Source organism: Schistocerca piceifrons, chromosome 2 (assembly GCF_021461385.2).
Source record: "Schistocerca piceifrons isolate TAMUIC-IGC-003096 chromosome 2, iqSchPice1.1, whole genome shotgun sequence".
NCBI lineage: Eukaryota > Metazoa > Arthropoda > Insecta > Orthoptera > Acrididae > Schistocerca > Schistocerca piceifrons.
Window position 1 is genome coordinate 360765273 of NC_060139.1, and position 576716 is coordinate 361341988.

At 39.8% G+C, this 576716-nt stretch overlaps 2 protein-coding genes and 1 non-coding gene across 3 annotated transcripts; 2 read left to right on the plus strand and 1 right to left on the minus strand.

The window, feature by feature from the left end:
• The first annotated feature begins 19460 nt into the window (after positions 1–19460).
• Positions 19461–456602, plus strand: LOC124776986 (xanthine dehydrogenase-like). Its single transcript, XM_047252231.1, has 27 exons — positions 19461–19484; positions 94977–95023; positions 133252–133421; positions 142390–142550; positions 175536–175695; positions 191259–191481; positions 207439–207662; positions 207799–207901; positions 209237–209364; positions 217761–217889; positions 234534–234701; positions 234784–234949; positions 253066–253181; positions 278881–278979; positions 279125–279335; positions 287900–288086; positions 311093–311276; positions 324597–324792; positions 356727–356917; positions 357038–357196; positions 374285–374413; positions 377820–377950; positions 392755–392842; positions 413693–413854; positions 419156–419252; positions 440388–440498; positions 456454–456602. Exons 2-27 carry the CDS (start codon positions 94978–94980, stop codon positions 456519–456521), a joined length of 3807 nt encoding a protein of 1268 aa, XP_047108187.1. The 5' UTR covers positions 19461–19484; position 94977; the 3' UTR covers positions 456522–456602.
• Trnaa-cgc lies at positions 39020–39092 on the minus strand. The gene has a single exon. It is a non-coding gene; the product is annotated as a tRNA-Ala (tRNA).
• A 52138-nt stretch (positions 456603–508740) lies between the features above and the next one.
• Positions 508741–564466, plus strand: LOC124777799 (L-xylulose reductase-like). The gene is made up of 5 exons (XM_047253315.1): positions 508741–508792; positions 534778–535027; positions 557541–557655; positions 557740–557950; positions 564363–564466. Exons 1-5 carry the CDS (start codon positions 508741–508743, stop codon positions 564464–564466), a joined length of 732 nt encoding a protein of 243 aa, XP_047109271.1.
• The last annotated feature ends 12250 nt before the right edge of the window (positions 564467–576716 follow it).

Consider the following 576716-nt stretch of genomic DNA (forward strand, 5'->3'; position numbering starts at 1 on the left):
GTCCAATAAGGCAAAGGTATTTGTCTTGCTGTTATTTTTATAATATAATCTGGAATGTCATCAATACCAGTTGAACACTTTCTCTTCAGTGAATTAATGGTATTTAGGAGCTCTGTTGGGCTTAGTGGACTGAGGAACATGGATATATTATTTATTTCAGTAGATGAAAATTCTTTCCACGTTGTATTAGGCGGATTTCCAAACCTTTCCTTCACTAATTTTACAGAATTGTTTGCAACTGCCCTAGGATGAGTGACATTCTTGCTATCACGTGATATCACAATAGTTTTGTGAGCTGTCTTCTTCCCCATAAGATCCTGCACAGCTTTCCACATGGACTTAGTTTTATTGCATGACTTCGTAATATATTTGTCACTTTCCTTAATTTTTGCCTCTTTTATGACACGTTTCTAAACTAGCTTGTATTTTGTGAAATAATTAATAAATTCTGGACTGCTGTTAGTTTTTGACTGCAGAAAAAGTTCCCACTTCCTTCTACAAGATACTCTAATGCCTGATGTAATCAAGTTTTTGAATCTATCTGTGCTTATGGAAATCACTTTCCTTTGTGGAAAAACTGTCAAAGTTGTGACTGAAAATGTTCAAAAAAATTTCCATCTTTCCTTTGGTAATAGAGGTATCATATACTTCTCTCCAAGATTGTTCGCTGATTAGGTATTGGAGGTATTCAATATTTTTCCTACTAGAAATCCTTTTATGGGTAACATTTTCTGTACTGGTCAAAATGTGATTCACAGTTATGGTCAGCAATTGCGAAAGGTGGTCACTATAGTTGGTATCAAAGTTTTCTGATGTACTCTTGTCCATGTTCATGCATACCTGATCAAGGAGAGTGACACTAGTTTTTGTTACATGTGTTGGAGAGATAACAGTTAGACAAAGATTGTAGGCTTTTATAATATTTAAAAATGTTTCCCTGTGAGGGCTATGGCTCAGAAAGTCAATATTAAAATCACCACATAGTACCACTTTTTTCCCAGTTGTCTTAAGTTTGCCTAAAGCAAGGTCCAATTTTTTGAAAAAAAAAAAACAATTTTGTTGCTAACAGGAGATCTATACACACATAAAATAGTAGTTTTTTTAGACATTAACTCAACAACTGAGACTTCAAAGTCTCTTTCACAACCAAGTTTGCAAACAGATGCTATACTCTTATAATTTACATTTTCTTTTACATATAGACAAGTTCCCCCATGTTTTGATTCCATTTTACAAAAGCAGTTTGCAAGGTTAAAATGCAATATTTTTAAGTACTGAAAATACTCATTTTGTAACCCATGCTCACAAAAACATAACACTGAAACATCTTTCCATTCACTATTGAGGAGTATATTTATTTCATCAACTTTGTTTGTTAATGATTGTACATTCTGTTGTGCAATCTTCATTGTGTATTACCAGTTTAATTCTGCATCACGTTTTTTTGTGATACAGTCTACTTCCCTAAAAATGTCTTTTGCCCTTTTTATAAGCCATCACATCTTTCTTTATAACTCATTTGTCAAAAGTACTTTGGACTGCTTCTATATTATGCCTATTGTGACTCAAATTTGCTAGACAACAGATTTATTCAACCAACAATTGTTTCCCACTGTGATTTAAAAGAAGGCCATGACCGGTGTGCATGGACCTGTCAATTGTGCTTACATTTATTAAGTTCATATACAGAAACTTTTTGCATACAGCAAATATCTATTTATTTACTATTTCTATTAGTTTATTAACACATGATGAAGGAGGTAGGTCATATCTGTGTGGTTGATTTACAACAGTTATATTTGTGTTGCCTAATTTGGGTAGCACACTTTCAACAAGAGTGATGAGTTCACTACCTTTATCTCTGGCAACATCATTTGCACCTACACAAATTACGACACAGTCTTTTGGGTTAAGGTTTTCACACGATTTTACCACTGTTTTTGTCACTTCTGCAATGCCTGCTCCTGGTGTCGGGGAATGAAGACTCCTACGCCATCTGTTGGTGTTCTGTTAAGTCTGTACATTGTGCTGCTCTCTGCAGCGGAAATATTTCAACAGTAACTGTAAATGGACGTGTGAGAATAAAGGTGTGTGTGAGCAGAAGTTTTACTGTGTCCTTGATTTCACTAGTGTGTAGCAACATTTTGGTAACGAAACCCGGGAAAACACGAAGAGACAGAGTGCTACTACACATTAAAGAGGACTCGACGCCGGCGGGGAAGGTTTTGGCCGACTTCAATCTCAAAATCCGGTCACGTCACGCCACGTTCAGCTCACACAGATAAGCTGCGGCATTGCTCTGAAACTGTAGCAAAGGACACTGCGGGGCGATTGATTTGTATGTGACATTACTTAGTGCATGTTTGTTGGTGGCAGAGCAATAGAGGGCAGTTGGCGTATTATTTGCAAAGCACAAATGGGACTTGCTAAAGTATTGGTAGACTGCAGCGCCATCTGTTAGCAACAGCGACCACTATAAAGGTCGCGGAAGTTGAAAACTGCACGGTCGCGTCATCTGTTGAGAACTACAAACACCACTAGGGGGCTGCTAACAGTTCACACTCCAGGACAGCGCCATCCCTTAGCGATAGCATCCAACTGACCTTGACCTTAACCTTGACCTTGACCTTGAACGCACTCTCGCGACAGAAAGCAAAACCACCAACTCACCATGGCAGAAGCAGTAGCTACGAACTTGAGGAGGCTGCGCCGGAAGCGGACGACCTTGCGATCGAATGCGACGCGTTTCGTCAGCTAAATAAACGCCTTCGATGGTTCTACAGCTGCAGAAGAAGTAGAACACTTCCAGGAACGCCTTCAGGAAACAGTAGAAGAGTTGACCCGACTCAACGATACAATACAGGACTTGCTGGATGACTCTGAATACGAAGCCGACACAGAAGCTTGTGAGGAATATACAGGCCCTCCGAAAGGCGAAGGGCCTTCTAGGAGAAGCGCGCTCAGGAGACAGATACGCGACGTCAGCGGCTCAACAACACGCCTGTATGGACATAAAATTGCCTACTATCAAACTGCATCCATTTTCAGGGGACATAGAAGCTTGGCCTCGATTTTGGGAGCAGTTCACAGCCTCCATAGACGAGAATCCGATGGTGTCAACAATGAACAAGCATGTATTCCTCCGTGGTTACCTTGATGGGGAACCTAAGGACTTGGTCGATGGCATTGCTGTTACAGCTGATACATATGAGCAGACTAAGCAAATTTTGAAATCGAAATATGAGGATAAGAACAGAATTATCCAAAGTCACCAGGATTTCTTGGAGAATCTTAACACTTCGACTTCAGGCAGTCCAGAGGCTCTCAATTCCACCTACATTGAGTGCCATAAGCGCATCCAAGCACTACGAGCTCTAGGAGAAAATGTGGACTCTTATGGGAGAGCGCTTGCACCCAAACTTCTTCGAGCCTTTCCTGAAGAAATTTGCAAAAATTGGCTTGTTCATGCCCGAAGGCAAAAGATTGAAGAAGGGAACCTCACCCACCTTATGGAGTTCATAAATGAAGAGGTGGAAGGAGCTATCAACACACGCAAAATTCGTGGAGATACTGTACCACGCGAAAATTACGTACCAACAGCATCTGCCTTCCATGTAAGGGCTAAAACGAAGAGGGACAAGAAGAAACAACACAATTCAGAGCCCTTCTGTGTGTGTTGCGGTTAAAGAGGGCACTGGGGCCAAGACTGCCAAAAGATTGCAAGCTTGCAGGCAAGAATCGACGCCCTCAAGACAATGAACCGTTGCTTTCTATGCCTGAGACGTGGCCACAACAGAAATCAGTGTTTCAAACGGGGAAAGGCGTCCTGTGCGAAATGTAAGGGGGAGCATCACATTTCTATCTGTAGTAGCCATACCGCAACAGTAAATAAAATTGAAACTATGACTTCTAACTTCACATACCTGCAGACTGCTCGTGTGAGTATCACAGGACCCACTGGTAAGAGCAAACAGACACGTGCCATCCTGGACACAGGGAGTCAATCGAGTTTCATTCACCATTCACTGATCGAATCTCTCCACCTAAGTGTCATTGGAAGCACTACTCTCGAGATAACTACTTTCGAATCCAGTTACAGTTCATCACTCTCAAGGAAGAAGGTGCAGTTTAATATGATGGGGTGCTCCACTAATTCCCACATATCAGTAACAGCCTTTGAAAGCACAAATAATTTTTCACAGCAACCATCAGTGCCACAAGATGTAGGAGATATGGCCTTGAGGGGTGGTACACCACTCGCAGATCCTAAAGGAGACACTGAAGATCTACCTATTGAGATCCTGATTGGAGCTGATTATTACTGGAGAATCGTGACTTTGGAACAACCAATCAAGGTATCACCATCATTGGTTCTTCTCCCAACAATCTTTGGATATGTTCTCAGTGGAAACAGATCTAGCACCACCGTCAACAGAGCAACTGTCAACTTTATTCAGGGCAGCTGCAGTGACATATCTGATGAGTCAGTGCGCCGATTTTGGGACCTGGAGACAATCGGGATAACAGAACATCAAGAGCGAGCATTAAAACCCATGGACCATCCCATTTATCAGGAATTCCGAGAATCATACTGTGTGGAATATGGCCGCAGAGTTGTATCTCTGCCTTGAAAGAAGGATATGCCTCTCTCCTGCAACCGCACAACTGCTGAAGCGTGTCTTCGCTCCTTACAAAACAAGCTGCGAGGGAATGAAGAGCTGAAGGTCATTTACCACGAGACCATGTCGAAATATATTGAGAAGAACCAGGTAGAGGTAGCACCTGAGGACTGCACTGCTGGAAACACATTCTATCTGCCACACCACATTGTGAAGAAATGCATCAGTGGAAGTGTGAAGTACAGAATACTCTTCGATGCATCCTCACATGAGCCAGAGTCTCTATCGCTGAATGATGCCCTCGAAAAGGGACCAAATTTACTTCCGGATATTCTAGCAATCTTACTACGATTCCGCACACTTCCGGTGGGTTTAGTGTGTGATGTGGACCAAACTTTCCTGCTGTTAACGTTGAAAGAAGAAGACAGAGAGAGACCTCACGAGGTTCCTTTGGTATCGTGTTGAGCAAGCTGGAAGTGGTGCCTACATGACCATAAATGACGTGATTACATATCGCTTCAAATGTTTGACATTTGGACTTGCACCAAGCCCATTCCTGTTGTCAGCTGCCATAAGGGAGCTAGCAACACTAAATAGTGAAAAATATCCACTGTCCTCAGGACTTGTAAACAAGTCAGTGTTCATGGACGATTTCGTAGCCAGTGTTAGAGACAGCGACACTGCTGCAACTATTTACCATGAACTGACAGAACTTTTCCAGCAGATAAGTCTTCCATTGTCCAAATGGGCGACTAATTCGAATGATCTGAAGGCAATATGGGATGTCAAAGGCCTTGAAACAAAGACCACAACCCAAGTTTTAGGAATTAATTGGAACACAGAAGATGACTCCATCTGCAGTGACTACGAGAAGATAGCTGAAAATCTAATGGACAAACTGGCTACCAAGAGAAATGTTCTTCGAGCAGCTGCTCAGTTTTATGACCCCCTGGGTGTGTTCACTCCTGTTGGGATCGTTTCAAAGATAATTTTCCAAGACACATGGCTGAGGGGTTTTACATGGGAGGAAGTTTTGCCCACAGATCTTGCATGTCGTTGGCACTCATGGCTCTCAAAGCTTCATCACTTGTCATCACTACATATTCCTAGATGGATAGGGACGCTGGGCACAGGTCGCTCTGCGGAGGAGCATGTATTCTGTGATGCATCTGAAAGAGCCTACGGCGCTGTTTTGTATATAAGGACATCTACTGAAACTAGATACACTGTGCACCTTGTCTGTAGCAAGAACAGACTGGCCCCTACCAAGAAGGTAACTCTACCCAGGTTGGAGTTACTTGCTGCATTGGTCGGATCACGACACCTTCATTACTTTTGCCAGGAAACAGGGTTTGATGCCAACAGAGCTACCTTGTGGAGCGACTCGATAGTCACTTTGGAATGGGTACAGAGTGATCCAAACAAATGGGAAACATTTATCTGTAATCGCGCGACAGAGATATTGACATACACCACACCCAGCCAATGGAGGCATTGTCCGGGAAGCCAAAATCCTGCAGTTCATCTCACGCGGGGACTAGAAGCAAATCTGCTAGCCACTCTTGATATCTGGTGGGGTGGTCCACCGTGGCTTTCAGAAGACAAGCAGTTGTGCCCACTGGAAATCTCAGCCCCACCTCCATCAATGCCAGAAGCCAAAACGAGAGCAAATATCACTCTGATCACCATCACTGAGCCACTACTGGACATTGCAAGGTTTAGTTCATATTGGCGAGTACTGCATATAACTGCCTTTGTATTTCGATTTATCAGCACAACAAGAAACAAAAATAGAATCTCCGGCAGTTTTAGTGCTTTAGAATTACAAAATGCCCGCACCTACTGGATCTGAAGAGTTCAAGAGGAACTATTCACTAGTGAACTGTCTGCATTGCGTAAGGGAGAACAATTGCCCAAGGAATCAAAGATTGCTCGATACAATCCCATTATATCGGTTGGCATCCTTCGTCTTGGTGGTAGGCTGCAATGTGCTGCACTGTCACACTCAGAGAAGCATCCAGTTATATTGGATGGACGTCACCATTTCACTGAGCTTCTCATCAGACACACACATGTAACACTGCATCATCTCGGTGTGCAGATTGTGTTAGGGGAACTGTGAGAAGAATTTTGGATTCTGCGAGGACGAAAAGCTGTTAGGAGAGTTCTTCACTCTTGCTTACCATGCAAGATAATATACAGTCGCCAGTATGAAGAGATGCAGGCCCCACTACCACTGGACAGAGTTCAGCCTTCAAGACCATTTGCAGTAACAGGCATTGATTTTGCCGGACCATTATATGTCAAATCTGGACATCAAACAAAAAAGTTGTACATGGTCCTATTCACATGTGCAACAACACGGGCCATTCATATTGAACTTCCAACTGACATGTCCACTGACAGATTTTTGATGGCCATGCAACGCTTTGCAGGACGTAGGAGCCTACCAGTCACTGTCTACTCAGACAATGCTACAACATTCCATGCAGCCAACACAGAACTGGCAGAGCTTTTCAAAACCATGCAGCATACTGATGTACAGCTCTACTGTGCCCACCATGGAATCACTTGGAAATTCATACCACCACGTGCGGCTTGGGGGGGAGGCTGGTGGGAACGCATGATAGGCTCAGTCAAGCGCTGCCTGAGGAAAGTTCTTGGTCGCTCCCAGGTGGATGAAGAGAGCTTAAACACCACCTTGATCAGCATAGAAGCCGCAATAAACTCACGACCCATCACTCAAGGAGAGAGCGACACTGCATTGACGCCAGCTCACTTTCCAATTGGTGGGGAATTAGTAACAATTCCATGTGGGCCAGAGCCAGCAACTAGAAAGGACCTTGCCAAGCAGTTCCGACTCAGACAAAAGGTCAATGACGACATCTGGCGCAGGTGGAAGACAGAATACCTCCTGCTGCTAAGACAATATCATGAGGTGAAGGGATACCCTTCGCAAAGGAAACCGAGAATTGGAGAGGTTGTTCTGCTCCAAGAAGACAGCAAACCACGGCACTTGTGGAAGAGGGCTGTGGTAGAAGAAGTGCGGCATGGCAGAGACAGTAAAATACGGTGCATCATCCTCTGCCAACCAGATGGTATGAAGATCTGTCGACCGGTCCAGATGGACCAGGGTGGGGAGGATGTCGGGGAATGAAGACTCCTACGCCATCTGTTGGTGTTCTGTTAAGTCTGTACATTGTGCTGCTCTCTGCAGCGGATATATTTCAACAGTAACTGTAAATGGACGTGTGAGAATAAAGATGTGTGTGAGCAGAAGTTTTACTGTGTCCTTGATTTCACTAGTGTGTGGCAACACCTGGTTTGACAAAGACTTGGACACTTGCTTTAGTTTGTATATGTGCTACCTTTTCTGCACATCTGACTTCCATGATTATCGGCAAAAATCAGTTGACTGATTTTTTAATGACATTTCTTTGTTTAGGATGCGACATGCGCGAAAAATTTACAGTGACGGCTGTTGTTGTTTGTAATTATTATTTGGACTCACATGTTTCTGAATGACATTGTTTGTGGAATCACGTTTGTCATTATAACTATTTGATGCACTTACTTTATTATTTCCAAGTTTTGTGCTGGTTTCCACAGTCGTTCTTCCTTTGATTACATCACTGGTAGCCGTTTAGGGGAACCTGCCCTAAAATAACACACCCTAAGCAAAACTGACTCTGTACTCGATATTTATTTATATTTGTTTGTACGAAGTTGCAAATACGAAGATAACTAACAAACACATGTTTTAGTACACAAGATATTTTAAAAAAGAAAAATTTTTTGCAGAAAATTAGCATTGCAAAATGACTTCAGTGTTTCATTTTACCCTGGTTACTGGGGGTAAACTGAAACACGTGTAGGTCATTTTACCCTAGTAAAAATATCATGTTATAAAGTATTCAGTCTTTGCATACGTCACATACAAATCTCTTAGCTGCCCTAGGAAGACCGTCACATTCAGCATGTGTCCACATGGCACATTTTACACACCTCTTCCCTTTCTTCCCACTTTTCTCTCTTCTAATGCTCACTTTCCCGCAACCTTTGCTTGTAAATTTAATACATAAGGACTACTGGTTAAAATTTGGGAACCATCCCGTTTTCTTTTGCTTCGAACATAAAATCCAGAAGCTGATGGGACTGGTAATATATCCTGTGCTGAAACTCGGGTATGTTGGGTCCTGGAACAGTATGTTTCCCTTAGATCTGGTAGAGGGGTATCTGGACTATTCTCACTATTTTCATTATAACCATATGGAAGTGTAACGTCTTCTTCTGAAGTCGAGTCATTCTTGATACGTTGTTCTCCTGAATGTGTTGGCCCAGCTATATTCTCCACTGTAACTTCTCCATTGCCAGTCTCTTTGCGCTCTTCATCAATGTTTGTTACTAAAGAAGGCAAAAATTCGTGCTCCGGAAATATTTGTCGGTTGAATGGCCAAATTCCGGTTTTCCTGAAACCACTTAAGGCATTACTAATAGTTTTCCCATATGCCTCACAAAATATTTCAGGTGCCTGAAATTAAGTTATGACTCTTCGAGGATGATTTTTTACCACATTGTGGCGGACTGATAATAGTAAGTCTTCAGGAGACCATAGAAACATACGTCTAGAGGTTGCAGCTTCTGTGTGCAATGAGGAGGAAAAGAAATGATAATTATGCCGCTTTCTCTCGCGTGACTACATCTAAGCCTTTATGGGTACTATGTCCATCTAATAGTAATGATACCCTGTTATCTTTGCTTTCATTTGCACACTTTTGAAAATGTTTAAGCCAAGTGAGAAATGAATCTCCCAATCATCCAGCCAGACTCACTAGGCAGCCATAGTGACACTGTAGGTGCGCCATCTAAAAGCTCATGCTTCCATGTTTTCCTTGTAAAAAATAGAGTTGGCGGGATAAAGTTTCCTGATGAACTCATGTAGCATAGAACAATAACATGCTGTCCTCTTTCTGCACTGGTGATTGTCCCAATTTGTTTTTTACCAGTTGCTGCAAACACTTTTTGAGATTTTTGCACTGTTGAAAGTGCTGATTCGTCAACATACCATATTCTAGTGGACTCAATATTATTTTTCTGTAATGTTTGTTCAAGAATGTTAAAAACTTTTCTACTTGCGGTTTGTTAAAAGACTGGGCTCTAGCTGCTGAAGTGGGCTCTGGTTTTCTGAGAGAACTGTCTGGATTTCTCTTTCGAATTCCCCTAAGCCAATCCTAGCCTGCCATTTCATCATTTTTGCTGAATCTGTGAGGTATTCTTTTTGCTCTACTAACTGAAAAGCTAGTTTTCGTATATCGTTACATGTAAGACCAAACATTCAGGATTCTAAATCTTTTATGTGATTGAACAGCGATGTTTCAAGTCTCTTAGAAAATGTAGGGATGAATCGTCCCAAGCCTTTGTCTGCTTCAGTGATATGTTTGTTTTTTTCCCATAACTCTTCGACATAACGTAGCTTTTGGAACACCAAATGTCTTTGAAGCTTTTAGCCATCCCATATCTTTTCTTTCAATGGGTTGAATAGCTTGTTTCATTGATTCTTCGCTCCATGACTGACGATCTGCCTCTCTCTTGTAGGTCCCAACCATTTGTGCTGAAAAGAAGCTGAGTATTACGCATCTATTGTTTTATGATCCTACATAGACAGCATACTTAAAATTAGGCATATGATATTATTATATTTCAGCAATTACTATCAGTCAGCAGTTATAGCCTGAGCCTACAAATATTCTGTATATAAAACATTTACGATATATAATTTCATTATCTAATTAACACTGTTTTGTTGTTTTTAGTATTATAATTAATTTTAATACGTAAACACAACAATAAACATTCAAAATATAAGATTTATTTGCCAGAGTAAAATGGCACACTATATGTGGGTAAAATGACCCACTGTTTCATTATACCCAAGAAACTGGTGTATCGTTTTACCCTGGACAGCCATTTTGTACTTGGAACAACAGACGCATGACCAGCTTATGTCTATCAACAAAACTTTGTAGTCAACAAACAGAGAAAAGAATATGGTTCCATGACCTTAACTTATGTTTTTGATAACAATATAATAAAGCACGTGTTTAGAGCATTGTGTGACTTACCGATATTAGATCAGCACCTGTTGATTACGACTTTGAGCTCTAGCACGGAAAATAAGCACAAGAGGTGCACGCTGTTAACACAGTACCACTACTACCAACTTACGAATTGCGCACTACACTACATTTAAAGCTGTGTATCATGGTATTCGAGAAACAAGTGGTGTGTCATTTTATCCTAGTATTTCATTTTAGGACAGGTTCCCCTATTTCTTCGAGGTTCGGACGATGCTCTGTTTGTTGAGTTTTACAGCCAAGATGTTGCAGTCTTTTTAAGTTCACTGATTTCACTGTTTTGTGCAGTTAAAATGAGAAGAAAATCATTCCAATGTTTACATGTCGATGTCACTGAATTAGCATTTGCCACGGTTTTTCACTAGATTTTGATCTTGTAATGATTTCGTTTGCATTTTTGCTTTAACTTCGCAGCAGTAACATTTCCCAGGTAAAGCCACGATAGTTTATTTTGAACTGAATCATAAAGACTCATTCTTTTTTTACGTTTTTCGCGGAACTCGATTTTCGTGAACCTTTTTTCACCGCTATCTTGCCATCATGTAACATATAATATAAGAGTCAAGAGATAAGGCTTGTATAGACCCTTTATATACTACTTCCACGTTTATGCTTTCCCTCCTTTGCTTAGAACTGGGTTTCCATCTGTGCTCTTGATATTCATACATGTGGTTCTCTTTTCTCCAAATGTCTCTTTAATTTTCCTGTAGGCAGTATCTATCGTACCCCTAGTGGTATATGCCTTTACATCCTTACATTTGTCCTCTAGCTATCCCTGCTTAGCCATTTTGCACTTCCTGTCGATCTCATTCTTGAGACGTTTGTATTCCTTTTTGCCTGCTTCATTTACTGCATTTTTATATTTTCTCCTTTCATCAATTAAATTCAATATCTCTTCTGTAATCCAAGGATTTCTACTTGCACTCGTCTTTTTACCTACTTGATCCTTTGCTGCCTTTACTATTTCATCTCTCAAAGCTACCCATTCTTCATCTACTGTATTTCTTTCTTTCATTCTTGTCAATCGTTCCCCTGAAACTCCCTGAAGCTCTGTACAACTTCTGGTTTAGTCAGTTTATCCAGGTCCCATCTCCTTAAATTCCCACCTTTTTGCAGTTTCTTCAGTTTTAATCTACAGTTCATAACCAATAGATTGTGGTCAGAGTCCACATCTGCCCCTGGAAATGTCTTACAATTTAAAACCTGGTTTACCATTATATAATCTATCTGAAACCTGTCAGTATCTCCATGCCTCTTCCATGTATACAACCTTCTTTCATGATTCTTGAACCAAGTGTTGTTACCTATGATTAAGTCATTCTCTGTGCAAAATTCTAGAAGGTGGCTTCCTCTTTCATTCATTACCCCCATTCCATATTCACTTACTACGTTTCCTTCTCTTCCTTTTCCTACTATCGAATTCCAGTCACCCATGATTATTAAATTTTCGTCTCCCTTCACTAACCGAATTATTTCTTTTATCTCACCATACATTTCATCAATCTCTTCGTCATCTGCGGAGTTAGTTGGCATGTAAACTTGTACAACTGTGGTAGGCGTGGGTTTCGTGTCTATCTTGGGCACAATAATGTGTACTCTATGCTGTTTATAGTAGCTTACCCACACTCCTATTTTTAATTCATTATTAAACCTACTCCTGCATTACCTCTATTTGATTTTGTATTTATAACCCTGTAATCACCTGACCAGAAGTCTTGTTCCTCCTGCCACCGAACTTCACTACTTCCCACTATATCTAACTTTCTAACCTACCTGCCAGATTAAGGGATCTGACATTCCACGCTCCGATAACGACGTCCTCCTGAGTGGTCCCCGCCTAGAGATACGAATGGGGGACTATTTTACCTCTAGAATATTTTACCCAAGAGGACGCTGTCATCATTTAACCATACAGTAAAGCTGCACGCCCTCAGCAAAAATTACGCCTGTAGTTTCCCCTTGCTGTCAGCCGTTTGCAGTACCGGCACAGCAAGGCCGTTTTGGCTAGTGTTACAAGACCACATCAGTCAATCATCCAGACTGTTTCCCCTGCAACTACTGAAGAGGCTGTTGCCCTCTTCAGGAAACACACGTTTGTCTGATACCTCTCCATTGTGGTTGCACCTATGGTACGGCTGTCTGTATCGCTGAGGCATACAAGCCTCCCCACCAACGGCAAGGTCCATGGTTCATGGGGGGGAGTAATTACTCCTACGAAATGGTATTCCAATTCAACGATTTTAGAATGAAGCATGTATTCAGGAAGACAGAGTGAAACTTCGCGAAATCTTCAAACTAATATTGATCTGAACAAACTATGCCCAACAAAGTGAACAGTGATTTAAAAAGGGTATAATGTAGACAGAGAATGTCTATAAAACTCAAACAGCTTAATCAATTAATATGTTAATGCATGAGTCAGGGAAGTGGGGTAGTCTTTCACTCTGCTCTGAGCAGGGTAACTGGCTGACAACGATCATTCCTAGCTGCAAAGAGCTGCAGTCTTACCTCAAACTTCTTCTCTTCAAAAATAATTACATTATTTAAAATATATATTCTCTTCGCTTTCTAATGTATTCATCTTACTTATCTTTGCTGGCCTTTACAATCATTCTTTCTTCATCTAACAGATACCATCACAAGTCAACTTAGGATTAGAGAATACATCCATCACCTACCACACTTCAACTAAGAATGTATCAGACTGCACAGAGGCAAGGACTATGCCTTGACAAGACCGAAGATTGTTTAACAGTAACGTAACTTGCTCTCTCTCTGATGTGCACATCGAGAACATATAAAAACCGAAATGACTTGACCACCTTACAACAGTATTGTGTAACAACAGCCCACAAAGAGGCGTATAAGCATCTTTAGGCTCCATCCATGATTTTTAGAAGAATGAAAACTAAAATATGGTGAAGAATGTTGTCTGTCATTCAGTTTATGGCGATTGGCAGGACACCAATATAGACATAGATGTGCAAGCAGCTGAATGCCGGAAATCGTTGACATGTAACGTACACAGATTTTTCAACTGAGATTATGTTAGTATCGTTGTTGTGTTGGATGATTGAGCAGGAGAAAGAGATCGTGATTTCTAGCAGTGGACCCAAGTCGAAATTTGTAATATGATACTACCCTGTCATGAAAGTGGGCTAATGACAAGAATAAGAAAAATATTTGAAGTATCTACAGTAGTAAATAAATGTTCCTTCTTTGCGATTGTGTCATGACGACCTACACGACTTTCAAAAGGAAATATGAGCTGCCCCCATGAACCATGGGCCTTGCTATGGTGCGGTTGGTTACAAGCCTCAACAATATTGGCTGTACCGTAGGTGAACCACAAAGGAATGTCTGCTCAGAGACCAGAGAGGTTCCTCTGAAGAGGGCAGCAGCTGTAGTTGCAGAGGCAGAGGTCTGTATGACTGACTGATCTGGCCTTGTAGCATCAACCAGCATGACCTTGCAGTGCTGATACTGAGCTGAAAGCATGGGGAAACTACAGCCACTGCTTTTCTGATGGCATGCAACTCTTGTGTGGTTAAATGATTATGGCAACTTGTTGGGTAAAATATTCTGGAGATAAAACAGTCCAGATCTCTGGGCAGGGACTAGTGAAGAGAACGTCATTATTAGGAAAAAAGAAAAGTGGCAATGTATGGATCAGAGACTGGAGTATTAGATCCCTTAGTAGGGCAGGTAGGTCAGAAAATTGAAAAAGGAGAATTAAGAGACTGAGTGTGGATTAGTGAAGTTTGGTGGCACGATGAACAGGCGTTTTGGTCAGGGAAAACAGAGTTATAAATACGAAATCGAATAGGGGTAATGCAGGAGTAGGTCTAATATTGCATAAGAAAATAGGAATGCAGGTAAGCTACTATGAATAGTACAGTGAATGCATTATCACAGCCGAAACAGACACGAAGCCAGCACCAGCTATAATAGTACAAGATTATATGCCAACTAAAGCTGAGTCGGCATAAGTTGTTCCTTGATAGCTGGAGTGGGCCGGGCACAGCAGCTTCGTGTGCCTACCTGAACCAGTAACGTAACACGATTTTACAAACGTCTCTAAGACAACCCTTCAGTGTCGTCGCAGCTCTGTAAACGACTTCTGTTTCCGCCTGCAACCGTTAGCGCTTTACAGTTGAAAGCTGGCAACGTCACTGTGAGGTGTCAGGGATGTTCTTAAGCGATCTCGACTATAGCTTCATAGCTGACTAAGTGACTGGAAAAAAATTATGACGAGATAAATGAAATTATTCAGACAGTTAAGGGAGACGAAAATTTAATGTGACATGGAACTGGAATTCGACGGTAGGAAAAGGAAGAGAAGGAAAAATAGTAGCTGAATGTGGACTGGGGCAAAGGAATAAAAGAGGAAAACTCATGACAGAATTTTGCACAGAGCACAATTTAATCATCACTAACACTTAAGATGGTTGGTTGGTTTGGGGAAGGAGACCAGACAGCGAGGTCATCGGTCTCATCGGATTAGGGAAGGATGGGGAAGGAAGTCGGCCGTGCCCTTTGAAAGGAACCATCCCGGCATTTGCCTGGAGCGATTTAGGGAAATCACGGAAAACCTAAATCAGGATGGCCGGACGCGGGATTGAACCGTCGTCCTCCCGAATGCGAGTCCAGTGTCTAACCACTGCGCCACCTCGCTCGGTAACACTTACGAATCATGAAAGGAGGTTGTATATGTGGTAGAGACCTTGAGACACCAGAAGGTTTCACATTGATTATATAATGGTAGTACAAAGATTTTAGAACCAGATTCGAGTCAGTGTAGGCACTGACCACAATATATTGGCCATGAATTGTAGATCAAAGCTCAGGAAATTGAAAAAGGTAATTAGGTAGAAAGGTAGGATATTAGGGAGATGGGACCTTGATAATCTGAAGGAACCAGAGGTTGTTGAAAGTTTCGGAGGGGGCATTAAGCAACAATTAACTGGAACAGGAGAAAACAATACAGTAGAAGACGAATAGGTAGCTTTGAGAGATGAAATAGTGAAGGCAGCAGAGGATCAAAAAGGTAAAAATACCTAGAGGACATCCTTGGTTATCATGGGAATTATTAACGTTACCGATGAAATGAGAAAATATAAAAATGTAGCAAATGAAGCAGGCGAAAGGGAATATAGGCGACTAAAAATGAGATTGACAGGAAATGCAAAATGGCCAAGTAGGAATGGCTAGAGGACAAATGTATGGATTTAGAAGCATATTTCACTAGTGGAAAGATTGTTGCGGCCTAAATGAAAATTAAAGAGACCTTTGGAGAAAAAGTAAACAGCTGCATAAATATCAAGAGCTCAGATGGAAAACCAGTCTCAAGCAAAGAAAGTTAAGCTGAAAGGCGGAAGCAGTATATAGAGAATGTATAAATAGGAGATGAACTTGAAGGCAATGTTATACAAAGTGAAGAAAACGTAGATGAATATAAGATTGGAAATGTGACTCTGGGAGAAAAATTTGACAGATCACTGAAAGACTTAAGTCGAAACTAGACCCCCAGAGTAGACGATATTCCGTCAGATCTAGTGATAGCCTTGGGAGAGCCTACCGTGACGAGACTCTTTCGTATGGTGCAAGATGTATGAGAAAGGCGAAATACCGTCAGACTTCGAGAAGAATATTGTTGTTGTTGTGGTCTTCAGTCCTGAGACTGGATTGATGCAGCTCTCCAATAATCCCAATTCCAAAGAAAGTAGTTCCCGAACTCTCAGTTTAATAAGACATAGTTGCAGAATATTAACATGAATTCTTTACAAAAGAATGGAAAAACCGGAATAAACTGACTTCGGTGAAGATCAGTTTGGATTCCAGAGAAACTTAAGAACGCGATAGGCAATATTGGTCCTATAACTTCCTTCAGAAGACAGGTAGCAACAAGAAGTAAAAACTTTGAGGTTTGCCGATGACATTGTAATTCTGTCAGAGACAACAAAGGACGTTGAAGAGCAGTTGAACGGAATGGACAGTGTCTTGAAAGGAGGGTATAAGATGAACATCAACAAAAGCAAAACAATGATAATGGACTGTACTCGAATTAAATCAGGTGATGCTAAGGGAATTAGATTCGGAATTGAGCCACTTAAAGTAGTAGTTGAATTTTGCTATTTGGGCACCAAAATAACTGATGATGGCCGAAGACGAGAGGATATAAAATGTAGACTGGCAATGGCAAGGAAAGCGTTTCTGAAGAAGAGAAATTTTATAATATCGAATATAGTGTTGGGAAGCCTTTTCTAACGGTATTTGTCTGGAGTGTAGCTCTGTATGGTAGTGAAACACAGACGACAAATGGTTTCGAACAAGCAGACAACAAAAACTTTTGAAATGCCGTGTTACAGAAGAATGCTGAAAATTAGACGGGCTGATCACGTAATCAATGAGGAAGCACTGAATAGAATTGGGAAGACAAGACATTTGTGGCACAACTCGACTAAAAGAAGGGTTCAGTTGATAGGGCACATTCTGAGTCATCAAAGGATCACCTGTTTGGTGTTGGAAAGAAGTGTGGTGGGTAAAAATTGCAGAGGAAGACTAAGACATGAATCACGTTCAGGAGGATGTAACTTGCAGTAGTTATTCGGAAATGAATAGCCTTGCACAGGATAATATAGTATGGGGAGTTGCATCAAACCAGTCTTCGGACTGAAGACCATAACAAAGACAACGACAATTTCAAGGCAGTATCACAGAGGGAGAAGAAGACTTGAATGAAGATGGGATAGGAGATATGATATCACAAGAAGAATTTGACAGCGCACAGAATTCGAAACAAGGCCGCCAAAGTAGACAACATCCCCTCAGAACTACTGACTTCAAGAAGAATATAATAATTCTAATTCCAAAGGAAACAGATGCTGCTACATGTGAATATTATCGAACTATCAGTTTAATAAGTCATAGTTGCAAAATACTAACACGCATTATTTAGAGAAGAATGGAAAAACTATTAGAAGCCTACCTCGAGGAATATCATTTTGGATTCCAGAGAAATGTAGGAACACTCGAGGCAATATTGACTCTGAGACTTACCTTAGAAGAAAGGAGAAGAAAAGGCAATCATACGTTTATGCCTTTTGTAATTCTGGAGAAAGCTTTTAACAGTGTTGACTGGAATACACTTTTTAAATTCCGAAGTTGGGGAGGGGGGATACAGAAACAGAAGGTTATAGGTTATATATGACAGAAACTAGACAGTAGTTATAAGAGTCAAGAGGGATATGAAAGGGAAGCAGTTGTTGAGAAAGGAGTGAGATAAGGTTGCAGCCTGTCCTCGATTTAATCAATCAGTACACTGAGCGAGGATACAGGAAACCTAAGACAATTTTGAAGAAGGAATTTAAGTTCAGGGAGAAGAAATAAAAACTTTAAGGTTTGGTGATGACAGTACAATTCTGTCAGAGACAGCGAAGGACTTGGAAGAGTCGCTGAAGAGAATGGACAGTATTTTGCAAGAAGGATATAATATGATCATTAATAAAAGCAAAACAGGGATAATGGAATGTAATCGAATTAAATCAGGCGATGCTGAGGAAATTAGATTATGAAACGAGACACAAGAAGTAATACAAAAGTTTTGCTATTTGGGCAGTAAAATAACTGATGACAGCCAAAGTAGATAATATCAAAAGTAAACTGGCAATGGCGAGAAAAGTTTTTCTGAAGCAGAGAAATTTGTTAACACCGAATACTGATTTGAGTGTTAGGATCTCTTTTCTTAATGTATTTGTCTGGAGTGAAGCATCGTGTGGAAGTGAAACGTGGACGATAAAACGTTCAGATAGGAAGAGAACAGAATCTTTTGAAACATGGTGCTACAGAAGAATGCTAAAGTTTAGGTGGGTGGTTCACGTACCCAATGGTGAGGTATTGAATAGAACTGAAGAGAAAAGAAATTTGCGATATAATTCGACTAAAAGGACGAATCGGTTGAGAGGGCACATTCTGAAACATTAAGGGCTCACAGTTTAGTACTGGAGGGAAATGAGGATGGGGTTGGGATGTAAAAATTGTAGAGGGAGATCAAGAGATGAATACAGCTAGCGGGTTCAAAAGAATGTAGCAGCATCTGTTTCCTTTGGAATTAGAATTATTATATTCTTCTTGAAGTCTGAGGGTATTTCGCCTGTCTCATATTCGGAGATTTAGGGGCTTGTTCAGCACAGAGAATCATGGAGAGCTGCATCAAGCCACATTTCTGAATGAAAACCACAACTTCAACATGGGCTGCTAAATCCTCACGTGACAGTTAATGGCAATATATTTTAAATTTCTCTTTCGTTATCCAAAAAACACAAAAAGATTGATGACGAATGATAGGCAGAGTCAATGCACGTAGAAATCTCGTCTCGTGACTTTTGCGAATGTGTGGTCACTCTGGCGGATGCATGGAAGTATGGACTGTTTGTCACGCGTCGGCACTCACTGGACTATAGTTATCACAATCAAGCTAATCTAGAGCACGTGCTGTGTAATGACTCTCGATTGTCGAGATTGGCCGGAAAGAAGTAATAACTGGCTGCTGGTCTGTGAAGCATTGTAATTCGTACATGAGACGACAGTGACAGCGAACAAAGGCTACGAGCTGCTGGAACAAATAAGCGTCATGTTTAGTCGTGCGGAGAGGACGACTATTTGACTCCGGTCCCACCGCAAAACGCCCAGAAGCCATGGGCAACGCGGAGAGCCGCCCACACCTGCAGCGGTGAGTGCACTCTTGTTTTAAGACTCGCCACGGACACATTTCTCCACGGACTGTCGACAAGAAAAGCGTCACCATACTGTGCTCCAGGCTTCAGTATTACGCTCTCCTAGTTTCACAGTTTTCAATTATTATTTGTTTTTGGCTTCTATCATACCTACTTTTGAGCCATCACAAAAGTAAAAAGATTCACAACTATAACAAAAGTAAGACTGATCACCTCCATAAGCGCATTCTAAGGCACATATTCTTAAATTTGTCGACAAGTTGAAACTGATGCATGTGCACAACTGTTGTGTTTTATATGTTAGCTAACCACCCGTTTGCATTAAAATTCTTAATTTAGTTAATTCATTGAATTTAAAATCCATCGTCCCGTTTAAATTTTTATGTCTGCTTGTCCTTATAAACCCAGCTATGGTCGCGTTTCCAACAACTTGGATCGTGCAACGCGGCAGACAAGTCAAATCTCACGGGCTCCTATGAAATGAAATGATCGTATGGCGTTGTTGGCCGGGAGGCCCCATGCGGGGGAGTTCGGCCGCCGTTTTGCAATTCCTCTTTAGTTGGTGCCACATCGGCGACTTGCGAGTCAATGATGATGAAGGACACACAACACCTAGTCATCTAGAGGCAGAGAAAATCCCCGATCCCGCCGGGAATTGAACCCGGGAAGCCGTGTGGGGGAAGCGAGAACGCTACTGCAAGACCACGAGATAAGAATTTGACTTTGCTTTCCTTGTAGCAGAGAGTGTGATTTACAACACTAATTTTTACGTCATCGCATCGACAGGAGTGGTGTCCAAAATGCCAATTGATGATAGCAACCAACTAGTTCCAGAACACATTTACTTGTTCTTTTGTTCCAATTTCTGTAACTAATTCCAGAATGCTTTGTAAGTCTGATTATTTGATGATGCTAATGAAGATTGTGAATTTTATTGCTCCCATAAGTGCAAAAGTTTCGGTTAAAAATGTCGGAGCCTCAACAGGTATACAGAGTGAATTTTCATTCTGCAGCGGAATATGGGGTGATTTGAAACTTCCTAGTAGATTAAAACTGTGTGCCGGGCTGGAGCATGGGACGTTTGCTTTTGGTGGACAACTGCTCTACTAAAGGAGCCATCCAAGCAGTACTCGCGACCCGCCCTCGTAGCTTTACTTTATCCAGTCCCTCGCCTCCTACCTTCACAATTTCACAGAAATTCTACGGCATACCTTGCGAGACTAGTCCTCTGGGAAAAAAGGATATGGCAGAGACATGGCTTAAGCACAGCCTGGGGGATTATTTCCAGAATGAATTTTCACTCAAGAGTTTTTTCCTTATTTTGTGGTCAGAGGAAATCACATCCAGTGCGGTTTTCCATATCCAAATGGTTCAAATGGCTCTGAGCACTATGGGACTCAACTGCTGAGGTCATTAGTCCCCTAGAACTTAGAACTAGTTAAACCTAACTAACCTAAGGACATCACAAACATCCATGCCCGAGGCAGGATTCGAACCTGCGACCGTAGCGGTCTTGCGGTTCCAGACTGCAGCGCCTTTAACCGCACGGCCACTTCGGCCGGCTATTTCCATATCCACTTTTGATCTGTTTGTGTATATACTTGACTATATAATTGTGTACAGTTCTCTAGTTACGAAATCTCTCTCTCTCTCTCTCTCTCTTTTTTCTTTTTGCTGGAACAATCGACGTATATTAGCTTGGTGCATAAGTTCATAAGTTCGTAGCGTTTTTGTTTTATGATGGTATTCCTGTTGCTATGCGTTCATTTATCGATTGCCATTTTTTATTTGTAGCTCACTATTGATATTTGAGTCTACATATTGACCTTTGGAGATAGTGAGGGGAACTGTTGGCGCTATAAAATGGAATAGCAAGTGGAGCAACGGGAACATTTCCCACGTATTCTTCTGTTTGACTTCAATAGTGGTGTGACAGAAGCGGAGGCAGCCTGAAACATTTGCACCGTGTATGGGGATAATGCTACTGGACAAAGCAGGGCAAGAAACAGGTTTTCTCGTCTTAAGGGAGATCGTTTTGACATTACTCACTTTCCACGTTCAGGAGAACCTTTGGAATTTGATTAATATCGTTTAGATCCATTAATCCACAGTAACCCACCCCAGTATACTCATGACTGACGAGTGTGATGAACTTTGACCATTCTACTATCTTGCGACATTTACATGCAGTGAAGAAGATTCAGAAATCGGGGTATGGGTACCACAAGCTCTAAGAAAAAATCACAAAAACCTGTGGGTGGCCATACGTGCATCTCTGCTTCCTCGTAATTAACTGACTGCTCTTGAATAACACCGACCATTCCTATCCTGTGTCGTCATTAGAGACGAGAAATGGTGTCTTTGTGCTAACATAAGAAAAAGAGAGGAGCGGTTGAGCCCAAACAAAGTACTAACGCCCCATACAATGACATGCGCGCATCCACAAATGATGATTTTATACACCTGTTGCTACAGCGATGGTGTGGTGTGCTACGAATTGCTTTCTCGAGGTGTCACTATCACTGCTGACATTTATTGTCAACAGCTGAGACGTCTTGCAGATGCAGTCCAAGAACAACGCCCGGAAAGACCGGGTGAAGTGATGCTACCCCACAGCAACGTCAGTCCGCATTCTGCAACACTCACAAAAAACACTATGCAGGAGTTAGGGTGGGAATTTATTCCGTATCCACCTAATTCACCTGATACTACGCCCTCAGATTTTCACCTTTTCCACTCTTTGTCGAACAACGTTACGAGCTTATGCGCCAACCCCTATATTACAGGAATGTGTCGATACGTTGTAGTGTTTCCTTACCTCTGGGTTCTGACGTGAAAAATATAAAATAGAAAATCTGATTGGGTTTTGAATTTTGGACTTCGTATTATTGATTGAGATAGTGCTGCAATTTGACAGTGCATGGCAGACCGGGTCGGCTACACTACCAAAAGCGACTGTACGGAAATAGCATCAGAAACTAATTGAAATTTACCTTATGATCTTGTTAGAAACGCAGTACTAATTACAATATAGTCTTCATGGCTGTCCTCCTAATTTCTCTTGTAGGACGACCCGTCTTTCACTTATCTCCGTCTGTTGAAAACTTCTTCAAGTTGTCACTGTCATGATCAATTTACAAATTTGGCGATAACCACCTCGAATCACTATTGAAACAACCTCGCGTTGTAATATAATTTTAATTTCGACCCAAAAGCACATTCAACACAGCGCCGAAAAATACACGTCTTTCGTATGAAGACAAGAGAGAGAGAGAGAGTACTCAATTAGTTGTTAAAAACAAACACCTACGCAAAAGTAAAAAAAAAAAGATCAAAATTATTTATAAAAATCGGTCGCTGGCGCAGCGCTCTTCTGCGTGTGCGATCGTAAATTATATCTTTGTATTGGCGGAGGCGCGGTAGTCAAAGTACCATTACAACGTTCTGTGATGGTCCTCTAGGGACAGTTCTATTTTGCAGATATTTCCAGCGTTCTTACCTTTTCTGTTAGGTCTCTTATTTTGCTTCGGTCGTTTTTTCTCGACGTTCGAAGCTTTATTTGAAAAAAAAATACAAAAAAATTACGGTTCAAAGTATTGGCCGTCGCTGGACACTTTCTCCTATGTTTCGGGCAGCAAACGAAGCCCGCAGCAGAGGACTGGGCATCATTTGAGGAGATCCCATATTTGCGCTTGTTCATATGACCGGAAGGAGCTAGTTATCCAGAGCATGTGCTATCTATCAAAAACAGGTCACAGTCAGAGGGAGCAATGTCAGGACAATACGGCGGGTGAGGTAGGACTTCCCATTTCAACGTTTCCAAGTATGTTTTGATGGATTTTGCGACACGGATGTCTAGCATTGTCATGCTGCAAATCGTCGTATTGTGGCTGTTTGTCTTTCAGTGCTCGGCTTAAATACAACTGCTTTCGATAACGGCCTCCTGTTATTGTTTCCTTCGGTTTCAGTAGCTTCTAAAACCTTCTATCTTCCACCGCCATGCCGATCTCTGAACTAGGCTCGTATGATGACATTCTCAGTTCAGAATAACTTTATGATGCAATCGCAAACTGAGTAATATCTTGATGGCGTTATGTTTACAAATGCCTAAACTTATTGTACTAAAAAATGACCTTACGACCTACCATCTGCACCACCACTTGCCGCTGTTGCCATCTACTGCATAACGACGGAAGCAAAGTTGTAGATCTAATAAATATGAAGCTGATATCTCTTCATATTTCTATTTTCACAGTATGTGATAAATGTCTCTCACAGCCGTTTCTGTGAATCACAACGGAGGAGATTATTCGTAATCAGGTTTGTATTTGTATCAACTAAGCCTTTCATTGCTGCAGGTCTGCCCATTTTCTCTTGGTTTCTCATTGTTGACTAATCTTCTTTTGTGTATATGTATTTGATCTTTTTTTTCACTAAATGGCTCTGAGCACTATAGGACTTAACTGCTGAGGTCATCAGTCCCCTAGAACTTAGAACTACTAAAACATACCTAACCTAAGGACATCACACACATCGATGCCCGAGGCAGGATTCGAACCTGCGACCATATCGGACGCGCGGTTCCAGACTGTAGCGCCTAGAACCGCTCGGCCACTGCGGCCGGCTTTTTCACTAAGCCCGAGCGTTTCGCTTCGTCGCTAAACGGAAAAAGAAATCTTCATTCCAAGATGGGTTGTCAGGAGATTTCATGGTTGTATGGCAAGTGCTGAAACGAATTATTCCTTAACCCGGCGTGAGTGAGGTCGGGTATGTAATACCTGAGGTGTTTTGAAGCGCTGATTATTGAATGTCATTGTTGCCACACAGATCTTACTGTCACAGTTACTGGAGGTAAGTGAGAGAGGGGCAAGATGCAGTGTTGAGATTATTGTTGCGCCAGCGTCAGAGGGAGACACACGTGTGCAAAGATGGCGAGGGTACGTCACACCCGACCTCGTAGACGGTGGTACATTTCTGAACTGTCAGCAAGTTTATGAGATATGAAGTTATTTATAGTATTCTTTGGTTTATTTTTGGATTTTATATTTCTCAGTATGTCTTATGAAGAAATTGAACGTCGGCTAGAAGAACTACTAGAAAAAGTTTTAGAGAACTGTTCAAACGCTAGTTCCTGTGGCTCAGAGAGGGAAGAAGAGATCGACAAAGTTTCTCAAAGAAGTGAAGAAAGTGATTCAGAGGAAGAGGGTATTTTGGATGATTCGGAAGAGCCAAAACCTGCGTTAGTGGCTCCTACTAGTCAGTCACCTGAGGTACGTGCGAGTTTTTATATGTCCAAAGATGGTACAAAACGGATGAGGATTGCCCTAGGCAAAGCATTCGTATTCGTTCAGAGAATAATATTACCAATTCTCCAGGTGTAAAAGGTGCTGCAAAACACGCCAAAACAGAGACTGAATGTTGGAGTCTTTTTGTAACAAACAGTATGTTGAATACTACACTTACGGATACAAATAATCAAATAAGGAATATCAGGGGAAAATATCCAGAAAATAAAGAGCAGTACCACATGAATGATACAACATTGGAGGATTTGAAGGCATTTATGGGACTTTTGTATATAGCGGGCCTAAACCGCTCAAATAGACAGAACTTGGACGATTTATGGAATACAGATGGTACTGGAGTTGCAATCTTTCGGACTACAATGTCACTGCTGAGGTTTTACTTCCTCCAAAATTGCTTGAGATTCGATGATAAGAACACTCGGGGCGAAAGGAAAAAGACTGACTATCTGACTGCTGTAAGAGGTTTTTTTTTGATAATATCGTTGAAAATATTCAACAACACTACATGCCGTCTGAGAACCTTACTATTGATAAAATGCAATTATCATTCCGACGGATATGTCCTTCCGTGTATACGTGCCAAGCAAACCAGCCAAATATGGCATTGAAATATATGCTCTTGTAGATGCGAAGACATTCTATATCCGCAAACTGGAAGTGTACTGGGGAAAACAACCACCAGGACCTCACCAGCTTAGAAAAAAGCATGTGATATTGTAAACCGTTTAGTGGGGCCAATAAGAAAACAAATTGGAATTTGGCGTTCGATAATTGTTTTACTAGTTACCCCCTTATGATCCATCTCGACAGAACATTCATTGACTTCTGTCGGCACAGGCAGTGTACCTGAGATTTTGAAAAGAGAAGCTGAAGTATATAGTTATCGAGTTGGGTTCCAGAATGATGTTACACTGTTGTCCTACGTGCGTAAAAAAATAAGGATATGCTGGTTACGTCAACTTTAGACCATGATAAAAACATAGACCAATCGACAGGTGATAAAAGGAAACCGGAAATGCTTGCTTATTTCAATTCAACTAAAGCTGGTATCGATGTCGCAGATGAACTGAGTTCCACTTATGATGTTGTCCGGAACAGCAAACGTTGGTCTATGACAATTTTTTATGGTGTACTCAATATGGCTGCCATAAATGCCATCACATTCTACGGAGAAAATAACAAAGGTGACGAAACACGCATGAAGAGCCGAGATTTCATTCGTAATTAGGTTTGAATCTGGTAAATGACAGTCTTCGCATTAGACAAGAAAACGTACGTCTTCCAAGCGAAATTCGAAAGAGGATTGCTGATCAACTGGGAAAAAATTCATCGCCAGTTCCCAAAAAAATGACTGATAGATATGTCAGGTGTGGTGCCTGTACCGAAAACAAGAAAGGAAAGCAAAACATTGTTACTTTTGAATGCATTATGGGAACAGCAGTGATCAATGTCTTATAAATAATTACTATTAAAAACAGTCTTGACCACAATTTATTTAATAAGGTGACCGGTTTCGACCACTACTGTGGTCATCTTCAGACCATTGAGTAGGAACCTCTTTGTTGGAGAATCACTACTGAGTAGTGATTCTCCAACAAAGAGGTTCCTACTCAATGGTCTGAAGATGACCACAGTAGTGGTCGAAACCGGTCACCTTATTAAATAAATTGTGGTCAAGACTGTTTTTAATAGTAATTATTTACAAAACATTGTTGATCTAAGTGTGAGAATCCAATATGCATGAAGCACGCAATTTTTATGTGTGGAGAATGTGCTGATTTGTAGGTGTATATTGGCGCTGAGTTAATTGATCTCATAAGACCTTTCATTGTTTAATAATTAGAAGATTGTATCATTATGTTAATTAATCAAAGAAACTGTAATTTTGTTCGAATTTTGTATGAAAAAAATGTTAAAATTCTGAAACTTTTACCTTTTCTGAGAAAATATAGATACTTCATTATTTCACAAAAAAGCTTTTATATCTTAAACATAGTATTTTACTTACTCATTTTATTTAATAAACACCACTATTAATATCCCAAGTAAAAAAAATACCTAATACACGATTATAGTGTCAAAAATTCGTCATCAGAGTTTCGTGTATCTCATACCCACCTCATAGCTAGTGTAACAATTTCTCACCTCATTCACGCCGGGTTAATGTTATGTTTTATTGATAGGTAGCTATTTAAACATGTAACACGTCAGCCTCAGTTGCAAATAGAAACCAATCTTTATGCAGATTTAAGCCAAAATAATTTGGCGTTCTTCAGAAGAAGAATTATCACAGTTGCTGACAGGGCTGCACAATGTTAAAAATTCTTAGGTAGCTATTTACCTTCAATAGCAGCTTGGATACTCGTAATTTGGTAAGAAAGATCTCTCTCTCATTTTTCAACCTTCGGGATATACTTCCAGTTTCGTGACATAGCCTGTATTTCCACTCTTGCATGGTTTATATGCTGTAGAGCAGTGTTCCCCAAACTTCCTGAGCCCATTACCTATGAGTATTAGCTAATTCTCCTCACCTCCAACGTCGTCAACACTAGTACCTTACTAACTTTTATAACGAAAAATAATTTTGTTTGAACACTTTTATATTTATAATGACGAAAGATAGTTTCTGTAGGTGTTTTATTATATAATGTGTTAGTGGTTCACCTTATTTCTAACAACTTTTTTTATAGAATAATGAAGCACTTGAATGGGAAGTGTGATTGAGGGTACATACATGTTGTTGTGGTCTTCAGTCCAAAGACCGGTTTGATGCAGCTCTGCATGCGACTTTATCCTGTGCAAGCCTCTTCATCTCCGAGTAACTACTGCAACACTGTGACTACTATCTCTCACTCCTCTTCAGAAAAGAAAGCTAACTATCAACATTGAGGATAAACACCTGTTACAAAATATGCTTCCTCTACACCATCCTCTCCCTAGCGACTCTTGCTTCACCCACACTATACAGCCCCATTTAAAAGCAACAGAAGTAAAAAGCGCGCTCTACAGTTATTGTATGTAAATTACTTCGTTGCTGGACTCTTTACTTCTGAACTAGTGGAAATTGGAAGACCTTAGGCTGCCAAAGTTTATTGTCATAATAATAACGCTGAAGCCCCTACAGCAATTTAGCAACCATTACGTAGTTACTGTTCTGTCGTGCCATCAATTGGATGGATTATCTGTTGCCAAACGAATAATCAAGCAATTTGTGGTCCATTGCAGGAACCACCTACAACTCAGAGAAGGCATTTTGATGAGATATTAAAGCATATGTGATGTACACCTCTCAATTTCACTGTCATAGATAAATGGAACGAAATAAAAAGTTTGTGTGTAGAAAGTGGACTATGTGAGTAGATGTTCATACGTTCGTTTATAAGCTTTAACCTCAACAAAATTGTGTCACGGATTAATGCTCGTGTTTTAAAAGCTGATTAGGACTGGTAACTTATTAATCAGAATATTGGTAATAATAATTATCTTTAAAACAATAATTTAGCGTCGTAACCGCAACACAATCGAATTCTTTTGATTTTTACCCCTTAGAAAATTTCATTGTACTGTTCAGGGAGTAATTACCCCTAGGATGGGAACCACTGCTGCAGAGGGAGCCTTATACCCTTAGCTGCAAAATTATGCGGATTATAGAAAGAAACTAATGCTCAGGAATGAATATTTAGTTTTTTTTTATCGACATAAAAAACTTTAAGCTGATAGAAACTCTCCAAAGTGCAGACCGTTGGTCTCAGTGCATGTAGTATTACAACTTTATCCAGGTCATAGCAATCTATGAAAAGGGCAGAAAATCTGATGTACATAATTACCGGCCAATTTCACTGACATCGATTTGTTGTAGAATCATGGAACATATTTTGTGTTCAGACATAATGACCTTTCTAGACGGTCATGCGGGACAAAGCTGGTCCTCTTTGTTCATGGCTACACAACAGGCTCTAGATACCGGCTCCCAGGTTGATGCTACATTTCTCGACTTTCGAAAGGCGTTCGACTCAGTTCCACACTGTCGCTTGCACCAAAAACCGCGCGCTTGCGGTCTATTCGATGATATATGCGGTTGAATAGGAAGTTTTCTAACAGACAGGGAGCAGTACGTCGTCCTGAACGGGGCGACTTCAACAGAAACAAGCGTAAGTTCAGGTGTGCGCCAGGGCAGGGTAATAGGTCCGCTGCTTTTTACGATTTACATAAACGATCTAGTTGATGGTATTGAAAGCGGCATTAGAGTGTTTGCCGATGATGCTGTAGTCTATAGGAAAGTAGTATCACACGGAAGTTGTGAACAAATCGATGAGGATTTGCAGAAAATAAATGCGTGGTGTAATGACTGGCAGTTATCTCTCAATATTAGTAAGTGTAACCTACTGCGTATAACAAGGCGAAAATCCCCATTAATGTATGAGTACAAAATAAACGCCCAATCTGTGGAAGCGGTAACATCCGTCAAGTATATGGGTGTGACTATTCGAAATGATCTCAAACGGAATGATCAGATTACAAAAGTAACGGGTAAGGCGAACTCTAGATTGCGGTTTATTGGTAGAATCCTGCAGCGACGCAGTCCTTCAACAAAGGAAATAGCTTACAATACGTTGAGTCGCCCAGTTTTGGAGTATTGTTCGTCTGTATGGGACCCTTACCAGTTGGCTCTGATTCAAGAGATTGAGAAGGTCCAAAGAAGAGCGGCAAGATTCGTGACTGGTACATTTAGCCATCGCGAGAGCGTTGCAAATCTCATAGAAAGTTTGAAGTGGGACACACTTGCAGATAGACGGCGTGCTAAACGGAAGGGGCTGCTCACTAAATTCCGAAATCCGATCTCCACCGAGGATGTAGAGCATATATTATTACCACCAACTTTCAAATCGCGCAGTGATCACCATTCAAAGATAAGGGAAATTAGAGCTCATACTGAGGCGTCCAGACAGTCGTTTTTCCCCCGCACGATCCGCGAGTGGAGCAGAGGGGGAAAATATGACTATGGCGCGAATTGTGCCCTCCGCCACACACCGCTTGGTGGCTAGCGGAGTATATATGTAGATGTAGATCATCCGGTGACAGATCTGAACTGCGGGTTAAAATTATTGGGTCTCATTGCTCCCACACGTTGTATGTGATGGGAGGCGTGATTACTGCCACACCAGCACTCTCCTCATTGTACGAGTGGGGCACTGACAGCTTTTAGCTAAACTTGGTTTGGAACAGTTCGTTTTATTATTTCTCAGTATATTCGGCTTTAAAGTTTGTACACTTATGCTTGATTTCGAACCAATTCTGGAAAATATTTCTCCGCTCTGATGACAGTACCTCGGAATAATGTTTTTGGTATGTACATCTTCTTGGGCTGATGAAAACGCTTTTAACGCATTTTTCGTTTGACTTAAAAAGAAAAAGAAGAAAAAAAACGCCCAAACAGCCATGAAGGCTCAACTGTACGGATCGACCGCCGTGTCATCCGCAGTCCTTAGGTGTCACGGGATGCAGATACGGAGGGGCATGTGGTCACCACACTACTCTCCCACCCGTCATCAGTTGTCATGACCATTGCCGCTCTACATCACAATCAAGTAGCTCCTCAATTGGCCTCACAAGGGCTGAGTGCACCCCACTGGGCAGCAGCACTTGGCAGACCCACACGGTGACCCATCCAAGTGCTATCCACGCCTGACAGCGCTTAACTTTGGTGATCTGACAGGAACCAAAGTTACCACTGCTGCAAGGCCGTTGGCTTTTCTTTTGGCTTAAGGGAACGGAAAGAAGTCGTTAGGCAATAAATCAGGAGGATAAGGCAATGAGACATTAATTAACGGTTTTTTCTCTATTAAATAATTGTTTGACGTAATGCATGACGGCTGGCATTGCCATTCTGTAGCATGCTGCAGTGTGTTCAATTATTTTCCTGGTTTCATCGGTGGCTTGTGGCAAACAAATCGTCTATCCAGCATTAACTGTTCTTCAAACCTCTAAAGCAATGACCAGACATCTCGATTGTGACCTAGAAAGAAGTGATTATTTTTTTCGAAGTGCTTCACGGACAAACCACTTTTGTTGCTTCTGCTTCATCTTGATTGCTGTTTATTTTCCGACTCGTACAAATATATCCGATTTTCATCTTTTCTTACGATGTTTTTTACGGATTTTGCATTCATTCCTTCAAATTTTTTAGCATTTACACTCCCTGACAATAAAAAGTGAAGCATCCAGAACACATAGCCGGATGTCACTGTAATTTTGTATACATACACACCATTGATGCCTATGTGAATGATTAGAGTAGTAATTCTCTGTCTCACGTAGAACAGCCACCAGACTGCATTAATGTTGCTCGTGTTTAACGTTGTTACCAAGCCTGGCCGGACGTATAATGGGGGTGAACACGTCAAATGTTGAGTGATAACTGTGAAGGACAAGGAAATGCAGTGTGCTTGTGTAAGATAGCGTTATCAGCAATGATCGACTTTGAAAGGAGCCTCATCGTGGGTCACCATGTTGTCGAGTTGTGCAGCATTCGGATTTGTGCGGCATTCAGATGTGACAGAGGGCCGATGTTATACTGCGTGAGAATGTGAGGGCGTGGATACTCGTCATCAAGGTTCTAGTCGACCACGTCTGACCACCACAAGGGATGATTGCTGCACTGTGCACAATGGACTTTGTCGCCTCTTCACATTTGCACCTGACATCCAAGAACAAGTAATGGACTGACTCCAACATTCTGTAGCATCCCACTTCATTGATCAGAGGCTAGCAACAGTCGGACTAGGGAATTACTATCCCATGCGTGGGCAGCCGTTAACGCCACAACACAAACAGCTGCATAAGGAGTAATCAGAAAGCATGAACTGCTGGTGAACGGCGTGAATCGCGGGTCTCCGTTATCGTAGACGACATCTTCAGTGAGTATGGTGACGACCTGGGTAGAGATACCATTTTTCAATTGTTTTGGAGAGGAGCAGCGGTGTTGCATCTGGTTTCGTGATGTGGGGAGCCGTCATGGACTGTTTACGTAATGTTGAGGTACTCCCGTGTCCAGTAAGATTAAAGATCTCTGCTCGACAGAAGGTATGGAACCAGCTCAGACGTCAATTCAGTCCCAGGAAGGAAGCAAGGAAGATTACAGTTTAACGTTCGGTCGATAGCGCGGTCATTAGTGAGGGCTCCGTCCTGCTTCCAGTATCCGAGACCAGTTACATCAGCTGGGATCCAGCTGCCTCATGCGAGGATACGTGGGCTCAGAGGCGGTTGCTGTGCAAGAGCACAAGAGCACGTAAACACACCTTGCGGATTTATTGATTATTTTTCTTTGAGTGCTATTAAACGTAGCACAGATGCTGCAACCTTAAAGATATGGCACTTAAATCTACCGTGCTACTGCTCCTCTAGAGTCCGTGAAACTTGACTCAGGGTCGCGGGCACACCTTCAGTTGTGCGCGTTTTAAGTTTTTACGCAATTGTAACTCGCGTGACGTAATTGCATTAGGGGTCAAATAAATACAGTTCTGATCAACAAAATGCTCGGTTAACGGCGTGCACGCTAGCCCTTGCCACTCAACTAAAAGTTTACTTCAGTGCCACCAGGTGGTAGCACACTGCTGCAGACTTTTGTCCCCATTCGATCGGCATGAATCCTACTATGCTTCATTCATCATAACAATAAACCTGATCTAAACAAAAACAAACGCAATAATTTGTCAGCAGCGGTAGCTCTCGTACACTGGTCCGTTGGAAGTAGGTCCAACTTATTTATTAAATACCTTATTGATATGTCACTGTAAAAGAACTTTTAAGACATTCTGATGTAGTAACAGTACCTCAAACACTGCCTACCCTCCTTCTTTGCAGTCCTTGCCACCCTCTACAACGTAATCCTTGCCACCAGCTTCTACCCCAACCTGTGGAAAACCTCCCATATCCGGATGTTCTCCAAACCTAATGTTCTAATGTGTGTGAAATCTTATGGGACTTAACTGCTAAGGCCATCAGTATCTAAGCTTACACACTACTTAACCTAAATTATCCTAAGGACAAACACACACACCTATGCCCGAGGGAGGACTCGAACCTCCGCCGGGACCAGCCGCATAGTCCAGGACTGCAGTGCCTAAGACTGCTTGGCTAATCCCGTGCAGCTTCTCCAAACCCAACAGGCCTTCATCTGATGCCTCTTCCTATCGCCCTATATGTCTCACCTTGATGTTCAGCAAGTTCTTGAAATCCATCCTTACCCAGCACATCCATCACCACCTCCACTGACAGCACTTCCTTCCCAACACCCAATGTGGCTTTCGACCTTCCTTCTCAGCTGATGACCAACTCCTACGTCTCACTCATCTCCTCTCCCTCCAGCTTAACTCCCGTCACTCCACCATTTTTGTCTCCCTAGACCTCGAAAAGGCCTACGACCATGTCTGGCACACCCGTCTCCTGTTTAAACTCCATACCTATGCCCTTCCTGTGAACTACGTTCGTCAGATTGCCTCCTTCCCCTCCCACCGCCCCTCTTATGTTACCATCCATAACACCAGTTCTCGCACCTTCTACCCTTCCGCAGGTGTGCCCCAGGGCTCTGTCCTCTCCCTTCTCCTCTACCTCCTCTACCTCCTGTACGTGGCAGATATGCCCCAACCCCCCCCCCCTCCCCCCACTCCGGTACACCTCCTGCAGTATGTCGATGACACCACCTTCCTTGCCCTGTCTCCTACCCTTCAACGGTCCCAATGACTTCTCCAGAATCACCTTGACCTTTTTGCTGCAGGATGTAACCAGTGGCTCCTGAAAATCAATCCTTCCAGGACCCAGGCAATTATCATAGGTCGTACCACTTGCTCCTTCAAGCTCTGTGATTTCTCCCTTACCACCTTCTCCCGTCCTACCCACCTCTCCCCCAGGCTCACCTACCTTGGCCTCACCATTGACTACCACCTCACCTGGGCCCCTCATCTCTGCTCTATCCAATCCAAAGCCCACAACTGCCTCCGACTCCCCAAACTCCTCTCTGAGTGGTCATGGGGGTTGAACCCCTCTACCATTCTCCACACCTACAAATCCTTAATCTGACCCATCCTCTGTTATGCCAGTCCCGCCTGGATATCTACACCCCCCCCCCCCCCCCCACATTCTATAAGTCCCTCCAGATCCTTGAGCACCATGCACTCGACCTCGCCTTCCATATATGCCCCCCATCCCCCACTCAGATCTTCTGCAACCTGATTCCTTTCCCCCATCCGCTCATATTTCTTGAACATATCCGCGACCTCTACACCTCCTGCCGCCTTGATCCCCCTCATCCCCTGGCTGCTCCTCTCCTCCCCAACCCCCGCCCTCTGCCACACCTTCACCATTGTGTCCCCCCTACCCTTCACATCTACACCCTCCACCTCCTTTCCCAAGGTGGCTTCTGTCGACTCCCCCTCCCAGATGATGCTCTCTCTCCCTCCATTTATCCCTCCAATCAACTCCAATCCTCCTCTGTCCTTTTCCGGGGCTCCCTCTCCCCCCTTCCATCCTGTTTTCTCCCCACCTACCCTCTCTCTTCTCTCTCCTGAGTCCTTGCTCTCCCCTCCACTGCCTTTTCCACTCCCTCTCGCGTCCGCCCAGCCCCTCTTTTTTTATGTCCATTCCCTCCATCGGCTCCCCCTCTTTTTTCCTTTCCTCTCCTCCCCACCCTTTTCCCCTTCACCCCTTCATCGGTCCGGGTCCCCTCCCCCCCTCCATCTGCTGCTGTGTCGTCTCTACAGTGCTGGTTTAAGTGAGTGTTCAGTGTTGTGCATCCCTTGTCAGTGCTGTGAACAGCCACCATTCTGTCGCTAGTTGTGTTTCTATCTCATGCGAACAGAAACCAGACTGTTGCCGTGTTTTTTAACTGTGCATGTCTCCTTCCTGTGTGTCTTCATCTGCATCGTCAATGCCGTGTTTTTGCATTTTACGTTCCGCCACTTTCCGCCATTTTACTGTTTTTAACGAAGTCACAGTTTTATCGCCTTTTTATATATTGTTTGTTCTTCCACCATTGTTTGCTTCACTTTTCTCTCGGTTGTAGAGCAGCGTATTAAGCGGCTGTCAGTCCGCCCCTCCTCAGGTGGGGGGGAATCGGAAATCAATAAACGAAAAAAAAGTAGTAACAGCCATCAACGTTTTTCTTAATCGTACTTTAGCTACATAATTTTTATTTTAAAAATCGTGTACAGTCACCGTGCCTGTAAAAGCTACTAGTGTTCTGACTGTGGATTTTTTGGTGGCTTGGGTTTCTGTTGCTGATCGCCTCATTATCAACGTAGCAGTACTGAACTGCACCGTATTCCTCGGAGTCCGATATGGAAGGAGTTCAGAGACTACCAGACGACTGACTGTAACAGCTTCAGTGGCTTCAACCAATATTTAACTACATGGGAAGTCAACAGTGCACCTTTACGCCACACGTAGCTCATGCAGAAAAATTACCGTTGTTAAAGTTAGGAATTTTCATCACTCTTGTTTTTAATTGCAGAACTATGTTAGCTAGCCGAACGCGTAGCCACGCGGTCTTGGGCGCCTTGCCACAGTTCGCGCGGCTCCCCCCCCCCCCCCCCCCCCCCCCCCCCCCGCCCCCTCGCGTTGGAGGTTTGAGTCCTCCCTCGGGCATGGTGTGTGTGTTGTCCTTAGCGTAAGTTAAAGTTGGATTAAGTAGTGTGTAAGCCTAGGGTCTGATGACCTCGGCAGTTTGATCCCATAGGAACTTACCACCACTATATTACGTAAGATCGAGAGCACGTTATGTTTTCCGTCCGGTCACCAAACAAGCTTATAGCCTGAGTTTTGCCTTATATTATTTCCTTATGTATGAAAATTAAATGACATTCAAAGCTATATTGTTTCTCTGCTCACCTATTTTTACGTCTTTACTGCAAGTGTTCACATCACAGCAGGTCAGTTGGATCACTTGCCTACCCTGTGGCGTCCAAGTTAAATGCGCTGGTAAAGCTGTTGCCCCGTATCATCGCTGAGTCGATGTCCCCGTAACTCACAGGATAAAACGTATCCTCATTATCGTACTTGAATGTAGTGGAGACAGCTTGGCTTCCGCTCCACGTGAAACGCGAAATCCAATGAGGTTCCAGCAAACGCGGAAGAATACGCAGTGTAATGTTTACATGAGGTTTATTCTTGTGATGACACCACACTCCTCTGATATGCTGAAAAATGGTTCAAATGGCTCTGAGCACTATGGGACTTAACTTCTGAGGTCATCAGGCACCTAGAACTTAGAACTACTTAAACCTAACCAACCTAAGGATATCACACACATCCATGCCCAAGGCAGGATTCGAACCAGCGACCGTAGCGGTCGCGCGGTTCCAGACTGTAGTGCCTAGAACCGCTCTGCCACTCCAGCCGGCTCAGAAATGCTGGTTCACTCACTATAGAGGGTGAGTCACCTAACATTACCGCTGGATATATTTCGTAAACCACGTCAAATACTGACGAATCGATTCCACAGACCGAACGTGAGGAGAGGGGCTAGTGTAATTGGTTAATACAAACCATAAAAAAATGCACAGAAGTATGTTTTTTAACACAAACCTAGGTTTTTTTAAAATGTAACCCCGTTAGTTTTGTTAGCGCATCTGAGCATATAAATAAATACGTAATCAGTGTCGTTTGTCGCATTGTAAAATGTTAATTACATCCGGAGATATTGTAACCTAAAGTTGGCGCTTGAGTACCACTCCTCCGCTGTTCGATCGTGTGTATCGGAGAGCACCGAATTACGTAGGGATCCAAAGGGAACGGTGATGGACCTTAGGTACAGAAGAGACTGGAACAGCACATTACGTCCACATGCTAACACCTTTTTATTGGTCTTTTTCACTGATGCACATGTACATTACCATGAGGGGTGAGGTACACGTACACACGTGGTTTCCGTTTTCAATTACGGAGTGGAATAGAGCGTGTCCCGACATGTCAGGCCAATAGATGTTCAATGTGGTGGTCATCATTTGCTGCACGCAATTGCAATCTCTGGCGTAATGAATGTCGTACACGCCGCAGTACATCTGGTGAAATGTCGCCGCAGGCTGCTACAATACGTTGTTTCATATCCTCTGGGGTTGTAGGCACATCACGGTACACATTCTCCTTTAACGTACCCCACAGAAAGAAGCCCAGAGGTGTAAGATCAGGAGAACGGGCTGGCCAATTTATGCGTCCTCCACGTCCTATGAAACGCCCGTCGAACATCCTGTCAAGGGTGAGCCTAGTGTTAATTGCGGAATGTGCAGGTGCACCATCATGCTGATACCACATACGTCGACGAGTTTCCAGTGGGACATTTTCGAGCAACGTTGGCAGATCATTCTGTAAACGCGATGTATGTTGCAGCTCTTTGGGCCCCTGCAATGAAGTGAGGACCAATGAGGTGGTCGCCAATGATTCCGCACCATACATTTACAGTCCACGGTCGCTGTCGCTCTACCTGTCTGAGCCAGCGAGGATTGTCCACGGACCAGTAATGCATGTTCCGTAGATTCACTGCCCCGTGGTTTGTGAAACCCGCTTCATCGGTAAACAGGTAGAACTGCAACGCATTCTCTGTTAATGCCCATTGACAGAATTGCACTCGATGATTAAAGTCATCACCATGTAATTGCTGATGTAGCGACACATGAAACGGGTGAAAGCGGTGACGATGCAGTATGCGAATGACACTACTTTGACTCAGTCCACCGGCTCTCGCAATGTCCCGTGTACTCATGTGTGGGTTCATGGCAACAGCAGCTAACACACCAACTGCACCCGCTTCTCCTGTGACGGGCCTGTTACAGACCCGTTTGCGTGCTACGACCATACCTGTTGCATACAGTTGGCGGTAGATGTTTTGCAATGTGCGGCACGTTAGATGCTCTCTGTCCGGGTACTGTTCTGCATACACCTTGCAGGCTTCAGCTGCATTTCGTTGACACTCGCCATAGATGAGTATCATCTCCGCCTTTTCAGAGTTCGAATACACCATGGTCACAGTTCCTACAACACTACACTATCACAGACGTATGGTAACACGGTGTACTACAGTTGGTCTGCGTGCGGAGACGAATGCAGAATAACAATAGCAGCAAGCGCTACATGCGGACACTGCGACAGCTAAACCAAACCACAACAGTGCACTACAGCCACACTCGTAAACACGGCCGTCATCGTAAACATGCCCCTGCAGATGCTGCTCGCCGATCGTGGTCCGTGTTTGTTACAACACGCAACTGAACGTCGGAGGTTTCAAGCGTCAACTTTAGGTTACAATATCTCCAGATGTAATTAACATTTTACAATGCAACAAACGGCACTGATTAGGTTTTTGTTAATATGTTCAGATGTGCTAACAAAACTAACGTGGTTCCATTTAAAAAAACGTAGGTTTGTGTTAAAAAACATACTTCCGTACATTTTTGTATGGTTTGTATTAAACAATTACACTAGCCCCTCTCCTCACGTTCGGTCTGTGGAATCGGTTCGTCAGTATTTGATGTGGTTTACGAAATATATCCAGCGGTAACGTTAGGTGACTCACCCTGTATACTGTAGTAAAATTAGATCGGACGTCAGTATATGTTAAAGTTGTGCTGATAGTAAACCTAATATGTGGGTTTCTGAATGAGTTGTAGTAAGTTATGAATTTTATAATACAGTAATCCATTTGAGGCGCTGAGAATCATAAGGGCCTAAAGCACATCATCGTTGATTGTGAGATCGTAGTATTTATTCATGCTTCTGATATCCGTTGATCCTATGGTGAGTCAGGATTATCTGTGCTGTAGGCCCACATGTACATACGAAAACTGAAGAGAACCTGTATTAATGGTTTCTGTAGTATTCACTTAACTGAGGGATCGACGACGGTGTTCTTTAGGCCCGTATGGATCTCAGCGCCTTATTCGTATTCTAGTGGCTATGTTGGTAGACTTTACTTCTTGAGTTTAATCATTTTCACAAACAGTACTTTGTGGTTGGAGTTGGTTGCTTACTGTGCGGGACTCGGCTTTCAAACTATGTTGATGGTTAGGTTAGGTTAGTGTTGTTTAACGTCCCGTCGACAACGAGGTCATTAGAGACGGAGCGCTAGCTCGGGTTAGGGAAGGATGGGGAAGGAACTCGGCCGTGCCCTTTGAAAGGAACCATCCCGGCATTTGCCTGAAACGATTTAGGGAAATCACGGAAAACCTAAATCAGGATGGCTGGAGACGGGATTGAACCGTCGTCCTCCCGAATGCGAGTCCAGTGTGCTAACCACTGCACCACCTCGCTCAGTCAAACTATGTTGAATCTATTTTAAATACTAACAGAAAAGTAAAGCCGAGAGGACGGGTCGTCAGTCGTGCTTGGAGAGCTCAATAGGTAGAACACTTGCCCGCGAAAAGCAAAGGTACCGAGTTCGAATCTCGGTCCGGCACTCAGCTTTATAATGCCACGAAGATTCGTATCAGCGCACACTCCACTGCAGAGTGAAAATATCAATCTGGGAACAGAAAAGTAAATTACCAGGAAAAGTTAGCTGCAAAGGAACTAGGGCTTCCGACGAAATCAACTAAGCGTAACTGCAAGCGAACATTGAACAAGGAACTCTACAGTAAGCACAAGTTGTTGTGTAGGTGAAGTGCAAGGATATCTTATTTTCAGCTCGGGAGTAAATTCGTGAACTAAAACATCTGTTAGTGATCTTGTACATTCTTCTGAAAAAATGGAAAAGCATGGAAACTCCCAGTTATACAAAAAGACGAAATGGAGAGTTGCGAAAGAGTACACATTATTTCGTTATTGCCCTGAACTTTACTTAATTATGTACAAAAGAAGAAAATTCAAAAAAAATGGTTCAAATGGCTCTGAGCACTATGGGACTTAACATCCATGGTCATCAGTCCCCTAGAACTTAGAACTACTTAAACCTAACTAACCTAAAGACATCACACAACACCCAGCCATCACGAGGCAGAGAAAATCCCTGACCCTGCCGGGAATCGAACCCGGGAGCCCGGGCGTGGGAAGCGAGAACGCCACCGCACGACCACGAGATGCGGGCAAGAAAATTCCACAAAAGCAATTCCTTCTTCTGTCAGATAAGTTATGCATATTATTATTATTATTATTGAACAATGGAAAATACAGGATGAAATGTAACAACGTTATAAAAAGGATAGTTGCTGCTCACCATATAGACGCTGAGTCGCAGAAAGTGATAACAAAAAGCCTGTTGGAATGTTAGCTTTCGGCCAACAATGCCTTTCTCAAAAATAGAGCCGGCAGCGGTGACCGAGAGTTTCTAGGCGCTTCAGTGTGGAACCACGCGGTTGCTGCGGTCGAAGGTTAAAAACCCGCCTCGGGCATGGATGTGTGATATCCTTAGGTTAGTTAGGTTTATGTAGTTCTAAGTCTAGGGGACTGATGACCTCAGATGTTAAGTCCCATAGTGTTTACAAGGGAACCTCCCCATCGCACCCCCCTCAGATTTAGTTATAAGTTGGCACAGTGGATAGGCCTTGAAAAGCTGAACACAGATCAATCTAGAAAACAGGAAGAAACTGTGTGGAACTATGAAAAAATAAGCAAAATATACAAACTGAGTAGTTCATGTGCAAGATAAGCAACATCAATGCCAGTGTGAAGTCAGGGGCGCCGTGGTTCCGTGGTTACCGTGAGCAGCTGCGGAACGAAAGGTCCTTGAATCAAGTCCTCCCTCGAGTGAAAAGTTTAATTTTTTTATTTTCAGTTTATGTGACAAACTCTTATGTTTTCATTACTTTTTGGGAGTGATTAACACATCCGCAAGAAAACCCAAATCGGGCAAGGTAGAACAATCTTTTTGCCCATTCGCCAAGTTAGGTGGTCGACAACATATTCCTGTCATGTGACGCACATGCCGTCACCAGTGTCGTATAGAATATATCAGATGTGTTTTCCTGTGGAGGAATCGGTTGACCTATGACCTTGCGATCAAATGTTTTCGGTTCCCATCGGAGAGGCACATCCTTTCGTCCACTAATTGCACGGTTTTGCGGTGCGGTCGCAAAACATGACACTAAACTTACTACAGTGAACAGAGACGTCAATAAACGAACGGACAGATCATAACTTTGCGGAAAAAAAGGAAACTTTTCACTCGAAGGAAGACTTGAACCAAGGGCTTCTCGTTCCCCAGCTGCTCACGCTAACCACGGGACCACGGCGCCCCTGACTGCATACTGGCCTTGATGTTCCTTGTCTTGCACATGAACTACTCAGTTTGTATATTTTTCTTATTTTTTCATAGTTCCACACAACTTCTTCCTGTTTTCTCGATTGATCTGTGTTCAGTTTTTCAAGGCCTATACACTGTGCCAACTTATAACTAAATCTGAGGGGTGTGTGATGGGGAGGTTCCCTTGTTAGAGCCATTTGAGCCTTCAAAAATAGACAACATACATACACACACACATACTCATACAAGCACATATGACCATGGTCTGGCGGCTGCCGACAGACTGACCAGAGACTGACACCAACCGCCAGAGACAGGTCATGTGTGCGTGAGTTTTGTTTGCACGCGCGCGCGCGTTTGTGTGTGTGTGTGTGTGTGTGTGTGTGTGTGTGTGTGTGTGTTGTCTACTTCTGACACATGCGTTGTTGGCCGAATGCTAACTTTCCAACAGTCTTTGTTGTGCCTTTCTGCGACTCAGCATCTTCGCTATATGGTGAGTAGCAACTAACCTTTTCATAATATTATTATTGTTATTATTGGCAGTGGCTGTAATTGTATAAACTTGTTGATAAGCATAACTGTTATACAGCAGATGCTATTAACTTCACACTTCAAATTTATCTCAATCTAAATTTTTGAGAATGCTCACAATGTATACTCACGAGCCGCCACTGCATGGGCTTCATTACAGCCTTCCCAGAAAGATCAGTGAATGCACTCAGCCGAGAGGGCATACAATGTCACACTGATAAATGGGCTCTTTGTAAATTTGACTCGATTTTGTAATCACTGAAATAACATCACATACCTCTTCAACCCGTGCAGTTTCATTTCGTTTCTTCTCCCTCTTCTGGGTGTTTCACTTTTCTTTCGGGCTGTGTACTTACGCTAATTAACACGAGCATGCGTTTCAGTTTGGGACCAAAGTCGACGACATGCCGCAGTAGGCCTGTGTGTTTATCTCACAGTAAGTCAGACGCAGACCCCTTTCAGTCTTGTTTCGCACAGCCTCGATGGTTTCTGAAACAACCGACTTTCACGAAACTCATCGCTAATGGAAGCACGACCACGACGAAATTCTGCAAACCTGTTGTTTTATTTCTGAAGGTGATTGACTACCAAAAGCTGAAGGAAGCGATTCGATGATTTTGTAATTGATATAGGCCTTCACGAAAATAGTAAAAAAAGCATTCAACGAACAAAACCTTCACATTAAATTTCCATTTTTAACAGCACAGTTTCTTTAAACAGAGTACTCGACCAGCTACCATTGTTATAACAATAACAGTTGGCAAATTCTAAATAAGCGATAATGTTACGTATCAGTAATATAAATTAGTTTGTGGCCATTTGTAAAAGTTAACGGGCGACAGTCGAATTTTTCGATGTGTGCATTGCACGCGTTTGTTGACATGAATTTTGTCCTGCACGAACCAACACCAACTCCTCAAATTCTACTGTGCAGGCAGTTCTTTATCGAGAACCGTAGTCAGCTCCCCGTGGCACGAACGAGCTAGATTCTCGTAATTTTCTATCTGTGGCGATAAGTTACTTGCAGTGGGAACGACGTCTGATGCGGAACTTTTCTTTGGGAATCCGTTGGGCTCTCGACGCCCTACCTCTTACATTACCATACATACAATGCACGTTTACAAGATCATGCAACGGATATCAAGATATAGTAAGTGGGTAATTTCCCAACCCCCACAAAAAAAAAAAAATAAAAAATAAAAAAAAATGAATAAAAAAATATTTTGTCTAATGTAATATCTTGTATAGACACCTTTTATTAACCTGACGCGTTCCACATCTTTACGAAGTGTCGTTTTCATGATCTATGGAACAAGTACTAATCTAATCTAATCTAATCTAATCTGATAATGCTCCACCTTCGACAACCAGTCATAAACTGTAAACAGTATTAAACTCCGTCGCGTACACTTCACAGACAACTGTGTATTGATTTGGAAGGTACTGCCTTAAATATCCATTACCTCAAACAAGTCTCAGGCCTTGTGTTCTAGTGGTCCTGGTCGGACCACGAAATGTTTCAGTCTGCCTTTAACCTAGCCTTCACCACCCAGTGAGTTAAGATTTGCCAGGAACGACAGATGATTTGGATTCCACGTTCAATTGTATGTCCCCCTTTTCTCAGTAGTATTACTGGGGCGGGTTACGGAGACGAAAGTCGCCAAAGTGGCGTCTAGGAAAATACTTGCACCGGACCTTGGAAGCACACGGAATTATTGTTAATACTTGGTCTATAATCTATTACAACCCTGTAATTTGATCGTCAAGGTTTGACATTACACCTTTGGAGGTGCAACAAACAATCTTTATTGTACAGTAAGGATGGATACACAATTATCGCTTCACAGTTCACAAAGTCAGTACCCGCCATGTTGCCTTAACGTTGTAGACACACTAAGAGAAGAATCCAAAGAATCCAGATAATCTGTTGTCTCTCAAGTGCTTCACAATCAGTGAATTCGCAATTCAAAGAGTTGTCGGAGTGGGATCCAATGCACAGCATCTGCGAGGTAGATGCTTGTGTGCATCATCCTCAGTCTACTGCTATATTAGCACTGTTTTGTGTCTCCATTTCCTACGTTTCATTGCTTCCTTCCAAATGTTGCTGCGTGGACTGCCATCCATCACTTCATTCAGGATATGAAATCTCTTCCTCCCTTGCCTCCTTTTCCCTTCAACGTACCCCTCTGCTTTTATAGACCTCTTCTTCTTTCTCTGTATATGTTCTTTGCAAGCCGACCGGAGTGGCCGAGCGGTTCTAGGCGCTACAGTCCGGAACCGTGCGACCGCTACGGTCGCAGGTTCGAATCCTGCCTCGGGCATGGATGTGTGTAATGTCCTTAGGTTAGTTAGGTTTAAGTAGTTCTAAGTTCTAGGGGACTGATGACCTCAGCAGTTAAGTCCCATAGTACTCACAGCCATTTGAACCATTTTGTTCTTTGCAGTTTCTTTTCCTTCTTTTTACTATATTCAGCAATTGTTTTGCACTCCCATTATTTACAGAGTCTCCTCATTTTTCATCTATCCGTCATACATGTTGTTTACATCCTCCACCGTGTACACATCTCAGAAACCTCCAGCCTTGCTCAATCTCTCTTCCTCAGTGCTCAAGTTTCAGCGTCGTACAGAAGGACACTACATACAAACCATTTTATTAGTCTTCATCTCAAATCTTTGACTATACTACAGTATAAAATTACCCTTTTCTTACGAAATGTCTCTTTCGCCATTACTGTTCTGGTTTTAGTTTCTATAATGCTCTTCCGGTAGGTTTCTTTCCTCCTTTGTATGTACTTTATTGTTATTTATTTATCTCACCTTGTATTTAAAGCTTAGCACATATTCTAATACTCCTCCATTCAGCATTATCTTCACCTTTTCCCCGCCGAAGAAACTGACATAAGCATGCGTATTCAAATACAGATATATGTAAACAGCAGAATACGGCGCTGTGGTCGGCAACGCCTATATGAGGCAACAAGTGTCTGACGCAGTTGTTAGATCGATTACCGCTGCTACAATGGCAGTTTATCAAGATATAAGTGAGTTTGAACACGATGTTATAGTCGCGCACGAGCGATGGCACACAGCATCTCCGAGGTAGCGATGACGTGGGGACTTTCCCGTACGCCTATTTCACGAGTGTACAGCGCATGCCAGAAATCCAGTAAAACAAATCTCCGTTATCGGTGCGGCCGGAAAAAGATCCTGCAATAACGGGGCCAACGACGACTGACGAGAATCGTTTAACGCGACAGAAGTGCAACCCTTCCTCAAATTGCTGCAGATTACAATGCTGGGCCATCAACAAGTGTCAGCCTGCGAACCATTCTACGAAACGTCATCGATATGGGCTTTCGGAGCCGAAGGCCCCTTCGTGTACCTCGATGACTGCACGAAATAAAGCTTTACGCCTCGCCTGGGCCAACATTGGACTGTTGATGACTGGAAACATGTTGCCTGGTCGGATGAGTCTCGTTTCAAATTGTATCGAGTGGATGGACCTGTACCGGTATGGAAACAATCTCATGAATCCGTGGACCCTGCATGTCAGCAGGGGACTGTTCAAGCACCTGGAGGCTCTGTAATGGTGATATGGGACCCGTGACACCTCTAGATACGGCACTGACAGGTGACACGTACCCAAGCATCCTGTCTGATCAGATGCATCCATTCATAAGCATTGTGCATTCCGCGGACCTCGGCAATTCCAGTAGGACAATGCGACACCTCGCACCTCCAGAAGTGCTGTAGAGTGGCTCCAGGAACACTCTTCTGAGTTTAAACACTTCCGCTGGACACGAAACTCCATATCTGGGATGCCTTCCAACGTGCTGTTCAGAAGAGATCTCCACCGTACCCTTACGAATTTATGGACAGCCCTGCAGAATTCATGGTATCAATTCTCTCCAGCATTACTTCAGATATAGTCTAATCCATGCCACGTCTTGTTGCGGCACTTCTGCGTGCTCGCGGGGGCCCTACACGTTATCAGGTAAGTGCACCAGTTTTCTTGGCTCTTCAGTGTATGTAACGTGAGGTATTACTCACATCAAAGTATTGCTTTTTACTGAACTTATGCTAATTCAAGTGGTATCATACCGTTTAACACCGAGCACTTACACTGAGGAGACAAAAAGTCACGGGATATCGATATGCTCAAATACTTTTTTGGTTGTGTCGCGTACACAAGGTATAAAAGGGTAGTGCATTAGCATGGTTATCCTTTGTGCTCAGGTGATTTATGTGAAAAGGTTTTCGATGTGATTTTGGCCGTACGATTGTAATTAACAAACTTTGAACGCAGTATGGTAGTTGATTTTAGACGTATGGTACATTACATTTCGGAAATCGTTAGCGAACTCAACATTCCGAGATCCACAGTATCAAGAGTGTGTCTAGAATACCAAATTTCAGGCATTATCTCTCACCATGGAGAGATGGTCTTCATTTAATGACTGAGGGAGTTGTCAGTGCTAACAGACAAGCAACACTGCATGAAATAACCGCAGAAATGGTAGAGAGACATCCGGCGAATGCATCCGTTAGGACAGTGTGGTGACATTTGGGGTTAATGAACTATGGTAGCAGACGACCGTCGCGATTGCCTTTGCTCACAGTACGGCATCGCGTACAATGCCTCTCCTAGGCTCGTAACCATGTCGGTTGGACCCTAGATGACTGGAACACTGTGGCCTGATCTGGTGAGCACCAATTTCAGTTGGTGAGAGCTGATGGTAGGGTTCGAGTGTGGCGTAGACTCAACGTAGCCGTGGACCCTAGCTGTCAACAAAGCACTGTGCAAGCTAGTGGTGGCTCCATAATGGATGGGCTGTGTATACGTGAAATGCATTGGGTTCACTGGTCCAACTGAATCGATCACTGACTGGAAATGGTTATGTTTGGCTACTTGGAATTATTTGCAGCCATTTATGAACTTTATGTTACCAAACAACCGTGGAATGTTTGTGGATGACAACGCGACGTGTCACCGAGCCACAGCTGTTCACAATTGATTTCAAGATCATTCTGAACAGTTCGAGGGAATAATCTCACCACCAAGATCGCCCAACGTAAATTTCATCGGATATTTGTGAGACGTAATCGAGAGGTCAGTTCTTACACAAAATCCTGCACCGGCAACAGTTTCGCAATTACGGATGTCTGTAGAGGCAGCATGGCTCAATATTTGTGACTTCCAACGACTTTCTGAGTCCCTGCCACGTCGAGCTGCTGCACAACGCCAGCAAAAGGGAGACCGACACGGTATCAATATGTATCCCATGCCTTCTGCCGCTTCAGTGTATGTCTTCAAGGGAGCTCAGTCAACTCGGTAACGATGTGCTCAATTTAATTCAGCTGGTGTACTGGCTCAGACACGTGGTGGTACTGAACAGTCGTGACCAATCTCATTATGGCTCACTATTCTATATTTTTCTTTCTCCCTGAAACTGAAGGTTGTGTGTTGATGACATGATACAAATTTTCTTCCTTGCAGAACAACTTATTTTGTGGTGTCTCATGTCTCCTCTAGTTATTAGTTAGTTAGTTAAATTGCGGTCGTTCATAGCATCGTTCGTAAGAGCCCTATTTTTGGTATACCTAGTCATGTAATGCTGCTTGATGCATATCCTCTCCAAGTGACTCAAACTGTCACTTAAGCCTTCTTGAAAAGAAACCGACCACCTCGCACATGTACTGTGACGAGTGGCTTTCGCAAGAAACGCCCAATAAAGGGGTCCCTATGCTACCCTAACGTGGACCAAACTCAACAGCTGCTACAGCATCAGACACCCATACACTCTGTGGACACAATACGACCTCCAGTGAAATCACTGGAAAACATACAGCTCTGCTGTGGCCAATTATAGCGTCAAAAACGAACATCAATGATTCCAACAATAAGCGAATATATGACAAAGTGTAGGACAGACAACAACACCAACACTTCAGAATAAAGTTATGATTATATCAGACAAAAACGGCAGAATACAGGGGAAAGTATCTATCTCTCTACGCTTTTGTTACTTATGATCTGTTACTAGATTGCTCCGTATGAATCTGTAGTACATTCTCTGACCTCCTTTCTCAAAACAATGATTGTGAAACGAGGAAGTATGAAGATCCACACCACACTCCAATTCTTCCATGCTGAATGACACAACAATAATGATTGCAACCCTGGGACGACACAAATTTCTAGCGAAAGGTAACCGCGTACTATACTACTTTCTTACTCACCAACATCCTAAATATAAACAAAGTACTTCTAACCTGATTTGAATTTATATCCTCCCCTTACTCAACAAAAGGATTTACACGACAAATGTGATGAATTCCCAACGACTTTTTCGTTGCATTCCAGCTCGACCGTGTTCGCGTGTGCGATCCGGTGGATTCGCACGAGTCTATTGTAGACAGAAGAATTTGTGTCACATTTGGTTTTGTTTATTTGACAGCCCAAACGACTTCACCAGGACTCTCCTACTCTTGCACCTTCGTATCAGATTGCTCCTTCCACTTGTTGCCTGTTTGAATCTTGTGGATTACTTGCTCCACTAGCTGCTGATGCTGTTCCCATAGGCGGAAGATAAACTGCTCCCCTGATTAGGTCTTTTGGCTGATGGTTTCGCAACACAATGATAAGAACCAGCATTGTCAGGAGAAAAGTTCTACATATACCTGATAAACACAGAAACACCGCCATCTCTTTTTTATTATTTCATTCCCCATGAGAAAAAATACCCCTGCTACCACGATGGTGCATTCTCCGTCGCTGTCGGTCTCTCTGAGAAGGCCAAAGCCTCAATGTCACTCATAAATGTCAAGCGTCTAGCTGGGAAAGTACCGACACACATCTCTACTCAACCGGTATTCAAATTGCAGACACCACGTCCTCGTTGGCTGTCAGTAATGGCCACACAACGATTGAACGGTAACTCGTGGAATTCTCTCCTTCGCATTGTGCCTGCTCTCTACGCATGGCAAACGGTTGTAAAGGCTAATAACATCCATGCTTACTTATTATCAGTCAATCAGTCACAGGCAGGAGCGGCAGACGTAATAAGGTGGCATCGACCAAAGTATATTGGTAGCAGTGGTGTACTAAACACACTCTATATTCTTTATGCCAGATTTGTCTAATTCTCAGAGAACCACGCAAAGAGCGCTGTAAACGCTAATTTCCTTTTCGATTTGTGAGGCTTCTAGCTACATTTTGCTAGCAGTAAAAATATTTTGTTGCCTGCGGAAACGTGAAAATACTTTTAACATACTCCCTAGGCAGCAATGGCTAACATTGTAAAAGGGTTCTTTACGTCAGACGGTTTGGCGTTATTGTTACCGTGGGTGGCGTGGTTCTCCCTGAATTCTTGATGCTGTACAGTTATTTTTCTTCCAGCAACCAGGACAGTCACGTTAGAGACAATTACCGTACATTTCTGGGGTAGGTGGGTTCGTACATTGTGTTCATGGCTAGACTCTAAGTGTCAGCACTCGAAGTGTGGTCCACCCCATAGGCGCCTCACATTTCTCTGGGGATGGTCACCTCTGTAGGGATGTATTTTGTAGCGCTGTGTTAGTTATTATACACGTATCGTATCCTTGTTCGACAATCTTGGAAATCGGTATATCTCAGAATTTTACTATGACGACATGAATTTACCGAGATGTTGCCATGACACCATTATATCTAACAACGCTTTCATTTTTACACATACGATATGATGTCTCACACACACACTCACACTAGTACTGTAGAGATGGGCTAGCAAGAGTTTACTTTGTTTATCTATCACACTGTTGTATTTGTTTAATGTTTAAAACCTCTGCAACAGTGTATTTGTTGTTAGATAATTCGTTGTTTTCGATAAGAGCATTATATTCTTGTGCATTTACATATGGACTATGGAAAATATGGTATAATTCGTAAAAAATCGCTAAATTGTTCGAAAAATGCGAAAAATTGTAAAAATGTCTAAAAATATTTAAAATGAAAGTACTTACATGTCTGCCTCAGTGTAGTCTCTGCTGAGGCCTCGAGTGATGAAATGTTTATTATAGTAATATTAAATTTAATTTGTTATTAAGAAATATGCACATCCTAATCCTCTCCGTTGACCTCAAATGACGAAACTCACATAATGGTAAGGGCTGATCAAAAAGCTTCCATTTGAAGGCCATACAGTCCTGAAACGGTATGCTAATCTGGCAGTATCGCCATGACCACTCAGGCAATCATTCCACTGACGCATCAGGTTGAGGATACGCATTTGTGAAAATAAAGTCCATACCTGCCTGCTGTGCACCCTTGTCCGACAGGAATCGCCGACCTTTCGAGGCCTTTTCTAAGGGGCTAAAGGCATGAAAATCGGCTGGGAAGAGATCAGGACTATAGGGCGACTGCTCGAGTGTTTCCCACTGGTCAGCTATGGATGAGGCTGGCCTCCCAGATCAGTCGGCGTCAAGTGTCGAATCGCGACCAGCACACTATTCCACAACGGTGGTTTTCAACATGCGTGCTACCCCATACACATTCATCATTGTACGATGGATGTCTACCGGTGTTTGTCCTTCAGCAGCCGAAAGAGGAATAACGACGCGTTTGAAGCGTTTGGACAGATTTGGTAACAACGTCGGCGCAATTTATGTTTCAGCATTCATCGCACACACACGAATTTCACACTAATCCCTTACTTACATATTGGTGCTATAAACCCACATCAGAGTTGTGCTATATTGGTTATACACTGCAGCAACACCCTCAAATATAAAGTTTTTGATTGCCTCTTACGTAATAAACTTAATTTATTATTATGTATAATAAATATAAACATCTTTGTTCTCTTCCTAGATTTCGAGTGATATGACTTAACGTAATCACAATGCTATTAATAAATAGTCGTACCCTGATCCTCTCCCTACTGTGCACAGTTTAAGAATGAAGTCACCGACTCACGTTCTTTCATTACAAAACCAGGAAGAGGAAGAGGGTGGTCAGGGGTGAGGGAGAGGGGGGGGTGCAGGTATGTGGTTAGGATGGGGAGGAGGCTGGGATAAGGGTGCATGAGCAGGATGTGTAACAAAGTACACCCTCTTAAGGCCATTTATATCTTGTATGTCCAAGTTCATTTGTATCTTATATGGCAGTGTCTCAGGTGCGTGGGCAAATTTGGAGTGAGAGGTTGCGACCTTGAATATACGAGTAACTAGCCCAATGGCCTCCGCTGTAACATGGTACCCCTTTCTAGATAATTCGTTTATCGTATCTCAAGGTCAAGTGTAACCTCACACCAGAAGTGACATCAAACCGAAAGTGACATCATCAATTTCAAGGTCATTTGTATCTCGCACTGGCACTGCTGTCCACTTTGCTGTGGGATAGCAACTGAGTGCTTTAGCGGACAAATAGAGGTGCGGCAGTGTGCCTAAGTTTTCGGCAAACCGGGAATGTATGAGTCCTACCCTATGAATGCGGTATTTCCAGCTTTGAAGACGAGAGTGTCCAAAGTATACACGCCATGAAGATGTAGCTGAAAGGGCTGCACTTGGTTACCGAGAATGTTGAAATAAACATCCTTATTCGTTTTTCCCATCACCTGAATGTTTGGACCCAATTCATGGTGTGATCCCCAAAACAGCATAGAATTGTGTGGACTGAATGCCCTATTGGGCCATCGGCGTATCTGATGCTTTGCGGCATTTTAAAAGAGACAGTCGTCGACTCGTTGTATCACACTACTCGCCTCCACGCATATGCTGTCCAGCTTATATGCTGTTTGTCCTAATGAGGACGTGTAACTTAATGTGCCGCTATGAGCATGGTAGCATACCCCCAGTGTCTCTGCATACAATTCCCTTCACAGTATTGGGTCGAAGCCTGGAATGGACCTGATTTCACCAACAGCAGCAATTCCCGTCAGGTTTGTTGTCAACTGTCGATGTCAAAGTGTGACACATGTCGCCAGTTCCTGTCGATCAGCAGCTTCTTCCGATAACTGTTCTTTGTTACGTAGCTGTCTGCGGAACATCATTCCTTGAAGACAAACTGGCCCGTCCGTGTAACAGTAAACTGGGAAATTTCATTCACAGTGTGGTCACGGTCACGTCCAAACACGATAGCACCTTTCAGCCATTCTGTCACGTCCCGCTATCCTACTGGACTTGTTCAGACAACCGACTGCCACATACACACCACTTCAGTGCCATGACTTACGTCTACAACTACACTTACAAATATACTGCGCAATCCACCACGCTGTGCACTTTTACCGCTATTAGTCATTTCCTTTTCTATTCTCACCACAAATGGAGCTAGGGGAAAACGACTGTTCATGCGCCTCCACACGAGTCTTAGTTTATCTTGTCTTGTCTTCGCCGTCCTTACGGGAAATGTACGTTGGCGGCTGTAGAAGCGTTCTGAAGTCAGCCACAAATGCCGGTTCTCTAAATTTCCTCAACAGTAGTTCGCTATAGGAATTCCCATTTGAGTTCACGAAAATCTCTGTAATCGATCTTACTGGTGACAAGTCTAGCAGCACGCCTCCGAATTGCTTCAATGTCTTCCACTGATCCGACTTGGTGCTCATCCAAAACACTCGAGCAGTGCTCAAGAGTGTCTTGCAGTAGTGTTATACACGCGGCCTCCTTTATATACATACTTTCATAAAATTCTCCCAATAAACCGAAGTCAATAATTCGCCTTCTCCACTACTGGCCTTACGTGCTCATTCCAGTTCATATCGCGTTGCAGCTTTACACCTAGATGTTTAATCGACGTTCCTGTACCAAGCAGCACAACACTAATAGTGCATTCGAACATTTGTGTTTCCTGTTCGTCTGCCTCTGCCTCTGAACGTAGAACGCTGTAAGTTAACATTTGTCCCCGTTCAGAGGAAGCTGCCGTTCATCGCACTAAATATACATAATTTCTAAGTCACCCTGTATTCTCTTAGACACTTAACGACGACACTTTCGTGTACACTACAGCGCCGTCAGCAAACAGTCGCAGACGGGTGTTAACCCTCTCCGTCAGATCATTTATTTATAAGGAGAACATCAGCGGTCCTGCCACACTTCGCTTGGGCACTCCTTAAGACACCTTTGTCTCTGATGAACTCTCGCCGTCTAGGACACTGTACTGGGTTCTGTTATTTAAGAAGTCTTCGAGCCACTCACGTATCTGGGAACCTATTTTGTATGCTCGGACCTTCGTTAACAACCTGCAGTGGGGCACGATGCCAAACGCTTTCCGGAAATCTAGGAATATGGAATCTGCCTCTTGTTCTTCATCCATGGTTCGCGGGCTATCATGCGAGAAAAGCGAAAGCTCAGCTTCGTTCGAGCGATGCTTTCTAAATCTGTGCTGATTTGTGGACAGAAGCTTTACAGTGTAAAGGAAATTTATTATATTTGAAGAATTCTCCAGCAAACCGATATTGGTCTGCTATTTTGCGTGTCCGTTCTTTTACCCATTTTACACCTGCGCTTTTTTCCAGTCGCTTGAGACTCTGTGCCAGGCGAAAGGTTCGCAATAAATGCAAGCTACGTAAGGGGCTAATATTGAATTCTCTATAAAATTGAACTGCGATTCCAGTGACTTTTTTTTTCTACTCTTGCAATTGCTTCTCAACGACAGGGATGCCAGTAACTATGTCTTCCATATGGGGGTCCGTGCGATGGGCGTACAATTGGACGTCTGAACGATCCTCCCGTATGAATGACTTTTTCAACCCTAAATTTAAAACCTCAGCTTCTCTTTTACTGTCTCTACTGGCGCACTAGATTAATCGACGAGTAGCTGGACAGAAGTCTTCGACCCGCTTAGTGATTTTACGTAGGACCAGAATATTCTCGCGTTCTCGATCGTTTGCTAAGGTATGACAGTGGAAGTCGTTTAATGCTTCGCAAATAGATCTTTTTATAGACACCCAAGCTTCTACTAACTGTTGCCTGTCAACATTTCCGCTTTTTTTTCCCCGAGAGTACAACAATCTCCGTTTTCTCAGACCATGGTGGGCCTTGTCCAGCCTTAATCCAATCGGCACATACGTCCGCAGTGCGCGATTTACAGTCAGTTCAAGGTTTGCGCATAATGCCTCTACGTTCATCATACTGGAACCAAATGACGTCCATTCATTGTCTAAGTAGGAGGCTAACAACTGATTATTTGTTCTTTCCAGCACGGAAACTCTCTTAGCACTCTTGATGGCTTTATTAACTTTAATAATCATCGTCGCTATGATGACGTCATATCACTTTGCTCAAGACAGTTTACAGAAAATGTGCTTAGAACTACTGCTACCATCATCGTTAGGTTAAAGTATGCAGCATGATCGGGTCATCTCCGCACTATGGACTTAGATTTTCTTTGAATGATTCTACAACTGTCGCGGTGAAATCAGGTGGCCTGCGAAAATATCCGATGATGTACTTGAGTTCACATGGGCCAATTACTCGCGTCCAGATAACATCACAGTCAGATTCAATTTCGACCTGCATAGACACAATATTTTTGTCGACTGTAATGAACACTGCACCTCGTATGGTGTCTAATCTGCTTTCTAGACATATGTTCCACGTCTCGTTAAATATTTTGGAGCTTTCTGCTCGGGGTTCATCTAGCTCTTGGCCCGAGTATAATTCGAGCGCTACAACTTTCCTGGCAGGCGGTAAATCGAGGATGTTTGTTACGAATGCTTCGGCAATTTGCTGTTAAAATTTTGGCATCCGAAGTGTATTTTGTACAAGATCTGATTTCACTCTCTTCATATCGACTGCCCAGGATTCATCAGAGGACCTCAGACTACCGTCTAGTCTAAAAGAAACCCATGTGCACTCCACAAGTCCTCTGCTACTCTCCGATTAGCTGCTTTCTGTGTGTAGTGCACCACTGACCTATCGGCGGGACTCCTACAATTTTTCACGTGATGACCTAGGTCCAGAAATATATGATCAAGACCGTCCCAGAACTGATAGAGCCTCTGACTGAGACACACCACTCGGTTCCATACCAAAGGATCCCGATCAGTTACGAGTATGATACTATAAATTGTGAGCTTTGCTAGCATCCCGCTAGCCAGGCCAGTAGTCTTCACCACTTTCGCCAACCACCAATACGAATTGAGGATAGCCTCAGAACCCATGCGACAGGCGTAATTGGTGCCGACATAAACTACAACCTAAAGGTGACACAATCAACAGCCACACCAGTCTCCTCCATAGCTCAGGTGAGGCCCCCCGGCAAACATACCAAGTGAATGCTGGATTTATTTCCAGTCCTGGACGCTATTTCTCTAAGACTTTCATACTGCATCTAACACTGCAGCTTCGTGTAGTTGGCAAACCCCCCTTATCGTGTGCCTGCTCGTCCTCTACTGCGGGGGCGACCACTTTCCCACTCACAGACCGAATGGGCGAGCGGAGATGGCCAGTTCATACATTGCCTTTCTGCCTCGAGCGATGTGAATGGTAGCAGCTTGCTACTCACTATACGGTGAGCGTGATCCCCGTGTTGGGAGCGCTGGTAGGTGCCTCAGCAAAAGAGCCAATGGGTGGCACAAGCGAAACCTGAGGTGTCCAATGCGATCTGCTATATCCAGAGGCAGCGACTTGTAGCCAGCTGATCGAAGACAACAGTGTCTTCAGCTGTTCTCGATCTGTGGCCAGTTCGAATGAAGACAGCAGGCAAAATAATAATAATAATAATAATAATAATAATAATAATAATAATAATAAAACGAGACCTGTTGTCGTTTAGATATTTGCACTAACAAACTTGTTAAAAATACGGACACAAAGTACTAAAAACCGCTGAACGTGTCACTAACTTAAGTTCACTCGACGCCAGCAGAGGCAAACAAACGATCTACACTCTTAGTGGTTCACAAACGGAGGCTGGCTCATGCCTGAGTGGTCTATAATGGTCACTGGCTGATCAAAACTAAACAAACGACATCAGTGGTACAGACAACGTAAACCTACACTGCATAGCTACAAAAAGGCGTGATTCTATCTATCTATAACCGGATCCCACTCCAGCTACTGCCGGGTCTGGATGCTGACGAGACCTCTCCATTTGGCTCGGTCCTCCCACCACTTTTCTTCCTCCACTTGCTGCCAGGTCACGCCTCTCCTTTCCACAGACATTCTCACTCCCGTTTTCCACCGTGTTCTTGGGCGCCCTCTAGGTCTATTTCCATCCATCTTTAGTTCACCTATAATTTCGGGAGTCTCTGCCCATGCATCCTCTTAACGTTCCCGTATCATCTTAATCTCTATTTTTCAATTTTTTCTCTCATACTTTCTTGCTTAAGGACCTTTCTAATATCGACATTCCTTACTCTGTCCATTCTTGTTTTTCCCTTAACTGCTGTGAGAAATTTCATGTCCCCTGCTTGCAGTCTGCTCCAGTTCCTTTCTGGCACTGTCCATGTTTCTCCTCCATAGGTGACAATAGGGAAGTAGTAACTCTTATAAATAAGGAGTTTTGCTTTTAATGAAACTTCCTTATTCTAAATCAGGTGTTTTATTGAAACTTCCTGGCAGATTAAAACTGTGTGCCCGACCGAGACTCGAATTCGGGACCTTTGCCTTTTGCGGGCAAGTGCTCTACCATCTGAGCTACCGAAGCACGACTCACGCCCGGTGCTCACAGCTTTACTTCTGCCAGTAATCTCGTCTCCTACCTTCCAAACTCTCGGTCGAGCACACAGTTTTAATCTGCCAGGAAGTTTCATATCAGCGCACACTTCGCTACAGACTGAAAATCTCATTCCAGGTGTTTTATTGTTTGGTAGAAATTTCCTCCATTCTGTAGCCTTCTATTAATTTCGTTGGTTATTCTTCCATCACTAGATATTTCACTCCCTAAATAAGTGAAACTGTCTACCACTTTGAGAGGTTCTCCATTCAAAGTAATATTTCCGTTGATCCCTTTGTCCATTCCAAATACCATTACTTCACTGTTATCTTTATTTTTAATACATACCTTTTCATTATTTCCTTCCACGCATCAAGTTGTAACTGTACATCTACCTCTTTATCGCCCCATATTACCATATCATCTGCAGAAATCATCTTTGTGTCTTTTTCTTTTACTATATCTTTAACTGCCCTATTCATTCCCTCCATCGCAATATTAAAAAGTGCAGGAGATAGAATACTTCCTTGTTTAATTACTTGTCTTATTTCGAAGTATTTAGAGTTCCCAAATGGCGTTCAAATTCTACAATTGTGTACTCTGTACATTGTCTTTATTACATTAATGTAAACATCTTCTATATCTGTCTTCTTCATTTCTTCCCAGAGTCTTTCCCTGTTAACTGAGTCATATGCATTTCTATGTCTATAAAAACCATCATCACCCTTTGGCGTTATACTCCCAACTTTTTTCCATCAGTTGACAGATAGAAAATATCATGTCGATCATGCTTCTTCCTTTCATAAACCCATGATGTTCTTCACTCTTCATTCCATTCCTCTGGCACAAATCCAGGAGTCTTTCCCCTTCTTCGTTTCTGTCTCCATATCCAAAACATCCCAACACTTGCTCAAACCTCTTTCTATCTTTGCCTACATGTGCATTAAAATCTCCCATCACTATATTAGCACTCTCTATATGGTTCTCTAACTCATTTTCAAAGTCCATCTTCTCTTCTTCGTTACACCCACTTGAGGTGCATAAATCTGGATAACTTTCAGTGTTTCTTTTTGGAATCTCAGGTTTAAGATTATGATCCTGTCTGATATATATCTCACACTTTCAATACAGCTTTATACGTTCTTATTCACCATCACTGCCACAACGTTTCTTCCAAACTTGTTATTCCCACTCCAGTACAGTTTTCCTCCTCCTCTCAAATTCTTCTTATCTTTTCCCTTCCACTTCGTTTCACTTAATACCAAAATCTCTGTTAGTACATCTGTTATTTCTTCGATTTTTCCGTTGAGGCTTAATACATGGTGTTTAACACCTATACATGATATGTCAAATGAAAGAGAAACTCAAACAGTTTTACCAAGAACCTAATAAATGTTCAAAGTGAGCACCATTTGTCACACGGCACACATCAAGTCTATAGCCGAGTTCTTCCCACATGTTGATAAGTGTGTCTTCAGTGATTGTAGCAACAGCTACTTCAATCTGGTTTCTTAATTCAGGGAGGTCTGCTGGTAGCGGAGGCACGTACACACGAACCTTGATGAAGCCCCGAAGGAAAAAACTGCATGGCATTAGGTCGGGTGAACGTGGAGGCCATACAAAGCAATCCCTGTCATTGGGCCCCTTGTGGCCTATCAGCGCTTGGGTACATGAAGCGGATTGTGGCGGAAACATTGCGCATGCGCACTGGTGCCAAACACAACTGAGTGGCTCTTTCATTTGACATGTGATTTATAACTGGAAGTTTAATGTAATAAATATTATAAAGCGTTAAAACCCCGATATTCATTTATAAACACTCTGTATATTAAGGGTGACAATATTTAGGTTATTTTTTAGTCCACCTGGTTTCATCTTCTTGTACTGATGAATATCATTAGGTGTCCCATCATTCGCACCAGTACTTGAAGAAGCAGTGGGGTCAAATCCTGAGTGGTTCTGTGGGGCGGCGGGTAAAAGTTAATCATCTGTTCGTTTGTTCGCCGTTTTTCTCACGCGAGCCTGGCAACTCATTTAGAGGTCAGCCAGAAAGCGAAGGGAAACAAGCTGACCTTAGTTTCCACTCTGCACGGTCATATTCTGGTCCAGCCCACTGAAAGAAAAGTTTCTATCCTCCTATTTCTTTGCGGGATCAGGACTTTGATTTTAAATATAAGTATAAAGTTCCAATCAAAATTGTATTGCGTAAAGTTTATCACATACAACACTTGGAAATTCACTATTTTCAATTGAAAGCAAGTCTTTCTATTCTAACAGCACATTTAGCAGTTCAGAGGCGACCTCTACCGTACGTTCCTACGAGATTGTCTTTCTCCTTGACTAAAATTACTCAATGAAAGTTTGCAATACATGTTCCGAATTAGCGCTCGATTTAAAAGTGGAAATAAAGTCACCACTTGCCATGCGGAATTGTGACTCTTACGAACGGCACCCTCAACAGTTACTCTGGCGAATTCTAAGCGATACAGGACAGTGTACAGTCCTCGCGAGTACACTATCCGTTTTTACCGCAAAATACGCGCTCTGACACAGTTCGGCTCTGCCGTCATCCGAGGCAGAGCGCGATCCGACGTTTAACACACGTAGATCTTAACAGTAGCTGAAAGCGAAGTGAACCGCCTTACTGCCTCTCGGACTGCATTTATATAGATGCCGGAGCGGACGGCCGAGGGAACATCTGCTGTCTACGGCTATCTGCATACTGGAATAGCCTCCGAACGACCGCTTTCTCGGGCACATAAACTTTAATAATATAGTTACAAATTACTTCAGAAACCTCTTAATTTTTGTTTGTATTCAGTTAAGTTGTTTGAAATCACCGAAAAAGTTTCAGCTCGCTAGAATGAAAACTTTACCTTCTAGAATTTTTATATTGGAACTAACGGTAAATTGTTACCTTTGAACAATTTCTTTACTAGAACTTATGTCAGCAGTTATTAATACTACAAGTCTCAAATTTAGTATAGCCCTATCACTCGGTATGGTTTATCATCCACTTTAACCAGCATTCTCTATCATTAAAATTACAGGCACTTAATCTACAACAATTGGGTACATTTTAGTTACAAAATTTATTTTTACTTAATTACTCAAAATCTATGAGAGGTAGCTAAACGTGGTCTTTCAGTTATTACTTCTGGGGTGAAGAATAAACAAATTTTTCATGTTTCTAAGTCCATTATTTAGCGCTTTTGATTTTTAATAAAAACGTGGATTCCGGTGTTAATTTTTGTTTTATGGTTTTGGAAACCTGCATAACTTATTTATGAGCTGTAACTGCACCTTCTGACCAAATTCTGGTTTTACAGTTTCATTATTTGGCGCTACTTATTTTTCTCTTAAAACGGCATTTCTACGTAAACTGTTAAAGTCTAGAACATAAAGATTTGGTATTTGGAACATTATAACACTAAACTATATTTTAGCAAACTTTTAAACATAAATTTTGGTTTTTAATTTCATACGTAATTGTGGTGCAATACTTACGCGCTACGCGCAAACGCGTTAAGGTGACGTGGCGCTACTAGCAGTGAACATTCGCTCGCCTCTGTATCTCACACATGATACATCGCTTGCCTTGCTTCAGTTCGTTCCGATGCTCGTCTGTGTTTTGAAAGCAATACATGAAGACTTTCCTACTGGCTTGCTAGGCCTAGCGCAAGAAAGGATTTTCTGTTGGGGTTGTTTCCCTTAGCCTTTGGAGTTTCTCCTCCACCACAAGGCAGTGGCTCCCTTCTCATTTAATCCCCAGAAAGGAGGGTTTCCTCATCTGCCAGCTACGCCGTTTCGAAGTCTTTCTTCTCCGCCGTCGCTGCCATTTAAGATCTTCACCCGTAATCCTGGGCATGGGTCCCGTGTTATACCCCACGGGATTGGGTCCCTGCCTGAACTCAGCCATCCTATCACTCCGGCCTACTGAAGTGTAGGATGGCCACCCCCGTGACGTGGACACGCCAGACAGGAATTACCCCAGTAAAGGAATAGGGAAGAAGACCCTACCTCCCTGGAGCCGGGTTAATGATTGTGTATGGTGCCACAATCAAAGGCGTGATTATACCTCTTAAATACACAAATATACACGGAATTTCAGAATTAAACTACAAGAGCACACAGAAAAAGCTAAATAAGTAACTTTTCTGTGTACTGTGTGGGAAATATAACTTGACATGTGGATTTTCTAGTTCTGCAGTAGAGGTCGGTAGCAGTCGGGAGATATCGTGCCGGAGTGATCCGCAGATGTTCATTGTCAACTGTACAGCATACCAATACCCGACGTGAACACCATTGTCGTGTGCTTTGTCGCTGAGCGACAGGGTTGCTGTTATTTAAAGTGACCCAGAATAACCATGCGGTTTTTATTATAAAAACGTTTTAAAAATTCTAAAACCAATAAAACCCAACTATATTTGATTATGAAAATTTAGTTAACATACAAAATGTTAACTAGTTCGCCTTACACAAATTAAAAAGAGCCATCATATTTACTGAAGACACTATTTACAGTCACAAGAATTTCTTTTATGAACATTGTGTTTCAATTTTTCTTACAGTATAGGAAACACAGCTAAATAACATCTTCACATCCATAAAATAAAACTCTAACTTGATGTAGAATCGTAATAACTGTAAAGTAACGGCTAGTAATAATTAAAGTGCAGCTATTCACAGAGGTCGAGTGTGGGCTGTAATTATCGTATGGCAGCGAAACGTGGTAGATATGCTAATGCGTTATAGCAGAACCGATTTATGGTGTAAAAAATTTGTTCCAATTTTGGTCAACAGGTGCAAATCTGGCGTTTTGAATGCGAGAAAGACGTATAAAATGTTTCTACATGTAATGGATTAGGAACGGGAAGTGGGTAGAAAAGGACAAATAAGTGAGAAACGACCAATGTTGATTTCATTATTAACTACCACATACACAATTTGTTAAATATGAGCACCGGAGACGTCAGCACGATGCTGTATAGCGCCAGATTTGCACCTGCTGGCCAAAATCGGACTAATTTTTTTCAGTGTAAATCGATTCCGCATTAATGCATTATTAGCATATCTACCATGTTTCACTGCCATATAATAATTATAGCCCACACTGGACCTCCGTGAATAGCTGCTCTTTAATTATAACAACCCAATACATTTTACTACTTTTTGGAAGTATGCAGAAGTTTATAGTTCACTCATTTCTCAGGTCTTTTTTCTCCTAAATTATTTCTTAATTTTGACCGTACAAGACCACAGGTGAAGAAGATTCTCTCAGTGGATGTTGAACTGGTAGAACAAGGAAAGAGACACTAATAAAATATTTTAAAGAATAGGTTAGTGTTTTGAATAAATTAATCATATGGGTTTAAACTGAATTATTTAATCTTCAATAAGAAAAAAATCTGAAAAACGATAAAACCCATAAAAACCTATTTCAACCTCTGTTTTTTTTTAACACCAGAGTTTTTCACTACCATACTGAGTGGCGCTGTCACTGTTTTGTTGCGCTATTTTCTTTGAGATTTTTCGAAAATGAGTGATGATGCGGTTGCTGGCTTATCATGGAGGTTACCTTCTACTTCAGTTTGGAAAAGGAAGTCGGTTACCAGGAGCTTAAGAAGCTCGAAACACAGGTTTGTGTTACCTGCGCTGCATGCTAACAGTAGATAGACAGGCAAATGTCCCCACGCCCTGCCTCTCCCGGCAGTAAACCCTATCCACTCCGTCCGCTCCCCGCATCCCTTGCTCGCCGGCAGATAGTAGACCTTCCTGGTGTTACACACCAACAAACTATCTACTCTACTGGTGGTTTACGAACAAAGACTGGCAGCTGACTTGTGTCAACAATCGAGCGACACATGGCTGTCTGTTGACAGGTGTACACCGTCTATGGAGCTCAAAAGAGATCAATGTGACCTTTTAAGTGGGTGACTGTCCGCCCCTGGTAGCTGAGTGCTGCCGGCACGGTAGCTCAGCGTGTTCGGTCAGAGGGCTAGCTGGCCTCTATAGTAAAAAAAAACTGAGTTAATGGATCAACAACGAACTGAAACGGGTGTCTTTCGACGTCCGTCCAGAGCAGATACAACGAACGAAAAACGAACAAAATGAGATTTTTAAAAAAAGTGGTCAGCGCGACAGACTGTCAATCCTAAGGGCCCGGGTTCGATTCCCGGCTGGGTCGGAGATTTTCTTCGCTCAGGGAATGGGTGTTGTGTTATCCTAATCATCACCATTTCATCCCCATCGACGCTCACGTCGCCGAAGTGGCGTCAAATCGAAAGACTAGCACCAGGCGAGCGGTCTACCCGGCGGGAGGCCCTCGTCACACGACGTTATTATTATTAGTGGGTGACTAGTATTTTGTCCAGTGATATTATATTAACGTCATCTTAGTGCTAGATCTCGAGGCACTGGGTTTACAGAAAGACAAGTGTCGACCTAAATATCTATGAAACTTAACTACGATCACCGCTTCAGATCGTGGCAGCCCCTATAAAGCTACCAGTGTTCTCTTCCACTGACAGAAGACCAGAGTTTCAAACTCTTAAACGACACCTTGGATCCGTGTCACTATCCCATTCTGACCAGTGTCTCCTCCAGATAGCTGCGCTGGGCGAACAGAAATGTGAAGAAGCTGACTCGAAAATCTGTTCGGAATAGATATAAGAGGATATAAACAGTTTTCAACCAGACAAAGGAAATGTACTTAAAAACACAAGTACACCGACTTCAGGGAAAAGTTTTCTTGAAACAGTACGAAAGATAGTCTTGTAAACTGTTTTGTGCTTCACTGACACATGGTGCTAGTATGATGGACATGTGCAGGAAGTCAGCAGTTCTAACAATAGGAAATATCCATACAACATCGCAGGTACCACACAGGGTGGTGAGAAGACACAACCTTTCCCCCATCTGCTAACATTCAAGCTATTTTATTTTATCTCATGGTGAAGGATCATGTTGCATGCATCCTAGTTAGAAAGAGGGAACTTCACCTGACAGTCAAGTAAACCTCTTACACCGCTCCCAGAATTGACAATATTCGCTTCTTCGTCATCACAGATACGCTATGGCAGCTCACCCATTAAAATGGATCAAGGAAAACAAAGTGCGCATATTGAAGCAAGGGTGAGTCCAGTCATTCCAGGACTTCTAGGGACATTCATACACTTCTAGACATCATTGTTTATCATTTCACTTAACAATAGATTTAGGGAATTCTAGTATAACCGTGGACGACTAGAATGAGAAGTAAAGTGGTATGAGGCTGCGTTCACAGTGGCGCCGACATCGATTGATTCCGACGTCGACCGACATCAGCCGAAGACAGCCGATCTTATCAAATCAATACGGCCATGGAGGTATAATTATATCCCCATGAGTACGCCACTACTTGCTCGATCACAATGCAACCGATCTCCTCGCCAGATCATATGAGCTTTGGACGACAGTCGGTGACATTCAAACCAGTTTGTTTAATATGGTCACCGTTCTCACACAGGAAATAAGAACTGTGAAAAATTGATAAGTAAAGCAGAAGAAAGAAGCAGGTTGTGGCATCCGAAGCAGGGGCGATTCTAGAAGTTGGTCAAGGGGGTGGTGCTAATTGGGGAGGGTGGGGAGGGGGGAGGGGGGGAGAGGGTTGGGGGAATGGAATATCGCTTAACAAATGGTGAGTTGGGGGTCCTCCACCGACAGTTTGCTAAAATTTGCTATTGCTTAAAGTAGTTTTTGGTAACTGTTTTGGAGTTCAGGGTAAAAAATGTGTATTAATAAATAATAAGACCCCCATTTTAAGTTAAATGATATTTATTGGTTTAGATAGTAGGCTATTTACCGCACTTATTCTTTTGTTAAAATTTGTTTGAAATACATTGCAACCTATATTGCTTCATAATTATATATAAAAAAAAGATTCAGTCTGTTGGAGTAATACATTCGCTGATTTCTGAAGTCATTTTATCCAATGTAATATAATACTCCATTGGGGGCGGGGGGTGGGGGGGACCCTCCAAAGCCCCCCCCCCCCCCTTCCTTGCCACTGCCCCTGATCCCAAGGGTGAAAAATATAATAATATGGATACACTCTGAATCACTGGACTAAAACAGCAGCTTAACTGGCAACCACAAATAGGAAAAATCTTTATCGGATATTTTAGCCGTAAATTGTAACCTCAAATGACGTGGTTTGCAAATGTGGTGTATGTGTTTCCACTTTTCAGTTCTTTAGGTGTTCAGAGTAACTTCTCCCAAAATTTATGTTTGTCTTTTGCACGTACGCTGAATGACAATCATTGAAGGTTGATTGACATACGTCTGTTTTGCTGAATTTGTTTGGAGTTGTGTAGAGTGTTTGTAATCTCGCTTTTCATTGTTAACATGAATCATCTTGAGCACGAAATACATTTCTCTGTTCATCTCAGTGTATTCATAAACCCAGTCTGGTTATTCCAATGACTGAGGGAATAATTTACAGTACTCGACACGTTCTTTTCGAGACAGATATAGCTCATTCACATACATTCGGCGGCTTTTTATAGCAAAAGCATCGATGCGGTACTCTTCTCCAAGCACAGTGGCATCGTGGCATCCATCCCATCCGTGAATGATTCTAGCCTCCTAAACGCCAAAAACTGACGAGGGAGGTTCAAATGGCTCTGAGCACTATGGGACTTAACAGCTGAGGTCATCAGTCCCCTAGAACTGAGAACTACTTAAACCTAACTAACCTAAGGACATCACACACTCCATGCCCGAGGCAGGATTAGAACCTGTAGCGGTCGAGCGGTTCCAGACGAAGGAGGTCGGACGTATTGTGACCAAGCTGTCATCCGACATTATGAGGGCTACCTGTGGCAACGGCATTTGGCGATCGTTGTCGGTGCCACTGCGCACGCAGCCTTGGCAATCGCTGCGTAGCCGCGCGGGATTAGCCGAGCGGTCCAAGGCGCTGCAGTCACGGACTGTGCGGCTGGTCCCGGCGGATGTTCGAGTCCTCCCTCGGGCATGGGTGTGTGTGTGTTTACCCTTACGATAATTTAGGTTACGTAGTGTGTAAGCTTAGGGACTGATGACCTTAGCAGTTAAGTCCCATAAGATTTCACACACGTTTGAACAATCGCTGCGTAAATTAGCTATTGGTTGTCACACTGTTCTCGGGAAATTACTCCGTCTTCTTCGGCGCAGCTGCGCTTTTACACTGACCTGACGTAATAGCAGTTGGAAAATTTTGCAGATCAACTCTGAAATAGAACCTACCATCTTTTTTTTCTGTTGCATACGTACTCTTGTTGGGTACAGACACACTGCGTGAAGACTGTTCAGTTTTACATGGGAGATCCCCCAAAAATGTGGTTGTGTTGTACAATATGTGTGAGTGCTCGTTAAAATTGCAGCAAAGCTTTTGGGCAAAATCTTCAATGCTCTGAAAAGTAAAAATTTCCTGGAATATTAACTGCACGGTTATGTAGGATGTAGGGGCTGTACTATATTCCATAATATGATTTAACGTTGTATATAACGGTGAATTTCATTATCCCAATAGACAGATTACGCCTCGGTGTCACCTTTGAGACGTTTCCCAAAAACGTTCTTCCGCTGGGATCAAATACTTAACCTGTGCTATCTGTTTTGAAGAGGTCCTGGTGTTACAAACACTGACCAACTGTGTAGTAATGCCCACATTAATTAGTGCCACACATAGTTTTGAGTTTCTATCTTCTTCATTTCGAGGTACAACTGTACAAAGTTGGCATAATATGCACCTTTTAGAATCGATTACATGTTTACTGACCTGATCGGCACAAGTGCCGCGTCGATACTTCAGACAAAACTGGGAATCCAACAGTCGTTCCACTTTTGCTACAATGATGTGATTCTTAAAAACAGAAAATTAAAAAATCACAATGAATTTTAACAGCTTGTTAATATTGTTTGACAATGTTAAATAACACTGAATAAATCATAAAATAAAATTACATTAGAAAATGCATGAATTTAGTTACAATGCTGTCTCATTCACAATGAACATTGTCTGATATATAAATATAACAATACATATTACATTTCAGTGGGTTACTCGTAAAATACAGAATACAAATTCCTTCTAGCATGTTTCCTAGCTTTAGTAAAACTGTACTTCATTTCAGTAAAACGGTCTTGCCGACACTGACTCTGGCAGACAGTATAGTGCTTTGTAATTATACAGTATAGTTACACTCGTATTGTAATTGGATTGCGTTCTTTATTTTTTAAATACATTGAACTACGTATCATAAATGACGATTACAACTGGATTTTACAGATTTTAATCACTTTCAAATCACTTCTGTTTTAAATGCGTTGTCAAAAATGACGATAGCAGAATTTTGCCAATATTAAGAGAATATAATGGTTTTAGACACTCCTACCAACTACAGTGTCTACTTGAGGTATAATGAATACATTGTGTGAGTTTCTTTCATGATCACAGTTCCCAGAATGTGGTGTTACTGATTTCGCCCATATTGGCTATACTTAACATACTTTTCTATTTTATTTATTTATTGTATGGCGACAACAGCAAACATTGACAAGCACATCAAGTTTAATTTTACATGTATATCTAGTTAAGTATTTACATGTACTTTAGTTTTACTTTTTTGGCACAAACTGTATGGACATTTTTAAATTGTGAAAATTTTTAACTTAATATTACTGAATACTTTGACTGATATAATTGCAAGCTAAAAAAGGCAGATACGTTTAATCATATTTCAATATCTAATGATTGAAGCCAACTAACAGCAGAGGGAGTAGCATTAATAAAGTCACTATATGGTCCAGGATACTTCCTCTGAGGACAGTCTCTGACGATATGTTGAACAGTTTGTTCCTTGACCCCACAATCACAGGCTGGAAAATCTCAGAGTCCCCACTAGTGCATCATAGCGTAGCACCTGGTGTGGTCAGTTCTTATTCTGTTCAGCCTTGTCCACTCCCTTCTCTGCAGATGAAATCCTAGTAGGCTGGCAGTTGGGTCTTGGATACCTGGATGTGCTATTGTTGCAGCATTCCACCTCTTGTGCCACTCTTCTTTAATGTCTAACTACTTATTGTTCCTTCCATTACGCCACAGTGGAATGCGAGATTTTAAACGGTCTGGGAGAGGGTTGTTTAAGACTGTATGAATTGGGAGGTCTTGTGGATAGTCGGAGTGGTTTAGTTTCCTCCATTTTCGATCGATAGCGTCTTGGCGTCATAATTCAGGTGGTGGGATGTTGCTGATGATGTGCAGCCAGGGGATCTGGGTGGATTTTAATGTGCCCGTAATAATCCTCATTGAGTCGTTCAGGTGTACATCCAGCTCCTTCGTGTGGGCACTATGTTGTCACACTGGAGCACAGTATATACGTTCCAGTTAATTAAAGGGATGAGAAACTACTGGTAACAAACCTTAAAGAAGCGGTAACGTCCTAGCTGTTACATTTCAACTTGCCTAACAGATGTCGAAGAAGGCATTAGTGGAGGATTACATTATAACGTAATGAGTCTAAGGAGAAACCCTTGGCTGGAACTGAACGTAACAAGTATGGAGAGGGCCTACGGTCAACGAGAAGATTAGCGCGAGCCAGCGACCGCGTTTCGCCGGTGTGGCGTTTACATGTGAGCTGCGCTGGACTGCAGAGAGTTGGAGCTTGAGTACTGTATATGGCTAACTACAAATATAGCACGTCTGTGTCGAAGCAGACCGTTTTATACACATACACTGATAAAATGAAGCATTGTGTAGTTATTAGTGAACCGATTTATTAATCTATGATCAATGCTGATTATTATACTGGGTGGCGCACGAAATGTGTTACCAATTGTTTCTTTCACAATTTATGACGCACATTAGTTATCCCGCTGGGATCTCTACAGCAGTACCAGCAGAGCCTGAAAAAACAAATGAGTTACGAAATGACGTGTAATTCACGATACTGCCGCTAGGAGACAGTAAGCAGCAATGGCTGACAATGAAAGACCGACGACGCAGCAACGATCGGCAATTGTGTTACCTTTTCATGAAACGAAAAGCCTTGTTGTGAATCAGAGGCGTTTTCGACAACAGTTTAACACACGATGGGTCCCTTGCAACAAGACCATCCACATGCTGTACGATAAATTTGTACAGGAAGGAACAGTATAGGAAGCGAAGCGACCTCGGCCTAAGCCTGTTTGTGCGCAGGAGAATATTGAAGCGGTATGAGTTGCTGCACAGAGAAGTCCCGGGAAATCGTGTAGAAAGGCAGCAGTGCAACTGGGAATTTCCAGACGCCCCGTTCAACGCATTCTTAAAAGTGACCTCCATATGTACCCATACAAGATGACCTGTGTACAGAAGCTCACTGAAGAACACAAGCAGTTGACACCACTGTTTGCTCAGTGGGCGGAGGATAGGGAAGAAACTCTGAACAACGTTTGGTTTTCAGACGAGGCGCATTTTCATTTAGATAGTGTGGTTAACAAACAAAATGTACGCTTTTGGGCCACTGAAAACCCACAAGTGCTTCATGAACGACAACATTATGCTCCGAGGATTACAGGATGGGGAGCAATTTCCAGTCACTGACTTATTGGACCCTTTTTCTTTGAAGAAACTGTGAACAGCGAGCTTTATTTGAGCATGCTTCGCAATAGCTTCATTCCACAGCTTCTTGCTACTGCCTTGCCCTTCAACACGCAGTGGTTCATGCAAGATGGAGCAAGGCCACATACCGCAAACACTGTGTTGGAGTTTTTACACGAGCATTTCGACATGCGGATCATTTCACTCAGGTTTCCAGGTCGCTTCAATGACGGACAAAATTGCCCCCCCCCCCCCAACAGTCCAGACCTCTTTTCTTTGGGGGTACCTAAAGGAAAAAATTTTCCCGAAACGTCCACGTGATTTAATGGAGCTCAGAAGACTTATTCTTCAAGCTTGCAGTGAAATTACACAAGACATGTGCCGTAGGGTAATCACTAACTTCAGTGTTCGTTTGAAGGAGGTTAGGAAACGAAATGGTGGACATATTGAGCATGTGCTGAGTTAGATCAAATCTCCATGGACGGCTCTTCATTGTAGTATATGTTCCTTTCAGATTGTATTGACAATAAAGTTCATATTCAAAAACAAAATGGTAACACATTTCGTGCGCCACCCTGTATTAATGAGGGTGCGCAAGAAGCACAAAGATGTCGACGTCAATGGGAATTGTAATTAAAAATTATAAGAATTTGTATCAGCAGTCACGACATGACATAATCTGTCAATTAGAATATATAGTTTAGATATAGAATCATTAGTGTAGGAATGATGGTCCATTTGCATATACATATGTCAAACTGTTGTACAAAACATTTAACTTGTTGGAGAGCTTCTCGAACTCTCACTGACTAAAGTGTCATGACGTTGGTGGATGTTGGTTGTGGTGGATGTTCTCTTGAGAGCAGAAAGGACGGAGACAGTGGGAGAACAGTCTGGGATGTCTATCGAGAAGGAGAGGCTAGTTTTCTACCATCAGAGAGTATGACAGAGTGGTGCGATTTTATTATGTAGAGGCACTTCGGATTGCTTATTGGGTCTTGATCACGGGCATCTAAGGAATCATAAGAAGGATCTTATGTACTGAGTATTTGTTTTCACTCGAGTTTAGAGGGTTTTCTCATCTTTCAAGGGTTGTTGATGTATTGCAATAATTAAAGTTATTTATGTATAAATCTGCTTATGGGGTCACCATTTAGTAGAAATTTGGACCTTACTGAATAAACCATTTGTTCTTAAAAGTTAAATGTGTAGTGTTGTTATGTTTGTTACAAATGTTTCCCTGTTCGTTTATTTTCATTAATTTATAATTTGCATAATTTGTCAACCCCTAGTTATTCGGCTGCAGGATCCCAGTACATTATTTGCCAGTACAGCAACAGGGCATAAAGCAGATAGTGCGCAGTTCGTCCCTAGAACTTTTACCACCCACGCTTTATTTAGAGTCGGACATTTGCCCCTCTGTCACATTACATGCAGAGCAGGGAAGTCGCAAATGGGGTTTTCATCCTGAACTGGACGTAAATTCATTCCATCTTGAAGCTGCAAATAGGAACCTGTGATCCAGATCCTGAGAGGTGTAGTTTGTTTGCGTCGGAATTCCGAGTTAAAAAGTAGCCAGCACCAGAAAACACACAAAGGTGTTAGAAATTAGAAGTGAGAAATTAAGCATGGAGTGGTGTTCAAGAGAGAAGAAGACGGCATCGCAAAGGTGTGCTGAGTGTGAGAAGTCGGCTTCAGCAGTGGAGACTTAAATGGCTCCGTAGACTGTGTCCGCAGCTACGGCTACAGCTACGACATAGAAATCTACACTGTAGGCATTGGTAGCAGCTCCATCGTCAGCAGAATCCTTTACTTTCGTCGTCAACAGAACTGCAGAAGCAGTCATCATGACACAAAAGATACATACAGGCAACGAAAGTGTAAAAATATGTGACTTTGTAGGCTCAATTTCAGAAACGGGAATTATCCTGATTAAGCAGTCACTGAGCACTAAATTACAGTTTACCAGATGGCACTAAACCAGAGTGGGAAAGTTTGGTTATAGAAGACCCAACTGCAAAGATGTTGCAGATGATGAGGGAAATAACAACTAGTATATCATACATGGGTACTGAACTGAAGACTGACACGAGGAATTTGGAAACGGACCTAAAAGTCGAATATATGAAAATTAAAGTGGGGTGTGATTGAGGGGAAGCTAACAGAGATTCGAACTGAAATGGGCAAAACTGCTGATGAAGTCAGCCATGTTGATGGTGAAATAGATTATGTCAAAAACTCGATGGATATAAAATTGGAAACGAAGCGTTATGTTTTGGGGAGGGGGGAGGGGTAGTGTAAATGAATGTGTACTGAAGCAGAATACGCTTGTGGGAGAGAGTCGAATGGCTCTCCACAACATCTGGAAATATAGTTGAGTGTGAAAGGGGCATTGAGCAGAATCAGTGGGGTTTGGACAGCAAATTAAAGATATGAGTATGAAAGTGCATCCTTTAGCCACAAGTCACGCAGCAACTGTAATAAATGTACCATAAGGTGGCCCAGGAACTGCAAAATGTTTTGCTAACGATGGAAAGTGCCATCCCATAAATTTTCTTGCCATATGTAGAGACAGTTTCGCACTGGGAATGTCTGATGGAACTAAAATCAAGTTGGTTAAAAGGCAGATGGAATGTGATGCACAGTAACAGGTAAATGTGATAGATAATTAATTTTTTAGTTATGAAGTGTTTGAAAAGTGTTTTGTGAACAAATTCTGGAATGAGGCAAAGCAGACATGGCTCAAGAATGAAATCTTATATGGACCAAGTTATAGACATGACATTATGATGATGCAGGAGTTTCATGTACATGACCTAAGCCAACCACTGGGCACTCTGATTGGAATTGCAACACTCAAACGACATTTGTGGAATCTTTTCAGTGGGATCTTGTACACAGCCCGACCGACTAAATAGATAAATTTTTGGATTTTATTAGGAAAATTTGGAACAGGCATTGAAATTTAAGCCACAAAATTTTAACGACAGATAAGAAAGTGGGGATCACTACAGTAGCTTCAGCTATCATGAACGAAACCAACATAAACAGTTTCATCAGAACCATAACAGCAGTGTGAATAGTGGATTTAACAGCGGTCTTTTGGAAAGTTGAATTGGTGGAAAAAGGTAACACGTCTATTTCTATTTGAAGGGCGAAGCTATTCGTTCAAGATTGTATCATTCGGATTGATTATCTCTGTTGCTGTATTTGTGAGGGCACGAAGTCATGTATTAGGAGCCGAACTAATGAGCGAGCTGGTTGGCTATGTGGACCACGTTTTAATTTCCACTACTTCATGACATCAGCACTGTGAACTATTGGAGAAAGCACCCGTAGCTTTAAAGGGAGGGGACATGGTACTCAAGCTATCCAAATGCGAGTCATCAGGGTCGAGATACAGTTCTTGGAGCGTACTTTTACATCAGTGGGCATACTGTCGAATGCTGGAAAACTAAAAACAATAGCCGACTGCAAGCGAACATCGACCAGGAAACAGCTACAGTCATATTTAGATGTGTGTGGATTCTATCTAAATTCTGGGTGGTGGAATCTTGAACCAAAAGTGCGAAAGGGAATTCAAAAGAATTAAAGAGAGTTTATGTAATGGCAAGCTATTATATTACCCAGTGAGGTGGACAGATAAATTGAAGAGTTACATTACATGTATTATGATGCACACGTGGTTGCAGATTGCCTACACCCGAATGTTTGCCGGTTAAAGTATCCAAAATCGGGAAAACTGCCTGGTTTGAGAAATGTGACAGAACTACGGTTACATACAGAAAAATAACTCCTGATACTAATGTACACCGAAGCGCCAAAGAAGCTGGTATAGGCATGCATATTCAGAGAGACGTAAACAGGCAGAATACGGCGTTGCGGTCGGTAACGCCTATATCAGACAACAGGCGTCTGGTGCACTTGTTAGATCGGTCACTGCTGCTACAATGGCAGGTTATTAAGATTTAAATGAGTTTTACGTGGTGTTATACTTGCCACACGAGCGATGGGACACAGCATCTCTGAGGTAGCAATGAAGAGGGGATTTTTTGATTCGACCATTTCACGAGTGTGTGTGAATATCGGGAATCCGGTACCACATTAAATCTCCGACATCGCTGCGGCCAGAAAAAGATCTTGCAAGAACAGGACCAAAGATGACTGAAGAGAATCGTATAACGTGACAGAAGTGCAACCTTTCCGCAAATTGCTGCTGATTTCAGTGGTGGGCCATCAACAAGTGTCAGTGTGCAAACAATTCAACAAAATATCATCGATGTGGGCTTTCAGAACCAAAGGCCCACTCGTGTACCCTTGATGACTGTATGACACAAAGCTTTATGCCTCGCTAGGGCCCGTCAACACTGACATTGGACTATTGATGACTGGAAACATGTTGCCTGTCCGGACGTGACTCGTTTCAAATTGTATCGAGCGGTTATGGAGACGCTCTTATGAATCCATGGATCCTAGTTGTCAGCAGGGGACTGTTCTAGCACGTGGAGGCTCTGTAATGATGTGGGTCGTGTGCAGTTTGAGTCATATGAGACCCCTGATACATCTAGATATGACTCTGACAGTTGACACATACTTAAGCATCATGTCTGATCACCTGCATCCATTCAATCTTTGTTGATCCATTATGGACTGTGGGACAACGCCTGACATGTATTTCTTGATATAATAATTTACCAACAGCCGCATGTATTGTAGAAATTTATTTTATGAACTACTCATATGCAACCAGTTTCGGCATTACACTAATGCTATCTTCAGGCCCAGTCTGTGTCGCCTGGCCACCAAGAGCTGTTGCATAGCGATTTGATTCACGGATCCAGTTATAAGGCTCCTTCGTTGTATAGCGATTTTACAACTGTGATGTGTGGGGCCTGAAGATGGCATCAATGTAATGCCGAAACTAGTTCCTTATAAGAAGTATGTAAAATAAATTTCTGCAATACATACGGCTGTTGGTAAATTATTGTATCAAGAAATGCATCCATTCATGTCCATTGTGCATTGCGATGGGCTTGCGTAATTCAATCAGGGCAATGCACATACCACAGGTCCAGAATTTCTACAGAGTGGCTCCAGCAACACTCTTCTGAGTTTAAACACTTCTGCTGGCCACCGAACTCCCTAGACATGAACATTATTGAGCATATTTGGGATCCCTTGCAACGCGCTGTTCAGAAGAGATCCCCACCCCCTTGTACTTTTACGGATTTATGGACAGGTCTGCAGGATTCATGGTGTCAATTTCCTACAGCATTACTTCAGACATTAGCTGAGTCCATACCACATTATGTTGTGGCACTTCTGTATACTCACAGGGGCCCTACACGATACTGGGAAGGTGTATTAGTTTCTTTGGCTCTTCAGTGTATAATCATATATACATACATACATACATACATACATACATACACTTCTCTTCCTAGATTAAGATTTGCTATGTCGTTTAAAGAGTGCAATTTCAGGGTACTACATGATAATAGAAGCACAAAAGGAAATTAACTTTTATTGCTTACTAGATAAATTGATGTTTAATTTATTTGTTTGTGATGAATCCTTGTAATTTCCTTAGGTAAGTCACACTGCTTCATGCACCATCTCAAGTTGTTTACACTACTATTTGGACAACAGCAGAGAGTATGTTCCATGTCACTAGTTAGGCCTATGGTAGGTGCTACTAAATATAGCATCCAGTAAACTAAATGTCACATTAAGTGGAGGTATTGTAACGAGTTTAGGGAGAAACCCTTAGATGAAACTGAACATAACAAGTAATTAATGTTGGTTGAGTGGTTAAGGTACATTTTAAACCTAGCAAGTGCGATTATGACGCACTTACAATAGATGACTGTAACTTAAAAAGAATTGTGAAAAGCCCAAGTCTGCAGTGGAACATAACAAAGAGTTAAAGTGATCTTTGAATCCAAGAATTCAAGAAGGTTAGAAATGGTTTCCACTGAGCAGGTGCAGAGAAGACCTATGGACAATAAGAAGATTAGCGCAAGTGAGCTGTGCTGGACTGCAGAGAGTTGGACCCTAAGTAATGTATATGACTGTCTAATGACAAATATAGCAAGCACTGTAATAACCTGGAATGAGGCCAGAAAGATTCGTACAGTAAATGCAGGAGCATTAAGTTAATCAGTGGAATGCAATACACTATATAAAAAGTTACCAACTGCAATTATAAACTTGTTTATAATCAAAACCTTCATTCTATCAGAAATGTTTACACTTTCTGAGTGATAAATAATCCTATAATACACAATAAACCATATGTCTGGTATTGCCACTGGGCAGTAGCCATCATCGTGACAAGCAACCAACATCGTATTGTTCTTGTATATTCTATAATATTAAGTTTACATGTCTAACAGTATCGAACCAAACCGTTCTCTGCACTTACACCGATAAAATGAAGTTGCATGTAGATATTAGCGAATCAGTTTATTTATTAATCTATGATGAATGCCTATTATAAATGAATTAAGGCGCACAAAAACACTAATAAGTCGATGTTACTGCGATTTGCAATTAAAAAGATAGAAATCGGTGTCAGCAGACACATTGTGAGATAATCTGTCTGTCAGAATAAGTATTTTATTTACAGCATCATTAACGTAGGAGTGGTAGTCTATTTTCATATATGAGGGATGTCTGAAACGTTCTCGGTCTCACACAGATTTCGCAGCACTATTCGTGTGATTTTTTTCCTCTTACATTGGTACTCGTGTTAGCAGATGTCACGCAACACTGCAAGTCATTCCAGGCAGAAGTTGAGTGCAGACAGTCCCTTTAAACAGCTGTGGTGCGCGTGGCGTTGAAAATGAAAAAATAAAATAAAAAAACAAAACAAAAAACAACGAGTACCGTGTATCATTTACATTTTTCATAAAAGAAGGTTTAACACCGACGGAAATTTGTTTGCGGCTTGTAAATGTGTATGGCGACTCTTCACCTTCGATTCCCACCGTGAAGAAATGGTGCCCGAATTTAAACGTTGTCGTGAAAGCGTCCAAGATGATCCACTCCAAGGCTGTCCAAGGCGTAGAAGCACATCAGAAATCATCGACAGAGTTCAAGATATGATTTTGTAAGATCATCGAATAAAGGTGCATGAAACTGCTAATGCTCTAGGGATATCAAAGGAATGTGTTGGTCACATCTTGCGGCAGTAATTGAACATGAAAAAGCTTTGTGCAGGATGGGTGCTGAGTGTGCTCACTGGGGATGACAAACATATTCACACGACACTTTCCGAAAAGCTTGGTGCGTTTTAAGAAAAACAGAAGCAATTTTTTGTGCTTGGTATGTAGCAGTGGATCAAGCATGTCATCACTACCCACCTGAATCCCAACAGCAATCTATGCAGTGGATGTAAGTCAGTTCTTCAACTACAAAGAAAGCAAGGATGGTGACATCACCGACATAGATCATGGTGTCGATGTTCTTAGATACGGAAGGAATTTTATTGATTGACTACCTTGGAAAAGGTAAAACCATAACTGCAGAATATTATTCTCAACTTCTAATAAAACTGCACGCAAGTATTCGTAAAACAAGACACGAATTAAAGAAGAAAAAAAATCATCTTTCACCAGGACATTGCACCTGCACACAAAAGTGTATTATCAAAAGAGGAAATTAAGGGATTTGAAGTATGAAATGCTGAAACATCCACCCTACCTCCCAGACTAGGCTCCCTTGAAATTTCCATCTATTCTCACAAATGAAGAAATTTATCGATGGTCAGCACTTTTCATCCAATCAGGACGACATTGCGGCTGTAGATGGGTACTTTGCAACACTTCTGGAGGAACACTACAGAGACAGGGTAATGGCATTGGTACACTTATGGATCAAATTGTTGGAATTAGAGGAGATTAAGTTGAAAAATAAAACTTCTTTGAAAGCATAAATTGTCGTTTGTACTATCAGACCGAGAACTTTTCAGGCCACCCTTGTATATCACAAGTGTTATATGAAGCATGTAAACTTGGTGTGCAGGTGCTCCAGCTTTCAAGAGCTGAAGTGCCATGACGTAGGTGGATGTAGATGGCAAAGGAGGTACTCTTGGGAAGAGAAGAAACGGAGAAAGTGGGAAACTGTTCATGATGTCGATCAAGAAGGAGAGACTCCAGTTTTCTGTCCTCGTAGAGAATGGTAAAGTGGTGTGATTTTATGTATATAGAGACATTTTGGACTGCTTATCAGATCTTGCAGGCGAAAAGAACTTATGTAATGGGTACATATTATGGCTTGGTCTTAGAGGGGATTCTGTCACCTTTCGTTTCACACTAGATAATTCAAGGCCTGTTAATGTACTTCAATAATTCACTTTATTAACGTATAAAACTGCGTCTAACGTCACTATTTAGAAGGAAGACCTTACTGAATAAACTATCTTTTCTTAAAAGTTAAATCTGTAGAGTTGCCTGTGTTTATTATAAATGTTTCCCTGTTTGTTTATGTTCTTTAATTTATGATTCGCGTAACTTGCCTAGCATCAATTATTCAACCGCAGGATGGCATTTCAGTAAATTATTTGCTAATACAGTTGTTGTTGTTGTTGTAGTCTTCAGTCCTGAGACTGGTTTGATGCAGCTCTCCATGCTACTCTATCCTGTGCAAGCTTTTTCATCTCCCAGTACCTACTGCAACCTACATCCTTCTGAATCTGCTTAGTGTATTCATCTCTTGGTCTTCCTCTACGATTTTTACCCTCCACGCTGCCCTCCAATACTAAATTGGTGATCCCTTGATGCCTCAGAACATGTCCTACCAACCGATCCCTTCTTCTGGTCAAGTTGTGCCACGAACTTCTCTTCTCCCCAATCCTATTCAATACTTCCTCATTAGTTATGTGATCTACCCATCTAATCTTCAGCATTCTTCTGTAGCACCACATTTCGAAAGCTTCTATTCTCTTCTTGTCCAAACTATTTATCGTCCATGTTTCACTTCCATACGAATACTTTCAGAAATGACTTCCTGACACTTAAATCAATACTGGATGTTAACAAATTTCTCTTCTTCAGAAACGCTTTCCTTGCCATTGCCAGCCTACATTTTATATCCTCTCTACTTAGACCATCATCAGTTATTTTGCTCCCCAAATAGCAAAACTCCTTTACTACTTTAAGTGCCTCATTTCCTAATCTAATTCCCTCAGCATCACCCGACTTAATTAGACTACATTCCATTATCCTTGTTTTGCTTTTGTTGATGTTCATCTTATATCCTCCTTTCAAGACACTGTCCATTCCATTCAACTGCTCTTCCAAGTCCTTTGCTGTCTCTGACAGAATTACAATGTCATCGGCGAACCTCAAAGTTTTTATTTTTCTCCATGAATTTTAATACCTACTCCGAATTTTTCTTTTGTTTCCTTTACTGCTTGCTCAATATACAGATTGAACAACATCGGGGAGAGGCTACAACCCTGTCTTACTCCCTTCCCGACCACTGCTTCCCTTTCATGTCCCTCGACTCTTATAACTGCCATCTGGTTTCTGTACAAATTGTAAATAGCCTTTCGCTCCCTGTATTTTACCCCTGCCACCTTTAGAATTTGAAAGAGAGTATTCCAGCCAACATTGTCAAAAGCTATCTCTAAGTCTACAAATGCTAGAAACGTAGGTTTGCCTTTCCTTAATCTTTCTTCTAAGATAAGTCGTAAGGTCAGTATTGCCTCACGTGTTCCAGTGTTTCTACGGAATCCAAACTGATCTTCCCCGAGGTTGGCTCCTACTAGCTTTTCCATTCGTCTGTAAAGAATTCGTGTTAGTATTTTGCAGCTGTGACTTATTAAGCTGATAGTTCGGTAATTTTCACATTTGTCAACACCTCCTTTCTTTGGGATTGGAATTATTATATTCTTCTTGAAGTCTGAGGGTATTTCGCCTGTTTCATACATCTTGCTCACCAGATGGTAGAGTTTTGTCAGGACTGGCTCTCCCACGGCCATCAGTAGTTCCAATGGAATATTGTCTACTCCGGGGGCCTTGTTTCGACTCAGGTCTTTCAGTGCTCTGCCAAACTCTTCACGCAGTATCGTATCTCCCATTTCATCTTCATCTACACCCTCTTCCATTTCCATAATATTGTCCTCAAGTACATCGCCCTTGTATAGACCCTCTATATACTCCTTCCACCTTTCTGCTTTCCCTTCTTTGCTTAGAACTGGGTTTCCATCTGAGCTCTTGATATTCATACAAGTCGTTCTCTTATCTCCAAAGGTCTCTTTAATTTTCCTGTAGGCGGTATCTATCTTACCCCTAGTGAGATAGGCCTCTACATCCTTACATTTGTCCTCTAGCCATCCCTGTTTAGCCATTTTGCACTTCCTGTCGATCTCATTTTTGAGACGTTTGTATTCCTTTTTGCCTGTTTCACTTACTGCATTTTTATATTTTCTCCTTTCATCAATTAAATTCAATATTTCTTCTGTTACCCAAGGATTTCTACTAGCCCTCGTCTTTTTACCTACTTGATCCTCTGCTGCCTTCACTACTTCATCTCTCAAAGCTACCCATTCTTCTTCTACTGTATTTATTTCCCCCATTCCTGTCAATTGCTCCCTTATGCTCTCCCTGAATCTCTGTACAACCTCTGGTTCTTTTAGTTTATCCAGGTCCCATCTCCTTAAATTCCCACCTTTTTGCAGTTTCTTCAGTTTTAATCTACAGGTCATAACCAATAGATTGTGGTCAGAGTCCACATCTGCCCCTGGAAATGTCTTACAATTTAAAACCTGGTTCCTAAATCTCTGTCTTACCATTGTATAATCTATCTGATACCTTTTAGTATCTCCAGGGTTCTTCCATGTATACAACCTTCTTTCATGATTCTTAAACCAAGTGTTAGTTATGATTATGTTGTGCTCTGTGCAAAATTCGACCAGGCGGCTTCCTCTTTCATTTCGGTCCCCCAATCCATATTCACCTACTATGTTTCCTGCTCTCCCTTTTCCTACACTCGAATTCCAGTCACCCATGACTATTAAATTTTCGTCTCCCTTCACAATCTGAATAATTTCTTTTATTTCATCATACATTTCTTCAATTTCTTCGTCATCTGCAGAGCTAGTTGGCATATAAACTTGTACTACTGTAGTAGGCGTGGGCTTCGTATCTATCTTGGCCACTACAATGCGTTCACTATGCTGTTTGTAGTAGCTTACCCGCATTCCTATTTTCCTATTCATTATTAAACCTACTCCTGCATTACCCCTATTTGATTTTGTGTTTATAACCCTGTAGTCACCTGACCAGAAGTCTTGTTCCTCCTGCCACCGAACTTCGCTAATTCCCACTATATCTAACTTCAACCTATCAATTTCCCTTTTTAAATTTTCTAACCTACCTGCCCGATTAAGGGATCTGACATTCCACGCTCCAATCCGTAGAACGCCAGTTTTCTTTCTCCTGATAACGACATCCTCTTGAGTAGTCCCCGCCCGGAGATCCGAATGGGGGACTATTTTACCTCCGGAATATTTTACCCAAGAGGAGGCCATCATCATGTAATCATACAGTAAAGCTGCATGCCCTCGGGAAAAATTACGGCTGTAGTTTCCCCTTGCTTTCAGCCGTTCGCAGTACCAGCACAGCAAGGCCGTTTTGGTTATTGTTACAAGGCCAGATCAGTCAATCATCCAGACTGTTGCCCTTGCAACTACTGAAAAGGTTGCTGCCCCTCTTCAGGAACCACACGTTTGTCTGGCCTCTCAACAGATACCCCTCCGTTGTGGTTGCACCTACGGTACGGCCATCTGTATTGCTGAGGCACGCAAGCCTCCCCACCAACGGCAAGGTCCATGGTTCATGGGGGGGAGGGCTAATACAGTAACAGGGCATAAAGCAGTCGGTGTACGGCTCGTACCTATGACTTTTATAAGCCACGCATTACCCACAGCCATACATATGCCCCTCTATCATATTAAATGCAGAGCTAAAGTCGCAGAATGGTAAAACTGAGTGGCTTCTTTCCGCCTTCCTCTGGTGCGTGGTAGAGCGGCATACAACACACGGAAAAGAGAACGAATCACAAAGGAACGGACCTTACGCTCCATAATTGACTACCTTATTTTACCGAGTGGCGCGTTTAACCATACTCATCGCTACTCACTACGATTCTAGTCATTCGAAGATATCAGTCAACAGTTTCTCCGTCATATGAAAGGGCTCTGTTGAAATACCATAGCCAGCTGTCCTGAATCTTGAGTCATCATTGGCCACTTCAAGGTCACTGTAGGGGCGCCGTTTTCGACACCTCCTCGTTACGTGGTTTCTCGGTCGCTAATCGCGGACAGTGTTGTTTATTTCGTGCTTAGGAAACCATCTTAAGTGCGATAACTATGAGTGATGATTTTAAACAGGCTCTTATTGCAACTGTTTTTGAATGGTACCAGAGGCATGCAGAACGTCACACTCGCTTCATATAGGGTAAACTGTGAAAAGAAAAAAAATGGCTCTGAGCTCTATGGGGCTTATCATCTGAGGTCATCAGTCCCCTAGAACTAGAACTACTTAACCCTAACTAACCTAAGGACATCACACACATCCATGTCCGAGGCATAATTTGAACCTACGACTGTAGCAGTCGCGCGGTTCCAGGCTGAAGCGCCTAGAACCGCTCGACCACTGTGGCCGGCTGTGGAAAGAAATTCCAATAAAATGTGGAACACTTCAGTTACATTTTAATAGTGTTTATTTCACCAGACAATGTTTGCTTCATTAATATAATATTGAAACGGAGTCCTTACGTTAACAGCTCAGCAGGAGCTGCATTATTCCTGCACAATGTGTGAGCTCTGCAGTGCGCACCATTCACTGTATTCTCATTGTCTGTAAAGATGTTATGCAAAAAACAAAAAGTTTTCATAAATAGTTCTGCGTTATCAACTTTCGTTCCAAAGGTTTGCGTAGTATTCACCACTTTAGTGCTACAGCTCCTGAAACACAATCAAGTGTTTCTCTGGCATATGAAAGGGCTCTGTTGAAATTTTCCGACTAGTGATCAAGACCTTTCTTAGCATACGGTTTCATCAGTTGTTTTAGCAGAGGTTAAGTTTCATCTCCTATAAAGACAAAGGGGGCTCTGATACCACTGCTTGGGCATAAATCGTTCTCAGGAATGTGAAACATTTCGTTTACCACTTCATCATACAAAACAGACAAACTAAACTGGCCTCTATCACTTTGTTTTGCATATAGACCGACATAAACGTCCCCTGTCGGAGAATACGTTATTATTCCCACTTTGAATGGAACCTTTTCACGATTAGTTTTGGCAAAAACGCTATCCAGCAACAGGGCCGTACTGACGCAATGGGAAAGATACGCCACTGCCAAGAGTGTAGCAACAGAAGTGTGCAAAAACGCACAGAAGAAACAAACGGAAAGACAGTTTAAGAGTTAACCAGTAGAGGAATGTGATATCTACTCCCCAACACACATCTATCTTCTCCTAGCGAGAAGAAGCCTTTCCTCCGACCTGAGACTGTAAACGCACGTATTTCTCACAGCGTGCAAGTAGCATCATAAAGAAATTACCGTCGAACAGGCGTCACATGGGCTATGTATCAACAGAACGTTTGGTTCATATAGCTGCTAGTGGATTTTCTAGTGATATCCCGTGTGCAGTTTAACAGTGTTGATGATGCAATCATTTTGTTCTACAAAATGTAAGGAATGAGAAAAGTAATGGTGGACATGTCGGACCTGCGACCGGGCTTAATCCTTACAACTTCGCTCCTAATCATTCGATTTCAAGGCTCTTTTTATTAAAAAGGAAAGGTCTAAATACGCTCTAGTACCAATTATGTTGCTAATACCCATTACCTAAATATAGCCATTCTGGTTAAAATTTCAAAAAAAGGGTTTTCCAAAGAAAAATATTTCATTTGACAAAATAATCATTTCTGTAATATTTATTTATTCCAAATAGGTTAATTTAAATATAAAAGAAGCATAAAATAAGAAAAAAATGTATTTTCAAAATGGCTGTTATGTAAAATGTAAAGAAAAAAACAGTGTACAAAATCTATTATTGCAGTAAGGAGAAGCAGTTAGTATTATTAAGTGTGTAGATGTCCATTAGCACTTTAGAAATATCTTTTAACTGTCATGGAATAAGTGCACCAGCCATGTCTTTTCTTATTATATTCATTTGCTGAAAAGTAAAGCATACTATTCTTCTGGTGTGAATTCACACATTAGTCGTGGGGGCTCTCCCGGAATCCGAAGTTCTCCTTCTTAATTCAGTCTTCATAACATTTATTGTTTCTTAATATTTTAATATACACTACACTATAACACCACATTCAGAACACACTAAGAAAAAACAAGAAAAGGTTGCAAGTGGGACAAAGGAAATACACAAACACTTCCTTATTTCCGTTCCTACACGTCAAATGGATTTTGTACTGTTCAACCAATTGGCAGCAACTCTAAATAGGGACAGACTGGTCCGCGAAAGAAGATAATAAGAAGTCACATAACAAAGGCCTTCCTTTAATCGAGTCATGACAGTGCTCAGCACCTTCTTGTTTCATGAGAGTTTATTATCCTCTGCATTATCCTAGTCACAAATTCCAGTCCACTTCGAGGTGCTCAACGCATAACCATGACTGAAGTTCATTGTCAACATCATTAACATCAGTGTCATCATAAAAATATACTCCATTTGATATTTCATAATCAGCTTCTTCCTCACTCTCATTTTGGCATTTCTATGGATCAGCAGAACAAGAACATAAGTCTGTGTAAGAATATTTAGAGCACCTTTCCACAGTGGAACATACTTTAATGGACCACATGAACATTTGATGACTGAGAGAAACTGTCAGACATTGTAGATAGTTCAGGATTCTCATTTTGTGCCGTATGCTATATGGCTAGAGGACAAATGTAAGGATGTAGAGGCTTATCTCACTACGGGTAAGATAGATACTGCCTACAGGAAAATTAAAGAGACCTTTGGAGAGAAGAGAACCATTTGTATGAATATCAAGAGCTCAGATGGAAACCCAGTTCTAAGCAAAGAAGGTAAGGCAGAAAGGTGGAAGGAGGATATAGAGGGTTTATACAAGGGCGATGTACTTGAGAACAATATTATGGAAATGGAAGAGGATGTAGATGAAGACGAAATGGGAGATAAGAAACTGCGTGAAGAGTTTGGCAGAGCACTGAAAGACCTGAGTCGAAACAAGGCTCCGGGAGTAGACAACATTCCACTAGAACTACTGCAGGCTTGGGAGAGCCAGTCATGACAAAACTCTACCATCTGGTGAGCAAGATGTATGAGACAGGCGAAATACCCTCAGACTTCAAGAAGAATATAATAATTCCAATCCCAAAGAAAGCAGGTGTTGACAGATGTGAAAATTACCGAACTATCATTTTAATAAGTCACAGCTGCAAAATACTAACGCGAATTCTTTACAGGCGAATGGAAAAACTGGTAGAAGCGGACCTCGGGGAAGATCAGTTTGGATTCCGTAGAAATGTTGGAACACATGAGGCAATACTAACCTTACGACTTATCTTAGAAGAAAGATTAAGGAAAGGCAAACCTACGTTTCTAGCATTTGTAGACTTAGAGAAAGCTTTTGACAATGTTAACTGGAATACTCTCTTTCAAATTCTGAAGGTGGCAGGGGTAAAATACAGAGAGCGAAAGGCTATTTACAATTTGTACAGAAATCAGATGGCAGTTATAAGAGTCGAGGGGCATGAAAGGGAAGCAGTGGTTGGGAAGGGAGTGAGACAGGGTTGTAGCCAATCCCCAATTTTATTCAGTTTGTATATTGAGCAAGCAGTAAACGAAACAAAAGAAAAATTCAGAGTAGAAAATAAGATCCATGGAGAAGAAATAAAAACTTTGAGGTTCGCCGATGACATTGTAATTCTGTCAGAGACAGCAAAGGACTTGGAAGAGCAGCTGAACGGAATGGACAGTCTTGAAACTTGGTTACAAGCTAAATATCAACAAAAGCAAAATGAGGATAATGCAATGTAGCCGAATTAAATGGGGTGATGCTGAAGGAATTAGATTAGGAAATGAGACATCTAAAGTAGCAAATGAGTTTTGCTATTTGAGGAACAAAGTAACTGATGATGGTCGAAGTAGAGAGGATATAAAATGTAGACTGGCAATGGCCTGGAAAGCGTTTCTGAAGAAGAGAAATTTGTTAACATCGAGTATAGATTTAAGTGTCAGGAATTCGTTTCTGAAAGTATTTGTATGGAGTGTAGCCATGTATGGAAGGGAAACATGGATGATAAATATTTTGGACAAGAAGAGAACAGAGGCTTTCGAAATGTGGTGCTACAGAAGAATGCTAAAGATTAGATGGGTAGATCACATAACTAATGAGGAGGTATTGAATAGAATTGGGGAGAAAAAGAAGTGACCAGTTGGTAGGACATGTTTTGAGGCATCAAGTGATCACAAATTTAGCATTGGAAGGCAGCGTGGAGGGTAAAAATCGTAGAGGGCGACCAAAAGACGAATACACTAAGCAGATTCAGAAGGATGTAGGTTGCAGTAAGTACTGGGAGATGAAGAAGCTTGCACAGGATAGAGTAGCATGGAGAGCTGCATCAAACCAGTCTCAGGACTGAAGACCACAACAACAACAACATGCTATATCAAGGCTTGAAGATATGTTCTTTATATGGCCAGACACAGAATATCTGGTTTCGGAGGCACCCATTCATCCACTTGCTATCAGCAATGTTGTCTTTGGGATTCTTAAGTGCACAGAGCATATAAAGCTTCCATAATTCGGAATGTTTCTTTATTAAAATCATGTTTTCCCAGGGATGACAAAGTGTCAAGAGCAGTTTCATCAGCATCCATAAATGTATCTTGTTGTCTTTGGCCTCTTATTGCATATTTCAGAAAATTATCTAAGTATGTGTCAAAGATAACACGAATCTCAGAAAACTCACCACATTTTGAAAAAAAAAGTTTTGCAATACTGATTTGTGAAAACAGGAATTTTCTTGTCTCCTTTCCTACATTTAGTTTGTGAATCTCTGTAATGCTACCAACAACTGTAACTGAATATCTTTCTCCTTCATTGTGAGTTGAACTAGCCACATTTTTAGTTTCTTGTCGGTCCATTTCTAAATCTGTCTCCTTAGATGCAAGATTTTGTAAATGGTGCATGAGTTTACTTTTAACTTGCATGTAGTACATTGTTCCATCAGCTGCGAACATGGAATGTGAAACTACAGATAGTTCATACTTTCCAAAACTTTCCTACTGTTGATTTCTAGACGTTACTGACATAAAATTACTAGATACTTGAAGAGTCTTCTTTAAGTTCCACTACACCAAGTTTTGTTTTCAGTTTTATTTTCTTTCCCATTGTTCCGAAAAGCTTCAACTTGTTTTATGGGAGAGGTTCTCAGATGTTATCAGTACCACCAACAATTCGTTTGTGTACTAAGTTCAAATGTTACTCTAAACCTAATTCTGACATGACACAAATGTCAGATTGTACTTCAGATTGAGCAATCGTCATTGTCACAATACTAAGTAGGTTATTAATTTTGCAGTCAAATGGATTGATGAAATTTTTGAAACAATTAATGATATTCAGTTTTTTTTTCACAACGATAAGCGAATGTTTGGGATCTTTACGGCGAATTAAAACCTTTACTCGTTCTTTACTATCGGAACTAATCTTTAACCATTCAGGAATTGTGAAGAAAAATTTATTTAGAGCTTGTGCATTTTGCGTGATACCTGCAATACCTCTATATAATTTAATTTTTCGTTTTTCCTGCTCAAGTGCAGAATGGGAGACCACTTTTGTTTGGGGCCCAGGCATTTTGCAGTTGTACCCACGTTTCATAATTGGTCTCCCGCAACCTTTCCATTTTAACTGTTTCCCATGCACACAATGCACTGTAGTTGCGAATGTCCAATGCAAAAAGTACTTAGAGAATTCATTCACTGCACTCTGTCTTAGTCCCCAGTTGACACTACACACTGTAATCTTACCGTCCCACGTATCACTACTAAAATTCTCATTCTTTGCACAAATTTTGAAAGCTTCAAGAGGCGTAAGATATACAAGAGAATAACTTTTTACTTATCTTCATTATCTCATTGTTGTTGCCGATGGCTCAAAGTCTTGTTAGGGGTATATTCTTGTAGCAGAAATTTCGATTTTGTAGGTTCTTGATGACTAAATATCTTATGAAGATTTGCCTGTATTATTCTTGAATTTTAGTCTTTGCCACATCTTTCAACATCACACCGTTTTTACATTTCCCACATTAAAAAAACCAATAATTGCATTGTTGTTGACAACTTCGAAAACGTCTATTTCCTTCAGAGAGATGCCCACCACTACTTACATTCTGTGGCACTCACATTATCCCAAAGAAGAAACTTCGCTAAAATATATCATTATTTTTTAAATCATCTAGAAATAAATTTAATAATTTGCATTAGATTGTGCAATTAATAATATGAATTTTAAGTATGCCACAAATTTTGTAATATCTTTTTAAAAGAAGAGTAATTTTAACTGTTAGTACATATATATTGTAACACATTAATTTCTTTTTTGTACTTTTTATCCTGAATTATAATACATCATATACAAAATCATATCAATTCCTTTAGTGAAACAGCTGAGATAATTTTAACCTATGCAAGAATCGATAGTATACATGGTATCTGCTATCTCTATAAAAAAAAAGGTTATATTAGGGGAGGGTGATTCATTATAACACTCTCTAATAAACGAAAGAAGAATAAGCGCTATCCCCACGCAATTCAAAATCATCTTCAGGGTGGATTCTCTTAACAAAAGTCTGTTAACTGTTTCTACAGTTCTAGTTCCTTTATATCTTCTATCATATAGTGGTTTGCTGTTCTAGTGGCTTTTGAGTTTCTATTTTTCTGTGCATTTATCACCTTCCCCTAGATAACTTGAATGTTTTCTTTAAATGTCAGACTTCTCTCTTGAAACTCATTTAAGAGAAGAATGAAAATAGCATATAGTGTAGTGACATGGGCTCTGAAGGATTGGTGAACAGATTTTCCTTCCAATATGTGATGCTCCGTACATTCGCCAAAAATACCACTTTCAATCCGTATGTCAGGGATGCCAGATGATTCTGTATCCTTTCCTAAGGCTTGAAGTGCTGTCACTATGGTATGTAGGTCTCCTGGGACTATCACCCAGTTAATGGTAGGAAAACTTCATTTGTTAATTTTTAAGAGGATGGTAAAACCTAAATCTTCTGTACCTATCAACTTGCTGTGTGGTTCCCAAGATCTTTTCATTAACCTTTTCTATGTATTTCAGTGCTGAACTGGAAGAAGGAGCAAGTCAGACACACGTTTTTTGTTTGATATTATGCATAGTTGCATGGTGTGTTGACCAAGTTGATAAAATTTGTTCACTACTGGCACTGAGACAAGCATTCCCTGAATGAGATTTTCGCTCTGCAGCGGAGTGTGCACTGATATGAAAATTCCTAGCACATTAAAACTGTGTTGGACCGAGACTCGAACTGGAGACCTTTGCCTTTCGCAGACAAGCACTCTACCATCTGAGCTACCCAAGCATGGCTCACACACTGCCCCCGCAGCTTTACTTCTTTCCAGTACCTCGTCTCCTACCTTCCAAATTTCACAGAAGCTCTCCTGCGAACGCTGCAGAATTAGCGCTCCTGGAAGAAGGGATATTGCGGAGACATGGCTCTGCCACAGCCTGGGGGATGTTTCCAGAATTATATTTTCACTCTGCAGCGGAGTGTGTGCTGATATGAAACTTCCTGGCAGATTAAAACTGTGTGTCAGACCGAGACTGGGACTCAGGACCTTTGCCTTTCATGGGCAAATCCTCTATCGTTTGTGCTACCCATCATACTCACACCCCATACTCACAACTTTGCCTCTGCCAGTACCTCGTCTCGTACCTTCCAAACTTGCCTATGAGAGGCAAAGGTCCCGAGTTTGAGTCTCGGTCCGGCACAAAGTTTTAATCTGTCAGGATGTTTCAAGCACTTCCTGCTATATCTTGGGTTGCTGCTTCTCTGAGACACTGTTGTTTTATTGAAGAAGGCAACTGAGCGTTCATTGTAGGACTCTTTTGTTTACTGTTCTGGAAACAGAACATGCTATCAATGGATATATGCTTTTTTCAGCATCAGGAAACAGTAAGCCTGCAAGATTATCCTGAACATCTCTTCTTCAGTTTTCAGGTACGTGTCAATGACTGAATCATGAAGTGTCTTTTCTCCTATCGAGTGTATCTTTTTGGAAATCCATGGCAAAATGAATAAATCTTCCTTGAATCACATCTGGCAGCAGGTACAGTTCATAATTTGCATTCCTCTTCAAAATTACAGCCTTGGCTATATTGTTCACCAGCTCTCAAACACATGCATTGTGAACTGAAATTCCAGTGCAATGTAAGAGGTTTACCAGGTTTGAGCTTCGTCAACTGATACATAGGTGGGCCAATGGAAACTTGCCAAGAGAGTTATTGAGTGTGTTTACTTTTATCTGATAATCTTGCGACATGTATAGATTAGTATTTGAGATAAACGACTAGCACTGATATCAGTCTCATTAATTATTTTTCTCTCTGCAGTTACAGAATTTTTCCAATTAAACACCATTTGAAAAAACCAAAGTCTGTTCCTATATTTGATCTGAATCTGCTTTCAAACTCCCATTAAAATTCTAGCTTCCAGAATGAGATTTTCACTCTGCAGCGGAGTGTGCACTGATATGAAACTTCCTGGCAGATTAAAACTGTGTGCCGGACCGAGACTCGAATTCGAGACCTTTGCCTTTCGTGGGCAAGTGCTCTACCATCTGAGCTACCAAAGCACGACTCACACCCCGTCCTCACAGCTTTACTTCAGCCAGTACCTCGTCTCCTACCTTTCAAACTTTACAGAAGCTCTCCTGCCCACCTTGCAGACCTAGATCCCGAGTTCGAGTCTCGGTCTGGCACACAGTTTTAATCTGTCAGGAAGTTTCAAAATTCCAGCTGTTGGCATTCAATGGAGATTTTCGTATCACTTTGGCAGGTGTACATTAATGTACATTAATGATCTCTCATCAGTTACGCTGCCAGAAGCAGAGTTCGTTTTGTTTGCAGATGACACAAGTATTGCAATAAATAGTATGTCGAGTGTAGTTCTAGAAAGATCTGCTAACGATATTTTCATGGATATTAATAAATGGTTTAAAGCCAACTCATTGACATTAAACTTTGAAAAGACTCACTACATGCAATTCAGAAACCTGTAAGAGGTTTCCACCCAGCATATGCATAAAGTATGAAGAAGAGCAGAGAGAAGAGGTTGACAGTCTTAAATTCCTGGGATTACAACTTGATAATAAATTAAGTTGAGAGGAGCACACCACAGAACTACAGAAACGCCTTAACAAATCTGTATTTGCAATTAGAGTGTTAGCAGACATAGGCGACATAAAAGTGGAAAAGCTTGCATACTTTGCCTACTTTCATTCCATAATGTCGTACGGTATAATATTTTGGGGTAACTCTTCAAGTCAAACAAAAGTTTTCAGAGTCCAAAAGCGTGTAATACGTATTATTTGTGGAGTAAATTCACGGACGTCATGTAGAAACCTCTTCAAAGAACTGAGTATACTAACCACTGCCTCTCAGTATATTTACTCCTTAATTAAATTTGTCCTAAATAATATATCTCTTTTTCCAACAAACAGCTCAGTTCATACATACAATACCAGGAACAAAAATGATCTGCACAAAGACTTAAAAGCACTTACTTTAGTTCAAAAAGGGGTCCACTATTCAGGAACACTCATCTTCAATAATTTGCCAGCAAACATACAAAATTTAATTACAAATAAAGATCAATTTAAAAGGAGCCTGAAAGACTTACTAGCGGCCAACTCCTTCTACTCCATAGACGAATTTTTTAATAGAAACAAATGATGTATTGTATATATTCATACTATTAGTATTGTTATTTCAGCAAAAAAAAAAAAAGTTAACATATTATACATCCACGAGGATCTCCTCAGCATGGATCTATGTAACGAAAAACTAATCTAATCTAATCTAGGAAGCACTTTAAAATCTTCTTCAATGGTGTTTTCTCCTAGATTCGCAACAGCTGCATCTTTTGTACCCTTGAGACAAACCGTTTCAGATTCGCTTCATCGTTTTGAAGCAAAAAACATTATTCCTAGAATATGTTCTTCGAGAACCCTCATTGTCACTAACTTTGAAGATAGTTCCAATCCAGTGGAATGAGACACATTCAAATATGTGTTGTGCAGAGCAGCCATACATTGACTTACATTAAATGTATTCACAATTGAGAATAAGAATAATCATACCATTCTACAGCTGATGGTTGTCCTTATTCACAATTGTGAATACATTTAATGTACTTCATAACGGCTGTAGTCGCCACAGCGCCTGTTTCTTTGGACATGCATGTCCAAAGGAACATTGCATTGTAATCAGAATAACACAGGCACTGCAATATCGTATACATGTGACAAGTCATTCCTCATGAAACTCTAACATACTCAGAAACTCAATATTTCAAGCCACTATTGCCATTGAATTATGTTTTCTTCTGACCTTAAATAGTGCTGTACGTGACATACGTTACATTTTAGGTCCAGCATGCAATATGATACAAAATATTAACTGTGTATGCATATGTAGGATGGATTGCCACATTCAGTCTCACAATACATGTCTGATTTCCACTCAACTCAACAGCATTGTTGAAATTAGCCTCTCTTTCATCTTAAGAAACATGTTGCAACTAGTATTTTCAGGTTGCTTTGGAATCACAAACGAAACAATTTTATTTATCATACTGTGAAATTTGACGTCGTATAAAACGCTTAGAGACAACCAGATCCTCTACTTGAGTCACTTCTTCATTTTCTTTTGTCAGAAAACTGTTGTCACACAGCTGTAGCCTTTTTTTGTGAGTGAAATTCTTGTAGCAGCTAAGGTGCCATCTGATCTGCATTTTCACACCTACCATCTTCTCACTGGGAGCACTTGGTTATGGTTTCTGAGTGTTTTTTGTAGGTGTTTTCCCCAGGATTTTCAACCACCTTCTCTCTTCCTTCCGTATTACAAATCGCACATGTTTCACTGTACGTACTTCATTTTCCTCTGTCTGGAGGATCAGCTTTAACAATTGACTTCAAATTTTCACTCATTTCCTCTGTTTTCTGGCGCCTAAAACGAAAATATCCAAATACGAGAAAACAATACAATGTAATACGGCCATTTATAATCAAACATGGATAGTAACTTTAATCTACACATTTACTGACAGAGTGGCAGGCTGACAGATATTTTTTTGAAATTTTGACCAAAACAGCTATATTCACACAAAAAGTGCTAATACCGTAAGTGTATAAAGTACATAGACCTTTCTATTCTTAAAAGATAGAGTTAAAATCGAATGATTAGGAGCGATTAAGCGGGCGATGACTCATCATTTTCCCCATCCCCCATCCAGTCACGTGTCTGACATGTTCATATCACTTTTCTCATTCCCTACTTTATAAGGAACAAAATGATACCATCCACAATACTCTGCCATTAAACTGCACACAGGATAAAAATAAGTGACACTAGAAAACTGCCTGTGCCACTTTCAAAATATCTTCAACAATTGAGGTTTTGCTTCTACGGGGATGTCATACATTCAAAGGTTGGCGAGCATGTGCTGAAGCACTGGCTTCCGGCTTATGCCGATTACTGCCAACTTAGGACTGGAATGAAATTGTTTAAGCTAAAGTGCTTCAAAGTACGTTATAGAATAATAAGTGAAATGGGAAATAAATATAACATGCAACATACCATTTCCTCTCACTTCATTTGACTGTCAGGGACGCCTTGAATGAGGGCTCTTTCACCTATTCTGACAGATGTGCAAAGGATATGTCAAATATGGCAGAAACATCGATAAAGCTGTGCTAGTTAATGAAATAGCGACTTTTAAATTCTAGTAGAAAGAGCTGTTGCAGAGCACTGACACAGCTTCACATATGGATATTTAGAAGCTTTTTTTAAAAGTGCGGTTTACGAAACATTTATTCAAACACTGAAATAACTTTGAGAATCTTTGTGACAATTTCAATGATTGCAGTATCCTGTCAACGCAGTTTCAGCAAATTAAAGATGATAAATAAACTACTTAAGATCATGTAGCCCTTCCGGTACGGTATAGGTGAAGCTGGCTGTCAAATTCAGTATATTGAGAGAAAACGACACAAACGCCAAATTTTGCTTCAATGACATACCGTTAATCAATAAATTTGCTCCGCCCAAAACAAGAAAATGGAAAGGAATATCATAAAAACACAAATCTAGGAAAGGAATATTTTCTCGACTCTTTAATTGCAGTCCCTTTTCTTTTGTTTCCAGTTAACAATTTATCCACCAAAATAAACAAAATCTGTCTTTCATTATACTTAATACTAAAAATTCTAGCTGCTGTTAAACAATTTATTCTGTGCAATATTTCTCATCTATAGCTAATTTAAGTAATACTTTTCAATGAAGCTTCATTTTCATTAGCTACTTCACTAATGACAAGATTTCCTCAATTTGTATTAGAAAATGGAAGAAGGTAGTTCTTCTGGGGGACGAGGGGAGATACGGCATTTTTGGAAGCTCTGGCAGGGGCTCAGAATCACCTCGGTATGGCTCTGTCCAGCAATGTCTGATGCTCGTGTTTAGATTTGAGCTTGTACCAACAATGAAAAAACTAGTCCGACTTACTCGTATTGTTAACAAATTTTGCCTACCGGCATTGGTATGGAAACAGACGGTCTGTCTATAAATTAGATTACTGTCGTAACACTCGTGCATCTCATTCGAGAATTATGCTCAAGTGTGTGGTACCCATACCAAATAGAGCTCACAGGGGATACTGGACATCTACAGAATTGGATAGTATGCATGATCAAAGGTTTGATAGGTTGACGTGAGAGCTTCACGAAAATAATGAAAAACGTGCAGTGACAGACGCTTGAGAAAAGGTGTGAAGTATCCTGTGAAAACGTTCTTATAAAGCCTGTGTGCAGCATGTATGTACGGCTTCTGTTGGGACCGCTTAGACGAAATAAGACTAATTCCACCGCATGCATGGGCATTAACCCAGCCATTCTTACCTCCACGCTGGAAGAAATCATGGCATATGGTACACTGAGAAGAACAGTTCGCCATGCACTTCAAAACGGCTTACAAAGCATGAATGAAGGTGTCTAAGCAGATCGCATGTGCTAGTTACCTTAGTCGATAATTTTTGATCTTTTCTGTTCGCCACATCTGGAGTTTCACTTTTATTTTAATTAGGTGTTGCATGCGGAATCATAAAGGCCGTTCGTTCTTTCCCGTTTACGATCAGTGCGAAAGTAAGCGTGCCCTATGTTTTTTTTATATAACTTTTCTTAATTACAGCACGTTTAATCATGAGTTAGTTTCTGGAGGTTCATGATGGATTAGGTCTGCATCATCCAAAAATCCTTGTGTTAGCAAGGTGTTTTCTCATAAGTCTGTCGTGGAAACAGAATTCTCAGCAGCATAACTTTTACTCTTAGTCAATTACTGTTTTGATTTTTTGATGCAGTTGAAAATCATTACCAGTACATGACTGGCAAAAGGGTACTGATGGTGGCATAAAATTCCTGATAACCAGGAAGTGTACCAATTCCCAGGAATAAAGCTGAAATTTCTTCTGATGATGTCATTTGTGAGAAGGAGATGTTAAGCTTGGTGGCCCCTTGTTGCTAGACACTAGTCAATGGTTGTGCTTAACTTAAGATTTCATCTTCATCCATTTCTTCCATTTGTCATTAATATAAACATATTCCACATATTTTATTTACCTGCTTGAAGCTGTTGCGCAGAAGGCACGCAAACTTTTAAGTGAAAAGGTGTCCAAAGTATCCTAAAAAAGAAAACACTCACCATTAAAGTTGCGATTAAAACAAATTCCAGCTTCTTCTCCCATATGACAAATAATTTGTGTACCAGTAATGTACAGTGTTTAAATACTTTTAATTATCCATTAAGTTACACATTTAGCTGTATAATTTGTAAGCATTTCTGTTTTACTGATGGTTCCCTTATAAACACAAAAAAATATTTTTCAGGATGGAAACAGAAGCTGTATTTTACATAAATGGAGTGAGACATGCCGGTGAGTTTACATTACGAGATACAGTGAAGTACAATGTAATAGGCTATCTATATATTTAAAGTGTAGTGGGTACACAAATTCTTGTATGAAACAAAAGTAGGTCTCATTATTTAATGAAAATGATGGACAAAATAAGAATGACTACTTTACTAAAAGTCTTTTCCACTGTAAATTTCTGGTTTATAAGAGAAAACATCACTTTACTTTGCAGCATGATTATTGGCAATAGGTATGGATGGACAAGAAGTATGAATACTCAGAATAGCATCATGTACTACCTACTAATATTGTCAGTGACAGCAGTTGAATTGGATTCTTGTGAGCAGCCTAACTTTGAAACAAAGTTCAAATGATTTTTCTAGCCACTGGTCTTACCTGTAGAGTCGGGGAAAAACTTCTTTTTGTGCAAAAAGATCTTTTAATGTGGTCTTCTATTATAGACATATGTTACAGGTGATAATAACAACAACCAAGAAAAACAGGAGCAGCTTACTGGAGCTATCCTTCAAAATTTGTCTTCACAGTATCCCCACAGAAAGTTGTTAAGTTTATCCATTTAGTCACAAAAGATGCCAACTTAGACACCTGACTTCAAACCTGCACATCCTCATTAATTTACAAATATCTGTTATAAGCCCTATGCTCCATCTCTTCTCAGTTTGTTTGAGTATCAAGTAATGTACTAAAAATTTATACGCCTATAGACTTAGTTGCGTTGGGCGATCCTTAATATTTGAGACCTGTTGTGAGAGGCTGAACTTAGGACATCACTAATTTGCATGTAATAGTATAATGAAGACAATTCTCTCCAGAAGGATCATAGGTTCCATTCTGAGGGAGATGAGAGGAATTGATTGGGGACGATTAGATGGAGGTGGGAAGAGGGCCAGATATTTGCCCTTCTGCCTCTTCATTCCTCTCCCACTCACATCAATCCTTCTTTCCTCCTTGAGAAAAAAACCCGTAATGCCAAAAGCTAGGAGTTGTTTATTTTGATGAGTTTTTGTTGGCTCTACAGAACTTATGCCTCCTGCAGGTAGGCTCTGGCCATGCCAAATGTCTATTTGTGATTTTAACTTACTCCACTTAAATTCAGGTAATTTCAGTGTTGGCTTCTTGACCTCATTTGTTAGCAAGGCTTTCTGCAAGTGTGATAACTACAAACTAAGACTTTTCAGCCTAGAAAAAGTTCCTTTCTTTCTATACTTGTGTACTCATTTGGCTTATTTATTTGGGAGAACATACAGTGTAGTACCACCAGAGATCTATTAATGGGACCATATGACCTACTAAAATGTGCACAAAAGGTAATGCAATATGCTACAGTAATTTCTATTCCCATTGCATGATATTTATCTGGGCACTAGAAATGAGTATAAAGATTCATAACCATTATTTGTACCTGTCCACAGGACAAGAAAAATCATTTGTCAACTGTGCTTTGCTTGTTCGAAAGTGCAAGTGAATGTTGCACTATGTCGCCAATGTTTATGAGATGTCAAATCTAACACAATAGCTTGTATGAACATGGATCTCAAATTTTCCTTGTTTCTTAGCTGTTACTTGCATTATAGCTTTTTGTTGACAAGAATCTTCAAAAGACAAAAATGTAAGAGCGAGTAAATGAGTAAGAGCTGTACCCCTCTCTCACTGGGTGTAACACCGTGGTGATGGTTACTGTAAGTTAGTGGTATAATATCAAGCAATGTTTGATTTATCCAGATACTTGCAATCATCTAGCCACATAGAACTCTATGTTACTTGAATTGTCAACAAGTTACTGTGTGTTCTTAAGGACTATTACAGTTCATTTGATTATCAAAGAGAAATCACTACTGGTATCTCGGGAAATGGAATAGTTTGGCATGTCACATGACTTGGATGTCATAAGAACTAGGATTGTTTGTCTGCACGACAGTCAAGTGCTGGATGAGCAAGACACTCACTAAGAAAACCATTGATTGTTGCTATATCATGAACTCTTAGTACATAGAACACTCCATATCTGACATTATGTAAGCCCTGAGGATTTCATGTGCCACTTTTTCAAGAATGAACTGTGGGTACCTCGATTTGTGGCAATAACCTCTACCATCACAGGCAGCTGTCATGAGTAAAAATACATTGTTGATTGATTTCTATTGATCATTGCCGATTCCAACAAAAGATAGACAAGCCTCAGTGCAGCAAATGACTCACCATTTCAATTCTGTACGATAGCAACTACCAAGCAGACTCCAGTTCCCGTTTGATATACAAGTGCAAAGAGGCAAGTTAAGTGTTTATCTTTTCGCGTGTGTGTGTTTTTTTCCCTAGTATATTTATTAAATTTTGTGCATGTTTTCTTTGCTGCTTAAGAGGTTTAATATCATGTTTTTGTAGGTGTAAATTCATTCAGTCTGTATCATAGTAGTTGTTCATTTGTTTTGCTCTGAAAGTAACACATCAGCGTCCATTGGTGACAAATCAGGAGGTAGCAAGCTGCATATCTAGAATTCTGTCTGCTTTTATAGCTTACTTCTTCAGTTAAACTTGCTAGGATGTCTAGGATGTGTGCAGAAGCAGGAGCAGCTGGTCGCAGTCCACCAACAGGGCTATGGTCAGTCACCTTCAGGCTGCTTTCTTGGGTTGCAGTAGTCACAGAGAATCTGGCGTGTCACATGGGACACCTCAGGTGTCACTTGTTTTGCCCATGGGCTCTGCTTCTAAGGCACCACCTACTGCACCCAAAGCAGCGTATCTGTCGTCACAGTGGTACTGGCGAGTGGTACTGCAGTTGCGTCGCTCAAGGAGGATGGCTGCTGTGGAGACTGGCCACCTGGCCTCATTCATTCACCCTGTGAGTGAACAGGTGGCCGCTCCTTCAGCGGGGTCGGAGCAGGCACATGGTGGGAAGGGTTCACTAGTTATCAGGAGCTCCAATGTTAGGCGCATTATGGAGCCCCTTAGGTAGATAGTGTTCAGGGCTGGAAAGAAAGCCAATGTGTTCTCGGTATGTCTGCTGGGGGCCTCATCCAAGATGTGGAGGCAGCCTTACTGCAGCTATCAAGCGTGCAGGGTACAGTCATCTGCAAGTTGTGGCTTACATCGGCACCAACGACACCTGTCGTATGGGGTCTGAGCTGATTCTCAGTTCGTACACATGGCTGGCAGAGGTGTTGATGACTGCTGGCCTCCTATGCAGGATCCAAGCAGAGCTCGCAATTTGCAGCATTGTTCCCAGAGTTGATTGGGGTCCTTTGGTTTGGAGCTGAGTGAAGGGTCTGAACCAAAGGCCTCATTGACTATGTGACGATCTTAGCTGCAGATTCGTAGACTTGCTTTATCATGTCGGGATTTGTAAGATTCGCCTTGATAGATCAGGGGTGCACTACACAAAGGAAGCAGCTACTTGGGTTGCAGAGTAATTGTGGGGTGCACATGAGGGTTTTTTATGCTAAGCAGTAGTTGAGGTGCTCCAATGAACCAATGAACACTCGCCAGATGATATGCGGCAAAGGAAGTCAAACAGTGTCCGAATAAAGACAGTGTGACTGTCATAATTTTATCAGTAAACTGCCAAAGTATTAGTAATAAAGTTCCCAAATTTACTGCTCCGGAAAGTTCTGTCGCTCAGATTATTCTTCGGACTGAGAGCGGGCTGAAACCTGAAGTGTAAAGTTCTGAGCTAGTTTGCAAGTCATGAAATGTATATCAGAAAGACAAATTAGAGACCACATGAGGGAGAGTGTTCACTGTAAGTGACAAAAATATTATTTGAATGCGCAGTGTCGGTTCCTTCGAAAGAACAGACATCACACAGATCCAGCAACTGTGGAACACCATATGTAAGTTGAAGGGAGATTCACTGCTATCAGCTGCAGCAGGACATTTTTTGCGGAATCAGCCATGATGAGTGAGAATGTGTACCGGGCCAGGATTCAAACCCAGGATCTCCCACTTGCTAGGCAGATGTGGTAACCACTGCGCCATCCAGGACACAGCATTGTCGCAACTGCACAGACTATCTCCATAAACCTCACAGCTGATCCACACTCCCATCTAGTAGTAAGCCTAGTAAGCAGGAGATCCTGGATTCGAATCCCGGTCTGGTACACATTTTCACACATTGCTGCTGATTCTGTAAAACGTGTCCTGTTGCAGCTGATAGCTGTGATCCTCCTTCAGTTTGCATATAGACAAACATATTGTCTCTAGTGAGGTTGAAGTTGAGTGTGACAGTGAAGTTATCTGGTCATGAATAACAGGTACAGGTGAAACCAAGTTAATTGTTAGATGTTTTTACTGGCCACCCGATTCTGCTGTGACAGTTTTAGTCATTCAAAGAAAGTCTATAGTCAATAGTGTGTAAGTACCTAGATCATGCAGTACTAGTTGGAGGCGCCTTTAACCTACTGAGTATAGACTGGCATATCTATGGATTCATTGTGGGGGATACAGACAGGCAGTCACGCAAAAAAATACTTTTGAACACATTTCCTGAAAATTGCCTTGAGCAGCTAACTTGGCAGTCCACATGCAATGGAAATATCTTAGACCTTGTAGCTACAAATAGGCCGGACTTTATCGACAATGTCATAGAAATGGGGATTAATGACCATGATGTCATTATTGCAACTATGAGTACGAAGGTTAAGAACTCAGTCAAGAAGGCAAGGAGAGTGTTTCTGCTAGATAGAGTAGATAAGCAGTTATTAACATCTCACTTAGACAGTGAATTGGCACCACATAGTTCCAGTAAGATGGATGTAGAGGAATTATGGACGAAGTTTAAGCAGATTGTAAATCAAGCTCTGAAGAATTATGTTCCTAGTAAGTGGATAAAGAATGGAAAAGACCCACCATAGTCAAGTAACAAAATTCGGAGGATGCTGAGGAAGTAGAGGCGTTGCACTCTCGGTTCAAAATGGAATGGACAATTGATGACAAGTGAAGGTTATTAGAGATTCATGCACCCGTGAAAAGATCTATGTGCAAAGCATACAACTACTACCACCTTAGCTAAAGATCTGACAGAGAACGTGAGTAAATTCTGGTCTTGTGTAAAATCATTAAGTGGGTCTGAGACTTCCATTCAGTCCCTTGTTGATTAGTCTGGTGTGGCAGTTGAAGATAGCAGAATGAAAGCCAAAGCTTTGAATTTCACGTTCAAGAAACCACTCACACAGAAGAATCATACAAACTTATGGTCATTTGTCCATTGGACAGGCTCGCGTATGGATGACAAAAGTATTAAGCATCCCTTGTGTAGAGAAACAACTGAAAGATTTGAAAGCAAATAAATGACAGGGTCCGGATGGAATCCCAGTTCAGTTTTACAAAGAGTACTCTACAGCATCAGCCCCTTACCGTGCATTTATCGTGAACCTCTTGTCCAGCACGAAATCTCAAGCGACTGGAGAAAGGTGCAGGTGACTCCAGTATATAAGAAGGGTAAAAGAACTGTCCCGCAAAATTACAGACCAATATCCCTAACTTCTGTTTGTTGCAGAATCATTGAACATATTCTCAGTTTGAGCGTAGTAAACTTTCGTGAGACTGAGAAGCTTATGTCTATAAATAAGCATGGTTTTAGAAGGCATTGGTCTTATGAAACTCTGCTTGCCCTTTTCTCACATGATATACTGCGAACTATGGATGAAGGGCAACAGGCAGAATCCATATTTCTAGATTTATGGAAAGCATTTGAGATGGTGTCCCATTGCAGGCTGTTAACAAAGGTACAGGCATATGGAATAAGTTCACAGATATGCGAGTGGCTTGAAGACTTCTTAAGTAATAGAACCCAATATGCTGTCCTTGACAGTGAGTATTCACCTGAGACAAGGGTATCATCAGGAGTGCCCCAGGGAAGTGATAAAACTGCTGTTGTTTGTTATATATGTAAATGATTTGGTGGACAGGATGGGCAGCAATCTGCGGTTGTTTGCTGCTGTACAGTAAGAGTCAAAATATAGTGACTGTAGGAAGATACAAGACAACTTAGACAAAATTTCCCTTTGGTGTAATGAATGGCAGCTAGCTCTAAATGTGGAAAAATGTAAGTTAATGTGAATGAGTAGGGAAACAAACCTGCAGTGTATGAATACAGCATTACTAGTGTCCTGCTTGACAAAGTCAATTCATTTAAATATTGGGCATAATGTTGAAGCGATATGAGATGGAATGAGCATGTGAGAATTGTGGTGGGGAAGGTGACTGGTCGACTTTGGTTTACCAGGAGAATTTAAAGAAAGAGTGAACCATCTGTAAAGGTGACCACATGTAGGACACTGGTGCGGCCTATTCTTGAGTACTGCTTGAGTGTTTGGGATCTGTACCAGGTCAAATTGCAGGGAAACATCGAAGCAGTTCATAGGCAAGCTGCTAGATTTGTTATCAGTAGGTTTTAACAACACTTAAGTATTGCAGTGATGCTTTGGGAACTCAAATGGGAATCTCTGGAGGGAAGGCAACGTTCATTTTGAGAAACACCGTTGAGAAGATGTAGGGAACTGGCATTTGAAGCTCAGTGCCAGACGATTATACTGCTGCCAACATATATTGCGTGTAAGTATAAGGTATGAGAAATTAGGGCTCATATGGAGGCATATAGACAATCATTTTTCCCTTGCTCTATTTGTGAGTGGAACAGGAGAGGAAATGACTAGTAGTGGTACACAGAACCCTTCACCATGCACTGTACGGTGGCTTGCAGAGTATCTGTGTAACGATATTGTGAAAAGGGAAGTTGCTACTCACCACATAGCAGAGATGCTGAGTTACAGATAGGCACAGCAAAAAGACAGTCAGAAATAATAGCTTTTGGCCAGTAAGGCCGTCATCAAAATTAGACAGCAAACTCACACTCACGCAAACGAATAGCTATGTAGATGTAGAAACTCTCTGCTTGGTATGGGCTTCAGAAGTCACCAAACAACACTTGTACTTTTACTCACTGCACATCCAAGAGGCCAGAAATCCATACCAAGTGGTACAAGAACAAAATAATTGGTTGCTTGACCATCTCAGAAAAAAATTATATTTGCTGGGTGAATTCCCCAATGTCTAGTAGTCACAAAAATATTTTTTTAAAAAATTATTGTTTATTATTTTGAAATGGCGGCCATATTTGTTCCAGGCCGCATGCGTTTTTTCATATTTGCAAGCATCTACATTTTTTGCAATTATTCAGTAGTGGATTGTTCTAAGCCTTTTAGATAAAATGCATTTAGTTCAACACACTCTGCTCTACAAATTAACATCATTATCTCTTAGCTGAATGTATTCTTTAATATATTTTTAATAGTTCAAAGTTATCATCCACAAATTAAAAAAACTCAATTTTTGAACAGTAGTTTTCCGAAGAAAGATTAATTTCTCAGTTTTAATATTTTTCTGCTATTACACTGTATAGTATAGTTAATTTGTACAGAGTATCAATGGTGAGCAGCTTACACTTAAAAAATACACTATTATAAAAAATCGATCTTTTTTTTAATTTTTACGTTTTGTGGCCTGCAATATCTTTGTTGGGGGACCAGATGAAAATCTGAAAATTTCACTGTTAATAGACGTTTATGATATCAAACTTTAGTATAAATTTCAACTTTGAGATTCAGTTGAGAGTTATGGAAAAAAAATTACAAACATGAGTCAAAAATATGTTTTTTAACAACTGCGATATTGTGGCTTATGGAATAAAATATATCAGTTACAATATATAATTTAATCATATCTATGATTACTTCCTTTTTTTTATTGAAAATAAGTCTACTAATTACATTATATTGTTCTCTTGTTATTTGTTTTTAGTGCATCACTCACTGAACATTTGAGAAATTTGTTCACGCAGTTTGGGTCTTAGATTATAAGTTTGCCCAGTCACAGTTGTAAATTCCATGGGGAGACAACTTCCTTAGTACATTTTTAAGTGGCATCTAAACTTGGTCCTTCTCAATTTTTTAAAAGATGTCCTTGGTCCTGGAGGGTGATAAAATACAACATGTACATCTTGGTTTTGACAGTCGATATTATCAACTTCGCCAATCCACCACTGTTCATCGCAAACACAAGCCACTATGTCTTTATTTTGAAGAAACAGTTGTACAAGTTTTCCACACTGATGAAGTTCACTATCAGGGAAAGTTGGTATGATCTTACACTTCAGTAAGTTGTCTGAATGGGGTATCAAACAATGAAAAGATGAGTGCCTTTAATCTTCTGGTAAGTGTTGTATCTTTCCTTCAAGACACTGTCATAGACTTATTGTCTTTCCTCACATTGTACAAGAACATAGGTAATTCCTTTGATATGTTTTTTACAGAATTCAAGCATTTCTTGAGGTGTTATGATATGATTGTCATCGATCCGCTGCAGACTTGCCTTTTTGACAGCTTGCTTTGTTTTACCCCCGACACCATCACAAGCATTCTTCCCATGGCATGAAGTGAAAAAGTACCATTCTACATCAAACCCAAAATCTTATTTATGAAAGGAGATGTTAATAATTTTTTTTTTGTCTTTACACAGACTTGCTGCCCCATCCGAAAAGTAAATCAGTTTTTTTATGGAAGGGTGATGCTGTTTAATGTAGTTTGTTAATTTTAGTTGGAAAAATGTGCACTGCTGTAGTGTGGTGTTCAAGGCAGTCACTTATGACATAAAAGCTGTGGCTCATGAGTTTATCTTCATCTTTATAATAAAATACAAATGCATGTTTGTTTACCCAGTGGCGCCCTTGTAATTCATCTTGAACAACAAAGGACTAATTTTCCGAAAAGTCAGCAAGAACTAAGCATTCATCAGCTGCCAAGGTTTGCTTTTTGTCTTTCAAAAATTTACTTTGATCTTTTGCAATAAAATGATGCATTTTCAGATTTTCAAGGTTAGCCAGCAACACTTCAAAAAACTCTTCTCGTGATTTTATGACTGTCACCATTTTAGTTCTGTCTTGTCTTGTCATTGTTTGTATTTTATATTGTCAGGCATCAAATCGTCTTCGTCAGATTCTTCAAAGATGTCAACTAAGGCATGTTTGCCTGGACAATCTGTACATTTTCCCTGGATCATATAAATGTAACTATCAATATTGCATACCATAACTTCCAAAATGTCTTTATAGTAAACTCTAAGATTGGCCCCGTCTATTATCAACTTTATGTTCTGAGGATACAAACAAACACAAACATTATGGGTGCCAGATGCCCCTGCAACAATACACCATCTTGGTCTCAACTCGCAAAACTTTGATCTTCCAATTTTAATGTCAGGATTTTCTTTTTTAAATTCAGTGAATAGTTCATTTAAATTACACAATATTAACTTGTTTTGTCTTTGAAATGTAGAACCCTTTTCTTTCACAGAAAAACAGTTTTTTTTGCCAGACATCAAACAGCTATGATTGTCATTGTCACAATACTTAATAACTTTATTGATTGTGTTTTCAACTACCAAATTAGATGCACTTTTCTTTTGTAATGCTTGTAATATTCCCTGTTCTTTTACTAATTACCTTGTTAACTTAACAGGACATTCTGAAACATTAAATTCATCACCAACTTTTGCTTGACTCCAAGAATTTGGCAGTAAACTGATAATCTTAATTTTATCCTCTTTGTGTGAAGTACGGCATTTAGTTTCTAGTTTTTCTATGAAATCATTATATTTGGTTGGTGAAGTTTTAGAACTTCCATCTGTTTTAGTACAAATTGTATTTTGAAATGAAAATTCCAAATTCTTTTTGACTGTAGCTGCCACTTTCTCAATTTTTGTATTCAAGGCACTTGGTCTTTTATCTTGACTTAGTTTTCTAATTTTACTAGCAGGTGATATACCCAGGATTTCACAAGCTGTATCTACTTTTTTAATGGTTGCTGATAAGTCACAAAATTCTGTATCTGACGTTTCACTATCCTTTCTCTTGTGAATTACAAATATCTTAGAATAACCTGTTGCACACAATGATTTTCCTGGTATGAGATTGACAAAAGGGCTTTTATTTTTAGAATAATGATCAAATGTTATTTCTCACAGACCTTTTGTTATAGGTTTCTCATGTTTCGCAAAAGGGGCCATGCGAGACTGACCCAAAAGGTGATGAAATTTGTTGGAGTATTTCATTTCATGGTACTTGTATGTTGATTTGAGCTCTGGGCCGACTCGTAAGTAAAACAACAATTTTTCTTCTTCACTGTAATCTTTCATTAAAGTAATGTCTTTAGGATACACTCCATACACACTTTCATGACATGCTTCATTAATAATAACACCAACAGAACACTGAGAGACCATTTTTCAACTGCACACATCAAGAACTTCTAGCTAAATAAGTGTGAGTAGACAATTGTTGATGTAAGGGGGAAGACAACAATCAGACTTGTATAGGCTTGCAGATGCAATTGTTAGCCTGCTGAAACAATTACCACAGCACTTTTTCGACAAATAGTCATTAGCTAGTGTAATGTGGTGTGTTACACTGATTAGCCTACCAGATGTCGCAGATGTCAAAAAACATATTTTTGACTCGTGTTTGTAATTTTTTTTCCATAACTTCCAATTGAATCTCAAAGTTGAAATTTATACTGAAGTTTGATATCATAAAGGGCTATTAACTGTGAAATTTCCATATTTTTATCTGGTCCCCCAACAAAGATATTGCAGGCCACAAAATAGAAAAATTAAAAAAAAGATCCATTTTTTATAATAGTGTAAATTTTAAGTGTAAGCTGCTCACCATTGATACTCTGTACAAAGTAACTATACTATACAGTGTAATGGCATAAAAAATATTAAAGCTGAGAAATTAATCTTTCTTTGGAAAAATACTGTTCAAAAATTGAGTTTTTTTAGTTTGTGGCTGATAACTTTGAACTATTAAAATATATTAAAGAATACATTCAGCTAAGTTAATTGTTAATTTGTAGCCCAGAGTGTGTTGAACTAAATGCATTTTATCTGAAAGGCTTAGGACAATCCACTACTGAATAATTGTAAAAAATGTAGATGCTTGCAAATACGACAAAACGTATGTGGCCTGGAACAAATATGGCCGCCATTTCAAATTGTTGTTGTTGTTGTGGTCTTCAGTCCTGAGACTGGTTTGATGCAGCTCTCCATGCTACTCTATCCTGTGCAAGCTTTTTCATCTCCCAGTACCTACTGCAACCTAATCCTTCTGAATCTGCTTAGTGTATTCATCTCTTGGTCTCTGTAGTGTCGGTAGCTGGACCGACACCGTGATGTGGATTGCTGAAAAGGAATGCTAAACTAACGCTGTGGCCGATAGTGCACGAACGGCATAACGCAGACGGGCGTGAAGTCTGGAACATGAGAACTTATGAATGAATAAGAAGAAAAGTATGTAGATGCTTTTTACTTATCTTTTCTTTATTCCTTGGAATACATCTCTCTTGAATACTCGTAAGCTATAGGCACTGATACAAATGGCTCCTTGCTAGTTCGTAGCCATTAACTTAGCTGATGGCTATTATGTCTCTCGGCTAATGAGAGAGAAGGCTTCGTACAACTGGGCGATAGCTAGGTTCGCGTACAACTGGGCGGTAGCTTGGTTCTCGTACAACTGGGGTCGAGTCCTCTCTCGTATCACGAGACCTGCCTTGGTGGTGGCGCTAGGTCTGCGATCACAGTGGCGACACGCGGGTCCGACATGTACTACCTGGACCGCGGCCGATTTAAACTACCACCTAGCAAGTGTGGTGTCTGGCGGTGACACCACAGTCTCCCTCTACGATTTTTACCCTCCACGCTGCCCTCCAATACTAAATTGGTGATCCCTTGATGCCTCAGAACATGTCCTACCAACCGATCCCTTCTTCTGGTCAAGTTGTGCCACAAACTTCTCTTATCCCCAATCCTATTCATTACTTCCTCATTAGTTATGTGATCTACCCATCTAATCTTCAGCATTCTTCTGTAGCACCACATTTCGAAAGCTTCTATTCTCTTCTTGTCCAAACTATTTATCGTCCATGTTTCACTTCCATACGTGGCTACACTCCATACGAATACTTTCAGAAATGACTTCCTGACACTTAAATCAATACTGGATGTTAACAAATTCCTCTTCTTCAGAAACGCTTTCCTTGCCATTGCCAGCCTACATTTTATATCCTCTCTACTTCAACCATCATCAGTTATTTTGCTCCCCAAATAGCAAAACTCCTTTACTACTTTAAGTGTCTCATTTCCTAATCTAATACCCTCAACATCACCCGATTTAATTCTACTACATTCCATTATCCTTGTTTTGCTTTTGTTGATGTTCATCTTATATCCTCCTTTCAAGACACTGTCCATTCCATTCAACTGCTCTTCCAAGTCCTTTGCTGTCTCTGACAGAATTACAATGTCATCGGCGAACCTCAAAGTTTTTATTTCTTCTCCATGAATTTTAATACCTACTCCGAATTTTTCTTTTGTTTCCGTTACTGCTTGCTCAATATACAGATTGAACAACATCGGGGAGAGGCTACAACCCTGTCTTACTCCCTTCCCAACCACTGCTTCCCTTTCATGTCCCTCAACTCTTATAACTGCCATCTGGTTTCTGTACAAATTGTAAATAGCCTTTCGCTCCCTGTATTTTATCCCTGCCACCTTTAGAATTTGAAAGAGAGTATTCCAGTCAACATTGTCAAAAGCTTTCTCTAAGTCTACAAATGCTAGAAACGTAGGTTTGCCTTTCCTTAATCTTTCTTCTAAGATAAGTCGTAAGGTCAGTATTGCCTCACGTGTTCCAGTGTTTCTACGGAATCCAAACTGATCTTCCCTGAGGTTGGCTTCTACTAGTTTTTCCATTCGTCTGTAAAGAATTCGTGTTAGTATTTTGCAGCTGTGACATATTAAGCTGATAGTTCGGTAATTTTCACATCTGTCAACACCTGCTTTCTTTGGGATTGGAATTATTATATTCTTCTTGAAGTCTGAGGGTATTTCGCCTGTTTCATACATCTTGCTCACCAGATGGTAGAGTTTTGTCAGGACTGGCTCTCCCACTGCCGTCAGTAGTTCCAATGGAATATTGTCTACTCCGGGGGCCTTGTTTCGACTCAGGTCTTTCAGTGCTCTGTCAAACTCTTCACGCAGTATCATATCTCCCATTTCATCTTCATCTACATCCTCTTCCATTTCCATAATATTGTCCTCAAGTACATCGCCCTTGTATAGACCCTCTATATACTCCTTCCACCTTTCTGTTTTCCCTTCTTTGCTTAGAACTGGGTTTCCATCTGAGCTCTTGATATTCATACAAGTCGTTCTCTTATCTCCAAAGGTCTCTTTAATTTTCCTGTAGGCGGTATCTATCTTACCCCTAGTGAGATAGGCCTCTACATCCTTACATTTTTCAAATTAATAAACAATAAATTTTTTTAAAAAATATTTTTGTGACTACTAAACATTGGGGAATTCACCCAGCAAAGATAAAAAGTTTTCTGAGATGGTCAAGCAACCAGTGCTGGTCCACTTGGTATGGATTGACCCTTGTGTATGAGTGAAGGAATATCACTATGCCACAATGCATTTCCCTCATTATAAGGGCAAACATAGTCATACATGTTACTAGAAAACTGGCTCTAATCAATCAAAGCAGCAGGTGTTCGTGTAAAGTGTTTGCTTTATGAGTCTCTCATGGTAATAAGAGCCCCTTACATTCTTTGGAAATTGGAAATGGATGTAGATTCTGATTTATCGTTTAACAGAACTCTTAGTTTCAAAACTCCTATTTATTAACAAAATGTGTAGTTATGACTGAGGCCAAAGAGTGTCAGTAGCCACACACAGATATAAAATAAATTATCATTCTTTATTATTCTGTCAGTTCACCATCAGCCATTTTATAATTACTTCTTCATGAAGTCTCAAGTCTTTCAGCAATTTTAAATGGAAGCTCTCACATAAGAGTACGGGCACTTTAGCCTCTGGCAGATTCCATACCATATCATTCACAGGTTTGCTATGAACTCACAGTGTGTCATACAGCATAACTAACATGACTGCATGTGGACTGCCTCCCCAGTGAGTATCTTACAGACAATTAACCCACAGCTATACCAGTGAGTGCAACAAAAATTATAGTTAAAATTTGAGTGTAGGATTGTACCCAATGTTGCCAAGAGCATGCAAACAGTAGCAGGAGATGCATATATAACAAATATTGATTTGTGGAGTTCTGTGACAGCAAATTATTTTCCCAAATCATATTGACCAAATTAAAAAAAAGGGGGCAAGTGCGAGTAGGACTCAACCTCTGAGGGTCCCTCACAAATCTAATTATGTATGTAGATAATAATAATGTTCTGCCAGTCGTAAAAGGTGACGAAAAGAACAAACCACTAATAGGGCTAACCCCGCTTTTAGTGTGATTAGTTGGTTCAGGACAGAACTAATGAAGCCTCGGACAAGCGCTGTCATGGTTGAGGATGACGCTTGAACCCTATGCGCGCCCACAATGGTAACGACACTGCTAGCCATATGGTAAATGTTTTAAATCCAAATAGAGGTGTTTTGCAGGATATGCTTCTGCAACCACTCTAGAAGGAAAACAAAGACAGAGGATGAGATGGTCAGATGAAGTTAACCAACACCTCATGTTCTGTTATTAACAAGCAACAAACTTCAGAACCAACACAACTGGATACAGATCACAAGTATACACAACATTTATTACCAGATACCCGGAATTAAAATTTTTAACAGACCAACGACTAGCTGATCAGATCCGTGTAATAATAAAAAATAACAGGATACCCCAGTCAGAATTATAAAACATCAAACAACAAGTACAACAAATACTGGAACAAAATAATGTGCAATCAGAAGAAGAAGAAAATACAGTAATGGACTCAAACATCCCAGAGCAAACAAACAAAGAACAACACACATCAATTACACAATCAGAGGAAAACAAAATCTTAAGACAGCCTCCAGAACGAGCACAAATTGAACACGAAGTGACACACATGTTAGATATAGAAGAAAAATTTCAGCTGACCTATATAGAATACAAAGACACAAATACAGACATTAGACCATTCTTGTATAGACCACCAAATAACCCACAAGTCGAAACAACAATAACAACTGTCAACAAAATCATACACAACAAAATAAATGAAAATACAACTATGGAAGAGTTACAACTACTGGTTTATATAGGAGCACTCACTACACTAAATATACACACTAGGCAGAGAACAGAACCAACCAACACACAGAAGAAACCCACAAAACCAGCATGGCAACACAGGCTACAGATCAGAATAGAAAAACTGAGAAAAGACATCAGACAGCTAACACAATTTATAAGAAATGAAATATCAGATAAAAAACGAAAAAGGTTAGGTAAAATCTCACAACAAGAAGAGATAGAGCAATTAGATGAAAAGAAGCAGAAATTACAAGCATTGGCCAAACGACTTAGAAGATACAAAAAAAGTGAAAATAAAAGGAAACAAAACCAAACATTCAACACAGACCAAAAGAAATTTTACCAGACAATAGATAACACACACATTAAAATAGACAATCCACCAAACGTAACAGACATGGAACACTTCTGGAGCAACATATGGTCAAATCCAGTACAACATAACAGACGTGCACGGTGGATACAAGCAGAAACAGACACATACAAGATGATACTACAAATGCCTGAAGTGATAATTTTGCAACATGAAGTCGCTCGAGCAATTAATTCTACACACAAATGGAAAGCCCCTGGAAAAGATAAAATAGCAAATTTCTGGCTAAAGAAGTTCACCTCCACACATTCACATCTAACTAAATTATTGAACAGTTACATTGCAGACCAATACACAGTCCCTGATACACTTACACAAGGAATAACTTATATGAAACCTAAAAATCAAGCAGACACAGCAAACCCAGCAAAATATCGCCCCATAACATGCCTACCAACAATATACAAAATATTAACTACAGTCATTACACAGAAATTAATGACACACACAACAAAGAACAAAATTATAAATTAAGAACAAAAAGGCCGCTGCAAAGGAGCACGAGGATGTGAAGAGCAACTGATAATAGATGCAGAGGTGACACATCAAGCTAAAACCAAACAAAGGTCGCTACACTTCACATACATTGATTACCAATAAGCTGTTGATAGTGTATCCCACTCATGGTTACTACTACAAATATTGGAAATATACAAAGTAGATCCTAAATTGATACAGTTTCTAAACATAGTAATGAAAAAATGGAAAACCACACTTAATATCCAAACATATTCAAATAATATCACATCACAGCCAATACAGATTAAGCGTGGAATATACCAAGGAGACTCATTAAGTCTTTTCTGGTTCTGCCTTGCTCTGAACTCACTATCCAACATGCTATATAATACAAATTATGGATATAATATTACTGGAACATACCAACACAAAATCACACCTTTGCTGTACATGGATGATCTAAAACTACTGGCAGCAACAAATCAACAACTCAACCAATTACTAAAGATAACAGAAGTATTCAGCAATGATATAAATATGGCTTTTGGAACAGGCAAATGTAAGAAAAATAGCATAGTCAAGGGAAAACACACTAAACAAGAAGATTACATATTGATTAACCACAGTGACTGCATAGAAGCAATGGAAAAAACAGATGCCTATAAATATCTAGGATACAGACAAAAAATAGGAATAGATAATACAAATATTAAAGAAGAACTAAAAGAAAAATGTAGACAAAGACTAACAAAAATACTGAAAACAGAATTGACAGCAAGAAACAAGACAAAAGCTATAAATACTTATGCTATACCAATATTGACCTACTCATTTGGAGTAGTGAAATGGAGTAACACAGATTTAGAAGCACTCAATACACTTACACGATCACAATGCCACAAATATAGAATACTTCACATACATTCTGCAACAGAAAGATTCACATTAAGCAGAAAGGAAGGAGGAAGGGGATTTATCGACATAAATAACCTACATTATGGACAGGTAGACAATTTAAGAAAATTCTTTATAGAACAAGCAGAAACTAGCAAAATACACAAAGCAATCATTCATACGAATACATCAGCTACACCATTGCAATTTCATAACCACTTCTACAACCCTTTAGATCACATAACATCAACAGATACGAAGAAAGGAAATTGGAAAAAGAAAACACGGCATGGCAAGCACCTGCATCATCTAACACAGCCACACATCGATCAAGACACATCCAACACATGGCTAAGAAAAGGCAATATATACAGTGAGATGGAAGGATTCATGATTGCAATATAGGATCAAACAATAAACACCAGATTTTACAGCAAGCATATTATTAAAGATCCCAATACCACAACAGATAAATGCAGACTTTGCAAACAACAAATAGAAACAGTAGATCACATCACAAGTGGATGTACAATACTAGCAAATACAGAATACACCAGAAGACATGACAATGTAGCAAAAATAATACATCAGCAAGTTGCCACACAACATAAACTAATAAAACAACACGTTCCTACATACAAGTATGCACCACAAAATGTACTGGAGAATGATGAATACAAATTATACTGGAACTGAACCATTATAACAGATAAAACAACACCACATAACAAACCTGACATCGTACTCACCAATAAAAAGAAGAAATTAACACAATTAATCGAAATATCCATACCCAATACAACAAATATACAGAAGAAAACAGGAGAAAAAATTGAAAAATACATCCAACTGGCTGAGGAAGTCAAGGACATGTGGCATCAGAATAAAGTTGACATTATACCAATTATATTATCAACTACAGGAGTCATACCACACAATATCCACCAGTACATCAACGCAATACAGCTTCATCCAAACGTATATATATACAACTTCAGAAATCTGTAATTATTGATACATGTTCAATTATCTGAAAGTTTCTAAATGCAATGTAACATATACCGTACAGTTAAAAGGAAGTCACGCTTGATCGAGGTCCGCGTCACTTTCCATTTTTAACCAGACATAACGTCTGAGGAAGGAAAGAAATAATAATAATAATAATAGTACTTTTGTGTGCAAGTTTTTCTATTGGACACTACTTTGGTGACAAGTGTGTCCCTAACCTAACCCAGTTATCCAACAGAGTAAAGGGGACCTAGAGTTTTATGTGGAATCTGAACCATGTGTTCTTTCTGATGACACCTCACGGTGGTGTGAGGTGATGGCTAGATTCAAATGAAGACTTATAAATCTGAGGTCCAACTGAGATTTGATCCCATGATCTCTCCATTTCCAGGCATTTGTCATACTGCCAGACCATCATGTCCAACATGTATATATAGGCAGTTCATCTATGGATTTTGATGACTGAGTCTGTGACTATCAAAATATATGACATATATGGCCATATCTTTTGATTACATTGACTCAGAAGCTCTTAAGTTATTTACATTGCCAAGAGACTGTAGACCTTAGTACTTGTCATAAATTTCAAAGTGGTAACTCTACCTGTTCCTGAGAAAAAAAGTGTTAATAGATGGACAGACAAACAAATGAACAACAAATGGCAGAACAAATATTTTTATATGAAGTAATTACAAATTAACAATTTTCAGATTTTTTGCTTTATGTGTTCTGCGAAACCTTGCTTCTTGTCAAATTTCATGATTCTAAATTAACAAGAAGTATGCCATAGGTTTTCAAGTATGGAAACATGTAACATAAATGGCCATGACTTTTCATTGCATTGAATTAGAAGCTTAACTGAACTGTTTTTCGCCAGTGAGGGACTGTAGACCTCAGTGCCTGACACATATTTCAACTCGATAAATCCTATACTTGTTCCCAACAAAAAGGACCTTAACTGGTAGACAGAGTGCAAACTAGGCTTTTCATCCTAGGAAAAGGCCCTTTTTTCTACAGTTGTTTATTCATTTGGCTAATGTATTCAGGAGAAAACAGCAAACAGCAAAAAAATATTTTTTTTTTATATAAATACAAATAAACAATACTCGGATTTTTCTCTTTACTTGTGCTGTGGTATCTTGCTTCCTGTCAAATTTCATGATTCTAGTTCAATGGGAAATACCCCATAGGTTTTGACGAGTGAAGGTGCATCACAATATGTGACATAAATGGCCATATCTTTCAATTGCATTGACTCAGAAACTTAATTTTTCACACAGCAAACAAACCATAGACCTTAATATGGATCCGTCACTGAGAAAAAGAGGTCTTACAAGTGAGACAGACAGAGAGACAACAAAGTGATCATATAAGTATTCCGTTTTTACCAATTGAGGTACAGAAACCTACAAATGAGAGGAAAAATTGGTACTAAAAATTTCGTTGTTTTCTCTATTTACTTCAGATCCTGGGTGATTTTTTTCTATCAATTTTTCTGTGTCATTAAACCATACTAGTCTATTTTCCTCCAAACATTTCTTCACTTGTGGGGGAAGAAAGAATTCATGTTTTTGATCATTAGCAAGATTGTGTTCTTCTACAGGTAGCCTTCTGTTACCACATAGTGCGTAGATATTCTGTGATCTTACTGTACATATTCTATGTTCATTGATCACTTCCATAGACAATACAAGTGTAAAATTATTCATCCACACATCATGTTTGTAATTCATGTCAAGAAGGAGTGCCCTCAGGGATGTCGAATAAATCAAGCAATGGATAATGATAACATTATGAAAAAGAGAGGTGTCAATAAGCCACAAACAGGCAAAACTAAAAGACAGCTATACGTTTAAGCATTTGTCAAAAAGGCCTTCTTCTAAAGTAAAGAACACACACATATTCACACAAGCATTACTCGCACACACATGACCACAGTCTCTAGCTGCTGAGGCTGGACTGTGTACAGCAACTGCGCCTTGTGGGAGAAGCAATCTGTGGCTGGTGGGGGTAAGGAAGAGGCTGGGGTGGGGAGGGGGAGGGATAGCAGGGTAGGAGTGTGGGAAGGTGTAGTTTTGATTGTGGAAGTATGCAGGCTTGTGGTAGGGACAGGGTGGGGCTGCTAGGTGCAGGTGGGTGGTTGGGGGCGGGGGGGGGGGGGGGGGTAGTGGAAAAGCAAACAGAAGAGGATAAAAAAAGATTCCATGGGCAACAGACTGCAAGTGTGGAAAAGAGTGGGTAGGATAATCCTAATTTCAGAGCAAGACACGAGGTAGTCAAAATTCTGGTAGAGAATGTGATTCAAATTCTCCAGAACTAGGTGGTACTGAGTCACAAGGGGAGCTCTCCTTTGTGGCCACATGGTCGGTGTTGGGAGAGACAGTAGGTGACTAGAGAGACAAGACACCAGAGATCTGTTTGTGTGCAAGGTTGGTACCTCTGTCAGGTAATTTCAGTCTGTGAAGGCCTCAGTAAGACCTTCCTATACTTGTAGAGTCACTACAGATGTGGCAGCCAAGGATGGCTAGGCTATATGGAAGGGACTTCTTGGTATGAAATGGTTGGCAGCTGTCAAAATCGAGGTTTTGGTAGTGGTTTGTAGGTTTAATATTGATGGAGTTTCTGCTGTAGCCATCCTTGAGGTGTAGGTCAACATTGAGGAAGGTGGCTTGTTGCAATGAGGAGGACTAGGTGAAGTTAATGGGGGATTAGCTGTTGAGGTTCTGGAGGAGTGTGGATAAGGTGTTCTCACCCTTGGTCCAGATCATGTAGGTGTTGTCAATGAATCTGAGTCAGGTGAGGGGTTTGGGATTGTGGATGGTTAGAAAGTATTCCTCTAGATGGCCCTTGAATAGGTTGGCATGGGATAGTACCATATTGGTGTCCTTTTCTGTACCATAGATGTGTTTGTAGTTGGTGCCTTCAAGAGAGATGGCCCATGAATAGGTTGGCATAGGATAATACCATGTTGGTGTCCTTTTCTGTACCATGGATGTGTTTGTAGCTGATGCCTTCAAAAGAGAAGTAATTGTCGATGAGGATACAGCTGGTCATGGTGAGCAGGAAGGAGGTTCTAGGCTTGCGGTCAGTCGAGCTTTGGAAAAGGTAGTGGTCAGTAGTGGCCAGACCATGGGCATTAAGGATGTTATTTAAAAGGAGGTTGCATCAATAGTGGTGAGCAGGGCACCATGTAGTAAAGGCACAGGAACTGTCAAGAGTCAGTAGAGGAAATGATTTTTGCATTTTTTATATCGAAGGGTAGGTTACAGGTAATAGGCTGAAGGTGTTGGTCCTTGAGAGCAGAGATTGCCTCAGTGGGAGCACAGTAACTGGCCACAATGGGGCATCCTGGGTGGTTGGGTTGATGCACTGCAGGAGACATGTAGAAGGTAGAAATGGTATGGGTGAGGAGAGATTGGAGATACTGTTGGACTTCTGGAATGGGGTCACTCTGGCAGTGTTTGTTGGTGGAAAAATCTGACAGCTGGCAGAGTTCCTCCACCAGGTAAACCTTGCAGTTCAAAACCACAGTGGTAGAGCCTTTGTCAGTAGGTAGGATTATAAGATTGGGATCAGTTTTTAGGTGCTGCATTGCAGTTCTTTCTGTGGATGTAATGTTAGTTTCCACATTGAGGGATTTGGGGAATGATGGTTAGGCAAAGCTTGAGGTTAAGAAATTCTGGAATATTGATGGGAAAAGGGGGGGATTTGTAGCAGTGGTGGAATGAAGAAGTGAACTGAGTAAGGCCGGGTTCTACCATGAGAAAAAGATTGAATAACCAATGAAAGGATAACATCCTACAAGTCAGGGCATGGTATATCAGAAGCTTCAATGTAGTAGGGAAGCTAGAAAATCTGAAAAGGGAAATGCAAAGGCTCAGTCAAGATATAGCAAGGGTCAGTGAAGTGAAATGGAAAGAAGACAAGGATTTCTGATCAGATAAGTACAGGGTAGTATCAACAGCAGCAGAAATGGTATAACAGGAATAGGATTTGTTATGAAAAGGAGGGAAGGGCAGAGATTATGTTACTGGTTGGTTCTGAGTAGTATGGGACTTAACTTGTGAGATCATCAGTCCCCTAAGAACTACTTAAACCTAACTAACCTAAGGACATCACACACATATCCATGCCCGAGGAATTATGTTACTGTGAACAGTTTAGTGATAAGGTTGTTCTAATCAGAATCAGCAGCAAACCAACACCGACAATGATAGTTCAGGGTACATGGTACATTGCAGGCTGAAGACGAAGAGATAGCGAAAGTATATGAAGATAGTAAAAGGGTAATATAGTACATAAAGGAAGATGAAAATCTAATAGTAATGGGGGAATGGACTGTGGTTGTAGAGGAAGGAGTAGAAGAAAAGGTTACAGGGGAATATGGGTTTGGGAGAAGGAAAGAGAGAGGAGAAAGACTAACTGAATTCTGTATTAAATTTCAGCTAGTAATCGCAAATACTCTGTTCAAGAATCGCAAGAGGAGGAGGTATACTTGGAAAAGACAAGGTGATGCGAGAAGATTTCAGTTAGATTACATCATAGTCAGACAGAGATTCTGAAATCAGATACTGGATTGTAAGGCATACCCATGAGCAAATATAGACTCAGATCACAATGTAGTAGGATGAAGAGCAGGCTGAAGTTTAAGAGATTAGTCAGGAAGAAAGTACAAAAATTTTCAGGAAAATCCAGGAATACAAAAATACAAGTCACTGAGGAGCGAAATAAATAGGAAGTGCAGGGTAGCTAAGATGAAATGGCTGCTTGAAAAATGTGAAGAAATCGAAAAAGAAACGATTGTCGGAAGGATTGACTCAGTCAAAAAAGGCATTGATGAAATTAGAAGCAAGGGTGGTAATATTAAGAGTGCAATGGGAATTCCACTGTTAAATTCTTTATTGGTACAGATGAAAGGAGCTTGGATCCATAATGCAGGACAGAAGGTCTAGAATTAATAATGGTGGTGGGAATATTGTGGGACATGAGATGCTGAACCAACAATCAGTGCAGTCATGTAGCCATGTTCTGGGCATGGACAAGACAGTTGATACAGTGTTGCTCATAAGTCACAGTTTGTGCAGTTTGGAAGATGCATTAGCGAATAGTAAAAAAGGAAAACAGCATTGGGTTGTGATCTGGAAGAAAAACCACTAGGCAAAATCAAACAAGGGAAAATCCAGGATGGAGTAATGACAAAAAACTGCTATACATTTAAGCATTTGGCCCAAAGGCCTTCTTCTAAAGTAGAAAATACAATCATATTCACACAAGCACAACTTACACACATGTGACCACTGTCTCTGGCTGCTGAGGCTGGACCATGTACAGTAATTGCACCTGATGGAGGAAGGTGTGTGTGGTGGATGTAAGGAGGAGGCTGGGATGGTGGGGGAAGGGATAGCAGGTTAGGGGTGTGGGAAGGTGTAGTGCTGCTTGTGGAAGTGTGGAGGGTCATTGTGATGATAGGGTAGGGTTTCTAGGTGCAGTTGGGAGGCTAGAGCGGGGGAGGGGATGGGGGGAGGGGGGTGAAAATTCTGGGGAAAAATACTAGTGGATGTGTTAATGGAATAGAAGGCATTGTTATACTGGAGTGAGCAGTGATGGGGATAGAAAAGTGAAGGGCAGGCACTGGCAAAGATTGAGCCAGGGGGGGTTACGGGAATGTAGGATATATTGCAGCCAGAGTTCCCATCTGCACCTTTCAGAAAACCTGATGTTGTTAGCAAGGATCTAGGTGAAGCATACTGTGAAGCAGTTGTTAAAGTAAAGCATGTTGTGTTGGGCAGCATGTTCAGTAACTGGATGGTCATGGTCCCCCTGTCTCTTGGCAACAATTTGTCGATGGCTGTTCATGTGGACAGACAGCTTGTTAGTTGTCTTGCCCACATAGACCGCAGTACAGTGGTTGCAGCTTAGCCTGTAGATCACATTTCTGGTTTCACAGGTAGCCTTGCCTGTGATCAGGTAGGTGATGTTACACCTGCAGTAGATGCTGGTGGGAGAATGTATGGGACAGGTCTTGCATCCAGGTCTGTTACAGGGATATGAGCCATGAGGCAAGGGATTGTGAGCAGGAGCTGTGTAGCCATGAGGCAAGGGGTTGGGAGCAGGACCTGTGTAGGGATGGAGAAGGCTATTGCATAGGTACGGTGAGCGGTGCAGTACCACTGTGGGAGGGGTGGGAATGATAATGGGTGGGATATTCCTCATTTCAGGGCATGACGAGAGGTAATCAAAACCCTGAAGAAGAATGTGATCCAGTTGCTTGAGTTCTGGATAGTACTGTGTCATGAGGGGAGTGTCCTTTATAGTTGTATGGTGTGTGTGTGTGTGTGTGTGTGTGTGTGTGTGTGTGTGTGTGTGTGTGTGGGAGGTGGTAGGTGACTGGAGAGGCAAGGCACAGGAGATCTGTTTCTATACAAGACTGGAAGAGTAATTTCATCTGTGGAGGCCTAAGTATGTTTGGAAATGGACTGTTCATCACTGCAGATGTGATGGCCGTGGGTGGCTAGGCTGTATGGAAGGGTCTTGTTGGCAAGGAACGGGTGGCAGAGAGTGCAAAGCATTTGCTCAGGGTACATTTTCATGTATTTGCCATTCAACTGTTTGCATTCTTCCAGTTTGGCTTCTGTATAATACAACCAATATATGCTAAGTTCAAGCAATTAAGACTTTTAAACTTTTTTAAAATGAACAAAGAAATGACAGCGTTATTCATTTAGTGTTACTCAAACAACCCATGCATATGTTATCAATTATCAACAGTGTTTGTGGATATTAACACACTAAATTTCAAACACTATAATGGCCTGCATGTGACCAGAAATCACAAAGTTACTCCTAATTGCTTTTTGACTGGGAATGCCTGTCTAATGCCATAGTTTATTTTTCTACTGTTTCCTGAATAAACATTAATAAATAATTCTTTCCCAGTGTGGACATATTAGAACACTGCAACTCTTGAAATTAAGGATAACATATAATGATTCAGCTCTATGAGATGCTGTAATAGGCTTTTATTTTTCCATTATCACATTTCAAGATACCTGGCATCCAATTTTCAGATGTTTATTTTGATCTAAGTGTCGTGAACATCATTTCTTTACTAATGGCATTGCAGGATTTTGCAAGGAAAGTTTTAAGGCAAATATTGTAAAACATCATAAGTAAAGAAACAATGATCACAATGTGGAAATAAATGTAAACATCTAAGAAAAGGGTGAATGTAAAATGAATGTATTCTCAAAATCATGTGTTTTGAGGCATAATTGGTTGACATGGCATGAGGGGAAATGGGGTGTCATTCATATCAGTGCATTACCACTTAAACGATATAGTATTGCATTTATGTGGTAGGAGTGTTGCTGTCACATCATGTGATATGATAACCTGGCCTACAAGCTTCAGTAAGTATATGAATCAGGCCAGTGGGTCAATATATCTTGCCCATGCCTGATTTAGACAGACACTACATACTCTCCTACCAGACATTGGTTTTGCCCAGTCACCTGCCAGAGAGATCACCAAAACCACTTGGTCATTAAAAAGCAGTAAGTCCTTTATCTATGATGGTAATTTAGCCAAGGCATTAAAATCTTGTGCTGACTTGGTAGCACAGCCTTTGAGTTATCTTAGTATCACACAATGAATCCACTTGTTTTTCCTGAATGACTGAAATACCCAGTAGTGATGCCCATTTATAAAAGGGCAGAGAAGCAGCTAATTATAAACCCATTTCCTTCCTTCCCATGTTTTCTGAAAAGTTTTAGGAGGTAGATTACAACAGAATAACCAGAAAAATCAACAGTAATGTGGGATGTGCCACAGAGGTCACTACAGTGTCCACTTCTTTTTCTCGTGTGTATGAATGATGTACAATTTTTAAATTCTCATAAAGTTACTTATGTTGATGACACCTCTGCCGTTTTATGGTGACAATGATAATGATATAACACATTTTTCAACACATGGAGCATCAGAAGCGACTAAATACAGGGTGGCCATTATTGAACTACGTGAAAAATAAACGAAAATTAGATACAAACTACAGTGAGCACACTTTATTCAACATATAAATGTCACTACAGATATTCAGATTTGTCCATGGGCTGAACTGAAGTCAGTCATGGGCCCATCCATTGTCTAAATAAATCTAATATGTCAGCCTTTGACAGACAATTTTTTGTCCACTAAGTTGTAAGTGATTAAGGAGCTAAATATCATTTGCCATACCAAGTTTATGCATTTCATGCCTAATAATGCTCCAAATAGTCCTTGCCTTGTTCTTGGAATTTGGAATTTTTTTTGTACATGTTACATGTTTTATGTAATTTTGCAGTATTGCATGTAATGCTTTAGAAAAATTTTATGTGAGCCATCCTCATTCTTGGCATTCACCATAATTTTCCTTGATCTTCTGTAATGGAAAATTGGATACTTAATGTTACAAGAATATTTTTATGAATCAATTAAATTTATTCCTGTACTTTGTGTCCTTCATAAAATTCTTACTATTTTACATTCTGTGAAATCTGAGTTGCCTAACTGGACCAGCATTTATAATTCTATGAAATTATACTTTGCCCTTCTTAGTTGAACATAATCGATGGGGATGCTTCATTGCTGCCATTTGACCATCATGGCCAGTTAAGGCATTTATTATGGGGCTCCCATTTATTTCAAGAAAAACAGTCAAGTTTAGAAATACATTATCAATTGCTGTTGCACTGTGTCCTACTCTTATTGGGATTGATACTTATGAATCAAGGCAAAGTTGGATGTGAGTAACACCAGGAGTGCTTGATCAGAACTACCAAAGATTAAATCAAAATTGAAATTTCCACATACAATCACTTCCCAGTTATTTTTGCAAAGTATTATTAGCACTGCTCTAATTACTATAGAAGTTTAAAACCTTTTCTGTTGGGGGTTGTAGACTGTCAGGACTGCTGACGTGTATGTTTACAAGTCTGTTACTGAATTATAGCACTGAAAGAGCTGTTCAGTGCAGTACTCATTAAGCTCCTTGGATATATATTTATTTTCCTTTTGTGTATATTACCATATTATACCTGCTGTAATGTGATACTAACTTGTATTCCATGAATAGTGATTTTCATCCAAGAGTCAACTATTGTGCTTAGTAACTCTGCAGCCAAGTCCTGATGGTGGCCAGTGTGCCAGTCTCTGCCATATAGCACCATAGCACCATTTGGATGCAGCATAGGGGGGTATGGTGTCAGCACATTACTCTCGTAGCAGCTGTCAGGTTTCCAGACCTCAGAGCTGTTATTTGTCTCACAAGTAGCTCTTCAAATGGCCTCACAAGGTTTAGTGTGTTCTATTCCATTCCTCCCACCTATTGGAAAGCCCTGGAAGTGATTCCCACTCTTCTGCATGACAGTCAGACTCTGCGTAAAAGGTACCTTAAACTTCCGGAACAATCAAAAAATTCACGTTTTATTTATTTGTTTTGACATCACCCAATTTATCATCTGTGTGTCAATGAGAAGGGAACTCTTTGATCATCTGTGTATTTCTTTTCCAGCAGTTTAAAGACCACTATGCAATAATTGTTTAAAAATAAAGAGTAGTACTTAAAATTAAACTACACTGGTGTGCAGAACTTAAGGATGAAAATAACTTTTGCATGATGTGTCACTGCCAAGTAATATTGCTTGATAAAACTTGGAACATGTATGGAAAGAACTGCCACAGTATAGTACAAAAGGTAACTGAAAGGAACAATTTATGAGATGAACAGAAATTACACATCTATTCAAAGACAGTAATTACACTCAAGTCACCAATATTTATGATAGTCCCATGGTCATTAGGCAGTGCATGCTCTGCAACATACTCTGATGCTGGTCACAAGGTTGCTAAGGACTTCTTGTGGCAGGGCATTCCATACCTGCATCATTGTGGTTGACAACTGTTGGATAGTCATGGTGCTTGTGTACATGCTGCAAAACATCTCCACAATGTATCCCACACATGCTCGATGGGATTTAAGTTGGGAGAATGGGCAGGCCAGTTCATTTGCCGAATACCCTCTCATTCCAAGAGTTCCTCCATCTGTGCAGATTGATGTGGTCGCACATTGTCACCCATAAAAATAAAGTCAGGACCAAATGCACCCCAACTGATGCACATGAGGAAGGAGTACTATGTCACAATAAAGTTGACTGGAGAGTGTAGCATGTTCAGAGTTCTGGAGGTCAGTATACCCATGGAACACAGAGGATCAGGTAGTGGGTGGAGCAGGGAATAATCTTGATACAGGTGGGGGGTATGATGTAGATGGTGACCTGGTAAAGTTATCTAATCAAATTGGTGGCACTAATGTCCACTCCATGCAACTATTTCAGCATCATGACTGGCCTGCCAGATGGCAGAGGGCATGGCTCACAATGTAGTGGTGCCAGTTGAGTCTCTCAATAGATCATTTTCCATTAGGCATGGCTTGCATCTTGATAGGTATGGGAAGGTGTGGTTGGTAAAGCTTATAGGTGACAGTGTAGTTGGTGGTGGTGGGATCTCTCATGAGAAAATTCCTGTAGTAGTTGCTGTTAGAGCTGCAACTTTTTTAGGTAGAAGTCAACTGACAGCATCCCTGTTTAAAGGAAGTATCCCTAACTAAGGAAAGACCTTCAAAGAAGTCAGATATCCAAGTCATGAAGAATTTAACATATTTCATCAGAATATAACAGGTACATAGGTAAAGTTAGTGAACTGCTTATAGATGTTGACTCTGACACTATTGTTGTATCAGAGAACCACTTAAATAATGTGACAGTTTAGAGGCTTCCTTTACCATGATACAGATTACCTGGCTGTTTTTCAAGGAGTTCTTTGCAGAGTAGGGGAGCAACCATGTATTTAAAAACAGTATTCAATGTGAGTCCATAGATGTATCAAAGCACTGCACTGAACAGGTATTTGAATTTTGTGTAGGGGCAATTGAATTTAGTAAACTGAACTTTAATTATAGGTATTTATAGGTCCCCTCACTCTGACTTCAGAGCATTTTTCTTTAAGTTAGAGAGGGTTCTTGGTTCACTTTAAGGGAATTACCAAAAAATAGTTGAAGTGGTGACTTCAGTATTAATTTTTATGTGATTGTGCAAGAAAAAGTATGTTGGAAGGTCTCCTAAATTCATATGACCTGATGCAGACGTATTTTTCCCAATCAGGGTGCAGGATATTAAGTCAGTACATAGTATAAATGTACAAGTGAGATATATGTACAGCATATAACAATCACTTTCTGAACATAGCTGGTCAATTAAATAAAAACTTAGTTTTTGCAGGGAATCATATAACTCTCTTGGAAAACGGCTTTCTGAGACTGAGATCTGAAATACTCCTCCACGATGCTGACTATGGGGGAGATTGAGTCAGTAATTAAATCACTGAAGACTAAGGGCTCTCATGGATATGATGCAGTATCTAGCAGAATACTACTGTGCTGCACGTGTTAGCCCTGTACTTAGCCACATGCGTAATTTCCTTTAGGAATGGTTAGTTTCCCAAACAATTAAGTACTCAGCAATTAAGCCCCTTTAAAAAAGGGAGAAAGGGATAATGTAGACTATTTTAGACTTATTTCTTTGCCATCAGTATATGTCAAACTTACTGAAAAAGTTGTATATGTAAGGCTAATTGATAATTTCACTTCACATAATTGCTGTCAAATGTACAGTTTGGTTTTAAAAGTGGTGTAACAACTGAAAATGCTATGTTCTCTTCTCTCTGTGAGATAGCGGTTGGATTACACAAAAGGTTTCGAATGCTAGGCATCTTTTTTGATCTAACTAAGGCATTTCATTGTGTTGATCACATAATATTGCTCTAGAAATTTGACTATTATGGAATACGGGGAGTAGCTCACAATTGGTTAACCTGTTACTTTAAGAACAGATCACAAAAGGTCATTCTCCACAGTACTGAGAATTACTGTGATGTGAGATCTGAGTGGGGCACAGTTAAATGGGGGGTGCCCCAGGGATCAGTGCTGGGGCCACTCCTATTCCTTATTTACACTACTGGCCATTAAAATTGCTACACCACAAAGATGACGTGCTACAGACGCGAAATTTAACCAACAGGAAGAAGATGCTGTGATATGCAAATGATTAGCTTTTCAGAGCATTCACACAAGGTTGGCGCCGGTGGCGACACCTACAATGTGCTGACATGAGGAAAATTTCCAACTGATTTCTCATACACAAACAGCAGTTGACCAGCGTTGCCTGGTGAAACATTGTTGTGATGCCTTGTGTAAGGAGGAGGAATGTGTACCATCACGTTTCTGACTTTGATAAAGGTCGGATTGTAGCCTATCACGATTGTGGTTTATCGTATTGCGACATTGCTTTTTGCGTTGGTCGAGATCCAATGACTGTTAGCAGAATATGGAATCAGTGGGTTCAGGAGGGTAATACGGAACACCGTGCTGAATTCCAACGGCCTCGTTTCACTAGCCGTCGGGATGACTGGCATCTTATCCGCATGGCCGTAACGGATCGTGCAGCCATGTCTCGATCCCTGAGTCAACAGATGGGGACGTTTGCAAGACAACAACCATCTGCATGAACAGTTCAACGATGTTTTCAGCAGCATGGACTATCAGCTCAGAAACCATGGCTGCGGTTACCCTTGATGCTGATCACAGACAGGAGCGCCTGCGATGGTGTACTCAACAATGAACCTGGGTGCACAAATGGCAAAATCTCATTTTTTCGGACGAATCCAGGTTCTGTTTACAGCATCATGATGGTTGCATCCGTGTTTGGCGACACCGCGGTGAACGCACATTGGAAGCGTGTATTCGTCATCGCCATACTGGCGTATCACCCGGCATGATGGTATGGGGTGCCATTGGTTACGCGTCTCGGTCACCTCTTGTTCACATTGGCGGCACTTTGAACAGTGGACGTTACATTTCAGATGTGTTACGACCCGTGGCTCTACCCTTCATTCGATCCCTGCAGAACCCTACATTTCAGCAGGATAATGCATGACTGCATGTTGCAGGTCCTGTACGGGCCTTTCTGCATACAGAAAATATTTGACTGCTGCCATAGCCAGCACTTTCTCCAAATCTCTCACCAATTGAAAACGTCTGGTCAATGATGGTCGAGCAACTGGCTCGTCACAATATGCCAGTCACTATTCTTGAAGAACTGTGGTATCGTGTTGAAGCTGCATGGGCAGCTGTACCTGTACTCGCCATCCAAGCTCTGTTTGACTGAATGCCCAGTCATATCAAGGCCGTTATTATGGCCAGAGGTGGTTGTTCTGGGTACTGATTTCTCAGGATCTATGCACCCAAATTGCGTGAAAATGTAATCAAATGTCAGTTCTAGTATAATATATTTGTCCAATGAATACCCGTTTATCATCTGCATTTCTTCTTGGTGTAGCAATTTTAATGGCCAGTATTGTATATAAACGATATGGCTTCTAGTATGATTCTCAAATATTTCTGTTTGCTTATGACACTAGCTTGGTAGTAAAGGACGTTGTGAAACACTGGCACTGTTTCAAATAGTGCAGTTCAAGACATAAGTTCATGGTTTGTAGAAAAGAAAATAACTAATACTAAATCACTGCAAGACTCAGTTTTTAAAGTTTCTAACACACAATTCAGCAAAACACGACATTGTAATTACACAGACTGGGCATATGATTAGTGAGGCTGAACAGTCCAAATTTATCAATGTTCAGATAGATAGCAAACTGTCATGGAATGCCCATGTTCAAGATATTGTTCAAAGATGTAATGCTGCCATTTTTACTACTAGAACAGTATCCGAAGTAAGTGATAGCTTGACAATGTTTTCATTTGCTTATGATGTATGATATCACATTTTGGGATAACTCTTCCCAATCTCAATTAGTGTTTTTGGCTCAGGAGTGGACAGTTCAGGCAATAAGCAGTTTAAGTTCATGAACCTTTTTTTTGGTCCCTGTTCGTTAGTCTGGATATTTTGACGTTATATATTCTTTAATGTTCTATATTCCTTAATGTTGTTTCTTGTTAACAATATCAGCTTATTCCCTAGAATTAGTGGCTTTCACACATTTGATACTAAACAGAAATTCAATCTGCATTTGGAATGCACCTCGTTCACTCTTGTGCTGAAAGGTGTGCTTATTCTGCTGCATCTACACTCCTGGAAATGGAAAAAAGAACACATTGACACCTGTGTGTCAGACCCACCATACTTGCTCCGGACACTGCGAGAGGGCTGTACAAGCAATGATCACACACACAGCACAGCGGACACACCAGGAACCGCGGTGTTGGCCGTCGAATGGCGCTAGCTGCGCAGCATTTGTGCACCGCTTCCGTCAGTGTCAGCCAGTTTGCCGTGGCATACGGAGCTCCATCGCAGTCTTTAACACTGGTAGCATGCCGCGACAGCGTGGACGTGAACCGTACGTGCAGTTGACGGACTTTGAGCGAGGGCGTATAGTGGGCATGCGGAAGGCCGGGTGGATGTACCGCCGAATTGCTCAACACGTGGGGCGTGAGGTCTCCACAGTACATCGATGTTGTCGCCATTGGTCGGCGGAAGGTGCACGTGCCCGTCGACCTGGGACCGGACCGCAGCGACGCACGGATGCACGCCAAGACCGTAGGATCCTACGCAGTGCCGTAGGGGACCGCACCGCCACTTCCCAGCAAATTAGGGACACTGTTGCTCCTGGGGTATCGGCGAGGACCATTCGCAACCATCTCCATGAAGCTGGGCTACGGTCCCGCACACCGTTAGGCCATCTTCCGCTCACGCCCCAACATCGTGCAGCCCGCCTCCAGTGGTGTCGCGACAGGCATGAATGGAGGGACGAATGGAGACGTGTCGTCTTCAGCAATGAGAGTCGCTTCTGCCTTGGTGCCAATGATGGTCGTATGCATGTTTGGCGCCGTGCAGGTGAGCGCCACAATCAGGACTGCATACGACCGAGGCACACAGGGCCAACACCCGGCATCATGGTGTGGGGAGCGATCTCCTACACTGGCCGTACACCACTGGTAATCGTCGAGGGGACACTGAATAGTGCACGGTACATCCAAACCGTCATTGAACCCATCGTTCTACCATTCCTAGACCGGCAAGGGAACTTGCTGTTCCAACAGGACAATGCACGTCCGCATGTATCCCGTGCCACCCAACATGCTCTAGAAGGTGTAAGTCAACTACCCTGGCCAGCAAGATCTCCGGATCTGTCCCCCATTGAGCATGTTTGGGACTGGATGAAGCGTCGTCTCACGCGGTCTGCACGTCCAGCACGAACGCTGGTCCAACTGAGGCGCCAGGTGGAAATGGCATGGCAAGTCGTTCCACAGGACTACATCCAGCATCTCTACGATCGTCTCCATGGGAGAATAGCAGCCTGCATTGCTGTGAAAGGTGGATATACACTGTACTAGTGCCGACACTGTGCATGCTCTGTTGCCTGTGTCTATGTGCCTGTGGTTCTGTCAGTGTGATCATGTGATGTATCTGACCCCAGGAATGTGTCAATAAAGTTTCCCCTTCCTGGGACAATGAATTCACGGTGTTCTTATTTCAATTTCCAGGAGTGTATTTTCAGTAATGTACCACAAGAATCCAAAAATCTTAGCAGTAATCCACACACCTTCAAATTGAAACTGAGGAGTTATCTCATGTGTCATTCCTTCTAGTATGTCAAGGAGCTCTTTGAAAAATTAAGCTAATTCCTGTGTTACATTGTTGATTTCGTTTGTATGAACTTATGCCTTATCATCTTTTTAGGATTCACAAACATTTTATATTATCTATTATTATTTTTCTGTTGTAATTACACTTGCTGATACATTCCATGACCATAGAGATTTGATTGTCAGTTTGGTCATATGGAACTAGACATCTAAAATAAAAATAAAATAAAATAAAAACAAATGTGGGATGCCTTTGGGAGATGTCTGCAGCTAGTCCACAAGCACCAATAATCATCCATCAGTTACTGACTGCACTCATGGAGGAATGGAACAGTCTCCCTCAAGAACACCTGTCTAGCCTTGTGGACAGCATGGGAGCACATTGCAGAGCTTGCACTGCCATCTGTGGCTATCACATGTCCTATTAGGATTTGTGTGCCGCCTTTTGTAATGTCCAGGGAACTACCATAAATTGCACTGACTTCAGTGTAATTATAGTCTTTGAATGAAAGTCTCATTTCTGTATGTCTTATTGTGCTTTTCTTTTGGGTGCTTTCTGTATTATGCTGTAGCATAGTTTCTTCAAACTACGTTACTTGGCAGAGACACTTCATGCAAAAGTTACTTCCATTCTTAGGTTTTTACCGAGGTATATATGTGGATTATACTTGATGGTGAGCTTCACATATCTGCCTAACTTCCATAAATTTATTGAATAAACACTTGATAAAAATGTGTAGATTTTGCAAGACCTTGTGTATGGCCTGCTCTATTGCATGCTGATATCTGGCTTTTTTCTTTTCTTTTTTTTTTTTAATTTGAAAAACTTGTAGTATCATTTGACAGAAAATATTTGTTCAGGATAGATTATCTTCCAGTCAAAAATTGCACTGTATAGAAGATGGATCCTATTGAATCACTGAATAATTCTACTCGATGTTTAGCCATCTAGGTTTTTGTTGATCATGGTCCAGGTTGGAATGGAGTACAAATGTATAAATATTTGTGATCCTGGTCTCATCTGTTAGTGAAATGATTAGAAGATGTGGCTACACTCCACTTATGAATATTGAGAGATTGTAGCCCATACTTCTCATTTCCCAATATCAGAAATATAATGGTTGGAGGAAGGAGAGTCTGTTCATGTTGTGGCAGTTTTTCTCAGGTTGTGCCTGTCCCCAGCTGTATGTCTCACATTTTATTGTGATAAAAATATCATCTCATGCCCCTATCACAGTTTATTTGGCTACTGTTGGTTCTAATTTTATTTGCTACTTTTGTTACTCAATAACAGCAGCAACTCTCTGTTTCCAGCATCCAAGCCTGTCACAATCAAGCAAATGGGTATTATATGGCCTGTGTTGTGTGACTAGTGATTTCCTTTTTCTGGCGGCACTTTGATAAATCTCTGTTTATAATCTCCTGAATAGTGATTTCCTTTTTCTGGCGGTATTTTGATGAAGCACTGTTTATAAACACATGAGTGACAAAAGAAAATAATTATTTTTAAGTCATTATTACAACAATTTTGCTTTTGTATTCCATTGTAGGCCTTACAAGGAATTAATTAGAACTTTTCCATTTTCTAGGATAATTATATCAAAAGTTAATCCATCAATATAATTGGGAATCAGCAAAATTGATTATAACGCAAAAAAAAAAAGAAAAAAAAAAAAAAAACTGTAAGTTGGTTGAAATCACCAAAGTAAATTAACAATTATTTAGAATGTTGTTATTGTGGTCTTCAGTCTGAAGACAGGCTGATGCAACTCTCTATCCTGCACAAGCCTCTTCATCCCTGCATAACTGCAGCAGCATATATCCATTTCAATGTTCTTACTGTTTCCAAACCTTAGTCTCTCTCTACAATTTTTACCCACAGCACTCCCCTCCATCACAAAATTGAATATTCCTTGATGCCATAGTATGTATCTCCTCAACTAGCTCCTTCTTTTAATCAAATTGTGCCGTAACTTTCTTTTGTTCTAGGCTCATTTTATAACCTTTTCCTTTGTTACCCAGTCTACCCATCACATCTTCAACATTATTCTGTAGCGCCACATTTCAGAAGCTTCTATACACTTTTTTTGTGGATTGTTTATTATCCATATTTCAGTTCTATGAAAGACTACTCTCCAGACAAATACCTTCAGAATAGACTTCCTGACACTAATCAGTGTTAGTAGTCTCTTTTTTTCAGAAATACTTTTCTTACTATTGCCTGTCTACGTTTTATTTCGTCTCTTACTTCTGCCATCATCAGATATTTTGCTGACCCAAATAGCAGAAACTGTCTACTACTTTTAATGACTCATTTCCAGATCTAATTTCCTCAGCATCACCTTATTTACTTGTGGTACATTTAATTACCCTTGCGTTACTTCTGTGAATGTTCTTCTTATAACCATGTCAAGGTGCTATCCATTCCACTTAGCTGCTCTTCCAAGTCCTTTGCTGTCTTTAGCACAATTACAGTGTTATCAGTGAACCTCACTTCTCTTTCATGTCCTTTGACAAAGTTTCTGTAACAATTGTAGATAACCTCTCACTCCATGTATTTTACCACTGCCACCTTAAGAATTTCAAGAACCATATTGTAGCCAAACTGTCAAAAGCTTTACTCCACATCTTCAAATGCTATAAATGTAAGTTGGCCTCTCTTCAACCTATCCATTAAGATGAGTTGTACAGTCAGTATTGTTTCACATGTTTCTATATTTCTCCAGACCCCAACTGATCTTCCCTGAGGTTGGCTTTTATCAGTTTTTCCAATCTTCTGTAACTAATTCATGTAAGTATTTTGCAACCATGACTTATGAAACTGGCAGTTAGGTAATATTCATGCCTGTCAGCACCTACATTCTTTGGAACAGGAATTACTGAATTCTTTTTGATTTCTTAGGGTGTTTACTCAATCACAGACACTTTTTTTTTATTTTTATGACTTGCTCCTGTGCAGTCCCTGCCAGAGATCTGAAAAAGGGACAGTTTTATCTCTGGAACCTATTACCTAAGAGGAGTCCATCATCAAACCATATGGCAGAGCTACACATCCTTAGAAAACAATAATGTCTGTAGGTTCCCATTGCTTTAGCAGTGTGCAGGACCAACATAGAATGGCATGTTGGCTAATATTACAAGGCCAGATCAGTCAATTATCCAAACTATGCCCCTGCAGCTACTGAAAGAAGGTTAATCTGGCATCTCTACAGATACCCTTCCATTGTAGTTGCCCCTATGGTAAGGCTATATGCATCACTGAAGCATACAAGCCACTCCATCTCAGCAACGTCCTTGATCCATATTACACTGAAATTCTTAAAATCATACAGAAAAGAGGTAAATTCTATACACACTGTTATGGATTGGATGTACTAAATGGTGAAATTATTCCAACGAAATAATTGACGTGAAAATATTTAATGCAATTGGATAGATAAAAACTCCACTCAGCAAGTAGTGGCAGGAGAACACATGTGAAAGGTATTGAAATTTACAAGCTTTTGGAGCGAGGAGCTCCTTCTTCTGGTACAAGGATTGAAGGGGAAGGAAGAGAGGTGAATAAAAAGGACTGGTGAGGTTTAGAAAATGGGGAGAATTGAGAAAAGTCACTCAGAACCCCAGGTCAGGGGAGACTTACCAGATGGATGAAAAGGAAAGAAGTCCAGAACCCTGACTGAGGGAAGACTTACCAGACAGGATGAGAAGGAAAGAAAAAGTCATTCCTTCTCATCCCATCTGGTAAGTCTCTCTTGACCTGGGGTTCTGCGTGACTTTTCCAAACTCTCTCCATTTCTGAAACCTCATCAGTCCTTTTTCTTCAACCCTCTTACTTCCCCTTCAACCCTTCTGTTAGAAGAAGGAGCCACTGGCTCTGAAAGCTTGCAAATACCTTTGGTATGTGTGTTTCCTGGTGCCAAAAAATTGTTTGATCATTGTATGCTATGGAAGTTTCAGGCTAATTTTACAATTAACTTAAAGAAAATAAGAGTGCTACATTCCACAGTACCAGAGTGAAGTTCCAAGCTACACATATTAACAACTATTACACTGCATAGCTCTTTGAATACTGTAGTAATGTAGTAGATTTGTAAATAAAATAACTTGTAATCATGATGATCTAGAAAGTAACAACAATGGGTGTATTAAGTTGTAACAGTATTGAAGAGAGTGATGATACAAACTCAAAATCTGTAAGAACCTTTATGTTGATTTCTTGCCTGACAGTCTTGATACAGAACATCTAGCTTTATTGGTAGCTACCCAGAGTTTGATCCACATAATAACATTGCTCATAAGATTAGTTAACATTGTGTTACCTCACCTCCATTAGTTTCACCTCCATTAGTCTTCTGTCACATAGATACAAGAGTGAGATGTGCATGTAGTTTGGTTGATTATTACAGTGTATGTATATATACCACAGAAATCGGAATATTAGGTTTTGAGCAGAGAAAGCTGGGGTTAAATACTGACCTGTAGATACTTTTTCAAGTTTTCAAAATTTCTTTCATTAAGGATACAACATGCCTTGCCCCATACTGATCAAAACCAAATGAATTATTAGCTAACAATGATCTGTCTGTTGATGAACTGTTTCATAAAAAATAAACAATATATTCTGTTTAAAATTACTTTTCTTTTTTTAGTTGATTCAAAAGTACCTGTTGACACATCTCTTAATACTTATATTCGAGATCATGCAAATTTGAGAGGAACAAAAGTTATGTGTCGTGAAGGAGGATGTGGTGCATGTGTAGTAAATGCAGCATATGTTCACCCATTCACAAAAAAGAAGACTTCTTTAGCTGTCAATTCAGTGAGTATACCTTAATCACATCATTATTGTTATGAAAATATATTCTGCCAGTATTTGTAAGATGGTAAATGTTATTTTTATTATCAGATAAATGTTTCATGTAGAACTTAATGAGAACATTTCCACAAATAATTGTAATTTCTTTTCTCACATATGCACTGGATTACGGTTAATATATGCTTCTGCAGGAGCTAGATAGTCATTAGATGGAATGATATTCACTCTTGTGGCCTTCTGCCATCTGGAACTGTGATAATGTGCATTTTGAACGATCATTTATGAATATTTCCTTTGTTAATGATGTATACTGCAAACAGAATACAAAAGATTTACAAAGCTTGATACCTCAGAGACATAACATGATAACCTGGTACCAAAACACTTTCAGTTTTACCAGTTTACAGATGCCATTGCACTCTCATAACAAAGATATGAAAATGCACATTACACAGATGTGACAATACAGTTCACATTTTTCTTTTCAATGTTAACACTTCCTCCAAAGAAAAATATAAAAGTGAGTACTGAGTTTCACATGGATTTAATCTTCTGCACTTCATTTCTTTTACATAGCATCTCAAGTTGTCGCCATTTCGCTGTATCTTCATACCCAAAAAATTGTTGAGAAATCCTCTTATTGTGTGAAACTCTTGTGTTAACATGTTCGTGAACAAATCAATATCTGTTCTGTTGGTTCTCATGATAAAACCGTCATCAAGATAGATTATGATATACAAACAGTTATTGTTGCTCTCATGGTAGAAGATACACATACAGGCAATACCGTTTTAAAGCCCAGATTTCATCACAAAGTCTGTGAAACATCTGTTCCAACAATGCAGTCTCTATTTGAGACTATACAGACTTTCCTTCATCAAACATACACTTCCAGTATCATCTTCAAAATCTTCAGGTTGTTCCATGTACATATCTACCTTAGTACACCATTTAGAAAAACTGTTTTGATGTCAAAATGGGTAACAGTCATTTTCTCTGCAGCAGCCGCTGCCAAAAGGTTACGAGTATATAATAATGTGCAACAGGGCTTAAAGTTTATTCATAGTAAATTCCCTTCCTTTGTACATGTCCCTTGGCCACAAGTTGACCCTTGGAGAGAACTTCTCCATTTTCTACAATTTTCTTGTGTAAGACTTATCAATTCTGCAAAATCTGTGCACCATTTGGATGCTCAACTAATCGCCCAATATCATCCTCTTTCAGGGACTTCAGTTCTTCATGAATGGTCCCCAACCACTGATTTTTATTGCTAGACTGCAAAGCTTCAGTATAAGAGCTTGGATCCTTGTCCCTAATTGGAGTACTGGCCTTACACATAATCTCCAGTGGTCATCCATTCTGGTTTCTTCTTTTTGCATTTGCTTCTTTATTTCACACTTAATACTTGACTTGCTCTGGAACTTTATGTTGTATCCTAAACTTCTCCCTCTTCTCTTAAACTTTCTGTTGTCTTGTCATGGCTGACATTTTCTGATTCCTTTTCTTCATTGAAGTTTGATTAAGTTGACTCCATCAAATGGTTTAATCATGAGCAGCTTGAAATTTAATAACACTGGTGCACAGACTGCATACAGCTTCAACTTTGAATTTTACATTGTGACTTAGTACGACCTTCTGCTGAGATGGAATCCAGATCATAAAGCCATCTCTGTCATTCACATTTCCAACCTCATGTCCAAGTACTGCCTTCTCCTCAAGGTTAGAACAAAAATTCTTGTTCATATGTCCATAACATTCTGTCCCAAAGTTTCTCAGGTGATTCAGGTTCCCTATTGCTCATCCACACCACAGTTCATAAGGAGATTTGTTTTCAATAAAGGACTTGACCAGTGTGATACAAAATGTATGTAGCAGTATTGCATGCTTCTGGCCACAGTTCTTTTGGCAATTTATTAGTGTTCAACACAGAATATGCACACACCACTGTAGGGTGGTTTTCTCTTTCTGCAACAGCATTTTTTTGTGTGTGTAATGTGGATTAATGCAATGCTCTAGGCCTCTGTTGACAATTCCCAGATTTTCCTGTTATTGAACTCTTTTCCTCTGGCTGCCCTGAACTGTTTGATAGTGTGATCACTTGTCCTACCTTCATTCCAGAACTCTACTCGGGCAGTGCCGACTTCACTCTTCTGCTTCAGGAAGAAAAGTTTATGAAACTGGCTAAATTTTCTTTGAAACATACTAGTAGTGTGCTTTTTCAGGGGACTCTATAGACATGTGTCCATTTGTGTTGTCATGGATTTGTTCATCAGTAACCACTAGTCAGTTCCTTTGATTCCAGAATGGCAATTGATATATTTTTCCCAATTTACATACACTGCAGAATTCTTCTTTGCATCCATCCACACTGATGTTCATCTGCTTCAAAACACTTGTCACTTGTTGTTTGTGTTGAATCTCTCATGATAAACTTGCAGCATATCTGACAATGGCACAAATTCACTTGAACTGGTTGTGCAGGTTTAATAACACATGTGTCAAGAACATAAAGACTTCATCATTATTTCCCCAGTCACTTTGTCTTCAGTTTTTGCACTCCCATTATCAAGTCTCATGCAAAAACATTTTCATACAGCTGCTTTTATGGATAACAAGTAAGCATTTGCTTCAGGAACATAAAGGTATGTCTTTCAATTCAGCATTTTTGGCATTATTCTACTGCATTTGAATTTTGACCATTCCATGTCCATGAGCCTACTTCCTTACACCTGTATTCCCAATTGAAATCTTTTGAGGAATGGCAGATTTTGTGTATGATACAAAATATTGTTTGTTCACAGTGAAGTGATTTGTGGAATCGCTGATGCAGTACCAACTTTCGACTTCAACACAGTTTTGAACTGAACCACTGAAAATAGGTGACAGAATGCAACATTCTTGTGAGACTGAACGATGCAGATCCAATTATCTGTTTTTGTCATGGGACACTCTGCTGCCCAATGGCCCACCTGCCCACATTTATTGTAAAGAAATCTATGTTTTGCAGATCCAAGATTCTTTTGTCAATTTTCCACTGTTCTCACTTTTATTTAACTGAATTTTCTTTTTAGGACCTCTGCATGCAACAAACACAGCTGATTCAACCATACTTTAACCACGCAATCCAGTCAGGCACAATTTTTTAACCAGAAAGTTCAAACTTAGATTTTTAAATGAAATAGTGTCCTGCAGGTCTTTAAATTATCATGTTTCACAGCATGGATAAAATTCAACCATTTAAAATTCCTTCAGGCAAAACATATTTGTAGTGCTTCTTCCATACATTTCACTTGTTCCATACACATAATACACTATGCCCAACAGGGCGCCATCATACTAAATATTGTCTGAATACAAAATTTCACAACAGGGGCGATTCATAAGCACATAGTTTTGAAGGCTGAAACTTGACATTTTACCAGCATTGTAGCAATTAACTGTCACAATTCAATTCTTTTCCTTCTTTTTTTATGCACAAATCAATTTGTCATGTACATTATATCAGAAGTAGAGAAATTAAAAAACATTTCACTGCAGACAAGTATACACATCTGTTGCCACAAAACTGACAGTGCCAAAGAGGTTAAAAGGTGGTGGCCAATTTACTCGTCCTGGCCAATACACACGTCATTATTGTACTAATTACCAATCATGGAGATTATTGATCTGAAGATGATGGTGCACATTCTGGATATGCATTGTGGATATTGTTATAAATCATCTGATTGTCACAGATTTTATTTTTAAAATGATGCAAAGGCTCTTCTGGTGATACAGAATTTGTTAGTTGATGAAAAATATTATTTAAAGGCAAGAAAACATTTTATTAGCTTTGTAATTACACCCTGGATACGAAAAAAACCACATTTACTGTAAGAAAAAACACAGAAGTTACACACAAGCCAAGAATAAAGATATTGACAGCAGAGTCATGGAGCAGCACATAAATATAGACGTCAAGGAATTTTTTTCTTTTCTTTTAACACTTCCTCCAAAAGAAAAAATCATGAAATTATTGCTTTGTCTCTTGCATGCCAATTTCTGAACATAGAAAATTAAATCGAACTTGTTCAAGAGGTTTCGTCAAAATATCTGCCAACTGGTTGTGTCCATCAATGTGTTCCAAGAAAATCTCACCGTTCAGATATCTTTCACAAACATAGAAATGTCGGACCTCTATATGTTTAGAACGTCGATGATATTCTGGATTTTTTGCCAACTTCAATGCACTAGCATTGTCAATGTAAAGAACTGGAGGCTGCCCCGACATTTCCACTAATTCTGATAGCAGACGACGTAACCAAACTAACTCTTTTGCTCCTTCACTAGTTGCAATTATTTCCGCCTCGGTTGTGGATGTGGCCACTACTTTCTGCAACTGAGTTGTCCATGACACTGCACCACCTGAGTACTTTGCAAGAATTCCAGTTGTTGAGCGCCTTGTCCGGTTATCACCTGCGAAATCTGCATCAGCGTAAATCTTTAACTCTTCTTTTTTATTATATACAATTCCAAAATTTAAGGTCCCTTTCAAATACCGGAAAATGCGCTTTACTCTATTCCAGTCTTCAGTGGTTGGTTTCTCCATAGCTCGAGCAGCTTTATTGACTGCAAAAGTGATGTCTGGACGAGTTACTGTTGAAAGGTACATGAGACAACCAATTGCTTCATGGTAGGGTACAGATGACGAAACTTCTTCGTTTTGATTATTGTCCTCACGTCCAATAGGAGTTGAGATTGTATTGCATTCTGCCATTCGAAATCTTTACAGAATTTCTTCTGTGTATTTCTCTTGACTTATCATTATTGCTCCATCTTCATATTGCTTTATTTTTATGCCAAGAAAATTGTCAAGACTGCCAGTTGTTATTTCGAATTCATGTTGTAAAACATCCATAAAAACAGCAATTTCTTTCTTGTTACTGCCGACAATCAGGCCATCATCAATGTAGATTACCACATAAAGGCTATTTCCATTTTGTCTACGATAAAATAGGCATGGGTCTGCATCTCACTGTTTGAAAAACCAGCTTTCTTCATGAACTCAACAAAACGTTTGTTCCAGCAACGTGGCGCTTGCTTCAACCCATAAAGACCTTTTTTTAAGAAACATACTCGGCCTGTACCATCTTCGAAACCTTCTGGTTGTTCCATATATACTTCATCTTCAAGTATTCCATTCAAAAAAGCTGTCTTTACATCGAATTGTTCTAGCAGCATTTTCTTTGAAGCAGCTACAGCCAACAGAGTTCGTATGGTGTCATAACGTGCCACAGGGCTAAAGGCGTCATCATAATCAATTCCTGCTTTCTGAATACAGCCTTTTGCAACCAATCTGGCTTTAAAGCGAGTACCTCCATTGACTGCGACCTTTCGCCGTAGAACCCAGCGGTTTTGCAATACTTTGGCATTCTTCGGACGGCCAACCAGCACCCAGGTATTGTTTTCCTTAAGTGATTGAAGTTCTTCACTAATAGCTTGCATCCATTCTTCCTTCTCGTTTGACTGCAATATTTCTGAAAAACAGTTTGGATCTTTGTATCCAAGTGCATCAACTTTTGTTGCCATACAAAATTCACCACTTTCCATCCAGGTTGGTTTTCTTCATTGTCTTTTATTCTTCTGTTTCTCTTCATTAGAAGATTCAGCAGCTTCTGCTTTTAGAAATTCTGTTAATTCTTTATTTTCTTCAGATTCACTCGACTCTTGACTTTCTCTAGAATCGAGAGTGCCAATTTTTTCTTGAGTTTGGCTTCCTCCAGAAGTGTACAGCCTAGGAGATTTACATTGGTCATCTTTAGATGAATTCGGATCATTAAATTCTTCCCGAGGGACTTCAAATTCAACATGATCACTATGTAAATCACAAACAATTTCTGGCTTAAATTTTACATCGTGACTCAACACCACTTTTCTTTTAGATGGAATCCAAACTCTGAACCCATCTTTGTCATTAACATATCCAACAAGTCGTCCAAAAACTGCCTTATCATCAAACTTGGAACGGAATTGTTTGTTAATGTGAACATAGCAGCCTGTACCAAAAATTCTGAGATGATCAAGTCGTCCTACTGGTCGATTAAACCATAGTTCATAAGGGGTTTTATTTTCAACTGAAGATTTTCCAGTACGATTTATTAGGTAGACTGCTGTGTTACATGCCTCTGCCCACAACCCTTTAGGTAATTTACTCGGATTTAGCATTGACCGGGCAGCTTCAACAATGGTCCTATTTTCCCGTTCAGCCACACCATTTTGTTCAGGAGTGTAAGGAGGAGGAATCAGTAGCTCTATTCCCCTGTCTGCAAGCAGTTCACTGACATTCTTATTGTTAAATTCTTTGCCACCATCACATCTAAATTGTTTGACAACATGTCCATTAGTTCATGCTTCATTTAAAAACTGCTTAAGCACAGTGCACACTTCACTTTTGTGTCTTAAAAAGAAAATTCGACGAAACTTACTAAAATCGTCTTTGAAACATACATAATAATGCTTGCCTCCAAAAGATTTCGTGCTCATTGGTCCATTTACATCCGCGTGGATTAATTCACCAGTACTGGTAGCGCATATTGTTCGTGTTTTGAATGGCAGCCTATGCATCTTTCCAACCGCACAGCCGTCACAAAATTCACTCTTGGCATCTTCCACATTAATGTTCATTCCTTTTAAAATATTCTTCACATGTTGTTTATTCTGATGACCAAACCTTTCATGGTACACTTGCAATATTTCGGATGAAATCATCAAGCTCATACGATTCATTTTTGCATTTCTAACAACACGCATGTTCAACACATAAAGTCCATTTTTCACATAACCTGTCATAACAATATTGCCACTGACTTTTTTTCGAACACAGACATTATTATAATTAAAATTAGTACTGTAGCCTCTGCAGGCAATGGCTCTCACAGAAAACAGATTAGCACTTGCATCAGGGACGTATAAAACATTGTCCATTCTAGCATTGTACCATTTATTGTTTCGTCGGATTTGGATGTAAACTGTTCCTTGACCGTACGCACACATTTTCACATTTTGTTTTCCCAATGAAATTACTTGAGGAACATCAAATTCACTATACGAAACAAAATACTGTTTGTTGGGAGTGATATGATTTGTAGCGCCACTGTCGCAATACCATTTATTTGGGTCACTGTGATTACTGGTACACACACCCATAGCGTATGAAGTAAATGCAACGTGTTCACTGTCTCGCTTCTTCTCTTTTCTTTTATTGCTGTCACGAGTGTTCTGTGGACACTCTGCTGCCCAGTGACCTAATTGTTTGCATTTATTACACGGAAACTTCTGTTTTAATTGTGACTTCGTCATCTTTACTTGCTGATTACTTGTTTGCCGTTTTCTTGTTTTAGAAACGACAAAAGCTGCACTTCCATTAACGTCTTGTTCACGCAGTTCAATAGTACAGAGTTTTTCAATCAATAAATTCAAGCTTTGCTTTTCTGTCGGTATCGTATCCCAGAGATCCTTAAAATTGTTGTAGTCTTTTCCCAGTGTAGACAAAATTCGACCATTTAAGATTCTTTCAGACAGAGTATTTTCTTCATGTTTTGATAATTCATCGTTCAGGTCCACAAATAACTTTTGCAGTTTGGCCACATGTGCACTAATATCTTCCGATTCATCACGTTTAACACGGAAAAATGTTTCAATCAACATATTCAAACGCTGAGTACTGCTACGTTCAAATCGGGCGCGTAATTTGTCCCAGATTTCTTTAGCATTCTTGCACGTTAAGACGAGTTCTGCAACAGGTTTACTTAGCGCACTTGCTATAAGACTTGCTACCTTTGCGTCGTCCTTGAGCCATTCCACATACGCTTCTTTTTGTTCACTTGTCGCATCTTGCGGCAACTCTACACGTTCACGTGTACCGTTAATAATATCTTCTAGTCCATATGAACGTAGCACCATAGAAATATGCCATTTCCATTTCGCCCAGTCGTCAGGTCCTTCAAGCTTATCAATGCTGACCTTATAATCGCCGCTAGCAGTCATGTTTCTTTACAGACATACGCTCATTTCAAATATTGTTTTAATGAAACTGTGTTGTTTGCCTTTACTCGTGTACTGGGCCCATAACCTGATGAAAAATATTATTTAAAGGCAAGAAAACATTTTATTGGCTTTGTAATTACACCCTGGATACGAAAAAAAACCACATTTACTGTAATAAAAAACACAGAAGTTACACACAAGCCAAGAATAAAGATATTGACAGCAGAGTCATGGAGCAGCACATAAATATAGACGTCAAGGAATTTTTTCTTTTCTTTTAACATTAGTTAACTACATATTTCATACATCACATGCATGACATGTGGTAACAACTTGGAATGAGTTCATTTGAAGGTTTTTTGCAACCTAATTCCCACATTTTGTGTTACAAGTATTTTTTGTGTAAATTAATGAAGTTTAATTTTAGTCTTGTTTTATAAAAATCAACCTTTTGAATTATGTTAGATTATTTACAACAAAGATATGTTCTGTGTAAACAATTTACAAATGTTCTTATAATTGGTCACATCATTATGTTTGCAATTCAACAGCTAGATATGTAATAAAGTTCTTAGTTGTAAAGAATTTTGGAAGCTCTTGTGTATCCATAGAGAAAGGGAAAATTCTGTAGTGGTAATCAATATTCAGTAGCAGTATTTACTTTCATTCAGAAGCACCTAAATTTTCTTCATTTTACTAAAGGTGCGGCAAAAGAGAAGTGACTGCATGTAACCATCCACCCATTCATAACATCAGTGTTACTTTCCTAAATTGGTGCTAAAGGATACCAACCACTTAATCTAACATAGAACCACAATTTTGCTGACAAGATTAAGATGATAGCTGTTGGTGCAGACTATGTTTTTTACTGTTGAATATGATATGTTGGAATACAAGTAAATAATGATGCATATTCATGTATCTGATGACTTAATGTATTTTTCAGTGTCTGGTACCAGTGTTTTCATGCCATGGATGGGAAATTACAACAATAGAAGGAATTGGAAATCGAAAAACAGGCTATCATCCTGTACAACAGCGACTTGCAGCTTTTAATGGGACACAGTGTGGTTACTGCTCCCCCGGTATGGTCATGAATATGTACAGGTACGTGGAGAATGTGTAGGAGCTAAGGCAGTAAGTTCTGTTGAAATGGGCTTTGATCATTTACCAGAAATATTCTACACTAATGAAAAAAATAAAGTGCGTAATAGCACCAACTCATAATATTGCCCATGTTACACCTGATTCTGTACAGTATCTTGTTATCCAAGAAATGATCTTCAAGGAAGCACCTTCCCCTTGTACCCCATTTGTTGTTCAATAGCAGTGTTGACACAGTCAGCCATGGTAAACTTGTAAGAGTGGTTGGTACCATCACCAAGCATTATCACTTAATGCAATTAATGTAATGTTTACTAAAAAACAGATGTTTACTAAAAAACATGTTTACTACGTAACAGATGATTCTTTGTAACCATGAACAGCACGAAAATTCAGTGGAGAGTCCAGAAGAACGGTCTTCTTCAGATAAGTGTGTTAGTTCTCCTGCTTGACAGTATCTTCACCAATTACCATCCTGTCAGAACAAACACAAAAGGTTTCATTTTTGATGACGACACAGCATCTGCAGCTCTAGGAAGAATGTTTGAGGAGGTGGAAGTGAAACTGACTACAGACCTAGAAGACCTGACAGACTACTATTAGAATAATCATCTAAAACCAAATCCAATCAAAATGCAGATATGTATGTTTCACCTATGAGAAAGCTGGGTGTAGCCTGGATAGGAACACAACTGCAACATTGTAAAACCTCTAAGTATCTTCAGAATAATCTAGACTGCACACTCACTTTCAAATACCACTTGTGCAATTGTTTGCCTATGAACAATTCCATTTGACAAGATATGCCATCTTGTAGGCATAGCACCCCCAGATGTCAGTGAAAGATCATCTTCAGAGGTTCAGAAAAAAAGGTAGATTACCCCAGAATCCCATGGTCAGAAGTGAACCACAACTTCCTGGACTGAAGACAAGAATGAGTTTTCTCCTAACAACTGAAGCAATTGCTTCGTCTTCGTCCACTTGTTGAATCTAACTGTTGTGAAATGAAGCCATCCAGGGGACATATCCGTAACCTAAACAAAGAGCGTGATGCTGATTTCCAGCTATATTACCAGAAATGAAAGACATTGAATAAGGTGCAAACTGGAATTATGCGACACAGTGAAAACTTGACGGTCTTGTATATGTTACTGGAGATGCAGTCTGTGAATGTGGAGAACACCAAGACAAAGAACAGCTCTTGGTCTGGAATGAGATTTTCACTTTGCAGTGGAGTGTGTGCTGATATGAAACTTCCTGGCAGATTAAAACTGTGTGCCGGACCGAAACTCGAACTCGGGACCTTTGCCTTTCCTGGGCAAGTGCACTACCAACTGAGCTACCCAAGCATGACTCACACCCCATCCTCACAGCTTTACTTCTGCCAGTACCTCGTCTGCTACCTTCCAAACTTTACAGAAGCTCTCCTGAAAATCTAGCAGAACTAGCACTCCTGAAAGAAAGGATATTGCGGAGACATGGCTTAGCCACAGCCTGGGGGATGTTTCCAGAATGAGATTTTCACTCTACAGCAGAGTGTGCGCTGATATGAAAGTTCCTGGCAGATTAAAACTGTGTGCCGGACCGAGACTCGAACTCGGGACCTTTGCCTTTCGCAGGCAAGTGCTCTACCAACTGAGCTACCCAAGCACGACTCACGCCCCGTCCTCACAGCTTTACTTCTGCCAATACCTTGTCTCCTACCTTCCAAACTTTAAAGAAGCTCTGCTGCGAACCTAGCAGAACTAGCACATGTCTTAGCCACAGCCTGGGGGATGTTTCCAAAATGAGACTTTCACTCTGCAGCAGAGTGTGCACTGATATGAAACTTCCTAGCAGATTAAAACTGTGTGCCGGACTGAGACTCAAACTCGGGACCTTTGCCTTTCGCGGGCAAGTGCTCTACCAACTCAGCTACCCAAGCACGACTCATGCCCTATCCTCACAGATTTACTTTGCCAGTACCTCGTCTCCTACCTTCCAAACTTTACAGAAGCTCTCCTGCGAACCTAGCAGAACTAGCACATGGCTTAGCCACACCCTGGGGGATGTTTCCAGAATAAGATTTTCACTCTGCAGCAGAGTGTGCACTGATATGAAACTTCCTAGCAGATTAAAACTGTGTGCCAGACCGAGACTCGAACTCGGGACCTTTGCCTTTCGCGGGCAAGTGCTCTACCAACTCAGCTACCCAAGCACGACTCATGCCCCGTCCTCACAGCTTTACTTCTGCCAGTACCTCGTCTCCTACCTTCCAAACTTTACAGAAGCTCTCCTGTGAACCTAGCAGAACTAGCACTCCTGAAAGAAAGGATATTGCGGAGACATGGTTTAGCCACAGCCTGGGGGATGTTTCCAGAATGAGATTTTCACTCTGCAGCGGAGTGTGCGCTGATATGAAACTTCCTGGCAGATTAAAACTATGTGCCGGACTGAGACTCGAACTCGAGACCTTTGCCTTTCACGGGCAAGTGCTCTACCAATTGAGCTACCCAAGAACGACTCACGCCCCGTCCTCACAGCTTTACTTCTGCCAATACCTTGTCTCCTACCTTCCAAACTTTACAGAAGCTCTCCTGCGAACCTGGAGCTTTGAGTGAGCAAGGAGTGGGAACCGTATACATTGGAGTGCTCAGGAAAATCTACGAGAATTCTTCAGCTTATGTTAACATCGGCGAATCAACTCAGGAGTTCCGCATCATGTGGGGTGTCAAGCAACGCGATCCCATCTCCCCAAAACTGTTCTCTGCTGTATTGGAAATGGCTATGTCAAAGCTGAACTGGGAAGGTAAGGGAATTAGAATTAATGGAAGAAGGCTTACCAACTTAAGATTTGGTGATGATATTGCCTTCCTGGCCAAAGACTTCGCAGAGCTCCAAAACGTAGTTACAGATCTTGCATCGGAATGTCAGCTGGTTGGCTTATACATGAACCTTTCCAAAACAAAAGTAATGTCCAAATGCTGGAGATGTGAAAGTCAAGGACAGTCTATTAGAAGAGGTCAGTGAATATGTCTACCTTGGCCAGATTATAAATATGAAGGGAGACATAAGGCCAGAAATCTATCAATGCATCAAGCTTGGCTGGCAAGCATTTGGGAAGAATTCAACAGTATTCAGATCAAAAATGCCAGTAAATCTGAAGAAAGCAGTATTTGATCAATGCATTCTTCCTGTGATGACGTATGGATGCAAGACATGGACATTGAACTCATTTACAAAAGGGAAACTTAGGACAGCACAGAGAGCCATGGAGAGATCATTGCTGGGCTATACAAGAAAGGATAGGAAAAGGGCAGATGACGTCCGGTCTGTGACGAAGGTTAATGACATCTTAGAGACAGTGGGTTCCTTGAAATGGCAGTGGGCTGGCCACGTCGCAAGAAGAAAAGACAACAGATGGACGAAGCTAGTACTGGAGTGGAGTCCAAGAGAGCACCGAAGGCCTAGAGGAAGACCACCAGGCAGATGGGATAAAGACATCAAGAAGATCACTGGTAACACCTGGCAGAGAACTGCCCGAGATGGTCCCACTTGGAGAAGACTGCTGAAAGCCTACCTGAATCCATGACTCGAAGAGGCCACATCATTTAATGATTGAATTGGCTGATGATGATGATGAGTAATCAGTCATAGATGTAATGGGCTGCTCGTGAGTTCACTGGGAAAAATTTGACATGGAGACTGAAGGTCTAAGCATCAATATTTGAAGAGCAGCCATGAGCTGCGTCATCTGCTGTGACGGACACAAAGTAACACATGTAAGTTCACGCTATCATTAGGCATCATGGTAAATAATGACTCAGACAAATATATATGATAAATAAGAAATACTGTTAAATTAAATTCTGCTGACTGCCTTTCTGAAACATAAATTTGCCCACATTTACAGTAAATTATTACGCTCAAGCACTACACTTTTTTTTCGTGCTATCTACTGCTCACTGTAGAGAAAACTGTGTATCAAACAAAAATCGTACCAGCTGCACCATTTTGTTGAGAATGCAGGGGGATGACATACGTTACCATAAATCAGAAAGATTCCCAACAATTAGCAATAAAATGATATTTATTAAATCCCAACAATTAGCAATAAAATGATATTTATTAAATATGAAGAGCTACTCAACGTAAAGGATTCTTCTTGTGGAATGTCTAGCACAATTATCACAAGTCCTCTAAAATTTTTAAGTCCTGTCACTGTGCCTCTAAGTGATGCCTACATAGAATCCAGAGCTGGTCCAGAGAGCCCAAGTCTTGGAGATGATGGACAAAAACTACAGCTTGTACATTTGACGGTAACAGGAGACTGTACACACTTCAGCACCCTGAAGAGAACTGTCCGCCATACCTCAGTGTATCGACTAATTGTTATCCGCACACGTGATGCCCATGGGTTGGTACCTGTGACCCCTGGCAACCCTCTGCGTAGTTTGTACTGTGAACCTATACAGCTGCTGCACTATGAGTGTTTTGAGTGCAGTTTATCGATAGTGGTGCGGTACTCTCTCGAGTTGTGAGTACCATCACCACAGAAGCCTGAGTAATCATTAGATATTTTCACTTATATAAAAGCCAGTTAGAATGATGTATTAATTAAAATTATGCTTTGAAAAGGCTAATAGGAAAATAAATAACAAATGCATTGTGTGTCTTCGTGAGACCAGTTACTTTTTTTTCTGAGATGGATGAAAGTGTAGATAACTGACAAAATCTATAAAGAATATAATGCATTTATTAGAACTACAAGTTAAGATATAGTCACAAACCACAGGGTGGTTCATAGATGTAGAACCACACTTCTAAAACAAAAGTTGGATAAACATAAATTTAAAGTCAAAGTGTGCACTGGGGGGGAGGGGGGGGGGGGGGAGGTGTCTATGTTCCTGACTTTGAGGCCATTTGGAACCATCCAATTTGGATGCAGTTTGTGATTTTCAAATGTACATGGGGTATATGATGTATCAAACAAACAGAGAATTAAATGGGAAACATAATGATAGCTTTCATTTGAACAGAGCTTTATTCTTTGCTGAGTTATGATTGATCCTTACTGTTGGCCTGTTGGCATGAAAGTTGATGATATTAAAAGAAGCTGAACACATTGAGATCGTTCTGATATCAGAAGAGAGGAACACCTTATAGACTGACCACCCATTGCTCCTATTGTAGTAGTGAAACTTATAATGAAATTCAGTAAAACTAGCTCTGTTACAGACAGTCAGAAGCAGGATGATCAAAAACAGATGAAACAACATCAACCTCTGTTCCGGCATCATTCAGTAAGAGTCCACAGTGCACTGGGAACAGGGGTCAGCTGTTAATCGGTAATCAAAATTTTGGCCACACATAAATATCATCCCTTACAAAATCCAAATGTTACAAATATCACCAAGGACAATTCAGATCATCAGCTTCTGTTTGCAGAATGGGTAACATGCAAGCTGTACAAAAGCTATTGTTTCCCCTATGACATGCTGTTTATAAAATGAAGTTTGCTTGTGTGAATTAATGTGTGTTTCCTTTTCTGAAGATTGGTTTGGCTGAAAGTTAAATGTTTAACTATATTTTCATTGTGCCTGTCTGCTACTCAAAGTGTCATCTTTGCAGTGAGTAGCAATCTGTCTTTTTTCTTATATTGTTGAAGCTGACTTCTGTGTGAATGAAGAGGTATAAAAACAGAATCAAAAATACTGTTCAGATATCAACTCTCACAGGATCCCTCGAAGGTTTTTGGTGCCTCGGGTGTGATGGTTTGGTGTGGGATATGGGATTCTCATATTTTTGGTCCCTTCTTCATTCAGGATACACTTAGAGCAGCCCATGTGAAGATGTGCTGCCATCACTGCTGTCTGAAGGTGGAAATTTCCAACTTTCTTTCAGCATGATGGTATCCAACCTTATTATGAGACAGTTGTCAGGACATCCCTGGATATCCAGTTTTACTTGATATACGTAAGTCTTAGTAATCCAGCAGAGCAGCCACCATATTTCTTGGATTTAAGCCCATCAGTTTTCTATCTGTGGGGACATGTGAAGGCACTTGTGTATGTGGTGAAGGTCAGAAACCTTGAACACCTCAGGTTATTGATGGTTTTTCTTGCATTCTGGTACATGTGTTGGTTGAAGTGTATGTGAAATGGACGAGGCAAGTAACAGCAACTTAAGAACATCCTGGATGCATGTCAAGCACATCCTGTAGTCTTTATACATTATCATCAGCGTTTGCCTTGTTCTATACAAAATGTGACACAACTTAAAAATGAGTAAATTATGCTCAAATGAAAGACACCATTGTTTTTCTTGTTAAATTCTCTATCTCTTTGAAAATTACAAGTTACATCCAAAATGGCCACCATGGTGGTAATATAGTCTTACAGGCTCCCCCCCCCCCCCCCCCCCCCCCCGCCCATCTAATACTGATTGACTTTAAATTTCTGTTTATCCAATTGTTTTTGTTTTAGAAGATGGTTCCACATCTGTGGACCACCTGGTATAGCAAGGATGTAGCTCAGACAGTAGAATGAAGTGTATATTTCAGGAAGTGCAAAATGGCTAAAGGGGACGGCTAGAGGACAAATGTAAGGACATAGAGGCTTATCTCACTAGGGGTAAAATAGATACTGCCTACAGGAGAATTAAAGAGACCTTTGGAGAGAAGAGAACCACTTGTATGAATATCAAGAGCTCAGATGGAAACCCAGTTCTAAGCAAAGAAGGGAAAGCAGAAAGGTGGAAGGAGTATATAGAGGGTCTATGCAAGGGTGATTTACTTGAGGACAATATTATGGAAATGGAAGAGGGTGTAGATGAAGATGAAATGGGAGATATGATACTTCGTGAAGAGTTTGACAGAGCACTGAAAGACCTGAGTCGAAACAAAGCCCCTGGAGTAGACAACATTCCATTAGAACTACTGACAGCCTTGGGAGAGCCAGTCCTGACAAAATTCTACCATCTGGTGAGCAAGATGTATGATACGGGTGAAATACCCTCAGACTTCAAGAAGAATATAATAATTCCAATCCCAAAGAAAACAGGTGTTGACAGATGTGAAAATTACCGAACTATCAGTTTAATAAGTCACATCTGCAAAATACTAACACAAATTCTTTACAGATGAATGGAAAAACTGGTGGAAGCCGAACTTGGGGAAGATCAGTTTGGATTCCGTAGAAATGTTGGAACACGTGAGGCAATACTGACCTTACGACTTATCTTAGAAGAAAGGAAAGGCAAACTACGTTTCTAGCATTGCTTTTGCCAATGTTGACTGGAATACTCTCTTTCAAATTTTAAAGGTGGCAGGGGTAAAATATAGGGAGCGAAAGGCTATTTACAATTTGTACAGAAACCAGATGGCAGTTATAAGAATCAAGAGGCATGAAAGGGAAGCAGTGGTTGGGAAGGGAGTGAGACAGGGTTGTAGCCTCTCCCCGATGTTATTCAATCTGTATATTGAGCAAGCAGTAAAGGAAACAAAAGAAAAATTTGGAGTAGGTATTAAAATCCGTGGAGAAGAAATAAAAACTTTGAGGTTCGCCGATGACATTGTAATTCTATGAGAGACAGCAAAGGACTTGGAAGAGCAGTTGAATGGAATGGACAGTGTCCTGAAAAGAGGATATAATATGAACACCAACAAAAGCAAAATGAGGATAATGGAATATAGTCGAATTAAGTCGGGTGATGCTGAGGGAATTAGATTAGGAAATGAGACACTTAAAGTAGTAAAGGATTTTTGGTATTTGGGGAGCAAAATAACTGATGATGGTCGAAGTAGAGAAGATATAAAATGTAGACTGGCAATGGCGAGGAAAGTGTTTCTGAAGAAGACAAATTTGTTAACATCGAGTATAGATTTAAGTGTCAGGAATTCATTTCTGAAAGTATTTGTATGGAGTGTAGCCATGTATGGAAGTGAAACATGGACGATAAATAGTTTGGACAAGAAGAGAATAGAAGCTTTCAAAATGTTGTGCTGCAGAAGAATGCTGAAGATTAGATGGGTAGACCACATAACTAATGAGGAGGTATTGAATGGAATTGGGGAGAAAAGAAGTTTGTGGCACAACTTGACAAGAAGAAGGGATCAGTTGGTAGGACATGTTCTGAGGCATCAAGGGATCACAAATATAGCATTGGAGGGCAGCGTGGAGGGTAAAAATCGTAGAGGGAGACCAAGAGATTAATACACTATGCAGATTCAGAAGGATGTAGGATGCAGTAAGTACTGGGAGGTGAAGAAGCTTGCACAGGATAGAGTAGTATGGAGAGCTGCATCAAAGCAGTCTCAGGACTGAAGACCACAACAACAACAACATTTCAGTGTTCAGAGATTGTGAATGGTTGCTGAGTGGGTGATGGCTCTTTCACTCAATCATTCACACACTATGTTTTGTCATGAAGGAGAGACTTACATTACATACTTAAAGGACAGCTGTTGTGTGATGTAAATATATACTTAAGCAGTGTGGTGTATATTAGGACTTGCCGTTTATGGAGGACAAAACTAAAGCCTTATGAAAAACAGACAATGCATTTAAAATAACAAGCAGGGATGTATATAGGCTATATTACTTACATTGTATTATTATTAACCTCATTGTATTATTTTGTTTTGTACTTTTTTACGTATATATTGTTTGTGTCCATTTCTTTGAAATGGCTTGACAACATCCATACAATATTTATTGTCAACGGATGGATAAATGAAATAAATAAAATAAATAAATAAATAAATAAATAAGGGATGTAGAATATGTCATGTTATACACAAATGACAGAGGCATCCACTGCAAGCTACTTCTGTCAAGTACGCTGACAACAAATTATGACTGCACTGGAATACAAGAGGGAAAGATAAGTTGGCTGAGCTTCTTGCAGAAGTCATATGGGGGATAACCATCACAAAAAGCAAGATCCCTATGGTTACTGCTATCAGAGGAGTACCCTTGTTAGGTTATATTCAGGTTTCAGAAACCTGTAATAATCTTTGATGATTTCAGTGTAGATTTTCTAAAGGATTATGCTAGGAAACATGACCTGGAGGCCTTATTTGGATCCTACAATTTAATCTTAGTAATTAAGTTTCCAGCACAGCCTGATTAAGACAGTAGGACTCTTATTGATAATATTTTCTTTAATGAAATGCAGAAATTTCTACTTAATAATTCAGTCATTGTAAGCAGGGACATTCTTCTGAAGGGGGACAACTCACATATGGGGTTCCACAAGGCTCAGTCTTAGGTCCACCATTCTGTCTTGTACATTCAAATGGCTATAGGTCTAATATACAACAAGCAGGATTAATTCTTTTTGCATATGATGATAGTATTGTAATGAGTTCAAACATACACACAATTTCAGAAGAAATTGTAAATAATATTCTTAAAGTATTATTGAGTGGTTTTCTACAAATCGTCTCACCCTCAATTTCAAAAAGGTATGCCTTACTTAATTCTGCACATTTGGAGTACTACATAAATGATAGATGTGACACAAGGTGAGGAAATAATAATGAGGGTGGAAATTTCAAAATTTTTGGGTGCCCATATTGATGAGAATTTAAACAGGAAAAAACACATTTTGGAACTCCTAAAACAACTTAGTTCAGGCACAGTTGCACCATGGAATACAGAGTACACAAAATGGAAATATAGCTTAAATCTATATGCCAAAATTTAATGTGCATGTATGAAGTTTGTCATACTGCAGCTGAGTAAACAGCTGTGTTTGAAGCCAAACGTGAGCGGATGCATTTTGTTTGTTTTGTTAATCGTGCATTTTAGTTGCTGGGCTTACCGACAAGTAAACAGTTGTTTGATGTACAGTAAAAGGTAGAAACATTTAATGAGCAGCAGTAAGAAAAAACACTGTGGATGAAAGTAATGAGCCAGTCTCATAGCTACTGATAGCAGTAGATGAGAAAAATGAGTTTACCAATTTTCTTGCTGTAAACAATAAGAACCACTAAACCATACAAAATACTGTATGCAAATGAAGCAAAGCTATATTGACTACTGTAGTTAGTTTTTCAATAGAGGTTCTCCTTTTCCCTTAATTATGAAAGATTATATGTTTTGCATTTGCACATATTCTTCACTACTGTATATAATTTCTTTCATCTGATTCTGAGGAAAATAACCGGCATATAAAATTGATTTTTTTGTGTCTTATAGTTTCATATCACAGCTTGATGATGAAGTGTGTATTTTTTGATATGGGTTATAGCTATTGTCATACTTAATTACCAGCTTCTCTGCAACATAAAATTTGAAGAGTTTGCAGTGAAAAATGTGTTCACTGGCTGCTATGCATTTGATTCATTTTAGGTGGCATGTTGCTGTGTATTAAATGTAGCTAACATATCATAATTGTCTTTAAAGTTGGAAGGAAAGCCATTTCTCACTTCAGTATGGAGAAATATTTTATCTGAGGGCATTGCCTGAACGTGCCATGTACATGTAGTCTGTAGCTCACAATGGACTGTGCCTACTCGTCCAAATTTATAGCACATGCAGGACTTGGTCAGAAATGAAAGTGACAGAATTAGGAGTCTAGGTGGCCAGGTGTTTAAATGAAAATAGCATTCATTTGGTGGAGCCATTCATGATGGCACAGTTTATAAGCAGCAGGTGGCAAAGCAGAAAGAGTGCAAAATGGTAAGCCAAGGGCTGCGGGTTGAAGTACATCCATGGAAACTATTTTATCTATGGTATTTTCAATTTTTACACTACGTACACTGCCAAGTAAACAGAATTAATGTTAAATGTATTGTATTTATTAATACTTTCATAAAAGGCATGGAAAGGAAAGTCATAGAAAAATTTGGTTTGCATATAATTTTTCAGGAAATGATTGTGAGCTGTAGACAAGAACTTCATAAATAAAATTAGCTGCTTTCATTATTTTTCAGTTGATGATTTACAATTTCTGGGGTGATATTTATGGTAAAAAAGGGAAAGCAGTTATTTTCTTTGTGTGTAGCACACATTATAAGTGTTCCATTTTCACAGTTACATGGTTGTTTTAAAGTTTCTGTAGAAAAACAAACTTGGCTTACATTCATGAAAGGTTATCTCTAGTCACGCAGTTGGCATCAAATCACACATAGCACATCATGTCACCAAATATTGCAATTTGACGCAGCTTCTCAGGATGCAATTTCCTATTTTCTCTCAATGAGATAAGAGCAGTTTTGAAGGGCTTTGATAAAATGCTTTACCTGGCAATAAAAACAGACATCATAAGTTTGCAATAGCATAATGCATTTGGGAGAATCACTTTAAAACACTGCATGATGGCAATCCTTCATCTTGAAAAATATCATTGTATAATTATGAATTTGTTTGTCCTATGAGTCAAGTAACAGAAGAACTTTGTTGTCATGTACATAAGGCTTCAACATATCAATAAAAGTTTTTGTGTAGGGCCATTATAAGTTTCCCAGAGTTTAATGAAGTAACGATGACAACCTATATTTTGATTTCACCTTTTCTTTTTATGCCTGTTATGGAAATATAGATAAATACAATATATCGAGCATTAGGTCAGTTTATTTTCAGTGTAAGTAATGTAAAAAGTGAAATGAAGAAAAAAAGATAACACAGTTTTCACATAGCATCTTGGCCCTGCAACCATCAGGCTACCATTCCATATGCTTTCTGCTGTGCCAAATGCACCTAGAAACTACGGAAACATAAATGGCTCATACCTTGCCTGATCCATGCCAAAACTGCTATTTTTTTGTAAATACTTGGGCATCTGGATCTCCCACTTCTGTCACTTTCATTTCTGACCAACCCCTGCATAATTTGGAGGGAATCAGTGAAGATGAGTGGGCGATGTCCCCTTGTCAGTCATGAACAGTTGGGTGGAAGTAAATGCACACTTCTCAAAGTAGTGATTGTGATTTACTGCAGTGCCTTTTGATGGTATAATGGAAAAGCTGAACAAATCTCATATTTCGGACAAAGTCTGACGAGAGTTTTTTTTTTTTTTTTTTTTTTTTTTTTAGTCATCAGCTCTCTGACTGGTTTGATGCTACCCACTACAAATCAAATTCCTATCCTGTGGCAACTTTTTCATCTCAGACTAGAAATTGCAGCCTACATCCTCAATTATCTGCTGGCTGTACTCCAATCTTTGTCTTCCTCTACTGTTTTTACCTTCTACAGCTTCCTCTGATACAATGGAAGTTATTCTGTAATGTTTTAACAGATGTCCTATCATACTGTCCCTTCTTCTTTTCAGTGTTTTCCATCATTTCTTTCCTCACCATTTCTCTGAAGAACCTCCTCATTACTTACCTTATCAGTGTGCCTAATTTTCAATATTTCAAAGGCTTTGATTCTGTTCTGTTCCAGCTTTCTCACAGTCCATGTTTCACTATCATACTATGCTGCGTTCCAAACATGTATTCACAGAAATTTCTTCTTCATGTTAAGGCCTGTGTTTGATACTAACAGATGTCTCTTGGCCAGGAATGCCCTTTTGGCCAGTGCTAGTTTGCTTTTTATGTCCATCATGGGTTATTTTGGTGCAGAGGTAGCAGACTTCCTTAACTTCATCTACTTTGTGATCCCCAATTCTTTTGTTAAGTTTCTTGCTGTTCTCATTTCTTCTACTTCTCATTACTTTCTTCTTCCTTCAGTTTACTCTCAATCGACATTCTATACTCATTAGACTGCATTTTCTTCATTACTTCTTCGATGTATAGATTGAACAGTAGCAGTGCAAGACATCTTTGCTTTACACCCTTTCTAATCCGAGCATTTTGTTATTGATCTTCCAGTCTTATTGTTCTCTCTGGGATCTTGTGCATATTGTATACTACCTGTCTTTCCCTATAGCTTACCCCTATTCTTCTCAGGATTTTGAACATCTTTCACCACTGTACATTGTCAAACACTTCCTTCAAATTGGCAAATCTTATTAATGTGTCTTGATTTTTCTTCTGTCTTGCTCCCATTATCAGCTGCAACATCAGAAAAGCCTCTCTTGTACCTTTACCTTTCCTAAAGCCAAAATGAGAATTGTACAGACGACGTTTTTCTGAAAGTCTGATGGTACATAGCCAGCTGTAATCTTACCCTCCCACACATCACTATTAAATTCACTGTCTTAATATCTTCATTGTTTTCAAAAGCTTCAAGAGGTGTAAGAAATGCAAAATATTAACTTTTTACTTATCTTCATTATCTCGTTGTTGTTGTCGATGGCTCAAAGGCTTGTCTATGGGTGCATTCTTCCAGCTGAAATATTGATTTCTTAGGTTCTTGATACTAAATAACTGTTGAAGATTTGTGTGAATTATTCTTGAATTTTATTTTATCCTATTTTTCTAAATCACATCAACTTTACAATTTTCAATTCATTCACACCACAAATTACATTGTTGTTGACAAGTTTAGCAAAAAATATGTGAGTTTCCAGCAGAGGCATGCCCACCACTACTTACATTCTGCGATACTCACAATTTCCAAAGAGTGTACAAAGAAAAAGTGTTTACAAAACAAAAGATGATCCATTGCCTAAATATATCATTATTTTATAAATTAATACAGAAATAAATTTAATAATAATTAGTGTTTGATTGTGCAATTAATAATGTGAATTTTAAGTATGCCAGAAATGTTGTAATTTCAATTATTCTTAACTGAAGAGTAATTTTAACTGTTAATTCCTATTGATTGTAACTCATTAATTTCTTTTTTATACATTGTAGCCTGAAATATAATACATCACATACAGATCATATGAATTCTTTTAATGAAACAGCTGAGATAAGTTTAATGTATGCAAGGATCAATACTATACATGGTCTCGGTTATTTCTATAAAAAAAGGCAATGTTAGCAGCCACTTCCCCCAGTGATTTTATGAATTCCAATGGAATGTAATCTGTCCCTTCTCCCTTATTTGATTTCAGGTCTTCCGGAACTCTTCTAAATTCTGATTCTAATACTGAATTCCCTGATCTCTTCCCTATCAACATTTGTTTCTTCTTCTTTCATGTCATCTGGTATGTCCTCCCACCCATAAAGGGCCTCAGTGTACTCTTTCCACCTATATGCTCTCTCCTCTGATTTTAGCAGTGGAATTCTCATTGCATGTATAATGTTACTGCCCTTGTATTGTTTTGATTTTTTTTGTATACCGAGTCAGTCATTATCTTATCAGTCATCATTTACTAAACAAATATGATTCATATTACTTAATATGCTAGAGTGAACTTACAGGCCTGGGCCTAATTCGAAACATTTGTTAGTCTACTGGCTTCATCTGAAATAATACCTATACATTACTTTCTGGTTGAAGTTATAAATGAAAATTCCAGCACTGATACAAACACTGAAACTCCTGCAGTGTTTTCAATAACAGCTGTTTCTAAAGGAAGTAAATTTGATTAATCAGCTCAGAGTCCCAGAAAAGAAAAAATTAAAGAGTAAAATAAAATTGCTGCTAGGAAAAACTGGTATTTACAAAATAAAGTAGCTTCATTGTCATCTGAACCTAAAAGTGGTGGCAGTTCACAGCTTGCACATGTGAACAGTAATTAATTCAAAGACTCATGTGATAAGTGTTTAACTGAAGATTTATCACACCTTGTTTCATTATAATTTCCTTTTGTGAAAGTTTTCATTTAGTCATCCATCCTTCATGAAATACTTTCCGGGACTGGATCAGACTCTGAATGTGGCTCTCCAGCAGGGATACGACTTCCTCAAATCCTGCCCTGAAATGAGATCCATCCTTCATGAAATCCTCCCCACTCCACCAAGAGTGTCTTTCCGCCGTCCACCTAACCTTCGTAACCTGTTAGTTCATCCCTATGAAATCCCCAAACCACCTTCCCTACCCTCTGGCTCCTGCCCTTGTAACCGCCCCCGGTGTAAAACCTGTCCCATGCACCCTCCCACCACCACCTACTCCAGTCCTGTAACCCGGAAGGTGTACACAATCAAAGGCAGAGCCACGTGTGAAAGCACCCACGTGATTTACCAACTGACCTGCCTACACTGTGAAGCTTTCTATGTGGGAATGACCAGCAACAAACTGTCCATTCGCATGAATGGACACAGGCAGACAGTGTTTGTTGGTAATGAGGATCACCCTGTGGCTAAACATGCCTTGGTGCACAGCCAGCACATCTTGGCACAGTGTTACACCGTCCGGGTTATCTGGATACTTCCCACTAACACCAACCTGTCAGAACTCCGGAGATGGGAACTTGCCCTTCAGTGTATCCTCTCTTCTCATTATCCGCCAGGGCTCAACCTCTGCTAATTTCAAGTTGCCGCCGCTCATACCTCACCTGTCATTCAACAACATCTTTGCCTTTGTACTTCCGCCTCGACTGACATCTCTGCCCAAACTCTTTGCCTTTACAAATGTCTGCTTGTGTCTGTATATGTGCGGGTGGATATGTGTGTGTATGCGAGTGTATACCTTTCCTTTTTTCCCCCTAAGGTAAGTCTTTCCGCTCCCGGGATTGGAATGACTCCTTACCCTCTCCCTTAAAACCCACATCCTTTTGTCTTTCCCTCTTCTTCCCTCTTTCCTGATGAAGCAACTGTTGGTTGCGAAAGCTTGAATTTTATGTGTATATTTGTGTTTGTTTGTGTGTCTATCAACCTGCCAGCACTTTCGTTTGGTAAGTCACATCATCTTTGTTTTTAGATATATTTTCATTTAGCCAGTTAGATTAGTTCTGTTTTCTAAGAATGCCCGGTTGTAGTAACTGCTGTCATTTTGTGTTTACTCGGTTTCAATATGGGGTCAGGGGCAATGCTGACTTCATACAGATCAAAGGAACTGCCCTATGCTTTCCTTTCTGAAGCTCTCTATAATGTGGTTGCACTTGGAATTATTTACAAATGTTGGAAAGAGACAAATCAGTAAGTTAACATATTTTGTGTATTTTCATTCAGTACCAGTAAAGTCATATGGAATGATGTTCTTGGGTAAATCATCTTTAAGAAAAAATAGTCTTAATTGCTCCAAAACATGCTGTAAGAACAATATGTGGTACTCACCTTTGATCGTCTTACAGACATCTGTTTAAGGAGGCAGGCAATTTGAGTACTGATTCACTGTGTGTTTGTTCCTTCATACAGTTTGTTGTAAATAACCCACTACAGTTCAAAAGGAACAATGATGTCCATAATAACAATACCAGAAGAGGATAGGAGATTTGTTATTACACATTAAGGTTGTGTTGCAGAAAAAGAGTTGCACAGTGCTGTAACTGACAGTCAGCAAAGCAAAATTTGAAAACGAAGTGAAAGAGTTTTTCCTTGAAAACTCTGTAGAAGAATTTATATACCTTTTTTTTTTTTAATTTGTAAAAGGTGGAAGGTGGGAATTAGTAATTCACAATAATCTCTGAGGGAGTGTAGAGGGTGTCTTAAGGAACAAAGGATAGGATTTCTATGTGCTGTTAGAGTTGTAGGGATCAATGTTTGCTGCCATGTTATCCTTTTACAATCAAAGTTGAGTTCATTTGCATTCTATTCTGCTGCCACTGCAACTACTCTGCTAACAGAGTCATGATTTATGTGGATGTATTTGACATTATTTAATGAACTGAATGCTGTTAAGCTCATTGCAAGAATTTGTTCTTTCAGGCCACCAGATTACAAAAACAGATTTGATGCCAGTGGGATGGCTTAGCGACAAATGTTTGCCTCCATAACTTAGATACTATGTAGCGTTGTTGCATGCTTTTTCTGCACATGGGTTCCTAACCTCAATTTGTTCCTCAATATTCCCTCTACAGACCCTGAAAGTTTTTCAGTATTCTTGTATGAACTGCCAAGCGCTTAAATGTGAATTGCAGAGTAATCATGTAGATGTAGATGTAGATGTATTATTCCCTGTATATGAAAAAAGTAACTACTATGTAAAAAGCCACTGCTTCTCTTACAGCTGCTGTTTTTATGTAAAACTTCAACATTTATGTAACTTTATACAGGACACTATCACCTGTCTATATACTAGCAAAATAGAACCTATCGATACAAATGATGACATTAAACAAATATCTGATAAATTATTGAAGGAGTAAGGCAATCTTTTACTTTGTTTTTGAATATCTGTGGATTTTCAGTTTCGTATCAGATAACTATCAGCAATCACTGACACTCTTTGACCAGAATAAAATTCTTCATTCTAAATTTGTGCATGGAAATTAATTTTATTTATAGTGCTGTGATATTTTTACTTTTAGTATTTCAGTATTGGATTAGGACCAACTGTAACTATAAATGGATTAAAAAATAAAATAAAACAGATGAGCAAAAAAGGAAGATCAAAAATATAAGAAAAGCTAATTGTGAAGTAATATAGTAGAAATGAAATCAGAACAGAAAACAAAACTATACAGTGCATAGAGCAGAAAATATAGATTACAGAAAAGGGCTTTAATAACTAGAACTAAGGGACAAGTGAGCTAAGTATGAACTAGGTTTTTAATTCTTTTGCAAGGTAGTAAACTACAGCAACATGAGTGAACCTGAAAATATTTGAAAACTGAAATAAATGCTCTTAGCTCCTATATTGCCTACTTCTATATCTTTCTTCACCTATACATTTTGCTATGAAAGATGTTTTCCTAGCAATTTTTAAGCAAAAATTAGAAAAATTGCTTTAAAATGTGTTGCTACATATATAGTTGCTTGTGCAAGAGACAAGAGGCTATTCCTCCTGATGTTGACAAACCTGGAAAAAGTATTGACAGAAGGGTACAGAGGATGAGTTATGCATAGTCAACATTTTATTATCTGTTTCATTCAAAAACCTAATGGAAAACACAGCCAATTTGCTTCCATATAGTATGAATCAATTAAGTGTACACAAAGGGTGCAAATCTCATTCAGATATGGCTTAGATTTATCAAGGAAGATGAAATACTGTAGAAGAGATCAGTAATGTTACACTGCCAGAAAAAAATTACACCTGGAAAACGACATCAATTTTGATCCAGTGGCAACATTTTTCACCTGAGGGATTCTAGGTGTAATGATAATGATTTCAATGTCATCTGCCAACAGATAGCATATTGGCATAGCAAACGTGTGAAACAAGCAGGCAACCATGCCATGGAGGTGCACTTGTGCTTCCCACAGCCAACAGAGAGGGTGTGAAAGGGGGAAAATCGTTACTTTCTGAGTGGCAGGATGGTTCTTTCAGAGAATTGCCATGGAAGTTGGATGTGCTGCATCAGGTGTGCAATGATGCTTGTATCAGTGGTCGTGTGAAGATGTTCATACCTGTAAATGAGGTTCTGGATATCTACACAGGATCATTGTATTGTACGGGTAGCAGTGGCAGATCGTACAGCCACCACAGCACAGATAAGAGAGCTTGTGAGCCCAGACGTGTTAACCCACACTGTTGTGAACTGTTATTAGCAGTGAGACTGCGGGCATGCACACCTCTAGCCTGTCTGCCACTCATGCCACAGCATTGACATACAAGGCTCAGTTAGTGTCATGAGAGGACGACATGGAAGATGGAGAGGTGTGCAGTGGTCTTTAGCAATGAAAACAATTTCTGCCTGCATGCAAGTGATGGTTGTTTGTGAATATGATATAAACCCAGTGACTGTTGTTTTGTGGAGTGCATTAATCCAAGTCACACCAGCCCCACTTCAGTTATTAAGGTCTGGGGTGTGATAAGCTACAAATCTCGTTCACCTTATGGGTTTCTGGAGGAGACGCTAACCAGCGCTTGGTATGTGTAGAATGTTGTTAGACCAAGGAAGGTGATGTGTTGCTCAACAGGATACTGCTAGCCCACGCACTGCCCATGAAACTTACCATGCTCTGTAAGATGTGCAGCAACTTCCCAGGCCAGCACAAACTCCAGACTTGTCTCCAATTGAACATGTGTGGGATATGATGGGACAAGATGTAACTAGTGCAACTCGCCAACCAAGAACTCCTACAGAACTATGTAAATAGGTTGAGCAGGCATGGAATAACATAACATATCCCTGGACAGTATTTGCCAACTGTACAATCGACTGGATGCCAGAGTCAGCACCTGCATTGCTGCATGTGGAAGCTGTACCACACACTGATACGGGTTTTTCAGCATGGATCAATACCTGGTATCCCAGAACTATTGTTGTTGTTGTGGTCTTCAGTCCTGAGACTGGTTTGATGCAGCTCTCCATGCTACTCTATCCTGTGCAAGCTTCTTCATCTCCCAGTACGTACTGCAACCTACATCCTTCTGAATCTGCTTAGTGTATTCATCTCTTGGTCTCCCTCTACAATTTTTACCCTCCACGCTGCCCTCCAATACTAAATTGGTGATCCCTTGATGCGTCAGAACATGTCCTACCAACCGATCACTTCTTCTAGTCAAGTTGTGCCACAAACTCCTCTTCTCCCCAATCCTATTCAATACCACCTCATTAGTTATGTGATCTACCCATCTAATCTTCAGCATTCTTCTGTAGCACCACATTTCAAAAGCTTCTATTCTCTTCTTGTCCAAACTATTTATCATCCATGTTTCACTTCCATACATGGCTATACTCCATACAAATACTTTCAGAAATGACTTCCTGACACTTAAATCTATACTCGATGTTAACAAATTCCTCTTCTTCAGAAATGCTTTCCTTGCCATTGCCAGTCTACATTTTATATCCTCTCTACTTCGACCATAATTAGTTATTTTGCTCCCCCAATAGCAAAACTCCTTTACTACTTTAAGTGTCTCATTTCCTAATCTGATTTCCTCAGCATCACCCAACTTAATTTGACTACATTCCATTATCCTTGTTTTGCTTTTGTTGATGTTCATCTTATATTCTCCTTTCAAGACACTGTCCATTCTGTCTATTTGTGCTATTAACCTGTAAATGTAATCATTTCATGCACTGTTGCAATGATAAATCTTCAGTGAATTGGAATCCGCTAAAAGGGTGTACTATTTTTTTTTTCCGGCAGTGTATTTATGAAATATTAATACTAGAAATATGAGACGAGGTCAGTAGATGATCAGATAATGTTAACAAATAGTAATTTCCTTTTGTAAAGAATGCCAGCTCTTCACTGTTTGAGTTCACTGTTATTTTCTATTGTTATAATGTACACATTACTTGTGCCTGTTTATTAGCACATATTCCAGTGACTTGTCTCCTCTACTGTACACCTGTCACCTTTCTACACCAGGTTATTTCTTTGTTAGCTACCAGTCATATAACATTTTATCTTGAGATTAAATATCTATTTAATAATTAGATTTTTTTCTGAATTCAAAGACCTATGCATTTGTACTCATCCTGTGAAGATAGTCTAGGCAACCAGTTAAAAGACTTCATAAATTTATTTAATCTGAATCAGGTGTGATAGTGTTTGATATATGGAACATTAAACATAAAAATTAATTTTGATGTTCTAGAAGCCCTGTATCTGTGTGAACTTTGCACTCAAATAATTGTTGTTGTTGTTGTGGTCTACAGTCCTGAGCCTGGTTTGATGCAGCTCTCCATGCTACTCTATCCTGTGCAAGCTTTTTCATCTCCCAGTACCTACTGCAACCTACATCCTTCTGAATCTGTTTAGTGTATTCATCTCTTGGTCTCCCTCTACGATTTTTACCCTCCACACTGCCCTCCAATACTAAATTGGTGATCCCTTGATGCCTCAGAACATGTCCTACCAACCGATCCCTTCTTCTGGTCAAGTTGTGCCACAAACTTCTCTTCTCCCCAATCCTATTCAATACTTCTTCATTAGTTATGTGATCTACCCATCTAATCTTCAGCATTCTTCTGTAGCACCACATTTCAAAAGCTTCCATTCTCTTATTGTCCAAACTATTTATCGTCCATGTTTCACTTCCATACATGGCTACACTCCATACGAATACTTTCAGAAATGACTTCCTGACACTTAAATCAATACTGGATGTTAACAAATTTCTCTTCTTCAGAAACGCTTTCCTTGCCATTGCCAGCCTACATGTTATATCCTCTCTACTTCGACCATCATCAGTTATTTTGCTCCCCAAATAGCAAAACTCCTTTACTACTTTAAGTGCCTCATTTCCTAATCTAATTCCCTCAGCATCACCCAACTTAATTAGACTACATTCCATTATCCTTGTTTTGCTTTTGTTGATGTTCATCTTATATCCTCCTTTCAAGACACTGTCCATTCCATTCAACTGCTCTTCCAAGTCCTTTGCTGTCTCTGACAGAATTACAATGTCATCGGCGAACCTCAAAGTTTTTATTTCTTCTCCATGGATTTTAATACCTACTCTGAATTTTTCTTTTGTTTCCTTTACTGCTTGCTCAATATACAGATTGAACAACATCGGGGAGAGGCTACAGCCCTGTCTTACTCCCTTCCCAACCACTGTTTCCCTTTCATGTCCCTCGACTCTTATAACTGCCATCTGGTTTCTGTACAAATTGTAAATAGCCTTTCGCTCCCTGTATTTTACCCCTGCCACCTTCAGAATTTGAAAGAGAGTATTCCAGTCAACATTGTCAAAAGCTTTCTCTAAGTCTACAAATGCTAGAAACGTAGGTTTGCCTTTCCTTAATCTTTCTTCTAAGATAAGTCGTAAGGTCAGTATTGCCTCACGTGTTCCAGTGTTTCTACGGAATCCAAACTGATCTTCCCCGAGGTTGGCTTCTACTAGTTTTTCCATTCGTCTGTAAATGATTCGTGTTAGTATTTTGCAGCTGTGACTTATTAAACTGATAGTTCGGTAATTTTCACATCTGTCAACACCTGCTTTCTTTGGGATTGGAATTATTATGTTCTTCTTGAAGTCTGAGGGTATTTCGCCTGTTTCATACATCTTGCTCACCAGATGGTAGAGTTTTGTCAGGACTGGCTCTCCCGAGGCCGTCAGTAGTTCCAATGGAATGTTGTCAACTCCGGGGGCCTTGTTTCGACTCAGGTCTTTCAGTGCTCTGTCAAACTCTTCACGCAGTATCATATCTCCCATTTCATCTTCATCTACATCCTCTTCCATTTCCATAATATTGTCCTCAAGTACATCGCCCTTGTAGAGACCCTCTATATACTCCTTCCACCTTTCTGCTTTCCCTTCTTTGCTTAGAACTGGGTTTCCATCTGAGCTCTTGATATTCATACAAGTTGTTCTCTTATCTCCAAAGGTCTCTTTAATTTTCCTGTAGGCAGTATCTATCTTACCCCTAGTGAGATAGGCCTCTACATCCTTACATTTGTCCTCTAGCCATCCCTGCTTAGCCATTGTGCACTTCCTGTCGATCTCATTTTTGAGACGTTTGTATTCCTTTTTGCCCGCTTCATTTACTGCATTTTTATATTTTCTCCTTTCATCAATTAAATTCAATATTTCTTCTGTTACCCAAGGATTTCTACTAGCCCTCGTCTTTTTACCTACTTGATCCTCTGCTACCTTCGCTACTTCGTCCCTCAAAGCTACCCATTCTTCTTCTACTGTATTTCTTTCCCCCATTCCTATCGATTGTTCCCTTATGCTCTCCCTGAAACTCTGTACAACCTCTGGTTCTTTCAGTTTATCCAGGTCCCATCTCCTTAAATTCCCACCTTTTTGCAGTTTCTTCAGTTTTAATCTACAGGTCATAACCAATAGATTGTGGTCAGAGTCCACATCTGCCCCTGGAAATGTCTTACAATTTAAAACCTGGTTCCTAAATCTCTGTCTTACCATTATATAATCTATCTGATACCTTTTAGTATCTCCAGGGTTCTTCCATGTATACAACCTTCTTTCATGATTCTTAAACCAAGTGTTAGTTATGATTATGTTGTGCTCTGTGCAAAATTCTACCAGGCGGCTTCCTCTTTCATTTCTTAGCCCCAATCCATATTCACCTACTATGTTTCCTTCTCTCCCTTTTCCTACACTCGAATTCCAGTCACCCATGACTATTAAATTTTCGTCTCCCTTCACAATCTGAATAATTTCTTTTATTTCATCATACATTTCTTCAATTTCTTCATCATCTGCAGAGCTAGTTGGCATATAAACTTGTACTACTGTAGTAGGTGTGGGCTTCGTATCTATCTTGGCCACAATAATGCGTTCACTATGCTGTTTGTAGTAGCTTACCCGCATTCCTATTTTCCTATTCATTATTAAACCTACTCCTGCATGACCCCTATTTGATTTTGTGTTTATAACCCTGTAGTCACCTGACCAGAAGTCTTGTTCCTCCTACCACCGAACTTCACTAATTCCCACTATATCTAACTTCAACCTATCCATTTCCCTTTTTAAATTTTCTAACCTACCTGCTCGATTAAGGGATCTGACATTCCACGCTCCGATCCGTAGAATGCCAGTTTTCTTTCTCCTGATAACGACATCCTCTTGAGTAGTCCCCGCCCGGAGATCCGAATGGGGGACTATTTTACCTCCGGAATATTTTACCCAAGAGGATGCCATCATCATTTAATCATACAGTAAAGCTGCATGCCCTCGGGAAAAATTACGGCTGTAGTTTCCCCTTGCTTTCAGCCGTTCGCAGTACCAGCACAGCAAGGCCGTTTTGGTTATTGTTACAAGGCCAGATCAGTCAATCATCCAGACTGTTGCCCTTGCAACTACTGAAAAGGCTGCTGCCCCTCTTCAGGAACCACACGTTTGTCTGGCCTCTCAACAGATACCCCTCCGTTGTGGTTGCACCTACGGTACGGCTATCTGTATCGCTGAGGCACACAAGCCTCCCCACCAACGGCAAGGTCCATGGTTCATGGGGGGGAGGCTCAAATAATTATCATATGCAATTAGAAGAAACTGTACAGAGCATATAAGGAACTGTACTGACTGATATATATTGCCACTTATTGATGGGCTTCAAGACAATGACTTGACAGTATAGTTTACCAGCCATTAGCCACCAATGTATTTGGAAGCATAAGGTGTAGTCACAGTGCACTTTATCAGGCATTTGGAACTACTCATTAAATATTAAAGAATAGATAATGGCTCATGTTGGGTCAGATGAGGCACATTTTGGACTGATCCCTTTTTTGGGTGTGTGGGTGCGTGGAATAGATTGTGTGACTTTTGATATAAAGCTGAAACCAAAACATTTGCATGGGTCAGTGAAACATAAGTGTCTCTAAATATTTGACAATGTACCCTATGGGGAGATTAAGATGGTCACATATGCCTACAGGACCAGCCCCATATTCATGTTCTCTGCTCCAAACCTAAAGGTACATTTACATGGGCCATAAAAATTACTTATTGCTGACAATATATCCTGACATAGTTGTCTTGCAATATTGCTACCATATGAATTTCAACCACATATACTACAACATTACTGTCCACTGTTGTCCAGCAATGTTTGTGACAATATATTTACAAGACAGAAGTTTTTATATGGGGCCACACTATTGCCACAAAATGGAGGAACACAAGCTATTGGAAGTGAGTGCAGCCCTCCTGCTTTTACATCACACAAGGAATAAAGTTGAAAAGAGCAAGAGAAATGTGGCTGTGTTGGTGGGTTTGTTCTTAAGTAATCAGAAAAAAAGACTGTGAACTGATGCTGAAAACATACCTGTTCCAGAATTTTTTTAAAATGTTGAAACACGATTTCGAGTATCTCTTACAATCTCTGACAAGCGATTTGTCCAAGAATTGCTTAAGGATACAGGGTACTTATAAATGGTGGAAAAATCGAAATTTTTTTATGAATTTATTAAATTCTGAAGGTGGCAGGGGTCAAATACAGGGAGCAAAAGGCTATTTACAACCTGTACAGAAACCAGGTGGCAGTTATAAGAGTCGAGGGGCATGAAAGGGAAGCAGTGGCTGGGAAGGGAGTGAGACAAGGTTGTAGCCTATCCTTGATATTATTCAATCTGTATAATGAGCAAGCAGTGAAGGAAACAAAAGGAACATTCAGAGTAGGAATGGAAATCCATAGAGAAGAAATGGAAACTTTGAGGTTTGCCGATGACATTGTAATTCTGTCAGAGGCAACAAAGGACGTGGAAGAGCAGTTGAATGGAATGGACAGTGTCTTGAAAGGATGCTATAAGATGAACATCAACAAAAGTAAAACAAGGATAATGGAATGTAGTTGCATTAAATCAGGTGATGCCGAGGGAATTAGATTAGGAAATGAGACACTTAAAGTAGTTGATGAGTTTTGGTATTTGGGGAGCAAAATAACTGATGATGGTCGAAGTAGAGAGGATATAAAATGTAGACTGGCAATGGTAGGGAAGGCATTTCTGAAGAAGAGAAATTGGTTAAAATCAAGTATAGATTTAAGTGCCAGGAAGTCCTTTCTGAAAGTATCAGGGTTGGAATTTAAATAGTGACAACTATTTATTCACAACCAATACAAAAGAGTTACATGTTTGCACCTGTTACTATCCTTCATAGTAGTCACCAGCATTGTGTAGAAGCCATTGCCAGCAATCTGGAAGGCGTAGTATACTGTTAGCAGAGTCTATTCTGTTGATGATGCGAATGGAGCAGTCTACTGCCTGTCGAATCTCTGGAATAGTTCTGAAGCGAATGCCACGAAGTGGTTCCTTCATCTTCGGAATCAAATCAAAGTCACAAGGACTTAAGTCCGGGAGTATGGTGGATGGTACAATACTTCCCAGTCCCAATGACTGAACAGAGCAGCCACAGCTTGCGCTGTATGCGTCCACGCATTGTCGTGCAAAATGATGGATGGGTTGCGCGGAAAGTGTCCCTGCTTCTTTCGCAAAGCTGGTCGCATGTGGTGCTCCAAAAATGATCAGTAATTCTGTGCATTGATGGTCTGCCATTGAGGAATGTAATGCATTAGGATAAGACCATCACAGTGGTACACAAGAATCACCATAACTTTAGACCGCTCCATTCGCACCATCAACAGTACAGGCTCTGCTAATGGTATACTACGCCTTCCACATCGCTGGCACAGGTTCTACCCAATGCTAGTGACTACTTTGAAGGACAGTAACAGGTGCAAACACGTAACCCTTTTTTTTATCAGCTATGGATATATAGTTGCCACTATTTTAGTTCCAACCCTTGTATTTGTGCGGAGTGTAGCCATGTATGGAAGTGAAACATGGACGATAAATGGTTTAGACAAGAAGAGAATAGAAGCTTTCAAAATGTGATGCCAGAGAAGATTGCTGAAGATTTAATGGGTAGATCATGTAACTAATGAGGAGGTACTGAACAGACTTGGGGGGAAGAGGAATTTGTGGCACAACTTGTCTAGAAGAAGGGATCAGTTGATAGGACACATTCTGAGGCATCAAGGGATCACCAATTTAGTATTGCAGGGAAGTGTGGAGGATAAAAATCATAGAGGGACACCAAGGGATGAATATACTAAGCAGATTCAGAAGGATGTAGGTTGCAGTAGCAACTCAGAGATGAAGAACCTTGCAGAGGATAGGGTAGCATGGAGAGCTGCATCAAACCAGTCTCTGGACTGAAGACCATAACAACAACAGATACAGTTTTTCCTGATTACATTGATATATACATTATAGGGTTTCAAATGAAAAAAGTTACGGTCATGTATGCCACCACGCCCCCTTTATTTATGTTACGAAACTAGTATTATTTCGAAAAGAACTGTGAACTTTCTGTTTCCGTCGATTATACATTGTATATGGTGATAACAGTGCAGGATTACAATGTCTGTAAATGATTATCCTTGTTAGTATTTACTTTTGTTTCACTGGAGCAGTTTGTTCACGTGTTACTGAATGTTGGTTGCCCAAGTGCTACGTATATTTGTGGAAGTACATATCCTTTAGTGTGCAATAAATACAAACTATGCCATGCATCAAGAAATCCAATAAAAGGAAATTCAGGATAACCAGTTCACAAACAAAGAAAGCCACACTGTTGAAAGTAACCAGTGTATCAATTCTTCAGGGAAGAAACTCCCACAGGGGATGCCTCTTAGTGATTCAAATTTTTGTGTTAACAATGGTGCTGTATGTAATGGATTTGTTGTTGTTGATGTGGGCATTTTATCTTCTTTGATAAAGGAAGTGGCAAAATGTAAACAATGTGATGGTATAGGCTGTCTGGAAATAACTGAACAACAAATAGCAGGAAGGGTTTAGCATCAAAATTAGTTGTTCTGTGCAGATCCTGCAATAAATCTACCCCAAAAATGACTTCGAACATTGTGCATAATTCATATGATGTGAATTTGAAGTTATTGTATGCAATGCATGCAATAGGAAAAGGAAAAAAGGCTGCTCAAACGTTTTGTGGTTTGATGGACCTTCCTCCTCCTCCTAGTAGGTTCAGCAAGTACATAAAAATACTTTTAGTTGCCTTGACAGTTGTGTCTAAAGCATCTATGAAACATGCAGTAGAAGAAACTGTAAATATTAGTGGAACCAGGGACATTGCTGTTCCACTTGATGGGACATGGCAACTTCGAGGACATCATTCCATGAATGGTGGTGTAAGTACTATTTCACTGGAGAATGGAAAAGTTGTTGATGTTGAGTGCTTATCTAAGTACTGCCACACCTGCCATGGAAAAACTGAAGGACATATTGATATCTAAGAATTATGATGGTTACAGTGGAGGTAATGAGTATGATGGAGCTCTAAAAATATTTCAGAGGATGGAGCCTGTTTATAACATGGGAACACTAAAGCTTTCAATAAAATTAATGAGTTCAATGTTTGTGGTGATACCTTTGTAACAAAACTGGAGTGTTGTGGACATGTGCAAAAGAGGATGGGAGCTAGATTGAGGAAGCTACAAATAGAAATGAAAGGAAACTTGCTATCTGATGGAAAATCTCTGTCTGGCCGAGGCAGATTGACAGAAACTGAAATAGACCTTCTTCAGCGTTATTATGGACTGGCCATTAGATGAAGTGCACCTCTGAATGATGTTACAGCAATGAGAAAAGCTGTATGGGCCACCTACTTTCATAAGTTGTTCACAGATGACCACCCTGTTTACAGACTTTGCCCTAAAGGAGCAAATTCTTGGTGCGGTTACCAAAAAGCAAAAGAAAGTAGTCAAGTATACCATCATAAGAATTTTCTTCCTTAGCCTGTGGTGAATGAAATAAAACCAGTTTTTAGAGAGCTGAGTGACCCTGTTTTGCTTAGTAAATGTCTTCATGGGGACACTCAGAATACAAATGAAAGTTTCAACCATTGCATATGGGAAAGATAACCCAAGAATGTTTTTGTAGGACTAAATGCATTAAATGTTGGTGTACTAGATGCAGTGATGTGTTTCAATGATGGAGTGATAGGAAGGTTGGAAGTCTTGAGAAATTTAGGCATAAATTGTGGCTGTAATATGGAAGATAATTGCTTGCGTGTGACAGACAATGGGTGTATGAAGCTGAAAGATTCACTCTTCAAGTTACCAAAGAAACAAGAAGTGCCAAAAGGAATGCCAAGAGGAAGCTTGAAGGTGAAGAAATGCTGCAGGATGAAGACTATGCTTCAGGAATGTGATAAAGCACCGTTTAATTGGATTCATATCATCATTCGCAATTTCCTGCAAGTTGCATTTTTCAGAATTCAGGTACAAATATTTCCTACAGTTTATAAAGCAGTGCTCTAATTTTTTTATGTAACTTGCAATTGTCCATACTTATGTAGTAGACCCAAGCTTTATTGCAGAATCAACTAAATTATAGAAAAAATAACATATTTATTAAGAAAAAATTATAAAAATTAAAATGTAAGATGCTATATTTTTTTATCCTTGTAATTTACATAATAGGTGGAATTAAATAGGCCTAGTACCTCAGCCATCATGTCATACATATCTGGTAAAAGACCGAGCGAGGTGGCACAGTGGTTAGCACACTGGACTCGCATTCGGGAGGACGACGGTTCAATCCCGCGTCCGGCCATCCTGATTTAGGTTTTCCGTGATTTCCCTAGATCACTTCAGGCAAATGCCGGGATGGTTCCTGGTAAAAGTTTTGTCTCCTTCAAATGTATAACATTGAATTAAATGGTACCTCAATTTGAGGAAGCATTTTGGGAAAAAATTGCATCAATTTCTTTGTAATTTTTTTAATAACCCTAAGCAGGTTCAAAGATATTCAAAATACTTCTAATTTGTTTATAAAGTGTTCTTCATTACTTGATATCAACAAAAAATCTGTAGAACATATACATTATAAACAGTGCCTGAAAGAAATAAGTGTTGATTTTTACATAATATTGAGCCGGGAAAGTATCCTGTATCCTTAAACCAATAGAAACATGTGAGAGTGTAAACCAGTTACAACTTAACTGTCAGTCACCCTTCAATTTATTAACTGCTCGTAATTCATATAGAAGTTAGATGTACCTTTTTAAACTTAGTAAGCTTGATGGTACCAGAAGTATGCAATGCTTTGGTAGGGCTGCAAGATTTCATTTAGTTTGACATAAGAATACAGTCTTCATTTTATCCTTGGGGAGAAGCACACACTACTGTTTACAATATAAATTCCCGCTTCAGGTACATCTTTTGATAGTATGAAACTCATCATATCAAATGCAAACCACACAGAAAAAGATGCGCTTCCACTTTTCCTCTGCAATTTTTTTGCCTCGCATTTGGCATAGGTTCTAAGAGTTTGGAATATTTTGTACAGTTCATCAAGCATGATTCCAAGCTCATAAGCTAAAGCTTGCCAACTAACTTTTCTCAGATTGCAGTTTGTGTATAGATTACTTTCATCATCCCATAACCGTGTTGTAAATGAATTGAATTTATAAAATTTGTCCATTTCCACATTGCTGTACATAACTAATTCATGACAACAAACAACCACATGTTGCTGTATGTGTATGAGCAAAAGTTCGAGCAGAAGCGAAATGATATTTTTGTCATTTGAACACATGATTGCTGCCCTTTCGATGAGAGAAGAAGGAAACAAAGATGAGAATGAGAGGGAAGCATTTACAGACATGGACAGAGATAGATATTTCCCTGCAATAAGAAATATTCTCCATCCTTTATGGGTAACTCCATCAATCCCTAGGCAATAAGTCAGCAACTACATGCAACAGCCTGCCACATCAGCAATATCATCCAGCCATACACAAAATTGCTGTCTGTTGCAGCCACATTACAGCAATATTGATGGCAATGCTATTGTTGCCAAATATTGCCATAAAATATGGTCCATCTAAGTGCACCTTAACTAAAAGTTGACACCTACTATTGCCCTAGTTACTGAAGAGACCTGATATTATTTTAGATTTAATGAGTTGCGGAATAGGTAGTACACGTGGTTACATCGTTAGCTATACATTACTCAAATTTTAAGTGATGAACATAACTAAAGGCTACATTTGCAGTCAAGTTATTGAGGGATCTCTATTAGATGCACATTGGTTTTCCATGAATATGTTCTCAAGAGTCACTAACCAAATGAACTAACATTATTTGATGGAAAGTTAAATGCAATCATAATGGCACTGCAATAGTAGAGATGTACTATTGTTCCAAAATTTCTCATCTGCTTTGGCCCCCTAAGTACTCTCCAATTTATACAAAATACATACCTGGCAGCTACACAAGTCCAGTTTACCCAGGGTGTCACTCTTTGTGTTCAAAGGCTGGGGAAGGAGGTGTTATCTAAAGAAGTGCCAGGGCACATGGCAATTCACTGAAAGTACAGCTTAATGTTATATCCCCCTGTATGCTAATGCATCACTTTGAAATACAACATCATGCATCAGTGGGAAGATCAGTGGTTATAAAAGATGAATAGTTAAATGCAGTTGGTTATGTTATCAACTCATCTGTGACCCACCTTCTTCTGGCTACTAGGGTGAGATTAAGTCTTTTTTGCTCAACTGCCATTACAGCATAATCTGATGATGTGGGATTTCTTACTCTGTGGGTAGCTACCTCCGAAGTGCAGCACTCATGGTGAACACGTTTCCGTAAGCCACTTGTTAAAAGATTATTTTTTGTGCTCAAACAAAAGTGCAGAATTACCAGTGCCTCCTCAGATTTTTTTTTCAGAGGTAGGAAGGTCTGGAATGGGGTTCACACAGGGTTCTGAGGCCAAATGAGGATCTGCTTGAGCAGAGAAGCAGTGTGGCCATTAGGATTCATCTACTGGCCATTATGGCTGGAGGCACTGATGACATGCTGATCAGAAGCTCCACAATCATGGATCAGTCCTCGTACTGTCTCAGAGGCAGCAGTAAAAACAGGCTGAGACCTAACCAGAGAGTATTGTTTTTAGGTCAGAACTCACTTAGTGAAGGCACTGAGCCGTTGACAGCCACACAAACACAACTGAAAACTGCATCTTATGGACAAATCCTTTTTCAAGTTAGAGTTCACATATATGGATATGTGCGTGCGCGCGCGCGCGCGCGCACACACACACACACACACACACACACACACACACACACACACACAGACACACACACACACACACACTCTACACTACACAGTTAGTCCAGTTTGGTTTGTATGATAATGTGAATACCAGTGAAAATGAGAGAGAGTGGTTGTAATGTTAACTGAATTTGTATTTTACACTTTTTATTTAGTTTCAGTCATTGTTTTTATTTCATTTTATTTTTATCGGCACCAGAATTCCTTTTGTGCATTGTTACTCATGGATATGGGACAAGTCAGAATTACAGTTTGTATTAAATATTATAACTAACTGATAATAAGAAAAGCAATAGTGACTTCTGTATAATGAACTAAACTTTATAACTGTTTAAACTAAATATATATTGGAAATATTTTACTTGGTTATTTTAGGTGAGGATTTATAAACTCTTCTACTGTGTGATAACTGCGCATGTATTAAACAATTTTTGCAGCATTACTTTTAACATAAACTTTGAGTAGGTTTTCAGTAGATGAAGCTACCAATATATCTAGTAGAACCAGCTTTATTGAAAAAAAAAAAGCTGTTCCCAAGCGATAGCAAAAATACCTACATCTAACCTGATTACCTTAATATGAAGCATAAATGACCCACAGGTCTACCACACTTCATATCTCATATCCAAATGTAACCAAGTTCCAGAATGTCTTCAAATACATGTTCCAGTATGTCAGTCCCCTGTTGTTCAGGCTCCTGTCATAGTTCATTCAAGACTACTGTATAAAGAAGGTAAGCTTTGCAGAGTACACATTGGTTGGCTGTATGGCACCCTTTGTTTGATAGAGAGCACCATACAGCAAACTGATGTGTTCTACTCAAAGTTTACCTCCATTACAGAAACTCTGAAATACTGCATTGATAATGGCTAGTTACTAGCTGAAATCTAGATTTGCTTTAGTAAAGCCTGAAAGGAAAGGGTGACTCATTGCTGTACTCCATCATTTTGAAAGTCATATCACAGTAGTTGAATGCATTCCACATTTCTAATGAAAGGTAACTCGATATATTGTTTTTTGTATAAGAAAATCAGTGCCTCAAATGTGTAAAGGGAGGGAATGAGTAGTATTTGAAATTTTTTAACAGTTGTTGACAGGACTCCTGTTGTTTGTCAGCATGCATATTCCTAATTGTTTTCCATTGTAATACTAGGAGTCTTGAAACATTTGCAAAAAATCATGCCATGTATACCTGGTATGAACACTGCAAAACATTTATGGGGTATTAGACTGAAGTTTGGAGGTACATCTTTGCTTTCAGACTGAGATTCTCCACCAGAAAATGTCAGGAAGCTGTTGGTAGCTATTGAAATAGTATGGCTCAGTATTCCTTCAAAGGAATTCCTTTGAATGACTGCAGTTTGTGCACTTCTGAGGTTCAAGGAGTTGACCGTAATAACAGGCAACCATTGGTATTTATATAGGTAGTATGGCTCAGTATTTGTCCAAAGGAATTCTGTTGAATGACTGACATTACTGTATTTTTGGGAGTTGAACATGATGGCAGGCAACTGTTCCAATAATTTTGTGCTATGAGTACAGCTGGGATTATTAAAAAGAATTCAACTTTTCATTATTTCACCAGAACCAAACTATAATGAAATTCATAAACAGTTTGTTACAGACTGGAAAAGATATGACCATGAAAGAAATTGAAAATTCATTTGGAGGAAACATATGTAGATGCACTGGATATCGTCCAATACTAGATGCCTTCAAATCATTGTCCATTGATGCTACAGATGAACTCAAAAAGAAGTGCCAAGACATTGAGGTAAATGTGAAGCCATATTCCATTGGTTTTGTTCTGCATTTACACGTAAAAACATGTAACTTTTTCTGTGCTGTTATAGTTATGATTTAATAAGATACACAGAAGCAAAAAACTAATGCTACACTCTTGTTTGTATTGGTAATGTTTTATCGTATGAACCATCTAGGCAAGATGCAGTGATACCAGTGTTGTACCTGCCACTGTCTGCTTATGGATACCTGTTAACAAATCATATTGGTCATTCTGAATAAACAGTTGCATTGTGGAATTCTTACAGAGGATGTAATTGATAGTTAACTTTTCAGATAACGATTTGTAGCTAATGGTATTTTCTATTTCCTGTTGTTGTGAAAAATTTGTCTGATGTGACTATAGACTGCAGTTTAAAACAAACTTTTCCACTGCACAAAAAAAGAATTCTTGTTACAAGACACAGAGTGATTGAACTTACATACATGCCTGTACCCCTCTGATAACAATTTATATTTCCAGTAGTCATACTCTTTGTCTCTCTTTGTCTTTCTTTTATGATGTCATCAGAAGTAAGTTGCACACTCATTTTACCATCCTAAGGTCAAGTTTTGATTATGCGATTTAATGTGCACTTCTGATTTAAACACACACACACACACACACACACACACACACACACACACACACACACACACACTCTCACACACTGGGTGATCAGAAAGACTATGAAAAGCTAGTAACGGTGTTGCTGGGTAGATTGTACTGGGAATAACGGTTAACAACAAAATTCAGTTTTTTGCACCATTTCAGAGGTAATTAGCATTGAAGTAGCCAATCAGGCCAGTTCATATGCAAATTTAAGCAGCCCATCATATATAATTAGTGTCAGTTGTTCTCATAGCATAGATGATAGCGCATGAGAATGCTGAGCCTTTGGCTCAGGTTTGATCCTTACAACCATCCCATGTCCAATTCTTGTGTCACTCTCTTGTTCAGTTTTGGTAAACCAAACGGAGGACTTATTTGGTGACATCATCTCTGATGGGCCATAAAGTTGCAACAATTATTGGCAAATAACATTGAACTATTTTGCTCCAACTGGATGAAAAACTGCTTTAGAAGAGGCATATATTGCAAAACAGTATCAAAAGTCATACACTCCTGGAAATTGAAATAAGAACACCGTGAATTCATTGTCCCAGGAAGGGGAAACTTTATTGACACATTCCTGGGGTCAGATACATCACATGATCACACTGACAGAACCACAGGCACATAGACACAGGCAACAGAGCATGCACAATGTCGGCACTAGTACAGTGTATATCCACCTTTCGCAGCAATGCAGGCTGCTATTCTCCCATGGAGACGATCGTAGAGATGCTGGATGTATTCCTGTGGAACGACTTGCCATGCCATTTCCACCTGGCGCCTCAGTTGGACCAGCGTTCGTGCTGGACGTGCAGACCGCGTGAGACGACGCTTCATCCAGTCCCAAACATGCTCAATGGGGGACAGATCCGGAGATCTTGCTGGCCAGGGTAGTTGACTTACACCTTCTAGAGCACGTTGGGTGGCACGGGATACATGCGGATGTGCATTGTCCTGTTGGAACAGCAAGTTCCCTTGCCGGTCTAGGAATGGTAGAACGATGGGTTCGATGACGGTTTGGATGTACCGTGCACTATTCAGTGTCCCCTCGACGATCACCAGTGGTGTACGGCCAGTGTAGGAGATCGCTCCCCACACCATGATGCCGGGTGTTGGCCCTGTGTGCCTCGGTCGTATGCAGTCCTGATTGTGGCGCTCACCTGCACGGCGCCAAACATGCATACGACCATCATTGGCACCAAGGCAGAAGCGACTCTCATCGCTGAAGACGACACGTCTCCATTCGTCCCTCCATTCATGCCTGTCGTGACACCACTGGAGGCGGGCTGCACGATGTTGGGGCGTGAGCGGAAGACGGCCTAACGGTGTGCGGGACCGTAGCCCAGCTTCATGGAGACGGTTGCGAATGGTCCTCGCCGATACCCCAGGAGCAACAGTGTCCCTAATTTGCTGGGAAGTGGCGGTGCGGTCCCCTACGGCACTGCGTAGGATCCTACGGTCTTGGCGTGCATCCGTGCGTCGCTGCGGCCCGGTCCCAGGTCGACGGGCACGTGCACCTTCCGCCGACCACTGGCGACAACATTGATGTACTGTGGAGACCTCACACCCCACGTGTTGAGCAATTCGGCGGTACATCCACCGGGCCTCCCGCATGCCCACTATACGCCCTCGCTCAAAGTCCATCAACTGCACATACGGTTCACGTCCATGCTGTCGCGGCATGCTACCAGTGTTAAAGACTGCGATGGAGCTCCGTATGCCACGGCAAACTGGCTGACACTGACGGCGGCGGTGCACAAATGCTGCGCAGCTAGTGCCATTCGACAGCCAACACCGCGGTTTCTGGTGTGTCCGCTGTGCCGTGCGTGTGATCATTGCTTGTACAGCCCTCTCGCAGTGTCCGGAGCAAGTATGGTGGGTCTGACACACTGGTGTCAATGTGTTCTTTTTTCCATTTCCAGGAGTGTATTTAATGTGGGCATTTCCACTGTTCAGGAAGCTGCTGTGGTTCTTGGAAAATTGGTGGAGTTTAAGTGCAAAATTTTGAAACATCTACCCTGTTCAGCTGATATGCCACCACATGGACAGTTGGTGTGGCTGGAAATTGTTTTGAGTCTGACAAAGATGTTATGGCAGCCATAGATGGGTATTTTATAGACCTTCTAGAATTACATTGTGTGAATGGAGTTGTAGTGCTTCGAGAGTTTTGGGTTAAGTTCTAGAAACACTTGGCTCTCCAACGTCTCGAACACCTGATATTTTAATGAGAAGGGTGAGAGAGCCTTTTTACTGTGCCACACTTATCTGTGTGTGCAGGAGGGACAGCTGTCATGAGAAGCCAGGAGCTGCATCAGATGAGCGACCCCAACAAGTGGTTACCAGCAGTGCCTTGGAATTTATATCAAAAAGTCAAAGAATGTTTGTATAATGTTCCATGTTTTGTGCTGTCATGAGGATTGTTACAGAGACAGATGAAATGTGTATTGTATAGAGACTCTTACTTCATGTGTTGGCTCTGCATGAGGCAGCATGTGTGTAATTGTATGCGTGTTTTGTCGATTCTGACAATTATCTTGGAACCAGTTGGCTTGCTGGAGCTTCTACAGAATAATTGTTGCTTTGGGGATGAGAGTTGAAAATATATTGTTGTTGAACTGAAAAGATTGTACGAGTAAATGATCTATTTCAAGAACAGCAAGTTGGTTAATATTATTCCCTTTAACCTGATACCATCTTCGGAGAAGAATTAAATGGTGAGAGCGATGTAGCTGATGACCCAAAGGAGAGGATCGGCTGCATGGACAACGTATGAGTCAACGGGAAGAGACATGTGAGTCGTGCAACCTAACACAGCACTGTCTCTTGTCATCCAAGAAAGTGTTAGAACGTGGCGACCAAGTGACAGGGCTCAAAGAAAAAGGGAAATTGTAAGGCAAGAACAGGAAGAAGATATTTGAATTGCCATAGCAACCAGGCATAACAAGACTGAGAAACTGTTTCGAGTAATTGCATTGTGTCTACTGAACCAAAGGGAGAAAGTTGCAAATGCAACACAATATAAGATGAGAGAAGGTAATAATGTCAAAAGAACGGAGGGAAGATCTTAACTTTTCGATTAAGAAGATTTGGGTGCAGGGAGGAAGAAGTTCTCACACATGCCGCTACCAGCCACTGATGTTGACGCAGTAACCAGCCAATGCTGATGCAGCAACCAGCCGCTAACGTCGACGCAGTAACCAAACGATGGTGACGCAGTAACCCGCCACCATTGCTGACTGCAACGGCTGCCATTCACCGTTGCTGACTTCATGTCTGCTAGCTGATGCCAACACTACAACCAACGTTTGACACTGCCGATGCCTGTGTTATTCACCGGTGCTGATTCTACACCTATTTGCCAATGCAGCATAAAACTCTACGCTGGGAGAGTGAACAACAATAATTGTTCAGGTAGAAAATAAAAAAAAAAATAAATAAATAAAAAAAGGAAGAAGAAACTGTTCAAATATTATAGTACTGTAGCTAGTACATTTAGAGAGGAAGTTGTTTTAGATGATCACTAGGTCAAAAATCCATAGGAATATGGATAGCATTTAAAAAACAGGGGAAACTTCAGAACCAGCCATGGCTATGACAGTGAGTAAGGAGGTGCCAAACTGGTCTGAGGTAGTGAATTTACTTAAAACACAGAGAGCAGATTCAGTGGCTTTAAGAAAAGAACTAAGTGAAAAAAATGCTTCTTTTAGAAAAGAACTAAATGCTAAGTTAGATACTCAAAGAGCAGATTTAAATGCTCAAAATGCTTCTTTAAGACAAGAACTAAGTGATGAAAGTCTTAAGTTAGATTCAGTAAATACACAACTAAACATCAAATTAGATGCTCAGAGTGAGGTTTTAGTAGCCAAAGCGAAACCGTGAACAGTCAAGCAGCTAATATAGTTTTGTTAAAGACCAAATTTGACTCTTTAAATAATAAGGTAGAAAATCTGAAATTAGATTTAAAGAGTGAACTCACCAGTTCTTTGAATACCCACATTGAACAATTATTTACTGAGTTTAACCAAAGCCAGGATCAGCAATTTCAGGATTTAACTAAAAAATTAGAATTGGACATTGAAGATAAATGTAATAATGTAGAAACAGAACTTGTTGAAAAATTAGGATCATTTCAGAGTGTATGCCATTTTACATTTGATGCTGTAAAGCAGATGTTGCACACCCTGAAAGAGAGTGTTGAGAAACAGGTTAAGCTAATTCCTTTTGTCCAGTTGCAAATTTCAGGGATCAACACTCGCATGGATAACTTAGAAAGAAATGTTAAAGAAAAACTAGACACGTCAGATTTAATAAATATAGGTAATCTGACAACATGTCTACAAAGCTATCCTATGAACCTGATGACACTAAGAGAAATGTTGAGTTATGGAAAGAATTCAAACTTATGCAGGACCGAGTAGGAACAGAGGGACTTCTACTAGTGTAGTGTTAACCAGTGAAGTCGAGAACGATTTACAATGGGGAGCGAATTCCGGGTTATCAAGCCAATTCCCTAAGTTTAAGCTGAATGGGGAGGTACACCCAACTCACTTCCTGAAGCGATTTAACCAGGCATTACCCATGTCTTGAGAAGACACGAAAAAGATTGAATTTGCAGTGGGTTATCTTTTGGGAGAAGCCTCAGAGTGGGGTACCATAAACATTGAATTTTCTTCTTGGGCAGACTTTCAGAAAAAGTACAAAGAAAATTATTGGTCAGCCAGTGCCTTGGAGGAACTACTATCGGATTTGTGGGACCCAAAATATTGCAATAGTTCCTGGGGTACAATGAGAAGATATTGTGATTGGCTTTTAATGAGGGCGAAGTGCGTAGATACACCCATGGAAGAAGAAGGGTTGGTTAGGATTCTTATAAGATGTTTACCCACTTATGCCAGAAAGGATGTATTGTGTAGTGGTTGGAAAATGGTAGAAGAATTATTGTCCTTTGTAGATGCACTTGATGCCATAAATAGGGACCAAAATGAAAGCATACATCAAAATGAAAGTCAAAATTACTGGAGAAATAATAATAGTAGTGGTAACTTTAAGAGACAGAGGCAAATTTAGCGAGAGTACATCAGCATAGGCAGAATGATGGTAACAAAAATTTTCAGAAGAAACACCCACCTTCAAATAAAGTCCCAGCTTCATTGCAGGAATTTGTACTGAGTAATGATAGAGTCCAAAGTAGTAACGTCATACCTCGATTTGGTAACCAGCCTGTGTGTACAAATAGCGAGGAAAACATAGTGCAATCTGGACCTGGGCCAGGGACCAGGTCATAGAAATACATTAGAAGGCCTAAATTATAATAAATATGTTACTTTTACGCATGAAGTACCCATCAAAGAATACCGATACCAACATTAATCCACGAACAATTATAATTGAAAGAATAAAAGATCTTGAAGTTAACATCTTTATAGATTCGGCTAGTGAAGTGTCACTTATTTCTCAGGGTTTCTTTAACACATTAAGAACTAAGCATGACTTACCTATACTACCAATAACAGGAGTATATATAGTCGGTATAACTGGAACTAAAAGTAAGGTTATCAAATATGAAACCCAAGTAACTTGTAACATCGACAGTATTACATTCCATCAAACACATCTAGTAGTAGAAAATATTAACAGGGATGTGTTCTTTGGCCTAGACTTGCTGTCAGAATTTAATTTCGTGTTAAATTTTGAGGAAAATTTGCTTTATTGTGGAAAAGGAGACTATAAGTGCTGTGTACCATTTGTGACAGACAACAATATGGGTAAACGAACAACAGAGGCTCAATGTTTGAAATTAACAGCTACCACACAATTGTCACCAGAGATTGAAAACATGAGTCATACTTTGCACTGGTTGGACATACAAAACAAAGTATACAAATACCAAATATTAACAAATGACCAAAAGTTAGATTTAGGCAGGATTCTACTAGAATATGAAATGGTGTTTTCTGATAGTCCGGGTAGTATTAGTGATTTTGTACGTAAATTTAAGATCAAAGATATTACTATGTTCTTTTGTAAACCTTACCCAGTCCCAGTAAACTTCAAGGAAGTGGTTAAGGAGGAGACAGATAAAATGATAGACAATAAAATAATAGAACGCAGTACGAGTGTAATAAATAATCTTTTAGTAGTAGTGAAAAGGGCTACAGGAGGTATGAGGTTAGTACTGGATGCACGCACCCTAAATAAACATATAGAAACTGAAAGAGATAGACCTATTAACATTGACGAGGTATTGTCAAATTTGAGAAAGAACAGTATTTTAGCTTGATGGACCTGACTGCTGGTATTGGAAAATATGGTTACATCCAGATTCAAAGAAATATACCGCATTTCTATTTGATGGGAAATCCTGTCATTTTAATGTGTTACCATTTGGATTAAATATCTCGATATCAGTATTTGTAAGTGTGCTGGACGAAGCGTTAGGAAGAGAATTTATCAGTATTTGTAAGTGTGCTGGACGAAGCGTTAGGAAGAGAATTATTAAAGGATTTAATCATTTATGTAGACGATATACTGATAATCTCACCCACCTGGGACGAGCATTGCTTGATCTTGTGGAAGAACCTAAAAAGATTTAAAGAAAAAGGTATTACAGTCAAATTGTCTAAATCGCACTTTGCGAGGCAAGAGCTAAAATTCTTGGGACATATCATAGGTGTACAAGGAATAACCCCGATCCAGAACATATAGAGGCCATTAAGGATTGTCCACCACCTAGAAACATAAGACAATTGAAGGGATTTCTTGAAATGGCAGGGTATTACAGACACTATATACAAAGTCAAGAGTTAAACTACCCTTGACTTTTGCATTTATTATGGATGGAATACCATGGAGTTGGGACCAAGGGCTCATAACACATTTGAAAGTGTAAAGCGGGCACTATCAGAATCACCGATATTGCACCATCCGGAGATGGGTGAACCATTCAAGATTTCAACCGCTGCATCAGACTATGGTGTAGCCGCAGAACTTTTCCAAGGCGAATGGGGTTTGGAAAGTATAGACCATAGGTCAATAGCGTTTGCTAGCCAAAGTCTCAACAAACATGAACTGCATGAACTGAATTATGCAGCCACAGAAAAAGAATTATTGGCCATAATATGGAGTATACAGAAATTCCAAACACTGATATGGGGTCTGAAATATATGTCTCTACAAATCACCAAGCTCTGTCATTTTTAATGAATAGTTGATTACTACACAGAAGATGGATGCAGTGGATGTTGTTTCTTCAAGAATATGACATTAAAATCCAGTATATAAAGGGTTTGGAGAATATTGTACCCAATGCTTTGTCTTGGCTACCAGTAGGCATGAAAGAACTAAAGTGTACAGAAGGACCTGGCGTAATTTTTGTGATTAATTTTTTAACACTGGAATATCCCTTAAAAAGGTGCAAGAATTGGCTCAGAAAATAACATATGACATCCAGTGTGAGCCTTAGTTTACAGATATATTTGTTATGTGTGTTAGGAAGTTGTTGCCTCATAATCAAGATGGAAAGTGGAAGATTGTAGGACATAATTTGTTCTGGAGAGACAGTAAGACAACCCAACATTGGCGTTTATGCATACCGAATTTAGTAAAAGATGAGTTAGTGTGGTACATTCATAAGGGGTATGGACACTTCGATATAAAGAAATGTATTGCTCATATGAATAAGTTCTATTATTTTAAAAAGCTAGGACATAGAATAGCATTTGCCATTAAAACTTGTGAAATTTGTCAAAAACTGAAAGTGAGTAACACTCACGTAAAATACAAAATGTATCCAATTATTCCTAAAGCGTTACACAATCTAACAGCTGCAGATTTCTTTGGACCAATTCCAAAAGGAAAAGGAGGAATGGCCTCTATTTTTGTCCTCGTAGAGCGTTGGTCTAAGTATGTTAAGTTATACCCTATTAAGAAAGCAAATACACCAATTGTAATTCACTGTGTGCAACAGTATTTTGTGAAGGTAGGATAACCAAGGTGGTTTCTCACCAATAAGGGTCCTCAGTTTATTAGTAATGAGTTTAAGGAATTTTTAGTTTGGGAAGATATCCGTCAAATATTAATATCCAACTATAACCCATTTTCGAATCCGTGTGAAATGGTTATGAAAGAAATTGGAACACTATGCCACACCTACTGCCACGAAAAACATACATCATGAGCGACAAAAGTTAAAGACTTTGAACTTATTTTAAATGAATTACCACATCTATCAACTGGACTAATGCCTTTGGAGGTAATAGGGTAATAGGTAAACTCTTTGTAGGGGAACCCCTTATTAAATGTTTCGTGTGGCCGTAGCAACCTGTAGACAATTTCCAACTTCAACAGGAAATAGTCTGTAAGAACATACTTAACAGAGCACAACAACAAGTGAGCAAATATAACAAGAAGGCTGTTGAACCTCAATATAAAGTTGATGATCTAGTTCTTGTAAAGCAGCATCTTCAGAGCTCAGCCTTGAAGAAAGAGACACATAATTTTTTTCGGAAATATGACAGACCTTTCCGGGTACAAACAGTAATCCATACCAAGACACTATTTTTAGTAGATCCTATAACTGGATTGGAAAAGGGAAAACACAACATAAAGGACCTAAAGTTGTATATTTCCCATGGGCATTAACATTCTGTGTTAATGGGCGGAGTGACAACTGTTGGTTCCTGAGTTGTTTTCGGTGTTACTTCCACATTAATTTTCCTACCAGAATTCCCTTCAAATCTTCAACTATTCTGTAATTTCTTCATAACCTCTTAAACTATCCTATCATGTTAGTATTTAAGTGACCGAATATGACTACAAGATTGTGACTAATTTAAGAGAATCACAGATAAACAGTGATCTCTAAACATAAAACGAAACAAGCAGAATAATATTCTGGTAGAAGGTATAATATGATGGTACTAACAGAGTGACTTTAAGATGGAATGAACAGAACAGAATATTATATTTAAGGATAATATAATATGAAGTGACTAATGAAATAACTATCTTATCGTAGTGTATAATTTTCTATTTTTATAGAACATTTATACCTTTTATTAGATGTGATGTAGATGGGAGGGTTTGTATCGATCTTGAAAGGGGTGGGTAGTGTAGATAAAGATATGACTAACACTACACACACACCACACCTTTCAGACAACCCTTGCAAACAAGTGTGACTGATTCTTCACCATTTGCTGATTTGCTGTTCCATAGGTGTTGCTAAGATTTTTCTTCAGGGACTTCAAAGGTGAAGGTGAGAATGTCCGTTCTGCTGGAGATGTTTAACATCATACCTTCTCTGGCTCCTCACTCAAGTACCGACAAAGTAGTGATCCTAAGGAAGGGGGGTGGGAAGGGTTTTCCTGTCTTTGGGGCTATCTTCTTTTTTTCCTTTGATCTTAGCAACCATCCCTATTTTTTCCTTTCTTACTTCTCATCTGAGTACCAGTCTATCTTTCCCTCTTTCCATATACGTATACTTCTATCGCTAAAGTCCTTCTCATTCTCCGTAGTTTCCTATAACCTCCAACTTATTTCAAATAAATAGGCCGTAGAATCAGGCTGCACGAACACACATCGACATACACACAAAATTACACTTAGACACAAACATGAAAATTACAGGCTAGAAACCTAAAGCGAAGTCAGAACCGCCAAGGGATGGAGGGGAATAAAGACATATGTACATCTGGGTAGATGCACATATTGTATGGTTGATACATGACAGATCTGCATTGTTCCTGTTTTTTTTCTTTTGTCGCTTCTTATATATTTATACATAGGTATAAGAACAGAGATGGTTATATATTGCACAAGGAAGTGTGAGAAATGAAGGAGAGTAGAAACTAAGGAAGAACTAACGAGCATAAGCCAGGGAGGAACTAATGGTAATAATTATTTAGGAATACTAGTTGAATATTTGTTCTGATGATTTGTATCACAGTGGGACAAATATAGAATAAAGAAAGGTATGATATATTGAATTATATATAAATATGAGGTCAGCTGAAAGTGTGAACATTGAAAAGTAGTGGAGGACTCCAGGGAATCAAATAGGTACCCAGACGTAAGAGTGAAGTGTGAAGTAGAATTGAATTTCGCCAGGGAATATTTAGTGACAGTATACAGTACAGTAGATATACATACTAGGGTAACGAACCATGTGGCCTACTCACAAAGAATAAGGGGGGTGCACCAAGCTTTTATTGAGTAAAGAAAAGGGGAGACAGGCAGACCGAAGAGAGACTGATCTATACTGTGCAGGCAGGGGCACCAAGGAGAGAATTGACCTGTACCATAGAATATAGGAAAAAGAAAGAGACATACCTACCAAAATGCAAGGAGGTAATGCATCCATAGGATCAACCCGGAGGCAAAATATAGGAACTGTGCCTAAAGGGAAGGACAGTATCGTGATAGAAGTCACATAGTTTTATAGAGATTATTTTGGTAAGTTTGGATTCTTTGCATTTACAGCGTTATTAGGAGTTATGAGTGTTGGAAAGAACACGTTCGTTGTTTTTCTCCAGAGTTTCCTCCAGACTACAAGTTACTGTAGGAAATGAGACTGTTAAGTCCAAAGAAAAGATAGTTTAGAGAATTATACTAAGGAATGAGGAAATCAAGAGTCTGTGCCACCTGGAGTTTGTGATTGGAATGTTGTCCCCACAATTCCTGGGTGTAAAAGTACTAACTCCAACATGGGTGAAATTCTCAGATAGTTATTGTTGAAATGAACAAAAACAAGAAAAGGAAGATCTAGGTATTAAGTACACAAGGAGTAAACAAGATATATTGTATATTGATTGAAATAAAAATTAGTGTTGTGGTAGATATTAATATACATCATGAATATGTGTAAAATATCGTGTGTTCGAGCTAAGGGGAGTGATATGTAGTGCTTTGAGAGTTTCGGGGTAAGTTCTAGAAACACGTGGCTCTCCACCATCTCGAATACCCAATAGTTTAATGACGAGGATGAGAAAGCCTGTTTACTGTGCCACAAATACCTGTGTGTGCAGGAGGAACAGCTGTCATGAGAAGCCAGGAGCTGCATCAGACGAGCGGCCCCGATAAGTGCCTTGGAATTTATATCAAAAAGTCAAAGAGTGTTTGTATAATGTTCCATGTTTTGTGGTGGCATGAGGATTGTTACAGAGACAGATGAAGTGTGCATTGAATAGTCTTACTTCATGTCTTGGCTCTGTATGAGGCAGCATGTATGTAATTGTATGGGTGTTTTGTCGATTCTGACAATTATCTTGTCACCAGTTGGCTTGCTGGAACCTGTACAGAATAATTGTTGCTTTGGGGATGAGAGCTGAAAATATATTGTCGTTGAACTGAAAAGATTGTATGAGTACATGATTTATTTCAAGAATAGAGAGTTGGTTAATATTTTTCCCTTTAACCTGATACCATCTTCAGAGAAGAATTAAACGGTGAGAGTGACGTAGCTGATGACCCAAAGAAGAGGATCAGCTGCATGCACAACATATGAGTCAACTGGAAGAGACATGTGAGTCGTTCAACTTAACACAGCACTGTCTCTTGTCCCAGAAAGCCTTAAAGAGTTCACTCACTGATGAAATGTTGTCCAAAATGATTTTATGTAAAAAACAGTCTACTATCAAATTTAGTGCATTTTTGAGTAAAAACCAGTTTTTCATTGCTGGGGTAAAACCGTTCACATTGCCCTTTGGAACTTCAGCCAGGCTTATATCTTCTCAAATATGTTTCACATTGAAAAAATAAGACATACAAAACTCTTAACGACAATATAATGTAAATGGATAGATAAAAAATCTACTCAGCAGGCAGCAGCAGGAGAACACATGCACACTCAAAAAGGTTTAACTTTTACAAGCATTTGGAGCCAGTGGCTCCTTCTTCTGGCAGAAGAGTTGAAGGGGAAGGAAGAGGGGTAAAGGAAAAGGACTGGAGAGGCTTAGGAAAAGGGGTACAGTTCAGAAAAGTCATCCAGAAGCCCAGGTCAGGGGAGACTTACTGGACGTGATGAGAAGGAAAAAACCTCGAAAGCTTGTAAAAATTAAACCTTTTTGTACGTGGGTTCTACTGCCACTACTTGGTGAAACTCTGCATTTATCCAATTTCCTTATATTGTCAATAATCGATTACTTTTGTTGTTATAAAACTCTTAATGAGTAACATAGCCGTTTTTACACAAGAATGTGAGAATTTTTCATGTTATGCTTGTGGAAAATGATAGATGAACAATTGTCACACATCTATGAAGTATTATTCAGATGTAAAACTTTTACACAGTTTACCTTCACAATAAATGGTCATATTTTTAGTAGAGGATTTGACCGTGGGGATCCTGGCTTAACTGCCTGGATTGCAAGGTTACTACAAGCCTCTATCAAAAAAAGCACATGCAACGTCAGGGCGTACTATGTGCTGGTGGTGCTGATGACTGTCATTGGCAGGTAAGCTCAGGGCACATGAGGCAACCCAGATTTTATAAATCATACCAAAGCATGTGGGGCCCTATTTGGTTGGACATTTATTTCCATTTTGTTTTCAGGGATTTTTAAAGACATAACTAAATTTTTTAAACAAACATTGCCACTCTTGATCTACAACGTGTTCATCTACACATACAGGATGTAAACAGTGACTATATACAACACACCACAGTGATGTGGAGGAAGTTGTGGTGGAAATAATAATAATAATAATACTGTGATATTCAGAGTACAAATAAATGTACAAATTAATTTGCAATATGAATGTGAAATGACTCATTCCACATCATGATGATTTATCATGCAAAATGATCCATGGAACACGAATGTAATTAACTAACTACCACTTTGGTATAGGACACATATGGTCTATCAAGTTGGGAAGCTACATTAAATTGGCTTACAAAAACCAACTAAACTGTAGTGCATGTGAATCACATGGTATTTCAATATTCTCTCTCTCTCTCTCTCTCTTCATGTAGACTATTAGGTCTAGAGAAAAAATGAGTAGAATATTTTCTGTGGGAAATTTGATGTAGTTTAATTTTGTTCTAGGAGTACACAGTTTTGAGTTATTCTCTATCCTACTTCGCAACTGTTGTTATGCGTAACTCACTGCAATCCGGCCCGCACCTGGCTGTAACTTGTGCTCAGAATATTGCACAAAACTAAATTTCCCTATCCTAAACAGTCATGCCGCTACACCACTGATAATATTGCTGATGACAGCATCTTTAAAGCAGGGGCTTTAGTTTTCTGAAATTCGTTCAGCAAAGAAGACAAAGAAAATAATCCAGAATTTGAATCAAGAACAGCTGCCATCATGAGTAACTTAGAAGTAGATACCATGGGAGTAGTGAAGCAGTGTAAATCACTAAATAAAGGCAAGTCTTCCAAGTCAGATATTACACCATTTAGGTTCCTTTCACATTATGCTGATACAGCAACCCCATAATTAGCAATCATAGACAGCCACTCACTCAATGAAAGGTTTGTACTAAAAGACTGGAAAGTCACACAGAACACATCAGTACTCAAAAAAGGAACTAGGAATAATTTACTAAATTACAGAGCCATATCACTAACGTCGATTTGCTGTAGAATTTTGGAGCATACACTGTATTTGAATATTATTATTTATGTTGAAGAAAATTATTTATTGGCAAGTAACATGCATTCAGAAAATATCATTCTTGTGAAATACAACAAGCTCTTCATTCACATGAAGTAATGAGTGCTGCTGACAGTGATCTCAAATTGATTCCATATTTCTAGATTTCCAGAAAGCTTTTGGCACCATTCCTCTCAACTGACTTCTAATCAAATTGCATACCTACAGAGTATCGTCTCAGTTGTGTGACTACATTAATGATTTCCTGTCAGAAAGGTCACAATTTGTAGTAATTTATAGAAAATAATAGAGTCAAACAGAAGTGATTCCTGGCATCCCCAAGGAAGTGTTATAGGCTCTCTGTTGTTCCTAAGTTATATAAATGATTTAGTCGGTAATCTGAGCAGCCCTCTTAGATTTTTTACAGATGATGGTATCACCTACCATTTCATAAAGTCAACACATCATAAAAGCAAAATGATTTAGACAAGTTAACTGTATGGTGCAAAAAGTGGCAATTGACTTTAAATGAAGAAAAGTGTGAAGTCCTCCACATGAGTACTAAAAGGAATCAGCTGAATTTCAGTTAAACTATAAATCACACAAATTTAATGGTTGTGAATTCAACTAAATACTTAGTGACACAAATTATGAATAACTTAAATTGGAGCGATCATATACTTAATGTTGTGGAGCAAGCTAACCAAAGACTGCGATTTATTGGCAGAATACTTACAAGATGAATTAAGTTTGCTGAAGAGACTACCTTCACTGCACTTGTCTATCCTCTTCTGGAGTATTGGTGTGTGGTGTGGGATCCTCCTCATGAGGTAGGATTGATAGAGAACATAAAAAAAGTCTAAAGAAGGGCAACTCATTTTGTACTGTCACGAAATAGGGCAGAGAGAATCACGAACATGGCGGGGTGTTAAACCATTAAAACAAAGGAGTTTTCATTGTGGCATGACCATTTAATAAAATTTCAATCACCAACTTTCTCCTCTAAGCTTGAAAATATTTTATTGTTGCCAACCTACATAGGGCAAAATTATCATCACAATAAAATAAATCAGAGCTCATACAGAAAGATTTAAGTCTTCATTTTTCCTATGAGGTATTAGGGAGTGGAGCAGTAGGGAAATACTCTGATGGTGGTTTCAAGAACCCTCTGCCAGGCACTTAAGTGTGAATTGCAGAGTAATCATTTAGATTTAGATGTCAATGTTTTTCATGTAATATCATACATCTTAACATTGTCTCATGTTGCAACTGACTTTAGTTTTCAGAAAACTATATTTTCTTGGTGTATGTATCATATTCTATTTTTATCTTCTCAGGATTGGGAAAAGAAGCTCTGTGTAAGAAGTGGAGGTACATGTACACAGAACTGTGGTCAGAATGGAGAATGTTCTATAGAAACATTAGCAATAATTTCACCAGTTCATGTGAAATTTGAAAAGACAGATTGGTTTAAAGTGGATACAATTGCAGATATATTAAAAATTTTTGAAAATTTGGGGGACAGGCCTTACATGTTGGTTGCTGGTAACACAGCCCATGGTAAGTATATTATCAAATTCATCAAATAACTGAATCCCAATTACTGCAATAAGATCTGATTAAACAAACCCAAAAATTTTACTTGTGGTAAAATAAGTTACTTCATGATATTCTGAGTCTCTCACCAGAGAAAATGTTACAGTGAAGAGTATATTTATGCAATTTAAAGCATTGTGAAGAGTCAATTATATACAAAAAGAAAAATGTGCACTACATAACTAACAGTAGCGTTAAGAAATGTGTAAAGAATAAGAACAATGCAATATTTTTGTGCTTCACTTAGTATGGTCTTTGGTTTCTTCAAACATCCATCACCTGTTGAATTATAACTTTTAATATGAATCATCAAACATACGAGTATACTTTCACAATTGTGATAGTTCAAAGTCAAGAGGATTGTTCCCAGAGGAATACTATTACACAGTCTTCTGAACAAACAGTATTATTTAGTCATGAAGATAAATGATGCCACTGTTGTAGGTGAATTCCAACATTATTCTAACAACCCAAAAGGCACTGTTCAGTTTTCAATTTTCTTTATATGAGATGTGTACAAACCAGTGTCTCACTATATTCCATAACCTGCTGCTGTAGTTTTGCCTTTCTCTTTCTCCTGTTTTTAGAAGTATTAGCAGAAGTAAATGATTACTCTAGAGATCTACTACAACCCCCTACGTATCACTCACATATAGATTGTGATTATAAGATTAGAATAATTACTGTACACACAAAGGCATTTAAACAATCATTCTTCCCTCACTCCGTAAGTGAATGGAACAGGAAGAAACCCTAATAACTGGTACAATGGGTTGTACCTTCTGCCTTGCACCTGACGGCGGTTTTCAGAGTATCGATGAAGATGTAGATGTAGATGTAGAAGTAAAGTTCTGAAGCAGGGTTATAATACATGCCTTTATAGCTCAGTCAGTTAGAGCAATGCCCTCAAAAGACATGTTCTGAGTTCAAGTTCCCCTCTGGCACACAGTTTGATCTCCCACGAAATTTCAAAACTATGCAGACTCATTTGCAGAATGAAAGATTCATTCTTTAAAGAGAAGTTTCAACATGTTGTGGAAGCTAAGGTGATGTGACTGTTGTTGGTCATTTAACAACTTCATTTCTATTCCCTGTTTCATTCCTTCTGTGACTATATCCGTCATCCTGCTTTGTTTAACTGTTAGATTGTGTTATTAAGGCAAGTGGGTGCATTCACTCTACCTTTCAAATAATTCAACAATAACAATAATTCTAACATACATCATTGACTTACTCTGCCTCCCTTAACCCGAGAACTTTCTTTCATTGCTAACACACATTGCTTCCAGGCACGCTCAATAGACTCCCATTACTAATATCAGTCTATATGCCAAAATCCTGACAAAAGTCTTAAAAGCATCAAAATGTTAAATCTTTTTCTCTACCCATACCACTAACTGAAGCCTGGCAAATCATACATAAAATTGTGCCAGGACAGTTCCAATTTCACTCCAGCTCTGATTCTATTCTGTTTCCTTTCAGCCTTGCCCTTGTAATCATCCAGGAGTTCTTCACTTGCAGTCTGACTTCACCTTCCTGCCCTAGACCATTTCTCAGCTAGTCCACTATGGAACAAAGAGCTTCACATTACCTAAAAACTGGTCCTAATCATATTCTTTCTGTAGAATATAACTAACAGTGATTATGTGGCTGACAGTCTCTAGAACCTTTCAAGATCACTGTGTACAAACAGTATGACTATGATTCCATACCAGAAGTCAAACGTGACCTCCAGCAGATCCGTAAAACATTAATCCCATCCAAATACTGAACTCTCTCATCTCTCGCTGGCAAACCTCTCCACCCCCCCCCCCCCCACCTTTTTCTCTCACAGGCCCTTTCCCTACTTCTCCACTCAAAAGCCATCTTATAACTGCTTCTAAAGCTTCATAATCCATGTAGTGCTAGTTCCCAACTGTGGAGTTCTGAGAAACTGGTGTCTGGGGGAAGAATCCAGATAGCACGTGTAGAGAAACAGGCACTGAGGTCTCAATTGTCATTTTGTAGAACATGTTATGCAACAGGATATTGCATGTTGCCAGTATACACCCTCTGCCTATGCCCAATCATCCTAATTGGTAATTTGGAGGTAGTGATGCCGATGTAAAATACCAAACAGTCTTTACATAACAGCTGGTATACGACATGCGTCATTTCACAGGTGGCTCTCTCTTCAATAGCATATGTTTTGCCAGTTACAGGGCTGCTATAGTTGGTGGTAGAGGGGTGCATAGGGAAAGTCTTGCAGCAGGCATGGTCAAAGGGGTAGGAGCCATAGGGTAGGGAGATGGAGGCAGAAGGAGCTTAGTGTCTGACAAGAATATTGCGGAGATTGGAAAGGTGCCGAAAACCTATTCTAGGTGTGGTTGGCAAGATTTCAGACAGAATGGATCTCATTTCAGGGCATGATTGTAGAAAGTCATGGCCCTGTCAAAGTAGATGAAATCGTGCCCTGAAATGAAATCCATTCTGTCTGAAATCTTGCCCATTACACCTAGAATAGCTGTTCGTTGCCGTCCCAATTTCTGCAATATTCTTGTCAGACCTTATGCTTCTTCTGCACTCATCTCCCTACCCTGTGGTTCCTACCTCTGTGACCGTTCCCACTGCAAGACTTGCCCTATGCACCCTCCTAGACTAGCCATATGCACCCTCCTACCACCAACTATAGCAGCTCTGTAACTGGCAAAACATGTACTATCAATGGATGAGCCACCTGTGAAATGACACATGTTGAGTGCCAGCTGTTATGTAAACACTGTTCGGCTGTTTACATTGGTGTGACTACCTCCAAAATCATCAATTAGGATGAATAGGCATAGGCAGAGGGTGTTACTGGCTACACACAATATCCTGTTGTAGATCATGCTCTACAACATGACAATTGTGACCTCAGTGCTGGTTTCACCACTTGCGGCATCTGGATTCTTCCCCCAGACAAACGTTTCTCAGAACTCTGTAGGTGGGAACTAGTGCTACAACATGTCCTTGGCTCTCGCCATGCATGTAGCCTTAATTTATGTTAAATTCTTCCGTCTCAGCATTTCTTCACAGTAACTATTCTTTCCTTCACTCTGTTTTAGTTTTCTCATCTTTCATTGTCTTACCCATCTATTTTTCACTGCTACCTTCCCACCTCTGTTATGTACACTGCACTTAGCTTTTCACTCCTACTAACTCATGCATGATGTTTAAGCAGTTATCTCTGTCTTGCACATTACCCTGTCTTCCACCTTTAAGCTCTCAGGTTTTCAAATCTCATCCAATCCAGTTCTCAACAATCAGTCTTTCCTTCTGATCCCTTGTGGTAAGTCTCCCCTGACCCATGGCTCTGGGTGACTTTCCCGACATCCAACCCTCTTCCTAGAGCTCCAACCCTTCTGCGTGAAAAAGGACCCATTGGTTCCAAAACATTGCCTAATTACAACCCTCTTTTAAGTGTGTGGTCTGCCACCACTTGGTGAGTAGACTTTTTATCTATCCAATTAAATTATTTTGTCAAAAGTTAATTGTTTTTGTTGTTATAACTTTATGCATATGTTTATTGTGGATCTTATTAGTATATGATCACTTGCAATTCTAAATTGCTTGAATACCCTCACATCCTGTAGTATCATTTTTTGTTTGCACAATATAGTTATTATTATTTTTTTAGATTAATTTGGTCATTACTAAGTGTATTTTCTATCTATTATCTTTTGGAAGAGCATAATAAGTACAAAAATAAAATTTCTAGCAGTTTAAAACTGTGTGCCAGACTGAGACTCGAACTTGAAACCTTGCCTTTTGTAGGCAATGCTCTTACTGACTGTGCTATTCAAGTGTGATTCATGACCATCTCTCACAGCTTCACTTCCACTTTGGCCAGAGCTTCCAAACTTGATAAAGCACTGGGATGACACATTAGGGCTTAGAGATTAGGTTTAGTTTAATGAGATGATTTTCATGAGTGTGGAACAAATCAGAAAATATAACATAAAAAGCATAAAACATCTGAATACAATATAACTTCCATCATCATTTGTCAGGAGATTGTCAAAATAGTTGAATACATTACAGTAAACTGTAACTGCTAATATTTACAGAATTAATACACTGTCAGAATGAAACAAAGTTATGCACTTTTAATAAATTTATCATACACAAAATACCTAACCTTGACTGTTGTGACCAAGCGCTATCTAAACAGAAATCTAACAGACATTTTTACTTTAGCTGGTCTAACACTCCCCATTAAGATATTCATCTAAAGAATAGAAGGACTTACTTATCCAAAAGTCTTTCAAAATCTGGTAAAACTGTGCATTATCTGAAAATAAGCTTTTAATGGTTGCTAGCAATTTATTGAAAATGTTTGTTCCTGAATATTGGATCCCTTGTTGGACCAAGGTAAGTATGTTAGTTTTTTATGTGTATTTTCTTATTCCTAGTATTAATACTATGTATTGAGCTATTTGTTGGAAACAGAGATATATTATTTGCAACAAATTTCTTTAAGGAATAAATACACTGAGAAGCATTGGTTAGAATACCCAGTTTCTTAAACAGGTTTTTACATGGTGTTCTTGAATTTACAGCACAAATGAGCATTATCACATGCTTTTGCCCTCCAAAAACTTTTTCTCTGTTTGATGAGTTACCCCAGAAAACAATCCCATATGACATAATAGAATGAAAGTTACCAAAGTATGCAAGTATTGTTATATTTATATCTCTTACATCTGGCATCATTTGCACTGCAAATATGGACTAGTTTAGGCACTTCAGCAAATTTGTGATGTGTCCTTACCAACTGAATTTATTATTGAGTTTAAGCCCAGAAAATTTACAAGATCAACCTCTTCGATCTTCATGTCTTCAGATGTTATACATATGCTGGAAGGAAATCTCTTATAAGTCCCTGAATTGCATACAGTGGGTCTTTCCAAAGTTTAATGACAGTGAATTAGCTTTAAACCATTTATTAATGTCAGTGATAATATGAGTAGCAGCCATTTCTAAATCTGTACTTGATTTGCTATTTATTACAATAATTTCAATACTTGTATCATCTGCAAACAAAATGAACTTCGCATCTGGCAGTGTAACAGATGAGAGGTCATTAATGTACACAAGAAAAGCAGCAGACAGAAGATAGAACCTTGAGGAACACCACATGTAATTAATTACCAGTCAGAAGAAGACTGATTGCTTACTCCACAGGTATTTAACAACAACATCCTTTGTTTCCTGTTAGTTAGGTAAGACTCAAACCATTTCGCAGCATTGCCAATGTCACCATAATATTCTGGTTTACATAAGAGAATCCTGTGATTCGCACAGTCAAAGGCTTTTGACAGCTCACAGAAAATGCCAGTGACCTCTAATTTGTTATCTAATGAATTAAGTACATTCTCACTGTACATTTAAAAAGTCTTCTTTATATCAGAACCATTAAGGAGCACAAACCTTCACTTGCAGAATATGTTACTATTATTTGCAATTGCAGAACATGCTGTTGATATTTTCCTAAATATCTCAAAAAGCATTTGACATAATTAACTGTGCCTTTTTTCACAGATTAGCACAAAAAGGTGTCAGAGGGATACAAATCAGTGGATTAGATCTCACCTTGAAGACAGGTAGCAAATGACGATTTTAAGTCATGATAGCATTAAAGAAACATGAATCCAATAAATCACCAGATCCAGATAAAACCTCCTAACAACCAGCAGCACTTACATTTCAACAGTTGCCGTCCTTTCCATGTCAAATGTTCCCTCCCACACAGCCTTGGCATTCAAGACAAACATGTGTGTTCGGTTGCAGACTCCTTACAGCAATACACCACCATTCACACCTCAGCCTTCCCTGGATGTAATTACCCCACCAGCCTAGTTTAAAAGCAGATTTCCTAGGCCATCACATCCTATCCTGGTACTGCTGATATCTCCAAAAAACAACTTTGGAAGCACACCACTGCTCATTCAGTATTATCCTGGTCTGGAATGCATTAATCAGCTACTTTGATAAGGCCATAACTTTCTACACATGACCTGAAATGAGATCCATTCTGTCTGAGATTCTGCCCACCATACATATAGTAGCTTTTCCAAATTTTCAGTTAAAATGAACGGGCGTAAGCAGAGGGTGTATACTGGCAACACACAATATCCTGTTGCAGGGCATGCTCTGCAACATGACAATTGTGACCTCAGTGCCTGTTTCACCACATGCACATCTGGATTCTTCCCCCAGACACCAGTTTCTCAGAACTGCGCAGGTGGGAACTATCATTATATGTCCTTGGTTCCTAACACCCACCTTAATTTACGTTAATTTCTTCCACCTCAGCATTTCTTCACAGTAACTACTCCTTTCCTTACTCAGTTTTAGTTTTCTACATTTTTCATTTTCTTAGCTGTCTATTTTTTGGGGCCCCCTCCCTCTTCTGTTACATACAATGCACTTAGCTTTTCACTCTTATTAACTCATGCATGTGTTTAAGCACTAATCTCTTTCTTCCACCTTTAAACTCTCAGATTTTCAAATCTCATATGGTGCAGTCCCCTACAGTCGGTCTTCCCTTCTCAAAAATGGTTCAAATGGCTCTAAGTACTATGGGACTTAACATAATGAGGTCATCAGTCCCCTAGACTAAGAACTACTTAAACCTAACTAACTTAAGGAAATCACATACATCCATGCCTGAGGCAGGGTTCGAACCTCCGACCGTAGTAGCAGTGCAGTTCTGGACTGAAGTGTCTAGAACCACTTGGCCACAGCGGCCGGCCTTCCCTTCTCATCCTGCTCGCTAAGTCTCCCCTGACCCACAGTTCTGGGTGACTTTCGCAAAATTTATCTGTTTTCCTAGACCTCTCCAGTCCTTTTCCTTCATCCCTCTTCCTTCCCCTTCAGCCCTTCTGCCCAAATAACGAATTAATGGCTCCAAAACCTTGCCTAATTATAATCTTTTATGTGTGTGTTCTACCACTGCTTGGTGAGTGGTTTTTTTATTTATCCAATTATCTTACTTTGTCATTGAAGTATGGAGGGAGTGCTACAAGGCTTTGCCATAGGACCTCTATTGTTATTGTTCCTCCTTTACATTGATGTTTTAAATGACTTCATAAAAGTGCAAAAATAAATATTATTTGCTGACTGCTGATGGCTGATTTCTTTTTAAAAAGTTCCTCTCTTCTCCACTGGTACAAGAACTTGATACAATACTGTATCTTGACAATACATTACTGAAATCAGTTACTGAAACTGGAGTTCTAGGGGTATGGGCACAAGACACTTTAAAATGGTGAAAATGATTGAACTGTTGTGTTAAAGAACTCAGGAAAAAGCTTTCAAAAGCTTGTTATGCTCTTCATGTAGTAAGTCAGAGTGCAAGTAGGTCAACAGTCATTCAGGCATATTATACATACGTTACTCCACTATGGGCTAGTCTTCTGGGGAAACACAGCCACCAATATAAAAATATAGGATTCAGAAAAGAGTAGTCAGAGATATCTACAAGCTAAAGAAACTGGAAACATGTAGACCACATTTCATGCAGCTGAAAAAATGAGCCTGCCAAGTGTTTCTTTATGTATATGAGCATATCCTGTTTGCAAATGAGTATCTTTTAAACTGTACTGGATATTTATGACAGAATAAGCATATGCATAGCAACAACACAAGAAACATCAGTGACATCCACATGTCTTGGTGTAGAACAGTATTCTATGTATGTAATTTAAATGAGTGCTTTTGTTAATTGTAATTTATGACTTATTTGTAAACTGAATTTTGTCTTGGCCTCTCTCTCTCTCTCTCTCTCTCTGTCTTCTTCTTTCTCAGATTTAATTTTTTTCTATATTTGGTATACTATTTAAGTACCATATTTTATGGACTATAAGACACACTTCCTTCTTCAAAAAATCGCCTCCAAAATTCAGGAACATCTTACACTTGAAATTAATACAAAAATGTCCAGTATTTGATTTAAAATTCCCACCAGTCTTAAAAATTGCAAAATATTTGATGCTGTGGGAAACATATCACTATTGGCAACATTGGATTCAACTGGCAGCAGCAGGGCACTGATGCAACAAACATGAGTTGCAGGGATTCATAAGCTTGCTAACAATGTATCCCTCCTGCCCTGCCATCACAAATCCAGAACAGTGTCTAGCCTATGACACATCATTGCAATCTATGGTACCAGTGAACTTGAATTCAAAGTGATTTGTGTTACTTACTGGTAACAATACAAAATTTTTGTTAGTAGCTAGTTTCATTATGGAGAAAAATAAAAGGTATTCATATGATGCAGGCTATAAATTGAAAGTAATAGCATATGCAGAAGAACATGGAAACAGAGCAGCTGAGCGGCGTTTCAACCTACACCGACAGAAAATAACTGTTTGTGATTGGCGCACAAGTAAAGAAGAAATGAAAACAATCAGGAAGACTAAATATACAAATATACAAATGACATTGTATTAAAAATATATATATATATGATTCGAATACACACTTGTAAGCTATCGCTACAGTGCAACTTAACAGACTTTAAGGGTAGAGTTGGCTGGTGCTATGTCATGGACTTAGCAAGTCATGGACTTAGCAAGTGCAATGAAACCAAAATATCTCAGAAAATGCCACAAGAGTATGAAGAGAAAATGTTATCTTTCCATTGCATTATTATTCAACATGAAATGAAAGCTAGCATGGGACTGAGCTGAATAGTGAATATGGAGAAAACTCCTCTGACATTTTATGTGCCGAGTAACAGAACTTTAGGCATTAAAGGTGGTAAAACTGTTAACTTTAAAACAAAGTGGACATGAAAAATTTTGTCCTTTCATGTTATGATGACAGTATAAAACATAGTCCAATAATTATTTTCAAGCACAAAATAATGCCAAAACCTTTAGAAGTACTGCCAGGTGTTGTTCACATACACGACAAGGATTGGATGGACTAGGCTGGTATGAAATTATGGATTAACGGAATGTGGGAGAGAGGAAAGGTGCTTTATTGAAGAAGAGTTCTGTTCTTGTATTAGATCAGTTTAATAGCCATTTGAAAAATTCTGTGGAAGAGAAATTGAGACAGGGAAATACAGAGCTTGCTATTATTCCAAGAGGGCTGATTTGACAATTGCAACTTCTTGATGTCTTGATAAGTGAACTATTTAAAGTATATACGATATAGGAATGGAACAAATGGATGAGCGATGAAACCCAACATGAATACACACCAAAGGAAGCTTTAAAATGACCTACAATCAGACAAGTGTGTCAATGGATAAAGCAATAGTGCTTTACAGTGAGAGAAGACATTATTATTAAGTCTTACAAGAAGTGCGGCATAAGTAATGCTCTTGATGGCAGTGAAAACTATCTTATATATGAAGAGGACAATGTTGATGACAAAGACGAAGAAGAAAAAGAAGAATATAGTTCAAGTGAAGATAATCAGGGATTTCATAGGTCAGTTTGGTTTTATAAACTAAGACTTTTTTTTAGTCTGGCTTCACTATTTAATAATTAAAAATGGTAAAAAGGTTATTTTTAAATTAAGATGCATCTTATAATCCGTAGTGTCTTACCATCCATAAAATGTGGTATGTAATGAATCAAAATCGACCAAATAAATCAAATGAAAAAAGAAATAAGTGGCCTACCCATAGTCTGTGATATTGTTTCCAGAATGAATCCCTTTCCAGTGGAGTGTGTGCTGTTTTGAGACTTCATAGTAGATAAAACTGTGCACCAGATTGGGACTCGAACCCAGAACCTTGTCTTTCATATGCAGTGCAGAAGGTTTTAAACCACTGTGCTCTGTACTGCAGAGTGAAAGAGTCATTTGGGAAATAGTCCCCTAGGCTGTCGATAAATTACTTCTCTGCTACATCATTTCTTCCATGAATGCTATCTCACAAGGTATACAGAAGAGCTTCTGTGAAGTTCAGAATGTAGAAGTGAGGTACTGACAAAAGTGAAGCTGTGGGGGCAGGTTGTGAGCAATACCTGGATAGCTCACTCGGTAAGAGTACTGCCCACAAAAGGTTCTGAGTATGAAGCCCAGTGTGGCACATTGTTTTAATATGCCATGAATTTTCTGAATGGTACACATTCTGCTATAGAACACAAGATTCAAAAACGTTGTTCTTCTCAGATAATTCTACTAGTATGTGACCTCTGTCATTTGTGCCTCCATATCAAAAGTTTCCCACCGAAGAATCATTATTTAGGTTTTATAATGGCTTTGCATTGGGATCTGCAGTTATATTTCAGTTGAATGTGCCGTAATTTAGCACTTCCTGTACTTCTTTGTAGAGGTTTTACTCCTCATGTTAAGAAGATGAGTAATTTGATGCATGCACTTGAACAATTTCCAGATACCTTCAATATCTGTAATATTGTTTTTAGTTTTAGTTTGTTGTGTCCAGTAAAATGTACACCTGAATTTCCTCTGTCTCTGTTGCTACATAACAAAAATATGACCTGATCTTAATACTGTTAAGTCTTTGTTGTTTTTTTTCACTTCTATTAACACTAATATATCTCATCTGATGAGATTTAAGTCCTCTTTCAGCTCCACTAACCTGCCTTACAATAGTAAGTTCTGAAATTTTTGTCTTGCGTAAAAAATAATAGAAGTACCTGTACTTCTAAGGTCTTTGTTATTGTCTGTTTGCTAAACATCATGTTGGAAAACGTAGGTGCCAAAGTAGACTGCTCTACCACAACTTACGTACGAGTTTCCTCACTCTACCGCTACCAGTGTTGTTTCATCCAGACTTAAATGTTGGCACCAGGGCCCATGGTACACTTATGTGACAGGAACTGAGGAGTTAGGTTGGGATGACAAGTGAATAGCACTGAATCTTGGCACAGTCATGGTTAAAGCCATCTCAACCTAGACCTGAGTGCCTCTGAATCTCAGAACATGGGATCAACCAATAAGTTTATTTGTATAATAAATAATAACTATTTTATCGTTATGAAGTAGATACAAAAAGAGATTCAGATTGCAGTGGTGGACCTGGGTTAGTTCCCTCTTGTTTCATCTTTTTAAATTTCTCTCTTACAAACGGATTTCCTTGCGTACAGTCTCTGTCTACCCCTTAACAGTTTTTGATTCATAGGTGATGTTTTCACCATCTGAACTAGTATGTAATCTGGCATATTAAATATTTCTGAACTGTTTAATTGTTGTCCTCAAGTAAAATACAAATGGTCTTTTTTCTGAGTTTTATAGAACTGTGTTCGGAGCTTTTCTTAATACTAATATTTACCTCAGTGGCAGCCATCTCGTTGTTACACTACTTGAAAACAAAATAATGAATGACAGTACAGACATCTGCCAGGTGTCATTCTTTTTATGTAAAAAATGAGAAAATTATATCTCCCCAAGTGTGCTTTCTCACTTTTCATTCATACATTGTTGAGATCATCAACTCCTCATATGGTTCCAAATCACTGGTAAAATTTTGAAGACCTGGATTCAACCAAACTTTAAGTTAAAAATTAATATAATGTGCTGCTTTTTCCTCAGTTATATGCATAATAATTCATTATAATGTTATTCATTGGATTAAATTGTTTCAGTTACATCGAATCATTTTCCACCTCACTGATGGATTTCTTCAAATTTCACTTTATATAAGTGTACCAGCAAATAACATGACCTATATTTTCAGAGTTGTCACTTTCCTATAAAACTTTGACATTCATGGCAAATGTGTAACTGCTAACGTAATTAATTGCAAAAGCATATATTTCTTTCTCTTCTCCAGTTATCTGACCTCGCTGTCTTTTAAGTGTATTTCCTGTCCCATCTTGACTTCTACACTTTTCACCAATTAAAAACTGTATAGTCATTTCAACCCCCAAGAACAGTGGTCTTCTTATGACAAAATGCTATCCCAGTATACTGCATTGTTAGGACTTTGTTTTTCTGAAATCTTTACATGAAATGTGTCTCATTTCTCAGACTGCACGAAGTTGCTTTTTGAAGCTGTTACAAACACTATGGCATCTTGGGGAGGCCTCAAGCAGTTCATTTTTTTCTATAGTGTTAATATCCAGCAATATGTGTAATGAAAATTCACATTATTGGCTGCAACACTACAAGTTATGTCGAGGGACAGTTTGCTGATTTTGAAATCAAGAGATGTATTTTACATGTGAATTAGCAGGGAGTTGTTAACCACATTCATCATTTATCAGTCCACTGCTGACACCTCATTTGTCCCATTTTGGTTCTGACAAGTTTCCTGCCATGGCTCTTGATGTGCAGGTGAAGCGACTCTTTGCTAATGAAGCAGACAGTGGTTGTTTATCAAAAAATAAAATCTAGTATGCCTTTTAAAATCACTATTTAATCAGAGGTCAAAGACAGGAGTCACTACCTGCAATCTTAGGAATATATCCCACAGACCTGCAGATATGAAGGAGAAGATGGCAACACCAGATGCTAAAGAGCAAAACAGAATGACGTACTTAGGTCCCACTAGAAGTCTGGTCCTCTAAATTTCTGGACATCACCACCATTGTTCTATTATCTTCTATTCTATTCATTAAGAGGAAAATGGATAATTGTGTGTGTGTGGTGACACTGAAGCTGTGGAACATATCATTGTTCATTGTATGGTCACAGATTCTGTTCTAAACACTGCAGAAGTTCTGTCAGAGCAATTTCCAGTTCTAACATGCTGCAGCCCACAAAAACATGTGAATCTCTGCAAGTAGACATGACACCCTGAGGAGAATAATGGGCAATGGTGGAAATAAACTCGAATGCTTACCACTGCATCAATGCTATGCAGCCAGGAGCCACAGAACACAGCAGTGATGCAGCTCTCATATAAATAGAATCACACAACTCAAAGTGAAATATGCCTGTTTTAGATTGTCTTGGGCATTGACCTTTGACATCCGTGAAGATCTATTAAAGTTGTTTCTGGATATTCTGTCCCTGAAGTCCAAGAAGATGGAGGTCCGGACCACACAGAGTTCTTAACTGGTAGTGGAACAGAGTTCCATGGGGAGAACAGGGGTGAATGGAGCTGTCTGGCTTTGTTACAGATGTTCAAATCCCATTAGATGGCCTCATCCCCTGGGTTGGGGATCAAACTGAGTGCTAGTTACAGAAACATATGTGTGCTGTTCCATGATGTCCCTCACATACAACAGAGAAGATTTCAACATTGTTATTTTATATAATAACAGTAGAGAATAAATATTATACAATTACTGAGAAGTCGCAGCTACATATAACAAACAGAGCATAGACAATTTATAATATACTAATAAAATATACAGCTTACATTATAATTTAAGCTTAGATATAATGTAATAACATACTAATATTTTATCATAATACTTGTAGTAGTAACATACTAAATCAACATAGGTTGGTACTATCCTCAACTTGTTTGAGCCTGGAATACATGCTCAGCTGGTTAAAATTTATAATATGAGGATGATGTAAAGTGACCTGCTGTAGTACTTTGACAGTAGGTAAGAATGTTGAATACCAGCAAATAATCAAAGTAGTGAAATAGAAAAAAAATATAAAACTCAAAGTAGCCAGCTGATTTGGTATAACTGTCCTGCACAGTGAATGCTTATATCAGTTGCTGAAAAATTAAGTGCTTGCCCTGATGACTGGAAACTGACTGACTGTCTTTTGCCCTAAAACTGTTTTTTTTTGGATAGGCCTATATCACTGCCCTGTGGCACAAAATACAATGGCTGCACTACTATGTGGAAATCTATAGTTATCATTGCTGCAATGTTGATTAGATAGTAGTTAATAATGTTATTATGTTTCCCTATAGAAAGTTACCTGCATGTTTTTGATATGAATAGAAATAATAATTTATACTGGTTGTTGCACAATATGGCGTGCCTTCTTTGTGATTCTGAGGGTCATTCGGATTTCCATAATGGAAAAAAAATACTCTGTACTACTCTTTTGTTTGATTGCAGTCAAAGAAAAGAGAGTAACACATTTATTGATTGGCAGAAATTGCCACAAGACAGCTATTTGAGCAAAGAGTATACTAGTTCACATCTGTGTTTTAGTGCAATTTGCATCTAGAAAATGTTTTCCTCATAGTATAAATGTCACAACCCATACTACAAAATGACATGTCACATGCATCCTGCTGTTGTTACTCACTCCAACTCGGTTACTGATTATATATATTGCCTGCTAAAGACAATCCATGAAAGGACCATTTATGCTGGATCTCAACCATTGATGGTATTCTACATCAATAGTATTGGACAATACTGCTACTGAGAATTATTTCTTACAAATTTTCAGTATTTACCAATAAGGGATAATGCTATTTAGTACAGCACACTCTGCAATACAAAATAGGGGTATCATTACTTGAAAAATTGTGTAGTTAATCTATACCTCATTCGTAAGATACAAAATCTCAGAACTTCACAAACAAGAACCTTTAACTACCTCTCATCAATTGAAACTGAATTTCATGGTATATCAGTCTCTCCTGCTGCTACACACTTCTGTCATATATTTCTTTCTTCTTAATTCTCTAGCTTTGTCTTTAGTATTTGTCTTATATTCTCTAGACTTATCTTCAGTTCTCAAGCCTTGTCTTCAGTATTTGTCTTATACCCTCATCCTCAATGTCCTCTTTATCTTCCAGTTTTGTTGTTTATTTTCATTCTAAAGTCATGTTATTTTTGTCTTTTGTATACCTTTTATTATTTGTCTCTCCAGTTTTCTTTAGTGGTCTATGGCTGTTAATGGTGTAGCTTCTGGTTAAGTAAGTAAGTGCCAAGGATTGGTGTTCAGTTCTCAGTCAATCCTAGAATACTTTCTGTCACTCAGCACTGCTTTCTAATTGCACCATCGTTTGGAGTTCATGTTAAAGTGTAGGTCCACCTATAGCAGACTGGATAAGTCAATTAAAATGTCAGAATATGTCAGTGGCACATTCCCTTCAATTGGGGGGCTTACACCAACCGTTGATTTGAGGGCAGTTTTAATTTTTATCTTTCAGTATCTCTAGACATATTTTTTCTTTGTCTCTCCTTCCTTTGTATTTGTTTATAGTATTGGCCCTACCTGTGTATGTGATTTCCTCAGAACCTGCAATTTAAAGCATGAATATAGTAAAACAATCTTCCAACTTAATTTCACATAGTAACATGTTTGTAGGTTATAGCATACAAAAGCAGTTCATAATATTTGATTTTATCTCTTAAGGGGTATCTGTTGAGAGGCCAGACAAACGTGTGGTTCCTGAAGAGGGGCAGCAGCCTTTTCAGTAGTTGCAAGGGCAACAGTCTGGATGATTGACTGATCTGGCCTTGTAACAATAACCAAAACGGCCTCGCTGTGCTGGTACTGCGAACGGCTGAAAGCAAGGGGAAACTACAGCCGTAATTTTTCCCGAGGGCATGCAGCTTTACTGTATGATTACATGACATCTCTTAAGTTAGTTACTTAGTTACATGTTCTGTGGATCATTTCTACAGTTAATTATAATTATGTGGAATTAGTTATTTTATGCAGACAGTAAACAATGAAAAGTCCAAATTATTGTTTACATTCACATTACCCATTCATATGTAAATATGTCTAAACGCTGATCATTTACAGTTTTTTTCAAATTACTGTTGTGGTTAATAATACCAAACTATCACATTCTACACATTACAAAATTAGAATTTCTTCTGTGGTATAGAAGAAGTGGTCAAAGAGAGACATTTTCATTTTGTATCTAAATTTAACCTTGCTGTAAGTCAGACATTTTATATTACTTGGCTCATCGTATGTCCCTGAATGTTCTCTACAATTGAATAATTTGTGTGCTTGATGTAATGATCAAATGACTGAAAGCATATCTGTACAATGTAGATCAGTAATAATTGCCTTGGATCTTTGATTCTTCTGTAGGTGTGTATCGCAGAAGAGAGGATATTGAAGTATTTATCGACATTTCAAATGTTGAAGAACTTAAGTCACATTCAGTAACAACTAATGTTACAGTTGGTGGTAATGTGACTCTTAATGAAGCTATGGCTCTGTTTCATGATCTTGCAAACACTCAGAAAGGTTTTAAATACCTGAAAATGATTGCTGAGCACATAGACTTGGTAGCTAATATACCAGTAAGAAATGTAAGTAAAATATGTAGATTTTTATTGTTGTTGTGTAAATTTTTGAACATGGACAAAGTTTCTTTAATGTATGTTGTTTCATTATTGAAATTATGTTTGTAACTAGTGACTGACGTGTGTTTATTTCTTCTTTCAGATAGGGACCATTGCTGGAAATTTGTGTGTTAAACACCAGCACAATGAATTCCCATCAGATATCTTTATCATTCTGGAGACTGTGGGTGCTAGTCTGTGTATAAGTAAGCAAAGTAGTTTTTGCTTTGTTATGAGCTTACCGTTTGGAATTGATGGTGAAGACTATGCTCGACTGACAGTCTGTTATTACAGTAGAAATAGTTCACAGCTGTGACGTTACCCTACCCGGTTTGGTCATCTGGATCTTGTTGCATTGATCTATCTGAATACATTTCTCACAGGTTGTTTGATTGATGGTCATGACAAATATTTTTTTTAAGTGGTCTCTTCCTCATTTTATTACCACCTTAAATGTTGCAATGACCAGTTCAGGTGGACATAGCTCTGGTAACAAGGGTAGGGAACTTCCACTCTCTTATAAATTCACTCCTTGAATTTTATATTTTTAATGATGGAACAACACTTAAACTCAGTAATCATAATAAGCAGCGGCATGAACACAAAGACAGTGCACTTGGAAAAATTTCCCATACAATCAGGTTAATGGAATCGCATTTAGCAAACAGTTCATAACACCAGTTCAGATGTTAAGTGTCAAATAGCTGTTTCTGTAAGTTTTAACACAAGGTGTTACACATTTTACATGTAATCATAGTCTTTACTTTATGAACTCAATACATGATGTTGCATAAGTGTTTACTGGAAACAAACAGCATAAGAACTATACACATATGAATCTAATGATTACTGAGTGCAGATTTTAACATGAACATTTTAGAAAGAGGTATTAGCAATACTGTGAATAAGCACAGGTTTTCACAGATAGGTTGCACATACAACACTGACAAATAGGACACCCGGAAAGATGTTGTTTATTTTTATTCAATGATGGCATATGCCACCTTGGGGATAGTAGAACTACTTTACTTTTTTAGCAATAACTGCTCAATTTCATGTTACAAGATTCTTAATTACTTCATTTTTCCAAGATTTCAGACCATCTGATTTGGATATGAAATTTTGACAGCCCTAGTGCAACATCAGCACTAAAGAATATGTGCTATTGGAAGATTCATAATGTACTTCTTCTTTTGCCTAATGATGAGCCAGGTGATTTAGCAGTAAAGTGCTTGCCAGGAAACTGAAAGGTCATGAGATCGAATCCCAGTCAGACAACTGACTTTTTAGTCTGGGTTTTAACCTAGCATTCACCCCTCAATGATGTGGATATTCACCAGAAATGACATTTGGCTCAGGTTCCATGCTAAACTATAGATCCCCTTTTCTCAGTTGTATAACTGGGGTAAGTTAGGGACGCTCAATTTGCCGAAGTGGCGTCCAATTGAAAGACTAGCACGAGGCCATTGAGCCACACAAAATTATCAGTATTATTATTATTATTATTTTGCCTAATCAAGATGATTATTTTTGCATTTCAGTTGATAAAGCTGGTGTGGAGACTGTTTTGAACCCTCCTGAGTTTCTCAAGTTTGATATGACTCATAAAATAATCAGAAGCATTAGTTTGATACCATATGATGATGACACGTATATTAGAACATACAAGGTAATTATATTTGTTTAAACATCTTTCAAGCTGCTAAATAACTTTTTTCCCTATAGAAATACTGAATCAGATAAAAAGAACACACTTTAGAGGAACTGGTCGGTATACTTTCTTCCTTTTTTTGAATACTGAACTTCTAGAACTAGGAATTTTCTATGGGATCTCACATATTACATGAATAACAAAAACTTGCGTTGTAGTTAACAGTTGTTATTTTAATTTTGTTTGATAATTTACTTGTTGTTATAGACAGAGCAAGGTGAAATTGGCTGATTGTACATTTAACATAAAATGTCTGAGAAAAAAAGTGAAGCACCCAGCAGAGCAGATGGAAACAAAATGAAACCATATGGAGTGAGAGGTTATGTGATGTTGTTTCAATGATTACAGTATCAAGTCAAATTTATAAATAACTTGGAAGTATGAGTCCACTTATCAGTACAATTTTGTATCCCATCTGGCCTTGGTGCATACACTGATTCAGTTGTCAAGGACATCTTAAAGCAGATGTATCCTCTCCTGAGGCACGTTGTCCCGCACCTGTTGTAACTGGTCCTTGATATCCTGGACACTGGTACTAGGTCCGAGTTGACATGCAAGCTGGTCCCAAATATGTTCTACAGAGGGTGGATCTGGGGATCTTGTTGGTTAAGGTAATAACTCAACATCATGCAGGCAGTTCATAGAGACGTGTGTCCTATGTGAACTAGCTTTGTTCTGCTGAAAAATGGCACCATGATACTGTCACATAAAAGGTAACACATGATAACTTAGGATGACATGCAATGTTGTGGGGAGTCCATCACTTGTACCTGGATGGCAGGCATAAATGTGAAGGGTTTGTGATGTGTTTGGTGCACCTTGCTTGTGGTGGTCAGACATGACCTTGACAATGAAAATGCGTGTCCCCATATTCCTGTGCACTCCAGCATTGGCGCATTGTCACTTCTGGATGCCCCACAAATATGAATATTGCATGTTTCAGCCAGATGGCCAAATGGAGCCTCAAAATGAGTTCTCTTTAAAAATCAACCAGGTTCTGATAATGTTGTGTCACATGAGTGTGTGGTGTCTCCATGTCGTTAAGAGTGATCCCTCAACATCTGACTCTGTTAATGCCCCTTATATACCCTACCGAGCCTGCTAACAACATTAAACATGAACAACAGTAATGTTCTCTTGTGGCCATTCTTTCTGTCACAGAAAATTATAACTCTGATCATTTCAATATCTGCCAATGATGTGTACATTTGAAAAGTTATGTTGATAGCTGACCATGTCTTCTCAGTGCTTCACGTTTTTGGTCAGGCAGTGTATTTTGTAATTGATGTATTTCTGTTATTAGTATTCCTATATGAAGTCAGAATAACTTATTAATATTAGGTTGGCGCATAAGCTCATAGTGTTTTGGTTTTCCTAATTATTATTCTCGTTGCTAAGGGTTTATTTATCAATTATCATTTTTTATTTATAGTTATCTTTTGCTGTTTGAGTGTACATATTGTAATTTTTATCATTTGGAGCTGTAGAGTGGAGCTGTGGATGCTAGAAAAAGGAGTGTCAACAACTTATTTATATTTGGTTGCTTCATAAGTTCATAGTGTTTTTGTTTTACTTGTCACCATGCCACTTGCTATAGGTTTATTTATCAATTGTCTTTTTTTAATTTTTTTAGCTCACTGTTGCTGTTTGAGTTTACATATTCTCATTCTTGTAATTTGGAAATAGTAATTGGAGCTGTGGGTGCTAGAAAATGGAGTGCTGAGTGAAGCAATCAGAACATTTCTGTCATATTCTTCTGTTTGAGTTCAATAGAGGGGTGGTAACAGTTGAGGCAGTCACAAACATTTCTGCAATGCAAGAGGATAATGCCATTGTACAGAGCATGGCGAGAAAATGGTTTTCTTGTTGTAAGGAGGAGTGTTTTGACGTTAGTGACTCTCCACATTCGGGAAGACCTTCTCCGTTTGATGAATATTATTTAAGTGCATTCATCCACAATGATCCACATCAGTATTCTCAAGAACTGGGAAATGTGATGAGCTGTCATCACTCCATCATAATGCAACATTTACATGCAATGGGGGACATTAAAAAATTGGGTGTATAGGTACTGCGTGCTGTAAGCCACCATCACAAAAATCGGTGGGTGGCCATATGTGTATCTCTGCTTGCTCGTCATCAATTGGCTCGTAAACAACACTGGCAATTTCTATCCAGTATCCTACTGATTACGAGAAATGGTGTCTTTACGCTAACATAAAGAAAAGAAAGGAGTGACTGAGCTCAAACAAAGCAGCAACTCCCCGTACAAAGACCTGCACACATCCCCGAAAGATAATGTTATGCATCTCATGGAACAGTGACTGTGTGATGTACTATGAATGGCTTCCCCAAGATATAACCATCACTGGTGAAATTTATTGCCAACAACTGAAGACATCTTGCAAATGCTGTAGAAGAACAATGACTAGGAAGACTGCATGAAGTGATGCTACTCCATTATAATACCTGCCCACATTCTGCTAGAGTGACAAAAAACAATATACATGAGTTGGCTTGGGAAGTCATTCCACACCCCACCTTATTCACCTAATCTTGTGCCCTCAGATTTTCACCTTTTCCATTCTCTCTCAAACAACCTTCAAGGAATATCCTTTCTGGATGAAAATGTGCTCTGAACATGCCTTGATGAGCTCTTCGTCTCAAAACCATGTGATGTCTGCAGTTGTTATATCAAAAAGTTACCCCACTGTTGGTAGACTGTTGTAAATAGTGAAGGAGAATATATTATTGTTGACTAAAGCCTCTGATATGTGTATCTGTTGTGTTTATGAATCTCATGGAAAAATGCTACAAACCTATACACCAACCTGATACTTTTGAGATTATCAACAGGATGTGTCAGTTAATTTCTCTTCACAATTTTCCAATATACCCGAATAGTTTCAAAGGCATTAAGGTTTCCTGTCATTTGGGTCCTCTCCGCCTCCCCCCTCCTTCACCATCTCCTCCTGCTTGTATTACACTGTTGATACAATATTATAAGACTCCTACTTATGCATACATTGTATGAAAGTTTATTCAAACCATTTTTTTCCCCTGTTATTTGTAGTTTTTGGTACCTACTTAGAAGAGAGTCAAACATTTGACTAAGCTGTCCCAAAATTAAAACTGAATTAAATCAGATAAAATAAAATGTAAATATTGGACAAAACAATACAAAATTCCACTTGATAGAGAATGGGGTTGCTATTGGTATGCTAAACAGCTTGAATAATCTTGGAAATCTGTGTATATAAATTTTGGATTATCTCAATGGTATTTCATAAAGTTTCTCACAAAGAAACTTTCCCAATTCTCTGACAGATTTTCAAGGAGAGTAGCAGACCATTAATTGTTTCCTCCATACAAACTGTAATTTCATAAGAATAAGTTATAAGTAGGGGCACTAAATATGGTCCTCCTGAACCATCAATTTCATATTCATATGATAGATATAGAATCACAAGCAGCAGTATTATGGAATGATAAACCACTGTCTCATTTGGGCATTATTCTGTCAAATTTCGACATGTGCTGATGTCTCCTTTTTACTTGAGGCGTAACACAGTTATCTTACAACCAACATTAGGATACAATTTATGAATGACTAACCCACCGTATCATCTTCCATTATGTATAGAATGTTAGATGGCATTACTCATACCTACCATGTACGATTGCACAAAAATGCTCATCATTTCCACATTGCTGTTGTTGTTGTTGTTATGGTGGTCTTCAGTCCAGAGACTGTTTTGATGCAGCTTTCCATGCTACTCTACCTCTTCATCTCCGAGTAACTACTGCAACCTACACCCTTCTGAACCTGCTTAGTCTATTCATCTCTTGGTCTCCCTCTACAATTTTTACCCTCCGCACTTACCTCCAATACTAAATTGGTGATCTCTCGGTGCCTTAGAATGTGTCCTACCAACTGATCCCTTCTTCTAGTCAAGATGAGCCACAAATACGTCTTGTCCCCGCTCATCTAATCTTCAGCATTCTTCTGTAGCACCACATTTCGAAAGCTTCTGTTCTCTTCTTGTCTAAACTATTTATTGTCCATGTTTCACTTCCATACATGGCTACACTCCATACAAATACTTTCAGAAATGAGTTACTGACACTTAAATCTATACTCGATGCTAACAAATTTCTCCTCTTCAGAAACATTCTCCTTGCCATACCAGTCTACATTTTATATCCTCTCTATGTCGACCATCATCAGTTATTTTGCTCCCCGAATAGCAAAACTCTTCTACTACTTTAAGTATCTCATTCCCTAATCTAATTCTCTCAGCATCACCTGATTTAATTTGACTACATTCCATTATCCTCATTTTGCTTCTGTTGATTTTTATCTTATATCCGCCTTTCAAGACACTGTCCATTCCGTTCAACTGCTCTTCCAGGTCCTTTGCTGTCTCAGACAGAATTACAATGTTGCCAGCAAACCTCAAAGCTTTTATCTCTTCTCCACGAATTTTAATTCCTACTCCAAATTTTTCTTTTGTTTCCTTCAGTGCTTGCTCAACATACAGATTGAATAATGTCAGGGATAGGCTACAACTGTGTCTCCCTCCCTTCTCAATCACTGCTTCCCTTTTGTGCCCCTTGATTCTTATAACAGCCATCTGATTTATGTACAAATTGTAAATTTTACCCCTGTCACCTTCAGAATTTGGAAGAGAGCATTCCAGTCAACATGTCAAATCCAGCCATATAGTATACTTCATATTAGTAAACTTAACCACCAGTCACAGATTAGGTCTTACTCCAGTTCTGACTTGCGGGCTGCTGCCCACAAGGCAGCATGATGAGCAAGCTCTGGTCATGAGACGTGATAAGCATCTCATCCATCCCTCCAGCCATTATCGCCAGTAGATGAATTGCGATGATACCACTGATTTTTTTATTCAAGCAGCCCCTCATTTGGCATCATGAGGCTAAGGGACCCTGTTCCAGACCTCCCTACCTCAGAAAAATTGGAAGAGGTACCTAGAATCAAACTCTACATCCTTTCATACTGAATGCCTTTACACTAACCTTTCAGCTACAGAGGCTGTCCTTCACTCTAATTTGACATTCAGTGCATGCCGTATTCATGATGTTGTAGTTTTAATCGCCAGTAGTGTATTTCCATTTCTCCCACCCATTAATTTGACAGTATCTGAAGTAAAATACCTACTTTGTAGAAGCTGTGAACTCTTACCTAGGGATGTATCTGTGTTACCATTATTGTCCTATAACCTACATGATTTTCATCATCAGTTTTCTGCTATATTAGCAGGTCCTTTGCCTCTCCATTTTCTACGATCCATTGCTTCTTTCTTAAGGCTGTTGTATGTTGTACTGTCCATCACGTCATCCAGTATCTGAAATCTCTTCCTTTCTCGCTTCCTTTTCCCTTGTACATAACCTTCTAAAACTGATTTTATCAGTCTGTCATTCTTTCTTAATATATGCCTAATCCTGTTTCTTTTTCTTCTTTTTATTACATCTGGTAACTGTCTCTTCTCTCCCACTCGTCTCAGTACCTCTTCATTTTTTACTCTGCCCATCCAACTTATTCTTATCATCCATGTCCACATCTCAAAAGCCCCCAGTCTTTCTCTGTCTTCTTCCTCAAATCCATGTTTCAGCACCATTTAGAAGAACACTCCATACAAGACATTTTATGAGTCTCTTTCTGAGTTCTCTGTTGAGACCACTCCAGAAAATTCTCCTTGTCTTATCAAATGTCTCTTTTGCCATTGCTATCTTCGTTTTAATTTCTGTGGTGCACTTCCAGTCAGTGTCTATCCTATTTCCAAGATACCTAAAATTTTGCACCTGTTCTAGTATTCCTCCATTCAGCACAATTTTTATTTCTGTATTTCCTCCTAGTGCCAATACTTTTGTTTTCTTTGTGTTAATTTTCATTCCATAATTTTTTCCGTTAGCTTCAATGGTGTCCAACAAATCCTGTAATTCTTTTTCCTCTGTGGCTAGAAGGACTTTGTCATCAGCAAAACTCAAACACCCTACTCTTCTTCCTCCAATTTCTACTCCTTTGTCATCTAGTGAGCATTGGTCAATCATATTTTCCAAGTAAAGGTTGAAAAGTGTAGGTGATAGACAGCATCCTTGTCTTACTCCTTTTCCTAGCCCGATCCAGTTTGTATGTCTCCTAAAATAATTTGGACTTTCATTGTTGATCTCTGTTTAATTAATTTCATTATAATCACACTGTTTCCCCTTGACTGCCAAATAAAGTGATTTAGTCAATAACAATGTGGTAACTCCAAGATTAAAAACTGCTTAAGTTTAGTTTTAGTAGTCACAGTAAGTTATTACTCATTGCATGTGTGAAACATATCCATTGGTGTCAGCATCCATGGAAGTACTGATATCAAAGAAAAATGTTTATTAACAATCTTACTAAAATCAAACAATGGAAAGTCAAGGTTTTGTGCACAGAGGCAGTGGCCACATTTGTGTGACTTGGTGTTGTATGAATGTGTGAGAATTTTCTATTGCTGAAGAAGGATGTAGTCTGAAATGTGAAATACACTGACGGAAAAAAATTATAAAACCAAGAAGCAGTTGTGTGACATAAGCAAAAGTTGGTAAGTGTGTTTCTACACCTGAAAGATGATGTCTGCTCAGATTTTGTGCCAGTTGTATAGTAGTGCCACTATGAGGATGTAAATCAGGTTTGCTTTAAATACATGCTGTAATGGTCATGATCATTAGTTGCCTTTGAGATTCGACATGGTGGGTTGAAATTCGTCAAGAATACCTTTAAGGTGACAACAACATCATTATCAACATCTCACCAGGTTCAATGAGTTCATATAATAGGGCTATGAAAAGTTGGATATTCCTTCTGTGATATTACACAGAGAATCGACATGAATGTAGCCGTTGTACATGATTGCTGGCTGAGAATGTATGGTTGCAGGAAGACCAGGCTCCAAATGGCACTATCAAGAGGGAAGACCATCATGTTTGGCATATGGCACTCTCACATCATACTGCATCTGCAGCAGCAATTTGAGCAGTAGTTGGCACCACAGTGACACAATGAACTATTACAAATTGGGTACTTCAAGGACATCTACAAAGCAAACGCCCTGTGTCATTTGTTCCACTGTCCCAAAACACCACCATTTGTGACTTCAGTGGTGTCAAGCAAGAGTTCTTTGGAGGGCAGGGTGGAGGTCTGTTGTGTTTTCTGATGAACGCTGATTCTGCTTCAGTGCCAGTGATGGCCATGCGCTGATTAGAAGGAAGCCAGTTTGAAGGCCTGCAACCAATCTGTCTGTGTGCTAGACACATTGGGCTTACACCTGGGGCTATGGTGTGTGATGTGATTTCCTATGACAGCAGGAGCACTCTTGTGGTTATCCCATGAACCGTGACTGCAAATTTCTTTCTCCAGTCTAGTGATTCGACTTGTTGTGCTAGCATTTGAGAACAGCATTTCAGGGGCGTTTTCCAGCTGGATAATGTTCATACACAAACTGATGTTGTAACCCAGCATGCTATACAGAGTCTTGACATGTTGCCTTGGTCTGCTTAATCACCAGATCAGTCTCCAATCGAGCACATACGTGACCTCATTGGATGACAACTCCAGCATCACCCACAAACAGCATTAACCTTCCCGTATTGACCAACCAAGTGCAACAGGCATGGGACTTCATCCCACAAACATCTGTACAACAGAATACATGCACATTTGCAAGCTGGCATTCAGCATTGTGGTGGTTACACCAGTTATTAATGTACCATCATTTCACATTTGCAGAGGCCTATTTCGTACTTACATTAACCTGTGATCTTACAGTGTTAATTACTTCAATATGTTACCAAGACACATCAAACAATGGAAAATTAATTATTTTTTTGGTGTTACAAATTTTTGGCTGTGTATTTATAGCGTTTTTTCATAGTGCCTATTTATGACTCAGTGCCTCTTCTGTGTGGAAAGTTACTGTTATGTTATGTTTGTGTCAAGTAAGGATTTAAATCTGGATATTCTCCTGTGTCTGTGGTACAGCATGGTCCCTGCACCAAATTCATACCATCAGTATTGCTATTGCTACATACCCCACAAAGGAACACCTAGCATGGTGTTGGGAAATAATAGCAGGGAAAAGCAGTGACACTGAAAGTTTAGGGTGATTTTGGAACTATGTTCAGATGGCCTAGTTGGTGAATGTTAGTGCTTTGGAACATCCATATCTGAATCCTGATCTGGCACACATTTTCATTCTCAAGACTAATTCATGTTACTATCTGATTACTTTGTGTAAGTAACTAGATTTTTATTCTCATCAATTGAATTTTTATTTTCAATTTAATTTTAGGTAATGCCAAGATCACAAAATGCACATGCTTATGTAAATGCTGGTTTTCGTATGAAGGTAGATCAGGCTACTGTTGGAAAACTGAAGTCTAAACCAGTAATAATATTTGGAGGAATTAGCCCCCATTTCGTAAGTAATTAACTTAATGAACTTTTTATTCCCATGTTGTTAGTACTACCTACAATTCATTGGAATATTGATTATGAACTGAGGGATAAGCAGTCAAGAAACTGTGATATCTACATAGTCATTGAACTTTTATTGCTCTTCAGAGGTTCTGCAAAGCATACGTTAGGGCAAGGAGAAAATTTCTTGACCTGGCTCAGAGTTTGTGTTGAGATGAATTACATTTGCATTTTGTAAGTTGCTAAGTTGCTGCATGTTTCTCATTAGTGTCAATCAAGTAACAACTCTTTCTAATAATTTTGTGTTTACAACTTTTTATAGCTGACATGTGTGTGCTCAACTTAAATGGAAAATCTTAATCTATTTTGTTTTGTTCTGGACAAGTTACTACCAATGAAAATTAATCTACAGTTATTGAAAACTTGTGGAGGATGTGCTGCTTCATTCTAAATTATTGAGAAATGGGTGACAGAGTTCCAAAGTGGTTATACATCTCATGAGATATTTCATGTGATGGATACTCCAGAACTGCATCCAAATATGAAAACGCTAAGACAGTACACAGTGCAATGTTGGATGATCATTACATGAAGGTGCATGAAGCCTGCAGTAGATAATACCACAGGAGTTTTTAAAAAATGAGTATGCTGCATTTTACATGAAGAATTAACTAGATGAAATGCCAAATAGGCACCACAACAAATGGAGTATATAATTTCTCACAACTGTTTGACCTTTTGAAAAAGAATGAAGCTTTTTTTCCCCACAAGTTGCAGCATGGCTACGAATAGTTATTTGCAGCTACGATCACAAATCTGTTATGTCCCTATACTACTGGCTTTGGTCCATGTTGACCATCTTAAAATCTGCAGTAAAACATGAGAAAAAAAAACAAATGCAAGTGGTGTACTGTCTACATCTTTAAACAATAATATAGGCCATAATGCAACATAATGCTACATACCCATGGAAAACATGCATTTAAAGATGTGATGAGCCATATCTTTTTAGAAACATGTGCTAATAATGAAGCTGTGTTGGCCTCCTAAAAAGATACACACAAAATCAGTCTATTATCATAGCCAATAATTAAAATATGGTGTATACTAGGCCACAATGTCAGTGGAGTCATCTTGCTAACAGGTGTGTTGTTCATAATAGACTACAGTATGGTAGCCACAAGATGTTTATGTTGTAAACCTGTTAGATGTCACTATTGTAAGCCTCCACGTATTCATTAATTATAAAACTGTAAAAAATGTGGTAAAAAGAAGAATACAGTAGATGAAGCCTTTAGTGGGACTACTGGGAGTGTAAGTTATTACAGTGATAAAATACATTAAATTAAGACCAAGACTAAAATCATTTAGACTGTTAAAAAGGAAATGGCTACGTGACAATATTTAATTCTGAAACACTGTTCTGGCGATTTCAGATAAAAATGTAATGGCATACATAAGAAAAAGCTTATACAGCTAACAGAATAATATAAAAATGATAAAATAAATAGAGAAAGAAGCCAAATGGATGAATCAACAAACAGTGTCCTCTGCTGACGTGGCTGTATAGATGAGAATGCTGTATAGATGAGATTTGGTTGAAGGATCTTAACTGCCAGAGACCCTCTTGTACCCTGCGACATGGTGTTCCAAGAAAAGAATCATAAAACACAACACTAATCAATTAATAAGATTACCTAGTTAATGAAATCCACGAACATTATGAAATGTGTGTGTGTGTGTGTGTGTGTGTGTGTGTGTGTGTGTGTGTGTGTGTGTGCATTTTACATCTCCTCCTAAATCACTAGCCTGATTTCAACCAAATTTGGTATGTGTATCTCTTACTGTCAGGCAACAATCTCTGTGGGGAAAAGAATCATTTACCTATCATAGTTCAGGAGATATGGTGTCACAGACAATGAGATACCTGTGAAACTGCTGCTTCATGCATGTCATTTGAATATATTACTTCAGTGCCACTAATTGTATCTACAATAAAGAGAATATTGTTGATAACCAAACATCTCATAGAAGTTCCTGCAAGGACACTTGTTACTCTTTGAAAGGTTACCTATCTGTCAATTCTGTTCTGCACATGGGATCTCATTGAATAAAGTTCATAGGATTGCTGTAAAATGGACTTTGTGGGAAGTACTCCAATATTGTGCTCAACACAACTTTTAATCAATTTGACTTGTTCCACATTTATTGTCACTATTAGCAAATATGATGACCAGTTTCAGCTCTCACATAAGATGTTTTTCCAGGCACTTTTAGTATCCTACTAATCAGAGTAACAGTGGCAAATACAGGAGCTTTCACAATATAGTTCTGACAAAACGATAACTTCACAGTGGCTTTAGTTAGTACAATCAGTTAAGACAACATTTTCCAGATATGTGATAGTAATACATGGATGTTCACATTGTTGACAGAGGTAGTTGTTACAGGACATTCTGTGAAACATTACTAAATGAATTCTCTGAAAACTACTTAAAACAGATAGGTTGGAACTCCACTCATTATAGAAATATATTAGATCTAATGGCAACACGCAGACCTGTTCTCTTTGAGGAAGTCCACATCAAAACTGGTATCAGTGACCATAAGACAGTTGTGCCAACAATGAGTACCAAAGTAGAAAGGCCAACTAAAACAAGTAGATAGATTTATTTGTTCAGTAAATTAGATAAAGAAACAATAGTGTCACATTTCAATGAGAAACTTCAAACTTTTTGCACAGAACATTAGCATCTAGACATTTTAGAGGAACTATGGCTCAAGTTTTAAAAAATAGTTGACCTTGCACTAGATAGATATGTACCAAGTAGAAGAGTTCATAATGTGAGGGACCCTCCATGGTATACAGTCACCGTAAAGAAACCTCTAAAGAAACAGAGACAGTTTTAGAGTTGTTCAAAGAAAGTCTACACTGTTGCACAGAAATACACAGATCATGCAATTAGTTCGAGGTTATATGAAAGCGTGACGTCCGTTCCTTCAGACATGTCTAAAAGAACAGACACCACACGGAATCTGCAGCTGTAATTATGAAAATTGGAGGTGGAGGGGAGAAAGGAAAGGGAAGGAAATATTGATGTCAGCTGCATTGGGACTTTATGTAGAATCAGTAGCGATGAGTGGAAATGTGTGCTGGACCAGGATTCAAACTTGGACCTCCTACTTACTAGGCAGTTGCTTTAAACATTGTGCCACCTGAATACAGTGTTTATCACAACTGCATGGACTGTCTTGGTATGCCTCTCAGTCAACCAATACTCCCACGTAGAGCTACCTATCTACAGTCCCCATCCATGTCCTCCATGCTCACTATTTTGAGATTTTCGGAGGTGGTCAAATGTATTTTGCATCCACACTGAAGGTGTTGAATTCATTGCCCACTGAAGTGAATCATTTATGTGAACACATGGTATGTGTTCTTGGACATGTTGGAAAGGACAGACACCCCATGTGGAATCCACAGGTGCGATACATATTATGTAAATTGAAGGTGGGGGGGGGGGGGGGGGGAGAAAGGAAAAGGAAGGGACTACTGATGTCAGCTGCTTTCGGACTTTATGCAGACTCAATGGCAACAAATGAAAATTCACCACCTTCAGTGCAGATGCACAGTACATTTGACCTCTTGCAGGAGTCTCAGAGTAGTGAGCATGGAGGAAGTGGATGGGGATTGCAGATAGTTGGCAAAATGTGGGAGAGTGGTCGGCTGAGAGGCATGTTGAGATAGTCCTCACAATTGTCATAAGCACTGTGTCAGAAGATCCCAAGTTCAAATTCTGGTCAAGCACACATTTTCACTCATTGCTGTTTATTTTGCATAAAGTCCCAATGCAGCTGACATAAGTAGTTCCTTCCCTTTCCATCCCTTTCCCCTCTGCACCTTCAATTTACATAATATGTATCACAGCCGCAAATTCCTTGCAGTGTCTGCTCTTTTTGACATGTCTGAAAGAACAGACACCACACATTCATATAATGGATTCGCTTTGATGGACAATGAATCCACCACTTTCAGTGTGGATGCACAATACGTTCAACCCCCTGGGGAATCTCAAAGTAGTGACACATAGGACATGGAAGAGGGCTACGTATAGGTGGTGCTAGGTGGTAGTGAGGGTCATCCAACAGGGGTGTGTCAAAGTAGTCCACATAATTGTGTGGAACAGTAGTTAATGCAACTGCCTAGTAGGCAGGAGATCCCAGGTTTGGATCCTGGTCTGGTACACATTTTTACTCATGGTACTGATTCCACCTAAAGTCCCAATGCAGCTGACATCAATAATTCCTTCCATTTCCTTTTGTTTTTCCCCCTCCACCTTCAATTTATATAATTAGTTGGAAGTGACTTTAACCTATTGAATATAGTGTGAGTCATCTATCTATTCATTGTAGTAGTTACAGAAAGGCAGTCTTGTGAAGTACTTTCCAAAACTGTCTCGAGCAGCTAGTTCTAGATCCCACATACAATGGAAATATTTTAGACCTCGTAGTTACAAATGGGCGTGTCCTTATTATCTATATCAATACTCCACAAGCTACCTCACAGTGTGCTGCAGAGGATACTTCACTAACTGACTTCCCCTCCTCTGTTCCACTTGTGAATGGTACATGAGAAAAATGATTGTCGGTAGGCCTCTGTATTAGCTCTAATTTCTCAGATTGTCTCATCATGGTCATTTCACAAAATGTGTGTGGGAGGATGTAATATGTTGTCCAAATCTTCCCGGGAAATACCCTCTTGAAATTTCAATAGTAAAACTCTCTGTGATCCACAATACCTCTCTTGTATCTTCCGTTACAGGAGTTTGTTGAGTACCCGTGTAAAGCTCTTGCACTGACCGAACTATATCATTTAAAACATGCCACTCTGTTGGATCTTCATCTACACATCACACTACTGCAAACTACTGTGAGGGTACATTCCATTGCACTGGTTATTAGGGTTTCTTCCTGTTCCATTCATGTATGGGGTGCAGGAAGAATGATTGTTTGAATGTCTCTGTGTGTGCAGTAATTATTGTAATCTTATCATCATTATCCCTACATGAGTGATACATAGGGGATTATAGTATCTACATCTACATCTACATACATACTCCGCAATCCACCATATGGTGCATGGCGGAGGGTACCTCGTACCACAACTAGCATTTTCTCTCCCTGTTCCACTCCCAAACAGAACGAGGGAAAAATGACTGCCTATATGCCTCTGTACGAGCCCTAATCTCTCTTATCTTATCTTTGTGGTCTTTCTGCGAAATGTAAGTTGGTGGCAGTAAAATTGTACCGCAGTCAGCCTCAAATGCTGGTTCTCTAAATTTCCACAGTAGCAGTTCACGAAAAGAATGCCTCCTTTCCTCTAGAGACTCCCACCCGAGTTCCTGAAGCATTTCCGTAACACTCGCGTGATGATCAAACCTACCAGTAACAAATCTAGCAGCCTGCCTCTGAATTTCTTCTATGTCCTCCCTCAATCCGACCTGATAGGGATCCCAAACACTCAAGCAGTACTCAAGAATAGGTCGTATTAGTGTTTTATAAGCGGTCTCCTTTACAGATGAACCACATCTTCCCAAAATTCTACCAATGAACCGAAGACGACTATCTGCCTCCCCCACAACTGCCATTACATGCTTGTCCCACTTCATATCGCTCTGCAATGTTACGCCCAAGTATTTAATCAATGTGACTGTGTCAAGCACTACACTACTAATGGAGTATTCAAACATTATGGGATTCTTTTTCCTATTCATCTGCATTAATTTACATTTATCTATATTTAGAGTTAGCTGCCATTCTTTACACCAATCACAAATCCTGTCCAAGTCATCTTGTATCCTTCTACAGTCACTCAACGATGGCACCTTCCCGTACACCACAGCATCATCAGCAAACAGCCGCACATTGCTGTCCACCCTATTCAAAAGATCATTTATGTACATAGAAAACAACAGCGGACCTACCACACTTCCCTGGGACACTCCAGGTGATACCCTCACCTCCGATGAACACTCACCATCAAGGACAACGTACTGGGTTCTATTACTTAAGAAGTCTTCGAGCCACTCACATATATTCCTAGAGTCATCATTTAAAGCCCATTCTTGACACTTGTTAATAGACTTTCTTGGGATACATTGCATCGGTCTTCAAGAATGTTCCAGTTCAGTTCCTTCAGTATCTCTGTGATACTCTTGCACAGATCAAACAAATCTGTGATCATTCATTCTCCTCTTCTCTGTATTCGTTTAGTATCGCCTGTTAGTCCTATTTAGTAGAGGTCCCACACACATGAGCAATATTCTAGAACTAGTCGCACGAGTGGTTTGTGAGAAATCTCCTTTGCAGGCTGATTGTACTTCCCCAGTTATTGACCAACAAACTAAAGTCTATCACCTGCTTTACCCATGACTGAGCCTATGTGATCATTCCAATTCATATCCCTACAAAATGTTACCCCAAGGCATTTGTTTGAGTTGGCTGATTCCAACACTGTGTCATTGATATTATAGTCATAGGATACCACATTTTTTTGCTTTGTTAAGTGCTCAGTTTTACATTTCTGAACATTTAAAGCAAACTGCCAATCTTTGCACCACTTTGAAATCTTATCAAGATCTGACTGAATATTTATGCAACTTTTTTTAGATAATACTTTGTAAGTGATAACTGTACCATCTGCAAACAGTCTGAGGTTATTATTAATATCGTCTGCAAGGTCATTAATATACACCATGAACAGTAAGGGTCCCAACATACTTCCCTGGTGCACACCTGAATTTACTTGTACATACAAGGTGACTCTCCATCCAAGATAAAATGGTGCTTCCTCCCTGCGAAAAAGTCCTGAATCCATTCACAAACTTCACTTAATACCCATATGATCATACTTTTGACGATAAGTGTAGGTGTGGTACTGAGTCAAATGCTTTTCAGAAATCAAGAAACACTGCTTCTACCTAACTGCCTTGATTCAAATCTTTCATTATGTCATGTGAGAAAAGTATGAGTTGGGTTTCACATGATCTATGTATTTAGAATACATGCTGGTTGGCATTGAGGAGGTCATTCTGTTTAAGATACCTCATTATGTTTGAGCCCAGAATATGTTCCAAGATTCTACAATAAGTTGATGTCAAGGATATTGGATGGTAGTTTTGTGGATCCCTCTTATTACCCTTCATGTAGACAGGTATGACCTGTGCTTTTTCCCAAGAAATGGGCATGGTTTTTTGTTTGAGGGATCTATGATAGAGTGTAGTTAGAAGAGGGCTGACTCAGCCACAAATTCAATATAGAACCTGACAGGAATTCCACTGGGCCCTGGAGGTTCGTTCAGTTTTAACGATTTTGGCTGTTTCTCAACACCACTGACATTAATACTTATTTCATTCATCTTTTCAGTGGTACAAAGATTAAATTGAGACAATTGTCCTGGTTTGCCTTTGTAAAGGAACATTTGAAAATGGAGTTAAGCTTTGTAGCTTTTACTTTTCTATCATCAGTTTCAGCCCCTTTCTCATTCACTAGGGACTGGCCTCTAACAGCCTTTACATATGAACAGAATTTCTTAGGGTTTTGCAAAATATCATTTGAAAATAGTCTGCTATGGTAGTCTGTGAAGGCATCATCCATAGCTCTCTTCACAGCCAAACATGTTTCATTCATCATCTCTCTATCTGTAGTCCTTCAGTTTGTTTTACACCTATTACACAGTGAGTGTATGCCATGGAGGTTCCCTCTCATTATGAACTGTTCTACTGAGTACATAGCTATCCAGTGCATTGTCACCTATTCTTTTAAACTTGAGCCATAGTTCCTCTAAATGCTCCTGCCCTATGCTGAAAGTTTCAAGTTCCTCATTGAGATATGACACTACTGACTTTTTATCTAGTCTAGATTACTTTGGTAATCATTGTTGCCACAACTGCATCATGGTCACTGATACCAGTTTAAATGTGGGCATCCTCAAAGGGGTGAGGTCTGTTTCTTGCCATTAGATCCAATATATTTCCACCACGAGTGGGGTTCCTGACTATATTTTCTACATAGTTTTCAGAGAGGGCATTTAGTAATGTTTCACAGGATGTCTTATCATGCTCATCATTAACAAAACTATAATTTTTCCAATTAATTATTGGATGATTAAAGTCTCCACTGATGATTACAGTATGATTAGGCAACTTATATACAAGTGATCTGAGGTTTTCTTTAAAGTTTTCAGTTACATCAGCAAATGAGTGTGCCTGGGTGATAGAAGGACCTAATTATCATTTTATGGCCACCCCCAATACTGAGCCTTTCCCAAATAACGTCACATGCAGCTTCAATTTCTATCATGTTGGATTTGAGTTTCTAGTCTACTGTGACAAATGCAACTCCTCCATTTCGCATTTGCCTATCCTTTCAAGACACATTTAAATTTTTCCCAGAATTCTCACTGCTATTGATTTCAGGTTTCAATCACCTGCCCTCTCTCTTCTATCAGTCCTACCAGGTAAGAGTCCCATATTGATCAACAAAGCAATGTCTGATGCAATCAAACAAACACTTTTTAAGCCATTTCTTTTGTGGATGAGTTATATTTGCTTAACATTCTTCCTATGGATTACAGTACCACTCAAGAGAACTGCCTCAATTTAATCCTCGTACCACTGAAAAGATCACTGAAGTAAGTGTTAGTGTTAGTGGTGGTGGGAAACAGCTGAAATCATTAAAATTGAACAAAGCTCCAGTGCCCAATGGGATGCCTATCAGATTGTATACTGATTTAGTGGCTGAGTTAGCCCCTCTTTTAACTATAATCTACCATAGATTCCTCAAACAAAAAACTGTGGCCACTAGTTGGAAGAAAGCACAGGTCACACCAGTTTGCAAGAAGGGATCCACAAAACTACCAACCAGTATCCTTGGTATCTATTTGTTGTAGAATATTAAAAAATATTGTGAACTCAAACATAATGAGATATCTTGAAGAAAATGACCTCCTCCATGCCAGTCAGCATGGATTGTAAAAACACTGATGACGTGAAACCCAAGTCCCCTTTTCTCAAATGATATATTGAAAATTTTTTTATTCAGGCAGTCAGGTAAATGTAGTATTTGTTGATTTCTGAAAAACATTTGACTCAGTACCGCATTTACACTTATTATCAAAAGTACAATTGTATGGGGTATTAAGGATTATTGGAGGGACATATTTGATGCCATAGGATGGGAGTGTTCATTGCAGTTGACAAAAAGGTTGTCTCTATTGAGGTCGAATTTATAGAACCAGCATTTGAAGCTGACTCCAGAGAAAACCTACTGCCACCAGCAAACATTTCGTGTAAGGACCATGAAGGTAAGATATGAGAAATTAGGGCTCGTATGAAGGCAAATAGATAGTCGATTTTCCCTTGTTCTATCTGCGAGTGGAACAGGAAAGGAGATGACTAGTAGTGGTACAGGGTACCATAAGCCATGCACCATACACTGGCTTGTGGATTATGCATATAAATGTTGACTGATCCAAATTTGTGGCTAGACTGAGGATTTTCTGATTGGGTGGAAGCAGTATTTTATTTTGGATGAATAATGTGAATTGTGGATTGAATTGTGGTTTATTTGTCTTGTAATGTACATAACCTAAATCATTTGATGCAGATACTGGTGACACATCAAATTGTAAAATTTCGCCATAAACAAAGAACAGTTGATGTTAACAGACAGCATAATAATAATAATAATAATAATAATAATAATAATAATCCAATTTTGTTATACATACATACAATAAAATCTAACACTTAATTATCCCATGCTCAAATGATAATTTCATCCTCTATGAATTCTTCTATTGGTTAGTAGCATTTCTCCCACAGAATCTGCTGTAGCCTCTTTTTTAAAATTTCTGGCTTCATATTAAATATGATTTTGTCCATTATCTTGGTGTATATTGTCATCCCCATGTACTATGGAGTCCATGCATATAATTTCAACTGGTGTGTGGGTAGCATAAAATTATTTTTATTTCTTGTGTTACATGTGTTCTCCTCAAATAATTTTTGTCTGATGTGTAGGAAGATTATAATTTCATAAGTGTATATGAAGGGAACAGTTAGGATTTGCAGGTTTCTGAAATAATGGATGACAAGACTGTGTTTGTTGTGCAGTACGCATGTATCAGACAATTTTCTTTTGCAGTTTCAGTATTCAAGGTACACTACTTGAACTTCCACAGAAAATTATCCCGTATCTAATGACAAATTCGAAATAACTGTGATAAGCAATTTTTTGTGTACTCAAGTCAGTGGAATTTGCTAGTATTTGTATTGCAAATGCAAAACTGCTTAGTTTCTTTGATAGGAAGTCAGTATGTGTATTCCAGCTTAAGTTCTTGTCCACATTTAGTCCCAGAAATTTGACCATGTCAACTTCTTTCATAGGTTGATTATTATGTTGTATTTTAAGTTCCACACATTTTGAATGTTTGGTTCTGAAATGTACCATATGGGTTTTTGCAATGTTTATTTTCAACCCATTTAACTGGAACCAGTTTTCTAGGGTATCCAGTATGCTTACAATGGAGCTCAGAATTTTTTTGGCATTATCATCTTCAATTAAAACAGAAGTATTTTCTGCAAACAGAACTGTTGCAGAATTTATATTTAGGGGTAAGTTATTTACTTAGAATTGGAATGCGATTGACCCCAAAATGGGGCGTTGATGCACATCTTGTGATACTTTACTCCAGTTAGAATAATAACTGACTGCGTCTGAGGTGATAACTGCCCTTTGTTTTCAGTTGACAGATGAACTAATTTCAGGTGGGTCTCAGGGAAGTGTTTTGGGACCATTTCTGTCCATGATGTATATTAATGGCCTTGCAGACGATATTAATAGTAATCTCAGACATTTTGCAGATGATACAGTTATCTGTAATGAAGTACTGTTTGAAAGAATCTACACAAATATTCAGTCAGATCTTAATAAGATTTCAAAATGGTGTAAAAATTGGCAACTTGCTTTAAATGTAAAGGAATGTAAAATTGTGGACTTCACAAAATGAAGGAAAAAAAAAAAAAGAAAAAAAAACATAGTATCCTGTGGCTATAATATCAGTGGGTCACAGTTTGAATCTGTTAACTCATGCAAATGCCAGGTTGTAACATTTCATAGGGATATGAAATGTAATAAACATATTGGCTTGGTTGTGGATAAGGAACACGGTAGACCGTGGTTTATTGGTAGAATAATGGGAAAATGTAATCAGTTTACAAAGGAGATTGCTTAAAAATCACTGGTGTGACCTATCTAAGGGTAGTACTCAAGTTTGTGGAATGTGAACCAGGGGATATTGGCTGTATACAGAGAAGGATGGCTTGAATATTCATAGGTTTCTTTGATCTATGTGAGTATGTTACAAAGATACTGAAGAAACTGAACTGTCAGACATTAACTGTCCCAAGAAAGCCTACTTACAAAGTTTAAAAAACTGGCTTTAAATTATCTCTGAAGCAATATGCTAGGAACCCAAAAGACAAGATTAAGCTTGCACAGAGTTACTTCAACAATTGTTCTTCCTGCACTCCATAAATGAATGAAATGGAAAAATACTCCTAATAATTAGTGCAATCGGGTGTACCCTGTGTCACACATTCCACGGCAGTTTCCAGTGTATAGATGTGGATAGAACATGACTAGAATGTATTTTATCCATTGATTGACAGAGATAGTACTAGTTACTACAAAGATGTTGATCATATGAATAGAAGTGGCAAATTCTTAGAGAGATGTTAGCCATGTATGAGCCTGCCCTGGCTTTCGCGTAGATGTTGTTTGTGTGCTTTTGGAGTGTGGACTGAAGATTTTTGAGAGAGGAGGGGTATGTATAAACTGACATAAAGTTATTTTGGGATTTTGGGAACAACATATTTTTTTTATAAAACTGCTAAGCTTAAATTTACTATAGGGTGTGAGTTATACATTCAGGTAGTAATTTGGTTTACATAATAGGTAGTTAGTTAACAGAATATAAATGTCGTGGAACTATTGTGTATGTCTATGCTAGGAATTCCTTATTTACAAGTATAGTTGCCATATATTTGAAATTATGATAAATAATGCAAATTCTTAATTAGTGGCTTAATTTTTTAATGAAAGATGTCATGTGGTACAGAAAAATTTGGCAACAAAATTATAGATTCAAACTTGGGAATTAAACAGATCTGATGGCACAAAAGACAACAGTAATATGGGGTATTTCTGAACTTCAGTCCTGGTTATCTGATAACTTAATACTTTTAGGGAAATTAGATCACATTATGGTTAAGTCTGGATTTCGGTTTTCCCAGTGGCATGTGTTAGTCTTTCCAAGACTACATATTAATTCAGTCAAAATCTACCATTATCTGCTGTAATAATAATTTCAGTTATTAATTACTGATTGATTGATTTTTATTGTTGTAGAGACCTCAGAGATCATCTGAGGGATTACAAAAGTCAATATTACACAGTATAAATGTTACACAAATAATTACAAAAACAAGAAAAATATTACACAATATAAATATTACACAAATAATTATGGTACCTTCACACAAATACAAAACAGAGAAACTTCCAGTACAAATTGATATTGCATAGTAAATTTAGCCAATTACAGACTTACTCATACACAGAAGCATATAAAAACTGATCACAAAGTGTAGTCATACCATATTCTTTGCCTCCCTTAAAAATTCATAATTAATATGATTTCCAGTGAAACCAAATGCATCATTGTAATCATTACATTTAAAATTATCTGAATATTGGATTTGGATGAAATAGGACCCGAACAATATCTAATTAGAAACTTCCTGGCAGATTAAAACTGTGTGCCCGACCGAGACTCGAACTCGGGACCTTTGCCTTTCGCGGGCAAGTGCTCTACCAACTGAGCTACCGAAGCACGACTCACGCCCGGTACCCACAGCTTTACTTCTGCCAGTACCTCGTCTCCTACCTTCCAAACTTTACAGAAGCTCTCCTGCGAACCTTGCAGAACTAGCACTCCTGAAAGAAAGGATATTGCGGAGACATGGCTTAGCCACAGCCTGGGGGATGTTTCCAGAATGAGATTTTCACTCTGCAGCGGAGTGTGCGCTGATATGAAACTTCCTGGCAGATTAAAACTGTGTGCCCGACCGAGACTCGAACTCGGGACCTTTGCCTTTCGCGGGCAAGTGCTCTACCAACTGAGCTACCGAAGCACGACTCACGCCCGGTACCCACAGCTTTACTTCTGCCAGTACCTCGTCTCCTACCTTCCAAACTTTACAGAAGCTCTCCAGCGAACCTTGCAGAACTAGCACTCCTGAAAGAAAGGATATTGCGGAGACATGGCTTAGCCACAGCCTGGGGGATGTTTCCAGAATGAGATTTTCACTCTGCAGCGGAGTGTGCGCTGATATGAAACTTCCTGGCAGATTAAAACTGTGTGCCCGACCGAGACTCGAACTCGATGTGAATGATTAGATTTAGATGAAAATTAAGGAAAATAAATTACATTTATTGGTAGGAGTACATTAAGAGCAGATGGAAAGATTACAGGTTGCCCTGTTTCAGTGTACAAGCCTATACATATGCACAGTGCATCTCTATCTCCAGTTCAGACTGGAGTTTTACGTACTTGTGGAGTCATCTGTAACAGTTTGCTGGTATACAAGAGGCAGTGAATTGAAACTTGCAAGTAAAAGTAGAAATTGACTTATTACACACACATTCAATAATTTATTGTAATATTGGGGTTCTGGGATGTTAATTCTCTTAAACTCTAATGTTTTTATCAAACAGATTTTGAGTTTGCCAGTTATAGACAGCTGATGGTGTTCAGTGTAAAATCGTTTATCTGAAGTAATGTATCAGAAAGAAAATTCATAGAAACATAGGAAACATGGTGATCCCTTTCCTCCTGGAGTCTGAGTGACCTGCCCTTCCTTTTTAACATACTATGATTTATCACTCTACCCTCCCTGAGGAAGGAACTAACAGTTCCAAAAGAAAGGGTAGTGTTGTGTATTTTTATATGTGCTTAATATAAAATGTATTTTTTGTAAAAGCCACATCTAAAATGAAATTAAACTATGTAATAATTTTGACTTGTAAAGCTTGTAACTTTTCATTAACTGAAATTCTTCTTTCGCTTATGCCTTTGTCCCACAGTTTTCACAGGGTCAGCATTGTTACAATCATATTTGGCATGGTTAATTGAAAGGGGTGGCCGGATGCCCTTCCTGCCACCATCCCATACCCCATTGGGTGGAATCAGTGTACCCCAGCTGTCTGTGTCTAGTGTAAACCATGAAATAGTGCGAACATGTTTCAAATGTCTGCGAGTCGTGTAACTGAGGCGGGAAGTGGGTACCAGTCTGGTATTCATCTCGTGGGATGTGGAAAACTGCCTGAAAACCACCCCTCCAGGCTGGCGGGCACATCAGCCCACGCTGTTAATCTGCCGGGCGGATTCAATCTGGGGCTGGCGCGCCTACCCGAGTCCAGGAAGCAGTGCATTAGCACTCTTGGCTAACCTGGTGGGTTATCCTCAACTGAAATTCAATAACATTAAGTCAACACTGAATTTCTCTGTCAGCCAATGAACCACATTTATCTTACAATGTATTCATTTAATTTTGTTGAACATATCCTCGATTCCTGTACACTGACAAGACAGTCTACTAGATAACTTTTCAAAGACTTTTTCTTTTAACCCTACATAAAATGACTGACCTGGCAGTACCAAATAAGCTTTTGCAAGCGCTTAAAATCACATTGCACCATGTAAAGATGGCTCATGATCTCAAATTTTCTTTTTGGTTTCTAGGAACAGCTTTTCCTAGCTTATTTTATTTTCTCAGCATTTATCTGTCATATAATTTTTAAGGACAATATTAAATAAAATACAAACAATAGCACATGTATTTTACAAAAAGAAATTTAAATTTTTTATATAATCTATTGCATCATTTGTTGTCTCCAGGAAATCATTGAAAGTATCGTGGTATGCCATGCTGGGACTTTGTGTAACAATGTGGTGAACAGTTTATCTGTCTGCTCCACAGTCGCATCTTGGATATTGATTCTTACCCCATCTATAAAAAGTGTCTGTGCTTCTGCCATGGTTGGTGTGTAATCTCTTAATCATTGTCCATATTCTGCACAATTGATCAAAGGCAGAGGGTTTCTTTCTTATGCAGCACAGGTTCTGGTAATGTTGAGCACAAGCCTCTGTCCAGTCTCATTCACATAAGTCAGTAAGATGAACTGAGCCACACGCAGTTCTCTTACTGTTTTCTTGGATGATTTTCTTGATTGAAGCTAGTTTCCTGCTAGGATAGCTAAATCTTGATGGGGAGTTATGAGATTGCCTTGCATGCATTTAAATTCATGGAGAAGAGCTGCTTTTTGTGGTAAGCCCTGGTGTGGAATGTGGCTCAGTATGGGCAGCCATTTGTTGGGGGTTGATCTTAGTGACCATTGCTCAACATTTATGCGGTCTAAGAAGTCTATGATCAAAAATAATCAATGCTACTTCTTCTTCTGCTTTTCACAGATTATGCATATCAACCCGTTGTGGTCCCAGTTCCAACTTTTAACTAACCATCCAAAGTCCCACCTTCCTTTGAGTTTGTATTGTGAGAAATTCTTGTTTCTTCCATCTGTTCCAGATGTTGTTTCCCCTGCTACCCATATAAAGTCGTAAATCTACAACAGTGTTTTGGATTCAGTTATCTTAAACAAATGTAAAACATGTTTGATGGAGTTTAACAAAAGTAGTTTGAATAATGAAATTAAATTATACATGGGTAACGAATTGGTAAAGAAAGAGTCTAGTGTAAAATTCCTTGACATAACAATCCAAAGCAACTTGAAATGGGACACACATATTGACTCCCTAGCAACTAAGTTGTCAAAAAATATATTTGCAATCAGTACTATTAGCAAGTTCTGTAGAGACACTGTAGTCCTAAAGACTGCATACCATACTCTTTTCTCCTCTCACTTGAACTACAGTATTGAAATTTGGGGGGCAACAACCAAAGAAAAGACTGCACCCAAACACTTATTCAGATTTCCACCAGTACAATACTAGAAATAAAGAAAGATTTTACATTGGCAGCCACAGAACAGCAGTTTACAAAAGGGGGCCTCAGTACGCAGGTATAAAATTAGCTAATGCACTGCCTAGTGCAGTCATGGCTCTTCCTACAATTAAACTGAAACATCAACTTAAGAAATTTTTAGTAAATCACCCTTTATACTCATTAGAAGAGTACCATACTTATATGAAGAACAACAAATGCTTTGTGAAATTATGTGAATAGAAATCAGTAAACATCTTATTGTAATTTTGTTGTAAATTAATGACGTATTCAGAAGAATGTGTTTTGTGTATTGTACAAATAACTTTAATCATTACTGTTTCTTTGTACATGTGCAGTGTACCATTCGATGTTGAATAAAGCTATTATTATTATTATTATTATTATTATTATTAATGAAAATATGTTATGAAAAACGATGAATCTTTTGCAGGGTTTTTTGTGAGGTTGTGTTACCCAGGTAATGTCATAGACCATTTGCAGTTCTGTGTGTCTGTTTACAGGTACATGCTGAAAATACAGAAGAATATCTGAATGGTAAAAACTTATATGATGTGTCAGTATTACAAGAAGCACTACAGGTTCTTGACAGTGAGCTAAAGCTTGATCACATTCTTCCAGACCCATCACCTGAGTATCGAAAACTTCTGGCACAGTCATTATTTTATAAGGTTAGTAGCTTTTGATTGGTTTTCTTTAAATATACAATTGACTAACGCATGGTAGAGAAAAAATAATTCTTTCTTTCTATAGTTTGTTTTGAGCGTATCTCCTGAAAATGTCCAGAGAACAATGAGGAGTGGTGGTGAGATGCTCATGAGACCAGTTTCAGCTGGAAAGCAGGATTTCGATACAAATAAAATGGTCTGGCCTTTAAATGAGCCTATTCCAAAGCTTGAAGGCCTCATGCAATGTTCTGGTAAGTCTGAAAACAAACTGTAGAGAAATTCTATAAATGTATATTGTCCTGTAGAAGATGATTTATTCAGCACTTGCACATACAAGAATGCAGAGCGAACTGCCTCGGGCCAGAACATACACAGTATATATACAGGTACAGAACATTCCAGTACAATGATTCTTGACATTTGTGGATACTTTTAGAATGTACTCAAACCGAATATAGAAATTAAAATTGTACAGTCCAGGTGAGTTTTGAACTGACGACCCTGCGTGCAACAGTTTAGAAGCAAAACCCCTACACCACGGTGTTACTCAACTTCTTCTTTGACATTGCTCCCTCCTTAAGAGTACAGCATCTCAGTGTTACGTCCTCCTAGTCCAGGAACAAGTCATCAGTCCTGCTTACTCCGACTTCCGATGACTGATTCTCACCCTGGAGGTGTTCTTCTTAGAACTTCTTTTGCCACTACGCTCTGTCACCTTTCTGCTTGTTGCCTGTCGCTGGAGCCTCAAATTTTCCCTGGGTTGCAGGATCCTTATAGGGCTTCATTCAAAGGATGTGGGCCGTATCTCTGATCTTTCACCATCTTGTGTCGGGGTCGAAATCTTCAACTTCATAAGTAACATCAGACAACTGTCGTACAACCTTATAAGGTCCAAAGTAGCACCTGAGGAGCTTCTCAGAGAGACCAACCTTCTGAACAGGAGTGAAGATCCAGACGAGGTCACCAGGCTGGTAGACAACAGGGCAGTGGCGTGCATCATACCTTCGGTGATCGTTTTCTTGAGCCTGCAGCATGCCCAGTCGAGCTAAGTGCTGAGATTCCTCACCTCTGGTTAACACCTGGCCAATGTAGTCATCGTCCATGTCATCAGAATGTAACGGAAACACAGTATCCATTTTTGTAGTAGCCTCACGCCCATGTACCAGGAAAAATGGCATAAATCCTGTGGTGTCTTGTTTGGCAGTGTTGTAGGCAAACATCACGAAAGGTAGCATCTCATCCCAGTTGCTCTGCTCAACATTGACGAACATTGGTAGCATGTCGGCCAAGGTCTTATTAAGGTATTCAGTAAACCCATTAGTTCGTGGATGTGCAAGTAGAAAAATACGTTAGCCAAGCACACAGTGTCATCCCATTCATTAAATTTGGCTATACGCTCGTATACCTTTAGCCACTTGTTTGGATCTTGCCCGTCATCACCAGTGAACCGAGGAGGATGTCTCATGTGGTGGCACATAGTTGCTGTCATCGTAATGTCCTCTTCTTCTTCTGTCTCCAATAGATTGTGATCTGTTGAATATGGCTCGAACTCAGGTATCTCACCATGTAAACAGCAGCTCTGTCATGGCCTTATGGGAGCCACTGTGTTGTTGATAATGTGCGCCATCACAAGTTACAATACCCAGTCTCTCCACCAGAATAATGTCATGTAGAAAAACGTTTATTCAGCACTTGCACATACAAGAGTGTGGAGCGAACTGCCTCCAGCCAGAACATATACAGTATATATACAGGTACAGAACATTCCAGTACAATTGACGTTTGTGGATACTTCTAGAATGTACTCGAACCGAATATAGAAATTATAATTTTACAGTCCAGGTGAGTTTTGAACTGACGACCCACCATGCAACAGTTTAGTATCAGAACCCCTACACCACGGTGCTACTCAGCTTTTTGTGCGACACTATTATGTAATAGTACAATATGAAGCATTGCAGCTGGGGACTTACTATATGAATGAAACACTTAAATGGCAACATTATACATCGCTTGTAACACATCTCAAAAGGGACTGATCCCAATAGCTACTTTGACTGTTATCAAAATTGCACACTTTGCTGCTCCATAGTTTCGCAGATCAAATTCCGTGATTTCTTTTACATAGCTGTGTGGCTTCTGCCAACTATGCGATAATTTCCAAAGGAGTGAAGGTTATTCATAAAGGTCAGATAAAGTTTATAACTGCTGTTTCCACATGGATACATCACCCATATAATATATCTTTTATCTCTGATGACTATTTGTAGCAAGTTCAAACTGTGTGTTGGACCAGGACTCAAACCCAAATCCCTGCCTTCTGTGTGCTACTAGTTGCAGTATCTGACCACATCCCACAAACTGACTGAAAGGTACAACTTGACACTAGTTTTTCTGTTCACTTTCAAAACTCCACAGAGGCTCTTCAATGTTATTGTTGGACTGGGACCCATAGGAGAAATCTTTAGTGACCTCTTCACATTCAATACAGCGTCAGCAATGTTACTGAAATGTTTTCACTCTTTAGTAGAGTGCATATTACAATGAGCACTTGTGACAAATTCCGTGGGCACGACTAGGAGTCACATACACACCACTGATTCCTCTCCACATACTCCAAATTCCACAGAGGTTCAAAGACTAAAAAATATGTTAGTTAGGTAATGTTTTTGAGGCCACGGTTAAGAATAACTCTCCACAACATCGTTTCTCTTGGGGTGCTAATCCTACAGAATTGTGAGAGAACCCTGTGAATTTTGTGAGGTAAAGAGTAATATCAGTCACAAGTTGAAGCTTGAGTCAGTCCATTAGGCACACTAAGATAACATCATTTGTAGTGCACTGTTCACTAAAGGGTTCAAATCCTCATCCAGTACAATGATTTAACTTCTCACAAATGTTCATCACACCATATATGGTGCAAAATAGTAAAAATATGTATATCAGTTTTTACCTGGTTATTAATTTTTATTTCAAATTTTATGTAGTTCTTAAGTTTCTTGTTAATCTATCAAAGATGCGAAAAGTTGCTAATAACCATGTTTTTTATTTTGGAGTCATTATACATTGTGTTTTTCTCCTGGAAAAGGAAAAACATCAAACACCCCTCCTATACAAACTTGGAGTTCTTAAATGACAGGGATCTGAGCACATCTACATTTGTAGACACATACCTAGGAGGTTTTCTTGCCTATTTTCTCTACTATTATTAGCAGAATATATATCCATCAGCAGATTTAAGGAATATTTTTCCTGATGTAATATGTTTAAAATTATGTCAAAATATAAGAGGTATTAGAGATAAAGTTAGTGAACTGCTAATAGATGTTGACTCTGAAATTATTGGTATATCAGAGCACCACTTAAATAATTTAACAGTTCAGAGGCTGTTTCTCAAGGAGTTCCTTGCGGGGTGGGGGAGTGGCTCTGTACGTAAAAAACAGTATCCCATTTAAGTCCATAGATGTATCACGACACTCCACTGAACAGATATTTGAAAGTCATGCAGCGTTAGTTGAATTTAGTGAAACTAAGCTTCTAATTGTTGTTGTTTATAGGTCCCCTAACTCCAACTTCAGAGCATTTCTGCTCAAGCTAGAGAGGGTTCTTGATTCACTTTGTAGGAAGTACCAGAAACTAGTTATATGTTGTATTAATTTTGTATATGATTGTGCAAGAAAATGGATGTTGGTAGATCTCCTAAATTCATATGATCTGATGCAAACTGTGTTTTTTCCAACTAGGGTGCAGGGGCACAGTAGCACAGTCACAGACAATATTTTTATTCATTCTTCATTACTAGATGGGCATTCTGTTAGTAAAAGCGTGAATGACCTTTCAGACCATGATGCACAAATTTTAACACTAGAAGGCTATTGTACTCAAACCAATGTCATATTTAATTACAAAATATGTAGGAAAATTAATCCAACGGCAGTAGAGAGTTTTTTAAAACTTGTCAAGGAATAAGAGTGGCAGGATGTTTATAGTGCCGATAACATATATGATAAATACAATGCTTTCCATAACACATTTTTCATGCTCTTTGAGACTTGCTTTCCATTAGAACATTCTAAATGGGGTACTAGCAGTAATGGGTAGCCCGGGTGGCTGACTAGTGGGATAAGGATATCATGTAGAACAAAGCAGGAATTATATCAAAATGTTACAAGTAGTCACAATCAAGCTACAGTAGCCCATTACAAACAGTATTGTAAGGTGCTTAAAATGTTATTAGGAATGCAAATAGAATAACTAATTCACAGGATAAAATTAAAACCATATGGTCAGTTGTGAAGGAAGTGTCTGGTCAACTGCACAATGTCGACGATATGAAGTCAGTTCGCAGTAAAAATATTTCTGTTACTGATAAATCAGATATATGTTCAGTATTTAACAATCATTTTCTGAGCATTGCTGAACTGAATAAAAATTTAGTTTCTACAGGAAATCATATAACTTTCTTGGCAAATGCCTTTCTGAGATTGATGTCTGAAATACTACTCTGTGATACAGACAAGAGGGAGATTGAGTCAATAATTAAATCACTAAAGACTAAGGACTCTCAAGGTTATGATGGAGTGGCTAGCAGAATATGAAAGTACTGTGCTACACATGTTAGCCCTGTATTGAGCCATATTTGTAATTTTTCCTTTAGGAATGGTCAGTTTCCTGAGCGATTAAAGTACTCGGTAGTAAAGCAGTTTTATAAAAAGGGAGAAAGGGATAATGTAGATAATTTGACACCTATTTCTATGTCATCAGTGTTTGCAAAAGTTATTGATCATTTTATATCATACAATTTGCTATCAAATGTGTAGTTTGGCTTTAGAAGTCGTTTAACAACTGAAAGTGCTATATTCTCTTTTCTCTGTGAGGTACTGGATGGTCTAAACAAAAACTTTCGAACGCTTGGCGTATTTTTTGATTTAACTAAAGCATTTGATTGTGTTGATCACAAAATATTGCTCCAGAAGTTAGACCAATACGGAATACGGGGAGTAGCTCGCAATTGGTTCACCTCTTACTTTAGCAACAGGCAGCAAAAGGTCATTATTCACAATGTTGATAACGGCTGTGATGTGGGATCTGAGTAGGGTACTGTCAAGCGGGGGGTGCCCCAGGGATCAGTTTCAGGGCCATTCCTGTTCCTTATTTATATAAATGATATGCCCTCTAGTATTACGAGTAACTCTAAAATAGCTTGGTAGTAAAGAATGTTGTGTGCAACATTGGCTTGGTTTCAAATAGTGCAGTACATGATCTCAGTTCATGGCTTGTAGAAAATGAACTAACGTTAAATAACAGTAAGACTCAGTTTTTACAGTTTCTAACACATAATTCAACAAAACCTGACGTTTTAATTTTACAGACCGGGCATATGGTTAGTGAAACAGAACAGTTCAGATTTCTAGGTGTTCAGATAGATAGTAAGCTGTCATGGAAAGCCCACTTTCAGGATCTTGTTCAAAGACTTAATACTGCCATTTCTACTATTCGAACAGTATCAGAAGTGAGTGATACTTCGACATGAAAATTAGTCTACTTTGCGTATTTTCATTCGCTTATGTTGTATAGTTTTATATTTTGGGGTAGCTCTTCCCATTCTACAAGGGTATTTTTGGCTCAGAAACAGGTGGGTCGGGCAATAAGTAGTGTGAGTTCACGAACCTTTTATCGACCTCTGTTCACGAGTCTGGGTATTTTGACATTGGCCTCTCAATATGTATATTCCTTATTGTCATTTCTTGGTACCAGTACTAATTTATTTCCAAGAATAAGCAGCTTTCACTTGGCTAATACTCAGCAGAAATCAAACTTGCATTTGGATCAGACTTCCTTAACTCTTGTGCAAAAAGGTGTGCAGTATACTGCTGCATCCATTTTCAATAAGCTGCCACTTGAAATCAAAAATCTTAGCAGTAATCCACGAGCTTTCAAATCGAAACTGAAGAGTTTCCTCATGGGTCACTCCTTCTATTCTGTCGAGGAATTCCTTGAAAAATTAAGCTCATTCTTATTGTATTGCTGATAGGGTTTAATTAAACTTATGGACTGACTTTTTTCAGGTTCTACATCTATATCTACATTTATACTCCGCAGGCCACCCAACGGTGTGTGGCGGAGGGCACTTTACGTGCCACTGTCATTACCTCCCTTTTCTGTTCCAGACGTGTATGGTTCGCAGGAAGAACGACTGTCTGAAAGCCTCCGTGCGCACTCGAATCTCTCTAATTTTACATTCGTGATGTCCTCGGGAGGTATAAGTAGGGGGAAGCAATATATTCGATACCTCATCCAGAAACGCACCCTCTCAAAACCTGGCGAGCAAGCTACACCGCGATGCAGAGCGCCTCTCTTGCAGAGTCTGTCTCTTGAGTTTACTAAACATCTCTGTAACGCTATCACGGTTACCAAATAACCCTGTGACGAAGCGCTCTGCTCTTCTTTGGATCTTCTCTATCTCCTCCGTCAACCCGATCTGGATCGGATTCCACACTGATGAGCAATACTCAAGTATAGGTCGGACGAGTGTTTTGTAAGCCACCTCCTTTGTTGATGGACTACATTTTATGAGGACTCTCCCAATGAATCTCAACCTGGCACCCGCCTTACCAACAATTAATTTTATATGATCATTCCTCTTCAAATTGTTCCGCACATATACTCCCAGATATTTTACAGAAGTAACTGCTACCATTGTTTGTTCCGCTATCATATAATCATACAATAAAGGATCCTTCTTTCTATGTATTTGCAATACATTACATTTGTCTATGTTAAGGGTCAGTTGCCACTCCCTGCACCAAGTGCCTATCCGCTGCAGATCTTCCTGCATTTCGCTACAATTTTCTAATGCTGCAACTTCTCTGTATACTACAGTATCGTCCGCGAAAAGACGCATGGAACTTCCGACACTATCTACTAGGTCATTTATATATATTGTGAAAAGCAATGGTCCCATAACACTCCCCTGTGGCACGCCAGAGGTTACTTTAACGTCTGTAGACGTCTCTCCATTGATAACAACATGTTGTGTTCTGTTTGCTAAAAACTCTTCAATCCAGCCACACAGCTGGTCAGATATTCCGTAGGCTCTTACTTTGTTTATCAGGTGACAGTGCGGAACTGTATCGAACGCCTTCCGGAAGTGAAGGAAAATAGTATCTACCTGGTAACCTGTATCTAATATTTTCTGGGTCTCATGAACAAATAAAGCGAGTTGGGTCTCACACGATCGCTGTTTCCGGAATCCATGTTGATTTCTACAGAGTAGATTCTGGGTTTCCAAAAACGACATGATACTCGAGCAAAAAACATGTTCCAAAATTCTACAACAGATCGACATCAGAGATATAGGTCTATAGTTTTGCGCATCTGCTCGACGACCCTTCTTGAAGACTTGGACTACCTGTGCTCTTTTCCAATCATTTGGAACCTTCCGTTCCTCTAGAGACTTGCGGTACACGACTGTTAGAAGGGGGGCAAGTTCTTTCGCGTACTCTGTATAGAATCGAATTGGTATCCCGTCAGGTCCAGTGGACTTTCCTCTGTTGAGTGATTCCAGTTGCTTTTCTATTCCTTGGACACTTATTTCGATGTCAGCCATTTTTTCGTTTGTGTGAGTATTTAGAGAAGGAACTGCAGTGCGGTCTTCCTCTGTGAAACAGCTTTGGAAAAAGGTGTTTAGTATTTCAGCTTTACGCGTGTCGTCCTCTGTTTCAATGCCATCATCATCCCGGAGTGTCTGGATATGCTGTTTCCAGCCACTTACTGATTTAACGTAAGACCAGAACTTCCTAGGATTTTCTGTCAAGTCGGTACATAGAATTTTACTTTCAAATTCACTGAACGCTTCACGCATAGCCCTCCTTACGCTAACTTTGAGATCGTTTAGCTTCTGTTTGTCTGAGAGGTTTTGGCTGCATTTAAATTTGCAGTGAAGCTCTCTTTGTTTTCGCAGTAGTTTCCTAACTTTGTTGTTGAACCACGGTCGGTTTTTCCTGCCCCTCACAGTTTTACTCGGCACATACCTGTCTAAAACGCATTTTACAATTGCCTTAAACTTTTTCCGTAAACACTCAACATTGTCAGTGTCGGAACAGAAATTTTCGTTTTGATCTGTTAGGTAGTCTGAAATCTGCCTTCTATTACTCTTGCTAAACAGATAAACCGTCCTCCCTTTTTTTATATTCCTATTAACTTCCATATTCAGGGATGCTGCAATGGCCTTCTGATCACTGACTCCCTGTTCTGCACTTACAGAGTTGAAAAGTTTGAGTCTGTTTGTTATCAGTAGATCCAAGATGTTATCTCCATGAGTCGATTCTCTGTTTAATTGCTCAAGGTAATTTTCGGATAGTGCACTCAGTATAATGTCACTCGATGCTCTGTCCCTACCACCTGTCCTAAACATCTGAGTGTCCCAGTCTATATCTGGTAAATTGAAATCTCCACCTAAGATGATAACATTATGTGAAATGTATTCCAAATTTCCTCTCAGTTGTTCTGCCACTAATGCTGCTGAGTTGGGAGGTCGGTAAAAGGAGCCAATTATTAACCTAGCTCGGCTGTTGAGTGTAACCTCCACCCATAATATTTCACAGGAACTATCCAATTCTACTTCACTACAGGATAAACTACTACTAATAGCGACAAACACACCACCACCGGTTGCATGCAATCTATCCTTTCTAAACATCGTCTGTGCCTTTGTAAAAATTTCGGCTGAATTTATCTCTGGCTTCAGCCAGCTTTCTGTATCTATAATGATTTCAGCTTCGGTCCTTTCTATCAGCGCTTGAAGTTCCAGTACTTTACCAATGAAGCTTCGACAGTTTACAATTACAATACCGATTGCTGCTTGGTCCCCGTATGTCCTGACTTTGCCCTGCACCCTTTGAGGCTGTTGCCCGAGGCTATCTAACCTAAAAAACTGCCCAGTCCACGCCACACAACCCCTGCTACCCGTGTAGCCGCTTGCTGCGTGTAGTGGACTCCTGAACTATCCAGCGGAGCCCGAAACCCCACCACCCTATGGCGCAAGTTGAGGAATCTGCAGCCCACATGGTCGCAGAACCGTCTCAGCCTCTGATTCAGACCCTCCACTGGCTCTGTACCAAATGTCAGTCCTGCCGACGACGCTGCAGATGGTGAGCTCTGCTTTCATCCCGCTAGCGAGACCGGCAGTCTTCACCAAATCAGATATCCGGCGGAAGCCAGAGAGGATTTCCTCCGATCCATAGCGACACACATCATTGGTGCCGACATGAGCGACCACCTCCAGATGGGTGCACCCTGTACCCTTCAAGGCATCCGGAAGGACCCTTTCCACATCTGGAATGACTCCCCCCAGTATGCACACGGAGTGCACATTGGTTTTCTTCCCCTCTCTTGCTGCCATATCCCTAAGGGGCCCCATTACGCGCCTGACGTTGGAGCTCCCAACTACCAGTAAGCCCACCCTCTGCGACTGCCCGGATCTTGCAGACGGACGAGCAGCCTCTGGAACAGGACAAGCAGCCATCTCCGGCCGAAGATCAGTATCAGCCGGAGACAGAGCCTGAAACTGGTTTGTCAGACAAACTGGAGAGGCCTTCCGTTCAGCCCTTCGGTATGTCTTTTACCCACTGCCACACCTCGAGACGATCTCCCACTCTACCACGGGTGAGGGGTCAGCCTCAATGTGAGTAGTATCCCGGGCAGCCACAGTCGTAGTCCGATCAGGGGATGCGTGGGACGAGCTGGCCGTCCCCGAGAAACCGCCATCTGGACCCCCACAGTGATGCCCATTGGCAACAGCCTCAAGCTGTGTGACCGAAGCCAACATTGCCTGAAGCTGGGAGCGAAGGGATGCCAACTCAGCCTGCATCCGAACACAGCAGTTGCAGTCCCTATCCATGCTAAAAACTGTTGCGCAAAGAATGTCTGAATTAATCTACAGAGAGCACAAACAAATTGACACAAAATTTAAACGGTTATTAAAATACAAGATTGCCTAGTAAATGCAGTAATGCTGCTACTTGCGCACTGCTAACACACTGCTCGGCGGTGGAAGGAGACTACGCGATTTTACACTATCAGGTACTAAAACGCGATGCTACAACTCTCAAATACTATAATACACCCGAAATTTATGAATTAAACAATGCAAGTACCAAAAACACGCAAAGAAATCAAGAATTAAACTATGTAACAAATGAGTGAGCTAGGAGTATACGACTTTCTGCTGGCAGCTGCTTATCCAATGCCGGCAGGGAGCACACTGGTTCTGACCAACCGACACTGGCCATTCAAAACAAAAACAGAAGACAGACGACTACGCATATTTACACTATTCAGGTACTAAAACGCGATGCTACAACTCTCAAATACTATAATACACCCGAAATTTATGAATTAAACAATGCAAGTACCAAAAACACGCAAAGATATTAAGTGAGCTAGGAGAATATGACTTTCTGCTGGCAGCTGCTTATCCAACGGCGGCAGGGAGCACAGTGGTTGTGGCCAACCGACACTGGCCGTTCAAAACAAAAACAGAAGACAGACGACTACGCAAATTTACACTATTCAGGTACTAAAACGTGATGCTACAACTCTCAAATACTACAATACGCCCGAAATTTATGAATTAAACAATGCAAGTACCAAAAACACGCAATGATATTAAGAATTAAGCTATGTAACAAATGAGTGAGCTAGGAGTATACGACTTTCTGCTGGCAGCTGCTTATCCAATGGCGGCACGAACATATATTTTTATCTGTTATTACTTTTATGTTGTAATTTCATGTACTGACATGTTCCATGACCTTGGAGAGTTGCTCCTCAATTTGGTCCTACAGAACTTGACGTGTAAATAAAATAAAATAAATAAGTATGTAGATTCATTTGTTTGTTCAGTAATGATTTTAGTATTTATAGGTGCCCTCCATGAGTTGTCACCACTTAAGTTTCACTCATTGAAATTGTAATTGCACTTTCAGCAGTAGTCTGGCTTGATTAATATACCACTGTCTAGGCCTTATTTCATCTTTTCCTATGATGATCTGATTATTGGAGAGTAATAAACTTGTAAACTATGTGGCCTTAACAGGAAATGTATTGTTTACTCTTTTCAGGCAGTTATTTATAACTTTGTCAGTATTGTAAGGTATATAATAATTATGTGCAGTAATAATGTGTTATTAATGGTTGTTCAAAGCATAAAAATATGTAAAGACTTATTATAGGTTAAGTAAACATTTTAGACATGTTAAGCTACTATATTTGGAAGTGGCAGTAATCGAACAGCGACAGATGGCACGTGCATCAACATTGGCCACGTTTCTGCCCAATGTGAGAAGGCCGATGACCAGGAGAGTTTGTGCAGCAGCAGTCAGCACTTCAACAGAGCAGTGACCGAGCAGACAGGCAATGCTTCCAAGCAGAACAATGACTAGTGCAGTTTGTACAGCAGCAGTCAATGCACCAGGGACTGTCACCATATTGAACTCATGTGTGTGACGTATCTCGCGATGTGGAGGATGACAGAAAAATGCTTGACCAGGCCAGCGTAGAGGCAAAACAATGGAAACCCAGCATGTGTGTCAGTCACAGCCCCAGAAACATCATGACATTGGCAAAAACACCAAATAAATACCTCTGACAAAGGGGTGTGTAGTGGTCCTTTGAGAAGTCCTTCAAGGGGAGAAAGAATACATGGAGAAACGTCCTTGAATGGATGGACTGATGGTTAGTCAGCAGACATCATACTTCGTTACAGCAACTTAGCTGCTATGCTGCTCAGCAGAAGAATATGTCAGAACCGTGCCAGTAGATCCGTGCAGAAGATGCCATCCCAGATGTTACCGGTAAGAAGTTTGCATGGTACTTAGCCAGGTGGTTCTTGATGACAAAAGGACTGCAGCCTCACCAAGTGGGTCATCTGTGAATCTAGAGGTTGATGAACTCTGCCAGAAGATGCTGAACCAGAGGGTCACTGGTTCAATTCTGGAACAGAGTGCTCTGTGCCATGCTGTAGCTGCTCGTTGATAACGCAATGAGTGAATTCATAAGGAGAAGGCCACGCCACCACAGAGAGTCATGGGCATGTTACTAAGGGAAGAATACGCCATCATCGTTCTGGTGCCACACAAGCTGTTGCCGCATTAGCTGTCACTTGAATCTGCTCGCTACGATTCCACTGCTCCATTGCCGCAATGTATTGAGTGACTTAAAACACAATGTATTAGTCTATTTGTTTAAAGGGTCTTATGTCTCAGTAAACGACTGTTAGTGGAACCATCAATGCGTCACTCACACCCCACCCTCTGAACCGAGGAAAGAGCCCACTTCACGCCCACGAAGTGTTGCATCCTTACTGTCACCCCTGACAAAATAATGACCTTTGCTCCCCTCTGCCACTGACACTCAATATCTACTGTCATTAAAACCCGACCCACTTCATTTGATGTCAGATAAGCTAGGTTCTATATTGAGGTGTACATGGTAGGGAAATTTTGGTACAAGAAATTCATGACGACAACCTGCAGCCAGTGGACAGTATTTCAGTACATTGGTGAAGGCACATTGGTTCCAGATGGTTTTCCTTTTCAAGTAATGCTTTCATTGTGTAAAAAACAGATGATGTAAAGCTCCCATTCTTTCAAAGAAATTTAACACTAGAGAATTTCTTTTTGGATTGTGTTAGATGTTCTTATTGTTTTGATCAAAATTGTAATCAAATTTCTTATGTTACTTATGTAGATTTGTCTATGTTCTTGTGGCCATAGGAAATATATTTGTAGGAATAACCATATGTTAAACAGGAAAGCATTGCAATGACAGACAGTAAGACACAAGGAGTTTCCTAATCAGAGCCTGCTTAATCAGATAGTCCAATTGAGGTCTGAAAATAATGAATTGTTGTTGATGATGATGTTTGGTTTGTGTGGCGCTCAACTGCTCAGTCATCAGTGCCCATACAAAGTCCCAATTTTTCCACACTCCAATTTTTTACGCAGTCCAACCTAGCCACTATCATGAATGATAATGATGATGAAATGATGAAGACAACACAAACACCCAGTGCCCATGCAGAGAAAATCCCCAACCTGTCCGGGAATCGAGCCTGGGACCCCGTGATCCAGAGGCAGCAATGAAATTGTTGAATGGATTATCCGAGTATAGATTAATATCTAGTGCAACCGCTCCCATACTAGATTCGTCAATAGCCGCCCTTGTGATTCCCTTCTCTATCAAACAAAGAGAGGATATAGAAGCATTTTATTTTTTATTTTTTAGCAGCCGCTAAACTTGGTTCTTGGTCAGATGAACAGATGTTGCAAATGACAGTTAAAGTTAAGTGGGGAACCTAACACTCACATACTATACCACGAGGAGTTACGAAATGCATTAACTTTTGAAGAATTGAAACAAGGTTTGCTCAAAGGGTTTAAAAAGCAGAATAGTTCCTGTTTTTATAGGGAGCAGTTGAACACCTTGTCCCAAAGACACAGTGAAACAATAGACAGCTTTGTGGATAGAATATAAAAAGTTAATAGTATTATCAATAGTTAGCCAGTAATAAAGCCAATAAGTATTTTCTACAAGAAGCAGAGAATAGGGCCTTAGATACTCTTTTGCAAGGATTGCCACCCAAAACATCATACTGTGTTAGTGGAGAATTTCCAAAGAATTTAACTGATGCAGTGAACATTGCTACAGCATTAGAGAAATAGACACTGCAACATGGTACAAGGAAAGAAAAACTGTATTTTCCAGAGGGGTTTGTTGTTTCAGATGCGATCGGCAGGGATGTATCAAGAAAAACTGTCACGAATTACAGTGTACAAATTGTCAAAGTGTGGTCCATACATATCAAGAGTGTAGCAGTACAGTGAAATTTGCAAACAGGGGCCCATTAAACGGGTACAGGAACCCAGGAACTGCTGCCAGGCGTTCCCATTAAAATTCCATGCTATTAGAGCACATGCAAAGGTGGAGTGCTGGTTACCATGCACTATTAATGGTAAAACACATAGACCATTAATCGACAATGGATCTCATGTGTCAGTCATAAGTAAACCATGCACTGAGGTCAGGAGATATGACCCTCTAACATATAAGTTAAGCAGTACAGGCAGAGGTGACATACGTTCAGTAAGCTGTATGACACTGGCCTTTCACATTGAGGGTGTAAGATTCCAGGAGGTTGTGGAAGTTGTATCAAGGGTAAGTGCTATCCTAGGGTTAGATTTCCTGAATAAACATCATGCCATAATCAACCTCAGGCAGCAAACAGTGGAGCTGAAGGCAACATTGTTTCGATTAGGTGACACAGCTGCCAAGGGCAGTCTGCACAAGTGCCCTCTCCACAGAAAGAGGAATCAACTAAACTGCAAGCAATGTGCTTGAAGGTAGATTCACGGGATAAAATACTATTTGGTACAGGAAAGCTAGTTTGGTTGGACATTAATGTTGCTTTACCCACAAACACACTATGCATAGTGAAAAATAATGAATTAGACTCAGCACATTGTTTTCTGTGCAGGAGTATAGTTTGTGCCGCAACAACTGATGGAGTATAGAAGATACCGGTGCATGCAGATAATTTTGGGACAAAAGACAAGGAGTTATGAAAGGGAATGTTGATAGCTAATGTAAGTGCCATAGAGAAAGAATGATTTTGATTGGTTGGATGTGAAAAATAGTGATAAACCAGCTGCCTATAAAAATGCATTGTGCCAGAAGATCACACTTAAAAGGAAATGAATGGGATATGACAGAAGCAGTGTTGGACGAGTTTCAGGATCTGTTTAGTTCACAGGGACTGTTACCAGCAATGAACTTAACACAACACAGGATTCCAACAAGAGATAACACACATGTACTGCTAAAATGTATGTAGAGATAATTGTTGCTTACTACTTCATTGTATTGGTACTAATTGTCATTCTACCATATTTCTAACATAACTACAGGCTAAGATTGTCACTGTGTTTTTGTCTCTTGTTTGTTAGTCATTGTAGATGGACATAGGAGAAAATTAGAGGATGAATTTTTTTCAGATGGCAGAGGAGTGTAAGATATATAATAATTATGTGTTATTTATGGTTGTTCAAAGCAGAAAACTATGTAAAGACTTATTATAGGTTAAGTGAACATTTTAGAGATGTTAAGCCACAATGTTCAGAAGCAGTAACAGTTGAACAAGGAAAGGTGGCATGTGCATCAAAGTTGGTTACGTTTCTGCCAACATAAGAAGGCCAATGACCAGCTGAGTGTGTGCAGCAGCAGTCAGCACTTCGACAGAGCAATGACTGAGCAGATGGGCAATGCTTCCAAGGAGAACAACGACCAGTGCAGTTCACACATCAGCGGTCAATGCTCCAGGAATTGTCGGCATACTGAACCTACGTGCGTGACATATCTGGTGATGCAGTGGACAACAGGACAATGCCAGCATAGAGGCAAAACAAAGGAAAGCCACATGTGTGCTGACATTGGTCACATTTCTGCCCAATGTGTGAAGCAGAGATCAATGACCAAAGAGTCAGTTGCCATCCTAGAAACTTCACAACATTGGAAAAAACACTGAATAAATACCTCCGACAAACAGGCTTTAGGCAGTCCTTTGAGATGCCCTTTAAGGGGAGAAAGAATACCCAAGCAAACATCCCTGGATGGATGAACTGACAGTTAGTTACCAGATGTCATACTTCGCTACAGTGTCTTAGCCGCTACGCTACTAGACAGAAGAAGATGTCCGTACCACACCAACAGGTCAATGCAAAAGATGCCATCCCAAATATTACCAGAAAAAAGTTCATGTGGTACTTACCCGGGTCACTGGTGAGGACGAAGTGACTACGGACTCACCAAATGGGTCACCTGTGAAGTGAGAGGCTGATGAACTCTGCCAGAAGACGCCAAACTGGAGTGTTGGTGGTTCGATTCTGGGACAGACACTTCACACCACACTGTAGCCACTTGTTAATAACACAATGAGCAAATTCACAAGGAGAAGGCTGGGCCACCGAAGAGAGGCACAGGCATGGTACCGAGGGAAGAATATGTAATCGTTGTGCTGCTGCAACATGAGCTGTCGCCGCATCAGCCGTCACTGGAATCAGCACACTATGACTCTGCTGCTCCGCTGTTGCAAGGAATTGAGCGAGTTAAAACACAATGTATTAGTCTGTTTGTTTAAAGGGTTTTATGTCTCAATAAATGACTGTTAGTGGAACCACCAATGTTTCACTGACACCTCACCCTGTGAGCCAAGGAAAGAGCCCACTCCACCACGCACAAAGTGATAAATGCTCCCCTCTGTCACTGATGCTCAATATCTACTGTCACTAAGCCCTGACCACTACAGTATGAATATTAAAACATATAGTGGAAGAAGACACTATTATAGACTTCTTGGGTAGGTTTGATACCTACAAGAGATGTTTGACTTATGTAGATCTGAATTCTTAATTCATTATACACATGTATCTTATTGCTGATGTCATGGAACTCCCATGTTTTCCAGTGTTTCCACAATAACATTTCATAATTTGTCAAATGCATTCACATACTCCATGTACATACAGTATGTGGGTAAATTCTTTTGTTTTTGCAATCATTAATGGAAGTCTAAAGATTCAGTCTAAATGTTGTCTCCCTTTTGTGAAGCCTTGTTTGCACCTAAAATGTGCATGCATGTGAAAGGAACTAATATTTTGTTAATTATTATAACATACACTTTATAGCAGGTATTTAGGAGACTTATTCCTCAATACTTTGAGCATAGTAACTTATATCTCTTGTTATGTAGTGAGTACATCAGGGATCATTCCATTCTTCTGTCACATATCCATTTGGCTAACAGATGCTCTTGAAGTAATAAGGGCTCTGTTTCAACTTGTGTGATTCACATTTGATTAGTTCCACATTTGTACTGAGAGCACATCTTGAATTTATGCTTTGTGTGGCTTTGATGGCTGCTGGCTGTGTTATGGTACCTGTGACATCTTGAAACTTCAGTTCCATCTCCACTGTGCCACTCTCTGTAGAAATGGCTGGTACTTCCACTACTCAGTCCATTGTGGTGAACAACTAGCCCCACTTTGCCTCATAGATCATTGCAATTCATATTGTAACTTTGGCAAGATGTCCTTCTGAGGGTTTGCAGAATATGACAGACAGACCAGAGAGTCTCAAAATGGGGCTCATGGACATCCTGTGGGATCATAATAAATAATAATAATAGTAATAATATACTTAATAATACATAATAATCTGGTAAAAACTGTTCTCTCTCTCTCTCTCTCTCTCTTGGGTAATGTTTAATCTTATCATTCGCTTTAGATGGTAGTGTTAATGTTGTTTGTTGTGCAGTAAAAGATGAATAACTGTAATCTCTTATTGGTTATAGCCATTGTTTACAGTGTTTCATCTTTCCTGCAATCAAATTAACCCATAATGGTGCATATTCATCTTCATTTGTTGCATCACTTGGCCAGTGTTTAACTGCTGGTAAATGGGAAACTCCTGTTAGATTCCAACAATAACAGAAATGGACTAGCTGTGTTGAAGTTTACAGCAGCTCTTTGTGACCTACATTTTTGAATTATCTAGATTTAGTCATAGTGATTATCTATTTAGAAGTTTAGTGCACCATGTATAGAATTCTAGATAATGTAATCCAGCGTTTCTACCATGCCTCATTACACAAAGACAGATTCTGAAATTTGAAGAAAATACTGTGAACAGTTTTTACTTTGTAATAGGGCAAAATTTGTGGCACTATCAGATTTAGTGATAACAACTGTCCTGCCATTTGCTATGATTCATTTTCCGGCAATGGGACTTCTGACAGGCTCAGTATCTGTTCCCAAATTGTTGCGTTTTTCAACAGATTTGTATGTAAATTGTACATATTTGATCTCGCATGCAATAAAAATAAAAAGTAACAGTAAAGTTATTTAGGAATAAGACTAATACAATAAATAAAAACAGAGATGAGCCATCAAGCCAAGAAGAATGCGCATTTGCACTGTCACAAGTGCGTTTTCATTTATGTCTTATTTCTTCTACTTACTTTCCTTGAGCACTTGGTAATGAGTGACATTGTTACCAAATGCTCAGGATCGTGCAGAAAATAAGTAGAAGAAATAATTGAAAATACACTTGTGACACTGGAAATGTGTATTCTTCTTGGTTTGATGGCTCACCTCTGTTTTTATTTATTATACTCCTTTCTAAATTCATTTCCTTATTTCTCAGACGTCCCTTATAATTTGTTCTCTTGTGTATACATATATACACATTGACATTATATTGCAAACTATTTTATCTGTTAAATGTGCATTTCAAAATCTTTTTTATTTCGCAGGTGAAGCACGTTATGTCAATGACACAGCCAGTATTCCAGGAGAATTGTTTGGTGCCTTTGTGGTTACAAGTGTTGGAAGTGGGTGGATCAAAAGCACAGATGCATCTGCTGCATTGGTAAATGCATTATTTTGCTTTAACTCTAAATGTTTGATAGTACTGCTATTACAATCACCACTTGGCATATATGCTAGATGGAATAGAAAGAGATTAAAATGATTGAAGTTACACAAACAGTAAGGAAGGCCAAAAATGAGGAATCAGTTTAGTGAAATGCAACAGAATGTTATGGCATTGAGAAACAAAATAGATGGTATTTGGCTCTTTAAAATAAACAATAGAATTAAAAATCAAATTGTGTACAAATTTTGTTGCAACATAATGTCAGTTCAGCAATATAGTCAATAAATAAATAATATTATAATAAGCAGTTTGCTAGTGCAGAATCAATGTGTTGTCATTTATATAAAAAAATAACAATAAATTTAAAGCTGTAGGTATAGGATATTCTTTGCCTGGAGCAGTACATGGATCTGTTCGTCAATGTGAAATGGTTCTGCCTAACATCAGACTTCGGATAAGTGCAATTTAGCAAGGCCTGTTAACACTTTGGAAATGAACCATGTAGCTCCTATGTCACGTGGATTTACTCCAAAAAAAAAAAAACAACTGAGATAGGACCTATGTTGAAAAATTTCTGGGCTTTGTAAATGTATCCCTCTTTTTTATTGTCTGTCATCTTTATGAAGATATTCTGTGATTCTTGTACTATCATTAAAGAAATACTGTTGGCACCACCAGTCACTCTTATAGGTGGGAAGCAAATGTTAATTGCTTTGTTGCATTTTGCTTCATCTCATTGCTATGCAGCACCTCACATCACATGCGGAGCAAAGGACCTTGATTTTTTCCAGAATGAGGTTTGAAAGGTAGGAGAAGTTTGGAAGGTAGGAGAAGTATGGAAGGTAGGAGATGAGGTACTGGTGGAAGTAAAGCTGTGAGTATGGTTTGTGAGTTGTGCTTGGGTAGCTCAGTTGGTAGAGCACTTGCCAACGAAAGGCAAAGATCCCGAGTTCGAGTCTCAGTCCTGCACACAGTTTTAATCTGCCAGGAACCAGACCTTGATTGTTGTCTGTGTTGTTGACTTCATGCTTTCTGTTTGTCTTCAAGATGGCTTTAGGTGAAGGTGAGATAGAGTTTTTGTTGAACAATAGTGATTCTGAGCTCGATGAATAAATTTTTAGTTTCGAAAGCAGTGATGGCAAGATATTTGTTTTGTTGCATTTTTATCTGTGTTGTACAGCAGAAAGGTAATTGTTATGATTTGTACTATATAAGAAGAAGGCATTTTGATGAAGAAGTGTCAACGAGGACTTAGGGTGAAGCTGCTGATGTTGATGATGCAACAGGGATCCCTCTGCGCCCACCTGTCAGTCTGCCTCTTTTGACTGGGCAGTCAACAGATAATGACACTACCATTCCACAGCTTCCAGTTTTTGAAGAATCATGTGGAATTCTAATTCAGATTAACCAGAACTCTTCTGTGTTTATTTTTCACATACTTTTCTGACAACTTACTACTGAAGATGGGGGTCAACAGAAACCTCCGATCTTACTCGTCGGCTTTGACCCGTGACGTAAGCGTGTTGTGGTGTGTGACGTCATTACGGCGCGGAGTTTGGTTTGTGATTGTGGCGTGTTTGTAGATGTCATGGGGGTGTTTGTCGTGCTCTCTGGTGGTGTGTTCATGGTTTACGTTTGTTTGGTTTGTTGGAGTCAGTTTGCTGTTGCTCAGTGGTGAGTGCTGTGTTTGTGGTTTTGAAGCGGAATTTGTATTAGTGAGTTAACGGTTTTGTGTGATGGTTAATGTAATGGTAATTGCTGTACGCCGGGTGAGTTTGTTATTGAGTGTATTCGGTTGTGGTTTTTTGTTCAGGAATGGATATGAAAGACCGCATGAATAGTGTTCGGTTGAGGGCGATGATGGGCGAGACACCGTTAGACCTGATCAAGTTTCTACAGCTATTCGGATTAATTGCCGAAGTTGTAAAGTGCTCTCTTTGCCGTGAGGCGATGAAATTGGTTTAAGTTCCGGCCTCTCGGACCAGGGACGGGTACATGTGGTGCTGCAGGAAAGATGGCGTATGGCGTTCCATAAGGCGCGGTACCTGGTTCGAGAAGTCTAGATTGGGCATGCGTGAGATTGTGCTTGTTACGTATTATTTTTGTTATAGATCCCCACAGAGTTTTTGCGTGTTTGAGACTGGTGTGAGTGAGAGGACTGTTTTAGACTGGTATTCCTTTTGTCGTGAAGTGTGTTCGGAATTTATTAAGTACAGGGGTAAGTTGGGGGGGGCATGGGGTGGTTGTGGAGGTGGACGAGTTGCAGTTTGGGAAAAGGAAGTATGGGAGGGGGAAGTCTGTGGCTGGTCTTTGGGTGTGGGGGGCTGTTGTTCCGGGGGGTGGGGGTTCCGAATGTGTTTTTAGGGTTGTGGAGGGGAGGTCGAAGGCTGAATTAGTGGGGTTAATTGAGGAGTATGTAGAGCCGGGGTCCACAGTAGTTTCCGATGCTTTTTCTTCTTATAGGGGGTTGGGTGAGAGGGGATTTAATCATTTAGTAGTGAACCACAGTTTAGAGTTTAAGAATTATGATACAGGGGCTTGCACTAACACAATTGAGGGGATGTGGGGGGCGGTTAAGTCAGTTCTTGGGAGGGGGAAGAGGCGCTCTTCCAACCTTCAGTCTCATTTAGATGAGTACTGTTGGCGGAAGAGTGTCCCAGAGGGCTATTGCATTGTTCGGGTTTTTTTAAGGGCTGTGGGTAAAATGTATAGGCCGAAATTGGTTAGTTAGGGTGGGCTGGGTAGGTGGGTGGGTGGCTGTGGTTCAGGGTGGGGTGGGTGGTTTATTTTGTTGTATAGTGTTTGTTAAGGTGGGGGGGGGGAGGGGGAGTGTGTGTGTGTTTTCTTTTTGTTGTGGAGGATCTATTTTGTTGAAGTTTTTGTTGAGTTGTAGTGTGTGATTGAGATGTTTTTTATGTTGTATTTGGTTTATGTTTGTGGGTTTTTTATTTTGGGGTTGTGGAGTTCCATTTTTGTTTTTTGTTTTTGGTGTATGTGTTGTGTATTGGGTATAGGGAAGTGTTTCATTGAGATTTGTGGCTGTGAAGGTTGGTATTGGTATTTGTATTGGAAGATGTGTTTGAGATCATAGGTCATGGGTAGTGGTCGATATGGGATTGGTAACTGGTGTTGAGCTATATAGCTGGAGGGAAGTGTTAATCTCAATGTTTGGTGGAGTATGTTGATTTTTGTAATTGGAGATGGGATCGGGAGTTGCTGTTGAGCTATATAGGTCAAGGGAAGTGTTCGATCCCAATTTATGGGATCGGGAGCTGCTGTAGATGTATGTAGGTTCAGGGAAGTGTTTGTTCGTCGTTTTGCATGGTTTTATATGGCGGTCGGTGGCTACATTTGTGTATATTTAGTTTCTCCCCACCCAAAAACCCCCAATTTCCCACGCTTGTCCCGTTAGAGTCATTAGGCTTTTTGTGAAACCTGTGTATTTCAGTGTTTATGATACGTATGCGATGTTTTTATATCCGCCATATTGGAATTGTTGTTTATGGTCGTTTCTGTCATATTTGTGACGTCATGGGTCAAAGCCGACGGGTAAGATCGGACGCTTCTGTATTTCCGAAGATGGCAAAAGGAGAGACAAACTTATATCGTAGAACAACTATTGGCAAAATAAATGATATATAGATCTTAAAGCTGCAGTTAGATTGGCATAAGGGGACTATTGTGAAACTCAGTGAACTGTATAAGTTTCTGGTGTGGTTTTATCAATGTGCCTTGCTAGAAAAATGAAACTGCCCAATTGTTGGTCACAAATTCTGTACTTCAAACCAACTTTGCAAGAAAGTGTACACCAAGAGATGGTTTTCTGTCAATTCTGTGATTGTTTCACGTCATAAATAATGCAAATTTTATTTTAAAAAAATCAAGAAGGGCACAATCCAGTTATCAAGGTGAGACCCATCTTTGATCTATTCATGAGAAAAAATGAGAGAGCATACAAACAAGGAGAAAATCTCATTATAGATGAAGGAATTTGCTCTTTTAAAAGCAGCCTTAGTTTGAATGTGTAGATTCTTTACTTTATGTGAAAGTGGGTAAATTTTGAAATATGAAATATATTCTGGTAGTCAGGCAGATGCTAATAACAGCATTTTGCATGAAGTAAATAGACTGTGTGAAAGTGTCTGTGGTAAAGGTCTAACTCTACACAGGGATCGTTTTTACACTAGCCTTGATTTACTTGATCTTTTGTGGAGAAAGAAAACTAACACAATGGATAAAGTAATGAAAAATAGAAAAGGGTTAACTAAAGATCTAGTAACAAAGAGATTGTTCAAAAAGATTTCAGGCTTGCAGCCGGTCATCGTAAACTTCATTGCACGATATTTCGGCTGGACAACTGCCAGCCATCTTCAGGTGAGCCGAACGAGGACTGACGGAGACGTTCTCTGCTCCAGCTGATATAGTGCGCTGATAGTTCTGCTGCACATGCATTGCAATTGCATCGGAGGCAGAAGGGTCACACCGCCCAGCAGCAGCGCCCTTGCTGGTGGAACTGCAGTACTCAGCTGCCGTCGGTATTGTTGCTGGTCGTAGCTATCAAAGTCTTGTGGTGTCTTCGTCTCGAGCAAATTTCAGAGATGACAAGAATCCATGCTTTATTCAGTTGGTAACCACTCTCACGGTTCATTAGATGTTCCACAATGCGTATTTCAACTGATTCTTTGATAATGGAGTCCCAAAAAGATGGCTAGCAGTTGTCCAGCAGAAATATCGTGCAATGAAGTTTACGATGACCGGCTGCAAGCCCGAAATCTTTTTGAACGGTTGATTCTCTGGGAAAATTTCAAATTTTACATCAAACGCCTTTATGGGGAGGAGATGGCCTCAAATGTAAGAAGGTTTGACAAGCTACGTGCTAAGATAGCAAAGCTTTTAAGTTCTTTAAGTTTTTTAATGAGATGTCAGGACCATGGCATAATACCCAAATTTGCCAGAGTGACACATTTTATTAAGACGACCACTGCACGGAAAATAATGGATAAGGTGAGCCACACTATTGTGAAGGAGGGAATTTGTTATACGAGATGAAGGTTGGATGCCATCTCAGAAGAATTGTTCCATGTACACTTGAAAATTGCAGCACTTTTCTCTCCTATATCATGGGAGTGGGTGGATGGTGTGACTTCAGTCAAGTTTGACTGGGTATGTAAGGCTGCTAGTTCTCAGCAGATGTCGAAATTTGATCATTTGGTGCCACAACAGCCGATGCCACAGGAAATAACTGCACGACGTTCTGTGGTTAATTTCACGGAGAAGATTTTAGATGATGTGACGCTGTCGCTTTTGGGCAAAGGTCTTAACTTTGCACCTACACCAAGTGCAGTACCTCTTATAAGTTTTGTAAGTGGTGTTGAACAAGCTGTACGTCGCCCTCCTATGGACACTGCTGAAGAAATAAGAAGGGAAACTGATCAGGTTCTTCTGGAAGGTCCTCCTCAACACAGTAATATAACCACTGAAGAAAGGGCTGCACTACGGAACCTTGAGAAGATCCGGAAATAATGGTACTTAAGGCTGATAAAAGTAACTCTAGCATTTTGTTACCTCATTGGTTGTATTTGGAGAAGATGTATAGTCTACTTAGTGATACTATGTATCGGAGAATTGATCAAGATCCAACAGCATGTGTGCAATGGAAGACGTGTGCACTTTTGAACTCTTCCTCGCTAGCTCCAGAGTGCATCAAGCGGTTAAGACCACATGGCAGCATACCACCGAGAATGTATGGTCTTCCTAAAGTGCATAAAGAAGGTCTGCCTTTACGGCCTGTAGTGAGTAGTATTGATGTACCCACATATGATTTAGACAAACATCTAGCTTCTTTGTTGAGACCATTTGTTGGTAAATGTTCTCACCATATACGGAACTCTGCTGATTTTATTAACAGACTGGGGGCTCTCCACTTAAGTAGTTTGGATCTTCTAGTGAGTTTTGATGTAGTTATCCTTTTCACAAAAGTACCTCTTGCGGATTCCTTGATTCTAATTGGTCAACAGTTTGAATCGGACATTACTGCTTTGTTTTGACATACTCTTCCCTCAACTTATTTTTGAACACTCTGACGGTGTCGCCATGGGCAGCCCTCTGTCTCCTCTGGTGGCTAACCTCTTTATGGAGGACTTTGAGGAGAGAGCACTTGAATCAGTGGTCTGTAAACAAACTGTTTTTTGGAGATACGTCGATGACACTTTCATAGTGTGGCCCCACGGAGAAGAAAAGTTAATGGAGTTTTTTCATCATTTTAACTCCATCCATGAGAATATTTGATCTACTATCGAACTAGAGAAAGATGGCTGCCTTCCATTCCTGGATGTTTTGGTTAAATGGAAGAGTGACGGCACTGTGGGACATTCTGTCTATTGCCCAATCACTCTGATTTGTATTTGCATTCTTCAAGTTGCCATCACCCATCCCAGACCATGAGTGTACTTAAAACCCTTGTACACAGGGCACACACAGTGTCGTACGCAGAGAATTTGCCTAAGGAACTGGCACATTTGAGGACGGTGTTCAGAGACAATGGGTACTCGACCTGGCAAATTAACAGGGCCTTCTCAACTAGAGCCAGGAACCGGGAAGTGGATAAAGAGGAGGACACACCAGCCAAGTGCCTAGCTTTTCTTCCCTTTGTCGGAAATATCTTCTTCAAGATAGCAAGGATTCTTAATCATTTTAATGTGAAAGTGGTTTTACATCTGCCTTCTAAGATTTCGGATTTGCTGGGATTGGTGAAGGATAATTTGTTTCTGTGGAAGGCGGGAAATTACAAAATACTGTGTCAATGTGGTATGGCCTATATAGGACAGACAATGCGTACAGTGGAAGAGCATTGTACAGAACATCAACGTTGCACTCACCTACTGCAACCCAGTAAGTCTGCAGTTGCGGAACATTTTATTTCTAACGGACATTCAATGGAGTACGACAAAACTTCGATTTTGGCCACTGCAACAACTTTTTGGGACTCCATTATCAAAGAATCAGTTGAAATACGCATTGCGGGAACTCTAATGAACCGTGACAATGGTTACCAATTGAACAAAGCATGGATTCTTGTCATCTCCAAAATTTGCTTGAGACGAAGACACCAGAAGACTTTGATAGCTATGACCAGCAACAATACCAACGGCAGCTGAGTACTGCAGTTCCACCAGCGAGGGCACTACCGCTGGGCGGTGTGCCCTTCTGTCTCCGATGCAATTGCAACGCATGCACAGCAGTACTATCAGCGCACTATAAAAGCTGGAGCGGAGAACGTCTTCGTCAGTCCTTGTTTGGCTCACCTGAAGATGGTTGGCAGTTGTCCAGCCGAAATATTGTGCAATGAAGTTTACGACAACCGGCTGCAAGCCCGAAATCTTTTTGAACAGTTGATTTGCTGGGAAAATTTCAAATTTTACAACAAAGAGATTGAAAAAAATGAACTTCTTTTTTGCAGATGAGACCGTTTGCTATTTGTGAAATGGAAAGACTTACTTTGAGAACAAAACACAAAATGACAGCAGTTAATGTCAATGTCAGAATGAAGATAGGTATCGTAGAGAAGATGAAATCTAACTGTACTTAGGATGACAATAAAAACAAGGGTGCTGGGGACCACAGTTACTAGCTAATGGCCGACTATCCTTTTGAGAGTAAACAAGTAAATTAGTGGAAGAAAGTTTTTTTCACTTTTTAATGATGATGATCATAAATTTGTACTTTTTTTTTTTTATAAAATGTTGTGGCCTGCTAATAAACTTTTTGTTGAGTTCATTGCTGAGTTGGCAGAGGCTTTGGTGGACAAAGGTGGGCTAGTTGAATCAATTTCCACCCAAAACAGTTCACCTGTAAATAGACTCAGTGGAAGATATTTTCCCAAATTGATTCTTGCATCACAAAAATTAGAATGGCCTAAGGGGAGATGTAAAGTTTGTACAGAAAGAAGCAAGGTGAGATCTGCCAATGTAACAATTAGAAAAAATGAAATGAAATGTCATGTGACGAGGGCCTCCCGTCAGGTAGACTGGTCGCCTGGTGCAAGTCTTTCGATTTGACACCATTTCGGCGACTTGCGCATCGATGGGGATGATATGATGATGATTAGGACAACACAACACCCAGTCCCTGAGTGGAGAAAATCTCTGACCCAGCCGGGAATTTAACCTGGGCCCTTAGGATTGACAGTCTGTCGCGCTGACCACTCAGCTACCAGGGGCGGATGACAAGTAGAGATACCATGTACTATTGTAAGAATGTGATATAGTACTTTGTTTTCTAGGATACTTTGAAATCTTTCACACTAATCCAAGTGTATCTGACAAGTAAAGCTCCAAAAAGGTTCATATCTTATTTTTTATTTGTTCCATGTGATCACATATTACATAGTGTACTACGGATTTTGGATAAAATATACTAACTTTTACTATGGGTAGGTTGTGGCTTACATACAACAGATTTTCGAACAGTTTCATTTTTAGCATGAACCAATTATAATCTTTACACTTACTTTTTCTTGTGAATATCAATTACTTTTCATCAGTAATATTACCAGATGTAAAATTCATTTTGTTTTTTAGAGTGAATAATCACATTTTTATCACCTCAGAAGTATGAATCTTCTATTTCTAATCCCTTATCTCATAACTTTTAGAAAAGGTAACATACAGTTAGCTTCTTAACCACCTGACTACAAATAATGTATTGCGAAAGCCCCAGTTTGGATTTCTAAATAGTTTCAATATTGAGAAGGCTATTTACATGTACAGGGAGAATGTACTTAATACAGTAGACAATAAATTACAAGCTACTGTATATTTTGTGACCTGTCAAGGTGTAGATCACAGTATTTTTTAACTAAATTAGAGTATTATATTATAACAGGTAAAGCTACAAAAATGTTCATATCTTATTTTTTTATTTGGTCCATGTGATCTGATATTACATAGCATACTACAGATGTCAGGCAAAATATACTAACATCTACAATGGGTAGGTTATGGTTAACGTACAATACATTGCAACAGGTTTGCTTCATTGAGTAGCCCATGAGTTACACTTAAACATAACTAGTAAGTTTAATGTACTAGATATTCTTTTGTAGAGCAAAAATAATGGCACACTAAATAAGATTTCAAAGCTGTACAAGATTGTGTATTGTCTTCTGTAGATTTTAGATGTGATGGGGGCTTATCGCATTGAATGAATGAAGGCCCATGTGGAATGCACCCTTTTGTAAGAGTTGTGTGTTAATATATAACAAATGTAGGTTTGAGTTTGTTCTGGTGTTATGTTTGTAAATTTCACTGCTTTTCTGCAGTCTGCATTCAGTAGGAACTATGTGGTTGTTTTAAGAATCTTACAGTCTCAAGCAGTTTTAGGATCTCCAGCTTCCTGCAAATGGGTTTGCAACTCTAGTTTTGCTACCTTTAATGATCCTCGTGGCTCTCTTCACAGTTCTAAAAGAGCTAACAGCAGCTGGAGAATTTCTCCAGAACAAAATATCATATCTTAAGTGAATCTGTATGTATGCATGGTATGCACTTATTACTGTTTCCTGGTTAGTGCATGCTTACAGTACACTCAATACATAGCAGCCAGCACTTAGTCTAGCATTTAGCAGTTCAGTATGTTTATTCCATTTCAGATTATCTCATAACCACAAACTCAGGAACTTGAATTCAGAGTTAGGTTTCATTGTATGGGTAATTGCTGTTAAAAATGGCTGAGAAGATTTTGTGTGGTGTGGAAGTTCATTGAAACAGTCTTTTTAGTGTTGGTGGGTAGTTTGTTATTTGTAGCTCAGTTGCTGAGTTGTTCAGTAGCCAAGTTCACAGCTTGCTGTACTGTCTCTTTGCTGTTCCCTTTGAGGAGTACAGTGTCCAAAAATAATGGCTCTGTGAATGTTAACATTCAGGCTCAAGTCATTGATATACAGGAGGAATAGCAGACATCATAGTCACACACCTTGCCTAACATTTTTACTGCAAGAGAGGATTTTGGTTACTGGACTGAGTTGTTTGTCAGCATACTTCATGCTGACCTTCTGTTTGTGATTACTTAAGAATGATGCAATCTATTTGTTTGCAAGACCTTTGATTACATACTGCACAATTTTTATCAGTAATATTTTATGATCCACTGCATCAAAAACCTTAGACAGATCAAGAAATATGTCTTAACTGAGTTGCTCTTTATCTAATAGATGTAGTATCATATAATTGCAGTCATATACAGCCTTCCTTCTAGATTTGTTTCTAAACCGATGTTAAAATATACTCAGTATACCTTTCTTGTCAGTGAAGTCCATCAGTTTTATGTACATAGTTCTTCAAATACTTTTGGGGAGCAGGATGAAAGTGTAATAAGCCTGTTATGTTTTTCATGTCTTTTATTACCACCTTTTTTTTAAAACAGGGATTAATTTTGAGATTTTCAATGAATCTGGGAAGATACCTGCCTGGATAGAGCAGTCACAGAGGTTAGTTAGTAGTTCAGCAATAATATGTGCACAATTATTGATGACAGTTGATGGAATTCCATCAATGCAAACTGAATAAATTTTTCCCCCAGAGGCCATTTACTTCATCTTTATTGAGTGGAGTAAGAAATATTGACTGTGCTTATATGATTTTTCTGGTTTATTGGCCAATATTTTGTGTTTGGTCTATTTTTAACTGATTCGGAGCTATGTTTGTAAAAAATTCCTTGAAAGTGATCGCCACAGCTTCAGGATTATTTATCATTTAGATGTTGTGTTTAATTTCTATGTTTGTATGAATTACTTTATTTTTCCCTCTTTCCCTTTTTATAATATTCCATCATGACTTGCAGTTTGTTGTTGAATTTGTCAATGTACTCATCATTGTACCTCTTTTTAGATTGTCTGTATCTCTTTGCTTATGATACATGTGTTACTTGTGTACTATTTGGGAAGATGGGAATAATCATTATTTGTTTGCATAACTTATATAATATTCTATTATTCTTGTAGGAGGGTTTTATAGCTGTTGTAATTCAACTCTTGTGTCCATTGTGGTTATTTAACTGTGCTGTTTTTTGTGGAAATACCTCTTTGAAATGATGGACCATTATGACAATAAATACAATACATTTTTCATTGACATCATTGACTGGATATTGTCTGTCCATTTTTAATTCTTTACTTAGGAAGCTCTGTAGTTTGTCTGAGTTATACTGTGTGTTATAACTTTGAAACTTACTGGCAAATTAAAACTGTGTGCCGGACTGAGACACGAACTCAGGACCTTTGCCTTTTGTGAACATGCGCTCTCCTGACTGAGCTACCCAAGCATTACTCATGACTCATCCTCACAGCTGTAGTTCCACTAGTACCTCCTCTCCCTACATTGCAAACTTCACAGAAGCTCTCGTGCAAAATTTGGAAGACTAGCACTTCTGGGAAAAATATATTGTGGAGACATGGCCTAGCCACAGCCTGGGGAATGTTTCCAGTATGAAATTTTAACTCTGTAGTGGTGTGTCTGTTGGTCTGAAACTTCCTGGCAGATTAAACCTATGTGCCAGACTGAGAATTTCATGGGTAAGTGCTCTACCAACTGAGCTACCAAAGCACAACTCTTGACCCATCCTCACAGCTTTACTTCTGACAGAACCTCATCTCCTGCCTTCCAAGCTTCATAGAAGCTCTCCTGCAAAACTTGCAGTACTAGCATTCCTGGTAAAAAGGATATTGCAAAGACATGGCTTAGCCACAACTTGAGGGCTGCTTCCAGAATTTGCAGTGTAGTGTGCCTGATGTAAAACTTCCTGGCAGATTAAAACTGTGTATCAGATCAAGACTCGAACTGAGGACCTCTGCCTTTCACAGGCGAGTGCTCTTTGAACTGAGTCACCCAAGCATGACTCACGAACTGTCCTCACAGCTTTCCTTCCACCAGTACCTCATCTTTTACATTCCAAACTTCACAGAAGCTCTCCTAAAACTTGTAAAGACTAGTACTTCTGGATGAAAGGATATTGTTGAGACATGGCTTAGACACAGCGTGGGGGATGTTTCCAGAGGTGGTAGAGTTTTTACCTGTGAAAGGAAAAGACCCTAAGTTGAAGTCTTGGTGTGGAACACAGTTATAATTTGCCGGGAAGTTTCATATCAGTGCTCAATCCACTGCAGAGAGAGAATTTCATTCTGGAAACATCCCCCGGCTATGGTTAATCCATGTCTTCACGCTATCCTTTCTTCCAGAAGTGCTAGTCTTGCAAGTTGCACTCATGAGCTTCTGCAAAGCTTGTAAGATAGAAGATGAGGCACTGGCGGAAGTAAAGCTGTGAGGATGGATCATGAATTGTGCTTGGGTAGCTCAGTCAGTAGAGAACTTGCCTGAGTTTGAGAGTTGGTCAGGCACACAGTTTTAATCTTCCAAGAAGTTTCATATCAGTCCATACTCCATTGCATAGGTAAAATTTCAGTCCTTAATACCTTCGTAATGTTTTAGGTGAACACTCGATCCTGTGTTGTACACTTGAAGTGTTGTACGAAGTCTTTTCTTATTTACAAGAATTCCATGTAAGGCTGTCTGGGATGTAGGTATTATTTGGTGGGTTCATGTGGAAGACTATGCAAATTATAAGATTTTGCAAGTTTGAACAATGCCTCCCTGTTTCTATTTTAGTTTATCTCTGATAGGAAGCGAAAGGTGTCAGTAGAAAAGAGCACTGTATTAAGCTATCAGGCATTATCCAACAGTGAACTGACTACATTTAGTGTTCCATGAACTTATGTCTTAGGGCTCAATGACCTTTCATCAGTAACATTACCATTTCTAAGTGTATTTTGTTTGGAGATGTTACAAATATTGCAAATATAAATCCTTGCAATATAAATCCTTGGAAAGACTGGTTAATGAGATTTCCATGAACATTAGTAAATGGTTCCTACAGGATACTAACTTTCGTTTTCAAATATATTTAATCCTTAATGAAATTTGTCATATCCTTAATGAAATGTGTCTTTTTCAAGCCAAGAGCTCAGTTCATGGAATTAGTATTTGAAATAAGAATAATCTTCACAAAGATATAAGGTTATCTATCTTGGTACAAAAGGTGTCCATTATTCAGGAACACAGATTTTCAATAACTTTCCAGGAACCATAAAATTTTTAATGACTAATGTACACTGAAGGGCCAAAGAAACTGGTATACCTGCCTAATACTGTGTAGGGCCCTGGTTAACACACAGAAGTGCCGCAACATGACATGGCATGGACTCGACTTATATCTGGAGTAGTGCAGAAGGGAACTGACACCATGAATCCTGCAGGGTTGTCCATAAGTCTGTGAGATTATGAGGGGCTAAAAATCACTCCTGAACAGCATGTTGCAAGGCATCCCAGATATGTTCAATAATGTTCATGTCTGGGGAGTTTGGTGGTCATCAGAAGTGTTTAAACTCAGAAGAGCGTTGCTGGAGCCACTCTGTAGCAATTCTGGACATAAGGGGTGTCACACTGTTCTGCTGGAATTGCCCAAGTCCATTGGAATGCACAATGGACATGAAAGGATGCATGTATTTAGACAGGATGCTTACATATGTGTCACCTGTCAGAGTCATGCCTAGACATATCAGGGGTCCCACATCAATCCAGCTACACACACCCCACACCATTACAGAGCCTCTACTAGCTTGAACAGTGCCCTGCTGAATGCAGGGTCCATGGATTCATGAGTTTGTCTCCATACCCCTACACATCTATCCACTCGATACAACTTGACACGAGACTTGTCCAACCAGGCAACATGTTTCCAGTCATAAACATTCCATCATTGTTGGTATTGATGGGCCAAGGCAAGGCATAAAGCTACTTGTCAGGCAGTCATCAAGGGTACATGAGTGGGTCTTCAGCTCCGAAAGCCATATTGATGATGTTTCATTGACTGGTTCGCACAATGACACTTGTTGATGGCTCAGCATTGAAATCTGCAGCAATTTGCGGAAGGGTTGTACTTCTATCATGTTGAATGATTCTCTTCAGTCATCATTGGTCCTGTTCTTGCAGGAACTTTTTCCAGCCTCAGCGATGTCAGAGATTTGAAGTTTTACCATATTCCTGATACTCATGGTACACTCATGAAATGGTCATATGGGAAAATCCCAACTTCATCGCTACCTCGGAGATGCTGTGTCCCATCACTCATGCGCTAACTATAACACCATGTTCAGACTTACTTAAATCCTGATAACCTGCCATTGTAGCAGCAGTAATCAACCAAACAACTGTGTCAGACATTTTTCTTCTTATATAGGCATTGCCAACCACAGGGCCATATTCTGCCTGTTTCCATATCTCTGTATTTGAATATGCATGCCTATACTAGTGTCTTTGGTGCTTCAGTGTGGTTCAGTTTTAGAGGAGCCTATAGAACCTAATGATGACCACTTCCTTCCACACCATTCACAAATTGCTTAGTAGGGTTAACTGATGTGTATACATTACTACCAATCTCAAATATTTTGTGTATTATTTAAAATCTGACATTTATACATCTTCAGTATAGTATGTGACCCCTGTAAATAATTGTTGTAAACTGATTTTTCACTTTGATTATGTGTGCCAACAATAGCCTAAGTATTATCATATGCAACATTGCATACTGTACACTTACATGTTTAGTGACAGGTTTTTTTATTACCTTTTATATGGAAATATGTTTAATTTTTTTTACTTATTCCACACCCATACAGATAATTTCATTTGGGATCTATGGAAGGTAAAATAGCATATATTTTGTCCTATTTAAGTATGTATTATGTATTCTCATCTTCTAACAAGGTACACATCCATTAGAATGCCAGGGATTCATGGAATGAAAAGTAAATATAATTTAAGCTAATCATCTCTGTCCAGAATATCTCGGATCTCTGCTTCCATCAGCTTGCTATGTGCTGTTTGTGAAAATGGGTTGTGAAGTAAGTTCAAGGGACACTCTTTGTTGCTCTCTAATTTTACCATTAAAGTGGGATATTGAGAAGGTTCTAAGTGGCAATATTGTAAAAAATCTTCACAATGGGATCACACAGCCGTGAATAAATATCTGACTTCAGACATTAATATTGGGTGGTGAGTTAATTCACACTGAGTGGTATTGTACAAAGCTTTTCAGTAGGAATGTGATCCATTATTGTTTGTTTCTTTGCTGTCAACTTTTGTCTTGTAAGATTTTGAGGGCATCGCTGAGCAGTCTGTGTGGTGTTGGTAGCTCTACGCTGTCCTTTCTGTAATGTAAGGATGTCTGCTGATGATCTCCAACCACCACACGCCACCCAAGAAGTACCTCAGACATAATACAACACATAACAAATATTTGCACTAATGCAGAATATCCCATATGTTGAAATCATGTACCACTGTGTTATTTAAACTATGTAACAATCATTAATAACATTAATGATAGACTTACCCATTTATGTACAGCAATGTGGGTACTCTTAACAATTATTGGAATATTACCAAATTTAATTCTGTAAAAGTGCTATATCCTCACAATATCCAGTAATTGTATCCATCTGGAAAGAGGAAAGGTAACTGCTTCCATGTTAAGAAACAAAAACGTGTTTGTGATGTGCTAAACACTTGTCAGCTGAGAGGTACTTACTCCAGGGAGCGCTCATCTGTATGGTGGATTTTACACAAAATTTACAGTAGAATGTTTATTATCAACCATTCAGTGTATTTTGATAGAATTGGTCTTGTCAATGTGTTAAGTACAGTTAATACAATTAATACATCAGTGTTATGAGTAAATAAAAGTACACCTCAATAAGATTTCAATGTCAGTTGCTAATATATTTATTAACATCAACATATAGTTACTGGAATACTTATTAACACACATATATACATAAATGCTAAATTACAGTTGTATATCAGTTACATACTTATACATATTATTTGCATAGGTTTACAGTTTATGACTACTGATGACTAGTTGAAGCAATACTTATATATTTATTACATGTATATAAATGCAGAGCTCTAACTGTATGGTCATTACTTGCAATTTTACTGACACTTACAGCTACCCAAAGCACAGTTCTTGGAAATCACTCTCCATGAATTCATCAGCTGTATAAAATTCTCACTCTTTTAGCAAACTTTCTAAAACTTTTTTGTACTTGTGTAAGGGAGTCAAGTGAGCTGCTTTGGGCAATTTGTTGAAGGATTTAAGACTCATGTGTTTATGGCTATTGTGTATGTGAGAAAGTCTTGAGTACAGTAAATATGTCATGTCTATTTTTTGTGTTGTGCAAATGAACATTATTCCTTAGCCTAAGTTTGTTTAAATTTTCTTTAGCATGAATTTTAATGGATGTTAAGGCTGATGACTGTCATTATGTAAGTGACCTGAACTGACTTCTGCAAGTCTCTCAGGGAGGCAGGCCTAGAATACATCTAACGGCTTTCTTCTGCCATTGAAGAATGTTGACTGAATCTGGTGCATTTCCCCACTACAGTACTCCATATTGCATACGTGAGTGGAAGAAGGCATAATAAGAGTGAAGTAGCATATTCTTACTGATATTTTGTCTTAATTTATGTAACAAAAATAAAACTCTTGACAGTTTGCTGCTTAAGTAATATATGTGTCCATTGTGTGATAGTATTTTGTCCGTCACAAGTCCAAGTAATTTCACACTCTTATTCTCAGACTTCATTGCTCTGATATTGAAATGAACTTCTTCTGTTTTTGTTTCGTTAATGTACAGCTGGTTAGCTAGACATCAGTGATAAGTCTTCTTGATAATTTCTCCATTGTAATTTTGAACATGTTGTAAGTTTCCACCTGATGTTATCAGTGTGTTGTCATCAGTGTACAGCACATTCCTGTGGCGGCAGCACCGTCCAACGCACGAAGGGCTGAACTACGGCACTGTCGACACAAGTAGGGGCAGCTGTACCATTATGCGAATTTCGGCAACAGTGCGTCGCACACCGGACCGCACGGGAACAAAGCTGCCACCAGTTTGAGCTAGCCGACGCGACGCGACACACGTCTCCCTAGTTCTTCCGCCGCGGACCACGTGCGTCGAGTCAACGTGACTCCGCCGTAAATGCGTACGCGCGGTCGTAAACGCAGTCGCCGTTAAATTGTCTTTCGCTTCTTCGCGGACGTTACGGCGCCTCCGGTCGCGCCAAGAGCAGAACATTCTGTGACACGGCCTTTTGTCTCGCTCGCTCCACGCGGTCGCGCCACGGCTCGTCACTGGAGTGTACACCCTCCGGGATCGGTGACCGAGCCGTGCCGCCAGTGCAACGCGCCTATATAGACGGACATTAGCGAAGTATATTATTTGTCACAACGGTACTCCGCCGACGTCACAGCACACACAAAGCGGCTACTGCTGGTACCACGCCTGCTTCGGCAACGAAGCAACCAGGTGCCGCGCTCCTTGCTCGCACCCAAACGCCAGCTGTGACCGGACCTAGGCGCACCCGGGTGCAATATGATATCGAAGCGTCTGTTTGTTACGGAACGGGGGGCAGGCGTGAGGTACCTCATCGACACGGGTTCGGACCTCTCGATATTCCCCTGTTCTATGTTACGAGACCGCAGGTGGGCCGAGGCACTCTGCCTTACAGCGGTGAACAATTCCGCTATTAAAACTTACGGCACACACAGCCGCAATATAGATCTAGGCCTACGGCGCACGTTCTCATGGACTTTTACCGTGGCCGACGTCAATGAGCCGATCCTGGGCGCAGACTTTCTCGGCCACTATGGGCTACTAGCCGACATCGCAAACGGCCAGCTCATCGACGCCACGACTAATTTAAAGATAGCGGGACAGCGCCGGCAGGCTTCATACTACAGCGTTAAACCCGTGAAGTGCCCCGGACCGTACGCTAACATTCTTGAACAATTCCCTGACCTCACCCGCCCAGCCGGTGCACTGAGAGACATCAAACATTCGACGGTGCACCACATAATAACCACACCCGGACCCCCCACATCGTGTCGCCCACGTCGACTCGCGCCGGACAGACTCGCAGCAGCAAAGGCAGAGTTCGAGGCCATGCTGCGGCAAGGCATCGTGCGACCATTGAGCAGCCCATGGTCATCGGCATTGCATTTAGTGCCCAAAAAAGACAATTCATGGCGCCCGTGTGGGGACTATCGCGCCCTTAATTCGCGAACGGTGCTGGACCGCTACCCAGTCCCACACCTTCAAGACTTCAGCTACGCCTTGGTGGGCTGCGCGGTGTTCAGCAAGATTGACTGCGCAAAGGCGTACACCCAAATTCCGGTGGCGCCCGAAGACATCGAAAAAACAGCCATCGTAACGCCCTTTGGGCTTTTCGAAAGCCTGTTTATGACTTTCGGTCTTCGGAATGCTGCCCAGACTTGGCAGCGGTTCCTGGACGGCGTCTTGCGAGGCTTGCCATTTTGCTTCGCGTACCTCGACGACATCTTGGTGTATTCCAAGTCGCCCGAACTCCACCGCCGGCACTTAACGACCATCTTTCAGCGCCTGAGTGAAGCCGACATCGTCATTAACCCTGCTAAATGCGAGTTCGGCGTGACGGAAATTGAGTTCCTCGGCCATTTAATTACGCCCGTAACGTCCGCGAAGAAGCGAAAGACAATTTAACGGCGACTGCGTTTACGACCGCGCGTATGCATTTACGGCGGAGTCACGTTGACTCGACGCACGTGGTCCGCGGCGGAAGAACTAGGGAGACGTGTGTCGCGTCACGTCGGCTAGCTCGAACTGGTGGCAGCTTTGTTCCCGTGCGGTCCGGTGTGCGACGCACCGTTGCTGAAATTCGCATAACGGTACAGCTGCCCCTACTTGTGTCGGCAGTGCCGTAGTTCAGCCCTTCGTGCGTTGGACGGTGCTGCCGCCACACAGATCCCCCCTTGGAGAGCGGAGCTCCGTACCTGCGAAAACGCGGCGATTGTTCAGTGGCGCGCGTGTGTTTAAAGTTCGTGCACTGCGTAATGGCAGTGCGGCAGCTTTGGTGGGGGTCGGTCAGCGTCGGAAGGGCGGCGGCCCGTGACGTCAGCACGCCGGGCCGGCGAGCGTGCGGTGGGCATGTCCTCGCGCTGGCGGCTAGTGACAGCGGCAGCAGGCACTGGCTGCGACTGTCCGTAGCGATGCGCGTGAAGGCGCGCGTTGCAGGTCATTGGTGGTAACGCACTCGCGCAAGCGCCTTCGAGACGTCACCACCAATGACCTGCAACGCGCGCCTTTACGCGCATCGCTACGGACAGTCGCAGCCAGTGCCTGCTGCCGCTGTCACTAGCCGCCAGCGCGAGGACACGCCCACCACACGCTCGCCAGCCTGGCGCGCTGACGTCACTGGCCGCCGCCCTTCCGACGCCGACCGATCCCCACCAAAGCTGCCGCACTGCCATCACGCAGTGCGCGAACTTTAAACACACGTGCGCCACCGAACGATCGCCGCGTTTTCGCAGCTACGGAGCTCCGCTCTCCAAGGGGGGATCTGTGTGGCGGCAGCACCGTCCAACGCACGAAGGGCTGAACTACGGCACTGCCAACACAAGTAGGGGCAGCTGTACCGTTATGCAAATTTCGGCAACGGTGCGTCGCACACCGGACCGCATGGGAACAAAGCTGCCACCAGTTCGAGCTAGCCGACGCGACGCGACACACGTCTCCCCAGTTCTTCTGCCGCGGACCACGTGCTTCGAGTCAACGTGACTCCGCCGTAAATGCGTACGCGCGGTCGTAAATGCAGTCGCCGTTAAATTGTCTTTCGCTTCTTCGCGGACGTTACGGCGCCTCCGGTCGCGCCAAGAGCAGAACATTCTGTGACACGGCCTTTTGTCTCGCTCGCTCCACGCGGTCGCGCCACGGCTCGTCACTGGAGTGTACACCCTCCGGGATCGGTGACCGAGCCGTGCCGCCAGTGCAACGCGCCTATATAGACGGACATTAGCGAAGTATATTATTTGTCATTTATTGTAACGGCAGGAAAAATAAATGTGTCCTGTCCAGAAACCGCTTTAGTCGTTTATTGCCACAAAGCCTCTCCCATGAGCATAGTGCGTGGACGCGTCGATACATGCTGGTTCACTGCACATGAGCGACTGTAAGCGGAGATACAACACGTTCCCACTTCATTCCCATATGGTATGTGACTTGAGAAATCATTTACATACTCAATGAAGAGAAAAGGCCCAAGAACCAATCCCTGTGGTATTCCATGTTTTACACTCCTGGAAATGGAAAAAAGAACACATTGACACCGGTGTGTCAGACCCACCATACTTGCTCCGGACACTGCGAGAGGGCTGTACAAGCAATGATCACACGCACGGCACAGCGGACACACCAGGAACCGCGGTGTTGGCCGTCGAATGGCGCTAGCTGCGCAGCATTTGTGCACCGCCGCCGTCAGTGTCAGCCAGTTTGCCGTGGCATACGGAGCTCCATCGCAGTCTTTAACACTGGTAGCATGCCGCGACAGCGTGGACGTGAACCGTATGTGCAGTTGACGGATTTTGAGCGAGGGCGTATAGTGGGCATGCGGCAGGCCGGGTGGACGTACCGCCGAATTGCTCAACACGTGGGGCGTGAGGTCTCCACAGTACATCGATGTTGTCGCCAGTGGTCGGCGGAAGGTGCACGTGCCCGTCGACCTGGGACCGGACCGCAGCGACGCACGGATGCACGCCAAGACCGTAGGATCCTACGCAGTGCCGTAGGGGACCGCACCGCCGCTTCCCAGTAAATTAGGGACACTGTTGCTCCTGGGGTATCGGCGAGGACCATTCGCAACTGTCTCCATGAAGCTGGGCTACGGTCCCGCACACCGTTAGGCCATCTTCCGCTCACGCCCCAACATCGTGCAGCCCGCCTCCAGTGGTGTCGCGACAGGCGTGAATGGAGGGACGAATGGAGACGTGTCGTCTCAGCGATGAGAGTCGCTTCTGCCTTGGTGCCAATGATGGTCGTATGCGTGTTTGGCGCCGTGCAGGTGAGCGCCACAATCAGGACTGCATACGACCGAGGCACACAGGGCCAACACCCGGCATCATGGTGTGGGGAGCGATCTCCTACACTGGCCATACACCACTGCTGATCGTCGAGGGGACACTGAATAGTGCACGGTACATCCAAACCGTCATCGAACCCATCGTTCTACCATTCCTGGACCGGCAAGGGAACTTGCTGTTCCAACAGGACAATGCACGTCCGCATGTATCCTGTGCCACTCAACGTGCTCTAGAAGGTGTAAGTCAACTACCCTGGCCAGCAAGATCTTCGGATCTGTCCCCCATTGTGCATGTTTGGGACTGGATGAAGCGTCGTCTCACGCGGTCTGCACGTCCAGCACGAATGCTGGTCCAACTGAGGCGCCAGGTGGAAATGGCATGGCAAGCCGTTCCACAGGACTACATCCAGCATCTCTACGATCGTCTCCATGGGCGAATAGCAGCCTGCATTGCTGCGAAAGGTGGATATACACTGTACTAGTGCCGACATTGTGCATGCTCTGTTGCCTGTGTCTATGTGCCTGTGGTTCTGTCAGTGTGATCATGTGATGTATCTGACCCCAGGAATGTGTCAATAAAGTTTCCCCTTCCTGGGACAATGAATTCACGGTGTTCTTATTTCAATTTCCAGGAGTGTATTTCCAACAACTGTGATGCCTGATTATTTGGATCTACTAACTGCAGCCTGTTGGATGGGTAGGTTCTAAATATACTTAATGATTTATGTCAAATGTCATAGTGAGCTAATTTTATTAATTTAGTCTTGTGTCAGAAGGAAACCCAGTTCTAAGCAAAGATGGCAAAGCAGAAAGGTGGAAGGAGTATATGGAGGGTCTATACAAGGGTGATGTACTTGAGGGCAATATTAGGGAAATGGAAGAGGATGTAGATGAAGACGAAATGGGAGATATGATACTGCGTGATGAGTTTGACAGAGCACTGAAAGACCTAAGTTGAAACAAGGCCCCGGGAGTAGACAACATTCCATTAGAACTACTGACAGCCTTGAGAGAGCCAGTCCTGACGAAACTCTACCATCTGGTGAGCAAAATGTATGAGACAGGCAAAATACCCTCAGACTTCAAGAAGAATACAATAATTCCAATCCCAAAGAAAGCAGGTGTTGACAGATGTGAAAATTATGGAACTATCAGATTAATAAGTCACGGCTGCAAAATACGATAGCTAAATAATTCTTTACAGACAAATGGGGAAACTGGTAGAGGCTGACCTCGGGGAAGATCAGTTCGGATTCCATAGAAGTATGGAAACACATGAAGCAATACTGATCCTATGACTTATCTTAGAAGCTAGATTAAGAAAAGGCAAACCTACGTTTCTAGCATTTGTAGACTTAGAGAAAGCTTTTGACAATATTGACTGGAATACTCTCTTTCAAATTTTAAAAGTGGCAGGGGTAAAATACAGAGAGCGAAAGGCTATTTAAAATTTGCACAGAAACCAAATGTCAGTTATAAGTGTCGAGGGGCATGAAAGGGAAGCAGTGGTTGGGAAGGGAGTGAGACAGGGTTGTAGCCTCTCCCCAATGTTATTCAATCTGTATCTTGAGCAAGCAGTAAAGGAAACACAAGAAAAATTTGGGTAGGTATTAAAATCCATGGAGAGGAAATAAAAACTTTAAGGTTCGCCGATGACATTGTAATTCTGTCAGAGACAGCAAAGGACTTGGAAGAGCAGTTGAACGGAATGGATAGTGTCTTGAAAGGAGGATATAAGATGAACATCAACAAAAGCAAAACGAGGATAATGGAATGTAGTCGAATTAAGTCGGGTGATGCTGAAGGAATTAGATTAGGAAATGAGACACTTAAAGTAGTAAAGGAGTTTTGCTATTTGGGGAGCAAAATAACTGATGATGGTTGAAGTAGAGAAGATATAAAATGTAGACTGGCAATGGCGAGGAAAGTGTTTCTGAAGAAGAGAATTTTTTAATATCAAGTATAGATTTAAATGTCAGGAAGTCGTTTCTGAAAGTATTTGTATGGAGTGTAGCCATGTATGGAAGTGAAACGTGGATAAAAAATAGTTTGGACAATAAGAGAATAGAAGCTATGGAAATGTGATGCTACAGAAAAATGCTGAAGATTATATGGGTAGATCCCATAACTAATGAAGAGGTATTGAATAGGATTGGTGAGAAGAGGAGTTTTTGGCACAACTTGACTAGAAGAAGGGATCGGTTGGTAGGACATGTTCTGAGGCATCAAGGGATCACCAATTTAGTATTGGAGGGCAGCGTGGAGGGTAAAAATCGTAGAGGGAGACCAAGAGATGAATACACTAAGCAGATTCAGAAAGATGTAGGCTGCAGTACATACTGGGAGATGAAGAAACTTGCACAGGATAGAGTAGCATGGAGAGCTGCATCAAACCAATCTCAGGACTGAAGACCACAACATCAACAACAACAGTCTTGTGTGACACCGAGTTGCTCAATTAAGAGCTTAAGGGAAAGTACCATCTGCCAAAATACTGTTGGCTAGAAAAAGCAATGACATTTTAATATTAGTTGATATAATCTTTATGACAAAATTACTCCTTCCATAATAGCCCTCTGTTTAAGAATTTCCAAGTTTGTTGATTGTTTTGCTAATGTTGTGGAGAGCAATTTTAGACCATAAGAAGGTTTGTGGAGAGTAATTTTACACCACGAGAAGGTGATTGTGTTTTCTTCTTTGGGTAGAAGTGTCTAAGCAAGTGCCTTGTTGCTGCAGCTTGAATGCTTCCAGCCTGTACAGTTTACACAGTATTCATTTAATACATTCAAATCCGTGGGAATGGTATTGTTTTTTTCTTTTTTCTTTTGTTTTTTTTAATGACATTCCGTGCTGCATGACAACTATTTTTTAGATTTCAAAATGTAACTATTATTTGCTTTACACATGGCTATTTTAATTTCAGTTTAGTAGACTTGTTTGAGTTTTGCATATGTTTCTTAACTTCACCACTTTTAATAGATCTGTCTTTAGGTATAAGAAGCAGTATTCATATTTTATTGAGTCTTGGAGTGTACCAAAGTTTAGTGATTCACGTTTAGTGTCATCAATATTTTTCTTATAAAAATGATTGAACAGTTGCTATTTGATATACTTTGGACAATGTCTAGAAACAAAGCAGTGTTCAATTTACATGACCATTCCATTGAGTTTAGTTCTCTTATCATATTTTCAATGTTCTTTTTATTTAATAATCTGTACTATACAAAATTTTTTGTACGTTCAAAGAGTGACTGCCTTATTTTTAGACATAATCCTTCACGATATCAGATTGTACTAATTTAACCACACTACATTGTTTATGTGTCTCATACATCCTAAAACCTCCTGTAAAACATGATGAAGAACTGGATCTACTAACAGTGGTTTAACAGTGGATTGTCTCCCTTAGAACCTTTGTCCTGAACAACCATTGAGAGTTTGGAACTGAAACTAGCATTGATAACTGTAACATGATTCATGACTTTACTTGGTTCTGGCATATAAAGGGACAAAATACAGTTATAAAAATATTTGATTTCATCCCTGATGAAGTAAAGGCAACACTAGACTACAGTAAAAAATCAAATTTAAAAACAAAATGAAATCAATTTTGACTGACAATCCTATCCAATCTGCATGGCAAATTTTTAAATAGATATTCACTCACATCCATGTGCACACACACAAACACACACACAGACTCTCTCTCTCTCTCTTTCTATCTCTATCTCTCTCTGTCTATCTTTCTTTCTCTTGATACTGTGGCCTGACAGTGTTGTACAGTAGGTCTGATTAACATGAGTGATGAGAGAGTACTAAAGGGGCAAGGGCACAGAAGTGGCATATAAGGCTGGATTTTCCTTTCATTGTACACTGAAACGATGACTGTTTTATTTAAACATCTTCTTATTCTTCACAAGGTGACATTTCATTCTCTGTTTAATCTACAAAGCATTCTGCTGGCAGTTCATTGCCTTGAGCTCACAATGCACTGTTTTCTGATGGCACCTTTTCTCCACCAAATTTCTCTCTTCTACCAACCCCATTTCCTGCTTTTCAATGCAGAAGGTTCATAGTTCTCTCTGGCCCTCGTTTCATTTGAGATAATAGATCCAGAATCATATCTACACTGTCATCTTGTCCTATTCTAATCACTAATCTAAAAGACTCAGGAATAGGCACACACACTTGAGTGCACCTTTGTGAACATTGTTTGCTCCACAGTCATCTTCTCTTCTCTTGTCTTCTTTTCTCTCTCTCAAGTCCTAACACTTTCTTTTTTCCCAGCTCTTCCGTTTTCACAGCAAATATCCTGTCCTCGATTATGCTCACCTTTTTCTAGGGGTTACTGTAGGTGTAAGTATATATTTATGTGAGTGTGTTCATTTGTGGAGGGGGAGGGGATTTGTACTCTGGAGAGAATGAAAGTTCAGAAGCTGAGTTACAGTGTCAATTTTTTGTTTAGGTACCTATCCATTGTTCAGTGCCCTCTCTACATGATGAGCATTAGTCTTTACTGATTCCATTATTTGTAGTCCACTCAGATATTGTAATTGTCCCATTAATTAATAATATGATTATTGTTTGAAGATGAAATGAAGCTTGAAAATTTTTATTCGATTTTGTATGTTGAATTGCAAAATTTCCACAGTTCTTGATAATAATAGACTATACTGACATTGTTTTTTTCTCAGGCACTTCAAGGAGTTGTAGCATATTATGATTCGAAGGACATACCAGGGAAAAACTCATTCTCTTTACCATTAAGTGGCCTTGTTACGATTGATGAAGAGGTAATATATATTGGGTAAAAAACTGAATCAATTGTTGATGTAATAATGTCAGTTTGTGAAGTCATTAGCTGCTCTTATTGTACGTTTATTATCATATTTCATTTTTACATTTTGGTATGTAATTCACTGCCTTTTTATGTCAAAGGTATTCTGTTCAGGAGAAATAAAGTTCAATGGCCAACCAGTTGGTATTATTGTTGCTGAATCACATGAATTGGCCAACAGAGCAGCCAAAATTGTTGAAATTTTGTATGAAAGAGTAAAAAAACCTGTTGTAACACTTCGAGATGCCCTCAAGTCAGGAGATAAAAAAAGAGTTGGTGAGGTTGCTACTTGGCCTGCAACAGACACAGAAGGCAAGTTCATTGATCACAAAATTTTGATATTGTACATATAGCTTTTAATGAAATTAAAAAAAAAAAAAAAAAACAATTAAATAGTTAATGAAATGATTTTGTTTTCAAATATTACCTTTTTTAAATTGTTTTTGTTATTTTTTCTTTCTTTCTTTCTGTCAGTACGAACTTTGTTGTAGAACCTCTTATTTACGTGTGGTAATAAAAATCCATTTAGACAGAATTAAGTACATTTAAAATTACGTGAACTTAGTCAACCCACATATGCTGATAAATTCATATTAACTGATTAAGAATATTTAGTTTAGAATTATATCTTTTACATAATTCGGCCTTGGCACACATTTTCTAAATGCAGTGTTTTTTTTTTTTTTTTTTTTTTTTTTTTTTTTTTTTTTTTTTTTTTTTTTTTTTTTTTTTTTTTTTTACTGGATTCCTTCCCGGCGTTAGCTATGGAACACAAGACTGTCTCTATTAGCAGAAAATGGTTAAATATTGCCAAGCCGACGTTTAGTTATCATTGATAAAACACACAACACACTTCACTATACATTTAAGTTATTTGAGAGAACCAACAAATTGTTAAATTTCAACGTTAACTATCCACCTATGAATGCACAAATGTGATACTAGTAATAAATTCCGTCAGTCTCTGGATCGCTGTAAAAGAAAAACATTTTCTTAATTCACTGCTAATTTTTATCTGCTCCCGATTTACGGGTTTGGTTAATTTTTCTTAGCGGAACAATTTTTTAAATGTGCTGCCGCTGCAAATCGTTCGGTCGTGGCACAGCCCAGCAACACTGCTAAAAATGATGAAAATTCTTTAAAGAAATATTGTAGATGACATGGGCAAGCTAATTTACATTAGTAATACACACTTTTGAAAAAATTATTATGTATTTAGACCACAACAATAATTCAACTTACATTAGTTTGTAATTTCTCCTCTAATGGCGGCTAAATCTAGATACAGACAAATGAAGTCTACCTATTCATAAAATGCTACGTCACAGGTTCCTCTCTCTCTCAGCTCTCGAGGAAGACGACAAAGAATGTACACTATGTATTCCTATTTATACGACTATCAACCGTTAATGTCTCTTTGCAATCTGCGGCTGTATTTTACATTTTTGTTATCGCAGATATTGACACATTTCGTAATTACATTATGAGTATAGAAATATTACAGTCATAAATACGTCGAGAATATTACTACAGAAAATATTACAATAATAATGAATGTCCTTTACACAAAATTAAATAATATTTTTTGTTAAATAATTACAGTATATACAAATTGCTTCATAGCGGCGTATATAGTACAATTAAATTTTAGTTTATTAATAGTGTGTGTGCAGCCAGGGAACGTTACAAGCTGAAAATGTTTGTATTGAAGAGTGAACAACAACATACAGCATTAGTTTCACTTTCCTGCAGTATTTTCAGTATGAAGTTTGCCCAAACAATTTTTAAGCGATAGTAGGTAATGCCAACTAATCTGCCTGATACTGCTGAAGCGGGAACGTGTTGTATCCCCGCTTACAGTCGCTCATGTGCAGTGAACCGGCATTTATCACCGCGCCCACGCACTGTGCTCATGGGAGAGGCTTTGTGGCAATAAATGACTAAAGCGGTTTCTGGACAGGACACATTTATTTTTCCTGCCGTTACCATAAATGACAAATAATATACTTCGCTAATGTCTGCCTATATAGGCGCGTTGCACTGGCGGCACGGCTCGGTCACCGATCCCGGAGGGTACACACTCCAGTGACGAGCCGTGGCGCGACCGCGTGGACCGAGCGAGACAAAAGGCCGCGTCACAGAATGTTCTGCCCTTGGCGCGACCGGAGGCGCCGTAACGTCCGCGAAGAAGCGAAAGACAATTTACGGCGACTGCGTTTACGACCGCGCGTACGCATTTACGGCGGAGTCACGTTGACTCGACGCACGTGGTCCGCGGCGGAAGAACTGGGGAGACGTGTGTCGCGTCGCGTCGACTAGCTCGCCCTGGTGGCAGCTTTGTTCCCGTGCGGTCCGGTGTGCGACGCACCGTTGCCGAAATTCCGCATAACGGTACAGCTGCCCCTACTTGTGTCGGCAGTGCCGTAGTTCAGTCCTTCGTGCGTTGGACGGTGCTGCCGCCACACAGATCCCCCCTTGGAGAGCGGAGCTCCGTAGCTGCGAAAACGCGGCGATCGTTCGGTGGCGCGCGTGTGTTTAAAGTTCGCGCGCTGCGTGATGGCAGTGCGGCAGCTTTGGTGGGGGTCGGTCGGCGTCGGTAGGGCGGCGGCCCGTGACGTCAGCGCGCCGGACCGGCGAGCGTGCGGTGGGCGTGTCCTCGCGCTGGCGGCTAGTGACAGCGGCAGCAGGCACTGGCTGCGACTGTCCGTAGCGATGCGCGTGAAGGCGCGCGTTGCAGGTCATTGGTGGTGACGTCTCGAAGGCGCTTGCGCGAGTGCGTTACCGTCGGAACTCGAATGCGGGTCCGGGAGCTACTACGGACAAGCCGGGCGGTGTGGTGCGCGATGTCCGGAGCTCGACGGAGAAGCGAATGAGGTAAGCAGGCGCGGGTGCCGATCCGGCCTCAACGCCCGACGCGGCGGAGGCAAAAGACGCGAACGCGGGTCCAGGAGCTGTGACGAACGCTCGACTGGAGTTACCGGCCGAAGGCACTTCCAGCTGGAGGTCGGGTCTCTACAGCGGACGGCGGCTCGTGGGCGCCGAATTCTGACGGCGTTCGGCGGCTCAGACGCGTGATTGCTGGTTTGGGTGTCGTGGCGCGCTGGCGACGCAGCACGGCCGTTTGAATCGGACGCGGCGGCCGGCGCGCGTGACGTAGTCCGCTGGCGGCTGTGGTGGGGGCGACCGGTGCGCCTGTGGTGGGCGCGGTCCGGGCGGCCGTACCAGCTGTCTGGGCGTGGTGGAGGGAGGCGCACGTGGCGGCGCGATGACAGCGGGCTGCAGCTGTGTGTCACCGGCGGCTCCGGGTGCGGGTTCCGTCTGACCGCTGGCAGAGGGCGTGTCGTCCGTGAACAGATCTTCTGCCGGGTCGAAGAAATGCGTGGCTGATGGAGCGGGCAAGACGTAGGCTGGTTTGACGCGGTCGACTGACACTGTCGACGGATTTCCGTTGCACTCGAGGACCAGCGTTTTATCTCCTCGGGCGATCACGCGGTGCGGTCCACTGTAGGGCGGTCGGAGAGGTGGCCGTACTGCATCGGTACGCAACATGACGTGCGTGCACCGCTGCAGGTCGGCGTGGACGAATATCTTCCCGGTGCCGTGCCGCGTCGGTGCGTGCGCTCGGAGGCCGGCCATGTGACTGCGCAGACGTTCCGCCAGAGTGGGTGCCACGGCGTCGCGTGGGAGTCTTGCATCTTCGACAAAATCGCCCGGGATTGTCAGAGATTGCCCGTAAACGAGGTCGGCAGGTGACGCGCCGATCTCCTCCTTCGGCGTGACTCGCAGGCCGAGCAGCACCAGTGGGAGCGCCTCTGGCCATGAGGTGTCGTGGCAGGTTAGAGCGGCTTTGAGAGTCCTGTGGAACCGTTCGACCATGCCATTCGACGCCGGATGGTAGCTGGTTGTCCTGTGTAACTGGGTGCCACACAGTCTGGCGACGTGCGTGAACAACGCGCAGTCAAACTGGCGGCCACGATCAGTTGTCACGTGACTGGGACATCCGAAGCGTGCCACCCAGGTGTCGACGAATGCGGTGGCGACGGTCTCGGCTGTGACGTCCGCGACGGGCGTTGCTTCCGGCCAGCGAGTGAAGCGGTCCACCATTGTTAGGAGGTACCGCTTGCCTTGTGAGAGAGGAAGCGGGCCGACGAGGTCCACGTGGACGTGTGCAAATCGGCGTGTCGCGTCCGGGAAGGTGCCCACGGGTGCGTGGGTGTGCCTCCCGACTTTGGCGCGCTGACATGCGGTGCAAGTGCGCGCCCATTCGCGACAGTCCTTCCGAAGCCCGGGCCAGACGAAACGCGCAGCCACGAGCGTCGCAGTGGTGTTGGTGCCGGGGTGTGACAGTCCGTGGACACGGTCGAAGGCACTGCGCCGGAATTTCCCCGGGAGGAACGGTCGGTGCGTGCCGGTTGAGGTGTCACACCAAATCTTCCGTGCGGAGCCGGGGACAGGCACCAGCTCCAGTTGCAGGCCGCTGGAAGTGTCGTGACGGAAGCGGTGCAGTTCTTCGTCACTCTCCTGTACTTGGGCCACGTCCTCAAAGTTCACAGGGGGTGAAATAACGGCACACGCTCGGGACAAACAATCGGCGACGATATTGTCTATCCCCGAAATGTGTCGAATGTCAGTCGTGAATTGTGACACGTACTCTAACTGCTGGAGTTGGCGCGGTGAACACTTGGTGTGGTTGTTCTCGAACGCGTGGGTGATGGGTTTGTGATCGGTGAAAATGATGAACTGTCGGGCTTCTATGGACGGTCGGAAGTATTTCACCGCCGCGTACACCGCAAGCAACTCTCGGTCATAAGCGCTCCAAGCACGTTGTGAATCGGAAAGCTTTTTAGAGAAAAAACCGAGAGGCTGCCAACTCCCGCCGACGCGCTGTTGTAACGCCGCGCCGATGGCGGCCTGGCTGGCGTCCACGACTACAGCTAAGTCCGCGTCATGTACCGGGTGCGCGAGCAGCGTCGCTTCCACGAGACTCCTTTTTGAGTCCGTGAAGCTCTGCTCCATTGCGTCTGTCCAATTCACGACGGTCTTTCCTTTTGAGGTAGGACCTTGTAACGCCTTAGTCAGCGGCTCTTGCACTGCTGCGGCGTTGGGCAGGTGTCGACGATAAAAGTTCAACATGCCGAGGTAGCGTCGTAATTCTCTGTGCGTCTGCGGACGCGGCATGTTCTGTATTGCCTTCACTTTCTCCGGTAGCGGTGTCGATCCGGTGGGCGTAATTAAATGGCCGAGGAACTCAATTTCCGTCACGCCAAACTCGCATTTAGCGGGGTTAATGACGATGTCGGCTTCACTCAGGCGCTGAAAGACGGTCGTTAAGTGGCGGCGGTGGAGTTCGGGCGACTTGGAATACACCAAGATGTCGTCGAGGTAGGCGAAGCAAAATGGCAAGCCTCGCAAGACGCCGTCCAGGAACCGCTGCCAAGTCTGGGCAGCATTCCGAAGACCGAAAGTCATAAACAGGCTTTCGAAAAGCCCAAAGGGCGTCACGATGGCTGTTTTTTCGATGTCTTCGGGCGCCACCGGAATTTGGGTGTACGCCTTTGCGCAGTCAATCTTGCTGAACACCGCGCAGCCCGCCAAGGCGTAGCTGAAGTCTTGAAGGTGTGGGACTGGGTATCGGTCTGGCACCGTTCGCGAATTAAGGGCGCGATAGTCCCCACACGGGCGCCATGAATTGTCTTTCTTGGGCACTAAATGCAACGCCGATGACCATGGGCTGCTCGATGGTCGCACGATGCCTTGCCGCAGCATGGCCTCGAACTCTGCCTTTGCTGCTGCGAGTCTGTCCGGCGCGAGTCGACGTGGGCGACACGATGTGGGGGGTCCGGGTGTGGTTATTATGTGGTGCACCGTCGAATGTTTGATGTCTCTCGGTGCACCGGCTGGGCGGGTGAGGTCGGGGAATTGTTCCAGAATGTCAGCGTACGGTCCGGGGCACTTCACGGGTTTAACGCTGTAGTATGCAGCCTGCCGGCGCTGTCCCGCTATCTTTAACTTAGTTGTGGCGTCGATGAGCTGGCCGTTTGCGATGTCGGCTAGTAGCCCGTAGTGGCCGAGAAAGTCTGCGCCCAGGATCGGCTCATTGACGTCGGCCACGGTAAAAGTCCACGAGAACGTGCGCCGTAGGCCCAGATCTATATTGCGGCTGTGTGTGCCGTAAGTTTTAATCGTGGAGTTGTTCGCCGCTGTAAGGCAGAGTGCCTCGGCCCGCCTGCGGTCTCGTAACATAGAACGGGGGAAGATCGAGAGGTCCGAACCCGTGTCGACGAGGTACCTCACGCCTGCCCCCCGTTCCGCAACAAACAGACGCTTCGATATCATATTGCAGCCGGGTGCGCCTAGGTCCGGTCGCAGCTGGCGTTTGGGTGCGAGCAAGGAGCGCGGCACCTGGTTGCTTCGTTGCCGAAGCGGGCGTGGTACCAGCAGTAGCCGCTTTGTGCGTGCTGTGACGTCGGCGGGGTACCGCTGGAGCGGCTGTTGCTGCGTTGCCGGCTGCGCGAGCCACGCCGCCTGTCGCCCGGTCTGCTGCCGCTGCGGCGCGTGCTGCCCTCTTGCTGCGAGCGCGCCAACCGGTCGACTTGCGTCGAGAGAGCTGCCACCTGCGCGGTCAAGTTGTGCACTAGCTGGTGCAGGTCGGCATCCGATGCGGGTGCGGGAGGCGCTGGCCGCCACGGAGGTGGGGGGACGGAGTCGTAAGCTGCCGCAGCCGCGGTGCTAGGCGCCGTTGTCAGCGCGTCGTGCACCCTGTCGGCCAAGTTAGCGACGGCGTCCGCGCATGTAGTCCGTGCCTGTAGCTCACTCTCTAGCCTCGTGTTGCGTGCGAGCAGTTCCTCGACGGTCTTTTGCAACTCCTCTAGTGTCGCCATCTTAGTTCAGAGTCGAATCCTCGTACAAGAGGAAAGTACACAGTGAAAATAACACAAGGGAAACACACGAAAAGAAAAAAAAATAACACTAAGCAGTCCGCGATCCAAATATACGCACACAAAAACAATACAAAAAAAGTTAGTTAAAAAAAAATTTACTACGGAGCACTGTTCGGCGCGGGCGTATGCGCGCAAGCCTACTCGTGGTTCCACGTCTCTCGTACCGACGAACGTTTGTCACCACGTGTTTTTTTTAGCCTCAGATCACGTCGGGGTCACCAGTGAAGCGGGAACGTGTTGTATCCCCGCTTACAGTCGCTCATGTGCAGTGAACCGGCATTTATCACCGCGCCCACGCACTGTGCTCATGGGAGAGGCTTTGTGGCAATAAATGACTAAAGCGGTTTCTGGACAGGACACATTTATTTTTCCTGCCGTTACCATAAATGACAAATAATATACTTCGCTAATGTCTGCCTATATAGGCGCGTTGCACTGGTGGCACGGCTCGGTCACCGATCCCGGAGGGTACACACTCCAGTGACGAGCCGTGGCGCGACCGCGTGGACCGAGCGAGACAAAAGGCCGCGTCACAGAATGTTCTGCCCTTGGCGCGACCGGAGGCGCCGTAACGTCCGCGAAGAAGCGAAAGACAATTTACGGCGACTGCGTTTACGACCGCGCGTACGCATTTACGGCGGAGTCACGTTGACTCGACGCACGTGGTCCGCGGCGGAAGAACTGGGGAGACGTGTGTCGCGTCGCGTCGACTAGCTCGCCCTGGTGGCAGCTTTGTTCCCGTGCGGTCCGGTGTGCGACGCACCGTTGCCGAAATTCCGCATAACGGTACAGCTGCCCCTACTTGTGTCGGCAGTGCCGTAGTTCAGTCCTTCGTGCGTTGGACGGTGCTGCCGCCACACTGCCTCCTTCAGCTACCAATGGTTAGTTCTGATTCTTTTAAGACTATAGGAATGGAAAAAAGTGCTTTGATGATTTAAATAAGTTTGAGTTTATTAAATATGTTTAGTTATATGAAGAAGATAGTATTCATCTGTCAGAATTCAGAAACTAGAAATTAATATAGTGTCTAATCATTATGTTTGAGAGCTCTTATTTTCCACAACACCAACCTAAACATACAGGGCTTTGAAGTTTTCCACAATGGCATCCATATATAAAATTCACTTGGTGTTCACGCCATGTCATGTCAGAGTTAAAACTTTGCTATCTTCTTTGTCAAGAGCTGACAGACAGCCAGGACCAGTCTTTGAAAATATAAGTTTTAGCTCAGACGTGCCAAGACCTGAGCACCAAGAATGTGAAGACTTCTTAAAAAATAGAACCCAGTATGTTGTCCCTGACAGCAAGTATTCATCAGAGACAATGTTATCATTAGGAATGCCCCTGGAAAATGTGATAGCACTGTTCTTATTCTCTGTATAAAGAAATTATCTGATTGACAGACTGAGCAGCAGTTTTATGTTCTTTGGGCATTCTCAGATCTGAAGATGAGTGCTTGGTTAACTGAAACTAGTCATCACATTTTAAAGTTTTATGCTGTGTGGATTTAGATAATTGTATTGATTTCTTTTTTTAAATTTTAATCCCAAGAAATCTACATTTCTTCCTTTCTGACAATGTCAAATACAGCTAATATATGAGTACATCACACAATACATAACATGTACTATTATTCTATAGTTTACATGTAATAATTATATAGCAGGCTACAATTTACTACTAAACTTACAATTATCCTAATTTAATTTTCTAAATTATTTTGTAACTGATGACCCAAGTTTCTAAATTTGGCAATGCTTTCTATGAAAGAAAGTGCATTAAACTAATTGTAATTTGTTGTTTGGTTAATTTATCTTAGAACTTAATATCAGCATTTCAAGAAAGCTTACTTATGCAGCAGGTATTATGGTTTAATCATTTATTTTTGGCAAAAAGTTGTTTTCTTTTAAATTTGTACATAAATTTTTATTACAGCAAAGTCAAAAACAAAACACGTTGTGAAAGGTCAGTTTGATATTGGAAGTCAGTATCATTTCACAATGGAAACACAAAGCTGTGTCTGTATTCCTATAGAGGATGGAATGGATATCTATCCTTCAACACAGTGGATGGACTTGACTCAAATAGCTGTTGCCAGAGTACTTGAGGTTCCAGAAAACTGGTAAATTTTTAGTTGTCAGCTTTACTGTCTGCTTCAATAATCATTTACTATCTTCTGTTTTGGCTCTTTCACATGTCAAAATACATACTGGGAAAAGGCTCTGAGCCACGCGGAATTAGCCGAGCAGTCTAAGGCGCTGCAGTCATGGACTGTGCGGTTGATCCCGGCAGAGGTTCGAGTCCTCCCTTGGGCATGGGTGTGTGTGTTTGTCCTTAGGATAATTTAGGTTAAGTAGTGTGTAAGCTTAGGGACTGATGACCTTAGCAGTTAAGTCCCATAAGATTTCACACACATTTGAACATTTTGAAAAGGCTCTTAACAGTTGATGCCTCAGGAAGCACACAGGCAGTGAAATACATACAAGCTGTTTCTTATTGCTGAAGCTGACTATTTTTGTGTATGATTCTGTTGTCGTAAGGTGGTGGTTTTCTTGTGAGAGGTATTCCACAAATGTTTAGTAGCTGGTGCCATATTTACATACTTTTGTGTGTTCTTTATAACTTATTTCAAAAGTTCTGCTGGTCTGACCTAAGTAAAGAGCATCACAAGTGTTACAGTTGATTTGATAACTGTCAGATTTTTGGTCTGTCAGTGTCATATTCAAACAACCTGAAAAATCCAGGATGGACTAATGACAGCATTATGGGAAGGACAGATTGCTACTTACAATATAGAGAAGATGTTGAGTAGTAGACAGGCACAACAAAAAGAATGCTAAGCATGTGAGTTTACAGCTGAAAGGCCTACTTCTGAACTAGACAACACAGACACGTTCATCCAAGCACAACTGACACACATGACTACTGTCTCTGGCCTCTGAGGCTAGACTGTGAAAAACTGTGTGTTGCCTATTTCAGAACGAGGCAGTGTGGTTGAAAGCTCACATGGTACACTGGCATGTACCCTCTGCCGTGTGCTTCACAATGCTTTGCAGAGTATGGACGTAGATGTAGATGTTTAACAGTCTTTTTTTGTGCCAGTCTGTTATTCAATGTCTCCTCAATATGGTGACTAGCAAACTACCCTTTTCATAATACTGCCACTGTTGTCTTTCTTCATTAGACATTTCTGTATAGAGTTATGCTTTAGTATGACTTTTTTTCCTTGTTTCTTGAGGATGATTCCAGTTCTATGTGTCAGTTTGTTTCCATATGTGAATGTGTACCAGCTTTTCTGTTGAGTTTCTCTGTTGTGTCCTTGTTGTGTCATGGTGGTGCTATTTGCACATGTGTTTACTGTGGGTAGTGTGGGTCTCTGGATCTGTATAGTGATTTTTTCTGTTTTCCTGGATTTTCTTATTCAATTTTGTAATGAAAGATTCTTGTTATCTATTATTTTTTGCTGTCTCAGTTATTACACACAACTCCGTGTTACAGTCGTGTTTGTTGGGTTGTAAGCCCTAATCTGTAGAGCATGCATAAAGTGGGAGTTGATTCTTTTTGGGCCTGTGGGAGGTCAGATGATTGGTATAGTATTGTCTATGTTGCGGTGTTTTTCCTGAATGAATGTTGGTTATTTTTCTTTGTGCTGGATATATATAGGAAGTTCATTTGGTCTGAGTGTCCTTTCTTGAATTGCTCTTTATGTTCTTGTGTAGAGTGTATAACTAACTCTGTGTGTAGTTGTCCCATCTTATGTTCTGGTTCATCTGCCAAGCAGAGAATATTATCCATGTATCTCCACTAGTACAATACATTGTATTTTCCTGGTACTATTCTCTGGAATACTCCTTCATCTGTTTTGCTCATAAAGATATTTGCTAACTTTCCCAAAATGGGAAAGAATTGTAGGTAGAATTCTTTATTGAATTCAGAGTAGTCTTGGTTGGTAATAAGGTATGGGAGTGTGCTTATCTCTGTTATCTGTTCCTGTGGTACCAATATCTGATTGTAGATTGTTTCTTTGACTAGGATTGTGGAGTACGTGTTTTCTACATCAAATGAGATCAACGTAGCTGTGTATGGAATATACAAGCCTTTTATGTGGCTACATATTAGATAAAGTTGATTAATACACCTATAATACCATAGAACAGTTAAATAAAAGACACAATAAGAAACTAAAGCCAGAATAAGATACTAAATACAGTCAAAGACCCAAACAGAACAGGCAGAGACACACACATCATTTCTAACCATGCCTCATAAACCTCACAGTCAATGAACTTAAGGATGAAGAAACACAGCTACTAAAAAAAGTTTAAAACACACTGTCAACACAAAAGTAAATGAGCACTACATAGAAAATTTGATCATAGACTTTGAGAACATACTGTTTCAAGAACAGAAGAAAGCCGCAAGTGCCATGAACATAGGCCTAACAAGAGAATTAATACCCAAAGAAATTAAAAGCATCGTAGAGACAAAACATGGACACAATAAAACAAGAGAAAACCACAGATGCAAAAACTCTGAAAATTCTTACAGAAACACAGAGAAAATATAGCAATAACCAAGGCAGAGAACAGGAACACAGTGTTCCTTGCAGACAAATGAGAATACAGTAAGAAGATATAAGAATTAATATCACAGAATAAAATCATAAAACTGAAGTCAGACCCAACAAAGAGATGCCACAGAAAAGTGGAAAATGTATTAAAGATTGTAGAACACAAACTTGATGACAGGCAAATACTTGTATGACTCATATGAAGCGTAATGTTTCAAAACTCAACAGTCACCTAAAGATTCATAAAGTTAGGCTCCCATGAGACTGGTCATAAATTATAGAAAGGCATCCACATTAATCCTCACCAGACATATGTTAAATGTATTCACACACCTATATAAAACAGAAAATGACAGAACACTGAAAAAAAAAGAAACAGAAGAAATATTCCAGACAAGCTATGTTAGTCTCATTTGATGTAGGAAACATGTACATCATAATCCCAGTCAAAGAAACAATCAAGATAATAGAAAAAGATCTAGGTAATCAAAATCAGTTACCAGTACCAGAGGAACACACAACAGTGATATGCACACTTATACACCTCATTACTGCCTGAAGCTACTTTGAATTCAATAAAGAATTCTACCTACAAGAAGAAGGATTACCAAAGGGATCTCCCATTACAGAAAAGTTAGCAAATATCTTCATGTAAAAACAGAAGAAAGAAACAGTACCAGGAAAAGACAATATACTGTACTGGTGGAGATACATGGATGATATTCTCTGCTTGATAGATGAACCAGAATATAAGATGTGATAACTACATACAGAGTTACACACTCTGCACAAGAACATAAAGTTCACTTTAGAGAAATAACAGTTAGGCTACATAAATTTACTAGCTATATCCATTACAAAGAAAAATAACCAACACTCATTCAGCATTTACAGGAAGAACACCACAACAGACACAACACTACACCAATCGTCTAACCACCCAAAGACCCAGAAAGAATCAGCTGTCACATATATGTTCCACAAAATAAACACAGTACCACTTGAGAAACACTACTATAAAAAGGAACTGGATATAAAAATCCATACAGCAAAAATAATGGCTATCAAGAATCTCTAGTTACAAAACTGAATAAGGAAATAAGAATCTCTAGTTACAAAACTGAATAAGGAAATCCAGAAAAAACAGAAAAAAACAAAAGACCATACAAATGCCAAACACACACACTAACAACACCACCACTAAATAATAAGGGTGCAACACAGAAACTCAACAGAACAGCCGGTTCACACTCACATATGAAAACAGACTGACATACGGAGTTGGAAACATCCTCGAGAAACTAGGGGGAAAAAACCATACTAAAGCAATAACTCTATACAGAAATGTCAAAAGAAGAAAGTGGCACTGACATATTCCAAAAATCCTGAATTAACCAGCTCCAGTTCCAGTTGTGATGCTCTATACTTAGGGCATATCAGTAGAACTTTTAAAATAAGGTGTAAAGAACATAAAAGAGCTTGGAAATATGGCACCAGCCATTCAACATCACAGAACACCTCTGCCAAGAAAACTGCTACAGTGAAAACAGACATGAAAATAGTCAGATCCAGTAGTAAGAAAAATGTTACATGAGGACTTCCAAATCGAAAAGATAGTAATAGAAGAGAAACACATGATAAATGACCAAATCGACACTGAATATAATTCAAACTTATAAACTATACGGAGCATAAAAACAACCCAACTAGACACCACAGAATACTATCACATAAACTAGGTAATATCCTCATCCTAGGTTACACACAAATGTAGTTATGTGATCTACCCATCTAATCTTCAGCATTCTCCTGTAGCACCACATTTCTAAAGCCTCTATTCTCTTCTTGTCTAAACTATTTATCATCCATGTTTCACTTCCATATGTAGCTACACTCCATCTAAATACTTTCAGAAAGGATTTCATGTCACCTAAACCTATACTCGATGTTAACAAATTTCTCTTCTTCAGAAACTCTTACCTTACTTTAGCCAGTCTACATTTTACGTCCTCTCTACTTCGACAATCACCAGTTATTTTGCTTCTCAAATAGCAAAACTCATCTTCTACTTTAAGTGTCACATTTCTTAATCTAATTCCCTCAACATCACCTGATTTAATTCAACTACAGTCCATTATCATCATTTTTCTTCTGTTGATGTTCATTTTATATCCTGCTTTTAAAATGTTTCTGTGAATAAGTTTGATTTAATATCATGTACTCATCGTTGCAAATGATCTGTCGCAGCTGTAGTCCTGGTTTCTTACAGTTTATACTGTAAGATATTGGTATCAATTAGACTGTTACGTTTCACTTTCAAGATACTGTCCATTTCGTTCAGCTGCTCTTCCAGATCCTTTGCCATTGTGAAGCAAAAATTTATGAAAGACACACACACACACACACACACACACACACACACACACACACACACACACACGAAGAGCGTGCTCATGCACAAATGAGGTACATCATCTCCCAGTAAAAAAAAAAAAAAGGAGTACTAATAATAATAAAATATATTCAGTTTATTCACCATTAACCACTTCCTGTGGAATAGGTTTTAACATTAACAATACAATTAACAATAATTTTTCCAGAGAAGTTTTTGCAACTTAATTCCACATCTTGTAGAAATGTCCTTAAATACTAATGTCAGTCATGTGTATTTCAAATAGTTCTGCTGTCTTATAAAATGGGTGTTTGAATAACCATTCATGTAACTGAACTTTGAAAATATTATAGTGCAGTATCCAAGTAGATAAAACAAGTTTATTAAAAAGTATTAAGCATGTTAATTTGTGTGAGTCTGCAGTCTTTGTGAGTGTGTCATAGTATACCAAGGTCCAATTTGCCTCCGGTATTGTTAGGGTGTCTGGTCTATCTGGTCCTGAACTCATTTAAGTTGCTTTTGACATAAAAGCAATGTTGTGTACATGTGTAGTTTAACAACAGCTGAAATGTGGAGCTTGATAATTGATAAGGAAGGGCCAGCAATGTTCCTTAAGTTTCACTTTACCCTTTACTCTGATTACTGTTTTTTTTTACTAACGTGGTAAGAGCATGTGATTGGAGGCTTTCCCAGTGTATGTGTTGTTTCCAGAGCTCTTGGGTGTTCAGCCAAATGTGATCGTTGAAGACCCACGATATTTCAGCAAATAACCTTTCCGCCATCATCAGGCGATTCTGATGGAATGGTCTATCTGCTCATTGTCGATGTTGTTTATGTCCGTCAGTTGGGCTTCGTTTTCCTGTGCCAGCAGTCCGATTGTGGCACAATCCCTTTTTCTACTCAAGTTTTGCCACAAATTCTTCTTCTCTCCAATTCTATTCACTACCTCCTCGTTAGTTACATGATCTACCCATCTAATCTTCAGCATTAATCTGTAGCACCACATTTCGAATGCTTCTATTCTTTTCTTGCATAAACTATTTATCATCCATGATTCTCTTCCATACATGGCTGCATTCCATACAAATACTTTCAGGAAGGACTTCCTGACACTTAAATCTATACACAGTGTTAACAAATTCCTCTTCTTCAGAAACTCTTTCTTTGCTGTAGCCTTCGTACATTTTATATCTTTTCTACTTCAACTATTACCAGTTATTTTGCTTCCCAGATAGTAAAACTCGTCTTATACTTTAAGTGTCTCATTTCCTAATCTAATTCCCTCAGCATCACCTGATTTAATTCAACTACATTCTGTTATCCTCATTTTTCTTTTGTTTAAGTTCATTTTATATCCTCCTTTCAAGACACTCTCTATTCTGTACAACTACTCTTCCAGGTCCTTTGCTGTCTCTGACAGAATTACAATGTCATTGGCAAACCTCAAAGTTTTTGTTTTTTCTCGATAGATTTTAGTTCCTATTCCAAATTTTTCTTTTGTTTCCTGCACTGCTTGCTCCATATAAAGATTGAATAACATTGGGGATAGGCTACAACCCCATATGACTCTCTTTTCATACACTGCTTCCCTTTTGTGCCCATTGAGTCTTATAACTGTCATCTGGTTATTTTACCCCTACCATCTTCAGAATTTGAAAGAAAGTATTCCAGTCAACATTGTCACTAGCTTTCTCTAAGTCTACAAATGATAGAAACATAGGTTTCCCTTTCTTTAATCTATCTTCTAAGGTAAGTTGTAGGGTCAGTATTGCCTAGCATGTTCCAACATTTCTATGGAATCCAGACTGATCTTCCCCGAGATCAGCTTTTACCAGTTTTCACATTAGTCTGTAAAGAATTATTTAGCTATCGTATTTTGCAACCATGACTTATTAAACTGATAGTTCGGTAATTTTCACACCTGTCAACACCTGATTTCTTTTGGATTGGAATTATTATGTTCTTCTTGAAGGCTGAGGGTATTTCGCCTGTTTCATACATCTTGCTCATGAGATGGAAGAGTTTTGTCATGGCTGGCTCTCCCAAGGCTCTCAGTAGTTCTAATGGAATGTTGTCTATCCCAGGGCCTTGTTTCAATATAAGTCTTTTAGTGATTTCTCAAATTCTTCACACAGTATTGTATCTCCTTTCTCACACCCTCTACCATTTCCATAATATTGCCCTCAAGTGCACCTCTCTTGTATAGACCCTCTATATACTCCTTCCACCTTTCTGCTTTCCCTTCTTTTCTTACAACTAGATTTCCATCTGAGTTTCTAATATTCATACAGGTGGTTCTCTTTTCTCCAAAGGTCTGTTTAATTTTCCTATGGGCAGTATCTGTCTTACCCCTAGTGTTACATGCTTCTACATCCTTACATTCCTCTTCAAGCCATCCCGCTTAGCCATTTTGCACTTCCTGTTGATTTCATTTTTGAGACATTTGTATTCCTTTTATCTGCTTCATTTACTGGATTTTTATATTTCTTGTTTCATCAATTAAATCCAATGTCTCTTCTGTTACACAAGGGTTTTGACTAGCTCTTGTCTTTTTACCTATTTGATCTTCTGCTACCTTCATTACTACATCTCTCAAAGCTACCCACTCTTCTTCTACTGTATTCATTTCCTCTGTTCTTGTCAGTGATTCCCTAAAGCTCCCTCTGAAACTATCTACAACCTCTGGTTCTTTCATTTTTTCCAGGTCCCATCTCCTTAAATTCCTACTTTTTTGCATTGAAGAGTTTTGACCTACAGTTCAGAACAAATAAATTGTGGTCAGAGTCCACATCTGCCCCTGGAAATGTCTTATAACTTAAAACCTGGTTCCTAAATCTCTGCCTCGCAATTATATAACCTATCTGAAACCTTCCAGCATCTCCAGGTCTCTTTGACGTATACAACCTTCTTTCATGACTCTTAAACCAAGTGTTAGCTATGATTAAGTTATGCTCTGTGCAGAATTCTACCAGGAGCTTCCTCTTTTGTTCCTTACCTGCAGCCCATATTCACCAGCTACTTTTCCTTCTCTTCCTTTTCCTACTATTGAATTCCAGTCCCCCATGACCATTAAATTTTTGCCTCCGTTAACTATCTGAATAATTTCTTTCATCACGTCGCATATTTCTTCAGTCTCTTCATTATCTGCGGTGCTAGTTGGCATATAAACTCATACTACTGTGTGGACTTGGGCTTCGTGTCTACCTTGGCTACAATAATGCTGTTCACAGTAACTTATCTGCATTCCTATTTTATTCATTATTAAACCCACTCCTGCATTACCCATATTTGTTTCTGTATTTATCTCCCTGTATTCACCTGACCAGAAATCTTGTTCCTCCTGCCACTAAGCTTCACTAATTTCCATCATGTCTAACTTTAACCTATCCATTTCCCTTTTTAAATTTTCTAACTTACCTGCCAAGTTTAGGTATCTGAAATTCCACGCTCTGATCCGTAGAATACCATTTTGTTTCTCCTGATAACAATGTCCTCCTGAGTAGTCCCCACCTTGGGTCCCCACCTCCAGAAAAAACTACAAAAAGTATATTGTTACATTGAGCACTGAGAGTCTTTAAAATAATGTGAAATGCATTTGGTCTTAATTATACTATATTACACTCACGAAAGGCAGTATTTGACCTATATAACTTGTAGCATTTTGTATTCCTATAACCTGATAGATGGTAGAGTGATGTACCCAGTTTTTAAATGAATTCTGGAGTAGCAGTATTAATCATTAGCAGACACATTATGGTGTGGGACGCCTGATGATTTTTACTGTTATGAAATGGTAGAAGTTACAGCAGTATCCCCTGTCTAAAAGAAGTGGTAGATGTTCATCATTCAACACACTCCTAGCATTATTGTAATCTCAGATTATGTGTGACCACATGTTTTCTGTAAAGTATGGAATTATTCTTCTCACTGAGTAGATTTTCTATGTGTTGGTCTACTTAATATGCATGCTGAAATCTGGCAAGTGGAGTAACTCAGCAGGAAACCTATTCATTGTCACATATCAATTAACAAGTAAAGTGCCATGTTACAGCCTTACGATAACCAGTCCCATGGAAACACATTGTTGCACATGACTGACTTGACAAGTTTTCAAGGCAGAGTTTATTGCTGTTCACAGTTTATAGCTGGTTGTCAAACATGCCTGGGCAGCCAGAGACTGTGGTTAGGTTAAAATAGTGGGTAAGACAAGTTCATAAGCTCAAAGGGGGACATCAACACGTGATATCCAGCACCCGCCCCCTTGGGTGGGATGGGGGGCAACTTTTAAATCTTAAAATGGAAACACCCATTTTTTATTACAGATTAAGGATTCTGCATAAAAAGTAATCAAGTTTTGTCTGAAACATTTTTTAAAGCATTGACAGATGGCACTGAAATCGAGAAAAAAGTAAAATTGGGGAAAAACTCTGATTTATTTAGAATTATCGGAGAAAGGTGCATCAAATTGATAAAAAATATGCCCCATTTCTTTTGTTATGCAAATTAAGCTATTTCTGTACAAAATGTACTGTATCCTACTTTTAACGTTACCCAGGAACAATGACATGGACATAGTAGAATGATGTTCCCATGGGGTGCTTCATTAGTGGGAGTCCCCATGCATCTCACATGTTGGGGTGCTTCATTAGTGTGAGTCCCCTTGCCTCTCACAATTTGAGGTGCTTAATTAATGAAATTAGCCACGAATAAATTGTTAACAATTATCCCCATTTGCTTCAATGCATAAAGTCAATCGTCTGCGAAAGTTTTCCACAGTTTTGAGCAGCACATCCCGTGATATGGCTGCACACACTCTTCGAATGCGTTGTTCCACATCTTTTTGGATTGTGGGCTGTCTTTCATAAACAATATTTTTTAAATAACCCCACAAGAAAAAAATCAGGAGATGTTAGGAATGGGAACATTGAGGCCACTGAATTGGTCCACTGCGTCCTATCCACCAATCAGGGTACTGTAAATTTAAAACGTTCTGCACATTTTTAGCATAATAGGGAGCTGCTCCGCCCTGTTGGAACCACATTTGTTGCCTAGTTTCTAAATCAACATCTTCCATAATCTCCAACAAATCATTGCGGAGAAGCTGTAGATAAGATTCCTCAGTAACATTTCGGTCAAAAAAATATGGTGCTATCAAGTAACCATTTAAAATGCCAGACCAGACCATTGACGACCATTTGTGTTCATTGTTAATGGGTCTGTGCCAGTGTTGACTGACAGGAGACCAATAATGACAATCGTGATGATTTAATTCGCCATTGTTTTTGAATGTGGCTTCATCGGTGAACACAACATATTTTAAAAAAAAATCATTGACACCTATTATCATTTCCAAGGCCAACTGGCAGAAATGCACATGTATTTGCATATCTTTTAATGCTAATGCCTGTGTGAATGTGACAGTGTGATATGATACGGATGATATTAATGTGCCTTCAAAACCCTCAAAATAGTTGATTTTGGTATTCCAGTTTGTCTCTGAATCACACAACTACTCATTTCAGGATCATTGTCATTGTATTCGGGATGATGAGGTGGATGGTGCATGTATACATTTCGAGCTCACTGAGTGCAATTTCAAATAATGTTTTCGTTTGGATGTCGTCTGTTTGGGAAACAATGCGCATACAATACCACAGCTGCAGCGTAATTCTTATGGCATTCACCTAAAATTAACATCATATCAACAATCTCTGTAGGAGGATAGTGAGCCGTGTTTCACTAAAGAATAATTTACTGTGTAGATTACAACACACTCTTAAAAAAGCTTCCACATTATGGCATTAAAGACAAATCTTTGACTTGGTTAGAATCATACTTACAGAACAGGAAGCAAAGGGTTGTCTTAAGGGGGACAGGAACAGCATTAACATCAGACTGGGGAAATATAAAGTATGGAGTCCTGCAGGGCTCAATTCTTGGGCCATTAATTTTCCTGATCTACATTAATGATCTACCAATCACAATTAACAACAGAGCAAATATAGTAATGTTTGCCAACGATACAAGTATCCTCATAAAAGGACTCAACTCCACACTGCAGGATACAGCCATGACAGTCTCTACTCAAGTTCACAAATAGTTCACTGCAAATAGCCTAACCTTAAATCTTTCAAAAACCAATATGATACAGTTTCTGACAAAAAATAAAAAAAAATAAAGCTCTTGAAATACATGTTAACAATCACAAAATTAATGAAACCACACATACAAAATTCCTAGGTATCCAGATAGACAGTCACCTAAGATGGAAAGAACAAATTGATCAGCTGGTCGAGAAACTTTGCTCATCGTGCTTTGCACTAAGAGCTCTCCATCAGTTAGTAGACAGAGAAATAATGTTGTTGTCATATTTTACATATTTCCATTCTTTTCTCTCCTATGGCATAATCTTCTGGGGAAATGCTGCAGGGGTTGAAAAAGTCTTCAGAATACAGAAACGAGCAGTGAGGCTAATATGTGTGGTCCTTAATGGGACATCTTGCAGAGGTCTCTTCAAATCTCTCAAGATACTTACAATCACAGGTCAGTATATATACTCACTGATGTTATTTGTAGCCAACAACAGGGAACTGTTTCAGAAAAATTGTGACATTCACAACCATGACACAAGATAGGTCAAAAATTTTCATCAAGGCTCTGCAACTCTCACTAAAGTACATAGGGGTGTTACTGAGTCAGGTATAAAGGTCTTCAATAAGCTCCCCATCAATATAAAAAAAGGAAATAAATAATGTATGGGTTTTCAAAATGAAACTAAAATTATTCCTCATTGTACAAACTTTCTATAAAATGAATGAATACTTAGAGTTATAAGGTATAAGAGTGGGGGAAACTGCCTAAGAAAAGCACTCCCTTAAAGATAAAGTGTGATGCTGTTACTTGTATTTTAACTGAAATTGTGGTGATAAAATGTAAATTTATCTGTTTCATTATGAGAAAATGTGAACTCCCATGAATCCCACTCTCTTGAGCATTCACTTAAACCTCTTCTTAAGGAATGCACTTAAAACTTGTGTTCAGTTCAAACCATGACCAGGAAGATAATTACTTCCTTATATATGACAGTAGCTTAAAAATATGCACTGTCACTTATTCTGCTATTTTAAACGATCACTTATACTGTTTTTGGCATAATGCAGGCTTTAATACTGCATGCAAGTAATTGTTCTTGTAAAATAAATCAATGTCTGTGCAATGTGATGTATAAATGTTCATGTACTACTGTAATTGCATCAATTGACTTGTCCTATATTACTTGTACACTGGCTGTATAATATGTAATCAACAGGACCAAATAAATAAATAAAAATAAATACTTATGTCAGTTCATGTTTGAAGTTCACAATCTGAAAGTGAGGTGACATCTGATCGCATTGCACCGACCTTTATACTAAGCCATAGTTCGCAGTTTGGCCACGGTAGTGCCACAGCCAGATTTTAATACCTTTCCGCCTACCTCTGTCAAAAACTGTGGCAGGTAGGATAGATTTTGTAAAAAAATAGCTAACTTGGCATAATGAAATAATTGGTGCACATTTTGTATTGTTTTGATACGTCCTTCTCAGATCATTCTAAATAAATCGGAGTTCTTCCCCAATTTTAATTTTTCTTGATTTCAGAGTCATTTGTCAGTGGTTTTAAAAAATGTGTCAGACAAAACTTGATTACTTTTTTTATGGAAAATCCAAACCTGCAATAAAAATTAGGGGGTTTCCATTTACAATTTAAAAGTTGCCCCCTGCTCCACCCAAGGGGGCGGAGGATGCGGGTCATGTGTACTATCATTTGGTGTCCCTGTTTGAGCTTACGAACTTGTCTTACCCACTATTTTTACCCGATGTATAGTTTTTGAGATAATGTCGTCTGAAACTTCAGATGGACCACCCTGTGTGTGAGTGTGTGTGTATGTGTGTGTGTGTGTGTGTGTGTGTGTGTGTAAGTGTTCTGTCTAATTCAGAAGATAGCTTCTTGGCCAAAAGCTTACTTATTTAGTGGTCTTTTTGTTGTACCTGCTGCAACTTAACATTTCCACTGTATGCTGAGTAGCATTCTATCCTACTTGTAATAATGTCATTATTCCATCCTGGATTTTCCATTGTTTAATTGTGTGGGGGTAGATTTATCAATAAACACTTGTCAACTTGTCTATGAAATTTACACTTCTAAGCATACAGTGTGGAGATTATTGTGAGAGCAGTTTGTCCTGAAATTCAGTTTTGTCAACACTTTATGTTGTAAGCCATACATTGAGACTGGTAGTCATCACTTTCAACAGCTGTTGTAATTCCTAAGTTTATGATGTTAATAAAATAACTAAATATTTGTTTCTTATGATTAAGTCCTCAGCTCAAAGTACCCTGTTTAATATCATTTTCCATATGTGCAAGTTTGAGTCTTAGGTTCTGGAACATCTTGTATTTATGTCTATATGAGCCTTTTGTTACCTAAACTGTGTACCCAGGTTAGAAGGTGCAGGAAAGCATTTGGTAACAATAATCACTATTCTAATAAATGAAGTCTTCAGGGTGAAGCTATCAGTTTTACGGACATGTTAGTCACATTCTGATTGAATCTTAGAATTACAAAGGTTAACAACATTAAATGAAATATGTAAGATGATATGTATGTGATCCATCAACAGTTAGAGGAATCTGGTCTGTCATTTGTTTTGGGACATCTTGCAGAGCCCTCTTACAAAAATTATATGCAAACTTTTCCTCAACCTTTATAATAAGGTGTCAAAGGTCATGGGATAACCATATCCACATATACAGATGGTGATATTATCATGTACACAAGGTATAAAGGGGCAGTACATTGGCAGAATTGTCAGGTGATTCACGTGAAAAGGTTTCTGACATGATTATGGACTCACAACGGGAATCAACAGCCTTTGAATGTGGAATGGTTGTTGGAGCTAGGCACATGGGACATTCCATTTTGGAAATCACAAGGAAATTAACTATTCCAAGAACCACAGTGTCAAAAGTACTCAAACACCAATTTTCATGCAATACCTCTCACGAGGGACACAGCAGTGGTTGATAGCCTTCACTTAATGACCGAGAGCAGCAGCGCTTATGTACAGTTGTCAGTGCCAACAGACAAACAACACTGTGTGAAATAATAGCAGAAATTAATGAGGGACACATGACAGACATGTCCATTCGGACAGTGCAGCAAAATTTGGCTTTGATGGGCGATGGCAGCAGACGACCAACGTGAGTACCTTCTCTTACAACATGACATCATCTGCAGCACCCTCCTGGGCTTGTGACCATATCAGTTGGACCCTAGATGACTGAAAACTGTGACCTGGTCAGATGAGTCTCGATTTCACTTGCTAAGAGCTGATGGTAGAGTTCAAGTATGATGCTGAGCCCGCAGAGTTATAGACCCAAGTTCTCAACAAGGCACTGTGCAAGCTAGTGGTGGCTCCATAATGGTGTGAGCTGTATTTACAAGGAATGGACAGGGTCCTCTGGTCCAACTGAACCGATCATTCACTGGAAAGGGTTATGTTAGTTAGTTACATGTTCCATTGGTCAGTCTTATGGTGACCATTATCCATTATGATGTGGACTGTGTCAAGTGCATAAGAAATACACACATGAATCAAGATCTATTTTTTAAGCTTAAAATTTTTATTACATACCACTTCCCTTAAATGGCACAAAATGTGTATAACATACCTATAGATTTATTTATTCCTATTCAAGAATTCATCTATGGTGTAGAAGGAGTAGTCGAGATATGATTTTGATTTACTTTTGAAACTATTACTGCTGTCTGTCTTTTATTTCATCTGGTAATTTATTGAAAAGTTTTACAACATCACATTTTACCCCATTCTGTGCCAAAGATACATCTACATCTACATCTACAGCACTGCTCTGCAATTCACCTTTAACTGCTTGGCAGAGGGTTCATCGAACCACAATCATACTAACTATCTACCATTCCACTCCCGAACAGCGCACCGGAAAAACGAACACCTAAACCTTTCTGTTCGAGCTCTGATTTCTCTTATTTTATTTTGATGATCATTCCTACCTATGTAGGTTGGGCTCAACAAAATATTTTCACATTCGGAAGAGAAAATTGGTGACTGAAATTTCGTAAATAGATCTCGCAGCGCCGAAAAACATCTTTGCTTTAATGACTTCCATCCCAACTCGCGTATCGTATCTGCCACACTCTCTCCCCTATTACTTGATAATGCAAAACGAGCTGCCCTTTTTTGCACCCTTTCGATGTCCTACGTCAATCCCACCTGGTAAAGATCCCACACCACGCAGCAATATTCTAACAGAGGACGAACGAGTGTAGTGTAAGCTGTCTCTTTAGTGGACTTGTTGCATCTTCTAAGTGTCCTGCCAATGAAATGCAACCTTTGGCTCGCCTTCCCCACAATATTATCTATGTGGTCTTTCCAATGGAAGTTGTTCGTAATTTTAACACCCAGGCACTTAGTTGAATTGACAGCCATGAGAATTGTATTATTTATCGAGTAATCGAATTCCAACGGATTTCTTTTGGAACTCATGTGGATCACCTCACACTTTTCATTATTTAGCGTCAACTGCCACCTGCCGCACCATACAGCAATCTTTTCTAAATCGCTTTGCAACTGATACTGGTCTTCGGATGACCTTACTAGACGGTAAATTACAGCATCATATGCGAACAACCTAAGAGAACTGCTAAAATTGTCACCCAGGTCATTTATATAGATCAGGAACAGCAGAGGTCCCAGGATACTTCCCTGGGGAACACCTGATATCACTTCAGTTTTACTCGATGACTTGCCATCTATTACTACGAACTGCAACCTTCGTGACAGGAAATCATGAATCAAGTCGCACAACTGAGATGATACCCCATAGGCCCGCAGCTTGATTAGAAGTCGCTTGTGAGGAACGGTGTCAAAAGCTTTCCGGAAATCTATAAATACGGAATCAACTTGAGATCCCCTGTCGATAGCGGCCATTACTTCGTGCGAATAAAGAGCTAGCTGCGTTGCACAAGAATGATGTTTTCTGAAACCATGCTGATTATGTATCAATAGATCGTTCCCCTCAAGGTCTACATCTACATCTACATTTATACTCCGCAAGCCACCCAACGGTGTGTGGCGGAGGGCACTTTACGTGCCACTGTCATTACCTCCCTTTCTTGTTCCAGTCGCGTATGGTTCGCGGGAAGAACGACTGACTGAAAGCCTCCGTGCGCGCTCTAATCTCTCTAATTTTACATTCGTGATCTCCTCGGGAGGTATAAGTAGGGGGAAGCAATATATTCGATACCTCATCCAGAAATGCACCCTCTCGAAACCTGGCGAGCAAGCTACACCGCGATGCAGAGCGCCTCTCTTGCAGAGTCTGCCACTTGAGTTTATTAAACATCTCCGTAACGCTATCACGGTTACCAAATAACCCTGTGACGAAACGCGCCGCTCTTCTTTGGATCTTCTCTATCTCCTCCGTCAGACCGATCTGGTACGGATCCCACACTGATGAGCAATACTCAAGTATAGGTCGAACGAGTGTTTTGTAAGCCACCTCCTTTGTTGATGGACTACATTTTCTAAGCACTCTTCCAATGAATCTCAACCTGGTACCCGCCTTACCAACAATTAATTTTATATGATCATTCCACTTCAAATCGTTCCGCACGCATACTCCCAGATATTTTACAGAAGTAACTGCTACCAGTGTTTGTTCCGCTATCATATAATCATACAATAAAGGATCCTTCTTTCTATGTATTCGCAATACATTACATTTGTCTATGATAATGGTCAGTTGCCACTTCCTGCACCAAGTGCCTATCCGCTGCAGATCTTCCTGCATTTCGCTACAATTTTCTAATGCTGCAACTTCTCTGTATACTACAGCATCATCCGCGAAAAGCCGCATGGAACTTCCGACACTATCTATTAGGTCATTTATATATATTGTGAAAAGCAATGGTCCCATAACACTCCCCTGTGGCACGCCAGAGGTTACTTTAACGTCTGTAGACGTCTCTCCATTGAGAACAACATGCTGTGTTCTGTTTGCTAAAAACTCTTCAATCCAGCCACACAGCTGGTCAGATATTTCGTAGGCTCTTACTTTGTTTATCAGGCGACAGTGCGGAACAGTAACGAACGCCTTCTGGAAGTCAAGAAAAATAGCATCTACCTGGGAGCCTGTATCTAATATTTTCTGGGTCTCATGAACAAATAAAGCGAGTTGGGTCTCATACGATCACTGTTTCTGGAATCCATGTTGATTCCTACATAGTAGATTCTGGGTTTCCAAAAACGACATGATACTCGAGCAAAAAACATGTTCTAAAATTCTACAACAGATCGACGTCAGAGATATAGGTCTATAGTTTTGCGCATCTGCTCGACGACCCTTCTTGAAGACTGGGACTATATGTGCTCTTTTCCAATCATTTGGAACCTTCCGTTCCTCCAGAGACTTGCGGTACACGACTGTTAGAAGGGGGGCAAGTTCTTTCGCGTACTCTGTGTAGAATCGAATTGGTATCCCGTCAGGTCCAGTGGACTTTCCTCTATTGAGTGATTCCAGTTGCTTTTCTATTCCTTGGACACTTATTTTGATGTCAGCCATTTTTTCGTTTGTGCGAGGATTTAGAGAAGGAACTGCAGTGCGGTCTTCCTCTGTGAAACAGCTTTGGAAAAAGGTGTTTAGTATTTCAGCTTTACGCGTGTCATCCTCTGTTTCAATACCATCATCATCCCGTAGTGTCTGGATATGCTGTTTCGAGCCACTTACTGATTTAACGTAAGACCAGAACTTCCTGTTTGTCTGAGAGGTTTTGGCTGCATTTAAACTTGGAGTGGAGCTCTCTTTGCTTTCGCAGTAGTTTCCTAACTTTGTTGTTGTACCACGGTGGGTTTTTCCCGTCCCTCACAGTTTTACTCGGCACGTACCTGTCTAAAACGCATTTTACGATTGCCTTGAACTTTTTCCATAAACATTCAACATTGTCAGTGTCGGAACAGAAATTTTCATTTTGATCTGTTAGGTAGTCTGAAATCTGCCTTCTATTACTCTTGCTAAACAGATAAACCTTCCTCCCTTTTTTTATATTCCTATTAACTTCCATATTCAGGGATGCTGCAATGGCCTTATGATCACTGATTCCCTGTTCTGTACATACAGAGTCGAAAAGTTCGGATCTGTTTGTTATCAGTAGGTCCAAGATGTTATCTCCACGAGTCGGTTCTCTGTTTAATTGCTCGAGGTAATTTTCGGATAGTGCACTCAGTATAATGTCACTCGATGCTCTGTCCCTACCACCCGTCCTAAACATCTGAGTGTCCCAGTCTATATCTGGTAAATTGAAATCTCCACCTAAGACTATAACATGCTGAGAAAATTTATGTGAAATGTATTCCAAATTTTCTCTCAGTTGTGCTGCCACTAATGCTGCTGAGTCGGGAGGTCGGTAAAAGGAGCCAATTATTAACCTAGTTCGGTTGTTGAGTGTAACCTCCACCCATAATAATTCACAGGAACTATCCACTTCTACTTCACTACAGGATAAACTACTACTAACAGCGACGAACACTCCACCACCGGTTGCATGCAATCTATCCTTTCTAAACACCGTCTGTACCTTTGTAAAAATTTTGGCATAATTTATCTCTGGCTTAAGCCAGCTTTCTGTACCTATAACGATTTCAGCTTCGGTGCTTTCTATCAGCGCTTGAAGTTCTGGTACTTTACCAACGCAGCTTCGACAGTTGACAATTACAATACCGATTGCTGCTTCGTCCCCGCATGTCTTGACTTTGCCCCGCACCCGTTGAGGCTGTTGCCCTTTCTGTACTTGCCCAAGGACATCTAACCCAAACAACCGCTCAGCCCACGCCACACAACCCCTGCTACCCGTGTAGCCGCTTGTTGCATGTAGTGGACTCCTGACCTATCCAGCGGAACCCGAAACTCCACCACCCTATGGCGCAAGTCGAGGAATCTGCAGCCCACACGGTCGCAGAACCGTCTCAGCCTCTGATTCAGACCCTCCACTCGGCTCTGTACCAAAGGTCCGCAGTCAGTCCTGTCGACGATGCTGCAGATGGTGAGCTCTGCTTTCATCCCGCTAGCGAGACTGGCAGTCCTCACCAAATCAGATAGCCGCCGGAAGCCAGAGAGGATTTCCTCCGATCCATAGCGACACACATCATTGGTGCCGACATGAGCGACCACCTGCAGATGGGTGCAACCTGTACCCTTCATGGCATCCTGAAGGACCCTTTCCACATCTGGAATGACTCCCCCCGGTATGCACACGGAGTGCACATTGGTTTTCTTCCCCTCTCTTGCTGCCATTTCCCTAAGGGGCCCCATTACGCGCCTGACGTTGGAGCTCCCAACTACCAGTAAGCCCACCCTCTGCGACTGCCCGGATCTTTCAGACTGAAGGGCAACCTCTGGAACAGGACAAGCAGCCATGTCAGGCCGAAGATCAGTATCAGCCTGAGACAGAGCCTGAAACCGGTTCGTCAGACAAACTGGATAGGCTTTTCGTTCAGCCCTCCGGAATGTCTTTCGCCCCCTGCTACACCTTGAGACAACCTCCCACTCTATCACAGGTGAGGGATCAGCATCAATGCGGGCAGTATCCCGGGCAACCACAGTCGTAGTCCGATCAGGGGATGCGTGGGACGACCTGGCCGTCCCCGACAAACCCCCATCCGGACCCCCACAGTGATGCCCATTGGCAACAGCCTCAAACTGTGTGACCGAAGCCAACACTGCCTGAAGCTGGGAGCGAAGGGATGCCAACTCAGCCTGCATCCGAACACAGCAGTTGCAGTCCCTATCCATGCTAAAAACTGTTTTGCAAAGAATGTCTGGACTAATCTACAGAGAGCGCAAACAAATCAACAAAATTTAAACGGTTATTAAAATACAAGGTTGCCTAGTAAATGCAGTAATGCTGCTACTTGCGCACTGCTGACACTGCTCGGTGGCGGAAGGAGACTACGCGAAATTACACTATTCAGGTACTAAAACGCGATGCTACACTCTCAAATACTGTAATACGCCCGAAATTTATGAATTAAACAATGCAAGTACCAAAAACACGCAAAGAAATTAAGAATTAAACTATGTAACAAATGAGTGAGCTAGGAGTATACGACTTGCTGCTGCAGCTGCTTATCCAACGGCGGCAGGGAGCACACTGACTGTGACCAACCGACACTGGCCGTTCAAAACAAAAACAGAAGACAAATGACTACGCGAATTTACACTATTCAGGTACTAAAACGCGATGCTACAACTCTCAAATACTATAATACGCCCAAAATTTATGAATTAAACAATGCAAGTACCAAAAACACGCTAAGAAATTAAGAATTAAACTATGTAACAAATGAGTGAGCTAGGAGTATACGACTTGCTGCTCAGCTGCTTATCCAACGGCGGCAGGGAGCACACTGACTGTGACCAACCGACACTGGCCGTTCAAAACAAAAACAGAAGACAAACGACTACGCGAATTTACACTATTCAGGTACTAAAACGCGATGCTACAACTCTCAAATACTATAATATGCCCGAAATTTATGAATTAAACAATGCAAGTACCAAAAACACGCTAAGAAATTAAGAATTAAACTATGTAACAAATGAGTGAGCTAGGAGTATACGACTTGCTGCTCAGCTGCTTATCCAACGGCGGCAGGGAGGTGATTCATAATGTTTGAATACAGTATATGCTCCAAAACCCTACTGCAAACCAACGTCAATGATATAGGTCTGTAGTTCGATGGATTACTTCTACTACCCTTCTTAAGCACTGGTGCGACCTGCGCAATTTTCCAATCTGTAGGTACAGATCTATCGGTGAGCGAGCGGTTGTATATGATTGCTAAGTAGGGAGCTATTGTATCAGCATAATCTGAAAGGAACCTAATCGGTATACAATCTGGACCTGAAGACTTGCCCGTATCAAGCGATATGAGTTGCTTCGCAACCCCTAAGGGATAGGTTAAGGAGAGGATAGTGTAAGTCTTTCTTTCTTCTGGTATTAGAATCATTAATGTCACTGTTGTTTTTAAACTGGTCCACATTGTTGAGAACAAATTTAATTGCTGATTAAAGGTACTGAGCAGCTGTTGTAAGAATTCCTAACATTTTAAACAGATGCATACCAGATATATGACTATGAGCCTCACACATTATTCTGACCACTTTCTTTTGAGCGGTGAATGCTTTTACCTAAGTGTTGAGTTACCCCAAAATAATATTCTGTATGACATCAGAGAGTAAAAGTATGCAATGTATGTTAGCTTACTAATTTATATATCCTCAAAATTGGCAATTATTCTGATTGCAAAAGTTGCTGAACCTGGTTGCTTTAGGAGATCCAAAATGTGAATTTTCCAATTAAGAGTCTCATCTATATGTACACCCATAAACTTAGTACCCTCTACCCTGGCTACTGACTTCTGTTGATGTGTTATATTTATTGAAGGAATTGTACTCCTTGCAGTAGAAAATTGGATGTATTGTGTTTTTTCAAAGCACAGAGCAAGCCCATTCACAGAAAATCAATTAATAACTTTTCCAAAGACATTATTTGTATCATTTTCTATTGGACTTTCTTACACTGGATTAATGATGATGTTTATATCATCAGCAAACAGTGTCAGTTTAGCTTCTTGTTTCAGATAAGAAGGGATGTCATTCATATATATCAAAAGCAGAAGGTGACCCATGATTGAACCCTGTGGAACACCTAATGTAATTTCATTCTATTTAGATGAAGTGGGTAACTTCCTTAAATTACTTAAACCATATAAAGAAACTTTTTGCTTCCTGTTCTGTAGATATGACTTAAACCAGCTATATGCTCTTCCATTTATACCATAGAATTGTAATTTCTGTAACATAATGCCATGATTCACAGAGTCAAATGCTTTGGATAAGGCACAGAATATTCCTACTGGTGACATTTAACTATTTAAAGACTGTATTATTTGGGCAGTACTTGGAGGCCATTTGCAGCCATTCATGGACTTCATTGCAGCCATTCATGGACTTCATGCTCCCAAACAATGATGGAATTTTTATGGATGACAGTGCACCATCTCAGAACATTCTGGACAATTCAAGTGAATGATTTGGCTGTCCATATCACCCAACATCAGTCCCAGTGAACATTTGTGGGACATAATTGAGATGTCATACCGTGCACAACATCCTGAACTGGCAACACATTCACAATTACAGATGGCTGTAGAGGCAGTTTGGCACAATATTTATGCAGGGGACTTCCAACGACTTGTTGAGTTGAGTTGCTGCACTATGCTGTGTGAAAGGAGGTCTGACATGATACCAGGAGGTATCTCATGACTTTTATCACCTCAGTGTGTATCCATTGATGTTCTTTGTCATGATCAGTATTTCTCTTCTCCCAAAAATTAGGTCAAAACTCGAATAAAATACGAGAACCAAAATCAACCTTTACAGACACTGCAACAGTTTCATATTAGTACAGCAAGTTGTCAGACTGATGGATTCATATGTGTTCTGCTACCTATCAGAGTATATTTAATGCCTTGTGGGTAATGTAGTGGGGTTTAAGACTGAATTAAAGAACTTTCTGCTGGGGAACCCCTTTTACTCTGTTGATGGGTACTGTTACAGGCTCTCTCAAAATTTATGTATTAAGTTGCAATATAAGGAATTCTAATGCTCTAACACTACAACATTTCTTAAAATAAAGTCATTTTGTTGTACTGAATGTTAAGTACAATGTACAGCTTGGAATTCTCTCTGCATCCTAGAGATCCCTCTTCCATATTCATGGAATATGATTAATGTAATGCAAATGATGATTTTGGTGACTGGAAAGATTGGCAGCCAGTCACAGTTTGGGTGCTATATCAGTATCAGAACAAGCAATGTTTTATGAGACTGAAACAATGCCATATCTTTCAAGTTTATTTTTGCTTTTTTTACGTAGTCTCAAAATATGACCACAGTATTCAATACAGACCTATTTCATATAAAAATTATTTATTATCATTTGAACTTGTTTTGCATCTGCTTTATTTTATTTGAAAGTGTTATTTGTCATTCAGTCACACATTTCTTTTACTTAATTTAACTAGGATAAATATACAAGTTCGAAGAATTGGAGGGGCTTATGGAAGTAAAATCTCACGCAGTGTACAAATTTCTGCTGCATGTGCTGTTGCGGCTTATCATCAGAACAGACCAGTCAGATTAATTCTGAACATAGAGACATGCATGGAGTCACTGGGAAAAAGATTTGATGTTGCTCTAGATTATGAGGTAAGTACATGTGGGAACAGAACTCAATAAACTGCACTCATAAGGAAAAATAAGAAACCAGGTAACATCTTTGTGAAAAATATTTTTGTAAACAGTGGACATTTTATTAGGCACTGTACCTTATGATATTCTCCCTTCCCTATATTTCTTTTTTCAATGTTTTTATAAATATTTTGGTTCTCTTGAGTCCTCCTTATAAAAATGTGATTTCATCACAGATTAAAAGCCTCTGACCAGTTTAAAAATATAAAAACTCACCCCTCATTATTTATAGGTATTCAAGTGATTGTTACCACAAAATATCCCATATACAGATACACCAACAATTATATTTGTATCAAATACTTTCATATTCTAAGTAAATCAGTTGTGAATCAACACTCAATATTTCGAGTATTACTGTCAATTTACTGTCAATGTTCCTCTCAAGGGACTCCTGATAAACAGTATGAGCACAGTCTCCAAACAGTGAGTGTTTATTAGCCATTTACACAAACAGAACAAAGATACTCTTTTACAAAATGGTGCCGCAAAAACTGAAACACCTGAGCAGTACTGCCAGAAACAACTAAACAGATTTTTTTTATTTTTTATTTATTTATTTATTTTTTTACACGTTTAATTCCTTAGGACCAAATTGAGGAGCAAGTCTCCAAGGTTATGGAACTTGTCAGTATATGGAATTACAACACAAAAGTAATAACAGATAAAATAAAATGTTTATGAACCCAAAAAAAAGACAAGTCATAAGTTTGTGTAAACACAGTCAACAATATAACACAAGAATCAACTTAATGTTTCAAGGAACTCCTCAACAGAATAGGAGGAGTGACCTATGAGGAAATTATTCAGTTTCAATTTGAAAGTGCGTGGATTTTTGCTAAGATTTTTGAATTCTTGTGGTAGCTTATTGAAAGTGGATGCACTTTTGTGTCTGTGTGGTGTTTTCTATTTGTTCCAATTTTGTGACAGTTGGCTAATAGCTGTTTCTCTTTTGTCACAATTCTGTGATTCCCCTGAGGCATACATCTTTTTTCATGAGTAGAGGCACTGAATCATGACAAAGACAAATGATACAATTATATACATTAGCAATAGAGCTCCTTAAGAGGAAAGAATGGAATTGGAATTTCCAAATATGTCATCATTTCTCTCAAGAAAAATGAAAATATTTGTGAGCATACTGCTAGATTTGTCATTGACAGATTTAGTGTCTAGCGTGGAGGTGCATGAATTGACTTATCACAATGTACAATAACCGTTTTTTTTTTAATTGTATTCATCTAAGGAGTTAAACTCTTTACAAGGAAGTAACAAGCTCGTAGATTGACAACTCTCCACCTCAGTATTTATACAATGTACTTGAAATAAAACTGTTTTTTGTTGCTAAGGAAAAGAACAACACAAGAACACTTGTAAAGATATTAAAAATTCTCTGAGGGCTTGGAATAATGCACCACTGACACCAGCGCCCGTGGTGGCTGACACAGAAAGGTGATTGACAGCTGCACTGTAATGTTACTTATACATATATATCTATATTCATGGGCACACGACCCAACTCAACACTGCACTGCATTATAATGCAAGAGAACTGAAGCTCATTCACTACATTAACCCCTTCTGGGGAAGCAGAGTGCCTAGATAACTGTTAAGATCTATTTGCTGAGCACATCAACCTTGCCTGCAAGACTGTCATAGTCCACATGTGTTATCATTATTGTTGATATGGTGCTACACGATGTTGTCACTGCTCTTATCAGAGCAGGTATCATTGCATTCATTATCTTGTCAGCTAAGTCAGTCACTGTATGCAAGAGCACTAGTGACCACTCCATAACGGATATAGCAAGTTTTCAGGTACAGTGGCAGTGTTGACCTTGTTTCTCAAGTGCCTTACATACTGCAATGGCTTCCAGTCGCCAATATCCTCCTGAGTTGAAACTTAAGGTCTTCTTGAGATGCTGAGCCTCTATGAATTAATTCTGTCTTCAGCTTCTTATAGGAATTTATTGTAGGTGATGATGTTGTTATTACACCTTCAATCGCTGCTGCATACTGATGGTCAGACTTTGTGGAATCTGTGGTGATTCCAGCATAAAGAAAACTGGCCCCCACTTGCACAATCCGGAGCATGGGGTTGTTTGACAAGAAGAGCAGGAAACACACAGAAAGTCTAGATGCTGACAGTTCTGTCACTTCGGGCATGTCAGTCATGGGAGAAGGCTTAACTACTAGCTTGAGTTCTTCATATGCCGTAGTACAGGCTAGATCATGTCAGGCTGGCTGCTTTTCCACCATCTGACCTTTGAATTTGTAGTATTGAGCTCTAGTCTGAACATTATATGTGCGTAAACTCTCAAGTAAGGAATGAACAAAACTATTGCATTGAACAGAAATGGAAACTATTAAGATGCAGTGGCTTTGAGAAGTTTCACAACATGTAGCGTCTTCCCTGAGATACAAAAATGAATCAATACCGTATATAGTTCGTAACCAAGTAACTTGACAGGAATATGACTAAATCACAAGACTAACAGTAAGCACACTACTAAGACAGCTCCTCTGGCAGCTGGTGCGAAAAATGTTTGATGGCCAAGATGTAAATAAACACACGTGACACTATATAGCATGACCCTGCATATGTGAGTTGTTACACATTAATGAAACTTCCAAGAAACAAAAGGCAGCACAATAAGGTACTTAAAGGAAAGCTATGTATTGGCACTGCTGTCTTATACACTGTGTAACTACAAAGTAAATTTTTAGGAAGCTTTATGGAGATAAAAACTGCAGTATGTGAGGTTGGCTGCAATGCAGGGAGATAATGAAATATAGAGTGTAAATAAATGTGTGGAAGTTATTGTCAGAGACAATCATGATCCTTTAATTGATATTTTGGGGGACGGGTCTAGAAATGTGCAAAGTGAAGGGGACAAATGGGTGGAGTGAAGAAGTGTGGATAGCAGGGCATAAATTCTTTGTGAATTTCATTCCATGTACATTGCTGAACAGCAACTGAGCCTCGCAGATAGGTGTATCAACAATATATGCAAATGTCCACACTTGGTACATGATGTGTAGTTGGGCTCAAAGAATCTGGTTGGAGTAATCGGCAAATTGCTTGACATTTGAATATGAGCAGTGCTGTTATTCAACAACTCTGGCAGGAATGGGTGAACCATGACTGAACACAGTGTCAAGGAGGAAGTGGTCAACAGAGAAGGACAACGAAGTTTGAGGACTGAGCAATCATAAGAGAGGCACATGGAGCCCTAGATTCTTCTTTATCATCGATCTGACATGCAACTGGTGCTTCAGTGACCACAAGGATGATTAATAGGTAGGTCACAGAAAGGGGACTGAGCTCACAGCACTCCACACTCCAACTGCTGTTAACCTCCTTACACCAACAAACCTGTTTGAAGTGGTGTTGGGCATATTAAGCCTGGGATCTCAATGACTGGAGCAGAATTGTCCTCAGTGTAGAGTCCCACTTTGAACTGATGCCCTGGTCAGAGACGGGATACCAACCTGACTGTTGTGTGGCATATGGTGTGACAACCAGGAGTAATGGGTTGGTCTGGAGTGCCTTTTCATTTTGTAGCAGGAGCCTGTTGGTTGTCATCCATGGCGCCCTTACAGCACAGTGGCACATCAACTATTATATATGCTCCTTTTTGTTGCCTGTCACGCCAAGCCATCCTGGGCTTACATTTCAGTGAGATAATGCCTGCCTGCACATGATGGGAGTTTCTGCTGCATGTCTTTGTCTTTGACAAAGCCTGCCTTGCCCAACAAAGTTGTCAGATCTCTCTCCAGTTGAGAGCTTTTGGAGTATTGTGGTCATGGTCCTTCTACCAGCTCAGGATTTTGATGCTCTAATGTGGCAATCAGACAGAATTTGGCACAATATCCCTCAGCAGGTCATCCAACAACTTTGTCAGTCAGTGCCAAGCCAAATAACTGCTTTCATAAGGGCCAGAGATGGACCAACAGATTATTGACTTGCACCATATGTGAAGTTCTTTCTCTTGATTAAGTCACCCACATTTTCTGAAATTGTAATCATTTGTTTGTCAGTGCATGTACTCCACATTCAGGTAATTTCTTCATAGTGTATCATGATACTCTTTTGTGCACCCCTTAGAGTGTATGTTAATATTTCATTCAGTTCTGTTCATCAATAGAGCGTGCTTGTACACCTCTTTCGAAGCTTTTATTAGTGGTTGTCACCTCACTCTCTCCTTTTTTTGTGTCTTCACATCCTCTGTTACTCCTGCCAGATATGAGTTCTATGCGCCTTAAAAGAATTCTGATATAGGTCATAAGCAACATCTTTTATAGAAAAATTGAGGTTTTATTTGTACCTTGTCAGTGAAACTAGTATCTCAATTTGGGCTGCTGTGATCATTCTTATTCATAGCTCTGTGCATTGGTACACTTACGTATTTTCATGGAACAATGAGATGCGGTGCCAGTGCCTCAGGTGCTGCATTTTTGTGCTTGCATTCTGGTCAGGGTGCTGAATTCTCCAACATGCTTGACGTTCCTTATGATCTTTTTTGTCTCAAAATTATTTTCAGGTGCTAGAAGAGTTAGAGTATTTATTTAGTATGTATATACTAATTAAATTCATGTGTTGGGTGCATAGACATATGAAAAAGTTGAAAGATGCAATACATTAAAACATTCTCAATATGCAGTCCCTAACTAGAGTGCTGTAGATTTTATGCTTGTGCTATGTAATGAAGCACATGAAAGCTGTTTCATTCTTTGCAACTCAGCTTTTTTGAAACTTCATTTTTGAGTTTGTGGAAAACTATGAAATATAACAAAGGACTACTGATATAGGTAAATCAATTAGTAACAATGTTGTATATTGTACATTCAAATGCTATCTGTCAAGAGGTGACATTCCATTAGTAGCACTGACATATGACAGAAAATTCAGTATAGTGATCTGACAGTAAAAGAGGCAAAGTTTCAAAAATTTTACCCAGTGTGAAATTTAACATTTTTCCAGGTGAATTAAATGTTCAAAGAGATATTGGCATTGCAGCCAGTTGTCATAAACTTCACTCCATGATATTTCAGCTGGACACAGGCCAGTCATCTTCAGGTGAGCCATCGAAGACTGATGAAGAAGTTCTCCACTCTGCCGTATACAGCACTCTGAGAGTATTGTCATGAATGTGCGGGAATACTCTCAGCACACTATATAGGAAGAAGCAGAGAATGTCTTTGTCACCTGAAGATGACTGGAAGTGACCAGTCATAATATCTCGGAGTGAAGTTTACGATGACTGGATGCAATCCCGAAATCTCTTCAGACAATTCTACCCAAGTTAATCACTTAATAAGGATATCAGGCACAACCTGCTGCATGAGTAAACTCCACAGAAGACATGGTGAGCTTCAGCTGCTGTGGAATTCCTCCACTGTTGAAGGGTTATTCTATAGCTGAAGGCTTTTGCGGTTTAATGTTTCATGAAGTCTACAATTTAACATTTCATCATTTTATCATCACCAGACTGGCTCTTACTGCATGTGAACCAGATAATATTTGCTCATAGTTAACTATATGTTACATGAAATTCCTGAGATTAGAACTCGCAAGAGTTTGGTTGATGTGTGTGTTACCAGTGAACTACGCATCTGCCCTGACTAGAAGAAATCTTCTTAAATCTTGATTTGACACCAGCATCTATTAAAACAGTATTCTGACAGCTTTTAGTTACAATAGCATTTTATTGCATTTGACTGTACACCAGACAAGACATTAGTGTACTCCTTTATGTTAACTGAGGTCCAGTTCAGATTATGACAGTCAACCAATTAAACAAAAAATGCTATTACAAAAAGGTTCAGTATATGTTGACATTTGTGGTGCTCTGTTATGTAGTGTTGCACCATGTGTGCCGTGTGCATTTATTTACAAACACCGTGCTATCCAACATTTTTTGCCACACAACAGATGCACTGTGTTTTATATACTTGTCTTTTAGAGATATTATTCTCCGTTTATGATTTTTATATTTTGTACCTCGCATGCACATAAGGATTTGGCATAGTTATGAGATAACTCTGATGTTTTGTTCCCTGCATGTTAACTGATTCTGAATTGCCAGATCAGACCAATTGAACAAGCTGTGTATTTTTCGCTGTCTTCTGTGTCTGTGGTCAATAAAGCTACTTTAATTGTTTGAGGGAGTTTTTGTGTAGTCTGGTTCCATCATATCAAGTACATGCAAGGTCTGATGGTCAAATGACAGTCTGCACAGCTTGTACTGACATCATTCTTGTTGTATATTATGTTCGAGTCATTGCTATTCATTGGGACAGTGCACAGTGCAGCAGTCTCTTCAAGCATTGGTGCTACAATTTTTGTTACCTCACAAAGTATGTAAGGAATATCTCATGCAAATTAATAGAATAAGCACAACAGACCATGCTCCACACTAAACTGTCATACATAGTAAAGATAGTTCTGACTCTCAAAATGACTTTTCTACTCAACTTTACCAAAACATACAACTATGTACACTTCCTCATTTGTATATCATGTTAGCACAGGATTTTGCTATTAATCAGATGCTGTTCTTTTTTGAATCAAAACAACAATATAGCAGAAAATCTTGTAGCCTTTCAAAATAACATCCCTTACTGTGAAAATGAATCGTAGAGGGAACAGCTGTAGTTACTTTTATGTTCCTTAAATAGAATGTTTGCTTAAGACAGTGTGTTGTCTTCAGTGTATCAAATTATCTGTCTCAGCTTTGGCAACTGTTGTTGTAGATGAAATACTCTGCAAAATTCCTTGCGTTCCTTTATGATGAAGTGACAACATTGGCAACTGTTGTTGAAGATGAAATGCAATGCTTGCTTTTTTTTTATCATTGCTATTGATCTACTGTGCATCAACACCACTAGTACTGTAGCATTTTTGTGAGTTATTTGTTGACTAAGCATTTCAACTACCTTACAGTTGGATGCCTCCAGTCCTGCCCCTGTTGCCATTAGTAGCCAATATTGTTGTTGCATGATAGACAATATGTGGGACACCAAGTGCTGTAAACATCATTGATATTTTTGCGACCTCAAATTCAAACGGTACCTTGTTAGAAACACTATAATAGAAAAACAGTTTCTAGTTACATGATGAGTTTGTTATCTCCTTGGAGGTTGTTGTTTTTAAACTAATTTCTGTTGATGGAGTAAACAGTGTCTGCTAGAGTAAATCTAAAGCATCTGTATTACATTGTTTACTAGCACGTGCAATGATTGTTGTCACTGTGAGGAAAGAACTGTTTCAATTAGTGTTTAATGACGTCAGCCTATCATGATTTCCGCTGCAGCCATTTTCTGGGAGCTAGTTAGCTATATAATCCATGGGTCACTGGACACAATATATCATGATGACATGGGTCAAGTCTGATTACAGGATATTAACTTACGTGATAATGTTTGCTGACCATTTACAGATGAAGTCTTTGAATATTTATTTTAATAACACAAGCAACTTTGTGAAGATGTAAATTTTAAAATAAAACCCTTCTATGGAATCAAATGAGTTGCCCAGTAGGAATTTTTTAAGCTTCCTTTCAAATTCAGCTTTGCTGTCTATCAGGATATCATGGACTAAATGATAAAAGATTTTGGTAGCAATGTTATACCCCCTTTTCTGAACTAAATTCATTCTTAATGAAGAGTAATGAAGATCATTTTTTTCTTATAGTATTATAACCATAGACGTCTGTGTTACTCCTGAGCTGTAATGGATTGTTTACAATAAATTTCACAAGAGAAAAGAAGTGCTGTAATTCTCTAGTAATCAGATATTTTATACCTAATTCCATCATCAGTACTCTTCAAGGTACACTTTCTGGCGGTGAAGCCTTTCATTCATAAAGATGATGTATCCCAGAAGGTGATTCCATATGATACTCTGTCGAGTCACTTTAATGTGACTATCTGTTAAAAGGCTGAATAAGCACCTTTTGCAGTGTGGACCACAGCAAGATGTGCAGTAAGGAGAGTCAGTGAGCTTCTGGAAGGTAGCAATGTGGATGTGCTATGACCTGGTGTGCTTCATTTCTTGGTTGAGAATCCATTGCACAAACAGCCCAATTGAAATGGTCTCACAGATTCTCAATTGGGTTTAAACCTGGGTTGTTTAGTGGTCAGGGGATTATGGTGAACACATGCTGGTGTTATCCAGTTGTGCACGTACGCTGCGAGCTGTGTGACATGTTGCATTGTGCCACTAGTAAATATCATTGTACTGAGGAAAAACAAACCACAGGCGGGGATGGACATGGCTTCAAGGATAGATGCATAGTTGTGTTGATCCCTCATGCCTTCCAGAATGATGAGATCACCCAGGTTATTTGGTGGCCAGGGGATTATGGTAAATTCGTGCTGGTGCTCTCCAACTGTGCACATACACTGTGATTCCATAAACGGCTTTATTCAGTCTCCATACTGTTCTTAAAGTTTTTCTGGTGGAATGATATAAATTCGTTCATTAAAGTCTCCATAGAGATAATCAGATAGATATTACCCTTATATCTGTAGATTTTATTACATTAAGAGCGATGTGTTGAGTTTTATCTGCAAGAAAGTCTTGAATTCAATTTGCAAGTCTGCTCTGATACTCCATAAGCTTGTATTTTTTTCATTGAACAGCAATACAGGATGGTGTCAAATGTCTTACTGAAATCAAGGAACATGGCATCAACCTGAGCGCTGTTGTCCACTATGCCGTGGATCTCATGGAGGAACAGAGCAAGCTGAGTCTTGCAGGATGTCTGTTTGTAGAATCCTTGTTGATTTTTATAGCAGAGATGTTTGTTTCCCAAAAAATCATAGTTCTTCAGCATAAAACATATTAAACGAAACTTCCTGCCAGATTAAAACTGTGTGCCGGACCGAGACTCGAACATATTCCATAAATCTACAACAGATCGATGTCAACGATATAGGACTATAATTGTGTGGAGCTGTCTTATGGCCTTTCTTAAAAATGGGAATGATGTACACTTTTTTCCAGTTGTTAGGTACCTTTCATTACTCCAGTGATCTATGATAAATTACTGTTAGAAGGGGAGCAAGTTCTTTCACATAACCTTTGTAGAATCTTATAGGTATCTCATCTTGTCCTGACACCTTTCCCATACTATGTGATTGTAGCTGCTTTTCAATTCCGCAATCAGTTATCTCAATATCTGCCATTTAAATGTTTGCACGATGATTGAAAGGAGGGACAGTGTTACGATCTTCTGTGGTGAATCAACTTTGGAAGGCTGAATTTCGTTTTGGAAGACCGAATTCAATATTTCGGCCTTCTCTCTGTTATCTTCTGCTTTGGTGCTGGTGTGGTCACTGAGAGAATGAATAGATGATTTTGACCCACTTACTGATTTTACGTATGATGAAAATCTCTTAGGGTTTTTACTCAGATTGATTGACAATATCTTAGTTTCAAAATCATTGAACACTTCTCTCATTCTCTCTCCTTACGCACAATTTTGCTTTGTTCAGATTTTGTTTGTCAGCTAGGTGTTTACTTCTCTTGAATTTGAGATGAAGTGCTCTTTGTTTATGTACTGCTTTTCTAATGTGGCTATTAAACCATGGTGAATCTTCCCTATCCCTTAAAATCTTACTCGGAACACACTTGTCTAGGGCATATTGAATAATGCCTTTGCATTTTTTTCAATTTGTTCTCCACATCTTCATCCTCATCACTGAATATTTGATGCTGACTGCTGAGGTATTCTGAAATTTGTATCCTGTCACCCTTGCTGAGCAGATATATCTTCCTACCTTTCTTATCATTTCTTGTAGGACCCATTGTCATAGATGCTGTCACAGCCTTATGATCACTGATACTTTCCTCTAAATTAACTGATTTGATAAGTTCAGGTCTATTTGTCACCAGGAGATCTAAAACGTCACCCTCGCGAGTTGGTTCTTTAGCTATTTGGTCAAGGTAATTTTTGGACAAGACGTCCAGAACAATGCCACACGAATCCTTGTATGTGGCACCAGTTTTGATGGCATAACATTCCCAATCTATACCTGGTAAGTTGAAGTCACCCCTATTACAACAGCATGATCAGGAAAATTACTAATGATATTCTGCAAGTTCTGTCTGACCGCTCTAAAACTACAGATACTGACCAAGGTGGTCTATAGAAGCATCCAATCACCATTTTTGAGCATTCTTTGATACTCAATTTCACCCAGATTAATTCACATTCAGAATCTGTGATAACTTTGCTAGATTTTATCAAATTTTTACTGCATTAAACATGCCACCACCATTGGCGACTAACTTATCCTTGCAATAAACTTTCCAATCTGAACTTAGAAGCAGTTTACTTGATGTCCAAAAGGGCATGATCATTGGCTTTCAGGCCAAGGGTGGAAGCATTTCCAAAATAGCTTAGTTTGTAAACTGTTCATGTACCACTGTAGTTAAAGTATAACACCTATGGCCAAATGGTGATTTTGAAAACCAGGGATGAGGCAGCTGTGATGCAACACAAGCCATAGATGACAGGTGAAAAGATATGCAACTGCTGAGCAACTGAACATCCAGATGAATCTAGGGGCTACCAGTAGTGCCTCCTCAACAACTGTTCAGCAAACGTTGCTGCATATGAGCCTGCCTGATTTATGTACCCAAGCTGACTGCTGTTCATCGCTGACAAAAATTGGAATTTGTGTGCCATTACCACAGCTGGACACCCACTGAGTGACAACAAGTAGCCTTTTTTTATTATTTATTTTACATATCTAGTTCTGTAGTACCAAATTGAGGAGCAAATCTCCTTGGTCATGGGCCATGTCCATACATGATATTGCAACAGAAAAGTAATAGTAGATAGAATGAAGTATTTATGAATCCTAAAAAGGTATCAAGCTAGAAGATTATATAAATGCAGTTGGCAATATAACACAGGAATCAGCTTAAGTTTTCAAGGAAATCTTTGACAAAATAGAAGAAGTGACCCATGAGGAAACTCTTCAGATTAGATTTGAAAGTTCATGGATTACTGCTAAAATTTTGGAATTCTTATTGAAAATGGATGCAGCAGAATACTGCATGCCTTTCTGTACAAGAGTCAAAGAGGTGGGATCCAAATGCAGATTGGATTTCTGCTTAGTATTAACTGAGTGAAAGCGGCTAATTCTTGGGAATAAGATGATATTGTTAACAAGGAACAACATTAAAGTGTATACACCTACATTGGCAGAAAACCTAGACTAATGAACAGGGGTCGACAAGAGGTTCACTAACTTACACCACTTATTGCTCATTCCTGAATCAGAAATTCCCCTTGAGAATGGGAATAGTTATCCCAAAATATAGTACCATATGTTTTAAGTGTATGAAATTAAGCAAAGTATAGTACTTTTCATGTCAAACTATCACTTACTTCAGATACTGTTCTAATAGTAAAAATGGCAGCATTAAGTGTTTGAACAAGATACTAGATCCTGAACATGGGGTTTCCATGACAGTTTACCATCTTGAACACCTAGAAATTTGAAAAGATCAGTATCACTAATCATATACTGATTCTGTGTAATTAAAACGTCAGGTTTTGTTGAAATGTGTGATAGAAACAGTGAAAACTGAGTTTTTCTGCGCTTAAGCATTTGTTTCTTTTCTACAAGCCATGAACTTATGTATTGAACTATACTCTTTGAAACGGTGCTAATTATCACACAACATCCTTTACTAACAAGCTAGTGTCATCTGGATCATGGTATGCTCCATTGAACAGATGGCCCTTGGCATGCACAGTGTGAAACATTCAAAACAAACATCATGCAACCAGGAAGAAGCGTTATGGGCTGGGGAATAGTTTCATGGCATTCATCGGGTAATCTCGTCATTCTGGAAGGCACAGTGGGTCAGCCCAAGTACACATCTGTTCTTGGAGATCATGTCCACCCTTGCATCCAGTTTACTTTCCTTGGCCACCAAAATCCCCAGATTTAAACCCAGTTGAGACCCTGTGGGACCACCTCAATTGGGCTGTTCAGTCAACGGATCCTGCCAAGAACCCTAGTGCAAGTGGCCACGGCACTGAAGTCAACACAGTTCTACATGTCTGTCAGTACCTTCCAGAACCTCACTGCCTCTTTTCTTGCACATCTCAAGCTGCAAAACATAGTTCTTCGGGGTTTTGACAGGTGGTCACATTAATGTGACTGGACAGTATACTACGTGAGTACACAGCCAGTCTTGTTACTATCCTCAGAGGCCAGGATTACAATCTTATTTCCTTTAGCTATTTACCCATCCATAGAGCATTTGGCTCACCCTCACAGCAGTTATCAGTTACATATGTCTCTCATCATGAAGTAGCGTTCTTGCCAGAGTGAGGCCTACACCAAAGAAATTCTGCACTTAGACTATAATTCACGTATTATAAGTCTGACTCTAGTTTTTCTCACATGACTCACACTAAATATACTAGTTGAGTTAGCATGTGAGCTTCTGCAATCTCTCCCACGCAAATTTCCAGTTGGTAACTGCAGCTGTTGGCTGCTTCTTTGCAGTTTTTGTATGAAACTTTCATGCAGGCTGTATAATGTATTTTTACTTACCCTCTGTCTCCTTGCATGTTATGTTCATTAGTGACGGATGTGTTGTTTTTCTATTTTTGTATGTTAATTCAGATTGGATCTTCAGTAGAGCATGGCTTTTACATTGTTATATAAGTGTCATTCAACCAGCAACCACATCAGACAGTAACAACATTATCTCCTCATGCCTGTTTAAGCATGTGCTGGCCGCAGTCACTCAGTAAAGACACAAAGTTTTCTAGCAATGTTTATGTACATGTTCCCTCCTAGGTGACACATACATTCAAATTCTTGCATCAAAACCTGAAACTATGTTTGAAATAATGGGAATGTCTTGTGTTTAAATTTAGTATTGGTGGAAATATAAACTCACAAAATAATGAATTTTCTAAACATTACCACGTGGTAGGTAATCTGGTGTATATCTCTACACAGTTTACGTACATAATTACACTTGTGCATTCTTGCTACTGAATGACACCTCATACTTCTCAGATACATTAGTCAGAGCATCTTTTTTATATGTTGATGTTGAGTTCTGTTGTATGTTTGCAACAACAAATACTGACTTGAATTACATTAAGAAGTTACTGCAAAATACTTTTGATGCTTCACTATTACCTCATATTTTCAATGAGTGATTTATCAGAGCTGTGACTTATGTGTTCCATTTAATGGAAGGTCTTTATTTGGCAATATTGCATATATTTTTAGGCTGGTGTTGATGACTCTGGGGTTATAACATACATGGATGCAAAAATACATCACAACAAAGGATATTGTAGTAATGAAAATGTTGTTACGTGGGCCATGGGTCATCTTCAGAATGCCTATGATAAAAGTAGATGGACAATAAGTGGTTATTGTGTGAAAACTGATCTTCCAGCCAATACTTACTGTAGAGCACCAGGTAAGATGTGACAAAATCTTTTCTATTTAATATTTTCTTTATGAAAATATTTCTTTGCTCTGGGTGTTTTACTGCTTTAATAATATGGAAGCCACAAGGCTTTTTTTCTTTAATAATATGGAACACATAAAATAAAAGTGCACTATGTTATACAAGGAAGGAAAGTAATATATTGATAACAACTTCTTGGTTCTCAAACAAATCTTTCATTCATAAAAGAGACATAAAAGATAATGAAGAATATAATGGGTGTAAGAAACTCTTTCGTACCAAAAATCAGTATCCTTTCACTGTAAAGAGAAGAAATACTGCAGATTAGCAAACAGTTTTGATAACAAATATAATTATTTCTGCTGTCATGACTCAGTTCCTATGGTGTGTGGAAACCAGTACTATCTTTGTATATCCGCACCCGAATCTGTTTCTACACTTTCTTCTGCGACCAGTCATATTGTAGTTGACATAGGGTATCTCACAATGGTATTATTTGTTCCTCTTTGATCTGTTCAGTGATAATATGCATGAAAAATGACTGCATGTGTGCTTTTGTACTCATTCAAATTTTATCACAATTCCATCTGTGCAGTATATAAAGAGTGGGAGGGGTCTTAAAATCTATTTTCATATTATTAATTTCATTTTAGACCTGTGACACCTTGCAAATATAGAAAAAGTCAAAAGACAACACAGAATTAACAGTTATATCAAAATAACAACTTAACACAATTTATGATATATTATTTCAATGGACATTAGAGAGTTTGACATATGTATGCGAACAGTAAACCAATTTATAATAGAGGTGGTTGCCATGGACAAAACAGGGACATTCCATATCTATGACAACACCAATGTTAATTATTACACACATTTGCTATTTTAGGCATTTCACAATAGTTAATTAAGTGTGTGTGCTTATCTAAGAGCAAATAATTAAAATGTACAGGGTGATCAAAAAGTCAGTATAAATGTGAAAACTTGATAAACCACGGAATAATGTAGATACAGAGGTAAAAATTGACACACATGCTTGGAATGACATGGGGTTTTATTAGAACCAAAAAGAAAACAAAGTTCACAAAATGTCCAGCAGATGGCGCTGGACAGCAAAACATCAGTAACTGCTACCGTGATGGGTGAGAGGTACGCCGATATGTTACAGAATCGCATCATTCCCAGCCTGGCTGATAAACACCTGCTGGAACGTATGATGTTTATGCAGGATGGTGCTCCACCCCGCTAGATGTGTGAAAGATCTCATGCGCGCGTCGTTTGGTGATGAGAGTGTGCTCAGCCGCCACTTTTGTCAGGCTTGGCCTTCCAGGTCCCCAGACCTCAGTCTGTGCGATTATTGGCTGTGGGGTTACCTGAAGTCGCAAGTGTATCGTGATCGACCGACATCTCTAGGGATGCTGAAAGACAACATCCGACACCAATGCCTCACCATAACTCCGGACATGCTTTACAGTGCTGTTCACAACATTATACCTCGACTACAGCTATTGTTGAGGAATGATGGTGGACATATTGAGCATTTCCTGTAAAGAACATCATCTTTGCTTTGTCTTACTTTGGCATGTTATTTATTGCTATTCTGATCAGATGAAGCGCCATCTTTCGGACATTTGTGAACTTTTGTATTTTTTTGGTTCTAATAAAACCCCATGTCATTCCAAGAATAAGTGTCAATTTGTACCTCTCTATCTACATTAGTCCGTGATTTATTCAGTTTTCAAATTTATACTGACTTTTTGATCACCCGGTACATTGCAAAAGAAAAAAAGATCAACATTAATTTTTATAAAAAATACAAGGTCAGGTCATAAAACAGGGAAATTTGCACAGAAAATTCCGTTTCATTTCAGGATGGATTCTTTTACAGAGTAAAAACTGCAGTCCATAAAAAATAACATAAGTTTATGAAAAGCAAAGTTGCCACCCACCATATAACGGAGATGCTGATTCGCAGATAGGCACAACAGAAAGATTGTTACAAATAAAACTTTCAGCCTTTAAGACCTTTGTCAAAAATAGATGACTCACACACACACACACACACACACACACACACACACACACACACACACACACACACAAATGCATCTCACACACACATGACTGCAGTCTAAGGCATCTGTAGGCACACTGCGAGCAGCAGCACCAGTTCATTATGGGAGCGGCAACTGGGTGGAGGTAAGGATGAGGCTGGCACAGTGAGGGGTAGAGATAGTAGGATAGGGGTGTCGGACAGTGCAGTGCTGCTTGGAAGCGCACAGGGATGAGGTGGAGAGGGTAGGGCAGATATGTGCAGTTGGGAGGTTAGACAGAGGTGAAGAGAGGGGGTAGCAGAAAAGGAGAGAAGTAAAAAAGACTGGTTGTGGTGGTGGAGTGAGGGCTGTATAGTGCTGAAATGGGAACAGGGAGGCTGGATGGGTGGGGACAATGACTAACAAAGGTGAATTTTCCTCATCATCCAGCTTCCCTATTCCCATTCCAGCTCCATAAAGCCCTTATTCCACCAGCGCACCCATTGTTTTTACTTCTCTCTTTTTCTGCTACCTCCTCTCCCCACGTCTCCACTGCCCTCTGTCTAACCTCCCAACTCCACACCTTGTTCCTGCGCACTCCCTAGCAGCACTGCGCTGTCTGCCACACCTATCCTACTATACCTCCCCCTCTCTGCCACAGCCTCCTCCTTACTCCCACCCAGTTGCCACTTCCGTCATGGAGTGTGTGTGTGCGCATATGTGTTGTGTGTGTATCCGATGCCTATTTTTGATGAAGGCCTTACAGGCCAAATGTTTTATATGTAACAGTCTCCCCACTATATGGTGAGTGGCAACTTTCCTTCTCGTAATATTGTTACATTCCATCCTGGATTTTCCATTGTTAGATTTAAAAATAAAATAAGATATTTCTTAATATTACATACTCAGCTGATATACACTGATGAGCCAAAACATTATGACCACTGCCCGTCGCGAGGTTGAATGCCTGCTGGCGATGTTGCGGGCACACGATGCAGTAAGGAAAGAATGTAAGTGGAAGTGGGGCAATCATTATAGCAAATATATGGGACACAAATGCAAAAATCCTTTGATATAATCAGTTTTGACAAAGGGCGCACTGTTGTGGTACTGCGGCTGGAAACCAAAATCTCTGAAATGGTGCAGCTGATCACCTGTTAGCATACTTGTGTGTCGAGCACCTATGGAAAACAGTTGAAGGATGGTGAAATAATGAGTAAGTATTGGACGACCATGTCCCATCACAAAATGTGGAGGTTGGAGGACCCTCCTCTGTGTAATTCAGGATGACAGTGATCGGTGGCAGATCTGATAACACAGTACAATGCTTGTACAGGCACAAGTGTGTCAGAGCACACCATTTGGAGGCCATTGTTGAATATTGAGCTTCACATCACACAACCCATACATGTTCCTGTGTTGACCCAACATCATTATCAGTTACAATTGCAGTAGGCTCGGCATCACTGCATTTTCATTGTGGATCAATAGAAATGTGTCACCCGTCAAATTAATCACATTTCATGTTGTACCATGGTTGGGTGTCAACATACTTTCAGCCAGCTGAATTGCTGCACGAAACATGCACCATGCCACAGATGCAGGGTGGTGGGAGCAGAATTATGCCATGGGATGCACTGAGTTGGTCTCTCATGGGACCTGTGGTGGTCATCGAGGGCATCATGACAGCATGTTACTACGAACCACCTGCATCACTTCATGTTTGCAGTCTCTCCCTAGTGTGATGACATTTTCCAGCAGAATAATTGTCATGTTGCAAGGTCAGCATTGTGCTACAGTGGTTTGAGGGGAATTATGGTGAACTCACATTGATCTCATGGCCAGCAGATGTGCCTGATCTGTACCCATCAGAACACATGTGTGTACCCGTAAACCACCATCCTGTAATTTGAGGAACTTGCTTGACCTGTACCTAGACATCTGGTGCCACATAGATCTGGAATCCTTTCAAGGATGTTGTGTACCCGTAAACCACCATCCTGTAATTTGAGGAACTTGCTTGACCTGTACCTAGACATCTGGTGCCACATAGATATGGAATCCTTTCAAGGACTTGCAGAAGCCATGCCAAGCAAAATGTCTGTTGTACTGTGTTTGAAAAGTGGAACAACGCTGTATTAAACAGTTGGTCATAATGTTTTGGCTCATTTGTGTGTTGATATTCCTAATTTTCTGTTAAAAAGACTATTGTTTCAAATATTTACAAACATGGATGTTTCAGGTTCTTTAGTGCAAGGAAAACAGATTGGCACAAATGTTGTCTCTTTATATTGTAAATGATTGTGTTGACATCTTTTTGGGTTTTAAATATAACTCACCAATGGGGTGCTTTCTCCCAGAATATTATTCTGTGAGTGATCAAAGACTGGAAATATGCAGATGCAACTCTAGTACTGTTTCTCTGCTGCAGCTTCTATTCAGTGGCCATGGCATATAGGAGACAGGTGAAAGTTTACCTGTGAGAATTTGAACACATGTGCTGCACTTGAGATCACTCTGCAAATATATATCTAAGGATTACACAACATGATTTTAAACTTTTTGGGAAGAGTGATTGTTTTATTGCTTCTGGTGGGATATGTGGAAGTCAAGAATATGGCTTTTTCCCAAATTACAAACAACTGTATGTTGGCAGTAAGATATGATCTAATCCATTTTTAGAAATACCTGTCATTCGCTCACATTCTGACTTATTTACTAGAGTATTATTATTTACAATGCCAAATGATTTGGGCAGGTCTAAAACTATTGTGATAGCTATTTAATTTCCATCTATAGCTTTTAGGTTGAGCATATAGGTACTCATGTTATTTGTGGCTGTGGATCTTAATTGGCCAAAAACATGCCAGTTATTTGATAGCAATGAATTTTGGTTTATAAACTATTGTGCAATAGCATCATATTGTAAATGAGTTCCTTAAAGCATATTGTGACTGAATATGTTGCATATATTTGAAGGACAATGCTTTTGTAATTTAGTTGAGACGCTATCAGCTCCATGAGAGTTCTGCTGCTTCTGATGGCGGTTTTGCAGCTTGCACTGATGTAAACCCTTAATACCTAAATAAATTTCCTCTTGGAAGAAAAAAATCATAAATTATGTTGCTCTAGAAGTACCCAAAACACTCAGGACATGACAGCACATGTCAGAGGCATTGGTAGCTTTGTGTAGAATATGCACCTACCAGCAATGGTGCTCAAAAATAGGTAATCTTACATGATTTAGAACTGCACTGGTACGATGCGATTTCATGACACCCAGCATTAATGGGATTACTCTGCTGCTGCTGCTCATTTTCTTCTGCTGTTCTTGATGCTGCTGCTGCTGTTGGTACTACAGATGTTTGATGTGTATCTGTAACTGATAAGTTTGTCCTCATAGTTTGTTTTCCTTCATACAGTTGTTTTCTGGATTTGCATCTAATATTGTTACTTCCATGACAGGTTCATTTGTTGTATGATTACCTTTGGAAGTACAGTCCACTGGAATCTCTGATAAAGATATATTATCATTATGTTTGCTGAGTGCCTCCAACACTTCAGAGATTATTTTTATCAAAAGTGTTATAAAGTCTCTATTCAGTTGCCTGCTGTGTTTTGTGTTACCATGTCTCTGACGAAAGTCTTTTTTGAGAAAACTTGTATCTGGATACATTTCTCAGACCTTCCGAAACAATCTGTTAGCTTTTGAATGCATGGTTTCACGGCAATATGAAATAATAAAATTTTCTCAGGCTTCCAGCCGCCTCAGCTGGTTAAAATCCCATGAGCTTTCGACCAAGCTCTCCCCGGTCATTGTCAAGTGGTAAGACTGACTGCTGTGCTGCCGTGGCTGTGTCGTTATATAGCCACACTGCTGGCTGTGACATCGCTGGTGCTCTCTTTCTTGCCATATATGGTAGGTAATGTGTTCATCTCGCGTCCATTGTGCCCATTTTAACATCGCGATAGCTGGGTCCCAGCAGTGCTGAGTTGCAAACCGTTGTCCTTGTTGATGGTGTTTTCAGAGGTTTTTGTTTCAGTAGCTTCTTTTATGATGCTATCCCAAAATCCCTTCGTCTTCATAATGACAGGTGTTTTGTTGAATACAATTCGGTGTCCATTTTCTAAGGCGTGTTCTGCCACGGCTGATTTTTCTGGATAGCGTAGGCGTAAGCACCTCTTGTGTTCCGTCCAGCATTGCTCCACAGTGCGTACTATTTAGCTGATGTAGTAACAGCCACACTGACATGGTATCTTGTACACTCGAGGCATTCTAAGCCCTAGATTGTCCTTCACAGGCCTCATGAGCTGATGAATTTTTGCTGGGGGCCTGAACACCGATGAAATGTTATATTGCTTCAGGAGCCGGTTAATCTTTCCCGACACTGTACCACAGAAAGTCAAAAACACAAGTTTCTTGCTTTCTTCTTCGGTGGTGTTCTCTCCTCTGTTGGTGTGTTTCTTGCGTGTCACACCAGATATAGCCTGTGACACCTGTCCGTGGCTGTACCCATTTTCCCAGACGACTTTTCGGAGGTGGCTCAGTTCTAGTGGCAGACTTTCTGCATCTGAGATGACTTTAGCATGATGAACGAGGGTATTCAGAACGCCACGTTTGTGTGCCGGATGGTGGTGATTGAGAGTGTGCAGATACGGATCGGTGTGTCGGTTTCCTGTAGACACTGTGGCTGAGGTGCCCATTGGTTTTCCGTTGAACGAGGATGTCATGGAAGGGCAATGCACCATCTGTCTTGACTTCCATCATAAACTTGATGTGGTTGTGAATGCTGTTCAGGTGTTCTAAAAATTTTTCCAGTTTTTCACGACTATGGGGCCGGATGATAAAAGTGTCATCAACGTAATGATAAAAGCAACTTTGTTTAGCTGGAGCCATGTAAAGAGCGATGTCTTCAAATTTTTCCATAAAAAGTTTGGCTATGGATGGAGCTAATGGGTTTCCCACAGCCATGCAGTCCAACTGGTCGAAATACTGGCCGCCATGTAGGAAGTACGATGATGTCAACGTGTGCTTAAGCAGTCCCACAATTGTGCTATCAAATAACTGGGAGAGGAGATCTATGCAGTCTTTGACCGAAACACGTGTAAACAGGGAGACCACATCAAAACAAACCATTATATCTCCTTGACTAAGATGCAGTAGTTTAATTCTGTTGATAAAGTCATCGGTGTTCTTGATGTGCTGCACACAATGACCCACATGTGGCGCAAGGAGGCTGGCCAGGTGTTTTGCCAATCTATAAGTGGGTGACACAATGGTGTTCACAATGGGACAAAGAGGAGAATCCGGTTTGTGGATTTTTGGTAGTCCATAAAGTGTAGATGGTCTCTGCCCCTGAAAGAGGAGATTCTTAATAACACCCTCTTCCAGTATTGACTGTTTTAGAAACTCTGATGTCTTTCTCATTATTTTTGATGTCGGGTCCCATGGCAGTTTCTGGTATGTATCCTCTTCAAGAATCAACTGAATTTTGGCATCATAGTCAGCTGAAAATCATTTCTTTTTCCCTGATGTACAGACCACCATGGAAAGCAGGTTGATAAAGCAGGCTAATTTACCCCAACATACCTGTCGTGGAGGGCAGCCTACTTGATAGTGCCCGGAAAATTGTTTCTTGAGCCTGACGTGTAGGCTGCCCTGCAAAGCAGGTTGACTTTGTAATGTTGTTCCTACACAACATACCTATCCTGCAAGGCAGCCTACATACCAGGGACTGGAAGGAAACATGTTTTTCCCTGTATCTTCATACCTATTGGAGCAAGGAGGATATAAACTGCGTTATTGATATTCCTGAGGCCTGCTGTTGCTGTGCCAAATTAGTGCAAATTGATCCACATGTTTGGAAAGAGATCCTGAACAAACACACCTACATATACTACACTTTGTATATATAACAGATGTAGATGCACAAATTTCCTGGTTTAAATCTTATGGCTTCAACAGGATCAGCTTCATGTTTCCAATATTTCAACATATCTTAAAACTGAGTTTAAATTGTTACATAGTTTGTTTATCACATTAGTTTGAGTCCAGTGCCACTCATTTCCACAGAACCTCTCAACTGTAAGTAAAATCACCACAGACACAAGACAACCTATCAATATTTACTTCTTAATATTAAGGTGAATGATATGCTGGATTACTGAACAAGCCTTAACACCTTTTCCACTTTTTTCCAACACTACTAATATTAGAAACTTGTAATTTATGGAATATGCTGCAAATATAGTTTTTCTCTGTGTTTGTCAGTAACAGTCTCATACTGAGCAAATAATCCTCCCACAAAATGCAAAACTTTTATTTCATTTTTTTCTATCTCTTTTGACAATACTACCTTATATGGATGCATATCAGAACTGCACCACGCAAGACAGGAATGAATGAACCTTTTGTAAAGCAACTGCACAACCTTAGAATCCTCCTGATAATTATCAAGATTTCTGTTTGAGATTACACACATTCCAGTCATCTTGCAATACCTTTGATGTCAACATGGTTTCTCAGGATATCGTGATACTGGTGGATAAAATATTAATCAGAAGTATTGTTACATTGTACCATCCATTTCATCATAGGTTACATCAGCAGTATAACAGCTCCTGGGCTCTCTTATGGATATATATTTGCCTCAAAGGTGCACATCTGGCATCTAACAGCCCCACACTTTGTTCATGGTATCTTCCACTGGTTCTTTTAAATGACACTCTTCTTTTCCTATCCCTTTCAACTTCTGTTACACATTCAGAGCATTCTTCTGTCCTTTTATCTAAAAATGAACTCTTAAACAGAGGATAAGAATACGTAAAACACCTTTGTTGTCTCAGACGAACAGTTTTACAACTGACAATGACTTGACAATAGTCAAATGGACAGAAAGCAAATGGCATATCCCATATTGTGACTTTTGCACATGTTACCAACGTGAAAACTGAATATGGCATTACTAAAATCAATAGACAATAAAATCAAATCCAAGGAAAATTGTCTGCAGGAAGAAAGTTTTTCTACATTATTTCGGTGACCAGCCAGGCCATTTTCTTCAGCTACCATGAGTTTTGCTGTTACGTGTAGTCGGCCCTGAAGGAAACAGCTGGGTTTGGCATTTGAATATTGTTGTAAAATGGAAATAACAACTCAGAAGAACACCTGGAACACTTCATTAATCATTCACATCAGGTAAATCTGAGAGGTCTCATCTAAGAGAGATGCTGGAATGAACTACATTATCCTGTTACTTTATTTCAAAACTACTTATTGAGGTCTAATGTACAAGAAGTTCTCCATACAGTAACCTGTCTGACAGGAATTTCTGTGAGCACATACCGTGTTGATCATTTAGTAGGAGAGAATTGTGTCAAAAAGCATCTGAAAGTCAACAATCATCAACCTGCTAATACTTAAGTTGCCAAATCATACTGTCATCATTGGAGGGGACTTCAGTTATCTAGCAAAGTATTAGGATAGTCACAGTGTTATAAGTGATGGAAATGACAAGATATCATGTGAAGAAATGCTAAAGCCTTCCTCTGGAACATAGAACATATAACTGATGAGCCCACTTGTGATGGAAATATTATGTATTGCAATGTGGGCTCCCAGGTTTTAGAAAGTAATGGTCTGCTTCAGGCGCAATGCTTTTCTTGTAGAGTACTCAACTGGAGGTTATTGATTATTCTTGTAATGCACTTACACTGATTAAAGAAATTGATGATAAGTTTTACAGCTTTTCTTTCTATCAATTCTGTCTCTTTCATTAATTAAATCTTTTAGGGCCCCACATCAAGATATAATGGTGAAGAACATGTGAAATAAATATTTTTTAACTTACTCCCTAAGTGACTGCCTTTTCCCTCTGGGATATGTCATCCCCACAACTAGATTTATATGGCCATTCTACCTTAAATCATTTTGCACAGTTACTTCTAAATTCACATTGAACCAAAAATGTGTTAACATTAGAAAATTAAACAGTTCATGGAATTATGTAGGTAGAGAAGTAAAAACTGACACACATGCTTGACATGACATGGAGTTTGATTGAAATAGAAAAAGTGCACAAAATAACTAACAGATGGCACTTTGTATGATATAAAAGCAATAGTCAGGATAACAATTGATTTTTAGCAAAGACGATGTTCTTATAACAAATGCTCAGCATGTCGGCTGTCATTCATCAACAGTACCTGTAGTCATGGAACAATGTTGTGAACAGCTCTGTACAGCATATCAGTAGTTGTGGTGAGAAACTGCCATTGAATGTTGTTGTTTAGCATCCATAATGAGGTTGGATGATTGAAGTAGACATGAGACATTAGGTAACCCCACAACCAATAATAAAACAGATTGAGGTCTGGGAACATGGGAGGCCAAGCATGGCAGATGTGGCAGCTCAGCACATGATCATCACCAATTTACCAAATGATGTGTGCAAGAGGTCTTTCTCACATGTAACAATATGGGGTGGAGCACTATTCTGCATAAAGGTCATACCTTCCAGCAGCTGTTTATCAGCCTTTCTCACTAAAGCTGATTTTGTACATGATTCTCAGCTGGTGTCACTGATATGTTGCTGTCCAGCACAACCTGTCCAGCACAACCTGTCAGTCAGTTTTTGCACTTGTTTATGGTTTCAGTAGCACCCCACATTATTTTATGCATGTATGTCAATTTCTTCCTCTCTACCTATCTTATTCCATGAACTAGTGCATTTTCAAGTGTTAACAGACCTTTCAATCACCCTGTACTTCACCGTTGTGACTGATTTTAACTATTAATCACTAATCATATAGTCAGATGATACAATGTATTCTGTCTATTTGTATACACTACATTCCATATATACTTCTTTAACATCAGCTGCCAATCTAAACATCTAGTGCTGATCATCTGTAAATCTTCTTACATTTTGTAACATTGTTTTAAAGATCTGACATATTTTTACACAACTGTTGTCTAATAATATCCTAAGAGAGTTAAAAGCGTTGTCCAAGCAGTTGTTCATGTGTATTGTGAACAGTTATCTTCCTATGCCACTTTCTTGAAATGTGCCAAACACCATTATCTCTTCTAAAAATGTTACCCCATTGAATAATAGGGGTCTTGAGTCATCAACAGATACAAAAACAAGTGTGAAGTTCTATGCTAGCTTTTGGATGAATCCTTTTTTGAACTAGAGTGTGTGCGCAAGCCAGTGCAAGAATTGCAGTACTGCTGGTAGACTAGGGTGAAGGGTTGTATCAGACAGAGTGGCCAAGAGGAGAAAAGAGGTGGAGAGTGGGAGGGAAAATTGAGGAAAGTTGGCTGACAGCTTGGAGGGAGGAAGTAGGTGTATGTAATACCAGTGTGGAAGAGAGAGACAGCAGTTGCATGGGATAGGAATATTACACACAGTCACTGGTGAGTTTGTGCAGTGCAAGATGACAATGACAAAGAGGAGTGGATTTTGTGAAGGTGGTAGAACAGAAGAAGGTGAGAACGGAGAAGAGGATGTTGGTCCAGGTTGTGTGACATTAGCGTCATGTGACAGGATAGATGTGGTTAGTTAGTTAGTTAGTTACGTGTTCCATTGATTAATAGCACGGAAAAACCGTTATGATGTGGAACGTGTCAAATGCACAAGAAATGCGCATAGGAAACAAGTGTTTTTATAATAATTATTATTATTATTATAGCCTTATACCTAAATATTTCTATTATCTATCCCATTCCCTTAAATGGCACAAAATGCATATATTATATCTCCAGATTTATTTACTCTTATTCAAGAATTCATCTATGGTATAGAAGAAGTTGTCAAGGAGGTATGATTTCAATTGTTTTTGAAACGATTACTGCTGTCTGTCAGACATTTTATTTCATCTGGTAATTTATCAAAAAGTATAGCAGCATATTTTACCCCTTTCTGTGCCAAAGATAGGTTAAGTAAAGGGTAGTGTAGGTCTTTCTTTTTTCTGGTATTGTAATCATGAATGTTGCTGTTGATTTTAAACTGGTCCATGTTGTTGAGAAAAAATTTCATTATTGAGTAAATGTACTGCAAAGCAGTTGTAAGAATTCCTAACCTTTTAAACAGATGCCTACAAGATGTGTGATTATGAACCCCAAACATTATTCTAATTATTTTTTTGAGCAGTGAATACCTTTTGCCTAAGTGTTGAGTTGCCCCAGAATATTATTCTGTATGACATCAGAGAGTGGAAGTATGCAAAGTATATTAGCTTACTAATTTCTACATCCTCAAAATTGACAGTTATGCAGATTGCAAAAGTTGCTGAACCTAGTCGCTTTAGGAGATCCAAAATATGACTTTTCCAATTAAGATTCTTATCTATATGTACACCCAAAAACTTAGTATGCTCTACTCTGGCTACTGACTTCTTTGATGTGTTATGTTTATTGAAAGAATTATACTTTTTGCAGCAGAAAATTAGATGTACTGTGTTTTTTTCAAAGTTCAGAGCAAGCCCATTCGCAGAAAATCAGTTAATAACTTTTCCAAAAACCTTATTTGTATCTTTTATATCGGACTTTCTTTTACTGGATTAATAATTATGCTTGTATCATTAGCAAACAGTGTCAGTTCAGCATCTTGTTTAACATAAGAAGGGAGGTCATTCACATATATCAAGAACAGGAGGAGACCCATGACCGAACCTTGTGGAACTCCTAATGTTATTTCATCCCAGTTAGATGAAGTGGCAAACTTCTTTGAATCACTTCAAGCATATAAAGACACTTTTTGTTTCCTGTTGTGTAGATATTACTTAATCCACTCGTATGCTGTTCCATTTATACCATAGAATTGTAATTTCTCTAACATAATGTCATGGTTCACACAATAAAATGCTTTGGATGTTGTTATTGTGGTATTCAGTCCAGAGACTGGTTTGATGCTGCTCTCCATGCTACTCTATCCCGTGCAAGCTTCTTCATCTCCCAGTACCTACTGCAACCTACATCCTTCTGAATCTGTTTAGTGTATTCATCTCTTGGTCTCCCTCTGCAATTTTTACCCTCTACACTGCCCTCCAATACTAAATTGGTGATCCTTTGATGCCTCAGAATATGCCCTACTAACTGATCCCTTCTTCTAGTCGAGTTGTGCCACAAACTCCTCTTCTCCCCAATTCTATTCAGTACCTCCTCATTAGTTATGTGATCTACCCATCTAATCTTCAGCATTCTTCTGTAGCACCACATTTCGAACACTTCTATTCTCTTCTTGTCTAAAGTATTTATCGTCCATGTTTCACTTCCATACATGGCTACACTCCATACAAATACTTTCAGAAGCGACTTCCTGACACTTAAATCTATACTCGATGTTAACAAATTAACAAATTTCTCTTCTTCAGAAACGCTTTTTTTGCCATTACCAGTCTACATTTTACATCCTCTCTACTTCGACCATCATCATTTATTTTGCTCCCCAAATAGCAGAACTCATTTATTACTTTAAATGTCTCATTTCCTAATCTAATTCCTGCAGCATCACCCAATTTAATTCAACTACATTCCATTATTCTCGTTTTGCTTTTGTTGATGTTCATCCTATATCCTCCTTTCAAGACTATGTCCATTCTGTTCAGCTGCTCTTCCAGGTTCTTTGCTGTCTCTGACAGAATTACAATGTCATCGATGAACCTTAAAGTTTTTATTTCTTTTTCATGGATTTTAATTCCTGCTCCAAAATTTTCTTTTGTTTCCTTTACTGCCTGCTCAGTATACAGATTGAATAACATCGGGGATAGGCTACAACCCTGTCTCACTCCCTTCCCAACCACTGCTTCCCTTTCATGCCCCTCGACTCTTATAACTGCCATCTGGTTTCTGTACAAATTGTAAATAGCCTTTTGCTCCCTGTATTTTACCCCTACCACCTTCAGAATGTGAAAGAGAGTATTTCAGTCAACATTGTCAAAAGCTTTCTCTAAGTCTACAAATGCCAGAAACGTAGGTTTTCCTTTCCTTAATCTATCTTCTAAGATAAGTTGTAGGGTCAGTATTACCTCACGTGTTCCAACATTTCTATGGAATCCAAACTGATCTTCCCCGAGGCCGGCTTCTACCAGTTTTTCCATTCGTCTGTAAAGAATTTGTGTTAGTATTTTGCAGCAGTGACTTATTAAACTAATAGTTCATTAATTTTCACATCTGTCAACACCTGCTTTCTTTGCGATTGGAGTTGTTATATTCTTCTTTAAGTCTGGGGGTATTTCGCCTATCTCATACATCTTGCTCACCAGATGGTAGAGTTTTGTTAGACCTGGCTCTCCCAAGGCTGTCAGTAGTTCTAATGAAATGTTGTCTATTCCCGGGGCCTTGTTTCATCTTAGGACTTTCAGTGCTCTGTCAGACTCTTCTCGCAGTATCATATCTCCCATTTCAACTTCATCTACATTCTCTTCCATTTCTATAATTTTGTCCTCAAGAACATCGCCCTTGTGTAGACCATCTATATACTCCTTCCACCTTTCTGCTTTCCCTTCTTTGCTTAGAACTGGGTTTCCATCTGAGCTCTTGATATTCATGCAAGTGGTTCTCTTTTCTCCAAAGGTCTCTTTAATTTTCCTTTAGGCAGTATCTATCTTACCCCTAGTGAGACAAGCCTCTACATCCTTACATTTGTCCTCTAGCCATCCCTGCTTAGCCATTTTGCACTTTCTGTTGATCTCATTTTTGAGACGTTTGTATTCGTTTTTGCCTGCTTCATTTACTGCATTTTTATATTTTGTTCTTTCATCAATTAAATTCAATATTTCTTCTGTTACCCAAGGATTTCTATTAGCCCTCGTCTTTTTACCTACTTGATCCTCTGCTACCTTCACTATTTCGTCTCTCAAGGTTACCCATTCTTCTTCTACTGTATTTCTTTCCCCCCCATTCTTGACAATCGATCCGTAATGCTCTTCCTGAAGCTCTCTACAACTTCTGGTTCTTTCAGTTTATCCAGGTCCCATCTCCTTAAATTCCCACCTGTTTGCACTTTCTTCAGTTTTAATCTACACTTCGTAACCAATAGATTGTGGTCAGAGTGCACATCTGCCCCTGGAGAAGTCTTACAATTTAAAACCTGGTTCCTAAATTTCTGTCTTACCACTATATAATCTGTCTGAAACCTGTCAGTATCTCCAGGCTTCTTCCATGTATACAACCTTCTTTTATGATTCTTGAAGCAAGTGTTAGCTACGAATAAGTTATGCTCTGTGCAGAATTCTACCAATCGGCTTCCTCTTTCATTTCTTCCCCCCAATCCATATTCACCTACTACGTTTCCTTCTCTCCCTTTTCCCACTATCGAATTACAGTCACCCATGACTATTAAATTTTCATCTACCTTCACTATCTGAATAATTTCTTTTATCTCATCATAAATTTCATCAATCTCTTCGTCATCTGCGGAGCTAGTTGGCATATAAACTTGTAATACCGTGTTAGGTGTGGGCTTCGTATCTATCTTGGCCACAATAATGCGTTCACTATGCTGTTTGTAGTAGCTTATCCGCATTCCTATTTTCCTATTCACTATTAAACCTACTCCTGCATTACCCCTATTAGATTTTCTATTTATAACCCTGTATTCACCTGACCAAAAGTCTTGTTCCTCCTGCCACCGAACTTCGCTAATTCCCACTATATCTAACTTTAACCTATCCATTTCCCTTTTTAAATTTTCTAACCTACCTGCCCGATCAAGGGCATTCCACACTCCGATCCGTAGAATGCCAGTTTTCTTTCTCCTGATAACAACGTCCTCTTGAGTAGCCCCACCCAGAGATCCAAATGGGTGACTATTTTACCTCCGGAATATTTTACACAAGAGGACACCTTCATCATTTAACCATACAGTAAAGCTGCATGCCCTTGGGAAAAATTACGGCTGTAGTTTTCCCTTGCTTTCAGCTGTTCACAGTACCAGCACAGCAAGGCCATTTTGGTTAGTGTTACAAGGCCAGATCAGTCAATCATCCAGACTGTTGCCCCTGTAACTACTGAAAAGGCTGCTGCCCCTCTTCAGGAACCTCACGTTTGTCTGGCCTCTCAACAGATACCCCTCCATTGTAGTTGCACCTACGGTACGGCTATCTGTATTGCCGAGGCACGCAAGCCTCCACACCAGCGGCAAGGTCCATGGTTCATGGGGAGCATGCTTTGGATAAGTCACTGAATATTCCTACTGGTGAGATTTTACTATTTAAAGACTCCATTATGTGGACAGTGAAATTTGCATATTGCTGTCTCAGTGGAACAGCATTTCTGAAATCCGAACTGTGATTTACTAAGTATCCCATAAGTGTTGAGATGGCTAACCCCTCTTGAGTACATTAGTTCCTCAAAAAGTTTTTTGAAAATGCTCTAAGCCATGATACGGGTCAGTAATTATTGACATCTGTGGTTTCCCCCTTTTTGTAGAGAGGCCTGACAATGGCATATTTTAACCTGTCTGGAAAAATACGCTGAGTCAGTGATGCATTACATATGTGACTTAAAACATCAGCTGTAATTGCTGCACATTGTTTTAATAACTTGTTAGAGATGTCATCTACCCCAACAGAACATTTATTTTTCAAAGATTTAATAATTTTATTTGACAGGAAGTTGTTAGATGAAGCTTAATCTGACTAAACTTTTTGATACTGACTCTTCCATGTATTGCCTGGCTTTTTCTTTCGAACTATTCTCACCAATTTTTTCTCCTACACTTAATAAGTGATTGTTAAATATATTGGCTACCTGTGTACTGCTGGTTAAGATGGTCTCATTCTCTTTAACAGTAATACTATCTACCCCAGTGGTTACTTTTCCTGTCTCCCTTCTAACAACGTTCCATATTGATTTGATTTTATTGCTGGAGCTGTTAATTTCTTCTCTAACATTCATATTTCTTGATTTCCTTACAACTTTTCTCAGTATATTACAATAACTTTTATACTGTAAAACTACTTCTGGATCTTTACTGGTTATTGCTGTCTCACACAGTTTTCTTTTTCTTTCTGAAGACCCTTTAATACCTGTAGTAATCAAAGGTTTCTTTGAAAAGTTTGTGGTGTTACATTTAGTAATTTTTCTTTGCAAAACAATGTTGAAAAAGGGATATAAATTTATCAAGAAATATGCTGCATTTATCATTAGCATTTGGCTCATTATATACATCTTTCCAGTTTACATTTCCTAAACTTTCTCTGAAGTGATTTATAGATAATGGGTTGAGCACCCTCACACTTCTACTTGATGGTTTCTGAAGTGTATGCCCTGTTAGGTTTTGTAAGTCATGGTCAGATGATCCATTTACCACAGGGAAAGCATGTGTTTGTTCTACATCCTCTGTGTTTGGGGCAGGGGGTTGGTGGAGATTGAGGCTAGGGAATTACAGGAACAAAGGGTTTGTTGAAATGATAACTCCCATCTACTTAGTTTGGAAAAGCTGGTGTTGAAGGTAAAGATCTAGATATGACTGTTTGTGAAGCAACCATTGAAATCGAACATGTTGTGCTCAGTAGGGTATTAGAGCACTGAGTTGTCACCCCTGCTGTTGGCTACAATTTGGTGGTGGCAATTCATTGAGTGGTCAAGTACACATAAAATGCAGTACAGAAATAGCAGCAGAGTTGATATATGACAAGGTTACTTTCACAGGTTGTCCTGCCTCTTCTCTTCTTCTTCCGTATCCAGTTGCACCGATTATATCTTCCCTTCCCAGTAATTAGCAATGTAGGTTGCTTTGTCATTGACTTTCAAAATATTGTCTTTAGTGCATGTTATAGACATATCTGGGCAAACCAATAGGTGGTCCAAGTCCTGTATTGCTTCACATTCACACCTATTGCTATCACTGTAGCCCCATTTAAATAGGTTTGATTTGCACCCAGTTACTCCAGTGCGCAGCCAGTTTAATGACCTCCAAGTTGTAAAAGGTAGTTGAAATCCTGCAGATCCCTCCTCAAGTAGTTCCATTCTGGAGTGTGGCACCATTTCTTCCCAAAGAGATAGCCGCCTTGCGACAGGCTTGGTGGCGAGCTCTTCAGTAGTTTCAATGAAACTCCTGTGGGATTTCAGCCGGACACGTTGTTTTCGGTGCATATGCATCGGGTGTCGAGGATCATTCTTTTGTTTTGATCTTTCGATCTCAACGGCTACTTGTCTGCGGATAGTGGGTGGTGCTATGCCTATGATGGGATAAATTTTGTCTTTGGGAGTTGGTTTGAGGCATCCTGTGGCAACGTACAATTTCGTTTACGGTGACGTCAACTTGCTTAGTGTGAGCAGAGTTCCTCCAAACTGGCACCGCGTATTCTGTTGCTGAGATACTCAGTGTCAGACCTGTGGTGAGCAAAACGTGTGGTTGAGCTCCCCATGATGAACCTGTTAGCTTCCGCAGTATGTTGTTCCTGGCACAGACCTTCTTTTTGGTGTTGTGACTGTGCTGTTTAAAAGTAAGTGTTCTGTCCAATGTTACTCCCATATATTTTGAGCTGTTTGTATGCTTCAGCTCTTCCCCTTGCCACATGACTCACAGTTTCCGTTTGGCTTGTTTGTTCCTAAGATTGAAGGCAGATACTTGAGATTTACTAGGGTTTGGTTTGAGGTTATTGCCTTCGTAATAGGTAGCAAGTTCTGTTAAGGCTCCTGTGAGATTCTCCTCCACTTGTTCAAAGGTTTTGTCCTGTGTGACCACTGCTGCATCATAAATGAACATTCGTGTCTAGTGGCTGATGGGAAGGTCATTTGTATAGATGTTAAATAGTATTGGAGCCAAGACACTACCCTGTGCAAGTCCATTTCTCTGTGTCCTCCATCGGCTGTTTTTAGACTGTAAGGTTACATTGTAGCGTCTGTTCTGTAGCATGCATTGCACAAACATAGAAAGGGTGTAGAGAAAGGGTTTAGTCTTTAGTGACATTATACACTTTCTGGGTAAGCAACTTATGGTTAACTGTGTCATATGGGGCACTGAGATCCAGGAATGCGACCCCAGTTACTTCTCCTCTCTGATAGCCGTCTTCAGTGTACTGTGTGAGATTAAGGGTTTGGCCACAGCATGATTTTCCTGGTCAAAATCCAGCTTGTTCGTTAATGAGGGCTTTGTCCACATAATCAGCTATGCGTTTGAGGATCATTTGCTCCAGCACTTTAAATAGATGACAAAGCAGTGAGACAGGCTGGAAATTTTTAGCTTCAGCTGGGTCTTTCCCTGGTTTTAGTAGCACAACAAGCCGAGCTTTCCTCCACAATTTAGGAATTTGCATTGTTATAATACATTTATTCATTAGCTCTAGGATCCATGCTTGTACTCTTGGTCCAAAATGTTTAATTTGCTCAGATCTCAGATCATCGAGGCCAGCGGCCTTATTGTTTTTCAAATCATTGATGGCGTCTTGTAGCTCCTGAATGAAGAAGGGGCGAGCTAGGAAGCTAATCTCCTCGTTCAATTTTCTTTTGATTTTGCCATTCCTGACCTTCCTTTTAGCTTTTCCATTCACGAGCAGTTGGTGAGCTAGCTGATCAGGTGTAACTTCACCGTAATTTGGTTGTGGTTATGTTGGGTCATTGCTGAGACTTTTGAGCAGTTTCCATGCCTTCCTACTGCTGTGCTTCATGTCCGTCTCTTGTAGGAGGTTGCACCACTTTTCATTTCTTGCTTCGGAGATACCAGACATCAGTACCTCACCTGCCTGGATCATTTCCTGTGAGAAAGGGTCCTTATTGTAAAGTTCTTCATACTTTTTCAGAGCTTCCTTGCTGTTACCATTGAGTCCAGCAACATACTGAGTGCGGCACCCTCTAGTTGAGCCTCGTCGAGAGATTTTCTTGACGAGGTCTATAAAAGTTTCATATGATTGTACTTCTGGTTTAATTTCCAAGATCTCCTTATCAAGGTTCTCTGTGAAGCGTCTCTTGAAGGGCATTACATCTGATTTGATTACTGCAGTAATGCAGCAAGTTATTGCTCTGTGTTGCGATCTTGGAATTGGGTCCTCTATTTGCTTTACAGTTTGCAGGGATACCTTCTCGGGGACAAAGATGTTATCTAGATTATATCCTTGTTTCCATCTTCCGCTGTTAAATGATGCAGGCAACTTTGGGTCATGTATCAATTTCAGTTTAGCCTTGTCTGCCCAGATCTCCAGCATTTCGCCATCGTCATTTGTCTCTTTATAGCCCCATGCGAGACCGTGACAGTTAAAATCTCCTAGTACAACTTTAATGTTTTTTGAATGGAAGTTTCCATGCTCTGTAAATTTGAACCTCGCACTGGGTGGTTTGTACACGGATGTTACAGTACATAAATGTTGCTCAATAGTTAAAATTTCTTTATTTTCTTCACAGGTCAAAGCACTGGAGCATACGTCTAAGTTAGGTTTCAGAAATATAGCACTTCCGTACCTTTCGTGTGGTCTCTCAAGAACTAATTTCATGCCCTGTATTTTTGATCTATGGCTAGTTGGTGCTCTGTGTGTTTCTTGTAACACTAAAACATCACTGTTGTTTCGTTTGCACATGTCAGATAATAAAATTTCTTTATTTACAGACAAGCCTTCAATATTGCAGGAAGTTGTCACTAGTGATGGTATTGATAAAGGCCTTCTTTGGGGCTCTTCGGGAGCTGTTTTGGCATCTTTGGTTTTGGTGCTCCGGTGTTTGCAGGATTGGCCGACTAGGTCATTTCCAGGGGATGCCCGATTGCTTGTTGTTCGTGTGGTGAACGCAATCTTCGTGGAGGCTCCTGCAGTGCCCCCCGCCCTGCCTCTGATGAGACAGGACAAATTTGTGATGGCACTAAAGTAGGGTGTGCTGAGTTGTACAGGCCTTGCACCTGGATCTTCCACAGGAATATGAGTGTATGGTCCATGTGGCAAGGTATTGGTAGTGGATGTGGCCTAGGGGTGGACCAGGATATTGTGTAGATTAAATTCACAGTGGAATACCACTTTCAATACAATGTGAAGCCCTGGGCTCCAAATATCACTGTGCCCAGAGCTGATAAACATTCCAGCCCCCACCCACCCAACAAGAGTTCATCTGTCTATCATCTTACTTGGAAATGAGAAACTACCTATCGACAATCCTTCCCACTCCTAGATAGTATCTGAAAGCTAGTGAAGTTTTCAGTCCTTATTAAGTGTCTGACAACAAATCAACACCTCTACTAGGCAGTCAGTTGTTACCTTTATTCCTAAATTATTTACATTCTGTCAGAACTTTTCATGCTATGTTTCCCCATTAAGAATGGTATACTAAGTTGTCTTTGCTAAGAAATCTTCAACTTAACTGTGTAATTGTTCTGATGTTTTATAAGTACATATTGTTACGACATCAAATTATTTTCAAAAGTTAATAAACATGCTACTAATCTTGACTAGACAGTTTATTTCTCGATCTCATGAATGGACAGAACAAGATGGACATCACATGATTAATGCTTACAGTTGTCTTTATTTATGTACTAGTGTGATAAAATGTGTGCAAAAAGCAACTGCTGCTAACATATACAGATCAATTATTTAACAGTGAAATTCACCAACAGCTATGCAATTGAGATGTTATTTTATTTTAACTACCAGTTTTAGCATTCCATTGTGCCATCTTCTGTGGCCTGCATAATAATACTGTTGTGTGTATCAAGATGTACTACAGCAAGCTTTACAGAAAGTGACAGGTAATAATTAAAACATTTAAAACTATAAGATGACAGTAGCAGCATTAAGATAAATCTCTGCGTACATCCAGAATCTTAATGCTGCTACTTTTATCTTGTAGTTTTAAGTGCTTTTATTGTTACCTGTCACTTTCCATAAAGCTCACTGTAGTACACTTTGATATACAGTAGAAGTATACTCTTTTTTCTTATGCAGGGGCACAAAGATGGCATAATGGAATACCAAAACTGGTAGTTAAAATAAAAAAAAAAAATCTCAATTGCACATCTGTTGGCAAATTTCACTGCTAAATACTTGACCAGCCACTGTTCCATGCCCACAATGGATGAACAGAGACTGACAATACTGATCATTAAGGAAGCAATACATATCCATACAGCCAGTAATCTGATCAACAAGGATACCGGATTATAACTGAGCACAGCCTGGAACCCTGCATTGGCTACTGTTAAATCACACCGTGAAAATCAAGATTCTTCGCTAATGGGCCCATCATAACACTGGCCTAGTACCGCCACTGGTGAGTAATGTCTGGCCCCACTTGACAAACGTAGCATACAGCGCATGTGCGGGAGAGCCACTCTATGATTTTTGGCAGCGGGAATTTGAATATGGCAAATCACTGCGCATGCGCGATTTCCCCTGCTGCGCATTCTTCGTGCGCGTGTTCTAAAAATGGGGCACCAGTATGCGGATACCACCAGTTGTACCCAGCCATGAGCAAGGTTGAACCACCTGAAGATGTTGGGCAGTTGCTCCGAGGAAATATTGTGGAATTTGCACAGTGTGATCCGGCGGCAAACTCGTGAAGACTATGTATAATACTGATCAAGTCCTAAAGTATGTCCACTCTGTGGTTCAGTGCAAAGGGATTGATGTTAAATGTAAATAAAACAAGTTAGTAGAGACTACACAATGCTCCTCAGAGCAGGGCAAGCTATTTTTAAGTAAAAGACCCAACCAAAGTCCAGTTGACACAGTGTCAGAGTTCCACCTGTTAGTAACAGCGTCCCAAAAGTAAATAACCATAAACTGGCACATATATTCATTGTATCAACACTTTACTTGTTGAATCCGAACTAACTCATTCTGGCTCTGGGCTGACCTATAGGTGGAATTTTTCAGAGGGCATTCTTGGTGACATGTGACCTCTGCATAGTGGCACTATTACAGTTGACAGTAAAGTTGCATATATTACTTGTTCCTCATAGTAACATCAGGTGGTGCCATTGCAGTTCTTCCCATGCCAATGGAAATGGTTTGGAGGGAAGAAGCAGGCCATGAGTTGTGCGATGGAGCCACTTCCAGGAAGGGCAGCAGATAGATGCCAGGGACAGCATGGCAGGGAAACAGGGCAGGATGTGGCTTAAAGGGAATAGCATAAGCCACCATGAAACCAGACAGTCTGTAGTAGAGGGTGATGGATCTGGAAACTGCTGACAAAATTGGTGAAGACAAAGTTGATTCTGATGGTGCCACAGAAATCTGTGGGTGTAGGCCATGGTATACATCACGTAACCATGTTCTACATCTACACCTACATTGATACTCCGCAAGCCACCCAACAGTGTGTGGCGGAGGGCACTTTACGTTCCACTGTCATTACCTCCCTTTCCTGTTCCAGTCACGTATGGTTCGCGGGAAGAACGACTGTCTGAAAGCCTCCGTGCGCGCTCTAATCTCTCTAATTTTACATTCGTGATCTCCTCGGTAGGTGTAAGTAGGGGGAAGCAATATATTTGATACCTCATCCAGAAACGCACCCTCTCGAAACCTGCCGAGCAAGCTACACCGCGATGCAGAGCGCCTCTCTTGCAGAGTCTGCCACTTGAGTTTATTAAACATCTCCGTAACGCTATCACGGTTACCAAATAACCCTGTGACGAAACGCGCCGCTCTTCTTTGGATCTTCTCTATCTCCTCCGTCAGACCGATCTGGTACGGATCCCACACTGATGAGCAATACTCAAGTATAGGTCGAACGAGTGTTTTGTAAACCACCTCCTTTGTTGATGGACTACATTTTCTAAGCACTCTCCCAGTGAATCTCAACCTGGTACCCGCCTTACCAACAATTAATTTTATATGTTCATTCCACTTCAAATCGTTCCGCACGCATACTCCCAGATATTTTACAGAAGTAACTGCTACCAGTGTTTGTTCCGCTATCATATAATCATACAATAAAGGATCCTTCTTTCCATGTATTCGCAATACATTACATTTGTCTATGTTAAGGGTCAGTTGCCACTCCCTGCACCAAGTGCCTATCCGCTGCAGATCTTCCTGCATTTCACTACAATTTTCTAATGCTGCAACTTCTCTGTATACTACAGCATCATCCGCGAAAAGCTTGGGTGAAGATCATCCCACAGATCTAGGTTGGGTTTTGTCTGAACTCATAGGCCCAAACCAGGGTGTCCGCACAAAAGGGAGAGGCTGCAGCAATGAACTGTGGTGGTGGACGCAGCAATCTACGAAGATTCGATGAGGCCAGTCATGAAGCTATTCCTTCAGTTTATGGCATTTGATTGGGGTGGTCCTGTAAAATGCTAGAAAATTAGAGAGTGTTAGATACTGTGTTGTACACCATTTCCCTGTGGAGCTGAGTCTTGAAGGTGCAGGTAAAGTTTTCTGCATATGTGTTAGGACGAGTGAAAAGGCATCCTTTGAAGGTGGTGAATCCTGTTATGAGTGCAAAACTGTTGTAAGTCATGTGATGTAAGTACCATCTTACTTGAGATCAACATACACGAGATACCTTTAAGGAAAAAGCTTTCTTCCAAGACCACTTGAGTAGCAGCAGAAATGACCCGGGATTTGTGGAACACAAAATGGAAATAAGAAAAAGAATCAGTCACAGCCAACCACGAAAGCTCAAAGTCAGATCAGTGAAATCTAGGTGAACATATTTCCAAAGTTCTGCAGAGTTGTATCATAGAGAGAATCACTGGACAGTGTGTCTTGAAGGGCCTGACAGGTGAAACATTTGTAGAGAAGGTTCACAGTGTCAGAGCCAGTATTGGGCCAGAACACATGTTGCCACACCAAACATTGCATCTGATACGTACATATGGGCAATGTGCAGGAGGCACAGCAGTTGAGCTCAGAGAAAGCGAGAAGTCAGGGTGCAGCAGTAGTCTTCATCTGAGACCCACAACAGAACCTCTTGGTTTAGGTGCAGTGGATTTCACTGTGGTAATTTTTGTGAACTTCATCCAAGGTAGGTAGGGAGTAAATTTCCACTATAGATGTTGTTAATTTTCACCTTAAAGTTATTACAAAGTCTCAGAATATCTTTGCACTTGCATACTGTTACCATTGACCGTGGGAAACAGGTGCTAACACATTTTCATGAGTGAGTCTGTCCAGTTCTGTTTTGAGAGCATCCTTTAGAGCTGGAGGCTTGATGAGTTTTGAAGAAGCACAGGATAGCTGCCACCTTAAGTGTGACATTAGCTTTGAAATCAATCTCCTTCCCCACTCTAGTTGAGAAGATTTGAGCATACCTATCAGAGAGCTTTTAGGGTGGCACTAGGTCATTTGGATTGCATGGTGTCTACTATTTCACAAACTGTAAAGCCAAATAAATTGAAAAACTCTACCGCAAAAACATTTTTCTCCCTGTGGTCAGCTACCACAAGTAAATTTAGTGGATGAGTATCTTGTTTCTAAACGAGTTAAATGGAAAGTTTCCCTAGTAGAGCCACATTATGGCATCTACAGCCCCAAAGGTTTGTCTTATCTGCTTATAAGGTCAGTGACCCTAAAATTAAGTGGATAGATTTAGCAAGGGCACAGAAGCACCAGTGTCAAGGAATAACTTCATTGAGTGTTAGCCTACAAATGCATCAAAGATCATTTGTTGGGCTGCAGTCCGAAATGTTTGTACTTTAGTAAATTTATCATTCACTGGGTTCATTTGCAAAGATTGTGGAATATTTGCTGCAGAACTGGTAAAACGTACCTCTTGGAAGTGTTCCATTTTTTTCCACACCTGTGGCGTGTTGCATGCCAACGGGATCATGTGTTCTGAATAAAGCAATGTTTACAGCTGAGCAGTGGCACTGCTGCTGACATAGCTGTTGATGCAGTTGTTTAGGAGGTTTATCTAGACCATGGGAAAAGCTGGAGCCTCACCAGAGGTGGCATGATGTCCTGCACAACCAGTGCCAGTGAACTGTCACAATGCTTTCTTCCTATGTAAACAAATTCTGAGCTGCACAGGCAGTTTCATAAGTTTGAGTTATTTAGCTTACTTCCATCAGAGAAAGATCTGATTTTATCTGTGTGTGTTTCTCACTTCCAACTCGAGGGTAAGGTTCACTTTAACATCCCTGATTAGAGAGTCAGTCTACTTTTGCTTGGCCAAACATTCAAAATTGCAATTCCCACTTAATTCATATATGATGGTGCTCCAGTCTGCATAAAAGTGACAGGGGGTTGGAGGGATTTTTCCACTGCCAAAATTCCAGCCTTGTTGCAGTAACAAGTTTCTTTGTTGAAAAATTTTCTAGTAATAAAGAAAACATTATAGGCAACTCAAGATTTACTTAATTCATTAGTGATTTAGTTTCTGTATTAGATGGTACAGTTCAGTAACATGGCCTATTGTCTTTCTGTGTCATAAATTTAGCAAACCATAAAATTTAAGTTGTTGGCAGTAAGCATCCCATTCTTCTCTTTGTTTGTTAAATGGTGGAAAAGCCATGAACAGGGTGATATATACATGTTCCTGTTACATTTGCTAACACTTGCACTGCCTGTAATGTTGGCACCATTAGCTCTTTAGAACCCCAGATGATTTGGATTAGTGGTTGGCGTAGTTCTTCCAAATCCACATTTTCACTTAACCTCAAAGATGTTTAAAGTCTAATTTGTATGCATCGCAGGTACTGGGTTGTTGCCACTACCAATCTACACTCAAAAGTAGTGCTCCTTGGAATGCTGTAAGCTGTCTATAAGTAAACAATCCAACCTAAATCTAGTTCGTGTAAGATCAGAGTTCCACTTGTTAGTAAGAGTCCCAAAAGTAAATAATTGTAAATTGGCATGCATGTCCACTGTATTAAAACATTACTTGTTGAATGACAACTAGCTTAGATCAGCCCCCGATCCAGCTTATATGTGGGATTCATCAAAGGACACTGGGGGTAATACCACCATAACAGTTGACAGTAATATTGCTGCAGCTACTCAGTTTCCATAGTGATGTTAGGTGGCACCATTGCCCTGTGCAAGTTGAAATGGCACAGTATGACAAACCCAGTTCCTGGAGACCAGTCTTTTGTCTCATGATGATACTCAATTAGCGGATATGCTGAGTTGCGATAGGCACAATAAAAAGATTCACATAATTAAGGCCTTTGTCAGCAGTACACACACACACACACACACACACACACACACACACACACACACACACACACACACACACTCACATAAACGGCACATGCACACACATCTGCAGTCTCAGAGAGCTGAGACCATACTGCGAATAGCAGCACCATTGAATGATGGGACTGGTGACAGGATGGGGGTAAGGAGGAGGCTGGAGCAGGGAGGGGGAGGGATAGTATGGTGGACAGTGAAGTGTTGCAGTTTAGATGGAGGGCAGGAGAGAAGGTGCAGAGGGGGAGGGGGTAAGTAGCGGAAAGGAGATAAATAAAAGAAATTAAAAGACTGGGTGTGGCAGTGAAATGACGGCTATGTAGTGCTGGAATGGGAACAGGGAGGGCCCTGGGTGGGTGAGAACAGTGACTAACAAAGGTTTGGCCATTCATGCAGACAGACAGCTTGTTGGTTGTCATGCCTACATATAATGCAGCACAGAGGTTGCAGCTTAGCTTGTAAATTACATGACTGGTTTCACAGGTAGGCCTGCCTTTGATGGGGCAGGTGATGTCAGTGACCGGACTGGAGTATGTGGTGGTAGGAGGATGTATGGGACAGGTCTTGCATCTAGGTCTATTACAGGGGTATGAGCCTTGAGGTAAGGGATTGGGAGCAGGTGTTGTGTAAGGATGGACGAGTATACAGGGCTATTACAAATGATTGAAGTGATTTCATAAATTCACTGTAGCTCCATTCATTGACATAAGGTCACGACACACTACAGATACGTAGAAAAACTCATAAAGTTTTGTTCGGCTGAAACTGCACTTCAGGTTTCTGCCGCCAGAGCGCTCGAGAGCGCAGTGAGACAAAATTGCGACAGGAGCCGAGAAAGCGTATGTCGTGCTTGAAATGCACTCACATCAGTCAGTCATAACAGTGCAACGACACTTCAGGACGAAGTTCAACAAAGATCCACCAACTGCTAACTCCATTTGGCGATGGTATGCGCAGTTTAAAGCTTCTGGATGCCTCTGTAAGGGGAAATCAATGGGTCGGCCTGCAGTGAGCGAAGAAACGGTTGAACGCGTGCGGACAAGTCTCACGCGTAGCCCACGGAAGTTGACGAATAAAGCAAGCAGGGAGCTAAATGTACCACAGCCGACAGTTTGGAAAATCTTACGGAAAAGGCTAAAGCAGAAGCCTTACCGTTTACAATTGCTACAAGCCCTGAACCCGATGGCAAAGTCAAACGCTTTGAATTTTCGGTGCGGTTGCAACAGCTCATGGAAGAGGATGCGTTCAGTGCGAAACTTGTTTTCAGTGATGAAGCAACATTTTTTCTTAATGGTGAAGTGAACAGACACAATGTGCGAATCTGGGCGGTAGAGAATCCTCACGCATTCGTGCAGCAGATTCGCAATTCACCAAAAGTTAACGTGTTTTGTGCGATCTCACGCTTTATAGTTTACGGCCCCTTTTTCTTCTGCGAAAAAAACGTTACAGGACACGTGTATCTGGACATGCTGGAAAATTGGCTCATGCCACAACTGGAGACCGACAGCGCCGACTTCATCTTTCAACAGGTTGGTGCTCCACCACACTTCCATCATGATCTTCGGGATTTCTTAAACAGGAGATTGGAAAACCGATGGATCGGTCGTGGTGGAGATCATGATCAGCAATTCATGTCATGGCCTCCACGCTCTCCCGATTTAACCCCATGTGATTTCTTTCTGTGGGGTTATGTGACAGATTCAGTGTTTAAACCTCCTCTACCAAGAAACGTGCCAAAACTGCGAGCTCGCATCAATGATGCTTTCGAACTCATTGATGGGGACATGCTGCGCTGAGTGTGAGAGGAACTTGATTATCGGCTTGATGTCTGCCGAATCACTAAAGGGGCACATATCGAACATTTGTGAATGCCTAAAAAAACTTTTTGAGTTTTTGTATCTGTGTGCAAAGCATTGTGAAAATATCTCAAATAATGAAGTTATTGTAGAGCTGTGAAATAGCTTCAATCATTTGTAATAACCCTGTATTGTGTAGGTTCGGTGGACAGTGGAATACCACGGTCGAAGGTATTGCTGGTGGTTAGTAGGTTTGATATGGACAGAGGTACTGATGTAGCCGTCTCAGAGGTGAAGGTCAACATCTAGGAAGGTGGCTTGTTGGGTTGAGCAGGACCAGGTGAAGCAAATGGGGGAGAAGTTGTTGAGATTCTGGAGGAATGTGAATAAGGTGTCCTCACCTTCAATCCAGATAGCAAAGATGTCATCAGTGAATCTGAATCAGGTGAGGGGTTTAGGGTTCTGGGTTTTTGGGAAGGATTCCTCTAGATGGCCCATGAATAGTTTAGCATAGGATGGTGCCATGCAGGTGCCCATAGCCATACTGTGGATTTGTTTGCAGGTAATGCCTTCAAAAGAGAAGTAATTGTGGGTGAGGATATAGTTGGTCATGGAAACTAGGAAGGAGGTTGTTGGTTTGGAAACAATAGGGCATCTGGAAAGGTAGTGTTCGACAGCAGTAAGGCCATGGGCATTAGGAACATTAGTGTACAGAGAGGTGGCATCAATAGTGACGAGCAGGGCACCGTGTGGTAAAGGGACAGGAACTGTGGAGAGTTGGTCGAGGAAATGGTTGGTATCTTTTATGTAGGAGGATAGGTTCTGGATAATAGGTTGAAGGCGTTGGTCTACGAGAGCAGAGATTCTCTCAGCGTGGGCACAGTAACTGGCCACAATGGGGTGTCCTGGGTGGTTGGGTTTATGGACTTTACGAAGCATGTAGAAGGTGGGAGTGTGGGGAGTGGTAGGGGTAAGTAGGGAGATGGACTCTGGGGAGAGGTTCTGGGATGGGCCTAAGGGTTTGAGTAGTGACTGGAGATCCTGCTGGATTACTGGAATGGGATCACTGTGGCATCGTTTGTAGGTGGAAGTATCTGACAGCTGATGGAGTCCTTCTGCCACATAATGGATGCAGTTCAAAACAGCGGTGGTGGAGCCTTTGTCAGCAGGTAGGATTATAAGGTTGGGATCAGTTTTTAGATGGTGGACTGTGGTTCTTTCTGTGGATGTAAGGTTAGTTTGCATGTTGAGGGATTTGGGAATGATGTTGAGGGAAGGTTCAAGGTTAAGAAATTGTGGAAAGTTAACAGGAGGTGGTTTGGAGGCAGTGGGGGTGTATCATGGTTGGATAGAGGAGTGAACTGAATTTGGCAAGGTTCAATATTGGTCTTTGTTTGAGTCTGATTGGTTGGGTTGGTAGCGAAAAAGTGTTTCCACTGTAGGGACTGGGAGAAGGAGAGAAGGTCTTTAATTAGTCCAGCATGGTTGAATTTGGGAGTGGGGAAAAAGGTGAGGTCTTTGGAAAGGACTGATAGTTCTGTGGGACTAAGCCTTCTGGAGAAAAGGTTCATTACTGTGTTGCGGGTCTGTTTAGGTTCTGAGTTCTTTGTGGTGGTGGGAGGTGTTTTGGGGGATGGGGTAAATGTAGTAGGTCTGCAAGACAGGCTATGTCAGCTATGAGGGGGCATGGGGGAGGTTTGGAGGTGGTTGTAGAAGTGGTGGACAACGTTACTCCGAGGCGGGCATAGGAAGTGAGTAGGATGGAGAGTTTTTTGAGGTGGCATTGTGCATGTTGCTCAAGTTCCTGCAGGGCAAGGGTTTCAGTGTGTGTTATGGGTTCCAGGAATTTGGGATTGCATAGCAGGAGAATTTTGCGGATGGAGAGAAGGTACTGCAAGGATGGTTTTGCAGGACTATGTTGGTGAGGGCTAAGGATTGGCGGAATCTGAACAGGTGGAGGTCACTGTGAAAGGAGGGGTGGCAACCAGAGACGGGTAATTTGATGGTAAGTCCATTAGCGAGGATTTCAAGTGCCAAGCAACAACGCAGGAACAGTATGTGGGACTGGGATCTGGCTAGGAATAAGGAAACTTTTCCGTATTGGCGCAGATGAAAGGAGCATGGATCCATGGTGGTGCAAAAAATGCAAAAATTATTTCTCTCGTTTCCGCTACTGCACCTTTTATCCTGCTGTCCGCCACTCCCACCATACTATCCCTCCCCCTCGCCACCCCAGCCTCCTCCTTACCCCCACCCAGTCGCCACTCCCATCATGCATTGGTGCTGCTGTTCGCAGTGTGGTCTCAGCTCTCTGAGACTGCAGATGTGTGTGCAAGTTGTGTTTATGTGAGCGTGAGTGTGTGCATGTGTATATGTGTGTCTACTGCTGACAAATGCCTTAATGGCTGAAAGCTTTAATTGTGTGAATTTTTTATTGTGCCTGTCGCGACTCAGCATCTCCACTATATGGTGAGTAGCAATTTCCTTCTCTGGTATTGTTACATTCCATGCTGGATTTTCCATTGTTTGATGATACTCAATTGTTTGATGTTGTGAAAGCATACCAATACTTGCTTTCATATTACTGACAGTCCTTTAATGATTAAGCTTTGTATAACCCTAATGTTTCTGGTCATACAAAAGAGGTTGCCTCTGAATGTGAGTGTCACGCCTCTGCAATCTTCATCACATATTACACATATAATGCTCTATATAAGCTACAATTTACATTCACTCTGTCCTTTCTTTCCGGATACTGCAGTTTCCTCAAGCACTAGTTCAGTGTCTTGTAGTTGATTCAGAATTTCTAAAGTGGACTGATAACATTACAAATATCCAGACCACATTGTATGTGCAGTCAGAGAACAGATAATTGATTTAGGATTGGAATAACTGTTGATATTTCATTTTTATCTCATTTCATAATTATTGTGCTGGTTGTGAATGAACTAACTGATGGTTTATGCCAAAATTATAAAAGTTATTGACATCCTTTGTAAATGTCACCCTTTCTTTCTTAATAATTGACGCTTTGTACCAGGTTCCTTAGAAGGAAATGCAATGGTAGAAACTATAATGGAACATATAGCAAATGATCTTAAAATGGATCCATTGGAAATCAGACTTGCAAACTTAACAAAAGATGATAATGCACTGGTTGGTATTATCAATGATTTGAAGTCGTCTGCACAATATGATGAAAGGAAAAAGGCAGTGGAAACCTTCAACAAGGTAGGTTGATGAGTGAGAGTCTAATCCTCAAATCTGAAGATTAATTAAATTTCAAATGATCTTGTATTTCAAATAATATCAAGTTCCAGTGACACCTAATATGAGATTTATTTGTTACAGGAAAACCGATGGCGAAAAAGGGGAATGGCAATGGTAATTATGAGATATCCTTTTATATATCTGGGTAATTATCATTCAGTTGTATCTATTTATGCTGATGATGGTACAGTTGCTGTGATTCATGGAGGAGTTGAGTGTGGGCAGGGAATCAACACAAAGGTATGAATACAAGTACTTATAACATTTTAGTCACATTGCTCCACATTCATAATGTCATCTATTAGGAAACAAGTACACATCTGATTATGCATTATCTATGCTGACTCCTTAGAGCTGTTAGGCCACATTTTTTCTCTTGTTTCAGCAGGTATTTGTAATTTCATTTTTTCAATGTGTAGCTGGAGCCAGCCCAAACAATTACTTCTCATCATGTCTTTCATGTGGTGCCCAGCGCCAACAGAAGACATCAGTTTCTTTCCAGTTACAAAGAAAATTATTTTTAAATTAGAAGTTTATGTCCCCATTCAATGGAGCATTCCCAACTTTAGTCCAGTTCGATATTTGTTTTATCGATATTTATTAACAGGGACAGTAAAACACGAAGAATAAGCAGCAATCCACAAGGGACTCAGTAGCACTGCATGCTGTGCTGTATCAATCAGTGTGAGCCGGGGCAGTGCTATTGCTGCTTGAGTACTGATTGTTCTTTGAGTCTTCGTGTCATTGTTAGTGAAAATCAATAAAATAAATATTATGCTAGACTAACCTGGATTGCTATACTGAACTGGCATGTAAAATTCCACTTTAAAAATAATTTTGTCTGTAACAGGAAACTAATCAGTGTGTGGCGTTGATAGATCACATCGACCACATAAAGCATGATCTTTGAACTCTAAATGCTCTGACGAGCCGCCATGTTAATGTTCCAGTCAGCCATTGTACCTTGTACAGTGTACACGTGTATCTTTCTTTGTGCTGAAATATATGCATGTATAAACATTTATGCGAACAGTTTGTTGGGTATACAGTTATGCGTATTCCCGTTTCCCATATTGGTGACCCCGATGTTTCTATGTCTTCCACGACTTCTGTGCCGGCTATGTGGAATCAACAGTTTTTACGTTCGATGCCATGGTTGCTCACCCAACATTTTATATGAGGATTTGGAGGTTCAGCTACTACTACCAGGCCACTCCAATCCCCTGCCAATGGTTGTTTCGTCAGACAGTGATTCTGATCTCCAACAAAGTTAACCTCAAACTTTGCAGCTCTACAATGGCCGAGTGTTACGCCATTACCTCAGACAATGGACTCAGGTTTCATGTTGCTGGACTGTGCATGCTGGCATGTGAAAGGTGAAGTGGACGATTTCCAGAATTGTGTAATGATCAATCACTCATGTAGTGTTCAAAGGGACCCAAATTCGCACACGTGCTTCGATCCTCTACGTGCCGCAACATCGGATACAGTAATGCTGTGTACAATGCTGCCATTTGTGCAAAATGCACATGCAGTTTTGCCCTCCTCACATTTGAATAATGGACATTTTTATACATCAAGTTCGCCAGGCTCAACCACCAGATCTGTTGCCCAGTTTCTCGACCATGTGGGTTCGAGCACACCCGACGGCCCTTCACCATCCAGGAACATTGTACCATGACAATGTGACTACCAAGAGGTTTCACCAGTGATTTATGGTCCTACCACATGGGGTGCGTTTCCGATGTGCACAGAAAACTCTCGCTGTTTCCACACCAAGTACCACCCCCCCCCCCCCCCCCTGCCCCCTCTCACTCATTGGGGTCCCGATTCCGACCAACAAATCGCTATCTCCTTCCGCAGTACCGTATGTGCCTGCCGCACCGGTCTTCTGCATCATTTCCAAGGTGGAAAATTTAAGTACTGTGCCTTTAACCTCTGGTCCAGTTTACAGGCCTACCTCACATGCTGCTCATCCGTTCATTCCCATGGTTCCAGCCATGCCTGCCATGTAGTGCTTACGTGACTCACCAGGGACATTGCAACCGGCTGTTGTTTGGGACATGTTTGCTAGTAACATGTCCACGCCAGTAGTGCAGGATTATAGGACAGCCTATCCTACCATGGGATAGTAGGCCTTCCAAGATACGCCGAAGCCACCCTCGCCCCACCCCTGGCTGTCTGCCGAAGCTACCTCCTTTATACGAGGACAACCCCATTTCAGGGTTTGCACTTGTGGAGCACCTTTTCGAGTTACATCAGGTGACCGATGACAACTCTAAATTTCTATGTCTCATCACACAACTCCATGACCACTCAGATTTAATAAGTGACCACCTCCTTTCGCCACCGCCGCCATCAAAATACGAGTTTGCCAGGAATACATTATTGGACCAACTCACCTGCTCACCACAGGAATTAATAATCAAATCTTGTACGAGGAACACCTGGAGGACCACACTCCATCACAACTCTGGTGCTGCCTTCGGCTATTTGTGAGTGAACACACGATGCTGGACATTACCCTCTGGGCAGTATGGTCTGTCAAGTTACCTACCAACCCGCAGATACACGTACTACCGCATTCCTTTGAGTCTATCAGCTCTCGCCTTTACATCACAGATCAGCTGTATGCACTACTGCAACAAAAACAACCAGCACACCTCTCACCGCTCATTTGCACTACACCGCCTGTTTACCGGCCATCTGCGGGCAGAGGCAGGGCTCGTTCCACCTCCATTCCATCTATATCACCGGGCGGTACTCATTCGCTCTCTCCTCTTCCCAAGCACTCAAGAATTGCACATGCACCATACATCCTGGTTTACATTCTGGAACAGATCAATGAGGACAAACCTCCTCCGCTGTCACAATCATCGCCACTGCCACATCCAGCTCATCCATACTGCTGATACCACAAGATTTTCGGGGATGAGGCCAAGAAGTACAGATTACCTTGCCAGCACCCAAATGCCGACCGCAGGATCTAAAAGATGCCTAGTCCTGCGGGGAACTTCACAGGCGTCCTCAAACATTGCACTCTGTTCACTCGTCCTCTTGGCCGAGCGGTCATTTATACGTGACCAACATTTCGTCACGGCTTGTTATCCTAGTCAACACCGGTGCTGACGTGTCCGTCATACCTACACCGGTGGCTCCTCCTGTTTTTTCACTGACAAAGTCGCTTCTACGCTTTGTCACGGAATCAACATTACAAACCGTCGGCTCTGCTAAAGTTATGGTGCATCTATCTCCTTCTCTACATTTCCCATGGACTTTTTACATCGTCAATATTGATGAACCAATTCTCGGTATGGATTTCTTCTCCCATTACAAACTCTCCCTGAACGTAGTTCAAGGTTCAGTGCTACACCACCCTTCTGACACTCAGATACCGTGCTCAGGCACTTATGCTCGTTGTTCTGTTTACGTCGCTACATGTGATTTGGTTCGTGAGTGCTCCACCCTCGCGGACAAAATTGTGACCTGCATCACTAATCTACTGTCAGAGTACAATGCAGCAGCACAACTCCATCGGCAAAACAATGAGTTGAAACAATGCATTGCTCACACTTCTGATGAGCTCACCGCAGCTCGTACCTCACTGCTGCAACTGCAGTCCACAGTTCCTTCACCTGATCGACCCTCTTCAGCAGACACCAGCATGGACACTCATGAGGTTAGTCCAGAAACATTCATTGTGTGTGACAATTCGCGTTCAGTGATCTCTGCACCCGCCACACACACACTACATGCAGTGCCATGTGTTTCAAACAGTGCTTCTAATGACAGTTGTGTGCACAATGCGAACACGTCCACCGCGCAGACAGCCGGCCGCTTGTTGGTAAACATCCCCCCTCTCTCGCGCGCCAACCACATTATTCGGCGGCCATCCCCGTTCCCCGCATGATGCCAACGCCTCTCTTGCCTGTGTCGGTTACTCAAGGCGAAGCTAACAACAGACAGTCGCTGCGCGCACCAATCCACTCCGTGCTGCACACGCAGTCGATCTCTCCAAACAAGTGCACGCCGTGCTCACGTAACAGGCATGTGTCCTTCACACTGCCTTTTACCACTCGCGCTAACAGCTACGCCTCATCGTACCCCAGTCGTCCCAGAACTTCACGTCAGGACGTTACTCAGCCTCGTGTGCATTTCTCAGTCTCTTCCGTCACTGACGGAACGACTCACAAGATAATTACTACTTCCAACACACAAGATAATTATCACTACCGGCCTTCCTATTAGGCATAAAGGTAGACATCTCAACCCCATTAAGTTGCACGTGGCCCAGCAGCAAATTAACGAACTTCTGGAGGCAGGCATTCTACAGCCATTGGACAGCAATTGGTCTTCACTGATTCACCTCATCACCAAACACGACGGTACTTTTCATATGTGTGGTGATTACAGATGCTTAAACGCTTGTACCATTATGGACAATTACCCTGTACTGAACATAAACGATTTCACCCATATGTTATCGGGTGCCATAATCTTCAGTGTGATTGACTGTAAACATGCCTATCACCAGATTCCCGTAGTGCTGGAAGACATTACAAAGACTGCTATCATCTTGCCGCTCGGTTTGTTCCAATACAACTTCATGCCATTCGGCTTAAAGAATGCGACACAAATGTGGCAACATTTCATTGACTCAATCTTATGACAATTCGAGTTCTGCTTTGCATACCCGGATGACATCCTCATTTTCAGCAAGTCGAGTAAGGACCACTAAGATCATTTATCCAAGGTCCTCCGGACCTTGAACTCCAACAGTGTCGAGGTCAACAAAGATAAATTCCAATTGCGTCGGTCTTCTGTGACATTTTTGGGTTACACTGTCTCTGCAGACGGAGCACAGCCTCCCAATTCCCGCATGCAGGCTATCACATCATTGCCACTCCCGGCTACAAACAAAGAACTCCGACATTTCCTGGGTACTAAAAATTACTACTGCCGACATCTAACTACTGCTGCTGCTGCTGTGCGGGCCCTGCTGATGGACTCACTGTCCTGCAAACAGACTTTGGGCCTTAAGCCAGTCCGTTGGACTGAACCTATGCTAGAGGCCTTAAGGGCTCTAAAGACAGAATTAGCTCACGCCGTTGTACTCGCCCACCCCGATCCGTCTGCCGAGTTGTTCATCACTACGGATGCCAGCGACATTGTGGTCGGGACAGTATTACAGCAACACAGAAAGGCAACACGGTTTCACCCCTTCATTTCTTCTCTAAAAAACTGTCTACAGCACAGATGAAATATTCTGCTTATGATAGGTAGCTTCTAGCGGTCTGTGAAGCCGTCAAACACTTTCGCCCTGACATCGAAGGCCATTCTTTCTTCATCCTTACTGACCACAAACCAGTGGCGGATGCCTTCTGCAACCCTCCCGAGGACCCACCCCCATGGCATTTCCGCTACTTTGACCTGGTCTCTCAATTTACTACAGATGTACGCTACATCAAAGGCACAGAAAACACCCCTGCTGATTTCTTTTGACGGGTCAATACTGTCTCATGCATCATCGATTCATCTGACCTCACCACTCTCCAGGCCTCTAATGTGGAATCTCAAGCTCCCCTCACGGATCCTCAGACATCGCTTGTTTTTACCAAAGCCAAGTTCCCCGGCATTTCGGATGAAGGGTGGTGCGATTCTTCTACCGGCACTCTGTGGCTGTTGCTCCCTCCCACATTGTGCCGACAAACCTTTGACGCCTTTCATAACCTCACCCACCCTGGCATCTGCACCACCACAGGCCTCATCACTGAGCATTTTGTTTGGAAAAATGTTAAGCAGGACTGTCAAACCCGGGCACGCAGCTGCATTTCCCAACGCAATTTAAATTGGATGCCACACCTCCCCCCCCCCCCCTGCCCCCCCCCCCTCCCCCCTTAGCAAGTTTGACATTCTGCAAGGACGTTTCTGTCATGTACATATCAACCTTACTGGCCCTCTGCCACTGTCAGAGGGCCACAGATATATCCTTTCCACAATCGACCGCATGTTTCATTGGGTGGAAGCTGCTCCTGTACCCAACATCATGGCAGAAATCGTGGCCAAGGGATTCGTCTCATCATGGATCGCTAGATTCTGTTGCCCATCCACCATCATCACCGACCAGGGTTGACAGTTCGAGTCTGCACTTTTCATGATTCTATGTAACCTTCGCGGCATTAAAAAAATTCATACAACAGCCTACCACCCACAAAGCAACGGTTTAGTGGAACGATGGCACCGCACCCTTAAAACAGCACTCAGATGCAATGACTGCCTCTGGTCTGAGGCGCTTCCTTTGGTGTTACTTGGTCTCTGTTCGACCTTTAAACCTGACTTACAGGGAACCATCTCTGAATTCATTTTAGGCGAGAGCCAGGTTCTACCTGGGGAACTTATCCTTCCTTAAGCACCCAAGGATTTCCCCACCTTTCCAGACTGTATTAGTAGAATGCGCACCCACTTTAGACACGCACGGCTACACCCACCTGTCAATCATACCCCGCTGGACACTTATGTGCCAACTGCACTCAACATATGCTCCCACGTTATGCTCAGGGATGATTCAGTAAGACAAACCATGCAACCCCGTACCACGGCCACTTTGAAGTGCTCCAGAGGGGTGAGACGATGTTCAACATTATGGTTAAAGTAGGCCGTTTTGCTACACAGGCTCAAGCTTCTTTCGTGGACTCCGATACCACTCTGCTGTCCCAGTCAGACCATCCAGAGGAATTTTCCATTGCCGAACCCGATAATGAGTTAGCTCATTCCATGGTAGGGTCTTCTCCTCCTGATGATTCGTCACTGCAGTTCCCAGGTTTCCCAAGCATGTCGTCATCAGCCCCATGCACAGGTTTTGATGACGTTTCATCTACTGAAGAGACTTGCTCCCCGATTTTCAACTTGCGCTGCACTGTACCACCTACCCGCGTTGACAATGTGTCGATTGTCACTTTTGATGATCATGTGCTCATGCTCTTTACAGACACTCAACAAGGAACTAGATGTCAAGATAGTGCATAGCCTGTCCCTCCCCTGAGAGTGCAATCCATCAAGAGTTCGTGCATTCATCTCCTCAGACGGCTCGATCTGCTTTAGGGGCAGGCACGCTCGCACGCCGCACCCCTTCCCACACCTTTACTCCTGGGCCAGCCGACACATCGCGCGTCCCCGCTGGCAGATTATGATGTGGACCTGCAGCCTGTTGCTGCGCTTTTGCATACTGCCCTGACTGAGATGGAGCTTCCAGTCGTGCGCCTGCTGCCTCGCACTATTCACTCCGATGCCGACACCCACATGACCACGACCTCCCCTCAGGCTCCCACAGGCCATACTCCGTACTGCGGTGGGGGTGGAGTCTCTGTGGCATTGATAGCACCATGTAAAGAATGATCTTTGAACTCTAACTGCTCTGACAAGCCGCCATGTTAATGTTCCAGTCAGCATTTGTACCTTGTACAGTGAACACATGTATCTTTCTTTGTGCTGAAATATATGCATGTATAATCATTTATGGGAACAGTTTGTTGCATATACAGTTATCTGTATTCCCGTTTCCCATAAGTGCTTTCTGTTGACATTGGGTGTTGCTTGAAAGATGTGATGAGCACTATTTGTTTGGGATGACTCCACCTATTGATTTTGCAGATATCTGCTAAAACTCTAGAGAAAATCCTAATGACAATTTTTAGGAGAAATGCCCTGTGTATAAACATAAAAACTGTAATATTTTGCTGTTTGATGATAATTTGAATGTACCTTGTACAAAAACAAACACTACAGTATCAGTGATATAAAAATCATTATTGGGATTATGAATGAGAAAGAACTGCTTCTTCCACAGTTGGTAATCTTAATTTTTTAATGTCAGTATCAAAATTTCCTCATTCAATTTTTTATTAATGCATTGCATCAAACTTGTGCCAAGCTTTTGGGAGGAAAATGCATACAAGTAATTGAGGGCTCATGCTATAAGCAGCTGGATGCCATTATTCAACTACTTGTGGAATGAGTATTTAGGTACTTTTATACGTATTGTCTCATATTGAACATGTGACCCAATGTGGCATGTATTCACATGAAAAGAGAATGTCATTATTCAAAATTCAGTAGTGAAAATAAACCGCGCGACTGCTACGGTCGCAGGTTCGAATCCTGCCTCGGGCATGGATGTGTGTGATGTCCTTAGGTTAGTTAGGTTTAAGTAGTTCTAAGTTCTAGGGGACTGATGACCACAGATGTTAAGTCCCATAGTGCTCAGAGCCATTTGAACCATGTTTTTAAGGTTTTGGAAAATTTTATTTTATAATTTAACTTTGTGGCCGGATGTTCTTCCTTACTCATCAATGTAACCGAAGGGAGGAAAGTTGTGAGCACCATTTGGCTGTGAATCGTGTACCATATTTTAACTGTTGGTGTACAGTATTTGCTGAGGTGGAGTTTAGGGAACAGCACATCATTTGCTTAAGTGAGCATGGGGAACTGCCTAAAACCACACACAGGCTTGCCTTGTACCAATCCATGTCATTAATCTACTGTGTAGATTTTATCTGGGTTTAGCAAACCTTCATGATTCACAGGATAGTCCACAGAATGTTGTACTATATGGGCTGGTCATCATTTGTAACAAATCCAATTGTGAAACTGTTTTAACATATGTATAATTTTCTTTTTCCTTTTATGAGAACACCATTCATTGCCAATTAACGGAACACTAGACGCAACCCCATAATGTCATTTATTTTACTAGTTTCTCTAAAAAGTAAGGGACCTCAATGTTGAAATAGCCATTACATTTCAGTATAAAATCTTCTTACCAGCCAACAATATATACAGAATCATTCAAAATGTGAATTAGACGTTAACTTCTGTTAACAGAAAGGAGAAAAGTGTTAGAAATTGACAGATAAAATAGCAATATCACACAGTATTCTGAATGAAGCGAAAAACAGGAGATCCATGAAATAAAATGTTACACAAGATCTCAGAACAGAAAAGTTAGAAGTTCTTATCAAATCAAAGTTAAGCAGACAAGAAGGAAACTTCATGCATAGTTGAGACACAAATTTGTAACAACAGATAAGAATGAATTCTCTTCAGCAAAGATTGCAGTGTTGAAATTGTATGGTTTCAATCACATAACTCACTATGTCATTTTGGTTACAGCACAGCACAATAGGTATTTTTTGTGCTGCTACTTTCATCTTTGCATTGTGCATCAATCAACTGCACATGAGTTTTCAACTTTGGTTATTTTTGTTAATTATTTCAGTCATGAAATTTCCCTTAAGATTATTTTAGCTAAGTTAATTTTCCCATAACTCTTGGTTTGAGCCATGATTGATTTATTTCTAATTTAATCAAAAGAATGAAGGAAGTCATTCTTAGTCGTTAAAGTAGCTTACATAAGCTTGAAAGATTTTCCTGCAGAAAAATTACAAAGTGTATTGGAAAATGTTCAGTCATAGATTCTGCCCCTTCTTCAATCTTCCCTAACTTATCACTCTTTCATCCCTGGGATAAGAGCTGATAGTTTGAAAAGAATTGAAGTAGAATTGCCAAAAGAAAATTCCTGACAGTTTGGCAGGGCTGCTATGTGTGTCTAACCCAAACACACATGTAACACAATTTTGTGTATGTTTCTGTGGCAACAGCCCAGAGTTGTTGCAGCTGTATAGACAGTTATTGTTTTCACCTGAAGCCATTTGCACTTCTTAGTTGAAAGCCTGGCAACAGCACTACCAAAGACATTCTTTCACCAACTCTGCTATGGAGAGAGCTTTTTTCTTTCTACTTTTAAGTATGCCTGTTGGCGGTACTTGGAATTTCATCTCCTGAAGATAAATTTGCTCAACAGTTCTGTCCCCTTGTAATTTGTTGAATCAAATATCATACTAGACTAATTTTAGGTCAGTCGATCAGTTGAGCACATAAAATCCCATTTAAAAAAATTGCGTTTAGCAAGAAACAATCTAATGTTTTCCATTGATGTTGGATGTCACATTAATTCGTTGGTGCTGACTATGTTTATACAACATGACAACAGACTGAACAATATCTCAAACAAAATCATTGACTGAACCAACTGCAGACCTTTGCTGCAGAGCCGGGTGGAGGGTCTGAATCAGAGGCTCAGTCGGTTTTGTGACCGTGTTGGCTGCAGATTCCTTGACTTGCGCCATAAGGTGGTGGTGTTTCGTCTTCCGCTGAATAGGTCAAGAGTTCACTACACTCAGCTGGTGGCTACATGGGTAGCGGAGGCTGTGTGGCGTGGACTGGATGGTTTTTTAGGTTAGAAGGCCTCAGGAAAGTACGGGGTGGGCTGCAATCTCAAAGGGTGCATGGCAAATACAGGACGTGCTTGGATCAAGGAACAGTCGGAATTTTCGTTGTAAATTGTTGTAGTTGTGCTGGGAAAGTCCCTGAGCTTCAAGCACTAATAGAAAGCACAGAAGCTGAAATCATTATAGGTACAGAAAGCTGGCTAAAGCCTGAAATAAGTTCTGTAGAAATTTTTACGAAGTCTCAGTCTCAGATTAGGCAGAATTGGTGGTGGAGAGTTTGTGTCTGTCAGTAGTGGTTTATCTTGTAGTGAAGTCGAAGTAGATACTCCGTGCGAATTGGTATGGGTGGAGGTTATACTTAACAGCCGAAATAAGTTAATAATTGGCTCCTTCTACTGACCCCCAGACTCCAATGATATAGTTGCTGAACAGTTCAGAGAAAATTTGAGTCTCGTAACAAATAAATACCCCACTCATACGGTTATAGTTGGTGGAGACTTCAACCTTCCCTCGATATGTTGGCAAAAATACTTGTTCAGAACCGGTGGTAGGCAGAAAACATCTTCCGAGATTGTCCTAAATGCTTTCTCCGAAAATTATTTCGAGCAGTTAGTCCACGAACCCACGCGAATTATAAATGGTTGTGAAAACACACTTGACCTCTTAGCCACAAACAATCCAGAGCTAATAGAGAGCATCATGACTGATACAGGGATTAGTGATCACAAGGTCGTTGTAGCTAGGCTCAATACTGTTTCTTCCAAATCCACCAGAAACAAATGCAAAATAATTTTATTTAAAAAAGCGGATAAAGTGTCACTAGAAGCCTTTCTAAGAGACAATCTCCATTCCTTCCGAACTGACTATGCGAATGCAGACGAGATGTGGCTCAAATTCAAAGATATAGTAGCAACAGCAATTGAGAGATTCATACCTCATAAACTGGTAAGAGATGGAACTGATCCCCCATGGTACTCAAAACAGGTCCAAACGCTGTTGCAGAGGCAACGGAAAAAGCATACAAAGTTCAGAAGAATGCGAAATCCCGAAGATTGGCTAAAATTTACAGACACGCGAAATTTGGCATGGACTACAATGTGAGATGCCTTTAATAGGTTCCGCAACAAAACATTGTCTCGAAATTTGGTAGAAAATCCAAAGAAATTCTGGTTGTATGTAAAGTACACAAGTGGCAAAACGCAGTCAATACCTTCGCTGCGCAGTGACGATGGTACTGTTACCGACAACTGTGCCGCTAAAGCGGAGTTATTGAACGCAGTTTTCCGAAATTCCTTCACCAGGGAAGACGAATGGAATATTCCAGAATTTGAAACACAAACAGCTGCTAGCATGAGTTTTTTAGAAGTAGATACCTTAGGGGTTGCGAAGCATCTCAAATCGCTTGATACGGGCAAGTCTTCAGGTCCAGATTGTATACCGATTAGGTTCTTTTCAGATTACGCTGATACAATAGCTCCCCACTTAGCAATCATATATAACTGCTCACTCACCGATAGATCTTTACCTACAGATTGGAAAATGGTGCAGGTCGCACCAGTGTTTAAGAAGGGTAGTAGGAGTAATCCATCGAACTACAGACCTATATCATTGACGTCGGTTTGCAGTAGGGTTTTGGAGCATATATTGTATTCAAGCATTATGAATCACCTCGAAGAGAACAATGCATTGATACGTAATCAGCATGGTTTCAGAAAACATCGTTCTTGTGCAACGCAGCTAGCTCTTTATCCACACGAAGTAATGGCCGCCATCAACAGGGGATCTCAAGTGGATTCCGTATTTCTAGATTTCCGGAAAGCTTTTGACACCGTTCCTCACAAGCAACTTCTAATCAAGCTGCGGGCCTATGGGGTATCGTCTCAGTTGTGCGACTGGATTCGTGATTTCCTGTCAGGAAGGTTGCAGTTTGTAGTAATAGACGGCAAATCATTGAGTAAAACTGAAGTGATATCAGGTGTTCCCCAGGGAAGCGTCCTGGGACCTCTGCTGTTCCTGATCTATATAAATGATCTGGGTGACAATCTGAGCAGTTCTCTTAGGTTGTTCACAGATGATGCTGTAATTTACCGTCTAGTAAGGTCATCCGAAGACCAGTATCAGTTGCAAAGCGATTTGGAAAAGATTGCTGTATGGTGTGGCAGGTGGCAGTTGACGCTAAATAACGAAAAGTGTGAGGTGATCCACATGAGTTCCAAAAGAAATCCGTTGGAATTCGATTACTCGATAAATAGTACAGTTCTCAAGGCTGTCAATTCAACTAAGTACCTGGGTGTTAAAATTACAAACAACTTCAGTTGGAAAGACCACATAGACAATATTGTGGGGAAGGTGAGCCAAAGGTTGCATTTCATTGGCAGGACACTTAGAAGATGCAATAAGTCCACTAAAGAGACAGCTTACACTACACTAGTTCATCCTCTGTTAGAATATTGCTGTGCGGTGTGGGATCCTTACCAGGTGGGATTGACAGAGGACATCGAAAGGGTGCAAAAAAGGGCAGCTCATTTTGTATTATCACGTAATAGGGGAGAGAGCATGGCAGATATGATACGCGAGTTGGGATGGAAGTCATTAAAGCAAAGACGTTTTTCGTCGCGGTGCGATCTACTTAGGAAATTTCAGTCACAAACTTTCTCTTCCGAATGCGAAAATATTTTGTTGAGCCCAACCCAAGTCAGAGCTCGAACAGAAAGGTTTAGGTGTTTGTTTTTCCCGCGCACTGTTCGGGAGTGGAATGGTAGAGAGATAGTATGATTGTGGTTCGATGAACCCTCTGCCAAGCACTTAAATGTGAATTGCAGAGTAATCATGTAGATGTAGATGTAAATGTAGACCTCATCCATGCCAACCAGCATGGTGTCTGAAAACATCAGTCATGTGATACCTAACTCAACCTTTTCTCACATGACATCCTGAATACCATGGATTTATGCAGTCAGGTAGATGCTGTGTTTCTTACCTTTAAACAGCATTTGACTCAGTACCACACATGCATTTATTATAATAAGTATCATAATAGGGATTGGTGACTGAATTGAGGTTTTGTGTAGGAAGGACGCAACATATTATCTTCAGATGTGCCCCAAGGAAATATGTTGGGACCATTGCTATTCTTGTCATTAATGAGATAATGTGAATAGTAACCTCAGAGTTGTCACAGATTATGCAGCTATCAATAATGAAGTACTGTCTGAAAAAAGCTGCACAAATATTCTTTCTTGATAAGATTTGAAACTGGTATAAAGATTGGCAACTTACTTCAAGTGTACGGAAATGTGCACTTTACAAAACAAAAACATAGTATCATATGACTGTAATATAGGGATATGAAATGGAATGATCTCATAGCCTCAGCCATAGGTAAAACAGGTGGCAGACAGTGGTTCATTGGTAGTATACTAGGGAAATCCAATCAGTCTACACAGGGATTGCATACAAAAGACTCATGTGACCCATCCTGAAATATGTCTCAAGTGTGTGGTACCCATACCAGATGGGACTAACAGGGGATATTGAACGTGTACAGAGAGGGGCAGCATGAATGTCCCAGGTCTGTTCGACCAGTGGGACTTTCTCACAGAAAGAACTGAACTGGCAGACACTTGAAGATACACGCAAACTATCCCAAGAAGACCTACTTAGAAATTTTCTAGAACCAAATTTGAGTGATGAATGTAAGAATATATTACATCCTTGCCTGTATCACTCCTACAGGGATCACAAAGACAAGATTAGACTAATTTCAGCATGTACAGACGTGTTTAAGCAATCACTCTTCCCTCATTTCATTCATGTACGCAATGGGAAAAGCCATAATGACTGGTACAGTGAGGCGTATCACATGACAGTGATTTGCAAAGTATACACCGGGTGTCCCAGGAGGAATGGGCAATATTTGGTAGTATGACAGAAATAGCTATATGAAACAAAAAATGTCATCTGGACATATGCCTTATTCCAAAAGGCTTCTGAGCTAGAACACAATTTACTATTTGTTTTATGCATTATTCAGTACTTTGTCAGTTTTAAACATGAACAATAGTTAGTAAACATTACAACAAAATGTCTATTGAAAATTACATATTTGTAGCAGATTCGTCTCTAAGTGTTACCATAGACATCACATTACAGCTATCATACAGTTCACAATAAATATTCAAATATCCTACTCTCAACTTCAGTACATTTGTCCTCTATTGGGAAATCATGTTGTGTTGCTTGTCTGAGTGCTTCTGCATGTTCCCTAAACAGGGCAGCAGCATCTATAATGCGACCAAGCAGTTCATCTGATGTATTCACCTTTTGTTTGTACATCTCAAACTTCTTCAAACCTCATAAACAAAAATTAAATGGCATAAGGTCTAGCAATCTTGTTAATTATACTACCATGACCAATGCAGAGATTAGGATAAGTGTTGTTGAGATGTTCCCTCATACATCTGGTAAAATGTGGAGGAACTGTGTCATACTAGAAGTACATTGCAGTCCATGTGCCCAAAGAAATGTTCCCAGGGTGTTCAGCAGATGAATGTTCCAAAAAAAAATGCACATGTTTCTGTCCCATCCTTTGCTCTTCTAAATGGCTTGGACATACCAGCATGTTACTGATCATGCCACACCAAAGGTTGATCAAAAAATGAACATAGAAGTTCGTGTCCACTGTAGAATGTAGATTCTCCTGTAATCATTGGTGATTTTTACATGTGGCATTGAACATGTTTTCATAAGTGAATAGTATTAATGGGAAAAAATGACGATTACCATTTGACAAGTGATAAAATTCAAGTCACATGGCATTGTTGTCAATATGAAGATTATGGACATGCTGTATGCGAAATGGTCAAAAGTTTTCCACTTGTAATGTTTGCCATACACTTGTTTGTGGGACACTAATACATGCAGAAAGTCACCGTGTGCTGGTAGCAGCAATACACAACCCCACTTAAACTTGCTGATCCTGCGCAGGTTGTTGAACTAAATTTGGAAGAAACTTGCTGAAAACTCTGGTAAGCACTCTACAGTCAGGAATTCAACATGTCGGAAAGGACTGGTGGTATTCTTTGAGAGCAGCAGGAACACTACCATTGCAGAAGGGATAAACATAAACCATATCTGCATATTCTTCATTAGTGTAGATGTGTGACATTTTAGCCAGCATGTGAACAAACACAGTTAACTGATGTCTCTCTGATACCCTCTCAATCTCTTGCACTACTTCACTCAAAACACACGATGAACAACTGTGCGTACAACAGGATAGTTTAATCATAGGAATACATCCCAAGGAAAGGGGTTGAAAGCAGTAATATAGGTCAGGCTACAATACTAGTAAAATATCAAAGAGGTTTGGTGAGTAAGACATATAAGGGCTTTCACTAGCCCAGAAACAAATGTACATTAAATGTAGTCTATCTTGGAAACCATTTGGAATAGGGCATATGCCCAAAAGAAGGTTTTTGTTTTTAATGAGCATTCCTGTCATATCCCTGAATATCGACCATTCTTCCTGAGACAACATGTACATAGATGCAGATGTATTTATATAAATGTTCAATTACATTGCAAGTTTAAAGATTATGAATCATATGTTGTGAGCACACTGAAGTTTTTTTGAACTGTCGGATCTTCCTCCCCCCTGACCAACACCCCCTCCCCTTTCCGCCCCCACCCCCAACACCACCTCCTGTATGCACACACACATACCTACACCTACATATCATACCTTTTTACCACTATTTTGCCTCCTCTCTCCAAGGCCAACAGTGCTTATCCTTACTTTTCAAAGGTTTGTATTCTATTAACTCTGTCATGTTGCTTCTGCACCAATCCAATATGTTTCACTTTTATCTAGGGTCACAGCTTCATAGCCTGTAGTTTTAGTGCACCAAGGATTAAATTGAGGGAAAAAAGCTTTTTTTGAGATCATCTGTGTCAACATAGGCATACTAATCTTCTGAAGTGAGAGACAGTAGTGAAGTAGTATGAATATCTCTCTCTCTCTCTCTGTGTGTGTGTTCACATTTGTGAAGTGAGACAGTAGGGTAATAATATCCTAGAAGTGTTAATGGATTTAATACAATAATGGATGATCCTGGATTGAATACAAATGGTGTTCTGAGAGAAAAATAACCTCTCATTGCATGATGCATTGTAAGAACCTACTAATAATGATACCTTGTCCATTTTAAACTTGTATCATACCTCTTCTAATGACCATAATTTAGATTGAATTTTGAACTTTAAAACCTTACTTGCTTTTGCTGGCAATGCTGGCTCAATACGTACTAGCAACCATTTTTTCCTGTGCATTACTAATTTCCTTTATACTACAGAAAATTGTTGTTTGGTGAACAAAACAGCCTAGAACATGGCTTTTATTTAACTATAGCTACAAGTAAACTAAAACGTTTTATCTATACTGTTTTCCAGCAATACAGGGTGTCACACTGAGTAAGTCATGAGTAGCAGTTGTTTGGGGTGAATCTGTTTACCCAATGCAAAAATGATTCTGAAAATATATCACCCACTGATTATGTAGCTACATTATATTTTCAGGTACATTTCTAGTACAAGGTTTGTATAATGATATATTATGAGTATTCACTGTTTTCTCCCATCTGCCGGGTCAAGAAAATGTATCCTCATTTTTCAAAGGTTTGGATTCTTTCAACTCCACCAAGGAAATAAGTATGGCACCTTGCCCATTCTAAACTTGTGCTATGCCTCTAGTGACCTAAACTTACATCAAAATTTAAACCTTAACCTTCCTTGTTATCCCTGTGGATGCTGACTCAATAAGTACCAGCAAATATTTTATCTCTACATTCCTAATTTTCTGCTGATGAAACAAAATTGTTGTTTTATGAATAAAGCAGTTTAGAGAATGGTCTTTTATTTAACTGTAATTATTGTTAAATGAAATAATTTTTATTTAGATTGTTTTTTGCTAAAGTTATAGAACAATATCACTATAAACTTCATGACATAATATCAGCTTTCTGTAAAATTGTTATTATTTCAGGTGGCACAGGTCTGTGCTCATACATTAGGTATTCCTCTCGATTTTGTGAGTGTGAAGCCCTCTAACAACTGGACAGCCCCAAATGGATTGGTTACTGGAGGGAGCTTAGCAAGTGAATGCTGTTCTTATGTAAGTGGCCTGATTTAAAAGTGTGAAAAGCAGATACCATACTGTAGCAAAATTCTGTCAGAAATCTACATCAATATACTCATACTACATCAAAAAACGTTTTTTGTCCCATGCTTTCAGTGTTGTTAAGGGCGATGTGTATTGCCACATAAGTGTAAAACAGCATAAGGCATATGAAGTGATCACAACGTGCAATTTAATTATTGTGTCTGGGTAATATTTTTTTTAGAAAGAGTTTATGGTTTGCATGTTTTGTGCCCATCTCTAATATAACAGACAATTATATCACAAGAAAGCTAACAGTAAAATTACTTTATTAACATATTAGATGATTTTCCTGTGTTACCCAGTTACTATTTTTTGTCACTCCACTCCTACTCCTACTCTGACATGGTGATTATTAGTGTTTGGGACAGTTTGCAAATTAGCCAATGACTTCAAATGCTTTGGATATGAGACTCATATTAGTCATTTTTATTATAAATATTTTTATTACACTTTTTAGTTCCATGTCACATAAATTATGACTGTTCTCATGTACTTCGATGTGTTACTATGTGCCATATTTAAATCATTTGATGATAACTTACTATAAAGTGAAAAGGTTTATATACCATTTCTGTGCCCAAGTTCAAAAATACAATAAAAGATTGAGTTTGTTTGCGTATCCATCCTCTGCTGCAAGCACATAATTGTTTTGTAAACAAGAAACACCTTTTCTTGCTGCAGTGTATTTTATTTCTCTGAGACACATTTCCCCTTTTTTCACTTTAAGGCATCATCAATGAGATCTAGAATGATACAGTTTTATTTTACTAAGTGTTATCTGTAGATTATAAAACATGTCATGTCTTGTTTTCTATGTTAAGTTATCACTTATAAATACAAATACAGTGCAGCAAGAGAAGGTATTTTTTATTTACAAAACAAATATTACAATAAAAGAATTTTATTTACAAGACAGTCACTCTCTTTCCCTAAGGCAGTACATCTAACCTGTACACATTTTTTATTGTTATGTATGTCATCTACTTTCTAGTCCCACCTACATTATGCAGTGGTGGCAAATAAGTCTTAGCCTTGTGTCTTTTCAGATAGTAAGTGACATGCGTAGCAAGTTTGATTGAATTTGTGCCACCACAGACGCCACATTTGTGCTTTACGTGTCATCCCTCTCCTCCTTGCCGCATGCACTCACATATCATCAAGACTGTATCATTCAGCATAACAGCCCTGAAGCTCATTAATATGACATTATTATTCAGTGTTTGCTACCTCTTTTACGTTACCACTTTCCCACCATAATCCCCACAAGATTCCTAGGAAAGGAATGGCATTGTAATTGTCGCAAGTCAGCCTAGCAATACCAATACTGTAATGTTGATCATTTCTGATTATTTTAAAATGTATTTCCTTTCTATCCCCTCCAACCAATTTGCATGTTTTCCAGATAGTAAGTTATTTACATACCAAGTTTGGAGTTAAACATTCATGTCACCACATTCCCAACCCCACTTAAAAATAGGAGTACCGGGGGTGTCTTACTTCTCAATTGAAGATATCACCTACAACCAGATCTGTGGGACACCTATGGGCACCTACTTGGCACCATCCTATGCCAACCTACTCATGGGTCATCAAGAGAAACCCTTCCTAACCACACAGATTCCTAAATCCCTCAAGTGGTTCAGATTCATTAACATCTTTGTGATCTGGACTAAGAGTGAGGACGCCCTAACCATGTTCCCACAGAACCTCAACACTTTATTCCCCATTCACTTCACCTGGTCCTCCTCAACACACCAAGCCACCTTCCTCAATGTTGACCTCGACATCAAGGATGACTACATCACTACCACTGTCCACATCAAACCTTCACTTCAACAGCTGCCCCTCATAACATACCAAGAAGTTCCTTCCACACAGCCAAGCCAACTGTGGTCATCACATCTGTAGTGAGAAGCAGTCCCTCTACAAATATGTCAAGGGTCTCACTGAGGCCTCCACAGACCAAAATTACCCTCCCAACCATTTTAGAAACAGATCTCCCATGCCTTATCAGTACATGTGACTCAGTACCATTGAGAACTGAGGCAACTGAATCACATTTTCCACCCAGGTTTCAGTTAAGGCTTGTCATGCTCTGAAATAAGGATATCCTACCCTTAGTACTCACCACCTCTCCCACAGTGCTATTCCACTGCCCACAGAACCTACACAATGTGCTCATCCATCCCTGGTACACTCTGTCTCCCAACCCTTCAGCTCATGACTCATAATCCTGCAATAGACCTAGAAGCAAGACCTTCCTACTACCACCTACTTCAGTGCTGCCACAGGCATTCCTGTCTCATCAAAGGCAGGGATACTTGTGTGAAAGCAGGCATGTGACCTGCAAAGCTAAGCTGCAACCACTGTGCTGTTTCCTATGTAGGGATGATAACTTACAAGGTGTCTGTCTTCATGACTGGACATCGCAAAACTGTTACCAAGAGACAGCTGGGCCACCCAGTTGTTGAACATGCTGCCCAGCACAATGTGCTTAACTTCAGTGACTGCTTCACAGCCTGTACCATCTGGATGTCCGTGTTGGTATCGCGAGGTATACTAGAAGTCAGCATATCAGTTTTAAAGTAGCAGCTATGTAAACACATGTTATTGTGCTGATTGCAAGTGCTCACATCCATCAAGAATTTACAACTGACAGATCCCAGTGTAAACATTCTTAGTGATGCATAAGCACGTCAGATGGTGCAGTGCTAGTACAAATCGGTATTATCATCTGACATTTGATTAAGGCATGGATCTACTGTTTCATATAATTATTTATGCCTAAATTTTTATCATAACAAGTCAGTATTTTGCATTAAAAATAGAAATAAAAAGAAAACTGCAAAATCATGGGCAACGTTCATTCCTAAACCTCACCAGTCCTTTTCCTTCACTGCTCTTGCTTCCTCTTCAGTCCTTTTGTGAGAAGGAGCCATTGGCTCCAGAACCTTGCTAACTTTAATACCTCTTATATGTGTGTTCTCCTACCATTGTTTGGTGAATAGATTTTTTTATTCATCCAATTATATTATATTTTCAAAAATTAATTATTTTCATTGATATGGATTGCTACTCACCAGATAGGGGAGGAATTGAGACACAGACAGGCACAATAAAAAGACTACTAAACATTTAAGCTTTTGCCCAAAAGACCATCTTTGGAAGTCTGCTCTGATCTCGGTGTTCTGGGCAACTTTTCTGAACTGGCTCTAAAAGCTTGCATGCCTCAATACCTTATATATGTATGTTCTCCTATTGCCACTTGGTATATGTGTGTGTGTGTGTGTGTGTGTGTGTGTGTGTGTCTACACATTAACAAATATAATAACTGACATTAATAATAGTTATCTCATAGGCAACAATGAGAAGTTGCAATGAACTTCTTAGTCGTCTGGCTCCAGTGCGAGACAAAATGGGGAAGCCCTCTTGGAAGGAACTTATTGCTCAAGCATTTCTGGAAGGTGTTGACCTTTCTGCCAGTTACATGTAAGTGTAGTAATGTTTTTTCCATAACTTTTTCAACTATAGCTTGAATAAATTTACTTAGCGACTGACACATTGCACTGGTAAGAGGAGAGTGTTGCTTTCATGCAGTCAGCCACATCTCACTATGCTTTAGATGTAACTGCAACAAAGACAACAAACAAGCATGTGGCACTCATGAAAGAACTACAGTTGGCGGGCAGCTGGCCCCTATCACTCATCTTGCTGAAATGTCAATCACAAAGTTATTTTAATCCAAGCATCCTAGTGCTAAAACAAATAGACTTTTCCATACTGCTTGGAGTGAATTTGTTGAACACATGCATAGATATTTATAGAGATAAAATTATTATAAACTGTAACAAACAACAAAGCATGGGTTTAGGAAAGGTAAGTTTACTGTTGGAGGTAAATGTAAATGTCGTGTGACTAGGGCCTCCCGTTGGGTAGACCATTCGCTTGGTGCAAGTCATTCGATTTGATACCACTTTGGCGACTTACACATCAAACTGTTTTAAGTTAGGCTGATAGGTATGGTCAATAAAGTCACATTAAACTACACTGTAAGAAGTGAAGCACACAGAAGGGGAAGAGGAAATGAAATGAGACACCAGTGGTGGAGATGGTAATTAATGTTATTTCAGTAATTACAAAACTGAATCAAATTTACGAAGGACTGCACCCACTCTTGCCTGGGTGGATGCACTGATTCAGTTGGGTAAGGTGTCATAAAACCATTGTATCAACTCCTGAGGCAAGCTGGCCCACAACTGCTGTAACTGGTTCTTGACATCCTGGATACTGGCACTGGGACTGGTTGAAGTCCAAGCTGGTCCTACACATTTTTTATTGGGGATACAAACAGGGATCTTGGTGGCCACAGTAGTAACTCAGTATCACATAGAAAGTTCATAGAGACACATTCCATGTGTGAATGAGCTTTATAATATAGAAAACTGGCAACACAATACTGTTGCAAGAGGGGTAACACATGAGAATGAAGAATGTCAAAGGTTCACTGGTGTGCTTTTGCAGCTCTCTCACACATTACCAGCCATGGCCTGAAATCATACCTAGTGTCTCTCCACACCCTAAGACCAGGAGTAACACCAGGATGTCTCACCAAAACATTGGAAGAAAATGGTATCTCTCCACAGGTTGCCACCGTATTCACCTATGATAGTAATCTGGGGTAGTGCAGAACCATACTCTTTTGCTGAACACCATGTGACACAATAAATCAGCAATTCATGCAGCTGTTTGTGTCATAGTGTTAATGGCAGACTACACATGTTATGGTAATTCTCTGTTCTGGCTGTTGCTAGTCTTTGACCAATGGTTTGGGATGACAGGATGTTACAAAGAGTCAATAACTTGTTCTCAGATGGCAAGCACAGTGGTGAAGGAGTTGCACTGTGCTTAGTATGCAATATGGTGATGCTCCTTTGTGGTGGTCATACGTGGTCAACCAGAACATTGACAACAGGTATCCCTGCCCTCATGTTTCCATGTAGTCCACACTGAATATTGCACAATTTGTCCAGCCAGCCTAATGGAAACCCACTATGAGGGCCCTATCAAACCTTCTCAGCTACTGTTAATTCTGTCTGACAAAAGTACGCAGCATCTCTATGTTCCTCATAGTCACCACTCAACATCTGAAGCTGTTCATACCCCTTATGTACCCACCAGGCCTTGTAACAGCACTAAATGAAAACAATAATAATGCACTCTGTTGGCCATTCTGCCAGTCACAGGAAATTGCAACACTAATCATTTACATTCCTGCTGACAGGTGTGTACATGTACAGCATTACATTGACACTTGATAGTATCCCCCAGGTCAACCAGGAATTTCACCAAAAACATGAGAATTTTTTCATCTGGGAAAAATACAGGAAAAACCTAGATTTTTTTTTAGATTTCTGGGAATCTTTGATTGTTCCAGTTCTCAGTTAAATTTTTGTAATTTTAGCTAGTAAGAACTGATACTCTGACAAAGAATTGTACTTTACCCCCAAGTGCCGAATAATACTGCAGCAATAAAACATTAACGAGAGAATAACACCAAAATAAAACTTGAGTTGCAAAGAAAATTTGCTGTTTACAACACCAAAATACAGTGCACGCTCAAGCATCTGCTGACATCAAAATATGTCAAAAGGCCTTAGGACGAAAACTATGCATTATGTCATAACAACAAACTGCTTATGATGAGCATGACATCTCAACTGTTTACATTTCTAACAGAGCATGGGGAAGTATTGGAAATCGTGGTTTGAGAAGCATTACTTTCAAAGTAAATTCCTGTGTATGCAAGATGAATCATATTATGTGTGGGAATGTGTGATAAATTTCTTAAATCATGGGCATTTGACTCTCATTCAGAACTTAACACTGAGGACCATCCACTCAGAAAAATTTGGGGCCCTGAGGACCAGCTATTTATACCATTACTTAAAATTTTACTGGCACATTTGTGTTTGATATATCTTGAAGAGTAACACATGCTAAAAAGATGAAGCTCCAAGTGTAGATTTTCATATTTACTTTAGTTCTTTCAAACATTACAAATTATGCAATAACAGTGGCAAAAGTGTAATTATCCTTCAAAAAAAAGTGTGAGGTAAGTTCTTGAGCAATTTTGCATGTAATTTGTTTCTCTATGCAAAAGTTGAAGTGCTCAACAGAACATGTATTCAGCAAGGTAACCCACACAATATCTGGTGAACAGCACTGAAATTTATAGTCTTGCTTGCCAGAAATATTCAGCTGCTGCAATTTAAGCTGTGCTCTTAGGATCCTGTCTAACCCCACCCTTTGGGGAAAAAACAGCAAAAAATTTTTAACAACCAATATTACATGTGAAAGCTTAGCTTTTCTTGTAGCTACACTGTATGTATTACTTTTGAATGCATTACGGGAACAGCAGTGATCAATGTCTTATAAATAATTACTATTAAAAACAGTCTTGATCACGATTTATTTAACAAGGTGACCGGTTTTGACCACTACTGTGGTCATCTTCAGACCATTGAGTAGGAACCTCTTTCTCCAACAGAAAGAGGTTCCTACTCAATGGTCTGAAGATGACCACAGTAGTGGTCGAAACCGGTCACCTTGTTAAATAAATCGTGATCAAGACTGCTTTTAATAGTAATTACACTGTATGTATCTCAATTTAAACCATTAACGTTTCCTGATTGGGTTTGCAGTTGACTGACTACATCATGTGCCCTTGCTTTCGATATCTGCTGCAACTGGCTGGCAAGATCACATGACACGAGCTATGATTGGCTGAAAAAAAAAAAAAAAGAGTTTTTTTTTAATGGATTTTTTTCCTAAAGTGTCAGGAGGTTCTGTGCTGCTGTAAAACCTCTGCAATTCCAAAGACTTGTAAGTGTTACAACTCCAAGGGAAAGTATATTGTCACTTAACAGGGGAAAAAATATGCTTTCACCCAGGGTTTAGTGTATTTTCACCAAGGAGAAATATACTTTTAACTGAGAAATCCAGAAATTTTTTCTTTCTTGTCCACATATACACCCAGTTCTAAGGCTGGAAGTAAACTGATATCTGTATTTTCTCTGCTTTAAAATCATATTCGTATTATCAGCATATAAACTTGCAATGGCAAGATTATTATTTTATCGGCATATTAGAGATGTTTGAGTGGCAATACACTGCTGGAAAGAAATACACTCTTGAGGACAAGGTCATTTAATTGACAGCTAAGGTGACAGATAGTTCATCATTGTAGAAGTATATGATAACAAATTCAGACCAAATGAAACATGTGTCATAATTAAGAGTACCCAAACAGTTGCTTCAGTGCACAGTGTGCTCCACCTCTGGCAGCAATGGAGATGTGTATTCTTGCATGCAAATGATCATAAAGGTACTGAATGGCATACTGTGATAGATTGTCCAAAGTGTCATATGCCTTTTGTTTGAATTCAGCAATGTGTCTTGCAGGCACTGGAGAATGAGTAAGTTCCCACTTAATCATGTCCTGTACATGCTCATTTGGTGAGAGATGTGGAGATCTTGCTGGCCAGTTGTTGTACAGCATGAAAAGCAGATTGTATCACAGCAGCCATATGTGGATGTGCAGTGTTGTGCTGAAAAAGTACATTACCTTTCTGTTGAAGAAACTTCAGTAGCACAAGGATAACAGTGTCTGCAATGTAGCAGCACTTGTTACCTTATATACAGGAACACCAAATGTGACCACAAGATGTAACTTATGGCCCCACCACTCCATGAGTATATGATGGGGCCTGCATGTCATGCATGGGACCTGCATGTCATGCACAAATGCACTCTGTAATATGCAGCTCACCAGATCTATGCCAGACATATGGACAACCATCACTTGCATACAGACAGAACTTATTCTCTTCACTCAAGACAATAGAGAACCATACCACTCTAAAGTTTTTCATGACATCAGAGTGCTATGCATGGAGATGTTGTGGTGACAGTGGCAGCCTAGCTAGAGGCACACATGATCTTAATCCTACTTCAAACACATGGTTCTCTGTAGTCCCCAATAACAAAGGTGGTGCAACATGTGCTGGGATTTTGTCCCTGGATGTTTAGTCAATTACAACCGCTCATGCAGTGTCAATCTTGACATGTGTGTGTACTATGCAGACGTTAAAATCTGGTCTACAGGTGTGTAAATGTTTCACAGACCACTGTTAAAAGCAGTGACACATCACCGACATATTGTGCCCAACATGTTCAGCATCCTGCTTCTTGCAGGCCCACAATGGTGACCCCTTTCAAATGAATATAGTGTTGTACAAGAGTATGTACTTGTCATTGGGGCATGGTTGTACGCTCAAATAAATGTTGCAAATAATGTTCATCTCTAAACTCAGCACAATTATTACCAGCAGATTCAAAATGGAGGGTGCACAGGCAGGCCTCCTTAGTACCATCTGATCACAGATGACTGTGACAGATGAATCACTAACACTACATCTCCTCAATATATGTATATTATACCCTGGTGCCACAGAACACAGTCTTTAAGGGTGCTGCATTGTTTTTTCAGCAATGTAGTAACCATTAATTATCCTGATACATATAAAGTGATTTCATTTATGAGTATTCTCATTCATTAAATCACCTACTAAGTTGTGTAACATAGTAGTAGAGCTATATGCTGAGTTACAGTGTTCTGTGTTCTGTCACAGAACTGAGCACCTGAAAGTTCATAGCAGTGTAGTAAGTTTTTCGAACACAGTACCACACTGGCACTCATTGTTTATTTTATACACCAGGAAAACCCAATATCTGTACTGTGCAAACCACATTCAATGTGATTTTCATGCTCAGACATTTCACTTTCATGTTCAGACATGTGACTGCATATTCATTACAATGCAGATTCAGCATATCAGGCCAATTTCCACGGATATCATTTCATGACATTGCATTTTCATGTTTTTCAACCTCATCAGTCAGTTAATTTCATTTCAGTACATTTAATTCATTTCCTTGTGTTGGCATCAGCCATGATCTACCACTGACTCCATTCTCCCAGTGGATCTGTTTCTACACTTTCTGTGGGAGAGCATCTGGTAGTAGGGTTTGGAAGTCATAGTTGGAAACAACAGTGATAATGGCAGTTCAAGGTTAGGTCTGGACAGTGGCTCCAACAGCCTAATAGTGAAGGTGAATGGCTGAAAATAAGCAAGAAATCCAGGTTTGAGTCTAGACCTGACACAAAATTCTAATTATCATGACAATATTTTGCGACGATTTGTATACACCCATTTTTACAGGTGGGTGTCACCACTATGTATTCAAGCTTCTAAGGATTTTTACATTGAGTTTTTGACTGATTACAGATACAGCTGAATGTTTATTTTACAAAGTCAGCAGTGTTTCTAATAACCGTCTTACAAGGAACCCCTTGAGTGTGAGGTCACAAGTTCAGTCCTTAGTAAGGCTCATTTGAAAGTGTTGTGTCAAGAACTATGACAGGAAAAGTATTGGCTGCTAATGACTCACCATGTGCATCAGGAGGGCAACAGAAAATGAGTGTTGGGAGTTTGCAGTGATCAACCTTCTATGAGATGTGTGTGTTACACTTCACAAAATGGACTTCATTGGCATTCAAGAAATATCCAAAACAACCCATTAACTTGCATCACATACACTGAATGAAAAATGATGTGCCACAGTGATCAGAAAGGTATGCAACATCAAGATTGAAGATGAACTCTTTGGGATTTACAAACCATGCAGGATGTTCAGCTAGGTATCCACTCTTAAAGAATGCATATAGAATCATATTTGTGTAACAGGGCGATGAAAATTGATGAAATGTGATGGCGTGCAGCCGAATACAAAACAGTCCATTGGGGAGCTTATTGTGAAACTGGCTATCCTTTAAGTCATAGCTGAAGATAGTGCAATAAGATGTGTTTTAGGCACAGAAAAAACAAACATTCAGACCAGGAATCAAGTAAAAGCAAGTTATTTTGACCAGATATATGCAAAAAACAGCGCTCATATTGTAGCTGTAGTTCTCTTGCTTGCTGTGATGTAAATATTCCCTATGCCCTTGCAAGATCATGTTCATGAGAAAGAATCGTAGGGGACAGATCACCTCCAACTTCTCACAGCACAATAAATAACTTTCCTACCAATTTACCATCCAGATTAACGATCAGTATAATTATATACAAATGCATTAAGGCATTGATGTTTGTTGATCGTGATGCAACTCTCTTGGTACCTCTAATTTCTAGGGTTCATTTCATGAGCATTTCCTCTTTAAATCCTGATTGGTTAGAGTTGAAAACAAATTCCTTACTGAATGATGGAATAAGTTTGTTTCTCTCATCAACAAATTTTCAAGCTGAATCCACAGTTTGCTGTGCATCATCAAGTTGACAATTCATTTGAAATTTCATTATCTTATGCTTCCAGTTCTGTAGCACTGTTTAGAGGTATGCAGTCATCTACTGCTAGCCTTAAAATCACTGTAACCTATGTTGTGCACAATTTGATGTACAAATGTAATAAGTCACTATCATGCACATCCTGTGAATTGTATCAAGCATCCTTGAAACACTCAGACACCAGTTTTTCTTATGCACTATGTGGTGATATTGCTGCAGACTTATTCAAAATCTATTCATAATTTTTTTTACTATGCTGTGGATGATCAACCATGTACATAATTATGTTTAGTACCTGCTCTTTGGACAACAACTGTTCTTTACTGTATTTCACTGGAGATGGGATTTGTGAGTCCCTGTCTGACAAGGATGGTGAATAACATGGCTCAACATCTGTTTCCATATCACTTTCACTTGTTAAGCATGTATTGTCGGCACTGTACTCCTCAAGTAAATTGTCCACACCAAGTCCATTGTCCACACAGTCGAGTGTATATGACACCACACATTCCACTGACACTAACATTTCATCTGTCACTTCTTTCTCACTCTGTGAAATTCCTTGTGTTCCTTTCTGACAAAGTCTCAGCTTTGGCAACTGTTGTTGTAGATGAAATACTCTGTGAAATTCCTTGCATTCCTTTCTGATGAAGTGACAACTGTGGGAACTGTTGCTGAAGATGAAATGCAATGTTTGCTTTTTTTATCATTGCTATTTCTCTGCTTTGTATCAACACCACTAGTACTGTAGCATTGTTGTGAGTTACTTGTTGACTAAGTATTTCAACTACCTGCCCCCTGTTGCCATTAGTAGCCAATATTGTTGTTGCATGATAGACAATATGTTGGGTACCAAATGCTGTAAACGTCATAGAGGTTTTGTGACCTCGCGCTCAAGGGGTACCTTGTTAGAAACGCTATGATAGAAAAACAGTTTCTAGTTTACTAATGAGTTTGTTATCTCCTTGGAGGTTGTTGTATTTAAACTAATTTCTGTTGATGGAGTAAACAGTGTTTGCTAGAGTAAATCTAATGCATCTGTATTACATTGTTTACTAGCACGTGCAATGATTGTTGTCATTGTGAGAAAAGAACTGTGCATAAATAACACTCTTGCTAGTGTATTACTGATGAAAATTGGGGAGCCATGTTTGGGCCCCAGTATGGCACTAACCTTTTCTTGTCATAAATGTTGATCATAACTAAACAGAAGAAAAATATCATCTCAGTGTTTTATGTATCTGTTGAATTTCAGTGATTTCCAAGTGATTTTTGATAACACATCTGGTGTTATACCACCTGCTCTTTCATTGTCCTGTATTTTATAAGTTTATCATTTTATTTATAAAGCTTATATGTTTTCATGGAAGATACTAAATGGATGTTCTTTTAGGTGCTTAGGTTTGAAACTGTTTGTACTCTGCTGCTCCATCTTTAGAAAAATTACTCTAAAATATTTTGTGAAAATACTGGAAATCCCTGGGGTGAGATGTGTAATAGTTTATGCAGTCTGCATGTTTCTTATTCTTGGTTGCACAAGTAGCCACCTACCATCACCATGGAGATGAAAATCGTGATGCATGTGATGAGACTAAATGAGGGCCACTGCATCAGTCACATCCATGCATGAATCTCCCTCTCACCTGAGCATTTTGTCAAACTTCTCTTAATTTGTTGACATGTATGGTTTTGTTTTCATTATCACCCTGATAATTTAGTGTTGGTGGTGACCTGCAGCTGATCATGTTACTTCCATCGGTATTTTAAGCATGATGAAAGCTCACCGGACACCACATAGCTATTCTGAGAACTAAGTATCATACAAAAAAGTATATTAATGCATTAGAACTTGATAACAAAAGAAAAATTCACTTGAGAAAACAATAAAATTATGAGACAGAATTGATGATTCATACTTTCGTTGAAGAGACAAAACTTTTAGTATTCCAAACAGACACATATAAAAGTACACAAAAGTATCTGAGCTTTTGGAATTGTTAGTCTCATCCACCTGGAAATCTCAGGTGTGGGATGTCTACTGATTTGTTCAGACTGGGTGTTTCTTGTTGTTGGTAAAGAAGTAGATTTCTTCCTTTTTAACCTGTCTGCCTTTCCTTATCAAGGTAGGAACTAATAGTTTCAAAAAGGTAGAATACTCTTCTATACTTTTATATATGCCTCTTGGTAGTACTAAAATTTTTACCTCCTGAAGGCAAGTACTTGATTTGCCTATTATTCTCTCTGCTTTGTTCTTCTGTTCTTTTAATTCAACAAAAACATTGGCCAGGTTTCCATGACATCCAGCCAGCACTAACAAAAACAAAAATGGGTGTAATGTGTTGAACTTTGTGTGGAATACTAGACCAGCATTTCACAAATCCTGTGTTGTGACACATTGGTGTGTCATGAATATATGTTCAGGTGAGTCATGAATACATGGCAGGTGTGTCACAAATAAGTGTGAGGTGCGTACATTATGTTTAAGTTCATATATTCCTATTGAAGAGTCTTATGTAATAAATTTTTAAAATTTATGTCTCATAGTTCTTCCATAATTGTAAAAAAATGTTTGGACTTGGTGTGTTTGCTTTTTTGCATCTAGGAAAAACATCACACATAGGGAAGTTGCAGACATTTGAAACATACTTTGGTGTGTTCCAAAGGAAAGAAGGTTGAGAAACTTGGTACTAGATCATAACCATGGGACTTGATAAGGTCTAAACTATAGTTTTAGGAATCAAATTTAAGTGAAGCTTCAGTCAAGAGTATTAAGATGATATGTTACCAGTTATCATGTTGCATCCTGTTGGCTATGATATTTTATCTTAACTTACTGTGCAGGACAAAAACAACTGTCACAGTGCTTAACTTCATTTTTTGTTGTTGCTAGACTGACTGGATGTCATGGAAACATGGTCAGTGTTTTTTTTTTAATAGCAAGAATAGAAGATCAAGTAAATTTCCTAGTATCTTGTTTACCCCATTTTAGATGTTGATTGATTTTTACTTGATTACCTCATGTACAGAGCACGTACTTGTAATAAAGAACAAGTCAACTTAATTTAACATCTTAAAATATTTAGCCTACATCATCATCATAACTTTTCAGCTGTATTAGCAAGTCCTTTAAATCTCTATTTCCTGTCATCCATTACATCCTTCTTAATGTGGCTGTACATGCTGTCATATATACATTGTCTGGAATCTGAAATCTCTTCCTCCCTCACCTTCTCCTCCTTCCTACATGCTCCTTTCAGGTTGTTCGTGTAAGCTCTTCCTCCTTTCTTAATATATGTCCAATCCAGTTTTGTTTCCTTCATTTCATTACATTCAGTTATTGATATGCTCTCCCACTTCTCTCAGTACCTCCTCATTTTTCACTCTGCCCATCCAATTTATTCTTCCCATCCTCCACTATCTCCACATCTCAAAAGCCTCCAGCCTTGCTCTACCTTTCTTTTCCAGTGTCTATATTTCAGTGCCATACAGGGGGGCACTCCATACAAAGTATTATGTTAGTCTTTCTTTCAAATCTTTGTCCTTATTGCTGCAAAATATTTACCGTCTCTTACAAAATGCCTCTTTTGTCTTGGCTATCCCGGTTTTAATTTCTGTGCTGATCTTCCAGTGGTTTCTATCCTGCTTCTGGAGGTATTTAAAGCTTTGGATACATTCTAATATTTCTGTATTCAGCATTATCTTTACTTTTTAATTTCTTTCTAGAGTTATTATTTTTGTTTTCATTCCATAAACATTTCCTTAATCTTCAATGCAATACCACTGTATCGTGTAATGGTTTGTCGTCTGTTGTAATAAGACCATGTCATCTGCAAACCTCAAACACCATATTCTTCTGTGTCCACTTTTTACCCTCTTGTCTTAGCCTAGATATTACAATATGAAGCATCAAATTAGCAATAGTGATAGTAATGTTGCGTACACTTTTTTGTCAATCTATATTTAGGTTAAGCAGCATGTCCCAGTTTTAATTTCAAATAAGAATACTGCGTGGTTAAGAGACATCTGTTGATTTATTGCCTTCATATCACTTAATTGATACCTATTTTTCATTATTGGCAATCACAGTAATAATGGCTTGCCATAGTTCAATAAAGCAAACTTAAACTTCACTTCAAAAAGATTTTGTAAGCAAATTGTTACATCAACACATAATTATACTTTCAGTTTTCATGAGACAGACTCATTTGAAGCAACTTCCAGACATAAAATTATGAAATACAAAGTGCTCAACATGGCAGTATGTACCAACAACTAACGTTTGCTAACAACTGCTACAGCATAAAGCCTCCTACTACTGTGTACAACACATCTCTTTTTGGTGCGCACTCTTGACCAAAGACAGTGTTACATCAGAGTGGTTTCACAAGATAGGAACTTAATCTGTGATTTACATTGAATGTGATCAAAATAGAAACTCAGGTATTACTGTAAAATGCAATTTTACATAGTGGTCAAAATTATGTTTTTATTTATTTTTGTTTGTATATGATGTATAACATAAGGATAATTACTTTTCCACGATATTCTAGCCCTTCAATTTGGATACAGAAAATGTTATTGTTGATTTTAAATGAATTAAGAAACAGCAACAGCCACAAAGTACATCATTGTCCTGAGTAATTAAACAAAATTTATTACTGCACTATTCTAGACCAAAGTGGCATCAAAATATTCAAAAGAAAAGTAGAATTGAGAGATTCAATTTAGATTAAACAGCATAAATCTTATTTCTTGACACACTTGAGAATTTATCACATTGTACGTTTTCAGTGGCAACACTGGATAGCTGTCACATGTTTAGTTAATCAAGTCACATCATATTTTTTTTTGGTTTTCTAAGAAGTTTTCTAGAGGTATCCAATGAATCATTCCCACCAGAGATCTGGCACATAAAAGTTAAAAGTACTCCAGGCTTAAAAGTATCTAGTGTTCGAAACGAGTGGTACATAAAGAAATGAAACACAATAAAACCCTGAATTTGTTAACTGTGTGACATTATAAAGTTGTATTTAAAAGTACTGTTAAAGCTGCCAAATGAATGTCAAATGATAAGTTCACTTTAGGACATAAGAATATATCTAAAGTAGTGTGGTCTCTTATGAAATCAGATTTAGGTACAACAGTTAACCACCGGGAATTCAAAAATCAAGCAAAACAATGATACTATTTCTAGCCCGTCTCAAATAGGTCATGTTTTAATAAGTTTCTCATAAATGTAACAAAATGTTATGTAAATGTGACTACTTATCAAAACAGTGTGAATATTTTTGGCCTGGACCAGAATAGTGACCCCCTTGTGAGTTCTCAGCCAAAGATGTAAAAAATGCTACTTTGTCCTTAGAAAATAAAAATGCTGCAGGGTGGGATTAAATACCCACCAAAATAATTAAATTTGTATATTATAAAATAGCACACCTCTGTCATTAATAATCAGTCAGTCATTTGAGGAAGCCAGCTTCCCTGATGTGCTTGAGTATGCAGAGGTAAAACCACTGCACAAAAAAGGATAAGGAGAGGATAGGGAAATTACCGCCCATCTCTATCCTCCCAGTGCTATCCAAAGTATTTGAAAAAACAGCTGCAGTCCAGATCACAAATTTTATTGTGAAACATGGTGTCATTCTTAAAAACAAGTATGGGTTCCAAAAAGGAAAAGCACCTTGAGTGCTATCAATGAAATCATTGAAAAAATCTGCTCATTACTAGACAAAAGCAATAAAGTAGCAGGTATCTTCCGCAACCTTACAAAGGCATTTGTTTCTGTGAATCACTCCATGCTGCTTCATAAACTAGGCAGATATGGCATCAGACAAAATGCTCTGAAGTGCCTCAGGTCTTATCTGACAAACAAGAAGCAAAGGGTAATCATAGCATCTAATACCATAAATTATGCATCTCAGTGGGATACAATATCACAAACAGTCCCTCAAGGCTCAATCTTAGGGCCACTGTTGTTTCTCTTTTACATGAATGATGTACCAGTCATGTTTTCTGATGATACTTCAGTGCTCCTTGAAAAACAAAATGTGGGAGAAATTCTGGATGATGTTATAAACACGCTAAACAACCTAGGTAAAAGGTTTCAAAAAAATGGCCTTAAATTTAACGTTTCAAATACCTTGTTTACACAATTTATAACCAGACAATCAAAAATCAGTGATGTCTGTATTGTACATAAAAATCAAGTCGTGGACAAAGCTCAGTCCATGAAATTTGTGGGACTAAAATTGGACAAAAATCTAAGCTGGCAAGCACATATCTATTATTTAACTACAGAACTAAACAGCCTTACCTTTGCAATGGATATACTATCTGGTATAACAGATATAAGCTGCAGAAAAGTGGTGTACCACTGTTACTTTGAATCCAAAATTAGATGTGGTTTAAATTTTGGGGAAATTCAAGCTACATGTCACGAATTCTGCTACTTTAAACAGCAATTGTTAGAAAAATGTGTGCTGCCCCTCCAAGAACATCCTGCCGCCCATTATTAAAGAACCTAAAAGTATTACCTATCCTTACATTGTATATATTTGAAATTATCATCTTATTGTATAGTATCCCTGAGGTAATGGAAGAAAACTATTTCAAACATAAATACAACACTAGACACAAAGAAAATTTCCTGCTTCCACAACATCACTTAAAACTCTACCAACAGACACCCTGTACGTGGGAATGAAAAGTTACGATTAACTCAAGGGTAGAGATTTATTGAGCATGGAGATAGGTTCACTGAAGAGAAAACTATATGATCTCCTGGTGGAAAAATGCTACTATTCAACTGAGGAATTTATGAATGATGAAATCATCATTTGAATAGTGCAACTGTTTAAGATTATAGCATTGTGTATAATATTGTGCACGTATATAAAGATAATGTACTGTTACATCACAAGAAAAACAGTTTAATAATATTATTATGTCTAATATCAACCTGTACTGGTAAAAAGTAGTATTAGAGAATTACGTAAATATGTATATCATAAGGCTAAAATTGATGTGTCTCCTGTACAGCATGATTGGATGATCTGTATGTTATGAGATGAATAAAATACATATATATGTGTGTTATGTGTCAACAGCCAATTTATTTCAGTGCTGTAAAGGGAAAAGTTGAAGTTGTTTACTCATTAGTGCATTCCAGCATGGGAATTTCATTTTGTTTTCTTGGAAAGTTATCAGTGGAGATGTTTCACCACAACCTTCATCTGACTAGTGGATATTGTGTCAAATACATAAGTGTGTGACATGGGTGGCTGTACCAAATGATTGTGTGTCACAGTGTTTTGTTTACATGACTATAACAAGTAGGAAATGAAAGGAAAGGTGATGAAGGAATGCATTACTGGGGCATGGCCTATTACTTTGGAAAACTATAGCTTTACTTAACTTCCTCATCTGGTAGATTTTTGGTAGGGCAGAAAGAGTGGTTTGGAATCCAAGCCAGGACGTTGGTTCAAATTCTACTGAGCAGTAATGGTGCATGCTCACTGGGAAATGTGGCACATTGGACTCACATTCAGGAGGATGATGATTCAAATCTGCATGCGGCCATTCTGATTTAGGGTTTCCATAATTTCCCTAAATCACACCAAGAAAATGCTGGGTTGGCTTTATTTGCTTATGTGCCCCTTGCTGACAAAATTTTGGTCACTAAAATTATTCCATTAGCAGGAGCTGAACAGCTACTTCTGTCGTATGATGTAATTTAATGATCTCAGCTATATAGGTAGATACAATCAAACTACCTACATTGTATTTTTTTGTGGATGACTGTTGCGATGACTTGGTTCAAGTAAATAAATGAAACCTCTATTTATTTGGAATATGAATTGATACTAACAAAATCTCATTTACTCTCAGGTACACCCCTAAAGATCTGAAACCTTATTTCATATATGGAGCAACAGCAGCTGAAGTTGAAGTTGATGTACTAACAGGTCAGCAACAGGTACACACAGCTCATATTAATCTGTACTATTTAAAATAAAATGAACTAAATGTTGTAGATTTATAGGTGGAGGTTTTCAAGATGTGTCAGTGCAACAAAATGTTCTTTTCGGTTCTAACTGCAACGCTCTGTAGGTGTTAATGACATTACGGGAAGATGAGTGGAGAGAATATGATTCATGAAATATCATGGACCTGCTACAGTTTGGCACAGACTTTATTCTACTAAATATACCTGTAAACATATGCCCAGTCTTTAATCCCCTAATACATTTAAGGAGTTAATAGATTTACTTTAGTGGACATAATGGTCATTGTCACTGCTACTGAGTGCAATATTATTGTAAGCTGATTATATTCAACAGCATATTTCTTATTTTTGGTGGTGTGACCACATTGAGAAGCTGATTACCTGACACTCTTGACTCCAAACAGCAATGTTGCCTCAGCTGTTAAGACAAAATCATGGATATGAACACTAAGTTCCATATTCCATCTTCATGCCTCAGTTTGGCTCATTGTCCTAGTGTTCACATCCATTGCAGCTGATGGTGCTCAAAGATATACTCTCCTTTCACTCAGTCTCAGTGGAAAAATTGTTTTGCTGCTAACCCCTCTGAGCAAAACTAACCAAAAGCTGGCATTGCACCATGCCTCTCCCAGTTCATACCTCCATCCAAACAGCACATGGTCACCTTCCAGGAGTTACTGCAATCCTAGCCTCACCCTCTTTTCCTATGACCCTTGCCAAGAACACAGATCTCTTGGTGGAGGATATATCACCTATTCACAACTTTAAAATAGACCCTGATTTGGTAATCCTTCCATCAGGAAAAGGTTCCATATGTGATTGTGAACCACAGTGGTTAACTGACAGGGGTTATCTGATAACTGACTCACTCCTTCATAAAGAATCCTGTTAAAGTCAACATAACCCAAGGCCCATTCAAGAACATCTCCTCCTGAATCAGCTTCCTCCTTACACCTACTACCTCCGTACAACCATATTCTGCATGCCTCACAAAATACATAAACACAATCACAATGTTTGCTGAAGCTGGCCACTGTGAATCATATCTGTTAGCTGTCATCTCTAATCAATTGCTTGCGCCATAACTTGCCATATCTGAGGAGTTGTCATGTCCCAACATCCCTACTTCATTATCGTCTGTATCCCTGCTCATCAGTGTTGACACCACCTCCTTCTACACCAATATCCCACATATCCTCCTACATCCTACTGATTCCAAGTCTGCCACCCCTTTACTGTTTCTACTTGGAGGGGAAGATGTACAAACGAATTCATGATGCAGCCTTGGGTACCTGTATGGCACCCTCATATTTTTGCCATCTTGAACACATTTTATTAGCCACCCATGATTCTTGTCCTACTTTATGTTGTAGGTTCGCTGATGATATCCTCATGATCTGGCCCATAGCCAAGACACAGGATCCTCATTCCTCAATAGGCTGAACATTTTTTCTCCTATTGTGACATTTTCCTTCTTTCTTTCCTCGTTGATTGTCCTCAGTGTCGACGTACTGCGTTGCTATATTGGCTGAAAAATGGGAGTGGAAGTTCAACACTGACTTATTTAAATGATGTAGCTGACAGGTACACATTTGCATTTCACAGTTCTGTACTTTCACTGTTCACAATTCCCTAATATACACATTTAATGGCCAGTGCACTGTTGTTTAACATACGATAAGCCTTATTATTAATTTGCAGGCAAACTTCCACATATGAGGGGTGTTTGAAAATTCCTTGCAAAAATAAAAACTACTTATGTGTTTGGGGTAAACCTTTTTTATTTTTTGACATAGTCTCCTTTTAGACTTATACACTTCATCCAACACTGTTCTAATTTGTTGATCCTTTCTGAATAATAGGAATGTCCAAGTCTGCAAAATAGCTATTAGTTGCTGCAATCACCTCCTCATTTGAATAAAATCTTTGTCCTGCCAGCCATTTCATCAAATTGGAGAACAAATAATAGTCCAAGGGAGCCAAGTCTGGAGAATAGGGGGTATGTGAAACAATTTGGAATCCTATTCCCATTAATTTTGCGACCACAACTCCAGAGGTGTGTGCTGGTGCATTGTCATAATGGAAAAGGACTTTTCTGCAGTCCAGTTGTCGGCATTTTTCTTGCAGCTCGGTTTTCAAACGGTCCATTAACAGTGAATAATATGCACCTGTAATAGTTTTACCCTTTTCCAGATAGTCAATTAGGATTATCCCTTACTAATCCCAAAAGGCAGTTGCCATAACCTTTCTGGCTGAAAGAATGGTCTTTGCCTTTTTTGGTGCAGATTCTCCCTTGGTAACCCATTGTTTAGATTGTTGTTTGGTCTCAGGAGTATAGTAATGTATCATTGTTTCATCCACAGTGACAAAATGATGCTTAAGTCCTGCGGATTCTTCCTGAACAGCTGCAAACAATCCTTGCAACACTTCACACGATTCCGTTTTTGGTCAAGTATGAGCAATCGCGGAACCCGTCTTGCGGATAGCTTTCTCATGTCCAAATGTTTATGCAAAATACTATGTAACCGTTCATTTGAGATGCCCACAGCACTAGCAATCTCACACACCTTAACTCTTCTCTCATCCATCACCATATCATGGATTTTATCAATGATTTCTAGAGTCGTAACCTCCACAGGGCGTCCAGAACGTTCAGCATCACTTGTGCCCATATGGTCACTCTGAAAATTTTGAAACCACTATTGTAATCGAAGGTGTAGAGTCACCGTAATGTTCATCAAGCTTCTCTTTAGTCTCCTGAGGCATTTGGTATTTCGTAAAGTAATGTTTAATCACTGCACAAAATTCTTTTTCATCCATTTTTTGACAATCACTTAACTTCCTTGATTCACACAAATGCCAAACACAAAGAAATGGAACCACACGACTGCTACGGTCACAGGTTTGAATCCTGCCTCAGGCATGGATGTGTGTGATGTCCTTAGGTTAGTTAGGTTTAAGTAGTTCTAAGTTCTAGGGGACTGATGACCTCAGAAGTTAAGTCCCATAATGCTTAGAGACATTTGAACCACAAAGAAATAGACCAATATGGCTGAAACTTGGTGTGCATTCTTTCCAAAGATGCTACTAACTAAACATGACCTCGATACACGCCGGTTATGCCATCTCTCGGACTTTGCACGGACTTTTCAAACACCTCTTGTACTGCTACAATAGATTATTGTTGAACATCTACGAGCAGTAAAAACCTGACCAATATGGCTGAAACTTGGTGTGCACTCTTTCCAAAGATGATACTAACTAAACATGACCTCAATACACCCCGGTTATGCCATCTCTTGGACTTTGCTCGGACTTTTCAAACACCTCTTGTATTGCTACAATAGATTACTGTTGAACATCTACGAGCAGTAAAAACCCGACCATACATTTCACAGTCTTTCAGATAAATTGAACATACACTGTCATTGCTTTAACACATGGCCTATTGGTGTAACACTTGTTTCACAGTTAAGCTGATGTATCATTGTTGATCTAACTTCCACGTCTGAAACTCGGACATGCGCTGACTGACTCAGGACCAAAAATTGGGCCCTTCTGTATTATCACAATATTAGGTACTGAAACTACACATTGTTTGATGTTAAATTTACAAGAATAACAATTAAAGCTTAACTCATTAAGTAAACTGAATACATAAACAAATTCTGCCTTTTTAACAGTTTCTTCTACTACAAGAGTTAGGCTGAATTATTTGTTTATATGATGAAATTAACAGATATCATTAGGCAAACAATACTTTTGACAAAACTGTTAATTACTTTGGAATTAATTAAGGGCTGGCTTTGCTAACATGTTTTTGAATAGAGCCAAATAGGTACTTAAAGAATGCTAGTGTTTCATCTTCCAAACATTTATAATTATTATAGAATTTATATTTGTTTATTAGTCAACAATAGAATTTAAGTTACGAGACAATTACTGATTTCGCCCCATAATGAAAGATACTAACTAGGAATAGTCAAAATAAATTTAAAAATCAATTACATTCATAAAACTAAGCACAAAATTAGATCTTGTGTTATACTCTTTAAAACTGAGGGCCAACCTTTCTCTTTTATGAAAATGCAGATTATACTCACTTATGTTAATGGTAATTAGTCAGACATGAAAAAATGAATTTTAAGGAGGCAAATGGCAAAATAAGAGGGGAAGTAAAAATTATCCCAGCTTGCTTCGCCACAACATTAGTTCACTCTGAACTTTTAGCTACAACAGTGTTACATGGTTAAAAATATACGTAGAACTTTAACTTTCATAGATGTTATCTGCACTCGACTTAGTTTTTACATGTGAGCTTTTGACACATGGCTCCAAACTGTAAGTATGTTACATAGTTATGTGCCAGTTGCTTCCTTTGACATGAGAAGTTATTATGATTGGGTCCCACAAACGCTTTTGACATGGTTGTTATGGGGTTGTCATGGAGGTTTTAACTGTTATTAGCTGACCTGAGACTGGCAGTTTTGGCATGGGTGGGCTATTTGAAGATTGGTGTACAGATATTTGTTGATCTCGGGATCTGTATAATGTTCTGAAAACTGGCTATATTAGATTTTGCTGTTTTGAATGAATTGTAAACTCAACAGTTGTTTGGTTTGTGGAATATGTGGAAGGTTATTAAATTAGAAAAGTATACACAACTATCTTACGCTACTGCACTGGGAGTACCCTAAGTACAAGCATGGCTTCCATCTTGAAATTTCTTTTTCATTGTGTTAAATTATGCAAAGTCTTAATTAATGGCTTAATTAATTATTAGCTGTTGCCATCTGATTTGGAAAAAAATATGGCAACAAAAGTACAGTGTAAAAGTTCAGAATCTAGCAAACATTAGTGCAAAATATGGCATGGAAGATGTAGTTACTAATAAACATCAGTGTTAATTATCTTTTAATTAGTTTCATGCAAAATAAAATATATTACTGTAAACTTTGGATACCTGTCTTTATATTGGTATACGTCATTTTATCCAAATATGCTGAGTAGCTCACAATGTTTTCTCATTTGATGTATTGTAGTAGAACTTTCAGTTAGCTATAACTTTTAATTACTCATGCTCCTAGTAAAACTAATTGTATCGCTGAAATCGGCATGGTCAGTACAACCAACTGAATTTTAAATTGGAAAAAATTTGTTTATTGATGGGAGTAGAAGACATAACAGATGGAGGAGTTCCAACTTGTAATGTGGTGGTGGTGGTTAGTGTTTAACGTCCCGTCGACAACAAGGTCATTAGAGATGGAGCGCAAGCTCGGGTTTGGGAAGGATTGGAAAAGAAATCGGCTGTGCCCTTTCAAAGGAACCATCCCGGCATTTGCCTGAAACGATTTAAGGAAATCACGGAAAACCTAAATCAGGATGGCTGGAGACGGGATTGAGCCGTCGTCCTCCCGAATGCGAGTCCAGTGTGCTAACCACTGCGCTACCTCGCTCGGTGTGTTATGTCCCAGGGTCATATGTCTATGGATGATCCATGTGCGAGAGTTTTCCCGCACACCTAACTAGCACTCCTTATTCCAGTTCTGTCACAGGTATATCCTAACCTATTTGAGGCAGGATCACCTGCAATAAGCAGTACTGGTGTAAGTCAACATTGCACAGATTGGTGAGACTGTGAAAAGTTTAAATGTTTGTAACCCTAATTCCACTCAGAGCCAAAGCAGAACATTTTGTTCCAAGAGAAAAGGGAAGGCGCCCTTTGGTCCAACATGTTTCTGATTCTCTAGAAAGTTCATGTGAAATTCAGTTATCTTGAATTCTTTTAAATTCGTAGAAGTACCAGGAACAATGGACTGATGTACTTTACAATTATCTTCTCTTGTGTCTATTCATGTTCTGTTGACCCAGACAGTAAATGAATTACCATAATATGGAATTAATCAAATTTGTACAAAATGTAATTACAGTAATTAAGAAACAATATAGTTGTTCTCAAGGTTGCTTTGCACTGCAGTTCACTGCTGGGAGGGAGTATACCCTTGCCTTCCTCTGACATAATTACAGTAACAGAAATTTATACATATGCTTATTGCTCATGTGCGGTGTGAATGCTTAGATGGAGCAATGACATGTGCTGACTTTGTAATTTTAGAGTGGCCTCAGTACAGCAGTGGCAGCAAGGATTATAACTAAAACCTATCACTCTGATTCAGTAAACGAACAAACCATATAATGAAGGTATAAAAACTAAGTTTACAATATGACTCATAATGTGTACATTAACAGTAACAAACTGAAAGATAGCATGGAATGGAATCTTACAACTATATGTGTGACTATAGAGTGTTAATTGATAAGTCAATATTTATTACTGTTACCAGTATTATAACATATAGGCCTCTAGAGGACCATGTGAAGCATTTACTGAAGGTGAGAGTTTCTGAGGTGCCACACTTCTTTCATCTTCTCACTATGCAATTTATTCCTTTCATCCAATCAAGTTGTTTCTGTCTTGAAATTCTTGATCTGTTGGCTCACTTTTTGCTTGAGTACTTTGTGCTTGGATCTCTGTCTGTCTTGTGTGATTTAAATCTGATTCTGTTATACCAGCATCCTTCAGGTCTTTTCAGACTTCATGTTATTAATGTTTTCTTTGTACAGCAAGCTCTGTTTATTTAGTTGGGAGTCCAGGATTATCTTGATATGCCTGTAAAATTTCAGTAGATATTTCCCATGTTATGCACTACATTAGATATCTGTTCAGTCTCTTGTCTATTCTACAATTTGTAGAATGTCTTAATGGGCCATTGCATTTTTTTTTGATGATTCTTTTCTCTAATTAACCTTGCCAATCCATGACCAGTATTTCTAACACACTTGAAGCATTGGAATTCAACCTGTGTGCTGTGGTGCCCTGTGAATGACTGTCTGGGGTGCCATGGATTTGTTTTGTAGTTAGTAATGAAGAAGACAATTGTGAGAAATTTCGTATCTGGTGTCAACCTGAGTAGCCTCAAAGGATGATGGCCAGATTATGTAAGCAGTCTTAACATCGAAGCATCACTTGCAGTACCAGCTGTGATTGTTGTGTTGTCAACCAGTTTTTATTATATTGTGCTATAAAGCTGATAAAGGCAATAAACTACTGAAAAGTTACATCTTGGGTTGTCGAGTGTTCTGCCGGATATCAGTGTCGTACTTGCACAACATTTCGGTCACGTAGCTCGTAACCTTCATCAGGTCGCACCCCAAGATGTCATTAGATCGCCGGGAAAGCCTGAAGATTTACTGAAAAGTTTTTAAATTTGTCAAGTGAAAGTAAAAAGCTAGAACTTGCTGCTAAGGACAACAACAAAGTGGTAATGAAGATAGAAAATGCAAGTGTAGAAAATTTGATGGTAGCTGCTTAGATTTTGGTTTCACATGCACTGTTATGAACAATGAAAAGCATTCACAGTGTATTTTGTGTTTGAAAGTACTTTCTGTTGAATGTATGCAACATAGCAAAATAAAGCGCCATTTAGAAAGTGTTAATAAGCATGGTGTGGTCAAACCGGAAAATATTTTTCTGAAAAACTTGAGTCAAATGAAAGAACAAAAATCACCATTTTCAAAGCAGGCAAAAATCTCAGTTAAAGCACCTCTAGCATACTACAGTGTAGCTTACCGAGTAGCAAAATGTAAGAAATCCCGTATGATTTCTGAAGAGCTAATTCTACCATCTGCTATTGACAAAATGTCCATTAGACTTGGAGAGTCCATGGCAAGGTAGCTTTTGCACATTCCTTTGTCTAATACTACATTGAATTCAAGATTTAGGAGCGCATCTTCACGAACAAATTATAGAAAAAATTAGAGGGAGGGATTTTGGAGGGATTTGGAACCTTTCAGAAATGTGGTGAATTTCATTAAAACTTGTCCTCAGAAAGATACAATTTTTAGACAGATGTGACGTTGTATGGAGGCTTAATAGCAACACTCATTGGCTATCCAGATGAAATGTATTATTGCACATTTTTGAACATATGTGAGAAGTCTGTTCTTACCTGTAAGAAGAAAGTCACATCTTGTCTAAGTGTTTTCTGTTAAAACTTGCATTCTTATGTTATACATTTGAGAAGTTAAACTCACTGTATAAGTCTCTGCACGGAAGTGAAACTCATTCCATTCAGTTTTTTGACAAAGCTTCGGCCTTCAAAAAGAAGCTTATTCTATGGAATAGAAAAATAAACAATTGGGGAGAAATGGACTGCTATCCACGTTTGCAGCATTTTAATAATGACAAGGAGCTGGGCCATACTGCAGATATTTCTATACCTGGAGGATATTTATCTGATCATCAAGTTCATTTTGAAAAATACTTTCGCAAAAACCATGATAGGTTTCAGTGGCTTCAAAATCCCTTCAGTAGTGATTCTTCTTCTGAGTTCAGTACTGCAGAAGAGGAAGAGATCAAGGCTTTGTGTGGAGAAGGAAATGAGGCTTGCTGTATCTCACTTTGTGCCAATATTTGACAAGGTGTGTAACAAGAAGCAAGCTCAAGCAACGCATTGAAGTGAGTAGTATTTTATTCATGACTTGTTTTTTTAATTAGTTATTTCAGTTTTTTCAAGGTATCCCACAGGGGAGCCATGGAAACACCACAATCTGGGGGAGGAGCCACAAACTCAGAAAGGTTGAAAAAAATTGACATAAGGTTTCTGGCTTGATAACAGCCTTGTAATGCCTCACTTTTACGTTACTTGATAGGCATGATTTGTTGTAGATCTTCCCAGTCTTCCAAAATACTTTACTCATCTTTTGATTTCTCTTTTCATGCAGTCCTTTCTCTATCCCATTTTTCTACTTTACCCCCCCCCCCCCCCCCCCCCCCAAGATTACTGAATTTGTAAACTCTCTTGATGTCACCATATTTTCTTGTGATGTTTTTGGTGCATCTGGTTTGACATCTATTCTGTTTTCTTTAAGGAGATCTGTAGTCTTACCTTTTCAGCCACCTCTTTCAGGTTCTTCTTTTTCTTGTTTTAATGAAGATTCTGTGTTATCTGTGAGCATTGCCACATCATCAGCAAATGCCAGACATCCCATGTCTATTCTTTCATTCCTTCATGGATTGGCTTATAGTCATTGTATCCACAATTCTTTCTCTCTCAAAACTTTGTCTAATAGTATAATGAATAATAATGGTGAAATACCCCCACTCTGTCTCACTTCCGTCCTAACCTCAAAGCACTCTGATAACTCTCCCATGAATTTAATTTTAGATTTGGTGTTGGTCAGGGCCTGTTTCACAATGTTCACTTTCTTTTTGTTGAGGTGCCTCTCTTCCAGTTCTTGGATCAATGATGGTCTATCTATACAGTTGTATGCCTTTTTGACGTCTACAGAGGTGTACATCGTCTATCTACTTCTCACTGCTTGGCATCTCAGGACTGTCTCAAACTATCTGTTCAGCACAGCATCTTGGCAATATGACTCCTGCCTGGTATTCTCCTATCAAATTTTCCAGTTGAGACATCTAACCTCCCTCAAAAATCTCACAGTTCATCAGAAAAGCTCATTATTATTGCAAACATTTTAGATTGTATCTCCACTTGCGTTTGCAGAATTAACTGTTTCAATAACAGCTGGATTCAAGGACAGGTTGAATCTAAAATGAATTATGTAAGAATATTGATTGTCTCTAATTACTTAACTTATGAATTTCTATTTTTTTGTTGTTGTGTCCATTAAGGTTGATTCTGTGCATGCTGTAGGTGTTTCTTTCACAGTTAAATAGTTCTTGTTGAAATGTTTCCAGGATAAATTATACAAATAGGAATAATGACAGTGGTTTTAATTTATAATTAAAATTTCAAATTAAACTGAAAATAAATTTTGTGTCAATTTCATATTTTAGTTCTGTTCATGAAAAACATAAGAATTGAATTAGATTTTTAGATCTATGATTCCAGTGGATAATTTCATGAATTTAACGAGTGTATCAAATTCTACAATATATGACAGAGAGAGCAGCACTGATCAGTTCTGTTACAAACTGTGTCCTACATAGCACCCACTGTGAAATAATTTTGTATGTGATGGGCAATAAAGGTATCCTACAGTAATTTTTAGCATTGGTCCTAACCTGTCTCCTGTTTTGTATTATAACTGTTATTTGGTTATTCGACGCAGCGTTCTTCAGCAGTTCAGCTACGATGTCATCTTCCCCTGTTATTCTGCTATTCTTCAATTTTATGATTTGTCTCTTGATCTTTAGCTTGCCTGGTGCTTTTGACTTATCACTTCTCTTGATATCTTGGCTCCTTGAGAATCTCTCAACCGTTTCAGGACAATTCAATAATTCATTGCTGTACTTTGCCAGTGTCTCACAGTTCTCTTTGTTATTCAGTGCCAGTTCTCCATACATTTTTCTGACACAAAGATTTTGTGGTTGGTATCTGATGATTCTGGTCTTAAATATTTTATAAAAGTCTCCTGTGTTCTCTTTTTCTTTTAACTGGTCCTTTTCAAATTCTCTTTTGATTCTTCTGATGTCTTGTCATTTGCTTTCTTGCCTCTATGTAGTTTGTCAGTTTAACTTCTGTTTTGTCACTGTTACATTTGTTGTATGCTATTTTCCTGTTCTCAGTGGCTTATTGCATGTGTCATTCAATCATAGATGTCTCTTCTTTCTGATTAGAGGAATTTTCTCTTTCATTTTACTGATTATCTTTGCTTTGAATTCTTCACATGTTGTGGCTGTTCTTCCTCCCATTTATCTTTGATCCTTGAGAACCTTAATTTCATCATATTAAACTTTGGTATCAGCATAGTCTCCCTGTTCATTCTATCTGGTGTCTGTGATTCTTGTGAGGTAAGATCGGAGTCTAAGTTAGCCCCTCTTCTGATTTGTGCATTCATGATTTCTCTGTGATTCTTGTGTAAATGCTACATGGTTGACTTGGTATTCTCCTAAGGATTTGGCAGGTGACTTCTACGTCTTGGTTTTCTTGATATCTTTCTTGAAGTGAGTTGGCATTATCATCATATTGTGTTGCTAGCAGAGCTCAACCAATCTCTGGCCACTTTTGTTAGCAAATCTGTGTGCTAGGTATTGTCATATCATTCCTCTGAATCTATTTTCAGTGACATTTCTCATGATCTTTAGCTCGTCAATGGCCTTGCCACAGTGGTAACACCAATTTCCATCACATTGTGGAAGTTAAGTACCGTCAAGCTTGATTAGCACTCAGGTGGATGACTGTCCATTCTTCTGAGTGCTGTTGGTAAGCAAGTTGCACTCAGCCATTGTGAGGCTCATTGAAGAGCTATTTGATTGAGGAGTAGTGGCTCTAGTCTTTAAACTGACAATGGCCAGGGTGCAGTGTGTCAACCACATGCCTCTACATATCTGCAACCAGTGGTGCTTATGGGCTGAGGATAACACAGTGGTCAGTTGGTACCAGTGGCTCTTACAAGGTCTGTTTGGCTGTAGTTTAGTTTAGTTTTCTGTATTTAATCACAGTACATATCAATTCCTTCTTTGTCTCTCTTGTTATCTTGGTTTACTGCTGCATGTATGTTGATTGCCATGTAAGACATATTAGCACATTTGAGCCTCATCATTGTCAGCCTCAGCATTGTCACCAGTGCTTTCTGGTTTCAGTTGTCTTACTGATTGGAGGATCCTCTTATTGACTGAAAAGGCCATTTCTAAAAGCAGAGCTCCTTTGCCTATTTTACTGCCTGTTTTGGTATTGCACATTCTGGTGTTACCGAAGTCTATAGTATTGTCTTCTGTTATTTTAGTCTCTTGTATTGCCAAAATCAGGACTTATTGTTCAGTTAGCATCTTTTTAATTCATGTAGTTTTCCTGCTCCAATTAGTATGCTGTTGTTTAGTGTTCCTATGTATGTCTTCACTTCGGTGTAAAGTTTCACAGAGGTTATTATTATTATTATTGGAGATTTGTATATTCACAGTAAGGATATGTGTTGGCTTGGATTCCTTCCTGCCAAATTTTATAACTGCAATGCATATCAAAATTCAAGCCTATAGCTTATCTTCACTGTGACACTCTTACAGGGTAGTTTGCACCTGTCCCCAATTTAAACAGTGAGTAAAGTATAATACAAATTTATTTCCTTTAAATACAACGTCACAAAATGGAAACTAATCACATCACTCACTTTCAATATACTCAAGAGCAAGACCAAATAACAAGGAAACGAAGATAGTGATATATTCCAGATATCAAAGATGAGTCAATCATAAAATGTTCATCCTCGTACTGGTGTCGATTTGGTGTTTATTAGAGTCATCCTCCTGTATGACAGATCCGCAGGTCTGGGTGTGAAGAAGTGATAACATGAATGGGTGCATACCTAAAGTTGCTTCTTATCTCCGGTGAGAAATTTTGGGGGACTGTGTAGTGGCTGTGGCTGGCCCTTTTCTCATTGCTACACACCATGGAGCAAATAGTGAGTAGAGACGAAATCTGTATGACACCACTCAGAGTCATTTGTACACATGTGGCAGGGCTGACACATGGAATCAGGTAGAATGTTTGATTCATCTGATATGGTCAGTTCTCTGACCGAGCTCTCTTGTTGTGAAACCAGGAGCCGTCTAATGAGCAGAAATTTGAATCTTACTTGCCTGATGGAATGTGTGAAGATTAGAGGTGACCTGCAATGTGACAGGACCTTTGGGATTGGATCCTGTAAATCCTACAGTGGTATTGAGGCATCTGTTGTCAGTTCCTGCGAATGAAATGCAGGCAGAAGTGGAACGCTAATGGTTATGGGTGCTGTATCATCTATATATGCTGGTTTTAAGGGTTCAATTGATATGCTGTCTTGCCTGCCATTTTTCTCAATGATGAACATGATTCCTCCTCTCATCACACCTTGAAATGGACCCAAATAGGACGGAGAGAATGGAGGTCAGAGAGGTCAGATGACATCATCCCAGAGCCAGAAAAATGCACAATTTTATAAATCTTTATGAATGATACTCCTTCTGTTGCCATGCCTGACCACGTTAAGTGGCATGAGGTGGCACACATGTGAACACAGTTGACACATGATGAAGGGTGTAGAATCTTCCTGAGTCAGTGGAGAAAATAGTGCAGGTGAGAAGAAATCGCCCAGCACCCGTAACTGCTAGCCATATATCATCTGTGCAGATGAACAGTGTATATCCTCATCAACTGTAGTGCGAAGTCCCAACAGCTCTGAGGATAATGCATCAAATTAGGTCTCCACATGTTATGTTAATGCTGCCTTTAAGGTGCAATGGGCCTTTCAGTGGCGATGAATGCTCTCTGCCATCCGATTGCTTGCAGGATGGTGATTAGTAGTGTGAATGTGTCTGCTTCCACAGAGTTGGTGTAATTCCTTGAAAAGCTGTTTTCCAAATTGTTGTTGTCTGTCAGTCGTGATTGTAGGATGCTGAACCTCGTGAACCAAGATTGCACCATGGCTCAGGCCACCGACTCTGCTGCTGTGTTGGGAACAGGTACTGCTTCTAGCCACCTAGTGAAATGAGCAATCATCATAATTAAATATCGGTACACCCATGAGCGTGGCAGAGACACAGCGATGTCAATGTGAATGTGAGTGAACCTTACTATATGTGTCGGGAAGCAATGCACCAGCACGAAAACATGTCTAGCTATTTTGCTGCATTGGAAACTCTTGCAGTCACATGCCCAGGTGCAACAATTCTTCTGTATACCAGGCAAAATGACTTTTGCAGCAACAAGCTTGCCAGGAGTTCTGATGGCAGGATGTGCAAGGTTATGGTTGTTGTTGTTGTGGTCTTCAGTCCTGAGACTGGTTTGATGCAGCTCTCCATGCTACTCTATCCTGTGCAAGCTTTTTCATCTCCCAGTACCTACTGCAACCTACATCCTTCTGAATCTGCTTAGTGTATTCATCTCTTGGTCTCCCTCTACGATTTTTACCCTCCACGCTGCCCTCCAATACTAAATTGGTGATCCCTTGATGCCTCAGAACATGTCCTACCAACCGATCCCTTCTTCTGGTCAAGTTGTGCCACAAACTTCTCTTCTCCCCAATCCTATTCAATACTTCCTCATTAGTTATGTGATCTACCCATCTAATCTTCAGCATTCTTCTGTAGCACCACATTTTGAAAGCTTCTATTCTCTTCTTGTCCAAACTATTTATCGTCCATGTTTCACTTCCATACATGGCTACACTCCATACGAATACTTTCAGAAATGACTTCCTGACACTTAAATCAATACTCGATGTTAACAAATTTCTCTTCTTCAGAAACGCTTTCCTTGCCATTGCCAGCCTACATTTTATATCCTCTCTACTTCGACCATCATCAGTTATTTTGCTCCCCAAATAGCAAAACTCCTTTACTACTTTAAGTGTCTCATTTCCTAATCTAATTCCCTCAGCATCACCCGACTTAATTAGACTACATTCCATTATCCTTGTTTTGCTTTTGTTGATGTTCTCTTATATCCTCCTTTCAAGACACTGTCCATTCCATTCAACTGCTCTTCCAAGTCCTCTGCTGTCTCTGACAGAATTACAATGTCATCAGCGAACCTCAAAGTTTTTATTTCTTCTCCATGAATTTTAATACCTACTCTGAATTTTTCTTTTGTTTCCTTTACTGCTTGCTCAATATACAGATTGAACAACATCGGGGAGAGGCTACAACCCTGTCTTACTCCCTTCCCAACCACTGCTTCCTTTTCATGTCCCTCGACTGTTATAACTGCCATCTGGTTTCTGTACAAATTGTAAATAGGCTTTTGCTCCCTGTATTTTACCCCTGCCACCTTTAGAATTTGAAAGAGAGTATTCCAGTCAAAAGATGGTTATGGTAGATATTGAAAAACTTGTGCCTCCATTGCATAGGAATGATAGCCATTGCCTCCCACCAACTGTACTGCACCAAATTCCTTTATGTGTGCCCTACATAGGCACATGTTTCAACTGCAATGCCATTGATTCGCAGTTAGCAATAATATGATGAAAGAAAGCATTGTTTCTTGATCATTTGCAATATCAGCCCTGTTAATCATGTTCAGTTCTGCCACATGTCCCAAAAAGTAGCTTAGGTAGTGCCATCTTTAAAGCATGAAACACAAGCTCTGCTTTCCTTGCCCATGGAACTTTTCTACTGCCAGGCATGCTGTTTCCAGTGAGCACTCTGTTGAGCAGTTCCTGTATCACAGCCAAATTACGTAAATGTCTCCTGCAGTAGTTTACCATCCTAATTAATTTGCAGAGACCTTTGAGTGCAGTTGGTAATGGCATCTGCCGAGTAACTTTCACCTTATTAGGCAGGGGGCAAACACTTGCATGAGAGAAAGCATACGTAGAGAATACACTTTCTTTCTAGCAATAAGACACTTATCACTGTTGATAACAGTGCCAAAACTCTCTAAGCATTCAAATAGTGATCATATGTTATCATTATGATACAGCCATGTATCATAAAATACTAATATCTCATTCATATAGCAAAAAAACGAATCTAAGTCCTTGCAGCACTGAAGTGCTACCACCTTTAAGTTTTGGAAACAGATGAAAATTGTATGGGACCAAGTTGGGACTGAATGGAGGATGATTGAAGACAGTGAATCCAAGGAGTAGGATTTTGCAGACATTGTATCAGTTGTGTGTGATCTGGTGGCATTGTAATGCTGAAGCCGAGGGTGCTTTGTGTTTGGGAGAATTCTTCAAATTTGGTATGCTCTCATATATTCTGATCTTGTCAGTATGGTCTCACACTCATTAGGAATTCAGCAATACTGCTAGAAACCTCAAGAAACACTTATTGATCACACTACCTCTACTTGTGTGCTGAACACATAAGTGATACATGGTCTTTTGTGGATAAAAAAGTCTTAATTTCTAATTCAACCATCCATATGATCATAGGAAATCAATGTGAGTGTCACTAATTTCCTTGGATCATTCATCACACATTCTATATTACCTTATGTGCTAATGTTATACATATAATGAGATTTACAGGTTATATAATTATACCAGGTACCAAACATTGGCTCCTACTTATCTGAAGAAGGCACCAGAGATTTCATTAGTTATATTACTGTACATGCAGGGAATTCTATTTGAGGCTATGTTCCACATCATCATCATGGACCATTGAATAAAAATGATAGCAATGACTTGTTTTGCCTCAGTTACAAGTGGCTGCCTGACAATGAAATATTTGTTTGGTCACAATGGTCCGATAACACAGGCCAACGATGGAAAAACTTTTTTGCTGAAAATAGCTTATTCTTATGTTTTTTGGGGTGGGAAATCCCGAACTGTACCACCCACCATTTCTTCACATTTTACAGTTAAATTTATTAAATTAAGCGATTTTTAAAGAATTTAACGGCTTTTAAACAGTTAAAATAATTTAAAAAGGAGGTGTAATGAATGTAGGTGATGTTGGTAGCACAGCTGCAAACATTTGCTAGCAAAAAAAAAGGTTGATTCTATTTTTGTGTTAACAGATGGTGTTTTTTTACTGTCAACCTAACCTCACTTTCCCTTTTTCTGTACAATGTCTAATCGTGGTTGTAAATACTCTGCTGACAGTTTTTGTTATATTTGTGCTGAATTAGTGATTAAAAAACACCAAAGAAACATTACAGGGTTATTACAAATGATTGAAGCGATTTCACAGCTCTACAATAACTTTATTATTTGAGATATTTTCACAATGCTTTGCACACACATACAAAAACTCAAAAAGTTTTTTTAGGCATTCACAAATGTTCGATATGTGCCCCTTTAGTGATTCGGCAGACATCAAGCCGATAATCAAGTTCCTCCCACACTCGGTGCAGCATGTCCCCATCAATGAGTTCGAAAGCATCGTTGATGCGAGCTCGCAGTTCTGGCACGTTTCTTGGTAGAGGAGGTTTAAACACTGAATCTTTCACATAACCCCACAGAAAGAAATCACATGGGGTTAAGTTGGGAGAGCGTGGAGGCCATGACATGAATTGCTGATCATGATCTCCACCACGACCGATCCATCGGTTTTCCAATCTCCTGTTTAAGAAATGCGGAACATCATGATGGAAGTGCGGTGGAGCACCATCCTGTTGAAAGATGAAGTCGGCACTGTCGGTCTCCAGTTGTGGCATGAGCCAATTTTCCAGCATGTCCAGATACACGTGTCCTGTAAAGTTTTTTTCGCAGAAGAAAAAGGGGCCGTAAACTTTAAACCGTGAGATTGCACAAAACACATTAACTTTTGGTGAATTGCAAATTTGCTGCACAAATGCGTGAGGATTCTCTACTGCCCAGATTCGCACAATGTGTTTGTTCACTTCACCATTAAGAAAAAATGTTGCTTCATCACTGAAAACAAGTTTCGCACTGAACGCATCCTCTTCCATGAGCTGTTGCAACCGGCCGAAAATTCAAAGCATTTGACTTTGTCATCGGGTGTCAGGGCTTGTAGCAATTGTAAACGGTAAGGCTTCTGCTTTAGCCTTTTCCGTAAGATTTTCCAAACCGTCGGCTGTGATACGTTTAGCTCCCTGCTTGCTTTATTCGTCGACTTCCGCGGGCTACGCATGAAACTTGCCCGCATGCGTTCAACCGTTTCTTCACTCACAGCAGGCTGACCCGTTGATTTCCCCTTACAGAGGCATCCAGAAGCTTTAAACTGTGCATACTATTGCCGAATGGAGTTAACAGTTGGTGGATCTTTGTTGAACTTCATCCTGAAGTGTCGTTGCACTGTTATGACTAACTGATGTGAGTGCATTTCAAGCACGACATACACTTTCTCGGCTCCTGTCGCCATTTTGTCTCACTGCGCTCTCGAGCGCTCTGGCGGCAGAAACCTGAAGTGCGGCTTCAGCCGAACAAAACTTTATGAGTTTTTCTACGTATCTGTAGTGTGTCGTGACCATATGTCAATGAATGGAGCTACAGTGAATTTATGAAATCGCTTCAATCATTTGTAATAGCCCTGTACAGCTTTGTGAAAAAGGTTTATCTATCATATCATGTATCTAAACTTGGTGATCAAGATAAATCTCGGGTGCCGCATAAGGTATGTTATGTGTGTGTTGGAGATCTGAGGAAATGGTCCAAAAAGAAGAAGAAAGCCATTAGATTTGCTGTTCCTTTGATATGGTGGGAGCCAAGAAATCATTCAGATGGTTGCTACTTTTGCAGTGCTGATATTACTGGTCATTATTCGAAAAACAAGAAGGTAATAAGGTACCGTAACCTTCCATCCACCATCCAACCGGTAGGGCATGGTGTAGATTTGCTGGTTCCTAAACCACCAGATGATTTAAATTCTATTCCCACAGAAGTATTTTCTGATGTACAATGTGATTTAGGTGAACCAGCTGATGATGAATTCCATTGTAATACAGAAAGTCTAGAGCCCATATTGTAGCCCAAATTGTTTACTCAGACCAAGCTTAACGATTTGGTTAGGGATCTGGGCTTAATGAAAGAAAAAGCTTAATTGCTTGGCTCTAGATTAAAAGAAAAGAACGTATTGGCAGTTGGAACCAGTGTATACATGTATAGAAAGAGAGAGCAGCAATTTTCCAAGTGTTTTCATCAAGAAGGTGATTTAGTGTACTACTCAGACATTCCCGGTCTGATGAATGGTTTGGTATTGAATATAAAAAGGAAGACTGGAGGCTGTTTATTGATTCACTCAAAACTAATTTAAAGGCTGTTTTATTACACAATGGTAACATGTATGCATCTATACCTGTTGGACATTCTGTACATATGAAAGAAAGATATGAAAACCTAGAAATAGTGCTAAATAAAATAGGCTATTCTGCTCATGGTTGGATGATATGTGGTGATCTAAAAGTAACATGCATGCTCCTTGGTCAGCAAGGTGGCTTTACCAAATTTCCATGTTTCTTGTGTGAATGGGGCAGTAGGGCTAGGGATCAACATTGATGCAGAAAGAACTGGCCTGTGAGGGAATTTTTAAGACCCGGTAAGAAGAATATTCTAAGCAAAAACCTTGTAGATCCTAAAAACATACTTCTACTACCTCATCATATAAAGTTAGGCCTGATGTAACAGTTTGTAAAGGCTTTACCTAAAGATGGACCATGTTTTAAGTATCTCTGCCAAAAGTTTCCACACCTTTCAGAAGCTAAGCTTCTTAACTTTGAATCCACAATGACTTTAAATGAGAAAGAAGCATGGGTATCATTCAAGCAAGTCATTACAAAGTTCTTAGGACATGAAAAAGGTGCAGAATGTGTTTCTATTATAGCTACAATGTTAAAGATGTTTAAAACTTTAGGATGTTTAATGAGCCTGGAAGTTCACTTTTTGAACAATCACCTTGATAATATGGGAGATGTTAGTGAGGAGCAAGGAGAGCGTTTTCACCAGGACATTAAAGTGATGGAAAAATGCTACCAAGGCTGCTGGAACACCAACATGATGGGAGACTACTGTTGGTCACTTCACTGAGAAGTTCAGCAAAGGACTCATCACAGAAAAAGCTACACAAGAAGCTTCAAAGAAAAAAGAGAAAGAAAATACAAACCAATTCCAGCTGACAAGTGAAACCTCTACTAACACATATCATTGATTTCAGTAGCTTACTGTAAATACAAGCCATGCTTATCCTGTAACAAAGCGTTTCCTTAATTTTCCCGTTTACCGTATAGCATAGGATTTTTATACTATATAATAAAAAGCATATTGAACAAAAACTATCGGTGATACAAAAAACTAAGGCTACATTTGGATTCAGCTCATAAAAATCTATAAAGATCAGTTATCAAAGTAAAAAAAGTTTTTAAAAAAAATTTTTGTTGGCCTGTGTAATCGATCATTACTACTCTTAATGCTAGGCTTCTTTAAACCAGCGTTTTATCTCATGCCTTCTTTCTATTGAAATAATACATTTGAGTTTGTTTGCTCAAATCTTCAAACAGTGGTATTATGTGTGCATTTTTGGGGAACTACATTCATGAAATGTTCATCTTCACATTTTTGCAGTGTAAGAGTGATCTGTTTGGACATGCAGTCGCAGAAGCTCCGTTTCATAAAATGATATTTCTGCTGTAAACTTTTCAGCCGTCTTCTGACTGACCTGACAGACTGAAACTACAGTCACTGTATCTGGGATTTTAAAGACAAAAGCTGTGTTGCTCCGTTTGAATTCACAGAATACACAACGGCGAGATGTGTTACTCACTAGCAACAATCTTTGTATCAGTAGCAATGATTCTTCTGTGGACTGGATGTGTGATTAGACACTGCATCCTTGCTTGGGTGTCAATGAGATGAACTGTGGAAAACATCTTGACAAAACATGGAATCTGTCCCTATCTTGGATTATCTTGGAAAGATGTTGCTACCGTGCAGCTTCTATTGATGCGTTAATATCCCACATGGATTAAGTGTCTAGCCATAGATTCAGTTCATGCAAACATCTTTGTCGCTGAACAACATCTGTGGCCCTTGTGTATTCTGTGGCCACAACCACAGCTCTCATATGTCACGCATCAGTCTGTCAGCTCACAAAATAGATGGCTGAAAAGTTTACTATTGAAAAATCAGTTGAAGTAATGGGGTTTGTGTGGCTGCATGCATGACATATAATGGATACATTAATAAAAGTTTGAGAATTTAATACCATTGTGCAAACTTCTGATATTTTGCAAGACTGTCAAGTGTCTTGCTGATGCAAATTGTATTTACACTGATTTTGACTCTGGTTTGTTTGAATTCTTTGTTATCTTTTTCATCTAATTTTTCTCCAAATTTATTTTTGAAATGAGTGCTGATTTAAGGTTGCTTAGAGAAGAGTGGTTAAGTTCTAATATTATTTTATGGAACTTCCAGATACTTCGAGTTGATTTGACAGAGGATGCAGGTGAAAGTTTGAGTCCTGAGATTGACATTGGTCAAGTAGAGGGAGCTTTTGTTATGGGACTTGGTTACTGGTTAACAGAGAAAATGGTGTATGATCCTGAGACAGGAAAAGCTTTGACAAACAGAACATGGGTAAGTAATTAAACTTTTCTCAGACCTCCTTCCTATTTTGGTGACTAGGACTCACAGCATAATTGTAATTGTATGTTCTGTTAACAGGGAAATCTGCCACACCAAAATGCCTATACATCCTGAGTAGATTGGTGGCATAAAATTCTTCTGTAAGACACAAAAATGCCACATGTGTTTATTACCAGTGTTAAATAACAAACATTTTTTTCTTTGAGTTATTATGTATTTTTTATATGAAGACATAATAACTGATGGAAACACTCTTAAACATGTCAATCTTCTAATATAAGGAGCAGTAATTAAAGTTAACATATATACTGTGTGCCGCATATGAGGTCTGTTGCATTATTTCCAGGACGCTGTAAACTCCCTACCAGCATTCACTATTGCAGTTTATCAAATGGTCATTGGATTCATAAACTTGTGACAAGGCTCACATCTGTATACAGCATTTGCCATAATAATGTCTTTGTGCCTAAGCAAAAATACATTGACCAAAATTATATATTGTGTGAAAGGGGAAAATCTGAAATAAGAATAGTTCTGTAGTTAAGCTACACTATTTTTTTTCAATTTCTTTTGAAAACACTAATTCCTTTCAGCTCAAACTCGCACACATTCACTTCAGGAAGGACAATCCTGCCCTTTGTGCAGAGAAATGAGCGTATTAGTCATTTCAAATTAATTGACTGAAAGTATGAATAAATCATTTGCACTTGTGAAACTCTGTAGTAAACCTCCTAAGATTTCTTGACAATAACTTTTATTGTCATTACTGAAGCACGCCACAGTGAAAATATTAATTAAACCTGACAAATTCAATCTGACCATAATAATTTGTGATTCCTCAAACTCTAATATAGATTATGCCATCTATACTAATAATAAATCCTTATAACCATTGTGTCTGTCTACCTGTGTTTGAACACGCTACTATCAAAAACCACGTTACTGGATGAATTTTCAAGGGGTTTTCACAGGTCACTTAAAGGAAAGAAGATTGGGTTTTACGTCCCATTGACATCAATGTCATTAGAGATGGAGCACAAGCTCAAATTGTTTCAAGGATTGGGGATGAAACCGGCCATGCCCTCTCAAAGGAACCATCCCAGCATTTGCCAGGAGTGATTTAGGGAAGTCTTGGAAAACCTAAATCTAGATGGCAAAACACAGGTTTGAACCATATCCTCCCAAATGTGAGTCCATTGTGCTAGCCACTGCAAATCACTTGAGCATAGTTTGGTGTACCATATAGGCTTTTTAGTTCATGAAAATCAGATCACAGGAAAAAAAAGATACCATGATTGAAAGTTTTAACTTTCTTGTGTCTCCATCTGAATATACTACTCTCCAAAACTACAAGAGAGATTTTTATGGGGTTTTCACTGGTAACTTCGCCGTAGGTGGGGACACCACATAGGCTATATTTAATCAAAATAACGTCACAGGAAAAAAAGACGTACATGTTATAAAAATGTAAAAACTTGGTATACATATCACTTACTGTTGGGAAAGTATCACTGTGGGGATAAGAACCACCTACCTATCAAAGAGGTGGGGGTGGGGGTGAAAAAGAAGTGTAGGCCACAACACCCCAATAACTCAGATTTTATTAATCCAGTATTTGAGAAAAGAGCATGTAGTGAGTTGCAACAAACTTTACATGTATTTTCAAACCTTTAAGAAACTTTTTCTCCCACTCACATGATGATGAAAGGGTGAAAGTTCGTCACTTACTATAGTTTCGCATCAGACATGGCATTTTAATTTATTACTTCTTTATTACTAAGTGTACTGTGATACAATTTGCTCTGTGTTCACATATACCACTGAATTCACCTGCAAAATTATCTATATATGACTCTTAGTTAAGGATATATGACGTCATAAACACTGAGGTGCTTGAAAAACTGGTGCATCTTGCATGACGTTTAAATTTATTATTACTAACCTACTGAACCAATTTTGATAAAATTTGGCAAGGATCCTGGGATCCTTGGATCCTGGGGAATAACTTAGGCTACTTCACAAAGTGTTTAACACAAGATACTTATTGATTTGATGAATATTATGTGAATTATCAAAAAATATTTATGCTTTAAAAAAGCTATTTACTCTTAGACTTTTGAACTTTATTGTATTTGTGAAAATGCTTTCCTTGGTTTGTATGTACTACATGATATGATTCAAAGTAATTAATACAGTGCTTATACAATTGTCATTGTCTTTAAACCACATTTCCATACTATTTATAGCTGCTATGTGCACTATCCAGTATTTCAGAATGAGAGCACTTAGTGGCCTGCAAAAAATTTTACACATAATTTCAAACCTATACAAACTTTTTTCACTGATAAACCTCACAAAACAATGAAAGAAAAAAGTTTATTACTTACTACATTTATGCTGTTCATGCAATAAAACTGTCATGAAAGACATGACGTCATGATGTTTACATTTATTGCTTCTTTGCTATTAACTATATATGAAACACATTTAGAACACAATATCCACACATGCTGCTGAATATACCTACAACCTTATATCATTCTAAGACATATAGTTCTGAAGATATGAGGGAAGGGGAGGAGGAGATGGATAGGTAGTGGGGGAAGAGGAGATGGACATAGAAAGGAAAGATGAGGAGATGCGTAGAAAAGGGGGGCGGGGGGAGGGGGGGGAGGCAAAGAAGGCAGAGAGAAGTGGAAGGAGGAGATGGATTAATAGAACTGAAATAAATATATTCCAGGGCAATGATGGGTACTCATCAAGCCAAAAGTATAAATAGTCATCAAAAGTCAGTCTTTACATAAAACTCGTGCTTTTACTGACCTGTATGACAACAATACCTTATAAATTTAATTAACAGATACCTCTCCTCTGATGAAACCAATCATTCGACTCTCCAAACCTGTATTGTCAGTTCATACCCCTGCAACGTCCAGTCTCATTGTAGACATTTAGCAGCCTACAGACAAATACTAAACTAAACTCCTCCTGAACAGGCCATGAAGGCCCAATGGTACTGACCAGCCGCCGTGTCATCCTCAGCCCATAGGCGACACTGGATGCTGATATGGAGGGGCCTCTGGTCAGCACACCGCTCTCCCGACTCTATGTCAGTTTCCAAGACCGCCACAGACAAATAGTAGTGGTAATAAGAAGTACATCATTCTATTTAACCATGAGTGTATGTGGTTTGATTTCATTATGATGCACACCTGTAAGTGCTATAGAGTTTGGAAAAAATATAGACAAACTAGTGAGTTATTGTAGGTGTGTATATTCTGCAGCAAGACAGAGCAATCTGTAAATTTGTGCAACTGGGAATGATAGAACTGCGAAGAAACTTGCCATAACTAAATTAAGAAACCATTAATAAAAGCATACACTGGGGAAAATTGAAGACTACTGTAGTTTCTAAATTCTCATGTCTGCCACAGAAAATGAGCAGTGGGAACATAGGACAAGAGACACAATACATCATAAGGGAATAAACTGCTACTTTAGTAATTATATTGTTATTGTCTCCACAGTTCTGAGCCAGTCCTTTTTTTCCATCTGTTTTATGTTTTTTGTACTTTTTCCCATGACCCTAACTTTTTGATTGATTGTTTTTGAGACACTGGGTCACATGGCTTTAATATGCCAAATATTCTCTGAGACAGCTACACAGTGCAAACAGGTTTCCAAAATAGTACCAACAGTATTGTCTCATAATATTCTCAAACAACTAGAGTGACAATTCAAATGCAGCAGCATAGGTTGGATCTTCTGGCAAAAAATATTTTTTATCTTGCAAGCACGCTTAAAAATGGAAATGAGATTAGTGGAAACAGTGTTATTGTAATGGTAATGTTTTCTAAATAAATAAATAAAAACTTGATTATGGCAAAAGATTTTTTATGTTTGCAAGATCAAACATCTCCCTGTTTCTCAACTGGAAGTTGGTCTGCACATTTTACTCATGATGTGATTGTAGCTCTGTCATAGCCATGTATTGTGAGAAAACTGAGCATTAGCGTATACTTATCTTGAGACTTGAGCTGGTTGGCATGGAAAATGTGTAGTTGTCTGCTCCAGGTTCTGACTTTCCAATGTGTAGTTTCTATATAAAATGGGTCTGTCATTTCCTAGAGAAAAACACTGATTGTCTAATTCCCATGAAGACTTTTGTTTATTCAGTCAGCGAGTTCATGTCAGCTTTAGGTGATAAAAAATTTCACAAGAGGCAACACTTTGACATAAAAGTGTACTACCAAAGTACATCTTCCATCTTTAACACCCAAACAACTTCTGCTTTTTAGCTTCTGAGTGTGAAACAAAGTGGACTTATTCTGAACTTAAATAAGCAATTACATTTCAATCTCCTTATGCAGGTGAAATGGAAGACAATATCAATGATAAAAACTGAACAGACACTGATGCTTTTCAAGAACTAATTCTAGATTGAATTGATGTTAATTAATTACAAAAGTATGAATTATAGATCCTGTGTTTAACAGTACAATGAAAATGGCTCTAGTAGCAGTAGTGAGAATTCTTTAAACAAAGTTACGTTTGTATGTTTGTATTTCTCTGCAAGTGACTTTCGAAGTTTTGGGTATTACTTTAGAAGCATAAAAACCCAAATGGAAATGTAGTATCAGCAGTTTTGCAAATCAAATGAGTTTAGCACAACTCATATTGAAATTGCTTCATAACCTATTACTTTTGAATATTTGCATTTTTTCAAAAGTGGTTGTAATCATGGCTAATCATAAGAATATAAGCCAAATATTATGATATTATGTAGACATAGGTATCACAAGTGTTATATGCTGACAAATGAGTGTGGAAATGATAGTAAAGAACCTGTTCCACGATGACAGTTAATACACTATTCGATATCTGATCAGATTCTCTATTTAAGTAACCAATACTTGGCCTAAAATGTTACAGAAGTCAGGTAAAATGTTGTTAATGTACTAACTACAAAACAAAATGAAAACATTACCAAAATGTGGTATGTAGAACAAAACAGTAAGACTTTTCTGCAGAACTGTATGTCTTGTGAAAGACTGATAAGAATAAGGTGATAAGAAGTATTGTATATGGAGCCATACAGATTGTCATCTCTCACTCCATTTCTAAGTGGAGCATGAAAAATGGAGACACATAATGGTATCTAGAACCTACCCAGTGTTTTGTATTCTACTGTAACTTGTAGAGTTTAATTTATTAGCTCAATACTGTATATATTTACAAACTTTTGTGACATCCGTTACATGTTTCTTATGATCTAACACACCACATTTTCAGAATTATAAGCCACCTGGAGCAAAGGATATTCCTGTTGACTTTCGAATTAAGCTTAGAAAAAATGCACCCAATCCAGCAGGAGTTCTTCGTTCTAAAGGTAATGTAAAAATAATATATCCACTTTTTTATGTTTATTGATGAAGGCATTTTAGAAAGTAACTGTGAACCGAATATTTTGAGAAAACTATATTTCAAGTCAAGGGAGTAAACACGAGGCGTGGATGCAAATTATAGTATTAGTTCTATTCCAGTAGTAGCAGTAAGAAGAAGATGATATACTTTTCATGTCCTATGCATGAATAGGAGGCATAAGGACAAGTTAGAAAATCTGTTAGCAGAAATGTAAGATGGTTCACCAGCACACGGTGACAAATCCCTGTGGTTACTGTGGTCAGGTGAGACACTGGTTTTGGGTAAAATTCAGACAGACAATAGTACAACGAATGAAATTGAAGACTCTTAGTTCATCTTTTGAGGATATACACTGAAGAGACAAAGACACTGGTACACCTGCCTAATATCGTGTAGGGCCCCCACGAGCACGCAGAAGTGCCACAACATGACGTGGCATGGACTCAACTAATTCTGAAGTAGTGCTGGAGGGAACTGACACCATTAATCCTGCAAGCTTGTCCATAAATCTGTAAGAGTACAAGGGTGTGGAAATCTCTTCTGAACAGCATGTTGCAAGGCATGTCCAAAAATGCTCAATAATGTTCATATCTGGGGAGTTTGATAGCCAATGGAAACATTTAAACTCAGAAGAGTGTTCCTAGAGCCACTCTGTAGCAATTCTGGACATGTGGGGTGTTGCATGGTCCTGTTGGAATTGCTCAAGTCTGTTGGAATGCACAATGTACATGAATGGATGCAGGTGATCAGAAAGGATGCTTGCATACGTGTCACCTGTCAGAGTCATATCTAGATGTACCAGGGATCCCTTATCACTCCAACTAAGCACCCCACACACCATTACAGAGCCTCCACCAACTTGAACAGTCCCCTATTGATATACAGGGTCCATGGATTCATGATGTCTCCATACTCATACACGTCCAGCTGCTCGATACAATTTGAAACAAGACTCGTCCGACCAGGCAACATGTTTCCAGTTATCAACCATCCAATTTTGGTGTTGACGGCCCCAGGAAAGACGTAAAGCTTGGTATCATGCAGTCATCGAGGGTACATGAGTGGGCCTTCAGCTCCGAAAGCTGGTATCAATGATGTTTCATTGAATGGTTTGCAGGCTGACACTTGTTGATGGCCCAGCATTGAAATACGCAGCAATTTGCCAAAGGGTTACACTTCTGTCATGTTGAACAGTTCTCTTCAGTTGTCATTGGTCCCATTCTTGCAGGACCTTTTTCTGGCTGCAGTGACATCAGAGATTTGATGTTTTACTGGATTCCTCATATTCACAGTACACTTGTGAAATGGTATTATGGGAAAATCCCCACTTCATCGTTACCTCAGAGTTGCTGTGTCCCATCGCTCTTGCGCTGGCTGTAACACCACATTCAAACTCATTTAAATCTTGATGACCTGCCATTGTAGCAGCAGTAGCTAATGTAACAACTGCACCAGACACTTGTTGTCTTCTATAGGTGTTGCCGACTGCAGTGCCATATTCTGCCTATTTACATATCTCTGTATTTGAATATGAATGCCTATAACTGTTTCTTTAGTGCTTCAGTGTATATACAGGGTGGTCCATTGATACTGACCAGGCCAAATATCTCATGAAATAAGCATCAAATGGAAAAACTACAAAGAACAAATCTCGTCTAGCTTGAAGGGGGAAACCAGATGGCGCTATGGTTGGCCCGTTAGATGGCACTGCCATAGGTCAAACAGATATCAACTGCATTTTTAAAAATAGGAACCCCCATTTTTAATTACATATTCATGTAGTACGTAAAGAAATATGAATGTTTTAGTTGAACTACTTTTTTCGTTTTATGATAGATGGTGCTGTAATAGTCACAAACGTATAAATATGTGGTATCATGTAACATTCCGCCAGTGCGGACGGAATTTGCTTTGTGATACATTACCTGTTTTAAAATGGACCGTTTACCAATTGTGGAAAAGGTCGATATAGTGTTGATGTATGGCTATGGTGATCAAAATGCCCAACGGGTGTGTGCTATGTATGCTGCTCGGTATCCTAGATGATATCATCCAAGTGTCCAGACCGTTCGCCAGATAGTTATGTTATTTAAGGAAACAGGAAGTGTTCAACCACATGTGAAATGTCAACCACGACCTGCAACAAATGACGATGCCCAAGTAGGTGTTTTAGCTGCTGTCACGGCTAATCCGCACATCAATAGCAGACAAACTGCGCGAGAATCGGGAATCTCAAAAACGTCGGTGTTGAGAATGCTACATCAACATCAATTGCAACCATACCATATTTCTATGCACCAGGAATTGCATGGCAATGACGTTGAATGTTGTGTACAACTCTGCCACTTGGCACAAGACAAATTACGGGACGATGACAGATTTTTTGCATGCATTCTATTTAGCGAGGAAGTGTCATTCACCAACAGTGGTAACGTAAACCAGCATAATATACACTATTGGGGAAACAGAAAATCCACGATGGCTGCAACAAGTGGAACATCAGCGATCTTAGTGGGTTAATGTATGGTGCGGCATTATGGGAGGAACGATAATTGGCCCCCATTTTATCGATAGCAATCTAAATGTGCAATGTATGCTGATTTCCTACATAACGTTCTACCGATGTTACTACAAGATTTTTCACTGCATGACAGAATGGCGATGTAGTTCCAACATGATGGATGTCCGGTACATAGCTCGCATGCGGTTGAAGCGGTATTGAATAGCATATTTCAAGACAGGTGGATTGGTCATCGAAGCACTGTACCATGGCCCTCATGTTCACCAGATCTGACGTCCCTGGATTTCTTCCTGTGGGGAAAGTTGAAGGATATTTGCTATCGTGATCCACTGACAATGCCTGACAACATGCGTCAGCTCATTGTCAATGCATGTGCAAACATTACGCAAGGCGAACTACTCTCTGTTGAGTGGAATGTCGTTACACGTATTGCCAAATGCATTGAGGTTGACGGACATCATTTTGAGCATTTATTGCATTAATATGGTATTTACAGATAATCACGCTGTAACAGCATGCATTCTCAGAAAGGATAAGTTCACAAACGTAGATGTATCAAATTGGAACAACCGAAATAAAATGTTAAAACGTACCTATGGTCTGTATTTTAATTTAAAAAAACCTACCTGTTACCAACTGTTCGTCTAAAATTGTGAGCCATATGTTTATGACTATTACAGCGCCATCTATCACAAAGGGATTTGTTTATGTACTACACGAATATGTAATAAAAAATGGGGTTTCCTATCTTAAAAAAAATGCAGTTGCTATCTGTTTGACCTATGGCAGTGCCGTCTATCGGGCCAACCATAGCGCCATCTGGTTTCCCCCTTCAAGCTAGACAAGTTTTGTTCTTTGTAGTTTTTTCGTTTGACGCTTATTTCGTGAGATATTTGGCCCAGTCATGATCAGTGGACCACCCTGTTTGTATATACCGTATTTACTCGAATCTAAGCCGCACTCGAATCTAAGCCGCACCTGAAAAATGAGACTCGAAATAAAGGGAAAAAAAAATTTCCCGAATCTAAGCCGCACCTGAAATTTGAGACTCGAAATTCAAGGAGAGAGAAAAGTTTTAGGCCGCACCTCCATATCGAAACAAAGTTGGTCCATTGTAATATGAGACACAATTTGTGATTTGGTTTGAGTCGTAAGCTTAACAGTTAAGCTTTACCAGGTAGCCATTGCTATGCGGCAGGCGCTCCGTCAGTATTTATATGGGTACCATTCCTTTTTCACGTGCTTCGTCTGGTTTGAATCGATTGCTTATTTTGCTTTGATCTGATATGTGCCATTTTCTTTGTTATAGGTGTTTACGCCACTCTAAGCTGAAAATGCATTACTGTACTGTGTCATGCACTGTTTGTCGGATTCTGATAGTGCGTGTTTACGGCCTGTCGCCGCTCGCGGCATGGCTTGCTTTTGTGCGCGCTACCGCCGCTTACAATCTGAAAAAAAAAAAAAAAAAAGAGAGAGAGAGAGAGAGAGAGAGAGAGAGAGAGAGAGAGAGAGAGAGAGAGAGAGAGGAATCGTCTTATTAGTGAAACAATGGCAAGAGACTGCTATTTGTTGTTACTTACACTGCTGCTTTCTTTGATAATGATCAACAAGAACCAAATAATAGACTGCATATGATAGAACATGTTCTGAATGATAGTTAGGCGAAAAGTTTTCTCCGTTTGAAAATCTTTGCAGCCGCTTCTTTAGTGCATCAAATTCTGCACAGAAATTAGTCATCTTAGATTTAAAAATCTAGTCAGTTGCCCTGCTTCATTTCTGACTGTATCACTATTAGGCATAAAAATAATACGAATATAAACATGACACGATACGTATATTCTTCCGCGTTTTCTGTTGTCCCGCTCTAGTTTCGTAGTTTATTAGGCAGACAGGATTTAAATGAGATAGCAGCAAACACGAAAGAATACATGGCAAAATGTTTATATTCGTATTATTCTTATGGTGAAGAGAATAGTGCATGTGATTCACATTTCATCAGGTTCCTATTAGCAACCTCACAGGTAGGAAAAAATTCAGAACGTAGAGTTGGCCATCCTGACAAACATCCCAAACAGTCTTGCCAGTCGTATTTTCGTAGTACATTGAAATTCTGCTACATTCGAAGATGAACAATACAGAATTTGTATTTACTTCGTTGGATAATGTATGAAAATGGTCGAAACTCGGGACGGAGAAAAAAAGCTCGTCTTCCACCTTTTTAAAATTTATTTATTGACGCAGAGGTTTTGGCGCCAGTATTTATCTTTGTGTCTACAAAGCATGCCTGTGTAGCGCTACATATATTCGACGGCAGAAGTTACTTTTGGCAGCACCTACTAACATTTTTCAGAACTTCCGCTTGCTTTGCACTCGATTCTAAGCCGCAGGCGGTTTTTTGGATTACAAAAACAGGAAAAAAAGTGCGGCTTAGATTCGAGTAAATACGGTAGTCATTCAGCATCAAACTTCACACTCAGTCAAGACGTAATCATATTCAACCAGATGTTGCCAAATCACCACAATACTGTTGGAAAAATGATTGTTAATTGTTTAGATTCCCTGGGGTTTACACAGGTTGCTGATCTAATTTTGTGAAGATTAATGAAAAATGTAAACTGAAAGCAGGTTAATATGGTTATCAGTGTAAAAATAAATGTACATTGATTTTATTTTGAATATGGACGCTCTCAACTCATTTATTTAAAATTTTACAATCATAGTTTTTTCAACAACTGAACCACAGAGAAGATATTATATGAAGCATAGGTGTCAGTCATTTTACAAAATGGATTTTTGTTTGATGCCCTTAACCTGCCTGACCAGATAGTGATATCAAATTGCCTTCCTGAAATTCAAATGTATAAATCTGAGAACACATAAATGTTGTTGTTGTTGTTGTTGTGTTCATCCCAAAAACTATCCATGCTAATATATCTTGGGCAAGTGCTTTCATATCTGCTACTGCACCCTACATACATTTGAGTCTGCTTACTGTCTAGGTGTGGTCTTGCTCTGTAATTCTTACATTCTGTACTTCCCTCCATTTCCAAATTAACTATTCTCTGATGCCTCAGGAAGTTTCCTGTCATCCATAAAGTTCTTTTCTTGACAATTTCATGTAGTATCTCTTCCTTAGTTGCTCAATCCAAGGATCTGATCTTCAGCTTTCTTCTGTAGCATCACATTTTTCTATCCTCCATTTCCATACACTATTCATCATCAATGTTTCACTGCAATATTAGGTTGCAATACAGATAGATATTTTCAGAAACAATTCCCTAATGATTAATTTATATTCAACATATGAAGTTTATCTTTTTCAGGAAAGACAGGAAAGATTTTCATCCTTTTACTAGTCTAAATTTCATATTCTCTTTACTTCTGGCATCATCCTTTTTTTATGTTACATTCATAGTAAAACTCATATGTTACTTTTAGTAGGTCTCTCTCAGTTTCAGATGATCTTACAATTCTTTTGCCACCTCTGTCAGAATTGCAATATTATCAGCAAACTTGAAATTTAATTTCTTTTCTCAGTTTCTTCTTGGTTTCAAACAATGGAAAATGCAAGCTAGAATAACAACAATTTGAATAATGAAAAATATTTTGACTTGTGAGTTTAGCAAGTACAATGTTAAGAGTTATTCTCAAAAAGTGCATAATAGTCACCTGTTGTTTATCCGTAGCTAGTTTCAGTTCATCAGTCACTTTTATAAGAGCAGTCATCGTCATGCTGCAGTTTTGTTGAAAACCAGACTGGTATTTGATGTTAAATAATTAATAAATAAACTGTTCATGAATTATGTTCTCTAGAGCCTTGGGTAAAGCTAGTAGATTGCAAATAAGTCTGTAGTCAAAGGGCTGTTTGGTAGTTTCTTCTTGGATAGTAGTTTCTTCTTGGATAGTAGTTTTATGAGTCTCTGCTTCCAGGCTGTTGGAAAGAAGCTGGAGGTCAGAGAATGTTTGAAAATATCCGTTATTTTGGCCAGTAGAGGATTGATGAGAAGATTGATCAATTGTACTGTTATATTATTGTTCCCTGCAACTGCCAAACAAATTTGTGAAATTGACTTCTGCACTGTGTTTGGGCTTACTGTACCAAACATTGATGCTTTAAGAGTATGGTTGGTCTGTGCACTTGTGCATTGGTCAAGTAAAGATATTGGCTTGGTGAAATACTCATTTATATCCTCAGTAGGAACTGGAGGTTCAGCTGCAGTTTTGAGTCTGCCTATTCCTAGATCTCATAGTTTCTGCCACAGGATAGCAAGTCTATGAAAGTGCACAGTTAGTGAGAAGGCTTACCTGAGCTTGGAATTTCTCACTGATTGATTAACTTGACTGAGTAGTTACTTGTAGATGAGATGATTATCAGAACCCATTTGTATGTTCTGTGTGCTGCATCTCTGACACACATAAGGTGTTTGAGGTGGTCTGCAAGGCATGGTGCAGGTTTTCTCCTTACCCTTACTATTTTTAGAGGAGCATGTTTGCCATGGAAATTATTTAGCCTCTTAGTGAAGTTGGATACTTTATTATTCATGTCAAAGTTATTTCCTGCCATTATCTGCCAAGAAATGTCACAGGCGTCAGCTGTAACCTCAGACATATTCATGTGCATAAAATCTCTAAAAGTCACCACTTGCAGTTTGATCTTTGGGCATTGTAATGAATAAGTCATGATTAGTACATCAGGAACAGACAAGCCAGCGCAGAAATATGATTGCTGCGAATTACTGTAGTTGGAGCTCTGGTTGCGAATATATTGATAAATGTACAAATGTCTACTGTATGACGAATAGGCCAAAGTGGAATCAGTGTAAGATTTGAGTGGGAAAGTATGTCCTCATATTTTGACACAAATGAAGAGCTGTTTAGAAAATTTGTGTTTGATATCTCCAGTTACAATTACATGTTCATACAGAGATTCAAGGTTTGAGAGGCCCAAATTTAGGTCTATTATATAATACATGGATGAGACAATTTATATTGAGCAGTTTAATCTCAATGAATGTACATTCATGCCACTCTTTCTCCTTTTTAGACATGAGCATGACCTTGGGGAACAAATGTGTAAAGAAGTGGGATACTGAAGTACTGAGGAATGGTGAGATGCTTTTGAAGTTCTCTGAGGCTATAGAAAGTGCAATAAAGAATGCCATTGTAGGCAGTTCAGTTGAAAAAGAATCGACATCTCTAAAAAGGGTGATTACAGAAGTTGGAGAGATTAACATAGGTACAAGGAAGAAGGCTGCAAATAAACATTGGGTAACAGAAGAAATACTTTAACTAACTGGCAGTTGAAGGAAGCACAAAAATATTCAGGGAAATTCAGGACTACATAAATATAAATCACCTAGGAATGAAATCAACAAGGATGGGAATTCACCTCTAAGTGCAGAGGGTAGACTGTGTATATGGAATGAGTACACTAAAGGACTCTACAGGTGGAAAGACTTATCTAATGACATGATTGTGGAAGAAATAGGTGTTGATATGGGAGACTTCGGGTGGGGGGAGGGGGGGGGGCAGTATTAGAGTTAATGTTTGATAGAGCTTTGGAAGACTTGTGATCGAATAAGACAGGAAGGATGGATATCATTCCTTCAGAATTTCTGACATCTTTCGAGGTAGTGGCAGCAAAGTAACATTCAAGCTCGTGTGTAGAACCCATGACTCTGGAGGCATACTATCAGAGTTTTGGAGAACTATTAATCTTGAAGATTGCAAGAGCAGATAAGTTTGAGAACTATCACACAATCAGTTTAATGGCTCATGCATCCAAGTTACTGACAATTATAGTATACAGAAGAATGAAAAAGAAAATTGAGGATCTCTTAGATGACGATCAGTTTGGCTTTTGAAAAGGGAAGGGCACCAGGAATTCTGACATTGTGATTGATAATGGAAGCAAGATTTAAGAACAAACAAGGCATGTTATAGGAGCTGTCAACCTGGAAAATCATTTGATAGTGTAAAATAATGCAAGATGTTTGAAATTCTGATAAAAATAGAAATAAGCTACAGGGAAAAATGGGTATCATACACAATGTTCAAGAACCATGAGGGAACAATAAGAATGGAAGAACAAGAATGAAGTGCTCAGATTAGAAAAGGTGGAAGATATGTATGCAGTCTTTCACCCCTACTGTTCAATCTGTACATCACAGAAGCAATGATGGAAACAAAAGAAAGGTTCAGGAGTGGGCTCAAGATTCATGGTGAGAGGCGCTCCGTCTGTATTTATATGGGTACCCTTCCTTTTTCGCGTGCTTCGTCTCGTTTGAATCGATTGCTTATTTTGCTTTGATCTGATAAGTGCCGTTTTCTTTGTTATAGTTGTTTACGTCACTCTAAGCAGAAAATGCATTACTGTACTGTGTCATGCATTGTTTGTCGCATTCTGATAGTGAGTGTTTATGGCCTGTCGCCGCTCGCAGCATGGCTTGATTTTGTGCGCGCTACTGCTGCTTACAATTAAAAAAAAGAGAGGAATCGTCTCATTAGCAAAACAATGGCAAGAGACTGCTATTTGTTGTTACTTACACTGCTGCTTTCTTTGATAATGAACAACAAGAACCAAATAATAAACTGCATATGATAGAACATATTCTGAATGAGAGTTAGGCGAAAATGTTTCTCCGTTTGAACATCTTTGCGGCCGCTTTTTTAGTACATCAAATTCTGCACAGAAATTAGAGTCATCTTAGAATTAAAAATCTAGTCAGTTGCCATGCTTCATTTCTGACTGTATCACTATTAGGCATAAGTATAATACGAATATAAACATGACACGATACGTATATTCTTCCACGTTTGCTATTGTCTCACTCTAGTTTTGTAGTTTGTCTCACTCTAGTTTTGTAGTTTATTAGGCACACAGGATTTAAATGAGATAGCAGCAAACACGAAAGAATACATGGCAAAATGTTGATATTCGTATTATTTTCATGGTGAAGAGAATACTGCATGTGATTCACATTTCATCAGGTTCCTATTAGCAACCATCTCTTCTCACAGGTAGGAAAAAATTCAGAAAGTAGAGTTGGCCATATTGACAAACATCCCAAACAGTCTTGCCAGTCAGATTTTTGTAGTACATTGAAATTCTGCTACATTCAATGATGAACAATACGGAATTTGTATTTACTTTGTTGGATAATGTATAAAAATGCAGTGGTTGAAACTCGGGGCGGAGAAAAAAGGCTCGTCTTCCGCCTTTTTTTTTTAAATTTATTTACTGACGCAGAGGTTTTGGCGCCAGTATTTATCTTCGTGCCTACAAAGCATGCCTGTGTCGCTACATATATTCAACGGCAGAAGTTAATTGTGGCAGCACCTACCAACATTTTTCAGAACTTCTGCTTGCTTTGCAGTCGATTCTAAGCTGGAGGCGGCTTTTTGGATTACAAAAACCAGAAAAAAAGTGCGGCTTAGATTCGAGTAAATACGGTAGGTTTGGAGCAAGGAATTCCCATCAAATTTTTTGTGGAAAAGGGAATCAAGTGCTCAAAAACATTTGAAATGTTGACAGTGGCATATGGTGAGTGTGCTCTAAGTAAGAAAGATGTTTACAATTGATGCAAGTTCTTCCAAGATAACCGAGAAGATGCCAATGATGAACCTTGCTCTGGACGCCCCAGCACATCAACAACAGATGATAACATCAAAACTGTGAAGAAAATTGTTTTGGAAAATCACCAGATTACCATAAGAGAAGTTGCTGAGGATGTTGGCGTATCAATCGGCTCATATCATGCAGTTGTTTTTTGATGTTTTGGGCATGAGATGTGTGTCAGCATGTTCCAAAGTTTCTCAGTTTTGATCAGAAGAACTGTCACATGAGCACCACTCAGGAGCTCTTGAATATCAGTGATGATTCTGATTTGCTCAAAAAGGCCATAACTGGTAACAAAACATGGGTTTACAATTATGACATTGAAATCAAAGCCCAATCCCAGAGAGCCAACACCAAAACAAGCTCGCCACATTCGATCAGATGTCAAAGTTTTACCCACTGTTTTGTTTCAATTACTGTGGCATAGTGTGCATCATGAATTTTTTCCTCAATGTCATACAGTCAATAACAAGTATTACCTTGATGTTATACACCATTTTCGAGAAGCAATATGCAAAAAATGTTCGGAATTGTGGAAAAACAAATCATGACTTTTGCATCACGACAATGCACCTGCTCATTCATCGTTGCTTGTGAGAGATTTTTTGGCCAGAAACAACACAACAATCATGCCTCAGCCACCACATTCACAGGATTTGGCCCCTTGCAACTTTTTTTTTGGTTCCCAAAACTGAATACACCTATGAGAAGATGAAGATTTTCATTGATTGAGGAAATAAAAACTGCGTCTCTGGAAGTAATCAAGTATGAAAAAGTGGTCGTGAGAAGTGATTTGAGGATTGGAAGAAGCATTGGCACAAGTGTGTTGTATCTGAGGGGGATTACTTTGAAAGGGACAACATGAATCTTGATGAGTAAATAAATATTTTTTAATAAGAATATAAAATCACCTTACTTTTTGAACACACCTCATATAGGGAAGTGGCATCAACACCGATAAGCAGAGTGTTGGGTTGCAAAGGAGCAGGAACTGTGGACAGTCGATGGAGGGAAGCGTTGGTGTCTTTTATGTAGGAGTGTTAGGTTACAGGTAATAGGCTGAAGGTGTTGGTTTTATTTTATTTATTTATTTATTTATTTATTGTTCCGTGGGACCACATTTAGGAGAAGTCTCCATGGTCATGGAACGAGTCAATACATGAAATTATAACACGATTGTAGAAACACATAAAATGAAACAAGTCGTTAGTTTAAATAAAGAAAATCAAGAATGTAACACTGGAATTTGCTTAATTTTTTATCTCTTCCAGGAGCTCCTCGACAGAATAGAAGGAGTGAGCCATGAGGAAACTCTTCAGTTTAGACTTAAAAGTGTTTGGGCTACTGCTAAGATTTTTGAGTTCTTGTGGTAGCTTATTGAAAATGGATGCAGCAGAATACTGCACTCCTTTCTGCACAAGAGTCAAGGAAGTGCATTCCACATGCAGATTTGATTTCTGCCTAGTATTAACTGAGTGAAAGCTGCTAACTCTTGGGAATAAGCTAATATTGCTAACAACAAACGACATTAAAGAAAATACATACTGTGAGGGCAATGTCAAAATTCCCAGACTATTGAATAGGGGTCGACAAGAGGTTTTCGAACTTACACCATACATAGCTCGAACAGCCCGTTTTTGAGCCAAAAATACCCTTTTTGAATCAGAAGAATTACCCCAAAAAATAATACCGTATGACATAAGCGTATGAAAGTATGCGAAGTATACTACTTTTCGTGTTGAAATGTCACTTATTTCAGATACTGTTCTAATGGTAAATAAAGCGGCATTTAGTTTCTGAACAAGATCCTGAACATGGGCTTTCCACAACAGCTTACTATCTATCCGTACGCCTAGGAACTTGAACTGTTCCGTCTCGCTTATAACATGCCCATTCTGTCTGATTAAAATGTCAGTTCTTGTTGAATTGTGGGTTAGAAACTGTAAAAACTGAGTCTTACTGTGATTTAGCATCAAATTATTTTCCACAAGCCACGAACTTACTTCATGAACTACATTATTTGATAATGTTTCAATATTACACACAAGATCCTTCACTACCAAGGTGGTGTCATCAGCAAACAGAAATATTTTTGAATCACCTGTAATACTAGAAGGCATATCATTTACATAAATAAGGAACAGCAGTGGCCCCAGCACCGACCCTTGGGGAACGCCCCATTTAACAGTGCCCCATTGGGACTGAACATCATTACCACTCTCAATATTGCGGAGGATTACCTTCTGCTTTCTGTTCTTAAAGTAGGAGGCGAACCAATTGTAAGCTACTCCCCTTACTCCATAATGTTCCAACTTCTGCAGTAATATTTTGTGGTCAACACAGTCAAAAGCCTTCGTTAAATCAAAGAAAACACCTAACGTTCTCAACCTTTTATTTAATCCGTCCAAAACCTCACAGAGAAAAGAGAATATAGCATTTTCAGTTGTTAAGCCACTTCTAAAACCAAACTGTACATTTGACAGCAAATTATGTGAATTTAAATGCTGCAGTAACCTTGTATATACAAGCCTCTCGATAACTTTAGCAAACACCGATGGCATAGAAATAGGTCTATAATTGTCAACATTATCCCTGTCTCCCTTTTTATAAAGTCGCTTCACTACCGAGTACTTTAATCGGTCAGGAAACCGACCACTGCTAAAGGAAAAGTTACAGATATGGCTAAGTACTGAGCTAATATACGTGGAACAATACTTCAGTATTCTGCTAGATACCCCGTCATATCCATGAGAGTTCTTGGTCTTTAGTGATTTAATTATTAACTCAATCTCCCTCTTGTCAGTATCATGGAGGAGCATTTCAGGTAACAGTCTCGGAACACTTTTTTCTAAGAGCGCTATATGATTCCCTGTTGGGACTAGGTTTCTATTTAGTTAACCTGCTATATTCAGAAAGTGATTATTAAGTACTGTACATATATGCGACTTATCAGCAACACGGACATCCCCACTACGCACTGATTCTATATCCTCAACCTGTCTCTGCAGACCAGCCACTTCCTTTACGACTGACCATATGGTTTTAATTTTATCCTGAGACTTAGCTATTCTATCTGCATACCACATACTTTTTGCCTTCCTAATAACTTTTTTAAGCACCCTACAATACTGTTTGTAATGGGCTGCTGCATTTAGATTTTGACTGTTTCTAACGTTTTGATATAATTGCCACTTTGTTCTACAAGATATTCTTATCCCTTTAGTCAGCCACCCAGGCTGCCTGTTTGTGCTAGTACCCTGTTTTAAACGTTCTAACGGAAAGCAACTTTCAAAGAGCACGAGAAAAGTCTTGAGGAAAGCATTATATTTATCGTCTACTGTATCAGCACTATAAACATCTTGCCAATCTTGTTCCTTGATAAGGTTTACAAAAGTCTGTACAGCAACTGGATCAGCTTTCCTAAAAAGTTGGTAACTATATTTGACATGTGTTGAAGCACAAAAATCTTTTAGACTTAAAATTTGTGCATCATGATCTGAAAGGCCATTCACCTTTTTGCTAACAGAATGCCCTTCTAATAATGACGAATGAACAAAAATATTGTCTATGGTTGTTCTACTGTTCCCTTGCACTCTCGTTGGAAAGAATACGGTTTGCATAAGATTATATGAATTAAGGAGGTCTACCAGCATCCTTTTCCTTGCACAATCACTTATACAATTAATATTGAAGTCACCACAAGAGCAGTGATTCTCTGTGTGGTGGCACAGTAACCAGTCACAATGAGACATCCTGGGTGGTTGGGTTATGAACTTTAGGAAGCTTATGGAAGTTGGGAGTGCAGGGAGTGGTAGGTGTGAGCAGAGAGATAGATGCACCTAAAGATTTGTGGAATGAGTGAAAGATTTGTGGTATGAATGGAGATCCCTCCTACATTTCTGGAACTGGGTCACTTTGGCAGGGCTTGTAGGTAAAAGTATGTAACATCTGGTAAAGTCCCTTCACCAGGTAATCCCTTCAGTTCATAACCACAGTAGTGTATCATTTGTTGGCAGGTATGATCAGTTTTAAGGTGTTGGACTGTTCTTTCATGCAGATGTGAGGTGTTTTTCATGTTGAGGAATTTTAGGAATGATGGTGAGGCAAGGTTTGAGACTCTGGACAAGGCTGTGGGATAATTTTGACCTGTAAAGGCTTCAGTGAGACCCTTGACATATTTAGAAACAGACTAGTTGCCAGTTCATATGTGAGGACCACAGGTAACTAGTTTGTATGGTAGTGATTTATTGCTGTGGAATTGGCGGCAGCTGTTGATGTGGAGGTATTGTTTATAGTTGGTAGGTTTGATGCTGACATAGGTACTGATGTAGCCACCCTTGGCTTGTTGGGCTGAAGAGGACAAGTGATGTGAGTGGGTAGAGAAGAAGTTGAGGTTCTGGTGGAAAGAGGATAGGATGTACTTACCCCCAGACCATATCACAAAGGTGTCATCATTGAATCTGAACCAGGTGAAGGTTTAGGGATTCTAGGTGGTTAGGAAGAAATTCTCTGGAATACGTTAGAATTGGATTGTACCATGTGAATGCCAATTGCTGTACCATGAATTTATTTGTAGGTGATGAATTCAAAGGAAAAGTAGTTGTGGGTGAGGATATCGTTGGTCATAGTGATCAGAAAGGAGGTTGTAGGTTTGGAGCCAGTCAGGGCTCGGAAAAGGTAGCACTAGTCAGGGGTTGGAAAAGGTAGCACTCAGTAGCAGCAAGGCCATGCACATTGGGGATGTTAGTCTAGGGGAGGTGACATCAACACTGATGGGTAGAGTGCCGAGTGGCAAAGGAACAGGAACCCTAGAGAGTCAGCGGAGGAAATGCTTGCTGTATTTTATATGGGAGAGTAGGTTACAAGCAACAGGCTGAAGGTATTGGTCCACAAGAGCAGGGATTCTCTCTGTGGGAGCACAGTAACCAGCCACACTGTAGTGTCCTGGCTGGTTGGGTATATGAACTTTACGAAGCTTGTTGGAAATAGGCCTGCTGGAAGTGGTAGGAGTGATGAGAGAGATAAAGTCAGAAAGAGGTTATGGGATTGACCTAAAGATTTGAGGAGCAAGTGGAGATCGTGCTGGATTTCTGGAATGGGTCAAGTTGGCTGGGCATGTAGTTGGACATATATATGAGCTGGCAGAGTCCTTCCACATGCAGCTTATAACTACAGTGATGGGGACTTTGTTGGCTGATAGTATTATAAGTTGAGAATCAGTTTTTAGGCGGTGGATTGGTTTCGATGTTATTATGGAATAATGGTGAGGCAAGGTTTGAGATTAGGAAATTTTGGTAAGTTAATGGATGATTTGGGACCAATGGGGTGGATCGTGTTTGGATGGAAGAATGACCTGTGTCAGAAAGGGTTCATTGTTAATTCAGGATTGAGTCTGACTGGTAGCATTAAAGATGAAGAAGTTTATCCAGTGTAGGGACTGGGAGAAGTCCTTTAAGAGGCCCAGCATGGTTGAATTTGGGCATGTGGCCTTTGGATAGGATTGATATTTCTGTGTGAGTGAGGCTTTTGGAGGACATGTTCATGACTGTGTTGTGGGTCTGTTAAGTCCCTGGCTTCTGTACTGTGGCAGGAGGGAGTTTTTGAGGATGTGTGGGTGGTAGATAGTGGTAGTGTAAGGTGGGAGTATGAGATGAACAAATTGGACAGTTCTTTGAGGTTGGGTTGTAGATGCTACTCTAGTTTCTGTTCTGGAGGGCAAAGGCTTTAGTCTGGGAGATGGTATGCAGAAATTTGGGAGTGCAGAGCAGGAGAATTTTATGGAAGAAGAGGCAGTAGTGCAAGGATGTTTGGGCCTGATTTATATGGTTCAGGAGGACTAGGTTGATGAGGGCTGTGGACTGATGGAATCTAAACAGATAGAGATCATTGTGGAAGAAGGGGATGCACACAGAGAGGGGTAATTTGATGGTCAGACCATCTGGAGGGATCCCATGAGCTAGGCAACAATGCAGGAACAGGCTAAGCACAGGGAAAGTTTTCTGTATTGGATCCGATCAAAGGAGCAAGGATCCATAATCAAAGATAAAAAAAAGTAAAGACATGAAAAGAATCACAAAAAAGATTAAATACATGAAGTACAGTGAAAAAGGCTAAACTTGACTGAGTAGGGCCTGTAATAAAATTAAGAAAGGCTAAAATTGAAGAGAAAATGTAATGAGATCTAAGTGTGGCACAGAAAGATACAGAAAGACATGCAAAATATGCATCATATGTCTACATGGTCATGCGTATTGTTGGTGCAGCATCAAGAGTTTCACATTCTTCGTACCAATAAATTATCCCAGGATCTTCAAATTTATCATACTATCTTCCTTCACCCTCACGTTTTCATGTATCTTCCTACAACACATGTACATCACTGCATCCATTACCTTACAACTGTCATCTCTCATTCAAACATGTACCTAACTGACATCATATAATTCAGTTACATGTGCTTCCCTCTCTGTACACACACGTCCATCCACTGACCAGCACCTCACTCTATTATCATCTTTTGTTTATTTTTTCACATTGATGCTGTTCTGTTTTCACTTGAATTCTGGTTCATTATTGTTTGTCACCATAGGTCTTACTCACTCAGGTTTCATCTTTCTCACTATGCTTCATCTGTTTCATCTTTTTGTGACATATTCACATATTTTTACATAATTTTATACATTTTTACTCATTTTTTATCCTCCACTGTGGATCCTTGCTCATTCCATCTGCACCTACGCGAAAAAGTTTCTTATCACTAGCCAGAAACCAGTCCTGCATTCTGTATTTGAATTGTTGCCTAGCTCATGGAATTCCCGGATCGTCTGACCATCAATTATACATCTCAGGACCAAACATTCTAGCACAACCGCCTCTCCATCCATAAAATTCTCCTGCTCTGCGATCCCAAATTCCTGGGTTCCAGTTCCCAGACTGAAGCTCTTGTCCTAGGAACTAGAGCAGCCTCAGTCCAAAACCAGTAGTGAACCCTTTCTGATTCAGTTCATTCCTCCATCCAGCCCTGAGCCACCTCCACTGCCTCCAAAACACACCCTGTTAACTTTCCAGAATTTCCTAACCTCAAACATTGCCTCGCCACTATTGCCCAAATCCCTCCACATGGAAACCAACCTCACATCCACAGAAAGAACTGCAATCCACCACGTAAAAACTGATCTTGACCTTATAATCCAACCTGCTGACAAATGATGCCCCATTTTGGTAATTAACCACAGATATTACCTGATGAAGGGACTTCACCAGATGTCAGATACTTCCATCTACAAGCCCTGCCAATGTGACCCCATTCCAGAAATATAGTAGGATCTCCATTCACTCCACAAACCCTTTGGTCCAACCCAGAACCCCTCCCCTGAGTCTGTCTTTCTCCTCACCCCTACCATTCTCCACATTCCCAACTTCTACAAACTTCCTAAAGTTCATAATGCAACCACACATGATGCCCCATTGTGGCTGGTTACTGTGCCCTCACAGAGAGAATCCCTGCTCTTGCAGACCAACACCTTCAGCCTAACACACATAACCTACCCTCCCATATAAAAGACACCAACCCTTCCACCCAGTGACTCTCTGCAGTTCCTATTCCTTTACTGCCCAACACTCTACTAATCAATGTCAATGCCACTTCCCTCTATACTAACATCCACCAATGCCCATGGGCTTGCTGCCACTACTGATCACTACCTTTCCCCACCACTAACTGACTCCAAACTTACTACCTCCTATGTGGTCACCATGCTAATTGTGATGGTGGTTTGAAAAGTTTTCAGAATCACCACGAGAGGTCAGCACTAGTGCAATGAGTTGTTCACGTGATATTCATTGGACTATTTCCTGTAAACACGTGCCACATTGGTGCTCTTGGAAGAGAGCTGTGGTGGAGACATGGTTCTGTTGTTGTTCCCGAGTAGTGATTTGTGAAGATGGAAAAAATTGAGATTCAAGCAGTGATTAAGTACTTCATAAAGAAAGGTATGAAAGGCAGAGGACATTCATGCTGATTTCCTGAATACACTGGAGGCCTCTGCTCCCTCATATTCAACTGTTGCCAAGTGGACAAATGAATTTAAATTTGGTCAGGAGAGCTTAGATAATGACCCATGCAGTGGTCGGCGAAGATGTGTCACTACTCCAGAAATCATTGCAGAAATGCACAAAATGGTTATGGAGTATTGCTGATTGAAAGTGCATGAAATTTCTCATGCTTGCTAGATGTCCTCTAAAAGGGTATATCACGTTTTAACTGAAGAATTAGAAATGAAAAAATTATCTGCAAGACGGGCACTGCGACAAAACAGTGTGCGTCTGCACACATGTACCGTCACCATGGCAAAATTACATGAACTAAGGTATGAATTGTTGCCACAGCCACCTTATTCACCTGCTATGGCTCCATCAGACTTCTATCTCTTGCCAAAAATTAAAATTTTTCTTGGTGGATGAAGATTCAGTTCAAACAAAGAATTGATGGGCGGAGCTGACAACTATTTTGCAGGCCTGAAGGAAACTGATTTTTGAGATGGGATCAAGGCATTAATCTACAAAGAGACTACATTGAAAAATAAAAAAAGTTTCAGTGATGTATGTACTTTTCTCTATTCTGTTCCAAGAACTTTTCAAGCCACCCTCGTATATCCTCACTCACAATTACTTCTTCTTTGAGGGTATCACCTGCAAACAAATTCATGGTATAGCAATTGGTATCTGCATGGTGCCATCACACTCTAACCTGGGGCATCTAGATCAGTTGTCATCGAACTGCAGTCCACGGGCTGCATGCAGCCCTAATAAGTATTATGTGGCCCATGATTCTCAGCTGTATTTTATAATAATAAGCTTGTAGCAACTAACAGCCCAATCCAGAAATGTCAACTAATGTTAAGAGTTGTGGTTTTCTTTATCAGTAACAAACAAAAATACAGAGACAGTAATATTTTAAGATGAGCTTAATTTTAATTGATGCTAGTGTATTTGAACATGAGATAAGTAAAGTAAGAGAGGTGTAAGTAGTGTGATCACTACAGGGTTAGAGGATGTGAAAGAGGGAATAGTTTGTTGTTTGCCTGCCTATACTGACAACTCAAGAGTGTATACAACACATAATGATCAGCTGATAAGGTATTAACTTTGACACGGAAGTGACCATAGTGGTCACACTGCTTGCACCTCTCTTACTTTATTTATCTCATGATCGAACACACCAGCATCAGTTAAAATTAAGCTCATCTTAAAATATTACTGTCTCTGTAGGTATTTTTGTTTGTTACTGATCAGAAAAACTACACTCTTAAGAAGCTCTTAACATTAGTTGGCATTTCTGGATTGGGCTATTAATTGCTACCTTTATATTATAATAAAATACAGCAGAGAACTGTTGGCCACATGAATACTTGTGAGGGCTGCATGCAGCCCATGGACTGCAGTTTGATGCTGCTTCCACAACAAGTCATCTTTCTTGATGTCAGCCTCCTCCTCAAGAATGGTTACATCAGTACCTCTGTCCACATCAAATCTACCAACAATTAATAACACCTCCACATTGAAAGCTTCCATCCATTCCACACCAAGAAATCAATTCCATACGCTAGTGACTCTCACATCTGTAATGACAACCCTTTCTTAATATGCCAAGGGTCTTACTGAAGCCTTCACAGAATGAAATTATCCTCCCATTGTTGTCCAGAAACAAATGTCCTGTGTCTCATCTCATGAATCACCTTCCATCCCCCAGATACCCATTGTTTGACCACAAAAGCGCTCTCATCTTGTGACTCAGTAATCCCCAGGCTTGGAGCAACTGAAACTCATTTTCCACCAGGGTTTTGATGACCTCTCTATGCCCTGAAATGAGAGATATCCTCCCCACCCCTCCCACAGTGGTATTCCACTGTCCACCCAACCTATGCAATATCCCTGTACATCCATACTCCACCCTTCTTCCTTGAAACCCCTTGCCGCATGGTTCATATTGCTGCAATAGACCTAGATGCAAGACATGTCCCGTCTAGTCTTGGCAGGGGCATCTCCTACCCCATCAAAGGCAGGGCCACTTATGAAAACCAACTTAGCTGCAACCACTGTGCCACGTTCTGTATGGGTATGACAAATAACAAGCTGTCTGTCTTCATGAATGGCCACTGCTAAACTGTGGCCAAGGGACAGTTGTAGCACCCAGTTTCTGAACAGTTCCCAACATGATGTGCTTCACAGACTGCTTTGTAGGAACTCTCCCCACAACATATCCTTCATTCTTGTAACCCCCTGACCTCATCCTTTGCTGGTCTGTCTCTCACATGCCTATCCCCTCTCTTGCTCCCACTCCAGTACTACTCACATTTATTCTGTCAACAAACCTACATAGTCCTTCCCTTTCTCTACATATTTCTTCTCCCTTTCCTTCTCCCCAAGCACAGCGTCCTGGTGTTGCTCCTAGCAGCACTATCCTGTCCCCACCATATCCATGTTTGCTCCCACAGGCAGCAGTAGTACCTTCCCCCAACCCTACCCGGAGTCCACCTCTCTAGCCACACCACACCTCTTCCTTGCACCCGTTATTGCTGCTCACACCAAATGTAGTCAGTTACACTTTAGTTTCTGGAGGCAGTAGCCTGTGCTCGTGAGTTGTGAATGTGTGTGTGTTTTGTACTTCTGCAGATGGATTTTGTCCAAAAGCTGAAATATTTCTAGCACTCTTATTATTGTGCCCATCTGTGATTCAGTACCTTTTTCATGTGGTGAGTAGCAATCTGTCCTTTCGATATTGTTATTTTTCTATCATGGACTCTCCATTGTTTGATTTCATCTTCCACATAAATTTGAAATGTCTTGACTGTTCACTTCTTGTAATGTTATAAATTAGGTGTTAATGTTTGAAACACACACAACTTATTTTTTCACATTACTCTCTGAAAAATAAAGTATTACAATAAATTTGTTTTTAGCAACTGGTGAGCCACCAATATGTATGAGCATAGCACTGCCTATCGCTATAAGACATGCTTTGAATTCAGCACGACAAGATGCTGAAAACACCACTGAATGGTTCCAAATGGGTAAGTTTATTCAAATTCACTGTTACCCTTTATTAATTAAAGTAAAATTTTCAGTAAAGATTTTGAGGATGTTTTATGTGTTATGAATCATACTAAAAATGTAAACTGTAATTATCTTTCCAAAAATTTTGAAATTAAGAGTTTTGCAGTTTAGATTAACTCTGATTTGATCTCTGAGACTTCTTGGTGTAAATGATTTATGGTGTGCTTCAGGGTGTACAGTCAAGGTATTTTTTCCATTGTATACACAGAGAATTTGTGACACCTGACAACTTATAGATGTCACTACAAAAGAGCTTGTCCGCCTCTATTTTCACATGTCAGATACACTCTCTGTAGATACTTGGGAATGGGTTGACAATATGACATGGTCACAAGCAGAATAAATGTAGTTGAAAATGTCTGCATACAAGAAAGCAAAATTCTATTGGTTGCACAAAAACTGAGACAAGATGTAGGAGCCATACAATAATTAATCTCACTGACAAGCATCTTGATGAGGATAAAGTGAAGATTTTTGCTATGGGACTAAGTCCAAAATGCTGTCAAAAGTGGCTTACATCATCTCTGTGGAGCATGTTGTAACTTCAGTCCCACTGGAAGTATCAGAAGTGGTTCACTGCAAAACCCATAGACCACTTATTGAGGCACCAATACCAGGACCCAAATTCTCAGAGAAAGAATGAGTAGCACTGAGATATCTATTGGGAAAAAAACTGATTGTGCCAGCTGACAAGGGAAATACTATGGTCATAATGGCATGTGTGGACTGCAATAAGAAGATTTCTAAACTTGTGAATGATGTTGTCTACAGACAGATAGGTGTCAGTCTTATGAATAAAATCAAGAGGAGGACAATGATTCTTAACAATGAGTTAGGCTTGTCATGTTATGTCATTAAGGGCCTTACGAGGGAAACTCCTCATCACCCCCCCTCCCCCACCCCCCCCCCCCCCCTCCCTCCTTCAGATTTAGTGATACGTTGACCCATTGGACAGGCCATCAAAAACTGAGCACAGATTGAGCTTGGAAACGGGAAGAAGGTGTACTGAACTGTAGAAAAAAGAAGCAAAATAAAAACAGTGAAGAACCCAAATTTAGTGTGTGCAATATCGAGCAACATTAATAATAATAATAAAGATTTTATTGTCTTTAGGCCATTACAGCAATTGACAATGTCAAATGAAGATACAATTTATAATACAGTGTGATAAGGTATTGACTATTGAAATATTTTAGCTCATATTACAATAAATGTACAGTGGGTCATCTGTTTGATTACTGCATTTTACAGTTGAAGAATTCATTGATATCATAGAACGGGTGGGCAATAAACCATTCATGCAGTCTTTCTTTGAATGTATGTTCAGGAAGATCCTGTATAGCATGTGGCAGCTTATTAAATAGTTTGTGCCCTGTGACTTCATAGCTATTTATTGATTTTGATAATCTGTGGTAAGGCATGTATATGTGTTCGATGCTTCTTGTGTTGTAACAATGTACATTTTCTCTATGTTTCACATATTGTAAGTTCTTCTTCGTAAAGATTAAGACATTGTATATATAGAGGTTTATTACTGTCATAATTTTTTGTTTAGTAAATGAGGGTTTGCAGTGAGCCTTATGTGAAGAATTTGTAATTATCCTAACAGCTTTCTTCTGCAATAATAGGATGTCATGTATATGACTACAGTTACCCCACAGGATAATGCCATAGGATATTATACTTTGGAAAAATGCAAAATAAGATGATCTGATGTACGTTTCAGGTACACAATTTCTGAGTTGTCTTAATAAATAAATTACTCTAGATAGCTTACTACTAATATAGTTTACATGTTGGCCCCCAGGATAACTTTTCGTCTAAATAAACTTCCAGGAATTTAACAGAACTAGGGTCTTCAGATAGTGGCTTGTCTCTTAGAGTGAAGATTATCTGCTGAGTTTTATTTTCATTTAGCAGGAAACCATTTGCTCTGAACCAATATGTTGCATGACTGTTGTGTTGTGGTTATATGGTCATGGTGTTGGACTATGAAGGGGGGGGGGGGGGGTGGGAGAGCCAGGTTCAAATCTCACTCAGCCCCACTTCTTTTTTTTACAAAATTGTGAACTTTCAGTCCTGTCACTGATGTGTCCATTCGCTGTATTGAAATTTGTGTATGTGTTTGGTGCAATGTCAGTTTGCAACAGCGATATGTAACGAAGGGATCTCCAGATGCACATACCTTCTATTTGTTGTACATGGGTACCTCATATTATGCATCTTGTGCTATGTTTTGGACGGCTTGTCTCTTGAATTCCTTTGTTGTAACATAGTTCACACTCATTTATTTGTTTCACTATTCATCACATTTACTTGTGACTGTAATATATTCCTACCATGTGACTTGTATTCTGTGATGAATTATGACATCAGGTGAGATGTCACATAGACCTCTCACAGAAATAAGTACCACAAATAAATGGGTGAGAACTATGTTACAACAGAGGACTTCAAGAGTCAGAACTACAAAATGAAATGCAAGAGGCATAACATGTGATACCTGTGTATAGCTAATATGAGGTTCCTTCATTACATGTCACTGTTGCAAATGGACATTACATCATGGCACATACACCAATTAGAACACAGTGAACAGACACGTCAATGACTGGATAGAAAAGTCATAATTTTGTGGGGGCAAAAAAAGGAGGGAGAATGGAGGGAGATTTGAACCTGCATCTCCCCTTCACAGTCCAACTCTGTGACCATACACCATGTCTTTAATTGTGCTCAATCTTGCACACATTAAATTTGGACTGTTCACTATTTCTATTTTGCTTATTTTTTTCAACAGGAAGTATACCTTCTTCCCGTTTTCATGTTTGATCTGTGTTCAGTTTTTGATCAGCTATCCAATACGCCAACTTAGCACGAAATCTGAGGGGGGTGCAATGGGGAGTTTCCCTTGTTAAAACACACCAGACTAAAACAACCAAACACTGCCTCGAATATAATCATGAAATAAGGCATGAAAGACCACTATTATGCTGTAATTACCAAATTTTTGGGCAGCATAATAAAGATATTAGAAAACTATAATAAATGGGGTTTGATTTTCAATTTAAACAAGGCTTTGAGCCTGGCACTCAATTTGTTAAGATCTCACCAGCCATCACATCCACCAGAGCTGGCGAATGTTAAGAGAATTTGTGTTTCAGGAAATGTTAGTATGGTCCCTGATAAACAAGAGTATCAAAGGGCATAGTGGGCACTGGAAGTATAATTCAGCTGTGCGGGACCAACAATAGTACACAATTTGGCTAGAGTCCATGCAGCAAGTCAAATTATCAGCAAAACTTGCAGCACCCAAAGAAGCTGACTCGGTCTGTCATGAAAATATTGTGCATCAAATGAAAACAACAACTTGACTGTACATTCAGAAGCACACCATTAAACAGATTAACTTCATTTTTACATCTTTTGTCTACCCTCCACAAGCCACATGATGGTAAATTGTGAATGGTACATTAAATATCACTATCATTTCTCCACTTTCCTGTTCCTGTCACAAATCATGCATAGAAAGAGCAACAGTTCATACGCATTGTGTTTCTACATATATTGTCTTCACTCCACTAGCGACATTTTGGTGTGTGGGATTTACATTATATTTGTGTATCATTTCTCCCATTTTCTACTCCTGTCACAAACTGTGTACAGAAAGTGCAACTGTCCACATACTGTATATTAGTTAAATTTATTAAATTTTTCCAATAGTCACTTTGCAAGATATTTGTAGAAGAAAATAATATGTTGCTAGACTCTTATTTGAAATTACACTCTTAGAATGTTAATCAGAAACCTGTCAATGGTACGCAAATCTTTTCTGTAGCCTCTGTCACTCGATTTGTGTAAGCACCTACATAATGCTCATTTTCTTACAAAATAAGCTCCTGATGAAAAGTCTTGCTCTTCTTTGGGTCTTCTCTTTCTCCTTTATTATACTGATTAGGAATCCTCAAGAATCAGTTAAATAGTAGTTTTGTGAACAATCTGATTCATGGATGAATTATACAGTGCCATAAAAAATTAGTTAACCATTTAGAGGTTCCCAATTCACTCAGGATTTATTGCTGCAACAGTGCATGTGGAGTACATGAAATGATTACATTTACAGACCAGTAGCACAAGCGATTCTGCGGTTCTATCTTGTTATTGACCCATGCTGAAACATCTATATTAGTACATGGTGTAGCCTCCACGGGCGGAAATGCAGGTGTTGACTCTGTCATCCAGTTGATCATACAGATGGTGAATACCATCCTGGGATATCTTATACCATGCCTGCTTGACCTGTTCATGTAGTTCTGTAAGAGCTGTTGGTTGATAAGTCACTTTTCGTCCCATCATATCCCACATGTAGTTGGCTGGAGACAAGTCTATAGGTCATGCTGGCCAGGAAAGTTGCTGCATGTCTTGTAGAGCACATTGAGTTTCACTGGCAGTGTGTGGGTGAGCAATATCCTGTTGCAAGAACGGCAAACGAACCAGTCTAACAACATTCTGCATGTGCCAAGTGCTGGTTACTGTCCCATGCAGAAACACCAAAAGTGATGAGAGTTGTAGCTTATTGCACACTGGATCATAAGGCCTAGGGTGGGACCAGTGTGTCCTGGATGAATGCAATCTACGAAACTGCACCCACCAGGTGCATGTCATATGCGCAAACAACCATCAGTTGCACGCAGGCAGAATCTGCTTTCATCACTGAAGACCATGGCATACCATTCCATCTTCCAATTGATGCTATGATGGCACCAATCAAGTCATGCATGTCTACGCTGTGGCACGAGTCAACAGCGGGCTAGAGGTGTTCTTGCTCATAGTCCCACTACTAATAACCGGTTTGCACCACTTCATGTTGACGTGTCTGGGCTCACAGACCCTCTTGTCTGTGCTGTGATAGCTGTATGTTCTGCCCCTACTGCTCTGACAATATAATGATCCTGGTGGGGATCTAGTGCTACGTGGACATCCAGAACCTCGTCTACTGGTGTGAGAATGTTCATGTGACCACTGACACCAGCTGACAAGGCAATTCTTTGAAAGGACCATCCTGTCCCTTGGTTGGCTACAATTTGACCCCTTAGCTGGCTGCCAGGAGCAAGAGTGCATGGTTGCCTGCTTGCTTCATACGTTTGTGCCACTCTGAGCCTTCTGGCTGTGAGCATTCCCTATTAAATGCTAGACACAGATGACACTCAGGTAGCTATGCCACTATGCCATCTGTTGTTGGATGATGTTGAAACCATTATCAGTACATTTACTATCCCCCAGGTGCCACATGCTGTCGTCGAATCAGTACCAGGAGTACCAATTTTTTCCGGCAGTGTATTTTCGCAGGATTATTCCAGTGAATTACATTTTAGCATTTGTCTTCACTGTAGGTAGTGCTCTGGATCCATATTCATAGACATTTAACGTTTATTACTATTTGCTTGATCATGAATTGTGCAGTCAAAAAATAATGGGTTTCATGTTGTTTTTTATGCATGGTATGTTACATTTTTTTATGTCAAAGGTCAACTGTTAATCCATCCTCTTCAGATCTTCCTGCATTCCAGTGCAGTTTTCTAGCTTGACAGCTAAGCTACCTATATGCAGCATCATCAGTGAATGGCTTCATGTAGCTTCTATTGTTATCTACCAATCCATTTATTTACATAGTAAACAGCCAAGCCATTCACCTCAAATATCTGTTTTCACTCAGATGAACTGTGGGAATGTCTTCACTCAGTGACATATGATGTGTTGTTATAGCTGCATTACAGAGATGTGAGTGTCAACTTTGCTTTCTGAAATAGGAGTATCATAATTTTGCTGTTAGTATCATAGGTAAAAAGTCAAATTTAACCACATTTTACTCGCAAAAATATGATATGTAATTTCAGAGAAGCTACAATATTCAGAATTTAGGAGTTATCTGTTGTCATATGTGGAAGTTTGTGTTTTCATATGGAACTGTCATGTTTGTTCGACGATGTTCTCCAGTTTAATGCAGCTAAGAGAATCTGATCACAATGTAGAACAATATATGGTTTAATTTAAAATTGATGCTAATTGCACTTGGCTACATGTGGTGGGACTGACACACAGTTCTTTTTATTTATTTATGTTGCCTATATTATATGCAGTGATGAATATACATCATTTACTAAGCATCTAGTAAATTAAGAGTTTTTTACAACAATATTCTAGTCCTATTTCATGGTAAATTACAATTTTTTAATGTTTTTATGCTACTTATATATATAATTAACATTTATTTTTGATACACTATTTGCATTGCAGTTTGTCTTACAATTTAAAAGTAGTGAATGCATTAATATGACAATAACAGTTTTCTGTCAAATAAGTTTTGAAATATTTTTCGAAAACAGTGTTACTATATATCTCTCAAGCATGAAGGTAGTTTTTCTTGGATGTTTGGTCCTGTTTACGATGGCAGTGTTTTGTATTTTATGGTGTTGTGTATGGGTTCACAGAAGAGGTCAGGTTTCTGTGTTTTCTGGTTGTGCTGTGTCTTGTTATCATGTTTATTGGGAGTGTATTTGAATTTTGTCCAACACAGGAACTTGTATAGGATTATGTTGGGTAGTGTTAGGATCTGAGGAGCTTTAAATTCTGGCCTACATGATTCTCTCCACTCAAGGTTGGCTATCATTCTTATTGCTCTTTCTTACAGTTTGAATATTCTATTACTGTTTGTTTGTGAGGCACCTTGCCATAAATTATGACCGAGCGAGGTGGCACAATGGTTAGACACTGGACTCGCATTTGGAAGGACGATGGTTCAATCCCGCGTCCGGCCACCCTGATTTAGGTTTTCCGTGATTTCCCTAAATCACTCCAGGCAAATGCCGGGATGGTTCCTCTGAAAGGGCACGGCCGACTTCCTTCCCCATCCTTCCCTAATCCGATGAGACCAATGACCACGCTGTCTGGTCTTCCCCAAACCAACCAACCAACCATAAATTATACCACAACTTAAATGTTGAATGGACTAGTGCATAGTATATCAAAAAAATGCTCAGATGTGTGTGAAATCTTATGGGACTTAACTGCTAAGGTCATCAGTCCCTAAGCTGATACACTACTTAACCTAAATTATCCTAAGGACAAACACACACACCCATGCCCAAGGGAGGACTCGAACCTCCACCGGGATTAGCCGCACAGTCCATGACTGCAGCGCCTTAGACCGCTCGGCTAATCCCATGTGGCATAGTATATCATTGTCATAATATTTGTTTGTTTTAGGTAGCTGAGTTGATGCAGTATATATAGGTTTGTGTTGATTTTACCACTTATGCATTCAACAGTGTTCATTTTCATCCATTATTATTCCAAGGAATTTAATATACTTGGAGTTTTCAGCTATGCACTCATCTATGCAAATGTTGATATCATCACTGTGAAGGTTCTTTAGTTTGAAATTTACGTAGAGTGTTTTTATAATGTTGTTATGCAAATTTAATTCAGTAAATCTTTGAATTGCATTATTTGCTTCCAAGTTGTCTTTTATTTCTAGATTTTCTGTGTCTTTGTCCATGAACAGCAGAGTTGTGTCATCTGTGTAAGTAACTATCTTGCCATGCTTAATGATGTTTGGGATGTGATTGTTCTATAAAATGAAAATCAATGGACCAAGAATTGATCCCTGTGACACAGAGGAGAGGAGAGTTGTCACTTGAGATCATATTTTCTCGCCTGTTGTTTCTGTATATTGTCTCCTGTTTGTCAGATATGATAGGATCGAGTCTCCTTCTCCCCTCCTAATATTTCTGTTAAAGTTATGTGGTCTACCTAGTCAAATACCTTTGATAGATATACAAATGCTCCTACACATTTACTTATAGAGTTCAAGTTGATAGTGACATTCTCAATGAGACTTATGACCACATCTTTGGTGCATTTATCCTTAAGGAAGCCAAACTGCATCAGAAATACAATGTATCTCTGTGTATAAGCTCATTCAAATATTTTTGGTAATATAACTGATATAAGAGCTATAGGTCTATAATTTTCTGGTTCATCTTCATTTTCATTTTTGTATATTGGTCTTATCAATGCGGCCTTTAGGCAGTCGGAAAAAATTCCTCCCAGGAGTGATGTGTTAATTAATAGTGTAAGAGGTTTCTTGAGTTTCTGCATACGGTATTTAATTTCTATAGATGATATTTCATCAGTTCTACAACATTTAGTTTGTTTTACGATTTATATTATCGATATTGTTTCTTCTTCTGTCACTGGAAGCAGCACCACAGTTTTTCATGGTGGCTAATAAATGTTTTCCTATGTGTTATTGTATTTAGTATTTGTTTTTTTTTTCTTTTAGTTTTTAGTCCACTTTTGCCAAATGGATGTTGAAGAGATTTATGATATTATTCTGTTCTTCTTTAGCTCTTTTTTGCTGATCATAAACTGCATTTTGCTTTGTTCCTGTGAGTTTGATGGTGTATGATTTGTGTTTACGAGAGTTGCCCAGAAAGTAATGCATGTCATTTTCTTTTTCTCAGGAAAAAACAACGCTATGAATGCCGAAAATTGTATATTATTTGACATCTCCTGAGTGAGCGTGACAAGTTTCCGTCACTCCCAACAGATAGTGTAGCTACAGGACAATTTCAAACTGGCTTCTGTAGGTGATGTACGTTACAAGCAATGTGCCGTAATCGAATTTCTCATTGCAGAATTTCTCATTGGAGAATATTCACAAACACTTGTGCAAAGTCTGTGGATCGTCTGCTGTTGAGAGAAGTACAGTTAATTGCTCCACAATTTGCAGCGGTCGGTGAGACCATCCATGGTTGTCACACCTGACATGTTGCAGCGAGCTGATGTTGTCATTTGCAGGGACAGATGCATTATGGCATGGGAGTTGGTGCTGCATCTGCCAATCAGTATAGGAAGTGTGGACACAGTTATCTGCGTTCTTTGTTATTCGAAAGTGTGTGCAAGATAGGTCCCGTGGTGTCTAACGGTAGATCACAAATTGCACAGAAAAAACATTTTGAATCTGAGGGGGAGGGCTTCTTGTCCCGGATTGTGACTGGTGATGAAACCTGGGTTCACCATTTTGGCACCATTTTTGGCCCAAAATATAACGACAGTTGATGGAATGGCACCATTCGCACTCCGAACAAAAGAAAAAATTCAAAGCAACTACTTCTGTCAGTAAGATGATGACCACAGGGCTGTGAAGGTATGATTCTCATTGATGTGGTGCCAAGAGGTGGTACCATTAATTCAGAAGTGTATGTCAGCACATTAACAAGACTCAAGACACTCTTCTGGTGACTTCGGCGTCACAACCCATAAGATGTTTTGGTACAACTTGATAGCACTCGGCCCCACACAAGCCTGAGGACTGCTGAACATATTGAAAAGCAGGGTTGGACAGTGTTACCCCATCCATCCTACAGCCCTGGCCTAGCCCCCTCATATTTCCACTTGTTTGAGCCTTTAAAGGATGCCAATCGTGGGAGACATTTTGAGGATGATGAGGAGGTGGTTCTCACAGAGAAGGATTGGTAATGGCAGGATGTACACAATCTTGTTTTGCACTAGACGAAGGCTATAGTGTAGGATGGAGATTACATGGAAAAATAGGATGTGTAGATAAAATACCATTCTTTCATGTGTGTAATTCTCATTGTGTGCTATAAAGAATTGTTGAAGAAGAAAATGTGGTGCGTTACTTTCTGGACAACCCTTGTATAAAGGACCAACAGTCCTTGCTTTTATTGTCAGCACTACTGATATAAGTTTTTGCAGCTTCTTGTCTGGCTGCAGTACTTTGGAATGTATATTTTTTAATATTTTTTGTAATATTCTTTAAAGTTCTCATCATTGCCAATTTTGTGTATCCTATGCCTTTTTTCTGGCCTCTAGAGACTAAAATACCTTTTGCTATCCATTTTTATGTTTATTTGTGGTTTTGGTATTAGTCGTTTTTAGTGAGTATATTATATTCAGATAGTGGGAAAATGTATTTATAAAATGTCTCTTTTTATAATCCAGTGGAGACTCTGTTCCCAGTGTTTCCCATGATTCTTTTTTAAGTTTGTTCACTAAGGCTTCATTTTTCCCATTTTCTGATACATTTGTTGTGCGGTGATATGATTTAAGCATATTTGGCTTGTATCATGGTCTGGCAGAGCTGTTTCTATGACTTCACTTTTGCACTGAAAGTCATATGGATTTGTGAATATGTGATGTATTTGTGTACAGGTGTTTGCAGTTATTTGTGCTGGATTTGATTTTGCACTGTTTAAGCCATACATTTTCATTGTGTTAAGAAGTTCCGTACTGTTATTATGTTTAGGTCACATGGTAGTATAAGTGCACGGCTTTTCCTTGTAAGAGTTCTCCACAGCTTTTGATGAGTGTCCATACATTCATTTGGTGTTCTGTAGATGTTTAGGATCTACAGTGAGGAACTACTTAAATTAATGTTTTGGCATCTTACTTCTACCACATTTTCAGTATTATATTTTTTATTTAAGTCAAGACTGTTTGGCTCTGAGCACTATGGGACTTAACTTCTGAGGTCATCAGTCCCCTAAAACTTAGAACTACTTAAGCCTAACTAACCTAAGGACATCACACACATCCATGTCCGAGGCAGGATTCGAACCTGTGACCGTAGCAGTTGCGCAGTTCCAGACTGTAGCGCTTAGAACCGCTCGGCCACACCGGCCGGCAAGACTGTTTATGTAGTTTCTCTTGATGTTGTTATGAGTTACTATTGCAGCTTCTGCACACTTGCTATTCTATTTACATGAGCTAGAAATTACATTATAATTTGCTACTGTAAAATTTAAAATTTCATGCTCATTGAAATTCCATGTTCTGTCAGAGCTACAAGGTGTACAACTTTGCTTTTTGCCTTTGCCAATAAGTGGCGACAACGGTATGTAGCGGTTGAAACAAACATATCACAGATGTCAGGCAATTAGCTTGGACCTCGGTCAACATAACCTCATTCAGACATTAGTCAATTTGTGTCTGCATCATAGAGTTGTTCTTGATTGAAAGCCTAATTATCATCAATTGCGGGAGGTGTTACTGTTTTGTTCCAATATGAAGAAAACAGCGGCCGAGTCTCATCAAATGCTCTCAAGTACATATGGTAAGGATGCTATTAGTAAAATAACATGTCTTGAGTGGTTTCAACACTTCAAAAATGGTGATTTCAATGTCGAAGGCCGGCATAGTTATGGAAGAGAGAATGTTTTCGAAGATGCACAATTGGAGACATTGCTGAGTGAAGACTCACACCAATCTCAAGAAGAATTGGCATGATTAGTGGGAGTGACACAGCAAGCCATTTCAAAATGTCTCAAGGCTATGGGCATGATTCAGAAAGAAGGAACTTGGGTCCCGTGTGAGCTGAAACCAAGAGACGTTGAACGGTGTTTGTGTGTTTGTGAACAGTTGCTTCAGAGGCAAAAACGGAAGGGATTTCTGCATTTCATTGTGATTGGGGACAAAAAATGGGTTCATTACGATAACCCTAAATACAATGGGGATATCCTGGCCATGCTTCCACGTTGATGGCCAAACCGAATATTCACGGCTCCAAGATCATGCTCTGCATTTGGTGGGACCAGCTCAGTGTCATGTACTATGAGGTGTTAAAACCAAGTGAAATGATCCCAGTTGCTCATTATCAAATGCAATTAATGCATTTGAACAGAGTATTAAAGGACAAATGGCCACAATGCAGCGAGAGGCATGATAAAGTGATTTTGCAGCACGGCAACGCTTGACCCCCATGTTGCAAAAGAGGTCAAAACGCACTTGGAAACATTAAAATGGAAGTCCTACCCCACCCACCATATTCTCCAGATATTGATCCCTCTGAGTATCACCTGTTTAGATCAATGTCTCATGGCTTGGCTGACCAACACTTCCAATATCATGAAGAAGTCACAAATTGGATTGATTCATGGATTGCTTCAAAAGATGACCAATTTTTTTAATGCAGTATTCACACACTGCCCAAAAGATGAGAGAAAGTAGTGGCCAGCAATGGAAAATACTTTGAATGATACATGTGTAACCAATTTGTTTCATTAACGCCTCAAATGCTGGGGAAAAAAATGGCAGAAGCAAAGTCGTACACCTTATAGAATATCTGGAGTTCACTCATCTTTGTTTCTGATTAAGGTTCCTCATTTTTGATGTATTGTATGTTCTGGTGGATTATTTTTATATTTGAATGCCCTGATTCTTTCTTTGTGGTTTTCTTATGTTCTATTTCATTGTTTCTCTTAATTGTAGGGGTCAGGTTTACTAGTCTTTTCATCCCCATCATCCCATATTAGTTTCCCTTATTTCTAATGATTTTACATATATCTGTAAACATTCTACTGAGCATTACAAACTCCAGTCTGTTTAAATTTATTCTGTCCTTTACTAGGCTGTATTCACACAGAAATTTGTTTTGGACTGTGAAGATAGCCTCAAGAGGATCATATTGCTCATTGGTAGCGCAGCTTAGTTTTGAGATATATTTGTCTCTCACATGCTGCTTCTTAATGAGTATGTTCCAACATGTTCAAAAACACCTTTGTAATCCATTTTTGTTTGGATCTGGTTCTGTAGGTGCATGTTTTGAATTTGCCATATTTTTAAAAAGTTCTCTGAGTTGTTGCCTTCTAATTTCAGGTCACACACTGTTTTTGCAGTTGGGGCACCAATATTTTTCTACAGGGAGTTGTCAATTATTAGAAACTTATTTTCATTCTCTTGCATGGTCGTAGTCTTTCCTTTCTTTTACTGTACATGACCAATTTGCATTTATATTTACCTGCAGATTTTTGACTTGTTTGGTTTATTGTGACATAATTGGAGATACTGGATTTGTCATTGTTTTTGTAGTTTGTATGCTCACATGTATTTTTGCGGTCCTTATTTCTGTTTGATGGATTTAAGATTCATTGAGCTGTTTTTCTTGAATTAGTGTATCATTTTCCTTCTTTGTACTTAATGATTCAGTTTTTAACGCCTCTGTCATTTTGCAGCAATGTTATAATCTTGTTGTGTTTTGGTTTGATGTGTATGACACACACAGGACTGCTTCTTTTTTTCTCATATTGGTTTGTCCTTTTCTTTATTTGTAGGTTGTGTATACATGATTAGTATTAACATTAATGACCACATATTTTTAGTCTCACCCATCCATCTAGACTTAAAAATTAGAAATTTATTTTTTATGCTTGGCTTGTTGCAGGCGTGCCACTTACCATCTGCATAACATTTCAGTGCCCTTCCAATAACAATTTACTGCAAATCCGTTGAATCATCATTCTCGCTGGACACTGACTAGAGTGTATCTTACTACCCTCTTTGTATCCCTTCTTCATTCCCTGTAAAGTATTACAATTTCTAACAGTGGAAAATACAGGATAGAATGTAACAGTATTATGGAAAGGATAGTTGCTACTCACCATATAGCAGAGATGCTGAGTCACAGATAGGCAGAACAAAAAGACCATCAGAAAATGAGCTTTTGGCTAACAACGCCTTTGTCAAAAACAGACAACAGACACACACACACACACTCTCACTCAAATGAACTCACACACACACACATGGCCATGTCATCATGTGTGTGTCAGTTGTGTGTGTGTGTGTGTGTGTGTGTGTGTGTGTGTGTGTGTGTGTGCGCGCGCGTGTGCGTGTGCGTGTGTGTGCCTGTTGTCTATTTTTGACAAAGGCCTTGTTGGCCGAAAGATCATTTTGTGACAGTCTTTTTGCCATACCTATCTGCAGCTGAGCATCTCTGCTATATGGTGAGTAGCAGCTATCCTTCTCATAATTTATTTTTTCCCTTGGTTTAAGAAAGACTTAAATGTAACATTTTTCTATATTTGTGTAGGAAATCATGAACCTCTGCATAAGATAGCATTTAGTTCTATACATATAACAGATAAATCCTAAGTTCCAGGTACTTAAATTTTTCCAAACCTACTTATCAAAATTTTGGACAGTGAAACACAGTAGCGTTCATCACTAATACTAATAGCACAAATTACTGTAATTTCTTTTGACAATTTAAGTTCACATCAATATTTCTATGATTGAAATGGCTTTTACAACAGATTATACACTCCTGGAAATGGAAAAAAGAACACATTGACACCGGTGTGTCAGACCCACCATACTTGCTCCGGACACTGCGAGAGGGCTGTACAAGCAATGATCACACGCATGGCACAGCGGACACACCAGGAACCGCGGTGTTGGCCGTCGAATGGCGCTAGCTGCGCAGCATTTGTGCACCGCCGCCGTCAGTGTCAGCCAGTTTGCCGTGGCATACGGAGCTCCATCGCAGTCTTTAACACTGGTAGCATGCCGCGACAGTGTGGACGTGAACCGTATGTGCAGGTGACGGACTTTGAGCGAGGGCATATAGTGGGCATGCGGGAGGCCGGGTGGACGTACCGCCGAATTGCTCAACACGTGGGGCGTGAGGTCTCCACAGTACATCGATGTTGTCGCCAGTGGTCGGCGGAAGGTGCACATGCCCGTCGACCTGGGACCGGACCGCAGCAACGCACGGATGCACGCCAAGACCGTAGGATCCTACGCAGTGCTGTGGGGGACCGCACCGCCACTTCCCAGCAAATTAGGGACACTGTTGCTCGTGGGGTATCGGCGAGGACCATTCGCAACCGTCTCCATGAAGCTGGGCTACGGTCCCGCACACCGTTAGGCCGTCTTCCGCTCACGCCCCAACATCGTGCAGCCCGCCTCCAGTGGTGTCGCGACAGGCGTGAATGGAGGGACGAATGGAGACATGTCATCTTCAGCGATGAGAGTCGCTTCTGCCTTGGTGCCAATGATGGTCGTATGCGTGTTTGGCGCCGTGCAGGTGAGCGCCACAATCAGGACTGCATACGACCGAGGCACACAGGGCCAACACCCGGCATCATGGTGTGGGGAGCGATCTCCTACACTGGCCGTACACCACTGGTGATCGTCGAGGGGACACTGAATAGTGCACGGTACATCCAAACCGTCATCGAACCCATCATTCTACCATTCCTAGACCGGCAAGGGAACTTGCTGTTCCAACAGGACAATGCACGTCCGCATGTATCCCGTGCCACCCAACGTGCTCTAGAAGGTGTAAGTCAACTACCCTGGCCAGCAAGATCTCCGGATCTGTCCCCCATTGAGCATGTTTGGGACTGGATGAAGCGTCGTCTCACGCGGTCTGCACGTCCAGCACGAACGCTGGTCCAACTGAGGCGCCAGGTGGAAATGGCATGGCAAGCCGTTCCACAGGACTACATCCAGCATCTCTACGATCGTCTCCATGGGAGAATAGCAGCCTGCATTGCTGCGAAAGGTGGATATACACTGTACTAGTGCCGACATTGTGCATGCTCTGTTGCCTGTGTCTATGTGCCTGTGGTTCTGTCAGTGTGATCATGTGATGTATCTGACCCCAGGAATGTGTCAATAAAGTTTCCCCTTCCAGGGACAATGAATTCACGGTGTTCTTATTTCAATTTCCAGGAGTGTATGTCTTTACTTCCACCGGTATCTCTTTGCTACTTTCCAAACTTCACAGAAGTTTTCCTGTATACCTTGTGGGACCAGCTCTCCTGAATCCACCAGTATCTCTCTGCTACTTTCCAAACTTCACAGAAGTTCTCCTGTTACCTTGTGGGACGAGCATTGCTAACAGAAAGGATATTGTGGAGAATTTGCTTGACCATAGCCTATTGCAGCATGCGAAGAGAAAAACTTGCCTTCCATTTTTATCTAGTTAGACATGTCATATTCACAGAAAAAGTTGTCTGTTAAATGTATTTTTGTTGTGAATGATAAATTTTTCAAACACTATTTTCAAATAATAAATTCATTGAAAAAATTGCATGAATGTTTCAGATATGCCTGCTACGCCAGATGTGATACTTAAGCACAGTTTAACCAACTATAAACAGTTCAAAGTTTAATAATTTTGAATAGGACTACTGAGTGTCATATATGAAATGCACACAGATATCAAATTTTTATCATGAAAGTTAAAATGTAATCATCCATAGAACATTTATGGAATATGAAAAGAATTTAAAGTAATCTTGTGTGTTGTGTTGCTGATATATTATCTTTGATCAGCTGTTAGTAAACTGTGGTCTATACATTCTTAGTTTAAGTTGCAATAAGTTATGTTGTCGGGTATATCATAGAAGCACAGTTGTGGTTAAAGCATGTAAGGATCCACATCCTAATAAATAAATAAACCAGTTTGGCATATTTAAAATATTTTATTTCATATCAAGTGCAGTTATCTGGCTTGGAAAACCAAATGTAGAATTCTGTCTTCTAATTTTTTGTCTGAAAGATGAACAACTCAAGAACTATATTTTTGCCATTGGGAGTGTCTTACACCATTTAATCTCTACAAAAACAATCAATTCATTATACTGAAATAAAAATGACATAAAGTTTAATGATATCTGCTTAGAACTACATTCAGGACATCATCACTTATGGATAAGAAACATGTATTTGAATATAGTCCTTGGTGCTGTTGTAATACAAAATTGTGAATTTATATCTACAGAGTGTTTCTGACACAAGGTACCAACTGTCAGAGATTGTGGAGAAGGCAAATATATTAATTTGAGAGGACAAACTTGGTCACATTTGTCACATGGAAACGCAGAGAAACCATTGAGGACTGAAGGGTAATCATACAAAGAGAACTTGAATCATTGTAAGAGAGTTGAAAATATATTACCTGCTTACAGTGTGTGCCTTTTTTCATGTAGGATTCCATTACTGACTGATTGAGTGACTGACTGACTTCATATATGAAAAAGTGTGATACCTAAACAAAGGAAATTGTGAACTGTGGTTTATTTATCTCATAACATACATAATATAAATCATCTGATTCAGGTCAGGAGACATGTCAAATTGTGGTAAAATTCACCCTAAAGCAAAGAACAGCTGATGTTAACAAACAGCATAATAATAACAAGACAATTTTGTTATGCATACATACAATAAAATCTACCACTTAATTACCCCTTGCTCAAATTATCATTTCATCCTCTATGAATTCTTCTACTGAATAGTAACATTTTTCCCACACAATGTGCTGTAGCTTCTTTTTCAAAATTTCTGGCGTCATATTAAGTATGTTTTTGCCCATTAACTTGTTGGATATTGCCATTCCCATATATTGTGGAGTCAGTGATGTAATTTCAACCCATGTGTGGGTAGCATAAAATTATTTTTTATTTCTTATGTTATATGTTTGGTTAAAATGATAGGAATATAATAGGATGTGTATGTATATAGGAATATAATAATATAGGAAAAGACAGATTGCTGCTTACTGAAAAGAAGATGTGTCAAGTTGCAGGAAGGCACAATTAAAAGACATTTATATAAAGCTTTCAGCCACACCCTTCATCAACAAACGAGAAATACACACCATTCATTCACACAAGCAAGCAAACACATTTTATTGACAACTCCGGCACCTCCAGCCAAAATGCAACTATCACTTGGGGTGCAAGCAAGCATCTGTAGGGGGTAGCGAAGGGAAAGGGGTAGAACTGTATGGGTGAGGGAAGAGACGAGCGCTGTATGACAGAGTGTGCAGGCATTAGAATCCCAACGGGCACAGCGTTAGGAGGTGGTGGGTCACAGAGGTGGGGAAAAAAAGGAGCAAAATAGCAGAGGAGCATGGAAAGATGGGCAGGTGGATTGGCAGAGGCCACCAAAAATAAAGAAGATCATGGGAGACAAGAAAATGTATCCGTTTAAAAAGCTGGTAAGAAGAGGCAGTCTGTATTCTTTCCATACTAACTATGTAACTTTTGACTAAACATAGCTTACATTCAAAGACACAGTGTTTATGCTAATTGAGAGTTTTATAACAAGCAAATTAATAAGATACAGAACAGACCTCCCTGGTACACAAAGTAGGTCAGGACATCATTGCAGAAGCAATGAAAAATCCATGCCAGTTATAAAATAATACAAGATTGCTGGCAGTTTACATATGCTCAAAACTTAACACAGACATTAATATGATATGTTTTTAATAGTTTGTACAATAAAAAATCTGACTTGAAAGTTGAAAGGAAATCCAAAGCAATTCTGGTCATATGTAAAGTATACCAACAGCAAGATTCACTCAGTACCTTCTCTATGCAATAGCAATAATAGTGTTACTGCAAACAGTGCCAATAATGTGGAGTTACTAAAAACTACTAAAAACAGTTTTCTAAAATTGCTTTACTAAAGAAGACACAGTAAATATTTTAGAATATGGATCAACAATAACTGCCGATGTGAGCAGTTTGGAAGTAGATACCCTAAGGTTACCAGAGCAACTTAAGTCACACAACAAAGAAAAGTCTTCCAGTCCTGACCATGTACTAGTTAGATTCCTATCAAAGTATGGTGGTGAAATAGCTCCATTTTTAGCAATAATATAGAACTGTTTGTTAGACAAATGATCCATACCTAAAGACTGGAAAGTTGTACACGTTACACCAATACATATCAAAAGAAATACAAGTTACCCATGGAATTATAGACTCACATTATTGACACTGATTTGTGTCAGGATTTTGTAACAGACGCTGTTTTCAAATATTATGAAATTTAAAAGAAAATTTTCTATTGGCACAGAATGAACACAGATTCAGAAAATATAATTCTTTTGAAACATAACTAGCTATTTATTCACATGAAATAATTAATACTATTAACAGGGAATCTGCAGTTGATTCCATATTTCTAGATTACCAAGAGTCTTTCAACACCATTTCTTCCAAGTGAATTCTAATCATATTGTGTGGCTATGGAATATCGTTTCATTTGTGAGAGTGGATTCGTGATTCACTGGGAGAAACAGATCATCATTCAAAGTAACTGATGTGTAGTCATGTAGTGAAACTAAAGTGATATCTGGGGTTCCCCAAAGAAGTGTTATAGGTTCTTTCCTGTTATAAATCCATGTAAGTAATTTACATGAGAAATAGGTTATTTCTAAGAATTTTCAGATGCTTACAGAATTATATTTTCGTAAATTACCGGTACGAGAGTTTTGGATATGCAACTTATTCATAACAAATCAGCGTCTGTGGTTCACAGTTACTGCCAAAGAATACATCACCCCTGAATTTAATTGTATGTGTATGCAAATAGCCATGCATTTTTGAGAATTTTCAGAAGCAACCATTGTCCTTTTCATAATCTATGAGCAATTTGTAGTAAACCAAGCGTTTCTGATTTAGTTATTGCAGCAGATATTCTAACTAACATATTGTATTACGTCTAGTTTCTCCTTAAAAGAGGGAGGGCTCAGGTTGTTCTACTGATCCCCCTAACCAACAAGTCTGAGGTGGTGTCTTTCACTGCAACTGAAACTGGGATTCGGGACTCACTTCACTTGTTTTGGAGGAACCTGTTTTGTCTGGTGTCAAGTGGAGGCAAATGCAAAGGGGTAGGGGTCTATTTATCATCGGCAGCTGAAACATGTGGTGGACGATGGTACCCCTTAGGGAAATGCCAGCAAGGGGCAGAAAAGGACACCAGGTGAACTCAGTGTGTATGCCTGGGAATCAGCATGTCGAAGAGGCTATTCCAGCAGCCACTGAAAGAACAGCGTGCAACCAAATATAAAATGTGGCTCGTGTTGGTTCTGTGACAAGTTAGGCTGTGACTTCCTGGACTTGTCCAACAGGGTTACGAACTGTAGAATCCCTCTAAATGAGTCAGGTTTGCCCTACACATCAGAGGCTGCTACTAAGGTAGCTGACTGTCTGTGTGGTGCACAAAAGGTTTTTTTTTCTTAAATTAGTTGACTGTCCACCCAATCCAGATAATGATAGCTGTAGGAAACCCATAAGTATCAGTGTGTGATCAAAAGAAATGCCTCCCATAGGCGAGAGTATTGAAGTCCTAATGGTTAACTGCTGAAGCATTTGCAACAAAGTGTCAGTGTCTGAAGAGCTCATTAAAAGCAGTGAAGCACACATAATACTAGATACAGAAAGCTGGTTGAAACCTGAAATTGATAGCAGTGAGCCTTTAGGGAAAATTTAAGTGTAAATCGAAAGGCTGGGCAAATGGGAACTGGTGGTGTTGTATTTTTCACAGTAGACAAGAAATTAAAATCCACAGAGATAGAAATTCAAGCTTTAAGTGATGTTGTTTGGGAAAGACTCAGTATGAGGTTTGGGCATAAAATGTTAAGGGGGTCCTTCTATTGCCCAGCAGAGTCATCTTCTGATGTAACTGAAAACTTAGAGAAAACTTCAGTTCACTTGTACGTAAGTGCCCCAGTCATACTGTAATCATTGATGGAGACTTTAATCATCAGACACTTAATTCGGAAAATTACAGTTTTGTTAGTTGTGGGCATCATAAGACATCCTGTGAAACATTACTAAATTCTTTCTCTGAAACTACATAAAACAGATAGTTATGAACCCCACTCATGATGGAAATATATTGTGTCTAATGGCAACAAAATGGACCTGACCTCTTTGAGGATGTCCACATCGAAACTGGTATCATTGACCATGACACAGTTGTGCAGAGCAGTTTCAAATGTTCCTTTACAAAAGAAAACTGAGGAGGATTGCCTCAATTTAATCCCCTTGCCACTGAAAAGATGAATGAAATAAGTATTAGTGTCAGTGGTTCTTGAGAAACAGCTGAAATCATTAAAATTGAACAAAGCTCCAGGACCCGATGGGATCACTTTAAGATTCTATGTTGAATTTGCAGCTGAATTACCCCCTCTTCTAATTATAATCTATCACAGATTGCTCAAACAAAAAATCATGCCCAGTTCTTGGAAAAAACCACAGGTCATACCTGTCTACAAGAAGAGTAGTAGAAGTGATCCACAAAACTACTGTCCAAAATCCTCGACATCAATTTTTGTAGAATCTTAGAACATACACTCCTGGAAATTGAAATAAGAACACCGTGAATTCATTGTCCCAGGAAGGGGAAACTTTATTGACACATTCCTGGGGTCAGATACATCACATGATCACACTGACAGAACCACAGGCACATAGACACAGGCAACAGAGCATGCACAATGTCGGCACTAGTACAGTGTATATCCACCTTTCGCAGCAATGCAGGCTGCTATTCTCCCATGGAGACGATCGTAGAGATGCTGGATGTAGTCCTGTGTAACGGCTTGCCATGCCATTTCCACCTGGCGCCTCAGTTGGACCAGCGTTCGTGCTGGACGTGCAGACCGTGTGAGACGACGCTTCATCCTGTCCCAAACATGCTCAATGGGGGACAGATCCGGAGATCTTGCTGGTAGGGGTAGTTGACTTACACCTTCTAGACCACGTTGGGTGGCACGGGATACATGCGGACGTGCATTGTCCTGTTGGAACAGCAAGTTCCCTTGCCGGTCTAGGAATGGTAGAACGATGGGTTCGATGACGGTTTGGATGTACCGTGCACTATTCAGTGTTCCCTCGACGATCACCAGTGGTGTACAGCCAGTGTAGGAGATCGCTCCCCACACCATGATGCCGGGTGTTGGCCCTGTGTGCCTCGGTCGTATGCAGTCCTGAGTGTGGCGCTCACCTGCACGGCGCCAAACACGCATGCGACCATCATTGGCACCAAGGCAGAAGCGACTCTCATCGCTGAAGACGACACGTCTCCATTCGTCCCTCCATTCACGCCTGTCGCGACACCACTGGAGGCGGGCTGCACGATGTTGGGGCGTGAGCGGAAGACGGCCTAACGGTGTGCGGGACCGTAGTCCAGCTTCATGGAGACGGTTGCGAATGGTCCACGCCGATACCCCAGGAGCAACAGTGTCCCTAATTTGCTTGGAAGTGGCGGTGCGGTCCCCTACCGCACTGCGTAGGATCCTACGGTCTTGGCGTGCATCCGTGCGTCGCTGCGGTCCGGTCCCAGGTCGACGGGCACGTGCACCTTCCGCCGACCACTGGCGACAACATCGATGTATTGTGGAGACCTCACGCCCCACGTGTTGAGCAATTCGGCGGTACGTCCACCCGGCCTCCCACATGCCCACTATACGCCCTCGCTCAAAGTCCGTCAACTGCACATACGGATCACGTCCACGCTGTCGCGGCATGCTACCAGTGTTAAAGACTGCGATGGAGCTCCGTATGCCACGGCAAACTGGCTGACACTGACGGCCGCGGTGCACAAATGCTGCGCAGCTAGCGCCATTCGACGGCCAACACCGCGGTTCCTGGTGTGTCCGCTGTGCCGTGCGTGTGATCATTGCTTGTACAGCCCTCTCGCAGTGTCTGGAGCAAGTATGGTGGGTCTGACACACCGGTGTCAATGTGTTCTTTTTTCCATTTCCAGGAGTGTATTCTCAGCTCAAGCATAATGAGGTATCTTGAACAGTATGTTGTCCTCAATGCCACCCAGCATGGATTCCAAAAACATCGTTCATGTAAAACCCAACTTGCACTTTTCTCACATGACATACTGAAAGCTTTGGATCAAGGCAGTCGGGTAGATGCAGTATTTCTTGATTTCCGAAAAGCATTTCACTCAGTACTGTACCTTCAATTGTTGTCAAAAATATGACCATATGGGGTATCAAGTGAAAATTGTGACTGAATTGCGGACTTCTTGGTAGAGAGGATGCAGCATGTTATCTTGGATGGAGAATCAACATCAAATGGAGAAGTAACTTCAGGGGTGCCACAGGGAAGTGTGTTATGACCCTTGCTGTTCATGTTTTATATTAATGATGTCACAGACAATATTTATCATAACCGCAGACTTTTTGCAGACGATGCAGTTATCAATGATGAAGTACTATCTGAAAGAAGCTGTATAAATATTCAGCCAGCTCTTGATAAGATTTCAAAGTGGTGCAAAAACTGGCAACTTGCTTTTAATGTTCAGAAATGATAAATTGTACACTTCACAAAAGGAAAAATATAGTATCCTATGACTATAATATCGAGTAACTGTTGGAATTGGCCAACTCATAAAAATACCTGGATGTAACCCTTTGCAGATATATGGAATAGGATGATCACATAGGCTCAGTTGTAGGTAAAGCAGGTGGCATGCTTCAGTTTGTTGGCAGAATACTGGGGAAGGGCAAACATTTACAGAGAAGGGCAGCATGAATGGTCACAGGTTTGTTTGATCCATGAAAGAGTGTCATAGAGATACTGAAGGAAGTGAACTGGAAGACTCTTGATCATAGACATAAACTAGCCTGAAAAAAGTCTATTAATGAAGTTTCAAGAACCGGCCTCAAATGCTGACTCTAGGTATATACTACAATCCCCTATGTATCGCTCACATAGTGATCATGAACATAATCTCACAATAATTACTGCACAACAGAGGCATTCAAACAATCATGCTTCCTGCATTCCATACATGAATAGAATGGGAAGAAACCCTAACAACTGGTACAGTGGAACGTACTTTAATGACCTCCTTTGTTACACACAACTGGAAGACCGTTAATTGTAATAAATGTTCATGGAGTTAAAATATTGTTGACCAGGTCTAGTGGTAGTTTTAAAGAAAAAATACTGATCTTATTTTTGGAGGATCTGCTTCAATCCATTGTTTGAATTTCTTCTGTCTGGAAGCCAGGTTCTCTTGTAGGTCTGGAAACCCTACAGTTGACGTGTTTCTTGAAATATATAGACCACAAACTGATTCATATGTAGTTTTCATTTTTAATAGTCCTAGATGCCTTGCTGCCATTAAATTTATAATGTTCACTCAGTGAAATACATTCCATTTGTACGCAACTCCAGAAAAACCTTACATTTCTCATCTTCCTTTCTTCCCACCAGAAAACATACAAGCAAACCATACACAGTTAACATCATTCCAAAGTACATCAGTAAAGATATAGTCATACTAAGATTGAAACACAGAACATTAAATTGAAAATAATTTACAGAAAATATAGTCATACTAAGATTGAAACACAGAACATTAAACTGAAAATAATTTACAGAAAATGAAATTTACTCAACAGCACAACAGAACAATTATGACAACATATATTCACATAAACAAAAATATATCTCATTGCATTAAAGCAATTTTATGAAATTTGTTTTTCTTTTTTAATCACAGGTGTTAATTGTGTTGGCGTGACATGTTATACAGTCAGAGTTTAAAACATTTTAAATAAGATCAATAAAAGGATAAGATTGTTAATTTCAGAATCTACATGTTCCAAATGGCTTATTGCACATTACACAAGCTCCGGGAGTTTTCGCTCACATTCCACTGCAAGGGAAAGTCTTGCAGGTGTGCACAATGTTTACAGATTTGAAAAGTAGAACATCCAGAAACACAAGTTTTAATGAAATTGTAGGTTTCTGTGGTCTGAATAGCTGAAGGACGGTAAAAAGAGGCATCTGGTGTGCACTGAATTGGAGGGTGGTGTCCAATGGTTCTTCATACAGCTGAAGGTCTTGATGATTTTTTTTACGAATGGACACAGGTCTCGGGATATTTCCTACAGCATTTTGCAGTGTATCAGCTTCAGAACACAAAGTTCCCAAACACATATATGAAATATTTCACAAGAAAATTGTGAGATAAACAAGGCTCACAGAATTTGAATTTCAAAAAAACCAGGGAAATGCCAAAATGGCTTCTTAACTGATTTGAAGTTAAGTGAAAAGAATATTTGGCAAACCCTTAGACAAAAGCAAATACTAACTCAACTTGAAAAAAAATTTGTAAAACGTTGCTAAAAAGGTTACTTCTCACAAAAAAATAAAAAATAAAAAATAAATTAAAAAATAGATTTTGTCATCCATAATTATGCTGTTGAATTTTGTACTAATACTAATTAGCAATATTAAAAAAATACTTATACTAAGACAAAATTGTAAAGCAAATATTAATGTAATAGGGGTAACAAGACTAGAACTAACATTCAACAATCTATAAATTTTAACCTGGATGCAGAAAATAATACGATACATGATTTGTTCTCTTATACACTTGACTTCCTAAAGTTACTCAATTTTTGAAAAGTTAATACTATTTTGAAAATAGCCTTTTCTGTTACTTTCATCATAACTGTGTAATGCAATACCACTTTCAACATTGCAGGTTATGATAGCAGTTTCACTACCAAAAAATGCAATACTGTACCTCAGAAGCAAGTCCTCTGTGCCTTTTTGGCACTATCCTGGCTTACAATACCATTTTATATTGTCAATAGTTCATGAAATACTGTGTGCAGCATAGCCACTACTAAAACATCAAAGCATTTGATGAAGTTTGCTAACATGGCGCAACTTCAATTTGGGATACCATATGGTAAAATCTATCACATAACTAAAAGTTCTGTATGATAATTTAAGTTCAAGTCTAGTTGGGGTTACCATGTAGTGTGTTTAAACACAAGTTCACTACCATTTGGTTCAACTCATGATTGAGGATACTATACAACATCAATGAAATAACTTATATTTATAAGCACTTTGGTGAGTGTCCATAGAACATGTCGTGTAACTAACACTTAAAGCACAAAAAATGGAAATTTTCTCCCCAGATCATGGAGTTGTCTGAAATTTACATACCATTTCTGGTTGAAAATTCACGTAAAGCTAGATAGAATTGGAAAATGTCCACTTAGGTAATATACAAAATTATATACTGTACACAGATGATATTATGTATCAAATTTTGGGAGCCAAGTGCCCACAGATGTCAATAACTCTCCTTATACCTTTTACACACTTCGGTGAAAATAGGCTTTGTTTTTCTTTGGAGTTCTGTATCATAGATGTCGAGATAAAATTGCATGGTGCATTCTACACTGTTTACAAGTACTTCAAACGCAAAGAATAGTATACATATATTACTAATTATCAGACAGTATCTTCAAGGCATTCGCAAAATGATAAAATGTTATGCAGTGCTTATGGGGTGTGAGTATAGTATTCAATGGCAATGTAGTCTTTGTACCTGTTAGTATCTTTCAAGAATGACCCTCATACTCATAGTTGGTTACATAAATAACAAAACATAAAAGAAAATATGTAACAGCACTAAGATATTTACAAGTCATTGTGTGGGATATAGTTGTGTTGAAACACTTAAAAATTAGAATTTCTGTACAGATAAATGTTGATAATTGCATGTTTCAATAAGTCACTGTATGGTTGTAACATTTGGTGCATGTCAAGCACAAGACAAATTCAGTATAAAGTCTTAAGAAAAGTAACACAATAACTCCAACCTCTGATTAGATTTTCAGGAACAGTAACGCAACAGTTATCTGTTTCAAGTATATAGTCTGATACCATAAGTAGTTCAATTTATAAAGCCTTTTGAGTACTGAATACATCAAGCATCAAGTGTTCAGATTTGTCATACTGACTTACTTTATATGATTCAGTGAAAGTATAAAAAAATTTCATAAATTCAGAAATAAACAGTTTTCACTTCTCATTACCTTTCAACAGTGTACAAGTATGTAGTGGTATATAGATGTAGTTATTAATTCATGAAAAACATTCTCCAGTTTACTTCCATTTTCAAGTGTCATGTTCTTCACATTAATTACCAACAAGATGCTTAATCACTTTTCAGTGTACAGATTACTGACATGTTGCCGAATTACAAAAGATGCCAACCTTGCATCATAAATAAATAAATAAATAAAAATCTGTTGCTTCAAGTCAAAAACAACTTGTTTATTGTCAAAAAATGATTGTTCGCCAATGTTTCCGCCAACCGAAAGGTTTTTAGTTTAACCTGTCACCTTTACTATCATTATCTCTCACATGTGGGGGCACTGGTTATTATTTGTCCACTGTCCACCTCTATTTTCAACATTCCTATCACCATTTCTGTTACCAGAATTTCTATTTTCATAAAGCTGTTGGTCCTCGCAGTTTGTCCTACATCCTGATGATTTCTAAAATGATTTGGATTCCTGTCATTCCTCCCTAGGTGGTTGTTGTTATGTCCTCGATTAAAATTGTCATTATTATTTGTATTTCTATTATGATTGTGATTACTCCAGTTTGGCCTACTGAAATCAGTACTGTGTTGGCCAAACCTTTTATACGCCCTGTCCAACTTTTCTACATATTTTAGGAACCACAGAATCATCTGGTCCATAAACTAACCCTTCTCTTAATTGCATCTATTTGAGTTAATTCATAAAAAGATTGGTCTAAGTGTGCAAGTTTCATGATCTGGTCATTGCACAACTCTTTCATACCCTCTCTCTGCTCCCTGTAGATAGGTCCATTTAAAAGCTCACTCTTTATCCTTGCCTATTCAGTGTCAGACCAAAACTTTCTCAAAAAACACGTTTCATATTCATCTATCGATAAATTTCTACAGTCAAGTTGGTTGTCCCATGACAAGGCTTCCCCTTCTGATGATCTTTTAATGAACTTAATTTTTAATTCATCACTCATACCAGGGAGCAAACTATCATGGAAATGTTGTATAAGTCAACTGGATGAAATTTCTTGTCACCAGGGAAAGACTTTAGTGGCATAGTAGGATAGCTTTGGTGTTCTACTTTACAGAATGTATTAGGATAAAGTCCCATCTTGTAATTGTCGTGGTTGTTTTTTGAGAATAGTGGCATCAGTATGTAAGTCTGACACACTTGAGTCTGTTACCTCAACTATCTGCTGAACATTATCATCTACACCTGAGGCAACACTGTCTCTTTTTTCATTTAGCTTATTTATAGTGGTTACAGCTTGTTTACTAGTGTCTCTAACAGCATTTTTACAGCTAACTTCAACAGCACCTATCTCAGATCTGAGATCCTTGTCTTCTTTTCCTATTTTTGTCTCTAAAGATTGTATTTTGAACTCTGAAGCCTCTACCCTCCCCTCTACTTTTTTCACATGTTCATCTATAGATTTCACTTGAGAAAATGCACCAACTAAGTCTTTTATAACATTATAAATTTGCAGATTAAGCTCTGCTCTAATGAGATTACATTCTGAGTCTACTGACTTTTCAAGTTTTTCACTATTTTTTTCCACTGTTGACATTAATGCAGTAAACATGTCCTGTAAAATTAACTGTCTGGTTTTTTCACTCACCACTGTTTCACTTACGTGCGACTGTACTTGTTTCTCACACCAGGACACGAATCTAACACGCTGCTGTCTAAAAATCACGAGTCTGCACTGATTTCATTTAACTGTTTTGATTGACTATTGTCTAATACATCATGAAATGTGTCTTTATTGGCTGTGTCCTGTTTAAAGTCAACAGTTGAAGCTGGTAGGTTCGGCATATTTATTTTATTGTTCTCGTCACTATCTATTTTTTTGTAAATTTGTTCATAAATTATCAAGACTTCTGGTCAGGTGAATACAGGATTATAATTACAAAATCAAATAGGTATAATGTAGGAGTAGTTTCAATAATGAATAAAAAATAGGAGCACACTACAAACAGGATAGTGACTTTATTATTGTAGCCAAGACAGCCACGAAACCCACACCTGCCATAGTAGTACAAGTTTATATGCCAACTAGTTCCTCAGATGAAGAATAGATTGAAGAAATGTATGATGTGATAAAATAAATTATTCTGTTAGTGAAGGCAGAAGAAAATTTAATAGTCATGGGGGACTGGAATTCAGTAGTAGGAAAAGGAAGAGAAGTAAAAGTGGTAGGTGAATATGGAATGGGGTAAGGAATGAAAGAGGAAGCCACCTGGTAGAATTTTGCACAGAGCATAACTTAATCATAGCTAATTCTCGGTTTAAGAATTATAAAACGAGGTTGTATACTTGGAAGAGGTCTGGAGACACTGGAAGGTTTCAGGTAGATTATATAATGGTAAGTCAGAGGTATAGGAACCAGATTTTAAGTTGTAAGACATTTCCAGGGGCAGATGTGGACTCTGACCGCAATTTATTGGTTATGAACTGTAGATTGGAAATGAGCATTAAAACCGTAGAAACTGCAAAAAGATGGAAATTTAAGAAGATGGGACCTGGATATACTGAAAGAACCAGAGATTGTAGAGAGTTTCAGAGAGAGCATTAGGGAATGATTGACAAGATTGGGGGAAAGAAACACAGTAGAAGAAGAAGGGGTAGCGTTGAGAGATGAAATAGTGAAGGTAGCAGACAATCAACTAAGTAAAAAGACGAGGGCTAGTAGAAATCCTTGGGTAACAGAAGAGATATTGAATTTAATCAATGAAATGAGAAAATATTAAAATGCAGTAAATGAAGCAGGCAAAAAGGAATACAAACATCTAGAAAATGAGATCAACAGGAAGTGCAAAATGGCTAAGCAGGGATGGCTAGGGAACAAATGTAAGGCTGTAGAAACATATATCGTTGGGGGGAAACCAGTCCTAAGCAAAGAAGGAAACGCAGAAAGCTGGAAGGAGTGTATAGGGGGTCTATACAATGGTGATGTACTTGAGGGCAATATTATGGAAGTAGAAAAGGACGTAGATGAAGATGAAATGAGAGATATAATACTGAGTGAAGAATTTCACAGAACAATGAAAGACCTAAGTCGAAAGAAAGCCCCTGGAGTAGGAAAGATTCTATTAGAACTACTGATAGCCTTGAGAGAGCCAGCCACGACAAAGCTCTACCATCTGGTTAGCAAGATGTATGAGGCAGGCGAAATACCATCAGACTTCAAGAAGAATATAATAATCCCAATCCCAAAGAAAGCAGGTGTTGATAGGTGTGAAAATTACCAAACTATCAGTTTAATAAGTCACAGCTGCAAAATACTAACGTGAATTCTTTACAGACAAATGGAAAAACTGGTAGAAGCCGACCTCGGGAAAGATCAGTTTGGATTCCGTAGAAATGTTGGAACACGCGAGGCTATACTGACCCTACGACTTATCTTAGAAGATAGATTAAAGAAAGGCAAACCTACATTTATAGCATTTGTAGACTTAGAGAAAGCTTTTGATAATGTTGACTGGAATACTCTCTTTTAAATTCTAAAGGTGGCAGGGATCAAATATAGGGAGTGAAAAGCTATTTACAGTTTGTACAGAACCCAGATTGCAGTTATAAGGGTAGAGGGGCATGAAAGGGAAGCAGTGGTTGAGAAGGGGTGATATCCTGTCCCCAATGTTATTCAGTCTGTATATTGAGGATGCAGTAAAGGAAACAGAAGAAAAATTTGGAGTAGGAATTAAAATTCATGTAGAATAAATAAAAACTTTGAGGTTTGCTGATGACATTGTAATTGTTTATGAGACAGCAAAGGACCTGGAAGAGCAGCTAAACAGAATGGACAGTGTCTTGAAAGGAGTATATAAGATGAACATCAGCAAAAGTAAAACAAGGATAATGGAATGTCATCGAATTACATCAGGTAATGCTGAAGGAATTGGATTTGGAAATGAGACACTTAAAGTAGTAAATGAGTTTTGCTATTTGTGGTACAAAATAACTGATGATGGTTGAAGTAGAGTGGATGTAAAATGTAGATTGGCTATGGCAAGGAAAGTGTTTCTGAGGAAGATAAATTTGTTAACATCGAGTATAAATTTGGGTATCAAGAAGTCTTTTCTGAAAGTATTTGTATGGAGTGTAACCATGTACTGAAGTGAAACATGGACGATGAATAGTTGAGACAAGAAGAGAATTGAAGCTTTCGAAATGTGGTGATACAGACATATGCTGATGATTAGATGGGATGATCATGTAACTAATGAAGAGGTACTGAATAGAATTGGGGATAAGAGGAATTTGTGGCACAACTTGGCTAGAAAAAGGGATCGGTTGTTAAGATACATTCAGAGGCATCAAGGGATCACCAATTTAGTATATGAGGGATGCATGGAGGGTAAAAATCATAGAGGGAGACCAAGGGACGAATACACTAAGCAGATTCAGAAGGATGTGAGTTGCAATAGTTACTCGGAGATGAAGAAGCTTGCACATTATAGAGTAGCATGTAGAGCTGCATCAAACCAGTCTCTGGATTGAGGACCAGAACAACAACAACAACTACAACAGAAATTATCAATGCAAGAAAAATCTGGTCAAAGTGTTCACACAACACTGCACTGACAAAATACAAAAATAAATGTTTTAATTGTAACTTAGCTTATTATTATCCTGGATTGGGTAGGTGGCATCAACTTTGGTAACAATGCTTCAGCCTTTTACAACAATGTATGTCCATAGTGTTGTGTCGTTCCACATGTACTATGTCAAACTATACTTGGTTTAAAATCATTCCATTTTTCCACACAATTATATACTTTCTTGGTCACCTGAAACATAAACACTGTCAAGAATCCAAATGTACAAGTTTCCTGGTCACAATGGCACCACTTTATCTTTGTTACACACAGTTGGAAGACCGTTAATTGCAATAAATGTTCTTGGAGTTCACACATTGTTGGCCGGTTATAGTGGTAGTTTTAAGGAAAAAACATTGATCTTGTTTTTTGAGGATCTCCCTCAATCCGTTGCTTGAATTTCTTCTGTTTGGAAGCCAGGTTCTCTTGTAGGTCTGGAAACCCTAAAGGTTGATGTGTTTCTTGAAATATGGGTCAACTAACTGATTTCTATGTAATTTTTATTTTGAATAGTCCTGTGTGCCTTGCTGCCATCAAATTTACAATGTTCACTCAGTGGAATACATTCCATTTGCATGCAACTCCAGAAAAACTTTACATTTCTCACCCTCCTTCCTTGCCGCCAGACAACATACAAGCAAACCCTACCCAGTTAACATCATTCCAAAGTACATCAGTAAAGATATAGACATACTAAGATCGAAATATAGAACATTAAATCAAAAATAATTTACAGAAAATGAAATTTACTCAACAGCACAACAGAACAATTATGTCAACATGAAATGGAAATGAAGTCCCATGCTTCTTTACAGAGCATAGGGGAACAATGCGGGAGACCCGCACCACCTTACTAGGCAAGGTCCTAATGGAGGTGGTTTTCCATTGCCTTCCTCCGACCGTAATGGGGATGAATGATGATGATGAAGACGACACAACAACACCCAGTCATCTCGAGGCAGGAAAAATCCCTGACCCCGCCGGGAATCGAACCCGAGCACGGGGTCCCGGGCTCGATTCCCGGCGGGGTCAGGGATTTTTCCTGCCTCGAGATGACTGGGTGTTGTTGTGTCGTCTTACATAGGTTCACATAAACAAAAATATATCTTTTTTCATTACAGTAATTTTATGAATTTTTTTTAAATCACAGGGGTTAATTGTGTTAGCATGACATATTATGTAGTTAGAGTTTAAAACATTTCAAATAAGATCAAAAAAATGATAAGATTGTAAATTTGAGAATATATATGGTCCAAATGGCTTATTGCAAGTTACAGTTCCCTCCGCCATGCATTTCATTGTGGTTTGCAGAGTATAGATGTAGCTGTACAAGTCGATATACAGAGAGCCTGTGCTTGGAGCCAACACCCTTTCGGTGGTAATCAGCAATCATCATGTGATTTCTCCCCCATGCTTTGTACTGGTTACCAAGAATGGATTAACAGTGAGCAGTCAGAGCAGTCACATTCTACAAGAACAAACAACCTTTGCTGAAGTGATGCTTCTACTCAGCATGTAGGTCACAATGATTTATACTTTAATATTGCATGAAAATATTAAAGTGAAAAATTTGATACACCAACTAAATTGACTAGGTGATCTGCACAATTGCTCCCACTTTCATTTTTAGACATACAGTGGGAGGGGGTGGGAGGATCTGCATTGAGAGGCTTATGCGAGGGTTGTTCAATAAGTAAAGCAACACTTTTTTTCTCAGCCAATTTCAGTTGAAAAAATGCGGAATTTGTTGTGGGGCATTGTAGAATATTTCTGCATCAGCCCCTATGGTTTCATGAAGTTCCAACATGTGATGGTGCTGCATGTAGCCTTCCAGTGGTGTCTGTAATGGAGGTGCCCTCCAAGTGGATACCTGACATTGGGTTTCTTTTGGCTGAAAAACAGATCACTGTAGATATTCATAGGTGCTTTCAGAATGTCCATGGAGATCTGGCAGTGAACAAAATCACAGTGGGACATTAGGCGAGGCATGTGTCGTCATCACAATGAGATCATGCAAATCTGTCTGTCTCCTGCGTGCCAGCAGCACACAGCTGTGACTCCTACAATTTGTTCATCACCACAAAAATGCAAATGATCTTCTCTTTCTCCATGACAATGCCAGGCCTTCCCCAAGTCTGCACACCCAAAATAAGCTCACAAAACGTCACTGGACTGTTCTTTCTCATCCACCCTACAGAGTGAGCCTCACACCTTCCAACTCCTATCTGTTTGTCCCAATGAAGGCTGCTCTCCACGGGAAGCAAGATGTGGATGCTGGAGAGGGTAGTAATGCAGCTGTACATTGGCTCCAGTGTTGACCAATAGTGCGCTACTATGTTGGCATACTGGTCCTTCCAATGAGGTAGCATGAGGCCATCACATTGAATGGAGATTATGTTGATAAATAGGGTTTTGGAACCAGAAGAATGGGGAATAATATGGTGTACTGGAATCCTGAATAAAACTAACCTGCTTTCAGAAAAAAAAGAAATGTGTTGCATTACTTATTGAATACCCCTTGTGACTTCAGTAACAAAAGCCTGAGTGACAAAATTTGCTAGATGGAATTACAACTTTTCATTTTTTTTATTGGCCTGAACAATGACCAGATGGTGCTGTGCTTGTGGCTGAATGCATGAAATCATAGGATTGGCCTCCACACAGTTGACTAAGCACAATCAACAAACACAGCTGGTGATCTGGAACACTTGTATAACTTACATTGAAGAGTGTTTTGGGGAAAATGTTACAAATTAATATGGGCTTTGGATACTGTGGCTAAAAATTTCAAGCAATTTTAACATTAATGATGATTTTAAGTATTTAAGATCACACAAAACTGAATAAAAATTTACGTATTAGTACATTTAGCTTGAACACACCCAAAAATGATAATGTTAAGAGTGGGGCATCTCATAGAATTTTCAGAAAAAGAATTGAGACCCATTGGGGTCATTTCTTAAAAACCCATTATATAAAACCCAATAATCAAAATGATATTAGCTCAAGTATTAAGTAAATGATATTGCTACTACTTTAAGCAGATGAAAAAACCATATTGCTTAAATTTCCTCAAAAATCTGTGAGCATCTTATCTCCCTTAATCATATTTGCACACCTTCAAATGATCATATCCAATAAATGTGTGAAGCAAATAGTGTGTACTGCAAAGATAGTTACTGCAGTAATCATTCATTTACCACACAGTAAACGACAAAAAATTGAACTGTCACTTTCAATATTGCCTCAAAAACAAGTTAATCTCTCATAACTCACTTAAGAATCCTTGCTATGGATCCATTGAGAGTTCAGTTAGTGAACAGACTGCAAGGAATTTTTCTTCTTCAGTCAAGAAATCAAAGTAATTTGAAATACACATTAATCAAGCAAAGGTTACAGCAGGTGGACTTAAGTGCCAACTCAAACATCAGTGGAAAGTAAATCATAGACAAATATTCCTTACTTAAAATCATATAGAAAAAGTGACAAAAAAGCACCATAAAGATCATGTAGAGGAAAGAAAAGAACGTATCCAATCTACAGGCAGTCCAAAAAATATTAAATTGCTACAGCATGTTCAAACTCTGACATGAGACTTCGCAGGAATACAGCTTGATGATATCAAATGCCATTTAAAAACATGTCAACAGAAAACCACATGGAGCCAGAGAGTAGGGATGAGCTTACAATACTTCACTAAATTTTAATGACTGCCAAAGAGAAATAAGGGAAGCTTTTAATAGCAATGAGTTATGGGCTCTGAAGGTGGTGAGGGCCAGGCAGTTCTGTAGGTCCAGAGGAGGGAGCATGCATCCTTGCAGTTTTTGTGACATGACATCTGGCTTGCATGCCTTATGTATACGATCTTCCAGATTGCATACTTTGAGATGTTCTGCCTGCAACACGTGTGGCAGCAGGGCACAGGGGACAGTCCACACTTGGTACAGTGAAATACATTGTGCATCATTTTTCAGAGACAAACAACTATCTTTCCATGGGTGAGCACCAGCACAACTATAATTCACTGTTAAAAGTATTTTGCAACATATATTTTGTATATCCACTGAAAACTATTCACTGTGAACAATATAAGCTTTTCTCAGGGATTTCATGAGTTCCTGGTTGATGTTGCAGCAAATACAAGATTCAAAATTGCTACCATCTTCAGAACTCATTATCTGCAATGAATACACAACAGAGATGCACAAAACTGACAAAGATTTCAAAACAAAAAAGTACTGAGATATGCTAAAGAGCGTTGTAACTTGGATTTCAAGTAAAATTGTACTAGTTAACAAGTAGGCAAGGACAGAGTGTATATTAATTTAACTGAACAAGGTGTCATGACACTAAGATTGATGAATAACGTAATCATATTAACAGAACCCATGCACAAAATGAAAGGTGCACAGCAGGAAATGCAGTCACACAGAGGCCAACAGTGGCAGCTAGGATCAGGAAACAGCAATATTGTGTTTTCTCTTATGAAATGCATGAGGGATAAGACAACCATTTAAAACAAACATCAAAAGTCTATGGCAACAGGGAGATGATCAATGATGTTTTGAGATTGATGTCAGTGGTCGTGTATTAAGAGAGGGAGTAAGTGGACTGCCACCAGCAGCAAAGCCAAGTAGACTAGCAGTGGGTAAACAATGAATTAAGGGGAGCACAATCCTTCAATATGGAACAAGAACAAACATGATAGGTGCATCCTTCTTGAGATAAAAAAAGAAGAAAATAGGATACCACCAATGGTATGACAGGAAGGCACAAAAATAGAGGGGGGGGGGGGGGGGGGGATATAAAAGCTAGCTGGAGTTAGACCACAGAGTTGTCCAACATTTATTAAATGTACAGCACCAGAATGATCAAATGTGAGTCTCTCCAAACATAGCAGCATAACAAACCATAGTCATGAAATTAATTGTGTCCCATTAGTCTGGGATCCACTGCAGAAGTGAAGAAATATACGAACTTACAATTAAATCATCTGTAAGCATACTATACATTTCTCACATAAAGTACTTTTTATAGGAGGCTGCAAGGTATTACATGTTCTTCATGTTTTAACTTCAAGTTGAACAAATATATTTCAAGGACAACCCAATACATGTAAGTCACAGATCAAGTAAACAAAGTAAGACGTATGTACACTTTGACGGTCAAATCAGAACTGGGTCTGAGTCTAGCGGCCGCTGGCTGGTTGGCCACTTAGGTGGCGTTGCTGCTGCATGGCTGGCGGACAGCGCCGCACGTAGAGGATGCGCGTAACTGCGCAGCGGCACTTTGAGAGATCGGCGACTCACAACACTTTTCCCCCCTTTGAAGTTTTTGCACAGGTCTTGATGGAAGTGGCCAGTAGATTGTTAATGTCCATAGGTGTTATTTGACTCGCCGTAAAGTCTTGAGGAGGAGGCTTCCCGTATGGACGGAAGTGTCCCCGATGATAACGGGTCAAGATGACAGGAGACATGGCAGTCGAATCTGCTGGGGCCCCATTCACCAATCTGCCTGTTGCGGCAAGTCCGGTTGTTATAACAGGAGACATGGGCGATGTGTCCGCATCCGTAGAAGAAGTAGGTGAGTAGAGGTGCTCCGACAGATGGTGGTCATCTGGTTCCTGCATGGGCATGTCTCCTGTTGGCGTCAGTTCTTGTGCTGGCACCGATATGATGGTGAGAGGACTGCGCTGTGAGTAATGAGAGATTCCAGGATCCTGAGTGGCAGGTAGAGCCGAAGGCAGTGTAGCGGCATCCGGAACAGGCGTTGCCGACACATGAGGCCGAAGCTGGTCCGAATGATGCATTGCAACACCTGTGTCCGTCTGGATTTCGTACAGGCGTTGGCCACGGTGTCGTAAGGTGTGGCCAGGACTCCATTTTGGCTGCCTGCCATATCCCCGTACCCATACAAGGTTGCCAGCGATGAACCAGCCAAGCGAAGGCACGCGTGGCCGTGAGGTGGACAGCCGCAGAAGATGAAGTAGCATGCGGGACTGTCGGCCATGTAAGAGCTCAGCTGGGCTGTGGTCGCCCATGGGTGGGGTGTGAAACGGTAAGAAGCCAGAAAATTGGAGAAGCGCATCATCAGCAGCAGAAGAAGTCAGGAGTTTCCTTGTCTGAGCCTTAAATGTGCAGACCAGGTGTTCAGCCTCACCGTTTGACTGTGGATGGAACAGAGGGGCTGTGACATGCATGATGCTGTGATGGGCACAAAAATCTGCAAAATCGGAAGAGGCAAATTGCGGACCATTATCAGTAAAAAGAGTAGAGGGAAGGCCCTCCAAAGAGAAAATGCGAGCTAGAGCATTTGTGGTTGCCGCGGTGGTAGGCGACATGCAACGGACAATGAAAGGAAAGTTAGAGTAGGTGTCAATAACGAGAATCCAATAAGTACCTAAAAAAGGTCCCGCGAAGTCAGCATGAATACGCTCCCAGGGCTTCTCAGGCGAAGGCCACGGTGACAAAGATGACTTCGGGGCGGTGGCCTGTGATGCACAAGGGCTGCAGGCAGCTACCATGTGTGCGATTTCAGAGTCGATGCCAGGCCAGTACACATGACAGCTCACCAGAGATTTTGTGCGAGACACCCCCCAGTGCCCTTGGTGAAGAGCATGTTGCCTAACTTCTTTGTTGGGCGCCAACCAGATACTAACATCCTGTACCATGGAATCGGCGTAGGATTCTTTGTGAACGTCAGTAACAAATTGACACTCTTGACTGAGGCCGTGAAGTTCAGTAGCCCAAGCGCGATAGGATTGATTTGGTTGTTTTTGACAACGATAAAAGGCAACATGAGAGGCTACCTCATGCGTATGCTTTTGAAAATATACGGACAGAAGTGAGCACATTTTAGCAAAGGACAAAGACGCAGGATCTTTCAAAGGAGCCAATTGTGACAACAACCGATACATTTGAGGTGAAATCCATGAAAGGAACAGAAACTTACACGTTTGGTCGTCCGCGACATGAAATGCCAAGAAGTGCTGTCAAAGACGTTTTTCGTAATCAGACCAGTCTACCGCCGTCTCGTCCTAAGGAGGAAAAGGAGGGAGAGACAATGAGGAGAGATGCCCCGCATTGGATGCCGTGACGAAATCACGAATCGCAATTGTGAGAAGCATTTGCTGTTCTATGAGACCTTGCAATAGTTGCTCTAAAGCAGCAATGGAAAGCTGTGGGTCAACGATGAAAAAGAAAAATTCACTACCTCATTGCCAATTGTTATAACTTCAAGTTGAACAAATATGTTTCAAGGACATCACAATATATGTAAGGCACAGATCAAGTAAACAAAGTAAGCCGTATGTACACTTTGACAGTCAAATCAGAACTGGGTCTGAGTCTAGTGGCTGCTGGCTGGCTGGCCACTTAGGTGGCGCTGCTGCTACATGGCTGGTGGACAGTGCTGCATGTAGAGGACATGCGTAACTGCGTGGCGGTGCTTTGAAAGATTGGCGAGTCACAACACTTTACATGTTGTAGCAAATCAGCAGAGAAAGAAGAAATCCGTGACTGAGTCCTAGGCTTGGAAATGTTCTGTTGCGGCTGCTGCTTAGCAGCGCTGAAATTTCTGGTAAGTACTGATGTATAGCAACATAGTCTAACAAAATACATTCTATGGAAAGGGGGGTTCCACATCCTATACTTAGAAGCAAAACTCAACACTCAGTAATTCTGTTCATCTGGCAAGCATAATTATGTATTACAACAAGTTCGCTTCGTTTGATACTACTTACAGATAAGTAGCAGATTTCAAACATGTAGATTGGCAAAACAAACTTGGTACATTCTCTTCAGTGACAAAGAAATTGTAATACAGTAATACATAAAATACAAAAAATTTGAAGAGTATTCTTGATAATCAAAAAACAGGCAAACTAATATTGACTCCATGGGGACTTTACAAACTAGCTGGGCAACATTACAGAGATTGGTATAGACAGACTGAGTCTCTACCAATTAATAGCACAAAATGCATTTCACAAAGATCTTATCAGAGGAACAATGGTGAAAAATACAAACAGGAGACCACCTCTTGTCTGAAATATGTGAAACTTGCATGAAAGTAAAAGCCATGCAGTACAATAATTGTATTCATAATGCATTTGTCACTAGGCATTTTGAATCATAAGATCATCAAATTTCTTATAAAGATCTTAAAACAGAGTAAGCTTATGTACCATTTCCATTATAAGTGAACATGTATTTTAAATGGTTATTAAGTGGACTACAAGCACATGTACTAGACAGAGTCAAAACCTCCAACATTGGAAACACAATTCTTCATACAATACCTTCTGAAGAAGACAGTTTAAAAAAATGTTGAAACCATAATCAAGGTTTAATCGACCTCTATTTTGCAACTGGTTGGCTGTTATTTCCAGTCCACTGAAGCTCTGGCATGCACAGTTGATGAAGTGCAGCCATAATCAAAATCTTAAGGTAGTGGTACAGAGAAGATTTTATTTAGTTGAGAATGAATAATACTGCTGCACTGTTCAGACAGTAGGGTGATGGTTGAAGATGAATAAGAGAGAGTGCAATGTTTCAGAAGACCATAAAACAAACACAGGCTATGGTAATCTCTACACTCATTGCTACACAGCAATGGTAATTGCTCATATGCAGGAATGATATGGTCGAAATAGCACACATCACAAATGTATCAAACACAAGCATTCATTGCAAGTTCTAGCCATTGTGAGTTATCATATCAAATCCGTCGGAGAAAAAGATCACCATAATCAAGAATGTGGAGTGTTAATGACATTCTATGACTTTACTTTTAAATTTGAGAGGAAATAATTTTTTATGTTCCTGTAGTGAATGAAGTCATAATAATAAAGACACAAACTGTACCTAACCCTTGCATTTGTTTACATTAGGGCCAATGTATGTGGTATCTCTTCTCATAATGACAGGGCAGTGGTTCATTGTAATTGTGTTTTATTGCTATATGACCATTTTCCACACATTAACTTGTCAACATGCTCTTTAAAAGGACTTCCAAGTGCCACATAGAAATCACTTAGATCCATAAGAAATTAAATTGATGTCATAATTCAGCAATCATAAACATTAAAAATTGCTTACATATGTTGGGCAGTTTGCCACACCGTCTGCTGTTACTTAGCAAAAACTGTGCTTGGGTGTATTTGGGGTGTCTGTTTTAGATGAATGTGGCTCTTTTAGATGAAGTGCTCAAACAGAAGTGTCTTCAGCCTTAACAAGAGATATGCTTTCAAATGATGTTGGGTAAATATTTTTGTTGATACTGGAAAAGTGGCAACTTAGACAAGAGGCTAAAGGTCTTTTGAAATGCATAAAATGTTGGAAATGGAAATAGTGGTACTACTGTAGGATAAAATATTGCAAAGTTTCAGACCACCAGTATTTCATTTCAATGAGAAGAAGGGGAAAAACTACCATCACTATCGTAAGAAAATTTCACAACAGAACCAATGAAGTCCAAAGCGTGAAAATTCTAAAGAGATTAGTGTAATTGAAAATATTACAAAAAGTCTGTGGCCACTTGAAAAGTTCAGAATTACATTTTTTCTTTTCTTTTTAGTGTTTTCTGACAGTTAGATTGCCACTTGATCAAGAAGACAGAGATAATTCTTGAAGTTGCAAGCTTCATTTGGACTCATTCAACATTTAATAACACTTACACTGTATGAAATCATAACTGGTGCAACTAAATCAATTCAGAACTGTTCATTTCAAAACTGTCCCAGAGATACTGAAAATAGTTTTGAATAGGAACAGATCTAATTCAACAAAGTTTTCAAAACTGACGTAGATAAAACTATTTCTGAATTTCATGATGACATATACAAAGCAAGGTTTTATCGACACACAGTACACAGTTCATTTGACTTCTGGGTTTTTTAAGCATAAATTGTACTGAAGATTTTTCTCACTCTTATTGTTGCTAATTACAATGATGAATTTCCTTTTTCATAATTTGAAAGAATTAAGAACAAAGTAATGACCAGAATAGTGCTACAACAACCATCTGTCTCTGATGTGTACTGTACACAAGTTGCTAAAGAAAATGGACATCTCAAAAGAAACCAAAGTGTGTTTGCTTGCTATATTTTGTCAACACATTGTCAGAACCAAACTGAAGTCTGGTACGGGTGTGTATTGTAAATAATGCTGATTAATCACATAGGTGTGTGTAGCAAAGTATGTGGAATTATTTGTGTTAACCTTAGTAACAGTCTTGGAAAGATTAGTAAGTGATTTGTGTGCAGCTGCTAGCACCATTACATAAAAAGCATAAAGTTCCAGTATAACTGCTTGTCTTATGTTAGAAACCAGGATGGCTCTACTAACACTGCATCAGATGCACATTACGGTGTGGTAAATTTTATGAATATTTTCTGTTCAAGTCTTTGGATATAATGATGATACACTCTAGCATGAAATCCTTCTAGTTTGAAAACTGGTGCACATAAGAACATAAGTGGCATTTTGCTGTCTCCTGCCAAACAGGGGGTGTTTGTTCTACAGTGCAGCCATGAAACAATGAATGTTTAAATCTGTGTGCATATTCATGCTCTAATGTAGACATGTTTATTAGAAATTCTTCCTGTTTTTGTAAAGCATAACTGAAACAGAAATGATATCCAGCACACTAGTACCTAGATGAATGTGTGTAAATGTCTGGAAACCTCATTGAATGTGGCTAACAGGACTGACTAGGAACCTAATATCAAATTTGGACAGCACTAACCTTCGCAATTTGAATGTTAACTCATTACTTTAAATGTTACGCACTACTGTGGTTCAGGTGTCATATGGAGGTGGACTACACACAAGCTTTTGTGGTAGCCGTCAGTCATCTGTATTAACTGTTTCACTGGACTGTGTTGCTCCATCTTGAAGCAGCAGATTCCTTTCTCAAAGATGCCAAGTCCTTGCTAGTTGAAATATTAAACACCAGTCACTACAAAATAAATTCTTGTGCTGCATCTTAACTGTGCATGTATTTTACCTCCATTATACACTTTCCATGCTACAGCATACAACTTGAACTAAGCTCACAATACATATTACTCTTGTCATTTTTGTCCTGTACATTGTCTCTGAGTTTCTCTTGACAAGTGACATCATGACCATTGTTTTGCACAGTGGAGTTCTGTGGTCCACAGTGAATCTCCAAGGTGGGACAGTGTTTCCATTGAATATGTGCCCTGGTTAGCAGGTGTTGCCATGTGCAGGAATCCAGGTACCCATCACATGACATGTGAAAAAGAAACAAAAATATCCCATACAATATGTGGTCCCAAACACACACTTACTAAAATAACAAAATACTTGCTGAAGGCCATGACTATCCTTTGTTGGTTAGGGAGATGGAGAGAATAACACATTTCTTTTTCCAAAGTGATATTACCTCTCATATCCTGCTAATTACAAAAATATCCCACACAATATGTGGTCCCAAACAAACACTTACTAAAATAAAAAAATACTTGCTGAAGGCCATGACTATTCTTTGTTGGTTAGGGAGACAGAGAGAATAACACATTTCTTTCTCCAAATTGATATTACCTCTCATATCCTGCTAATTAGATGAAGGATGTCTTGACAGCTCACTTAGCTAAGCAAATAAAAATATATTCAACTATTTTACAGGTTGTGACAAAGCAGGGTGGGATCTTTCTACTTCCTCTCTAGTTTTGCCATCTGCCTCGTTAAATCCATTTTTTCAGAATGGCTCGGAGCACTATGGGACTCAATATCTGAGGTCATCAGTCCCCTAGAACTTATAACTACTTCAACCTAACTAATCTAAGGACATCACACACATCCATGTCTGAGGCAGGATTCGAACCTGTGACTGTAGCGGTTGCGCCATTCCAGACTGAAGCGCCTAGAACCGCTCAGCCACAGCGGCTGCCTCATTTTTTTCATTTTTTTACTAATTACCATTAACATACATGAATATAATCTGCATTTTCATAAAAGAGAAAAGTTGGCCCTCAGTCTTAAGAAATATAGCACCAGATCTAATTTTGTGCTTAGTTTCGTGTATGTAATTATTTTCCTAATTTATTTTGACTATTCTTAGTTAATATCTTTTGTTATAGTGTAAAATCATTAATTGTTTCATGACTCAAATGCCATTGTTGACTTATAAACAAATATAAATTCTGGACTAATTATAAACATTTGGAAGAACTACTAAGATTCTTAAAAGTATTTATCTGGCTCTTTTCAAAAACATATTAGCAAAGCCAGCCCTTAATTTAATTCCATAATAATTACCAGGTTTGTCAAAAGTATTGTTTGTATAACTAGATCTGTTAATTTCATTATTTAAACAAATAATTTGGCCTAACCTTTGTGGTAGAAGTAACTGTTTAAAAGGAGAATTTTTTCTATATATTCAGTTAATTGAATGAGTTATGTTTTAATTGTAATTTCTGTAACTTGAACATTGAACAATGTGTAGTTTCAGTGACTATTATTGTGAGGATATATAAAGGCCTGATTTTTGGTTCAGAAACAGTCGGTCCACAGCTGATTTTCAGACAGGAGGTCTGTATCAATTAGAGTAATGCGTCAACTGAACAGTGGAATTAGTGTTACATAAATAGGCCATGTGTAAAAACAATAACAGTGTCTGTTCAATTTATTTGAGAAATAGTGAACTGTGTTGTTAGGTATTTACTGTTCATAGATGTTCAACAGCAAACTATTGTAGCAGTATGCTGATATTTGCCTGCAGGCTATTAGTGAGGCTTATCTGAATTTACCGACAGTGAACTGGCCATATAACTGTGTAATATTGGAAGGTTGTGACCAGTGAAAGTAAAGAACTGTGAAACACAACTGTGCAACTGTTGGCTACATCATTTACAGTAGTCAGTGTTGAACTTCCACCTCCTACCTCCTTATTTTTCAGCCAGTATAACAATGCAGTACATCGACATTGAGGACAATCAATGACAAAACAAAGCAGGCAAATGCCACAAGGTGACTTTGCACTTAACTCAGCAACAATAGACAATAATTCTTTCTTGTGCATTACTTACAACTACTTTCTAAAAGTTGCAGTATATCACTTTATGGCGTTTTACATCTCATTTCAAAAGAAAATATAGCTTAAAGTAATTCCTGTACCCTTATATATGTATTTCAGTCACTGGATGTTGCAAGTCTTGCTAGTTATTGGGTATTTACCTGTCTTTCCATTTATATGTCAATCTCTTTTAGAAAGTAATTTTATTAACAGTACCTTCAACAATTTTAACATAATCTGTGTGGGCTAGTCACCCAAAACAACTGTTTCATTATTTATAATTTTCAGTTAGTCATCACTAGCTTTCCAACTTCTGGTCCATCTTCAGAATCCATCCATTTCACTCAAGAAACTGGCAAGTATTGTATATCTACCAGTCATTCTCTTATTACTGTGCTCATTTTGTCATGTAGTTTACTTAAGAAAATATCTAGATAACTTATCCGAAGTTAAAAGTAACCTCCCTTGGGAAAAGTACTTATAAACTCCACCAGATACTTCTTATATTCCATAAAACTATAAAAAATTCCAGGTACAAACAATTAATCCCCTTATAACAGATGGCCTACCAACTCAAACACGTAAAGGCTATTCTCCATAATGCATAAAGTAAAACTTGATTGTCTTTTATTATTGAGGTAGGTTTGTCCCCAGATGATTCTTGGAATTTTTTTCTGCAATAGACTCAAGTATTTTATTGCATAGATAAAAAATCTACTCACCAAGTAGTGGCAGAACACACACATAACAGACTGTTGTGAATGGCAAGCTTTTAGAGCCAGTGGTTCGTTCTTCAGGTAGAAGTGTTGAAGGGGAAGGAAGAAGGGTGAAAGAGAAGGACTGGAGAGCTCTAGGAAAAGGGGTAGATTTTGGGAAAGTCACCCAGAACTGCGGGTCAGGGGAGACTTACCTATGGCATGAGAAGGAAAGTCTTTCCTTCTCATCCTGTATGATAGATCTCCCCTGCCTGCAGTTCTGGGTGACTTTCCCAAAGTATACCCCCTTCCCTAGACCTCTCCAACCCTTTTCCATCACCCTTCTTCCTTACCCTTCAACCCTTCTGCCTGAAGAAGGAGCCATTGGCACTGAAAGCTTGCCGATCATAACAGTCTTTTATGTGTGTGTTCTGCCACTGCTTGGTGAGTAGATTTTTTATCTATCCAATTAAATAATTTTATCAATAATTGATTGTTTACTTTGTTGTGTACTTATGTGTGTATCATAAAAATTTTTATCATGCTATTCACAGCTCAGAGTTGCCACACGCTTAAGGGTATTTGCAAATTTCTTTTACTTTTACTGCTACTAATTCACTTATGCTCTTTATGCCACAATTGGATAACAAAGCTTAGATGTCTGTCCCCTTTTTCATTTATTTTTTTTAAGGTTACAGAATACCACTGAGTTAGTTTACTTTGTTAGCTTGGAGTCAGCCAAAAAATTGTACATTGGTGTACTACACTTGCAACACTGTTAAATACATCACTTATTGCAGAAAGACACTCTCTACATACTTACAATTCTCTACTGAGATAGTCTCCCCTTATTTCTTATCTCACTTATCCTTTTAGTTCACCTCACCTTTCTCTGACACAAACATGGAGCACATTATCCTGTGGCATGTGAAGCATCTACCTATCTTCCATTTTATGTTACCTAGCCCTCATTCCTATGGCATCTAGAACTCACTTCTACATTTTGAACTTACACATCCACTGCAGCTGCTGAAGAGTGCTCTTCCAAGTGTTGAGACACTGTAAGCTGGGATATTCATACACGATCTTCACCAGGGTATAGCCTGGATGTCACCTCATCATTAGCTATGATACTGTACTTGATTATTTGGGCCTGACTAACCCTTCTCCTGTTTCATATGACATCAGCAACATTCAGGTTTTTCCATTTCTCTATGAACATGCAGCCAGAAATGTACATTTATTTCTTATTTTAACAATACATCTGGGGTACATTGGCTGGATTATATTTTTCATTGCTAATATTTAAGCTTTTATATCACATACCTTCTTAAGGAAACTTATTCATAGAGTTGGTTCACTTTGATTGAGGGTCAAGCTCATTATTGGTAAGTAATTTATCTTCTTCTTATTCTAATTGCTAAGTGATCAAATAATTGGATCACACAGCTCCCTAATACTTCTGCGGTCGGGCTACTAAATCATATTAAATCCTGAATATATTAATCAATCATGCCAAAAGTACCTGTGACAATATTGTTTGCTAACACTTACACATGGTTGTAACTGACCAGATATTGTGTAATCACTAATTTTATAGTCTTCAGCAACAGCTGACAAAACTGAACATTGATAACATCACTTTATTCTACTCATTCAGTATTAAATCCCAACCATCTAATACATGATTTAACATGCAGTAACACTTTATCACCTGTGAAGAATTAATTTAATACTGAACTTAAACTCTGTCTCTGCCAATATCTGCCTATATCCTACTAATATTTAAATTTTCTGCAGTAGCAGAGCAAACAAATTTACTTTCAGTATGCACGGACAAACACTTCTCTCAATATTCCGGAATGAGATTTTCACTCTGCAGCGGAGTGTGCGCTGATATGAAACTTCCTGGCAGATTAAAACTGTGTGCCCGACCGAGACTCGAACTCGGGACCTTTGCCTTTCGTGGGCAAGTGCTCTACCAAACTGAGCTACTGAAGCACGACTCACGCCCGGTACTCACAGCTTTACTTCTGCCAGTACCTCGTCTCCTACCTTCCAAACTTCACAGAAGCTCTCCTGCGAACCTTGCAGAACTAGCACTCCTGAAAGAAGGATATTGTGGAGACATGGCTTAGCCACAGCCTGGGGGATGTTTCCAGAATGAGATTTTCACTCTGCAGTGGAGTGTGCGCTGATATGAAACTTCCTGGCAGATTAAAACTGTGTGCCCGACCGAGACTCGAACTCGGGACCTTTGCCTTTTGCGGGCAAGTGCTCTACCAACTGAGCTACCAAAGCACGACTCACGCCCGGTACTCACAGCTTTACTTCTGCCAGTACCTCGTCTCCTACCTTCCAAACTTTACAGAAGCTCTCCTGCGAACCCCTCAGAACTAGCACTCCTGAAAGAAAGGATATTGCGGAGACATGGCTTAGCCACCATCTGGGGGATGTTTCCAGAATGAGATTTTCACTCTGCAGTGGAGTGTGCGCTGATATGAAACTTCCTGGCAGATTAAAACTGTGTGCCCGACCGAGACTCGAACTCGGGACCTTTGCCTTTCGCGGGCAAGTGCTCTACCAACTGAGCTACCGAAGCACGACTCACACCCGGTACTCACAGCTTTACTTCTGCCAGTACCTCGTCTCCTACCTTCTAAACTTGGTAGAGCACTTGCCGGCGAAAGGCAAGGGTCCCGAGTTCGAGTCTCGGTCGGGCACACAGTTTTAATCTGCCAGGAAGTTTCATTTCTCTGAATAATATTCCCCTTGTGCAATAAACAAATGACTATATAAATGTAGATCCTATCCTTAGGTAAGTAAATAAATTCAAAGCACTATAATGGTGTAATAGCTGCTAATCAATGCTTAATATATGGTAAATGAAAGACTCTCCAGCCCTCAGACTGGCAACATGAACCATACTGCATCTTTAATGAACTCCAGTAAGCTCAGCATGATATAACATGTCCACCACTGGGATTGCCGATTATTTGCTGTTTATTTACCTCCCCTTTCATTTTCATGCACTCATCTCAGATTTACTGGAGTTCCTCCTGCTGCCTATCTGAGACTGTGTGTTGTACTGACAGTCAGTTTGATTTTCTTTTGTTCTAATACAGTCAGCCTTACTGTGTGTCTGAGCTTTGTTGCTTTATTGTCTTAAATTGCTCTTCTTTAAATTCTTGCATTTTCTTTACATCATTATTTACCTCATGAAACTGTTGATTAACCTCTTTTCTTACTAGTCATGCTGTTTATACACCTCTTTGTGTGACTCTCCAATTAAAGTCTTTATTGCAGTTTGAAACTCTGTATTTTTAGTATTTATTATTTTTTCTCTCTTTTTGAGGTTCCCAAATATGTGTCTCTCAACTTGTTTTTATTTCTCTTATGCTAGTAGACAATTCAGTTCTTACAGCCCAATTCACATTCACATTGGATATTACCCTATCTTCCATCTTTAAGCTACCAGGTCTTCCAATCTCGTATGATGCAAACCCCAACAATCAGTCTTCCCCCTCATCCTGTCCGTTTCTAAACCTCAACACTCTTCTTCCTTCCCATTCAATCTTTCTGCCAGATGATGGAGCTACTGGCTCTGAAAGCTTGCAAACTCTAATACTTATTATTTGTGTGTTCTCCTGCCACCACTTGGTGAGTAGATTTTTAATCTATACAGTTTATTATATTTAAAAAAACTGGATTTTTTATGTTACTTATTGCAGAACAGGAAGCTTATTTTGAGAAAATAAGAGAGCACAGATCAAAACATATAAATTTAACACTATTCATGTTGCAGTTTTACTAAAGATGTACAATCAGCATCACATTTTCTGTTCTCAGCCAATGGGTTCTGCCAGATAGACATGCGTATCCTCTGTTCACTTTGTAGTTGCTTATAGAAATAGTTTTTCATTTGATATATACTGTCATATGTCGCTATTTGCAGTTTTTATTGGTAGAAATTGATCATACAAAATAGGTGAAACAGACATGTTATCTGGTGGCAGATTTCTTTTTCCAGTACCTCTCCATTACTGTGCAATGCCTTGACAAACCTATGATTGCAGGATGTTATGAGTTTTTCTTCCCCATTAGTGTATTAGAGTCACCAGATAAAATTTGTAGCCAGACATATTTTGTTCTCAAAGAGTCTCTATGTTTCCCTTAGTCTAATGCACTAAGGTCCATGAAATCCTCTAGTTACTCCTTGCAGACAAAGAATCCATTGTCCTTGCCATTGGCAGTGACTGGAGTTCAGTTATGTGGGTGATGTAGCTTACGTGAAAAACTCTTTTGTTCTTCTCTATAAGAGTACAATTTCTATGACATGATAGGAAACTATGCTCTATAACAAATAATTTCTGGCCTACAGCATGAAATATTTAAGGACAATCAGATTTTGGAGAAGTTTCCTAATAATTAGAAGATATGTCACAACATCTGTGATATTTAGGCTTACCGTCAAAAGAAAATATATGAGAAATAGGAATTATGACCAAAACATTCCAGTTTCAGCTAGATGGTGCACTACTACATTAGAACTCTGCATATGTTTAACATATAGTCCTTTTGACTACACATATCATGAGGAATGTTTTTCTAATTACGAGTTTCAGTTACAACGTTATTCCACACACTCCATCAGGTGATAATTTCCCAGGAACAGGACCATTTCTCCTAATATAAATGGAATCCACTATCCTCAATGCCTTGCATTTATTGCCTCTTCCACAGTTCATTAAAACAGTGTGTTATCTTTTCCCACTTGGCTGCAGAAGGTTGTAGGTTTTGCCATACAACGTGTGATGTTTCATGTGTAGTTGACTGAACTGTGGAATGGCCTTACAGAAAATAGAAATGAAAGGACTTTGAATGAACTTCCAGTACCATACTACCTGCAAAAACAAAATTGCATTCATTTTATTTTCTATTTCATATGCACAGTAACAAATAATGATTACAAAGGATAACATTGATCTGGCAGCGTGGGATTTATTAATCAATTTCAGGTAATTTTGGTCTGATGAATATGAAAATAATAATATTTTTGTTGAATTGACTCTACTTTTTGAAATAAAGGCAATCCATTTAAGCTGGAAATTAAATTATAAAAAAGAGTAGAATGCTTTTTAAAACATTTATTTTAAAGTTATCAGATGATTTCAAACAAGCAAAGTGCTGTAAATGATACAAAGAATTATAAAATTAATCATAACAACAAAACCATAATAATAAAAATTAAGAAAAACATTTTGTATGGGATTTTATTTGGTGTTTTTGGTCCAGACAGTCTCTCTGCAAGTTTTAGCAGTAGTCTGCTGTCATATGGTGATCCTGGTGACCTTGATACCTTTCCCCGTAATGTTGATGGCCTCGTAGAACCATTCCCATTGTTTTTCACTGCAATCTTCCAAGTTGTCAGGAAATTTATCTAAATGACTGCAAAAAATGCAATTTCCCACGCATATTAGTTCCTAGTTTTTGGAAATTCTGGAGAGTTTTGTCTACTATTTCAGAATATTCTTCAGCTTTGTGATTCCCCGAAAATTTTTTCACAATTGATACAAAGCTTGTCCATGTTTTCCATTCAACTTCAGCCATGTGCTTTGTGAAATTATTGTTGTTTATAAAAGTACAGATTTGTGATGAAATGATTGACAAATACATTTGAAGCAATCACCATTCCTATCTAAAGTTCTAACAAACTGTTTTATAAGGCCAAGTTTAACAATAGTGGCGGAAAAATGATTTTTTCCCAACTGACCGACAGTTCATGAATGATGTTATCTTTTCCTATAGTCAGGTTCATTCTCAGTGGCCAGTCTTTCCAGCTCCACTGTTCATTTTTTTTATGACTGTACCACAGATGAAGAAAACAGGGATATTTAGTGTATCCACTTTGCTGATCCAGCAAGAAATTCACAATTCTTAAATCTACACACATCAAAAATTGATGTTGATGAAATGAAATTGTCTCTAATACAAGTTTAACATTTTGATATTCTTATTTAAGACTAGTTGTGTGAGCTATCCAGATCAAAGCTTATGTATTTGCATTATGCAGTAACACACATTTAAAACTTTGCTTTGAGCTGACTAGGAAAACTCGCCAATCTTTTGGTTGGTATACTGGAAGAACATTAAATTTAAAAGCCCAGAATTATCACTACAATGTACATCATTCATCTCATTAAAATATGGAAGACTGTTGTGTTCCCCAGGGTGATGGGATGTTATTGATACGTCAGGCTGAAGATAACATCTTTCCTTCAGTCTTGATGCAGGAAGCTCAGCTGATTTCTTAGACAAATTTAAATCTTGCATCAAGCCATTTAGCTCACCCTGAGAAAAATCTTGCAATGTAGGACTACATTATTCGAATTCACTTTCACTATTGCTTTTACTTTGACTGTCTAACATTTTGACAACATCACAGTAACCATATGATAAGGAAGTAAATATTGGTAATGACAAATCTTCACTGTGCCATATTGGTGGCTTAGCGGATTGTACGTTTGGATAAACACAAGAATAATTTTTGTATCAATTCATACTTTTTACATTCACAGCACAAAAGTTTATGTAGCAGAAATGGTCGGCATTATTAACATAAGACTTCCATGAAAAACTCATACCTTCTGTAACAAAAACGTCCAAACAGGACAGTTGCATGAAGTAAGAAACACAGTATCACATTTGTACAAAAATTGTAATGAATGAGTAATTCAAGAAGCTTACCTGCAAAAAATAATAAGGCAAACCACAAAAGCTCACTTTTGAAATGGTTGATACAGTGCTATCTGTGAGAAGCAGAGATAGTTAATGCAGATTGCCAAACGGGCACAAGGTGCCATCTGTTGGATTCCTGACCTCTCAAAGGCATTTGACACAGTAAACCATAAGCTACTGCTCCAAAAATTGGGTACCTATGGCTTCCATGGAAAATCTGTAAGATGGTTTTCATCTTATCTCAAAAACAGACACCAGAGGGTGGTGGTACATCAAAAGGGAGGGAAAACTTGCTCTAGCTGGAAAGAAGTACAAGCAGGTGTGCTCCAGGGCTTGATATTAGGACCACTTCTGTTCGTATAGTAGATAAATGATCTGCCTAGCAAAGTAAATACAGATACAATACTTCACGCAGATCACTCAACTGCTGTAGTCTGCTGCAAAAACACTGAAGAATTAGTATGGACCACGAAACAAACTCCACAAGAACTTGAACAATGGATAAAAAATAATGCTATGAAATTAAATCTTGAAAAAACCCAAATCATACACTTCTGGACCAAACAAACTACTGACTGTATATTGTAAATAGAATATTTAGGTAAAGAACTGTCCACAATTGATTCTGTAAAATTTCTTCGGATAACTTTAAATAAAAACTTGCAATGGGCTGACCATGTGGACAGCTTACTGAAGAGATTAAATAGTTTAGTTTATGCAATGAGGATGCTACACAAAGTAACGGGTTTAATGGTGTAGAAAATTGTATACCATGTTTATTTCATAACAGTTATAAGATATGGAATAATTTTTTGGGGTGCTGAATTGTTGTGACTCACCAATCATTCAAAGCGCTGCTGCGCAATTACGCACGTCCTCTATGTGCGGCACTGTCTGCCAGCCATGCAGCAGCTGCGACACCTAAGCGGCCAGCCAAGCAACGGCCGCTAGACTGGGACTCAGTGCTCATTCAAATGCTAACGTGTACACATGTTTTGCTTGTCAACTTACTCTGTGACTTATATGTGTTGTGTCGTTCTGAAATATATTTGTTAAACTTGACATTATAACAATTGGTGACGAGGTAGTGGATTTTTCCTTTTCACCGTTGACCCACAGGGTTCCATGGCTACTGTCGAGCAACTATTGCAAAATCTCCTTGAACAGCAAACACTTCTCACGGCGGCGATTCGCGATTTCATCGCGCGTCAAATGCGGGGCGTTTCTCGTCGTTGGCTGTACCTCCTTTTCCTCCTTACGACGAGATGGCGGAAGACTGGTCTGACTATGAAAAACGTTTTCGACAGCACTTCTTGGCATTTCATGTCACGGACGAATAACCATGTAAGTCTCTGTTCCTTTCGTGGATTTCACCTCAAATGTATTGGTTGTTGTCGCAATTGGCTCCTTTAAAGGATCCTGCATCTTTGTCCTTTGCTGAAATGTGCTCACTTCTGTCTGTCTATTTTCAAAAGCAAACGCATGTGGTAGCCTCTCGTGTTGCCTTTTATTGTTGTCAAAAACAGCCACATCGATCCTATCGTGCTTGGGCTGCTGAACTTCACGGCCTCAGTTGAAAGTGTCAATTTGTTACTGACATTCACAAAGAATCCTATGCCGATTCCATGGTATGGGATGCTATTATCCAGTCGGCGCCCGACAAAGAAGTTCGGCAACGTGCCCTTCAGTTGGCGAATCCAACTCTAGATGAAGTTCTCTCCATTGCGCTGTCTTTTGAAATTTCTCGCGCCGCTGGGGTGCAAATAGGGGCATAGGGTGATATCGGGGAAATACAACCTCTGTGCGCTGTTGACGACGCGTGCGGTGCGTCCCCGCCGGCCGACGTCGCCGCAGTGCGCTCCCATGCGCAGCCTCGGCCTAGCCGTAAACAACCCGCTAAAAAACTGCAGCAAAACTCCCGGCAACTTCCTTCATGTCCGCGGTGTTTTACGAAACATTCATGCGAGGCTTGTCCCCAATGTTGGGCTGTGTGTCACAATTGCAAAAAGAAAGGTCATGTGTCTTCCGTTTGCAAATCCGACCGCATACATGATGTTCATGAACATGACGGTGATTCTGATTCTGTGTTGTCTGTCAATTGCACTTCTTCCCTTTCAGGGAAGTTATTCCTCACTGTCCAAATCCTTGGTTGAGATGTTCGCATGCAAGTGGACACCGGTTCTACTGCCACTATAATTAATTCTCAGACATATCTTCAGTTGGGTTCTCCACTCCTGTCACCTGTCACTCGGTAATTACGGACGTACAATAAACAGAAAATTTCTCTCTTGGGACAGTTTAATGCTGAGGTATCTTAAAAATCCGTAGTTTGCACTGTTCCCATATGTGTGGTCGACCAGAGCAACGCAGAAAATCTTTTTGGTTTCGATGACTTTCGCGTTTTTGGGTTCTCCATAGATGACTCTGTCAATATTGTCTCTGATGCTATTCCTTATGCTCAACTGGATTCCTTGTCGATGACATTTTAGTCCCTTTTTTCTCCTGGGTTAGGCCATGCAAACGACTTTGAAGCTCATATCACGCTCAAACACACTGCTCGGCCTAAGTGTTTTCGGGCTCGGCCCATTCCTGTGGCCCTTCGTGATCGGGTAAAACAGGCGTTGGATCGTCTCACTACTTCAGGGATCTTGCTTCCTGTCACTTCCAGTGAGTGGTCCTCTCCTGTTGTTGTCGTTGCTAAGCCAAATCGTGATATTCGTCTCTGTGGCGATTTCAAAGCCACTGTAAATGCTCAATGCCTCATCGACACTTACCCTATGCCACGTCCTGAAGAACTGTTCACTAAATTTGCTGGAGGACAGTATTTTTCTAAAATTGATCTGTCAGAGGCTTATCATCAATTTCCTCTCAACACTGCTTACTGGCAGTTTCTGGTCCTTAACATGCCTTTCGGCCTCTATCAGTACCAACACTTGCCATTCAGGGTTGCTAGCACCCCTGCTCTCTTTCAGCGATTCTTGGAACAATTATTGCTCCCTGTCCCTGGGTGTATCAATTACATGGATGACATTGTTGTCACTGGCTCCACCACTGAAGAACATCTTCAAAATCTCCACACACTTTTTCATGTCTTACAGACTGCCGGTCTTAAGTGTAATCTTCAGAAATCACAATTTTTTCAGGCATCTATCACGTACTTGGGGTTTCAACTCTCTCAGGATGGTATTCGTCCACTTCAGCAAACTGTTGCTGTGATCGATGCCCTTCCTCGCCCTACATCTGTTAAGGAACTGCAGGCCTTCTTGGGGAAAATAGCATACTATCACAAGTTTTTACCGTCTGCGGCTTCGGTGGCTCAGCCGTTGCATCGCCTGTTGCATAAAAATGTGCCTTTTCACAGGTCCGCATCATGCGAAGCGGCTTTCCAGAAATTGAAGACTATGCTGAATCAGGCCCCATGCCTGGCTACTTATCAACCTGGCCAACATCTTGTTCTTGCCACAAACGCCTCTCAATATGGGGTTGGTGCAGTCCTTGCACACCGTTTTTCTGACGGTTCGGAACAACCCATTGCTTATGCCTCCAAAACGCTCACGGATGCCCAACAAACGTATCCTCAAATTGAGAAAGAAGCTTTGGCCATTATTTATACTCTTTGTAAGTTTGGTGTTTTTCTCCACGGCTCAAAATTTCATCTTGTTACGCATCACAAACCCCTTGTTTCCTTGTTTCATCCATCAACGTCACTTCCCAGCAAGGCTGCACACCGCCTCCAGCGTTGGGCTCTTTACTTGTCTCGTTTCAATTATGAGATTCATCACTGGGGACAGGCTGGCGGCTGCTACAGGTTCTGACCCTACCCTCTCCTGGGTTTTACACTGTATTCAGAAGGGTTGGCAAGATCGCCCGTCCGCTAAGACTTCTGATCCGTTGCAGAACTACTACGCTTTGCGCTACCGCCTCACGGCTAGGGATGGTGTTATCCTCCTCTCCACTGACAATGCTTCGCCGCGTGTTGTGGCACCTGCAACTTTGCGTGCTTCGGTCTTGTGCCTCCTTCACCAAGGGCACTGGGGTGTGTCTCGCACGAAATCTCTGGTGTGCCGTCATGTGTACTAGACTGGCATCGACTCTGAAATAGCACACATGGTCGCTGCCTGCGGCCCTTGTGCATCACAGGCCGCTGCCCCGAAGTCATCTTTGTCACCGTGGCCTTCGCCTGAGAAGCTACTGGGAGCGCATTCATGCTGACTTTGCGGGACCCTTTTTAGGTACTTATTGGCTCCTCGTAATTGATGCCTACTCTAACTTTCCTTTCATTGTCCGTTGCACGTCGCCTACCACCGCGGCAACCACCAGTGCTCTCGCCCGCATTTTTTCTTTGGAAGGCCTCCCCTCTACTCTCATTACTGATAATGGTCCGCAATTTGCCCCTTCCAAATTTGCGGATTTTTGTGCTCGTCACGGTGTTATGCATGTCACGGCCCCGCCGTTCCATCCACAATCCAACGGTGAGGCTGAACGACTGGTCCACACATTTAAGGCTCAGATGTGGAAACTTCTGACTTCTTCTGCTGCTGATGATGCGCTTCTCCAGTTTCTGGCATCTTACCATTCACCCCCATGGGCGACCACAGCCCGGCTGAGCTGTTACATGGCCGACAGCCCTGCGTGCTACTTCATCTTCTGCGGCCTTCCACCTCACGGCCGCGGGTGCCTTCCCTTGGCCGGTTCACCGCCGACGACCTCGTCTGGGTACGGGGATATGGCAGGTGGCCAAAATGGAGCCCGGGCCACATCTTAGGACACCGTGGCAGACGCCTGTATGAAATCCAGACAGACACGGGTGTTGCAGTGCTTCATTCGGACCAGCTTCGGCCTAGTGTGCCAGAAACGCCTGTTCCGAATGCCGCTACACCATTTTTGGCCCTACCTGACGCTCGGGATCTTGGCATCATCTCTCAGTACTCACAATGCAGCCCTCTCACCATCATCACGATGTCAGCACAAGAATGGACGTCACCAGGAGATGTGTCCATGCAGGAACCGGATGACCATCCTCTGTCAGAGCAAATCTACTCGCCTCCTCCTCCAACGGACGCCGACACATCCCCCATGTCTCCTGTTATAACAACTGGACTTGCTGCAACAGGCAGATTGCTGCAGGGGGCCCCAGCAGATTCGACCCCTACGTCTCCTGTCATCTCGACCCGTTATCATCGTGGACACTTCCATCCGTATGGGAAGGCTCCTCCTCGAGACTTTACGGCGAGTCAAACAATGCCTATGGATGTTAGCCATCTCCGGGACACCTCCATCAAGACTAGTGCAACAATTTCAAAAGGGGGAAAAGTGTTGTGACTCGCAGATCATTCAAAGTGCCGCCGCGCAATTATGCGCGTCCTCTACGTGCGGCGCTGTCTGCCAGCCATGCAGCAGCTGCGCCACCTAAGCGGCCAGCCAAGCAGCGGCCGCTAGACTGGGACTCAGTGCTCATTCGAATGCTAATGTGTACACATGTCTTGCTTGTCAACTTACTCTGTGACTTATATGTGTTGTGTCATTCTGAAATATATTTGTTAAACTTGACGTTATAACAGGAACTAATAGTAGACATTCATGCAAACCACTATTCGAATGCCTGTACTTCATGGCAATCCCTTCTATCTTCATATATGAAATACTCCTTTTTGAACAGAAAAACTCGCATCTGTTTGAAGGAAATACATTCACACGTGCCTATGAAACTAGACATAAATTGAAATACATGCTACCTTGTCACAGACTCACACTATATGAAAATACTCCATATTACATGGCTCTGAAGATCAGAAATAAGATAAGGTCAATATTTGGGGAACCCACATTGGAGACCATTGGCACATACCTAAAAAGCAAATTTTATTATAGCCTAGAAGAATTTTTAAATGAATAAGAAGCAAATGTTATAGTTAAGAAGAATTTAAAATTAGGAATATGGAGTAAGGATACAAGTACAAATGGTATACTTTCGAAGCCATATAGATAAAAAGTATGCACGTTCACTGTATATTCATGTTTATATATAGAATTATAGTTTGAATGGCGGTTTGTATTCCGTTCAGTACATCCATACTTTATATAGGTGTGTGAGGTCTATGGTAATGATTCAATGAATTATGAAAAGATTTAAAATATAATGTTGTATCTTTATTATAATAAGCAATGTATGTATTATGTATTTCCTGTAGTATATAAAATACTGTAACAACTTAGGTTAAAGACTGACGAGTCACCAATGTTCTCAATTGAATGATTGTATAAAAACATGTTATATGACAATAAAGTATCTTATCTTATCTTATCTTATCTTATCTTACCTTATCTTATCCCATCATAGTCACCAAGACAAAGGCACTAGGCCATATTCAGTCACAGGCCATACTGAGTATAATTACCTTACTTCAAAAAGGACACATTAATGAGGGTAGATTAGTAAAAAACACATATTTTTTATAGAATGGTTCATCATGATAACCAGGGTCTATTCAAACAAAATAATTTACAGGCTAAGTACTTATTCATCATATATACCTAAGTAGATTCCATAAACTTATGATGGAGAAAAAAATTTTTTTTGCTCCCCTGTGTTATTTATTCATGTTTTTAGAAAATGTTTTCAATGAGTGGTTGGTTAAGAAACTTAGACTGACTACTATTCAGATTACCTGAAGGTTATTAATAATCTCTCTTCTAGACAAATAGGCTGTCTCCAATTTGATGCTTTTCATTAAATGCTGTCCTTCATTTTGTCTAACAAATTTCAAAAACAGTTTTGAAATGTTCTGTAAAAATTCCAGAAACAATCAGGATACACATTCAGTTCTTCATCATGTTGAGTATACTGTACTTTCTCCCTTTTTCTCAGCTACGGTTGGTGTACCCAATAACTTTTTCACTGTTTAATAGCTATGGCTTGAAAAAGATCCAGTGCACTATTAACTTCATCTCATGACAATGACATATTTTGATACATTCGTAGGATGACCGTCCTGCAGCTCTCTTTAGCATGACCATCTCGTGTCTCTCGGCTACCACTTCAGTGGCAACCACTCATGTCTTGCTCATGCCATGTCTCTGCCTCACCTCCACCAAGAGGGTGCACCATGCCATTTCTGTGTGAATTAGGCCTAAGATGACATTACAAGAAGTCTGAGTTTGGACAGTTAACATTTTGCACTTTAAATCAGCTATACTGTTAATCAAGTCCTTTAATCATTCAGGCACATTTGTTGCCAAAGCTGTGGTAATTACTGGCATGTACTGACAAAATCAGCACACTATCAGAGGATTCTAATTTGATGTCTATTTCCACAGCAATATGAAGGCTCAGTACATACCCAACAAAAGAAAACTACGATAACTTAAAACTATGGTGATTCCACTAGCACACATATCAAAACTAGCACCAACAAAAAAAATTGTTTCAGATACAGCTCACTAATGACTGAGAACAGCACTCATCACCTCGAGATATTGGTGAGAAGTTGATTCACAAGACAAGGTGGTAAGCATTACCAACAATTAGCCGACTACAGCTGACGCTGGTATAAACTGCACTGCCGATGCAACTGTAGTCCACTGCAGATGCATTGATATGGTGCTGAGAAGATGATAGCAGCTTACAGTGAACTCACTTGTTGTCCATCTCACTCATGGACTTATTTGCTACTTTAAAGGGGTCTCTGTCAAGGGATTCAGCAATTTGCCTTCAACGTACTTACTTTTTGTAGAATGTGTTGTATAATGTTGCAAAACCTTGTTGCCTTAATTGCTAGGGATAACAACATTGTATTCCAATGAAACTTTTCTTCCTCGATTGTTTATTTGCATTTTAACCCAACTAGTGCACAGATGAGTGTGGTTAAACATGGAAACCTCATTGAGTATGACCAGCCGGACTGACTAGGAACCTAGTAGTGAATTGGGACAGTGCTCACCTCCATAATATGTAGTCCTGAGATGTTACTTGGAATGTTAGACACCAACTGTTGTTCAGGCTTCGTATGGCAGTGGACCATGTACATGTTTTTGTGGTTGCCATTACTTATCTGTATGAAATGTCTGTATGAACCATGTTGCTCTATCCTGAAGCAGCAGACTCCTTTCCCAAAGATGCCAGGTCCACACTGGCTTGAAATCTCAAACGGCAGTCACTACAAAATAAATTCATGTGGTACTTCTTTATCATGCATGTATTTTACCTCCTTTATATACATTCCATGTTACAGCCTATGACTTTAACTAAGTTCACAATACATATTAGCGTTGTCATTTTCACTCTATACATTCACTCTGAGTCTTCCCTGACAAGTGATGCCATGGCCCTTCTCTTGCATGGTGACATTCTGCAGTCCACAGTGAACCTCCAAGGTGCAATGGTGTTTTCATGGAATAACTGTCCCAACCAGGAGGTGTCGTCATGTGCAGGAATCTAGCTACCTATCACCCTTGCCTTGCACTTGCGGCTACGAGGTCAGACTAGCCTTCTTAGGTTAAGGAGACAAAGGGGAAAACACATAAGTTTCTCCAAAGTTATATGTTATCCCTCACACTCCAGAGCCAACACTGAAGGATAGTATTCATTCACTCATTCACACATCATGTTCTGTAAATCTGATCATGAATAAGAGTCTTCAGGGATGTGGAATAAGTCAAGCTACCTACTTTAACCGGCAACAGCAGCCACTTCTGGTGACTTCTGTAAAACATGCTATGAACAACTTATGACTAGTGCAAATATACTCACTCTAGTTCTAGAATACTTTATATATGCAAATTAGGACAAAAACAGCTACTTTGGGAAAATAAAACAAAACACTGCTCATACACTTATACTACTTGGCTGCTGTTCCTATTAAAAGCTTCAAGAAAAGCATTTGCCTTGCGATGTCTGCTATCAGCTGTCTATATTCTGACAAAGTTAAGATCTGTGAATACAAACATTAGTGTTATTTGGAACTTACAACATCCAAGTCTATATGTACTGATAAATTGTAGAAGGAATGGCTAATGAGGTTTTTGAATAACTGGGGAGTTTCAGTTTTCTGTATGGAGTCTACTGCAACCTGCAACAGAGTATAAAACTACACTGTGGTGCTAGACAGGAATACGTAGGCTACATGGGAATTATTTTTACTTCTAGTATTGTGGTTCGGAATTGGTGAGTTAATCAAAAATCTATTCTTGTTGTTTACTGCAAATTCCATTAGGGACTAAATTTATTGGTATATAAGTAACACTCTTCTTATTAGAAATCGTCAAAAAGTGTGGGATGCCCATTGACTTCTGCTTGTCTATAAGGAGGTATTTAGTTACTAATGAAAGGTGCCAGAGTAGTCCTGCCTCACGAAAAATACCTCACCAAAAATACCTCAATTTTTGTTCTCCATTTTACTAACCATTGTTCATTTTTCTTACCTAGTGCCCCTATCATGCTAGCATATATCTCCATAGAACTAATGGGTATTATAATGCATTCTCTGCTTCAATATCTCTTTCTGACTTGGAAGTGTTCTCAGTACTTTCATGTTATGAGCCATACACATATAGCAAATGTTAAATTTCACGAACCATTGCTTACAGAGGCTCTGAAAAGGAATACAAATTCACAGTATTAAAACCAGTAGTTATCAGATGTATCATTGTGTGTACTGCCATCAGCTCCAATGAGGATGCCATATGGTTGAGGAAGGTTGTAGCAGCAGCCACCAACTATTACTGTCAGTAATGCTAGTTCATACTGTAGAAAAAATTAGCTTGCTGTCTCCAGTGTAGGTCACATATCTTTACAAGACATCTAATACACCTAATACATACTGTGCAGCAGACATATGCAACAAATATCACATATTAAAACTGCACAAAATAAATAAAGCTCACAGGATGCAAGAAGGAACTACAGTCAAGAAAAGGCAAATATATCATGATTATATCAATGATGGTCTAATGGTGTTATAAGGCTCAACTGTTTTGGAATATTTCTGAATTCTTTCTCTCTATCCTTTAACTGAATCAAACAGTGATAATGGTAATGAAAATCTGATGGAACAGAACAAATGTCCAGAGTCATTATCTTTACTACACAACTAACTATACATAATATGTACAAACAAGAATATGCAATCACAAGTCTCCATTCTGAATTCAGTCAAAAGTTAAAGTCTATTACTTTTTATAAGAAATATGCAGGTACCAAGAAAACTCTTTCTGCCCAATACAGAAATCTACATAAGAAATCTACATAAGTTACCCTCCCCCCCATGAACCATGGACCTTGCCGTTGGTGGGGAGGCTTGCGTGCCTCAGCGATACAGATAGCTGTACCGTAGGTGCAACCACAATGGAGGGGTATCTGTTGAGAGGCCAGACAAACGTGTGGTTCCTGAAGAGGGGCAGCAGCCTTTTCAGTAGTTGTAAGGGCAACAGTCTGGATGATTGACTGATCTGGCCTTGTAACAATAACCAAAACGGCCTTGCTGTGCTGGTACTGCGAATGGCTGAAAGCAAGGGGAAGCTACGGCCATAATTTTTCCCGAGGGCATGCAGCTTTACTGTATGATTAAATGATGGTGTCATCTTGGGTAAAATATTCCAGAGGTAAAATAGTCCCCCATTTGGATCTCCGGGTGGGACTACTCAAGAGGATGTCGTTATCAGGAGAAAGAAAACTGGCGTTCTACGGATCGGAGCGTGGAATGTCAGATCACTTAATCGGGCAGGTAGGTTAGAAAATGTAAAAAGGGAAATGGATAGGTTAAAGTTATATATAGTGGGAATTAGTGAAGTTCGGTGGCAGGAGGAACAAGACTTCTGGTCAGGTGACTACAGGGTTATAAACACAAAATCAAATAGGGGTAATGCAGAAGTAGGTTTAATAATGAACAGGAAAATAGGTGTTATGTCCTAGCCAGTAATGCCAACTGAGCCCGCTGCCAAAAGGTTGGCAGCATCAAAGTTCGGACGCCGTCCGTATAAGCAGCGCCAGCGATACAGGAAATCGCCGCAAGTCTGCGCGCGCCACCGCTGGCTTCTGGCTTCTTAAGCGCTGGAGTCGCGAGCGCTAGGACAGTTCTGTATTCGCCGCTCAGTTGTATACTCGCCACCGAATTGTGTACTGACTAGTCAGTTGTGTGTTCATCGCGGCAGAGTTGTTGTTTGTCGTCAGCCGACGCTGACCTAGCCGCTCCGACTCGGACAGATTTCTGTAGACACAGAGTTCACTATTGTGTTATTGTATCTTCATATATAAAAGATAAGTACCGACTTTTATTTAATCTGAGTGTTTGGGCTTTCATCTTTCTGTTTACTGTTCCAGCGGACCGGTCGGCCCGCTATTAAAAGTGTGGCGGTGACTTCGTAAGCCATTTCCACAGCCAAGTGTTTGTCGCTACGAACACCGCCACAAAAATAGGAATGCGGGTAAGTACTACAAACAGCATAGTGAACGCATTATTGTGGCCAAGATAGAGACAAAGCCCACATCTACTACAGTAGTACAAGTTTATATGCCAACTAGCTCTGCAGATGACGAAGAAATTGAAGAAATGTATGATGAGATAAAAGAAATTATTCAGATAGTGAAGGGTGACGAAAATTTAATAGTCATGGGCGACTGGAATTCGAGAGTAGGAAAAGGGAGAGAAGGAAACGTAGTGGGTGAATATGGATTGGGGGAGAGAAATGAAAGAGGAAGCGGCCTGGTAGAATTTTGCACAGAGCATAACTTAATCATAGCTAACACTTGGTTTAAGAATCATGAAAGAAGGTTGTATACATGTAAGAACCCTGGAGATACTAAAAGGTATCAGATAGATTATATAATGGTAAGACAGAGATTTAGGAACCAGGTTTTAAATTGTAGGACATTTCCAGGGGCAGATGTGGACTCTGACCACAATCTATTGGTTATGACCTGTAGATTAAAACTGAAGAAACTGCAAAAAGGTGGGAACTTAAGAAGATGGGACCTGGATAAACTGAAAGAACCAGAGGTTGTACAGAGTTTCAAGGATAGCATAAGGGAACAATTGACAGGAATGGGCGAAAGAAATACAGTAGAAGAAGAATGGGTAGCTTTGAGGGGATGAAGTAGTGAAGGCAGCAGAGGATAAAGTAGGTAAAAAGACGAGGGCTAGTAGAAATCCTTGGGTAACAGAAGAAATATTGAATTTAATTGATGAAAGGAGAAAATATAAAAATGCAGTAAATGAAACAGGCAAAAAGGAATACAAACGTCTCAAAAATGAGATCGACAGGAAGTGCAAAATGGCTAAGCAGGGATGGCTAGAGGACAAACGTAAGGATGTAGAGGCTTATCTCACTAGGGGTAAGATAGATACTGCCTACAGGAACAAGATGTATGAAACAGGCGAAATACCCTCAGACTTCAAGAAGAATATAACAATTCCAATCCCAAAGAAAGCAGGTGTTGACAGATGTGAAAATTACCAAACAGTCAGTTTAATAAGCCACAGCTGCAAAATACTAACACAAATTCTTTACAGATGAATGGAAAAACTAGTAGAAGCCGACCTCGGGGAAGATCAGTTTGGATTCCGTAGAAACACTGGAACACGTGAGGCAATACTGACCTTATGACTTATCTTAGAAGAAAGATTAAGGAAAGGCAAACCTATGTTTCTAGCATTTGTAGACTTAGGGAAAGCTTTTGACAGTGGTGACTGGAATACTCTCTTTCAGATTCTGAAGATGGCAGGGATAAAATACAGGGAGCGAAAGGCTATTTACAATTTGTACAGAAACCAGATGGCAGTTATAAGAGTTGAGGGCATGAAAGGGAAGCAGTTGTTGGGAAGGGAGTAATACAGGGTTGTAGCCTCTCCCCGACGTTATTCAATCTGTATATTGAGCAAGCAGTAAAGGAAGCAAAAGAAAAATTCGGAGTAGGTATTAAAATCCATGGAGAAGAAATAAAAACTTTGAGGTTCGCCGATGACACTGTAATTCTGTCAGAGACAGCATAGGACTTGGAAGAGCAGTTGAACGGAATGGATAGCGTCTTGAAAGGAGGATATAAGATGAACATCAACAAAAGCAAAATGAGGATAATGGACTGTAGTCAAATTAAGTCGGGTGATGCTGAGGGAATTAGATTAGGAAATGAGACACTTAAAGTAGTAAAGGAGTTTTGCTATTTGGGGAGCAAAATAACTGATTATGGTCGAAGTAGAGAGGATATAAAATGTAGACTGGCAATGGCAAGGAAATCGTTTCTGAAGAAGAGAAATTTGTTAACATCGAGTATAGATTTAAGTGTCAGGAAGTCATTTCTGAAAGTATTTGTATGGAGTGTAGCCATGTATGGAAGTGAAACATGGACAATAAATAGTTTGGGCAAGAAGAGAATAGAAGCTTTCGAAATGTGGTGCTACAGAAGAATGCTGAAGATTAGATGGGTAGATCACGTAAGTATATAAGTATATAAGGAAGTATTGAATAGGATTGGGGAGAAGAGAAGTTTGTGGCACAACTTGACCGGAAGAAGGGATCGGTTGGTAGGACATGTTCTGAGACATCAACGGATCACCAATTTAGTATTGGAGGGCAGCGTGGAGGGTAAAAATCGTAGAGGGAGACCAAGAGATGAATACATTAAGCAGATTCAGAAGGATGTAGGTTGCAGTAGGTACTGGGAGATGAAGAAGCTTGCACAGAATAGAGTAGCATCGAGAGCTGCATCAAACCAGTCTCAGGACTGAAGACCACAACAACAACAACAACAACAAGATAAGTTACAGACAAACACGGATTCTGCTTCTAACTGACTTGATAAAACTGTGTATGCAGAAATGAAATGATTATAAATTCACAGCCTGATCCTGTCACATGAGTCAATTTTAGTTTTAACAATGTTATATATCAATATGTCAAAAAATGTCTATTTTTGCTGCATGCTTCATACCACCCTTAAAATTAATATATTTGCAGAAGTAATAGAAGTATATACTTGGAAGGAGAGACAGCATTGGTCGTATTTTTTTTGTTTTATTAACCGCAAAATCGATTTTTGGTCACTTAGTGACCATCCTCAGTGCTGTAATATACAATTTAAATTGGTAGGCACTGGTGTCAACAAGCTTAGAGCGATCACATAAACTGAGTTATGTAAACTGAGTTTATGTGAGTTATGTAAACTGAGTTTATGTGATCGCTCTAAGCTTGTTGATACCAGTGCCTACCAATTTAAATGTATATTACAGCACTGAGGATGGTCACTAAGTGACCAAAAATCGATTTTGCGGTTAATAAAACAAAAAAATGTGACCGTTTATGTGATCGCTCTAAGCTTGTTGACACCAGTGCCTACCAATTTAAATTGTATATTACAGCACTGAGGATGGTCACTAAGTGACCAAAAATCGATTTTGCGGTTAATAAAACAAAAAAAATATGACCAATGCTGTCTCTTCTTCCAAGTATATACATTATCTGGTCATGGTGCACAGGACACTCCATGGAGTCACCAATCAATAAAGTAATAGAAGTATTTGATGCACCTTCCATACAGTCTTTTCAGCAATGCCTTGATCTTTATTGTAACATGTACATATTGTAAAATTCAACTGCCCTTATAAATTGATGAAACAGAATACCTAGTTTATTCCATTAAAAATAACTTACAGCTGAACTATTAGTATTGCAGAGTATTGGACCTTATTGTTCATTTAATCCCTTTTATTTGTGTATTTCATGTACTAATTATTTATGATTTGAAAGTGAAATAATAACAATAAAATAATAATAAAATAACCACTATGGTCATGTTGTGTCCACTGAGGATTGTAATGGAAACTGTCAGTGATGTTAAAGGACACAATTTTTAACATAAAATTCTATTGAAAAATTTAAGCAAAACAAGGAAGCCAATATTGTAACCTGTCCAAGAGATGAAAAACTCATCTAGAAAATGTCTTTCAAACAACCATCTCAGAAATTTAAAATAAATTACCATTTGTGTGTACAGCTCCTGAAAATATTCTATGAACGTTGTTCAGTGGAAGAAACCCACACATTTATAATTAAATTTACTCACCACTTTAGAGTGTGAAACAACATAACTCTTCTGAATCAAGGGTATCTTGGGCACAGTATATTGAAAATGGTCCTACATTTGGAAATTTCATCATAGTTTCTGTTCATAACTGATTTTGATTGCACAATCTTCATAAACTAGTAATACAAACTTGCAGACAATATTATAGAAAGGGAAGAGGAAGCAGATGAAGATGAGATGGGAGTTGATGTAATGCTGTGAGAAGAATTCGACAGAGCATTGAATAGTGTAATCACAACAAGGCACCTAGAGTAGATGACATTGCCTAACAATTATAGAGACCCTTGGGAGACAAAACCATGCCTCCTGAAGTGCAATGTATACGAGACATGAAATAACTCTCGGACTTCAAGAAGAATGTAACAATTCCAATCTTTCTCCCCGAAAAACAAAGAGAGGGGGGTGGGGGGTGGGGGAGGAGGGGGGGGGGGGGGGGGGGAGAAAGCGCTGGCAAGTGTGAATATTACTGAAATATCAATTTAAATAAGCCATGGTTACAAAATAATAATGCGAATTACTTATAGAAGGAACACATAAGGCAATACTGACTCTACAACTTATCTTAGAAGATAGGACAAATTCAGGCAAATCTACATTTATAGCACTTGAAGATTTAGAGGCAGTTTTTGACAGTGTTGACTGCAGTACACTCTTTGAAGTTCAGAAGGCAGCAAGGATAAAATACAGGAGCCAAAATATTATCTGTAACTTGTACTGAAAGCAGACTGCAGATAAAAGAGATGAAAGACATGAAAAGGAGGCAGTAATTGAGAAGGGTTGGAGAAAGGGTTACAGCCTATCCTCCGTGTTATTCAATTTGTACACAGAGCAAGCAATAAAGGAAACCAAAGAGAAGTTACAAAAAGTAATTAAATCTCATAGAGAACAAACAGTAAGGTTTGCTGTGATTTTGTAATTCTTCAATATATGGCAAATGACTTGGGAAATCAGTTGAAAAGAACTTATAACATCTTGAAAGGAAAATTTAAACAAGGGTAATGGAATGTAGTTGAATGAAATCAGATGACACCGAGATGCTATAAGTAGTAGTTGAGTTTTGCTATTTGGGTATCAGAGAAGCTGATGATGGCAGAAGTAGAGAGGATACATACTGCATGATAAAAAAGTAAAACACCCAGAAGACAGTGTCAGATTTTGATGTACGTTTGCACATGTACACACCATTGACAGGTATGTAAATGGTTAGAGTTGCAATTGTCTGTGACAGAACAACCACCAGGGCACATTAGTGTTGCTCATGTCTAGTGTTGTTGCCAGGCCAAGTAGAGTACATGTTTTTGTTTTGTCTTGGAAGTGTATATCATTAAAAACATCAGTGCAATCAATAGACAAGTTATTGACCTTTTAAATCTTTATTATCAAATCCATTAGAGAGATAATGTTAGCGTAAAAAGCTCTGATAACTTAAGAGTGCCTCACAATAATTTCTTGGCTTCTGTTATCTAATCTATGTTTGAAGATAAGATAACCTCCACAGAGATTTATTAACAAATTTCACATATAAGTCTGTTACATTTATTGATATCCTGAAACCAAAAACTGACAAATATGGAAATAAGTTTCAAGTCAAAAAGAGCTCTGGTCACTGGGGCAGAAAGAGGTAATTCACTGGCGCATTGCTTTTTATATCTTCTCAGCATTACACAGCAATTACTTTTTCTGTGGTATATGTATATATTTTGTCAATTTTTTAAACAATTTAGATAGATGGTGTAGTTAAGACTATGTTATATGAGAATATTACTACCATTGTGACCATCATTTAAATATTATTTTTTTATTGCTTTATGTGAGACCAATCCCTTACAATTTTCCTTGTTACATTAGCAGAAAGGATATATTTTGCTTTACAATTGTCTAGTTTTGATAGTAGCCATCACAAGTAGCTATATTCTAAAACATTTATTCAGAATCTTATTTCCCAGTGAACACATTTTCACACTATCACTGGATGTGTGAAAGTAAAAGTCATACACACAACAGAGTACCAGAAGGAATGTTGCAGAATGTATATACCAGTTGCAGCGACAATAGTTATGCATAATTTAACCTTCAATTACTTAAAAAGTGAATACATTTTTCCACACAAAGGCACAGAGCTAAAGATGAAAACTTACATAAAGATCTACAGAACATTAATTGACTCTACAAAATGCACAACATGGAAGTGATACTACTAAGATCACATACAAACCCCTGGATCTCTTTATTTTACTTATTGGCTCTCTGTTTCTACCATTAATTAACAGACAACCACAGGAAATTATTTCTTTGCTGCTGTTTCTGTGGCAGCAGAGACACAGTGAAACATTCTAAAACCACTTTATGGCAGTGTGATCTAGCCATCATTCATACATCATCCTCTGCTAATTCCTTCATGAAGGAAAACTTTTAAGGATGTAGACTGAGTAAAAATGTACACTAAAAATTGAACCAGTTGGCAGAAACTTTATTAATGATGAACAGTAGCTAAGCTACTCCGAAATATTTGCGATTTCTTGAAACAAATTTAACACAGTGACATAGGGATGAAAGCTGTTTTTTTTTATGCTTGTTGTGTTCATTTTTATATTATATTGCTAGTAGTTATTTTCCAACAAGGATGAGGAACACTGTTAGACGCCAACCTTGTTGAAAATCAGTTTGGGTTCAAGAGAAATGTAGGAATATATGAGGCAATACTGACCATACAATTTATTTTAGAAGATAGACTAATCAAAGACAGAGCTACATTTATAGCCTTTGTAGATTTACTGAAAGCTTTTGACAGTCTTAACTGGAAAGCCTTGTTTGATATTATGAAGGAAGCAGGTATAAAGTAAAAGGACCAAAAGGTTATATACATCTTATACAGAACCCAGACAGCAGGTAGAAGACTTATTGGAATGCTTGGAGCAGTGGCAAGCTTGACGCAAACACCCTAGGTATTTTTGTACACCTTTATTACAATCACAATTACAACATCACAGAATCAGAACATGAACAGAAAGAGGTGCTAACACACAGAAGAATATCAGAGATGAAAAGTTTAAAAAAGAGATGACGCACTTCCCAAGATGAATCATTTGTTACAGTTGATTGTTAGGTTGCCACACCAGCAATCTGCCGCCCCATTCCCTCTCCACCTTTTTTTAAAAAACTGGAGCCTCAGACACCAATCTTCCTATGTGTCTTCTCAGCATTGGTACTTCTGGCAGCTGAAGCTGGCACCCACAGCTTGGGCTCCTCTTGTCATTGTTGGCCATGCACAGATGACTGGAAGAATTTGAGTGCAATGAGGGTATGCACTGGTAGTTGTGTTTGTCTCATCCATTTGCAAGAATCAGTGTCACCTGTAGAGTGTGGTGGTATCTTTCCTCTAATCCATTGCTGGGAGGGTGATAACTAGTTGTGTGGATATGGTTGTACCTGCAGAGATGAAGTTCTTGGGATAATGCTGCCTTGAACTGTCTGCCCCTGTTAGTTGTAACAGTTCGCAGAGGTCGGATATCCATCCACAGAGTACTGTCTTGGCCACTGTTGTGGCAGTGATGTCTGCAACCAGAAACGCTTCTAGCCATCCCTTAAAATGATACACTATGGTTACTAAATCAGTAGCTGTTTGAGTAAGCTAATGGCCCTACCAGATCCACATGAATGTGACTAAATCTTTATGAATGTGTGATGATGTTTCCTGTGGAGCTGGCAATGGGTCTTCTAACCATGCATTTTTGACATTTCTCACATTGTTGTGGCCACTTGCGGCCATCTTTATTCATTTCTGGCCATACCACCCTCCTCATCAGCAATCACACCATAGTTCTTACTCCTGGGTGTGGAAGACTGTGGAACATCTTTGCACCTTTGCACTATAATGTTAAATGTCATACTCGTGTTTTTACATACTTGAGAGTCAGACTTGATGGCTTACACTCATAATTCATGTAATTCAGGGTCAAGAGTTTGTACTTGGGCAGTGTGGTTTACTGCTTTTACTCTTGCGCAACATCGCGATAAGCAATTCACCACAACGTTCTTGCTACCTCTAATGTAGTGGACATCCGTGGTGAACTGTGAAATAAAATGGACACATCTGAGGAATCTCAGCAAGGCCTTTGGAGTTCCCTTGCTGAAGAATGATGTTACTGCTGCATGATCCAGGTAAACAGTGAAAGTGTGGCCTTCAATTGAATCTCTGAAGTGATGGACAGGTGCACATGCCACAAAAAGTTTCCTGTCTATAGTAGCTCAAGCCTTTTGCATGAGTGTGAGCAAGAGGAAAGAAGGCAAGAGGCTGCCAAGCACCACCAACAAGTTTCTGACGTGCTACCCCACAGCTGTTTGGCTGGTATCCCCTATGATGGCTAGAGATGCATTAATCTGATGTTGTATGAGAAGTACTGTTCTTGCAGTATATTCCTTTACTCTGTTGAACGCCTCCGCCTGCTCATTGCTCCAAGGAACTGTTTTTGCACCATCCATATGTTTGCCCTTGAGTAGTTTTATTAACAGTTCCAACAGTGTCACTGCATGGAGAAGGTGTGGCAGTAATAATTAAGCATTCCAAAAAACCACCTTAAGTCTTTGAATGTTGTGGGGATTGCAACAAGTTGTATGGCTGACACACACTCCGTTAGCAGAGGTAACCCATCTGCCAAAACCTCAGAACTGAGGAACTTAACTTTGTTCTGCATTTATCAGCCCAAAGTGCATCCAGCATTACTCAAGTAAACCAAAGAGGCATGGTGACTGCTGTCTTGTCAGTGTCCAATATGGCCACAGCAATTTGCAAAGACACCTGAGTGCAATCGAATACATTGAAAAAAGGCATGGCTGTCATTGAACTGTTCACATCCATGATATGTGGAATGGGGTACCTATCTAAGATAGTCTTGGAATTTAACACTCGATTGTCTCCACACAGCCTACATGTGCTGTCTCATTTCTTGACCATATCTAGAGGTGACACCCACTACCTATTTGTAGTCTTGTTACATTATTGCACTTTTGTCTCTCTATGTCTTGCCTAGCCAATGTAATTCTTTCAGACATGAGATACTACTGGCTGCCCCTGCATGGTGAGAATGAAATGTTGGGTATTGTGTCAAGTCTTCACCTGTGCTTTGGCTCTTCATAGGATACCTGGAAATTCTTGTACTATGCTGTGCCATTTATGGTGTTTGTCTGCAGCTGCAACTGTTGCTTTTTGCAGTAATCCTCTCATAATGTTCACTGGAGGTCAAAGTCATGCAAAAAATTGGTGCCTAGAATTGGCTCAGTGCCATCAGCTATCAGGAGATTCCATGTCATATGATCTTGAAAGTCAAGATCTACCATTAATCATTTGTTTTCACATGCTTTGACTGCTGACTTATTTGCTGATGTTAAATGTAGAGGAGTGGTTGTGCTGTCTGGTTGGAACAATCCTATAGGTAACACACTTGACATCTGATTCCATATCTACCTAAAACTTCTACCTAAAACTATCTATTACATGTTGCCAAGGGCATACCCAGGGTCTGAACTGGGGGGGGGGGGGGGGGGGGGGCAGGGCAGGTCATACTAGTCTCAGGAAACAAGGACTCGAGACAACATACAGCACTTCTTATTAAATAAAACAGTAAACCAGTGAAAAACTGCTTTTAATAAAGATTTTAAATAGAAGAATGCACTTGTACAATCCGAGAAAACATGCAGCATTTCTTATTAAATAAAATAGTAAACTAGTAAAAAACTGCAAATATCTACTGGGGGGAAGGGGGGGCAGCTGCCCCCCCCCTCCACCCCCCCCTTCCCCCCCCCCCCCCCCCCTGCCCGTCACTGGGTACACCCATGCATGCTGCCACTTTGTCCAGTTCACCAATGTTGTGAATCCTATCCTCAGATCATGATAGTGCCCATAAAAGTGGAGCTCCTCAAAGCTGATGTATCCACGATGTGTACATACTTGACAGGTGTGGAACCAATGTTGTTAACGTGGACATCTTCTTGTGTTGCACACCTTGGTGTTTCCCGCAGAGGTTATAGTTTGTGTCTTGTGAACCCACTTATTCAAAGTTGATTGCTTTTAATTATAATATTGGTTGCAGTTCCTTCCACACAGTCATTGACTGCCTTTATAATGTGTCTGAAAACTGTTACACTTTCATTGGATAAAGCCTACAATTTCTTCACATTAGGGAAACATCATGACAGGAGACCACAAATTCTCTTGAATTGTTAGTTGCTCCAGGCAGAAGATGTGCTCTGCTGTTGCTATACATTTTCACAACTTTAACTGCGATAAACTAACACTGTAGAATTCATCTTTGGCCAGTGTTGTGGAGGTTGTCACAGAACAAGATAAATAAAATAAACTGTGCAATTGGCATGTTTATTTATATGTAAAAGTCGCCTTCGGAATTTTCCTTTGTGGGAGACCACATGTGACAAATATTTGTGCCAATTTGAAATTCTAGATTCACATATTTTACTATTCACATTGCTTCTCCATAAACTTTCACTGATTTTCTCAATACTCATTTATATAGTGATATATTATGAAATTTTGAACATTTGCAAGTCCCATGAAAAACTTGTACTGTTATCATCAATTTTAGACTAGAACTTATTTGCGAACTTTTAAAATTTTTGAGAACATCAGGTCTCTCCTTGTTCTAAACAACCATTATCTAATTTCTCTACATAATTACATGAGCCACACTTTTTTTAGAATTTTTGGATGCTTGCAAAACTATATTTTATAAAATTTATATAAGTTACTGGTATGAATATTGTGAATAACTTGTTTTGCAGCAAATCACCAGTTTTGATTCACAGTTACTGTCAACAAAAAGATTACCCCAAATTTTGGTCTATATACAAGCAAATAAATGCAATTTTTTGAGAATTTTTGGATGTTACTCTTGTCCGACATGTAATCTAATTTGCAGCAAATGTGTGTATGTGATTTAGTTACTGCAGCAGATACTGTAACTAAAAAAAATTGTGTTACACTTAGTTTTCACTTCAGGAGGAGTATACACACTGAAGTGTGAAAGAAACTGGTATAGGCATGTGTATTCAAATACAGAGGTATGGCAACAGGCAGAATATGGTGTTGCAGCTGGCAACGCCTACATAAGACAACAAGTATCTGGCGCAGTTGTTAGATTCGTTACTGCTGCTACAATGGCAGGTTATCAAGATTTAAGTGAGTTTGAACATGGTGTTATAGTCGATACATGAGTGATGAGACACATACAAGGTAGTGTTGAAGTGGGGATTTTCACGAGTGTACTGTGAATATCAGGAATCTGGTAAAACATCAAATCTCTGACATCACTGTGGCCAGAAAAAGATCCTGCAAGAAAGGGATCAATGACAACTGAAGATAATTGTTCAGTGTGACAGACTTGCAATCCTTCCACAAATTGCTGCAGATTTCAATTCTGGGCCACCAGCAAGTTTCAGCATGCAAAACATTCAATGAAACATCATCAATATGGTTTTTCAGAGCTGAAGGCCCACTCATGTACCATTGATGACTGCATGACACAAAGCTTTATGCCTCACCTGGAGCCTTCAACATGGACATTGGAGTGTTGACACTGGAAACAAGTTGCCCAGTCAGACGTGTCTCATTTCGAATTTTATCATGTGGATGGACATGTAAGGTATGGAGACAGCCTCAAGAATCCATGGACTCTGCATGTCAGCAAGGGACTGCTCAAGTGGGTGGAGACTCTGTAATGGTGTGGGGCATGTGCAGTTGCAGTGATATAGGACCCCTGATATGTCTAGATATTAATCTGACAGGTGATATGCACATAAGCGTCCTGTCTGATCACCTGCATCCTTTCATGTCCATTGTGCATTCCAACAGACATGCAGCATTGCAACATCCCGGCTGGACAATGCAACACCCACACATCCAGAATTGCTACAGAGTGGCTCCAGGAACACTCTTTTGAATTTAAACACTTCCACTGGCCGCCAAACTACCCAGACATGAACATTATTTAGCATATCTGGGGTGCCCTGCAACGTGCTGTTTACAAGAGATCCCCACCCCATGATACTCTTACAGGATTTATGGGCAGTCCTGCAGGATTCATGGTGTCAGTTCCCTTCAGTACTACTTCAGACATTAGTTGAGTCCATGCTACATTGTGTTATGGTACTTCTGCGTGCTTGCGGGAGCCATACATTATATTTGGCAGGTATAAGTGTTTCTTTGGCTTTTCAGTGTATTATCTACATTTATTCCATATTAACTCTTTTCTTGAGTTTATCAAGGACTACAACTAAGCCTAAAATGTTTTAAGAAAGTAGTGATTCTTACCAAAGATTTCTCTGTTGGATTAATAAAAATCTCATTTCATGTATCTGCTTCAATTCCTACAGAGAATTAGTAATTTTTTAGCTCAACAGATTAAAAGATAGTTAGCAAGTTCAGTTTGCAGTTCTTTGTTCACTATCCTCTAATACACTGCACCAGCCACAACACAACCCTACTGTGAATGCTGTTCTTCAACAAGGAATGAGTTGGCCAGCATCTATAAGCAGATGGAAATTGCCCTGACTACTGTAAAACAATTGGAATTGGTTGTGAGTTGATGTGCTGTAGAGGTCATGGTGACAAAGGTACCTCTAGTACTATCCTCTTGTATGGATCCCGTCTCTTCTACTGGAAGTACAGGATCTGTCGTTACTCATCCACTTGACTGTGAGTAGGGTGTCAACGGGAAACCTGGACATCCTGTACAGTGTAGACAGGGACCAGATGGGACTCAGGGTGTTATATCAACCCCCAAACTAATGAGATCAATGTTCTGTCATTCACTGAAACTGAAACTGAGCCAGTGGCACTCACTTCACCTGCTACAGGGAAAAAATCATGAGGAAGCAAACACAAAAGGGTAGGGGCTATTAATTGTTGACATTTCAAATGTACAGTGAATGATAGTACCCTTTAGGGAATTGGAAGCAAGGGGCAGGAAAGAACACCAGATGCACTCAGTGTGTATACCTGGGAGCCTCATGTTGAAGAGGCTGCTCTGGCAGCCACTGAGGGCAGAGGGTGCAACCAAATGCAGGTGGTAGTGCACACTAGAATGAACAGTGCCTGGCATCTGGGCTTTGAGGCCATGTTTGGATCATTCCAGTGACTTGCAGAGAAGGCTGAGAAGACCAGCCTTGCAGAGTTTCAATGAAGCTTACATTTGAAGCATTGTTCCCAGAACTGATTGTGGCACCCTGGTTCTGGATCAAGTGGAAGGACTGAGAGACATCAAAGCTTCTGTGACAAGCAAGGCTGTGACTTCCTGGACTTGCATCAGATTATTGAGAACTGTAGGGTCCCCCTAAATGGGTCAGACATCCACTGCACATCAGAGGCAGTTATCCAAGTAGCTGACTGTGTGTGGGGTTCATACAAGGCTTTTTTCAGATAAGTGTCTCTCCATCCAGTACAGAAAATTACAGTTGTAGGAGATATAAGTGTAAGATCCAAAAGAGTGACCCCCACAGGTGAGAGTATTAAAGTCCTAGTAGTTAACAGCAGAAGCATTTGCAGCAAAATGTCAAAGTTTGAAGCACTCCTGAAAAGCAGTGAACACACATAATATTAAGTATAGGTCATTATCTACACATTGAATATTGAAACAAGATGTATCTGAAAATGTTAAGCATAATACTTGTGAAGACAAAAAAAAAGTAACAGTAAATTTGCTACATCAAAATATCAGACGTTTAAAAAACAAAATTAATGAATTTCAGATCTGTTTGGACGAGCTACAGTGTATAAATCCTGTTGATATTATTGGTATTCCTGAACATCATTTAAGTAGTGAAATTGAAATGCTTAACATGGAAGGGCATACCTTAGCTTCAAATTATTGTAGAAAAGAGATGGAGAAAGGAGGAGTTGCCACTTACATTAGAAAGTGTCACAATTATAAAAACATTGACATTCTTAAATACTGTAGTGATTAGTACTTTGAAGCATGTGACACACAAGTGGACACACACAAAAGAAAAATAATTATAGTCACAATATACAGGTCTCCAGATGGTAATTTCAAGCTCTTTGCTAAACAGCTTGATGCAGTATTCAATTTCTTAGCTTCTAAAAATAATGAACTCATACTAAATGGAGATTTTAATTTAATTTTTTTGGAGAATAGTCACTCAAGATCCATACTAGAGTCTCTTACCACTTCTTATAATCTCATTCCCTTAGTACACTTTCCAGCTAGGGTTATGGGTACCAGCAGCACTGCTATTGATAACATTTTCATAGATACTACCACATTAGCAAATCATAGTATAATACCAATATTTAATGGACTTTCAGATCATGAATCCCAGTTCTTTACATTTAATATAGTGGGATCTCATTCAACTAATAACAGGAAGTGGGAAACTATACGAATAATAAATGAAACAGGAATTGAAGAAAAAAAGGCTGTTTGAGGAATACAGACTGGAAAGATGTACATAAATCAGCCGGGATGAATGAAAAATATAGCTATTTCTCTAATACAGTAATAGGTCACATTAAAAACTGCTGCCCTAAGAGAGTAATCAAAGCAAATACCGGTAGATTAAATGTTTCATAACCTCGGATTACAAATGGAATAAAAGTATCTTATAAAACAAAAAGAAGACTGTACTTAATGTCAAGGAAGAACAATGACTACAGAGCTAAATCACATTACAAATTATATTATAAGATTCTAAACAAAGTAATCAGAACCTCAAAATGTATTTATTTTCAAGAAAAATAAATGCCTCTAATAACAAGATAAAAACTATATGGTACATAGTAAAAAGTGAAACAGGAAAAACTAATCAGGCAAATGAAGAAATTACGTTAAATGTAAATAATGAGTTGGTTAGAGATACCTCCAAAATTGCAGACAGTTTCAACCACTGTTTCCTTTCAGGAGCAGGCAACTTTGGTTTGCATAGTTCCTCAGAAGACAGCTTAAAATATTTAAAAAATGCGTTTCCGCAGAAGTTTGACATAATTCAACTATATCCTGCCTCACCGAAATACATTTCTAAAATTATTATCTCTCTTAAAAACAAATGTTCCAGTGATTATGATGAAATCAGCACGACCATAATTAAATGTTGCTCCTCAGAACTTTGTGATATACTAAGTTTTATGTAATGAATCCCTCCACAGTGGTACTTTTCCAGATAGACTTAAATATGCTATTGTCAAACAATTATACAAAAATGGAGACTAATCATCAGTGGAAAACTTCCGGCCCATTTCATTATTGGCAATATTTTCAAAAGTCTTTGAAAGGGTTATGTACAATAGACTTTATAAACACCTAGTACAGAAAAATATTCTCATTCACAATCAGTTTGGATTTCAGAAAGGATTGTCAACTGATCAAGCTATATTCACTTTTAGAGATGATATATTAGAATCAATAAATCAAAAGTTATTACCACTTGGAATATTCTGAGATCTGGCTAAAGATTTTGATTGTGTTTAGCATGAGATCCTTACACAAAAAATATCCTATATCCCATCTTTTTAATAGAAAACAGTGTGTGTCTGTATCAGGCTTACCACATAACAATAGTCATTTAAAATATGAAACCATCAGACTAGGGGTGCCCCAGGGCTCCATTTTAGGCCCCTTGTTGTTCCTATTATATATTAATGGCCTTCTATATGCAGTGTCACAAAATACAAATTTTGTCTTATTTGCAGGTGATACAAGTATTGGTATAAAAAACAGTACCCTTAATCTCACTGAGCAATCAGCTAACGAAATATCAATGTGTGGTTCACAACAAATGGATTGTCACTGAATTTTGACAAGACCCAGTACACACAGTTTAGTACCTCACAAAGAATACCTGACCCTATAATTATAATGTATTCAAACAATGAAGTTAAAGCTGTAGACAGTGTCAAATTTTTAGAGCTACAAATTGACCACAACCTAAATTGGAAAACTCAGACTCTAGACTTTATGAAACACCTTAGTTCAGCTACTTTTCAGTATGCATGACAGCAGAAACAGGTGATTTAAAAATGAAGAATTTAGTTTATTTGGCCTACTTCCATTCACTAATGAGTTATGGAATCATCTTTTGGGGAAACTCCTCTCACAAAGAGAACATTTTCAAAATTCAGAAACGAGTGGTTAGAATTATACATGGTGTCAGTCCTAAATTATCATGCAGAGACCTCTTTAAGAAACTTGGTATTCTAACTACTACTTCCAAAGTTGTGCATTCAATTAATGACTCAACAATTAGAAATTTCAGGGAAAATCTTCAGCAGTTAGACTGGGATGAGGTTTACAAGGAACCCGATGCTAATTTAAAATATAACTTATTTCATGATATGTTTGTAACAGAATTTGAAAACTGTTTCCCCAAGAAGGAAGTTAAATCTAATTATAAGAAACCATGCAAAAAATCTTGTCTTACTAAAGGAATAAAAATATCTTGTAACCACAAAATGGAACTGTATCTAACAACAAGAAACAGTAATGACACAGAAACAGCCAAATATTATAAAAACTACTGTGCTACATTAAGAAAGGTTATTAAAAAGTCCAGAAGCATGTGCATCATGTCTGAGATTAATACCTCTGATAACAAAATCAAAACAATTTGGAATATTATTACAAGGGAGACAGAGCAACCAAGAGTACAGGATGACAGTATAACCATCAAAGCGAATGGGAACTTGGCGGAAGTCAAAAATATTTTGAATAATCATTTTTTAAATGTTGTAGAGAAAATAGGATCTAAATGTTCATTAGAAGACGCAAGGCAGTTAATGGAAGAGGCCTTACCCACACAATTTGATACAATTGAAATTCCACCCACCTCTCCTTCTGAAATTAGGAAGATAACAAACTCGCTCAATAATAAAAGCTCACATGGAATTGATGGCATTTCCAGCAGGATAATAAAAGCTTGTTCCCAAGAGATAAGTGGGATTCTTAGCCACATATGCAATAGCTCTCTGAAGCAGGGTATTTTCCCAGATAGACTGAAGTATACCATTATTAAACCACTGCATAAAAAGGGGATACATCTGATGTCAACAACTACCATCCAATCTCTCTTCTGACTGCTTTATCCAAAATTCTTGAAAAAGTAATGCATTGTACAGTAGCTTCACACCTTTGCAAAAATAAAGTTTTAACAAAATGTCAGTTTGGTTTCCAGAAAGGTTTCTCAACGGAAAATGATATATATACTTTCACTAATGAAATATTAAATGCTCTGAGTAACTGGAAGTCACCCATTAGGATTTTTTGTGATCTCTCAAAGGCTTTTGATTGTGTAAATCATTGAATACTTCTAGATAAGCTCAAGTACTATGATATGAATGGGACAGTGCTCAAATGGTTTAAATCATACTTAACTGAAAGAGTGTAGAAAGTTGAAACAAGCAGTTCACATAATATGAAAAAAAAACTGGTGATTTCTCAAACTGGGGAACAATCAAGAACAGGGTGCTGCAAGGTTCAGTCTTTGGTCCTCTGCTGTTCTTAATATATATTAATGATTTGCCATTCTATGTTCACGAAGATGCAAAGCTGGTACTTTTTGCTGATGATACATGTATAGCTATCACACTCAACAGACAAGAATTAACTGATGAAATTGTAAACGATGTTTTTCAGAAAATAATTAAGTGGTTCTCTGCAAATAGGCTCTAATTAAACTTTGACAAAACACAGTATATACAGTTCTGCACAGTAAATGGAATGACACCTTTAATAAATATAGACTTCAATCAGAAATCAGTGGCTAAGGTAGAATATTCAAAATTTCTAGGTGTGTGCATTGATGAGGGGTTGAACTGGAAAAAACACACTGAAGATCTGCTGAAACGTTTGAGTTCAGCTACTTATGCTATTAGGGTCATTGCAAATTTTGCTTATGTACACGCAACCTGCCAGATTAGTATCTAGACATATCAGAGGTCCCATATCACTCCAACTGCACATGCCCCACACAATTACATAGCATCCATCAGCTTGAACAGTCCCCTGCTGACATGCAGGGTCCATGGATTCTTATGGCTGTCTCCACACCATACACATCCATCCACTTGATACAATATGAAACAACACTCATCCGACCAGGCAACATATTTCCAGCATCAACAGTCCAACATTGGTGTTGAAGGGCCCAGGCAAAGTGTAAAGCTTTGTGTCATGCAGACATAAAGGGTACATGAGTGGGCCTTTGGCTTTGAAAGCCCATAACGATGATGTTTCGTTGAATGGTTGGCATGCTGATACTTGTTGTTGGTCCAGCAATGAAATCTGCAGCAATTTGTGGAAGGGTTGCTCTTCTGTCACATTGAATGATTCTCTTCAGTCATTGTCAATCCCATTCTTGCAGGATCTTTTTCTGACCATAGCAATGTCGGTGATTTGATGTTTTACCAGATTATTGATATTCGTGGTACACATGTGAAATGGTCATATGGGAAAATCCCCACTTCATCGTTACCTCGGAGACGCTGTGTCCCATCACTCATGCGCCAACATAATACCACATTCAAACTCACTTACATCTCGATAACATGCCTTTGTAGCAGCAGTAACCAATCTAACAACCATGCCAGACACCTTTGTCTTATATAAGAGTTGCTGATTGCAGCAGATGGCTCTGCCTATTTACGTATTTCTGTTTTTGAATATGCATGCCTATACCAGTTTCTGTGGTGTTTCAGTGTATATTGGATCTACAAATAGATCTGAGCATGTTCCATTGAAACTGATATCAGTGACCATGACACGGTTGTGCAACAATGATTATCCAAGTGAAAAGGATAAGTAAAACAAGTAGAAAAATATGTATGTTCAGCAAACTAGATAAAAAAAAAACCAGTAGTGTCATATCCCAGTGAGAAACTTGGGACATGGCAGGAGCATGTAGAGAAACTATGGCTCAATTTAAAAAGAACAGTTGACCATGCACCCAAAAGAACTGTTCATAGTGGGAGGGACCTTCAGTGGTATACAGTCTCTGTAAATAAATTTCTAATGAAATGGAGTGTACTGCATGATTGGTGTAAAACAAAGCATAGTACTATAGATAGAGAGAGATGCTGAATGAAATGCAGTTGGCTCTCAAGAGAGCAATACGTGAAGCCTTCAATGATCTTTCACAAAACCCAAAGTAATTCTGGACGTATTTGCAGACTGTTAGTGGCACCATAATTAGTGTCCAGTCAGTCGTGAATGTGACAGGACTGAAACTGAGTGTAGAAAAGCAACTTCATTTACAAATATACCTTCACAAAGGAAAACACATGTGAATTTCCCCAATTTAACACTCACACCACTGAAAAGATAGGTGAAATAGCTGTAAGTGTCAGTGGTGTTGAGAAACAGCTGAAATCATTAAAACTCAACAAAACTGCAAAGTTCTGAAATCCATATAAGATTATATACTGAATTTGTCACTGAATTAGCCCCTCTTTTGACTATATAAACAGTCTATTGCAGATCAGCGAACAAAAAACTGTTCCCAGTAGTTGGAAGAAAGCACAGGTCACCCTTGTGTACAAGAAGGATAGTAGAAATCAACCACAAAACTACAAATTGAAGGCTTCAGGTATTGATCTCTTGAAAGCCAACAGCATTTCATTCAGCATCTCTCTCTATCTATAGTACTATGCTTTGTTTTACACCAATCATGCAGTACTCTCCGTTTCATTAGAAATTTCTTTATGGAGACTGTATACCACTGAAGGTCCAGCATCCTTGACACTGATTTGTTATAGAATCTTGCATCATATTCTGAGTTCAAATATAATGAGGTCTGTCAAACAGAATGACCCCTTCTGTGCCAACCATCAAGGATTCCGAAAACATCGATCATGCAAGACCAAACTCACAGTTTTCTCAAATGACACAATGAAAGCTTTGGATCAAGGCAGTCAGGTAGATGCAGTATTTCTTGAGTTCTGAAAATCATTTGACTTAGTACCACATCTACACTTACTGCTGAAAGTACAATCATGTGGGGTATCAAGTGAATTTTGTGACTGGATTAAGGATGTTTTGGTAGGGAGGAAGCACGTTACCTTTGATGGAGAGGCATCGTCAGGTGTGAAGTAGTTTTAGGTGTGCCCCAGGGAAGTGTGTTTCAACCCTTACTATTCATGTTGTATATTAGTGACCTTGTGAACAATATTAATTGGTCACATTTTTGGGAAAGTATTAACAATAGATATTTAAATTAGCCTGGGAAATTATTACTATGAATAAGTCCATTTTAAAACTACTTGGACACATTTTTTTTTTTTTTTTGGGGGGGGGGGGGGGGGGAGGGCAGGGATGGAGGGAGGGTGGAGAGAGGAGGGGGGGCAGAGGGTGAGTTAATGCTTTTAATAAAATGTTCCTCTGATGAACTGTTCACACTAATAGAAGCAGTATCCTTATTTTCATAATTTGCTATGGAAGCCTCATTTTTACTATACCCAACATATATATTTTTTTTTAATTTCTCTTTAAATGCTACACACTTTGATATTTTGTTTACTTTGCTTAAAATTTTAGAGCAGAATTTGTATTGACATTTAACGCATAACATTTAGTGTTTCTGTATGTTAAGTGTAGTCTCTTCTCTATTTTATATTATTTTCTGATGCTGTTTGTAACCAGTCTTTGGAAATAACTAATCTATAATTTCTTAGGACAACTGTTTTGTAATAACCTGTCACCTCACAGCAAAAAATATTATACTTTTCATTTACTCCATGTGTGCTGTGTTTGTCTTCTCAGGCTATATTCTGAAAATAATGCCTTTTCATTATTTTTAAGTGCTCCATTAATTTCCTTATATCACAGAGAAACTGAGACACATTTTTGCACATTGTTTCTTCACTTCCAATTAGTTTAAGTATATTCTGACAGAATAAAATATTTATGTTAACATCTTCACTCAATAAACCACTATAAAGTGCGTGAAAGAGAATACTTCCCATTATATTACTTACGACTTCTTCCAGACAACATGTGTAGAGTGTGGAAAGAATGCTTAAATGCTTCTATGCACTCTGTAATTAGTCTGTTCTGTTATTTGTGATTGATATCCAAGCAACATATAGGGGATTGCACTATGTTCCTATGTTTCTCACTTAAAGCTGGTTTTTGAATCTTTGTATTGTAGGCTTGCATGGAATAGTTTGCATCTATCGTCACACATCTTCCAATTGAAGGTTTTCAACACTTCCATGAAGCCCTCCTATTTGCCAAAAAAAAAAAAAACCTGTGATCTTTCGTGCTGCCTTTCTTTCTATACTTTCAATTTCTCCTGTTAGTTTATCATCCGCCCCCAGTAGCTGAGTGGTCAACCTGGGCCTGGGCCTGGGTTCTATTCCCGGCTGGGTCGGAGATTTTCTCTGCTTAGGGACTGGGTGTTGTGTTGACCTAATCATCATCTCTTCATCCCCATCGATGTGCAAGTTGCCGAAGTAGCATCAAATTGAAAGACTTGTACCTGGTGAATGGTCTACCTGACAGGAGGCCCTAGTCACACGACATTTATTTTATTTATTAGTTTATTTGGTATGGGTTCCACACACTTCATTAATATTGCAGTATAGATTCAATGACTGTTTTGTAATCAATCTTGTTAATTGACTACTACTATTTTGCCAGTGTCCGTTCAATGAACTCAAGTCTGCTCCTGCTCTACCTACAACTGAGCCTATGTGATCATCCCATTTCAGGTCCCTACAATTTCTTATATGCACATAAGAGATGATTGATTCCAGTGGTGACACACTCATATTATATTCACAGGACACTATATATTTTTCGTTTCATTTTGTTAAGTGCACAATTTTGCATTTCTGAGTATTTATAGCAAGTTTCGAATCTTGTGGCACTTTGAAATGTTATAAAGATCTGTCTGAATATTGGTACAGTTTTTTCCAAACAGTAGCTCATTAAAGATAATGGCATCATCTACAAAAAACTTCAGGTTATTGTTAATATTGTCTGCCAAACCATCAGCATACAACATGAGCAGCAAAGGTCTGAGCATATGTCAGCACACCTGAAGTTATTTCTATGTGTGTCCATGTCTCTCTGTCTAAGATAACAGGCTGTGTTCTCACTACCAAGAAATCTGCAACCAATTACAAATTTCACCTGATATATCTAATGATCTTCCTTTTGTTGTTAGTTGTCAGTTTAATATTGTCTTTCTAGGTGCCATACTGGGCAGAATATCCTTGTGAAAGTGCATTGTGTTAAAATGAGACAAATTAGTTCAAACTACTGAGTGTCTTATATTTTTGTTGATTAAATCAGTTTCAGCTCACAAATAGCTGTAAGAAACTACAATCTGGAATAGTTGTTATCCTATTTGTGGGATCATAAAGTAATACACCACACAGTGTTCACAATTAAAGTTCCAAGTTTAAAATGCTGTAAAAAGAGAACCACTGCTCAGAATGACGTCAAATTTGAGCATTATGATACTGACCCAGGGGGAAATGTCATGGAACACAACAGATGCGCAGCACATGGCTATTCCTCAGTTTGTGTCTAAGATTTCCAACATGACTCTTTCTATGAAGGATCAAGTGCTGTTGGTAAAGCTCTTTTACAAAACAGTGACTATGCACCAATAGCCCTGCAGAAGTCCTGGACACTTCAGAGTATGAAATAAGGCACTGATTTGATATCCATTAGGTGTCTGGAGAAAATGGTTATAAAAGACAGGTTCTTTTGAAGCGAATTGTGGCAGAAGGAGGAAAGCCGTTGATCCAAAGTCTGTAAATATGTTGTCACAGCATTGCAAGACAGGTTGAGTTGTGGTGTGGAAACATCCAGTGCACAAGAAATTGCCCAAATGTTGGACAAGTCAGTTAGTACGGTGCATAAAATCCTATAAAACATCATGCAATGCTATCCATACAAAGTCACCCATGTTTGGGAGGTGCTTCCTTCTGACCTGCCTGCAAGATAAATGGTCACTCTGGAATTTCTTGCTTGCATGGAAGTGGACAACGAATGGACATGGAACATTCTGTGTATAGATGAAGCCCATTTCCATCCCCAAGGACATGTCAGTATGCAGAATTGCAGAACAAGGCAACAGAAAATCCACAGACACATCAATCAGTACCATTTCATTTTGCAAAGATGACTGTGTGATGTGGGCTAATGGCATCTTTTTTTCAAAATACCCTTTGAAGAGATGAGTCCTATTACTCATACTGACACTGGTAAACACTATAAAAGTCTTTCGCACACTAATATCATTCCAAACCTCCGGTACTGTGGACGTGTGGGTAGAAACGTTTTTATGCAGGATTGCTCTCTTTCACACATTGCAGAGCCAGTGACATGGCTGCTGCAGAGGTACTTTGGAAATGCTAGAATTATCAGACTACAGCCTGGCCATCCATATCACCTGATCTTAATCTGTGTGACTTCTGGGTGTGGGATTACCTCTCATGATAATTAGAACCAATGTCATTTTGCTTCTTATCCAGTTTTTGGCCCCAGGACAGTTAAAAACTTATGTCATAGAAACTTATGTCATTTTGCTTTCCATGCAGTTTTTGGCTCCAGGCTAATTAAAAAGCAATGTAATTTTGCTTTTATATGGTTTTTGGCCTCTGTACAATTGAAAACTGATTTTTTCCATCCATTGTGGTATGACCTTGCTGTGAGGGATGGGCTTACCTAACTAACAGTGTCACTGCTGAACTCAAACCACAGGCATTGTACTGCGATTCATCTGTCATTTGAAGCAAACCCCATTTATGTTAATGGGCTTACAGTGCCATCTACTGGTAAAATTTTCATTAAATTTGTTTGTTCCATAATGTTTCCTCTTGCTGCAATAATATGCTGTTCAAAGTTGACCTCATTATAAGCACAATTCTCTTCCTATGGGGGTTTTAAAATGGAACTTTGATTATGGACAACCTGTATGTCATCGTTAGACTACATAATATGAAAAAATCATGAACAAAGACATCAAGCATGGTGAAAATTTCAAAACCACAAAACAAAAGAAATAGTAGTCAACCTCAAAAAACATCAGAAACAATTCACCCAAATTACCAGTTGAGTCAAGAGGGAATACCAAAATGGTCTGATCAACTAAATGGAAGAGCACTATCTCAAAGTCAGTGCCAGATACTATTATAAAACCTTAGGAAGCGAAGTACTAAAATGAAACTTCTCTATATTAATGCTGAAAAGTGAGGATGAAAATTACACACATAACAACAAGAAAAATGCCAAAATCATGGCAAAAGTGTTAAATAAACTTTTGAACAATGAAGAACTCAGAATACTTTTGAATATTAATGTGAACACTCCAATAAAGACCAAACAACAAGAAGTAAACTTTCCAACAACTTAAGAGGTTGAACCACCACTTAGGAGTTGAAAAATCACATTGCCTGTGAATGAGGCCAAGTTTTTTGCAGAAATATGGAAATATAACAGTGATACTCATCAGATCTCCCAACACATGGCTCTGTGAAAAATGTGGATAACAGAAAAAAAATCCCTGATCATTAGGCAGACCAGTCAAAGATCTGTATGTTACTCAAGGTATTTGTGTTGTGAACTCCAGTGTGAGGTCCTGCATTATATTACTGGAATATGCTGACCACGATGGACACAGCAACAGGATTTACTATTCACGCTATATAACCCATCAAACCAGCCCTGTTGCCATACGCAAAAGCTCCTCATACCATGATTCTGTAAGTTGTAAATGTGTGGGTCTTGAGAACAGATGCCTTCTGCAACCTTTCACCAGGTAAATCAGTGACACATTTTTACTAATCTGACAACACAAACAGAAGCAAGACTCATCACTGAAAACCACACAATGCCACTCACTGTCTCAGTTCACTCTACATCTACAGCATTCAAGTCTGTTGTTTGTGGTGTGGTGGCAGTGGTAAATAATGCATGGCATCATCCAGCAATCTGCTTCCGATGGTTTGTGATACCACTCAGCCTGTAACCTCAGCCCGTAATTCAGCAGCTGTCATCCATCTATTAGTCAAACTCAGTCGGACAGTTCTACGACATAACGACATCCTACATAATTATAACACACTACCTGTAACTTGAGCCTGGATTTCAGCTGTTGTCATCTGTCTATTCATGACATGTGACATTACACTGAACAATCCTAAGATCTTCTCATGGTGTAGTCTTCTTGGAAGGACCCTTGCCTATTCCTTTTGTCACATTGCTGTCTTGGTTCCACCTCATCATCATCAGTCCTGCACTCACTGCACTACAGTCAACAGTCTGTGCAATGTGTTAGTAGCATGTGCCAATATCTTCCATGTCAGTGATTCAACCTTTCTCAAAGTATGAAATATGGCAATAAGCTGAAAGTAGACATCCTCTGGGTGTTTTCTGTTGTGATCTACATCAGAAAAGTTCCAGTAATGTTAGACACATCAAATAGCCATCATGTTCTCACACTGTTCTACTTGGGATGGCCCTTTCCTACACCAAAATTAAGCTCACTTAAGGATGAAATTTTAACCAACAGGATTTCATGGTGCAACAATTTCCATTTCTGACCATGTAATATATGGAAGTGAAAGCATTTTCAAAACAACTAACACTGCAAAAGTAGACATAATACTCAAGGTGGAAAAAAGAAGAGTAAGGATGTGCACAAACAAAAAATACCAAGAAAACAGACAATGGAGACTAGTTTCTAAGAAAACAGTATACACGCTAATTGAACTGGTAATGAGCACAATCAGCAATAAACGTATTTAATTTTTTAGATATCTCATCAGTACATCAGAACACAGAGACCTTTGGGTAGTAATCAATAAGTTGTGAAATAGTAAGAGTAACATTTGATGCAGTATATAGGTGGGAGTGACTGTCATTAGTCGACAGGACACCATGTGGATTGTCTTTGGGGCCAGTTTCTTTGGACTAATTTTGAAAAGTTGTTTTGTTTCCCACTTGATGTAATTCGTTGTCCTATTATGCTGTGTAATAAAGTTAAGTTGATATTAGCACAAATATGTGTACACAGTCTTTTATGTAGTGTGAGTTCTCCTACATAAGCGATGACCCCAAAACTACAGCGGCATTGCAGTGGACAAAATTTTCTTTACATATATTCAACATCATCCTGTACCAGCAAAACTTCCTCCACAAAATTGATAGTGACTTCCAAAACATCAAGAAGGAACTCAACATGATACAACAGACTCCCCCGTTCATGGCATCATGAGATCCTATGTCTCAAATCAAATCCATCCAAGACATTACAGTTTCTATTGTGCTGGTAATGCCTTCATTTCCCATGACACTGTCACAAGATATTGCCTCACACAACAAACCTACAACACACAGTGGAATCAAGTCCAATGGGAACATGTTCTCTTTTCTGCCATTTCACTGGTGCTGCTTCCACAAGCTACCCACTTTTCTCTCACCAGTGCTCATGGCCCACCCATGTCAAAATTGCAAATTTGGGCCTGGCTGTTTGTGCCCAAACACCCAGACATGTGGTTTGTGATTATGGAGAACATTTTTATGCAGCAACAAATAGTAGATAATTTTGAACAGTTCATCTCGTTGACATGCAACCATGACCAATGTGCTTCATAGGTGGTGTCGGACATCATTTTACACCTGCCTCCAAACTCAAGATGGCATTAATCTTTTGCTGCACAGAACCTATATATCAGCGACTAAGACTGTACCCTTGAAAAGTGTGGTGGCAGGTTGCCTTCAGATTTCAGGAGGCACTTATGTGCTATGGTGCCCCTTTGCCTGTGTTCAGACACCTTACTTTCACACATTTGGCAACAATAGTTACCTCCACAGGTGCGTTTAGATTAGCACACAAGAGTTGGCCATTTAGAGAGCTGTGTCAGCGGGCACCCTGTTCAACTCAAATGCCACTGCTGCAACCACCATGGCTAATGAATCCCCTGCAGCAAGGCCAAAATTGGCTGATGCAGCTGCCCTACCATGGCTGCCTGACAACCACCAGATGTGAACAAAGATCTCCAATCCCTCCACACTGTCACAATCAGCTGATGGCTCAGCTGCAGTGCTTAGAACAATGTGACTTTGGGATAGAGGATGCACACACACACACACACACAATTGTGCCATACAATTTTGGATGCATGACTCGTAAATAATGAAACTGGTTGTTGGTGGTTCCAAAAGCATTTTGGTTTGAAAGCTATGAAGTGCAGGGCACCATTTTCATAACCGAATGTCCATCACCACATACCTTAGGTGCAGATAACCGTGCCGACCGCCACCTGCATCTAAACTCACAGCACACCAAGACACTCCCATTCCAGTGCAAGCCTATATCATGCAGATCGACTTCAAAAGCTGTCAGATACACAGCTTCACAAAGGTCGTTCATCACTGATCACTCTATGGGGCACATGTTTTTGGTTGACATCAGGTCAGATGTCAGCAACCTATCAGTTAATTTCTTCCCTGCAGACAGACACATAGATGAGATTCATGTGAAAATGGCCAATGAATTCACCATTCAAACATATGGACAGAAAACACTGGTGGTTGACATTGGACTTGCAGAGAAGTGCAACTGCATCTTTGTGCTGGTCGATATTGATTGACCTATACTGGGCATTGATTTCTTGACAAAACACACAATGACTGCGGAATCACAAAACACATACCTCATCCATTCTTACATTGCCCACATTATCCGTGGAATACAGGGACAGCTGATACCTCACACCTGCATGTGGGTGGCTAACCTTAGTAAGCCTACATTCAAGGATGACAGAAGCAGGTGGGAGCAATATCACCACAATTTGCAAGCGACCAAACATAGTTTGGTGATGGATAGTGGTGCAAAAATATCATGTCCAGCACATTACATTCAGAAAATGGCAGGATAAAGACTACTGTGCTGGTGCAGCAACAGCCCATCACCACTTTCCCTGAAGTGGCAGCACCTGAGCCGCCATGTCACAGAACAAGACTGCACACCACCTTTGGACAACACCAGCTCATTGGTCTCTTCCCATGTTAGCAGACTTCCAGCTTATCGCTTACGTGAAATGAAGGCCGTGTTCAATGTTTTAATGAGATGTTACAAGAAGAAATCATCTAACCATCTGACAGTCCATGGTCCTCTCTGCTATATCTCAATGGTAACAAAGACGGTTTGTGGCAGCCGTGTGGTGACTTAGTGAGTATCGAGCACTGAAGGCCCGAACTGTGATGGATAGATACCTCAAGCCACACATACAAGACTTTACTCATTCATTGGCTGGGCCGACCACATTCAGTGTGTTGGATTGCCGTAAGGCTTACAACCAGATTCCCAGGGCAAATCCAGACATACCTAAAATGGCAGTGAAAACCCCATCCTGGCTATTTGTATTCTTGGTAATGCCATTTGGGCAAAAAATGCTGCCCAAACAAGGCAGAGGTTTTTGCACAATGTACTAAGAGGTTTACCTTATTTTTTCCTACCTAGACAATATTTTGGTATTCTTTGAAAATGCTGAGGACCATGATAAGCATGTGAAGGAGATCTGAAACAGCCTCTGTGATCACAGAATAACACTTAATGAGGACAAGTTTATGTCTGGGGGAACCAGTGGTGACTTATCTAAGTTACATTGTGTCAGCTCAGAGCATTTTCCCACCCTCAGGGAGATGTGAATTTTTGCGTACCCTCCTTTGGCCTCAAAATGATTTGGAACTCATGCAATTCCTAGGAATGATAAAAGTTTTATCAATGCCACCTCCCCACAATGGTCACCATTCAGACACCGCTAAACAACACTTTGGATAGACATAACAAAAATGGCAAATGCCTGCTCCATGGATGACTGAGATGGAGTTGTCCTTCATGCTGCCACAAAATAGCCTGCATTATGCAGTGGCTCTCACACACTCCACATCAGGAGCTCATCTAGCCTTAGTAGCTGATACAAGCCAGTTTGAAGTAGGTGTGGCACTCCATCAGAATGTGAACGGACATTGGCAACTACTAGATTTTTTCTCTCAAAAGTTACCATGACCAAACTCACTGGAGTGCATATGACAGGGAACTCCTCATGATGTACAAGGGTGTCAAGCATTTCTGCCCCTTCATTGAGGGCAGACCTGCCACAGTATTCACCAACCACAAACCCATAATGTCAGGTTTCCACAAAATTGGTGATTCATGTTCTTCTCATCAGGCTCATAAAATCGAGTACATATGCCAATTTTCTGTAGATGTGCACCATATTCATGGAGCTGACAATATTGTGGCAGTCTGTTTTTTCACACATCAACAGGATAAATCCAATGCTGGATTATTCTGAACTTTGCAAGGCCTCAAAATTCAGATGCACAGCTACAGTCTTTGTTGACAGACTCTTCTAATGGCCTGTGTTTCAAACTTATGGATGCACCCTGCTGCTCTTCTAAGAGAAGGTCAACATTTCTAATACCAGACCATACCCATACATTACTCCCCAATTCTGACAAAAAGTATTCAATGGCATCCACAACCTGCAGCACTAAGGAACTAATACGCCGGTGAGGTTAGTGATGGACCTTTTTGTGAGGCCATCAATGAAGAAAGATACACGGGAGTTGGCTTGCATCTGCTTTCAGCACCAATGCAGCAATATAGGAAGCCATGTGCATGCTCCAGCAACCCAATTCCTGACTTCTACTGTGTATTTCGGGCATGTCCACATTGATTTGCTGGGACCCTTCCCCATTCCAAAGGTTATAGATATTCATGTAAGTCTGCAGGCTTTCATGGCCGTTGTCACTGAAATAAAAATCTTCTGGGTTATTAGGCTGCATCAGTGTTCTAGTAGTAGTGGACACCAGAAGATCCTGAGGAAGATCCCAGAAGAGGGGTTGAAACGTCGATCATTTTAGAAGAAATATGATGCAGCCTAGTAACCCAGAAGATTTTAACTTCAGTTATAGGTATTTGCTTACAACAGTGGATCATTGTTGGGCAGAGGCCATTCTGATCAGAGACATTTCTGTGGAGACCATCCCATGAGCCTTCATGGAAACTTGGGTGGTCCATTTTGGATGTCCATTTTTTGTTACCACTTACCAGGGGTGCTATTTTCAGTCCACACAGTTCCAGCAGTTATCAAGACTTTGTGGCTTGGTAGAAAGGTGACACCACATCTTAAAGGTCACCCTGATGTGTTATGAAGACTTTTGAACTCAAGAATTGTTGCTGATTTTCTTGGATTTACAGACAGCCTTAAAAATGATGTGGGCTGTTGCTCAGCAGAGTTAGTGTATGGGGAACCATTAAGCAGCCTGAGGGGAATTTCTCACACCCACGCCATTCCTGAATGAGGTGCAGCTATCCCATCTCTTGCAACAAATCAGAAAGCCAATGGAGACCCTTTGTGCAACTCCAGTATCATAGCATGGCACACACCCTGCTTTCATACACAAAGCTCTCGATAGTTGTTCACGTCATCCTTAGAACAAACCTGGTACGTCATTCTCTGCAGCTACTGTACACTGGCCTGTACCAAGTACTGCAGCAACACACACACAGTGGATGTCCTCCTCAAGAGAAAGCTAATCAAAATCCCCATAGAGTGGGTAATATCTGCTTGGATGCTGCCATCATCACCCACCACCCCACAGTCAACTTCAAACATGCCTCATATTGAGTCAGCAATCCCACCAGAGCCAGACAGCTGTGACTGGCCTGACTTTCACAGCCTGGGACCAGATGCATCAGCAGAACCATCCAACAGCACCCACCCCCTACAGTGTATATTCATGTAGGCCTGGAGGTGAAGTTAAAGTACCCTGTCATACCTGGTGCTCTTCACTTTAGGGAGTGAAAGAGGGGGTGGTGAGGAGGGAGGGAGGGGGGAGGGGTCATAGTAACTATTCATAGTTCACAGGACACTGCATGCATTATCTTTGGGGCTGATTTCTTTGGACTAAATTTGAGAAATTTATTTTGTTTCCCACTTGATGTAATTTGTTGTTCTGTTATGCTGTGTAATAAAGTTAAGTGGACATTAACACAGATGCATATACATTTTCTTTTATGTAGTGTAAGAGAACTACATATCACAAATGAAGATTTAAAAATCAAAAAAGACAAAATCAATAAGCTTATGGCAAAAAAGGCTAAAAACTAAATTCAGTAAACGGACAATAGGAAAGATGATTTCAGATGAAACAAGAAAGTTGAGATGCATGAAAAATATGAAGTACTTTGACCAACAGAAAAAAATAAAAATAAATAAAATTAAATTAAATTAAAAAATAAAATAAAAAACAGAATGGACTGAAATGGTTCAATGAAGGCAATAAAATAAAATAAGTAAATTTGTCACTTTTTAAGGGTGCCATAATAGTTCACACATACAGTCACTATGAAATCATGTGTGAAATTCAGCATTTCCTTCAGAGATAATAAATATATATTTCTACTGCAGTGTCACATATGTCCTTCAGTTCCACTAAAAACAGTCATGTATTTAAATGCAGAAATGAAGCTTCAAGATAATTTATTCAGAGAGTTATTCTTTGTCATTGTTTGGAGGACATAAAATATTTCTTTAGTACATTTCAGTAACTGTTGTTTCAGGTATTGGGAAAGAAATTGCAAAGCAGCTTGTGAAGTGTGGCGCTGAAGTTGTTGCACTTTCACTCAACAAGGAACCATTAGAACAATTGGCCCGTGAAGTGAATGTTACTGCAATTGCAGTAGACCTAAGTGATTGGGATAAAACAAGAGAAGCTGTGAAATCAGCTGGACCTATAGATCTCTTGGTCAATAATGCAGGAGTAGTGAGCCTCAATCCTTTTCTAGACATTAAACCAGAAGAATTTGACAGGTAATAAAGGTACACCAAAAAGTAAAAGAGACTGCTTACATTTATTTATTCCATGTGATCTGATGGTACACAGTGTTTTGCAGAAACTATCTGTTTTGAAATATTGGTGCACACTTGTCTCTTACACCTTTAATTGTGTTCATATGTTGCAGCAAGCTTCATTAAAACCAATCAGTTTAATAGCAGTGGTTGAGCAGTTTACTATAGAAGTGTTACATAATATGATGAATCAATAGTGGTTGCCTTCAGAGTAAGACAAATTTGAGTCCACATATGTCAGCATTCATTTCTTACACTGCTGAAAACATTTCTGCAAGTAATTTTCCATGATGTTATGCAGCGAGTCCACAATTATACATTCCAAAAGAGCGCATGATCTTTAGTAAATGATTCATCCAATGCCACTGTTGTTGATCTTACAAAAGTTGGCACAGCATAAGGACAAATATGAAACTAAAAAAAAACAGGTCTAAACACACAACAATGAATATATATGTGCACTATTGTTATTACCATCACAATCAAAACGTTTTCTGTCATGGTTTTGATTCATTTCTTGTAGGTAATATTGTTGTCCAGATAGTTTAGCTTTCATAAAATGTAAACAGCAGGACTGATAATGTTTCAATTCACTAAAAGTGTGTGTGTGTGTGTGTGTGTGTGTGTGTGTGTGTGTGTGTGTGTGTGTGTGTGAAGAAGTACTGCAGGGATAAGATGCATTGGGGTATGGTGACGTAGGAGATGGACAGAGGGAGGGGGGAGTAGAGATGGACTTAGGGAGGTGGGAGTAAAAGATGGACATAGGGAAGGGTAGGTGGAGATGGACAAGGAGGAGCAGGAGATGGACATAGTGATGGAGAATGTGGCAGTGGCCAGAGAGAATGGAGAGAAGAGGAAGGACAGAGTGAGGTGAGGAGGAGATAGACAGAGAAAGGGATGAGAAAGACATGGACTGAGAAAGAGAGGAAAAGGAGATGGACAAAGTAAGGGGAAAAAGGAGATTTTCAGAGAAAGGGGAGAGGGGACATTCAGAGAGAGTGGAAGGAGTAAACAGACAGAGAGGGGGTGGGGGGAGGAAGTGGTGGACAGAGAAAGGGAAGAAAAGGTGATGGACAGAGAGACAGGGAGAGGGAGATGAACTTAGGGTGGGAGAGGAGGAGATGGACATATGGAGCAGGAATAGGGGACTGACAGAGAGAAGGGGAGGAGAAGATGCAAGAGAGAGCAAGGAGGAACTGTGAGAGAGGTTTTTCCTAAAAAGAAAATTAAATTTAATTATGAGAAGTCGTAAAGAAATTCTGGATAACTACTGGTATCAGAGTCTCGTGACAATGAAAAAAGGACTTGCACAAAATAGCCAGAACAAGTAATCACTATGACTACTGTCTTATTATAAACAGTACTGTAACATAGTCAGAAAAACTGTAAAAAAAAAATCTAGTAGTCTTCACATCATGTCTGAAACTGACAGATCAAATAATGAAATTTGTTAAAAGAGAAAAAGGTTAGGAGGCCACAGAAGATGGCATTACTTCTTTTAAAGGGAATGGGAGCATTGCAAAATAAAGTCATATGCACCAGTTATTTTTAATAGTTACTTTTTAAGAATAGGTGAGACAATGGGAGCAAATAGTGCAGAAAAGAAAGCAAAAGAGTACACTGAAAAAGCAATACAGAGAACATTTAGTGGATAAAAATTAATCTTACATGCTCATCTCAAATAAGAAATATCATCATGGCTCTAGAAAGTAAAAATTCATGTGGGGTGGCTAATTTCTCTACGAAGTTCCCCGTAATATGTAATGTCCTTAGTCCTTAAGTAATGTGTCATTAACTCAGGGTGTTTTCCAAGAAAGATTGAAATATGCCACTACTAGGCCTCTCCACAAAAAGGGTGAGTCCACAGATGTCAATAACTATTGCTCAGCATCCCTCCTTATATCCTTTTCTGTGATTTTTGAGTAGGAAATGTACTCCAGGATTGTTGTTCACCTGCATAGTAATGGGATACTTGGCTAATTACAGTTTAAATTTCAAAATGGCCATTCTACTGAATCAATATTTTTACATGCGCTGAGCAAATAATAAAACCTTTAAATGATTAAATATGACCAATTGGGATCTCTGGTGAGTTACTGAAGTTATTAGATTGTGTCAATCATAATATTCTGTTAGAGACATTAAGTTTTTATGGAATACATAGTTAAGCAAATGCCTGGTTTAGTCCTTAGTTAAGAAACAGAGTCCAGAAAGTTACCATATGGTGTTTGAGTAGTACAAAGATGCCACACTACATGCATGGGAAAAAGTACAATCTGAGCCTCACAGGATTCAATTATTGGTCCACTACTATTCTTGCTTTATTTTAACGACTTACCTTTTCATTTGAATCAGGGGGCAGAATTAGTCCTGTCTGCAGACGATTCAAAAATTGAAGCATTATTGTGAACAACAACACAGTTCACATAGTCTTTACATGTCAAAAATATGCCACCCCAATTAATCTAGTATAGCAACAATAAATAATAAACAGGATAGAAAATTATAATTTCTTAAGTGTGCATGTTACTGAAAACATAAACTGGAGAAACTGATTGCAGTTGTTTATAACAGACAAAGTATAAAAGATGGAAACACACTGTGCATGTTATTGCATAGAAGACGGTTCAAAGTTTTGGCACAGCTGCACTGTTATTTGTTTGTAGCAATATGGCAACTACACCACAAGAGAAATCATTTTTTGTGTTGGAATTTGCACAAAGTCAAGTTACTGTTGAAGTGCAACATGCTTTCTGCTGTCAATTCAGCAAGAAGCCACCTCTGCACAAGCAAATTTATGACCGGTTGCATGTGCAAAGGGAAGAGCCCTGGCTGTCCACACACTTCTGATGAAAATATGAAGCATATCTGAGACATGTTCACATGGAGCCCTCAGAAGTCCACAAGATGCGCTGGCCAGGAACTTCAGTTTCCTCAAATGATGGTGTGGTGGGTTCTGAAATGACACCTGCATCTGAAGCCTTACAAGTTTCAGTTACTGCAGCAACTGCGTCACAATGACCATAGCAGAAGGTATGAATTTTAAATTTCAGTTCTCCAGGATATGCTAGGAGACAATTTTTGCAAATGACTCATCTTTTCATAGCAATTAATATTTCATCTATCCTGTCACCAGACCTCACACTTGGCAGTTCTTTTCTGTTGGGCTACATAAAACACAGAGTTTTTCTTCCGCCTATGGCAACTTCTCTTCAAGATCTGAGAAATTAAACTGTTGATGCTGTTGATTCAATAAACAGAGGCCTGTTGATTCTTGTGTGGAATAAAAGGGCCTACCATGTCAATGTTTTCTGAGTGTTGCATGGTGCTCATGTTGACTGTATGGCAAGCGTCTATGTGAACAACATCTAAGGTATGGTATGTGTACCTCAAAGATTCAGGATGTAAATAAATAAATAAATAAATAAATAAAAACACAAAACTTTTAAACGTCCTTTATCCAGTGAAATGCACAATGTGTTTCTATCTTTCACAGTTTGTCTTTAATAAGCAATTTATATCTTTTCTTTCTTTTTGATTCACCTTGTGCAGTAAAGTAGCTGAAACTTTTAGGTTTGACTATTTTTGCCATAAGGATAATTGCCAACCTTGGGGATATAGAAGTCAGTAAGTTAAAACAGTTTGCAATTTTTCATTCATTGATGTCTTCTGTTCTGGGGTAACTTAAGCAAAAACTATCCATTGCATGAAAGAAAGTAATTTGAATTATTTGTGGAGGTCACACATTTATATTTTGCAAGTATGTCTTTAAACAGCTGGAAACATTTACCATAGCCTCACAGTACTCTTATTCACTTAAGAAATCTGTTATCAACAATCCATTTCAGTTTGAGAGTAACAGAGATATTCATAAGTACATCACTAGAACAAAAAATGACCAGCATTACCCTTTAATGAACCTAACTTTGGCACAAACAGAGGTGAAATATGCAGTGAAAAAAATCCGTGAACATCTATCCATGGAAATAAAATGTCTGACAGATAATAGAAGTTTTTTCAAAAGTAAATTACATGGTGTGAATGTAGACTTTCCCAGTGTATACTATAGATGAGAAGTTCTTGGGTCTCCAGTTGGGTGTTGAGTGTTAAAGTACAATGATGTTTCGAAGAATGTCATACTCATCACCCTCTGACAATGTGTCAAGATATTGTGAATGTCATAATAGCTACACTAGTGGTGGGTGCCCTCCACCTGGTTGTGGGGGCTAGGTACTGTCCGGCCAGTGGGCAGGAAGGGTGGTGTTAGATTGCTGTGGTGGTCGTGATAGCAGATACACATTCATGCTTGTGTCTGGGCATTCTTGCTGCAGCTTGCAAGACGACTGGGGCTGGGTGTGCTCTCATCATTTTGTCACTAACACAGGATTCAACATTGGTATACTTAATCCCTGTTGACCCAAATTTCATGTATCTGTATTTTAATGGATTTTTTTATGATGCCGACCCAACATCCAGTTGCTCAACGTAGCATCTTGATGTTCTGATGTTATGCTCTGTATGTCCCAGTTCCACATACCTGGTGTGGTCCTTGCAGCATTTTGAAATACATTGCTGCATTTTCACAATGTATTGTTAGCCACATTCTCAGGCAGTGCTGTAAAACCCAGATACATTTAGTTTAAAAGGGACTTCTGTAGAACCAAGCTAATCTTTCATCTTCAGCAGTGGTCAGAAATTGGTTTTTAACTTGGATTTTCCAAGTAGCTACACAATTTTGGTTGAGAGCAGACTGAGTTGTCTTCTGCTTTCCCTTCCTGGTTCAGTCTTTTCTGTTCTCAAATGCACCACTGATCTGTGCCCATCCTTGTGAACACTTCCTCTAAATATTGTACTTTGGCTGGAAGGTTTTCTTTATTGCACATGACACACATCTTATGTACCAGGATGGTCAGCAGCATCTGCTGTTGAGCTGGATGGTGGCAGCTTGTTGCATACTAGTAAAGCTCTATGTTTTCTTCCTACATACTGAATGTCCCAGTCTACCATTTGACTTTTTCTTTAGTAGTATGCCCAGGAAAAGGAAATAACCATTTTCCTCTACTTCCATAGTGAAATCATTGTTTTGATGGATGCTCTTCAGATGGTTCAGAAAATCATAGAGTGTCTGTCTACCACGCTCTCATACAACAAATGTATCATCACCATAGTGGAAAAAGTGCTTGCATTTCTGGCAAATGGTTTGAAGGAACACCTCCTCAAAGTGTTCTCTGTAGAGAGTTGTGATCATGGAGTCAGTGGGGATCTCATTGCCATTCCATTCAGCTGTTCATAAAATGCTCCATTGTATTGTAAGTGTGGTCATTGGTCCATGTTCAAAATGTTTCACTTTTTACAGCTTGAAAAGTTGAGACAGCAGTGTCATGGAGTCTTCTAGAGGACTTTTATGATTAGTGATATACTGTTGAAACTCAGGAGAAGGTCCCCAGCAGCATCCAATTTGCAACATGCAGCCAGAATGCACAGATAGAGATGCATGATCACTACCATCACCTCTGCAACCTCAATGACCCCCCACACTCTACCCTCTGATGGGCAGTACCCAGCATCCTGTTGCCAGATGTAGGGGGCTACACCACTAGTATAATATTATTGCATCCACAATATCTCTTTACCAGAGGATGATAAGTATGACTCTTTTCAAAATGTCATGGTACTTTATTCTTGCCACTTGGCTGGAAACCCGAGAGCTTTTCATTGGCAATATACTGCATTCACACATACAGCATATTTGTGGAGAGGAGATGATCTGGAGTTTCAAACACCTGCTGAATGAAAGCACCAGGAAAGCAAACCTTCTTAGTACCTTTGCTTTCTACAGTGATGCTGAAGTGAGGAATTTACCATGGTTAAGACAGTCACAAAATCCAAGAAGACAGCCCAGGTTTTACAACAAGCTGGCTTGGCCATAGTGAAGGAGTGCATTCACTTTTCACAGAAAGAGGTGGAAAAGAATGCTTACACCCTGCTCACATGCCATCTGCTTACCATAAAGGCACTACCAGTATGTGGAGAGAAGCTATTATGCTCACTGTGTGGTACCAAAATGAAGGACTGTTTAAAATCAGCTTGGCAAATTTGACAGACTGTTAGAAGCTCAGATGACTAAGAAGCAGGCAGATAACTCCAGAGCTAACGTAAATTTGACAGAGAAAGTACTGGGTTCAGCTACAATGTCAGTCCTCACAGAAGGGCTGAACTTAACACACATGCTGTGGACCATACTGAAACAGGACCTTATTAGTGATGTGCTAAAGGAAGAAGCAGAGGAGATCAGGAAGCAAACATGCAGGGTTGTCAACAAATCCCAACTCCTAAAACTGAATATGGCTTTAGTGAACTGGAAGGAAATCTGAACATGGAGAGATGATGCTGACACTATAGTTCTTGCAGTGACAAAGGAAATGTAATGGTGTTGATGTGGTATGATGACGACCATCATAAAATTGTCTCACTGCTACAGGACCTGGTCTACAGGAAGCTCAAGATGGATCCAGTCTCAGTAATGACCAGGAAAAGGATGGCTCTGTTGAAGAGTTCAGATCTACCAGAGGTAGTAAAGAAGTGTCTGTACCCCAGGATGCAGGCAACACCATATCTATGTGGAATGCCCAAAATACACAAGGACGAGTGCCTCTGCAGCCAATACTAGACACCATTAATTCATACAATTACGGACTAACCAAATATCTGGTGACACTTCTAAAACTTCTTGTGGAACACTGTAGTCATCGCATTAACAACTCAGCTGATTACGTGAGATAGCTTAAGCACATGTGACTACAAACAGATGACCTGCTCATGAGTTTTGATGTTACATCACTATTCATGAAGGCACCTCTGCGAGACTTCTTGATGATACTGTCTTAACTTTTTGAGCTGAAAATAGTGAAACTTTCTGAACATGCACCAATGCCCCTCTACTTCAAGTGGCACACAGAATTTTATGAACAGATACATTGGGTGGCTATGGGATCCCCACTGGATTTTTGAGGAGCTTTCCTGTCAAACTGCTTGGCAGGAACCAAGTATTTCTTCTGCTATGCTGACTATACTTTCATGGTATGGGAGAATGGTAGAAAGGCACTTGATAAGTTTCTGGATGACATTAACAGCGTCAATTAAACATTGCTTTATAGAGGAGAATGGCTGTCTCTCTTCCTTGGATATGCTAATAAAGAAGAAAGCAGATAATATACTGGGTCTTCACTATGTAGGAAGAAGACTCACACAGATCTTTACCTGTATGCAATGAGCTGCCACCATTCATCACAACAGCAGACACTGTTGACTAGCCTGGTACATAGGATGTACGTCATGTGCAACAAAGAAAGCCTCCCAGCCAAAGTACAACATCTGAAGGAAGTGCTCAACAAGAACAGGGACAATGAAGCACAGATTAGTAGAGGATTAAAGAAGAGATAAGATGGCATGAACCGGGAAGGGAAGCAGAAGATAAGAAACTCACTTTCCTTCTGTACTTGGACTGCTCTCGGCCAAAACTGTGGGACTACTTAGAAAATGTGGCTTAAAAACCACCAAATCACTGCCAAAGAAAAAAGAGTTGCTTGATTCTACAAAAAAACCATTTAAACTAAATGTACCCAGAATTTACAGCACTGCCTGAGAATGTGGCCGACAACACAATGGGGCAAATGCAGGCCTGTATTTCAAAATGCTCTGAGGAGCATATCAGACATGTGCAACTGGGACATGCAGAGGGAGCAACAATAGCAGAGTATAGCATCTAGAAAGACTACACCTTTGACTTACAGAACATCAAGGTGCTATGTCAAGCAATCAGCTATTGGGACTGCATCATAAACTAATCCACAGAAATACAGATTAATGACAATCTGGTCAATAGGGATGCAGGATACCAAATGAGAGCAGCAAGGAATTCTGCATTAGTGGGAATACAATGAAAGTACACCCAGCACCATCCATCTGACAAGATGCAGCTGGATTGCCTGTATAGGGATACAAACTTGCACCTGATACCACCACCACAGTAACTTCACTCTGCCCACCCCTTGACCAGGTGGTACCCATCCACCAACTGCCAGGTGGATTGGGGTACACCACTAGTATAAATCTTATGCCATTCAAAATATCTCTATACTTTGGCAGAAGAAGATGAGCACGATCCTCTTTGAACCATCATGGTACTTTAAAACATGCCATTCAGATGAAAATCCTATAGCTTTTCATCCACATTAAAAAAATTTCTCCTTAACAGTGCCTTCTACACCCTGGAGGAATTCTTGAGTAGACATATTAGTCACATTAAAAAGAAATAGTATATGGTCAGCATGCATTTGTATAAACATTATTTTGTAACAAAGATGATGTAACTTACCAAACAAAAGCACTAGTATATTGATAGACACACAAACACACACACAAAATTCAAGCTTTCACAACCCGCAGTTACTTCATCAGGAAAGAGGGAAGGGGAGGGAAAGACAAAAGGATGTGGGTTTTAAGGGAGAGGGTAAGGAGTCATTCCAATCCCGGGAGTGGAAAGACTTACCTTAGGGGGAAAAAAGGACAGGTATACACTCGTATACACACACATATCTATCCGCACATATACAGACACAAGCAGACATTTGTATAAACATTATTTTGACAAATATCTGCTTGCGTCTGTATATGTACGGATGGATATGTGTGTGTGTGCAAGTGTATACCTGTCCTTTTTGCCCCCTAAGGTAAGTCTTTCTGCTCCCAGGATTGGAATGACTCCTTACCCTCTCCCTTAAAACCCACATCCTTTCGTCTTTCCCTCTCCTTCTCTCTTTCCTGATGAAGCAACCATGGGTTGCAAAAGCTTGAATTTTGTGTGTGTGTTTGTGTTTGTTTGTATGTTTGTCAACATACCAATGCTTTCATTTGGTAAGTTACATCATCTTTGTTTTTAGATATATTTTTCCAATGTGGAATGTTTCCCTCTATTATATTCATATTATTTTGTATTGTGCATTTGATCTGTGGAACAAGTAACTAACTAACACTGTCAGAATGCTGCAACTGTTTTGTGTGTGTGTGTGTGTGTGTGTGTGTGTGTGTGTGTGTGTGTGTGTGTGTGTGTGTGTGTGCCACTCAAGTGGACTTGTAACCATAATAATGAGATCTTGTATTAATTTGATAGTCCATCCCTTTGCTACATTTTCATCATTCAATAACTCAGTGTGAATTTTCTGAAAGAATAAGGTATATAATAAATTATTAATCCATAAAAGTGAAGATTAGGAAATAACAACTATTTACAGACACAACTTTCTTCTCTAAATTAAAAAAAAATTGTTTTCAAGAATAACAGTCCACTTTTAAGATAAGGAAGTTTTAAACTGGATTCTGCTTTTTGTTAGTTATTTGCATATTGCACTGATCATAATCGTGACATTCACTATGATACAGAAAGAGTTTGATTTATAATTGTAGTACATCTTTTTAGTGGAAAATATGGCAAAATACTAATAATTTACATGAGTTTATGCTTTTTTTCATGCATACATTAATTTACACTTAATGTTGTTTGATCTCTCTCTCTCTCTCTTTCAACCTCAGTTTTATCATCCAAAAATACATTAAATGATTGGGTAAGTGATCAAAGATTTGTTTGGCTGAATACTTCACTCCTTTGTGTGCCATACTTAGACTTAGTATGCAATGTGTAGATTATTTCTCCTCCAGGTATTATATTTATGGGTGATACTGTTTTTTTTTTTTTTTATTTTCAAACTGTGATTAACTGTTGACATTATACTTCATAAGCAGGTAAATATACCTTAAGGCTCTTGTCTATGCGCTCAAATGTTTCAAGAGCTGTCTGGAAGAGGCTTCAGAGTGGGCACCACACATTATCCTTATTACAAGCTACTGTGTAGCAATCACATTTTGCTTCAATGGTGGGAGAAGATATTATTGAATTAAAATGAGACATATAAGTAAACTTTTTGACATTTTCACCTCCCCCCCCTTCCCCCCAAAACCTGATATCAGCACTACAAAAGTTGCAGCGCTTAGATGTTTAAGAAGATCTGTAACATGTGGCTTTCAATTCAGATTCTTATGAATATAAACACCCAATAGTTTTGAATATTCTCTTTTATTTTTTGTTGTACCCTCATGAATTTTTTTCCAATTGTATAGTCAGGCCTTTGCAGTGTAGAATTTTATACCATATTTTACAGACTATAAGATGCTACGGACAATAAGATACACCTTAGTTCTAAGCAATTTTTTTTACTGAACTTTCTTCTTATCTTTCTTCTTCTTCTTCTTCTTCTTCCTCTTTGTCATCATCATTGTCCTCTTCATATATAAGATAGTCTTCACTGTCATCAACAGCATTACTTATGCCATATTTATTGAAAGATTTAACAATAATGTCTTCTCTCATTCTAGACCATGATTGTTTTATCCACTGACACACATGTTTGATTGTAGGTCACGAGCCCTTTGGCATGAATTCATGTTGGGTTTCATCCATCATCCTTTTGTTCCATTCCACTCTCATATACACTTTAAATGGTTTATTTATCGAGACATCAAGAGGTTGCAATTGTGAAGTAAGTACTCCCAGAATAACCGCAAACTCGGTATTTCCCTGTCTCAATTTCCCTTTCATAGAATCTTTCAAATGACTACTAAACTGATCCAGCACTAGAAGAGAACTCTTCTTCAATAAAGCACTTTTCCTTTTCTCCCACACTCTGTTAGTCCATGATTTCATACCAGCCTTGTCCATGCAGCTCTTGTCATGTATGTGAACAACAACACCTGGCTAAATTTCAGAAGGTTTTTGCATTGTTTTGCACTTGAAAATGATTATTGGATGAAGTTTAATACTGTCAGCACAACAAGAAAGGACAACAGTGTAGTGCATTTTTTCAAGTCCGCACCTTTTTATAGTTATAGTTTTAGCACCTTTCATGGCAACAGTTCTGTTACTCAGCACATCCGATGTCAGAGGACTTTCATCCATTGTTGCTGGACTTAGTTCCACACTGGTTTTATTTTGATGTTGAATAATAAAGCAATGGAAAGAAAACATTTTCTCTTTATACTCTTGTGTCATTTTCTGAGATATTTTGGTTTCGGTTTGCATGCGAAGTCCATAATGCTTCATAAACCTGTAGCACCAACCAGATCCACCCTTGAAGTCTGTTAAGTTTCACTGTAGTGCTAGCTTATGAGCTTGTATTTGAATCATTTTTGCATTAATTCTAATGTCATTTTGACAGTGTCCTTGAATCCATTTCAATATGTCATCTTATAGCTTTGGCCAGTTTGCATTCAGTCCTCTCATCATCATCATCATCATCATCATCATCATCATTTAAGACTGATTATTCCTTTCAGCACTCACTCTGGAGCATAGTCCCCCTTATAAAATTTCTCCATGATCCCCTATTCAGTGCTAACATTGGTGCCTCTTCTGATGTTAAGCCTATTACTTCAAAATCATTCTTAAACGAATCCAGGTACCTTCTCCTTGGTCTACCCTGACTCCTCCTACCCTCTACTGCTGAACACATGAGTCTCTTGGGTAACCTTGTTTTTCCCATGTGTGTAACATGACCCCACCATCTAAGCCTGTTCGCCCCGACTGCTACATCTATAGAGTTCAGTCCCAGTTTTTCTCTGATTTCCTCATTGTGGACACCCTCCTGCCATTGTTCCCATCTACTAGTACCTGCAATAATCCTAGCTATTTTCATATCCGTAACTTCAACCTTATTGATAAGGTAACCTGAATCCACCCAACTTTCGCTCACATACAACCAAGTTGGTCGAAAGATTGAACCGTGCACAGATACCTTAGTCTTGGTACTGACTTCCTTCTTGCAGAAGAGAGTAGATCGTAGCTGAGCACTCACTGCATTAGCTTTGCTGCATCTCGCTTCCAGTTCTTTCACTATGTTGCCATCCTGTGAGAGTATGCATCCTAAGTACTTGAAACCATCCACCTATTCTAACTTTGTTCCTCCTATTTGGCATTCAATCCGTTTATATCTCTTTCCCACTGACATTACTTTCGTTTTGAAGATGCTAATCTTCATACCATAGTCCTTACATTTCTGATCTAGCTCTGGAATATTACTTTTCAAACTTTCAATCGAATATGCCATCACAACTAAGTCATCCGCATATGCAAGACTGCTTATTTTGTGTACACATATCTTAATCTCACCCAGCCAGTCTATTGTTTTCAACATATGATCCATAAATAATATGAACAACAGTGGAGATAGGTTGCAGCCTTGTCTTACCCCTGAAACTACTCTGAACCATGAACTCAATTTACCGTCAACTCTAACTGCTGCCTGACTATCTATGTAAAGACATTTAATTGCTTGCAAAAGTTTGCCTCCTATTCCATACTCTCATAGAACAGACAATAACTTCCTCCTAGGAACCTGGTCATATGCCTTTTCTAGATCTATAAAGCATAGATACAATTCCCTGTTCCACTCGTAACACTTCCCCATTATTTGCCTTAAGCTAAAGATCTGGTCCTGACAACCTCTAAGAGGCCTAAACCCACACTGATTTTCATCCAATTTGTCCTCAACTAATACTCGCACTTCCCTTTCAACAATACCTGAGAAGATTTTACCCACAACGCTGATTAAAGAGATACCTCTGCAGTTGCTATGATCTTTTCTGTTTCCATGTTTAAAGATTGGTGTGATTACTGCTTTCGTCCAGTCTGATGGAACCTGTCTCGACTCCCGCACCATTTCAATTATCCTGTATAGCCATTTAAGACCTGACATTCCACTGTATTGATGAGTTCTGACTTAATTTCATCCACCCCAGCCGCTTTATTGCACTGCAATCTATTGACCATTTTCTCCACTTTCTTATTTCCATCAGCATTCCTATCCCATTGTACATCAAAATCTGAAACATTACTGATTGCATTTTCACCTACATTGAGCAACTCTTCAAAATATTCCCTCCATCTGCCCAAGTCATCAACAGGATTCACCAGCAGTTTTCTTGACCTGTCCAAAATACTTGTCATTTCCTTCTTAGCTCCCTTTCAAAGACTGCTAATTACACTTGAGAATTGTTTTCCAGCAGCTTGACCCAAGGTCTCCAACCTGTTTCCAAAGTCTTCCCAAGATTTCTTCTTGGATGCTGCAATTATCTGTTTGGCTTTCTTTCTTTCTTCAACATAACTTTCTCTTTCTACCTGAGTTCTAATATGTAGCTATTTTTGATACGCCTTCTTTTTCCTTTTACAGGCTGCCTTGACTGTGTCATTCCACCAAGCTGTTTGCTTCATCCTACCTTTACACACTACTGTTCCAAGACATTCTTTAGCCACTTCTAGTACTGTGTCCCTGTACCTTGACCATTCCTTTTCCAATGACTGTACTTGACTACATTCAACTAACTGGTACCTTTCTGAGATCACTGTTATGTACTTGTGCCTGATTTCCTTATCCTGAAGTTTCTCCACTCTTATCCTCCTACATATGGACCTGACCTCCTGTGCTTTTGGCCTCACAATACCAATTTCACTGCAGATTAAATAGTGATCAGTGTCATCAAAGAATCCCATGAATACACGTGTGTCCCTCACAGGCTTCCTGAATTCCTGATCTGTTATTATATAGTCAATGACAGATCTGGTTCCCCTGCCTTCCCAAGTATACCGGTGAATGTTCTTATGTTTAAAAAATGAGTGTGTGATTACTAAGCCCATACTGGCACAGAAATCCAAGAGTTGTTTCCCATTCCTGTTGGCCTCCATATCCTCTCCAAATTTATCCATAACCTTTTCATACCCTTCTGTTCGATTTCCAATCCTTGCATTAAAATCACCCATGAGCAGAACACTGTCCTTGTACTTTACTCTAACAACTACATCACTGCGTGTGTCATAAAAACTACCCATCTTATTTAGATCTGTCCCTTCACAATGCGAATATACTGACACAATCCTAATTTCCTTGCTAGACACTGTCAAATCTATCCACATCAGTTGTTCATTTACATACCTTATTGCAACTACATTGGGTTCCATTTATTTCCAGATGTAAAGCCCTACACCCCATTGTGCTATTCCTGCTTTGACTCTTGACAGGTAGACCTTGTATTCTCCCACTTTCTCTTCTTTCTCACCCCTTACCCGAATGTTGCTAACAGCTCAAACGTCCACCCTCATCTTACTTGCAGCCTCTGCCAGCTCTGCCTTCTTCAAAGAGTAGCCCCCATTGATATTAATAGCTCCCCATCTCGTTACCATTTGTCTGCCGAGTTGTGTGTTAGGAATCCTTGGTTTGTCAATTAGAGGTGGGACCCTGTCACCTCCAAAGGTCCAAGGCATTTTGCTCTGATTGTTGCCAGCATCACATTTAAAGTAGGTTGCTAGCCGTACTTGCCCAGGGTCCCATTGAGTTTTACCCCTAACGGTTGAGGGACTAACTGCTGGATTTGGTAGTCTTTGCCGTCTGAGCACAAAGGTGACCACGACTAAGAATATGTCTGAGACGCCCAGCCTTATTTCAAAGTAACTGGTATCCCAACTGTCAGGACCACTTACTTGGCCACTCATACGTTGCCCGTGGTTCATGAACTAGGACATGACAACAGGAACCCACACCATGAACCACATTCAGTCCTCTATTTGAACATTTAGTTGTCCTCCTTTTTTCTTTACTAGCCTGCCAATCACAAATGGTTTTTTCTGTTGGTGGATGGCCAAAACGTCACTCAGCTGCTCTATTTCCATGTTCTTCTGCTTAAGCTATTGCTTTCAGTTTATAGCCTGCATCATATGAATACCGTTTATTTTTTTCCATTACAAAACTAGCCATTAACAAAAATATTGTACTGTTACTGATAACACAAATCTCTTTCAATTCAGGTTCACTGGCACAATAGGCTAGACACTGTTCTGGTTTGTGATGGTGGGGCAGGAAGGAGACAGTGTTAGCAAGCTGCAACTCCTGTTTGTCACAGTGGTGTACTGCTGCTGCCACCAGTTGAAACCATTGTTGCCAAATAGAGATAAGTTTCTGCAGCATCAAATACGTGGCCTTTTTTAAGATTGCCATGAATTTTAAATCAATCACAGGACATTTTTATGTTAGTTTTGAGTATAAGATCCACCTGAATTTTGGAGGAAATTTTTTGAAGAAAAAAGTACCTTACAGTTCATAAAACATGGTATATTCTGTTTTATCTAAATTCAGTGACAGTCCATTTGCAGAGAACCAGAAGTTAATTTTGAAGATTATATTATTTATATTTTCATATGTTGAAATTACTCCCTTGGGCTTAATGATACTACTTGCATTGTGAAAAGGAGGACATTCAAAGACGGGCAGCACATTTTGTATTATTGCAAAATATGGGAGAGAGTGTCCCTGAAATGATACAGGATTTGGAGTGGACATCATTAAAACAAAGGCATTTTTTGCTGTGGAGGAATCTTTTCAGCAAATTCCAATCAACAAGTTTCTCCTCCGAAGGAGAAAGTATTTAGTTGATGCGGAAATACATAGGTGTTCATTTTTTCCATGTGCTGTACAAGATTGGAATATGAGAGAATTGTTGTGAAGGTGGTTTGATGAACCCTCTGCCAGGCACTTAAATGTGATTTGCAGAGTATCCACACAGATGTAGATGTAAATGAATGATAAATCATTGTGACATCTCTTTTAGAGCCACTAAAGGAACACCAATGATTTAGGGTTTATGAACTGATTGAATAAAGCAAACTCCAGGTAGGAATATAAACGATGTACGAAAAGACAGATTGGTACTCACCATAAAAAGGACATGTTAAGTGTGTGAGGAGAAATGGTGTGGGGGATCTGGTTGTAGACTAGGGATAGTGCCTGTCTGTGAGGGCCTTGGTGAGACCCTCAGCAAACCAAGCAAGGGAGTTCTTGTCACTGCAGGTACGCTGTCCCTGAGTGACGAGAGTTTATGGGAGGAATTTGTTGTTGTGAAAAGGATGACAGCTGTCAAAATGCATGAAATGTTGGTGGTTGGTGGGTTTAATGTGGACAGAGGTGTGGATGGAGCCATAAGAGAGGAGGAGGTCAACATCTAGGACAGTGGCACACTGGGTTGAGGAGGACCATGTGAAATGGATGGGAGAGGAGGTGTCGAGGTTATGAAGGAACACAGTTGGGATGTCTTAGCCATGATTCCAGATCATGAAGATATCATCAATGAACCTGGACCAGACAAGGGGTTTGGCGTGGCTAGGAAAGTCTCCTCTAGATGGCCCATAAAAAGGTTGGCATAGGATGGTGTCATGTGGGTGCCCATGACTGTGCCATGGATTTGTTTATATACCAAAGGAAAAGTGTATTTGCAGTGACAGAACTGCCTTGCCCAGTATGCTGAAGGTCTCACCAAGGCCTTCACAGACAGGCACTAACCCACAGATATAGTCCACAAACAGATCTCTCATACACACTTCATCACCAAGTACCACATTGGACTGTAACAACTGAACCACATCCTTTGCAAGGGCTTTGATTTCCTGTCATCATACGCTGAAATGAGAGATCCAAGATGCTTCCCACCATTCCTAAAGTGGTGTTCCATCACCCACCCAACCTCCATAAAATACCACTCCATTCCCATGCCACTTCCAATTTCTGCCTCCTGCCACAGAGAACATATTCCAGTGAGAGACTCAGGAGCAAAACCTGCTGAGCCACACAACTAGCACTTCCTATTTCTTTCCTGTCGCAGGTTTATCCTATCCCATCAGGATCTGGGTCACCTGTGAAAGTAGCCATTCGTTTACCAGCTGTAGTGCAATCATTGCACAGCTTTTTATATTGGTATGACTACCAAACCAGCTTTCCACCGGGATGAATGGCCGCTGCTAAACTGTGACCAAGAGCAAAGTTGACTCCCCCCTGGAGCAACATACAGCTGAACATGACATACTTGATTTCAGTGGCTGCGTCACTACTGGTACCTGAGCCATCTGCATCCTTTCCTCCACCACCAACTTTTCTGAACAGTGAAGATATGTTTAATCGTTACAAAATGTTCTCTGCTCCCATAATTATCCCAGCCTCAACCTGTGGTAACACACTGTCCCCACACCCTGCACCAAACAGTTTCCACTACCTCTGTCCTATCATTTCCTCCCCATTCTCATTTCCCAACTGTTTATTTGCCACCCTCTGACAGTGTACTTGCCCATATTTCCCTACTCCTCTCTTTTTTCGCTCCTTTTTTCACCACCTCCTGATGCTGCACCTGCCAAGATTCTAGTCCCTGCACACTTCGCCAGACAGCATTCATCTCTCTTTCCACTTGTACACTACTATCCCTTCCACTTTCCTGCCCCTCCAAATTGCTGCTTGCATCCCATGCGATAGCTGCAATCTGGCCCAATATGGTGGATTTGGTGGTCATGTGAGCATGAGTTGTGCTTACTTGTGTGTATGAATGGTGTGTGTTTCTCTTTTCCTGATGAAGGCTGCAGCTGAAAACATTGTGACAGTCTGCAACTTAACATTTCTGCTTTATGGTAAGTAGCAATCTGTCTTTTCCTACACTGTTTATACTCATACCTGGCATTCCTATTGTTTGATTTTGCCAAAGAGCTTTTCATCTATCCTACAAACCTGTGAAGTTTTGCTCTATTACTGTTCTCTATGGAATGACAGTTCTCAGTGTCTTTGCTCCAATAGTTATATTTATTCCCACTGATCCCACTTCATCTCTCATCCTGACATACGTTAGCATTTCATTTTTCATGCCATAGGAACTTCTGAAACACAACCTAACCCATTTCCCTTCCCTCTCTCTTCACGCGTGCGCGCGCGCACACACACACACACACACACACACACACACACACACACACACACACACACACACACAAAAACCCCCCATCGTTCCTTTTCTCCCATGTTTATGTATGTTTTTAACGTATTTGTGCATATCTTTACGTATCTGTGTGTATTTTTATATGTTTGTGTGTATTTTTATGTATCTGTGCATATTTTTACTTATCTGTGCATATTTTGTGTATCTGTACATGTTTTTCATGTCTTAACATATTTTTACGCATCTTTTTGCTCATTTAGCTCCCCTCACAACCATCGGCACCTATTTTGCCCATTTCTGAGTCATTCCTACTTCCTTTACACCATTCCTGCCACAATGAACCATTGCTCCATCTTTCTACACCAGTTCAGAAAAGTATCCCTGGGTAAAACCCTGTTTATCAAATGCTGCGTAAACCATGGAACTCCCCAAGTGGCTTAACCACAAAGATTCCTTTCTATGGAGCCCACCCCTCTTTTCACAGTGACCTACACCTTCTCAGATTCCACCAATCCATGGCTCTCATGAGGCTGGTATTGCAAAAACACATCTCCATGGCACGACATCCCAGAATCACCTCTGCTCCCTCCACAAGATACTACTACTGTGCAATCCCTACTCCTTACATCATGTCTCTGAAATTGAATCCTTTGCTCTCCAGTAACTAGAGGAACATTATAGACACTACCTCCATAAGTTATCCAACCTACTAACAAACTATTGCAGCCTTGGGACACCACTATCCAGACTCTATAATATCCACAATGCTCCTCCTTGACCACCCCTCATAACAACTAAACACTGCCTAGCTGACCTTTTCAGCTTGCCACATCCTCAAAACTCCCTACCAACTCTCCACCAAATCCAGAGCCAAAAGATTCCTGCAACACTGCTGTTAACCTTTCCACCAAACCTACCAATCCACAGTTTTAGTGGTATCCAAACCCTCGCCTTTAGTCCTACACCCAAATTTAACCACACTGGACTTATCAAAGGCCTTCTCTCCTTCTCTCAATCCCTTCTTTTCTACCAATCCTTCCAACCAAAACCACCCTGATTCCAAAGGAATTCCTTACCTCCAACTTAGCTTCAACACGCTTCCCCAGGTCCCTTCCTCAGACCACCAACTTTCCAATAGAAGAAAGAGTACCTACACCCAACCTCAAAACAAATCCTGACCTAATCGTCCTACATGCAAGCAAAAGTTTGACAACTGTTGTCATTTTGTGCAGTGTTTGCTTAAGAATTGAGAAAGCTGTCCAAAGTAAAATGAAATCAAAATTGAACCTTTACATTCAGGACAAAGAAATGAAAAGAGATTCTGACAAAAAAATTCCTCCTGTGCCTTTGGGTGCCACTGTGCGAGTTCCAATTCCCAATGTTGACAAAGGCAGGGTGACTCACGGAGTCTTTTGACAGTTTTTATGAATGTGACAGAAGATGGCTTTCACTGACTTGGAACTGCAGAAGACTCTTGAAACAGCCCTACACAAGATCAGAGTAACGATATTCTGTTAACATTCTTCTTTAAGCCAAGTACAAGATCAAATTGTCAATAGTCAGAACGGACAAGATTGGGACTATATAGAGGATGATTCAGTACTTCAGATTTGAGTTTCTGGAGCGTTTCAGCAGTGTAGGCAGCAGTATGTGAACAGGCATTGTTGTGCAACGATACAACACCTTTTGACAGCAATCCTCGGCATTTGCTTCGAATTGCAGTCTTTAGCCTGGCAGTAAGCATCTCACTGTAATGTACGCTGTTTATTGTTGTGCCTCTTTCCCCATAATGTTCCAGTACTGGACCTTGTATGTCCCAAAAAACTGTAAGCATCAGTTTTCCTGTGGGTGGTTGGGTCTTGAACTTTTTCTTGCATGGTGAATTTGGACATTTCCATTCCATACTCTGCCATTTACTCTCTGGTTCATAATGATGGATCCATATTTCATCACCAGCAATGATCCTGTCTAAAAGTTGTCCCCTTCATTACCATAGCAATCCAAATGATTTTTGCAGATCTCCAAGCACGTTTGTTAATGCAACTGTGTGAGTTGTTTTGGGACCCATCTTGTACAAACTTTATGAAATCCAAGTCTGTTGTGGATGATTTCACAGGTAGAACCAGGATTAATTTGCAGATGATGTGCCACTTCATCAATAGTTAATTGTCTACCTAAGAGAATCATTTCACGTGAATGCTCAATGGTTTCTTCATTTGTGGAAGTAAGTGGTCATCCGGCTCCTTCATTGTGTGTAGCACTTGAGTGACCATTTCTGAATTTTTCAATCCATTTGTAGACACTCCATTGTGGCAAAACACTGTTCCCGTACTGTACTAAAAGTCTTCGATGTATTTCGGCCCCTGATACGTCTTCTGACCACAAAAATGTATCACTGAACATTGCTCTCCTTTGGTGCAAACAGACAGCAGAGCAGCCATGATTAACAGCATGGCAGTGATAACGAAACTGACCTGGCGGAGGTTCGAGTCCTCCCTCGGGCATGGGTGTGTGTGTTTGTCCTTAGGATAATTTAGGTTAAGTAGAGTGTAAGCTTAGGGACTGATAACCTTAGCAGTTAAGTCCCACAAGATTTCACACACATTTGAACATTTTGAAAAATATAACTAAATTGCAGATAATAACTGACTTACCCTCATAGCTAATAAAGGATTTTCATCTTGTGCCCCTTTAACATTTTGTGTAAATGGTAAGGGTCATTCTGTATAATGCATAGGAATGGTATAGAATACCTAGGAAAAGTATGTAACATTTTCACAAAAAACTTATATTTAATAGTTTGCCTAAAACCATCAGGCATTCTACACTTTACCTAGGTACTTTATAGAATACCAGGACATCACACAATTCTGGTAACATACACATAAATGATTTACAAAATGGAAAGAACAGCATTTTCCAATGTTTCACAGACATTGCTGTTCTATAAAGGAAGTATAATCATTAAATAAAAGTGAGGAAATTCAGACAAACTTGGACAACATTTCTGCCTTATACAGTGAATTCTGAACTGATAATCAAGCAAATACCAAATGAAATACAAAAACTTACTTCAGAAATTCTGGGGATATCTAGTGTGCATATAAAGGTGGCAGTGTGCAAGACTCTTCTGAACTCTTTTCTTAAGTAATAATCCTGTGTTTGTGATTCACATGCATATTGGTTAGAGGCTAGACACTGGTACTGTTATTCATTATGAGTGTGTAGATTGTCAGGAAATTTGAGTATTATAGAAAGACAGACACTCACATAAAAAATGGTTGAATAAGTCTACACTCACATTCTACAAAACACATGGCAGAGGCTACCTCCCATTGTGCCAGTTATTACAGTTTTTTCATGATACTTCCAAGTATGGACTGTGGAAGAATGACTGTTAAATGCCTCTGTGTGTGTTGGAAATAATCTAATCTTGTCCTCATGATTCCTATGGGAGTGATATTGTAGGATACTAAATTTTTTCATTCTGTTATGATTAATGTTGTTCACAAGGTCATCAATATATAGCATGAATAGGAAGAGACCCAACACACTTTCTTGGGGCACATCCAAAGTTATTTCTACTTCTGTCAATGACTCTCTACTGAAGGTAATCCTGCATCATCCCTACCAAAAAATCCTCAAGCTAGCCACAGATTTCACATTCCATATAGCCTATGCTCTAGCTGGTGCTGTTAGTCAGCATGAGTATTTTAGGTGAGAGTGAAGAAAATGAGAATTATAGAAAGATAGATGACATAAATGTCTAAAACTGTCATACAATTTTTTAAAAAAAAATGAGCATTCTGTATATGTTTTAGCTACTGACACCATAAATCCTGCACATAGGCAACAAGGACTACAGAAAACAATCATGAAACTTGCTGTACCAAACACTGCAAATATGAATCTTTGTTTCATTCTTTATGTTTAAAAGTGGTATGTTTTCACAGACTGATTTATCTTGCACGCCTATTTGTAATTTCAATTGCGGTTAGTGGAATTTCCACAAACAGTGAAATTGTAATGTAATGTAAATTAGCAATGAATAGAAAATTTGTTTGTTTAGTAAGCAGAAGTCTTAGTACATGATACAATAAAAAGTGGTCTTTACTATTTACAAAAAAAAAAATAATACCTGTTATAGATGTAGATATCACTCATCTGATCTTTTGTGTCCTCATATTTCTTATTATAAACAGTCTGCCCCAATAGCTGAGCGGTCAGTGTGACGGATTGCTGTCCTATGGGCCCAGGTTTGATTCTCGGCTGGGTTGGGGATTTTCTCCACTCAGGGACTGGGTGTTGTACTGTCTTAATCATAATTTCATCCCCACCTGGCACGCAGGTCGCCCAATGTGGCATTGAATGTAATAAGACCTGCACCAAGACGGCCGGACCTGCCCCGCAAGGGGCCTCCCAGCCAATGTTGCCAAACACTCATTTCATTTTTTTTCATTGTAAACAGACTTAAAATAATGATAATTCTTGAATAAAACTTTATTTTTGTTGTAGTACCATTACAAAGGTTTTATTTTATACTTTTCTTCATAATATCATGAAACTCATTGACTATAAAATAGTTCAATAGTGATTTGCTAATTTAGTCATTCTGATTTCTCAGTACATTTGCAGTCAATGTGAAGCCCATAATTAATGTCAGCCAGGTCGTTGTTGAAGGTATGGTAAAGAGGAAGACTGGAGGGAGCATTGTAAACATCTCTTCACAAGCTTCACAGGTGACTGAAATATGATATTAATGTAAATAAAATTGTGAAAGTTATAAACATTTCAATATTTATTATCAAACATGCATTTTTCAGGCCGCTCTTCTAAATCATACAGTTTACTGTGCCTCAAAAGCAGCAGTTGATCAGATCACGAAAGTAATGGCTGTGGAATTAGGCCCACATAACATTCGAGTGAATACTGTAAATCCCACAGTAGTTTTAACAGAAATGGGTAGATTTGCCTGGAGAGATCCAGAAAAGGCATCAAAGATGCTGTCCGAGATACCACTTGGCAAGTTTGCAGGTATGTAATAAAACTGCTAAACACACTTTGATACCATTCTGTCTAAATACATGTTATAATTCAATGAAATTAAATTCACCTTTGATATATGTTATTAAATAGGAGAACAGGTGGTTCCCACTTTTGATTAACACAAGTCAAAATAGTCAAAGGGCAGCCTCTATTTTTGTACTACACAGATAAATAGTAAGTGAAATCTTACAGAACAGATGGTAATTGATTACTTAAATTTGGTTCACTATCCACAATTTATTTGTGCACAGGCAATATAAATATGCAAAAAGCAACAAAAATAATTTATGACAATAAAGTATTTGATCCTATTTTAATATTTACTGTCAGAAGACAGTGTCTGGTCACACTGTCTTGACCATTTCCAATAGACACAATATGGTCTTAGTATAAATTGATTTTACTGTGTCCGTCTTTCTGATTAGAACTTTATGCATTACACTGTAAAGGACTTTCATCACAAAAGTCTTCCGAGCATTAACTTTCACATGGAAACTTGTGTTCTAAGTTCCAACTCAATTATCAAAACAAAGAGTCTATAGTTTCCTTAAATAACTACGTGGAAGCAGAAATTTTTTCTTCATTTCATTTATAAATTGTAAAATGTACTTCAGCTTTAATTCATTATCACCACCATCAGCAACTGGAAATCACTTGTTCGAAAAATGTCTCCTCCCTTATACATTCATCATGATCTTCACCTGTCTCTATTCAAGTTTATTTTACACATTTTTCTAAAGCCATATAAAGACATTCAGTTTTTTTCTTATGTCTTGGGATTCAGCAAACTACTGAAGTTACTACCTGTTTACCAAAAAGTTACCCCAACCCCCATATTGCCAACATCCTTGCTGAAGTGAGTGAAGAAGGAGGTGGAGTTTCAGGGTATCCTCTTGCCCTTTGTGTGGGAAAATGAGCTAAAGGTGGAAGAATATGAAATGTGCAATGGCGTGAGGATGCAGAAGGCAACAGGAAAAACTACAGTAGAGATACATTATGTGTATGTACAAACTTCAGTTAAGATGGCGATGACAATAGGTATATGAAGATCAAGTTCCATGAAAAATGTAAAAAAGAATGAGTCTTTATATATTCAATGCAAAAAAAGGTGTCATGACTTGACCTGGAGAATGTCACTCCTGTGAAGTTAAAGAAAAAACCAAATATCATTACAAGATCAAAATTGAGTGAAAAACTGTGGCAGTGACATCCATATGTAAACATTGTGATGACTCTTGTCTTGTTTTAACTACAAAAACAGTGAAATTGATGAACTTAAAAGAATTGTAGCCTTATTGGAGAATCAGCTGCAAAACACTGGTTGTAGAACTCAGCAAACAGCGCATCGACTCAACATCAAAGAAAATCAGCTACTTACCAGTGATGTAATCTGAGCAAGAATCACAGTGGGAACCAGCACAAAACTAGGAAACTTAAAAGTAAGTGCATAAAATAGCTATTATGACAAAAGCGATTTTACAAATTGTCACTCAGAAACATATGAGACCAGAAAATAATTACAAACAACAGCAGCAATGCACTGTAAAATTTTTCACTCATGTTGCATAATAAACAATGAAATGTGATTAAAAAATCTGTTGACTGGCCTCAGGTGTGCTAAAAAGAATGAAAAGTCTAAATTTTTGCTGATAATCATGGTCATCAGATATCAGAAAAGGTGTCACATACAGAAACTAATGTGTGTCTAAGCCTTTCAGCCAGGAGCAGGCTTTGAAGAAATTACAAAAACAGTGGTGAAATCATGTGAAAACCTTGGCCCAAAAGAATTTTGTTGTAATTTGTCCAGCAGGAAATGAATTTGCCAGAGATAACGGTAGTGAACTCATCACAGTTACTGAAAGTGTGCTATTCAAATTAGGCAACACAAATGTAGCTGTTGTAAATCAACCACACAGATATGACCTACCTCCTTGGCCATGTGTAAATAAAGTAATAGGAAGAGTAAGGTAAACAAAGAGGTAGATAAAGTATGCATAAATCTGCATATGTTAACTTCATAAATGTAGGCAAGTTACGCAGATTCATGCATAACAGCCATGGCCTTCATTTCAGTCACATTGGGAAGCAATTTTTGGTTGAAGAAATCTGTCTTTTAGTAAACTTGAAGCACAAGAGGCATAGTATAGAAGCAGTTCAAAGTACTTTGGACAAATGGGTCGTAAAGAAAGATGTGGTGGCTTATGAAAAGTGTGAAAGACTTTTCTAGGGAAGTAGACTGCAGCACAGAAAAATGTGACACAGAACTGAACTGCAAATACAAAGTAAAGATTGTACACCAGAATGAACAGTCATTAACAAAAAAAGTTGATGAAATAAATATACTCCTCAATAGAGAATGGAAAGATGTTTTTGTTTTATGTTTTTGTGAACACAGTTACAAAATGAATATTTTCATCACGTAAAAACATTGCATATTACACTTGCAAACTGCTTTCATAGAATGGACTCAAAACATGGGGGACTTGTATATATGTAAAAGAAAATGTAGATTATAAGAGTATAGCCTCTGTATGCAAACTAAGTTGTGAAAGAGATTTTGAAACCTCATCTGTTGAGTTAATGTCTGAAAAAAACTATTATTTTATGTGTGAATAGATTTCCTGTTAGCAATATGAGTGTTTTTTCAAAAAGCTGGACCTTGCTTTAGGCAAACTCAAGACAACTGGGAAAACAATGGCACTGCATGTAGATTTTAATATTGATGTTCTGCGCCATAGTTCTCACAGAGAAAAGTTCTTAAATATTATAAAAGCCTACAGTTTACATCTGACTGTTAGCTCTCCAACACATGTAACAAAAACTAGTGTCACTCTCCTTGATCAGGTAGGTGTAAACATGACAAGTGTACATCAGAAAACTTTGATACTGGCCATAGTGACCACCTTTCATAATTACTAACTATACCTGTCAATCAGATTTCATCTAGTGAACAAAATATTATCCATAAAAGGAGTTATAGTTAGAGAAGTACTGAACTCTTCCAGTATCTAATCAGAGAACAATCTTGGAGTGAAGTATATTATACCTCTATTACCAATGAAAAGATGGAAATTTTTTGAACATTTTCAAGCATAAACTTGACATAGCTTTTCCACAAAGGAAAGTGATTTCCAGAGGCACAGACAGATTCAAAAACTGGAATACATCAGGCATTAGAGTATCTTGTAAAAGAAAGTGAGAATTTTTTCTGCATTCAAAAACTGACAGCAGTTCAGAATTTCTTAGTTATTTCAAAAAATACAAGTTGGTTTTGAAATGTGTTATAAAAAGAGGCAAAAATTAATGAAAATGACAAATATAGTATGAATTCATCCAATAAAACTAAGTCCATGTGGAAATCTGTGCAGGATCTTAGGGAAGAAGACAGCTCACAAAAATATTTTGATATCGCATGATGGCAAGAATGTCACTGATCCTAGAGCAGTTGCAAACAACTTCAGTTCTTATTATGCAACTATTGTTGGAAAATTAGCGAAGGAAAAATTTGGTAATCCATCTAATACAGCATGGAAAGAACTTTCATCTATTGAAATAAATAATATATCCATGTTCCTCAGTCAAATAGGCCCAGCTGAACTAAATACTGTTAATTTACTGAAGAGTACTTACTCAGCTGGTATTGATGATATTCCAGATTATATTATAAAAATTATAGCAAGACACTTATTCTCTCCTTTATTAGACATATGCAGTTCATCCTTATCAAGTGGTGTCTTCCCACAGCAATTGAAAATGGCACAAGTAATACCCTATATAAAAAAGGTGACCTGTAATGTATGGATGTCACCACTGTAAGGGTTTTCAAAAATTATTGAAAAAGTGTTCCTTTTAGAACAAACTAAAGTTTTCAACAAGAATAATTTATATCTGGATGTGAACATGGCTTCACCACAGTAGACAACTGAAACAGTGACTTTTAACCTGATAAACTATTCTTTTAAATGCAGTGGACAACCACAGAAAAATCTCAGGTTTATTCTTGCACCTAGCAAAATCTTTTGAGGTTATTGATCATTGTGTGCTCCTGAGAAAGCTCGAACAGTATGGTATAAGAGGTGTGGCGAATCAGCTGATTAAATCATATTTAGAATATCACTCTAAGGTAACTGAAATTAAGCACATGGAAGGAAATGAACTCCAGGTACAGCTTTCAGAACCATGCGGACTAAGTCATGGTGTTCCACAGGACTCAATTCTTGATCAATTTCTGTTTTTGGTATATATTAATGATTTACATTACCTGTTAGGGATTCACAGCCAGTACTGTTTGCAGATGACACCAGTCTATTGATTGAAAGAATAAAGAAGAAAATCTTACTGCACCTGCAAAAGACATTATGAAAGAAGTGTCTGAATGCTTTACCAGAAACAGGCTAACAGTCAATCCCCCCCAAAAAAGTACTTATGAATTTCCACACAGATCAAAATGAAAATGCAGCACAACCAGTAATATATGTAGATAACCAAAACATTAGTGCTGTCACTGAAACTAAATTTCTTGGGATTCATTCCAGTAAAATCTTAAATGGAGCTCTCATATCACATCTCTAAATTCAAAACTAGCATAAGTGAGCTATATAGCAAGAATTCTTTGCAACAATACTAGTGCAGAAACAGTTAGGGCTGTATACTTTGGCATGCAAACCTTTCTTTAAAGATCTAAAGATCTTACCCCTTCCCTGCATTTATATACTGGAAGTACTCATGCATGTCAAAAAAAGTATACTGAGAAAAGAAAACCTTTTTCCTCAAAACAAAAGTGCCTACAGTTACAGTACAAGAACAGACAGTGACATACATGTTTGTCATTGTAACACCACATTATACCAAAAAGGTGCATATCATGCAGGTACAAAACTATACAATAGATTACCAAGATATATAAAATCTCTTTCTGAACTACGAAACTTCAAAAAGTCTGTGGCAGCCTACCTGCTACAAAACTGCTACTATTCAATCTCACAGTATCTTATGCAAGAAAAAGTGTAATTTGTATCTTTAATTGTAGAAATAAGTTATAAATATACAGTATTTAATCAAATTTATAGTTATTAACAGTATAGATTCCAATTTGTTATAAAAATTTAAATGATGTATATTTGATGTTACAAAACCAATAGCTAGAAAGATTTTCTGTCCAGTATACTTGTACGATATATGTAGTGAAAAAGAGATTTATATGGACAAATAAATAAATAAATAAAATGTGGCCTTTTACTGAAAAAGTTCTGTATTCATCCCCCTTTTGGATCTCCAGGAAGCGACTGTCAACTTGAAGGTTACCATGAGAAAATAATGAAAAAATCAAGAGTGTGGAATGTCAAAAGTTTAAACATGGTGGGAATGGTAGAAAAACTGGACAGGGAATTGCAAAGGCTCATTCTAGAGGGTGAACGTTAATTAATACTGACAAACTGCAAGGACAGCTTCCTGACTGAAATTGGAGGAAAAAAGGTGCTATGAACATGTGTCTGGAAATGGGCAGTGTGCATGCAATGACAAAAAATTGTCCTGGAACATAGTACAGAGATGTATCATATCATGTCACAACAGATGTCCAAAGTGGACTTCATGAGATGAAATGCATTCATTCACATATCGCATCATGGATTACCACACTTTGGCTTACACTATATTGGTGGAATACTTGCGTGCAGCTTGTACTTGGGTTTGTCTCAATATATTGTAGAAAGTGGTCTTCCAGATCTAGTGTATGCACAATTCACTGCCTCCCTGCACATTCATCTGTCTGAAAGGACCCATGATCGCATAAACACCAAAATTGGCTTGAAATTTTGTGTGGTGTGGTCAGTTTCTGCGAGGATATTTGTTTTGGTATGGCTGTGCTACCTCTCGACCATTTCCATCTGCTTGGCCGTATAGAAACACCATATTGGCTTTTCCCCGACATAAATACCAGACATTCTGCTGCTTGCATTATGCTGCATCAAATACCCAACCTGCAACACACAAGGAACAAATGGCATTTGGTCGGAGGAACTCTCAAAGGATACTACAGTAAAGAGGTAAATTATGCAGTGACAGCCAATTTGAGTTACTAGTCTAATGGTACAAAGACCAGGTCAAATAAGAAGGTTAAATAAAAAGGAAATTCATTATTGAGTTTCTTGACAATTTCTAGTCTATAAATAAACATTTATTAATAAATCTGTAGTATTTACATGACAAAAGCATAGTATGTCCACTTTTATTTTTCACTATTGTAGATAATCACCTGTAAATGTTCTGCATGCACCTATGCAAGTGAATTATGTTAAATTACCAATGAACTGATTTATTTTGTTTGATTATGATGATATTTAAATAGTCAATGGACTCTGTAAATTTTAATTAATAAAATGTTTTATTCTGTTTTCAGAGGTTGAAGACATTGTCAATGCTGTTCTGTTTCTGTTAAGTGACAAAGCAGCGATGGTAAATGGAATCACTTTGCCTGTGGATGGAGGTTTCCTTGCTCGCTAATGTAACTGATCCACTTTTCACTACTGTTTTGTGGCAGTTACAGTTTTGTCTATACTATACACAAGCAGTAGAAATACTATGCAAGCTATTAATTCCAGTATGGTAAAAACAGTAATATTTGTTGAAGAAAATATGTTGAAACATCAGACATCTTGATAGATGATATCAGTATGTCAGAAAATGTATTTCTCTATTACCATTTATGATGACTATGGCACAAGAATAAAATTTTCTCATAAACAAGAGCATCCTATGCTATTCATGCTATTCTTTATTCCAAAACAATATCCATAATGCAAATTTTGTCAAGAAACTTCATGCGCAATACTTCCTCTTTCTTCAATGGAATGTACATCTGAAATAAGCAATTTTGTTTTTCAAATTTAGTGTAAAAGGCCATACTGTATGTAGATGCAAAAGTATTTGAAGCAGTAGTAATGGGGCTGAAAGTGAAATGTACATGTAAATAGAGACAATTTGATAACCTTCATTTGTTTAACTGAACTATGTGTCACATGGGTAAGATACTGAAGTCATATTCAGAAGGCCATTGATTCAAATCTCCCTTGCTTAGATCCTACAATGGTTTCACAGAAAAGGACATTGCTAACTTTGTAGCACATCATTCCCTAATTGAGCTACTGCTCTATAACTAATGACATCATCACTGAGAGGGCATTAAGCTCTAATCTCATTCCTTTCCTTCTATCTTTACAGAAATGTTTTCCAGTGCCTTATTTGCAGAGACATGACCTGTTTTGCCATTATAGGATTATAAATGAAGACTTTTAAATGATGTACTAATGTATAGTTCTAAACAAAGATGCCATATGTACGAGGGTTGGAACTTTAATAGTGGCAGCTATTTATTTACAGCTCGTACAAAATAGATACCTGTTTCAAAGTTTTACTGACCTACAAAGTAGTCACCAGCATTGTGTATAACCTGTTGCCACTGATGTGGAAGCCATAGAATACTCTTAGAAGTGCCAGTTGTGTTAACAGTTCCAGCGGCCCAGTTGTGTTAACAGTTCCAGCGGCGCGGTCTATTGTTTATTTATTTATTTATTTATTATCATCCCAATGATCACATTTGTGATGTAGGATTTGTCAGGAAACATTTCAACAACAATATAGCCCAACGAATCTGTAACAGTTCTGAAGCGAATGCCATGAAGTGTTTCCTTCAGTTTAGAAATCGAGTTGAACTAATGATGGCTTAAGTCAGGGGAGTGCAGTAGGTGGTATAACACTTAGCAGCCCTATCAGTCAAATAAATCAGTAACAGCTTGCACTGTACGTGCTTGAACAATGTCCTGCAAAATGATGGTCAGGTCTGTGCTTGAACATTTTCCTGCAAAATGATGGTCAGGTCCTTCAGAAAGTGTCATCACTTCTGTCTCTAAGCTGGTCGTAGGTTGTGTTCCAAAATTAACAAAAAGAATTGAGCTGTATAGCTGAAGTAGATAGAGCACTAGAAAAAAAATCCTCAAGGAAAATGAGCCACATTTGGAAGAAAAACAGCCAAATATTCGTGAACAACAAGACTATAAATATGACTGCTGGTCGTTGAACTCACAATAATGTGAACTGTAGTTTTAGGGTCCTGACTAAACTCACTCAGATAGGAAATCATGCCACATTCAGAAAAGAAACGCCAAACGTTTGTGAGAACTAAGATTATAAATATGGTAGCTACTCGTTTCACTCGCAGCAATTTGAGCTGTGCTCTTGGGTTCCTGCCTAACCATACCCTAGGAAATCGAAACACATTTGGAAGAAACAGCATAGTTTATGCCAGTTACCAAGACAACCTTTAATAACAGGCCACTTACATCCTCCGCATCACAAACGCATGATGTATTGCATTGTATTTTGTTGATCCAAGTAATTATAATATTGTACAATATGCAGATATAATAATGGACAAATCAGCATACATTTTTAAGTAATTTTTACAATTTTATTGTTACAATTTTAATTGTTTCATGAAAGTTTATTCAATATTATAAGAAGGTAATAGACATCACATTGTACTTTCACTTGTTGGGTGGGTTTTAACTTCTTTTTACTATGAGGTGAAATGCAATGGAATATGGTGAGAGAAAAATGGGAATAAATACAAACCAGTATATTGCATACTTGAAGAGAATGTGCACAACAATCAGGCCTAAGTGATCAATTGTTAATAAATTAGCTAACATTTACTACCTTTCTCAAAAAAAAAAAAAAAAAAAAAAAAATCATTTACTGTGTAAAAGTGTTACTCCAAAAGAAATTTTTTAAATTTATATGTGAGAACTCTTGGTATTTCTCTTTTTCTTTTTATTTTATTTCAGCTGGTGAGTTATTATCCATCTGTATCCTAGCATGTAGCACACTTTTTTGGTAACAAATTGTTCTGGACTGAATCATATGTAGGTCAGACTGCTGTCTTGTTTCATAGCGACGTTGTGTCTGAAACCCGAGAATTGGAATCGCACTCTAGAATTGATCTGCGAATTCTCAAATGAGACACTGCTCTCCGGCTAGACGACCAAGTATACAACCTTTTATAAGAGGAGTATTATGATACTGATATAATTGTATATAAGGATTATAATGATAAAGCGAAACACGCTCTTTTTGTGTCGTTCGGCAGTGTCGAAGGGTCTCTGAATCCATGCATTCTTGAAGTGTTAATGTAGTCCCTCCTGCAAATGCAGTTACTAAGACAGTCAAATTACCGTTCACTAAATTAGAGTCCTTCTCAGGAGATGCAGAGAGCTGGCCTAGATTCTGAGAACAATTTAAAGCTCAGTGGATAGCAAATCCTCTTTGGCCACTGTTAGAAAAGACGTCTTCCTTCAAGCCTATCTCAGAGGTGAGCTTCAGATGCTCATTGACGGCATCACCATAACTACTACGGTTACGAGAATACAAAGAAAATTCTTCACGAATGTATGGTGATAGTAATAGAATCATTCAGGTGCACCTAGACTGTTTAGAAGCGATTGTGCCTCTACAGTTCATATCTGCAGAAAACTGCAATTGAGTGTCCATAGAATGTAACTGAAGAATACAGGCATTAAAATCACTGGTGGAAAACGTCAATGCCTATGGCACAGTCTTAGTTTTGCAGATATTGTGCATCTTCCCAGAAGAAATCTGTCATCGCTAGGTAACCCTAGCAATACCAATGCCTCTTCCATAATGCATACTACAAAGAGGGGGAGGGGGGAAGGAGATACTTTGTGCCCACCACAAAAAAGATTACAAAAAACAAACGAATTTTGTTACTTTTGTTAACTTTTATCAACAAAGTCTTTGTTCAGTAGGTACTTGAAAATATCTTTCACCACAATCTTAGCAATACCAACGCATTTTCCGTAATTTGTAGCCAGAGACAACCATCATTATAAATGTAAAAAATAAAAATAAAAATTACAGATTTCGTTAATATTGTCATGAGTTTTATTCACAACATAGTTTTTAAAGATATATACACAGGTAGGAGGGGTCCTGGAGTTGGAAATATGAATATGACATTTGTTGTGAAAAATCACATTCACTACCAAGATTTAAGTCTTGGGTTAACATTCCTGAGAAAATTTCAGAGCAGTTATAGAATCTGGAGTAAGAAATCATTAAAAAAATATTCAATATGATTAAATATAAAGTACATAACTAGGTTACAATATTTTCAAAAGGCGGGGGTAAAGTACCTCCTTCCCCTGCCCCCCCCCCCCCCCTCCCCTTTTGTTTTGCGAGGACTAATCCACGTAAAAAGATACTTCTACGAAGCACGTTTTAAAGTCACTGGAGTTTCTAGCGGAAGAAGTAGATGGAATACCCATTCCGCAGAAGATATGTGGAGAAGTATAACCAAATTCAGATGCACTACTCTCTGAACAAATTCGCTCTAAACACAATGAAGAGGTCTGTGGACTCAGGACTGCCAAACTGTACTGCAGGTACGGGAAGGTATCAAGTACTTAAGTTATGTAACTGCTCTTTTCTTTGCCTAAAGCAAGGTCACACTTTTAAAATTGCATAAGGAGAGGCAAAAAGCTTTTGCTCATGCTGTAATGGTAACTATGGTAAGACACCCACTAAAGCGTCGTTTTTTCCCTCTCGTACCAATCGCATTGTCATCGCTGGTAGAGGAGTCGCCAGACCAGCACTGGATGCCACCTCTCTTCCATGGAGCAAGCACGTTGAGTTACTGGTATTGACTCAGCCACATCGTTGCTTGACGGCGGCATCACTAACCCGGAGGCCGGCCTTTGTGGACCAGTGGTTCTAGGCGCTTCAGTTAGGAACTGCGCGACCTCTACGGTCGCAGGTTCGAATCCTGCCTAGGGCATGGATGTATGTGATATCCCTAGGTTAGTTAGGTTTAAGTAGTTCTAAGTTCTAGGGGACTGATGACCTCAGATGTTAAGTCCCATAATGCTCAGAACCATTTGAGCCATTTTTGAACTGCCCCGAGGGCGGGACCTCACCTAGGCCTGCAGGCACCGGTGCCAACCAGCTGCGCCATGGTTGACCGTGGCACCAACAGTCGATTTGTAACCCAGGGCAGAGACCACCTGTGTCATTGTCTCACTTACACTTATACGAGCACTTCCCTCGTGAACTGAACTTGGGTGCAGTCTTGGACTCTGTTTCTTGCTGTGCTAGTTTGATCTTATGTTGTAAGATCTGTGCTGTACCATGAAATTTTCTGTCGTTATTAAACTGTTTACTGTTGTGTGAACTCTTCTTGTATGCTTAGTCATCACACAAGTGGCGACACAGACGTTCAGACTATCATGTGTGTATGTGACAAGTGTGACGATGGCAGTGAGTGCTTCGTTGGCATTTGTACTCCAAAGCCTACTACAAAAGCAACTGAAGAGCCAGTAGCCTGGAAAACACCAGCAAGAAACCATAGTAATGTTGAAAATGTTGCTGGCAGGACTATCTGCCAAACAGCACCAAAGCCAGTTTATCTGTCACCATTGCCAGTGTATGACGAGGGTTGGGAGGTGTGTGAAAAGAGGTTATGGCAACACTTCACAGCGTTCAAGCTAAAGTAAGATGAAGTCATATGGCATAATTGAGGGGCAGGTTCAGCCACCTCAATTGAAAAGGTGTTTTCTATCCTTCACACCCGTATGCATCTCTCCTTTACAAACCCAGAGCGTTGTGTCTTGCTGAAGTGTTACTGGAAAGTGTAAGTGACTGTAACAAGTGTGTATGAAATTTGGTGTCATCTACATGTTGGATGACAATGAAATAAGGGAGAGGGTGAAACATGGTGCCAGCACACAGACTACTCACCTAGAACAGCACCAAGGGGCAGCCAAGCGTAATGTTCCCATCCGATGTACAGATCACAGTCAGTAGCTTCACATGCCCTCACCATGAAACAATGTAAAGAGGTTTGGAATTTTATCCAGGACTCTGGCGCAAGGACTGGTGATAGGATCTTTCCGCCATCACCTCTCCTTTCCCCTCTGCCATAAAGGCTAAGGAAAAAATGCCAACAGCACATGGCGTCCATGGACAGTCACCTATCCAAGTACTGGTCATACCTGACGGCACTTCAGTGATCTGACGGGAACTGGTGTATCCACCTGGCACAGACGTTGGACAGTATTTAAGGTGACAGATTAAGCATCACATGTATTGCTTATTATGCAAGTTAGTTCCTCTCACGGAACCCACATTACTATCATTCAAGGAAACGTGTCACGAACGAACGAGTTATAGTCACCGCAATTCCCATGTTATATCTTCGAGGGTAGTGTTCTATAATTGTAAGAAGCAATCTAACCATACATACCGTGCTTAGAATTATAAGGCCTTAGTAGGAAGTGCTAATTTCTCACTACCAAGTATGAAGAGTCATGTGCTGATACTACAGCCGGGGATGCAGTAATCCTTTTGACGTCAGACCATGAGGTCCTTCAATTGGCATTACAATCTGATGACCCCACTTTAGAAGAGGTCCAACGCTCTCTCAGTCACTTGAAGTTTCGCGAGTGGTTGGCCGGCAGTTAGAGTAATGGAAGGATGTAACCGTAGTTAACAGCGACTGCAGAAATCGCTCGGGCACCATCAGATCAAACGAGGCAGAAATCGCTGTAGTGCAGCCGTAACCGGTTCAAGAACGTATTCAACACAAAAGACTTATCATTTGGTGCCCTTCCCTCCCTCCTCCCCTCCTTTTCCTTTGTACACTTCCACCCGTGTGAGTTTTCACTACTAATTGTGACACACACACACACGCTATAACAAATCTTGCACTTGGACGCCCCTGGCAACCCTCTCAACTTGCCACCCCAAGTTGTCGCCACTAATTGTGATACGTCCTGTATAGGAGTTGGCGCCCCAAACGGCTGTTGGTGTCGCTTGGACCTTAAACTGGCCCTGAGAGCTGCAAACCTGTAACCATGCCTCAAAAAACCACGTCAGCAGCGGACTCAAGTGAAATCTGCCGCGCACTTCCGTCTTGCTCCGCCTGTTTCATTAATCTTGACCATATTGAATGTCCAAACCATTGGCCTTATTGCAATAACTGTAAAAAGTAAGGGCACATTGCGGTAGTCTATGTCAGTTCATGCTGCAATGCAAAGTGCACATCCGAAGGACATAAGCATTATCAGCTTAGTGGGCGAGACCAAGGTAACAGTACCAAATAAATTATTTCTAAACGTGAACATTAACAGCAATCCCATACAAATGCAAGTCGATCCTGGCGCTGCAACATCTCTCATTAACGCTCAAAAGTACCTCCACCTTGATGCTCCAACATTGACACCCGATACTTGTAGACATTCGAGCTACTATAAGCAGCAGATTCACATCAGTACGAACATTGCTTACAAAAACTTGGTACGTCAATTAACGTTTCTAGTGGCGAACAGTGCCTGAGAATTTACTTGGATTGGATATGTTCATATTTGTCGGATTTAGTATTTCATACTCAGTAAACCTGGTTTCAGAACAAGTGGCATCCCAGAAGCTACAAGAAATATGCTACGGATTTTCTGACATTTTTCACTAGAGCTCGGCAAAGCAAAAGATACCGCTGTCCATATTACCCTAAAACCAACCTGCACAGCCATGTTTCTTTCAGGTGCGACCTGTGCTGTTAGCACTACGCGAACAACAAGCCAGGCAGAAACTTGATAGGTTAACGGAGCTGAATGTGATAGAACCAATTATGTCTAGCCAAAGGACGACGCCACTAGTGATGATAAAAAGTCATCCCGGAAACTCTGCCTTTGTGGTGATTTTGAAGTGAGTAAAGGCTCAATGCATGATCAACACTTACCCTTAATAGCAAAATTGGCAGGGGGTCAGTATTCCTCTAAAGTAGACCTTTCTGACTCATATTTGCAACTTCCTCTCACCGAAGCATCTCAACAGCTGCTATTGGTCAACAACGTTCCCCCCCCCCCCCCCCCCCCCCAACCCACCCCACCCCACCCCACCCCACCCCACCCAGGGTGTATAAATTCAACGATTAGTTTTCGGCACTGCAAGAGCACGAACACTCTTCCAGCGTCATTTTTTTTAGAGCAGCTCACGCCACATATCCATGTTGAATTTACTATCTGGATAACACTGTTGTCATGAGGTCAGGCACACCAGAACATCTACACAACCTTACACACCTTTTTCAGACCGTCCAGCGTGTGGGTCTAAAGTTCAGCTTAGATATAACAAAAAAAATTGTTGACCCCTCTATTGAGTACTTAGGGCACGTCATTTCACAATGAGGAATCACCCAACGGATAGCCAAACTGCAGCTATTACTGCTCTAACATGACAGTCCTTTATGGGCAAAATTACTCATTATGATAAACTCACTCCGATGGCAAATGAAATTGTATGTCCGTTAAATTACTTACGAAAACAATGTACTCCATTTGTCTGGTAAACTGAGTGTGAATACACATTCCAAACACTGAAGAACAGTCTTCGTGCCTGGCCACATTTCAGCAATGAAAACAGCTGATAGTTGGCACTGAAGCATCGAAATTTGAGCTCAGGGGAGTTCTCACTTATCGAAATTCAGACGGTCCGAGCAACCAATAGCGTCCACTTCTCAAACACTGAACAGAGAAAAACTATCTGCAAACAGGAAAAGAGGTTCAAAAATGGTTCTAATTGAACACTATGAGACTTAACATCTGAGGTCATCAGTCCCCTAGTCTTAGAACTACTTAAACCTAACTAACCTAAGGACATCACACACATCCATGCCCAAGGCAGAATTCGAACCTGCGACCGTAGCAGCAGCGCTATTCTGGACTGAACCGCCTAGAGCTGCTCGGTCACAACGGCCAATACAATTACGAAATTCAATTTCGTCTAGCAGCAAATCACGCCAATGCTGACTTCCTCTCTTGTCTGACGATGGGTCCCTATCCAAGCTTCAACGAAGAAGAAATTCTCTGTTTTTACCTCGATGGTGAGGCTCAACAGACAGTTAATAATACCCCATTTACTACGAGGGTGAGTCAAACGAAAACCTTAAATTTGTAATACCAGATCGAAATTTCGCGCTGTTATCATGTGAGTTTGTAAGCGTGCTACAAACACCGTGCAGAATGGCCTGTAGGTGGCAGTAGAGTGCAGATGCACACATACCGTCCCAGTATCAGTATAAAGATGGCCGCCCCACTTGCGATTGCACCAGGTAAGAACAGCGTTCTGTTATTCGGCTTTTGCGTAGTGAAGGTGTGAAACCTATTGAAATTCATCAACGAATGAAGGTTCAGTACGGTGATCCATGTTTGTCACAGCAACAAGTCTACGAATGGAGTAGGAAGTTCGCAAATGGTGTGACTTCAGTGGAAGATGCTCCTCGTCCAGGTCAGGCACAACAAGTTGTGACTCCACAGAACACTGTAGCAGTTGAAACCATAGTGAAGGAAAACCGCAGAGTGACACTGAATGACATCGCAGCATGTTTACAGATTAGTCATGGGTCACCACACCACATTGTGCATGGTGTGCTCCAGTTTCACAAAGTGTCTGTAAGATGGGCGCCACGGCAGCTGACTCCTGAAATGAGAGAACGACGTGTTGATGCCTGTGAAGAACATCTTCGGCGCTTTGAACGAGAAGGTGATGGCTTCCTTGAAAGAATCGTTACTGGGGAAACGAAGAGAGTGAGCAAGGAATGGCGCCATTCCTCATCACCAAAACCAAAGAAGTTTCGAACAGAACCATCAACAGGGAAGGTTATGCTGACTCTCTTTTGGGACAAAAGGGCTTCATTTTGGAGCATTACATGCCTAGAGGGACCACTGTCACCAGTGCATCATACACAGATCTCCTAAAAAATCATCTGCGGCCTGCAATCAAATCAAAGCGACGTGGATTGCTGTCAGGAGGTGTCCTTTTGCTACATGACAATGCAAGGCCTGACACTGCCTGTACAACAGTTGCAACAATCATAGACCTGCATTTTGAGTGTCTTCCTCATCCACCATACTCACAAGACCTTGCCCCAAATGATTTCCATATGTTTGGAGCACTCAATGACGCAATGAAGAGGTACGCCACACAGTGCATGAGGGGTTGCGCGGACTACCAAAAGAATTTTTTTCTAAAGGAATTTATGCACTTTGTAAGCGCTGGAGGACTTTCATTGAGCGTGGGGGAGATTATGTTGAAAAGTGATGCAGCTTTGTACCACTTCTGCACAATAAATAATATTTAAAAGATATTTAAGGTTTTCATTTGACTCACCCTCGTATTTCGCGCCTCGCCGACGCTATCGGCGCGACCCTGTTTTACAACAGGTGCGGCATCACATCCTACGAGGTTTCCCCGAACGACCACCGAGACAGATGTCAGACGCTGTACATGTGATATTTTAAGCTGCAACACAGATTAGTTCTCGTGGACGGCATGCTGCTGTTGACGACAGAATGTACTTCCCCCTAGTGGTAATCCCAGAATATGCATAAAGGACACTGGGGTACATAAAGAACTAAAATACTTGCCTAGTGCTACGTTTACTGGCCGGAGATTGTCAAATCGAGCGATTAATTCACGCATGTAACAAGTGCACGGGGTAAAAAGCAGCTTCTTGGCAACGTTTTTACCGTGGCCTGTGCTCACACAGCCATGGGAACGCGTCCATCTGGCTATCGGAGGCCCCTTTCACGACGCCAATTGACTGATAGATATTGACGCATATCCATGTTATCCTGACATTATCAGCTGCCGTTCCACTGCAGCACAGAATACAGTATGAGCAGTCACGAAGATCTTTTCGATCGAAGGTCTTCCCCACACTCTAATGGCACTATGGGGCCACAGTTTATATCTCAAACCTTAAACGATTTTTGTGCTAAGAATGGCATCCAGAATATCAAAGCTCCACCTTTTCACCCTAAATAAAAGGAGAGACAACACGCCTAATTCTAATGTCCATAAATGAAATGAGAACATACATAGGAGATACTCCAGCTTAGGATGCACTAACGGTCTTTCTTAGCACTTACAGGGCCACGCCTAGTGGAGAGAAGAGCCCAACAGAACTGTTACGTGGTCGACAGTCGCGCACTCTGCTGCTCCTGTTGATGCCAGTCCTCCGGCCATTTCAAGTGCTGCCGTTTCGTAAATTCCAACAAGGGACCCCAGTCTGGACCGTGCCATTGGGTACCCCTCCGATGCTAGCTGTGTGCCTACAGCTGCTTCGGCTGGTCAGTTGCTTCGGCTCAGATTGAAATTTCGTCGAATGATTTTGAACGGGCTCTAGTGGTTTCAACCTGTACACAAGAGCAAAAATTACAGTCGCACTGCGCTCCAAAGGGGTAAGATCACGTTCGGTGCGCAATATCCTTAGAGAGGGACTGAAATGTCCGGGGGTGTCAGTAGCGTCAAAGGCGTCGTCCTGTTGGTCACTGCACTGAGAAGGGTCGTTTTCTACCGGGGAGTGTGCGGGAATTGACGCCACAAGGAAAGGGGTTTTATCTCTTTTTTCTTTATAATTACAGTCTCTTATCTGAACAGCTGAAATACGCCACACGAATCAAATTTCCTTGGATAGTAATTAATCTATATATTAACTGTTTATTTCTGTCACTTAATTTTTTTAATATGACTACTTCTTTTGCTTCTACAAAATTGCAATAAAACCCTTAAGCAGTTAACCAACTTCTAATACCAATATAAGCCCTACAGAATCTGTTCTCCGTTTGTTCATTTATTTTGGTGTATTTAACTTGTAGGTGGTTGTTTCCGCTACTGGATCCGCTGTCGTACTAGCCTTGTCAGCAGCCATTATCTGCTGGATTCCTTGGGCGTCGGGCAAGACGTCAGCAGCGTTTCCACTAAAGCAAGCAATCCCACCCGACACTGTTACGACTTGAAGTCCACTCTTTCATGATCACTTGCACCAGTGCAGTGTAGATTCTTGGGAAACTATTTCATTTGGTGAGCCGGCTGGGGTGGTCGAGCGGTTCTAGGCGCTACAGTCTGGAACGGCGTGACCGCTACGGTCGCAGGTTCGAATCCTGCCTCGGGCATGGATATATGTGATGTCCTTAGGTTAGTTAGGTTTAAGTAGTTCTAAGTTCTAGGGGACTGATGACCTTAGAAGTTAAGTCCCATAGTGCTCAGAGCCATTTGAACCATCATTTGGTGGTCGCCAACTTCAGTTATCTTCTGTCTGAAGAGTATGTTTTCTAGCCTGGATGGCAGGATGCTGACTTATGGTTGAATGCCTCGTGAAGTCTTCCTTAACCTTTCTCGATACTGTGGCTGCAATGACATCCAAGATGCACCAGGTTGACTCGCTCCTTAGTGCTGCTTTGGGATCTAACATGCTTAATATCTGACTTCCTTTGCCCGCCGCATCTTCGTAGAGTTCGCAGTCCCACAATGTATGTTCTGGTGTTGTCACACAGCCGCAGACGCAGCTATCATTCATTTGTCTTTTCATTTGCATAGATACGTAGCGTAAGTTCCATGGCCAGTCAGGTAATGGATCAGTCCACTTGGCGGGTTAAAAAATCTCATGTTTAACCTCTCCCTGATTTTAGGCGGAATTTCTTATGTTCTCCTGACTGTGCCCGAAGTGTACCATTCATTTTGCCACAGTTGTAATATGCAGTCTTTTATTACGTTTTTCGAATTGGCTTCAGTTCCAAGCACGCTTCATACTTCCATTTTATTGTCTTTCTTTAACCAGTGAAAAGCTGCCCCCCCTTTTCCTAATTTCGAAGTTCAGTGGGCATATTCCTAGCATTACTAACAA

Coding starts and splice junctions, on each gene's coding strand:
- LOC124777799 (XM_047253315.1), top strand. CDS start 508,741: ATGGAAATAAGTTTCAAGTCAAAAAGAGCTCTGGTCACTGGGGCAGAA. Junction 508,793..534,777: donor GGTCACTGGGGCAGAAAGAG/GTAATTCACTGG, acceptor CTGTTGTTTCAG/GTATTGGGAAAGAAATTGCA. Junction 557,656..557,739: donor TCTCTTCACAAGCTTCACAG/GTGACTGAAATA, acceptor TGCATTTTTCAG/GCCGCTCTTCTAAATCATAC.
- LOC124776986 (XM_047252231.1), top strand. CDS start 94,978: ATGGAAACAGAAGCTGTATTTTACATAAATGGAGTGAGACATGCCG. Junction 191,482..207,438: donor TGCTGGTAACACAGCCCATG/GTAAGTATATTA, acceptor ATTCTTCTGTAG/GTGTGTATCGCAGAAGAGAG. Junction 440,499..456,453: donor CACTGAATGGTTCCAAATGG/GTAAGTTTATTC, acceptor TGAATGTTTCAG/ATATGCCTGCTACGCCAGAT.